Source organism: Desmodus rotundus, chromosome 10, assembly GCF_022682495.2.
Source record: "Desmodus rotundus isolate HL8 chromosome 10, HLdesRot8A.1, whole genome shotgun sequence".
In the NCBI taxonomy this organism is placed as follows: domain Eukaryota; kingdom Metazoa; phylum Chordata; class Mammalia; order Chiroptera; family Phyllostomidae; genus Desmodus; species Desmodus rotundus.
In genome coordinates this window covers 76,907,316-77,484,031 of record NC_071396.1, presented here as the reverse complement: position 1 = coordinate 77,484,031, position 576,716 = coordinate 76,907,316, and the positions used below count along the sequence as shown (strand labels likewise).

The following is a 576,716-nucleotide window of genomic DNA, read 5'->3' as shown; positions in this document are numbered from 1 at the left end:
CATCACACATACAATACACACAATATGCACATGCCCACACTTACACCTACATTTATCTCTATATGTAAAAACTAAGAGCTCATACTGGTTCTTCTAATTCCAATCCAACACTATAGGGTTTATTCTAGCTAGGGTTGTCAGATAAAATGTAGGGTGCCCAGTTCAATTTGAATTTCAGATAAAAAGAAACAAAAATTATTAGCATAAATACGTCCCAAATGGTAGCCTATATTTTTATTTGCTAAATCTGGCAATTCTAATTCTACCTTTTCCCACACGTGTGTCTGTTTTCTCTTTTCCCAGTAGCAAGATACCTGAATCCCATTATCCTCAGCAGATTCCTCAGTCTCCCAGTGTGTGGCCAATCTCTCAGCCCCAGGCAGCCGTGGATACAGGCCCTGATCCCTGTTTGGGATGCCTACATCATTCTGGCCTGCTAATGGCTTTTTGATGGTAAACAGGAGGGAAGGAAGAACGAAAACATTAGTAAATAACCCGAAATCTCAATGACTTACCACTACAAACATGTATTTCTTGCTCACAGCTCTTCTACAATGTATCCCAAGATAGAGGTAGCCATTGTCTGGGCTTCTTATGCAAGTGGGCAAAAGGGATAAGCCAACGTAAGCTGAATCTTAACAGCATGCTCAAAACTAGCCACAGTTCCTTTCTTCCTCTCTGCACTGGTCAGACCAAGCCCATAGCAAAGCCAAAGTCACAGCAGCAGGAAGGAGAGTACACTCTGCCCACTAGGAATATGGTCAAGTGGAGGATCATGAATAACTGAGAACAAGTTATACTATCCACCGTGAATAGAGATTAAATAAGAATATAACCAATATAACAACCATACATAAATGATAAAGCCATCAATGGGGAAAAACTCATATTGAATCAAAACACTAAACTCAACTTCATTCTATATCTAAGAGATAGATCTAAAATAAAATAATTCAGCATGGTTCAAAGGAGTAGAATAACTATTTGTATAAAGTAATATTTTATTATGTAATTTTTTCATTTATCAGATACAAATTTGACCCCCAAACCTTGTGCAGAATGCTATAGTAAAATACTCATGATGAGTATAGTTGACACTGCTGTATGGTATAATTGAAAGTTTCTAAGAGAGTAAGCCCTCAGAGTTCTTGTTACAAGAAAAAAAAATGTACATTTATATGAGATGACAGATGTTAACTAAACCTGTAGTAATCATTGTGCAATATATACATACGTCAAGTCATTATGTTGTACATCTTAAACTTATACAGTGTTATATACCAATTCTATCTCAATAAAACTGGAAAAAAGGACTCCCCAGTAAATTAAGCAATTACTTAATGTAAAGGTCAATAGGTCTTCTTCCCCAACAAACCAAGTTCCAAGCTTTAGAGCCCTCTTTTGAAAAAGCACAAACACACAGTTAGCAGCAATAGGAACTATAGGTGCAAAAGAAGGAGGAGAAGTCCCTGCTATATGGAGGTTGTGCATCTCCTTGTCAATGTTCACAAAACGGAAATTTACAGAAATTGGACCATATTACATCACAGAGGAAACCTTAATAAATTCCAGCTAGTTCAGACCACATTTACTGACCACAACAGAATAAAACCAGCTGTGAAGAGATTAATAGCATGGAAACAAACAACAAATGCAGTTTACCCATGAGGGATTAGACCATTCTAAATTGCACTGGTTACGGTAAAAAAAAAAAAAAAATCAAAACTGCAACTTCAGAGAATAACAATAATGGGAACATGACATATATACATGCTAGAGCTGGCATTTCTTATTAAAGGGAAAAAGACGTTGGAACAATTAGCTAGTGTTCGGGGAAGGGGGGGAAGTAAATTTGAATCCTTACTGCATAATTCCTTATGCCAGATGAATTCCAGATGGATTAAAAAGTAAAATATAAAAAGGGATTCCATACTTAGTAATAGATTTTGTTGTTGTTGTTGTTTAGAAGTAGCTGAGGCCTTTCTTACATTAGGCCAAAGGCAGAAACTGAAAACATAATATTGGTACATTAGACTCCATTAAAATTAAAGTTCTGAAGACAAAAAGATGGCTAAAAAAAAAGTTAAATTGTAAAGGAAATAGTGCTAAAATTTTAAAACAAAATGTTTGATAACCCTAATATGCTAAATTGACCATATGAATCTATATGAAAAATTGAACCTAAAGAGAAAAAATGCAAATTTCATGAACAAACACTAGAGAAATGAACAATTCAAATGGCCAGTAAGCATATAAAGAGGTGCTCAACCTTGCCAGTACTATGTGGGTGCGTGTACATGAGCATGGGAGACCAGGCACAGGAAATGTCTGAAAGGACAGACACCGACGTGTTAACAATAAATATCTCCACAGAGTGGGGTTTTTCCTCTCCCATGACTTGTTTTCTTTAATCAGCATATATTAATATTAATCTGATATTAATATTAATCTGAGGAGGGGCTGCCAGTGGGATGTGGGTTCACAGAGGGACCAGCCTTGTCCAGAAACAGGACACCAAAGAGTGAGGAGCACTAGACAAGTACCACCAACTCTCCTCCAAACAGGAAGGGGAGCAAGAGGAGAAGAGGGTACAAGTAGAGGTATCTGCAGGGTGAGGCTCCTGGGCTTGAGCAAGATGGAAAATGTTGAAGGCTGGGGGAGAGCGGGAACACGTAACTTCCAAGTCAGCAACGAGGGGACAAAACATGAGAAGCTCGTGGCTGCCCTTGAAAATCCATTGTTGTTTAGAAGTTAGGATTGCTGTTTCATATTTTCCAAATTATTATCAATCATCACATAGAACTGCAGATGAAGCTGAAGAACAAGGCCTATTTTTAAAGCAAAATGTGTCCAATGTAAGGGCTTTGGGTCTACTGTCTAATGCACTAGCATTGTCACATCTCCTCCCCTACACACAGTGCAAAGCCTGGAAGTCAAGGCTTTGCCATTCATAGAAGGCACCTGTCATAACCCTATTTTAAAAATACCCATGGGCCACCATCTATAGTGGGTGACAGTCTGCATTACCTCCTATCTCTCACTACAGTCCAGCACTTCCCTTTGCCCCATTCTAAGCACGGATACATAATTTTATAATTCCGTCTTTTTGAATGCACACTGCTATTTTTATTAATTTCATTTACTTATACACATTCCTGATCATCTGAATACTTATTTTCCTTTTAAAAATATAGTATCAAAATAAAGGCATGCTTGAGGTTGCGTCAGCGTTCAAGTTTCCTTGTTCTTCTGTTTTCCGGGTTTTCTTTTTTAAATGTTCTACTAAGAACAAGGGACAAGGGCCTGCCTCTAAGTGATTTAAGTGAGGCAAGGATGTTGAGCTTTGCTGTCACCATTGGCCTGCAGGTTCTGTCCTAGTGAACACAGCGAGGATGAGGACCACGGTTCCTTTTTTAGGACGGTTGCCCTTTTGTGCTGGGAGTGGCATGGCTTCAGGAAGGAGGCACTTCCTCTGTCATCCTTCCCCAAAGACACAGTGACCTGAGGGCTCTGGGCCCTGCACACTTCTGGGACCTGAAGGCTTTCACCTGCAGGCAGAGGGTAAGAAATACTCAGGTATTTCTTGAGAGCTACACAGCATTGCATGGTGCAGCGAACAGAAAGACAATCACGCCTCTTCTGATCAGTCTCCATCCCTTGCTGAAATTTACATTTCATTACAATAGCCCAGATCTGGAAACAGCTGAGTGGATAAAAAGTTGTGGTACATTTGCACGATGGAATACTATGTAGCCATGAAAAAGGAGTTCTTACCTTTTGTGACAGTATGGATGGACCTGGAGATTATTATGCTAAGTGAAATAAGCCAGTCAGAGCAAGACAAATACCATATGACCTCATTTATACATGGAATCTAATGAACAAAATAAACTGATGAACAAAATAGATACAGAGGCATGAATGAAAGACGGTGAAGGAATTAGCCAAAGAACATATATGTATATAAGCCATAGACATAGACAACAATATAGTGATGGCCAGTGGGAAGGTGGGGCAGGGGTTGGGTGGAGGAAGGCAAAGTGGAGGGAAACGGGGACATGGGGACATCTGTAATAATAGCAACAATAAAAATAAAGAAAGAAAAGACTCAAGGAGGGCCTGACCTGGAGAGGAGAGCTATTCCTACTTCTGATGGATCATACAACATCCATCCCTTCTTGAAGATCTGCAGTGTATGTTATTAAAATATCTAAATAGTCCTCCAGGAAAAAACCTCACTTCACTCTGCTTAATGCAGGATTTTCCATATGTATGTGAAAATAGAACCTTTTTTTCTCCCAAGTATCTTTTGGAAAGCACTCTGGTCTCCTATAAACCACATTTCTAGAATCTACATTTGGTAGGAGACCAAGCTTAATTGTGTAGTAATTCTTTCCTACATAGCAAAAGAGTAGAAGTAAAGATACAGGAGGAAAAGGCCGTCAGGAAGGTGTGCAAAAGAGTGTACCCCTCTCAATCAAACTTAGTAACAGGGATAAGATTGGTTCCAAGGCTGCTATGAATAAAGCACATAGTAACTTCCATTCAATGCACTTGCGATTTAGGTGACAAAGATATACGCCACTCACACTAAGAAATAGCTTGCTTGATCTTAACAAGAAAGACCTTCTGAAAGAAAAGAAATCTAAGGCACATGTGGGAGAGAGGAAGAGCAACAACATTTTAGGGAGAAGGAGTGGTGCCTGCAGCTTCTCTGATGCGGCCATAAGTAAGTGGTGCGTGGAGTGCAGAAAGGCTGTTTACCAACAAGAGCAAACAGGAGTGGGCTGCAGCTGGTGCCAAGGACCCCTGAGGAGGGCAATGACAATGGAGAGTGTTAAAGACCAGGATTAGTATTTTAAATCTGCTTCAGGAGCAACTAGGAGCCATATAGACTCCTAGTTAGTTCATTTGAGAATCTTCAGAAAGAAAGTAACATACAATGCTGTGCACAGGATATCTTGGAACAGAGGGTAGAAATCAGAAAGCCAGTCAAAAGGTTGCACTAGTCCTTATTAAGGAAGGCAGGGACCCCAACTTGGACTAAGACTCAGAGCTACAGAGGTAGAGACAGATCCGGGAAGTAACAAAGTCAGAAACTTTATGTTTTACTGGTAAAAACTGTTACAAGGGGCTAAGGAGGCAGGGGAGTTAAAAATAAATGAAGTTTATAAGCCCAGCGTGGGATCTGAACCTTCAGACCATCATCGGCCCCAGCTTGAATTCCTTGGCAATTCTTCATCTCCATTTTAGTGGTTCTGCTTCATCATACTCTGGGCAAGTCAGCTGGCTTCCACACTTCAGCACTTTCTGTGCCCATCAGCTCTGATGCCAGAAGCAAAGGCAGCTGGATGGGGGAAAGATAGCCAGAAATAATAGAAACCCAATGAACAAAGAAGGCTGGAAAGCATTCTTTAGTGCTAGAAAGAAAATAAAAATGAGACCTGAAGATGACCTTACAAAATCCAAACTACAGAGCAGCTGTGTCTCATGATCTTAGGCCCAGAATCCTCCAGGACGTCAGCACTGAGCTTAACACAGCCCTGTCTTTACCTCAAAGACTGAAAACCTCAGCTGTCATTTTAAATGATCCCGAAATACATCGATGTCCAAACAGATAATGTCTAAATCATCTTCTGCACATGCCCAAACAGCATCTTATTCCTTGTCAATGTGTCTTATCTCACAGGCACATTCTGATAGTGCCTAAACCCAATATAATTACAGGATCCAAGGAGCAGTAAGTCAAGTTCAGTCTCCTACCAAGGCTGATCTCAGATGGATGATGGAGAAGTACCTCCCCAGGTGCATGATCTGTGTACTAACGTATTATCATCATTTCCCTGAGGCTCTTTCATCTACCCCATATGGATGTTCATCCAGCCATCTTTCTAGTAACCCGAACTCAGCCGGCGGTCATGTTTGATGGCTCCCTCTTCTTCATTGAGGCTTCATTAGTCCCACCTGTCAGTGTTACTGACAACCGTTCTCTCCTTTTCATTTCACAAAGCACACCCCATCAGTTGAGGCCCTCTCATCTCCACCACGTTGTGTTGTTGCCACGACCCAAATGACTTTTATGATCTGCTTCGTGTCCCCCAAACCCACCATGTAGCCACAGTAACTTCCTAAAGCAGAGTTGAAGTCAAACAGGTCTCGCTCAGTCATAACTCCCTGAAGCCAAAATACCCACAGTCCGCTTTGCACAAGGTTATTTGCATGACATCACATGTTTCCATTTCAAGTACCATCTCTCTCTCTCAACCTATCATTGATTAGTGCCCCCCTTATTTAGTCTGACTATACTCTTCACCCGAAATATGCCTCCATAGTTTCTCACTTGCCTTGGTGGCATTACATACCATATAGCTTTTTCGAATATTTAAGAACTTACAGAGTAGAAAATTATGTTCACCAACATCAAATTCAAAGCCTTCCTCAAATGCCACATATGCTTCAGTGCCTTTATTACATTTCTTTTACCATGAATAATTTCTCTCTCTTTTGACCTCTCATGGAAGATCTCAAAGCAATCTGTATTGTATTAAAGTTCATTGCAGTCCTGTTTTAGCTCTGCTGTTTGAACAGAAGGCCCCTGAGGGCAAAAGCAGTGCCTCGCTCATCATCACACCCCTCACATCTCCGAGCACTGTGTCCTCCTCTATAAGTGTTTGCTGAGTGATTGGATAAATAAACAGTCTTAGTTAGAACTCACATCCCCTCAGCAAACTGGAAACAAATGGAGAATATGGAATATCAATGGGAGGCATTGCTCCAGCTGCTGCTACAACACTGTTAATTACACAATACTTTTATTGAGCAATTCAGTGGTAATTCTTACAGCTATTCCTCCTTAATAAGATCCATTGTGCACCATAAAATAGTAACTGGGACGCAGTTTGTATTCCACATACATCACATTTCTCTTTAGCAGGTTCTTCCACATCCATAACCTCATCATTATTACTATTACCCTCCGAAGACAGTTGACTTGCATTAATCAGGCCTGCTGCCATTCCCTTGCCAGATTTTCTGCAGTTTTATTGTGCTTTTGGACATTTTAATTAACTTGAAAATTTAATTTTAAAAATCTTACCTTATTAATGCTCTGCCCCCTTGGAAATCCCTTCTTCTTGTTTATTATCACTGACCATTTGAAGATGAGGTCATTAATGATTAAAACTCCAGAGAACTTCCACGCCATCTTGCCACAGACCCTATGCTATTTTTTAATGAGATGAGAATAATAATCCCGAAATGGAAGGTGGGAGAGTGGAGATTTCTATTGCTTTGGGATTTAAAAGACATAATTTCAATTATGCCATAACATTTACTCCTCAACTACCCGCTCTCTACCGAAGCTCTACGGTGTTGGTTAATTAATGCCTTATGCAGGGGTGAGTAATGTTACACCCACGTGACAAGCTGGAGTGAATCAGGCACTAGATTTGGTAACTCAAGAACAATGATACAGCTGGATACGTAGGACATATCTGATCACACTAGCTTCTTGATCTTTGATGTTCTCTCTGAGCCCTAGGAAATAGAGAGAGATAGTTATTGAACATGAGTTTTTCATTTTCTAAACAAAGAATGCCAATGTCTCACAGGCTAACTCCAAAAGGTTGTTGGCGGCTTCCTGGTCGCTGTCATGAGGATGTGAGGCTAAATCCGGATCTTCCACAAGGAGTGTCCTCATCAGTAAGAGCTGCCTGCCATTGGTGTGAAATGAGCGAGTCGCAAACAGACACATATCTGCCTTCCCCATTACAGACACTCAGTTACCCTTCTGGTACAATTCACAATCATGATCCACTTTTAATACCATAAAAAGAAGACTCTTGTATAATTCCATAGCATGTTGATATAGAAATTATATGACAGAAAGCTAGTATGAATTCAGTAACTACACAAGTCTTTATTTCATTGACATTACCTGCCTCCACATACATTTGGAACACATGGTCCAAGCCTGTGCAGGTGGTATTAGTTACTGAATTTACAGACAGCGCTTGGTGTGCACAGGATTTGTGCACTCTTTGCACTGACTCTGCACCAGCCCCACCTCCCTCCTCCTCATCTGGCCAGAGCTCAGATGCTCACAAAATGGCAACTCGTCATTTTAGTCATGTAATTCAAGAAATGAATAAGTCAAAACACATGGATGTTTAACTTCGAACATTTTCAAGAGGGGTTTATTTGGCTATGATTCTATTTAAATACCTGTGGTTTTATATAATAATAAAAAGATAGAAAACTACTTGATCCTGCGGCCTCCAGTCTGAGCGACATTAACCAACTACCTAAGGAATCTGTTGACTGTAAGGAACAGGCACCCAACAAAGCTAGTTTATTACAAGGATATTTTAAGGATGCAGACTAATGTGATGGGAGCCTTTTGCAAAGAGTTCAACCTACTTCAAGTCCCTCTTATGTCATTTACTAGCTGGTATTCTGAAGTAACTAACCCACCATTTCAGAGCCTCAGTTTCTTCACATTTCAAATGGAGATAAGGCTATCGAGAGTATTAAACGCATGCCAGGAGATTAGGCTAGTGCTTTGCACATACTAAGTGCTTGATAAAGACTAACTAGTAGTGGCAGCAACAATAAAAATAGACAAAGTGATGGACAGGATAGCTGGGCCCCAAGGAAACTATATGAACTGAAATTTCCAAGTCTCTCCCAACAAGGGCTACAGTTTCTTGTCCATCTACTCAGTTCTCTTTGTTGCAGACTGTCTTCTCGTTAGCCCCCTCATCTCTGCTCTTCTATAATGCTGCCTGAACATGGCTAAAAGGAAGCCTTACCACTAGAATTGAGGATTTGTGAGAACAAGCATTGTGGTTGATTTGCTCTCTATTGCCTCATACAATACCAGGCACATATTAGGCCTTCAATCAATCAATATTTGTGGGGTATGCAGGTTGTCATACACATCATGCACCACTCTGAACACAACTCTGCATAATCCTATTTGTACCAGTATCACGGCACCATCAGAATGAATAGGTCTCTGTTTCCCATGACATATTCCAGGGAAAAGAATGTGATTGGACTTACCATGGGCCAGGTGCCCACTGTAGTCACTGTGGCAGGGGCCAAGGAGACAAAGTCATCAATGGCTTCCCATTCTAAAATAAATTCTTTAAAAGGGAATGAAAATGAGCAGAGCATTATGAGTACCTTTTCTCACATAGTATAAAAGTTTTTTAAGTATATTTTATTGATTATGCTATTACAATTGTCCCATTTTTTCTCTCCTTTATTCCCCTCCATGTTGTACCCCTCCTCCCACTAGCATTAATCCCCTTTAATTCATGTTCATGGGTCATACATATAAGTTCTTTGGCTTCTCCATGTCCTATACCATTCTTAATTTCCCCCTATTTTGTACCTACCATTTATGCTTCTTATTCCCTACCCCTTTTCTCCCATTCTCCTCCCTCCCAGCTGACAACCCTCCATGTGATCTCCATATCTGTGATTCTGTTCCTGTTCTAGTTGCTTGTATATTTTGTTTTGTTTTTGTTTTTAGGTTCAGTTGTTGATAGTTGTGAGTTTGTTGTTATTTTACTGTTCATAGTTTTTGCTCTTTTTCTTAAATAAGTCCTTTTAACATCTCATATAATCAGGGCTTGGTGATGATGAACTCTTTTAACTTGACCTTATCTGGGAAGCACTTTTTCTGCCCTGCCATTCTAAATGAGAGCTTTGCTGGATGGAGTAATCTTGGATGTAAGTCCTTGCCTTTCATGACTTTGAATATTTATTTCCAGCCCCTTCTTGCCTGCAAGGTTTCTTTTGAGAAATCAGCTGATAGTCTTATGGGAACTCCTTTGTAGGTAACTCTTTCCTTTTGTCTTGCTACTTTTAAGATTCTCTCCTTCTCTTTAATCTTGGGTAATTTAATTATGATGTGCCTTGATGTGTTTCTTCTTGTATTCAACTTCTTTGAGACTCTCTGAGTGTCCTGGACTTGCATGTCTATTTCCTTTGCCAGATTGGGGAAGTTCTCCTTCATTATTTGTTCAAATAACTTTTCAATTTCTTGCTCTTCCTCTTCTCCTCCTGGCACCCCTATGATTCAGATGTTGGAATGTTTAAAGTTGTCTTGGAGGTTGCTAACACTCTCCTCATTTTTTTTGAATACTTGTTTTTTTCATTTTGTTCTGGTTCAATGGTTCTCCCTTCTGCTCCATACCGTTGACTTGAGTCCCGGTTTCCTTCCCTTTACTGTTGGTTCCCTGTATATTTTTCCTTATTTCACTTTGCATAGTCTTCACTTCTTCTTGTATTTTGTGACCCTAGTCAACCATTTCTGTGAGCATCCTGATTACCAGTGTTTTGAACTGTGCATCTGATAGGTTGGCTATCTCTTCATTGCTTAGCTCTATTTTTGGAGTTTTGGTCTGTTCTTTCATTTGGGCCATATTTCTTTTTCTGGAGAAACTACTATGTTGTAAGGCATGAAGCCTTTGGTATTCGCCAGGGCAGGGCAACCCACATTCACTGTATTGTGGTGCTATATGTGGGGAAGAAATCAGAGAGGGAACAGTGCTGCTTGCTGGCTCTCGTGACATTTTCAGTCACTTCCTGTGCTACCCACAAGAAAATTGGGCCCTTCTGGTGCTGACTCTGTGTGAGTGGGCTTCTGTACATTCTAGGACCCTGTGGGTCTCTCCCACAAACTCTCCTGTGAGGCTGGGAGTTTCTCCTGATGCCACAATCCCAACAGGTTTTTACAGCCAGATATTTTAGAGACTTTATTTTCCTGTGCTAGAACCCTGCATTGCATGGTCTGTCACGCTCCCCAGTTGTTCCTCCTGGTTTATCTGCATGCAAATGTGGGACCACCAGGTCCACCAGCCACCACCTTGATGCTCATCCTCTCCACCTAGCTGCCCATCTCTGCCCCTCCTACCAGTCTGAACAAATGTTTCTTCTTTAACTCCTTGGTTGTCGAACTTCCACAGTTCAACTTTCTGGCAGTTCTGGTTGTTTTTATTTTTAATTTTTTGTTGTCCTTCTTTTGGTTGTGTGAGTAGGCCAACTGTATCTACCTACACCTCCATCTTGGTTAGGAGTTCAGTATAAAAATTTAGAAGGGAGACAATTTAGGGCTGCAAAAGGAATTGAGCATATCTTCATGAACTAAGTGGTATTTCAAATTGGTTTTGAAGAATAGATAAAGATTTGTCAGGGGAATTTTTTTTATATTTGTAATGTTCATTAAATTTTGCTTAATATTTTACAGTGAGCAAAGTCAGTCTACCATTGCAACATCATTTTTGTTTAATATCTACTGTGTGTGAAGCTTCGTAGTAAACACTGTTAGATATGCAAAGACATATGTCTAGGTCCTGCCTTCAGGGTCTTCCAGTTGGTTGAGGAGATATGACAATGAACCCACGGGCTCTGTGAGTTAAAAAAGCAAAAGGAACCTTTTAGGCTAGAACAGATGTAGAGCTGTCTTCCTGGGGGAGGTGAGACTTATGCTAAGCACCGAGCTAACCATGAGGAGGCAGGGAGAATGAAGGAGGAGGCTGTGGCAGGTACTTACCATGGCTTACAGAACATCCAATCCCAACCCCCATGTCTTTCCATCTTTGTAATAGACTGAAAAAGCAACCTGCTCACTTCCCTAGCTTTCTTTGGAGCTCAGGGGGGTCCTATGACACAGAACTTCTGGTGAGTGAGACATAAGTGAAAGACAATGGGGTATTTTGGTCTATTAACAAAGACATATCCATCACTGGAGCCCTTCTTCCTGACTTGAACAAGGACGTGCTGCCTAAGACCTAGCAGAGAGAGTATTTGTGGGAGTGGGGTGAGCTCCCTGAAGCAGTCCCCAAAACAGACATTTAAGGAAACCCCTCTTTCTTTTGAAAATTTGTCAAAATTTTTCTCTTGTTCCTTTGTTATAGACTTGATGTTTGCCCCCTACCTCACCTCCACCACCTTGAAAAAAAGTCCATGTTAAATCCCACTACCACGGTGATGACATTTGGAGGAGGGGCCTTTGGGACATGACTGGGCCATGAGGGTGGAGCTCATGGATGAGATTATAAAAGAGACCCCGGAGAGCTCCCTCACCCCTTTGCCATGTGAAGACACAGCAAGAAGATGGGTTCTCACCAGATACCAAATCTGCTGTCACCTGGATCTTGGACATCCAGCCCCCAGAACTATAAGAAGTAAATTTCTGTTGTTTATAAAGCTACCCAATCCATGGTATTTTGTTACAGCAACCTGAACAGCCTAAGTCATTCTAAAAGTTTAATTGTTTTAATTCCAAATTTAGATCCAGGCTTTTCTCTGCTTTCCTAAGCAAATTAACACAATCCATCAATTGTCATTTGTTATTTCATTCATGATTTATTAGAAAAAGATGCAGTCTCCTCAAAGATTCCCCCTCACCAAATCAATATGCTTTTTCGTTACTAGACCTAGGCCTAATCGTTCAGGGATGAGCACTCTGCTCATGAATCATTACCTCCTTTCCTAAGTATGAAAGATTTTTAAGGAAGAAATGAAAGGGTAGAAATGCCTGTTAGCTTTGAGGAAAAAGAAAAGAATGGCCAAATCTGGCTCAAAATATGGAAATTTGGCCTTGGGATCAATATTCAGTAACTACTCATCACCTCAATACACTGACTTCATCTTTATCTCCAGACTCAAGGAACTGAGGAAAGTGAGCATTTTAACAGAAACTGGAAATGATCTCCCCAGTGAGCGGCACTAAGCTTTTCCAGGGTCCTGATAGTTTTCGTCTTCAAATGCTAAATGTGCAAGAGCTGGTATCATTTCATGAGATAGGAAAATAGAGGGACTTACCTAAAATAAATGAACTTCATTTGGAAATTTTCACAAAGACAAAGTCAAATCAGCAAATACTGTTGAGTACATCGTGAGGATTGGAACCTAGGGTCTAATGGTCCCCATAACCAAAAGCAGACAGGAAGAGAGAAGAAACAGACACCTGAATGTACACCCTTGCCCCAGACCTTCACAAGCAGCTTGATGCTGAGGCTGATGGCCAAAACCCACTTGGACCATAGTCGAAGGGTCTTGGGCTTGTTTCAGGCTGTGATCTGGTCATATTCATATGTGTATGCTGGTGGAACCTAAAAGATCTGGAGTCAGACAGCAGCTCTTCCATGTCCTGTGTGACCTTGAGTCACATTACTTAATCTCTGTGAGGTAATGGCACTTTCCCATCTGTAGTATGAAGTTGTTTGGATAAATTGCTATAATTGATTTAAATTGATTTTTGATTGATGTTTAGATGCTATAATGCATCTAAAGTAGTGTAGTGTGCGGCAGGTTATAAAAACTCAACAAATGTTATCTCATTATTTTGCTGGGGTTCTTGTGTTGCCACCAGTGGGGTCCAGAGTTATCTCTAATGGCCAGATGGTATGAGGTAGATATTGAATGAATGAATGAATGAATGAAGAAATAAACACTAGAATTGTCACAAGGCAGTACATAATTAACTATGGATTTAGTGAGTTTTAGTGAAAGAGTAAATCACTTTCAGCCCATCTCTCTTCAAAAAAAAAAAAAATGTGTTCACTTTCAAATCAGTCTCACATTTTTCTACTACACTTCTGAAACAAAATAATATTTAATGACCAAAATATTACAAACATTAATGTTTAACAAATAAATGGTTACTTAGAAGCGGGAAGCAGCACTTACTAAACCTGGGTGTAGGGAGGTATGTTTTTTTGTTTTTGGTTTTTTTGGGGGTTTTTTTGGGGGGAGAGGTCTGTTTAATATTTTAATATAACTTGTTGAGGGCTGAGAACTTAGCTTATAACATTCACCCAGTGAGTATAGCTCTTAAGGAGTAAATTAGAAGTTAGATACACAGCTTCTGAGGTACTATGTGTCCTTTCTAAATGTGTGTTGTGATTTACTTAAATAAAAGAGAAAGGTGAAGAGCTATAGAGTTCAGCAATTTCACAGCAGGTCAGAAGTAGGAGGAGCTATTGGAAAGAGACGCTATTTAGAACCATTTATTAAGGTCAGACAGAATAATTGACATCAGTATTCTATGGACAAGTGAAGGTCAAGTTGGTATAGACGATCAGACAGCTGACAAAAATGACCTGGGACAACCAGCAGACAAGAGAATGATACATATTTCAATCTTGGCCCATCAAAACAAAAATTACATTAGCAGGAAGGAATTCATTGTTCTTAAGTATTATTCTAAACATATCACCCATGAGTTTATGCAGATTAAATGTAGAAAATGGTATGGATGTGCCTTTATTTAAGCAAAAGTATCTTGCGGTTCAAGGGGGCACACTGTGGTTTTAGCCTGGCATCATTTCTTGGAACCTACATAGGCTTCTTCAGCTAATCACTATTGTCTCCCAAGTGAGGCCACAGTAGGAGTCAGCTTTCAGCTTCCGACTGGGATCAACTCGGAGCACATTTTCCCCTTGCCCACTCCACCATAGCCTTGGGCTTCATTTCTGCCAAGACCCATCTTCCAAGACCCAGGACAAAATGCATGACATGTTCAAGAAATGGCCAGCACCTCAGTGTGAGTAGAGTGTGGAACACCCAGGAAGACAGATGGGTGGTAAGGCTGGAAGGGAGAGTTGGTCCTGGTGGAATAAGTCCACAGATGGTAACCATGAACAAGATTCAGTCTTTGTAGTACTGGCTGATCTCTGTGCTAGATAACTGTTGATAGAATTAACTTTATGAATCTATTGTTTGCACATAAGACATTGTTTAAAAGGTTTTTTTAAGTTGCAGTATCTAATCTCAAAAATGGGAAAATATCATTTTACCTTTTATTATTAGATATTTTATAATAATAACTTCTGTATCTATCTATATGCTTGCCTCCTAAGAAATGCATGTTTTTATACACTATTTGCTCACATAATTAGTGCTTGATTTTATTGCCTCCTTGATTTTGAGAAGAAAATACCTTTTTCCATAGAACTCCACACTGCTGGTCCCTCACCCACACGGGCTCTCCTCTCGTCAGTGCAGCATCCTGACTACCCAGGTTCCCGAACCTCTAGAGCCTTTCACCACTGTGACCGCCACTGCCCAAGATATTTCAGACTTTCACAGGATTTGAGAGAGAGAATCTGACTGACTCAGCTGGAGTCAGGTGCCTACTCCATGACCAATCAGGTTGGGGAAGCCAGACCACCTGGCCTGTACATGGGCACAAGTCCCACTCTCCCAGCCAGGACTGATGGAAACTCATCCAGAACCAAGCACAGGCTAGCTGTGAACCTCCAGCAGGTCTACCACATGCCTCTTCTTCAAACATGAATGCTTCAACACGGCATTTACTTGTGAAGGCAGTTCTGTGGACACTAAAGAACTAATGAAGAAAAGGAAACACATTAATGCAATTTGATTGTACCCACATTGTCACTGATTTCAGTTTAATTCTGGATGGGTTGTTATTCTTTAGTTAACCAGAGAAAAGAGACATAAATTGTTGAGGATAAATGATAAGATGGACTATAATACAGATTACTGTCTGAGTAAAGTCTCTAGGCCTGAGTTAAAATAATGATATCTGGAAAAAAGAGTGTACTTGGAAAAGAAGTTCAGTTTCTCATATATCATCTAGATATTATGAAGGTTTCATACATCTTAAGATCTAGATGAGATGCCCTGAAATCCCATTTCTCACTTCTGGAAAGTCCTGTGCCTACCCCAGGATTTCTGCAGATTACTAGTTGCTTTTGTTCCAAGCCCCTACTTCCATTGGTTAGGTTAGTTTGTGGATCAACCTGCTACTTACATCTTCTACCCATACACTCCCCTTCACATGGCATCAGACTCAGGTATGGACTCAGCCCTTTTCTTTCCACCAAATCAAAAGCAACTTGTGCAAGGAAGAATAGACCATAGTAAGGATGTAGGGGGACAGAGAATGGTATCCCTTCACCAGGCCCCTCCTTATTTCTTCATGTAGTGGTAAGCTTGGCCACCACAAGCTCTTAAATTTTTTATCTTGTAACCAATGCTCTCAGAGAGACTTCCTGGACCTCTCTTAGCCCAAGGAAGAATTCCTTTTGGCCCAGTTTGGATCACATGTCTTTCCCTGGGCCAGTCAGTTGAGGCCAAGGGTGGTGGGCACATCTACTATTCCCACCTCCACCCCATACAGTCACTCTTAGTGTTTTGTGGTCCATACAACATTCATCATAAGCCGAACTCATTTTCTTTATTTATTATGTCTATTATCTGTCTTCCTGCCATGAGTACACCACTGCATCCCCAGTACCAAAACGATACTCTAATACATAAGAGTTTCTCAATAAACTCTTCTAAGTTAATGCATAATAAACCCAGTCAAAAATCAAGCCATATGCAAAATTCATTGGTCATTAAAAATCATGCTTTGGCCCTGGCTGGTGTGTCTAAGTGGATTGAGCACCAGCCTGCAAACCAAACAGTTGCTGGTTCAATTCCCAGTCAGGGCACGTGCCTGGGTTGTAGGCCAGGTCCCCAGTAGGGGCACATGAGAGGCAACCACACACTGAAGTGTCCCTCCCTTTGTTTCTCCCTCCCTTTCTATCAAAATAAATAAATAAAAGCTTTTAAAAAAAGAATGCACTCCTTTTAAAAAATCATGCTTTGGAAAAAATGACTACACTAAGTGAATAAAATAATGGATTTGTATAGCTGTATTTCCAGAATAATCCTAATGCATAAATAAGCATAGTTTTAAAATGCTATATGTCAAATGGAGGGGTGAAATTAGCAGGAACTCATCAGACTATAGAGCCTGCCCAGACACCCTTCTTCTATGCAAGGGAAATGAGGAGAACCAAAGGCAGAGGGGGTTGTGCCCCACTGACCACGTGGGTCCCTGGCAGGGTTGCAAGATAAAATATAGAATTGTCAGTTACATTTTATCATCAGATAAACAACAAATAATTTTTAATATAAGTATGTCTCATACTAAAATACTACTTGTTGTTTATCTGAAATTGTAAATGAACTGAGTGACCTGTATTTGTACTGGCTAAATCTGAGCACCCTAGTCCCTGGGGATCCCAGCTGCCCACTCAAGGGGACGCAGACACCCTGAACCAGTCATGTGGCATGGTGAGTGAGAGCAGGAGACAGGGCTTTTATGTCTCTTTAGCCTTCAGGGTGACACAGAAGGAACGTTTCAGGTGTTCCTGCATGCTCCCAGGAGAGGATGCAAACGGTGACCACCATCCTGGCCATGAGGAGCCAAAAGGTGACTCTGGCATAGAGGTTAGGAGAGGGAAGACCCGTGGCCAAGCTCAGAGGATCGGTATCATGGCAGAGCTGAGTTGCAGCTGAGTGAGCAGCAGGACCGCCTGACCCTGACTAAGCCACAAGGAGTACTGAGTCACGCCAGCTTGCACCTCATAGCTCACTCTAACTACAGCAACAAAAACAACAGTCTTTGAAGAGGTCACACGGGCTCCTGGGGAGAGCACAAAGGCCAGCACATGGATCCTCCCTACTCACTAGGAAGCCACCCGGGTAGGAAATTTAAAGTTCGATTTGCACATATCCCAAAACAGTGCTTGAAGCCAAGTTTTACCATCTTTCTGCCATGACTGAAAATGCAAACGTGAGAGAAAAAAAGAAAACCAATAAAGAAAATGAAGAACATCACCTTTTTATTTTCGTTCTGAGTATCTATACACACACATAGAGGACAGTAGAGAATTTGTCTTAGGAAGGAAACTGATCTTTTAAGATACCACTTTCTGGCTCTGGCCAGGTAGCTCAGTTGGTAAGAGCATCATCTTGATACACCAAAACTGCGGGTTCAATCCCCAGTCAGGGCACACAATGAACGCACAAATAAGTGGAACAACAAAATTGATGTTTCTCTCTCTCTCCCTCTCTCTCTTGTCAATAAATAAAAACATTCTTTTTTAAAGGATAATACTTTCTGGACCTTTCTTGGGATGTGAAAAGTGAGGTTCCCTGGACATGGTCTGAAAAGAGAGGATTAGGAGAAGAATTTGGCCCTGGCCAGGTGGCTCAATTCATTGGAGTGTCACCCCAGACAGCAAAATGTTGCGGATTCAATCCCGGGTCAAGGCACATACCTAGGTTGCAGATTCAGTCCCCAGTAAGGATGCATACGAGAGACAACCGATGGATGTTTCTCTCACTCTCTCCTTTCCTCTCCCCCTAAAAAATCAATGGACATATCTGGGTACGTATGGGAGACAACCAATGAATGTTTCTCTTTCACGTCGATGTTTCTCTCTCATATGTTTCTCTCTCTGTCTCTTTCTCTCTTTCTCTCTTGCTAAAATCAATAAAAATATCCTCAGGTGAGGATTTTAAAAAATTAGCAGGTTTTTTAATCATGCTATTTTTCCTCTCGAGAAGACCTGAAAGGTTACACAGTGCTACTTGTTCTCTGTACAGATTGCACACTTGAGCCTCAGAGAGGAAAGAGTGAGACCAGGATTACATAGTGTTAGTCCGGACTCTCCAGAGAAACAGAACCAATAGGAGGAGTTTACAGAGAGAAAGGGATTTATTTTAAGGAATTGGCTCATGTGACTATAGATGCTGGCAGGTCCAAAATCTGCAGGGTGGGCCAGCCAACTGCAGGCCCGGAGAAGAGACGATGCTGTAGCTCAAGCCAGGGGGCAGAATTCTTGCTGGCCAGAGAAGGCCAATCTCTTGTGCCATTCAAACCTTCATCTGATTGGATGAGACCCACCCACAGGATGGTAGGCGATCCCCTTTACTGAAAGTCCACTGACTTAAATGTTAATCTCATCAAAAAACCCAAACAAACAAATAAAATCCTTTTACAGAAACAGCCAAAATAAGGAAATAATGTTTGACCACATATCTGGGTGTTGTGGCCCAAACAAGGTGATACATAAAAGTAGCCATCACTCATGAGTTGTTAGAGGTAGAAGTGGAATGAAAACCCAAGCCTCCTGATTTCCAGAAACCTCGCTCCACTCCATCACGTGGCCCCAGTAAGGCTCATGCTTCTGAAGCAACTAAATTCTGGTGTCTGAAAGTTTTCAGTGGAAGAAGCTAGGGGTCGTGAAATGTTTCGCTTCCCAGATGTATTCATTTACATGCTGTAAGTGCTTTTCCCCAGCAGTGTGGCCACCTGGACACATTTTGAACCAAGAAAGGAACAAAACACAATTTAGAGAAAATAAATCTAAGGCCCCAACTCTATAAAGCCCCCCACAGAATCCCCACCCCCACAATAAAATAACATTAATAAACTATCTGCGCAGCTCTTCCATGCAAACTGTAGTGAGATACAAAACATTTAGAGGTGCGCGCGCCAAACGTAAGCTCCCCAGTTCCTCAGATGGCCGCTTCCCATCATCAGTCTGAATGTTGGATTGAATCCTCATTAGAGGAGGAGCACATTCAAGTTCACATTTTCCACTTCTCTTATAGTTCAATTTTAGCACTTTGAATTTTACTGCCTATGGTCTTTTTTCTTCATTAAAGGAAAGAGAGAGAATGTACGCTTAGAACACCTCATTGAAAAGGCTACACTATAGGAGACTTCCCACCCTTACCACTCTGATTTACTGGAAGAACGTTTTATTAGCTACAAAAGTAAAATTACAACTATTTAAGACTCCCGCTATACTTCCACAATAACATCATTGCCGTAGCAAACTACGGAGTTCAGTTTCGCGGTCACCTTTTTTCAGGATTTAGGCAGTTAAATCCATTTGAAAACCTGAAATGCATTGGGAAATATTTGGAGACAGCAGCTAATTAAAATCTAAGCAGCTATGAAAATTAACAAGGAATTGCACCCCGTCCAGCTCACGAACGTCATGACGCAAGCAGCAGTTGCCGAGATGGACAGACCAGGGGCTGCACGCTGAATTATAACGCTGCAGCCACACCATTGTAACAGCCAGAATAATGAGACCTTGGGGTTAAAACTTCAATCCGTCTCTCTTTGGGATGCTGATCTTAGTCAGGCAACATTTTAGTCAGCTCTGGCTGCCATAACAAAATGCCATGGAATGGGTAGCTCCAACAACAGAAATTTATTTTCTCACAATTCTGGAGGCTAAAAGTCTAAGATCAAAGTGCCAAAATGTTGGTTTCTGGTGAGGCCTCCTCTTCTGGCTTGCATTTGGCTGCTGATGTCTTCTCGTTGTGTCCTTACATGGCCTTTCCACTGTGGAGAGAGGGAGAGGGAGCTCTGGTATCTCTTCCCCTTGGTATAAGGACACCAGTCCTATCAGGTGAGGGCCCCACTCTTATGAGCTCATTGAACCTCTCTGGCCTCTTTAAAGGCTCTATCTCTAAATATAGTCACATTGGAGGGTTAGATCTTTAATATATAACTTTTTTGAGGACACAGTTAAGTCCATTACAGGCTTTGGGTAGTGAGCACACGATGTAATATACAGATAATATATTATAGAATTTGCTCTTGAAATTTATATAATCTTATTAACCAATGTCACCCCAATACATTTAATAAAATAAAACTAGAAGGCCACAACAGGCAATATTAACCTAACTAAAGTTCTTCTTTCTACTGTTTTAACTTTATACAGAGAGGTTTTTTCTTTTTCTTTTCCTCCCTCTTCTCCTTTTCCAGTTTCTCCTCCCCCTCCTTCTCTCCTCATTTCCTTCCCTGTTGCATACAGATTCTTTCCCATGCCACATAAGCCTCATGGCAAATTAGAAAATGTTTTTCTTCTGTTATTTTTTAAGGGATTGAATATTTGGGATCCCTTCTTCAATGCAAAGGGAATGGTTCACAATTAACTCAAAAGAACGCAAAACATATTTTTCTAAATAGGAATTCACATTTCTCTGGCAAGATCCAACTCAACATGGCAATAAAAACACAAGTGGAAACACATATCAGACCTGATTTCAGGGAAGTTACTTCTTAACATGTATTTCCCTTATGCAGATTCAACTAAACACACGTGGAGGTCAAGGACACAGATTCAGTGTGATCCCTAAACACAAGCCATTCAGTTCATCTGGTATTCAACCAAAGAAGTAGCAATGCGTTATGACCAGGAAGGAAGGTTTGGCCATGGGCAGATTTGTGGACAAGTAGCATAAGATATATTTGTTATATTTGATGGGCAACTTAAAAAGTTCTTTCCCTGCTTGGCCCCTGCCTCGCCCCCTCAGACCGTGTTCTGAACACTTTCCTTTTAGCCGTGGCATTCCTCTGTCTGATGGTTTCAAGAGTAGTAACTTCTGGCAAGGCCAACTTTTGACGCTATGTGATTTTTATGTAATGATCTATCTTCTAAACCAAATACATACTAAGCCTTCATTTGAAAATAGATCACGACAAGGTTAAGGAGGAAAGTTCAACTCACTGATCAGCCCCCAAAAGATGAAAAAAAGTCACCTAAGTGGAGGGAAGACGGGGAGGCATTCCAGGCAGCAGAAACAGTGTGAGCAAAGGCATGGAAAGGCAAGAATGGGGCCAGGATGTCCTGGGAAGGGCTTCTGGGAAGAAGGCACATAGAAATCACCTGGGGACTCATGCAAACGCAAACCAGCTGGGCGGCTCCTGAGATTCTGCGGGTCAAGGAGCTCTCAGGTGGCCCCAATGCTGCTGTCCTGGGAGCCTCACTTCAATGCCAAGGTGCTCAGAGGAGATGAGTAAAAAGGTGTTTGTTGATAGGTAGCAAGAAAAAAAGGCAGGGTCATTTGTTGAGGTCAGGTTAAATGGGGCCTTGAAAACCAGAACATGTTGTTGGACTTGTGGTAAGTTGTTACCCTTGAAATGATCAGACAGAGGAACACCACAGCTAACAGAAAAGTGTTAAGAACGTGGTCTGAGGGGGCAAGGCAGGGGCCAAGCAGGGAAAGAACATTTGTGGTTAATTAATAGAGAAGGCTGGAAGATTGTGAGACTCCAGGAGAAAAATGCCACTAAAGAGGGCGAAAATATGGAAAGTTAAGAGCAGTAAAGGCAGCCAACTTAATAAGGTTTCATAGTAACTATATGTTCAAGGACCCTAAAAATAGGTGGTAATTTGTTTCCTAGTAAATGTCCCTGAATAAACAATTCTAATAATCTCTCCAAAGTTTGAAAAAATCACATTTATATATTAGAAACATTGAATTGCTTTTCCAAAAAGCACTTCAAAAAACACTATAATGGGCAAATATTTATACACCAGTTGACTTAAAACCTGAAAATCTCTCCTTAGGCAAAAGACAACATTTACAAAATTAACCATAATGACACAGAAAATTCATACCAACCAGAGACTTTTTATCCTATATCCTATGCCAAGAACAACACAGATAGAAAGAAAAAGTACAAAACTGAACTCAGATTTCTGTCGTGATTTTGCTACCAATTGCTTGGCAGAACTGCCTTGTGAAAAGCTGATTGGTACTTCAAGGTGCATTGTTTGGGCCCAGCTCTAGATAAAGATAAACATTCAGGCTTCCAGGGACTGAAATCACAAGAGTGACTAGCAAAGTTCACAGGAAACGAAAGACCCTGGTGCCAATTAAAAACCATACATCCCATCACAGCAAGAAGGGAAGCTACTGAATAATTGAATAATCTCAAGCCATTCCAAAGGAGAATAAACAGATGATGGCCTGATCCCGTGGAGACTAGATGGAGCTCTGTGCATTAGAGTGCTCTATATTCTCTTCCTACTTTGATTAATTATCCAGCTGTGCAACTGTCATTATCAAGGATATCTCTGAATCATGTGGCTCCAACACTAACCAAATCTGGCTGTTCGTTTCATTTTTTTTTTCCACAGGAGTAAGAGCCTTGCTGTTTGGAAGAGAGTTACCTAGTCTGTCACTTGAAACAAGCAAATGCTCCATTCACCACAAACAATGGGTCAGTCTTTAGATTGTTTTGCTCGGCACTGTTGATAGGCTTATCAGAGGTACATTGGTAGATGAGAGGAATATGCCCTCCTATAAACTGGTCTTCCACTGGAAAAGGTTGGGAAGCACCAGGCTTGAGATGAGAATGAGTGTCATTTTCAAAATTTCATTTGCTTGCTTATTTGTTTATTTATTTGCACTAGAAAACTCCAGTGCCATCCCATCGTTCCTAAAGAGATTTGAGCCTGTGGTTTGGGTTCTGTATGGCATCTATCTAAAGACTATTTTAATTTGACCTGGCTGGGTGACTCAGTTGGTTGGGACATTGCCCTATATGCCAAAAGGTTGCGGGTTCAATTCCCTATCAGGGCCTGATCCCCCATGCAAGCGTGTATGGTGGTGGGGGGCCAATTGATCTCTCTCTCTCTCTCTCTCTCTCTCTCTCTCTCTCTCTCAAAACTAATGAAAATAACAAAAAAAGACTATCTAAATTTGCAAAGGATCCAGGGCTTAAGCCAAAGAACACCCTTGAAAATTGTTTAGAAGTCCTACCTTTTCAACCAATCATGGAAGGGGAGAAAGACATGGGGCATGAAAAGGAAAGGAGGCTCTTGAAATGATATTGTGTCAGTAACTGCCTATCCCACCCTTTCTTGGTCACCATGAGCAAGGTGACCATGCAGTCTTCAGTGAGACAAGACTTTCTGTGCTCAAGTCTACTCACCGATTAAATCTGAGTAGCAATGAACATATTCTCTACCTCCAGGGAAGCAGAGCAATAGTAAGGAAGAGACAGCATGTTCACCCCTTTACCCCCTGTTCCCTACATTTCCCAGCTCTCTTGCACTTAACCAAGACCATGTGTCTAGTTCTGGCCAATGAAAGGTGAGCAGAGTGACAGGAGTCACACCCAGACAAATGCAGCAAAACTGTTGTGCGACATTCTCTTTTCTCCCATTCATGTCCCATGGAAGCAAGGCTGCTTACCAGCGTGGCTTGTAAATATGAGTATCTCGGAAGCAAGAACTAAACCTTTGTTTGGTTGAGTCTTCCTTCTCATCTCCACCAGGGGAAATTTTATTCATCCTTCAAAGCTAATCTCAAATGCCACTTCTTCCATGGAACCTCTCCAGATATTCTTCCTATACTATTTAAATCTCTATTTGTTAATATCTGCTTCATTTTGCCTAGTATTACTGAAAGGAGAGCACAGCTCAGACTCTGTGGCCAAATGCACCAGGATTCAAATGTCGGCTGCAGCACACACAGCTGTTTAGCCTTAGACAAATTATGGAAGCCTCCTAAACTTCAATTTTCCCACCTGTGAAATGGGTTAATGAGGGGTGTGGTGAGATTTAAATGAGATGCAGGTAAAGAGCTCGGCACAGGGCCTGTTGTATAGTAAGACCTGCACAGACCATTCAGTTTATTATTTTTGAGAACTGGTCCTACAACCTTACAAGATTGTAAGAGCCTATCCATGGAGGTGATACACTCACCTACTTTCTGTCTTCTACAACATCTGGACCGGTCTCCCACATGACAGCTGTCCAGGAAGTGTTTGACGAATGAATGAACTTAAAAAGGACAAAATAAATCACTGAAATGATTTTTTAAAATAACATAAATTCTCTAAGAAGCATGAAAAGGAAGCAAAAATCAAGTTTTAAAAAGGCAATGGACAAGTTATAAATAAAGCAGGTTGATTTGGGAAATGCAGATGAGTGTTCTCTATGTTGATAGGCGACCAAGTTTTAGAGATGACCTTAGGTGCAGAACGCTGAGGTGAGCACACTCCATTCACAATGTTATCTTGATTCTTCCAGTTTTTATAGGGTTTATATGAAACATGTACATTTGAAATCTCTTTGAGGACATGTAAGATGTCAGACATAAGTGTGTTCCAAATTCTTCAGAAAAAATCACTACGTATGAACAAGATAGATATGATATTGCTGAGTAAAGTAAAAATAATAATAAAAACATAAAACAGTGGGCTTGGAGAATAAGCCAGGTATTTTTATGGTTAGAAATGTCTTTTTTTAAGTGTATAAATATGTTCCTCTTATCAGAACACAAAACAAAACAAAAAAAACAGTTTTCCGTTTTCCTGAAACTTCCCTCATAAACTGGGCCTCACAAAAGGTGGGTTTTGTTCCCCTGCATTTTTAAGCAATGGCGACATCATGTGGCCACTCTGGTAGCTAGCCAGCCTTCTCTCCCAATTATGCATTTCCCCAAGGGAGACTTCCAACTGAGTGCTTCCCTCCCTTCAGAATAAATTTATTAAAAAAAAAAAGTCAGCAAATCAGGTGTAGATTCAAAAGCTTAAAATAGGCACAATGAACTGTATCTCTACACAACCTTATAGAGAGGATCATCCCATCACTAAACTCTTAACCACACAGCCTGTTCACACTGACCTAGTCTCTCCAGCCAAATCAAATTTGTTTGACAAAACATCATCCTGGCTGGTATATCTCTCCACACCATGCCCCTCTCCTTTCTTGGAGAGTGAATAAAAACTTAATTCTCTGCACTTCCTTTTATTTGTGAACTCTTTCACAGCCAGGGTCACCGGCCACCCTCACACTTCGGTGTCCCATACGGGGACGTTCTGTACTCCTCCCTCTCCTCCAGCCCCCTGAGACTTGCGACTAGGGGAGCAGTGGGTGGAGGAAGCTCGACTCAGGGCAACCCCCCAACCCTGTCTCTGTGAGGTTCAGAGAGAGGATTCCAAACCTTCTCCGTCTCTCCAGGCTCTGTGGACAGCCTCCTGCTCCCCCATCATCACGGCCAGCGGTCTGGCTCTGATGTGCCTGGAGTTGTTTCCATTGCGCTTCCTCTCGCCCTCGTCGATGTGAAGAAACCTACCTGGCAGCTGTGGAATAAGCCCCTCATCAAAATGCATTTTGTCAATGCTGAGACAGAAGATTTTCTAGAAATTTCAGTCTGCCCCAGGGAGGAACTTGCAAAGATTTAAAATCAAGTTCAAACAGGAAACTCTCTGGGGTAACAGGTGTCCTGTCAGTGACACTGGACAAGCCAAGAATGATGTTCCCTGTGGGGACACTGGGCAATGGTGCTCTGGGTGCTACGGTCCCCACACTGGGACTTGTGAATTGACTCCAGCTCAGTGCACACTTCCGGTATAAGGAAATGTTTCCCTCTATATCAATTGGTAAATTATACCCTCTAAGCAATATTGAAACATTTATATTTTTCTCCCTACCTAATGCCACCAGAATTTCGCAACTCTTAATGAAGTCATGCCTGGACTCTGGATGTCACCAGAAAGCCTTAAGGAATTAAGATTGACTTTTGAAGCTAGTAAGAGCCCTTGGAGAAACGGCCTGGTACCTTGCTTAGACACGTGGTCCATGGCAGTCTTTCCAGGACATGTCTCCTCAGATATCTCAGATCCTTCATTCAACACAGCATCTAGGCTCTGGAAGATTCCCTCCACAAGCGGTCTCCAGCCACAGCTCTCACATTTTGGGCTGAAAAATCCTACCCTCTTTTCCTTAAGGACCCACACCCGGACCCACAGGCAGGGACAGCTCTACATCCCTAGCCCGCCTGAAGTAGTTACAGAAGAAGAGAGCTTCGTCCCTGCTCCCCAAAACCAGAACCGGGCCAGGTCATGAAGAAGAAATCCATTTTAAAACCTGAGGAGAGAATGAAATGACAAAGCCAGCCCCATTTGCTATTGTGGCACCATTTGCTGAGCAGGCCTGTGACCTTGTTAAACATGACTGCCATTTTACTCTTCTGAGCTTATGTCCCCAGGACTGGAAATCACTGGAAGCAAGAACAGAACTAACCACTCCCTACAGCCACAGGCAGAAGATGACATTGGGACGAACTGCAGCCTCCTGTTACAACGCCCCAGCAGCCCAGGGGCCACACAACAGCAACCCCCACCCTTTTTTAATCCAATTATAATCCAATAAAAGCTCAAAGTCCCCACTCCTCAATGCTGGTGTATCTCTCCACACCAAGCCCCTCTCCTTTCTTGGAGAGTGAATAAAAACTTTACTCTCTACAAAAATAAAAGTCATTCAAATGTTACTCAGGATGAACACATCCCATAAGCCACATTCAGTCATGATTACACATGATGTGCGTGTCGTCTTTTCCTATCGTCACATAAGCCTCCCAGACCAAGTTGAGACCCTTGGTTGGGCACTCATGTGACACCCTGTAATGTCTTTTGTAGAATTTATAACAAACATGTGTTTACTAATGTCAGACTCCTCCTCCACTAGGCTGGAATGAGGGTAGGCACAGAAGCTTTTTGCTCACTCTTGTTTCTGCGTCCTCTGCCTCTCACTAGTAGATGCTCGTCCATTCATTCGGCAGATATTTTCTGAGTGCCTACCACGAACCAGGCACTGTTGTAGGCACCGCAGATTTTGCAGTGAGCAAAACAAAGTCCTTTCTCTTGTGAACCTTACATTCCAGTTGGAGGAGTCAGGCAGCAAGCGAGATGGGAGCAAGTGCTATGGAGAATAGGAAGGACTGTGGGTGGAGGTGCTATGTTGTGTTGGGTGCTCAGGGCTCAGGAAAGGTCTGATATAATAAGGTGAGAGCTGATCGGAGACCTAAAGTGAGGGAGCCAATGTGGGCAGTAGGAGATCTCTGGAAACTTGAACCTGAACTTAGGAGGGAGGGAAGGAAGGGAAGAAGGAAGAACTTTTGTGCCACTGGACAAGGAATGAAAAGACCTGGGATTCTACCCTGACTTATAACTTGCTGTGCAAACACGGGCTTTTCTTCTGCTCTTAAAACCTCAGTGAAGAACTTAGATAATAGCTAAAGTCTCAGTCAATTTTAAGGCCCTCTGTCATGAAAAGTTAGAGATTGTAACCTTTAGTGACATCTCTTGTGTGTGGGCATGTGCACATGTGGGATTAATTTCCCAAAGCAATCCCAGGCGTTTGTGTTTCTTTCAAAAGCAATTACGTACACACACACACACACACACACAGTGTTTGCTCACTATTTAAAAGAAATCGATCTGGAGTCTATAGGTTTAAAGGTTGGTTGGTCTCACACTAAGATGTGCACTTCTACAGATCTGCCATTAAGTGACTAAACACGGTAATTGCTGAAGGATCAAGCACTACCTTTGGCCCTAAGAACCATTCAGGTGGAGTAAAGTGAGCTGTTAGCTTCAAGATATCAGCACCTATTAAGTACATGGCATTTTATGAAGAAATAAACTCCCAGTGTGGAAATTTCCTAGTTTGATGGTTTCAGCTCTGTTAATGCCTAGGGCTGTCTGGTAAGACAATGACGGATACATACAACACAATACCTATACACCATACTATAAATACAGTAACAGGGAAGGCATAAAAGCTGACTAAAGGGCTTCAGGCAGAAAGGGGCTCCTTGGTAATACGTTTCTCCAGTTTTCATCAGCATTCTCACATGTGGGCCAAGTACAAAAGACAGGGTGTACTCTGTGTTGGATGAGCATCAAGGGCTCATTCATCATCAAGGTCTTAGGAATCAGTAAACATCATCTGCCCAAAAATGTATTCTTCACTGGACCGTCATTTGGCCTTGAATGTCACCAGCAGAGATTCTCTTTGGGGGCTGTTATTACTTCTAGAAAATTCCTGTTAAAATGCAAGGATGTTCCCAGAGGGAGCTGCTACCCATTTTCCTCATGTCATAAATGCCTTAGGAAGAATTGGTGAGCTCAGGGAGAGACAGGAAGATGAAGCCTTGGACACAGGGCCTATGTGCGGAGTGAGGGGCAAGACGTGCCCCGATGCAGGAGGGGCAACAAAGTCATAAAAAGCGAGTGCCACGTGGTGCGTCTCTGCTATGGGCGCCAGGTCCTATAGCTGAACCTCTACTTCTCAGTCACGGTAGACTACACCGTCCACTTCTACAGGTGAGAAAGCTGAGGCTTGCCCGAAATCTTACCACTGGTTAAGGAGCTGGGGTTCCATGCCAAGTCTAAAGAATCCCCACTGTGCTGGGGCACCGGACACCTCAAAGAGGTGGGAATGGTAAAAAGGAAGAAGAGGGTAACAGGGATGACAAGGAAATAGAAAACTTGACCAATCTGCCGTTCTGTCTTGTATTAGGCCTGCTTTCTGCGCAGTGCCTGAGCAGTGAAGGATTATGGATACTCCAGGGTATAGGAAGCATACGTGTTAAACAGGATGACTTGACACAGAACATTCTGGAACAGTGCTGTCAAGGGTAGTGAACCCCTAAATAACAGACTGAACAGTATTTTGAATAAAGAGTAGGAATGAATGGCAACCTCATCACTCCAGGCTGTGAAGCCTTGGGCATAACACTTAACTTCTCAGAGCCTCCCCCTCCTTTTCTGCAAAATGGGAAGAATAGCTGCCCAGAGGAATTTATGTGCTGAAATTATAGCAAGCCAAGCTCTGTGTCCAACATACACCACTCATATCAATGCATGTGATCCCATCATTTTTTCCCTCAAAGAGGAACCAATAAACTAGGGAGAACGGAGTTCATTTTTCCAACCCCCCAAGCTGTACCTAATTCAGCTCCCAGATTCCACAAAGGCAGAAGATCTGCTGGTCATCTCATTCCCCAGAATCGTCACTCCATGGAGTGACACGTGTTCATACAAACCCCTGACCAGGCCCAGCTGACAGTGGAGCTCCTCCACATCTGTGGCATTTGTGTCGCCCTCAGAGAGAGCGCCCGAAGACATCCAGGCACCGTGAGGGGCAAGGTCCTTTTCAAGGTTATATGAGATTGAGGGACAGTGGAGGGTAGGAGGGTGAGAGTTGCAGAGCTGGGAATCTAAGAAGACAAATCATTTCTGATTGGTTACTGCCCAGAAGTGATAAGGCTGACCTTGTAATATGACACCTACAATGTGCCCACCACGATGAGGTCATAATTTCTCATATTCAAGGATCTTAACTTGGAGAAAAGAAACTGGCTACAAGTTAGCTCTGTTCCTGGCCTTTTTTCCCAACCTCCTCCCACTCCTTTTGGGTTCGTTTAGAGTATCTAGTATATAGTAGGCACACAATAAACATATAAACACACAATTACAAATAATTTAAATATTGGATGAATGGGTGGATGGATAGATGATGGATGGATGAATTGTAATCTACATAGCTACACTCCTACCAACTTTGAAACAGAATTTTTTTATTTGCGCTACATGCATTCACATTACTAACAAAGAGATTTTCTGCAGTGCTGTGCCTTTGCTTGCTAACATTTTGTTCACCAGTAGAGGGATATATCCCCACGCCCAAGATAGTTATTCTCAAACCCTAGTATCCTTCCGAGCCTCATAGCTCGACTGGATAACACAGCCATGTCAAAAGACAGCATCCCAAAGAGAAATAAGATCCACTAGTGTCCATACAGTATCCCTAAAATAAGAAAGCATTTATTTCTTTAAGTTAGAGATGAGTGCATGGGTATTGCTCTTTAAATTGTCCGTATGAGATTTATATACTTTTTTGTATGCCTATTTCCAAAAAATATTAATAAAACATCTTAAATGGAAGATAGGTAAGGAGAGGGTTAACAGCTGGCTCGGGCCTCCACAGAAAAGAATAAATCTTTCACCCGAGGCCTGAGGCCTGCACTGCGGTGGGCAGCTGTGCTGATGGCAGCAGCACAGTGTGGTGCCCAGACGAACAAGTAGACAATGAAAGAAAGAGATCCTGTGATCTTTACATCCTTGGATAGTCTTGAATTCTGCACAGCTGTTTCTGAACAAAGGGACGGTCTGGAACTGGAGTCTTCTCCCGCGGGATTGATCTTCATGTCCTTTATTACCTAAGAGTGGCGGGTCTTTGGCACCAATGATGAAAGTCAACTCACAGGCTGCGGTGGACAGAAAGGCTTTTTGTGATTTCCAAGTGTGTGAGGAAGCAGGCAGGGCAGGCGCCCTGGCACTCCCGCAACCCTACTCAGATCTCGGGGTGCTGAGCAGTACAGCTCCTCCCCACTGACCTTAGAAAGCCCAACAAGCCACTTCAAGGAGATTACCTCGTTTCTATTTTGCAGCTTTTTCTGGGCTTCTACGAGGTGGTTGTCTGGACATAACACATACCGGCAGTTCCTCTTAATAGAAAGCGAAATGAAACAGCCCGACAAAACCTCCACCCAAAGGAATTCACAGTAGCTGCTTTCAGAGGGCCCAGGGCTCCCTTCAGCTGAGTCCCTAGAAAGAACGCAGGAAGGGGTGGGGGGAGGACCAAGCACATGCAAATTCTCACCACAAAGAAACATTTCCCCTTTGGCATCTCTACCTGTGTATTTGTGAACTGCAATATTCCAAATGGAAAAAAGAAACATTTTTAAGTGAAAAGAGTATCATTTTAAAATAATTTTTAATTTTGAGGTGATTATTGATATTTTTGTGTATTTGAAATAAACCGAACACACAGTGCAGTGACCTCATGCAAGACACCTTATGGGTTGTCCCCACTCCACTCCAAAGCTGAGCCACTAGCATCCAGGTGCAAACACAAGGCCCATAGCCCTCCTCCTTGTTTTATCCAGCCGGGCACCTTGTTTCTACCCTGGGGCAGCACTGAGCTCTCAGCTTAACTGTTAAGGAGTACTTATATTTATACAGTCCTAAAATTCCATTCGGCCCTTTGAAGGCAACTGTGAGGCTGATGTGGCCCCCGGTGAAAATGAGTTTGACACCCCTGCACTAGCACATCCACACAAACTGTGAGGAAATTAAACTACCAACTAGTCTCTTTCTTTCTCCCTTGCCCTCCTCTTAATTTCATATGCCTGTATATTTCTGAATGTGTGTTTTCCTTTACTAGGGCTGCTGTAACAGAGTCCCATAAACTGGGTAGCTTTAAAAACAGAAATCGACTGCCTCACGTTTCTGGAGTCTAAAAGTCTAAAATCAAGCTGTGGGCGGCAAGGTTGGCTCCTTCTGACACTGGGAGGAAAGGATCTGTTCCAGGTCTCTGTCCTTGGCTTATAGATGGCTGTCTTCTTCCTGCGTTTCTTCAGTGTCTTCCCTCTGTGTATGTCTGTTTTTATGTCCAAACTTCCCCTTTTAAAAGGACACCAGTCATAATGAATTAAGGCCCAACCTAGTGACCTCATTTTAACTTCATAGCTTTGTAAAAACCCCCCTTTCAAAATAAGGTCATGTTCCCAGGTACTAGGGTTAAGCCTTTCATGTGAATGGTGGGCACAATTCAACCTATAACATAAGGCTTTGTCAAAATCTCTTTCCAAGTGGTGACTGGTACATTTAGGACAGAAGTGACTTCAAAGCTGGATGCTGTGGTAAATACAGAAGGGTCTGTGCTTAAAGCAGTCACATGGTCAGCTGATGTGCTGGTCAGAGCACCAAGGGAATGTGTGGAATTAGTGGAAACACCAAAAGAAATGGGAAGGCTCCTCCCCAAACAAGGTGAGCGATTGTTTTGTAGCCATTGTCAAGACACAGAGCTTGTGTGTGTGTTTGTGAGAAAACAAGTCCATTTCCTCACTGCATTTCCCTGAATAATGCTAGTTTTCTTCTTTTTCAATTGTCTCACAAAAGGACAAAAGCCTCTTTTTCAGGCCCTCTTTGCCAGAGCTAGCTTGACCCCACATAGCATGACTGAGTCTTATTTTAGGAGCCCCTATCCTCAGCACTAGAAATTACTGTAAGCACTCTGAAGGCCCAGAGGTCTGAGAACTTACAAAGCAGGACATGCCAGACCACAAGGCCCAGACCCAGCACCCAAAGGCAACATCGAAACAGGCTGCAGTTTGCCCAGGACCAACTGACACACCCTGCTCTACAGCCGCCCCTAGTACCCAACTACAACCCCCTTACCCTCTATAACTCAATAAAGGCTCAGAGCCCCAACCCCTCAGGTCTGGTACATTTCTGCGTGCCTAGAAGCCCCTTTCCTCTTTTGGAAAGTGATTAAAACTTTGCTCTCTGTATTTCCCTCTCATTGTGAATTTTTTCACAGCCCCTGTCACCAGCTACCCTAACTAATCTTGAAGTTTTATAGTTTTATATTTTTTATATTTATTCATAAATCACACCTAGTGATGCCTATGTTTAATGCATATCGTGATTATTTGGCAGGTCAAATGGCACGTTCTGTATTCTCGAGATGTCCGGGGATTAAGTGATTACGACCTCTCATCACATACTCATCAGGGAAGAGGGGATAGATATGGAGAGTTTGATCATTTTTGATCCTCTCTTGGCTTGTCCTCCCTTTTCTGCTCTCTTTTTATGTGGTGTAATAAGTGCTTGTCTAATAAATAACCATAGAGAAGCAAATGATATCACTCTACTGTGTTGAGCATTCAAATTAGGACCAGAGTTCAACAGCTCATGGAAAAAAAAAAACGCCCCTTCCCCCAGGGGAACTCCCACGCAGAGCAAGGGACCCACGTCCCCACCAGGAAGTTGCCTGCCCTAGAAACACCAAGATAACGCAGGTGATCTTGTCACCCTTTTTGAGAATTCTTCTCTGGCTTTTGATTCTTTGCCACCTAAGAAAAGCTAGAGTTCGTCTGAGAAAAGATAACTAAGGTGATTAAAACTGCAGGAGGAGGGGACATAAGGGGGTTAAATGGTAATGGAAAAAATACAATATTTTTTTTTAAAACTGAATTCTCTGTCATCTGAGAAGGAATGGAAGGAACTAGCCTATAGAAGACTAAGGAGGAGATTTTAAAGATGTGTCAGAGACGGAGATTGTTGATTAGTGCTAGCAGAAATTACCAATATAATGTCATTGTTACAAATGTGAGCTGTCTACTCAACCTGCTTTATAAGCAGTAAGCTTCCAGTTACTGACGTGAAGCGAAATTATACCCAAATGCAGTGGCATTCCTGAGCACGCGGGCTTTCGCAGTCTGAACCCTGGCTCACTTCTTTCTAACCACCAGATCTTAGATAAATTACCTTAACTCTCGGAGCCACGGTTCCTTCATGTGTAAAGTGACAGCCAGCAGCACGGCAGCATGTGGCAGATTCTCAATAAATACTGTACAATACACCCCCACATGTTCCATTATTCTCTCCATCCTTTCATTAGAGTCACAGGTACCAGAAATTCTAACTTCCGTTCCTCTCGTTCAATACTCTGAGAGAACCCAACATCTCAGTGTGGGTGTTTGGCTTTGTACTTAGGAACAAAGTCCACCCTAAAATTCCTGTAGGTGACTCAGTAATAAGCACAGGGCACAGGTTTACCACCACTTTTCTTTCCTTCCTACCTGAAGGGAACCAGGATTGAGCGCTAGTTACCACATAAAACATTCAACTCCATGTTGCTGGTAGTTTTAACTATGTTTAAATATTTCATAGAGAATGTTTTTATAAGCATTCTCTTGTCTCATTTTTTTAACAGAGAGTAGCCGGAATTAATGTGGCGAGGCGGGAATGAAATGCAGAACAAAATTAACACAAGGCAAGCTCTAGTGCTAGCTAACACAGTTGAACACGATTCAGTACTCGGTTTGTTTGCTTGTCCATGTATGTTAAATGTCCAAGAGCCTCAGAGATATCACTGACTGCATGTGTTTGAAGAGACAAGATAGAGAGACAGAGAGAGAGAGAGAGAGAGAGAGAAATATATATTCAACCTTCCTCCTGGGTAGATCAGATTGCGGCTCAAAAATATTTACTCCCTGACTTCCTCCTCCAAGGCAGGAATAGACCTCCCCACCTCTCCACTTGGGGGTGTCAGTCACATGACTCGCTTTATCTGACCAAATGTGGGCAGAGACAGTAGGGTACCCCTTCTGAGCCTGGCCTTAGAGGCAGCCCACGTTTCCGCGTGCTCCCTTGCCCCTCTGCCACTGCCCTGCAATGACATCCCTATCAGATTGCTGCTGCCCCTCTGCCTGGGCCTCGAATGAACACCCGTGAAGCAAACCTGGGCCCAAGCCACAGCCCAGTCAGTGCCTAACTGCAAGTAAAGCCACGTAACAGAGCACAGCACTGATCAACTAGTATGCACACACATGAGCAAAAACAGTTCTTTCTGCTTGAGCCAATCTCATATTCTTCTAATTATTATTTGTACCATCTGATACAGATTAAACTCCATAACAAAGTACAGAGTGTGTGGATATCACATCCCCTGAACAGTATATTATGTGCACATGCAACAGGAGTATGTGTTTCTAAATCTGTGTGTGTGTGTACCATCAACCCAACATAAATGAATCAGGAAGCTTCACAGAAGTAGATGACAAAGTTTTATTCAAGGGTCTTAAGCAAGCAAATTACAATTCAGGAAACACTACCAGGCAATACCCAGAGTGTTCCCAAAAAAATTGAGATATTTTATGGTAAAAAGTATGTTCTTGAAAAGAGTAAGTCTTGCATTCTTAACTTCTAGATTAGTTGGAAATGGTGGTCTTCCAGATGTCCACTGGTCAGGACACAAAAGCATTCTTTCCAGATATATATGTATATGTGTGTGTGTGTGTGTGTGTGTGTGTGTGTATATTTTTTAAGGATATGTGTGTGTATCTCCAGGCATTGAAACACGTGCACTGGGAAGTTCAAAAGTTCCCAGGCTAGCTAAAGTAAAATGAAATCTATTACTCACTTTCAGTCCATTCTGATTTAAGTAATATTGTTAGTTTGGCTATGGTGACTCCATTTTGTTTCTTCATTCTTTTCTCAATACAATTTGATCTATTTCTCCCCACAGCACTTCTGACATAAAATGTGTGGGTTTTCCACACCAAGCAGTTCTCCAGTTCTCTGTGGACACCAACTCAATTCTGACACTAACTTCCCAGAGTGAGCACAGACCCCCAGGTTGAGGGCAGATACCAATCACAGGAAGTGGCTCCCCAGGTTACCCACACTTCTGTCCAACTTGGCTGCATATGAAGGGTTCCCACAACCTGCTCCTCAGCTTTGATAATTTGCTGTAACGGCTCACAGAACTCAGGGAAACACTTATTATTACTGGTTTATTATGAAGGATATTATTAAAAATACAAATGAACAGCCAGATGAAGAGTTATGAAGGGCAAGGTCCTGGAGGGTCCTGAGTACAGAAATTGCTGTGAGTATGAAAGCCCAAGCCTGAGCATAATCCAAGGTAGCTGTTGAATCAGTCAATTACTAAAATTCTACTCTTTTCAGTGACCTTAAAGACCCTACTCACTGGATCACATATATTGATCTCAAAACATGGATTTTGCAGCTCACCTGCCCTGGGATCCACAGTTTTGGGAGGTTAAATCCCAGATCTGTCATCATAATTAATTAACGTGGATTGCCTGTCCACCTGGGGCTGGCCATAGAATTCAGAGGCTGAGTTTCGGGGATGACCTTGAGCAGTTGCTCCTCCCCTGGGCCTCGGGGCCTGGGGTCCACAGCGAGCAAATGCCCTCACTAGATAACGCCCTCACGCTGCCAGGCCTGTGGGGCGTTCTCACTCACTTGTGACTAAGAAGAGCAAAGTGCTGCTGACCTATTACTGCTGCTGGAGAATATGGGGGTGAGAGGCCCCCAGGAAACAGGTTGACTGCAAAATGCAGGGAATCCCACGTGGTAGAAAATGGGTTGGAAAGCAGAACCCACACCTGGGCAGGGCGGGGACCAACAGCGCTCTGGCACAGTGGAGATGTGGTCTTTACAGGTCAGGGCGCCTTCTCAGCTGAAAATGGGTGGCTTCAGATCCAGGGCAATGGAGCTGAAGTGAGGAGCGGTGTGATGTTTGGAGACAAAGTGAGACATTGAGAACAGAGTAACAAGAAAGGGATGGTGTCAAAATGTGTTATTTTGTGCCTACATTTGGCTTTTGCTATAATAGTGAGGAGTGTTGGAGTCGCTATGGCATGGAAAACACGCAAACAGCCCTCGCTAATATTTGACAGTACCATAGCCTGTACGTAGCTGTTGCAAAGAAAAGGGACACAAAGTAAAAACGTACCTCTCAGGCCTCAGTTCCCCAGCCACAAAATGTAACGACCTAATCTGAATATTACTGACGGACTGACCTGCCTGAAAAGGGAGAGAATGATACAATTGCAATGTACATATCTAGAAAAAGTTGTGATGTTAGCAAAATATATTTATTTTCTATTGCTGCATGACAAATTTAAAACAATGCCCATTTGTTAACTTGCAGTTCTGTGGGTCAGAAGTTCAGCAGATGTTCTAGGCTTAGGGTCTCCAGGCCTGAGTTGAAGTGCCATCCAGAATGAATCCTCGTCTGGAGGCTGAGGGGAAAATTATTTTCAAGCTCGTTCTTGGTGTTGGCGGAATTCTGTTCCCGTGGTTGAAAGACTGAGGTTCCCATTTCCTTGCTGGCTGACAGTGGGACATAACCCTCAGCTCCTAGTGACCTTCCACTTTTCTTGTCACGTGGCCACCTTCACCGTCAAGCCAATTATGACACATCAAGTCCTCTCGTGCTTTGAATCTCTGCCCTCTGGATCCAGATGGGAGAGGATCCTGTGACTAGGTCAGGTTCACTTGGATGATCTCCCTCTTCAGGTCGACTGGTCTGGAACCTTAATTACAACTTTTCATTGTGTAACCTTACACTCACAGGAGCTATACCTCTTCTTATTCACAAATTCCACTCTCACTCACGGGGAGGAGATGACACAAGGTCATTGGGATTGTCTTAGAATTCTGCCTCCCAAATAGACACTTCTGTTTCCCCCAAGATTCCAGAGTCTTCCATCTACCCTTAGCTTCCTAAATCCCTTGAGGCTATGGTTCTGTCCAGGGCTCCTCCTATCTAACTTGGTCCTTGTCCCATTGTAGTAAGCCTTCCCTAAGTTACCAATCAACTAACCTGGTACATAAACTAACTTTAGAGTGTTACTGGGTTCAGGAACCCACCCACCCCCACCGACCACCACATCTGGATTTTTAATAAGTGGTCTGAAACAAAGAAGTTGAAAGGATGATGGGCAGGAGAGAGGCTGGACCGCAAACTGTTTCTAAGATGTCTATTGGTGAAAATTTCAGAAGATAAAGTACTGGGTCTGAGAGGCTTTTGGCATCCCTCAATCACATACATAGCTTCCCTCCACTCCAGGTGAGGCTGCCCTGCCTATACCAGACTATCGGCAGGAAGGAATGTATACAAAGACTTGAGTTTCATTCACATCACCCACCACCTACCCAGCCTGGACAGTAGAGTGGGCAAAGGCCTCCTCTAGGCAATAGTGTCCTACTCTGCTTCAGATACTCACACTCACCAGAGCAAAGGATGTTCTGGCCACTTCTCAGACTTGCGGTTTGACTGCCCCAAAACTGGGACAGGTGATTAAATGTGCATGTTAACCTAAGGAATCTGTTTTGGGGATGGAAGCTTCAGCCAGCATTCCAGTCATCGAGCAGCCACGCCTCGCTCAATTCTTGCAGCAGGTTGGAGAGGGCAGTGGTTGGCACCCATACACACTCTGTCCGCAGGCCAGGCACATCTACTAGGTCCCTATGTAAGCCAACCCCCAAGTAAGTGATAGCTCAGTTTCCCAGTGCAAAGTTCCAAAAGCAAAGGTTTAAGCCAACTTAAATGTACAATTTTTTAATATACAAAATTCAGGGATATAGTTGTTATGGAATATGTGTATGTCTGATGTGTAATTTATAAATTTACATCTCACACAGATCGAACATCACAGTAAATAAAATATATTAATTTGGGGCGTGACTTGTTTCCACTCTCACATACTGTCTCAGCTCAGGCTGCAATAACAAATTAGCACAGACTGGGGGGCTTAAACAACGTTTATTTCTCACAGTTCTAGAGGCTGGGAAGTTCAAGATCAAAGTGCCAGCAGAGCAGGGAGCCCCCTTCCTTGTTTGCAGATGCCCATCTTCCTGCCGTGTCCCAACAGAGAGGGGAGCTGATGCACAGACCAGCTTTCTGGTGTCTCTTCTTAGAATGGCAATAGTCCCATCGTGACCGCTCTTCTTTGTGACCAGTAACTTCCCAAAGGCCCCGCCCCCTAACAACGTGACCAGAAACTTCCCAAAGGCCACGCCCCCTAACAACGTTGGACTTAGGGCTTCACCATATGAAGCTGTGGAGGACGTGAACATTCCATCTATAACACGTGCCACGAAGCATTTTATTAGGCTTTTCGCGTAGCTTCTATGTTGATATAATACATATCTTGAGAATACATCCTCTTCTGTCATCTAACCTGGTTGAATATTTTTCAATCCATGCTTCGTGCTGCCTCAGGAGATTTCCATTTAAGTCACAAGTACCCTTGGTGTTAAAGTAGACATAACATTTGAAATGACTTCTCATTGATACCGTAGGTGTACATTCGTGGTATCCATGACATAACCATTGCACGCATGGCCTCTAAAGCAGTTTGTTCTTTTTAAGGCTTCTTCCACATCACACAAGACTTGTAACTGTGAGGTGATTCATCCAGGTCTCTGCTCTAACACCACTCCTCAGTGAGACTCTTCTTAACCACCCTTTCGAAATAACACCCTCTGGCACCAGCTGTACCCATCACCTGCTTCATTTTTCTTCACAGAACCCATTTTCCAAGTTCGTGTGTTCCTCACAGGGCAGAAATCTTGCCTCTTTTATTACCATTTATCTCCACTTCTTAGAACAGCATCAGGTACATAGAGGGGCTGATACTTGCTTTTAAATAAAAGAATGTTTCCAGAGTGATCACTAAATTATGTAGAATTACATTAAATTATTTGATATATCAAATAATTTTATATAAACATTTCATATAAATATTATTCCTGTAGGTTTTATATTTTTTCATTTTCCATATGAAATTATATAAATAAATATGAATGTATACATTTTTATATGTAATTCCATTAAGTAAGTCTACAAGCACATAAAACTATCATCATTTAGGTCATTTTAGGCTAATACCTGTTCTCTCAATAACATTTGCATGGAAAAATAAAAATTTAAGCAGTCATTAAGAAAGCACCCTGTGAGTTGAGAGAAGAGGTAGGAGTCCAGTTTTGGAAAGGGGTGGTGCCTCTTCTGGAGGGGGGGGCCAGGCAGGCACAGGGAGGTCCCTTCCACACCATGGAGAGCCGGGTCCAAGTCGTCCCTTTCATCCCAGTGTTGTGCTATCTCCACTTCTATGACATTGTTTGTTTTCCTCTATCTCCGGTACCAGTTCTTCTACGATTCCTTTTTCCTTCTGTGCCCTAAGCACAAAAGCTTTCTGTTGGCCTCTGGTCAATCAGCCTTGTGCTGTTTTTAATTGATCGTGCATAGAGATTGCTCCCCGTTGGCAGGTCTTCCTAACCCCCTGACAGAAGTACATCCGCCTAAAGTCGGAGCCCCACTTGCAGGCATTTCCTGTCCTCTTGCCACCTGGAAATACATTCTCTGGCCTGTTTTCAGTATTCCTATCACTGACCCCATCCTAGTCCCTCCACTGGGTAATATTATTATATACATGCGTGGCTTTGCCCCACCGACTTGCAGGGGTTCAGATCCTTTGGTTAAGCAAATTCACCAGTGCACGGACATGATAAGAAGATGGGAGATCGAACACACCACAGAGAGAGTAACTGTCAGACAACAAATAGATCACATCTCGACAAGGAGGAATCCGAAAGAACTGGTGGGAAGGGACAGCTGCCCTCAGCACAGACCGCTGCCAAGCAGTAGAATCCCAGGCTTCTGAAAGTACCCACGTGGCCAGATATGTTAGTCCACGGACTCTCATGAAGAAACTGACTAGAATGTGTGAAGCACCACGAATTTGAACGTCGAGGTAGTTCACTGCTCCAACTGGTGCATATTCACAGGGCGGTGGGGAGATGGGAAGCAGCAGCCCTTCAGGGTACCAGCAAGAGAATAAACGGTCCTGGACTTTATGGAGGTCGAGGTAAGCAAGGAGCAAAGCGAGAATTAAGCAACACATACCCCCAAAAGCTATAGCCTCTAATTACCTACTTCCCCTCTGTTCTGCGGTTTGTCACAGACACTCCATAAAGTTAATCCAACTGACTCTTGCATATAGAATAAAAATTCTTCTCTGGACCTTCAAAAAAATCGCTGGAAAGTTAGTGGAAATAGATGTCACTCTCTCCTGCACACTGGAGGAAGACACATTTCCTGCCCATTGAAAAGAATCCAGCAGTGTGAGAGAGGGGCGGAGGGTCGACACAAACAGCCCCCCTCCTCCGAGGTTTTATTTTATTTCCTCATTTGTGACCGCATGAGAAAACACCCCGAAGCACCCTTTGTTTGGTTTCACTCTGCTCAGTTCCTGTCGCGTAATGAGAGAAGACAGCTGCGGTTTTCGGGACGAAAATATTCTTTGTCATTTTTTCTCCACCTCAAGTGTTTTTTATGATGAATTGCCTGTGCAATTTATGTGCAAGAATTTTTTTTCTTGAAAAAATTGATAAAATCTCCATTACCAGAATTCCATCACATCTTAAATAACACATATGTTTATTTGGAAACTAAAGCTAGTTTAATTAAAATATTGGCATTTTAGACATTTTTACAATTACACACAGATATTATTCCCATCATTTTCATGTTTATATTATTTTTTTCTTTTTGAAAGTACTTCTAAGGAAAAAGGTCTATTCACAAAATAATTTCCCATATTCAGGCATACTTAGGAATTGGTGATGAAAAAAGTATGACAGCTTATATGTGGAGTCACAGATATGTTTCAGGTAGTGATTTGCAGTCTCTTGACAACATAATTTATACAGAGTTGCTCATTTCCATGCATCCTGATTTATTTCATTAATAATTCTTACAGGCAGTCTATTCTATTATCGCAGAACTTATTTTAGGTCAGTAGGTTTTTCAATTGGCTTATGATCAATTCATGAAAATATTGGAAGCAATCAGATATGTAATAAATTGTTCCACAGAGTCAGATATAGCTACTATGTAACAGTATATTGAGATGATATTGGTTTTAATCAGCTACCCCCAAAATGGAAAATTTATACCATTCTCTATTTAATTTAGATTATAAAAATCACTAGGGAAATCAAGGAATCGGATAGCTGATAGGAAGTTCTTAATAGCAATTGCACTAAAATACATTTCGCTGCTTGAAATGTGTGAGCTTCAATTAATCATGGGCTCAAATAGTTTTTAAAAGTGTTTTATAATTCAAATATTACTATCTCAGTAAGACACTCCAGTGTGTTTATTAACCCATATCTCCTTGCATGCCCTCCTTGACCTTCAGTCACATGCTTGCAGCTCAGCAGTCTTCACGCAAGATGCCAAAACCACCGCTTCGTCTAATTGCATGATTTTCCGTTGCTCTACAGCACTTCTTCTGCAAGAAGCTTTAAAAATATATAATCCCTTGCCAGTTGAGTCTCCCTCTTGAATGACAATAGCCTATGCATTCATTATATCCTTGGTATTTTAGAGCCTTTTCTTTTAACCTTCTTTTAAAAAAAAAATTACCTTTCCAGTTTCTGGTCCTTTTCCATTTAATAAAATAAGACAATCTCATTATGAACTTCCTCAAGATAGATGAGAGTCTGTCTTCCAGAGAAGGGGATGCAAACACTCTCCCATGAGCTATTCCATCGACTCATCCCCCCATCCTCAGTATCCCTGTAACGGCCACTCTCGGAGGGCAGGTCACTACCTGTCTATTGTGGTCCCCCAGCACCTAGACTGTGCACCGTGCTTAGTAGGTGAGTGAATGCCACTTCCACCCCTCACCTGCCATTTTAGACCATTTTATCATGTTTATTTCTAGTAGAAAGGGAGAACAACTCTCCAGAGAGTCAGTAAATACAAAGCGGGAGGTGGAACGACCCATTTATTAGAACATCAGTCAAAACTGAAGAAGTTCCAAATTCCTCATCCTGACAGTCCAGGCTCTCTGCACCCTCACCGCCCACCACTTCCTGGCACACAGCGGCCTCTCCCATCTGACTTCAGTTTGGCTAATTACCCAATTCTAAAACACATCTGGCAGTTTTCCCACCCCCACCTCTTTGCTTATCCTGTTCTCTCAACTTGGAATGCCCTCTGCCAAAACTGCGCTTATCAAAACACCCATCCACCTTAGACACAGTGTGACACAATAGGAATAGCATGGACTTTGGTGACAGGTGAACCCCAGCAGAGCGACAACAGACAAATTACTTAAATTTTCAGAACAACTTGTTTCCTCAATAGTAAAATGGGGATAACCTGGACTGCACATTTCTACCACACCTGTACAGAAGGGAAGAACGAGAACCATTTGGTGAAGCATTAATGACCATTATATCAATACCTAATAACCCATAAACTCCTTGAGCGGGAAAGCATCTTGAATACCTGTTACTCTTGAGGGCTCCAGAGAGTGTTTCCTCCATTGTCGTCACAGATAAATGGGGAATGAAGGAAGGAAGGTAGGAAGGAAGGAATGAATGCAGAAGGGAAAGAGGCAGGGGCATCACTGAAAAATTCACAGAAGCATCTATGATTTGGGGGTCCCTAATTCTATGCCTGTAGGTGTGTAGGAGGCAGATTTTTCCTGTCGGGATCAGAGCTAAGCAGAGGGGCACTGTTCAGCTACATTTTTCATAAAGACGTGATATAGAGACTCAGAGTGAGGCGAAGGTTAACCCTGAAGGCAGCAGGGAAATGCTTCTGGGTCGGAAGCCAGAAAGTAAGACAGGGAAGTTTTGCTCTCCAGCTATGGAGGGAATTAACATTCCTAACCACCAGGGTCATTCATAGAAACAAATCAATTGATTTCTTACTAAGGGTATCTGAACTACAAAGGAAGACATTACCCTCTCAGGTACCCAAAACCTCTTCGCTCAACCAAGGACCACATGGCCTAAAACTCTCACATTAATTTTCATCTGCTAAACTTTGAGATAAGCACTGCCCTATCCTACCGTCCTTTTTCAACATGCAAAGATAAAGTATTGCATCTTTGACACTTTCATGAAGACGGGTAAGAAATATGACATCTGCACCAGAAGAATCCAAGAGTAGTAAGAGAACACGGGGGACGGGATTGAAATAGGAGAACACTGGAAGGTGGAGGAGCAGAAAAATCCCTCTCCATCCTCATCATTGCCTGGACTGCTGCCTCGAAGCCCATGACACCAACAACTTAATCTTCCCTAACTGCCCTGAGAAGTGTCTGGCCCCTCACATCCCTTCCACTTGGATGTGCCTTCCTGCCGCATCCTGTCCCATCTCCACATGGATCAGTCCTCTTCCCCCCAAGGCCCAGCTTACATGCCATCTTTTCAATGATGGTTATTCGGACATAATTTTTCTCTTTTGAAATATAATAGCCTTCCTGCCCTTTTTTTTTTATTGTTGTTCAAGTACAGTTGTCTCTATTTTTCCCCCACCACTAACCCCCAACCCAGCCATCCCCTCCCTCCTATCCCTTTGGCTTTGTCCATGTGTCCTTTATACATGTTTCTTGATGACCCTTTCCCCTTTTCCCCTGTTATCCCCTCCCCCCTTTCCTCTGCTTACTGTCAGTTTATTCTTTGTGAAACACAATAGCCTTTTATTTGCATCGTCGCAGTACCTGTCACTTTCTCTTTTGTACTATAGTAATGGGGTCTTTTCTCCCCTTCTGGACTGTAAGATCTTTTATACACTCATGAATACTCTGACCATGTCTATGCAGGGTTTCCACATAAAAATGTTAATTGCACTGATCAATGAACTAGTCACAGGGAGAGAAAGAGTGGAAAAGGAGAACCACCTACTTCACCGCCCTGATTAAGACTTACTAAGTATCTCAGACCTGTTTTTCAAAATTGATGCCTATCTAAGATCCCGTATAATTTTGCTGCACTCAGAGAATGGTCAAATTATTCATCTTTGATATTTTTTAAATGGTATTTTTAGAAATCATATAGTCCAGAGGTTTTTATAAAACTTAAAGTCATAGGACATTTATATATAAAAATTGAATTACACAAACTCGATCAAGAGACAAAGTTTTATATATAAACATATACACACATGGACTTCCAGTCAAGATGGCGGCATAGGTAAACACAGCTCACCTCCTCACACAGACACATCAAAATTACAACTAAAATATAGAACAACCAGCACACAGAACCATCAAAAATCAAGTTAATGGAAGTCTGACAACTATAGAATTAAAGAAACCACATCCATCTAGACTGGTAGGAGGGGCAAAGATGCAGAATGGGTCGGTCCCACACCCATGTGTGGTGAATAAAAATTTGGGAGGGATATCTTGGGAGTGAGGAATCCCAGCCCCACTCCAGGCCCTCCAGCTCAGGGTTCCAGTGCCAGGAAGATAAGTCCCCACAACTTCTGGTTGCAAAAGGCAGCAGGGATTGAGTCGGTGTAAGAAACTTCTGGAGCCCCAGACATTTCCTCTTAAAGAGCACACACACAGATTTCGCCTACTCAGACTCACTCCCTCTCAGCTCCAGCACCAGGGTAGCAGCTTGAAAAGCACCAGTGGTATTCAGCAAGAAACTGAAGTGTCTGGCATCAAGGCGAGCAGAGGACATTGTCCCTTTTCTATACCCTCCCCTCAGAGAGCCAGCAAGCTGGTGCCATATCTGAGACTCCATCAGCCTAGCTGACACTGTTTCACTCACCTTGGAGATCCTCAGAGACACTGTCCCACCCAACTTACAGGCCCACCCAAGCTGCTTTTCCAAATGAATGGCTGGTCTTGGCTCATGTTTTACAACTTCCTAAATCCTATCAAACAAGCAACAGCTGGCTTCAGTGATCCCTAGGCCTGGCACTAGCAGCAGCCAGCTTATATTCACTTGACTTCACCTGGGAATCTTCAAACCCAGCACAAGTAGCAACCATCTCAAACTGCTTTATAGCTCAGGAAGGATGGCCCCAGGCAGAACACAGGTGGGGGCTGACCTTGGCCTGCATCACCTGAGAAACCCCAGGGCCAGCACATCCATTGGATAGCTACAGACCACACTGGAGCACCACCACCTTGCCCCCACATACCTGATCCTTCACAGAGGGAGGAGGTTGGTAGTCAGTAGTCACAACCAGTCCTTGCAGCTGACTGGCCTAGGTAATTTCCTCCCATTGATCTGCCAATAGCAACCACGGATCAACTACAAGAGGAGTGTGTACTCAGCCCACATGAAGAGCTCACCTCCAGTACCCAGCTTGGGTGGTAGGGGAGGCTGTGCCCCTGGACCCTACAGGATACCTACTACCTTAAGCCCCACCACCAAGACAAGGAGTCAAAGCAGCTCTACCTAATACATAGAAATAAACACAGGAGGCTGCCAAAATGAGGAGACAAAGAAGCATGGCCCAAATGAAAGGACAGATCAAAACTTCAGCAAAAAAGCTAAAAGAAATGGAGATAAGCAATCTACCAGATGCAGAGTTCATAACACTATTTACAAGGATGCTCAAGGGACTTAGTGAGGATGTCAACAGCATAAAAAAGATCCAGTCAGAAACAAAGGATACACTAATTAAAATAAAAGACAATTTACAAGGAAACAACAGTAAAATGGATGAAGCCAAGAATCAAATCAATGATTTGGAATATAAGGAAGCAAAAAACAACCAATCAGAACAACAAGAAGAAAAAAGAATCCAAAAAATATAAGGATAGTATAAGCAGCCTCTGGGATGACTCCAACATTCACCTCATAGGGTGTGCCAGAAGGAGAAGAGATAGAACAAGAAATTGGAACTCTATCTGTAAAAATAGTGAAAGAAAGCTTCCCTAATTTGGTGAATGAAACAGATATCCAAGTCGAGGAAGCACAGACAGTGTCAAACAAGATGGATGCAAAGAGGCCCACTCTAAGACACATGATAATTAAAATGCCAAAGGTTAAAGTAAAAGAAAGAATCTTAAAAGTGGCAAGAGAAAAGACTGTTAGTTATCTGCAGGGGAGTTCCCATAAGACTGTCAGCTGATTCCTCAAAAGAAACTTTGCAGGCTAAAAGGGATTGGCTAGAAAAAATATTCAAAGTCATGAAAAGCAGAGACCTACAGCCAAGATTGCTCTACCCAGCAAAGATATCATTTAGAATTGAAGGGCAGATACAGAGCTTCCAGACAAGTAAAAGCTAAAGGAGTTCAATACCACCAAACCATTATTATATGAAATGTTAAATGGACTTAATAAGAAAAAGAAGATCAAAACAATGAATAATAAAATGGCAAATATACATATATATCAAAATTAAATCTAAAAAACAAACTGAGCAAACAAGAAGAACAGAAATGGAATCATGGATATGGAGAGCATTTTGATGGTTGCCAGATGGGAAAAGGGTGTGGGGGAATGGGTGAAGAGCTGAGGGATTAAGTACAAATAGGCAGTTACAGAATAGCCATGGGGAGGTAGGGTACAGTATAGAAAATGGAGTAGCCAAGGAACTTATATGCATGACCCATGGACATGAACGATGGTATGGGGATGGCCTGAGGGAGTGGGTGGTGCTGGATGGAGGGGGGGCAAAGGGGGAAAAATTGGGACAACTGTAATAGCATAATCAGTAAATATAATTTTAAAATATGTACAGCCCTGCCTGGTGTGGCTCACTGGATTGAGCACTGGCCTATGAACCAAAGGGTCACCAGTTTGATTCCCAGTCAAAGCACATGCCTGGGTTTCAGGCCAGGTCCCCAGTAGGGGGCATGTGAGAGGCAACCACACATTGATGTTTCTCTCCCTCTTTTTCTCCCTCCTTTCCATTCTCTCTAAAAATAAATAAAATCTTTAAAACAAATAAAGTTTTAAAAATAAAAAATAAAAATATATACATATAATACACAAACAAATAAATAGTAACATTGAAACCAACTTAAAGTCAATAATTAGTGTTAAGGGGATTTGAATTTACTTACTTAGTAAACACTTCTATAGTAATTAATGCATGTCAAGCATTGCTCTAAATGTATTAGAAATATTGAATTGTTTTTCTCACAACAATACAAAAGGTAATATTATTATCCCTATTGTACAGATGAGAAAACTGAGGCACAGAGAGTTTGTGTGACTCTCCCACAGGTCACATGACTAGCAAATTGTAGGATTAGAATTCAAATTCAGACAATCTGGCTCCAAAGTTTACACTCAAAACCAACACTAGTATTATTGTTACTGTTATCATTAGAAAAAAATTTTAAATGACATTGTGGTAAAAAACACGAGGGTAGAATGGTGAATTTTATGCTAACATCCTTCTTCCCTGTTTTCTGTGGATAATAAAAAACAGTTGAATTAAATATTTTTGACTCTAGATGACAACAGTTATATTCGATTACCTACTGTGATCCTCAATCATTCTTAATTGAAGTTTTATATGCAAAACGAACATAAAGGAATTAAGTTAAGAAATTATTTCTTACCACCCTTATAATTTAGAAGAAGCTTTACAAGTTTATACACACATTTCAAGAGTTAATTCCATTTGTAAAGTAACCCATGAAACCTTGTCAAGTTTCTCTGGAAATCAAGAGTTCCGTACAACACTCTGAAAACTGTGAGTGGTCGGTTCTGCAGACTCTACACAGCAGGCAGTCTCCACATTCTCATGGGAAGGTTCGCGCGCAACCTGGAGCGGAGGCCATGTCTTATTTGAACATTGGGTAGTGCCCAGCATCGTAGGAGTTCTCGGCATGTTTCTTGAATTTAGCAACTTGTTTTCTATATGTTCTTTCTACAGCTCTATAAAAATCCTGATTTAGCACTATTTAATGTCTGTTTGGAAAAGAATCCCCAAGAACAGGAAAGAAAGCAGAATCCAAAGCCAATGAAAACTTACAGCAAGGGATGCTTTGTGCCAAACACAAGGGATTCTCCTTCCCTGTGGGGTCCCAGGCAGCAAGCCCACCCAAGCTGACCACACTGTTGTGAGTTTCTCATTGCTGACCAGCAAAAGGAAGAGGGTCACACACCTCCCAAGAGGCAAATAAAAATGGACCCCAGAATTTCTCTAAGAGAAAGATAAAGACCGTATCTTACCAGCACCTACGGAAACTGCCTTGCAGGATTATCTCTTAGGTTCCATATTGGAGGTGCAGAGCAGGCAGAGAGGAGTGGGATGGGTATGTGCTTTAGCAGGGATAAAGTCACAAAAACAAAGACCACCTCACCACTGTGTGTGTGTGTGTGTGTGTGTGTGAGGGAGAGAGAGAGAGAGAGAACACAACCCACCTAGACGACAGATCTCTGGGTGCTGGGATGCCTACACTTCCACATCCAAAAATGTCCTGTCCTATTAGTTGGTGAGAACGGAGCTCTACAGTGAGAGACTCACAGGCACTTTAACACTGAAGCCACCCTCAACATTCATCCAATACCTCCTATTGTGCACATTTATGCCATGAAAAAATATCGTGACCTACCTCAAGTCAAAATTAGATTAGCAGCAGGACCAGGGCACATAGCTAGGACCATGTCCTAGATCCAAGCGCAGTCCCCTTTCTGGTGCCTTCACTTGTTTTGTTTAAAAGTAAATACCCTTGGCACAAGGAAGACCTTAACCCTTATCCATCATTTATGTGTAATATCTCCTTTTTTTTCTTTATTTTTATTATTGACGCTATTACAGTTGACCCCATTTCCTGCCTTTGCCCACTGCCACCCAGCCCCCGCTCTCCCTTCCCTCTGGCCATCACCACACTGTTGTCTGTGTCTGATTTATGCCTGTTTCTTCTTCAGCTAATCCCTTCACCTTCCTTCATCCAGTCCCCACCCACCCCGTGGACAGCTGTCAGTCGCTTCCCTGTATCCATGACTGTTTCTATTTTTTTGTCAGTTTATTTTGTTCACTAGATTCCTCATATAAGTGAGATCATATGGTGTTTGTCTTTCTCCGACTGGCTTATTTCACTTAGCGTAATAATCTCCAGGTCCATCCATGCTGTCGCAAAAAGTAAGTGTGGAGTATCTCTTAAGCCTTAGTCATTCCCCTACCTGCTTACAATTTCTGCCCCATCTGTGTACAATTTGTACTATTTGTTACCTATTAGTTTTCTCCAAATTCACGTTGAACCTTTTAATCTGCAGCACAGATTGCCAACTACCCCCTAGTTTCCATTCTGCCCTCGTCCTTAAGGCAACAGAGCGCAGGCACCACTGAGCCCTGGCTGGGAGCCCGGCACCGAGTCTCCTCACAGAAGGCTGCAGTGGCAGAAGGGTCCACTTCCACATATTTAATGGAGAGCCCTTGTGGTGAAGCCCCTCTTTTCCCTTCTGACAAACTAGAAATGGCAAGATCATGCAGCAGCTTTGATCTGCCAGAGAAGGGCAGTGCCACAGAGAACGACAAAGCACCCATGGAGAGAATCCAGGTCCCTAAACAGGGTTGTGGACCCTCGTTTCAGAGAGCTACATTGAAAATAAATAAATTTCTCTCCTATTTAAGATACTGTATTTGGGGGATATCTTTCTATGATATTGTGATTTATAATAAAAAAAAATGTACATTGGCCTTCAACCTGTTCCTAGCACAGAGCTCCTAAAACCCTTGGAATTCTCTGAATAAGGACAGCAATAAACCTGTTTGGTTATGTTAATGATGTTATTTTGCATAGCCCCTTGGTAACCTAAGGATAGGGGCTGGCTGCCATGAGAACCAACCACAGGGACCTCTAAAAGGGGGCTAGAGTTTTACCATGAATGGCCAATGATTTCATCAATCGAGCATCTAAAACCCAAAGGGTCAGCATTCAGTGAGCTTCCAGGTTGGAGAACTCGTGAGATGCCGGAGAGTGGAGCCCTGCAAAGGCGCAGATGATGCTCCCTGGCTCCCACATGCCTCACCTGGCTGTTCCCAAGTTGTATCTTTTATAATAAGCCAATAATCTAGTAATTAAATGTTTCCTGAGTTCTATGAGCTGCTCTCACAAATTAATCCAACCAGAGGAGAGAGTTGTGGGAACCTGCAATCTATAGTCAGTTGCTCTGAAGCACAGGTGGCAACAACCTGGACTTGCGTTGGCAGCTGAAGTGCGGGCAAGGGACAGTCTTGTAGGACTGAGCCCTTGACCTGGAAAATCTGATCCTGTCTCCAGATGGATAGTGTGAGAACTAACTTCGATGCTTGGTGGTGCTGAAAAACACACATTGGCCTCTACTACTGCAGCTTAGTAGTTACCCTAACTAAAAAAAATCCTGTGCAATAATATCCATTTAAAAAATCAGGATTTTATTTAATCTTTTCGGGAATACATTAAATTATTAACTGTTCAAATAGTGAGTACTTGTTCGAATATCGGCTAAAAAGCATTTCTGTACCTCACAAGCACAAACACCTAACACAAAGAAGACTGGTTATAGGGAAGCAAAAGCAAGTTTTGATATAAGTGGTGAGGGCATGTAGGCGTTGAGAGAAGGGAAATAAATATGAGAAAAATAAAGGCTGGGTGCACCAGAAGTAACCTTCCCCATCTTCATCGCCTGGCCTGGAGAGAGCCTGCATTCTGCCACACGGTCTAAGGAAGAGCAAAGGCTAAGGACCGCCAGGGCCACGCCAGCCTCAGCTCTGTCTCTTAGAAGGACCCCGGCATTGGCAGGGACACAGACCACCTCATCACCACTGCCTAACAACCGCCTGAGGGGGATAGGGCTTAACAGTGGTGGGCAGCGTTTTTGGAGGCAGTAGCTGTACAAGGGAGTCCAGTCAGCTCCGGCACTTCATCATGCCCTGATTCCCCTTCCCTGTGCAAGGCAAGGAAAAAGAGTCACAACATGCAAGGAGCCGAGTGAGAAGGGCAGTGCCATCTGTCTATGCCACCAAAGGCACCTCTTTTGCACGTTCTTTAGGTTTGGCTTTCCCCACTGGTCCTCCTCTCTAGGTGGCCTCTTTCCCACGGGGCAGGAGCATAGAACATACAGACTGGAAACATGTGCCAGAAACCCGCCTTCCCTTGACCTACAGTGCCCACGGCCAGCACACCACATGGCCTCTCCCCAAACTTCAGCGTGTCTCCCGAAACATAAAAATGTTGTTTCGCCTGCGGCCAACTTGGAAGCAGAAGAAAATGAATTTTTAAACTAATCTGTAGAAAATGATATTCATCATTTTAACTTCCCATCTGGAATTATTTTTTTAAAAAAAACATACAATGGCAGGTTTTGCCTTCATCTCTATCACTGCATTTGACCCCTGCACTGAGTCAGAACAGAACTGAGTCAAGCAATACCTTTGTTTTTTCCCTTAGAGATGTTTGTACAAGCCTTTCTTTACTCACCAAGGAGCCCTTCCTTGAAGCATCCTCCCAGTCACTGTCAGTACAGAGACCCTGGATTCCCCTCCTCAGGCCGCACTCACCCATCAGAGTAAACACATCAATGTGAAATTGGTAACTACTTTCATATGTATGGACAGGAAACTCATATTTTAGTGCCTGCGCTAAGCAGAGACTTGAAAACAAACTGTAGCTCTGCACCGAGTAGGGGGTTCAACCCAAGCAAGTTCATGCACGTTTCTGCACTTTGAATCTCATGCTCTGGAAAACAGAGATGGTGATGCCTTTCAGATAAGGTCGCTGTTGGCAAATTAAGTGGACTGACACATGTTAACCTGACCGACACAATGCCTGGCAGGCAATCCATGAAAGTGGGTTCTCTTTCTCCCACTTTCTTCTCTCCCCCTAAAAGAAGCTTATAAGTTACATTACTTAAATAGAACTAGCAGGACACAACTTTAAGTTTTCTTATACTTTTCTGTATTTTCCTAAAACTCCTCAGTGAACAATAATTAAGATCCTGAGAAAGAAAAAGTTATTCACCCAGATAGCAAAATGTAATCTCTGTGAAGAAACCTACTTTTCCCCACAGTCTAAATTCACGTGCTTTGTGGGGGTTTTTCTCCCAGAACCAAACATTAAGAAGTCACATAAGTTAGAGTACATGTTTTTCAATGGACAATAAAGATAAAGAGATTCTTCAGAACAATAATTAAAGCAAACTTTTTTTATCTTGTTAGAAAATAAACATAAACAACAGCTAAGCTGTGTGTGTTTGGTAGTTTTCCAGTACAGGATTCAATGGTGGTTTGGGGTGGAGAATGGAGCAAGTCATTTGAAAATTGTTACTATTCATCTTAAAGTGATCTTTTCACATTCTGGTATTTGTAAAATGCTAAAAGATTCAGAATTATTCTTTTGTGGAAGCCAATAACCTAAATACATATAAACTAACCTTCAGGCACGAGAAGCAGAATTTCAACACAGCCCCGCAACCAGAGAACAAAAGGTATCTGGCCTTTCCTGGCATCATTCCCTGTGGTTTTACTTCATTAAAATGAGCATGGGATGAATTTGGGTGGAGTTTGATCCCATTCAGCTGTCACCTACGGAAACTGTATGCATCTAGGTGCTATGTCACAAGTGCTGATTATAAACAGTCTACATCCTATGTCATCAGTATTGGTTACAAAATGTGGGAAGGTTCATTAGTATCTAATAAGAAATATTTTGTGTTTCCTTCACTAATGCCTCACTGTCTGAAGAAAACTACTTCTTAGGAAGCTTGGCTGGTGTTTGCTTCTACAGCAGGGTGAGCTACTACAGCCTAGTTCTTAATTGGCATGTACCCCAAAGCCTGGAGATTAATTCCAGGACACTCCAGCCCAGAACTTGGATGTTCAAAAACACTCACCTGGAGAAAGCTCCTTAAATGCAGTTGTCCCCTATCCAACCCCCAGAGATCTCGTACAGTAGGTTCCAAATACAGTTTAGGAATCCAAACGTTTAAAAGTGTCCCCAAGCAGGTGCCAGAAACTCATAGGCACACTCCACCTTCACTGAGAATGGGAGGCAAATTCTTCATTAGTAATCTTAGGGGGAAAAAAAACAAACCAAAGTTTACAGAATTCTTATTTGCTGGGGTAGGCGGAGTTGCTTTTTAAAACAGGAAAGAAGAGGTAAATATTTATGGAGAAGACATAGTATTTTAAATGTTTTATTCAGAAAATATTTATTCGGCACCAAGTAGGTACCTGATGGTGTGTTTGTGATAAGGGAAACTGGCCAAACACTTCACCTCCACCTCTCGCTGTCACCTTCAGGAGCCTCATTGCTTCGGAGAGTGATAGGAAAGGCCTCGGGAAGAAGGTATTGAATGAATTAGTATCCAGAAACCTCACGGAAGGCAACAAGGAGAAAAACAATGGTGATACAACTCTATTGGTCTTGTCAGAAGGAGACGGCTAAACTAAGTGCTGATGGAACAGCCCCACTCCCTTGGGGCCGATCGTCTTTTTCTTGCATAATGAGTGGAGCTGCCAGAGCCACCATGTTGAGTCCCAGGTTATCCGGCCAGAGCTGGCTTTGGAAGTCTTGTTAAGGTCCCGGTGGAGGGTAAAAAGATAGCATATTTAATCAAATAAAGGTGAGATAGCGGGCTTGAAATTTTGTTGAACATTCTTGCAATTTTAAGTTCAAGAAAAATCTGTTCTCCAAAGCTTTACACGTGTTACATTGCAGTCAGTTTGCTCTGGTGGTTAAAATAGAACTGAAGCCAAATAAACTTCTCATTAGCAAGTGACACGTCTCCCCTTGATCTACAAACATCAGCTCGCTTGATTTTCACGAGAGGAACCAGCGTGGTTGTCAGCAGGTGATAAAGGCCTGTAATAGCTTCACCTCCTCATAGTGCTAACATTTCACGCTCGAAACACTGGGAGATAAAACACAATTTCCACGGCATGTTTCTGGGTATTATCATAATTAACTGAAATAGCTTTCTCACAGATGTTATACTTTTTTGTTTTATATTTTGAGGTAGCCTTGTTATATTCCCATTCCATTCCTTTTAAGTATACTTGTAGGAAATTAAGATTTAAAAATGTACTAAAGTCAAGGGGCATTTACACCAGTAATGCAAGGATGGTTCAATACAGGAAATCAACTACTATAATGAACCATTTCAATAGAACAAAAGAGAAAAAAAATCAAACAATTGTATAATGAGTTCTGAAAAGGCATTTGATAACATTCAGCATGCATTATTGATGAAATGCTTAATAATCACAGACTAGAAGATCACTTCCTTAAAGTGATTTTAAACATATGCTGTGTGTTCAGAGCCACCCCTCCCTGAGCCCCATTCTTTAGAGTCCACTCCCCACCCTCCCACTGAGGAACCGCCCTCAAGGTACCCAGGACCACAGACATCCCTCCCCACATGTCCCCAAGCCCACATCTGGGACAGCAGTCTCTTCCCTAGGCGTGTCCTCCAGGGGGCAGAGCATACCTCACCACAGTGTACGAAACCCTGCCCCCCCCCCACCGATGATCAAAGAACAGCTGTTTGCAAGGGGGCACGGACCTTAGGAGTTTGGTGGCCTATCCGGACACAGGAGTTGAGAATGAGCCCTCTCCATTTGGGACAATAATAGCCAGTAAGTGGAAACAACCCAAATATCCACCAATTGATAAATGGGTAAATAAGTAGTGATACAACACAATGAAATATTATTTGGGAATTGAAAGATGATTTAATGATACACAATACCACACGGATGAACCCGCAGTGCATACTACATGAAACAAGCAAGTCGCAAGAGTACACGTATTGTATGATTCCATGTACATGAAATGTCCAGAATAGGCAAATCTATAGAGACGAAAAATAGATTTGGGGTTGCCAGGGGCTCAGGGAGGGGGGTTGTAGGATTGTACCTGAGCCAAACATGGCCAAAGAGGGCCACTCATTCATCATTCAGCAAATATTACTGCGGTCCTCGAGGAGCCAGGCAGTTTGAAGGACCAGGGAGGCAGCCGTGAGCAAGACAAAGGTTTCCTTTCCTTAAGAGCTTGGATCTCGATGATGATGGAAGCCCGTCTTTATAATACATGGCATGTTATGCACATAGTATTACGTGGATCGTTTCACGTCATCTCCCCCCACAACTTAATGGGTACTCTCATTAGAGGTGCTCTTATTATAGGTATTCCATGAGTACTCATTACGCCCACTTTACTGATGAAAACACTAAGACTCAAAGAGGTTACATAGTTAGCCCAAAGCCACAGAGCTGATAAACAGCATAGTCAGACTTCAGTCTGGACACTCTGTGCTGGCCTATTAGCAATCCAGAAAATGAATCAACAAAGTCAAGTAACCATTGCAATTAGTGATCAGCAGGTTTCTGTGAGACAGGTTGGGAGGGATGTTTAGACATCATTTAGATGATGTGATCAGTCTCTATAGGGAGGTGCCATTTAGGCTGAAACTTGAAGAAGGAGGAGCCACCGTGGGAGCAGGAAGAGAAGGCTGGGGTGCTTCATGTGCTGCAGGTTGTGAGGTGTGTGTACAGGGGGCGGTGGGAGAGCCAGGAGGTAGGGAGCAGAGCAAGCTGGGCCTGAAACACCCAGCTGGAAATACCCAGTGGAAATAAGTTTGGATTTCTTCCTAAATGCAGTGGGAAACCACTAGATGGTTTTAAGCAAGGTAGTATCCAGAGTGATAAGATCTGATATATAAAATTTCTCCAGCTGCTGAGCAGAGATTGATAAGATAGGAGTAAGAGTAGCAGCAGAGAAGCCTGTTGGAAGGATATTGCTGTGTTCCAGAGGAGAAATGCAGGGCACTTGGACCAGGTGGGAGCAGGGAAGAGGGAGAGTAGGGACCCATTCAAAATGTGCACTGGAAGGAGAGTCAGTGGTCCTTGAGAAGGGACTGGGCCTGGGAGGAAAGTAAAGGAAGGGTGATGATCTCTACGGCCCTGTCCTGGCGCTGCGCATCAGGCGGGGTGTCCCCATGCGTTGGCCATGTCTTTTGTTTTCTGGATTCTGCTGCTTTGACAGCTGGAGCCTCAGCTAACCCTGGAAGGACTGCCACTCCCAGAGTTAGCCAATTGCTAGGTAGTAAACAACTTATCCTCAGGAGTGCTTTTCAAATGCAAACCAACCGATCCAGAGCCCACATCCCCATCATCTCCTTCATCAGCTCTCCTACTTCAGGCCACCATCCACCCACCCCAATCACTCCAGGGTCAGGTACCAGACATTCAAGCTGCCTAATCCTAAACCTGCTCACCCTGCCTCACCTGCTCCGCTCTGTGGAAACCACAACAAAGGCTCCTGGCCACCGTTCCTCTCTCTCCCTGTGCCTCCTCACCAACCCTGGTGCTTCTCCGTGTGGCCCTCCAGCACACGGGGTGGCCTCTCCTCTTGGGAACTATGAGTAACACGCTCTCTCTTCAATCACAGTCATCTCTGACCTGTTGGCCAAACTATAGTCAAATTGTCTATTCATGCACTGTATCTTAAAACATCCACCCAGTCAGACTCTTACTTCATGGGAGGTAGAAAGGGGAGATTATGGGAGACACCTAGAGAGGAGTGGGGTGGCTGAGTGGCTTGATATCAAGTGGGCAAGTCTTCTGTGGCCCTGAAAGAACCACAAGAGTCTAGACAAGCAAGTCCCCTCTCAGCCCACAGCACTGCCATTTTCACTCTGTCCCATGGGCTGAGAAAGAGCTGGGCTCTCGCTCCACTGTCTCCACCATGCAAGGTGGGAGGTGGCCGTTGGGCTCCAGGCTAGGAATTACGTTCTCGTAGCCCTGTTCACTCCTCACAAGCTGCACTTGGACACCCAATGCTGGTGATATCACAGATATTATTTTAACAATAGTTTCCAAGATAATTAAGCCAGCAAACATCTCCGCCTGGGGAACTATAGGCAGGGGCTGTGAGAGGGTGGGACAAGGGTGACTGAGCATATCCACACTATTAAAAGAGGTGAGAATTAGCAGAGGCACTTAGAGGGATTTCCAAGAGCTGTTAAAGATGATCAAAGCCTTTTCTTCCTCAGTAAGACCTTAATTGTGCTGAGAGTTACCACTATTAAGCAGTGGGTAGCAAGTAAAATGCCCTGGCTCTTTGCGAAGTAAAGCAAGAAAATTGCGAAACTGGGTTTCAGCACGCAAGATTTTCAAACTGCTGCCAGCCAGAAAAGTTCCCAGAGTAGATTCCGCGCCAGTGTGAGTCCGCAGACAGACACGCTCCACCGCACCCACTCTGCACCCTTGAAGCTAAGATGGGAAAGGTCCGGGCGGTTATGGGAACGCCTGAGCCAAGGCCTTCAAAGGAAGGATGGGCGCCCAAGAGGTGACATGCCATGGCTGAGGTCACAAGCTGGGGGTGGCGAACACCGTACAGTGTCCTATTTCCAGGCTGGCGGGCATTTTTGAGTGGGGCGCTTTTGACATTAGAGCTCTTTCCTCTTCCCACCCCAGCACACGTGCTCCGGTTCCTAGGAGACTGCCTAGGCAGGTCCGGCTCCTGCTTGGCTTTCAGAATGTAAACAGGCAGCCCTCTCCCCACAAGACCAGGGAGATGGCTGACTCCTCTGCACGCCCACGCCTGCCCCAGCACTCCCAGCCGTCAGCGTGGCCGTCCTCCCCTCACTAGTCCCTGTGGTGCCCGACTGAGGCTGCTGACAGGGCGACTCTGATTTAGTTATGGCCAGTGCTCAGCCTCATGCCTGTATGTAGTTCCGAAGTGTGGGGCGAATGGATGGTGGGACAGAGGGAGGGAGGAGAGACGGAAAGAGGGAGAAGGGAAGGAGGAATAAAGGAAAGGGAGGGGAAGGGGAAGGAAGGAAGAAGTCCCCCTGGGAACACTGTCCCTGGCTTCCACCCTTTCCCTCTCATCTTTTCCAACCCAAGCTCACTGTCCTGTTCCCTCAAGTCTCACTCTCCGCTTTATAAGGTGTCATCCAAATTATCTGACAATCCAATTTTTCCTAATGAATTAGTGAGTTACAACGACAAATTTAATCCCTCAGCAAACCTTAAACAGAAAAAAATAGATACGCCTAACTCAAAAGATGCCTGTAGCAAAATCCTGTGGGAGAGATACCAGGAATGGCAGGCTTTGCAGCCCTCCAACGGGCCCGTGCCGCCAGAAGCAGAGGGAGTTGATCCAGGGGAAATCTTACGCAGAACCCAGAGTGGAAAGGTGTCTGATGCTTGTACGACCTAACGGGACTGAACCTCTCATCAGCGCTTCAGGTTGGGCTTTCTGTGGCATGTGTTAAAGAACAAAATTCAACTGAGTAAACTTTAAAAATCCATGGGCTTTATTCAACGACTCATGAATCAGGCAGCATCCACCCTAGCAGACAGAAAGGAGCTCCGAAGAGCTACACAAAGTGAAAGACTTTTGTAGGCAGAGGGGAGCAGAAAGAAGGAAATTGTCCTGGTTACTGCAAGGCCACGTTCCTTTAAGGGACAGCAGGGCTCCATCAGGCAAGTCACCTAACTAGTGCTGATGGGGCGATTCCTGATTGACTGGCTTAAGATTCCATTTCTGGGAGAGGCAAAACTGTGATTAAGTCTCAGTATGGTGATGTGAGGCTTAGCACAAGCAACTCCATTTGGGGCCCGTTGTCTTCTTTTTAGCACACAATACAAAATATTCGTCCCTCTCATGTAGTATCAGTGCAGCTGGAACATACGGGGGAAGCGCCGTCAGATTTGACTGTCCCCTCGACATTGACACATCACAAAACTTGCTTCTTGATCCCTAGATAATCTCTGGGTATATGTTTTCAAAGTCAAAAAAAAAGTTTTAAAATAATTTCTCACTAAAAAAAAAAATTATCATACTGTTTACGCCCCCTCTCCAAATTAAACACTTAATTTTTATTTTACATGTTTTTTTTTAACTGCATCTCTTAGGACATCAGAGTAATTCATTACTTAGTCTCCGAATGCACAGGTCTTCTCTGCTTAATTCTTGAGCTCTGTTCTATTAAGAAAGCAGCACAATAACCACAAAAGAACTGGAAAGTCGAACACACAATATTTGTTTTTGTTTCAAATCAACTTTGTTTATTTGCTTGAAAGGGAAAATGGAAACTCTTTGGAAACAGAGAACATGGAAAGTTTAGTTTCCCCATTTTGTTTTTTGTTTTTTTTTCCTAAATCTTTAAGCAGGGCCGTAGCCTTCCTTAGAGCGCACACAGAAAAACTGAACAATGACACCCTGGCCCTGACTACTGCTGAGGTAACTCCCCGCTCTGGCACTCTTCCTCCACAAGTGAGGGTCTCGGTCATCGCCACTTCCGCCGTTACTGTTGGAGACCAGAGCATGGGCAGATTCCAAATATGGGTGCTACCTCATGTATATGAAGCCACAACTTATGTTACTCCTGTAAGTCAAGGACCGTTCCCAAAGCATCCCCATGGTCCATCTTTCCTGAGGGGCAGAGGACGGTCAACACTTAGTGCAGGTCTGACCAAAGCTGGTTGGCACTGCCTGAGTGGGGACGGGTGAGGGCAAAGAGTCACCTGCCACGCTAGGACCACCCACAGACCTACCTGTCCCTCCACAGAGATTCGTGACTGCACCTCGGCATTGGGGTTTGTTGTACGCGCATCTATTCAAAAGCAAGAAAGTGTGGCAAGCAAGCATACTAAGAGATTAAAATGTGCCCTTTCTCACCCCTGATATACAGCACATTTCCACAGAGGGCAGCATGCGGGTTGTTTAGGAAATCTGGATATGGGAGTTGGCAGTGCCACGTCTGACTCCCAGCTCTTCCTCTTACTGGTTGTGTGATGTGGACAGTGTGCTTATCTTCCCAAGCGCCCGTGTCTCCACCTGATAAGTGAGCATACCTACCCTACTTAGCTTCACAGCATTGTTGAAAGGTTTTAATGGGAAAAGGGATGTAAAACACCTTCATGTAACCCTGGCCGGTGTGGCTCAGTTGGTTGAATGTTGTCCTGCAAAGTGAAAGGTCACCGGTTCAATTCCCAGTCAGGGCACATGCCTGGGTTGTGGGCCTGGACTGTGTGAGAGGCAATGAATTGATGTTCCTTTCACACATCAATGTTTTTCTCCTCCTCCCTCCCTTCCTCTATCTCTAAAAATGAATAAATAAAATACTTTTAAAAAACAAAAATCAAACACCTTCTCCTAGTAGTACCCCATACACGATCATCATCGCCACATGGCCACCCAGGGCTGGGTCCCTCTGAATGAGGTCCGGTTGCCGTCACGTGTCTTTGTCCCGCAGGAGTGCCTAGAGTAACGGCAAATGCAAGGCTCAGGAAGTCTGGCCTTATGGGAGGCGGGCAAGAAAAGCACAAAGCTCTTAAGGACTCTGTTTCCCATCATCTCACTTGGTGAGCTGTCTTGGGCATATAACACAACCTTTTAATCTCTTTGAAAACCGCTGGTAGGTCCAACAGAGAACCAAAGAGTATGCCCCAGAGTCTGGTCAAGGCTAATTTCAGCCTTGGAAACAGGGGCCAAAGGCACCAAATCCAACCTGCATACCCAAGTCCATCTTTACGTAGTAGCTTTCAACAACCTGCAGTTTGGAAGTGAGTTTCTGGGTCACTGCTTTGCATCCTCTTCTCTGGGTTGCACCTAAATAGTAAATCCCTCTGATGAGTTTTAAAGACTTCCAACAACCCTGTGGAAAAGCCCAGAATAGTGCAACTGGAGGAAACCTCAGAAATCAACTCCACTCTGCGAAGAATACCCTGCAGTGGCTTCCCACTGCCCTCAGGATGAGGTCTGATCGCATCGTGGGCAACCCTCCACCTGCCCTACAGTTTCTTCCACGTTCCAAAACCCAGTCTCAGCCTCTGTCGCTGCAGGGTCTTCACGAACACTGTTAGTCTGTCTGAAATGTTCTGCATCCCATCTTTTCCTGGTCAGATCCCCTCTGTCCTCCCGTCTGAACCTAAACAACTTTCCGCAATAAGCCTCCGCTGCCTCCTCAAAACCTGGTCCTATCTTCCCACAACACCGTATACTTCTCACCTCCTAAAATGCATCACCTTAAAATTATTCTTTTTAATATTACTCCTGCTATCCTATAAATCCAAAAGGACGTGAGCTATGTTTGATTTACCCTCATAGCCTCCCGATAGCCCAGCACAAATCGCGGCAGAAAGCAAACACGACAGGAACAGTTAGATTGAACCATCTTCTCTCCCTCCCTCGTGTTGCAGCAGAACCCAAGGGGGACCCCAAACCACCACGCCTCTTTGGTTGCTGCCAGGAATTTGTATCCAGCTCTCCCAACCACCAGCCCCAGGGTCCTCCCCATGCCCCCTCCCCTTTCTGACAGTTCTGAGCCCCCATTTGTCACAGTCTCTGCACTTAAACAAGATTGGTTCCAGACACGGGTCATGATTTAGCTTAGATTGTCTGACATCCACCTTCTCCATCCTGTGTGAGGATAAACTGGGGAGACTGTTATTTCTCAACTCCCGTGTGTCCCCCTCTTATTGGGACACACAGAGATGAGCACACTGTTAGCGCGTAGGAGCACACGCTGCCCCCACCGCTTTGCTCGGTGCCTTGGAAAAGGGAACGCCACATGGCGATATCCTTTCGGTGTAACTGTTGGAACAGCCTTCTTTCCCCAGTGAGGAAACATCCCGAATGAGTGTGAGGTTCCCTTCAGTGGTGCCGCTTTCAGTGAAGCTTGACTTTGTCATTTGCAGTTCGGGGTTCATTGGTCAGAAGTGTTTTCTAGGGATGCGCACAACGGAAACCGGGAGAGAGCTACTCGGAGCCGCCAGCTAGCCCAAAATTCAACCCACTGTATTAGCTGTGATGACGGTAGGCAGCTGCTTAAAAGACAGGAAAAACGAGAAAGCAAGAGAACACCAGCCTTGTACCAACTCACTTGCATGAAATTGTAACAAGCGCCCCAGTGCTGGGTTTAATATGATTGCAGCATCAATAATCTTTTCCAGATTACTGAAAACATCCTTAAAATCCTTTAGATAATGCAAGCATCTGAAAAGACTATTCAATAAACCTGTATGCCCCCACTTGAAGTTACAGTAGTGGAATTTTCTCATCGCTTTTAATTTTATTTGAAGTGGGGCAGTGGAACTCATCATTCTTGGGATAACTTTCACAATAATTTCTCAGCTGGACAGCTTCCTACCTGAATCCCGGAGAACACTGACATTCTTTTTAGGAGGCATTGGGTAATACAGGAATTCTCATCTCTACAGCCAAAGCCATCAAAAGTACATTAGGACTTTAAATGAGGAGGGGCATTATGAAGAGCTCCAGACTCCCACCCGTCCCTCTGGTGAATTACAGGACGTCATCTGTGCCAGTGACTCTGTCAGAAAGCAGCCACCGCAATAGCTGCCGTACAAATTACAGGCTTTGATCCCACCTCGCCCGTTTGAATGGAGAACTAGGTTTGCTCTTTATATTTTATATCTCCAAGTGTTTCAGAGTGAAGAGATGAGAAAGTGCACTGAATCCTTCGGTTCGCTTTTCATCCATCTCTAAATGGGATCTTAGGACTTTCTGTGCTTACCTCGCCTTTCATCCAGCCTGCAGAGCGACTCATCTGCAAGCACAAATTACCTCACTAAAGTATTCTTAGGAGAAATAATTAGCCACACGCCCCTCCTCCACACACTCTCCCTCATTCCTCAGGAGGCCCAGATGCCTGACATAAATCATTTAGTCCAGAGCCCTCGCACACACCTTTCCCATAGGATTCCATAATTGGCAAAGTAGTTGCCAACTGGGTTTAAAGTGATTTGAAATTGTTTTCCATCCAGTCTTGCTGATAGCAAAAGGTTTCCCCTTTACCTCAAGCATGAGTTACAGTAACATGATTGAATGTAACCAGTTATTCAGTTCCAGCTGTGATTCTGATACAGTATAGACAATATGAATTCCCCAGAGCCCAGTGAGGCCATCTCAATGGTTCGTTTAAATCCAATTCAATTAGACTCACTATGGTTCTTAGGCTTTCTTAGGTATGTTTGCAGCAGCCCTCAGGGTTGAATGTGAGACTGGTATTCATCTAGGACTTTTAAATTAGGTCTCAGGTGTCATCATTCTAAATGAATTATTACGGTGGTGTGTTCACACCACTGTAGTTGAAGTTGTGTTAGCATCTCCTCTCAACCATTTCAATCCACTGCGGAACGGGGCTTGTCATATAAGGTCTCTGCCAGAGAGCGATTTTTTTCCTTGAAACCTAGTTTTTAAAGTAATTGGTCTACCAAGTTAGCACTGTTACATGCATTTTTTGGTAGAGAAGGGGGAAGACCATCTTAATTTATTTTGACTTTTTAAAATATGTATGCTTGTTTTACTTTGTAAATAAGCACCTGAAAGAATACCTATGTTAATAATGAATTTTCTCACATTTAATAGTTTGAGTCTTGAAGGCATCCCTAAATGGGGGGTGAGGGGGGAAGAGTCAGGCTCAAAAGGAAAGTTAATATATTGGTAGGCTTTCTTTTTTCAAGACGTCATATTGTCTGCCTCTGTGATCTCTCCTTCTGGAGGCTGAACGAACATTTTCTTCTTTCTTTTAATTTCCCGGGCTTTATAGGAGCCCCAGTCATGACATCAGCGAGCATGTGGGAACCTCTGTCAGTGGGTAGCTGTTTCAGACATGTTAAAAATTACGTGCTCATTCCCCCACGCTCGAGTTGCCTAACACACTGCAGCTCCAAGCACAGTGACAGTGGCATTAACACCATAGTAGAGTGATCAGCCAGCCTAACAGAGGAGGCGCCCTCTGCATGTGTCATCAATGCAGATCACATGCTGGGGAGAGAATAAAATAATTACAGGACTCCTTTTCTTTATTCAGGCAATTCAGACACTGTGGCAGTGTTCCAAGTTCCCCAAAACCAAGGGGTGGCAGTAATCAGCCTCACTCTGGAAACGTATGCACGAGAGGGTTTAAAATAACAGCCATGAAATTCAGAACAAAGCGACAACAGGTGAGCAGATTAAATGGGGCCCTAATTGGGTGGTATATAAATCAGAACCACAAACTGTGGACATATTCAGGGGTTATTATTTGCTCCCTGTAAAAGAAAATCTGAATTGGCAAAGTGACAGGTATTTCTGTATGCTACCTCTCTGGTTATTCCTGTGACTTTTTTATGATGCATAAAAAGGAGGAGAACTTTTTGCAGCTGTGCATGATACCTTTGAGTGACATACACAAACTGGGAAGTTCAGCTCCTCTAACTACTCAAGACACCGGAACTGTGCAAAGACACTATAATGCTCTGTCCACGCACAATGCTAAGTTTATTTTTGCTGTAAAATCCTAAGTAAAACCATTACAGCCCTCATAGCTCACCTTTAAATACAAGGGGGCACGCAGAATAAACACTGGAATTAATTTATTAAAAATTGTGTATTTATTCTTAATGCTTAAATTTCAGTCACTCCATTTGATTCAATACACCTATCAAGACATTTTTCCCACTGCTCAAAACAGTTTTTGAACTCGTCAATTTTGATGCTTTTTAGTGTTTCTGCCCTTTTTGTTTCATGTCTTCCACATCAGCAAGATGTTTCCCTTTAAGGACTTTTTTCATCTGGGAAAACAAAACAAAACAAAAAGTCATTCAGGACCAGATCCAGTGAATAGGGAGGGTGCGGAGTGGAAAACGCCTCCCTTGCAGTTTTCGGTCAAAAACTGCTGACCACTCAGCACAGTGTGGGCAGGTGTGCTTGTAAGTCACCCATCGTGAAATGGGCAAAAGTTTTGTAAGAATATTCAAAAAAATTCACTGAAGCTGAACACAGCCTCTCACAACAGCGCCAGCTGGAACACTGATACGGATGGGTTCCTAGAACACCCACCTGGTGGGGAGCCTGTACTACAAGGGGCCCACCCTCCAGAAGATAATTCTGTTTTTGTTTGTTTGTTTGTTTTGTGTTATATGCACACTACAGCAAGTAATGAAGAAGTATTCTCCAATACCTTAAAGTGACTGAAGTGGTAGTGGAAAATGCTAACCGATTTCAGTGTTGAAAATTAGTTGATATTGATTTAAATGAATAGTCTGGCTACTTTTATTTCATAAACACCTTTTTAAAGAAGTCTTACCCATTAAGGTAAATATTTACCATGCCACGTGATTTAGATTTTAGGTTTCTCTGAAAGGATTTGGATAATTAATCAGACTAATCTTATCTCAGATTCTTTGCCCTTCCCATCCCCCCTCCCTGAAAAGCCCTTTCCCCAGATAGTTACATAGTTTCCTCATCAATAACATCAGAGCCCAGCTCAGATATCATCCTCAGAGACCCCTTCCCTGACCACCCTAGCCCTGCAGTACCCCCTCACTGTCACTCTAGCCCATTACCCGGATTCGTATTCTCTGCGGACTTACTACCTGAAACTTCCTGATTTATCTATTTGCTGATATGAGTATTGTCTGTTCCCCATTAGAATTTGGGCACAAAACATCTTTTTATTTCTTCATCTCTAATGCCTAGGTAGTACCGAGTACACAACAGTAAGTGAATGAATGAAGGGGGAAGAAATGATGCACTCACATGCACGCACACACACACAAGGTGATAAGAGTTACTCTGACACATACATTTGCCCATGCTTTCCTAAAGGGCAATACGTAACCACTCTTCGAAAGAAGAGTTGGAACTACCAACGGTCATCATGGAATGTGTAAACAAATGATGTAAAATAATATCTAGGATGGTCAAAGAACAGAAGCAAAGATGGACCACTGAGTGACACAGGGCATTAGATTCCTATGTTATTGCCTTGGTTTCCCCTGGCACTGGAATCTGGCTGGGTGTCCACCTGTAGCTCAAGCGAGCACCCAGTGGACACTGTGAGCACACAGAACTCAGTCCTGCCGGGGTTTCTAGTCCCAGCATTTTGGAAGACTAGATAACTCAGAAGAGAACCCTGGGAAGTACTGAATGAACTACAAAAGCATTTTTCTTTTTTCTTAAATTTTGGTAAAGTACACATAACATTACCATTGTTAAATGTACTACTGTTCAGTAGGACACTAAGAACATTCACCTTGTTATGCTACCGTCCTCACCACCCACCTCCAGAACTTTTATCACCTTCCAAAGCTGAAACTCCGTGAGCACCGAACTACTCTCCATTCTCCTCTGCCCCAGCCCCTGGGAGCTAGCATTCTCCTTTCTGCCTCTATGCATTCGACTACTCTATGTGCCTCATACAGATGGCAGTATACAGCATGTGTCTTTTTGTGACTGGCTTATTTCACTTCACGTAACATCTTCAAAGTTCATCCATGTTGTAGATGTGTCAGATTTCCTCTCTTTTTAAGTCTCAGTAAAATTCCATTGTATGTCCAGACTACATGTTGCCGGTCAAGTTACCTTGTGGACATGAGGGGTACCGACCTTTGGGCTATTGTAATGCCACTATGAACATGGGTACGCAAATACCTGTGGAAGTCCTTGCTTATAGTTCTCTTGAGTATACGCCTAGAAGTAGAATCATGTATTACTTGGAGTATATACTAATTCTGTTTTTAATTTTTTGAGGAATTGCCTTGCAGTTTTCCATGGCAGTGGCACCATTTTACATTCCCATCAACGGTGCACAAGGATTCCAATTTCTCTACAGCCTCATCAGCATTTGTCTGCTGCTGTTCTTTTCTTAATAATAGCCATCCCAACAGACGTGAGACGGCACCTTACTGTGGTTGGGATTTGCCTTCCCCGCTGATTAGTGATGTCGAACATCTTCTCATGTGCTTTCTGGCCACCTGCATATCTACTTTGAAGAATATTCAAGTCCTTTGTCTATTTTTAGTCAGGTTGTTTGTTTTCTTATGGTTGAATTATAGGAGTTCTTTATATATTTTATATAATGTATGTATACACATATATTTATAGTATCTATTTATATTTATAAATTATCAGGTATATGATTTGCAAGTATTTTTCCCATTCAATGGGTTGCCTTTTCACTCTGTCGATAGTGTCCTTTGGCGCACAGAAATTTTTAATTTTGGTGTAGTAAAAAGTATCTTTTTAAATGCACAGCCAGGCTGGTGAGATAAAAGGGGGAGTCCTTAAAGCCTTAACCAATGAGAAATCTCAGACTCAAAAAGGTAATCAAGTTCCGAGACCAGAGTGTTCTTGGGGGACATGTGCAGGCTCCTGGATGTTTAGATCCTGGGTCACAGTAGGTGCCAAAAGGAAACAAAACATGGGGTCAAACAAGGCAGAGGGCACATCCTAAAGTCGAGACTCCCAAAAAGTGATAACCTCAGAGAGTGTGTTTTTCAAAAAGGTTTCTGAGAGGTGGATGGTGGGAATACTTGCCTGTCTTAGCCTTATTTTTGCTTAAAGCATAAAAAAGAAGACTCTCCCCCAATAATTCCTGACAGAAGGCTGTTTTCATGCATGTTTGGAACTAGAATTCAGGCATGGGAGACCCAAAGAAAAACGCACGCTAAAAATTTATTAAAAAGTAGTCTTGGTCAAGGAATCCGCAAGTCCACTCTGGCAAAACACAGTTGTGCACCTCAGACAACAGAGCAAATTGCGGAGAACATGAGTTCCCAATCGCCGCACACGGGAGAAAACAGTCAGAGGCGGGAGTCCGCGGGAACAGGAGACGGCGGCTTCCGGAACAACAAGCCTGGGGGTGTTGGAACAGTAAGGTGGTAACTACAAAGCGAGTGGTCTTACGTGGTTAGAGGAGTGTTTCCGGTTTTCAAAACCACGGTAAGGATTAAGACATTATCAAAGATTGGCAATAGATTTGTAAAAATCTAAATAGTGCGTCTCAGTGCAAAATTGAAATTGAAAAACCCAGTAGATCGATAAACCTGCAGTTTAGAAGTACTGAAGAAAGACTAGCAACAGAGATAAATGACTGAAAACGCAGCACAGAGAAAAGCAACATAAGGAAACGTGGAGGAGGGATTACAGACAAAAGACAGAGAGGACAGAATGAGATCTGAAATAAATCCAATCAGAGATTCACAAGAAAAAGTTAGAGAAAATGAGTGAGAAGCAGGTGCCCAGAACTGGAAGATATCCACCTTCCTTCAGATTCATGAAGCCCAGTGATCTCAAGTGGGGTAAATAAAAATAATATGGACTGATCACATCATAGAGAGGGATGGCAGAAGCAAAACAAAGATCTTTAAAGGCAACTGGAGAGACCATCGGAACCACGGAGCAACCCTGCAGGTACTAAACAAACAAACAACTAAATGCAACCAGAGGGAAGCGATCGTTTCCCTACAGTTAAGTTCACGGCAAGAGACTCTGAAAGCCAGAAGATGGTCGAGTGTCTTCAACCAACTGACAGTAAATGCAGGAGTCCCCGTTATTCGTGATCTCACTTCCTGTGGTGTCAGATGCCCGTGGTCAACCATCGTCTGAAAATATTAAATGGAAAATTCCAGAAATAAACAATCCACAAGTTCTAAATGGCATGTCGCTCTTAGTAGCGTGATGAGGTCCTGCAAGGTCGAGCCCCATCAGGCGTGGACGTGACTTACCACTCGTGGTTCCACAACCCTGAGTGACTGAGTTGTCCTCTGTGTTATCAGGTCGACTGTCCCAGCACCACAGTGCTGGTGTTCAAGTCACCTTGTTTTCCTTAATAACGGTCCCAGAAACTCAGGAAGAGCGATGCTGGCAATCTGGATACACCAAAGAGAAGCCAGAAAGTGTCCTGCGAGTGGAAAGGTGAGAACAGTGCATTGAGATATTTGAAAAGGACGAGAGACCACATTCACACAGCTTTTATCACAGTACATTATACTTTTCCTATTTTACTGTTGTTGTTGTGGATCTCTACGGTACCTAATTTGTAAAGTAAAGTTCCCCACAGGTGTGTGTGTATGGGAAAAGACATGGCATACGCAGGGTACAGTACAGCCTGCAGTGGTTCCGGGCATCCACTGTGGGTTTGGGACATACGCTGCAGATAAGCGGGGACTACTACAATTCTCAATCCATAATTTTAGAGACTATCCAAAGTAAGGTCAAATAAATACATTTTCTTAGAGAGAATAAAACACCAAGGCATTTTCTACCAACTCTCCCAAAATGAAGCTCTCAAGCACATATTTTAGGAAGGACAAAAGTTACACCAAAGTAGCACCTGGGATGCAAAGGGCAAGAAGGAATGGCAAGGGGGGTCGTTAACTGCATGGAATAATAAAATGTGTAATTTGGGGGTTAGAAAACAACCAAGATGGAACCAAAACTACCAAACAATAGTGTGTCAGTCAGAAGCAGATAACCAGAGATAATCTTCCTCGGTTTGGAGTGTCTGACAAGACAGCAAAGGTAACAAATCCAGAATATGTTACATACCATGTAAAATTTCTAGGGTGAATATGAAGAGAATGTCAATAGTGCATAGAAGGTCCAAACCAGGAGAGGGGGAAAAATGGATGAGAATGGAAGAAACACAGCTAATCATAAGACAGACCTACAGGGGCAGAAAAATCCTCGGAATGAACAAAAGATTAACACACTAAGAATGGAAAGAGCAGAAAGAAACGTTGATTATGCTTTCAATATAGTGTCAAAAAATGTACCAACATAATATATAAACTATACTAGTAAATAAAGCCACATTTTATAAATCATAGCACCTACATGCACCTAATTAGACATACATTTTTAAATATTCTGATCAGAGATTTTAAAAATCATGCTAGAATTTTTAAAATAAAAACTCTATATACAAAAAGGCATATCATCTGCATAAATACAATGTGGAAATACAACAAAATAGATGCACAAATTGAAAAAAGCAAGACGAAGAATTGTACACATAATCCTTTGTTAAAAAATTGTGTGTGTGTATGACTAGACTCACATACAAACACACACTTCTCTATAAGATGCACAGAACAAAGCCTTGGCTACACGGAAGGCTCTTTATTACTTTATGCATCTTGCATAGTTGGAAATTGTTTCTACAATAAGCATGCATTCCTTTTATTATAAAACTGAAAGTACAGACACTACAAAAAAATCTAAAGGATTTGAGACACTATAAACAGATGTAAAACAAAAAGGAATAAGGTGAAGTTCATGGAAAAGAATTGAGTGTAAGATGGTATAGGGAGACCAGGAAAAAAAAAAGTGGGAAATTGGGAAACAGAAACACCAAAAGGTTATATAAAGTTGCTCCTGTTTAACGTCTGTGATTTTTTTTAAAGGCTCTTTTATTTACTGGTTGGTTTTGGGTTTTTTTGTTTTTTTAATGTCTGCTGGTATGTTGCCAGAACTCTAGATTTCTCTGCAGCTAATTAAGACCCTTGTCTGGGTTTGGACCCTGGAGATAAAGGTCAGAACTGCTGGTGGGGTCTCAATGGTTTTAATGGTTGTTCTTTGCACGCCCAAAAGCTTAACTCCTCAACTGCCAGGCTGAGAAATGGTATCGTCATTTCCCGTGACAAACGCACCCCTCCCCACCCCCACTCCATGTAAGTCTTTGCCCGTTTAACCCCTCATTAATTCATTGAACCCCTTGGACTGCATTTACACATCGGTTTCTTGCAGCTTTACTATTTCCCAGACATAGTGCTGCCTGGGAACATCATCATTTTGTCTCTCCTACGGCTGGTTAATGTGGGGACCCTGATTTTCCAAACTGCCACAGCTTTTTCAGGATTCAAAGCCCTGAGAGGAAGGTGTTAATCAGAGCAACACCTAAAACAATTGGACTCTAGGTACTGTCTCAAATCCTGAGGTAAAAGCAGCCTGGAAGTATTCAGTGGCTCCCAGACATCAAAAAAAGTTACAAAACTGAACAAGAAAATGGGCCGGAAAGGCCTAGGCAGGAAATGAGGTAATGAGTCACATAAATCCTAACATCTACCAAGGTGAGTGTTAAGAAAAGAAATGAGAAAAAAATAAAGGTGCCACTCTATCCTGCTTAATATGTAGCGGGACACAAAAGCATCTGCTAGCGCAGTTTTCAGGAGACTCGGTTATACGATTAGTTACCAAGTTCTCGAAAGAAAATAGGAAAGAATGGTATGGCTAATTAAAAGTTTGGCCTAAAAATATTATAGCCAAAGTCGTTTCATTCTTAGCTAATGGAAAATAATATGATCTCCTATGGAAGGCTTCCTCAAAGGCTGCTTAAAATCCACAATTCTCTTGATCTCAAAGCTACTTGGCCCTTTTGTTTCAATGCAGCAGCCCCAGCGTATCAGATGGTTTCTATTTGCTTTGAGTGACGGGCAGTATTCACTCCTCATTCACTCTGTGAGTCTTCATCTTTGTGAATGGCTTTACACAGGCAGAAAAGGCAGGTACCCAGTATTGTGATTGCAGGGGTTCCCCGAAACCTCCTAAGAACGTCTTCTGCATCCAGGTTCCAGCACACCTGACACACCATCCGTAAAGAGATACACAGCTTAACCAGAATGTGGAATTTAGAAATTTCCTTTCCTTCAGGTCTTTAAAATGCAGATAGTATAGGAGGAATAACATACAACTCACTACCATTACAGCTTGGATTAATCAGGGATGTTACTACCTGAGACCTGAGGTGAGACCCTTCAGCATCCTGGGAGGATTTCCTACAGAGGACATTTGTCATAGCACCTACCACACATGGACCACCTCCACATCTCCCTGCTTCCTCATCCCACTGCCCACCAAATCTGCCACCCCCAAGACTCCAGGAAATCTCAGAGATTGATCCCAGCAAAATCACTCTATAACTTCTATGCTTGCAGAATAGGATTCAAGGGTTTCTAATAACTGTCTGTATAGTTATGGGCTTCTTCAGTTACCCAAAGAAAGCTATCAACCCTGTAACAAATTAGTGTAACTTTAGCTGCTATTTTAAAAAAAAGTTACAGTGGCTCAAACACAACAGAAGTTGATTTGTCACTCACGTCAAGTCCAAAATGGGTGCTCCTGCTCGGCAGAGGGCTCTGCTCTAAGTGGTGGTTTGTGTACCTGAGTTTTTTCCCATCTTAAGGCTCTGCCATCTTCTTCCTATAGTTTCCAAGGTCACTGTGCCCTTAGGCATTCAGCTGACAGAGAGGAATGGTGGCTTATAGGTTCAAGGCCAGGCCTACAAGTTGCTTATAAAACCTACCTGAATCCCTTCCATGTAATTTGGGTTGGGGCCCATGAAGTTAAAAATTTCCCAGCTTAGATCTTTTCTTTCCTAAATAGCAGTGGCCTGAGACCTGAGCACCCGATGCACAGAGAACACTACAAGGGGCAGGAGGTCCAGGAAAGGCAGAGGAGGAGGGTAGAACCACTCCCACCCTCAGGATTCTGCCTGGGGTCGGCTTTTCATCAAGTCCAGTCAAGGGGTAGGGAACGGGTCCTCCTGTGCTTCTCCAAAGGAGTTTTTGCTCCTTGCTCATAAGATTTTAGATGATAGATAGATAGATAGATAGATAGATAGATAGATAGATAATAGATAGATATGCAATGTTATATATATTATATGTGCATTAGTTATATGTGTTTGTTAGCAAATCTATTGCATATGATTTACATTTTATACCCAGACAGTTTGATGTAGTAATAGTAATAATTTCTCTTTCATGAACTTGTTCGCTGCCTACAATATTGTAATTTATATGAAATATATAAATTTGGTCATTCAGAGGACCCAAATACATTTCTCAGATACATTTGGCCTTCATCCACAGTTCCTGGCTCACAGCTCCCACGCCCCTTGGGATTTCCTAAGTAATGAGAGAAGCAACGGTATCTCTGGTTATGTTCATGCTAACCACGTGGTTAGAGGATTGAAACTTTGTCTCACCTCCTGTTATTTAGAGAGGAGAGAGGGGCTTGAGGTTGAGTCAGTCCCCAGTGGCCAATGACTCAGTCAGTCATGCCTACATAATGAACCCTCCATGAAAAACCCCAAAGACAGCTCGGCGGCCCTTTTCGGAGAGCTTCCACGTTAGGGGACCATATCACCGTGTTGAGCCCCAAGTTCCATGAGGACAGAAGCTCCTTCCTTTGGGACCACACCCTATATACCTCTTCATTTGGGCTGCTGATTCATATCCTTTAATATTCTCTGTAATAAGTCAGTAATCTACTGAGCAAACCAATTTTCCTGAGGTCTGTGAGCCGTTCTAGCAAATAAATCAAACCCAAGGAGAGGGCTGTAGGAACCTCTGATTTCTAGCTAGTCGGTCTGAAGTACAGGTAACAACCTGTGCTTGCAATGGACACCCTGAGCTGGAGGGGGTCCTGAGGATGACCAGTTTGTAGCCGCTCGGTCAGAAGCACTGGTAACAACCTGTGCTTGCCACAGGTTTCTGAAGTGCAGGGCAGCCTTATGGGACTGAGTCCCTTACCTGGGGAATCCAGTTCTGTGCCCAGGTAGGTAGTGGCAGAATTGAGGTAAAGTTTTGGACACCCAGCTGGCACTCCATAATGGCTTGCTGGTCTGGGGAAGCCTCCACACACACGTTGGAACTGGGTCCAGGGACCCCCATCACTCTTCACTTTAGCAGGTGCCCTTATCCAAAGGGACAAACCCCATATATTCAAACTCACCACAGGAAATAATGTATCAGAGAGCATTTAGTAAATCATGAAGAGTCAATCCCATGGTTGTTAACATGACAATTCTACTTAGAATTTCTTGAGTAAGTAATTTTTTTAAAGTGCCACAGTTTGGCAACTACCCAAGTTATGTCCAAATTAACAGTGTACGTGTGCACACACTCAGTCCGTCGTTCAAACAATGGAAGTCAGGTTTCAAAAAGACTTTCAAGTCTGCTGAAGTGATTCTGTGCCTTTTTAAATTTTTTAATCATTTTTTAATCAATATTCGAATGCAGTTGTCTCCATTTTCCCACCACCACTTTCCCCCGCCCGACCAACCCCCACCTCCCACCCTCAGTCCTACCCCCCTTTGGCTTTGTCTGGGGGTCTTAAATGTGAGTCCAGAATACAATAATGTTTAAGCAGAACAGAAAAAATAACTACTGTGGCACTCACTGTAACTTGGGGATTTTTAAAAAGAAGAACAACAAAGGAACCATGAACAACTGAGCAAAAATTCTGCCTATGCTTCCCCAGTGGAAATTCTTAAATTCTCAAAAATATAAAAAGTAAATTATTTTGCCTCTGAAGCCCCTTTCCCAGACACAGAGAAAGAGAAAATGAACAGGGTCCAAAGTGTAGCACCTTCCTCACAAGACGTGGGGCCTCTGAAAGTTGACAGGACAGGCGTAGCCCTAAAGGAAAAGTGCCCGGCAGATGGCGCTCCTCTCCGCTCTCTGCGTCACCATGGTCCACCTACCCCACTGGTGGCAACTGGCCCCCGGTCCTCATGTGGTCGATACCTGCCCTCCACTTGTCATCATGGGGGCTGGGAAATAAGAGTAGGTGCTTTCAGAAAGCAGTCAGTCCAGATGTGTGTGTTACTAATTTTATAAGACAATAATATAATCTGAACCATTTAGGTCAAACTAAAGAACATTTCTTGGAAAATAAGAACAGCTGAAGGTAGATTTCTTAAAGATATATTACTTGGACATCTTAGCTTCTTTCAATACTCTTATTACAAATGCATTACTTCTATCACATAAACCTCCTTTCATATAGAACGGAACTTACACAACTTGCTTGTGTAAGGGAGAAAAAAATTCTTTCTTCTCTACACCTCTACGTTCATTGCCTAGGACTCTGCAGATTAGCCGGGCAAAAAACGGATTAACAAGAGAAAAAGAAGCAGAAGTTTATTAGCATGTGCACCTTGCCTACACACAGGAGTACGCAGAGCTGAGTGACTCGAAGAGGAGATCAGAACATGAAATTATATAGTATTTTAGCAAATAATAATAATTTTGTAGAGAAGTAACAAGACAAAGGAAAAAGATGTTGTGCTTCCAGAAGGGGCAGACTGTGGGAGGAAAATACATAGGAAAATTAATAGTAGATAAGGGCTAATTAGTAAAATTTGTTATGTAGATCTCTCTGGTGCTATCTCTGGGCTTATAAAGATTTAGAGTTGTGCCCTGGGTGGTGTGGCTCAGTGAATTGAGCACCAGCCTGCAAACCAAAGGGTCGAAGGTTCAATTCCCAGTCAACGCACATGCCTGGGTTGCAGGCCATGTCCCCAGTAGGGGACATGCGAGAGTCAACCACACATTGATATTTCTCTCTCTCTCTCTCTTCCTCCCTCCTTTCCCCTCTCTAAAAATAAATAAATAAAATCTTTTAAAAAACAATTTAGAGTTGTGTCCAGTGTTTAATTTTCATTTTTCCTGGTAGAGAGGGGAGGAGGGATAGCCTTACAAATTTATGTCCTGCTTTTAGGCAAATAGGGGGAGGGCAGAGAGCTTTTCTCATACCTGTTGCTTCTCAATGGCCTTCAGCTCAAAATAATCCTTATGGCAAAGTGGCCTATTTTGAGATAGCATGCTCTGCTATGCTTCATTCACTAGATATTATCACTAATGATGAAGTGACTGTTTTCCATTTTAAATTCTATATCCATTCAAAAATAAAATTGAAACTCCCAGTGTGCTGGTGGGTCTTAGCTAATACTTGTAGAATATCAGGTCAGCCTCATTGAACATCTCAGTGTTCTCAGACTATATACCATACGCGTATACCGCTTTTGAATTAAGAAAAACAATTTAGGTGTTTTGATATTTTTTTAGTAATAATGCCTTGCTTCACTTCCCATATTTAACCTTGATGTAAATATGGGCCTTAATAAGGTATTTGATAGATAAGAGTTTAATAAGACCTTTAGAATAAGTATAAGTGTTTTAAAGTTTTGATTTTATAAAATTCATAGTAGAAAAATTTTAAGAAACATTTTATAATGGCTAATTTAGCATAAAATTGATTCTCTTTCACTTTGTGAATTTGTATTTACTGCCCTCTAGTTTTCCAGGCTGCCAGAGAAGCGGCAGCCACAGGCACTGCTGTCCAGTAAACAGAAGTGCTGTGTCAGTCAGTTCCTGCACCGGTCGGGGAGTTCTCTGTGCTGTTGTGACAGTGTCTACCATCCGGTGTGTCCCAGTGGGCCAGCCACCATGGGAGACTAACGTCGTTATGTCCGTGTGCTCCCCATATTAGGTGGGTGAGCCTATGTTGCCCTTCAGCCCTGGGGTAGAGCAATTCAGACTTACACCCTATGGGTTGCAGAAGTCCAAAACCCACTTCAAGTGTTCAGTACAACATGCTCCCATGTCACCCAGAGATGCTTCTTAAATAGCTCAGTCGATGGTTTCACCCTAGGTCTTGCTTATGTCACCCTGGCCCTCTGTTAATGCTATTCTAGTGACAAAATTCTGCCTTCATTTAAAAAAACCAAAAAACTGCCTACATAGGACATTGGTATTAAGGTTGAGTGCTGAAGGAAGGGGTAGCTTTGCACTGTATCAAGCCTTGGGCATGCTTGTTTTCCTATGTTGTTGACCTCCCCCCCATGAAGCACTCTCCTCTCAGGGCACAGGACTACAAGCCACAGTGCCACCCACTGTTTCCTCTCCTCACCCTTTTCCTTCCTACTGTCATTGTTTGGTTCCTCCAGCTGGATTGGAAATCGACCACTCTCAATTTCTTCACTGTGGGGAGAAGTCCCCACTATGCCAAATTCAGATTCTGCCCTCCCTTTGCATATTAGACGCGTGGAGTTGCTCACAGAGGGGTTTTCACAAACATAAACTCCATCCTCCTCAAAACATCCTGTAGGATGATAAATAATCATTTTAAATGTAAATGGACTACATTCTCCAATCAGAAGACACAGAATGGCAGGATGGATAAAAATTTGTAGAGACCCTACTATATGCTACCTACAAGAGACTCCTTTCAGTGTTAAGGACACACGTAGGCTGAAAGTAAAGGGATGGAAACAGATATTCCATGCAAACAGAAACCAAGAGAGCAGGAGTACCTGTACTTCCATCACACAAAGTAGACTTTAAGTCAAAAACTGTAATAAGAGACCAAGAGGATCATTATGTAATGATAAAAGTCAATTCATCAAGAGAGAAATAACAATAGTAGATATTCATGAACCCAATAGTGGAGCATCTAAAGATATAAAGCAAATATTAACAGCTCTGAAGAAAGAAATCTAGATGGCATAATAGTAGGGAACCTCAATACCCCACTTTTGACAATGGATAGATCATTCAGAAAATCAATAGGGAAACACTGACCAGAACAACACTTTAGACTAAACAGTCCTAATCAAGAACATTCCATCCAACGGCAGCAGAGTCCATGTTCTTCTCAAGAGCACATGGAACATTCCTCAGCACAGATCACGTAGAGTTTCCTCAAAAAATTACAAATAGAACTTCAACGTGATTCAGCAATCTCTTTTCTGGAGATATACCCAAAGGAAATAAAATTACTATCTCAAACTGACATGTGTATTCCCCTGTTCATCGCAGCATGACTCACAGCACCAAAATATGGAAACGACCTAGTTAGTAACCTAACTGTCTGTCAGCAGGAATATATGATTGATACACACACACACTGCATATCTATCTATCTATATCTGTATCTATATTTCAGCCTTAAAAAAGAAGGAAATCTGGACACTTGCAACGATATGGACGAACCCGAAGGAAATTAATTATGCAAAGGGAAACAAGCCAGACATAAACAAATATCACAAGATCTCACGTACATGTGGAATACATTTTAAAAAGTCAAACACATAATAAGATGGCAGAATAGGTCACCAGAGGCTGAGGGGTGGGGGAGAGGGGACATGCTGACCAATGGGTATAAATTTTCGGTCGTACAATGAATGACTTCTGGAGACCTAACGTACAGCGTGGTGACTAGTGTCAATAACACCTTAGCGCACAATCGAAATTTGCTAAGAGGGTCGATCCCAAGCGTCCTCAGAACACACACACAAATGGTAACTATGAAAGGTGACGGTTAGGTTAATTAGTTTTACTGTGGTAATCATTTCACAATGTACACATATATCAAAACATTACACTGTATACCTTAAAGGTAAATAATTTTTGTCAAAAATAAATACATAAAAATAAAAGTTCTGTGGGCTATACATAGCAATATTTCTTCTTTATTGCATATAATTTTTGGAAGTTCTGAGATTTTTTCCCACCATGATTTTGGGGGAGTGGGCTGGGACACCCCTCCATCCTGATACATATAATTAAAAATCTGGATACTTCAATTTTCCCCTTTTTTTTTGGCTGCCAATGTGTGTAAACTTTCACAATTATTCTAAGAAACAAGAACTTCAGGTTCTTGTCTCTATGCAGATGGTGTCTACATCACGTTAAGTAAAGAAGTTGACTGAAACAATCTCATGTTGATCTTTGCTAAGTGAAAACAGACTCCATTTGCAATTTCTTTTGTTTTTTAAATTTTTTATTGATTAATTTTAGAGAGAGGAGGAAGGAGGAGAGAGAGAAAAAGAAACATCGATTTGTTGTCTCATTTATTTCTGCACTCATTGGTTGATTCTTATATGTGCTCTGACTGGGATCGAACCTGCAACCTTGGCGTATCAGGACAATGCTCCAACCAACTAAGCTACCTGGCCAGGGCCTCCATTTGAAATATCGTGTTTGATGTACTTTGTACACTGTAGGTACTCAGTAACACTGGTTAAATGAATAGTTGTAAAAAATATGCTGTTGGTAAATAAGTCCCAAAGTCTTGGCTACATTTTAGATGGGGAAGATAAAAATGATAGCTCAAGATTTGTCAAGAAGTATGTAGCCTGAGGGGCAAGGATGCTATTGTATTTAAATAGCTCCACTCCAATAATTAGTTGAGTAGAAGGAAATTGATTCTTCATATATTTTAATCTATGCAGTATGGACTCATATAAAGCTTAAACTGGTTTAAACATTGAGGTGATTTATGTAAAAGCCAGCAAGAATGACAGGAGGTATATTCAGGTGGGAAAGGTGTTGTCACCTGGAGATATAAATGGGTTTGTGATGTCTTTCTGGTGCTCTTAACTTTATTGCTCTGAACACAAACATTTATATGGGGAAGGAACATAAAAGTCTCTCTTTTTTTTTTTTTTTGAAGTGCCTTTCAAGCACGTTGCTTCCTTCATAGCGCCACATCCTGGAGCCGTGTGGTGGACCATCAGCTCATCTACCGCCATGTTTAGACAGACTCCTCTCTGCCACAGTCCAAACTCCCAGACTTTGCAGTGACTGAATCCACCAACTGAAAAAAATTAATTCGATCTATCTATTACATTAAATTTGCATCCATGAAATTTTTTCATCCTCACCTAAGGATATGTGTTTTAACAATTTTAGAAAGAGGTTGGGGGAGGGAAAGAGAAAGAGAAAGAGAGAGAGAGAGAGAGAAACATCAATTGGTTGCCTTCTGTATGCACCCTGACCAGGGATCGAACCTACAACCTAGGTATGTACCCTGACTGGGGATCGAATCCTCAATGTTTTGGTGAACAGGACAATGCTCCAACTAACTGAGCCACCCAACCAAGGCCTCACGCATGGAATTTTGAGTCTCTATACGGGATACTGCCTAACCCCAGGCCACATTTCTACTGTTGTATCCACCACGTGTATCATAACTATCTGTTGGTATGTCTCAGCTCTCTGAACACAAGACTGGGTCTTGTGACGTCATGCCTGACAAAAGGCTTTCAAAAGTGCTTATTACATGAGTGAACACCACAGCTGGATCATTTGCTCTTTGGGGCTCCTCTGAAATTTACAGTTATAATGTTGGCCTCCAGGGTCTCTGTCCTTTCTTGCATCCTCTGGTCCAGCTCCGGACTAGTAGCTGTGGTTTTCTGGAGCATGCGTTGCAGACGGGCACTGTGCTGCACGCCTTTCGGTGCATTCTCTCTCTCATTTGATTCCTAGCACGCCCCTGGAGAACCGATGCTATGATATCAACGACTTCATTCTAGAAAGAGATCCCTGAAGTTTAAAGAAATTCAGTAATGTGCCTGAGGTTACACAACTAGAGAGAGGCCCAGCTAAGAGTTAAGTATATGCATCAATTTTAGGCATTTTACTGTAATTCTGAACCAGAAAGGAGCCCAAGAAAAACCCAAGTGCCCATTATTAATGGGTGAAAACACCTTGTGTCTGAGGGCCTTCGGGCTGGTAAAAATTCAGAGAGTTCTCGGTATCTTCCATCTTTTGTCTCTCTAGATAGAGGCTCTGAGCTTGGGTTTCTAAGTGAGGGAATGAATGGGTGTTGGAGGACGAATGCTCCTGCCAGTAGGTAAGCCTCCCTGTAGTTGAGGGAGCTGAAACGGGTAATGCTTTCTCCTCCCTTTAAAATGCAAAGCCTCTGTGTAGCAATGGTCCTGCACTTCCTTCAGTTCTCTACCAGCAGCAAGTACAAAACTGGGATTCAATTATGGGAGTTCACCTTTACATAGCTCTAGGGGGAGAGAACGATATTAATTAAATTTAACCACTGTTGAATTCGTCAAACTCCTCCTATGCTTACCAAGGGCATCTCCATAAAGAGCATGCTGTCTCTGAGCAGCCAAGAGTCAGTATCTATTCGGACGTTTCGTGATCCAAAGGAGGCCAGAAGGCCCCCAGCCTTTCTCCCAAACTCCATTTAGCCTGCTCCATGAACAGAGCCTTGCACAACTGATCCTTCCCACAGCCCCTAGGCTGGACCAAGCCCCTTCCTCTAAACTCCCGAGGCATCCTTTGCAATGAAGTATACAGCATCATATGGCATTCATGAAAGAACAGCAGAAATGTGAGCTGAAGAAAGACCTTTCGATCCCTTCCAGCTGGATGCCAGAGCTCTGGCTGAAACAAGCTGCCTGGTGCATCTGTGAGAGTGGTCTCCTGGGGTAGGGGTGCGGGGAGTGTTCAAACAGAGGCAGGCGGCTGTTCATCCACGTCCTAGAGGGCATTTCTGCAATAGACAAAATGTTGGAAGAAGTGACCTCCGAAATGTGATTCTTCAGTTCTCTGAGTACCGTGCTAAGTCTCCGTGTGCCACGGACTCCCAACAGTCTAGGTATTCAGACAAAGGGGAAAGGATGGCTTTCCCTCTGGGTATTCGGAGGATGACTTGTAAATGCCCAAGCACCTCTGTCAGCTAAACCAGATCCTCAACCACGGTTATTCTTGGTAAGATGAATTATATTTCTTTGTTAAGTTGCTTATTTATAATCCAACCTTCCTTCAAAGAAACTCCGGGTGACTGTAATGCAAATCGGACAAAGAAAGAGTGTTAAAAATGCAGAGGCAGACCAACAAAACCTCCCCAATCCTGGAGCCTAGCCTCCGTGCCCACAGTGTTTATGTGGAGCAATAGTGACATCTAGCGGTATATTCAGTTACTCCTGGGTGAGGCTGGAAATTTGCTCCCAACCTAGAACTGATTTTATTTTTTATTTTTTATTTATTTATTTTTTTTGAGCAACTCAATTTAGGCTTGTTCTGAACTTCAGGAACGGTCTGAATCTTGTGACCTCAAGTGCACGAAAACTCTCCTCTCTGTGTCCCAGCTTGTAGCGTTATTTAATGTCTGCAGACAGGCTTTGCTCAAATGTACAAAAAAAGAGCTCTCTACTGCCTTGTCTATAAAATGGAGCAGGTAATAAACTACCTGCCAAACTGGAGCCAGCAATGAGTTGCCATGGGAAGCACAGTATGTGAGGACAGCCATAAACACACACACCGGAGGAAGAAAGGAGAGCGGGTATTTCATAAGTCAAACAGAAAACAAAGAAAGGAAAGCTGAAAGAATGAGGCCAGCTGTACTGGCAGAAAGCTGTACTGAGGGTACGGCTGTTGGCTTATTGGCTGTTACCTCCCTCGGACTTAGCACAGTGTCTGGCGTGTAGCAGGTGCTCAGGTATTTTTTCATTCTATAAATAAATGAATGAATGAACTGAGGATTTTTTTTTCTAGGCATTATACCCCGAAGGATCTGCCGGTTAAGGAGTAGGTAGGTTTGCTTCGCCCAGTTTTGATCTGGACAGCGCCTCTCCACGTTGCCTCTGCAGACCAGCAGGAAGGAGACTCAGACGATCTTACTGGTCTGAGAGAAAAACAGGCTAGAACCATAGCAGTGTTCTGGACTAAATCAACATCAGTGCCACTACCAGTGCAGTTAACACTGAAAATCTCAGTGTGCAGCTATCAAATGCGCTGAGCTGCGGCAGGGGCTTAGCGGCTGACCCACCAGCAAGCAGTGGCCCCAGGGAGAACAAACAGGAGCCTGTGCCAAGAGGCAGCCCCGAGTCACAGTTAAGACAGCTCTCCCTTCATCCCCTTGGGCTGTGACAGCCAGACTTGTAAAGGCCTTTTGTATGGTCTTGCTCAGTGGTTTTGCATAAGCTACAGTTTGAATTGCTTATCTCATTTTACGTAAAATATTCGCAACAAGAAATTTGTATTCTATATAAGTAATTCTTCAATAACATTTTAGGAACCACTTACGTAGAAAAATATCTTTATTATTTAGAAGCTTTTACTATAAACTATTGGTATAGTGCTAGCAAACAAAGCAGAATATTTAAAGATATGGTTCAAATGATCTTGTGCTACTCTCCTCTGGATCCACCTTTAGGGGGGAAAAGATTAAAACAGCCTCTAAACCATATCAAATGACAACATGGCATTTTGGCATAGCCTGTAATTTTGGCCTGTAAATGGCCAAAAATTATTATTTCTAATTCACATCACTATTATCATCCTGTAACCTTGCAAAAAAATATAATAAAATATGATATTCTTGGTAAAAGTAATTTTCTTTGAGATTCTAATTATGAGAAAAACACAGAGAACTCAGTCACTTTTTTCCTAAAACTGTAATTAGTACAAAAGAGTATAAAGCCTTATAACAACAATAACACATTTGTGTGAAGAAAATTCTTAGCCATTTCTGGGAAAATATCAATTCTTAAAAAGGCAAATGTATGTAAACTGTTAGTGTAATTATTATACTCTTCTCCCCATATGAAATATGATAATGTCAACATTACAACTTATAATAAATTAAAGAGTGTGCGTGTGAATTCATTTAACAATTTTACTCTGTTTTCTGTGCAGGCGGCTGCGGTCCATATTAAAATAAAGATCTGTGAGATTCGAGAGTTGCTGAAATGGATGATCAGGAGTACAATACCATCTTCTAGCCATGGGTGCTTCTGTCGGCCAAGTGTTGTGTAATACACAATCCCCACAACTTGTCAAGAGCAATTTCAGCATCCTAGAATGAATTCAGCCCTCAGTGCTCACAAGTAATTCCTCTCAAGGTCCACAACACCAAGTATCAGAGAAAAGAAAAAAGTACAATCTGAGACCGAAGAAAGAGACCTTCAGCAGCGATAGTTGTGGGTGCCGGCCATATCCTTATCTGGTTTAATTTATTCCGTTACATACCACATAAAAGGTGCTATATAGGAATAAAACTATGTTAAATTAAAATCAATTTTTAAAAATTTTTCTCTGAGTTTTGTTGATGTCTTCAAGACAACCTTTAAAATAATTAAATATGTTGATATCTTTTAATAACTAGATAGCATTCCTCAGCTAAAATGTCTTCAGTGGCTTCCCATCACCTGCCATATAGATTCTAACTGCCCTAAAGAGCACATAAGACCTCAGGGTTCCGACATCTGCCCCCTCCTGCCGTCCCTTCATAAGCCCTACCTAATGCACACCTCCCCCAGAGAACATTCAACATCCCACACAAGGACAAAACCAGATAAGGGACTCAATTGTCTACATGTCCCTGCATTCATTTGGCAAACATCTGTTTCACACTTTCTACATAGTTGGCTCTGAGGATAAAATGAGGGGCAAAACACTGTTTCTATCCAAAAACTCACCATCTGAAAGATTGCTATCAAATGTTGCAGTTACTTTTATCTCTCATGAAGGAAACAGAACACCCACCATCTGTTTAATCACCAAGAAGAAAGAAGCTGAGGCCTTAATTACAAAACAGAGCAAAACTGGTAGCCAAAGCCTCCAATTAGGGAAGCAGCCTCCAATTACCAATCACATCCAAAGATGGGCCACCTCAGACCAGTCACCGGAAAAGAGATAAGGAACAGGAGAGAGAACTGGCCTTGGAAGGGCAGAGTGGCACAGGAGGGAACATCACAAGATGTCGAGCAGATCTTTCCAGATCCCAGATTTCTGGTCATGCCAGAAGGAAGCAAGGCCCAGCACCCGACCATGAGGAGAAAGATGAGCAGGCCTAAGAGGCTATGCACAGGGTACACGGAGATGAAACCTGGGCACGCGGAAGGCTGAGGAGGAAAGCGGTTGATTTAAGCTCACTGAGAGATCATCCGGGTTATGGGGAAATTGTAGTGGAAGAAAGAGCAGCTCTTTGGAACCTGGAAGAGACAAGGATTTCTGCCCTTCCACAGAGCAGGCGTAAGAATTTACAGATCAAGAGAGGAACAAGAGTGAGTTGACCAGTTCCTCAGTGGATATAGGAAAGGGAAGACTGAATTATGAAAGATTTGGTACCCAGCTCTCACTGCTGACCAAGATTTCTCATCAGTGTAAGGAAAGAAGATAATGGAAAAGAGGTCTCCAGTGAATGGCATGTGCATCTCTCATCTTCTCAGAGCTACCATTTCTTGGGCCCTGATTAATCCTCGGGACCACCCATGCAGTCTTATGCTCTCCGTTCCCTAAATGAAGAGACCTGACACTCATTTAAATTAGCTTGCTCGACATCCACGTTACTGACTGTGTGTTAGAGCCACAGTTCCAAAACCAGTCCTTCCCATCACTGTACTGCACAATCTCCCTATCTGAGTCATTTAATTGGCCCCAAGTCTCGAGAACGGGGGCCCTATTGGACATCATTAGAATAAAGTCAAATGCAGTTACACTATTCTCCACGTAAGATATTGTGGAACACTGGTCACCTCAGAGCTCTCCAAGTTGACTTCACACCAGCTTAGCACTTAGGATTAAAATAACTAGCAGGTGCTAGAATCATAAAAAGTGATAACAAAAAAGTATCAATCCTGTCTGATCAAAAAACCCAACAATCATGTGAACTAGAGTGGTCATTGCTAAACAGAAACAATTTCTCCTAAATCCAAAATGCAAGATTAAAATACATGAACAAGAAAAAAAGCTATCTCATTTGCGAAGTCAGGTACACAAGATGGTTACGTGCGAAGGGAACTAATTTTTATCCTGTAACTATGAGGAGTCGGTGGTCACTGTAAGTCCTCGCCGCGCTACAGAGCGATTGTTTATGCGGCAGGCGGTTTCCACAGAGGCAGGGCCTGCGGAGGAAATGTGCGCACCTCCAGCAGAGGTGAAGGAGGGCGGGGGCCTGCCAACCGACACTCGGCGTGCTGAATAAAAATATTTACAGCACCACTTTATGAAATGATCCATTTTCAAGGCATCAACTGCTTTATGCAATATCCCACCGCACTAAAAAGGGTCCCTTCTGTGTCTACATATAGAGGAAGTTGAAATATGTTCTTATGAATATGGATATAATTGGAACAGCTAGTTGTAACTATTCCTAAAAATGTATTTTAGGGGGAATAGGATTAAAGATGCTGCAAATTAAAATTTTGGATGTGGCTCTTTCCTATTGTGAATAGGGCCTCTGTAAGCTTCTTCTTCTTTTTTTTTTTTTTTTTTTTTTACTTCTTTCATGCCATTAGTAAGCTGCGTGTGCTCTCCAACTTCAGAATAATGCTTTTGTTTTGTTGCGCAGTGATATAATGGAAAGAGCGTTGCTGAAAATTTGTCTCTATGGCACATCTAGAATACAAATATCCCAGTTATCATATAACTTGCATTTATTTAGAAAGATGAGACAAGGCTCTCTTTTTCTCCTCTTTATTCATTTAGTTCAATAAATGCTATATGAAAGGAGAAGGAATATAAATACTCCACTAGACCAAAATTTCTCAATCTCAGCACTACTGACATCTAAGCCAGACAATTCACTGTTGTGAGGGGCTGTCCTTTGCCTTGTAGGATATTTATTAGCATCCTTGCCTCCTCTCAGTAGATGCCAGCAATACTCATTCCCCCAAACGTGACAACCAAAAATGTCTCCAGACTTTGCCAAGTGTCCCCTGCAGGGCAAAGTCACCCCAGCTGACAATGATGTCCTAAACTATTCTTCGGGATGTATTCTCCAAGCCCAAAGGGCAGGCATAATGAAGCCCTGATTTTCCCAACAGGTGGTCCTTGTTACCAGAGGCCCTTGTGTTTCTGGATGAGCTCTCCTTATCTAAGCATTTCAAATGCTGCAAGTTGGAAGTTCAGCTGTGACAAGGCTGAGAATAATGACCAGGGCCAGGAGTATACGAAGAGAGTTCTCCTGTCTAGTGTTTCAGTACAATTTTATTTTTGTTTTTTTAATTAACCTCTGCTCCACTACCTAATAATGTTGCCAAGGAGACAACTACCAGCCAGTACGTAACGGGCTAGACCAAGATAACATGACCTTGGCTCCTTTTTGTTGTTCCTGGGCATGCACACAGTGGACCTTGCAGCCTCCTTAAATCAAGGCTGGCGGCATGATTATTGTATCCAAATGAGAGACTCACAGATCCTAACCTCCTTCTCTTACCTGGTTTAGAACCGAAGAGACGCATTTCATTTGCTTCACCAGATCAAATAAAGAGAAAGCCCGGCAATAGTGATAAACCCCAGAGATCAGCTAAATTATGTCCCAACTTGACATTTATATGAGCACACGCCTCTCAATCTCCGGTGTGATTAGATTAAGTGTATTTTAGCATGCACTTCATGCATGCGCATCCCTAAAGATTTGGGCATGGAGTAGATTGTGACTAATACCATTACTGCTCTTATTCAAATGTTTTGTATTGCCAATATGCTGCCTAAAACATTACTTAGGATGAGGACTGCATTTCAACAAAGGGAACACAAAGCCTCTTGCACATTAGAATCAAGGTTTTCACGCCCTAGCTTAGACCCTGAGCAAATATTTCTGCCTGTGGGACATGTGAGCATGATTTCCTATCTGGGCATCATCCCACATGGCATACTCCACCTCCAGAGACTCACATCATTTTGCTCAGAGATTTTGATTTACCTCATTAACTCCAGAAACCTCAGGAGGCACTGGGAGACAATGCATTGGAATGCAGGCTGACGGCAGGGAGCCTCCTGGGAGAGTGAAGGGGGGCATGGCCCTAGCCTGCTCCACATTAAATGTGTGTGTGTGTGTGTGTTTCATACAATTCAGAATTAAAGCTAAAACGCCAAGTCACCAACGACTAGCCAAAACTTACCTCTTTGTCCTGGTATGAGTTCAAATCCCATTGATAACATTCAAGAGATACTGTATTTGTCATGGAGCAATTTGCTCTTAAAGGGAGAATGAGCACTCACGAAAGATTTTAGATCAGATCTGATAGTTTAAGAAATGGGTATGAACTACACCTCTCAAAATGCACTCTCTATTGGCATGGAAAAGGAGAAAAATGTAACAGTCTTTTCATATAAATTATTTAAGTCTTCCAATCCAAAAGATATGTTCCAGTCTTGGTAAAAGAAATATACATACATGTATATGTGTGTGTGTGTACACACACACACACATATTCTAAGTAGCGGTTTAATGTTATGGATCTTAAAATTACTTTATCTGTAACTGGTCAAATAAAACTTAAGTTCTTTTTTAATTGTAGAAATTTATGCTTTTCCTCTTGCTTCTCTGGCTTCTCCTTCCCTCTGTATGTGTGATTTACTCTGTGGGTGTTATGACCGTTCATCGTCTCTCCAGCGCGCCTAGTGCAAAACTGCTGTCCTGCCGCCCTGCCAAACCCTACCTCAGAACCCGTGTCCCGCTTTTAGTGTCCAAAATAGCCACAAGTGTATAATAGGCACAAAATACAAACTACTTTGGAAAGAGAAGTCCCTTGTCATGGCCGAACTCCCAACATCTTATTACACAGAACTGTCAGGTGTGATGAAAACTCCATAATTCATTTTCTTTCTTTGCCTATATTTACCCTCACCTCAATCCACAGAGGATTCCAGACTACTTTAAAAAGTATATACATTACAAAAGAATAGAATAGGTGAGGGAATCAGGGCAAAGCTAAATGAGGACAGGAAGTTAGTGAAAGCCAGAGGTAAGATCAGAGGCTGATATGCGTAGCATGGGACCCGGTCTAGTTGGAAGAAGCCAGCCCACATCGTGACTTCAAGCTTCCTGATGACCATATCAATGACAGAAAGTCCAGCAATTGTTGAGATTGAAAGCAAACTGTGCAAGAGCAGCTCTGTTGGATTCAAGTCTTAAGCATAATCCTTCTGGGGATGCCTGCCAAGGAGACCACATCAAACTGGGATCTCAAAGGCACCTGGATTCATTTTGTTCCATCTTTTTTACCTTTATTAAAGCAATGCCTAAGCCCTCCAAGTACTACATGAATGGTTCTCGTTGTTAAAAACAGTGCTAGAAAAAATGTGAAGAGATTAAGAACAAAAAAGCTCAACTCATAGACACAGATAGAAGTATGGTGATTACAAGAGGGAAAGGGCGGGTAGGGAGAGGTAGAAGAGACCATGGGGGATAAACGGTGACTGAAAGAGACTTGACTTCCGGTGGTGAACACAATACAGTATACAGATGGTGTATCATAGAATTGTACACTTGAAACTTAAATAATTTCGTTAACCAATGTCACTCCAATAAAGTCATACAAAATCTTTTAAATAGTCACTAGGGAGGGAGGAACCTTGGAGACACCATCCAGTGACTCACAGCTCTGCAAAACACTGCTCCTGCTTACTCCTTGTTCTTACTGTTTCGTTGCATGCCTTCTCCCCTTTCTGCAGCCTGCTCCCTAGCTCTCCCACAAGATAGATGAAAACCTGACACCCTACACCTACAGACCCAATCTTGGAATGTTGTATATTTATAGAACCTCAGAGCACCACCCCAAAGCACATATTAGAGTAAAAATGCATTTTGCTCTAAAATATACCCTACTGGATTGGTTTTACTTATAACTTCCTATGATATATATTTCCTACCTAAAATAATTTGCCCTCAGTAAAACCTTTTTTTCTGGGGGAGGGAGGGGAGAGTATATCAAGGAAAAAAATCAGGCAGCAAAGAGTAATAATGAATATTACATGCTCTTGTAAAGAATGGCTTCAAAGGAGAAGAGGCTTGCCAGTGTTACTGAATAATGACTTTGAACACAGCATTAAAGTCGTAGCATGAAGGAAGGAAGATAAAATATTTAATGACATCTTAATATTCCCAGTTCTTGCAAAAAGCCAAGAACTGGTCACAGTTTATCAGTGGCTGTATATTTTAATATCATTAGACAACATTTTTTTTTTTTCCAATTAGAGTACTAGAGTTACCAAAATCACAGGGTGGCAGAAAAGAAGGGAAATAAAATAGCTATAAACTGCTTGGAAATCCTGTCTTTTCTAATTGACTATTAATATGAATGTGGAAACTGGGCTTGACAATCAACTGGCTCACTTGGTTAACAGCTTGGTCAGATCCTCAATAAGTATTGAGGACTTCTCCATTAAATAACCTTTGACTAACTATATTCTGAACAAGTCCCCTAAAGCCCCACTCACTTCCTGGGACACAAATGTGATCAGAAGTCATCTTGAGATCTAATATGTCATTGCCTCCCCATTTTCCAATCCTTCCTAGATGATTTACTTCAAGGAGAATTATTCATCTAGAACATTGCACCAGGCAAACTGGTGCTTAATGAGGTTGGGTGGAGGAGAAGATAAGGCAAGGAAATCTGTTCATCACAAAGAGATAAACAGCAGGAGTAAAAAACAAAGGTAGGGAAACAAAGCGGGCTGTGGAAGGGTCATTTATGGAGATATCAACTTGCCTGGATTCTCATTGCATTTGTCTTTCCTCCACTCCGCCCCTCCTTCCAACTAGCAATGTCCTCACCATTTTCCTGCCACAGAAATGTGAGAGAGAAAACAGAAACTACTCAAAGCCAATGTCTCTTCCTCCTGTTGTAAATGCCTGAGCAATAAAAAAAAAAAAATTAAGTATATAAGTTTGCTAGGGTTGCCATAACAAAGGACCACAGACTGGGTGGCTTAACAACAGAAATTTATTTTCTCACAGTTCTGGAGGCTTGAAATCCAAGTCCAAGGTGTCAGCAGAGTTGGTTCTCCTGAGGTCTCTCTCTTTGGTTTGTAGATGGCAATCTTCACATGGTCTTATCTCTCCGTGTCTGTGTCCTAATCTCCTTTTCTTATAAAGACGTAAAGACACAAGTCACATTGGATTAGGGCCCTCCCTAATCACCTCATTTTAACATAATTACTTCTTTAAAGGCCCTATTTCCAAATACAGTCACATTCTCATATGCTGAAGGTTAACATTTCAACAAGTGGATTTTGTGGAGATACTACTCAGCTCCTAACACAAATACATTTTTTGAAGTGGAGAGAGAGCTGTGTGAGTTCTCAGGGCAGAAAGATGATAAGACCTGGAAGGAGTAGCTCTGAGAAACCCCTAGGGAGGATAGACCTAAGCAAGCAGTTCCTTGGCCTCCTAGGGTTCCTCTGCTCTGTGCACTGCATTCAAGTAACAGACCAGGACACTGAGAGTCTCTGAAGTTGGAGGAACAGTCTGGTGAACACTTAACCAGATGGTCTTCTCTGATGCCCAGGCTTTAAGTTCCAAATCCCTGGCACAGTTCAGGGCTGGGAGCCTGCTGAGAGCCTTGGTGATAACTGATACTGAATTTCTAGACACCCTGTGGAATTGGGGCTCAGCAGCAGCTCTCCCTTCAAGGAAATGCAGAATGTCATATTCCTTGTTGTGTGTGAACTCAGTCCATACTTGCTGGAATTAGGTCAGGATATACATAATCTTTGGGAAACAATTAAACAAAACAGGAAAACAGGTCTATAACTATACAGTAAGCCAACAAAACTATCTAAAACAGCCAGCACAGAATCAGAGCAGAGCACAAACTAAGAAGTCTTGGGTTACAAACCAATATACTTGCACATCAGAGGCAAGTGTAAGCCAGGTCTGACCTATTCCAAATACACTGATTTTTCTTCCATGAATGAAAATAACAGTTAATGGGTACTGGGAACTAACACCTGTTCAGCCTTCCCACCCCATTCAATCCTGCCAATACCCACATTTGAATTTGAAATCCTTCCTGGAAATCTTATATATCCCGATATTTTTAGCATTATTTGTGATTTTACATATCTTTTGTTTATGCAATCCTACCTAAAAATGAGAAACTTCATGAGAACAAGATCTCTATTTTCTACTTCCTTTGGACAGCCTCACAAAACCTAGAGAAACATCACTCGGTTGATCACGGGCCACAGCCATAACTAAGAAGTCTTTCTTTTTCTCCCTCCATATTCATTTAAAGAACCCATGTGTTCGTTTGTACTCTTGAGATAGAACGGACAAACAAGATGAAATCTCCCTGTTTTTTCATTATCAGAGATTAAAGGTGTTTTTGGAAAATTTTTCTTGCAGGAAGCTAAATGCCAGAGAGACTACTGGCAGGAAAAAAGAAAAAAAGAAGTCTAGCATTAAGAAAGATATAAGAAACCGAGGAGAAGCAAATTTCAGAGAAAGAAACATGAGAACATGATGAATTGGATTTGGGATAACATGAACACTTGAAGTTCTAACCCCACTTACCCATCCCATTCAAATATAATCCTTTTCCAAGCATGGACTTCTAAACTAACTAAGAAATAAAAGAAAAGAGTAAAGCAAATAGGATATCAAAATGTCCCCTTTGTTTCAAATAAAGTTGGTATTATAGAACACAGTGCACGCTTGGTGCACACCTGTAGGTAAGTGGACTTTTTAAGATGGGGCCACTAAATTAGACCATCCCCCTCACCTTGGGAGGACTGGCTGCCCTTTGGCTCCTATTTTAGGTGCCTGGCCTTTGCCACTAAGCTTCCTACAGGTCAAGAACAATCCTCACCAATCAGGGAGGTTTCTCCTCTCCAAATTTGGAGAGAGAGTTGAGAAAGGCTAGAATTGTTATGCTAAGGAGTATGACTACCCATTGGAATTGAACATCAGAAATGAAGAATAAATATTCTCCTTCTAATGGGTGTGTTGAATGTAAGGTTCAATAAAAGATCTAAGCTGACCGCCCCACAGGCAGATTCAGAGAAAAAGATGGGGAATGTGCAGGAGAGAGAGAGGTCTGGACTGGGACATACAGCTAGACGTCATCAGTGTACAGTAGGAGCTGAAATCATGAGCAGAGATGAGATTCTTCAAAAAGAGGCTGTAGAGTGTGAAGAAAGAGGACTAGAAATAGAGCTCTTGGAAAGATGAGCATTTAAGGATAGGGCAAAGAGAAGCCAGAAAAGAAGTGAAGAAAGAAGAGTCCAAGAATGAGGTTGCAAAAGCCAAGAAAATGAGAGTTGGAAGAAGAGTGGACAATAACATTAAATGCTGCCAAGACATCGTGTAGTTGAGGACTGGAGATGGGGTTTGGCAATTAAGTAGCCTTTGGGGCACTCTGCCCTTCTGCAGAGCAGTTTCCAGGGGTTGGTGGTGAGAAGCCGTATTGTAGTGTATTAAGAACTGAATAGAAGTTGAGAAAGACCCTGTTCCCTGCCCTCAACAGAGAGCCCAGCAGCAGCTATCAACATTTAAACAGGCAATATCAAAAGTCACGGTCTTTATCTAGGATCCATGAATGTGTTCCCAAAAGATCCCCCGAAAGGTCATACGCCAAACTTGGTGTGCTCTGTGTGCTTGGCACGTTGTTCTAAGGAAAGATTTATAGCTTTCATAAAATCCAATTGTCCAGTATTAGGAGCCAAGAAAACAGATAACCGAATGGAGATGGGTCAGGATTCTAAGCCCTCATAACAGCAAGCATACAGTTAAAGTCAAAGGTCTTGGTGTCCAAGTGGGGTAGGAAAAGAACTAAACCAACAGGGCAATTCTTCTGTTCAACCAGTCGATATGTAGGAGTCACTTGAGTGATTAGTTGAGATCTTGGTAAAAAACAGGAGAAACATAAATGAGCATGAGCAAGCTAGACAGCCAGGACTGCCACCCACCAATTCAAGTGCTTCCCAAACACTTGATAAGTGCTGCCATATCCCAGGTGCACTGCTAGGAGCTGGAGACATATCCTAAGAGAATTTGTGTTTGGAAAGCAAGGGACTAAAACTGGAGATTTCATGGGTGAAAACAGTTCTTTCACTACCTCAAGTGAGGTTAGCTCAATTATTTCATTCATAACCACAACGTTTACATTTGGAGGGGGAAATGCAAGCAAGCAAGCAAACCATGCATGGTGAATTAACCCACCAACCTGCCAAGATCAATCTCCTATTCATTCATTTGAGTCACGCAGGAAAGAGGAAAGAATCAGGATGACAATTTTAAAAAAGGGAAAATTAAGATGTTAAAACTTTGCATTTCAACTTTGAGCTGACATTGTGGAGAGGCTCTTTCCAGCTGCTTTGTCTGGCCATGTCAAGAAGTGACCATGATTTATTGTGCCACCTCCATAATTTCAATGCTCTTGATCTCCCACCGGAAGCAGTGACAAGTAAGGTTAACTGCTGTGTAAAGAGACAGTATGAATAATGCTTCATGCACAGAGCTGGCAATGATCTGCAGCATGAGGTGGGGGCAGCAGGGATGTTAGCCATTGGTTAAATCCCCTCCAAACAGCAACCTCCCTAATGCCCTAACACTTTTTGGAACAATCTGTACTTGTGTGGAAAAACACCTGACTTTTGTTAGAAATTGTTTCCTTTCCTTGTCCCTCACAAATGTGCAAACAGCCAACTTTGCACACATTTGTATTTTGTATTGATGGTAACAGCTAAAACAAAGTGTCTATACACCATGCCAGCCTTGTCTTCCCCGCTTTATATTCGTTACTTCAGTTAATCCTTAGTTTGTCATAACGTTATCATCTCCATGTACAGATGAGAAGAATGAGGCCCAAAAGGTTAAAAAGCTCATCAAAGAGTAAGAAGCAAAGGCAGAATTTGAGCCCAAGTGTTCTAACTGCACAACCTACTACCCTGCTTCTCCATTAGCCCATTCTTATTGGTTTAATTCAATCACCTTCATCTAACTTGTATGTTCTCTTCAACCAGGATGTACCCATTGCTGAACAAGGACTATTGCTCTGCCACTGCTGAGTGAGGTAGGGTGTGCATCACCATAGAAAAAAAAAATTTTTTATCTTCCAAAGTCACAGCTTGTCTTCACAAACAGAGTCTAGATGGGAGGTTTCTGTAGCTGCCAGTGTTTCATTAATGCTAATCACTTTTTCATATGTTTACATCTCATTTCCCCCAAATAAAGGAAAAAGAGCAACAACATTAACTGAACACCTACTGCGTTCTAAACATTGTGTTGGGTGCATTAAGCCTCCCAATGGCCGCAAGAGGTAAGTAAACTATCCCCATTTTGTAAATTAAGAAATGGAGGCTCAAGAACATTAAGGACATTTCTCTAGGCCGAACTACATGAGTACAAGGTAGAAGTGGGATCAAAGTGTTTCGTGATCCCCCTTCACCAGGATTGGACCCCTCCTTTGTATGTCTAGTCACTTGGGCCTTCCGGTCCCTTATTCACACACATGAGGAGAAAGAGAAAGGCAGGAAGAGACTGAGGAGTGCAGTGAGAGCTGGCTTCAGAGCTCAGATATCCCCGAAACACCGGCAAAATGGCTTCTCTGCACCCAAGTCTCCTCAAGGCCTGTCTGAAGTATTGTCGAAGACTTTAGGTTGCAGCCGTCAGACAGCAACCTTGAGGCCGCTACACTCAGAAGTTTCCTCTCTGGCAAAGAGCCAAACTCCCTCTCTCTTCTGGCAAATGAACAGTACCTGTGTGAGGTCTTCTGCTCTCCGAAATGCCCGAGGACAAGGTCAAGGATGTGCTGCTATTGGGATCTCGTGCCCACAGCGACTCAGCTGGTGGAGACTGGGTTCCTGGAGGCGGTAGGAGGGGCCTAGCCCTCTCTCCTCGCAGGAATAATTATCTTCACCTTATCTTCTCAACTCTTTCCCTTCACTGAAGAGTTCTTGAAAGTCAGTTCAAATCTCACTGCAAACTCTTTTTTGCCCAGAGAGAGAGAGAAAGAGAAAGAAAACAAAAAAAACGCTGTTGTTTTTGTCTAATAGGAGTACTGTGCTGTGACTGGATTTGTAACAGCAGTGTGTCAAAATACCAAAAAAAGTGTGTCAAAAATAACATTAAAAAAAAAACTCAGGGGAGACATGTTATAGTCCTAAATGAGTATCTTTATCTCCCTGTGTTGAAATGTGTTTGTCTCCTCTCAAGGGTCTTCATAAACCTCGAAGAAATACTCATCACTTAATGAACACAATTGAAGGGCCAATCCAGTCTTTGATACTCCCATTGCTGCCAAAACGCCTCTCACTTGTATCTGTGAGTTCTGCTCTTCCAAGGTTTTCTCTTCAATCTCTTCTTCATTGGATGCCTGTTTTCCCAATGTCCTTAACCTCCAAAGTATATGCCTACTGCCATGAAGTTAATCAACTAAAAAGAATTCATTTCAATTTATTTTCTTTGTCATTATTGAGGAAAACATCACAAAGTGTTTCCCAACACTTTACAGATAACAGCCAAATGCATGGCAATCCCATGTTGCTGAGGTTTTGTATATTGAATTTAATGGGATTTTAAATAATATTCAAATGTATCTACAGGCAGGATGCTGGCCTCCCATGGTCTGGCTGAGAGAAGATAAAAACATTAAAATTTCCAAGGCTATTCAGAGAATGTGAAGTATCATAGTCTTTTGTACAACTTGAGCAGAAGATATTTACTTCCATTAAGACAGGGTGAAGGTTTGATCACAGGCCAGGAAGCCCCTTGAATTTTCTGCCCCCGCCACCTCAGTGGTCGTCCGCTGTTTGCTGACTGCTCCACCCCGACGCAGAGACAAACGCATATCAAATCAAAATCAAAATGATCCCATTTCCTGGGCAAAGTGATTAGAAAACAGGTGGATATTTATTTTGCAAGAACTATTTTGATACTAGGAGGGAAGGTGTCTCTTCTTAGTTCAAGAATAGTAAAGGATGACATAAACCCAGGACACCTGGTAGCCATTCTTGCTGTGATGTGGAGAAGGTCTTTCTAAGTATGACGTCAACAAAGGTAACCAAGGCCCAAGAAATGAAGAACACTCTCAGTAATAGTGTTTGTACCTTTGGATCCAGCTGGACCTAAAATCAGATCCACCCTCTTAGATTTCCAAGGTACACAAGCAAATACATTTCCATACACCATGAGTATCTTTATCTCCCTGTGTTGAAATGTGTTTGTCTCCTCTCAAGGGTCTTAATAAACCTCAAAGAAATACACATCACTTAATGTTTTGTGCTTGTGTTAGACTTGGCTTGTCTGCATTCCTGAATGAAATACTTGGTTCTTCTCTAGGTACCCAAAACAGTGTTTCATAAGCCAGAGGCATCATCATTCAATGTGGGTGGGTTGTGAACTTTTCCATTGCATAGCTGTGTGTTGAGAAGTGGGGTGCTTATACTCCACTGGTTTTCTCCCAGAAATGGACTAAGGTTGAATGTCTGCCCACCCCTTGCCTTTTCAGTGGTAACTTTCCACTGCAAAAGACCACTGATCACTCTCCCACCGCACTGTTTGCTAGATGCTCTGGTACATTTGTGGTGGGATTATAAACCAAAGCAATCTTTCTACTGGGCAATTTAGCAGAAGGGAGCAAGAGTCTTTGATATCCACACCATTGGTACTACTCAAAAAATACTAAGAAATCCACATGTGGATTAAAAGTGAAAACTCATATTGTCTCCATAAATGTTGAAAGGGGATTTTAAAATTTCACTATGTGCTTTTGATTTTTAAAATCTTAACAAAATAAGAAAAAATGGATACTTCCTCAGCATGATACAATATGCCTATCTAAACCCCCAAAGCCTCGTTCTACTTAGTGGGGGAAAACTATACATATTTTCAGTAAAATGAGAAACAAAACATAGATGTCCATTACACCAACTACTATTTAATGCTATTTTGGAATATATATATATGCATATCCAAAAATAGACAATATAACAAAACAAGAAAAAGAAATGTCATAAAAATGAGAAAAGAGGAAATAAAATTATTATTTTAAATGGTCTAATAGTTACTCAGGAAACACCAACACAATGAATTGCAAAACTATTGTTAAAACCAAGGACAAGTCATGGCATGACTCTCAACAACTTATTACATATATTTAATGCCCATCATATATCAATAGTTAGTGTACAACTACCAGTTTTATTTTTACATAGAAAAGACCTCACTTGCAATAGCAAAAAAAAAGTTTTAAAATATCTAGGAATAAATGTTGCAAAAAATGTGCAAAATCTACATAAAGTAAACTTTAAAATCCTATAGAAAAATAAGCAAATGGAAGGACAACCATTTTCCAAACATAGAAAATAAAGTTATAAAGCTGTCCTTTCTCCCCAAATTAATCAATGAACTTAAAACAATCCTAATACAAACACTTATAAAAGATTAAGGAAAAAAACATGCAAAACAATTCTAATATTACTCTGGAAAAAAATAAATGGATAAGAATCCCCCCCAAAAAACCAAAATCTGAAAAAGAGCAGCAAAAAAGGAGGACTAGTTATGCTAGGTACTGAAATATATTAAAAAGCTAGAATAACTTGTAGGTATAGTACAGTTCATGGAAAACCAGACAGATCAATAAAACCAAATAAAAAACTAAGCAATTGCCCCAGATATATAAGGGAATTTAATGTAGGATAAAGTTGGCATTTGAAATCAATGGGCAAAAGATAGCTCATACAACACACATCATTGGTTAGCGATCTGAAAAAAATTAAGTTGTATACCTTTCTCAAAATTTACACAAAAATAAATTCTGGATGAAGCAAAAGTTTGTTTAAAATATAAACTCATAAAAGTACCAAGGGAAAATACAATAATATATTTAAAATCTCCAAGTGGAGAATGGCTTTCTGTATATAACAAAACTCATACCATTGACATAAAAATAGGTAGATACAACCATGCATATAAAACATGAATGGCAACAACAAAAGAAAGCAAATAACATAAACAATTGAAAAGATGATCTGGAAGACATTCTTGCAAATAACGATCAAAATGCTAAAATTTTATCAATATAAAAATAATGCCTACAAATTAATATGGAAAAAATTAAGAACCACCCCCCTCAGAAAAACACCTCCCAAAAATACCCACTCCCCCAAAACGAAATAAGTCGCTACTGAAAAATGCAACCTCACTTAAAATAAAAGTTGGAATGATAATGAAATAACATTTTAAGCTCTTAAATCAGTAAAAATCAAAATATTTTGAAATATATGTAAATGGAAGAAATGAGAAAATAGATTCTCCTCTCTCATACTACTGGTAGAAATATAAATTGATATAACCTCCATGGAAATACATTTTGTAATGCCTATCAAAATGCTAGATGCTCATAACGTTTCACCCAGCAATTCCACTCCTAGTACCGCATGCCATGGGAAATAAGGTCTACACAGCAATAGTACAGCACTGTTCAGAGCAGGAAAAGGTTAGTATCTATGTAAGTGTTAACCAACAGCAGACATGCATTCAAATATTACACAGCTATTAAAAAGAATAATGCATTTCTTGCATGTGCTGACCTGAAATGATCTCCAGGATAGGTGTGCTCACAGTATAGAGGATTTCTCTGAAAGGAAAATTAAAAACTAGGGCTGGGAGACAGAAGAGGGAAGGAAATTCAATTTCACTGTACAACATTTAGTATCTTTTGAATTTGTGTATTATATATATTTGCATTACTTATTAAAAATAACTAAAATAATTCCAAATTATTAAACTATTTTTAAAGGATAAAATAGCACATTTATACTTTAATAACAAAACAATCTGAAATGCAGACCAAAGTACATGCACAAAGATACTCATCACAAGGGGTCCGTTTTGTTTTGTTTTGTTTTATCTTGATAAATAGGAAAAATGGCAACAACCTAAATAGCCAATGTTAAGGAAACGGTTAAGGAAATAATATTACATTTATAATGGAATAGTATGCAATCATTAAAAATAATGCTTATGAAGCACTTTTTAACAACATGAGGATGTGCTTAGATGATATGATTTAGAGAAAAAAGCAAGGCAGAGAATTTTTATATACTGTGATCTCAAGTAAAAACCATAGAAAACATGTTAAAATATTAGTAAGTATCTCTGAGCAATGGAATTATAGGAAATCTTTTCTCCTGTGCATGTTTTCATAGTTTCTAATTTTTCCAAAATGAGAGGGTATTTTTACTATAGTAATCAGAACAATGTTTACTAAAGACTGAAATCTGCATGTCCTTGTTCACAGTCTCTGGCCTCCCTGCATAGTAATGGCTGACTCAGAGAAACTTGCCCTCTGGGACTGACCTTGCACTCCGTGTAGTATTGTTTTCTGCTTTCTAGCTGGATCCTACCAGAAGAGATTTCATTTGAGGCCTGCCTTTTCATCATCATGCCCTGCGCATGAGGCTGGGAGTCCAGCAGCATAGCAGTTTGTGGGGTCAGTCTACTTGGATGCACATCACAATTCTATCACCTTCCACTTAACCTCTCTGTGCCTCTACTGGGATGCAAGAGATGCACCCAGTGATGTCGCCATGGGGATGAGGTGGGATAATTGATGTAGGGTGCATGGCTCACACACAGCACCTGGAACATGGCCAACCCTTACTAAGTATTAAATACTTGGCACAGAGAAACTTCATTTTTAATTCAAAACTGTGACTTTGGAACAGAAGATAAACTCTTTTGTTTCCCAAGAGTTTGAGGTTCTGTCACATGGCTTGAGGTTTTTTTCTCACCCTCTTCGAATTAATTCCACATTGATTCAGCTTCCTTTGAATGCCACACCAGCAGGCAGCCTGGGGGCAAAAGGGGCGTTACAAAGATTTTAGTGCTGATGCCTTAGGAGGGCTGTCAGTGCTCAGAAAAAGGAAATGAGCTGGGGAAGGGGAAGGTCAGAGGAAGGCCAAGGGCAACAGGCCTCCAGAAGATTTGTATACCTGTACCCCGTATACCCCTTAAAGGCCAGGGTCATGGTCAGAGTTCTTTATGCAGAGCAAGAATTTATTTCCTCATTGACCAGAAGGAGACTGATTTTATGACTACACTCAACAGCAACAAAAAATAAAAGTGAACTGAAATCTTGATTTATGAAGACTATTCTCCACTAAAAGGAACCAAGAGCTCTTTGAAGAAAAGTCTGGTTCCAGGACGGGGGTGGGGAAAGTAGAAGATGCTCCCGGAATATGTTGTCATGCCAGAGAGTAAGGAAGTGCTCTAAGAATGGTGACGACTTGTGACAGGAACACAGACGCAAACATGAAGGGGCTCCCACTGGACAAATCTGGGGCAATTTGAGCATCAAAATAAATAATGACAGAAATGAATGAAAAGCATTAAATAAACTTCCCAAACTACATGCTGATGGGAGGGAGGAAAGGAAAGAGGGAGGAGAGAAGAAAAGAAGGCTCTCATAGAACAAGGCCACCTAATAAATATAGAAGGAATGATGGAGTTAGAAAAGCATCAGCGATACTGAGAACAGGGGCATTAGCAAGCAGTGGGATGAAAACCCTGCACAGAACATTTCAGGAAGGACACCAGGCCATACTGGTGATGGCAGTGTGGAGGGGCAGCAGCCCATGTCCCTGCAGCTGCAAGCACAGCCCAGAGCTGAGGAGCCGCCAGCAATAGAAATAGGAGATCGGACAGTCACCAAAGGGAGCTGACTGTGCTGGAACCCACCTTGGATATGAGATGGTTTTGCTCAGTGGAAGATAATTCTGAAAAGAGAGGGTTAGTTTTTGGTACTTAGGACAACAGAACCTTCCTGTGCATTCATTATTTGTTCTTTTTAAATTGTAAAACATTTAAAAAATACATAACATAAAATTTACCAAGTTAACAATTTATAAGTGTGCAAATTAAGCAGCATCGAGCACACTCATATTGGGCAACTGTCACCACCACTCATCTCCAGAACATTTTTCATCTTCCAAAACTGAAACTCTTTACCCACTAAACGCTAACTCCCTATTCTGTTCCTCCTTCCCCCAGCCCCCCGCAACCACCCTCTTACTTCCTGTCTATGAATTTCTCTACTCTAGATGCTTCAGGTGAGTGCAATCATCCAGTATTTACCTTTTCTGTGACTGGCTTGTTTTCCTTAAAATGTTTCAATGTTCATCCATGTTGTAGCATGTATCAGAAGTTCACTTTTTAAAAATTCCTTTTTTTAAGTATATTTTATTGATTATGCTATCATAGTTGTCCCAATTTTTTCTTCCCTTCCCCCCCTGCACCCCATCCCACCAGCATTCCCCTCCTTCATTCCTGTCCACGGGGCATACATATAAGTTATTTGGTTTCTCCATTTCCTATACTTTCTTAACCTCCCCTTGTCTATTTTGTACCTACCATTTATGCTTCTTATTCCCTGTACCTTTTGCCCCCATTCTCCTCCCTCCCCGCTGATAACACTCCATGTGATCCCTATTTCTGTGATTTTGTTCCTGTTCTAGGTGTTTGCTTAAATTCTGTTTTTGCTTTTTAGGTTCAGCTGTTGATAGTTGTGAGTTTGTTGTCATTTTACTGTTCATAGTTTTGATCATCTTCTTTTTCTTAGATGGGTTCCTTTAACATTTCATATAATAAGGGCTTGGTGATGATGAACTCCTTGATCTTATCTAGGAAGTACTTGATCTGCCCTCCCATTCTAAATGATAGCTTTGCTGGATAGGAAGTCTTGGATATAGGTCCATGCCTTTCAGGACTTGGAATACTTCTTTCCAGGCCCTTCTTGCCTGCAAGATTTCTTTTGAGAAATCAGCTGATAGTCTTATGGGAACTCCTTTGTAGGTAACTGTGTCCTTTCCTCTTGCTGCTTGTAAGATTCTCTCCTTATCTTTAATCTTGGGTAATTTAATTATGGTGTGTCTTGTTATGTTCCTTTTTAGGTCCAATTTCATTGGGAGTCTCTGAGCTTCCTGAACTTCCTAGAAGTCTATTTCCTTTGCCAGATTGGGGAAGTTTTCCTTCATTATATTTCCAAACAAGTTTTCAGTTTCTTGCTCTTCTTCTTTTCCTTCTGGAACCCATTTGATTCAGATGTTGGAATGTTTAAAGTTGTCCTGGAGGTTCCTAAGCCTGTTCTCATTTTTTTGAACTCTTGTTTCTTCATTCTGTTCTGGTTGAATGTTTATTTCTTCCCTCTGGTCCAAATCATTGCTCTGAGTCCCAGTTTCCTTCCCTTCACTGTTGGTGCTCTGTACATTTTCCTTTATTTCACTTTGCATAGCCTTCATTTTTTCCTCTATTTTGTGACCATACTCAACTATTTCTGTGAGCATCCTGATTACAGTGCTTTGAACTCTGCATCTGATAGATTGCTATATCCTCGTTGCTTAGTTCTTTTTCTGGAGCTTTGATCTGTTCTTTCATTTGGGCCATATTTCTTTGTCTTGGTGCACCTATTACGTTGTAATGGGCGAAGCCTTAGGTATTCGCCAGGGAAGGGCAACCCATATCTATGTGTTGTGGTGCTGTATGTGGGGGAAGGAACAATGCTGTTTTCTCGTCTATCACCCCACTTTCAGTCATGTCCTGTGGTACCCTCAAACAAATTGGGCCCCTCTGGTGCTGATTCCTGGGTGGGTGGGCTTGTGTACATTCTAGGACCCTGTGGGTCTCTCCGACAAACTCTCCTGTGAAACTGGGAGTTTCTCCCACCACTGCAACTCCCACAGGTTTTTACTGCCAGAGGTTTTGAGGCTTTAGTTTCCCATGCTGGAACCCTGTGTTGCATCTCCACCTTTCCCACCAGTCTATGTGAATGTATCTTCTTTAACTTCTTGGTTGTCAGACTTCCACACAGTTCAATTTTCTGGAAGTTCTGGGGGGGTTTTTGTTTTTAAACTTGTTGTTGTCCTTCTTTTGGTTGTGCAAGGAAGCAAAGCATCCTTCTACCTATGCCTCCATATTGCCCAGAAGTCTAAAAATTCCTTTTTAAGTTTGAATAATATTCCATCATATGTATATCCAACATTTTATCCATTCATCTGTTGATGGATATTTTGGTTGTTCCCACCTTTTGACTATTTTGAGTAATACTTCAGTGAAAATGACTGTACAAATATCTGCTCAAAGTTCTGCTTTCAATTCATTTGGGCTTAAACTCAGATGTGAAATTTGCTGAATCATACAATAATTCTCTTTGTAATTTTTTGACAAACTACATTACCCTTTTCCATTATGTCTTCACCACCTTGCATTCCCACCATCATTGTACAAAGGCACCATTCTTCCACATCCTATCAACACTTGTAATTTTCTGTGTGTTGTGTGTGTTACAATAGCCATGTCAAAGGGTGTGAAGTGGTATCTCATGGTTTTGATTTGATTTTCTCCTGATGATTAGTGATGTTGGGTTCTTTTTCTTTTTTCCGTTTCTTAGATTTATTTATGTATTTTTAGAGAAAGGGAAAGGGATGGAGAAAGAAAAGGAGAGAAACATCAATTTGAGAGAGAAACATCAATCTGTTGCCTCTCGTGCACCCCCATCTGAGGACCTGACTCACAACTCAGGCATGTGCTGGGACCGGGAATCAAACCAGCGACCTTTCAGTTTGTAGGATGAGGCCCAATCCACAGAGCCACACCAGTAGGGGGCTGTTGGATTCCTTTTCATGTGCTTTCTGATTATTTATTTTTGGAGAGTATTCAAGTTCTTCGCCCATTTTTGAATAGGTTGTTTTCTTGTTATTGAGTTAAAGGAGTTTTTTATATATTCTCTATATTAACTTTGCTATCATCTATATGATTTGGAGTTATTTTCTCTCTGTAGATTGCCTTTTCACTCTGTTAATAGTGTCTTTGATGTACAAAAGCTTTTAATTTTGATATAATCCAATTTATCTTTTTTTTTTCTTTCAGTAGCCTGTGCTTTTCATGTCTTACCCACCCCATACACTCCTGGGTCACAATTCAGAGGTCGCTAAAGGGACACTTAGTTGTTAACATGCTTGCCCTGTCACTCACTACAGTCGGTGATATGGAACTCCTCAACACCCACAGCAATGGCGGTATCTCCCCGACAGGGAGGAAAAAGGGTGAAGGCTAACCTCACAAATTATCCATTTTAAAACACAAACTCACCTGGGAGAAGCAAGACTCAAATATTTTTTACCAGTGATTCACATCCTCATGAGGACCTGTCATCACCCAATAACTAGCTGATGAGCTCAGACAAGACTCAGCCCACACCAGGGACATCCACCCTTACCCTCCTCTGGCCTGTGCTAGGAAAGGGAAACACTGAATGCAGCCGGAGAGCCTGGTGACATAGAACCAAAAAAATATTTTGAACGTTGTTTCTTAGGCAGCATAAAATTCCATGACATGTTGATCAAAGATGAAAAGAAGCAAAGCAAAGCGATGACTTTGTCCTGAGGGGCTGGCAGATACCTGTGGGTACCACAATAACGTTAAGTGTCAGAAAAACTAAAGGCATATCTAACAGCAATATCTGCATATCAAAGGATAAGCCTTCAACTTCCCCAATCTAATGCACATTTTCTAGCACCTTCTCCCAATGCCCAACAATAAAAGGCAAAGCATCATGTCATATATTATTGATCTCATCTATAACACATATAATAATAAAGGCAAGTGCTTATATACACTTACTATGTGCTAGACACTGTTTTAGAGCACATATTAACATACTCAATATTCCCAACAATTCTATGAGGTAGGCACTTTTATTAACACCCCCATTTTATAGATGAGAAAACTAAGACCCATAGAAGTTTTAGTAACTCCTCCCAGGTCATAAGGCTCGGAGAACAGAGCTGGAATTTGAATGTAACTCTTCAGTCCCAAGACTGTGACCTTAACTATACAATCTGCTGTCTCTAGATGTACAATTACATATATACATATATATCTTCATCTATAACCACCCAAAAGACCCCTCTCTGAAGACAATTTCAGAAGATAAGAAAAGTAAGTAAATTCACAGGTCATGCGTCATTAACTGTGGCCTGGGCAATCCATGCCAAGCCTTAGAGATTTCCAAGCACAGACTCAAACAGTTTATGATGGAATATTTGATATCCCTTCCAAACTGACTGTTTATAGAAGTTCAAGGGATAAAGTTTCTATTGTAGAATTTCAGGCAGCCTCCAATAGGTAGGAAAATCTAAAGGAGGGGAAGGTGCCAGCCGAGGAAGATGTACTAGTATCCCAGATTGCTCGGGGCGAGCAGCTATCTTTGCTCTGAACGCATTGGGCTGGCCCCACCTGAGATCTCCCCACACCTGAAGCCCCTCTTCCAGTTATTTTACTGGGCTTTTTCTCAATTTTATATTTGCCGCTTTATGCCTCAATTTTCTTATCTGTAAAATGGGCTAATTAAAGTACCTACATCATAGGATCACTGTAAGACCTAAATAAGGTAACACATTTAAAATTCTTAGAATGGCTGGAATAGAATGTTTGGTGAAAGTTTGTTGTTATTGTCATTATTAGCCCTACCGAAGATCTCTCTTCTCCGTTGTTTTGCATTTGTGTGATGGTTCCCTTCCTGTGGACTGTTCTCCCCACCTCATGGCCCCACCGCAGATGACTGCAGTTACTGAATGCTGTGGATTGAATTGTGTTTCCCAAGAAGACATGTTGAAGTCCTAACTCTTAGAACTGTGAATATGGCCTTTTTGGAAAAAAGGGTCTGTGCCGATGTCATCAAGTTAAGATGAGGTCATACTGGATTACAGTGGACACGGACCCTAATCCAATATGACTGCTCTTTTTAAGAAGAGAACACACACACACACACACAGAGGGAGACATCACAATGGAGGCAGAGGTTGGAGTGATGTGCCTACAAGCAAAGGAATGCCAGCAACCACTAAAAGCTAGGAAAAAGCAAGGATACTCCCCTGGAGCCTTCAGAGGGAGTGAGTTCCTGTGAACATCCTGATTTCAGACTTCCAGCCTCCAGAACCATGAGAGAATAAATGTCTGTTGTTTCAAGTCACTCGGTTCGCTTTTTGCATTTACTCCATGGCTTCTTCTTCTCAAACCACCCGCAGAAAATAGTGTCTCTCATTCATGCCTTTGTGTATAAACTTGTCCTCAGCTTAGGGAACACGTGGGGGAAAGCTTAGCCACAGTGGTCTGTGTCAGAAACTGCCCTGTTCTCTAGGGTTGTTGGGATTTTTTAAAATTCATTGTCCATTAATTCTTTCCCTACCACTGAATATGAGCGTGCCACAAAATGATATGACACAGAACACTGAATTTCTTTTATTGAATTCTGTCAGTGTTAGGAAACGATCTGTTATCACTGGAATCAGAAACCAATCTTGTCCTGCCGGGTTATCGTGAATCCTCGTTTGGCTCCAGCCATTCATAATCTTGATGTCCTAATATTCTTTCAACTGAGAGATTGACAAAGAAACCACTCTCATTTCGCTGACTGATTATTCAATTCCATATTCCTAAATCTCATTTTTTCCAGCTTCTCTGAGTTAAACATTACATTTTATTTCAGCTAAATCACCGCTGTAATAAGCTGAATCCTATTCTGTTACAGGTTTTGATGACTTCTCCATCGATGGAACATAAAACAGTGTCTAGCATATATACATTTTTACAGTTTAATTCTGTGCTCCCAAAAGATAAATTGTGAACCAAATGGGGAAAGAGACATGAATAAGTAATACCAGCTGAACAGACTAAAATAAGTAGGAAAAGTTAAGCCCCTCTCAGTAAATGTCAAGTATGAAATTGTTTTATATAATTTTATTCATTGGACCTAACCTACTCCCACAAGATTTCATTTGATTTTCTGAGATTGATACTATTATGTTCTGCATTCCAAGTACGAGATCAAAACACTTCCAGTGCCAGACGACAGCTGCTTGCGCTGCAATGCAGAACTTGCTCTAACAATGGTGCATCCCCAGAACAGAGTGGGGTCAGTGGTCCAGCTAGACCCTGCCCAAACCTACTCACTGTGGACAGGTATGTGCACTCATCCCTGAGTGAGGACAGGGTTGAGTCTCCGTTACTATGGCTGATCAGAGCAAGAATGCTTAGTGCCAGAGCGGAGGGATCACTCCTAATTTGCAACAGCTTTTGCCCCAGCTGGGGTTGATTGGAGTGTGCACAGCAGCCAAGCTGACCACACATGTAGGCAGGTTGTTGCCTTTCCTGTTAGACACACAGCTAACAACATGTCCCGCCCTCCCTTGTGATGAAAGGCGGCCAGCTGACCGGGTGCAAGGATGCAGGAGAATGTCGATCCAAGTGGTATGTATACTCCACCTTCAGGACCGGGCTGCAGTGCTGCTGCAGTGCTTCCTGTTCTCTCTTAGTCTTTTTCTGCCAGACAAACTTAGGGGACTCAGGGGAAACCTTCCAGGCCCTGGGGCAGAAGCCAGCGAGCTTTTTCTGCAATGGGACAGAGAGTAAATATTAATTTTTTAGGCTTTGGGGAATATACAGTCTCGTGTGACTACTCAACTCTACCGTTGTAGCAGAAAAGCATTCGTCCACAATATGTAAATGAATGAATGGGCCTGTTTCAGTAAAACTTTGTTTACCAAAGCAGGTTGGATTTGGCCCACAGACCATAGTTTTCCAAACCCTGCCCCAGGGAGACCATAGGTGGAAGGGTTTGGGGTTCCTAAATAACTTGGTATCCTAGACCATCCCTTCCCATGAGTTGACCTCAAGAGCAGGGACATGAGTGATAGGTTGGCATGGGGTTTGGGTTATTATAGTCACTCAAGAATCCAGGTCAACAGAGGCATCACCCTAGCACACACTTTTACAATCATCCCTACTGTTGAAAGGGGGTGAGTCCTTGAAATTGTACCTTCTCAAAGCCTCCTCCAGGAAGAGGTATGTGTTATTTCCATCCGAATTTTATTGGCTAAGTCAAGGCATATGACTACATCTAACTTCAAAAGGAGAGCAAAAAAGAAGAAAAAATGGAAAGGTGATCCAACTCTATGCCCAACAGGAGAAGAGAATTTGATTATTTGTGAATAGCACTAATAATGCCACAGAATGTTGAACAAAGCTATCAGTCATTCACATCCTAGGTGGAGAAAAGTTTAATCACACTGCCGTCTTCCTAAAGCTGAAGACTGACCTGCCAAGGAGAGGTGAAAGGTGGTATTAGAACTCAGGAGTCTATGGGTACCACAAGTTTGGATTAGTTGACCGGGTCAGGGTTTTCAGAAAGCAGCATTATGGCACAAGGAAAATGGGAACTGGGGGGAGCTATGGATAAAGGAAGGGAAGAATAGGGACCTAGATTAGCATCCTAGATACAATCTTGCTTCCAACCCACCCTGTTCTCTTCCCTTACAGGAGTGACACAATTAAACTGGCTCACTTACAAATGATTCTCACTTAGGTTGAGACTGTTTTTTACCTACAAAAACAGATTCACATGGTCAAACCTAATACCTTATAGTTTAAATATCACTAACATTTACTTTAAAAATAGAGTAGCATAAAACAGTTACATTATGTTCATAAAATTGGAGGGTTCTATCCAAAAATGTGATCGGATAATAAAATATTCCCCAGGCAGTGCAACCAGATCTAGTCCCTGAACATACAAATAAAAGGAGCATGGCTGACTTTATTCTTGTCTGGACACTCTCTGTTAAAGTTGCAGTCGCCTCACCTCTAACCCTAAGGGAGAGAGGACTAGTACACACCGAGCTCCGACTATTTAAGGAGCTTACAGCCAAGGTCACAGTTGAGCTGAAGTGGGGAATTGAGTGTCTGGCAGGCACCCAAGCAGCCCCAAGGATCCTTTTGTCTAGAGGTATGGTGCCTGTGGCTAAGCAGAGGTAGAGAGATGTTGAAATGAACTTGGGTCAGCGCTGAACTCAGCCTGTGGGACCAGGTCTGGGTCTTGCACTGAGAAGCTGGGGACAGAAGTTGGAAGTGCTATTTTCTTGAGAGACTTTGTGAGATATAAGACTTAAGCCGTGAGTCTTCAAGGCCACTGGGTAGTGAGACTTGGGCAACAGCACCTGCAGTAGGGTATTGGTTTGCCAAACAGCAGACAGCAACAAGTAGAGAGCTGCGAGAAGACTGCTCATAAGCACAGGGGAGATAATCCCGCAGGAAGCTCACAAATAAGGGAAGAAGACGGAGGGAAAAGGGAGGCTGATGTCCTAGAGCTCTGCAGATGAGGAAACTGTCCATAGAATGTGGGCATTTCTTACAAAGTGTGATAATCAGGGTTTTCCAAAGAGACAGAACCAATAAGGTGTGTCTGGGTGTGTGCATGGGCACAGAGAGATTTACTGTAAGGAATTAGTTCATGCTATTATGGAGGCTGGCAAGTCCCAAGATCTTCAGAGTGAGCCGGCAAGCTCAAGACCCAGGCGGTCAGTGGGCAGGTCAGTCTGAAGGCTGGCAGGCTTGAGACCTGGGAAGAGCTAATGTTTCACTTCAGGTTCAAAAGCAGCAAATAAACAATATCCTAGTTTGAAGGCCATCAGGCAGAAAGAATTCTCTTTTACTCAGGAAAGTCAGCCTTTTTGTGGCATTCAGCCCCTCAACCGATTGGATGAGGCCCACCCACACTAGGGAAGGCAATCTGCTTTACTCAGTCTACTGATTTAAATGTTAACCTCATCCAGAAACATCTTCACAGACACACCCAGAAAAACATTTGACCAGATATCTTGGTACTCTGTAGCCCAAACAAATTAACTCATAAAATTAACCATCACACAAAGTAACTTAATTTACTTACATATGCTATTTTCCATGTCATGGAATCTTCCCAGCAACTTCTGAATTAGATAATACTGAAGCAAGTGAAGAGGTTAAGTAGACTGCCAGAGGTCACAGCTAGTGGAGGAGCCAAGATTTGACCCCATGACTACCTGCATTAGCTTTTTTAACAGGTTCCAGCACAAAGATTCCTTTTTAATAACAATAAGATGCCAAAACTTTATGTCTAGAGTCAATGTGTTGCCACCCTTCAAGGCCAGGCAGGTTCATGGTATTCACGCAGATGGAAAAATATTCACGGAGCCACTGGGACGTCTGACATGCCTTTGTTCACGGGTGGGTGAGCCACACACGCTGCAAGCTGCATGTCTATCCGCATGTCACATGTCATGGCCCTTGCTCCCCAGCGTGGCACCCATCATGGCACCTGTCCCCTTGTGTGTCTCTTATCATCATCGCCCCCAGCAGGGAGTCTCTACCTGTTTAAGTGCTAGAGGGGAACAAAGCCAGCAAGATGCCAGAACATTACATAACACAACATAATTCCGTGCATTCGAGCCCACTTCATGTTATGGGAACAGTTTATTGGACCCAGTCTCAAGGCTGTGAGAACACTGGTTATCAGGCCGCTCCAAGGCTATGGGAACACTGCTTCCCTTAGCTACCCAGACACCTGGGTGAGGAAGCCAGACTGCCTCCACTTACCCTACAGTCAAGAAGATACTGTTAAGAAAGGCTCTTTAAACAAGAGAACACTGAATGTGGTATGAGTTTTAGATGATTTTAAGAAATTATTATAAACATTTTCAGGAGTAAGAGGGCAAGGTTATGAAAAAATTAAAATCATAGATAGATCATTACAGGACAGATTTTTGTTTAAGTAAAGCTTTTTTCTCTTTTAAAGCTATGAGTTCTCCAGTCGGATCCCCAGTGTAGCATACCAGCTGGTGTTCATTCTGATTGATTGGCTTTTATGGCATACCCCTAACAAATATTTAATATAGGCCCTGCCTCTATGTATTCACTTTATTCTCACTACATGATGACAAAATGGCTGCAGAAGCCCCAGCCCTCACATTTTCTTAACTTTGTGACCAATAGGGAAGAAAGTCTTTTACTTCCTTGACTGTTTTCCCAAAGCCCTGGACCTTGCTCTCATTGGCCCTAACTAGTCACTTGCCTTTATCCGAACTGGTTGGCTATAGCTAGAAGGTTTAAACCTGGAGCTAAAAAATACGCCTATCTTATGCTATATTACATAGGTTAATATTGGGGAAGAGGCGTTTGCCTAAATAAATGTGGGGTGCTCTTAGGAAGGTAAAATAGATGAGGAATGGCCAAAAACCAACAGTTTTCCCTCCCACGTCCTTCCAAATAAGATTGACTCTGGGTATGCTAGTCTTGAGTTTTCTGGTGACAAGGAAAGTTAGCCCTTCAAGGGGTGTTTCCTAAGGATATGGAGTCCTATAAGAAGCTGGAGCACTATTAGATTCCACTACTCTCTTATTCTAGACAAGTTAATTTACTGTCTCTTTCAGTCCTAAGACATTCTTGTCTTCTCTCGTGTCAATCCCTCCACCCAAAATGCCCTCCCCCCACTGTCTTTCATTTTTTACGACTTCTGCTTACCACTGACGTCCAGCTCAGATGCTGCTTCCTTTACAAATGTTTCTCTGAGCACCCCCCACAGCCCCCCACCCCAATCCAGTCCAGTCCGCCCTCTTCTGAACTTCAACAGCGCCCCCTGCCTCTCTCGTGACACCTCTACTCTTCGCGCAAATTCAGGGGATGCAGAGCTAACTGCGTTGTCATTTTATTCTCCCTTCCAGACTGTAAACTCTCTGAGGAAGCCTGTTTTTATTCATCTTTACATGGCCCGGCACCAACTCCTTGTCAGCAATCAACATTTATTAAATTTCACTCAGCTCAGCAGCCAGGGATTTGTCAACTCCCACAATGATTTCAACCACCATCAGCACGAATCAATAGGTCCTATTTTTAAAATCTGGGTGGTGGATCCAAGAACATCATTTTAATAGTAATGATTAGTTTTACTAATTTCTAATGTATGACATAACACTTTTAAGCAAACAGGAAAATAGAGCCTGAGTTCTCATAAATTCTCCATCACCTACATATTGCTTTCATACGTGGCAGGCTGTTTAGACAGTAGAGGGCTCCAGCTAGACCATTAGCCCTGGCTCCAATTCTGCTCTGGATCCCTCCTAAGCTTTTAGAGCTCAGTCACTGTTACCTTAAGAAAGCACTAGTTGAAACTTGATGCCTATAATTCTTAATTACAATTGTATCGCCGGCTTTATGTGCATCTCTGCTCATTTAGACTCAATGCTGACTGACAAATTGTGCTCATCCGCCTCGTCGACAGTAATTTAGTCAGGCAACCTGCAGCTTGCAGCAGACTGACGAGCAGCTGTTTGATCTGTTCGAGGATGTATTGTTGTTTTCTTGGTGTAGGCGGCTTTGTGCTGCTGCTGAATAAATAGATGGTTTTGTCTCCTCCAGTGGCATTGTGGACACTCCGAATGGCTTCTCCTGTAACTCCAAATGCGCATTTCAAAAAACTCGACCACCCTCCATCCCAGACGTGGCATCACACAGCAGAGCAGGACAAAATGGCTCATCAGATGCAACTCAAAGTCAAACCTCTGCTTTTCAGGCCAGCCCAAGTCTAGGCGGATGCCCAAAAAGTGTCCGTCCTTACATCGCAAACCGAAACCGACTTAATGATTGCACGTGGTGACTTCTCTGTAAAGAATTTTACGCTAGCGAAGGCGCCTGTCAGTACTATTGCCCTACTCGTGACAATACTACAAGACACAGTGCAGCACAGAACTGGTTGGGAACAGCCCCTCTCCCTCCGCCACGCCCCTGGCCTTCAGTCTCTGAAGCAGGGCGAGTTTCCGAGGTAATTATCTGAAGCTCTTCCAGCTGTGAAGTGATCGCCCTCCCCCACGACTCATACTTGATTTTTTTCCAGTTCAGGTTTTTCACAGTCCCCGTGGCCTGAATGCAGAGTTATGGGAAAGTGTCCCGAAGGGATCAACAACTACTTTATGGAGATATCATTCACGTACGATTCAAGTCACCCATGTGAGGTGTACAATTGAATGGTTTCTAGCATATGACAGTATTAATTTTTTTAAGTTGTGTTGAAATATACATGATGTAAAATTTGCCATTTTAACCATTAAGTATACAATTCAGTGGCATTAATTACATTTTCAAAGTTATGCAACCGTCATCGCTATTTCCAAAACTTTGTCATCACCCTAACAGAAACTCTCACCATTAAGGAACACCCCATCCCCCCAGCCCCTCGTGACCTCTATTCTACTTCCTGTTTCTATGAATTTGCCTATTCTACGTACCTCGCATAAGTGGAATCATACAATGTTTGTCCTTGTGCCACTGGCTCATTTCACTTAACACAATGTTTTCAAGTTCACCCATGTCATAGCATGCATCAGAATTACTAAGGTTCAACAGAAATATTCAGCCTTAGAAGAGTATATGTATATATCACAGTTTATTTGTCCATTCATCTGTTGGTAGACATTTGAGTGGTTTCCACTTTTTGACTTTTGTGAATAATTCTGCAACGAATAAGAGTGTACAAGGATCTGTTCGAGTCCCTGCTTTTAATTCCTCCAGACATATACACCTAGAAATGAAATTGCTGGGTCATATGGTAATTCTACAGTTAGCTTTTTGGAGAACCGAACTGCCAAACTGTTTTCCCTAGTGTCTCTGCACCAGCTTTCATTTCGACAAGCAGTGCACTAGGGCTCCGATTTCTCCACATCCTCCCCGACACGTGTGTCCCATTTTTGTTTTCATAGCCACCCTAGTAAGTGTGCCCAACACCATTTCCATTCTTAGAGACTGGTAGTAATTTTTACAAGTGGTAGCAGAAAGGATGAAGGAGGTTGTCCAATGTGGGTTTGAAAATATACTAACATTTTTAAGGAACTTAATCTAGATCAGCTTTAATTACAGATGTTTTCTGGTGGTCTCCTTTTATGTCCTTCCTGTGACATTGAGGGAGGGCACTAGGGACCCTAAGGTCACCCAGATCTTCCCCACTTGCAAACATGTTGCTTGGTTCCTGTTACAGAACAGCACGAAGCAAACTGGTGAGTTAGTCACTCATGGGGAATAATAAAGTGCAGGAACGTGACGGTAATATATTCTGTGCCCTGCATGTAGGGAAGTCTCCAAACCTGAAGACAATATCAGGGGAAAAAACTTCAGCTTCTGAAACTGAAGCCAGTAAGAACCAAATACATGCACTTTCCGCAAACTCCCAACCTGCATAGCAACTCAATATCATAATCAATAAGGCCAATTCCCTCTTCCCTGAGAAAATAAAAGCAATTAATGTGGGCTTCTCAGGTCTGTCTTACCCATCAATATGTGTCTTTATCTTCACGCACTATCTCTGAATCGTTTCCTGTTGTCTCTTCTTCAAGACTTCCCCCTCACCACTGACTTCCACCCCCTATCAGTTTTGCTACGGTTTTTTCCCATGATGCCCCCATCAGCTTTGTTACCCTTTCTCTCCGTCTCATCTCTCTGAAGTCACAAACATATTCAAGTTCCCTTGCCTTGCTTTTCTCCCTCACCCTACCATCCCGTATCTTTACCACACAAGTCCTTGACCAAGTAGTTTAAATTCACCTTTTCCAATTGCTCATCCCATAGTGACCCCTTAAGCCCTTGCATTCCTCTGTTCCACTAGCCACCCCCTGACAAGGTGAACAGAAGCTCAGGGCTGAGTGACATCTGGGCACTGAGAAGGAAGGCCAGTGAAGCAGTAAATTCACGGGGGGCAGGCATGATGGCAATGATAGAGTTGGAGCCAAAGACGTAACAAAATGGAGAAAGATTTAGGTAGGAATATAGGAAACAGAACCTGAAGCCTCACTCATAATCAGGGGTGTCAAACTCATTTTCACCGGGGGCCACATCAGCCTCATGGTTGCCTTCAAAGGGCCGAATGTAATTGCAACTCCTTAATAGTTAAGGAGTAGTTACATTTATACAGTCCTGAAATTATTTCAGCCCTTTGAAGGCAACCATGAGGCTGATGTGGCCCCGGTGAAAATGAATGTGACACCCCTGTAATAGAGCTTGGCCCCTTTTGTGGGGCTCCTGTCATCTGCCCATAAGTAGAAAGGGGGCTAAGGGAACAGAGTTCACTGGAACACTGTAGCGAGGTCACTAATGACATCCTTCTATTCAAGTCATTTTCCAGTTGTCAGAGTTAGCAAAAAAAGATACACGATGCCCAGTAAAATTTAATTTCAGTTGAACAATTTTTATTCATTATTCTATTTCATTTGTAAGTAGTATGTCCAATGCAACATTTGGATGTCCTCAATATAGGTATGTTCCAAACATTGCATGGAAAACCAAATAAAATTTTTTTCATCATTTATCTGAAATTCAAATATAAACGAGCACCCTGTATTTTACTGGCAATCCTAGGAATATTCATCTCTATAGAGGACTTTAACCAATGTATTCCTGAATCTTCCTCCTCATTGAATTCCAGAACATTATTACCTCTCAGCTCCTGGTGATGGTCTCTCTTTTTCAACTTGACCCTTGAATTTAGACACTCCGCAGGGTTTGAGCCACAGGACAGTTCCTCCCTCACTCTGTCTCCCCGCAATTAGTCTACCCCTCCCCTGTTTCTTCCTCATACTGGATTTATGGCTGACAAGTGCCCAGTCTGTGTCTCCAGCCCTCATGCCTCAGAATTCTCTGAATTACTTTCAGCTTTCTTTAAACCGTTTCACTTAGAATTTCCACCCATCATCTAAAACTCCACACATGTAAAACTGAACTTGCCACCTATCCCCAAAACCTGTTACAGTTTCCTCAACCAAGTGCATGATGCCAACATCCTCCTGATTGTTTATTCAAAACCCATCGGACCTAAGTTTGATGCTTCCTATTTTGTTGCTTACATCCAATCACCAAATCCCTTCCACCTTCGAACATCTGTCATCTCTGTCACCAGAACCTCACCTTTTGTCATCTCTTTTGTGAACAATTGTAACCACACTCCCAGATGCCCATCCCTCATCTCTCCAGTTCTTTCTTGGAGCTATTGCCACACAGCATCCCGAAATACCTTCCAATAACATCATTCCCCTTCTCAAAGGGCTGCGTGGTTTCTACTAATGATAAAGTTTGTTTGAGCCTTACGCTCCTTTCTGAAGAAGCCTTCTCCAGTTTTCTGAGCCAAGGTGTAGGGGCGTTATGAGAGTCTGCCTTTGCTCAGTTACACTGCCAACATACATTTCTGTGTGTGCGTGTGTGTGTGTGTGTGAATTTCAGACAATTTGAAAATACAGAAGAGCACAAAAACAGAATTAAATCATATTTTTAAAAGAATGAACTTTCAACCCCTTAGCAATCTGTTGAAAGTTTCAATGATCTGACTCAAATAGTATCTACGGGTCCATCTGAAACTAAGCCTTGGGGCTTACCCATTATTTCTCAAATAATGATGTTTACTTCACACCCTTTCGCTCTCGTGTGCCCTTTTCCCACCCGAAATCCCCTTCTGCCCATTCCCCACCTACTCACCTTTCAAAAGCTACTCTTCTGTGAGGCCATCCCCAATTCCTCTCCCTTCCCCCAATAACAATTCATTTCTTTCTTCTAAATTCTCACATTTTCATCTTTACCCAGCAATTACTTGTTCATTTTTCCACTAATTTGCTGAACAAACATGAGCTGGTTGGGTCAGTTACTGTGACAGGCATGGGAGAGGCAAGATCTGGTAAAGACAGCAAGACAGATTAGCGGTGGAGGGGGTGGTGTGGGAGTCTGAACACCACCTGAACACTCGGGCTTATATGCGCCTCCCCATTTACTGACCACAAGGTGCCCCCCCCCGCAGGCTCCCATGGTAAGGGACCCCACCTGTGGCCTTCCCTGGCTGACAGGTGACACCACCCACTACCCATGGCCCATACGCCTCTGCTAATGACTGATTCTGGGCTAAAAAGCCCAACTGCCTTGCCTCAGTGGGACAACTTTTCAGTCAGGTGTAGGCCCCAGAAACTCTCTGCCAACCCTCCACCCTCAGCGGGCCAAGGCCAGATTTGACCTGACCACACTTCACTCAGCTTCTCCCATCTCATTCCTGCTTCCCTCACTCCCTTGGGTTTCCCTAAAGAGCACGCCCACCATAAACCAGGCACACCTGAGGCCTGGTTCGCAATTAGAACTTGGACAAAGGATGTGTTCTCTCAGGAACTCAGTCTCCTCCTCTCTGAAATGGGGATGCAGTTCTCTCCCAGGGCTGTGAGGGAGGACCCGTGGCAACAGTTAGTGGGCTGTCAGGGAATGAACAGGCACCCGTTAACTGTTGCTAGAATTGGAACCTTAGCCTTTAAAGAATGTAGTCCCCAGGGGTAGGCAGCACACAGTCACTTTGGGGAGGGTGAGGTGCTCAGCCTGGAAGGGTAGGGAGAGCTGCATAATGATTGAACGTCAGTCCCAGACGCCTCTGGGAGCTAACTTTAACAATTATTTCTCATTATTGCTCTGTGACCCCCAAGAAACTAGGACTGCTAGGCACCCCATGGTTGGTCAGTGAGCACTGAAGACCCCTGATGAGGAAACAACGCCTAGTTTCTACATGCATGATCATGCAAGAGGACAATGGATGGGTTCAGCCCGGCAAAATGGACGCAGGGCAAAGGAGACGGGGTGCAATTCTGGACATTGAGGATCCAGGGAGGGAGCCAGGACATGGGTCACCTAAGGCTGGAATACATTTTCCCATTGGCTCACGACATACCACCTATTCTCCAGCCCTACACAGGCAGTTGTGACTGTGGGCACACCCAGTCTTTGTCTACTTTGTATTTTGGTCCTCAAGCGCTAAGGATTCTGCTCACTTAGAATTACAAGTCCTGCCCAGAATGTTTCAGTTCTCAAGGAGATAAGAGATCTTACAGATGAACCAAGAACACTTCAAGCTCTCTCCTTCCTGTGACTTCCATCCCAAAGTATACAACACGACTCAAGAGACAGACTGCGGAAGTCGGGAAGTCAAACGTAAGCAGATGGGTTTCCAGTCCCGGCTATCTGAACACCGTGTCGTCTGTGTTACATAATTCCTACGGAAAACATGCTGCTTTAATCGTGCAGCACAGATCGTGACAGATTGCTCAGGGTTATTTTGACATCTTTTTTTTTTCTTTTTTTTTTTTTGGTGTTTTCTCTGCTCTGAGCTCAGGGAAACTAATTATGTCCAGGTGGGGTCCAGGTGCAAGTATGTGTGCTAAATCCAGAGGGCCTGCTTATATATAAAATGGTTTTGTTGGAGTGTTCTAGCTTTGAAAACTTGCTCTCTTGGCCCTTTTTAATAAGTGCTCATTTCTCTCTAAATATCCCCCCATCCCCATGCTGACTAATGACTAATCGAAGTTCTGCAGGGATGTAGTGGGCTCAGGGAAGAGTGAGAGCGTTCTCAGGCCCCACTGCGAAGGGTGGGCTGCCGCTCCTCATGGTCTCTCCGGAAACTACCTTCACCGCACCCGTGCTCCTTCCTTAAATTATCATTATCACATACAGTGTGGAGATGATTTAGCTTCACTTCAAATTTAGCATAAAAAAATTACACTTGCTAAGAAGATATATTTCCTATTATCAAAAGTAACTGGAGTTCTGAAGGCAGATGGATGGTTGCAACACGTTGTGAATGTGCTGATGTCTCTAAACTGTACACTTTAAAATGGTTAAAATGGTAAATTTGACGTTATGTATATTTTACCACAGTGAAAAAAAAGTACCTGTTTTTTGCTTTAACTTCAGGAGGTGGGGTCAGTCAAAATTGGAGTAATATGCCAGTATTATTTATAGAATCCTTCCATTCCATTGGTTGCTTCAGAGACGACCACCTTGCATGGGCATAGGATTGCTTTGTACATTGAAAGTATTTATATATCCCTTATCCTCTGTGTCTCTCTCTGTGCATGAGTCAAGTGGGTTTATTACCATATTGCAAATGAGGATTGCTGTAATTATCTTTGCTGGAAAGCAAAGTACTCCAAAAGCTAGTGTCTTAAGAAGAACACACACTTATTTGGCTCACTGATCTGCAGGTATGGGCAGTGGGGGCCAGGATGGCCATCTCTGCCCATGTAGCCTTAGTTGGGTTGGCTCATCCAGAGCTAGAGGATCCACTTCCAAGAACGGTTCTCTCATGTGGCTGGCACGTTGGTGCTGGTTGTAAGCTGGGAGCTCAGTAGGGCATGTCAGCAAAGTGTTCCCCTCCACATGGGCCTCTCCACAGGGCTGCTTGGGCTTCCTACAGCACGGTGGCTGAGCTTCAAAAGTAGGTGTTCCTGTTCCGAAAGATAGGAGGTGGAAGCTCCCAGTTACTTAAGGCTTGAGTCCAGAAACTGGCACATCATCACTTCAGCCATAGTCTGTTGATCAGAGGAATCACAGAGCCCACCAATATTCAAGGGGAGCAGACGTGGACCCGGCCTCTTAAGAGGAGAAACATCAACCAATCTGTGGCCATCTTTAATCTGCCATAGGAAGTCAGGGCTTACACTGTGTTGGCCTTGGTTACTGAGCTAAAAGTAAGATTTGACCCCTGGTTTTCTCCACAAAACTATTCTGGATTGGTGTGATGATTTTTTTTTTTGCCAAAATCAATCTAAGTCACTTGAAATTATTTCTGTCCTTTGAAGTCAGAGGATAATCATGCTTAAAACACTTTTCCTCCTTTAAGTTAGAGTACAGAAGTGAGATCTTAAGAGTAATTTTTTTTAACTACTAAATGCTTTGAAACAGATGTCTTCTGGGGCTGACTAAGATCTAGGTACAGTTGAACCTTGAACAACACAGGGGTCGGGGCACCCATCCCAAGTGCGGTTGACACTCCACATATAAGGTTGAAACCTTAGACTCTACAGTGGAGAAACAAAGGGCTGACTGAACACTGAGAATAACCCACATGTAAGTGGACCCATGCATTTCCAGTTCATGTTGCCCAAGGGTTAACTGCACAAACATGAAACCCTTAAGTTAGTTTCCGCCAATGATTTAAATACAACCTCCTATAATATTTATTATCACCAAAGTGCATATGAATGCAATATGATGTGTCTTGAGTTTAAGCAATTTTAATATCCAAAATGTCATGTTTACAAAATTTCCTTAAGTAGGAAGGCAATTCATTTTATGTTACCTGAAAATCTCAAGTATTAGAATGTTCTATTCCAATTAAGAATATTTCTCACAGTATGAAGCTCCCATTCTAGAGAGAAACCCTATAAGTGAAATAGCCATTCTGCTCTGAGCAATTTTACCTTGCAGCCAAATTTGCTGGAAAGAAATTATTGCGTCAAGTGGGAGATACTGACCTTTGAGTGCTTCACGTTGACAAATGAGGTTGTTAAGCCATGGAGAACTGGGAAAACATCCCTTACAATGGAGAGACCTGGCTGCCACCACCTAACCGAGTGACCAAACGCCACATCCACATCACCAGTGGTGGAACGGCCTGATGTTAAATGCCTCTCCGTGTGATAGAGTAGGAAGTATGCAGTACCATCTGTAAAATATTCTTGCCAAAAATGTTTAACTTGCCTCTAATAAGACTTAAGACCTCACTTTCAGTAATCCTTTCTCAGCTGGAGTTCCTCAACTGAACCACAGATCACAGAAAATCAGTTAAGTGATGATTTACCCAATTCTCCCAAAGAATGGAACACAACTAGTACCATTCTAGATGCACAAGATAAAAATTATATCCAATGGGTACCTTAGGACAATATAGCTCAATTTTCTCAGGATCCCCAGTTGTGAAAGATCAAGTTAAATTAGGAAATGATCAGATAAACCTAGAATGTAAGAGATTCTACAAAACAGCTCATCTGTCTCTTCAAAATAAAATGTCATGTAAAAAGGGGGTAATTGTTAGTTAGAGGAGACTAATAATTACTCTCACAAATAGCTGATTTTTGCCTGTTTCTGATCTTCATCGACAAGGATTCACACAGGATGTATTCTCTTTATAACCAGCTTGTTTTGTTCAACATAATGTCCAAGTTTCACCTAAGCTATTGCATGATTCAGTGTCTCTTTTTATTGTTGTGTAGTATTCCTTTATATAAATATGCCACAATTTATTCATCCATTTTATTATAGGTGGACATCTGGGATAGTTCCAGGTTGGAGAAATTATGAATAAAACTGCTATAAGCATTCTTCCACAGGTCTTTTAGTGGCATACAGAATTATTTCTCTTGAGTATATACTGAAGAATGGAATTGCTGGGTCATAGAGTCAGTATATGTTAAATTTATTAGATATTAGGAAACAATTTTCCTAAGTAGTTAAACCAATTTTTATTTCCAACCAAAATATCTAAGAGTTCCAATTGTTTCTCATCCTTATCCCCTCTGGGGGGTGGGGAGGAGGAGATATTGGCAGGGAACAGTCATGAGGAAACCCTCTAGGTGATGCAAATATTCTATTTATCAATTTAGTGAGTGGTTACTTAGGGGTGTACTTATATTTAAAAGTCAACGAAGTCTAAAACTGTTATAACAAATGACATCTATAGCTGTAAGGGAAATGCAAATCATAACCACAATGAGATACCTCCTCATACCTGTTAGAATGGCTATTATCAGCAAGACAAGAAACAACAAGTGTTAAAGAGGATGCAGAGAAAAAGGAACCCTCGCACTGCTGGGAGGTATTAAATCGGTACAGCTACTTTGGAAAACAGTGTAGAGGTCCCTGAAAAAATTAAGAATCCAGCTACCATATGACCAGGCTATTTCTCCTGAACATCTACCTGGAAATTTTGAAAACGTTTATTCATGAGGATATCTGTACCGCTGTGTTCATCACAGCATCATACACAGTAGCCAAAATGTGGAAACAATCTAAGAGTCCTTTGATGGATGAGTGGATAAAGAAGATGTGGCGCATACATACAATGGAGTACTACTCAGCCGTAAGAAAAGATGAAACCCTGCCATTTACAACGACATGCACGGATCTTGAGAATATCGTGCTAAGCGAAATAAGTCAGATGGAAAGGGACAAGAACCGTATGATTTCACTTATATGTGGGATATGAAACAAGAAGCAACAAATGAACAAACAAACAAAACTCATAAACACAGTACCACAAGGGTGGGTACCAGAAGGGAACGGGAGTAGGGGAGGATGAGGAGGGTACAGGGAGGAAAATACATGGCGACAGAGGGAGACTAGACTTTAAGTGGCGAGCGCACAATGCGATGTGCAGATGATTTATTAGAGAACTGTACACTTGAAACTTCTATAAGGTTATTAACCAATGTCACCCAATAAACTGATTAAAAATAAGGAATATAAATAAAAAAATTTAACTCGTCTACATTTAAAAATTCATCAAATATACATTTAAGATTTGTACAGTTTGAATGTAGGTTCTATCTCAATAAGAGAAGAGAGAGCAAGAGGCTAAAAAGACTTACCCAAATTTAAGGGTGAGTCTTGACTGGTTCCTGATTCAAAACAAAAACCAGTTATAAAAGATAGTTTGAAGTCAGTTGGCGAAGTTTTCATATGGACTGAATGTTAAATGCTACTAGGGAATGATCGTCGATGTTCTTAGGTGTGATGGTTGTGTTGTGACTATGTCAACGAATGCCCTCGTTCGAAATGCATGCTGGACTACAGGGCAGTGAAGTACAACGATGTCTGTAACTCACTTTCACATAGTTCAGCAAGAAGGTGTGGGTGTGAATGTATACACACAGAGATAGAACTAACTGTAAAACAAACGTGGAAAAATGTTAACCATTGTTGAATCTAGATAATGAATACAAAGGTGTGTCTCATTTTATTGTTTCAACTTTTCTGAATATTTAAAAATTTCTACAGTAAAAAATTTGCGAGGTGGGGGAAGTGACTGGCTTGAAATGACAAAATAACTAAGGAGAAGACCCTGGGAATAAACCTAAGGATCTTGACTCCTGATTCAGTGTCATCCTCTGAGCTGTTCCTTTCTGTGCTACAGTATGATTGTTAAATGTGCAAATGCTTTTTAAAATTAATTCCTTTCTGCAAAGTATCCCCAATAGTCTAACTAGTCAGCACGAAGACACCCCTAGGTTTCTTCATAAATAAATTGAACTTGTATTCTGCCTATAAAATTACACCTCCCTCTCTCTCCCCCTCCTATCCCCCCTTTCCTTCCCCCTCTACCCGCCCCTTCCCCCACCCCTTTGCTATCTTCTCTCAATCTCTCAAGTTACACAGGCACTTTTCAAAATCTCTCCACAACCACTTTTCCCATGTCCACATTCCCTTCTTCTAATGCAAAAGCTAAGTTGAAAGCTGAGTGGCCCTGGCCGCCCACCAGCCCCCAGGACCCTCCTCCCCAGCCCCAGGGCAGGAGGGAACTCAGTAAAAGCAGCGCTCCTGTTTGAGGCTCACTAGCCCAGCTGCAGTGCTCAGCAGAGCTTCTCAGGTGGCTGTGCCGCTTTGAAGGTTTACTTTCAATTAAAAAAGAGAAAGAAAGAAGCCAAATCAGCAGCTGTCAGGGATGGGATGCAGGAAAGATTTATTCAGGGTGGTCAAAGGGGAGCCTGGCCAGCAATAAAGGCCTGAAGGTAGACAGGAAGGAAATGCAAGCTGGAAAGAGGAATTTCTCCTGGCAAGGTCAGGCGGGCACCGAGCTAGTCCTTCTGGGCAGGGCTGCCTGGAATCCTATTGCTGGGCTTGGTCCCAAGGGGAAAGAGGTCCTATCTGCAGACACTTGGAGGGTGATGTAAAGGAGGGGGTGCTCCCCAAGGGGAGGAAACGGGTAGAGCCCTGAAAGCATAGCTTATTAATCAGACAAAACCAGGCCCACGGGATCAAATCATGACTAATTTTAAAATTGCTTCCTGATTCAAAAGCCGGTGTTGCTCACCTCAAAATGTGATGAGGGGTGAGGAGGCCAGGTCCCCTCGCAGTTCCGCAGGCTCAGAGCTCCCCTTGAAGTAGGCCTGTGTGCAGAGGCCGCACAGATGTGCAGAGAATAACAGCCAGGGTCTGGGGTTTTGTCACCTCTTATTTCCAGTCTGTTCTTCAGTGGCTTTAGACATTTGACATGCTACTGTGAAAACTAACGTGTGCTTTCCAGAATGAGCCAAGTGCCCCGTTAACCCTGATCAGTGTGCCCAAGTAGTTTCTGGAAGTAAACAGTTAAGCCACAGGCCTATGTTGGAAAACATTCTCCTCCTCTCTCTCCCCGTGTTTACATCCCATCTCCATCCCGCCCAGTCTCGGTGCAGTTGGAACACAGAACTAGAGTGGGTTCCGAGCTCTCTCCTCTCCTGCAGAGGTGGGGACTATCCAAATTACACCCGTTCCCTCTGTACCAGGGGTGACAAAGGTCACCACCGAAGCTGCTCGTTGCACTAGAGGATGTCGCCCTAATATCCCAGGCCTCATTAGCATGCGACTATTTTAAACACATGTATGGGTACATCAATAAACATACATGTATGTATACACATATATATCACAATTTCATCATAATAGAGAGTGTAGTAGAAGTAGGTTTACAGTTGTTTGCATGAAAAATAATACAGTAATTAATAAATAATAATATAAGAATGAACTCTGTTTTGAGGACTCAACTCTAAACCTACTTTTGCCCCAAGCTGTGTATACAGAGAAATTTAATATTTTTTCTATTTTTTAAGTTTTTTTTTATTGATTATGCTATTACAGTTGTCCCATTTTTTCTCCCATTTATCCCCCTCCACGCTGTACCCCCCTCCCTGTAACATTCCCCCCACCTTAGTTCATGTCCATGGGTCATACATATAAGTTCGTTGGCTTCTCCATTTCCCATACTGTTCTTAACCTCCCCCTGTCTATGTTATACCTACCAGTTATGCTTCTGATTCCCTGTACCTTTTCCCCCATTCTCCTCCCCCACCCCTCCCCACTGATAATCCTCCATGTGATCTCCATTTCTGTGATTCTGTTCCTGTTCTAGTTTGCTTAGTTTGTTTTTGTTTTTGTTTTTTAGGTTCAGTTGTTGATAGTTGTGAGTTTGTTATTATTTTACTATTCATAGTTTTGATCATCTTCTTTTTCTTAGATAAGTCCCTTTAACATTTTATACAATAAGGGTTTGGTGATGATGAACTCCTTTAACTTGCCCTTATCTGGGAAGCACTTTATCTGCCCTTCCATTCTAAATGAAAGCTTTGCTGGATAGAGTAATCTTGGAGGTAGGTCCTTGCCTTTCACGACTATGAATATTTCTTTCCAGCCCCTTCTTGCCTGCAAGGTTTCTTTTGAGAAATCAGCTGATAGTCTTATGGGAACTCCTTTGTAGGTAACTGTCTCCTTTTCTCTTGCTGCTTTTAACATTCTCTCTTTATCTTTAATCTTGGGTCATTTAATTATGATGTACCTTGGTGTGTGCTTCCTTGGGTCCAACTTCTTTGGGACTCTCTGAGCTTCCTGGACTTCCTAGAAGTCTATTTCCTTGGCCAGATTAGGGAAGTTCTCCTTCATTATTTTTTCAAATAAGTTTTCAATTTCTTGCTCTTACTCTTCTCCTTTTGGCACCCCTATGATTCAGATGTTGGAACATTTCAAGTTGTCTCAGAGGTTCCTAAGCCTCTCCTCACTTTTTTTTGAATTCTTGTTTCTTCATTCTCTTCTGGTTGAATGTTTGGGTTGCATGTTTATTTCTTCCTTCTGCTCCAAATCATTTGAAGGGTTTCCTTTCCTTTAGTGTTGGTTTCCTGTACATTTTCTTTTATTTCACTTTGCATAGCCTTCATTTTTTCCTCCATTTTGTGACCATACTCAACCATTTCTGTGAGTATCTTGATTACAGTGTTTTGAATTCTATTCTGCATCTGATAGGTTGGCTATCTCTTCATCGCTTTGTTCTATTTTTGGAGCTCTGATCTGTTGATCTGTTCTTTTTTTGGGCCATATTTTTTTTTTTTTGGTCTCAGAGCACCTGTTATGTTGTAAGGGTCAGCACATTAGGTATTCACCAAGGTGGGACAACCCACGTCTCTGTGTTGTGGCACTGTATACGGGGGAGGGGTCAGGAGGGAACAATGCCACTTACTCTGCTGTCCCCAGCTTTCAGTCACTTCCCGCGCTACCCACAAGCAAATCAGGCCCTTCTGGTGCTGATTCCCAGGTGGGTGGGTTTGTGTATGTTCTAGGACCCTATGGATCTTTCCAATGACCTCTCCTGTGAGGCTGGGAGTTTCTCCCAATACCACAAATCGCCACAGGTTTTTACCGTCAGAGCTTTTGAGGCTTTCTTTCCCCAAGTTGGAAACCTGGGTTGTGTGGTCAGTCTCGCTCCCCAGTTGTTCTTCCTGGTTTATGTGCACTCAAATGTGGGACCTCCTGGTCCTCCAGCCACTGCCTTGCCATGAGTATTCTCTGTCCTGGCTGCCTGTCTCCTCCCCTCCTACAGGCCTGGATGAATGTTTCTTCTTTAACTCCTTGGCTGTAGGACTTCTATACTGTTTGATTTTCTGGCAGTTCTGTTTATTTTTTGTTTTTAAATTATTTGTTGTCCTTCTTTTGGTTGTGAGAGAAGGTAAAGTGTACCTACCTACGCCTCCATCTTGGCCCAGATTAAATATCTTTTAACAAATAATATTGTGATAGATTAAGCCCACATTTGTCTGATTTCCCGACATTGGCCTTTTTGTACCTGCCCTGTCACTGACATTCCCAAAGAGATACCTTTGCCCAAGCCCACAGTCCAGTCTGTCAGCTACAGGCAACATGAGCCAGTTACCCTCTTTTCCACTTCTGGTTCACCTCTGTCCTTGTCACCGCACACAAAGCCACAGATGAGGAGGGCCCAGTGCTGCCCATGCCCATCAGGAAAATCCCATGGACTCCAGACGATGAGCTTTCTCAGGTGAGTCCTGAGTGACAGACTGGTAGTCAGAACAATGCTGGGCTCCTCGTCTGGGAACGATGTTTTTGGAGGGGTTGGGCATTAACTAGAACTGAGCTGCAATACCAATTTTACCCAGGTGGTGGTGCTTTCTTAAACAAAGGAAATACTAGAAGATTCTGTTTTTATAAAGATAATTTGAAGTTAGTAGGTCATGAGTTTACATCTGCCTTTGTTACAGTGTTGGCTACTTTGGGGTACAACTCTTACAATGAGAAATAGACAGCTATTTTGGGGATCACCGATAAATGTAAAGAGTAGGTGTAAGAATGGTTTAGAGAAGATGGGCATAGGTTTGTGTTTGTGTAACAAAAAAAGGAATTATTTTTTTAGTAAATTCTTGGGAAAGGAAATTTTTTATAAGCTTTGGGGGTTCTGAGATGCAATGCTTTTTAAATCAATAATGTGTTATCTTTTTGCAATGAAAAAATAAAGAAATGACTCTAATGAAATAGGCACAGAAAAAGTGTTATACTTTCCTTGTAGTCTTAAGGGATTTTAAGGGATTCCTGGAGGGTAGATTCCACATCTTGGAACATATGTGTCTATGTTTGTATGTGTCTGTGTCTGTGTGGCCATGGGGTAGTAAATGTGTGCAGGGTACGGACATGTGCGGGGCGGTGTGGGTGCAGAGGTGGGTATGTGTTTGTGGATGTGTGTAGTGGATTGTGGGAAGATGTGTGTGAAGAGGTGGGTGTGCATGTGTGCGTGTGTGTGTGAGGGGGAGTGAGCCTGTGTGCCCTTATGTGAGCACCTATACGTGGCTTTACCTTCTAGAAGGGGAAAAGAAGTCATTTTTTTATAGAATTAATGTAGCCTAAACCAATTTTATGAGTTTAATTCACTATAAAATATTGACAAGTGAGAAGGTTGTTATCAGATTTCTTTAAATGTTTACACAAAACTTTACTACCAATTTATTTATTCAATGGCTGCTCAAACAAATTAGATAAAAACTACGTGGAATCACTGCCATCTGGTGGAGAAAATAGAGACTGCTGTCCTAGACAGAAAAAAAGACACCCTAAGATTTGGGTTTCCTTGATGTGTATTTGTTTTGCATAGATTTGGTTTGATTGGTGGGGGGTGGGGGGGTTGTTGAGTACACTCACATTCACCTCCTTCTGACTCTCTAACTTCACGCGTAGGAGAAGTGAGCAGAGCTCTCCTAAGTGCGGAGAGGCGGTGTGGGATGGGGCTTAGGCATGTGGACTCTAGTTTTAGACTCCCTGAGTGCAAGGTCTAGCTTCATTTCCTGCTGAGTGTACCACATGGGGCAAATCATCTACTCTCTTATATTCTTCAGGTTCCTCGTGTATGAATAAGAATAACAACGGTATCTGTTTTACACAGGTGTTGTATGAATATTGTAAGTAATCCTATTGGGCATAGAGAAAGCCCCACACGTAAATTCCTACGTATCATTCTCCAGGCAAATCTTACTCAGCCTTCTCCATTAAAAGCCCTGTCTGTGCCAGTGTGGGAGGACAGCTACACAGCCCTGCCAGGGAAGGACCGCCATGGCTGGAGAGACACAGGGCCAGACAGGGTAGTTCTGCAGCAGTACAGCTGGAGGGACACTGCCCTCTCCCGCATCCCTACAGACATAACTATGAAAGAAACGATTCATTAAGTTATGTCACTTCACTGCAGCATGCATTTGGCCATGTGTCCCTGGTGATTCCAAGCCAGCTAACAGATAACTTTATACGGGCCAGGACTCTACCTAACATGGCCCCAGAACCCACTGCACGGTATGAACCCTGTTAGGGCTATTATCTTCAGTCAGCATGCCTTTCCCTCGGTCCAGAGAACAGTGTAGAGGAGGACGGCCCTCAGACGCCAGGCCCTCCTTTGCTTGGTTCTCAGGAATGTCCAGAGACTGAAGAGCACTGCGTAGACCATGGTGTCTAGCCCCATACCAGAGGAGCGGCAGCCCCTTGGGAGCTCTTCTTAGCTCAGTGATAATTAGGACCTTTAGCTCAGCCTCAGCCCCGTGCAGCCAGAGGAACAAAACCTCAAACAAGTATTGACCTCAGAACAGTTGGATTCCAGAAATGGGAGGCCAGAAAAGGAAGAACACCGAAACAGTTGCCTAACCACCACCTTGGCCATGATCCAAATGCCCTAGATTGGGACAATGGCACAGGAAGGGTGGCGAAATAATTTAAAAACCATTGGTCCTCTAGTTTCTAAGAAGGAACTGATAAGTGTATTTCTACGGAATGATAAAAACCAACTGAAACTTTAAGCAATCGTAAGCAGTTGGGAGGGTCTATGGGAGGAGCTAGGGTTTACAGAAGGATTACACACTCTACATATTTACAAGAACCCTACAGGAAGGACTCTGTGTTTGCAATAAAGCTCTAGTGTTCTGCCTCCTTTTCCCTTCCACAAATGCCCCTTCCTCTCGGTGCAGTGGCCAGAGTGTGCGTGCGGCTTGCCACGTCTGCAGGCACTGGATTGCAGCCCTTTCTTTTTCTCGAGTGGATCTTTTTTGGTGACAAAACACTTAATCAACACTATTTTTTAATCTACAGGAGAGAAGAAAAGCATATTTTTAACATTTTTATCTTGACTATTAGAGATTTTAGATAAGGGTGAAAAGCAGGAAAATATTCTATAGGTACCTAAATTCTTCTTAGAATTTCCATCTTTCCTTTTCCGTGGTCTACCTGTTCTTGCATGCTCTCTACTATACCCATTAGAACCCTTAGCATATTTATCTAAGTTGTTTCAAATTCCAGTTTCAATAATTCCAACATCTCTGCCATGGCTGGTTATGATGCTGGCTCTGTCTCTTCAAATTGTGTTTTGTTTGTTTTGCCTTTTGGTATGGCTTGTAATTTTTTCTCGATAGCCAGATATCAGGAATTGCTGTAAGTGAGCCAGTGAAGTGGTGGTGAGGTATGGGGGAGGGGTTGGGTGTTTCCCTTCCCCTGGTTAATCAAGATCTGATAAAAGCCCAGGTCCGGTTAACTAACGTATCCAGTATTTCCTGCAGGAACTTACTGCAGAGATACTTATTAATCAAACTGGCTGGTTCTATTCAAAGTCCTCTCTCCTCTCCTCTTATCCCATAGTAGAAGTTTAAGCACGCAAAGGAATCTCTACAGGCAAAGAGAAGAGCATCTTAAAAAAAGAGAGAGAGAGAGACTATTTAATATAAAGTGCACAATCAGTCTTAGGATGCAGCGCCTGAATTGAAGTGGAAACTTGAAGAGACTGAAAGAGGCAGTTGAGGGAACGTGCACGTGGCTAAGAACAGCTTGCTGTAACCTGCGGCGCCGTTGCTCTTCCAGCCCCACGTGGCAACTCTCCACTCGTGGGTGCATCGCTCCTACAATTTTTGTCATATGCTTTATAGTAACTCAAAATCAGTTATCTTTGCTGGGAAATCATTTTGTTCCTATAGAGTGGTAGCCTTGACCTTTTAAAAAGAGCCTGTCCTAATTCATGATAAGGCTTATATCTTTTGTCTCAGCTCCCACAAAAGAATGAATAATGTAAATATCTGCATCACTCTTGTACTCAACTTTCGGATGTTACGTTTAATACACAGGAGGGTAGGTGCTTGACATGTCAGTTAGCGATTGCTGAATAACGAAACACTCCCCAGGTGTAGTGTCTTATCATTGCGCAGGAGTCTCTGGGCCAGCTGAATGGTCCTGTGGTCTGGGCCACGCTAGGCTTCTCTCACCTGGCCTTTTTAGCCTGTGTTTGCCATGCATCTTCAACCAGCTGCTGAGTCAGCTGGAGGTTGGCCGCTCTAAGGTGGGCTCAGGTCCCAAGGCTTGATTCATCTCCATGTGGTCTCTCATCCTCCAGTACATTAGCATGACTGTGTTCACCTGGCAGCTAAGCAAGGTTCTCAGAGATGAAACAGATGTGCACAATCCTCCTGAGGCCTAGGCTTACGCTGATATGATGGTACCTTCACTGCCTATTGGTAGCAGTTTATTGGGCCAAGCAAGTCCCTCCTGATGAGAAGAATTATAAAGGAACATTGCAAAGGGTGAGGTAGACGACTGTGGCCCTTTAGCAGTCTCACGCAGCATATGCGGAAGACAATGAGATGTTCATGATGACCCCAATTTCTGAATACACCTTGAAGTAGACGTTTACTATCTCTACCCCCTTCTTCTGGTTACCATATCTTCTTTGATTTGAAGAAACTGTTCCTCTCCCTTCTGGTCACACAGTTTGAATGGGGCTGACCCTACCTCCCCACCAGACACTAGTTTGCAGTATATGTATCCAGTCTCCCCTGTAGGGATTGATCCTGGGATATCCGCAAGATACCCATTGGACACTCCATTTATCTTTTTTTATAACTTTTTTTCTCACTGTTATTAGGAGAAGCTTTTTCTTCTATCTGATCAAGAAGAACAAGAGCATTCATTGTGGAGAAACCACAATATAAAGTTGTCACAGAGTCTCTGGCTGTAGTCACCCTTGGAGTGCCTCCCACCGTAGTCTTTATGCACTTTGGGGAGGGGAACCAACCTGCTCACATTTGCCCGGGTGGTTCAAATTGTGATTCTGTCACTTGTAACCAAAGCATCCTAAACAAAAGACCCCAAAACATAAAATTTACTCACTTAAATAGATTTATAAACCACTTTTCTTTTCCATATAGAAGAGGGGTTGCAATTCATAGGCTGAATTGGCTGCCAGTTTAGATGCGAATGAAAGTGATGAAATAAAGCAGAGTGCCGCTGAGAAGGACTGGGGGCATCTCCCTCTCTACGAGAGGCAACCACTCCTCAGAGTCAGCAAATTACTTTCTCAAGGGAATGTGGTCCCATGGTTGCTTGGCCTTCCAGTTTCTCAAATAAGCCTGAAAAAAATGTCAATCTCATGTTAAATTCCACAATGTTTAACTAATAACAACAAAATCAACTCATAGACCAGATACATCCAGGAACACGAGCTCGGAATCTCTGCTTTGAGATTATAGTGAAACACCACCTATAGAGCCAACGACTGATGAGTTCCACACTTCCTTGGCCTTCCTCATTCCCCCCTCACTTCTGTCACCAACACAGAAATGCTCAACACTCCATAAGCATCGCAGTCCAATAAGAATAGAGGTCCAGAATGAGATTGCTGGGCTTAGCAGCCAAATTACCCAGCATACCAGCATAAGGGTACATGATTTGAATGTGTGCCTTAAGAAAATTACAAATTACAATGTTCTCGACCAGCAGGCTGCTTGTATACAGTTAAAACTGTGGATGTTGAGTCCCTAAAGACAAAGCTCTACTTTATTATGCTTAAATATAGGATAGGATTTGCCAATTACCTGTTGCCTGTTAGCTTCGAGCCTACCTTTTTATACACAATTCTAAGCTGGGGCTAGGAGCCATATATTTCCCAGACTCCTTTAACAACTGGCTTTCAATTAGGTTCCATTAATGGGAGGCACTGGCAAGAACTTGGAAGGCAGGAGGTCCTGAGAAGAAAACTCACTTAGTGCATCTAGTTTGCCTAGGCATCCTTCCAGCATCATTTCCTAGTAATGGTCCTGCCTTGCTGCCCCTAGCAGCCACCAGGCCCGCCCAGCCCCACCTCCCGTGGTAGTCTGAGCACCAGCTGGTCTCACCCCTTCCATTGTCCAAGCCCTACCTAGGGCATCACACGTCAATCAGAGCGCCAAGCATCAGTTCCCCAGGGACTGCTTCAAGATGCTAGATTCTCTTTTATTTTAGTCTATCTCTACAGATAGTAGTTGCTTTCTTATGTTACTAATGTCTGGGTTATGTCAACATCCACTTGTTGCTCGTTTAGCTTCCCAATATCCTGTTTTATCCCATTCCCAGTACTAAATACCTTCCATGTGAAATGATTAACATGCTTTCCTTGATTCAACCATGATTGATAATAATTATTAGAACAAAAAGTTTACTTCGTAGGCTAGAGTTATATTTTCTGAAATAATAACATGAAAAAAGTAGTTTCTTCAAATGCCAGGATCCTTGTTACAAGGAAGTATTGAACAGTTACCAAAAATCCACAAAAGGCACCCCTGAAAAATAGTTATGATTGTTCCGTCACTGATACCTAAAGCCCTCGGGACTCATAAAAGGCCGAATCTTAAAGAGTCTGTCATAATTGGTATTTATATGCCTAAATCTGCTTGAATTCTTCTTGAATCTATATCCGTACCTGCCAACTAAAGCCAACACTTCAGAACCAACATTCTAAGGAATTTCCTGCCAATTATGCCAGGGAGTTTGGTCTGGATTTTAAATGAGTTAATAGATAATTTAAAAATATTTATTGAGCCCTGGCTGGTGTGGATCAGTGGATTGAGTGCTGGCCTGTGAACCAAAAGGTCACTGGTTTGATTCCCAGTCAGCGCACATACCTGGGTTGTGGGCCAGGTTTCCCAGTGGGGGTGTGTGAGAAGCAACCGATTGATGTATCTCTCACACACGGGTATTTCTCTCCCTCTCTTTCTCCCTCTCTCCCCCTCTCTCTAAAAAGTAAATAAATAATATCTTTTTAAAAATACTTATTGAAAATTAAATATTATATAGTAAAGTATTTTAAATCAATTTAAATTTGAGTATTTTAAATTTAAAATTAAATGAATATTATAAACCAGCTGTACTTGGGGATGGGGATGGTAATTTCTTACACTAAAATAGCAGCCTTTGTTTTATGAAAGGATTCACCCAAAGATATCACGAAAAGTTTAGGTAGAGGTTTAGATATACAAACATATGTTCCTAAAATAGGAGATTACATTTTCTTTCCTCTAGAAACACCTATTCCAAACTGATAATTATGGTTGCTTTTTGGGCATAGAAATTTTTTATTATTGTCTTTTCTTTTTATGATATGTACATATTACCTTTGTTATAATGAAAACATTTTGAAGTTCTTCTAGTACAAATTTAAAATATTTGCATTTGAAAACTAGGATTTCCATTTCATTTTTAAGGAAAATGCCTTTTCAACAGCCATCTACTGAGTACCTATGGTGTGCCTAGCATTGCATTAAGAGAACCCCAAAGTCAAATTCCTATCTCAGGGAATCTCAATCATATTGGCGAGGTTCCTAGGCATCTTTGCAATAAGTAGCTAACACATGATAGATTCTTCATAAACATTCGTGTAATAACTACATGAATGTACCATCAAAGGTATTAATTTATTTGAACTCTCATTTCATAGAGGATTAGCCTTATTCTGTATATTTATTGTACATATATCATATTTCACTACTTCTAAGATACACGTCACTCACTTTTTAACTACTCTGAAGTCAGAATGGGACTTACTCTATTTTTTACACTATTATTTTAGAGATAATTTTCACATTTTCTCTTCTCCAGTGGTAAATAAAATAACAGTATGTTTTACATTGACGATATCTTAGATTGAGCAAAGTACAATATATATTATATTCTCTACATATTAGAAAATACATGTGAATATTTAGGCATGTTTCCCCAAGGTTTAACTATAAAAGGTTTTCCCAGGGCCACTCAATTAGATGAACATTCAAGTCTCCAAAGATTGTATGAAATTCATACCTACTCATTTATAAATGTTAAAACAGCTGACAAGTAACAACTTGGTAAAAAGTTGTGCGTTTATTTCTCAAATTTTTAAAATTACTATTGAGTTTTAAACATATATCTCCAATTTTGAATCTAATCAAGGAAGAATGTATTTAAAAATTATGTGTATTTCTAAGCACTCATGTACTTAGAAGATTTTCATATTTTAGTGTGTGAACTTAATCAAAGATTTAAAAGATCTGAGAAATATTTAAATGATTAAACTATATAAGAACTCTGCGAAGTTACAGAAACAATACTGATAAAACCTTCTAGGAGAGATGAAATGAGCTATAAAATCAAAATGAAATGACATGGCAAAGACAGACAAAGAATGCTGAAAAAAATTAATAATGACCAAAAGAACAAAGCATCACCAGAATAATTTTCTTCACCAGAATAAAATGGGACTCATCAGTAAGGCATAACTTTCCTTAGCTGCACAATAAATGAATCACTTCGAGTGCTGCAATGTAAGGCAGTAGGCAAATGAGATAAAGACAGCAAAGAAATATAGAAAGCTACTTTATTAATAATTGACTCCTACACGTTCTGTGAAGTTTATCCCAGATACATCAGGTTTAATCATATAGTTCTTTCCTCATCTCTTAGCCAAACTTTTTTCTTTCATATTTTCTCATGGGCAAGTTTTAGCTGATGTGGACGTTTGGAGAAGAGGACAGGAAAATAGGGAAAACCATCCTTTGAATCCGGTGACTGTTGCCCATCCCTCCCCCACTCACCCTACGACTGCCAGCTCTTCCAAGACAACTTCCCTGAGGACCTGTGAGAGCTGTAGTTGCCTGCTCTCTCCTCCACCATCCCACACTGCCTTCTTGTCTGGGATTAGGAATATTGAGTTTGGAAGTACACGTGCCCTTTGCTCCTTCATCTGGACCCTCACTCACTTCCTGCTCCTGCCACATCAACCCACAACTGGCCTGCCCACTGAGCACAACAGAGTAGCCCACCCAGGAAAGAGGGCAATACAGCTCCTTTTTCTATTGTATATTTTAGCAAATAGTTTTAAAACTTGACAAATTCTCATTACTATAAAATAAAAAGTGGAATTTACTGAACACTGTAACAAACACTGAACATAGAAAAAAACTCTTGACTTTTATCATCAATGTTACATCAAGATCTAAAAGATAAGACAGAGGTGATGACTAAGAAAAATGCAGTGTTTTTGTGGCTATGAGTTTACAAAAATATTATTATGAGTTTCTAATTACACTGTTATTACTGAATAATTTTCCCTTGACTTCCAGGTTCTGATTTTTTTCTAAATTTTCAAGTGTTATAATTATATGGACATTTTTGGTAGAGTGGAAAGGGCAAGATGAAACCCAGATAAAATTCATTTCAGTGAGATTAAGTCTAAAATGTACATAAGCAATAAAAATGTCTTTAACCACCAACTTACACCATACACAAAAATAAACTCAAGATGCATAAAAGACTTAAACATAAGTCACAACATTCCTAGAGGAAAACAGACAGGAAAATCTCAGATATTTCACACAGCAATATTTTCACCCATATGTCCCATAGAGCAAGGGACATAAAGGAGAGAATAAACAAATAGGACTTCATCAAAATAAAAAGCTTCTGCACAGTTGAAGAAAAGATTGGTAAAATGAAAATGAAACCAACTGTATAGGAAAACATATTTGCCAATGATACCTCAGACAAGGGTCTGATCTCCAAAATATATAAAGAACTCACACGATTCTACTCCAGGAAGACAAACAATCCAGTCAAAAAATGGGAGAAGGACCTGAACAGACACTTCCCCAAGGAAGACATACAGAGGGCCCAGAGACATATGAAAGGACGCTCAGCATCACTAGCCTTCAGAGACATGCAAATTAAAACCACAATGAGATACCACTTCACACCGGTCAGAACAGCCAACATAACCAAATCAACAAACAACAAGTGCTGGTGAGGTTGTGGAGAAAAGGGAACCCTCGTACATTGTTGGTGGGAATGTTGAGTGGTGCAACCTCTGTGGAAAACAGTATGGAATTTCCTCAAAAAAACAAAAAATGGAACTGTCTTTTGACCCAGCAATTCCACTGCTGGGATTATACCCTAAGAATCCTGAAACACCAATCCAAAAGAACCTATGCACCCCAATGTTCATAGCAGCACAATTTACAATAGCCAAGTGCTGGAAGCAACCTAAGTGCCCATCAGTAAATGAGTGGATCAAAAAACTGTAGTACATTTACACAATGGAATACTATGCAGCAGAGAGAAAGAAGGAGCTCCTCCCCTTCGCCATAGCATGGCTGGAACTGGAGAGCATTATGCTAAGTGAAATAAGCCAGGTAGTAAAAGACAAATACCATATGATCTCACCTATAAGTAGAACCTAATCAAGAAGACAAACCAGCAAGCACCAGAAATATTGAAGTTAAGAACAAACTGACAGTAACCAGAGGGAAGGGGGGAAGGGATAATGGAGGAAAGAAGGGAAAGGGTTGTCAAGGAATGTATAAAGGACCAATGGACAAAGCCAAAGGTGGGGAGGATTGAGGGAGGGAGGAGGGGGTTGGTGGGGAGGGGGAAAGTGGTGGTGGGAAAATGGAGACAACTGTATTCAAACATTAATTAAGAAAATTATTAAGAAGAAAAAAACAAAAAAAATAAAACTATCTTTAAGAGGACACTGTCTGATTGGGTGGTAGTATGGGTTGCTTTTTTATACAAAATATTTTCAAGAAAGCCTTCTGAAAACCCTTGTGACACAATGGATACAAAAAGGGATTGATGAAGGAATTACACCACTGAAGCCAAAATGTGATCTCATACACAATTGTTTCAGCTGCCCCAAACCTGTAAAACTGCTGACCTGACTCATAAATTGAATGAACAAATGTGAACACAGAATAAGGAGCCCAGCAAAGGATGAAAACACCTAAGAGAATGGCCAGTGATTTGGCTAATTTCCTGGCTCTGAGCAGTTCAAGATATTCTTTCTGGTGAAGAGTTAGGTTATCTGAGCAGGAGAGGGAATCCGTTTTGGAAGCACTTCTATCTCTCTTCTTCTGGGTTCTCATAGAAAATAAGAGACTGCTCTTTCTTTGTTGTCTCTTGGAATGAAGGGCTGCTGCTGCTTCCTTCGGTTCAGCAAGAGATGCCTTTGAAAACAGTCGACACTTGACCAAGCGTCCAGAGTTACCCAAGGAGGCAGAACCGAGTTCAGGAGGGCTTTGCCCCCTGTTGAGACCACTGCGCTTCCACAGACTCCAGTAAATATAGATGTTGAAATAAGCCATTAAGAAGACTGGGGCTAGGAATTCCAAGAATGATGTGATGGCAACGACATACCATTTTGAAAAAAATCCAGGACTACAATGTCTCTCTTTTGTCTTCCAAGAATCTGAAATTATAATTAGCGGCCCGTTCACTAAGAAGGCCAGCACCCAGACGGCCACCATCAGAGCCACGATCTTCCATATGCCAGTGTGTTGAACTCTGTAAGAGACCTAAGAGAGGCCAAATAAATCATTGTCAGTATTACCGAGCTATGTTGATTGCATAAAGCATACCTTAGGCCCTCAGGAGTTTCAGGGATGTGCAAGAGGGGAGGGCATTAACTGGACCTGGGAAACATGGTGTGGGCCAGGACAGAGGGTTCAATTTCAGTGGAGCCTGAACCGCGATGAAGACTTTCTTAGTGATTTTTAAAGAAGAAGGGTGTAACCCTCAAAGTTGAACCTCTTGACACCGCAGAACACGTCCGAATCTGAACTACTAAACAGCTGAAACTGGGTGCATCTTTTCATAGTGCTTCCCAACCTGCTGGCGGGGTCGTGACCAGTTGTTGTTGTTGTTGTTTGTTTGTGTTTGTTTTTGTTTTAAATGAAATAGGATTTTCCATGTCAAAATGCATCACACATTGTAAGGGTATGTATGGATGTATGTATGTATGTATTGTTTGATGAAACTTTTGCTTTGGGAATGTAGATATATGTATATATAGAGAAATGCACATACTGAATCACAGGATAAAATGCATTTCTCACTGTAGTCACAGTCAAAAAATTTGAAAGCAGCTGGCTTTCCTGATTCTAATAAGGGAAGAATCTACTGTGCAGTTCATGCTGATTCTTTAAGGTGGGATCAAAAAGACAAACAGCTGCACTGGCTGGTGTGGCTCAGTGGATGGAGCACCAGACTGCAAACCAAAGGATCATCAGTTCAATTCCCAGTCAGGGAATCCTGCCTGGGTTGCAGGCCAGGTCCCCTCTTGGAGCCTCTCGAGAGGCAACAACAGATTGATGTTTTTCTCCCTCCCTTCCCCTCTCTAAAATATTTTTTTAAAAAAACAGAGGGAAAGAGCCCTGGCTGGTGTGGCTCAGTGGATTGGGTGCGGGTGTGTGAACCAAAGGGTTGCCTGTTAGATTCCCAGTCAGGGCACATGACTGTGTTACAGGCCAGGTCCCCAGTAGGGGGCACATAAGAGGCACCTACACATTGATGTTTCTCTCCCTCTCTCCTTCCCTTCCCTTCCCATCTGTCTAAAAATAAAAGAATAAATAAAAAGAGAGAAAGAAAAACATCACTTCCAAGAAGATGACAAACTAAAAGGAAGTTGTTTACATTGGCTGTGGCGAGCTACTCCAGTGTTATTGAGCACTAGCAAATCATTTCTTTCTAGAAAGGTTTCCGCCTGACGAAAATGGTGCCAAAGCTATGGCTAATCACTTCAAGAGACATGGATGTGGGGAGAGCCACTGTCTTTTTTAAGGGTGAAGAATATTCTAGGTCCACTTATTCACAACAACAGGCTTCTTAGAGGAAAATGAGGTTCCCTGACTGAGGATTGCTCTGAGATCACAGGCTCCATGATCTTTGATAAACCCTGAAATTCTCAAGAATATCTTCTGTAAGAAATCGAAAGATACGCAAGACCAACCACTACCCAACCTAAGGGAGAAGGAACGAACCAAGAATTTTGTAAGGGGACCTGTTTTAGATTAGGAAGAGTTTTGTAGCGAAAATGTTCTGCACTTCTCTGATTTCCTCACTCGAAGGGAAAGAACTGAAAGTACGGCATGCCTCCCTTTTCACCAGCCTTCTTCTACTATTTTCTCCGTAAATTGTTATGTCTTGTTCTGCCATGTCCCCTCATTTTTATTTTACAAAAGGGTGCAACACTGCCGAGCACTGTCTTTTCTTGACGGATGGTGCATTCTGGAAAGGGCTCGATGATGGCTGGAAATAAGATAAAACTGGTTTTGTTTCTTTTTTAAACTGAATTATTTTTAAAAACTGCAGGGAAGTGTTTTTCGGTTGCTTTTCTTTTTTTTAACCAGACTACGGGTATGTCTGAGGCTGAGCAAAAATGCGCATGGTGCCGAAAACAAGCTCCCGTGTACACGACAGGCTTTTTTGCCGCCTGCTTCTCATGCCACTAATTAATACATCTCTTGCACTAAATCTAATGATTATGAAGATGGTAACAGTACCCAGGTGGTCATAAAACTGCATTTAGTTTTTTAATCGCTCCGTTCAGCCTTTGTAATAATATAATGCAGTATGGTGGAAAGTGATCCCCTTTCTCTTATGCATAAGGTCAAATGGGATAATGGACATCTAAGGGAATTGAGAAGACGATGCCAATCTCTTCGTCTCAGCAGAGTACTTTTGAGAGACAGCTCAAGCATTGCTTGAATCCAGGCTCAGGACGGTTGGAGTGGCCTCCCTGAAATCAGTCAGTGGCCCACCTGTCACTCAATACAGACTACGTCCATTACTCAGAATACTGCCTCTTACCCTGCAACAATACTTTCCATGTTCTTGATTTTACCATCGAGCATTTTTTTCATCTGCAGGTAAAGAAATACTCTCCTCTTACTGTCTCAATTCTGCATGCATTTTAATTTCCATTCCTTCCAGCTATACTGTCTTCATTCCCCCACCCACTGCTGCTTCAGCTCTGGGATCTGCCCCTCCAGAAAACTTGTCTGAGCCCTGCCATCATGCACTTGCCACCAGCGTGGAGCCTTCCTCCTTCAAATAACGGTCAGATTTCCATTTCCCAGGCTCAGCACACAGCCCTGCCTTACCATGCTGTCTCCTGTATTTTTGTCTACTGCAAGAGGCCAGCTTCCCCGTGACCACTTCCTACAAACTCCAGTTGGCTTTGAAGGATTCCTTCTAGTTTCACACAGCTGTGTTGTGTCTCAGCCCCATACCAGGATCCCCAGCCCAGGGTTCCAGTGCCAGTAAGAGAAGTCCCCATAACTTCTAACTGTGAAAACAGCGGGACTGTGACTGAGTAAGATAGCTGGTTACTGGAGCCCCAGGCGTTCCTCTTACAGGCCCATGTGGACACACTCAAGCTCACTCTCTCTGAGCTCCAGTACTGGGGCAGCAGCTGGAAAGTCATCTTGGACATATGGAAAGAAACTGAATTGTCTGGCATCAGGGTGGGGGCCAGGTAACAAAAGGATAATCAAGCTCCTTTAAGGTTTGTCAATAAAACAAAAAATTAGAGTTAAAAATTTTTTTGCTCATGGGTTGGGCTTTGTCCTGCAAACCAAAAGGTCACTGTTTGATTCCCAGTCAGGGCACACGCCTGGGTTGTGGGCCAGGTCCTGGATTGGGGGCGTGTGAGAGGCAACTAATCAATGTTTCTCTCCCTGTCTCTCTCCCTCCCTTCCCCTCTCTAAAAATAAGTAAATAAAATCTTTAAATAAATACATACATACATACATAAATTTAAAAAAAATTTTTTTTTGCTTGGAGACTCAAAATCAACAAGTACATACTCTTCTAAGGACAATAAATTAATGGCTTGACTTACAGCATTGGAGACTGACTGGTATCGATCGTAGCTGATGAGTACGATGTTGTACACAGAGGCTGTACACAAAAGATAGTCAACAATGAGCCAGAATGCACAGGTTCGATTTTCAAAGTTCCAATGGAACAGCTTCTGAGGGATGTACAAAGGAATAGAGATCACACCTGTACAGGGAAAGAACAGGGTAGAAAATAGCACATATTAATTAAAACAAAGAGGCATAGTACAGCACACATTGATGTATCTGAATTGACCAAAAATGGATTGATTGTAGTTTAGAAATTCATGGTATTTCATCAAAAAACCCAGGCTGATTTCCCACACTTTCTTTAAATACCATTTTTAGCCCTGGCTGCTGTGGCTCAGTGGACAGAGCACCGGCCTGTAAACCGGGTTGCAGGCCAGGTCTCCAGCAGGGGGTGCTCGAGAGGCAACCACACATAGATGTTTCTCTCCCTCTCTTTCTCCATCCCTTCCCCTCTCTAAAAATAAATAATATCCTTTAAAAAAATAAAATAAATACCACTTTTATAATAGTTATCATAAACCTCATACCTTCAATGGCTCCTTATTACTTTCCAAGTTAAGTTTAGGTCCCAACCTGTATTTTCAGCCACACACAGCATGAGTCATCTCTCTGTTCACAATGCAGCCCAAACAGGATGGGCCACTCATCCCTCAGACACCTCTCACATGTTCACATCTCGTTGCCGTTGCCAGCAGCATTCTTTCTTCCCAGAATGTCCTCCTCTCTTCTACTGAGAAGTCTATTTACTTCCTTCTTATTCATCACTCAGTTCAAGAAATTACTTTCTCCTTGTCATTTTTCTTGAAACTTCCTTGGCAGAAGTGACTTTTCTGTCACCTGCACTTTCCTAGCACTTTACTTATCCCTCCCTCCTTCATGTACAAAAATATTCTACTTTATATTGTCATCATTTTTTAACTTGTTTCTCCTGACATTTGGAACCATGTTGTAAGTCAATCTTTGTATTTTTCACAACTTAGAGAACTGACCAAAATGACTTAAATAAGTTAATGTTAACTAACATCCACTGTGCAGTTACCATATGCCAGGCACTGTGCTATGGGCATTACATATATCATCTCCTCTAACCTTCAAAGGAACTTTTGTGAGGTAGGGACATGCTAAGTTAACAAATAAAGAACCTAAAGCTCAAAAAAGGAGACATAATTAACCCCAGGTCTGCTTAGCTAGTAAGTGAAAGATGGATTCGAAACCAGGCAACATGACTTCAGAACCTCTGATTTAAGCGCGACCCTTCACTGAATGAGCAAATTAACTGTAAAAAATGACTAAACTAGGCTCCTTTTCCTGTAGCTTTGCAGGGGTTTTTTACCTGCATTGACACTTCAGACAGGTGGTACTACTCACTAAAAACATAACCTATTAGGTAGAAGCTCAGTTGAAATCCTATGTTGTTGAGTATCATCTCCCTGATTCCATGTTGCTCAGGCCTTTGTTGTCTCCATGGCCTTTAAGCTAATAGTTCCTGCTTTAATCATTGAAGGAATTCTGCTTAGGGCTTGAGTTTTTACTAAAATAGCTCCTCCCACTTTCCTTTCCCTTGACATAAAAGAAGCCTGAACTCTTTACTTTCTAAAGATGGATTTGAAGAACTACTAGGGCTCCCACCTTCTGAGTCAATAATCTTGTCCCTACTCCAAACTCTGATCATTGGTTTTGGTCTTTTAAAGCACTGGGCACACAGACTTTGGACCAGTAATGCCATAGGGGTATAATGGTGTGATTTCAGAGCCAGAGAAAGGAAATGCAGAACTTAGTATTCTGTACCTAGATTCACGTACAAATATGAGACACTAGACACCATAGAGTTGAAGAGTTGTGTGCTCAGGTCTTATATGTAGTTCATATTGCCTGCTTATTTGTTTCAATTATATTTTTTATGATAACTTAACTTTCTTATGATGCCTTCCATCTCAATGTGTGTGAATGTGTGCACTCACCTACGGTATAAAATAGGTCACCAGGTTCACCTGAGATAAATCAAAGTATCTTCAAAACAGAGACATCTATCATCTTTCAGCTCAGAGTTGTAGCTTCCAATTTCCGCAAATGAGTACTTTTCATACACACACTCACTGCCCCCACAGAGAGAGAAAGAAGAGTACAATTCCAGAAATCATTTGCATCACAGACACCCATTATCTTATTAATAGTTAAAGAAAGGGTGGGAGTTAAAGAATCTTTTTCACACTGGGATTTTCTTGAAAGAGGAAGAGTGTATGTGCAACCTCAGGAGCTGTTGGAAATACCAGCTTACACTAGCCTCTAGTTTATCCTTTTGGTTTTAATAACCCCCTGCTGTCGCCTGGTGTCCTTACGTAATGTTTGAGCACAAATGTCATGCTCAGCGCCTCGATCTTGTTGAATGGTAGAGCTATCTGTGGCCCACTCCAAAACAGTTTCAAAAACTGTGAATCGGAAATACTTCTATGATATATTGTGCCTACAACTTCCACGCTGCAATCATGCTTCTGGGTCAAATGGACTTGATAAGTAAAACTAAGAGGCACTTCCTTTAAAAGAACAATAAGCCTTTGGCATGACAAATTAAGGAAGTGGGGGGAGTGAAGAAAACAAACTATATTAAAAGATGGTGGTGTGAAAGTGATAGAGTAGGCAGTTAGGCACACACACAGCCACAGGCAGAGCAGGAATAATAGGCCAGGTGTGGAATGTCACCAGGGCAGAAGGTCCCAGGTGCCTAGCAACAGACAAAATTAGAGAAAACAGCTATTATATATAGGTTAGGGCCTTGCCCCAGGGTGACCTTTCATCCTCCAGCATGTAGTTTTGAACCCCTGACCTTTCACATTACTAGTCATGTGGTTTAGGCCTCCCTAAAGGAGGAACAAGGTGTGGCTGGAGAATAGCCTCATTGGCTCCCAAACAAGCCCTTGCATGACCAATCCCTTAAGCATTAAGACCTCAGGACAATGAGGCATCAAATAATCTTAGGAATAGAGCCTCAGGGCTATGACCACAGAGTCAGAGTTCTGGTCAAGCTAGAGAAAACATCTAGGTCTCAGTTATATTTCTGCTCCAGGCCCAGAAAAGCAGCAAACCAGTTGCAATGACTCATTAACCCTGCCCTGGTGCCGATCAATCAGTAAAGGCTGAGACTCTGAAAGGACACGCCTGGAAAGCTGATGAATATTCCTTTAAGACCCTCCCTTGAGGCCTCCCTGAAATCCCTGACAATAGAAAATAGATACAAACCTTAAGACAAAGGACCCAGTGCATGCTCTCTCTTCCTCCACTTCTTTCCTTAGGTGTGTATCTTTTGCTTTCTTTCTCCTAAGCAGCAAGGTTCCTCCTTTTGCTTCTGCAACTTATTTCCTGGGTCCACACAGCCCAGCTGGCTCACTTCTTCTGCCTCTGTGATTATCTTTCTAAAAGGCTAAATATACTTCTTCCACTAGAGTCCTTGACTCTGAATTCTCTCTTTGCTGAACTCAAGAACCAAGGTCTAACCAAGGAGGTGGGTGGGGGTGGGGAGGAAGGAGTTGAAGAAACAGGAGGAGGAGAGATGGAAGGAGAAGAAAAGAAGCCCTGTAAAACCCTAGATGACTTGCCCACCGCAGCTGTCCCCCGCCTCTCTGGTCTCACTTCTGCTAGTCCCTTCACCACCCTGCCCCCTCACTCTGGTCCAGCCCTTCTGTCCTCAAATACACCACACAGATGCTGCCTCAGACCCTTGCACTTCCCTGGGCATGAAATGCTCTTCCCCCAGAATGTATCTTCTGTTTGCTCAAATGAGTCTTGATCAGTAAACCCTACTCTGGAAATTTAACTAGCAACCTCCACCTCAAACACACTTGCTCTCTCATTCCTGCTATGTTTTCCTCAGTAGCAATGATAACCCTCTAAAATGCTATGTAATTTTCTTACTTATTTATATTGTTTATGGCTGTCTCCCCACCTTTGCCCACAGTAGAAACAGAAGCACCATAAGGGAATAAATTTTTGTCTGTCTTTTCATTGCTATATCTTCAGCACCTCAAAGAGTTCCTGGTTCACAATAAATGGGAAATAGATGAATAAATGAGGATAAGGAAGCCCAGTTTGCTTGAAAATTGCCACCAGTCCAGTCTGGTATCTCCCCTTCTTTCTGAAGCCTGCTAAGAAGCTACATCTCCCGTGAGAAAAATGACAGTCAAAAGGTGGTGGGAGCTAAAAGGCCCAGTGAATTCTCTGAGCCAACAGAAGACTGTGGATAACAGTGAGTGCCCACAGGGTGCTACAGACTGAATGTTCGTGTTGGCCCCAAATTCACTGATATGTTGAAGCCTCAGCCCCCAGGGTGGCTGTATCTGAGATGGGGCCTAGGCAGAAGTAATTAACGTTAAATGAGGTTGTAAGGGTGAAGCCCCAGCCCAACAGGATTAGTGTCCTAATAAGAAGAAACACAAGAGAACTTGCGTGCTCCCTCTCTCTCTCTCCTTGTGTACTCAGAGGAACTTTGTGATGATGCATCGAGAAGGCATCTACAAACCAGAATGAGTGCTCCGACCAGGAACTGAATCAGCTGGCACCGTGATCTGGGACTTCCCAGCCTCCAGAACCACGACCAAGTAAATCACTCTTGTATAAGCCAGAGTGTGGTATTCTGTTGCAGCAGCACGAGCTGACTAACTCAGGGGTTAGAGAAGAGAAGAATTATGACCTGAAGCATGAAGGTACTAAAGATAAACTTTGCCATCCCGAAAATGTGGCTCAGACGCTGTCGGCAGCAAACACCTTTCGCCCTTGAAGATCCTGTCTGGGTCACCTAGCACCTGGTCATGTAGGCCACACAGCTGTAGATGTAAAGAAGTTACCAATCGATGGAAGCATCAATCATGAAACACCAACTTTACAGATATTAACGTAGATGTAGATAGTATATTATTTCCTAGAATGGTGCACAGCTGAGATACATTTATATCGCTGTAGCTGCTACTGAAAGTTTTCCTCAACAAATCTTCGCTTTCTAACACTAAATTCAGCCTAGGAAGCTACTCAGGTGCCACAAATTTAGATTCTCTACAGGACACCAGTTCTGAAACAGGTGAGAGGAGAGCATCCGGCCAGAAAGCCTACAGTACTGAGCATGTGTAATGCTCTCATCCACCCTTCCATCACCACGGGGTTCTGGAGCTCTAGGTCTCACGGCCCCACATAGTAAGATTTGCTGGCTCACAGGCTCCGCTCTGACCCCCCCCACCACCACCACTACGAGGCTCCGAGCTGAAAGACACTCATCTCTGAGCATGGCGAAGGAGAAAGAACAGCGCTGACACAAAACCCAGTCTGGTTACCAAAGGCTCTCAGAGACTTTCCTAATTCTTGTGTCATGTGAATACAGGCATCCCTTGCTTAATGGCGCTTCGCAGACACCGCACGTTCATCAGCACGGAGGCAAAACCCTCCACCAGCAAAAAAAAAATTATGTCTCACTGAAGGCTCAGATAATGGTTAGCACTTTTTTAGCTAATTTTTTTAAGGGTTTATTTTATTCTCACTCGAGAGACAGGGAAACCGATAGAGGGGAGAGACATTGATGCAAGAGAGAAACACCCATCAGCCGCCTCCTGCACTCGCCCCAACCAGGGATTGAGCCCAAAACTCCGGCATGTGCCCTGAGTGGGAATCGAACCAGCAACCTCTCAGTTCGAGGATGATGCTCCAGCCAACAGAACCATGCAGGCCAGGGCGATAAAGTAATGTTTAATAAAGATATGTACATCATTTTTCAGACGTAATACTATTGCACAATTCATAGACTACCATATAGCAGAAACAAAACTTTCGTAGGCACCATTAAACCCAAAAGTTCGTGTGACTCGCCTTATCGCCAGATTCACTTTATTGTGGTGATCTGGAACTGAGCCTGCAATACTTCTGAGGTGTTATGTTAAATAAGTGGACCCCTGGAGGAAGCTGGCAGGGTCAGGGAATATGTGAAGGATGAGACCAGTAGATTAATAGAGAGTCTAATCTGTGTGGAACTGTTCTCATCAAGAGCAAAGCCATCTCTTTTCCCACCCACCTGCTGAGTAGACGGGAACCACCAGGCCTGGCGTATAACTGCATACGCAGCGACATTTCTCAATCAAAGACAAACCACATCTTTATGTTGCAGTGCTCAAGCCCGCAACGCTGACATTGCACCATACAGCGAGACCCTCCGTTGTTATCTGGAACCATCTTTGCAAGCAATGCAGCTTCAGACCTCAGGCTCTCTCAGTGAATATAGTTTTATCCCATTCCTCCCTACTACCAGGTACTCAGGACCTCACTCCTTTTGACTTAATCAAAATATATAACCAAGTTCAAGGGCTCAGTGACATCTGAAAGTTCTACAGTTCTAAGAAGATGAGAGGGCTGTGTATATTTATAGCAGAATATACTTTATGTATAAATAAATACACTTTTTACATAAATACACCAATTTGCACTTGTCTGTGAAAGCATGGAGAAGGAATGATAAAAAAGGATTTGCATCAAGTTCTTAACTGATTAGCTGGAGAGGCAGAATTGAGGACAGAAATGGTGAAATGATTGCTTTTTTTAATTCTTCTATATTGGCTAGCCACCTTTCTCTGTGATGCTGTAATTTTTATATCATGACTCCTAAATCAATCTCCCCAGCTAGAAATTTTTTCTGGTTTTATCCATGCAACACCACAAGCATAAGTTCCCCTCTCAAAACCGTTCCCCCTTTCTGTTAAGAGTTTTGTACTTCTCTTAGTCCCCAGAGCTCAATCTCTCGCTCATCTTCCTCTTCCTCCTGCCTAAGCCCACCCTTGCAGCTCGGCAGCCCAAACTTCTTTCCCACCCTCACCCAAGCTCAGAGCCTTACCTGCCCCATGACTTCTATCTAGATGGCTGCAGGGTCGTCTCTGAAACGAAGCTGCCCCCTGCTCCAGCTTCTCCCAACTATACTTCATCTCTTCTGGTGTCTCTAAGGCAAAGCTTCAATCCATCCAATCACTCACCCGTTTTAAAAGTTTTTGACCTCCACATTGCCTGCTGAATAAACTCCAGTCCCGAATCACACTAGTGTTCAAGGGCCTATATAGGTTCTGACCACCCCAACTTCATCCCCTTCGGCTCCCACACAGCCAGTGCACACCAGCCAGCCTGGAGCCCCCACTTAGGAAGATCAACACTGTGTTCCAGGCCATGAACTACGCTATGAGTTTTGTTTTATTTTAATATAAATGCAAGCATTTGTGTTGTTGTAGACAATGACACATTGTTATGCTAGAAGCACCTACAAAGCAATATCATCAGCTGACACTTCTGCACATTTACTTAGAAGCATTGTTAAAGATCAGTGATCATCAGGAAGTAAAAAACTGCAAAGTGCAATTTTCAAAGAAAGATTAATTTAATTACCATGATCCCTTATTATACTATATGATGTGCAAGGTAGTTTAGTGTGGGGGATAATTTGTAATATTCTATACCATATCATAAAATAATATTAGCCATACTATTTAACGGACCTGAATATCCCATTTCCTGATTGTGCTGGTTACCAGCATATACATTATTTCCTATTACTCCAAAACTATGATACTAAAGAAATTATGCTTACTTAAAGAGGAATACTTTTAAACCTAAACATACAAGGAAAATAGATTCAGAAACAAATAACTCTTAGATTAAACAATTTTTGAAGTATTCTGAGCTTATTTCTGCTCTACAACTTATTTTACTCTACAAAAAGAAAATAAACTATTTTCAAATGAACATTTCCCTACAAACCCGATTTTCATACATGTAATATTCTAAAGTGCCAGATAGCCACCCCTGAACTTTATCCTTAAACTCTGTGTCTTTAGTCATTCCCAATGTCATACAGTCCCTTGAAATAACAAGAGCTTATTTTAAGGTTTTAGAAATAAGTTATAAATGGAAAAGATTATCTTAAAAAAGACATGTAACTTACCAACAAAGAAGTCACAAATGGCCAAGTTAAGGAAAAAGTAATTACTTCGATGTCTAAGGTTTTTGTCCACCACAAAAGCTAAAATGACAATGGCATTTCCTAGCATTATAGCAAAAGCTAGTAAGCCCATTAAAAGTGCTAAAGCAACGCGAGAGCTGAGTGGTAAAGTACTGGGAACTGTGCTGTTCATAGCCAACATCACGTCAAATGACGAAGCTCCATACAGCAAGGCGATTCTGGCAAGTATGGGTCTAATTGTAAACTAATATACATAGTCTTCTGCTCATGATATGTTTTTCAAGATTTAAGTACTGATAGCGGTATTTCCTGATTCTTGAAAAGGAAACTTGTGGTAACAGTTTCCCTTTGACACTGAAATAAATTTACTTCCAAAACACAGTAACGTTTTTATCTTAAACATTTTAAGGTGGTTCATCCATCTCCCCTTAATGGCCAGTAATATATATTTAATACATTATATAGGTAAAAAATTGGGCTCAAATGAGATGCATGTTTAAAAATAATATAGATCCAATTAAATATTCTTTTCTGACCATGACGAAATTAACCATCCCATCTGACACAATTAAAAAACTGGACAACGTATATGAACGGATGGTTTTCAAGGCATTGCACATTAGCCAGTGTCCAGATGAGGGAAGGGAAGAAAATCCAGTGAGACCTGCAGTGGCCCCAGGCCCCTCCCTGTTTTGAGTTTCCAGCACACAGAGCTGGAGGGGGCGTCCAGGAGGGGCCCAGCAGGTTCCCTGAGGTGGGAGATGGGGCTGAGAGTCCGGGAACACTGGCCAGGACTCAGCACTGCAGCGGGAGGCTGAAAGTGGGTTTCCATCAGAGAGACAATTATACTTTCGTGGTAGAATTAGAGGGACAGTGGTAAGGGATGTAATATACACACAAATCTTCCTTCGCCATAATTTCCTTTTCCAATAGTAGATTCATAGACCCCAAAAACAGAGCTAGTATTAGGATTCCAAAGTCTAATATTGTTCTGAAACAGGGTAATATGTATATTAATTTAAACCTGAATGCAAAAGTGCCCAAGAGATGATGAAATTAATTATCTATTCCCTGTACCTGGCTGATTTGGGGCTGACTGTTAGAAATGTTTTTGCCTTGTTGAGGAGATAATCCCATTGAGTGGGACTAGACCGAACTAGAACCCTGGAATATCCCAGCTTGCTACCATCAATATAGACCAGCCCAGTGACCTACCCAGGAGAACCTACGTTAGGGAGAAAGGTTTGAATTTAAATGAATGATAAAGGGGACAAAGGTGAAATTATTGCTGAGGGGAGGGTAGCTAATAAATGGGTGTTACAAAGTGGAAAATCTAATATAATTTTGGTGCCTCACAAGCAGCATAGAGCAGAATATTATTCTCTCTTAGCTTTGACTCAGATGCCCATTGCGTGAAGCACTGTGGTCATCAAAAATTACCTCTTCCAAAAAGCCAAAAAGTAAGCAGGACAACAGCCAGCCCAATGAATGCACATACACTCCGAAGAGCGCCCTGCTCTCTCACAATGGGGGAACAGACAGAAGCTCTCACTATAACTCTACGGAACAGTACTAATGGGGCTATGTCTTTTGATTTCAGCTTCACAGGATAGAGCTATTTTGAACACCTGTGTGAGGAAGAAAACTATGGGAATATCTATCCAGTCGAATTCGAAGAACACTGATTAATAATCTAAACCAACAATGGCAGGCACCGGCAGGTGGGAGGTCAGGAGACATGAGTTGCAGCAATAAGGCCAACGGAGATTAACCCCTTATTAGAAATATAGTGTATACATATTTCCTCGCATTACATAGGTTGCCTTTTAACTCTGTTGATTGTGTTCTTTGGTGCAAAGTTCTTATTTTATTTTATAGTCAAATTTAACATACATTTACTTTCCTTGTCTATGCTTTTGCTTCGGTGTCATGTCCAGTAAGTCCTGTTAGTTTTTAAACATTCTTTTAACTAGAATCAGAAATCGATAAAAGAAAAAATCGAAAAGAAATATGGGGTTTAAAGAAAAAATTGCCCCAAAGAACCAATCAACATTGGTGCCTAACTTAACCACGCTATGGTCGTGTTTTTCTTGGCTCTTTATAGTCTTTCTGCTGTCTTCCCCACGATGGTTTGTACACGCAGACCCAGGGAAAAGTTCCGAGACTGGAAATCTACTCCGTACGCAGAAGGCAGGGGAAGGCCAAAGAGCGAGGCCCCATTCTGGCAAATAACAGCGGTTAGGAAGGGACGCTTACCTAGGAGGTGCATCTTGGGTGTCACCGAGGCAAAGTGGATATCCTCTGCGCCTCCGGGCAGGCGCTAAAGAATTACAGAGAACAGGCGGATGGATAGGAGCTTAACCCGCCCCAGAGAAGGGAAAATGTCTTACATGTCTACCCGGAGCAGGGCAATCCAATGGCCCACTCCAGGATCCAGCATGCTGAGAGGCATAGGGGCAAAGTTGGTTAGTCTGAGGGGTTACAGGAAGCAATTTCTGTGCTAGCCTGGACCTAGTTCACCGCTCTGGCAGCAGTGATATCATGGAACAGTCTTTCCCTCCAGAACAGTGCAATTAAACAGCTAGTTAAAACCTCTAGGCATCTTTCTTTGTTTTAGAGTTTACCTCCACCGCATTCTTCCTTTCGCTTTTAAAACTGGTTTCAAGGTGCGCCACAGTACTTGACAATACAGTGAGGGGGGAGAGGGGGTTGAAAGGAGAAGAGGCTCCTCTGGGACTTCTCTCCCCAGCCTCCCACGCATCCTGAGAATCACCCCTCTGCACAAGCCCACCTTCCCCCTTCCTGCATTCCACTGCAGCTTTCCTGACTGACTTTCCCATCTGGTCCAAAGAGCAGCTGCATTTACTTGGGATCATCCCATAATGCGTATTTGGTCACTGCCTCTTTCTTTTCAAGGAAGTCTCTATGGGTTCTTTCCACAGGGAATTCAATTTCTCTGACATTTTGGCTTCTCCTTTGTCCAACCTCATGTACCTGGGTCAGTCCGGAGCCTAGTATTCTATCCACGTAAATGAGGACACCGTGGAATGAGCGAGACGGCAGAGCCAACAGCAATGGAGGCACCAAGGGCATCTAAGTGGCAGTGAGATGGCTTCCCAATGAGGACACCAGGGATGACTGAAATGGCACCATCACCTACCAAACTTCCCAGCCCAGTATCTAAACTCCTCTCTTCCCTCAACCTGCTCTCATTCAATCACCAAGTTTTCTCTATCTTACCACCTACATACACCTTACACCCACCCACTTCCATCCATCCCCACATCGTAACTCAGTGCAGCCCGCCATTATCCCTCACTTGGCATTCCTTCTGGAATGTTTTAGCACTGTAAGGGAGGAGAAATAATTTGCCCTCTACCTTTGTGAATTCTTAGCTAAGACTCCTGGTAATTAAAAAAACAGATTAAGAAGCCCTGGTTGGTGTGGCTCGGCGGATTGAGTGCCGGCCTGCAAACCAAAGGGTCGGTGGTCCAATTCCCAGTCAGGTCCCTGGTAGGGGGTGCACAAGAGGCAACCACACATTGATGTTTCCTTCCCTCTCCTTCTCCCTCCCTCCCCCTCTAAAAATAAATAAATAAAATCTTTTAAAAAACCATTAACAAGAGAAAAACGGAAGTTTACTTACATGTATGCCTCATGTACATATGGGAGATACCCAAGAAAAATGAGTAAAGCCCCAAGCCACTACCTTAAATACTATCTTCAGCTAAAGACAAAAGAGAGGTGCTGGGGTGAGAGGGGGAGGAGAGACCATTTACAGCAAAGCAGAGGAGGAACTACTTGCTGAGCAAAGACTGCCTGGCCTTGCACCGGGTGAGGTTTGGTGTAATAATGGCTGTCTTCCTGCTATAAGTCCCCTTTCCAATGTAAATTTCCCTTAGAATGGAGATTTCCCTTTCTAAAGGGCAACTTCTACTCTGTTCTCGGAAATCCCTCTGTGTCTGGAGTTTCTTGATACAATCAGCTCAAAATAATCCTTATGCTGAGAGGCATATGTTATGGTGGCTTATTCAGCTACTCTTCAACACCAAGGTCTTACTGATTACAGACCAATCTGATTGCACTTCTTTTACAATGAGAAACATAGTAGCCATCCTCTATTGAGTTCCCGTTGTGTGTGAAGCTTTAGACTAGTGACACTTCACACATTCTCTCATTCAACCCTCCAAAAACCCAATGAGGATTATTAGCCCCATATTACAGGTGAGGAAAACAAGGCTCACAGAAGTCAAGTAACTGGTCCAAAATGACTTCCACGTCCAAGGCATGGAATCAAAACCGAAATCCAACTCTGACTTCCAAACCTACTTTTCCTTGATTACACATACTTGTGATTAATCTCTCATCTGTCAAGTGACAAAAAGAAAAAATACAGTTTGCTAATGTCCTTTATTCCAGAAAAAACGACCCTTGGGTTTGGAGAGTACAGTGCCTCACGAGCAGGGGAGCACTGTTGCCAAGGGATTTAGTGCAAGAGTGAGTTCAAAGAACGTTAGAAGAGGCCAGGTGGGAATGGGGCATGGTTGGCTAGCAGGTGGGGGGGATTCCATAGCTGGCTAGCAGGCCTTATTTTCTAGGGTAAGGTAAGCTAGCTAAAGCTGAGTTGGAGGACTGGGATTGGTATTCCTTGAAATTCCTTGACAGGTATTTCCCATTGAGTGTGGGATGACTTAGGTTTAGATTGGTGATATGGGCCAGACCACTGGGGCAGCCTCCTTTTGGGGATCCAAGTATAAAAATTAATTCCTCTAACATTATACAACTTTAAACCTGGGCTAAATGAGGTGTTGGGGGAACACATCTTCCCAAGGCTCAGAAACCAAAATCCTATGAACTAGCATTACGCTTTTTAATTCGTCTCTTTCTACCTGGTATCCACCAGGGGTTGGCCAACTATGGTTCACAGACCACAGTTTGGTCCCTGAGCTAAGAATGGGTTTTATACATTGTGATATTGTGATTCATAATTGGAAATATATATTTGGTCTTTGTCCCCATTTCTAGAGCAGAACCCCTAGAACCCTAGGAATGTCGGGTGCATCTTTTGTTATAATATTCGGTCTTTTGTCACTGGTTCCTGAAACAGCTCCATAGCCATAAAGGTAAAAGGGGTATCTTGTTATTCATAAGCCCCTTTCAACCTGAATTTAAGTTAATGCAGTGACTTTTGGAAATGCCCTAGAGACGGGGTAGTTGCCAGGGGAACCAAACACGTGATTATTAGATTGAAACTTTCAGTCCCACTCCACCTCAGGAGAGAGGGGAGGGTCTGGGGTTGACTCAGTCACCAGTGGCCAACCATTTAAACAATCATGCCTACGTACTGTAATAAAACTTCCATAAAACCCCAAAAGAATGGGGTGTGGAGAGTTTCCACGGTGGTGAACGCATCGAGATGCAGGGAGGGTGGCAAGCCCAGAGAAAGCATGGAAGCTCCATGGCCCTTCCCACATACCTTGCCCTACGCATCTCTTCCGTCAGGCTGTTTCCTTTTATAGTAAACCAGTGATCTAGAAAAATGTTTCCCTGAGTTCTTTGAGCCACTATAGCAAATCAATCACCTGGAGGAGGCAGTCCTGGGAACCTCCAGTCTAGAGCCAGTTGGTCTGAAGCACAGGTTGTAACCTGGACTTGCCATTGACGTCTGAAATGGGGGCAAGGGGCACACCTGTAGCACTGAGACCTCAGCCTGGGGGATCAAATGCTATCTCCAAGTAGATAGTGTTGGAACTGAATTGAATTGTAAGATACCAGGTTGGTTTCAAAAAAAATTACTTGATGTGTGGAAAGCCTACACATCTAGTGTTAGAATTGACATATTCTATGAGTAGAGTTTTTGAAAGCAGAGGAGATACACGGGAAAAGTGTTTTCCTTTATACTATTTACACAGTTGAAAAACTAAAAGAATATTTCATGATACATAAAAATGCATGAAATTCAAATTTCAGTATCAAGTTTTATTGGAACCCACCTATGCTATTGTAAGTGTACATGTTGTCTATGACTGCTTTCATCCAATAAATTGAGTGGCTGTGACAGAGATGGCTCACAAGTATAAAATATATATTATCTGGCTGTTTACAGAAAAGTCTGCCAACCCTCGCTCCATACTTCTTGACTAGAGTCAGCGTTCTCCACTGCATCTCCATAACTAAGCAGTCTCCATATCCACCCAAGGCATGCTTAGCTCTTCATAAGCTTTTCAAAGCTAAAAACAGAGAAACTAGACCACTTGCCCCAGCCTGCGAAGCTTGCAAAACACAGGCAATTCAAACCTGACACACTTGAGACCCACCTCCACGCTGCCAGGCTATGCCATCTCCCTAGAGCCTAACAACCTGGTAACCTCAATGTCACTTAAAATTCTAGGTCCCATTAAAATCCTCAGAAATGGCCTGTCTTCAATAAGAGGTAAGACAGTTCTCCTGTACAAGTGAAGAAAAGATAGTATCTATTCGATGGCTGCACCGAACGCTTCTCAGATGGAAGGCACCTCATTAACCCCATAATATCTCAGAGAGAGAGGATATTTCATTTTTACAAACTAGGAAACTAATGGCAAAAAAGATTAAGTTTCCTAGAAACTCACATATTAGTATCCAGTGGGGTGGTGATGGAGTGCTGAAATTCATCGACTAGGTGCTCAGATCTGCAAAATTCCAAGGTTATTCCTGTGTCTGAATCAAAATTGATCCTGATAAGAAACCTCCACATGTCCATTCCTGGAAGTGGGGGTGGCAGGAGGAAGGGATGTGTCATTACAAGATCATTCAGGCATTTCGGGTATAAAATGTAGTAACCGAAGGTGTTCGATTTCATTAGTCATCAGGGAAAAATATACCATGAAACCACAAAGGGATGGCACAATTAAAATGAGTCAGGTAATACCAAATGTGGACACGCAGCCACTAGAACTCTCATTCACTAGGTAGGAGTGTAAGTAGCTGTAACTAGTCTGGAAAACTGCTTAGCAGTATGACTGATGGGTACTAGAGCTCACAAGAAGTACCCGTTAAATCTTAAGGAATTTTGTGAGCCAGCTGATTTCACATTGGTAGCTTGAAATTGGACAGGAGTGTTTAGACCACAAGAACTGGCAAACGTTATGTATCAGTTAACACACACCCCAGAGCCAGTTGTTAAAAATTTATGAGCACAGCATTCGGCAGTACACACTGAAGCTCCACATACACGTATACTATGACTTAACAAATCCATTTCTAGGTCTGTACATGTTAGAGATGTGTGTATGTTGACCAAAAGCTACATCCAAGAAAATTCATAGCAGTACTAATTCTGATAGCCTCAAACTGGAAATCCAAATATCCATAATCAGAATTGATAAACTGTCATGTCCATTCAATGGAATACTCTTTGCAGTGAAAAGAAAGAATTGCTACATGCAACAAACCAAACGGAGCCCAGTGTTGGAACAAAACAAGCCCCAGCAAGGGTACCTACTGTGTATTTGAACTTACATAAAAGTCAAAACAGACCAAACTAATTCTGGTGTCAGCAACTGGGGAGAGAACAGCTAATTGACTGGATGAGGCGCAAGAAGGACTGACTATGGGTGCTGGGGCCGTGTTTTTGTTTTTTTCAAACTAGGCGCTGGTTATACAACTGTTTGTTTCATGAAAATTTATAATAAAAAGCTTGATTTAAAACATCTAAAAAAAATGAAGTTCAAATTAAATCTCACCCATATAAAAGTTAAGTGCAAATAGATAATGGATCTAAAATAAAAACTTAAAACTCTCAAACTTTAAAAAGAGTAACAGGTGAAAATCTTCATGACCTGGGATTAGGCAGAGTCCTTAGACATTACACTAAAAGCCCAATCTCTGAACTCCCCAAAAAGATAAATTACATCTCAACAAATTTAAATACTTTTACTGTGCAAAAACCAGTTAAGAGAATTTGAAAAGACAAGCTACAAACTGGGAGAAAATATATAAAAATCACAAACAGGCCAAAGAATTTGCACCCAGAATGCATTTCTTGTTTTTGATAAATATGCTGCAGTTATGTAAGATGTTATGATTAGGCAAAACTGAGTAACTTTTCTGTAACTTTTTGTGAGTCTAGAGTTAGTTAAAAACAAAAAATGTCACAAAAAATTGTTACTCTTACCTACCAGACTTCCTGTTTCCCCACATCTTTGATTAGTATTCTAAGTGTATTCTAACACAATGCTGATAAGAGTATAGCTAATAAATTGTTCTACAGAATAATTTGGCTAAAACAAGAAATTCCACTTCTAGGAATTTTTCCTAGAGATAATATATTAAAATCTGCATATAATTATTTTTCAGAGTTGTTTATAATAGTGAAAAATTAGAAAAAACATAAAAATTGGAGACCAGTAGCAATTAGTTAGTACATTATGATATACATAGAAGATAGAGTATGATGTAGCCATAAGAAATTAAGCCACAGAATAATATTTATTGACATGGGAAAATGTTAACAATATACTTCTATATGAAATATCAAGATACAAAACAGTATATACAGCTTTACTATTTTATGGAAAGAAAAATAGCATATGTACAAAATCAAGCACAGGAAAAATAGAAGGATGTGCATACCAAATGTTACTAATGGTTATCGCTAGATAGTGGAGTTAGAGGCAATTCTACAATTTTCCCAATAAACGTCACCTTCCCTACAAAACACCGTCTGCTTCATGCTATTCTTTCTCAGTTGTGATTAGTTTGATACAGTTCTCTTCAAGTAGGCTCTGTTTCATGATATATACCTCCAAATTATACTGCTATTCCCATTTAAAAAGTAGATACTACCTGCTCTTACATTCTGGTATATGGAGAGTATGTTTAACTAACACAATATACCATAAAATATGCCACCACACAGATTTACCGTATTTTGCCATGTATAACGTGCACCCATGTACACTGGGGATCCACATTTTTGGCCCAAAATCTCAGGAAAAAATCTTTCATTTTAATTTTTTAATTCAATTATTTATTTATATTTAGATAACTTGTTTTTTGTATTATAAAGGAATTTTAGCATTTATTGTTGAACATTTTATGGTACAAGAAGTTTTATGTAACAAATAATAACAAAACACAAGAACACATACAAGGTATTTCAGGTACTACCCATATATAATGCACATCCTTATTTTTCCCTTGAAACTTTAGGCAAAAAAGTAGACATTATACATGGCAAAATACAGTACTTGCCTATAGAAAATTATTTGGAGAATTTGAAAGTCCTCTCGAGATAAATTTTAAATAGAGAAAAAACGGTAACTATTATTAATGTCTATAAATGAGAGTGTGAAATAACTTGGGTTCCAGAATTAGAGACTTTTAGACTTGACCTATTAACTAACTAACTTTGGGCAAAGATTAGGCATAATTAGGTTTCTCAGTCAGGAGAAGATGGTTAATAATTTTATAGAAAGAAGCAAAAATAAAATTTGTTTTTAAATAAAGAAAAATGAGATCCCAGTTATTAAATATTTTCTATAAAGACTTAAATAAATATTAGATAAAAGAGCCAGAAAAAATGCAAATTTGGTGATGCAGAAAAATGAACTCATTTATGACTCTGCAGCACCAAATTCTTACTGTTTTATATCTTCTATCATAGGTTTGATATGCCAAAGTTGTGAAATCATTTTAATTAATGGTTTTTAAATTCAAGTATTTTAAGTTAATATAGGACGTAATTTTTCATGGAATCTGAGGTTAAGTGTCCTAAATACATCTTCTGATGATACTTCACAACTGGCAACAAAGAACACACAACAATTTAGATTTCTCAGGATCCATCTTAGTGTACAAGCATTTACGAAACTCTTATTAAAAATACTATGTAAGGGTGTTGAGTTTTTTTTAAGGTAAAACGTCAGAGAATAGAAACAAAACATGTGCCTGTGTCCACTTTTCTCTGATGCTGTCCAAGTCCAGCACCACTGCAAGCTGCCTCCTAATTTCTGCTCCCTGTCTTTGGAAGGGAATCCCAGGAATTTGTGACAGATTAACTTTCAACAACAGTGATCACACCTGAAAGGGAACAGGCAATGACTTGTTACACTGCAAAGGCGAATTCACCGTCTAGGTGCCTGGAGGCAAAGCACACAACTTGCCGATGTAAGAAGGGATGGGAAACCCTGGGGGGACAGTACAATTGGTAATAGTGGGGAAGAGGAATTTTGTGTGTTTTTCCAATCAAAGGTTTGTTCCTTCTCTGCACAAAGTCATGGAATCGAGAAAGACGGCTGGAATGCACATGGAAACGTGCATCCCATTTCCATCACCGCACAGCACAGCCTGGCCTGCACCAGTGCCGTTCCGCCGCCTCCATCCCATTTATGTCTCACTGACCACGGCACAGCTCTAGCACAGTTCTAATTCCTCAGTGAAGAGCACAGGAAAGGGACTTCCAGGCTGATAAAGGAAACCAGAATATTATACCAACACATTTCAGGGGAGGGAGGAGACTACTGACACTCCACATTTACTGCTTTACATTACAAGAGTTAAACAAAAAACTAGAGGCTAGAGAAACCACTTTTCAAAATTTCACAGTCACTGATCCACGACAGAAACTGAGGTATACCACTATGCTAGCAGACACGCTGGATGAATTATTTCAGCACACAGCTGCAGATGGATATGCCTGAAACTTCACTCAGTGCACTGCTCAATGATGGAACACTGTAACATGAAAGGTGACACACTTTTGAACTAAAATCACAAGAAGAAACTCTCCAAGATCAATCTTCAGTGAGCTCCTATTCCAATAAGCCATAAAGAGCAGTAAAAGGCCATATTCATTTAACAAAATGAGAACCCCGATGACAAGAAATCAGATATTTATACTCCTCCAGAGACATTTCTTCCCCACCTAACAAAGGCACTTGACACGTACTGAAACGGACAGTTAATTCTGGTACTGCCCTGGGCAACTGTTACCTTCCTAAAATTAGGTAAAGTGGTGATTAAGTTCAAATTAAGTCTTCTGAGTCAGCCTGAAACACACATGAATATATCACAAGTTCTCTATTTTTGGCAGATGATATAACCAAAGAAGAGAAGATAACGGTGGTGTCCATGATGAATTGGCTAACTTGAGCAGTCCAGGATCCCCTCTCTGCACAATACGTTATTTGATGAGTGTGGAATTTGTATATAATTATAGGCAAATTAACCTTTCATATACTTTCATATATTAGTGTTCACTCCTCTTCTTGTCCTTTCTTACTTTTTTGTTCTTTCCCAAAGCCTTAGATGATTCCTCCTGAAAAAAGATAAAAATCAGTGTAGTATCTCCCCATTTACATAAAGAGACTGGCTTAGGACCGGTAAGTCTAATCGTATAGAAGATGCACAATAGTGACAGTATAATTACTTCCACATGTATCATCCTTCTATTTTATACAACACTTTCATTTGCGGTCTATTTATATATTTATAAAACACTCAAGGATAATCAAGGAAAATACTCATTTATCTCATTTTTTACATCTACATAATTTTAATATTATTTATCTACTGTCCACTTTCTAAAGTAAAACATCAGGGTTTAAATACAATAGAAAGAAACACAGTTATAAAATACAAACTAAAAAGTACCCCTCAAGATATAAAAGGAAGAAGGCAGCTAAAGGTGTGCCAGGGAAAGAGGAGATGCTTTAAGAGTAACAGAAAATGTCAGAATTTTATAGCTATTTAAAGAATATCTATTTCATTGTAGTATTAGCTGTAATTTCTCTAGGCCTCAATTTTAGGGGATGGAAACTAACTGGTCTTTAAGATTCTTATGAAACTCTATGAATCTGTGATATTAAATTAAGGTCTGAGGAGATGAAGCCATCTCTCCAAGGTCACACAACTGGCCAATCACACGGTTTTGACTAAAACCTAAGTTTCTAGGTTCCTAGTCCAAAGGTTTTTCTAATGCATGACATAAATTCTGATTCATTCTTGATTTTTTCTTTTTTTAATTTCACAGACAGTGGTGAGAAACTCTCTGGGTGTAGTATCAGTAACTACTTACCGGTGGATTTATGTAGTTCCTCTCCACCAGTATGTTTCTGGCACAGTTGTTGATGTGTTTAAAGCGATCTGGTCCTAGCAGGATCCCTCCATACCAGCGCGAAACTACCACCAGGACATTCCTCACATTCAGAATCTGTTATTTTCAGAAGCATAATTAGATATACATATAGACATGAACAAACGTGAGTTTTAAAGGCAAATGAAGTAACTCTATAAAATCACACATAAAATTTTCTTGTGATCTTATGGGCAGAACCGCATGAGTGAGTGCAGTGAGACTACTAACACTTCAGGGGATAGAGTTATAAATAAGGGAATTTGGAAAACAAACACCATGCTCCAGTGTCCTCAAATTCCAAACTTTGGGGCAACAGGGCAGAGTGAAGGGGAGATCATGCAGGTAGGGTCCCAATCCTTGGTGACTTCAACCAGAAAAGCTGTTTCGGTAGCCTTTCACCCTAGGCCAAACACCACGAACCCTGCATCTAAACAAACCACTACAGAGAACTGGGGCTGCATGAGGAATCGCTGATGCCTACCAGTAAGGTCTTCCTCGGTTTGACATTTGTCAGATGCTGCCCTTAATGTGAAGCCCCCCGGTCTACAGGCCTGACCCACACACCGAGTTCCTATCAAGTTAGCAAACAAACCTCCATGTACAATAGCAGAAGAAACTGTAGCAACTACCTTAGAAAAAATAACAATCCATTCTTAAAATTAATGGACAATCAATGATCACCAGACAGATGAAGAAAATCCAGCAGCATGAAAGAGAAAGGACAAGATAAACAAACTAAAATGGACCAGAAAAAGTCTGAAAGAACACCTTAAAAAAAACCAAAACACTAATTAGTATAATCAGGAAATTGTAAGAGATATTGCATCCATAAACCACAATGGCCCACTAGGAAAAAGAAAAATAGAAGACACAAAAGAATTCTTGACAATTAAATACATGGTTGCTAAAAATTTTTTTAATTCAATAGAAATTTTAGGAGACAATCAAGAAAATGTCTCAGAACATAAGGCAATGAGATGGACAACTTAATTTTAAAAATAAAGGAACATTCTGGATCTATCCCGACGGTCTAATAGCCACTAACAAGAATTTCACAAAGACAGAATGGAGAAAATAAAGGGGAGGAAACTGTAAAAAATTAAAAATAGAAAAGGAGAAACTTTTCCAAAGCTGGACACAATCTTCTATAGTCTATCACTGAAAGAGCTTGAAAGCACATTTGCTTTTGCCCCATACCCAGTGGTTAAAATTTTCTGTCAGTGTTTAAAAACTAACTACTAATTAAACCAAATACATCCCATGTTATATAGTCTAACTGATTTTCTTATTCCCAACGGAGCTCCGTTTTGTCGGGAAGTGTTACGCTCGTAAGCAGGACTACCAGGGTCGCAGCCACACTCACCTCCATGAGGTGGAGGAGTCGCCCACCGGCCGCCGTTTCCCCATCGTCGGCGAAGTCCTGTAAGAAGGTCTGTTTATCCTCACAATATATTCTAGAAATACACATAATAGTGTTATACTTTGAAACCTCAAAACATGGTAATAAAAGTTACTCCTTAATACTAGTTGCAAACAATTTACTCCACAAATCAGCATTATCTGCTTTAAAAAAATCCTTCTTGAACTATATATTTACTACATATATTTTCACTGATAATGTACTATTCTAGGATGTTTCACTTTTTATATTTGGGAAAGCTAGGAATCAAGGATGTCGCCCTTAAACAAGAAATGGTGCAATTATGGGAAGGTGAGTTTACATATTTAACCTGAAGCTTTGAGGTTATAGAGAGAAGTCACTGAAAAACATTTGAGAGTAAATCATATAGAAGCATTATACACACAGGCAGTATGAAATGATAAAAAAGAAATAAGTGGCATTCTCCTGTCTTCAAAGACCCTAAGATCTAGTGAAAGATACAAAAAGTATATAAAGAAGATGGAGGTGATAAAACCAACAGAAGTTAATATTTTATACTTTCCTTACATCTTATACTAGCCATCAAGTATTTTTCTATCTTCCCCACTTTGAGTAAGAATTGTAAGACTTCTTTTTCTCTGTAATTTTCCCTGGTTAGTTATCAATAAAGGTAAGTCATGGTACTTCTACCCATTTAAATTATCTAGAAAGTTAGCACTTGGAATGATAACGTAGGGCTACACTGTGGTAAGATGAGCCTGCCAGGTGAATGCCGGTGTGGAAAGAACACAGTGCCAGCGAAGGTGTGCCGCACAGCAGACCCCGGGGGCCTCGCAGACAACGCCGTCTACCAGGACCAGGTGAATGCAGCACAGCTACCTTTACGGCTATGGCCGTGAACAGCCAGATACTCCCTTATCTACCCACCTAAGTCAGTTATAATACTGTTATTACAGGGATCATATTCATTCGTTCGTTCATTCATCTTCCTATCCACCAATCCGTCTTCATTCACTCACTCAATAAACATTTACCACCGCTTACTATGACCAGACTCTATTATCGTTTAAAGTTGACCTCGTCTGAAGAAAAATTAGTATTATTAAACATAATTTTATGTGGCAAATTTAAGGCAGAAAGAAGTCAGCGGCTGGTTTATATTAGGTTTGATATATATGAATATATATCTATACTATATAAATATATGTTTATATTAGGCTTTATATATAAATTACATACTTATATATACTTATATAATAATTTGTATTACTTATATTATATATTTATATATATGATTATAATTTAACACCATAATTTTATGGAACAAGTAAAGAAAATATGACTATACAAACCAGTACTGTTAGGTTTAACAAAAATGAAACACCGTAGACATTTTCACACATGCCAGAAAGAATAATGTGGCATCGACAGCTGTGTGTACCCGTAGCCTGAAGGGGGTCCCACAGCTGTAAAGCAGGAACACTGCCCCGAAGCCCGGAGTAACCTTTAAAGGACCCTAAGCATTCAAATTACAGGGTCTGGCAAAAGTAACACCTGCTTGAGTGTGATTGGTAGCGTAATAATATGGGTGTAATAATTTATAGTTTTAATTTGAACACTTCATCTAAAATGTCATATGGTGTGCTTGAGTATGATATGGTTAGGTTACAGAATTACATGCTTATGATTTTGTAATAAAGATTTTGCAATAAAAGAGGGGTGTTATTTGTACTGGACCCTATAGATACAGAACACAAAGTCCATGTACTAAATGAAGGTCATTTACTTTACTCCCAATGGGGTCTTTCACACCTGCACTTTGTGCCTTTTTAGGCATATCTGATACAATTCTGACAAGGCCATCTTTCACCCCAAGTGCCAACTACATAAGGCAGTGAGGTGGAGGGACTGCTACATGTAGTCATGCTGACATGTGTGAGCAGTGACAGGTGATCATCTATTAATATGCAAAAGGACAAAAATACAAGAACTTAAAGACCCAAAAATCTGGGGCTTCAAATAGAATATCCGGCACATTATTTAATTTTTTGATAATTTAAAATCAGTATTATGTACGGCAATTGCTGAAGGTGCAGACTCACAGCCATGTAGGAATAAAATAGAGATAAATGAAACTCAGATTATCAAATTCATTTCTACCACTTAACAACTACGTGATCTCGAGAGCGCAAACCTTTCTACAGTGGCAGAGTTGCTGAAATAATCAGCACTAACTTTTGTAAAGGGCCTGGCACAGGGCAGGCACTCAGTGAACACGTGGGACGAAGGAATGGCCACTGTTAACACAGCACGTTCTAATCACTGAGAGCGAGCACAATCTAATTCCTCATTTTTATACCGATGACCCAAAATCACGAGAAAACATCAAAATTCTGACCAGTGACACTATGGACCTATGTAATAGGTTTTTTTTTAAGTTGTAGCACTTAGTGAGATGTGACTTAGTAATACTAAAAACTCACCTATCCAAAATGATGCTTATTTTTTTGTTTTAGATAACTTAGATTTTAGAAATAATCTCAATCACATTTTAAATTTATACAAAATCCCTGTCTATATTCTGATTTATTTCAGTCCTAAACTATGTTCTTTTAAATCTATTAACTTGCATATCTAAAAATAGACCCTTTACCTCTTTACTAACAAATCAGCAAAAACTTGTATAAAACCTGAGCACTGGAAAGTAACAGGCATGTAGTAAAGCAGCACCCTTGATTCATTGCTAATGGAAGCATCAATTGGTTTAAAAGAAAAACTAGAAAAAATTTGGCAATATTTATCAGTTTCAGAAATGTTCATACTTTTTGATAATTTTACTTCTAGGAATCTACTCTTTCTTCGTCTATAATTATACTTCCATTTCAGTTCAAAAAAGAATCTGAAGCAACCAGAACCTATCCTGAGGAAATGATCTAAAAAATAAAAAATTAACAAAGATGTTCCCAGAACTATTCTTTATTACAGTGAAAAATATGAAAAACTAAAACCAAAAGGAAATGGTTAAATAAATTGTAGTTTAGAACCTCAAACAAATATTATACAACCATTAAAATAATGTTTACAAAGCAATTGTAACATCATGGAAAAATGCTTTTGCAAATTAAGAAAAAAATAGTATACTAGGGTAAAGCATTGAAAAGATAAACTTTGCATAGAAAAGACAGAAAATATATCAAAATATTATTGGTTACATTTAATGGTACAAAATGGCTGATTTTCCCTCTCACTTTTTTTCTTTTCTGCAGTTTCCAAATATTTTGTACATAATTACTTTTATAATGAAAAGAAAACATAATAGTTATTATTTTTAAAATCACACATCAGTTTCTCCCATCGTATATAAGGTGCACAGTCCTGCAACAGTGACGATCACTCACCGGTACGCATAGATGTTGTGGGTGGCACTAGCTATTTTCTTATTCTCATACAATTTGGCAAGAACCATTTTCACCTTAAAAACAGCAGTAAATAAATAAATGTATACTTTTTTCTTTTCTCTGCAAATAAATACCAGAAAAATATCTTAAAGCATGTTGATTTAAGTACTGTGTTATTTAAAGGTATTTAAATACACTTCTACACTCTGAGAAAACCATTTCCAGTTTTCTCTTCATTTCAGGGGCAGAAGCTGGTACAATTGATATAAAAATGACAAGTTCTGGATTCTGAATACCAACTATCAACAAATATTTTAGCACTAACCATGCCTAGAGTTCTTGGACATAAAATATTTTTCCCCATGTTGGGAATTTTAAATGTAAATATGAGAATTTCTAAAAATGAGCTCTGAAAAGTGACCCAACTTATGTATCCAGTATGATAGGTACACAGTAATAGTATGTTCCAAGTGTTACAGAACAAAAACTCTCTCTGGGAGTTATGCAAGGTTGACAGAGGAAGTAGCGTGAGCCCAATCTTGAAAGAGAAGTGCCAATTTTTCTGCATTGAAAGGGAAGGGGGGGGTGGGGCAGGAAGAAGCAATTCCATTCAGAGGAAAGAGCATATGCAGATGTACCAGATGTAGCATATAAAAATAATGTTTAGTTAAAGTGAAATTTCAGATAAATCACAAATAATTTTTCATTGTAAGTATTCGGAAATTCAATTTAACTAGGAATCCTGGATGTTATCTAGCAACACCAGCAAGGACATAAAAGAGAAAGGGTCAGGAAGTAACCATCAGGCCAGGAACATATCACAGAGGACTTTGTATACCAAGGTTAGATTTTTCCTTGTAGACAATGGGAACCTGTGAGGATTATGTGAGAGGGGATGGAAGACACATGGCCGATAGTGTAGAAAGGTAACTGGCAAGGAGTACGGAAGAAATACTGGAACCAGGGAAGACTGAGTTGGAGTCAGGGAGACCAACTTCAATCAGAAACTATGAAATTTTATGTTTATCATTTTTTAACCTTTCAGGTGCTCAGTATTCTAATCAACAAAATTGACACTGACCTCTAAGATTTATTTCAGCTCTTATGAATTATAATCCTGTAAATCTAAGTGACTGTAATAAAAAATAGAAAGAGGATCCAGGCTGAAGTATTTGGAACAGAATGTCTAAGAAGGACCCTAACAATAAGATTAGAGGCAAGGGCCAAGAGCAAGATAGCGTTCCTGAGAGAACAGCCCGGAAGTCTGTGATCTTGACCACAAGTCAATGAAGAAAGAACTGCCTCTTCCGGAGACTAAGAGGGAGGGTGAAAGGGCAGCCTGCCACAAAGCACTGTACCCCGCAGGTCAGGGCTTCGGAGGAACTTAGAGTGGCTGTAAGACCAAAGGGAAGAGACTAATCCCTAAAACATATCTAAGTTAGTGAGACTTGGTATTTTTGTTAATTTAATTTTATGGGTAGTATTGAAATTGTCCCTTATACCAACAAAGTTTAAACTAGACTAGATTACAGCAGCAAGGGAGAAGAAAATGACTGTTGAAAAGAGAGTAAGAAGGACAAGGACCTAAGAATACAGTTTTTAAATGAAAAGTCTCCCATTTGATACCCCCTGGTGGCAATCAAGTCACGTAGGATCAGGAAGGGGAAAGGAAAAGGAATTCCGGTGGGGAAGAATGGGCCCAGCCCGTCTGTCCACCATCCCCTTCACCAGGCAACCATGGAACATGCTTGGTTTTCTAGGACTCCCATATGACAGAACAAATATTTCAACAAACTATTAAACATAATAATTTTCTTGTTGGAAAATCTATTAGGAGGTTAAGCCCTAATCAGAGTTTAAATGCAATTTTAAAAGCAGTGACGGACAGAAAAACGAAACAAATCTACCATGAGTCACAGTAATTTGGGGGTAGCAAAATGAGCAAATAGTTTTTATCTTAAATCAAAATTACACTATTAGTAACAGTAAAAATATGGGTATTATTGCAAAAACCATTTACTTGGGTTACTTTGGTAAAACACCACCAAAGTGAGCTGGACACAGCAACTTTACCTGTTTGGGACAAACCACTGGAGCCAAATGTGCCTGGAAAGTGCTTCGCCGGTCTGTAATAGGAACGCCATGATCAATTGGAGGTAATTCTTCTGTTTCTGTAAATTTAAAGAGGTATATTACTTTTATTTTTAAAATTCATACATTCAAATACTAAAACAATTGGCAATGATATGTGTGGAGGGGGACATTTGGAAAAGAAATGTAAATTACATGGTAAATCGACCCAAATAGCAATTAATAGTTGCCTATTAAAATTGTTACAATTTTAAGTAAAAGGTTTCCAAATATATTGCACATGAATGTACTTGACTTATGATTTTCACCTGCCAAGGTCATCCAGTGAAAGTGGAGGGTTGGGACTCAAATCCAGGACTGTCGCAGTAGTATAGGTTGACATGACTAATTTTTAAGAGTATAAAGGGGTCTTGAGATGAAAAAGATTGACAGCTGCTAATATATTATAATTTCTTATCCATTCTATTGTTGATGGAACTCAGGGTTGGGAAACCTATGACTTTATTTTATATAACTACAATAAAATGCATTCTGCTAATAAAACTATTCCTACTTCATAGGATTCAATTAAATTCATCAATAATACACCAAATTGGTATTCCATAGGCTCATTTCCAGTTATTCTGCCCCTTCAACAAGTTTAAGAGCCACTAATTTACCTTCAACTCTGATGAGAAACTTACCAACCGTAATAGAGACTGGGGGAGGTAGAAGAGGGCAAAGGGGGATAAATAGTGATAGAAGGAGACCTGACTTGGGGAGGTGAACACACAATACAATGCACAGATGTATATTATAGAAATGTACTCCTGCAACCTATATAATTTTATTAACTAATGTCACCCCAATAAATTCAATTTTTTAAAAAAGGAGAAACTTACCAACCATCCTGGTTGCTGCACCTACATCATTTAGGATGAAAAGTTATTCAGGAAAAAGTAATTAAAATTTTTACCTATTTCTATTCACTGATCTGTTGAATCTTACCAATCCAACTTGCCTTACAATTGATGAAATACTCCAACTAACACATGTAAAAATATTTCTGGAGAGCCTTAACCAACTTGCCCAAAATCACTGCACTGGTTTGAGGCAGGACTAGCACAAAAAACCAGGTTTATGCAGAATGTTTTACCTGCCCCCTGATAGAGTCCTCTTCTTGAACAGATTGTGACTACTGTACTAGTACAGTACTAAGGTCAATCTAAAGTGGATGACACTTATATGACTGTGATCTTCACTCTTTAGTAGTGGCTCCTGTTTCCCAAAAGAAATCTTACGCCAAATCTACAAAGATACAAATGAATAAAATGGAAGCTACTTAGATTGAAGCAGGGGTAGGAGTCCTGGATCACCACTCTCTCGCCCCTCCTCTCCCCTTCCACTAGTCCTGAGACACCGTGCAAGAACCTTAAACCTTCACAGTACTGGTTAAAAGCTACAGTATAATGGCATAGGAAATTACCGTCAAAGAGAATGTGCCCTTTGGTCTATCATATTTTTGTAAGAGACTTGAGGAAACTGATGACAGCATTCAAAATTTTAAAATACTAAAATGGAACATTTTTTTGATATTAACATAGAGCTGATTTACCTAAGACGAATACCACTATATTATGAAATAAATTTGCTTAAGCAAAAACTAAAATCTTAAATTAAAGGCATTTTACTAGCCTTGTACTTTCAATTTTGATATTTATTTTGTTACTATAGACTAAAATTTGACTCTGAGAAATCAAGAGACAGCTGAGAACTTCAAAGCATAAATATATACTAAGATGTGAATTGAAAAGAGCTTTTCTTAGTTTCAATTTCTCCCATCACTAATTCAAGACTCTAGAAAGTAGCAAAAAAAACCTCCTAAAAATACAAATGAAATCTATTTTTTCCTCACCATTCTGACAGACCCAGCAAACACCAAAATGGCCAGCAGGGAAGAAAAAAAATAACTCAATTTTCTGCAAATGAATAACTATTTCCTAACATGGGAGTTCACTAAATTGCTAAACCATTCCAAAAACAATTCAAAATGCTACCATCCCACTTTCCTCAAAAGAAACTAGTTAGTAACATTATACCTGTTTGATTTGCACTATTATCAAAACCCAATGCTTTAACTGGTTGACATGCTGAAAGGATATTGTCTCCACATTCAACACCTTGCTCTTCAGTTTTCTTCTTTACATCTGGGCCTGTGTGGATATGAAACATTGTGAGTGATCTATAAAGGAAGTAAGAAATTATACTTAAAAATTGTTAATGTTGGTCTCTAAATATCGTTCTTCAAGAGAAGGAACCAGGGATTCTACAAATAGTGGTTGATTCCAGGTTGGAGCAAGGATAATACAAATTGATCCTGGAATATTTGGTGATTTCAGAGATTTTAAAAAATGTTCAAAAAAAGATGGAAGCTTATCAAAAGAACACAGAAGGCTACCTGCAGGAGCTCCTAAAGCCCACACCTGGGACAATTTGAGCAATAGTGATAGTATGAAATTTTAATCCAGGTAATAAATTGATACATGAGTTCATACTAATATAAATAAATGAATTAAATGAGAACTACTATTAGGCAAACACCTAAATATTGTAATAAATATTGTTGACCAGATACACTAATGGATGTTAAAATTAGTGAGCAAAAGTTTAAGATGGAATAGGATACTAGCATATCCTCAAAGTATCACTCCCAAGATACTTATGAACTATAAAGGGAAAGATAGTCATTTTTTTAGCTTTATAATAAATTTTTTAAATAAATTTTATTGATTAAGCTATTGCAGTTGTCTCATTTTTTTCTCCCCTTTATTCCCCTCTACCCTGTACCCCCTACCATTACTCCCCTACCCCTTAGTTCATGTCCATGGGTCATACATATTTTCTTTGGCTCCTCCATTTCCCATACTATTCTCAACCTCCCCGTGTTTATTTTGTACCTACCAATTATGCTTCTTATTCCCTGTACCTCCCCCCATTTTCCCCCTCCACCTGCCCACTGAAAACCCTCCATGTGATCTCTATTTCTATGAATCTATTCCTATTCTAGTTGTTTACTTAGTTTGTTTTTGTTTTTTTAGGTTCAGTTGTTGATGGTTGTGAGTTTGTTGTCATTTTACTGTTCATATTTTTGATCATCATCTTTGTCTTAGATAAGTCACTTTAACATTTCATATAATAAAGGCTCAGTGATGATGAACTCCTTTAACTTGATGTTATCTGGGAAGCACTTCATCTGCCCTTCCATGCTAAACGATAGCTTTGCTGGATAGAGTAATCTTGGATGTATGTTCTTGCCTTTCATGACTTTGAATACTTCTTTCCAGCCCCTTCTGGCCTGCAAGGTTTCTTTTGAGAAATCAGGTAACAGTCTTATGGGAACTCCTTTGTAGGTAACTGTCTCCTTTTCTCTTGCTGCTTTTAAGATTTTCTCCTTAATTTTAAGCTTCGGTAATTTAATTATGATGTGACTTGGTATGTGCTTCCTTGGGTCCAACTTCTTTGAGACTCTCTGAGCTTCCTGGACTTCCTGGAAGTGTATATTTCCCTTGCCAGATTAGGGAAGTTCTCCTTCATTATTTTTTCAGATAAGTTTTCAATTTCTTACCCTTGTTTTTCTCCTTCTGGCACCCCTATGATTTGGATATTGGCACATTTAAAATCGTCCCAGTGGTTCCTAAGCCTCTCCTCATTTTTCTGAATTCTTGTTTCTTCATTCTGTTCTGGTTGAATGTTTATTTCTTCCTTCTGCTCCGAACTGTTGATTTGAGTCCCAGTTTCCTTCCCTTCACTGTTGGTTCCCTGCACATTTTCCTTTATTTCACTTTTCACAGCCTTCACTTCTTCTTGTATTTTCTTCTTCTATCTCTTCATCGCTTAGTTGTATTTTTTCTGGAGCTTTGATCTGTTCTTTCCTTTGGGTCATATTTTTTTGTGAAAGATAGTAATTTTTAGATTTTATACATCAATTTGGCTAGGTCACAGTACTGAGGTATTTGATCAAGTACTGTTCTAGATGTTTTTGTAAAGGTATTTCTTAGATGAAATTCAAGTTCAAATCAGTTGACTTTGAGTAAAGCAGACTGCCCTCCGTAATGTGAATAAGCTTCATCCAGTTAAGGTCTCAATAGAAAAGGACTGACCTTCACAGAGGAAAAGGGAATCTTCAGACTTGAGCTGCAAACCAATTCTTACCAAGGTCTTCAGCCTGCCTTGCAGATTTTGAACTTGTCAGACCCCCCAATCTGTGAGCCAATTCCTTAAAATAAATCAATTCTCCCTCTTCCTTTTCTTTCTCTCTTTAAATACACACGCACACATATACAGCCTACTGGTTTGGTTTCTCTGGAAAACCTTGACTAATACATTGACTTTGCAGTGCTGACATCAGGCACATACAACCTTAATCAAGCGATCAAGGTGAGCATCACCAAAAATAAAGCATACTGATATCTTGAGCTCCTTGATATATACTGTGAGGAACACAGTATCATTTTTGTGGTATTCTTGCCAAAATGCTGAATCCTATCCATCATGAGAAAATAACAGACAAACCCAAATTGAAGACTATTCTACAAAATAGTGGATCATTCTGTTCAAAAGTGTCAAGTCATAAAAGGTCACAAAAGACAAAAAAAAGACTGATAAACTGTTTAAAGACTAGAAGAAAGAAGAAATAACAACTAAATGTGCCATAGAATCCTGGACATGATCCTACAAAAGTCAAAAGAATTTTAGTGTAAAAATTAGTGAAATTTGAATAAGATCTGTTGTTAATATTATAGTCCTGTTCTTGAAAATTATACTACAGTGATATAAGATGTTGTTCAGGGAAGTAGGGTGAGAGACATAAGCTCTTTTACTATTTCTGCAACTTTCCTTTAATTCTAAAATCAGTTCCAAATTTTTATAAATTATTAGTAGTTATATACAAAATTTAGTGTTTCTAAAGTAGAAAAACAATATGAAATAATAAACAAATTCCTACTGAAGATTAACATTATAACCAAAATAAATTACTTGTCAAGTTTGTACCCTAGGGAGGAAAATTCTCAGGAGATATCCTGATCACTAGCTTGTATTAGTTCTTCACAATTACTAATCCTCCCCTTTTAATATAAAGTCTACAAAACCAATTTTTGATAAAACGTTTCAAACAAAATTTCTATACACTATAAATTGTACAAAACAAATCAGTAACTCTAAAATTTGAAGAGACTAAAACTAAATTATGGATATAAGTAGGAAAGGGAAAATATTTTTGAGATCAGTAATTTTTTTTAATTTCCTAAGAGTTGAGTGATCCCAAACATTTTTAAGAGTCCTAAATTTCTACTGGTATACATTTCATTTTTGTGCCCCACACTCTAGAATGGTGGATCGGCAAAAATCAATTTTGTTTTGCGACTACTCTTCTCCTAGGTGCCCTGAAATGCCGTAGAATCACTGATGGATCACAAAAAGTTAAGAAAAATACTTCAAAAAACATTGTCACATGGACAAAATATCTTTATACCGTTTACTTTTTTAAATAGAAACAGTAAAAACATTTGCTCCTATACAAAAATAGTAAAATGCTCTGAAAAATTATGTATCAATTTTAAATGTATACTGATCTGGCTAAGGGAGTCCTAAATAACTCATTCTCTGAAATAACCTTCTAAAGCATTTGTAAACAAACAAATGGGTTTTTTTATCCCTATTTTTTCAAATTGAAAGCCATTCTATCAATGATAACAATGAAACTCTTTAGAAACAAAATTGCATTAAATAGTTACTTTCCTCTAAAAGGTCTTTGTGGTAAGTAAAACAAAGACTAGCAAATAGGAAACATTAGAAATTTCCATGTTGTCATACACTTGATGATTCAATAAAATAATAATCATAGAACAAAATATCAACTTTCAAATGTCCTGAAATTAGATGGTGGTGATGGTTGCACTACTTTGAAATATACTAAAAACCACTCAATTACACACTTCTATAGAGTGAGTAACTACAGCATGTGAATTACATCTCATTTAAAAAATCCATTTTCAAAGTCAATTTTTATATTCTCAATATCAGTCAGTATGTTTTTCAAAGTTCTTTTTCTAAAAACATTACACTCATTTGAAGCTAATGCCTATCATACACAGTCTAATAATTCATTAAGAATGTTACCTGGTACATGTTAGCTTAACAGTAGTCAAAGCAGAAATTTTTTGATCTGAGTTCTTTAATCATAAAACTCGATTTCTATAAGACTATAGCATTAAACCAAAAAAACCTTACAAAGAACCATGAGCACATGAGTAAGTGAACTTTCTAAAAAATTTACATTTGATCACATGTAAACCACAAAATAGAACACAAATTTTCATTAAAGATTTCAATTAGAATATCCATGTGAAAATGTAATCACTGTAAGTTAAAATGGCACTGATAATATTTTCAGTCCTACCTGGTTCTGTCATCTGAGATTTTTGTATCAGAACATCTCTTATTTTCTCCACCCACAGGTAAAGAATACTTTCACCAATATTCTGTCTAAACAAAATTCAGGGAAGAAAATGTTATTTTTAAAAATTTCCTCCTCAAATTCAAAAAAATACAGACATATTTAAAATCTAATAAATTATGTACATGTAGCCATGCCTTTTTAAAAAGAATTTATAAAAACATGAAATTTGCTAACATTTGAGGATGAGTGTTTAATACAGTTTTTATCAACATTAACAATTCTAACTGGCTGCAAAATAAACACTGATTACTTAAAATAAGCAGAAGTGTTACACCAAAGAGGAGAAAGAAAATTTATGAACTTGAACTGGATGAATTATGTAAGTATAAATATGATTTAGTTTCTCAGTGTTAATGTACAATCATTGCTTGCTTTCCTAAATTTTTGGACAATTCAAACCACTTATTTGGTACATTTATTATTTGGTGTGTTTATTGCAACAAAGAATTCAAAGCATTTGATGAACTCCCTCAGAGAGCTAATTTACAAACCAATCAATGGAACAACTTTATATTCATTTTTTGACAAAACATTACATTGCCCAAATTGATTCATTTCAGTTCCAAATAATGTCTGACTGCCTCAGATAATTGAATCCATCTCAAAGCATCACTGAGAAAAAGAATGTGCCATGGTTCATGTCCACGGAGTGATGTTAAATAATGCAACAGCAATGAAATAAGGGCCCGAGTGTCTACTCTTTAGGGAATGACACTAATTTTAAATAAATTGTAAAGAAATTACCACACCACTTCGTAACACCTTACCAACTTCCTCTAAAAACTTCACTTGAAATCATTATTTCTCTTTATAACCACTCATCAGCACCATCCAAAGGAAACTTTCAAAATACACATACAGAAGAAAATACTTTTCAAATCATTCAAATCCTCCCTATCTCACCCATAACTCCTTACCACTAAAACGATCCTGTGTTCTTTGGTAACTTGTCTTTTTAGAGGAAGCAAAAGTCAATTGGAAACGTTTTTAAAAACTTGAGAACATCGGCTGACTTTTTTGTTTTTTTTTAAACAATTCTCACTCCCATCCTCTCTTCTCAGTAAGACTTAGAGGGACAGAGACAGGGAAAGGTAAAATGAATTGGGTATGTACTAAGCCCAAAGTACATTGTATGTATCAACATATTTAACACTCATAATTGTCTAAAAAATAGGCATTATTTCCCCGTTGTACAAGTGAGAAAACAGTCCTACAGGGATCAGTTATCTTGGCTAAGACAGTCTTATAAGCACTAAGAAGCACATAGCTAGAACGTGAATGCAAACTTACTCCAAAGCCCAGGTTGCCCACTACTGTTAGCTCTCCCATCAGGCAGCAGTGCCTTTAGGGACGTAAGCCACCTGAACTGTGAGACTCATCTATGAAAGAGAAGTTTAGAGCATCTTTTCTTACTTTACAACAGTAGTTTGTTTTAAATGAACCCATCTTAATTCACTCAACAAATCTTTAAGGGCCTATACACTGAGCAGTACTATAAACTGAGCAGTAAAGGCAGCCCTAGGGGTACCCCAGTAAATGAGAAAACTGGGTCCCTTGTGTTTGTAATCATTATTCTTACAAATTTATGCTTTTGCATGTAATTCTCCAAGTCCTAATCTCATTCTACTGAATTCTTCACATCATTATCACTAGAAGTTGTAATACTAGTATCTAGTGTTTACTGAACACCTACTGTATAAAAGACAGGTAAACAATGCTTTGTTAATTCACTTAGTCCTTACGACCACCCACTGAGAGAGAAAATCATCCTTCTGTGAATATACATTCACATTCAGATTTGGGGGGGGAGGAAACACACCTTGGAAGAATTGTAACAAAGTTACAATTCGTTAAGTAATATTTCCAAACAATAAAGAAGTTAAACCTTAACTCGAAATCGCCCCTGGTCACGCACTCCCACAGAAGAACACACAACAGCGCTTCTGCCCAACAGCACTGGCCGAGGCTTCCTGCTTCCCTAGCACTTAACAAGACTTCCTAAAACAAAAACAAGAGCAAACTAGGCAAACAACTAGAACAGGAACAGAACCATAGAGATGGAGATCACATGGAGGGTTGTCAATAGGGGAGTGGGAGGGGGAGAGGGGGGGAAAGGTACAGAGAATAAGTAGCATAGATGATAGGTGGAAAATAGACAGGGGGAGGGTAAGAATAGTGTAGGAAATGTAGAAGCCAAAGAACTTATAAGTATGACCCATGGACATGAACTATGGGGGGGGATGAGGGAGGGGGTGGGCAGGATGGAGTGGAGTGGGGGGGGAAATGGGACAACTGTAATAGCATAATCAATAAATATATTAAAAAAAAAAGACTTCCTGACGCCCAGTGTAGGGAATTTGTAATGGGTGTGAAAGGTTGTCTGAAGAAAATGAAAATTATTCTTTCCCTTGGACCCCCAAATTCTACCAGGTATGGTGGTTTATTTTTGTATTTGTTGTTATTACTGCTGTATTTGTGTTTTCTCTTATGAGTAGTTTGTTCTTATCTTTTAACTATCCACTAGGATTTGGTTTTCAAACTTCTGCCATTGCTGTGATGAAACTTCCGGAGAATCAGAAACAAACTGAAACACACAAAAGCTGGGAGCCCTTCCTCCTGCACCACTCCTGCACCCCCCAACAGTTCCCGGGGCAGTCAGCTAAATCCCAGGCCCTCAGCGTGCAACATCTAAGAGCTACCCTTACAGGGTGAGACGTCAAGCTTTTATTTATATGAAGTTCAATTACAGTAAAGAAGCTAAATACAAAAAGCTCGAAACAAAAATTGTTTCAAATTGAGTAAAAGACCAAGCTGGATTAGAAACTGATATTTAGTTGAGATATTTTGTGAATAACTGTATTTAAATAACTACTATCCAATTCACAACGATTCACAAAGTAGAGTCACAATGATTAAAACAAAGTTATCTGTGACTCTATTTTTACATGTGGCTTTGATTTTTGTATCTTTAATTTTCCAGTGTTTTTACTTGTTGATATAAGGGTAAAAGCAATCACAAAAATGCACTAAGTGGTAGGGATCTGAGACCAATCACTTGATGTCTCTTGAGTTTCCATCATCTCATTTTTAAAATGACAAAATTAGATGAGACAACTCTTTTAATAGGAACACAATGAGAGCTGTTATTATATAGTGCTGAAGTACATTCCATGAATTATGTCATTTAATCCTCACATTATTCTATTACCTTCATTTTAAAGATGAGAAAGCAATCAAAGATGTCACACAATTTCAAAGACAAAAACTTCAACTTGACTGACTTCAGACAGGCAGCCCCTGACTCTAGGCCGTGATCTCCCCTTTCTTGGAACCTTTCTTTAGGCAAGTTGTTATATATTCTCTGCTCCTTTAGGGTACGTGCGTATCTTTTTAGAAGACTCCTGTCAGTTTTACAACCTAGGCATGTCTTTCTCAAGGACCGGGGAGCCATCTGGTCATTGATGAGATGTAATCATCAAGGAAGATGGAATCCCTACCTCCCAGTCTGTGAGAGGACAGGAGCCTAACTTCTGCTGAACAATTATTAGCACAAACAGATGGCCTAGTAACAGAAAAATTCCTTTGCCCACTCAGGAAATACAATGGGCTAGCCACATCTCACTGGCCAAGCTCCCCTCAGTACTCTCCCGTACTTTCCTACCAGCTTATCCCAGCCCTTAAAAATCTTTCTCCCTTTGGTTTCAAGAGGCTGAGTTCAGACTGTGTTTCTGGCTGCTCTCTCCTTCTCCCCTATTACGTCTTGAAGAGCCTTCTTTGCCTGTTTAACTTTGGTGTGATTTTGCTTTGACAAGCCTCACTTTGCAATTTTTAACTCTAAGACTCCATGATACATCAAAATGTGAAGAGCAGTGAAAATTTAAAGTAATCATTTTCTTGGATTTTAAATTAAATATTTTGAAATGTACCATCATAAATTCAAATACTACAAAAAATTCTAATCCCTTTCATTTTCTCTTGACACCAATTGTTCTAAGTATTTTGAAATGTTATGTACCTTTGGTTGTATTAAAATAATTATTTTCATATATGCAAAATATCCACATGCAAAGTATTTAAACAAAAATAAGATACGATAAGCAAATTAATCTATACTTAATCAATCACCAAAGCCTAGTTTATATTCTTAAGTATTTCTTTAACTGACCATTTTTCTCCATCAGCATTCTTGTTGCCTTAACAAAGGCCTCCATCACCTCCTGAGTTACTGACCGGTCCTCCTATGCTGTTCCTTCAAACTCTTCACAGCCCATCCTCCACACTGCAACACAAATCTGATTAAATCATTCCCCTGCCTAAAGCTCCCAGAGCCAACAAGATAAAGCCCAAACTCCTTATCCCAGCTTACGGGTTTTCTTCTTATACCTACCTCAGTTTACATACCTGGCATCTAAAACTACTTGCGGAACTCTGAAGATGCCGGGTTGCTTCCCATCTATGTGACTTTGCTCATGCATTTCCCATCTGTCAGAAAATCTTTCTCCCTTTAATTACCCGGCAAACACTATGCTCAATAGTCACCTTCGCAATGGAACCCACCTTTACAAATGCCCAGAGAATGTTAGTTACTAAATATTAGTTACTACTATTAGTTACTAAAACCTCTAAAAAATGCTATTACACTTGGTCCAAACTTCTCAGTAATTATGTCACAATACTGGTACACGTATTTCTTATTTTTTTAATTCCAAACACCTAACAGTGTCAACACATAGGAGATAATCAATAAATGTTTACAAAGAAACTAAGAAACTGCAAGTTTTGTGACTTCTTACCTCCCTACATAAGAACAAACTATAATTCATCTTCCTATCCAGGCAAAAATCAAATTTAGCAGTCAAAATGATGCTTAATTAGCATGAAAATCTAGATAATTACACTATTTAGAACATAATGAAAATATAAACATTAAAGAACTATATTCACACGTTTACCTTATATGTTTAATTTTCAAAGACCAATATTTTTCACTAGCTGCCCCCTGCTGGAATTTTATGGAGAAATACAATTCAAAGTTGTCACACAAAACTTAAAAACAGGATGCATATTTCTATGTAGACCACATGTGTGAAAATACTATCACTGGACTTTGGTTATTCAAGCACTTTTAGTAAAGAAGACAGTATGAACCATACTCTATCTCTAGAACAAACTACTTTGTAATTTCTGATGCTTCCTAATTTTTTTTTTAAGATTTTATTTATTTATTTTTAGAGGGAGGGGAAGGGAGGGAAAGAGGGAGAGAAACACCAGTGTGTGGTTGCCTCTTGCATGCCCCCTACTGGGGACCTGATTCACAACCCAGGCATGCGCCCTGACTGGGAATCAAACTGGCAACCCTTTGATTCACAGGCCAGCACTCAATCCACTGAGCTATTCCAGCCAGGACTAATGCTTCCTAATTCTTAAATAGCTCAACTTAACTAGATAGGGAGAACAGTAAGTTGTGTTGTAGGGGAGCATCTCTCTTAGCAAAGGAGGGACTTTTTGGATAGAGAAAAGAGAGAGTGCATGAGACTGTGCATAGGTAACAGAAAAATTTAACTGATGAGTATGACTAACATGACCGAAGCCAAGTGTGGGAAAGATTTTCAAGAAAGAGGAAGTGTTTAACCCCACCAATTTACAGAGGCCACATTAAGTACTAAAAAATGAAAAACAATTACAACATCACTGGTAAACAAATTTGCAATATAATTACCTTACTCTAACAGGGGAGAGAAAGTGGTAAATAATCATAAAGGATTACAGAAAGAAGTTTGTCAGGGACACCAAAGTTGGAGTGGTCAATAAGGTTAGAGACAGGCCTCAGGAAACATTTAATTGAGGAGATAAAAAATACATAAATGCTGAGGATAATGGAATCACTAAAAGGCAGCATCCCCTATTGGAATGTCCAATTCTTGGTTATTTCCAGAGCCCAGTGTAAACCTGGGAACTCAAGGAAGACCACACTTCCTCTAGGAAAAAACAAATAGTATCACATCATTTTTTAATCAAATATTTTGGGAGGAAAAGAAACGTGGTCTAGGTCCCAGGCACAGAAAAGGAGTACCAAATGGGGCAGCCACCTAGAACATAGATGCCAATCCTTACTGTAAGGGTCAGGCCAGACCCCCAACCTGCCAGACTGCTAACGACCCAGTCAGGCCAGTTTCCAACCCTCTGGACTGCCTATGACTCAGTTGTCCCTACTCGCTTGGTAGCCCGCGGCCTAAGCAAAGCTCTCGCCCGCTGCACACAACAGACACCTGGCGCCATCCAACATAGCCTGCGGCCAGACTGACCCACCGCTACCTGGGAACAGCAGGCCCTTTGCCTAACCCATTGTCCAGGCTCACATTCTGGAACCCTGAGGCACCCGCCTTGGAAAAACAAGAGACTAACCCCCGCCCCCCAAACCCCATGCTTTTTCTTGTAAAATCCCCACTCTTGCCTTCCCCCAGTGCTGAAGTTGACCCTGACCAGCCCACCTCTCGGTGCAGCATCAAATAAAGGCACTTGGATCAGATCACCCGGTTCCTCCCATCTCTATTTCTCACACAATCTAACACTTACCAACTCATGGATTACAATAAAACTGATACTCCAGAGCACTGTATCTTACTAACTTAATATATCTTATTAAAATTAGTCCAAAATCACTCCTATCTTCTCTGGACTACTACATCCACCTCCTAATTGATGTCCCACATCTATTATTGCTCTCTTCCAATAAATCTCCACACAGAAACAGAGGTGTTTTCAAAATGAAAATCTTTTCATGGCATCACACCACTTAAGACCCTTCTCTGCTTCCCTGGGTGTTAGGATACAGACAAAAATCTTTAACGTGGCCTACAGAACTCTGCATGACTTCCCTGCCTACCTCTCCAGGTCATTTCCCCACCTTGCTCCCTTCTCTCCCTTCCTCTCTCTTCCAACTTCATGCAACCACTACTTGCATTGAAATGCAAGTAGTGGTTGCCAGGTTCCTTAGCATAGAGCCTTTGCACATGGCGGGGGAGGGAGGGCTTTTCACTGGAGTTACCTTCACCTAAGTAACTCAGCTGTTAAGTCAAATTAGCTATCCCTAACCTCCTACAATAGGTCAGATCTTGTTTCAAATTTAGTACTACACATTAATATCCTCCTTCTACAGAACATATCACAGCTGCAGGTTTACGTTCATTTTTACGACATTATAAGTAACATCTCTCCTACCAGTAACTCTAAATACCATGAAAACAGGGAGCATTTCTGTCTTTGCTAACTACGTGTATCCAGAATCTACTACAGTGATTGCTATATACTATTTGTTGAATTAATGGAACAGTATAAAATGCAGTATATTTAATAGACTCCACACATTAAAAGCACATAGTATTTTAATAAATAATTATGCTTAAGATTCTAGTGTTACCAGTTTCATTCAACATAGCCTAAAATAGCAAATGTATATGTAAAATTATACAAGCAATCTTTCAAGGACTCTTCCAACTGCATCCTTTCTGTTAATGGAAAGACAGCTTTAAAAAACCTGGGGGAAAGGCCCCAACATATAACAGTTCCAACAAAAGCCTAAAACAGAATCACTAATAAAATTTTTTAATCACTTGTCACTTACATATATATCTCCTCAAGGCTATTAGACAAATCTGCACGTTCCTGCCCTTGAAGCCAAGGAGCACTAAAATTAAAAAGACAACAGAGAATATTATTCAAGGATTTGTTTATATCTCAAAGATAAATTATGGATTACATAACAAATTAGTTTTATGTTGCTTTTAAAAATTATCTATTTTTATTAAAATGTTATCTTACAAAATGTTATCTTAAATCAATACAGTTCAAAAATGCTTTCATTGACATTAACTCATTTAGTCCTCCCAAGAAACCATGATGAAGCCAGTATCAATACTAGCCAATTAAAATATGGTTAAAAAAACAGGGGTGAGTTCATAGGATGTCATAAAACTGCCCAAATTTACAGAAGTGGTAGAACAGATTCCAGAATCTAAATTTCCAGATTCACAGTTTTTGCCACACTATCAGCAATTCCCAATGTATTCTAACTGGCATCTCAAAAACAGCTCTGACAAATAAGGTGATTGCCACAGGACTGTAAAAAATTTAACTTTTTCTAAAAAGGGTATTTATGTTTACAAGCATTCTGTAATTACATCTATCATTTTTAATAAATAAAATTTTAAAATACAGTCCCGTTATTAACAGCAAACTTTATTGCTATGGTTTTAAAACACTCATGCTAAAATCAATCCCACTGAAAGGTAAAATTTGAGTAATTGAGATTCAGTGCAATTCTGTTAACGCAGGTTTATACATCTTAGTACAACGGGTCAAGCAGGCAATGTTAATCACAGGTTACTTGCAATTCAACAGGTCATGACTCATTAAGATTAAGCTTTGGCTGCTGAGATGATTCTCAACAACGATGGCAGGAAAGAGCACGAGAAGCACCATGGGAGGCAGGCAATCCTAGGCAGAGGCAGGCCCAAGAACTGTGGTAGGCCTGTGGCAGAACCAGGATGGGAGAACTCTACGGGCCACGGTTTCTAGATTACTGGTTTGTCTAAAGTTCCCTTCCTATCTCTATAGACAAATACTAAGTTTCACTGTTTTTATAGAATTAAATTTTTATTTAAATGCTCTATACTGAATCCAAAAGGTATTTTTAATTTCTATACATATTTTGACAGCAAAGGTTTTTATAAACACAATATACAATAAAAAGAAACAATCCTTGAGAAGTATAATTTTTATAAAAATATAAATGTAGAAAATAGAGCTTACTTCAGTTGATAAACAGGTGGAGCTGTACCTGGATATTCATTCGGTAGCATCACCTAGAAAATAAGGGTGAGGAAGACAAAGATGAAGGAAAAGGAAAACTGAAATAGGGTCATTATACCCTAACTCTAAATGAATGGAGTGGCATTATAATATGTTCCAGGAATTTTTCTGAAGAAATACTAAAAAAAAAATCCTATTAAATACTATTAAATACATTATCACCTAACACTTAGACAATGGTACAGCTTTCTTTTCAAAATAGTACTATATAAACAACAACTGACAAAAACTCAATTTAGCATCTCTTATGCTAAAAGTATAGGCAGTGATCAAAGAATGAGCATTAAAACAGAATGCATACTAATCTTTTCATTTACTTAATCCTAACCACAACTGATTCTCAATTAATAGAGAAATGAGCATCTACTCTATGAGCCATCTAAATTACTAACCTATTCTTCCTCCTAAATGTTAGCTGTCTTCCAGGTTTAGATCCTCTCCTATTAAATCGACAGGCTAATGAAAGGAACTGAAAGTCAACTCTGTAAATGGTATACTAAGAATACTTTAAGCCCTGGCTGGTGTGGCTCAGTGGATTGAGTGCTGGCCTGTAAACCAAAGGGTTGCTGGTTCGATTCCCAGTCAGGGCACAAGCTTGGGTTGCAGCCCTGGTCCCCAGTAGGGGCCTCCTGAGAGGCAACCACACATTGATGTTTCTCCCCTTTTCTTTCTCCTTCCCTTCTCCTCTCTCTAAAAATAAAAATCTAAAAAAAAAATACTTTAATTAAAATTAAGAGGAAAAATTGAGACTATCAATTAAAGCATGACTTGAGAATGACCTGAGATTTAACTATCCATGTGTTTAGATAATCAATAGCTAACAACAAAAAAGACAATTTAGAAAAGTCACACAACAGTCATTAGGGAAATACAGTAGCAGTCAATCATATAGCGTCAACGTTGTAACTGGTAAACGATGAAGGGGAAAAAAATACCTGCAAGCAAAGTGTCCACTTAGGGTTATCTATATCGTCGCTAATTCTAATACAAAATATTTTGGCGCAATCATCAATGACACACCATTCCTCGCCATATATAGCTGCCATTGCTTCAATTTCCTCATTCTGAAAGAAGTTGATAAGGAAGAAAAGTCAATAAGTGTACATATGCTAAAAACCTGAGTTTTCTTTATTCCTTTATAAAGCATTTGCCTTTACCATGACTCGTCTGGATGAAGGATCCCTGAATGAACACTATTAAACACTCTTAGCAGCGAGTCGCCCTGTTACAGTGGTTGCCAGACATTATTCGATGACTGGAACAAGCCTTGCTACTACACCCTGCGTTTCCGATCACTACCGAGGCAAAACATGTCTGTACGCCAATACTCTGGAACACGAGTCACACCTTCTCTGTTGAATCTTTTCAACAGGTAATACACACCCCCACTCTAGCCCTATATTCCTTCTGGGTATCTCCTTCGTTGTTTTGGATTTGAGCACGAGAATGGGTGGTTGGTTTAGGGTTTTTTTTTCGGGGGGGGGGGGTTGGTAATCAAAGACTTCATAAGGTATTGTTTTGGTTTGGGGTTAAAAAAGAAAACTGAACCTGAGGGTGAACTGGGAAGCAAAGCATGCATTCAACTTTCCAGTTTGTCCTCACAGCTCAGTAGGAAAAGCTTTAAGGACACCCACGAGAGCCACGCATAGAGGAAAAGCCAATACCAAGAGAAATTAGAGTCAGTAGACCCTCGGGTCTACTGGAGTTCCAGGACTTGTGTTATTATTGCGCATTAATGCAAAGGCAGAAATCGGGGTTCTCAAGTGGCTTGTCCAAGGTGCCCCGGCTGCGATGGGGTGGGGAGCAGAACCCGGGTTTGTGTCTCCAGCCCTGAGCTGCTAGGTTGCATGTTGATGGTTGACCATGACATCGTCTGGGCAGGCCTAGACTGCAGATGCAATGGAACGGAAGCGTGAGAGCACTCAGCCAAGAGTAAGAGCTGAGAAAATGGAACGTGGTGGAGCAAACTGCGCAGCTAGCAATGGAACCGCGGGCGGCCCCGAACACAGGGTACCCCCACCATGGAAGAAACCGCCCCGGATGGAGAGGTGAGACCGAGATGAGAGTGATGGTCCGTGCCCCTCCGGGACCTCACCTGCCTCTGGTCGCTCCCAGTGTCCACCTCAGCCATGTAGCCACAAGAGCCGCTGGCCACAGCCCGCTGCGGTCAGAAGTGCGGGGGCGGGGCGTTGCCGCAGAAAATCCGGAGCTGGCCAACCCGGAACTGCAACCCCAGCGCGTCACGCAGCCACATCTGCTTCCGGGTTGTGGGCCAAGTATTGAAAAAGATTCGGGGTGGTTGGGATTTCCAGTCCTGCTCTGTCCAAGCTCTAGTCTTCCCGCTGGCGGGGTCCCAGGGAAATCGTTCTTCCCGACGGGTGTCTAGAGACTTGGGCTCCTTCTGGAAACTCGCTGGATCTGGGGGCTTCTGCTCACCCCCTGCAGCCTCGGCACCATCGAACTCCCCATGAAATGTTGGGGAGTCGGGTTTATCGCCACGTCCCAGGAAGGGACTCGACCTCAGTCCACAGCACCAGACTCGTCTTTGAACTTAAAGGCAGAGATTTTAACATATGTTGTCTGATTTGAAAGAGGATGGGTTTGATTTACCAAAAGCAGGAGACAGCAGGAGAGGGCAGGCGGCACTTTTGAAAACGCGTCCAGGAAAACACAACTTTCATACAAGACACTAGTTATTTATATGAATCAACACAGGGATCATTGTTTCACTATCCAAAAAATACATACATACGCTGCTCCCAATAAATACATTGCAATACATTAGTTGTGAATTATATCAGGCACCTTATTGGAGACACCTTAAACCACTTAATCTCTTACTCAGTAGGCATTCCATCCCCTCTTGTCTTTCTTCACACACACAAACGAATCTCAAAACATTACATCTTTCACCTTTCCCGTATTCTTTAAGCATGGGTTTGTTTTCATTTTTTTTTTAAACTATTCTCTGAGTCAAGGGTGCACCTAAGTACCTGTGCAGAATTCTGCCTGCATTGCACTGAGGGAATCCGATATAAGTCTTGTGGGTTCATATAATTCATTCAACAGACATTTATTGGGCACTTATTGTGCTAAGCTTTGAAGATACAGGATCAGATGTCGTGCATTTCCTTTAAGGAGCCAGGATTTAGGGGAACAAAAGTAAATTAACATTGAAATGGACTAGAATTATGTCCAAGTATTGTGTTTTTAGCACACAGAAGGGTCATCCATCCAAATTGTATTGGGCTTCTTGTTCCAAAGAATGCTTGAGTTGAATTGTAGAAGAATAGATAGAGGTTAGCTATTTGAAGGAAAGGAGGGAAGTTGTTCCAGATGTAGAGAAAAATATTGGCCAAAAAATTGTGGCCCATTTAAGGAACTTTATGCAATTCATTGCCTCTGACATCACAGCTGTAAACTTCCTCTTGTCACATGGCATGACCCCTTTGTGATTGTCTCCATAAACACACACATGTGCATTCATTTTGGTTCTAAGAGAGGGCTTGGAGAGCCTTAGCCCTCTGTGATGTCAGTCACATCCCCTTCCTTCCCAGCCAAGCTTCCAACCATGGTATTTCTCCTCTAGGTAAGGAATTTGCCTGGAAGTGCTGGGGGATTTAGCTACTGTGCATCTGCAGGTTGCCTGAAAACTTTCTCAGTTATCATCCTACTACTACCTAGATGTCCATCAATTGTTAAACAGCTTTCTTTTCTTCCTTCACTCTGTCCTTGTCTGTCACTGATTTTTTATGTCTTATACCTTCTGTTGCACAACAGAGTGGTTTTCACACTTCAAAAAAGCCACAAACCCTTCTTCAATGAAAGCTTATGTAAAACAGATTAGGTTGCTCTGGATGAAATAATGGTGATGGGCGTGAAGTCCCAACCACTCAGCAATCCTCCCTCCCAATGGCCTCTCCAAGAGTTAAAACCCATTTTAGTATATAGTTGGGGGATAGGAGGAAGTGAAAGTGAAATTTTTGTGTAGGTTTTTAAAAATTACCTCGTTTTTCTTTAGCCTTCTAGTGAACTATGAAATGTGAAGGCTTTAGTTTTGTACAATAAATTTTTATTTGTATTGTATGCGTAACACTTCACTTATTGGCCCACTGTCCTGTCATCAAATACTTAGTCTAGAATACATGTTAAGGTAAATAAAACTGTAATGGGAAAAAAAAAATTTTTTTAAACCCAAATTTGAAAACTACCCCATTGAAATGTAACAGAAAACAATGCACAGCAAAACTTAACCTTCCAAACAAAGCACAGTATACCCAGTTTATCACACATAGTACCTCTTTTCTTACAAGTTCAACCAACTAAATTTGAAGATTTAATTGATTTTTATTAAGTGATTCATGAATTGAGCTGCATCCCATCTAACAACTAGAAGGGTACTCCAACCCACTGAACAAAATGGGAAGTTTTTATAGGTAGAAAGAGGGTGGGACTAAGAAGTTTAAAAAGTGGATTATTTCTGGCAGGGACAGTAGAGGGAGGCAAGGACATCTTATCTGGCAGGTTTTTTCCACTGGTGTTTTTTCAGGAAATTCCAGACCGATTGGTGATTGGTTTAAAATTCCACTTGTGGGAAAGGCTGAAACTGCAATTAGGTTAGTTATTAACTTTGTTTTGGTAGCATGGCTTAGCAAAAGTGACTCCATTATGGGCCTGTTAGTTAGTTTGTTTGTTTATTTTTTTTAAAGATTTCATTTACTTATTTTTAGACAGAGGGGAAAGGAGGGAGAAACAGAGGGAGAGAAACATCAATGTGTGGTTGCCTCTCAAACACACCCCACTACTGGGGACCTGGCCTGCAACCCAGGCATGTGCCCTGACTGAGAATCGAATGGGCAACCCTTTGGTTCACAGGCTGGCACTCAATCCATTGAGCCACACCAGCCAGGGCTGGGCCTATTTAGTTTTTTTAAGAGTAGCAACCAAATCTCTCTTTCCTTTTGCAGATTGCACCCATGATTTTTTATCAATTCCTATTTCTTTTAGCTAGAGGCTTTAAATCTTTTGAGCTCAGATTCTAAACAGAAATGACTCTGACAAAGGGAACTGAACAAAATCCTCCCTTTTTCTCTGAGTGCCTAAGCATATGGCCAATACAAAGAACCCTGATAAAGACCCAGAACTCAGAAGCACTAGAGCACTTTGAAAAGAGGAGAGAATTAGTTACTAAAGTAACAAGTGTAGCAGGCAATCTTCATTTTGCAGAATATATTGGAAGAAAGTAAGACTGTAGACAATTCAGTTGGGGAAAACCATACTTAAGTTGGAGCAGTTGCCTAAACAGAGCCTGAGAATGGTCTGCAAATAATAACATAGGCTTGGAAATATGAGGTGTCTCTAAGCCAGACTCTGCCGATTTCCACGTTCATTAACCCGGATAGCTCCTGGATGTCTCTCTCAAACTCACTATTTCAAAACTGAACTCATTATATTTCTCCCTAAACCTGTTTATCCTCCTGTCTTTCTCATTTCAGTATTTGACAACCCCTGCACTCCTGCGTTAATAATTGCCCAAGCTCGAAACCTGGAAGAAGCACTCCTCTTTTTTACTCCCTCCACATCCATATAGCCAGTTCTGACAATTCTGATTCCTCATGTCTATAAGAAACACCCAAACCTATGGAGAATTTTTATGAGTTTATTTGAGCCAAACTGACATTGCCAGGAACCAAAGTCTCAAATGCTTCAGAGAAGTCAGTTTTGCAGTTTCTTCTATACAGTTGGGATTATGGAAGGAACATTAGGAAGATTACATGAAGGTGAGAAAAAGCAAAATACAGGATAGTCAGTAAAATTATGTTCGCCCGTGGGGGTGGTTGTGTGCTCCCTTTGAGGGGACTGGAAAAGAGAATTATTTCTGGCACTTCAAAGGTATGTTAGCCTTGAGGCACAAGAGCAGTGGACAGGGCTTGCTTAAAAACCTTTTACCAAAAAAGTTATCAGCGTGGGCTGTGACGACCCATCATGACCTGCCCAGTTAGGAATTTATAATCAGACCACCGTGTGAAGTTACTTTCAATTAGATTCATTATAAAGCTCCTTATTTTCATCCACACTTAATATGCCTATATTCCTCATGTCTTCTGTCATAGACTTTCTGATTCCATTTGGGCCCTCTCAGGCTATCTTCCTGTTGGGGAGGGCAATTTTCCCTTCTACCCTTCTAGATTCTTCTGGCTGGTCTAATAATTAAATTGACAAGAGACAGATTAATAGGAGAAAGTCAAATTTAATTTCGTACAAATGGGAGCTCCATAAGAATACATGGCCCACAGGCAGTCAGGCAATTAGAAGCCATCCTGAGCTAAGGAGAAAGGGGTTGGGGCCTGGGACATCAAAGTGAAGGAACACAATTCACATAGAGATGGAAAATCAAATGTTCACCATGCCATGCAGAGACAATGGGACACAGAGAAGACTTTGATCTTGAAGCCCCGCCCATACCTAGCCAATATTCTTTGTAGATATATCTGGTGGTAGTGTTCTTCCAGGACCAGGCACAACTGCTTTATCTAAATTCTTTTAGGCAGTTAAGGGAGAGGTAAAAGCTTTTCCTGTAGTTTTGTTTCTTAAAAATAATCAGATTAAAATAATTCTTTTGTTAGAGACATCGTTTGAGGCGGCAAAATCTTGCTTCCTACATTCCTCACCTCTGCCAGAGTGATTACTCAAAGTGTGTGAGTCTGTGTCATTTCTTCCTCGAAATCCTTACTTGCTCCCCAATGCTTAAACATGGTAATACACTAGGGATGTTCCTGGCCACTTCTGTAGTTTCATCGCCCACTGTTTCAGCCAGACCAGCCTGATATATTTTACTAAAGCTTCTTTCACATGAAAGAATTCCATGGCTTTAGAGGGGGAAAAGTATGAGAACTACTATTAGGCCCTGCCTGGATAGCTCACTTGGTTAGAGCATCACCCCAGTACACCCAGTTTGTGGGTATGAGCTCCAGCCAGGGCATGAAGAAGAAGCAACCAATGAATGCATAAATAAGTGGAACGAATCTCTCTCTCTCATCAATAAGTAAAAATAAATAAATAAATGTTAAGAAAGAAAACTACTAATACACAACAGACACTGTGTAGGGAATTGAATTAAAATACAAAAAAAAGGCCAATGACTGGAGTGAAGGAAGAGAACAGATCTGTTCAATGACAGATGGATAGCTACATGGTATTAGAATGATAACTACAGAAGCCTTCTAGTAACCTGGAGGAGATGCATGTAGCCAGGCCCCTCAGAACTCTCTTATAAAAGAGAATTACAGTAACTGGCTACACCAGAATTTCTGTGTAGGATGGACTTTAGATGGTTGGAAGAAGGCTTTTAAAAGTTTTTGCTTAGGGTTAGGAAACATCAACTGTCCAAACCAAATAATTGTAGAGGAGAAGGGAGATTTCATTATATCACAAAGGGTCAAAGCCCCTTCCTGTTACTAAAAATGGATGCATGTGTATGTGTGGAAAGGTGATCCTTAAGGAGTTGTGCAAGCAGTGTGACAAGAGGGTGTGGGCAGCTGTGATGTTAGGGGAGAGGGGAATGAAGTATTTGAATGGGGCAAAAACCTCTCAAAGGTGTATACATCTGACTGCAACCAAGGTGGCTCTGCATTAGGGCTGAGGAAGTAAGCCTGTGAAGGGTTCTCCATAAACCTGCTTAGATGGCTTGAATAGGGCTCTTCCAAACACTCCTAGGACCCTGCTATTCAAAGTGGGGTCTGTGAGCCAACAGCATCATATTATCTGGGAGCCTGTTAGAAGTACAGAAACTTGGGCCCCACCCCAGACCTACTGAATCTGCATTTTAATAAGCTTCCTGGGCGATTTTATGTACACTACATTTTGAGAGTCTTGTAGGTGATTATGAGAAAGTACCCCTCAGATTTCAGAGAGCCGGGAGAGTAATTGGCCAAGGGCTCTAGTGACTCTGTTCTGAGATGTGTTATTCCATTTGCACTAAGGCTGTGCTTTCCCTCGGGCTGTGCTCTGCCAGGAGCTCTGCAGTTACCAGATGGCCATTCCTGAGAGCCAAGATAGGCCCCTGAGGGGGCACTTGGGCCCCAGGGCTCACAAAGGCCTTGCTGAACTTTCCTTAGAACTACACACAGTCTTTTTTCAGTCCTTTCTTCCTCTCTGCATGCATTCAGGGTCACAGCTTTCTGAGCCCCTTCGGACTCCTTTCCCATTTCTGTTGCAGGTATTTGCACCAATGAATTTCTTGTACATGTAACCTCAGTTTGGCATGCTTTGCAGGACGTGGACCAGCACAAGTCTACACTGTATGGGAATTCTGCCCGTACAGTGTAGACTTGTAGTAATGGTATCTGTTCCCGAAATATTTTTCTTAGGAGAATGCCCTTAAAATGCTGAAGAAACAAAACACAAACAAATCGTCCTAGCACACTGTTAATGATGAGTCTGTTCTCTGGGCTTATCTTATGCTCCCAGCTAAGGGAAGCTAATGAATGCTGAGGCTATAGGTTCTCTTTGTGCCATTTATTGTGATCTAGCCAATAGTTGGACCAATTATGGGCAAGAAAAGTGATAGAGGTACAAAGGAAGATTAAAATTCCGGATTTTAAACTCAGTTTTATGGAGAAGCTCTGTCAAAGTTCTAGTCCAGGAAACAGAGGCATGATTAACAAGCAACTGGGAAAGGGAGGAAATCCTTGAATATTATAATATCACCATAAATAACATGCAGCCTAAGAAGAATAGCTGGAAGTTGTATAAACGACAGTCAGAAAAAATGATGGTGCCAGGCATCACCTGGCGTCAGGACATTCGAAGGGAATGGAAGGGTGATGTCTAATGCATAACGCCAGAGCCCACCTACAGAGGAACTGTGCCGTAAGGACCCTGTGACAGCGCTGGTCCAGCCAGAACTAGGAACCCCCATCTGCTGACAAGGCGTGTGACCATGTCAGGGACCTCTGGGCCAGTGTTTGATTTCCTGGTAACAGTGTCCAAATGTGCATTCCACAGAAATGCATCCCTCAGAGTATGAAGTGGTCACGGGGAAAAGGTGATTACTCTAGTTTATCATCACTTAAACACACTTCATCTGATCATTTTATGTGAAAATTTTCAGAGCTCTTAATATTCTAATGTGCACTATAAATCTCCAAGAGAGGAGAATAGCATGCAGCTTTTCACAGAGTATCTGACCAAGGAGTTTTCCCCCTTTCCTCCTACTCCCTAAAATCTTGGAGCAGTAGAACTACTAGAACATTTTTTGATAAGCATTACTCCATTTAGTATCATTATACCTCATGTTCTCCTGATGGTAGCAGTTCAAGGTCACTATTATGTCTATTTTTGGTCTAATATTAAGAAGGACCAGGGTTCCCACTTGCCAAAAATATCAACTTTGATTTTTTATTTTCAAGAAGCCTCTTTTAACATACTTCTAGAAGGTATAGTTACCTGTTTTATCGTTAAAAACTTAGGAATGACTGAGCTCTAGCCAACAGAGAACAGGACTCTGGACGAGAATGGGGGAGGGATAAGCCTTCCTCGGCAATGCACACACTTACACTGTCTCAGAGCAAGCATCTTCCACACTCTACTTCCTTTCTCTTTACATGACACCTTGTATTTGATTTTCCTCTAAGAGCCTTTGATTAAAAAGAGATATTAGAATAGGATTAGCTACCCCTTATCCAAAAATCAGTGGTCAAAGTAGCTGATGTATGGGAAATCAAAAAAATGTTGGACAAATCATACAAGTGATTTGCTTTTTCTTCCAATGGGAATGTCCTCTTATCTTTAAATGGCTGTCTCCTTACCTTTCAGGTCTCAGCACAGTGACACCTCGTCATTAAAGGCTTCCCTGACCCTCCTGACTAAAGTAGTTCCCCCTCCCCCCCTTGCCAATACCCATTGATCAAAGACCACCAGGAATGTACTATAACCAACAACACTGGGCTTACTGATGCTTCCAGCCACAAATGAAACCGCACCCTTTGGTAACACATGGGGCATCTCTTTAAGAAAGTCTGATAAGGGTCTTTTTAAGGGCTTGTGCTTGTGTTCAGGGAAATAAGGTTTGCTCTGGATTGGGGGCTGTCAGAAAATGGGAGTAATTCCATGATTGGGCATCAGTGAATTTTCTCTGGGAGGCAAGGGGAGCAGAGCGGGGCTACGGCTGCCATCGGTAAGGCAGCAGCGTTCACTCACGTTAGCTAGGCGAGGGGGCTGTTTGGTCATCTGAGTGGTCTGCATAGTGTACTTGGTTTTGTCTGCGACGAGACATGATTACAGAGTAGTCTTTTTTCTTTTCCCATCGTGGTCATAGACTGACCCTATGTCATGTTGGTATGCCACGAAGTTATGCTGGACAGGAGAATTCCACACCCTGGCTGTGCGAGCCAGGCTAGCTCCCAGCAAACACAGCAAGTTGTTTTCTTTTCCACTTTCCTCCATTATCCTGATTAATTTTTATCACAATGTGAAACAGTATCCAACAATTATCTTACTTATGTAGGTTTCAGGTGTGTGTGACCTGTGCACACACACACACTTCCGTGAGGATGTGATATTTTCTCCTGTTCACCGCTGAGTCTCCAACATCAAAGCAGCCCCAGCACAAGGGAGATACTCAGTAGAAATTAGGTGAACGGATGCATCAATAAGATGCTTGGGGAAGGGCTCATGGGGAAATGGGGAGAGGTTTGTGAAGAGAAGTGAGGGAGCGCCTAAGCACAGGCCTCACCGTGCGGCCACTTCAGAGATCCCTGGGCTTGCCGCACCGTCCTGTGATAGGATGTCTGATCTGGGAGGCAAGGGAGCTGCTTCCCCTAGACCAAGGGCCTTCTGATTTCTAACTAAAGAGTCCTGTGAGACTCGAAAATGCTAAAATCTGATTTTCTCTGTTCAGATAGGTGCAGAAGATATTCTAGTCTTCACCAATTTGGATTGTTTTTACTTTCAGGAAATAGAACATGAAAAAACATGGTCTTTCAATCACCTTTGTACAATGGCCACCATAAATGTCTTCACAGAGCTTTTATTTTAATGTCTAGGCCTAAGATTCCCCTAAATATGAAAAAAAGTCAATGAATAGAGCTCTTTTCCTCTCATTATAATATGATGGTGTATTTGGAAATCTTTCTGAAACTTTGAAAGAAAGCATTCCAGGTAAATATGCTTTCGACTGAACTTAAAGACTATCGATGACCATTTTAACCACTATTCTTGAAATAGTCATTGAGCCATTCTCCCAAAGCTTGCAAAAATTTGTATCTCGGAGGTAATAATGATGATTTCTGTTTATATTTACTATTTGTGTGTTTTACTACAACTGTTTGCTTTTAATGCATTCTGATACTTTTCTTACAAAGCTACTAAAAAGTCACTAGTTTGGTTGAACCCAATAAATATTTATTAAATCCCTATTTTGTGTTATGTCAAGGCACTATGCAATTCATTTCAAAGAAGGCTAACAAGTATAAATAAAAGGCCATAACTGTGCCTTTTTCAATAAGACCTATTTTCAGTTGTGTAACACATTGAATTATCCTAACTAATTTGTGCTGAAGAGATTCAAAATGGTTAGCCTTACTTAGCCAAGTACTATCTAACATCACCTTGTGAGGCTGGCAAGGAATACATTTAAGCTGAAATATGTATATAGTTTCTTCATGTATTTTGGAAGAGCTCCAGAGCCAGGATACTTACACACAAATACTGACTACTGAGTGACTTAATAGCTCTGCGCCTCAGTTCCTTGTCTGCAAATGTGAATGATAATAATCCTATTATCTATTTTATAGAGGAGGAGAGAGAAGGGATTGGGAAGGTAAATGGATAGTCCAGAGAAACAATCAAGCTGGGGTTTTAGGCCAAGGAAAGAAGGAAAACATACAGGTAGTGGTAGAAGGCATTCCCACGCCCACCCGTAACAATCAGACACAATGCCCTACGCGCGCTGTCCGTCTGCAGTGCCTCTGGGAGCCACTGAGAGCCACTGAGAGCCATTGAGAGCGGTGACGTTCACGGCAGGTGGAACTGGAGCCCTGAATGACTGCTCAGGGCAGAACTTTCACCCTGACCACAGTGCACTACAGTGTGAAGCCACTGAGCCCTCTGTGTTGTGTTTTTCAGACGTCAGATGTGCTAGGGGGGTGGGGGCGGTGACTAACACTGAGGACTCCCTCATGGGCCTCTCCTCAGGTTGCTTCTCTCACCTGAGCTTCCGAGCACTTACTCTTTCTGTGAGTGTCTATAAGACATTTATAAGTGAATATTTTAGATGTCATATTGAATTCAATGTTTCACAGCCAAATTAAAAAATCTTCCCCAAATGATCTTGTTTTCATATATACTCTGCCTTTCCAACTTGTTTATTCCTTAAATTGGTCATTTCAGAATATTTAGTGAGATTTGATCTATGCCATAAACTAGGCATAGAAATAAAAATAAATAGGACATGGTTTCTGATTTCAAGAAGCCCATTGATTGGTAGAGGTAAACAAGTAAACAAATACAGTCACGCACCACTTAACAACAGGGATGAGAAATGCATTGTTAGGTGGTTTTGTCACTGTGCGGACACCATAGAGTTCGGAGATGGTACAGCCCTCTGCACACCCAGACTATGCAGTATACCTCCTGCCCTGAGGCTAAAAGTCTCTAGAGCACGTTTCCATACAAAATAACACAAGACTAAATCAAGCACAAGAGAAAACGCCATGATGAGATACAGGAGGCTGCTGCCGACATATCACAGCGTGCTGTTTTACAGCAAATTTTTTAAGTAGGAAGAGTACACTCTATTTATATAATAAAACATATAGTATAGTAAACACGTAAACCAGTAACATAGTGGGTATTATCAAGTAGTATGTCCTCCACATAATCGGACGTGCTGTACTTTCACACGACTGGTAGAGCAGGAGGGTCGTTGGCACCAGCGTCACCGCGAACCCGTGAGTAACGTCTGTACTATGGTGCTATGACGGCCACGATGTCACCAGGGGACAGGAGCTTCTCAGCTCCATTATGATCTTATGGGACCACCGTCATGTGTGATGTAGTCCGTTGTTCATCGTAACCTTGTTATTATGCATTGCATGAGTAGTTACTGAAAATGTGCTGTGTGCCAAAGTGCATGTCAGTTGCCTCCTGTCCTTTACACCTCGAAGTAAATGAGTCACAAGTGTCTTAAATTCTCCCTTGGTAACACCCACTTTCTCACAGTGTTTCGTTTCAATGATAACCAGTCTCCTTGCTGCCTCCATCCTTTCCTCCCTCTAGTTCTCACTTCCTCCCTTCCCTATTAGTGTACCTCTGTATGTTATTGTTAGACTAATCTTAAAGTGCTACTTTGTTCACAATAGTTTAGTTTTACTTTTCCTCCTGAATCCAGTCTCAATTCTGCTTGTCTTTCAGAGACCTTCAGTTCAGCTCCCCTAATGCACCTACTTAGTACTACCCTGCAGGGCTCTAGTGCTGCTTACCAAGCCCTGCCTACTGTTTCTTTGCCCTCCCTGCCATCCCCACTGCTCACCTCAGTTCAGCCCTCTCATCTCTCCCTTAGACTACAAGACTACTAGAACTTACTAGAACTTATGAGAACTACTACTTAGACTACTAGAACTTCTCAGCTGATTTTCCTGATTCCAGACACTTCTCTTTCACCCATCCTGCTTCCTGCCAACAGAACTGTCTCATTAAAGCATCATTTTGACATGTCAGTTCTCTGTTCAAAGGCCTTTTCACCCTCTGTATTTCCTATCTCAGTAAAGGCACCTCTGTATACCAATTGCCTGTACCAGAAACTTCGGTGCCTTCTTCACTCTTCCTGTCCCTCACCCCTCTCTTGCAATCAGTCCCCAGGCTTTTCTTATTAAAGATTTTATTTATTATTTATTTTTTAGAGAGAATGGGAGGGAGGGAGACAGAGAGAGAGAGAGAGAGAAACATTGATGAGTGAGAAATCTCAGTCAGTTGCCTCTCTCATGCCCCCAACCCTGGACCTGGCCTGCAACTCAGGCATGTGCTCTGACTGGTAATCAAAGTGGGGACCTTTCCCAGAATGATGCCCAACCCACTAAGCCACACCAGTCAGGGCCCCAAGTTCCTTCTGTTCTGTCACCTAAATGTTCCTTGAGTCAGTTTACTACTACATTTCTCTGTCTTCAAAGTTCTTGCCAAAGTTCAGGCCACTACTGTCTCCTGACTGGACGACCGAGACAGCCTTCTAATTGGGCTCTTGACTCTGGCATCACCATCTTTCCACCTGTTCTCTACCCAGCCACCAGACTTAAACTTTTCCTATGATAGAAACCCAGTATCATGACTCTCCTGTTTCAAACTCTGGGCTTTTAACTCCATGGCTTTGAAGATGAATCTCAAACTCTACGACACATTGGAAAGGACTCTTCATGATATGGCTCCTTTTTATCTGCAGTCTCCCCTCTTGATCCCAGCTCTCTCCAGCCACCTCTTCTGCAGCCTTACTGAACTGTTTACTTCCCACAAGGAGGCACGTGGTCACTCACCTGTACTCCTTCTCCCTTGTCACTCCCTCTGCTCGGAATGTCCTTTCCTCCTCACTCCCTCCTACTACACGTTGTTCAGGACGCAGCTTCCTTGATGGCAGTTACTCTGTCTTTCTTTACCCTTGCATTGCCAGCACTCGACACAGTGCCTCACATGCGGTGGGCTCTCTATTCAGAGAAGTTAGCATAAACCACTCATAGACAGACAGCTGATTCAGTGGAAGGGAGCTGGGATTCTATCCGGACTTCTGATTCTAAATTTTGTGTATACTCCTCTTCACCATACTGCTTCCTTGAATAAAAAATCTTAGAGGCTTCTGGTCAAGATGGTGATGTAGGCAGGCAGGGCTCACCTCTTTGCACAGCCACATCAAAATTACAATTAAAGTATAGAACAACCATCACTCAGGAACATCAAGTTGAATGGAAATTGAGTTGAATGGAAGTCTGACAACTATGGAATTGAAAAAAACCACATCCGTCCAGAATGGTAGAAGCAGTGCAGACATGGAATGGCTGGTCCCACACCCATGTGGATAAATACTTGGGAGGGATATCTCAGGAGCAGGGAGTCCCGGCCCCACACCAGATCCCCCACCCCAGGATCCCAGTGCCAGGAACATAAGTTCCCACAACTTCTGGCTACAAAAACCAGCCATGATTGAGTCAATGGAAAAAACTTATGAAGCCCCAAGCAGTTCCTCCTAAAGAACATACACATGGACTCACCTGTTCAGACTTGCTCCCTCTGAGCTCCAGCATTTGGGTGGCAGCTTGAAGGGCACCAGTGGTATACAAGGAGAAACTGAAGTTTCTGGCATCAGGGCAAGCAGAGACCATTGTCCCTTTGCTGAGCCCTGTCCCCACAGAGGCAGTAGGCTGGTGTCATATCTGAGACTCCATCAACCTAGCTAACACTGTGTGACCCACCTTGAAGATCCACAGAGACTCTCCCAGACCCAACTTATTAGCCCACCCAAGCTGCTTTTCCATAAGAATGGCTGGTCTTGGCTTCTAAAGCCTGTCAAGCAAGCAACAGCTGACTTCAGTGAGCCCTAGCAACAGCCAGATTAGTCACAGCTTGGCTTCACCTGGGAATCTACGAGACCAGCACAAGTAGGAGCCATCTCAGGTTGCTTTACACTCAGGTAAGGTGCTCCGGGCAAAATACAGGTGGGGGCTGATTTGGCCTGCACAACCTGGGATACCGCAGGGCCAAGACACCCAGTGGACAGCTACAGACCGTGTCAGAGTACCACGCCTGCACAGCTGATCCTACACAGAGGGCGGAGGTTGGTGGTAAGTGGTCACAGCCAATCCTTGTAGCTGACTAGCCTGGGTAAATCCCTCCCATTGACCTACCAACAGCAACCAAGACTCAACTACAAGAGGAGGGTGTACTCAGCCCATACAAAGGGCTCACCTCCAGTACCCAGCTTGGGTGACAGAAAAGGCTGTGCCTTTGGACCCTACAGGACACACCTACTACATTAGGTCGTGCTACCAAGACAAGGAGTCAAAGCAGCTCTATTTAATACACAGAAACAAACACAGGGAGGCTGCCAAAACAAGGAAACAAAAAACATGGCCCAAATGAAAGGATAGATTAAAGCCCCAGGAAAAGAACTAAATTAAATGGAGACAAGCAATCTATCAGATGCAGAGTGCAAAGCACTGTTTATAAGGATGCTCAAAGAACTTAATGAGGACCTCAGCAGGACAACTATAATAGCATAATCAATAAAATATAATTTTCAAAAATCTTAGACATAAAGTCCCAGTTATTCATTAATTCAACAAATATTTATTGGTTTCTGTGGAGGAAAGACCGTTCCATGTTGTGACCACTGTCTGCCCTACGAGCGAGTTCTGGGCCAGAGGGGGAGATTTCTTACCAAAAACAACTCTTAGAAACTGATGGATGTTCATTCTGACATAAATCAGCACCCCTCCCATGCCTCCAGCTATGTGCTGACTCCTGGAACAGCCTTGTCCTGACCTGTTCAAGGATGTAAAGTAATTTCAATTCCCGCTTGCATTCACGTACTAGTACCCGTGACTGCTTGCCCCGCCATTGTTATTCCATGTAATTCTCCGACACCTGTAAAGTTGCACAGAAGATATCCACTTTGGACTGTAGCCACCCAAGGTGCACTTCATATGTAAGTTTCCTTTACTAAACTCTGTTAATTGCCAGACTGGAGTGGCCTGATTCTTTATTCGGTCTTTTCCTGCCCCGGGTCCACGTGTACTAACAGTTACCTAAAAGGTGCCATGCACTGTTAGATAAAGGGAATAAACTGGTGAACAAGGCATTCCCTGCCTTCAATATACTAATCTATGGAAATAAAGAAGCATTGGTAACACAGTGTGGTAAATGTTAGCATAGCAGTAAGTAAAAGGTAAGCTGGAAAGTCTATAAGGGGGGCACATGACCCAGGCATGGAGGGTCAAGGATGGGCTTTGGAGAGAAATGATTTCTAATCTCAGACTGCATGAAGCATAAGCCTCAGCAGGATGGGGAAGCTGGGGAAGAAAGTTCAAGACACAAAAGAGCAATATAAACAAGGTCCTAACATAGCAGGGACTGCGTGCATACAGGGAACTGAGAGTTGGTTTTAACTGCTGAAGCGAGAACTACTGCAGTGGTAATGATGAGAGATGAGTCAGGACGTGGTGAGGCTTTATGATGCTAAGGAGTTTAGGCTACCTCCCAAAGCAATTAAAAGGCAGAGTAGAATTTTAAGCAAGAGAATTATTTGATCAGATTTAAAATTTGGAAACATCCTCTGACCACAGACTACAGATTAGGGTTGGGTATGGGAGGAGAGTAGCAGAATGGGCAGCATGGGAGAATGCAGAAAAAAAAAAACGAGTGTTTGCCACTGAGAAAGAATAAAAGGAGGGAAGCAGGCTGCAGGCAGGGGGAGGGTGGGAGTGGTGGACGGTGGAGAGATTGCCCTTTCGGTTGTATTGAATTTGATGTATTGGTGTGAGTCAGAGCTCAGTAGTGATGTTGGGACCCAAGTTACAGCTTTGTGAGACATGAGCATACAGAGGAGTAGTCAGCCGTGGGAGCACATGACCTTACCCAAAGAGGGTATGAGGGAGGGAGAGTTTAAGGCAGAACTTGCAGCATTGACGGGAAGGGCCAAGGACAAGGACTTCAGGGAATTAAGGGAAGAGACTGTTCCCAGGAGGGAAGGGGTCACTATGTTGAACACTGCCAAAAGGTCCAGTCCGTTTAGGACTTGTAAGGGTGCATTGGATTTTGCAGTCAGGACTTTTGTGTCTCAGCAGAACCAGTTTTAGTGGAACAGTGGGAGCAGAAGCCAGAGAAAGAGTACAGGAGAGAGAGGAGAGGTAATGGAGAGAGGCAATGTAGACCACTCTCTCAAGTAGTTTAATTCTGAAGGAGGAATGAGAGAAAGAGCACTGCTCTATGGCCGGAGGATTTTAAAAACATGGCAGAGATTAGAGAACACTTGTAGAGCAGGTCCAGTGAGAGCACTGGAAGACCTAGGAGGGAGAGTTGATGGAGCCAGATGAGGAGGGATCCTGAATATGGTTGGAGGCTCTGGCCCTAGATGGGTGGGGCACCTCTTCTATTTTAACAGAAAAGGAAAAGTAAGAAAGGGTATGGGTGCACGTGAACTTGTCAGTTTGGTGGTAAGAAATCTGCAGGCTTTTGTTTTTTGATAACGTAGGAGGTGAAGTCATCTGTGGGAGTGTGCAGGGGAGCTGGTGGGTAAGGGATTTGAAAGGAGTGAAGGAAGTGCTGTGAAGGTTGGGAAACCAAGCTCAGTCTTAGTCCCCTTTACCCCCACTCCATTCTTCTTTCTCTCTAGGCCATCTCCTGCAAGGCTCATGGCTTCGTGTCACCTCTACACTGATGATCACAGATTTATAGCTTGAGTCCCACCTGGCCTCTGAGCTCTCAGCCACCTACGTGTCACCTACACTTGAGTGTCTGAAAGGCTCCTTCAACTGCACACCCGTCCAGCTGCAGCTCAGAAGTGACAGGGCAGGATATGGGCAGTGCTGGGAATTCAGCCGGAGTTTAGCTGCATGCATTTGCAGTGTGGTCTGCTCTGTGCCAGCCCCTGTGCCAGCTTTCATGTTCGCGCCCCACCCCCACCGGTTGTTCCCATACATTTTCATCTGCCTGACATGTCATTTCTCCACGCATTTCCACACATTCGAATCCTATCCATCTTAATGCCTTAACTCTAAAAGCCATGTTTTCTGTAAAGCTGGAAAATGAAGCGAAACTTTCTTCTTTTTATTCTTTCTTCATCTGATCTTTTCTTATGGTTTTTATTATTTTCCATTTCTTAATATACCCGCAGATTTACAAGTTTCATATTGTCATATCCGCACTACTAGGTTGTTAAGTTCCTGAAGGAAAGACTGTTGTCAGTTTCATCCTTTGTCTCTCAGCCTAAAACAGTGCCTTGCACATGGTCATTGCCACTAACAAAATCACGTCATTTACTAAGTTAATATGTGTTTACCGACTAAAGGATAGATAGATGTATTGAGCAATGATGAATGTAAAATTCTCTGCTCTGGTAAGTCTTTACATATCATTATTCCAGCCTTCTTTCCATTGCTAATCCTATGCAATGCCACAGATATTTGTGGGTGATTCATAAATCTGTTTCTGGCCCTAAGCTCTTGCCCGAAGTATTATCCCCACATTTTCTTTTTCTTGCTTCATCTCTCAAATTTACTATGTTGAAGGTACTCACTTCCTATTTCCTGCTGTTTCCTATCTAAAGCTGAGGCTCGGTGTATACCCCACAGCTTCTGAATGTTTTCTCTATTCTAGCCCTCATTGATCTAGAATTCCCAAGTCCTTTAGAATTTACTTTTGTTATCACTTATTATGGCTAGCCTTTTTCATTGGTTTTCATTATATACTTTGCCTCTCAATTAGATTATAAACTTCATGGGGCCAACAATTTGCATATAAATATATCACTTTTTTTTTTTTTGCTGCACTGCCTCTCTTTCTCCAAGCTGTTTGCCTTTTCTTGTAGTTGGAAAAAATAACTACCACTAGAGGGCACTAGAGAGGTTCGATAATAGGATGAAAAAAAAGGCCATAGGTTTAGCAAAGTTGATATAATAGGAGTTACATAGAGTTCTTCAGTCTTTTTAGCGTCACAGAACAGCTGTGATTTGTTTACTTCTGGGTGCCACATTTGAAGAGAGAAAAGTGCGCACTGTGGATCAGAACGACGACCAGCTGGAGCATGAGGACAGGTTGGGGCATTAGGGAATGTAAGCTTAGAAAGCAAAAATCAAGGCAGCCCATGTGGGTTGTCTTTAACTTTTTAGAAGAATGGCCTGGGAAAGGGTAATCAAAGTTGTTCAGTTCAGCTTCACAGCGAGGACTTACAGGTGAGAGCTGTGTGGAGCCAGCCTTTGCCTCAGTATGAGGGAATTCTAACAGTAATGATGGTGGGGAGGGGGGAGAGTGGTTTGAGTTTGTAGGGGCAGAAAACCTTTCCTTTCTTTCCTTCTAGGTTCTTTGGCTGCTTTAAAAATTAAATTGACATAAGACAAGTTAACAAGGAAAAACGAATTTTGTACATACCAGAGCCGCATAAAAATACGGGGTAATGGAGGGTTATATACCATCCTGAGCTAAGGAAAAGGGGGTAGGGATCTGGGGCCTCAAAGGGGAGGAAGGTAATTCACAGGAAAATGAGAAAAGCAAATGTTTACAAATGGTAAACTCATGTCTGCCAGGCCATGCAGGTAAGTCTTTCTGATATAGAAAGTTCTCTCCAATAATGGCTTTCATCTCGGTAGAGGCCCTCTATCTAAATTCTTTTAGGCAGTGAAGTGGGAGGTAAAAAGCTCTTCCTGAGTCTGCTAGGCACTGATTGTCTTCAGCTCAAAGTAAGTTACATGCCCAAGAGGCACCATTCTGGGGTAGGGTATTGTGCACCCCCTACGCTGTGCTGTGAAGCAGCTATCTGCCAGTCTAGGGATTTCCCAGCTCTCAAAGGAAGCTCTCAAAAGGGGACTATGGGCCAGGCAGGCTTTCTGAGGCTTCCAAGAAGGGTAGTGTAATTGTCAGGCACACTGCTTGATCAGATAATTATGGATGGAAAAGCAGGATATATTCATGATGAAGAGAGCTAAGGGCTAAAGGTGGACCTGAAGATACTGTCCAAGTTATTCATGTTTTATGGGAAAAGCTATGAAAGAGAAGAGCTTGACTGAAAAGTGAAAAGGAGGCTGTAATGGGTATTTCTGTGATTGTAGCTGCCCATTATTCATTGCCCCCTTTTCTGGTAATATCACTGCTCCAGGATAGTGTGTGCGTGTGTGCGTGTGTGTGCGTGTGTGTGCGTGTGTGTGTGTGTAGGTGGAGAACTACCTCTCCCACGGAAGGTTGTCTTGTGGGATTATTAGTCAAGCTGCCCTGCCCTATAAGCCCAAGATTCACTTTTTTCTTTCTTTCTTTCCTTCTTCTTTTCTTCCTCTCTATTTCTTTCCCTCTCTTTCATTCTTTTCTTCCTTCCTTTCTCTTTCCCTCCCCCCTTTTCCTGAAGGAAGACAAAAATAGGAAAACAAAAATAATTGTAACTTATTCTTTCCCAGTGGTAGCACCCTGGAAAAAACTGTAGACTAGCTCCTCCTACTCAGATCCCTGGCAGTGCCCTCGTCCTGCCCTTGCCGGGTCAGATTTTCAGCTGCTTCTCTGACCCTGTGCATTGCATTTCTTGCTTTCTTAAGTCAGCGGGTGTCCGTCCGTGCTTGTGCCTTGCAACCAGGATACTAAAGACAGAGACCTTTCTAAATTTTTGTGGGGGTGACTCGAGACTCGAGAGTTGGAATATTTTAATTTAAGGTAATAGTTAATAAGCCTAGTAGGTAATGCAAGTGAAAAGCAATTTTTCAGGCACTGCAGGTATTGTCTACCCTGACTCCAGGAGACCACAGGCGATTAGACCTTTGTGCTCCACACTAAGCAATCAAGGCGGTATCTGAGCCGTTGTGTTCCAGGGAGAGATAGATGACCCCCTAGGGCACAGGTAACCACCCAGGGTGAGAATGCTGCAGTTTTCTTAAAATCTAATTTTCCCTGAATTCCAAACCCCTCACCACACTTTGTTCTCTGTTATAAAAAGGCTGGCTTCAAAGGAAATGTAGGATGGTCTGTTGGGTACAAATCCGCTGTCTTCTCAGATCGCTGGCCATCTGAATAAAGCGCCCATCAAGACTCAATCCCTGTCTCAGCTTATTGGGTCTGGTAGGTCACAGGTAGCACAATCTCCAGCTTTTCTGGTTTAATATTCTGGTGACTCTATTCTAGGGCAGATCTGGGGACTCTCTGGTCAGTCTGAGTATTGGGGAGGAGTCCCAATTGCTGCCTGAACTGGGGAGCCCAGGAGTGCGGATTTGGAGACTACCTAGCAGCTGTCAAGTGATTTCACTTGGGGGCTCTCCTCCTCCGACTCCCGGCACTTCCCGTCATTCTTCACATTTGATTGAATCATTGCACTTTCTGGTTCAGGTTACAATCTTGGGTCATGATTTAGATCATCAGTAATTTAAGGTACCATCTGGTTTACAGGGCTCTGTCTAGTAAAAAGACGTCTTCCGGTTTGATGAAGGTGCATTCTGGTTTAATTAAGGGGCCTCTGGTTTACAGAGCTTTGGCTCGTAGAATGGGGGAAAAGCCTCCATTCCAGGAAACTGCCCTTTGGGGTGAGTTTTAGCTAATTGGTCAACCTCTGCTTATAAACATATGAGTAAAAAGAAAATGGTTTTTATTTTAATACTTTTCAGCTTATGCACTGTACTGTATAATCTAGACTCAGGAGAGCGCTGGCCACTGAATGAGTCTTTAAATTACTGTATTATATTGTAACTAGAGTTGTTTTGTCAAAGATCAGGGAAGTGGGACAAAATGCCTTACCCAGAAACTTTCATGAGTTCACATAATCAGGATGCAGGATTAAAAGGAAATAGAATAACGGTCCAGAGGAAAAGGAATTTGCCTGTGAAAGACAGCAGAATCTTGGAGGAGAGGGGCCGGGAAGATCTGGATATTATGGCTGCCACAAGCATGGTCAGGGTTCCCACGGCCCCTCCAGCCCTCGGAGATCTTCCTCTTCACTTGGCTGAGGGAACTGGAAAAGTGAGCCTGAACTGGTCTCTCCATCTGGGACCCGTGAGGGAACCGAATTCAGTGGAGGAAAAACCCCTCCCAGGACAGTGCAATACCCTGTGTAAAATCTCCCAGTGGAAGTAGGGCCAGAGGGCCAGCCTGCTGGAGATTATGGGCACATGCTCCGTGTTCTACATCAGATCTGTTAAAGTAGAAAGACTCTGAAAGGACCAAAGTATATCTCTTTAGAATGGACGAAGGAGTGCACCCAAGCTTTTGAGTCCCTGGAGGTGCATCTGGCCTCTGCACCAGGGCTTGGGGCTAAAGTCCTTTCAGTTATACCTTCATGAAAGGCAGGGCGTTGCCCTAGGATTCCCACCCAAAAGCTTAGTGGCATTTTGTGGCCCATCACATACTTGTCAAGGAAACTAGATCACACTGTGGGGGGGGGGGGCAGCCTGCTTGAAAGCTGTAGCAGCCACCTGTGAGCTCTTACAGGAAGTTCAAAAGTTTTCTCTGAGATAGCCTATCACCATTTATGCACCCGAGCAAGTGTTGAGCCTGCTGGAGCAAAAGGGAAATATGTGGCTCACTGCCAGAAGAATGGGCAGGTGCCAAGCCATTCCTCTCAACAATCCCAACGTCTCCCTCAAAGCTGTAAGTTAAACCCTGCGTCTCTTCTCCCGGAGCCTGTCTCAGCTGTATTAGTACATGACTGTGCTGAGATAACTGATGAAGTTTATTCTAGCAGCATTATTTACAGGACCATCCTCTAGAAGAGGCAGACTGGACTCTCTATGCAGATTGAAGCAGTTACATGGACAAAGGAAACAGAAAGGCTCGGTATGCAGTTGTACCTCTTGAAGGAGTTGTGGAGGCCAAGACCTTGCCCTGGGAACCTCTGCTCAGAAAGCTAAACTGATTGCATTGACGAGGGCACTGGAATTGTCCCACGAAAAGAGAGTGAATGTGAATATCAACTCAAGGTAATCTTTCCTAATTTTGCATGCACATAGTTCCATCTGGAAGGAAAAAGAACTGTTAACCTCCAATAAAAAGGAGATTAAGCATGCAGCCCAAAATTTAAAACTATTGGAGGCTGTTCAGGTACCTTTACAGGTGGCAGTTATGCACTGCCCGGGGCATCAGAAGAAGGGCACTGGAGCAGCTAGAGGAAACAATCTGGCTGACTGAGCAGCAAAAGAGGCTGCTGATCAGGCAGATTAAAATGGAACGTTTATAATGCCTTTGGTACCTGTTCTAAACTTGTCACAATTTGACCCTGAATGAATATTTGACTGCAGACTTAGAAAAAGCTAAGGGTTGTGGGGTGTTGATGAAGAAGGTCCTGATAGTGGATGAAAAAAGAATAAGAAAAGAGTTATGCTGCTTCCTGAACATTTAGTAGAGCCAGTCATGAAGCATTTGCATGAGGCCACGCACTATGGGAGAGAGTCATTAACAACCTATGTCAAACCATGGCTCACAGGTCCTGGAATTTCTAAAGCCATATGAAAAAGTAATTGCTAGATGTGTTGTGTGCCAGCAGAACAATCCCAGGCCAGATCCCCATCAAAAGAAAGAAGGAAAACAATACCAAGGACAGTGCCCACTTGAGGACTGGCAAATAGACTTTACCAGATGCCAAGGGTCCAAGGGCGGACATATTTGCTAGTCTTTGTTGACACCTTGTCAGGATGGGTAGAAGCTTATCCTATTAGAATGGAGGAATCCTTGCAGTAGTGAAAGACTTACTGAAGGAAATAATTCCTCGCTTTGGCAACATCCAGAGCAATAATGGACCTGCTTTTGTTTCAGAAATTACACAGAAGGTTAGTAATTTTTTAGGAATCAAGTGGAGACTCCACACGGCATGGAGACCTCAGGCTTCTGGGAAGGTAGAGAAGATGAATCACTCCTTGAAGAAAAACATAGCCAAGCTGTGCCAAGAAACTCATGTCCACTGGGATCAAGCTTTGCCTATTGCCCTGTTCAGGATAAGGGGGGTTCCTTGAAGTGGGATTCAGTTGAGTCCTTATGAAATTGTGTACAGGTGACCATTTCAAGTTATGATTGGGGTGGGAGAGACGTATATGGATCAGGAAGTGAAGGTAAGAAAATGTACATTTAAATCAGACCTTAGCTGTAATTAACGACTGCCTGTATTAGAGACCTCTCCCCTACACGTTTGCTACATTCCTTTGAGCCTGCAGATAAGGTGCTACTCAAGACTTTCATGACAGCATCTCCAGAAAGCCAACTAGAAGAAAAGTGGACTGAACCTTGGGGTGTACTCCTCACCACCCCCGCCATGGTGAAGTTGGCAGGAGGAAGACCGTGGATCCACCACACCAGAGTAAAGAAAGCACCGGAGGAACAATGGACCACCGAACCTCAAGGAGACCTGAAAGTCATCTTTCTAAAACAATAACTTATATTATTTTCATTATTTTTTCTTTAACCCTATGTTATAGAAAACTTGTTCCTTTCAAATGAGATAAAAATATTTGGGTATATTCAGCAAAAATGTTCTAAACATCTCTGAATTTTGTCTCGTAGGAGGAACTTATGTTGAACAAACTTAAGACACACTACATGTCTTATAGGTGTTTGAATCCCCCTGGAGAGCCTTCGAAATTATACTTTGTTTAAGCATATCAATAAGGAAATCACCTACGCGGATATTTGTAACTGGGGACCTGTGGTAACTCTAAAGGACAGGAAAATGTTTCCCTTAAAAGTCACTAATGTAGCCCCAGCTGGAGAGAGTGTAACTTTTGTCAACTGTGCTAAAAACTGTTGTGTGCTTTATCATAGCTTGTTGTTGCATACAATGTGCCCCCTCATGTAGTTCTGCAATTATTATGTGTTCCTAAGCCCCTACCCTATGGCCTCATGCTAAGTTGCATGCTCAACAGCAAAATGAGTACTTCCATATGAAACTGATCTTATAGAAACAAGATAGTTTAAAACTACCAGTGGGGAATGATGGGGCACTCGAGAGTTGGAATATTTTAGTTTAAGGTAATAGTTAATAAGCCTAGTGGGCAATGCATGTGAAAAGCTATTGTTTCGGGAGCTGCAGGTATTGTCTACCCTGACTCCAGGAGACCATAGGCAATTAGACCTTTGTGCTCCACAAGAGACCCTAAGCAATCAAGGTGGTGTCCGAACCGTTGTGTTCCAGGGAGAGACAGATGACCCCCTGGGGCACAGGTAACCACCCAGGGCGAGAATGCTGCAGTCTTTTTTAAATCTAAATTTCCCTGAATTCCAAACCCCTCACCACACTTTGTTCTCTGTTATAAAAAGGCTGGCTTCAAAGGAAACATAGGATGGTCTGTTGGGTACAAATCCTCTGTCTTCTCAGATCGCTGGCCATCTGAATAAAGCGCCCATCAAGACTCAATCCCTGTCTCAGCTTATTGGGTCTGGTAGGTGACAGGCAGCACGAACGCTGGCTTTTCCGGTTTCGTATTTGTGGGGACCCACCAAAATCAGTCATTGGTGGGAGGCAGTTGCTTAGACACCCATGTTTCACACCTCCAGGAAAAGAGGGACTGGCACAGAATTAAGTCTAGATAAAAATAATTTAATACCTGAAATACACCAAGTCACTTACTTCAGTTATTAAACAAACTGAATGGCATGGTACAAATGACAAAAATAATTTATACAGCTCTTAAGAGAAAAAAGCCCCCATGACCTTAAAGCCTTGATATGGAATTAGTAATAACTGCAAAGTTATTATTAACTATATGTAGGTGTAGGGGATGGTTAATTTTCCCCAACTCAACAATTTATCTGGATTTGCCTGGTGACACCTGACCTACTTTTCAGCATTCCAGGCAGTAATTACCCAAAGCCCTCCCCAGAGTCTCAGTCCATAAAATCTTCCTTTTAATAAGATTTAACAAGCCTTTTGTGTGCTCCTGAAGCACTTCAAAGTCACACTGGCACCAGGGGAGTGTTTTTGAAACATGCAACGCACAAAGTGCATCCTGGGGTGTTGCAGGCTTAAGACAAAGCAACAGGGACACGACATCAGGCACTGTCATCCAGAGGGAATGTATTCTGCAGATAATACTGTGATATGGGGAGAAGAATAGTGGTAGAGAGCTGTGGGCTCCTAAGTGTCCTGAAACAAGCAAAGAAAGAGTCCTAGGTGGAGCCAGTCTGCACGGGGCAATGGGCAAGTCTGATGAAGTGCCCTGTGGTCTAAAGTTAATTAGACCACGTTTAATTTTTCTGGTGGGTTAGTCAGGTATGGGAATGGTAGGGCAAAGGGCTACTTATCCCCAAATCACTTTTCCATTCATCCACAGCTCCCATTTCCATTACTACATACCTGCGTCGTAGATAGGGATGACATAGTTACTTGAACATGCTCCATCTGCAGAGTTAACACATCTACTACTCATAAGCTCAGAGAAGACTGACACAATTGGGGACAATACAGTAATTGCTTTGTTGTTCTAGAACAGCATTGTCCAATATGGTAGCTGCTAACATGTGGCTTTTTAAATTAAAACTAATTAAAATTAAATAAAGTGAGAAATTCAAATCTTTAGTCACACTACCTAAATTTCAACAGCCCAGTAAGGTGCACAATAGGACAAGATAAAATTATAGAACGTTTTCATCATTGCAGAAAGTTTCATTGGACAGCATTGTTACAATATCTGTACTAGTTGTCAATAAAAATGCCAAAGTGATATATTTTCCTAAAGATTAAATATGTAAATACTAACGAGACTCCTATAAAAATTCAGTACATTTAGTTGTTAACCTAAAAACAGTGAAAGGCAGACAAGTGTTAATTTGAGATCAATAAGAATAGTTATTTGGGAATCATTATTTCAGGCAGAAGCCTAAATAATGTTCAGATTAGGAGACAAAGGCAAGGGGTGTTTATGAGAAAGGGAAGGGGAACAATTACGTCAGTAGAAGGAAGTCATTTCTATTGGTGCAGATAACATAACACAGTGATGTTATGTCTCAACAATGTTTTAAATTTCAGTCCAGTAGTCATAATATCTGCTTTCTCATTATGTTTGCAACAGTTCTTTGGGACAGAATGTTGCCCTATGCCCAGTGCAAATGTTATTTTGCCCTGTGTGTGTGTGTTTTAAAATTCGATAGATGATTGGATAAAAAAGATGTGGTGTTTTGCCCTGTTTTTAACCTCCCAAGGTTTGGGACGTAGGATGTGCAAGGCAGTTCCTCTGGCATGGCAGCTCTGGCTCCTTTTAAAGGGGCTCTGTTGTGTCATAGTGACCATATCAAGACTGAAATGTCTCTGATCGGTAATCATAATGATTACCTTCTATTACCTCCATCCTACTATTGGCTAGGATCTGTTTTCATTTAAAGAGTCAAGAGAGTCAAGTGAATTGAAAAATTAGAGTACTGAACTTAGCCAATGAAATCATCATAGTGCGAATGAAGGCTTTCGTGGAATCGTACGGAAAATTATTTCCATGGTTTTTTTTTTGGTTGTGAAGATAATTCAGTATCATTAGAAAATAAGCCTTGAGGTTTCTTCTTTGCGAGGCAAATGTGACTGCTTTAGTTACTACACATTTTTGCAGTTGGAATACTGTGCTCAGGTGCCTTTGTGTTAGTTAATAAAGGTGATGCTGGCCTGGGATACACAGGTGATGCTGGCCTGGGATACACAAGGACTGTGTGAGGACTCCAAAGACATTCTAAGAGCTCTGCCACACAACCTGCCACATGTAATGCAATGACTAACTGGCCTATATGTTCCCAATACGTTTCTAGATTTAAATTGATTATAAAACCACAGTTCCTTAAAAACGATATACCTATTTATTAACTTCTCATTATGAAAGAACATGTTCATTAAATACACTGAAAAATACAAGTTGAAAAACTGTTTATATGCTCAAATTTCCTTTCTCTTCTAGTTATGCCTATTTTTTAAATGTTGTTAATCATACTAGAGTTCAAACCTGCACAGCACAGACTGTGTTAACTCATTTAGCGAGCCCTCTTGTGCATTGAGACTGAAGAGGTGGTGGACTCTTCATAAAAGATTTGATGGGGGTGGGGTGGGAAGGAAGGGAAGAAAATTTTGTAAATACGTTGTCTCCTCGAGCATCCCTCGCTCCTATCTGCCTTAGACCAGGGAGAGCTCTGTGGAGCGTTAAGTCCATCCTTTGTTGTGTGAGAGAAAAAGGGCGTAGCTAATTTACACTGACAACTAAAGTCCCATGGGCAAAGTCGCAACCAAAGCAGAAAAGAAAACAAATCTGGGCAGCTGGGTGATGTATCTGTTTAATAACAAATTTCCAGAGCATTAACCCAGTATTTATATTTGCTTCGGTTTGGCGGGACTCCCTCCTCGTTCTCCGTGAAGGGTCAGTCGCTTCTTCCCAGTCCGAGTACCGTGGGAGGAGCGTGGAGGCTTTGCTCCGCCTCCCAGCCGTCCGCAAAGCCTGGAAACGGCTTAAGTGATCCAGTAGGGACTGGAGCGAGCGGACGGGGGAGGGGGGGGGGGCGGGGCCGCGGGAGCGCGCGCACACCGCGCGGCCTGCGAGCCGGTCACGTGCCTCACAAGCCCCGGTGCAAATTACACAGGCGCGGGCGCGCGTGCTCGTGGAGCTGGCTGCGGGGAGGGGCGGAGCCACCACCTCGCGGAACGATGTTCAGCTACCTCTCGCTCCGCCCGGTGCCTGGCGCTGGGATCCGGGAGCGAGAGTCTTCCCGGGGCCCCGAGTCCTCGGGAGTGCGAGCCAGTGACCTCTGCTTCTTCGACGTGGGGCGAGCAGACAGGAAGCCTGCGGTCGTGGCCCCCTTACCGGGAGCTCTGGTAGTCCGGGTGACAGCGTAGGTCAGTTTCCGAGGCCAGTTTCCAGGCGGGCGGGTTCCACCCTGCCTGGTGCTGGGGGGAGGTCTGTCTGCGCTTGGCAGGGGGAGCGTGCTGGTCTCCCGCGAGTCTCCGAGGATGGTCAGAGCGCTGGCGTAAAGATGTTGGCCACCAAGACAGGGTTCGGCAGCTGGCTGCTTCTGAGCTGCTAGGAAGTTAGTTGTTAAAAGTGGCAAGGTGTTGGCATTTGTGCACTTCCACTCGTGGTGCTATGACTTGGCGCTAGTGCCACACGCGTTCCCTACGAGGTCATCAGCTGCGTGCTTTTTCTGTAGTACTTTGATGTGTGCATCGTAACTTTTAGTGTCATATTAACGCGGGGAGGACTGATTCGCGGTGGAAGTCACGAGCCGTTCATGTGACCATTCTCACAGTGTACAGAGTGGTTAATTCGACAAGCATGAAAGACTCAAAGGGATTGAGAAACAATATGAAAGATTGCAGTCTCACAATAGGAAGGAGTCATTAACTTGGTGGCCCTATTGTTTGTCAGGGTTGTCCTGGTTTTAATGTTAGTTTTCAGTTGCCAACATTGTCTTGTTATGCAGACTGTATTGTGAAGTAGAATTGTTGGTATTTTGATACTAATTTAGCTTAAGGCGGATCGAATGTTGCAAATTTAGCTACTAGGCTTTTGTGGATAGTTAGTAATATAGTTAAATCAGCTTTAAAATCAGTGATGGGTTTTCTCTGAAAACTTATTAAGCCTTAGCACTGTATGATAGTTGATGCATTATGGATATACAGTTCGAATAGCCTAACCTGCTTCAGCCATCATTTGGAAAATACTTTGTTGATTTTTTTTTTTTTTTTTAGGGCGAGCAGTGTTTGCGTTCTAACCATGATACAGTAAATTTTTTCCTAGCCAGTGTGGTAGATTTATTTTCTGAATTACCCAGCTGAAAATTTAAAGATCTCTATATTAATTACAGAATAGTTATAGAATCCATGCTCTTTGCATCTACTACTTCTAAACTATGGACTGTATCTACAATTTACAGGGGAAATGGGAGAAAAGTGTTAGTAACATTCCTTTTTAAAAGGTAACTATTACTTTTGTCTTTTCTCCCAGGCAGAGCAACTCTGGCAGCATTGAGCAACTGATACTAAAATTAAGAGTTAACTGCTGCAAGTTGAGTAGATTTAACTGAAGCAGTTGTCCTATCTCACCCAGTATAGGGTTTTGCCAAAGTCTGTTTATCAGATGACACTTACTAAATGTCTCCTTGTTCATCAGCAGAAATTTGTGGTGGTGGCTAATCCTTTTCTGGAGGCAGCTCTCTTGCAGGTATTATTCCAGTAGTATTTACACCTGTAATTCAGATCAAGTAGATGTTACTTCTGTAAAAACATTGCTCCCTACTCTTCCCCCTAAAACAAAGGAAATGATAACTTGTTTAAAACCAACATTTAAGTAGAAGAATACAGTCAGTTTCTTTTGAGCGCTGACACGGTGCAGTGTCTATTAAATTAAATAATTTTTCCTTGTGTCTTTATTTGACTCAGGGATACAGCTATATCACATTTATAAATTGGAACTGCGTTGTGGCAATTTCTTGCTGCTTGACATTGATTAGAAGGTGAGGTTTGTACCTTATATGTATTCACTGAGAAAAGTGGTCAGTAGTAAGTAGAAATCAGGTTAACTAGTAACACATGGAGGAGAGAGACTAAAGTAGCAAGTGCATGTGAGAAATTTGAAGTGGTTGGGAACCTGGTCAGTTTTTTTCAGGCCAATGGTAATCAGAACTTTATTGATGACTAGTAAATTGTTTCCTGTTCTAGAAAGAGGTCAGGTGTTAGCAGAGTAGGCACCAACTTATATCATTTCACCAGAATTCATTAATGAGGTGTCAGAAAGATAGTTATGCATTCTGTATGGCATATGTTGATGGTCATAGTGCCATATAATCATAGGATGGTTTTGATTCCTAGAAATGTTGGATTTTTCCTTACTTTACCTGACCTCACCCACTAATAAAATGGGCAAATATAAGAAGTAGTTTTTAAATAAATTCAATAAAAAGAAATTTTAAAAAAGAAAGTTTTTAACAACAACAAAAACAAAAAGATAGAGTTTTAATGCTTTTAGTAAGAGGTTATAACAGGTCACTTACTGTTCTTGGATTCATCAACTGGCAAATAGGAAATTGCTATGTAGTGAAAGCAGTCCTTACCTGTACATTTTCCTATCATATGACAGTGGAAAGTAACCACATGGTTTTACTTTGTTGTTTAAAGTTTTCCTTTAAAGAGACACTTCTGGATATATGGTGTGTAACTGGTCAGTGTTATACATTAGTTTGGAAGACAGTTTTCAAATGAGAAATAAAAATGGGAAACATTTAAATACATATTGTCTAAATTTAACAAATTTATCATTAAAATGTAACATTTAACTTTCTTAGCATTTTTATTATCCAAAACTAGATTTATGTAATTTGTGGACTTTTCTGCCCTTTGCTTTTATGGATAACACCTGTTTTGAAACAGTAGTTGATAGCGTTCAGAATCATGTTGAAATTCAAATCAGGGGTGTGTCTAAGGGTTCATTCTTGGTGGTAGAAGCAGATAAAAATGTATAGCAATCTATGATTAAAGAGTTTCGTAAGGCAAAGCCATGAAGCTTCTTTAATTTTCATCAATTTTGACAAATATTAAAATTTTCAACTGAAAAAAGGTAAAAGATGAATGTCCAGCAAGTAGAATTGTTCTTTTCCTATATGTATGGCATCCAAGTCAGTGTGGTTACGAACTGAATATGAAAGAGAAGGTAAAGTAAAAATGTCAAATACAAAGTGAATAATAACTTGGTATAAACATTTTTACCTTGACTTCAGTGGTCTGTAAATTGTAGTATGAAATACACAATTCTAGCCCGTTGGAGATGATGCTCTTAATCTGGCACAAAGTCTCTGTATGGAAGCTAGAGTCAAAGTTGCACTGAATTAAAAATTAAATGATTTTTAATTTATTTTTTTTATTTTTAAAAGAAAGAATGAGTGTTTCCTAAAATAGACTTTATAATTTGCTGTTGTTTTCCTTAAATTGTCATGTTTTGGATATTTCATTTTAGTTAGTAAATAAAGCTTCTTAAAATGGGTTTAAGTGATAATTCAGAGCCAACTTCCTCAGTGCTCACACATGAACAAAAATTAGGATCAGTGGCATTTAATTTTAGAGGCTGATTTGAGTTTTATGAAATATATAGCATTAATAGTATTTCACCTCCTGATTAAAAGTTCTAGATTCTAATTGTGGTTTTACTGTCACACAACACTCAGCAAGTAAATTTACCTTTCTACTTTTCACTTTCTTTATTTCTAAAATCAGTGTTAAATATAAAGCTGCCTACTAATGTAGAATTTCTAAAACAAAATGCATTAAATTGTGTTATCACAAATGTCCTAGTTTTTTATGTATACACATATGTGATGTGTGACCCACACACCTGTTAGAGGACTTACTGTTTTTTAGGAACAGATATGATTGAGAACAAAGTTTATTTTTTTGCTGTTGCCATGATTTTACATAGTTACTGTAATTTTTAATATTTTCCTCATATTAACACAATATAATATCACAAAAACCCCACTGCAGTGAGCAGCTAGTTGCTGCTTTGGAATGCAGTGCTAACCAAGCACACTATAGATTTTTAAAACTTTTCAAGCTTAATTTATAAAATATATGTATTTGTCCTGGCTGGTGTGGCTCAATGGATTGAGTGCTGGCCTGTGAACCAAGGGGTCACCAGTTTGATTCCCAGTCAGGGCACATGCCTGGGTTGCTAGCCAGGTCCCTGGTGGGGGGCGCTTGAGAGGCAACCACACATTTATGTTTCTCTCCCTCTCTTTCTCCCTCCTTCCCCCTCTGTCTAAAAATAAATAAATCTTTAAAAAATATAAATATTTGTTTATAAATGCATTTAATTTTTCCCACGATTCAACTCCCAGTGTACAGTGTGCTTCAAGTCTTATTTCAATGTAATGCCAAGGGTAAAATCAGTATCTGAGAATTTAAAAAATAATCACAACATATAACAATTTTTTAATAATTAGGCTCCTTTTGGCTTTGTTAATAGTATAAAACTATTTGGTGATTTTAAGAGCCATATATCCAGTACTTCCTGACTTTTTTTTTCAAATTATATTTTATTGATTATGCTATTACAGTTGTCTTGATTTTCCCCCTTTGCTCCCCCACTCCCCCACCCAGCAGCCCCCACTTCCTCAGGCAATCCCCCCACCCTTGTTCATGCCCACAGGTCAAGCGTGTAAGTTCTTTGGCTACTCCCTTTCCTATACAGTACTTTACATCCCCATGGCTACCTATTTGTATTTTTTAATCCCCTCATCCCTCACCCATTCTCCCACAGTCCCCCTCCCATCTCTTTATGTTTAACTGTTGGCATTTTAATTGCTGTGTCTTGGGGTGGGCCTCTTTGCATCCATCTTGTTTGGGACTCTCTGTGCTTCCTGGACTTGCATGTCTATTTCCTTCAACAAATTAGGGAAATTTTCTTCCATTAATTTTTCAAATAGATTTCCAATTTCTTGCTCTTCGTCTTTTTCTAGCACCCCTATGAAACAAATGTTGGATTGCTTAAAGTTGTCCTACAAGCTGCTTACACTATCCTCATTTTGTTGGACTCTCTTTTTCTTCTTGTTCTGATTGGTTGTTTTTTGCTTCCTTATGTTCCAAATCATTTATTTGATTTTCAGCTTCATGCACTCTACTGATGTTTCCCTGTAAATTTTTAATTAGTGTATGCTTCATTTCTGACTGGATCTTTTTTGTGCTGTTGAGGTCCTCACCAAGTTCCTTGAGCATTTTATAAACAGTGTTTTGAACTCTGCATCTAATAGATTGCTTATCTCCATTTCATTCAGCTCTGTTTCTGGAGTTTTGATCTGTTCTTTCATTTAGGCCATGTTTCTTTGTCTCCTCATTTTGGCAGCCTCCCTGTGTTTGTTTCTATGTATTAGGCAGAGCTGCTTTGACTCTGTGCCTTGGTAGTATGGCCTAATATAGTAGGTGTGTTCTGTAGGGTCCAGTGACACTGCCTTCTCTGTCACCCAAGCTGGGTACTGGAGGTGTGCCCTTTGTGTGGTCTGAGTACACCCTCCTCTTGTAGTTGAGCCTTGGTTGCTGTTGGTAGGTCAATGAGAGGGATTTACCCAGGCCAGTCAGCAGCAAGGACTGGCTGTGACCACTTACCACCAACCTGCACCCTCCATGGAGGATCAGCTGTGTAGGGGCAGGGTGGTAGTGCTCTGATGTGGTCTGTAGCTGTCTATTAGGTATGCTGGCCCTGGAGTTTTCTGGGTGGTGCCACTAGTGCCCTTCAAGCTGCCACCCAGGCACTGGAGCCCAGAGGGAGTGAGTCTGATTAGGTGAGTCCGTGTGTAGGTTCTTTAGGAGGAACTGCTTGGGACTTTATCAGTTTCTCTCCCTGACTCAATCCCTGCTGGTTTTTGCAGCCAGGAATTGTGGGGACTTACCTTCCTGGCACTGGAATCCTGGGCTGGGGAGACTGGTGCGGGGCTGGGACTCCTCGCCCCTGAGATATCTCTCCTGAATTTTTATGTACTACATGTGGATGTGGGACCGGCCCTCTCCACATGGTGCCTCTCCTACCAGTCTGGATGGATGTGGTTTCTTTAATTCTGTAGTTGTCAGACTTCCATTCAACTCAATTTGTGTGTTATGAGCAATGGTGGTTCTATATTTTAGTTGTAATTTTGTTGTGGTTGTGCGAAGAGGTGAGCCATGTCTGCCTACACTGCCATCTGGACCGGTAGTCCTGACTTTTTTTTATTGTGGTAAAATACACATGACATCAAATTACCTTTTCAACCATTTTAAAATGTATTATTTAGTGGCATTAAGTACATTCACATTATTGTGCAACAATTACACTATCCACCTTTAGAACTCTTCATCATCCCAAACAGAAGCTCTGCCCCCATTCAACACCAACTCCACATTCCTTCCTCCTCCAGCTTTTTCTACTAACCGTCATCTTTCTATATATGAATTTTTCTACTCTAGATACCTCATATAAGTGGAATACTATGTCTGTCTGTTTGTTTATGGCTTATTTCATGTAGCAAAATATGTACAGGGTTCATCTATGTTGTAGTATATATCAGAATTTGAATAATATTCCATTGTATGTATATAACACATGTTGTTTTTCTACTCATGTGTCACTGGGCACGTAGGAACCTTCTGCCTCTGGCCTGTTGTGAACACGGGTGTGTGAATATCTGTTTGAGTCCCTGCTTTCAATTCTTTGGGTGTACAGCTAGGAGTGGAATTGTTGGTCATATTTTAATTCTGTGTTTAATTTTTGAGGAACTGCTATATTTTCCTGATGGTTTGAATTCTAGTTAGATGTGATATGTATTATTTAATAAAGTTAGCCTGAATTTCCTTGAATTCTAACTTTTCAAATACCTTTAAGAATTCAAAGGATACATTTAATATTTTGAATTTATGGTACTTGGGTGAAATAGCTCTGACTGTTTAATTTTATTGTTGATTTCTGTAGGGATTTCCTAATTTGATTCTACAGAAATTAAACTTGAATAGTAAAGTAGCAGTTCAATTTGTAAAATAATAGACCTCTGACCAAACTTAACAAGTTACGATTGCCCTTTAAACTGCAACTTTTGAGTCTCTGTCAAGATCTCAGAGTTGTTAGGACCACAGAATTTATCCACTGTATTGAATGAGGATTTAGTGGCATGGACTACCAAATATGGGTACTACTTTACCTTTATATATACGTAAAATCTTTATATTACATATTTTTTCATTACCATTTAGTCACCTAAAGCTCCCCTCCCCCCAGGAATCAAGTATGGGTATACTTTAATTAGGAAATCTGCAGTGTTTATAAGATAACAAAATATGAATTTGCTTTCCACACAACTTAAAATTAGAAATCTAGCTTCCTTAGTGGACCTTGGAGGAGAGGAAACATAAGGCAAAATGGTCTCTAGTCTCTCAGTTTTTGAAGCTCAAAATGTTTTCTGTTTAGTTATTTCCTTGGAAACATTCTCTTGGACATTAAAATCTTATTAATTAATCTGAAAACAGCTTGGAATTGCATGATCGTGAAAAGAGCAGTTGAAAAAAAGTACATAAAGTGATCATGAAAAATACTGCGTGTACTGATGGGGTTTGGCCCAGATCCGTTCTGATCAGCGGCATTAAGGGACTGTTGTCTTTTCCTTTTGGCTTAAACATCAGAGACAAAAGCACTTTTCTGAAACAGGCTCTCATGATGTTTAAGAATGTTTTTAAAAATCTGTTCAATGTGTACATTTGGATTATTTTGTATTTTTTTCTAAAGGTAACTTGTTTCGAGACATTAAATAGTTTATAAATCAGAGATACATCAAATTCAATACTAGTGAGAATGCTAGATACTCACAGAGTGTGTATTTATAAAATTTCTCCTTTTTTTGGTATTATTTCTTGTGGCATATAAAAAAACTTCATTAATTTTATTTTCACTCATGAGAAATGTGTTGGCTTTAGGCCTTCCTGTAGGGAATCTTGATGGCTTTGTCCTTGAAGAGCTATTGGGTTGGCCAAAAAGTCCATTTAGTTTTTTTCTGTAAAATAAGAAACATTTTTCATTTTCACCAATAAGTTGATTGATTTGGATATTTTGAGTATGTCGGCTTCTCCTGCTATTGGCTTCTAGTGGGTAGAGGCCAGGGGTGCTCCTAAACATCTTCCAGTGCATAAGACAGCCCACAGCAAGGAATTATTTGGCCAAAATGTCAGTAGTACGAAGAAACTTTGCAAACCATTTTGACGCATTCAGTAAGTCACAGCACCTTCTCCATACACTGCACACATCTTTTTTTGCATTTCAGTCATATTTTTACCTTTCTTGAAATAATGAAGCATAATATGTGGAAAATGTTGAGTATCTTCTTCCATCTTCAATATTAAAATGGCTGCACAAAAATTCACCAATTAGTAAGTTTTTTAAATGCATGCTGGTATGAAGGCTGGCACCACACAGCCTAACATAATTGTTTCGAATGAAGTTAAAGACAACTAAGCACTGCTAGAGCCATCTATGGAAAAAACTAAACAAACTTTTTAGCCAACCCAGTAAGTGCACATTCATTCATCCATTTGTGCATCTGTCCATTTAATTAATATTTGATTTCTTAGCGTGTTTTAAGCAGCTTACTAGGTACTAGGAATGTTGTGGGGAACATAATGGATAGGGAACCCATGTCAAACCCAGTCTGCAGTGTAGTGTAGGCAGAGCCAAAGAAATGGCCACGTGAATACCTACAGACGGACATGTGGCAAAAAATAGATGTGGTGGGGGCTTATTGAAGGGTGAGGGTGGTGGTAAAGATGGCAAATGAGGCCTTTGGAGAAATGTGGATAGTAATTTATCTGTACACTTACCTTCCTTACATCATAAGTTCTCTTAGTGGAAGGCCTGGTTTTATTTATTAATGTGCCATCAAAGTTTAGCACAATACCTGGAATATGGTAGGTTCTCAAGTGTTTATTGATTCACCTCCTGGCATGGTAGAGATAGGGAAGGTGATACAGCAGGTCCTTAAATAACATTTCATTATAACAATGAGATACCTTGTAACTTAACTCTTGTCTCTATCAATTATCCTATGGTGAAATTGGTTTTCTTTATATGTCATTTCATTTAAAGTTGCAGAACCTATCCATGACATTGACCCGGTGGTGATGTGGGTACCACAGCTTCTGGTGGCTGTCACACTGGAAACCTTCCCAGCTCCTGCTGGCTACCTAGATGCCCACGAAGGAATAAGGTTTTAGATACTAGTGTATATTCTGAGTGTTCAGGTCTGCAGAGACAGTAGAGGACCTTTAGTTATGGTACTTCTTGGATGAAGAAAGAAATTATGATGAATGTTTTTATGCCTTGGTTTGGAACATTTTCTTAGTAATTTATTTATAGCATAGCTAAAAGGAATGTAAGGATCATTTTATTCTACTGATATCATTTCGGGATGTTTACTTGGTTTTTAAATAACAGGTATTTTTGGAGTTGTGTTATTTTGATGGTGTTTGAGCCACTGGGAAATTAGTTTGCTATAAAAGTGTAGTTTTACTGTTGCTGCTTTGAAAAGATCATTGTTTATAGAACTAAGTTTGAAATGCATACATGATGTAATACACTTGTTTGTAAGGGGAGGTGGGGGAAAGTGTCAGTCCCCTCCCACCCCTGCCACTCCTTTCTGAAGTAATAGAAGTTGATGATGGGACAGACTTGACAATGCCTGTTTGCATTTTGGAATTTGTTTTCAAGGTACCACTTGTTTGAGTAAGTCCTAAGTTTTACAGTTGGAAAACCTTTAGAATTGCCTCAGTCTGCAGATGATTAACTTAGTTGGATAAGGTGTTAAATTGCTTTGAAAAGGAGAGAATATCCAAATTGCTTTAAGAGGATTTTGTAATCAAACAGGCATCTGTGTTAAAATGGATACATGTGGGATTTAGGCATAGAGCAACAGAAGTTTTATTTTTCTGTCTTGGTGTAATTTTTTTTTTTAAATTCTCACTCAAGGACATCTTTTTCATTGCTTTTTAGAGAGAGAGAGGAAGGGCCAGGGGGAGAGAGAGAGACAGACAGACACACATCAGTCAGTTGCCTCCAGTGGGTGACCTGACCAGGGTTCGTACCCACAACCTAGGTATGTGTCCTGGCCTTGTTCCCTTCTTAATTTTAAAATAAAAACAATCTTTATTTTATTTCTATTACTCAACCCCCCCCCCCCCCCCCGCAATCCTATCTTGTGGTAAGAGCCTCTCTCCTGTTAAGGTACCTAAGAATTTGTTTCTTTCCTTAGGATAATGGTAGTCATCTTGGGCTTTTCATCTACCTGCTTAAGTCTCCTCTAGGACCTTGTCTGATCCCTCCCTCATCTGTCCTTTTTCCTGTATTGCATGTGTTTACTCTCTTTTGGCTCTTGTTCCTTAGACTATGAACATGCCCAATTATCTAATTTCCAAAAGTGAACTCTCACCAGCTTTTCAGAACCAAGTTGCATTAAAGGAGTCTGGTGTACTCTCTCCCTGTTACCCACTTTCACTCCTCAATTTACCCCAATCTTTTCTGTCACTGTCATTTCCACTGAAAGAATTGTGGAGTATACATCAGTGGCTGTCTACTTGCCGTACCAATAGCCGTTTGCAGGTCATGCTTGTCCTTGCTCTTTCTTTGGTATTTCACAGCCATCTGGCCCCCTTCAACACTCCCCTCTCTCAGTTTCAGAGCTGCCACCCTCTTGTATCCCTGCTTTTACACTTAGTCCTTTCTGCCAGATCTTAAGCCACTGGCCTCGGTCCCCTTAAATGTTAATCTTCTCCCAGGGAGGGGGCTTGACTTCTACAGCCTGACTGACAGTTGATATGTTGAAAACTCTCACCTTTTGAGTTGTAGCCCAGGACAGCAATCTTCTGCTCCAGCTGGTACTAGCTCAGTGCGCACTGGACAACTCCCGGGGCGTTTGTTATCTAGCTAGAGAGAGAGTCCCGGTGTTTCCTATGCTGCCATCTTCCTAGAATTTTCCCTCAGTGCTCTGTAGTACGGAATTTAAAAAATATTGTCAAGTAGTTGCCTCCTCCCCTGCAACAAATGGAAAATCGTATGCATTTACATTTATATGAGCAGTTTATCAGAGTATCAGAGTATACTTTACTTTTCCTGCCCATGAAGGCACTGTGTGTGTTTAATTCTTTTTTTTTTTTTTTTTGCTAATCTGGTAGGCAAAACCCCATATTTTTGTTTGATTTATTTCTATTTATTTGAATATTAGTAAGAATGAATTAGTATTTCTTTTGGGAATTGCTATTCATAACATTTTGACATACATGCTGTATATTTCTGCGCAGTCCCTCAATATTTGTTTTGGAATTTATGAGAAAATATGAAAGAGAAAACACTCATTTATAATGGCCATGTGAAGGTCCTTATCAAAATTTATGTTTTCTATTCAGAATGTTTTTTGTGTGTGCGGGTTTTGAATGTGTTAATTTACATTTCAGTCCTTAATGTTTTTATTTGAATGGCCACATTTTTACTTTAGTAATTGTTGTAATAATAACTATTTATAAAATACCTGTATTTGACAGAATGCTTTTATAGACATAATTTTACGACAGCTCACGAAATTGGTTGTATTTTGCAGATGAGGAAACAGGCTTTGGACGATTAAGAAACTTGCCCCAATGTCTAGTGTACTTCTTCAATAATAATACAAAGGGCAAGCCGCCTGTCAGGGTCAAGTTCTGGTCCTGCAACTGATTTAATTAGTTGTTGTGTCTAGCTGCAAAATAAAGAGGATTCTTTCCCCTTTTTGTATTAGCAGGTAGTAGTTAAAAGCTAGTTATGTTCTTAGATAAAAGTAATTTTGTTATTTTGTGGGTTTTTTGGTGTAGAAATGAATACAGAAACTGAGCAACAGCTGCTCCATCATGCCAGAAATGGAAATGCTGAAGAAGTAAGACAGCTGTTAGAAACCATGAAAAAGAACGAAGTAATTGCTGATATTAATTGCAAAGGTAAGCTTTGATTGGATTTTTAAAATGATTTATTTATTTATTTTTAGAGGGGGGAAAAGGAGGGAGAGAGGGAGAGAAACATTGATGTGAGATAGAAAAACTGCCCCTACTGGGGACCTCTCGCACGCTCCCTGATTGTGGACCCAGCCTGCAACCTGGGTGTGTCCCCTGACTAGGAATCAAACTGGTGACTTTGCTTTGCGGAATGATGCCCAACCAACTGAGCCGCCCTGGTCAGGGCTGAATGAGTTTTTTCACTTTCTCTTTTACTACTTATGTACCCTCTCTTATGTACTTAACTCTATCATTTACTGAGCATTAATCTTTCTGATCTTGCTTGCAATAAATTTCCATCTCTGATCCTAGAAAGAACCCCTGTAAGAGTGTTAAAATGTCTCTCCTAGTTCTTTTAAGTCAGAGAAATTGAGATCCTTTCTTAAAATTGTTATGGATCATAAGCCTTATGAACTACAAGGGTGACTGGGAGCCCACAAGATGCATGCTATGACAGTTTGTTCTTCTTGAAGACATTGTAGTTGAACTTAGCAGGTTCAAGTGTTTTCTGTATGCTCAGGGAGTCATGTAAAGTACCTTGGAGATGGTGTCGGTCAGTATCCCTTCCCTCACTGAGACCAGTCCAGTAGAGTAATAGGTCGTTTGATGTCTACATGACACATATGTACCAGCATATGGAACTGTAGGGTGTCGTGGGACCTCATAGGAGAGGTATGTGACTGGAACTTGAGGGATTAGTTTTTTGAAGGAAGTGATTCGAAGGTGACATTTAAGGGGGGACCCATAAAACCCCGGAATTTATTTATAAAATATTGTGTATTTATTCTTACACGTTTAAACTTCAGTTACCTTCAAAGTCCTCTCCATTTGATGCAGTACACCTGTTGAGACATTTTTTCCCACTGCTCAAAAACAGTTTTTGAGCTCGTCAGTTTTGATGCCTTTTAGTACTTCTGCTGTTTTTTTTGTTTCACATCTTCCACATTGGCAAATCGTTTCCCTTTGAGGACTTTTTCATCTGGGGAGACAAAAAAAAAAGGTCGCTTGGGGAGATTGGGTGAACAGGCAGCATGGGGCATGGAGGTCATGCCGTTTTTAGTCAAAAACTGAACACTCACAGCACGGTGTGGGCAGGTGCGCTCATAAATCACCCATCGTGAAATGGGCAAACACATTGAAAGAGTCTTTCAAAAAAATTTCACTGAAGCTGAATGCAGCCTCTCACAACAATACCAGCTGGCACACTGATACAGATGGGTTCCTAGAACACTCACCTAGCAGTGGAAGCCTGTACTACAAGGGGCCCGCCCTCCAGAAGATGATTCCGGTTTTTTTTGTGGGGGGTGGCATCCCCCATCATATTAAGAATGGGTAGGGCTTAACCAGATGAAGATAAGAAGAGGGCTCAGCCTAGAAGAAACAGCATGTGTGAAGTGAGAGGCAGCCTAGATAGCAAGGGCCTATAGTCAGGAGGGGGTGAGGGGTAAGGCTAGGTAGGTAAGTAGCAGCCAAATTATAATGTGCCTTGTGTAGCAAGGTTGCACATATATTACACTCAGGTATGGCGAGAAATGGAATTTATTTTCTAAAATGGCTCTGCTATTTCAACAAGCACCTTCTCATTCTGGGAGTATGGAGGACTAAATATTAGTCTTTGTGAAGGCAAGGGGTATCTAGGAGAAAGGGAAGGGGAACAATTACATGAATCGAAGGAATTCCTTTCTATGGGTGTTAATAAGCTAAGGAAAGAATTTCTGTAGGGGTGTATAAGCTAATGTAGTGATGCTCATTTTAGAGAATAACTTAGTTTTCATTCCAATCATGACAAACAGTTGGAATACAGTGCTGCTTTAGGCCCAGCCCAAAGGTTATTTTGCTAAGTTTTAACATTCCAGAGGTTTGAGAGTAAGATGTGCTAGGAGTTCCTCTGGGATGGAACCTTCAACTCCATTTAAAAAGGACTCTGGGTATATTATTTTTTACATTTCCCCCTTTTGATTGAGATCTTTCCTGGAAAGTAATAACAAGAAAGCTACACTGAGGATTGGTTATTAAAAGCATCAGTGGTCCCTTGTCGCCAGGAAAGTTCTTTCTGGGTCTGTCATGTTTCACCCGGCAAGGAAAGTGGGTTTGTTTTTGAGCCTCAGGCCATGTTTGAGCAACAAGAACACCAAAACACAGTAAAGTTTTACTTTCATATTCCTTTAAGGGCAAACATCTTCTGTGGTCTCTTGGAGCTTCTCAAATGAAGTCTCCTAGGCCTTAGCAATTATCTTATAGCGCTGAGTGCCAATATCCTAGGGGTCTCTTTGTAACATTGAGCTATGAAAAACAAAGTTTTATAGTGGGAAAAATTCTTAAAATAACAAAGAAAATGTTGAGTCCTATTTGAAGAATAAATCAGAACCAGGAGGCAACACCAGAGGGCAGCCAGCTGGAGACACCAAAGAGCTGTGCGGTGTTAGTGGGCACTGTCTCTACACGTCCTGTTTGTGCCTGGATTTTATCTAGTTCTGTCTCTACTTCACCAGAGACGTTTTTCCCAAGTACAACAAGAGGTATTAACAACAGGGCAAACCCCACCTTGTTCAGCTAGGATATCGTCAGGAGCAATTCAGTTATCTGACACAACTTATGCAAGGGAATTTAAACATTTTTCCTGACTGGTTGTTGCTTTGGTGGTAGCTCCAGTGATTTCCCTTAAGGTATTTGATAAGTTTCTAATTATGTACTCATTCATTGCAACACCTGCCCAAGGAAAAAGCATTCTTCCAAATCCGGAACCTTTGCTGGGGTTGGCATCACCAGGCATTCGGTAACTGTGTGTATAGCCAGTTGCATGTTTTGACCTGTGAAATAGGTTTAAAGATGATGTCCAATGCTAAGTTCTCTTTCTGGACAGAAATCAAGGTGGAAAAGGAAACAATAATTATTACAGTGAGTTGATGGCCCTTCATATTATTTGTGAGATAGGAAGGAACTGAAGAAAGGAAAAAGGAAAAATGAAGGTGTAGATTATACAGTCCTGGCCACAGGCTGTCTGATGGGTTAGCTGGCCACAACAGACGCTGTCTGCTTCACTTGCTAGTCATTTTGTTTAATAAAACCCATTTATTTACCTTTAGAGAGAGGGGAGGGGACAGAGAAAGAGAGAGAGGGAAAGAAACATCGATGTGTGAGAGATGTCTTTCATGGACTGGCTTATTTCACTTAGCATAATATTCTCCAGTTCCAGCCATGCTGTCACAAAAGGTAGGAACTCCTTCTTTCTTTCTGCTGCATAGTATTCCATTGTCTAAATGTACCACAGTTTTTTGATCCACTCGTTTACTGATGGGCACTTAGGCTGTTTCCAGCACTTGGCTATTATAAATAGTGCTGCTATGAACATTGGGGTACATAGGTTCTTTTGAATTGGTGTTTCAGGATTCTTAGGGTATATTCCCAGCAGTAAAATCAGTGGGTCAAAAGGCAGTTCTATTTTTAGTTTTCTGAGGAAATTCCTTACTGTTTTCCACAGTGGCTGCACCCGTCTGCATTCCCACCAACAGTGCACTAGGGTTCCTGTTTCTCTGCATCCTTGCCAGCACTCGTTGTTTGTAGATTTACTAATGATGGCCATTCTGACAGGTGTGAGGTGGTACCTCATTGTGGTTTTAATTTGCATCTCTCTGATGGCTAGTGATGCTGAGCATCTTTTCACATGTCTCTGGGCCCTCTGTATGTCCTCCTCGGAGAAGTGTCTGTTCAAGTCCTTTTCCCATTTTTTAATTGGATTGTTTGTCTTCCTGGTGTGGAGTCATATTTTGGAGATCAAACTTGTCCAATGCATCATTGGCAAATATGATCTTCCATATGATCAGTTCCCTTTTCATTTTGATGATGGTTTCCTTAACCGTGCAGAAGCTTTTTAATTTGATGTAGTCTACTGTGTTTATTTATTCCTTTATTTCCTTTGCCCTAGAAGATATATTGGCAAAATCATTGCTACATGGGATATCTGAAATTTTACAGTCTATATTTTCCTTTAGGACTTTTATGATGTCACTACTTATGTTTAAGTGTTTTATCCATTTTAGGTTTGTTCTGGTATATGGTGTAAGTTGGTGGTCTACTTTTCTTTTTCTTTTCTTTTCTTTTTTCTTTTTTTGCATGTACCAGTCCAATTCTCCCAACACCATTTATTGAAGAGCCTATTTTTACTCCATTTTATGCTCTTGCCCCCTTTGTCAAATATAATTAACTGTAGAGATTTGCATTTATTTCTGGGCTCTCTATTCTGTTCCATTGATCTATGTGACTGTTCTTATACCAGTACCAGACTGTTTTGATTACAATGGCCTTGTAATATAGTTGGTATCAGGTATTGTGCTCCCTCCTACTTGGTTCTTCTTTCTCAAGTGCTGAGGCCATTTGGAGTCTTTTTTGGCTCCATATAAATTTTTGAAGTATTTTTTCTAGATGTGTGAAATATGCCATTTGTACTTTAATAGGAATTGCATTGAATCTATAGATTGCTTTGGGTAGTACAGACATTTTAATGAGGTTAATTCTTCCAATCCATGAACACGGTATATGCTTCCATTTATTGTGTCTTCCTTAATTTCTTTCTTCAGTGTTCTTTAGTTTTCTGCATACAGGTCTTGGTTAAATATATTCCTAGGTACTTAATTTTTTCTTGTTGCTATAGTAAATGGGATTTTATTCCTAGTTTCTCTTTCTGATATTTTACTGTTTGTGTACAAAAATGCCATCAATTTCTGAATATTGACTTTGTAATCTACTGTTTTGCCAAATTCAGTTATTATGTTGAGTTGGTTTTTGGTGGAGAGTATAGGGTTTTCTAGGTACACTATCATGTTGCCTGCAAATGATGACAGTTTTACTTCCTCCTTTCCAATTTGGATGCCTTTCATTTCTTCTTCTTGTCTGATTGCAGTGGTAAGAACTTCCAGTACTATGTACAATAGGAGTGATAAGAGGGGACAGCCTTGTCTTGTTCCTGATCTTAAGGGGAAAGCTTTTAGTTTTTGCCCATTGACTATATTCCTTGAGCATCCTTATAACCATTACTTTGAATTCTGTGTCTGATAAATTGCTTGCCTCAATTTCATTTAGCTCCTTTTCTGGGGATTCCCCCTTTCCTTTTCTTTGGGGGTTATTTCTTTGTCTCCCCAATTTAAGTGACTCTTTTTGTTTGTTTCTGCATCTCAGGTTGCTCTGTTTTTACTGCCTGTCTTCTTGGGGTGACCCTCTGTGGTAGGAGTTCTTTGGGACTCAGTGGTGCAGTCTTTTCGCTCTCCTGATCTGGATGCCCGTTATTCAGTTTACATGGGCTGTCTTATTGTACTTGGGCTTTGATTATTGATGGCTCATTCCTTGGTGGGTACTCCCCTCCAGCTGGCTGACTGGGAGTCACAACCCCCGCCATGTCTTGTATGCACCTGTTGTGAAATGTCTTCTGTAACTCCTTGGCTCATCTCTCTATATCAGCTAAGATTTGATTGATCAGGTTTTTTTGTTGGAAGATCAGCTGAGAATCCGAGGTGGGGCTAAGCAAGTGGACTCAGCTTCCACCTACTTGGCCACCATCTTCTTCTCTAAACAGAGCTCTTTAAAAACCAATTTTATTAATATCTCCTGGAGGTAAATATATATACATATATAGACAGAGGCAACCATAGAGACCTGATAATTTAGTTTAAAACATTTCAGCCATGAGGCAGGCACAATAAGGCAAAAATCCACTGATTTATAACAGTTGAAGTAATTTTTTTGTTCAGATGGGTAAGGCTTTTGCTAGTTTTAGAGAAGACTTTTAGATTCTGTCTCGTGCTGTTCCGTCACTCTGCTGCAAGTCTGCGTGTGAAGTTACCTGACTGTTACCGACAACGTTGTCCACTTGACTATTACTCATAACAGCGTAACTGAAGTTTCCCAGGGTTTTTGTATTCTATAGAGGGCATTGTTCTTTGTGAATGTTTCTAAACTTGGTATTTCTTATTCTTGAACAAAATTTGTTGGATATCCATGGTAAATAATAAAGAATAGAAAGAACATTTGTAGTATTTTACAAATAATTTAGGATTTTGGAAATTTTGATTTCTTTATCCGGAATCCCATTTGGAACTAGATGTGAGGAGACCAGTTCAAGCTGTTATAGTGAGTTAGCGGAGACCATTATGGGTTAGATGGGAGGAGAAATAATGGGAATGGTGAAAAGTAGAAAGCAGGCGAGAGTAATGCTTATTTATCACTTGAGAAACGAGGTGAACAGTGGGGCGATTTATTGTGAACACATGCGGGAAGGGACTAGGTAGACTTTGTGTGTGCATGTGCATATGTGAGGAGACAGTTGAGTTCAGCTTTGTAGTTTTTGAGCAGGAGGTATTTTTGTATCATCCCAATGCAGGTGTCTAGAAGAGAGTTGGAAATGCAAATATGAATTTTGAAGTCGACAGCATGTAAACAAGGTGACGGGAAACGGCCAGGAGACACTATTGGAGATACCGATAATAAAGGACTAACCAGAGAAAGTGGAGCTTCCAGAGAACCCTGGGAAGAAGTGCTGGGGCAGTGAGGGAAACCTCAGAGAATGCAGGGCTGTGGGAGCCAGAGAGGCTTGAGGCCATGTTATCCAATCCTGATCATTGTCGCAATACTGTGGCAGCTGCGAAGTACCCCCGGGATTTGGTGGCAGCATTTATTGATAACAATTGAGGACAGTTTTAATGATGTGGTGGGAGGTGAACCTAGTGTACAGTGGGTGGTGGGAGCTGATGCGAAGGAAGGAAGGTGGAAAGAGTAAGTGAATACTGGGAGTGAGCAGGGAGAGTGTGGAGGACAGTAGCTGGTAGATGGCACGGGGTCTGAGAGGGGTCTGTTGCTTTTGCTGGTTAGACCGGACAGAGTGTCTGCTTGCTCCTTTCTCTTTGCAATTGAAGGGAGAGAGGTTGAAAACAAAGGAGAAAAAGGAATGCCTGAGCAGCAGGAAAGAGGGGGATCCAGGATACCGGAAGAGCGATTAGTCTTAGACATCAGGAGGAAAGGATCGAAGAATGCCTGGAGATGGAGGTACAGTGGTCGATGTGGTGCCAGGAAGCCCAGGGAGTTCTATGAAAGCTGCTTCTCCTGGGAAGCTAAGAGATGAGGTCATCGTTGAGGGGAAAGTGTGTGGTAGGAGGCTTGAGAATAGTGAAGGATTGAACTATCTCTTGGGGAATGTAGGAGAGACACCCGAATAGGGCATTATAAAAAGAATTGCCAAGCACTGTGGAGGGTATGAGATCCTGAATTTATGGTGCCACAGATCTGCGGGATTCTGTTATTACTATTTTTTTAGTCACCGTTTAGCAACACACCCGTTTGGGTGTGGTTATAGACACATGGAGCTAGTATATTTATCAGACATTGGTTTTTCTGGGTTGCTGTGAGAAAGGCAGTGAAACAAGGATATTAAAGATACTAGTGAAGAAATGCTGATATGAGGGATCAAGAAATGCACGCTGGATTTATTGAAGGAAGTGACAATGTAGGTGTTTACGTTCACGAAAAGTAATTGAGAACTGAAGGGCTGATGAAGTTGAGGAACAAGTCTGGGAGTATACCCCTGTGACAAGCTGGAAAGTGGGACGTTTGGGGAAAAGTGGGCTTTCTGTGTTCATGAGTTCAGAGATGGTAATGATATCCAGGCCCTGGGACCAAGTACCCAACGCTGAGCAGAGGCAAACTTTGTGGGCAGTGAGGGAGGCTGAAAAATAGAGGCCAGGATACTGAACAGTGGTGGACACCCCTCGATGGCAGCTGGATATGTCAGGGGAGGTGGGGAGAAAGACTATGTTGCTCAGTGAGTTGGTGAGGGATAAACTGCTGGGAGGCTGCTAGGTGGCAGCAAAGAAGGCGTTTGGGGGTGCTGTAGCCCTGGCTTGTTGGCAGAAGTCATAGAGGAGTTGTAATGTGAGTGACATCACTGACCAAAGACAGCCTTGTGTTTTGATGGGGAGGTTCATGTGACTTCTGTTCAGTGGGGACCAGTGGGTGTGTTAACCAAGGGAGGCTCCACCCGAGGAGTAAAGGAGAATCATTGTCAGTACAAGCTAGGTGTCGGTTAAGAGCAGAAGGTAAAAGAAATGTTCTGTGAAATAGACTGAGACTCCAGGATTTATTTCTCTGGTTTCTCCAGAGGGCACATATTTAAGAGACAACAGATGTGGGAATTTGAGTAAATGGCAAACTATCACAGGGACAGTTGTTAGAGGCCTGTTCTGGGTACACTGAGGTTGGTGGCTGAGGTTGGCTCAAATCCAATAGCTGAGGCAGGCATTAAAGCTCCAACTCCTTCTGAGAAGTGCCCCCGGGACTTTGGTAGAACCTCCAGGGTGGTGGGCTTTGGAAATTGGATGGGCTGTATTCGCTCAAGCTTGATGTGGGATTCTGGTTAGCCCGTGGAGCATCCGAACTCTGAGCTATAGGGCACAACCCCCGCCATCCCCTTTCCCCATTCTTTTTTATTTTTTTCTAAATTGAATTAGTTTATTTCTTTCAGTTTTTGTTTTATACCTCTTCTCAGCTCTACTGCTAGGATCTCACGTTTCATTGCCTTTAACTTTGGTTCTTGTTATCTAGTCGGACTCCAGTAACCCAATATCCTCATTACCTGAGATTTTATCTGAAGTCAAGACTCCATGTTCAGTCACTGTTTACAAAGCTAACAGCTTTCCAAATGCTGCAGGAAAAATTCTTTATCAATTTAAGACTCCCATGTTACAGGTTTCCAAAGAGGGATTCTTTTCATGAAAATACTGTGCCAAGGACATCACATCTATTAGATGACAGCAAGGTGGTTAGACTCAGAACCTTAGAATCAGCAGCCACTTGCCATCATCTCGTTTGAAAGTAACCCTTCATGTCTTCTCTCGCCCTTTTAGGAATGAGGACATCGACTTAGGAAACTGGCAGCAGAACCTGGGCCTTGCAAGTGCTAATCCATGACACTCGTTACCTTTTTACCCTGCCATATGTCTCGTCTGCCACTCATCAGCAGTGCCGTGTAAAAGAGCCACTGGCCAGTGTACTGAAGTAGCCGTTACAGGGAAACTAATTTTATTGTAAAAGCACCTAAATTATATCTAAAAATACTTTGTTTTTGCACTTTTAGGGAGAAGTAAGTCTAATTTGGGCTGGGCACCTCTTCATCTGGCATGCTATTTTGGACACAGACAAGTGGTTCAGGACCTGTTAGAGGTATGTTTATAACTTTAATTTTTAAATAAATATAATATTGTTATGGAAATGATGAAAGTCTTAGGGAAGCCAACTGAGTCGTAATGCTTTTTCCAAAGCAGTGGCTCCTCACAAAAGACACTAATTGGTTTTCACTAAATATATGAGTTACATTAACCTGATTAATTAAAATTCCGTTTTTTAGTTGTTTGATTTGTACAGTATTGGCTTTTTTTCAAGTTTAAAAAATTGTTATTATTCTATTACAGTTGTCCCAATTTTTTCCCCCTTTGCCCTCCTCTGCGCAGCCCACCCCCTGCTCCCACAGCCAATCCCCACCCCGTGATTTCTACAGTATTGGCTTTTTAAAATCGCAAAAATGGACATAAGGATTATTGAAAATATTATGGATTTTCAGTTTTTGATCATAACAGTTACAAAAATAACCAAAGCACATCCTAAGTAATTAAAAAATAATTTCAGAGTTTCTTCATGAGTACCATATAATTTAAGACTTCATATTTCTCAATTCTTTGACTAACAATTTTTTACAGCTTGGTATTTCTGAAATTGGGTTGCATCTCCAAATTGATGTGTATATTTAAATGGTGTTACCTTTTTTTCCCCTCTGAAAACTTATTAAATTGGTGGCAAAAATAATGATATTTCATTCAGAAATGATTTGCCTTTTATAAAAATATGACTGTTTCTAAAGTTGAATGAAGGTATATAGATTTTTAAAGAAAAGCAGATTTTAATTTTTCTACTTATCAGATAGATTTTGACCTTTTGGGAAGTTTACTATTTACTTTTACTATGGAATACATTTATTTTTATTAGTGACAACCAATCAACATTAACAGTGACTTTAAATTTTGAAATATTTAATATATTTTTCAGAGATTATTTTCACATTTGTACATTTCTTAATATGTGAAGGATATTTAAAGTTCTCCTATTTCCCAGGCTGGTGCAGAAGTAAATGTATTAAACGACATGGGAGACACACCGCTTCATCGAGCAGCTTTTACAGGACGAAAGGTGAAAACATTCTGCATTCTCTCTTGAGTGTTTGCAAGTGAAATGTTGGCAGGGCCATCACAAATATTCTCTCTTTTATAACCACGTGAATTGTAACTGGGAAAAGGCACAAAAATGCATAAACCAGCACTTTGGGTCAAAAGGCCACAAGCTCTTAGCATTGTACAGTGAGGTCAAGGATGAAGGTCATGGAGACTGCCACTCAAGCATCCCTGCTAGGAGCTCATTCAGTCTCTGGTTGTGTACTACAGGGATGGGAAACTCCTAATTGTTCCTTTAAAAAGGTATACAGTTTCTCAGAGGAATAGTTTATATTGCATAGAACTCACCTGCTGTAAGCGTACAGTTCAGTGATTTTTAGTGCATTGACACATCTCTGCAACCATCACCACAGTCCAGTTTTAGAACATTTCCATCTCCCTCTAAAATTTCCTCATGGCTGTTTGCATTCATTCACTGCGTCTAGTCCAAGCTTCAGGCTACCACTGATGTGCTGTCTGTCTCTAGATATATGGTGGTTGTAGAAATTTCCTATAAACACGATCATGCAGACTTGTATCTGGCTTCTTTTTAGCATAATGTTGAAGTTCATGCATGCCGTGGCATGTATCAGTCATTAGTTTTTATGACTGAATAATACTTTGTTGTATGGATATACCACATTTTAAAAGTCTAGTCACTGTTTATTGGAAAGACTCTGCCCTTTGGATTGCCTCGGCACCTTTGTTGGAATGAGTTGACCGTAAATGTAAGGGTGCACTTTTGGACTTTTATTCTCTGTCTGCCTGTCCTTACACCACTACCACACCATCTTTGTTACAGTAGCTTTTTAATTAAGTTTTGATATTGAGTAGTATATGTTCTCCAACTTATACTATTACTTTTTAAAAATTATTTTGATCTTCTTTTGATCTCCTTTTAAAAAATTATTTTGGCTATTCCCAGTCAAAAGTTGGTATGTCCATATAAATTTTAGGATCATCTTGTCAATTTCTCTAAAGATACCTGTTAGAGTTTTGATAGAAATTGTGTTGTCTTGATTCTGTGTATCAGTTTGGGAAGAAATGCCATGTTAAAAATGTCGAGTCATCGAGTCCGTGAGCATGAAGTGCCTCTCCATTTGTTTAGATCGTCTTTAGCTTCTCTCAGCAGTGTTTTGAAGTTTTCAATGTACAGATCTTGTACTCCTGTTGTTAAGTCTTTTCCTGGGCTTTTTAGTCTTTTTTGATGCTGTTTTGAATGTAATTTTTCTCTTAATTTTCTATTTTGCTACTATATAGGAAGACAATTTTTAGTGTTGATCTTGTATTCTCTGTCCTTGCTGAACTGACTAGTTTTATCCTCTTTTAGTAGATCCCATAGCATTTTCTCTATACTTGATCACATTGTCTACAAATACAGACAAATGTGCTTCTTCCTTTCTAATCTGGATGCCTTCCCACTTCTTTATTGTACTAGCTAGATTCCATTACAGTGTTGAAATATTGAATAAATATGGTGAGAGCAGAAATCCTTGCCTTGGTTTTTGATCTTTGGGGAATAGCATCTAGTCTTTGACCAATAAACTTGATGTTAGTTGAAACTTTCTTTTAGATGTTCTTTATTAGGTTGAGGAAGTTTTCTTCTATTTCTACGTTGTTGAGAATTTTTGTCATGAATAGGTGTCAAATGTTTTTCCTCTGTCTTTTGAGATGATCATGTGATTTCTGTTCATTAGTCTGTTAATATGGTGTATTACATTAATTGATTGGGATGTTAAGCCAACCTTATATTCCTGTATAAATCCCGTTTGGTATTGGTTACTAATTCTTTTTATATGTTACTGGAATCTGTTTGTTAATATTGTTTTTTACATCTGTATTTGAGATATATTGCTGTATAATTTTCTTGAGATATGATTGTTTAGCTTCACAGAATGAGCTGGGAAATGTTCTTCCCTCTACTATTTTCTGAAATACGTCATGAAGGATTGGCATTATTTCTTTAAATATTTGGTGGTTACCAATAAAGTCACCTATGCTTGGAATTTCTGTGAAGTAAGATTTTTAAATTATTGAATCAATTTAATTATTTTATATAGCTCTGTTCAGATTTTCTATTTCTTTCTGAGTTTTGGTTACTTTGTCTTTACAAGTATTTTTCCATTTCACCTAAGTTGTCTTAATTTGTTGGCATCCAGTTAGTAATATTCTCCTCTAATTCTTTCCACATCTGTAGATTGGTAATATTTTATTTCTATTTTTGGTAATTTGGGTATTCTCTTTTTGCCTTGGTTAGTTTGGCTAAAAATTTATCAATTTTATTGATCTTTTCAAAGAACGAACATTTGGTTTCATTGGCATTCTGTACTGTTTTTGTTTATTGATTCGTGCTCTAATCATTATTTTTCTCTTATGCTTTCTTTTCATTTCCTATTCTTTTTGTTCATTAAAGACTTAGATTATTGATTTGAGGTTTTGTTCTTTTTCAGTAGACAGGTTTTTTTTAAAGCTATGATTTTCCCTTTTAGCTGCATGTAGGAAATTTGGATATATGTTTTTTGTTTTTATTCATTTTGAGATATTTTCTAACTATGTAGTATAGTATTTGATCTGTCTTGGATAATGTTTCTTATTAGGATGGGGCATTCTATAAGTGTTCATTAGGTTAAGTTAGTTGATAAGGCTGTTATCTTAACTGATTTTCAGTTTGGTTGTTTTATCAAGTAGAGAGAGTGTGGTATTGTGGGTATGTTGGGTTACCTGGTAACGTAAAGTTAAAGTTGCAGATGGAATTGAGGTTGGTGATCAGCTGACCTTAAGACAGGAAAATTAATCTGGATTATCTGGGTGAATCCATTGTAATCACAAAGGTCCTTAAAAGTATAAGAGGGAGGCAGAAGAAGTGTCAGATTTGAGAGGGAGATGTCCCTCTGAGTGTATGGTCAGAGAGATGCAGCATTTCTGGCTTAGAAAAGGGAGGAAGGGTACCGTGAGCCAAGGAATATGGGCAGCCTTTTGAAGCTGGAAAAAAAAGCAAGGAGATGAATTATCCTCTACACCTTCCAAGAGGAATGCAGCCCTGCTGACACTTTGATTCTAGCCCAGTGAGACCCATTTTAGACTTCTGAAATACAGATCTGTAATATAATAGATTTGTGATACTTTAAGCTGCCAAGTTTGTGCTAATTCATTACAGCAGCAATAGAAAACTAATACACTTTCATGGGAGCCTCATGCTATCAGACCTGTAGGCTTCCTTGTTTGTTTCCCACTGAATTTACAAATTTACTGACAATGCCTCTTGGCCTTTTGCTCCAAATCAAGTCAGTTCCCTCTGGCAGCAAAACTATGGTTTTCACTGACAATCCTGGCCTGGTCAAACTTATGTGGGGAGGGGTTGGAGGATGGGAATAGCCTGTGACTAGAAGGCTAAAATAAAGACTCCTGGCACTCTTACTTGAAGTTCTAGTTCCTGTTGAGTGTGCCTCTCCATTTATTTTTGTCTTTAGCGCATATCTAGCACCATGAAATGAGGTTTTGTCATTTTGTCCAGTTTTATAACTAATTTTTAGAATGACAGTTCTCAGATCTCTTCATACCACTATAGTGAAAAGTTCCTTCACCCCTTTTCTAAGAATTTTTTGATTATTTGAATGATTTGATAAATTAACTATGACATAGGGTATATACGGTCTGTCCAGAAAAAGTCCAGCCATTTGTTAACATATCGAGAATGGTTTGTGCCACATTGATGTAACCTGGCAGCCAAGGAGAGTGGTCTGGAATGCTCATGCATGAACAATGACGACTTCACTGTACTAGTCAGTGGGGGCAGTAGATGCCGTTGAGTGAGCATGTGCACAGTGTGGCTGTTGCATGCAAAACTACATAATGAGCAGAGCAACGGATCTGCATCAGATTTGTGTTAAGCTTGAACATTCCTCCACAGAAACTATTTGGATGACTCAGAAGGCCACAGCTATGGGCAACTGGTGATTGGCAGCTTCATCACAACAACATGCCTGCTCATGCATCATGTCTCATGAAGAGTATTTTGGCAAAACATCAAATCACCAAGTGACTCAGTCCTCCTACAGCCCAGATTTGGAACCTTGTGACTTCTGGCTTTTTGTAAAACTAAAATCACCTTTGAGAGGGAAGAGATTTCAGAATGTTGATGAGATTCAGGAAAATATGATGGGGCAGCTGATGGCGATTGGGAGAACTTTGTGAGGTCCTAAGGTGCCTACTTTGAAGGGGACTGAGGCGTCATTGTCCTATGTTTCTTGTATCTTCTTCAATCAACGTCTCTATTTTTCATATTACATGGCTGGATACTTTCTGGACAGGCCTTATATGTCTTAGGTATTCTGATTATTGACCATATTCCAACACGATCCCTAAAGGTTATTTTTATTTTTTTATTGTTTATTCTATTGCAGTATCCCAAGTTTTCCACCTTTGCCTTCCTCCATCCAGCACACCCCTGCTCCCACAGTCTGTCCCCACACTGTTGTCCATGTCCATGGGTCACTCATCCATGTTCACTGACTAATCCTCACCCCTTCTTTTCACTATTCCCCCTTCCCCTCTTTCCTCTGGCAGCTGTCAGTCTGTCCCCTGTTTCCATGTCTCTGGTTCTGTTTTGCTCATTTGTTTATTTTGTTCATTAGATTCCTCTTATAAGTGAGATCATATAGTGTTTATCTTTCAATGACTGCCTTACTTCACTTAACATAATAGTCTCCAGTTCCATCCATGCTATTACAAAGGATAGGAATTCCTCCTTCTTTCTTTCTGCTGTGTAGTATTCCACTGTGTAGATGAACCACAGTTTTTTAATCCATTCATCTACTGTTGGGTACTTGGACCATTTCCAACACTTGGCTATTGTGTATACCACTGCTATGAACATAGGGGTACACAAGGTCTTTTGAATTGGTGTTTTAGGATTTTTTAGGGTATAATCCCAGCAGAGAAATCACTGGGTCAAAAGGCAGTTTTATTTTTAATTTTTTGAGGAAACTCCGTATCGTTTTCCACTGTGGCTGCACCAGTCTGCATTCCCACCAACAGTGCACTAGGGTTCCTGTTTTTCCACATCCTTGCCAGGACTTGTTATTTGTTGATTTATTCGTGATAGCCGTTTTGGCAGGTGTGAAGTGATATTTCATTGTGGTTTTAATTTGAATCTCTAATGGCTAGTAACATGGAGCATTTTTTCATATGTCTGCGGGCCCTCTGTATGTCCTCCTTGGGGAAGTGTCTTTTCAGATGTTTTGCCCATTTTTAAGTTGGATTGTTTATCTTGCTGGTGTGGAATCATATGAGTTTTTTATATATTTTGGAGATAAAACCCTTGTCTGATGTATCACTGGCAAACATGTTCTTCCATATAGTCATTTCCCTTTTCATTTTGATGATGGTTTCTTTGCCTGTGCAAAAGCTTTTTAATTTGATGTGGTCCCATTTGTTTATTTTTTCTGTTGTTTCCCTTGCCCTAGGAGCTATTTTGGCAAAAATATTGCTATGTGGGATATCTGAAATTTTATTGATTATTTTTCCTCTAGGATTTTTATGGTATCACTACTTATGTTTAAGTCTTTAATCCATTTTGAGTTTATTCTGGTATATGGTGTAAGTTGGTGGTCTAGTTCCTTTCTTTCTTTCTTTCTTTCTTTCTTTTTTTTTTTTTTTTTTGCATGTACCAGTCCAGTTCTCCCAACACCATTTATTGAAGAGGCTATTTTTACTCCATTGTATTATGCTCATGTCCCCTTTGTCATATCTTAATTGACTGTAGAGACATGGATTTATTTCTGGCTCTCCATTCTGTTCCATTGATCTCTGTGTCTGTTCTTATACCAGTACCAGACTGTTTTGATTACAGTGGCCTTGTGATATAGTTTGATGTTAGGTATTGTGATCCCTCCTACTTTGTTCTTCTTTCTCATGATTGCTGTGGCTATTTGGAGTCTTTTTTGGCTCCATATAAATTTTTGAAGTATTTGTTCTAGATGTGTGAAATATGCCATTGGTACCTTAATAGGAATTGCATGAATCTATAGATTGTTTTGGGTAGTACGGACATTTTAATGATGTTACTTCTTCCAATCCCTGAACACAGTATATGCTTCCATTTGTTTGTGTTTTCCTTATGTTCTTTCTTCAGTGTTCTTTAGTTTTCTGAGAACAGTCTTTTACTCATTGGTTAAGTTTATTCCTAGGTACTTTATTTTTTTGTTGTTGTGGGATTTTTTTCTTAGTTTCCCTTTCTGATAGTTCATTATTGGTATACAAAAATGCCATCAATTTCTGAATATTGACTTTGTATCCTGCTACTTTGCTGAATTCACTTGCTAGGTGAGTAGTTTTTTGGTGGAACCTGTAGGGTTTTCTGTGTATACTATCATGTCATCTGCAAATCATGATAGTTTTACTTTCTCCTTTCCAATTTGGATGCCTTTCATTTCTTCTTGTCTGATCGCTGTGGCTAGGATCTCCACCATGTTGAATGAGAATGGTAAAAGCAGGGCCCTTGTCTTGTTCCTGATCTTAAGGGAAACGCTTTTAGTGTTTGCCCACTGAGTATGATGTGGGCAGTAGATTTTTTGTATACAGCCTTTATTATTTCGCGGTATGCTTCCTCTATTGCCACTTTGCTGAGTTTTATTTTTTATCATAAATGGGTGCTGGATATTTTTTTTGAGATTTTATTTATTTTTAGAGAGAGAGAGGGAGAAAGAGAGGGACAGAAACATCAATGTGTGGTTGCCTCTCACGCTCCCTCTACTGGTGACCTCGTCTGCAACCCAGGCATGTGCCCTGACTGGGAATCAAATCAGTGACCCTTTGGTTTGCAGGCTGGCATTCAATCCATTGAGCCACACCAGCCAGGGCTATCCTGCAGTATTTTTGTTGATTTTTTGTCTGGAAGATCTATTCATTGTTGACAGTGAGGTGTTAAAATCCCTTACATTGACTGTACTGTTGTGTATCTCTTAAAGTCCTTCAATATTTTCTTTAATATTTAGGTGTACCTATATTGGGTGCATATATGTTTTCAAAAGTTATATCCTCTAGTTGGACTACTGCCTTAGTATTATGTAGTGATCTTGTTTGTTTCTTGTTATGGCCTTTGTTTTGAAGTCTATTTTGTCTGATATAAGTATGGCTACAGCAGCTTTTGTTTCATGTCCCTTTGCATGGAATGTTTTTTTTCCATACCCTTATTTTTCACCTGTGTATATCTTTTGTTCTGATGTGGGTCTCTTGTAGACTGCATATGTGCGGGCCATGTTTTCTTTCTCTTTTTTTTAACTTTTTAAAAAATATTTTACTTATTTATTTTTACAGAGATGGGAAGGGAGGGAGAAAGAGGAGGAGGTGGGTCATGTTTTCTTACCCATTCAGCTACACTATGTCTTTTGATTTAATCCACTTACATTTGAAGTTATTATTGATAGGTACTTGTTCATTGCCATTTTTTCTCTTTGTGCCTGTGTTTCCCAGCTCCTCTCTCTGTTTCTTCTTCTTCTTCTTCTCCCCCTCCCCTCCTCCTCCTCCTAGCAGTCCCTTTAGCACCTCTTGCATTGCCGTCTTGGTGGAGATGTGCTGTTTTAGCCTTCTGTTGTCTGGGAAGCTCTTTAGTGTTTCTGTTAAGTAATCAGCTGATAGTCTTATCAGATCTTCCTTGTATGTTACTAGCTGTTTCTCCCTGGCTGCTTTTAAGATTCTCTCTTTGTCTTTAAATTTTGCCTTTTTGATTGTAATGTGTCTAGGAGTAGGTTCATCTCTTTGGGTTCATTTTCATTGGCAACCTCTGTGCTTGCTGAACTTGTATGACTTTTTCCCTCACTAGGTTAGGGAAATTTTCTGTCATTATTTTTTTAAACAGGTCTTATGTCCCTTGCTCCTTTCCTTCTGCTTCTGGAATCCCTATGATGGGAATGTTGTTATGTTTCACGTTGTCCCAAAGCTCCCTTAAACTATCCTCATTCTTTTTTAATCTTTTTTCATTTTATTTTTCTAACTGGGTGTTTTTTTCCTACCTTTTCTTTCAACTTGCTGATTTGGTCATCTGCTTCGTCTAGGCTGTTTTTAATTCCATCTAGTGTGTTCTTCACTTCAGATATTTCATTTTTCATTTCCAACTTGTTCTTATTCAAGGTTTCTATGTCCTTTGTTATGCCAGTGTAGGTTCCACTATGTTCCTTGTAGTTCTAAGTTCCTTGAGCATCCTTATAACCATTACTTTGAACTCCGTGTCTGATAAATTGCATGCCTTGATTTCGCTTAGTTCTTTTTCTGAAGATTCCTCCTTTTCTTTCATTTGAGGGTTGTGTCTTTGTTTCCCCCTTTTAGTTGTCTCTTTGTGTTTGTTTCTGTGTATTAGACTGAGCTGCTTTGACTCTGTCTTATGGAGTGGCCTTGTGAGTTAGGACACCTGTGGGACCCAGTGGTGCAGACTCCTGGACCTCCTGATCTAGATGCTCTAGGAATGACCTCTGAGTTGTGTGGACTCTCTTGTATTTGGGTCTTGATTATTATTGGCCCATTTGTTGCTGGGAACTCCCCTCTGTTTCACTGGCAAGAGGCTCAACCCTCACCACGTGTTGTACTCTGTCGTATAGGTGTCAGCAGAAGAAAGCAAAACAACACACAAAAACACCACCAAAACAAGCAACCGCCCTGGATTACCACATCAATATCAACCACAGAGAGCAAGCAGACAGAGCTTCCACTTGCAGTCATCTTAGAACCCCAATAAATAAAATCCGACTCTCAAGGCTTTACATTGGGCCCAGTGGTAATCTGGCTGTAGAACACAGTCCACAGCAACCCTCCACCCGCCTGCACCTGCATGTGCCCCTGAAGGTTATTTTATAATCCTATAATTGGACAATTTTTATATTTATCATGAGTTGAATAAATTTATTACATTTTATACTTTTCTTTATTCTAATGACTAGATTTAACTAATTTTTATATAAATTATCATCAATCAGTCCTTTAAATATGTGCTAAGCATGTATGAATTGGGACATTTTACATCATTCCAGTATATTTGTTAATATGTTGATACTTGTGAACCAGATATGAAGTCTTATTAATGCTGAGAATAAAGTACCTTTTACAATAAAACAGTAAAAGTAAAGGTAGTAGGTTAATTGCTATGTTGGATTTCTGTGGAGTTTCAAATAGTTTAATTGGCCGGACCATTAATTAAGTACTTGCTGTTTTCCCTTTATAGCTGCACTTCTCATTGTTTTCTGTGTACTTATATTCTTTGTCATCTCTTTCCTCGTGGCCCAAATCTACCCATTCTTGAAAATGCAGCTCAAATGCTGTCTGCATAAGTTCTTTCCTCACTTCCTGTGTCTGGAAGGAAGCTGTGCTTTTCTGGATTTCCCAGGTGCATTATTGTACTTTCATTCATCTTCTTTGTATTATAGTGATTGTTAGATACGTCTTAATTCTACTACTAGATTGCAATAGTCTTGCTTTCAAGGAATTAACAGCTTTCATTTGCTGTATCATCCACTAGTACCTCCAAGTCTTACTGCCCATCTTGTCATCACCTAGATCAAATCAGTTCATTTATCTCTGCTTGATTCTTTACACATTTGACCACTTCTACTATCTTCTTGAATTTTGAGCATGAGACTATACTAAGTTGGGCCTTAGTTTGATTTTTAACATTAGCATATATTGTGTTATCTCTTGTATTAGAATATAAAACTTAGCTGAAGCTAAATGGTTACATTACATAGGAAACATTAAAAATTTATGTGCTCAATATCCAAGCATGAATGAATTTTGCAAAAAGTTTCTAATTGTACTCATGAAAGGAATTAAATTCTTATTTTGATGTAATCTTTTACCATGAAGATAAATTATCTTATGATAATAAGATTCTGTGATTTAATAAATAGAATGATAAGTTGAACAGGGATTTGGTTTATTATAGAGCATTTTAAATTCTTGTCCTTCGGAATATATAAAATACAGCACCTAAAATTTTATGAGGGGCCACTAGGCTTTTCTTGGTGCATTAGCGACCCCTAGTGTTCCTTAATAAAAATTAATGTACCAGAATTTCAAGATGTATTTAGCAGTTGTTCCTTTATTTTTCAAATAAAGTAAGGAACAACTTTTATGCAGTTCGAATTCTGACATTTTTACACCTTTTATAATCAGTTTAAAATGGGGACACAATCAGTATGGTAAACAATTGGATTGTAATAGTGATCTTTGGTTTGACTTACTATTTTCTAACAGCTGAGAATACATTTAAAACAAGTGCTTCCTGTATCCTGTGGCTCAGGAGTTGTGTCTCTCTCACCTCACATATACAAGATACATATAATCCTAGGGTTCACATAAGCTTATCTATTTTGTTTCCTAGGATACCATTTTTCATGCTTATGTATTAAGTACCATGTGTCAGGCACTGTCCAAACAACTTGTCACATTTCATTTAATGGAAAATGACAATCCTGAAATATAGGTATAAAAAATAGTTCTTGTAGGTTGGGCTTTCCAGTATGCTAAGGTGGAGATCAGTGTGCAACAGGTGTGTCAGAGCGCTACAAGATCACACCTGGGAGATGGGGGAGGAAGCAGGAGTGGGCAGAGATTGTGGTCAAGCTGTGATGTGTTCTCAAGAAATGCCTCCAGGAGGAGCTTTGCAGAGGAGATGACCCTTTAAAGCTGGCCTGATTTGGGGTGAGAGGGCTTGACCACTGGGACGGTCTGTCAGTGGATACAGGCTGCCCATACAGGGTGACCTTACATGAAGCAGCCTTTCGTTATCAGCGGACATTATCTGAAGTGGCTGACAGCTAAAGGCTGCTTCCCAGGCTCTCCCAGCATTTGGGGTAGGAAGTCCTTGATTCCTTAAGGGGCACCTGCATGGTGCGTCACAGCTTTGGCTACAGACCACCACTTCTTCCATTCAGCTTGACTTCTTCATACATTTCTGGGGGCAGCTCCTTCGGGGGTCCAGCAGGCCTCTCCCCTGGGAGAAACTTAGCAGAGGAAGATTGGTGGGACAGACTGTAGCCCTTGTCCCCATAGTTGGTCTTGGGTGAGGGAGGTGATACCTGAATCATCTCTCTCCTCTACTATCCGTTCGAGATTCCTCCTATCCTTGGCTAGCACCTGTGGTCTGCGTGGCTTACCTGGTGGTGAGGCTCAGGCCCTCATCCCTGGAGGTCTGAGCCCTCGGTTACCTTGCCCTTCTTAGGCTGGGCTCGCTGCACTTGTTTGTATACTGTCAAAATAGGACAAGGGGATACCAAGAGACACCTAAGTGTTTCATCTGTATGCCAAACCTATTCTTCCATGTCCACATTGTGATTAGACCTACTTTCTTCTGATGTTCAAGTTCCGTTACTCTGCCAAGATGGCGACTTTTCTTGCCTGCTCGTTCTTTGACACATGAGCCCAGTGTTCAGGCAGCCTTTTTCATCTCCTGCCAAATGGATCGGAGTATTACCCCGAGCTGTGGAATAGGCGCCCCAGAACCTGAAGAGGCCAGCCAAGCATTGTGCCTCCCTCTGTTTTAGGAAGTGCACGGTGGGATAATTTGTTCTTTACCTTGGAGGCAGTGTCCTGGCATTACCTAGACTACAGAGTCCCTAAAAATGTGCTGACCTGGCGAAGCCCCTGAATTTTTCCTAATGTCTGTCTCCCACCCTCTGGACCATATGTGTCTTACTAAGGCTTTCAACATTCTAGCTCATTTGGTTCTATTAACGTGATGCCATTGATGGAGTAGACCAATGTGATGTTCTGCAGACCGTCCAAATGGCTCTGAGGCAAAACTGTGTGTTCTGTTGTTCATGTGAGTGCAAACTGTCACTGATCTTTTTGTCCTAATAGGGATAGAAAAGAAGTATGTCTTCCAGGTCGGTTACCGTGTACTGTGTATACCTAGGTGGTATTTTCCTGCTCTAGCAAAGACGCCATGTTTAGCAGAGTAGCTATAATTGGGGCTATTTGGTTGAGTTTGTGGAAATCTACGGTGATCCTCCACATTCCATGTGGTTTCTGCAGAGTCAGAACAGTAAATTAAATGGAAATATGACAAGGACTGCCACCCCTGCATTCTTAGGCTTTGAAGGGTGGCATTGTTTTCTGCCATTCCTCCCCATGGGGCATTTTGACTTATTTTGACAAAGGAGTTGGGAGAGCAGTTTTAGAGCCTTCTATTTGGCTCTAATATTATAGACCAAGCAAGCAACGTAAGAGTTGGCCAACAACTCAGTATGACTATCCCAATTACACGTTCGGGGGCTGGGGGGATGACCACTGAACGTGCCTGTGGACCCCGAGCATGCACCGTGAGCCAGACCTGGGCCAAGGCTTCCTTTATTATTTCTCCCCGCTGCATGTCCCCCTTTTAACAGAGGGGCTGGATAACACTTAGCGTCTCTTAGCATCAGTATCAACTCAGACCTTATACCTAACAATTGGTGAGATGTTTGGGTACCCCTCTTTCCCCAGCATAGGCTGCTTGAGTGAATGGTCACTGGTCCGTTTGGGAATGGTCTGGGACATTCATGACTGTGTACACTTGCTTTGCTGTTGCAGAATCTTTCCTTCCAGGTTCTGGCCTCTCCTTCAGTAAATACTTCTAAGTCCAAAGTTGACTCAGGTCCAGAACCTGGACATAATATCATGACTCGTATTGGGGTGACTTGTCTCCAGCTTCTGACCATTCATTGATTTCTTTTGATGGTACCAAATGAGTTGTACTTGGGTGGTTTCTAGCAGCATGGACGAAGCGATGGCCCCCATTGTGGATAGTAGAAAAAGGTTCTAAAAAGCAGGTGTGCTGGATTGGGTGTACAGACAGTATGTAAGGTCGCACCTGATGATTTTGTGCCACAGAGGGCCGAGGATACGCTGTTCACCGGAGCAGGAAGAAACAGCTGGTGAAAAAGGCACCAGCATCACCAAGGAACTTGTTAATGATTGTCCTCTGAGGTCTAGTGTTGCCAGTAGGAAAATGCCATTGCAGACCTACAGCTATGTGGGGGACATGTCCAAGGGCCCTGAAACGCTGATGGCTGGGAGTGGCACGTGAACGTTAGAAGCCAGGTAGATGCAATTACAGTAATGAGCAGCGAGCTCTGATCTGCACAGAGTTATGGTGATGGTTAGCAGAACACTGTGTTCCTAGGGGCAAATTACATGGGCAAATGATAGCCGATACTGCTTTCTTCATCTTTTTCTTTCCCCTTTTTATTAGATTGAGAAACTACTGCCTCATATAAGCGCTCCAACAACTTATTACATCGTCCTACAGCCAGTGGTGCTAGTTCTGTTTCTTCTTCATTTCCCACTCCCCTACTCATCCCCCTCCCTTTTTTCTTTTGGTATTTGGCTAATTTCTGTTGACCTAGTTCGGGTTCATTGCTGCTTTCCTCAGCAGTGCTCTGGTGTCTACTGATGAGACCAGTGAAGGCATTCTTTATCCCTGTTACTATGGTTTTTTTCTGGCATTCTCCTTTGACTCTTTCTTACCATCTCCACTTCTCTATCTCCTCATGTATGTGTCCACCTTTCCCACTATCCTTTTTACCATTAATCATAGCTATTTTAAAATCTCTGATTATTTCAGTATCTGGGTCATTTCTGCCTCATTCCGTGAATCAGTTTGTTGACAGTGGATTGTTTTTCCTGCTTTTTGTGTGTCTGGTAATCTTCTATGTTAAACATTGCAAGACCGTAGACACAGAGGTGTATAGTAGTGGGGCCTGCAAATGGACGCTCGTCTCGGTGTGGGAGGTTGGATCAATGTAGCCTGGAGTAGAGCTGAGCTTGGGTTTTGTGGTTGCTCTCCTACCGTCAGTGCAACACCAGCTTCAGATTCCTTCCTTCCAAACCCAGTACTGCTTCTGTGTGAGGTGCAGGGTGGTTTACTGGAGGGTTATTCTCGATGTTCCTCCTTCCCCCTCAGCTTGAGGCCTTTGTCATGTGCCTTGTGCCTCAGAGTTTCTCTCCATGCTTTTGCTTCCCCCCATTCATAATCTGATATTACTTGTTTTCAGTACTTGCTGTCTTGGGGTGGGACTAGAGGACAGAGGGAATTCTCTGTTGTCCTGGTCCATCCTTCACCTTAGACAGGCCTTGTGTCCCTGTATGAGGGACAGGGGCCCAGGGGTCCGTGAGATGGTTCTTGGTCGGTGATCTTCTGTTCTCATAGTAGCAGGAAACCTTGAGTGGTGTGGCCCCTGCTTGTTGCCGGTCCCTCTGCTTAGCTGCGAGAACCTTCACTATGCCCTGTGGATGACAGGGTTTGCTGCTCTCCCACAGCGGTGTCATCCCTAGGGCAGAAAGGCTCAAAGTCCATTCCAGTCCTCCAGGCCTGCGCCGCTGCTGCGGAGGGCTTTCTGTGGTCACCTGCGCTAACCCAGGTCATTGTGTTAGCTCCAGGCGGAGGTCCCTGGAGAAGAGCCTAGGAGTGATTTGGGCATCTATGGCTCTCAGAGGTTCTGTATTGTCATGCTAGCCAACTTCCAGGCTGTACAATTTGTTTACAATTTTATCTGCTTATGTGGTAAGCCCAGTGTTTTTTTTCTTTCAACGTTATTGAGATGTAGCTGATAAACAATGTTATATCAGTTTAAGGTGCAAGGCATAATGACTTGACTTATATATATTGTGAAATGATTAATACAATAATCCTTCATATGGATCCATCTCATATAGATACCAAGAAAAAGGAAAAAAAGGATTTTCTTTTAAAAAATATTTTCCTTTATCCTCACCTGCAGACATTCTTTCATTGCTTTTAGGGAGGGAAAAAGGAGAGGGGGAAACATTGGTGTCAGAGAGAAGCATTGATTGGCTGCCTCCTGTAAGCGCTGGACCGGGGAATCACATGCTGCCTGGACCAGGGGTCAAACACACGCCACCTAGGCACGTGCCCTGACCGGGAATCAAACCTGCAACCTTTTGGTTACGGATGATACTCCAACTAACTGAGTCACACCGCCAGGGCAAAAGGTTTTTCTTTTTGAGGAGAACTTTTAAGATTTACTCTTAGCAATTTTCAAATGTACCTTACAGCAGTGTTAATTATAGTCATCATGTTGCACATTACAGCCCTAGTACTTACTGATAACTGGAAGTGTGCACCTTTTGGCCAGCTTCATCTAATTCTCCCAGCCTCTGGGAGCCACAAATCTGGTCTCTCACTCTATGAGTTCGGGTTCTCTGGTTTTTTGTTTCTTTGTTTGTTTCAGATTCCACATACAAGTGAGATCATAGAGTATGTCTTCCCGTCTGGCTTATTTCACTTGGTATAATGCCCTCGAGGCCTATCCACATTGTTGCAAAAGGCAGGGTTTCCTTACAGTTGTTATGGCTGAGTAGCAGTCACGAGTGTGCGTGCGCATGCGTGTGTGCATGTCACATTCCCCTTGTCTGTTTGTCCATGGATGGACACTGAAGCTGTGCCCGTGCCTTGGCTGTTGGGAGTAATGCTGCAGCGGACATGGGCATGCGGAAAGCTTTTAGTGTTTCTGTTTCGGATATATAAATGGAATTGCTGGATCGCATAGTAGTTATGTTGTATTTTTTTAATTTTTGCGGAAATGCCATACTGTTTTGCACAGAGCCTATACCTGTTTACAGTCCCACCAACAGTGCACAAGGGTTCTCTTTTCTCCACATCCTCATCAGCGTTTATTATGTTTTCTTTGGTTTCTTGTTTCCTTTTTTTATTTTTTTGGTGATAGTCTAATAGGCCTGAGGTGATAGATACCTCACTGTGGTTTTGATTTGCATTTCCCTAATGATGAGTGATGTTGAACACCTTTTCATGCACCTGTTAGCCATTTGAATATCTTCTTTGGAAAAATGTCTGTTAGGTCCTTTGCCCGTTTTTAAAAATTGGACTTTTTGTTTTCTGCTGTTTAGTTGTACGAGTTTTTATTTATTTTGGATATTAACTCCTTGCCAGACACATGTTTTGCAGATATTTCCCCCTTCCTCTGGATTGCCTTTCATTCTCTTCATGGTGCCCTTTAATGTACAAAGTTTTTCATTTTGATGTGGTCCAGTTTATTCTTTTTTTTTTTTTTTTGCCTTTGCTTTTGGTATCCTAAGAAATCACTGCTAAATTTAATGTCATGAAGCTTTCTTCCTATGTTCTCTTGTAAGATTTTTATTGTTTTAGGTCTTACATTTAAGTCCCTTATCCGTTTTAGGGTTTTTCTTTTTTTATATGATATAAGGTATGGGTTTAGCTTAATTTTTTTTTCATTTGGATATCCAGTTTTCCTGGCAACGCCTGTTGAAAAGACTGTCCTTTCTTTTTTGAATGGTCTTGACAGCCTTGTCAAAAATCATTTGATCATTTATGTGAGCATTTGTTTCTGCCCTCTCTATTTTATTCCACTGGTCTGCATGTCTGTTTCGTGCCCTTATCACACTGTTTCCATTACTGTGGCTTTGAGGTAAACTTTGAATTCAGGAAGTTGAGATCTCCAGCTTTGTTCCTCTTTTTCAATACTGTTTTGGTTATTCCAGGTCCCTGGAGATTACATATGAATTTTAGGATGAGATTATCTACTTCTCGGGGGAAAAAGAAAGTCATTGGTATTTGGTAGGGATTGTTCACATCTTAATATTAAGTCTTCCCATCTGTGAACACCAGACATCTTCCCATTTACTTATGTCTTCATTGAATTTTTTTATGTGTTTGTAATTTTAGTGTACTCATCTTTTGCCTCCATGGTTACGTGTATTCCTAAGCATTTTATTCTTTTTGGTGCTTTCATAAATGGAGTTATTTTTCTTAATTTTCTTTTCTGATTAGTTCATCTTTATCTTAGCCCATTTTTAAATTGGGAAATTTGTCTTTTATTGTCGAGTTGTAAAAGTTTTTTTTATATATTCTGGATATACTTTTCTTAATCAGATACATGATTTGTAAGTATCTTCTATCATTCTGTGGGTTCTACTTTCTTTACTAATATGAACGCTTTACATAAAGTATGAAAACACTTCTCCCAGAGTGTTACCTTTAAAATGAAGGGAAATGCTAAGATATTTTATAAGAATATACTTTATTAAAATATTAGACTTCTTTACCATTTCTTTATTCATAAAATGTGGTGATACATTTTGTAGAATGATATCGAGCCACTAGAAGTCTGTGTATAGACCTCATATAACACCCTGGAAAACATGCTATATTACAGGAAGGAGTGTAGCATAGGCACCTATGTCATGTAAGTGAAACTGTTTAAAAACACATCGAACTCAAGCATAGGAAAAACGATTAAAAAAAATACACCAAAATGATTATAGTGATCATTTAATGACAAGAACATTGAGTATTTAGTTTTCTTCATTCTGTCTGTGTGTTTTAGATTATATTTAAACATTTTTACTACAGTTTTTAAAAAAAATACAGGAAATTTTATGACCCAGAGGAAAAGTGAAACTCATGGGAAAACATAAGGTGTAATGACATGTGACATCACTTCCTATGTGTCATTGCACCGTCATCCTAGAAGATGGAACAGCACTCTCTGTCATCCTGCCTCAGTGCAGGGCTAAAGAGCATGCGCTACCACCACCCTCCCAGGGTGTGGCTCCGCCCGGTGAAACTGAGTGCCAGGTCTCTGACAGTCTCCTGCAGATTGCCTGCATCCTGCTCCATTTCTGCTGTCTCGTAAGTTGCATGACGGCACTGGCCCAGTGATGCTGCTCTGCTGTACACTATTACCAATGTATTTTAGAAGGATAGTTAGCCACTTAGAGTAAATATCAGTTATGTCGCTTTTTCCCATCATTTAATATTGACTTCAGGAGATCATTTGCTTTATTGTAAACTACTGCTTAAATAGTAGTATATCCTATCAGTCTATAACACTTTAGAAAATAATGTTCTATTTTTTATAAACATCCAAATTAATTTTTAAAAATCTAGGTCTGTTGGGGAAATTATTTTTTTCAACAGGCTTTGGAACAGTAACATTAAATGAATGTACTATCTGCTGATTTAAATGCTATCTTTCTTAACATACATTAGTTTGATCACACGAATCAATTTGGTTATAAAAACAGATAATTTACTTAAAATCAATTATAGAATTTTGACATTGTCTTTCTTAATTGTGGATTGGCAATTGTTTAGGCAATCACCGGTTATTATTACAATTAGTTGAATTGTAACATTCAATTTATTGGAGTTACTTACTATTCACTTACTATAGACAAAACTGGTGTGTTATAAAAATTCCTACATCGTACTTTCACTAACTCAGTAGTGATGAGTAATTTGTAAAAGGGCTATAATACAAGAAAGGCTTGGTTTAATAATAGCTAAAAGTAATTTCTCTTTTTTAGGAGTTGGTAATGCTGCTTTTAGAGTATAATGCTGATCCTACTGTTGTCAATGGGAGTGGACAGAGAGCAAAAGAAGTCACTCATGACAAAGAAATTAGAAACATGCTGGAAGGTAAGTATTATGGATCTCAACAGAAACAGCATTTACTTTCATTACAGTCAAGGTTCAGAATATGAGTAGAAATGCTTCTAACCTGCCGAAACAGATGGCACCAAGCTTACGCTCTAAAGACAATGTAGTTTGGGAGTCATTGCTTAGCCACAGAGTTATCTATATGAAAGTTCCCTCAAAGCTTTCAGATTCTTAACTTGATACGACACGACATCGCGGCAAGTTTTAAAAACCTGTCTGTCAGATCTCCAACAGAATTAGAAGTAGAGGTTAGAGACATGGAGCACAGCCGACAGGCTGCAGAGTAATGGTGGCGGAGGAGCGCAGAAGCGCAGGACAGAGAAGCTGTGGAGAGGCACAGCTGTGTGGAGTCATTTAGTACTGGGGAAGGCAGCTGTGGCCCTTTCCGTTAGCCAGTTACTAGTAAATTCTCCATGGGTCAGCTTCATTGTTACGAATTTCAAAGATTAAATTGTACCTAAGACATGAGTCTGCAGTAACTAAGAGGAATTTCTCTGACAATTCGAGAGAAAATCTTTTGATGCTTGTATTGGGAAGCTTTTATGCATTAGGATTATCATCTGAATGGCCTGGGCTTTGCTGTAATTACTTTTTGATAGTATTTCTATGGTGGAGAAGAGGAGAGTTCTTAATTACTACTCTATGAATAGAGATACTGAATTAGAGTTGCAATTTCACACACGTCCTTTGTTTCTCTCCTTGGCAATCAGAGAAGGCCAAGAAAATATTGTATCTTTAAGGGCGTTGATTTCTTAGTTATTAGTATTTTTAGCTATGTAAAAACCAAGATCTTGCTTTTTATTACTTTCCGGTTGGCCTTGAGACCTAAAATCTCACTTGTTCTCTAGTTACAAAATGTCTGTTTGTCAGGCATCTTTAGGTCAATGTCTGAACATGCTCTTGTGTTTACCACGTCTCATTTTCAGTGGACAAACTGACACATAACAGCTTCTACGAGACTCTGTATTATGTGATTTTGGGGAGAGGAAACGTACTAGATGTGAACTCTGCCCTTTAATAAATTGTGATCTAGTTGGGAGGATGAGGTAATGCCTTTGATCCTGTTCTGTCCTTTAATTGTAACAAGCTGAGAACCCAGGACTGAGGTTCTGACAGACTGGAGTGTTAGTTTAGCCTGACAGGTTGACATTTAATGTGGCCAGTTGTGCAACGTGTTCTAAGACCTCCCCAAGGCTTAGTTGACTTAACGCGCACTTTGATTTATCAGCAAATGTGGTTCTAGTCTGGAAAATAGAAGTAGAACTTAATCCAGTGGTCCTGCTGATGAGATCACCTTAGCCAGATACAGTATCAGTTGTGGGTCGCGTGTTACATGGGTCAGACTGCGGGAGTACATCCACAGCCCACCCGGACTGTAGGTAGACCAGAAACCATCTCACAGAGCAGTGCACGTAGAGACAGGAAATACTCCACCCCAGGAAGACACTTCAGTAGACACAACACAGTCATACTCGAGGATCCGAAGAGCTGTTTGGAGGAGGCTAGTCTTCTTTGCGGCAGACCAGGGCCAGTGATGGGTCAGTTGCTGGACTGCCGGGCAGGTGGTCTTTGGGTCCAGTGCGCTGTAATAATGGCTTGCCTTCTCTTGAAAGACTTCTTGAATTTTCATGGTTGGAGGGGTGTGTTTCGCCATGCATAGTGTGCACCCATGTTCTTGGCCCCAGACTTCCAGGAAAAACAATCTTTTGTTTTAGTTTTTTAAATTCAATTTAAAAAGTTTAACAAAGCTGATTATCGTATTACAGGGTATAATTTTGCATACAGATATTGTCATTACTTTCTAGAGTTACACTTCTCTAGCGCATAAGCATAAACACAAGAACTAAAAACAGATAGCTATGGAATTAGTACTACCCATGTATAATGCGTATCCTTATTTTTCCCTCAAAAATTTGGGCAAAAAAGCGTGCAGTATACACAGCAGAACTGGTATTTGGGAGAGGGTAGATTACCACTTGGCAGATTACCACTAGAGAGGAATGCCTTCTTCCACATATAACATGCTTTTCTTTTGACTTTGAGAAATTTCCAACCTCTGGGAAATTCAAGAATACAGTGAACACCCATACATCCTTCACTCAGACTCACCAATTATTAACATTTTGCCACATCTGGCTTATCCTTTTATATATTATTTAATGTTGTTTATTTACTTTTAATTTCTTTTGCTGAAATGGGAGTCATTTACAGACATAGTGATACTCTAGTGATACTTTAGCCCTAAATGTGTCAGTACTTACCTCTTAAGAAAATGATGTTTTCTCCCATAATTACAATAATGATAAATTTCAGGGAATTTAACATTAGTATAATGCTATTATATAACATACAGTTTATATTCAGATTTTTCCAGTTGTCCAAATGGTGTCCTTTGCAGAGTTTTTTCCCCATCAATCCAGGATCCAGCCCAGAATCCCACATTGCATTTTAATTTTCACATCACTCTAGTCTCTTTTTATCTGGATTAATTCCTTAGACTTTGTCTTTTATGATCTTGACCTTTTTGAAAAAAGAAGGCAATTATAGAATTGTTTGTAGTTTGGGTTTATTCTTTTCATATAATTAAGTTCAGGATATGCATTTTTGGCAGGAATATTACATAGACGAGGTTGTGGCCTTTACGAGTGTATCACATAGGTGGTATGCGATGTCATTTCGTTCCATTACTGGTACCGTTAACTTTGATCCTTGGTGGTCCACTGGAAAGGTACCTTGCCCCTTCTGTAGTAAGTAAGCTGCAGGGAGAAAAATTGAGACCGTGTGCATATCCTGTGTACCAATAAATTTTTAATCACTGGTTTTAGCATTTATTGATAATTCTTGCCTGAGTCATTTATTGCAATAGAGGTAGCTCATGGTGATTTGCTCTTGTCAGTGAAGAACCTGCATTTCAAGTGTGCTGCCATCTAACCTGCCCTGCGTGTGTGTGTGTATGTGAGTCCCGTCAGGATGGAGTTAGACCATGACTTCCGTGACCCCTACTAACTCTGGATTCTAGTTGAAAAGAAAGATAAAAAGTTGATAGTTTACATTTAAAATTTATAGAGCAAATGATTTTTGGATGGAGTATTTGCTTTAAAAAACACTCAGGTATAATATGTGTAAGTAAAAGTGTACCCCTTCAGTGTACAAATCCCGGTTTTCACAAATGGAACACACCCGTGTAAACCGCACTCACATCGAGGGACAGCCCGGCACTCTGGAAGCCTCACCTCCCCTGAGGGGAATATTTGTTCTTTACTGGCTCAGTCAGCGGTCTCGCTGCAGTGTCCCGAATGCACCCAGGACAAGACATGCCGGGAACACAGGACAGAAACATATGCAGGGTTTTCAACTCCACGTCTCTATTTTTCTTCACTTACGAACTTAGACAATCTGGAAGGAAGCAGTAGGGTGCCTTTTACCTCCCTTCCCCTCCCTTACCTCTGAGCCAACATTTTAAATCACTATTTGATTTTTCAGTAAATATATATCGGCCAAATATGCATTGTGCCAGACACTGGACTACATGCCTCGAATCCACGGAAGAGTGAGAACAGTTACCTGACCTCAAGAGGGACTGAGGGGACAAGTGATGGTCAGGGAAATAAATACACACAGTGGTGAAGGCATGTACAGGGGGGATAGGCACATGACTGTTCTCAGAGAGCTCACAGGCCAGGAGCCATCGAACCAGTCAGAGGAAAGACTGAAGAGCTTGAATCCCAGCAAAAGAAGGTGTGCGGAGCCTGTGTAGACTCACCTGCCTTCCTCTGACATAGAGCGGGGGTGACCTGGCCGTGGAAATAAAAACATGAGAATAGAAGATGATGGTATGTAGTAACGTTAGCAATTTCTGAAGTCGAAGCTAAACTAGTTCCAGCTACTTCTGTACTCAGGAGATGCTGGCATCCATAGCATCTCGTGTAACAGTCAACACATAGCAGTTACTGACTCTTAACAAATACTCATTATTTCTCAGGGAGACCTGAGAAACCTTTTCTAGTTGCTCCTTTCAGCGTTTTCACAGGGCATTGTGCACATTTTATTTATTTGTAAAGACTTTGTTTATTTTTAGAGAGAGGGGAAGGGAGGGAGGGAAACATCAATGTGTGAGAGAAACATGCCTCTTGCATGCCCCCAGCCAGTGACCTGGCCCACAAACCAGGCATGTGCCCTGACCTGGAACGGAACCAGTTTGTGGGACAAAGCCCAAACCACCGAGCCACTGAGCAGGGAGACATTGTACACATTTTAAGTGGGATTACTAAGCCTTTCTATGAAGTTGTTTCTTTTCTGTAAGCCAAAGCAATTCAAATCTAGCAGAAGGGAGACCTTATTACATATTACAGTCTCTTAAATCAGATTGCCAATTGCTCTCATTCCATGCGAGAATGATTTGGGAAGCAGCATGGGTACTGACAAGAGTGTAGACTGTGGAACCAGCCTGCCCAAGTTCAAATACTAGCTCTTCTGCTTCTTGGCTATGTGACTTTGGTTAAGTTCCTTAACCTCTTGGTGCCTCAATAAGTGCTATAGTATTTGTTAAGAAAATAACTTTGTATTCTTATGTGGAAGGATAAATCTAAATGCATTTATGTAGTTTGTACATTTTCCTACTAGTGCTATTCTTATTGGGTTGGCTAAAAAGTTCATTTGGTTTTCATGTGTAAGATGACTCTAGTAGCATTTAGTTGTCTTTAACTTCATTTGAAGCAATTTTGTTCGATTGTATTGTGACAGCTATCATACCATTTTCAGTGTATTGTGCTTTATTATTTCAAAAAAGGTAAAAATGCAATTGAAATGCAAAAAAAAAAAAATTTGTGAGGGAGATAGCCAACATACTCAAAATATCCAAATCAATAAAGTTACTGGTGCAAATGAAGAATGTGTCTTTTATTTTATGGAAAAAACCATACGGACTCTTTTGCCAACCCAATACTTTTAACATTCTAAGGTTCTATAAAGTATGAACCTCTTTCCCCACTTATCTGTCTTTCCAAGGCAGATATGTAATAGTATTTCAGGAAAGAAAAATCATTCATAGTTAATTGTGGTAGGTATTGTAGTGAGTAATATAGTTAAAGACCTCTCAATTGAAAACAGATTCATTTGAACCTGAAAGAAGGTGAAATCTGAATTTGAAGTGGAAGTCAGTGAGAATAACAATAAAGTCTAACTGCATTTGAATTGCAACTCACAGTATCGTTACCTTTCTCTCCATGGTCACTTTGTTCTTTATACATCGTTGCAATGAATTCGCTAATAGCAGCCTGATTAGAAGTAGAGTAACAGATATATTTTTTTCCTTTTGCAGCCGTAGAAAGGACTCAACAAAGAAAACTTGAGGAATTACTTTTAGCAGCAGCAAGAGAAGGCAAAACAGCAGAACTCATAGCTCTGGTAAAAAAACAAAACAAAACAAAACAAAACACACAAAACATTATTGCTTTTCTTTACTCTTCAGGAAAATTTTTATTTAATGTTAACTTTGTAACTCAGTACAGTTGTGGGACCAACATACTCAAGATCTTAATAATAGGACAAAAGTCTTTAAATATCTAAAAACACTTAGCATGGTAATAGTTTACTCAGGCTACATTTTAAGTGTTGATGTTTTCCGCCGAAGTTCTGATGTGCATCTATACCCCCTACTGAAAACATGATGGAGTAAGAATCTGACTCTTCAAGGCAAGTACTTAATGTAAGGACAACTGAACAGTGAAGCCTAATGTATAGGACCCCATAAAGGCATAAGGTTTCGTACTTTGAATGTGCTATTTCTGAGGATATGCTCTACTTCTAGAAAGTAACACACAAAGAAGGGACACTATTTTGGAATGTTTATATCATATTAGAACAGACTGAAAGCTTTACCCATTTTCTTTCTTCTTAAGAGACCTACTTTCCAGTTTCCATTTCCCGCATAGTCTCAGTAAACGTGAAACTCTAAATTGGCTCCAAATTCAAGACTGAAGGATTGACATTTGCTTTAAAGTTATTTCAGCTCATTTGAAAGGCCTCTTTGGTTTCCAAACATAGGACCTAAAACATTTTTTAACTTTGTGAAATGGAGGCTATATAAAGAAGTAAGCTGAGAACAAAAAATTCAATTGAACTTCAACATTTACACATTTAACATTTATGGTTTTAACTCTTCTCAGTGACCCTCTGGTTGACTGACTCATAATTTTGCTGTCACCGTACAAATTGCAAGACTGGCAGAAACAAACAGTCTCAGTGGCATCTTAATGTGGGTGGGTTGGCACTGGTGTAGTGTATGGCGTCTATTGTCGGGGGAGTGTGGGACCTGAGGTTTCATGGCACCTTGGGGGCAAGCGTGGGGAATGACATGCATTGGCTGGTTTAGTGAGCAAGAAGCCGCTGACAGTCCCAGTGCCAAGGAGCCCACTCTGTGTCAGGCTCTGTGGTTTGGGGGGTTCACCTGAACGTTGTTGTACCTGCATGTGTTTTATGGATGAAAGGCTGTCTTTGATGTGTAATTCTGCATTGCATTTCTTTGTTAGCTCAACAGACCCAATCCTCCTGATGTTAACTGTTCAGATCAATTAGGAAATACACCCTTGCATTGTGCAGCCTACCGGGCTCATAAGCAGTGTGCCTTAAAGCTTCTGAAAAGTGGAGCAGACCCTAATCTGAAGAACAAAAATGGTAAGCATGTTGGTGAAAGCCATTGGTGGTCATTTTGAAGCTGCAAAAAGAAGTTACTGCCATATAAAATTTAGTGTTTTGTTTTAGTGTCTAGCCTTCGTCAAACTATATGGTTCTTACTTCATTTTGAAGTCAAGGCATTCACACAGAGGAAAAAAAATAGCCTTCCTAATTTACTTCCCAGTTGAGACTTAAATGTTTAATAATGCCCACCTCATAGGAAGCACTAATGAGGACTAAGATAGATTCCCCCTGTGAAGGGAAGGATACGTACAGCTGAGTCTCATCATTTGCACTGGTTACGTTCCATCTGAACACTGAATAAGTGAGTACCGAACCGTCGTGCCTAGGGTGGTACGGAGTTAGGTTCCTGCAAGCCCCTGGTCACAGTGTTTTTGTCTGCTGAGTAGTACATAACCTTGTTTTATGTGTGTTTCTGTTTAAAAACTCCTTATTTTATCCATGTTATTGATTCTCTACCACTGAGCTCACTGCCCGCAGCACTGTAGCGCATACTTGAACAGAGTTTATCTAGTACACACATGTTTTCCATAAGGTACGTCACAGCCTTCTTGTGTTTAGGAACACTGGGCAATACTTCAGTACCATGCTTGCCAGCTAGTTTCAACAGCCAGATCACCGGCAAAAAGCCATATGAAAGATGTGGCACTAGGTGGCCCCTGAAGAGCTCTCTTGTTTACAGTATGGGAACTGAAATAAGAAGACAGGGATCACCTTTTCTGCCTCAGCGGGGAGGGAACATGTGCATCAGAAGATTCAAATTTTTTACTACTATGGACATGCCTGTGAATGACTGAGAAATTGCCAGGAGTATTAATGTTGGGGTTACAAAAAATTTTAGCAATAGGTGTATTTGCAAGTGTGGAATCTACCAATAAAGAGTATCACCTGTACCTATGTGACAGTTCTCACGCATGAATTGGATTATCAGTAGAGAAGCTTCAAAGGGTGTCCCGGTATTCAAAGGGAGATCGCTCCATTAGGGCTCACACGCAGCGCCTGTTGGAATGCTGCCCTCTGCCTCGCGCCAGCCCGGGTTAGGACTTGTCAGGGGTACTGCAGGACCCTGTGCTCACCTCCATCATAGCCTAAATCTTACTCCACGGTAATTGTTGCCATAGGTAGCTGTCTCCCATTAGACTGGCCCCTTAAGGGCAGGGCTGGTATTTTACTGTTTGACCCAGCACCTAGAGAAAGACAGCACGTGATAACCTGCAATGTGCCACATGTTTGTTGAAGGCCTGGGTAATTAGAAACGGCTTTACAAGGAATAGGTATTTGCTATAGACCCTGAAGTCCTAGTAGGATTTTAAAAAATTCACCTCTAAATACTTCTGCTTGTATCTCTAACAGAAGCCCCCCACCCATTTTTTTCTTTTTTAATGTAAACAGTACCATAATTAGTAAGATTTTGATACGCTGAAATTTGGGAGAGGTTATTCAAGACAGAGGGAAGATTATGAGCAACGGCATGCAGGTGAAAAACGTAAGCCGGGTGTAGGTGACGTCCCTGTTTGGCACATGCAGATGTGTGAAGGGGAAGGGTAGTGTGGGTAATCCTGTAAATGCGGGCTAGGCTTGTACTGTGGGCAGCCTTGAAATGCCAGAGGGTTTACCCTTTAAGTTAAAGGCCAGGGGGACCCTGAAGAGAAACAGGTGAACAGTGGAGGGATGAGGTGCGTTAGAGAGATTAATACGGTTGCAGTCTCTAGGGTAGGTTGTGACGGGTCCAGGACTAGAGGGAGGGATCAGTAGATTCATTGCGGTGGTCTTAGATGAGAGGTAATTAGGACCTGAGCTTTACTGACATCAATGAGAGTGGAAGAGAAAGAAAGTTACAGAGTTGTCTGCTTCTCCTCTCTTCCTAGACTGGCCCTTATCCTCTGGACTGGTTCTGTCCAATAGGGTATAATTACAGACATGTAATAGGATCCGCATAGGTGATTTCAAATTTTCTAGTAGCCACGTTAACAAAGTAAAAAGAAATAGATTAAAGGAATTTTATCAATGTATTTTATTTAAACCAGTATATCTAAAATACCATGTCAACATGTAACCAATAAAAAAAGGTATTAATGATATTTTACATTTCTTTCTTGGTACCCTGTCTTTGAAATTGGTGTGTATTTTCTACTTAACAGTACATCTTGCTTTGGACAGGCCACATTCCAAGTACTGAACACCCCACTGTTTGAGGCTCTCTGGTTAGCCATACTGCCCCAACCCTGCATATACTCTTCTCTCTGCCACATATGCCTTTTCCCTGCTTGTCCATCTCACTTTGAATTAGCTCAAACTCTCTTCCCCAAAGAGGCTTTCCTTGTGTCTCTTAGACACAGGTTCTTACTGGAATAAAAGTTAGAAGAAAAATTGGGGGATGGAAAAGGGGAAGCACTAAGGAGACACAAGGGGAATACCAGTTCCATAGAAGCCAAAGGAGGAGATAAAATGCAGGGTAAAGGAGTAGAATGTTTTTGTGTGCAGCTTAGACCGAAGAAGATAAACACTGAGAAAAGGCCGTGGAATCCGGTGACCCTGGTCTTACCAGAAAGAGCAGTTTCCACAGAGTAGTTGAGCGAAAGCTAGGTTAGGCTTTAAGGATTGAGTAGGAAATGAAGAAACTGAGCAACACCACTTTCTTCTACTTTGCATATTTAGGAACAGAAGGAATGGCTTCTTGGCCAAGTGGAAGATTTTTTTTTTTATTTAAGAGGAAGATTTTTTTTTTTTTATTTAAGAGGAACTCAAGCATGTTTGAAGTTGAGGAGGGAGGACCAAGGCAATAGAAAAAGAGCTTGACCATTTAATTGTGACAGAAAATATAATTTTAAAAAAGGTAATGCTTTGACAATAGCAAAAAAAAATGTAGAAACATTTAATAAAAGATGCTTCATTTTTTTAAAAGATTTCATTTTTAGACAGAGGGCAAGGGAGAAAAAGAGGGACAGAAACATCAGGGTGTGGTTGCCTCTCAGGTGCCACCTACTGGGAACCTGGCCCACAACCCAGGCATGTGCAGAGATGCTTGCACCGAGCCACGCCAGGCAAGGCAAAGGTGCTTCATTTTTAATGGAGGCAATTATAAATGCAACTGAAGGACAAAAAAGAAAACCTGAAAAATGAAGAGACCTACCATGATGCTGGTGGGATAAAAACAGCTTTGAAAGTCTAATAGTTCTCCCCAAATTAATTTGGAAATTCAAGGAAATTCCAGCCAGAATCTTCAAAGGGTTTTCACAGAACTTGACATGCTGATTTTATGTTATGGAGAAGCCCAGGGCAGAGAATTTTAAAGGGAAAGAGAAGCAGTGGGGGCCTGCCCTGCTGGATAAAAAGACTAATTGTGAACCTATAGTAAGTAAAACATTCATTTATTCAACAAGTATTTTTTGAGTGCCTATGAACCAGAGGGGAAGTAGATCTAGAGCAGTGAGTACAAAAAAGCAAAACACAAGCAAGTCCCTGCTTTCATGGAGCTTATACCCTAATAGGAGAGGACCAGTCAAAAGCACATATTTAATATGTCAGATGTGCTATGTGCTATGAGGGGGAAAAGGGGCCAGGAAAGGGGATCGGGAGTGTGTTGGGTGTAGAGGGTTGCTACTTTGTAAAGGGCGACAGGAAAAGCTCTCTGTCAGGATGGTATTTAACACTTGGAGTGAGGGAGCATGCCTGCCCACATGTAGGGGACAAGCATGGTTCCAGGCAGGGGAGACCAGTGAGAGTGCATGGGTGTTGGAGAAGCAAGGAGGCCAGTACGTCTAGAGCAGAGTGAGAGAGAGCGGGGAGTGGTTGGAGAAGAGATGGGAGCTTGGATCATGAAAAGCATTGTGGGTTATTGTAAGGACTTTGGCCTTGACTCTGTGTGAGATGGGAAGATCTGGGGGGGTTACAACATAGCAGTGATATGACCTGCCTTATGTTATAAAAATGATCACTGTGGTGGTTGTGAGGAGAACAGATTCTTAGGAGGGTAAGGAGGAACAAGGGGTGGCTGCTAAGAGGCCATTGGAATAATCGGGGTGAGAGATGATACTGGTTCGAATCAGGATAGTGGCTCTAAACATAAAAAACTTGGCTTTGGTGCTCAAATGTACTTTCTGCTCTGTAGTTTACATTAGTAACTGAAGTTGAACATTCCTGTTAAAAAGTTCTTGATAAAAGTCAAGGTGGTACCTTCAGAAAAAGTGTATGTGTGTATATATTTTATTTTATTTTTTAAAAGATTTTATTTATTCATTTTTTAGAGAGAAGGAAAGGGAGGGAGAAAGAGAGAAGCATTGATGTGTGAGAGAAACATCGATTGGTTGCCTCTTGCATGCCCGCCACCTAGGCGTGTGTCCTTACCGGTGACCTTTTGGTTTGCAGGAGGATGCCCAACCTACTGAGCCACACCAGTCAGGGAAAAAAAAAAAGGGAAAAAATCTATTTTTTAAATCATAGGAGTGATAGCAGTATTATATAAACTTTTAAAAATAGAGGGAAAAACCACATTATTAAAATGCGACCTTTGTTACTTAGGCATATTGTATATTCTTCTAATATATTTTCATACCTATTTTGTTTTTTAAGTATATTTTTTGATTATGCTATTACAGTTGTCCCATTGTTTTCCTCCCCTTCATTCCCTTCCACCCTGCAACCCCCTCCCGCCAGCATTCTCCCCCGTCCTTAGTTCATGTCCATGGGTCGTGCATGTAAGTTCTTTGGCTTCTACATTTCCTATACTATTCTTACCCTCCCCCTGTCTATTTTGTACCTACCACTTATGCTTCTTATTCCCTGTACCTTTTCCCACTCTCTCCCCCTCTCCCTCCCTACTGATAACCCTCCACATGATCTCCATTTCTGTGATTCTGTTCTAGTTGTTTGCTTAGTTGTTATTGTTTTTTTTTTTTAGGTTCAGTAGTTGATAGTTATGAGTTTATTATCATTTTAATGTTTCTAGTTTTGATCATCTTCTTTTTCTTAGATAAGTCACTTTAACATTTCATATAATAAGGGCTTGGAGACGATGAAATTCTTTAACTTTACCTCTTCTGGGAAGCACTTTATCTACCCTTCTATTCTAAATGATAACTTTCCTGGATACAGTAATCTTGGATGTAGGTCTTTGCCTTTCATGACTTTGAATACTTCTTCCCAGCCCCTTCCGACCTGTAAGGTTTCTTTTGAGAAACCAGCTGATAGTCTATGGGAACTCCTTTGTAGGTAACTGTCTCCTTTTCTCTTGCTGCTTTTAAGATTTTCTCGCTATCTTTAATCTTGGGTAATGTAATTTTCATGTGCCTTGGTGTGTGATTCCTTGGGTCCAACTTCTTTGGGACTCTCTGAGCTTCCCGGAAGTCTATATCCTCTGCCAGATTCTCTTTCATTATGTTTTCAAATAAGTTTTCAATTTCTTGCTCTTCCTCTTCTCCTTCTGGCACCCCTATGATTCATAAAGTTGTCTCAGAGGTTCCTAAGCCTCTCCTCATTTTTTTTGAATTCTTGTTTCTTCCTTCTGTTCTGGTTGAATGTTTCTTCCTTCCTTCTGCTCCAAACCGCTGATTTGAGTACTGGTTTTCTTCCCTTCACTGTTGGTTCCCTGTATATTTTTCTTTATTTCACTTTGCAAAGCCTTCACTTTGTCCTCTATTTTGCAACAATACTCAACCATTTTGTGAGCATCGTGATTACCAGCACTTTGAACTGCGAATCTCATAGGTTGGCTCTCTCCTCATCACTTAGTTGTATTTTTGGAGCTTTGATCTGTTCTTTCATTTGGGCCATATTTCTTTGTCTCAGTGCACCAGTTTGGGTAATGTTTCTTCTTTAACTCCTTGGTTATTGGATTTCCATGCAGTTTGATTTTCTGGCACTTCTGGTAGTTTTTTGTTTTTAAATTTTTTGTTGTCCTTCTTTTGGTTGTATGAGGAGGCGAAGTGTATCTAACTTCACCTCCATCTTGGCTGGAAGTCTATTTTCATACCTATTTTAGAGCATTTTTAAATTGCAAAAGTATTGTTTACTTACAGTTGAAGTGAGAAAAATGAATGCACCAAAAAATTGTAATCACCTATGACCTAAACATACATAGATTCAGTTTTCAGTTGTTAGTTAATTTTGTAAAATCTAGTAGATTTTTTTTAAGATGGACTCTTTCCAGAGCATCTTTTATTAATTTCTCACTTCTTTTTTAAATCAAGGTATAATTGACATAACATTAAATTAGTTTCAGTTGTACAACCTAATGATTTGATATTTGTATGTACAGCGAAATGATCACCATGATAAGTCTAGTTAATCTGTCACCACTCATAGTTACATGTTTTTTCTTGTGATGAGAACTTTTAAGATTTACTATCATAGCAACTTTCATATACACAGTACCGTGTTAGTAACTTTAGTCACCATGCTGTACATTACCTCACCAGGGCTGATTGATTTTATAACTGGAAGATTGTTTTGACCCAGTTCACCCATTTTGTCTACCCCTCCCCGCTCCCTGCCTCTGGCAACCATCCATTTGTTCTTTGTTAGATTTTGTTTAAAAGTTTGAAATAATAGATACCAACTTTAGAAAGAGCATAAGCAAAAGAAAGGTCATATATTGTTAACATAAGACTACAGAGGTATCTCGTGGTATTCCAAGGCAGGAAATGCTGTTAGAAGGGATGGAATGAGGAACCAGGAAGCTGTTCAGAACCAAGGAGGTGCTGCTCACTGTGTGTGTAGCTTGCTCTCATTCTGACGTGGTCTGTCATTTTTTGGTCTTTGGACAGGTCAGCTGTGTGTGATTTTCAGTGTGCATGATGGGACACGGCTGTCCTGTAACTCCGTAGACCAGGATCTCCTCACCTGTGTTTTAAATTTCATTGGGAGAGAATCTGATGGTACCTGCTTGTGTCAGGTGTCTGCCTCCGGTGCAGTCAGGTGGGATGATGGGGTCAGGGCCCAACGGCACAGTCAGGGCTGCTTGGCTCTTTCCCTGGGGGTATGGACAGGTCAGTGCTCAGAGAATGCTGGAAGGGTGTGGGCTGGCGAACACCTTAGGAAGTATCTACACTCACTTTAGTTTATGGCTTATAAATAGAGTTGACATACTAAAATCCTGCTTTTTATCAAGCATTAACAGTTTTTCCATATGGTCCCTGATAACACAGTCTTTATGTCTCACCTTCTGGGTAGTAGTATTTCACACAGATATAATGTAATCTTTGCCCCAAAACTCTAGTGATAAGGATAACACTTATTTTTTTATTTTCCTATGACTAAATTTTCTTAGTCTTTTTTTTTAAAGACAAGGATGTTTTAAATTTTTAATCAAATTTGTTGATCTTCTTCTTTATTTCTTCTAACCCTTCTCCACCTAGGTGGAGGTTTGGTAAATATTTCTAGTTTATGTTTGATCAGATAGAAAAAACACAGGTAATGCCAGGCAATAAGGTGCAGAAAAAGAAAATGGGACCATGGGGCTAGAGAGCGATGGCTGGGGTTTCGGAAAGGGGGTTCGGGAGGGCCTCCGGGAAGTATCTGAGCAAAGAGCTGAATCGGGGAAGGGCGGGAGCCCAGTGGGCATCTGGCAGAAGAGCGTTGAAAGCAAAGAGTAAGCAAGTGTGAAAGCTCTGGGGTAGGACAGCACTTGACAGATGTGAAGAAGAAGAAAGCTGCTACAGTGGGGCAGGTGGGGGAGGGAGGTGACCTCAGAAAAGTGGCCAGAGGCCCAGCTCCGTGGCTGTGGTTGAGGGTTTGCAGCAGGAAAAGCCACGTGAGAGTGTGTGTGAGGACGTGGCACATTTGCTGATCACTTATCTTTATATTACCCTGTGTTGCACGATCTTTTCCTTTCTATTGTTTTGTTATGCCTTCCTCATACATTTGAAGAATTTAGTTTCTTTTTACGTTCTCTGTTCATTCATTGTCTCGTCTGTTTCTTCCTTTGCCAGTATTGCACTTTTATGATTATTTTTGTAACGTTTTAATATCAGATAAGGTTTCCCCTTGCCAATCTTCTTTGAGGATTTTCTTGGACATTTTTATCTGTTTATTCTTCCAGATGGCATTTAAAACAGTTTTCATGGGTTCTTAGTAAAAATGCTTTGGCATTTAATTAAAATTGTGTTCTATGTAAATTAATTTGGAGAGTGTTGACATTTTTACTCAGTCTTCCCACTAAGGGAGAATCTGTCATGCCGAATCTAGCTGTTGGATCACTCCTGTGTTTCACTGCATTTTATTGAGGTCGATAGGGGACAGAGTGCAGCTGTGAAATGACTGGCGTGGTGCCTGTCCAGGTAAGGAGGCTGTTTCATTCAGTTCACAGGCATTTTCTGGACTTCTCACTGTGTGCCGGGCGCTTTTGACATTGGATGCGGAAATGAGGGCTCTATACTGGGAATTCAGCTCATTGGCAGGAGTTCAGAATTTATTTTTGGTGTTAGGGCAGAATTCCATGAAAGAAATCACACTGTCCTCCCCTCTGCCTGAAGGAATAATTTCTCAAATGCCCTGTAGACAGAATGAAAATAACAACGTTGCCAGGCCTTTTTATAAGACATCTTCCTATGTGCTAGCACTTTCTCAGTTAACATTACAAAAAGTTTTTTCTCCACTAAAGAATATACGGTCAGCCCCAGTTTTCTCCATCAGCAGTTCTATAACTCTGCCTTTAAAATAAACCTCAAACTCATGAACTTCTCCCCCTTTTTACCACTGTCTGCATTTGACCACTGACTCTCTACTCCAGACCCCCAGTCCCCTGCACCTCGGCTCTTGCTGCTTTGGGACTGTTATCCTTGCTTTTCTCTTGCCTACATTTACAAGCCATTTTCCACATAGCAGCCACAGTGATAATTTAAAAAAAATTATTGTAGCAATTCCCAAAGCTTAAAAAATAGAATAGTATAATTAATTGATGTACACATCACCCTCTTTTAGGAATTATCAATAATGATTGGTATGTGTAGATAAAATATGCTATTTTGTCTATACATATTTTATATTTATAAAACATAAGGGCTCCTTTAAAAAAACATGACCACTTGATAATGGCACAACTCTATGAATATACTAAAAAGCATTTGAATTATATACTTTAAATGGGGGAATTGTGTGGTATGTGACTTCTATCTTGATAGAGATATTTAAAAACATAACTATAATAGCATTATCCTATTGGTAATATTATAATTTCTAAGCATCATCAAATAGTGAAAGTTCAAATTTCCCCAATTATCTTTACAAGTTTTTTCCTTTTAACACTTTGACGGGGTTTTAAACATGAGTCAGACCATGTCACTCTTCTACTTAAAACCCCAGTGGCTTTGCATGCCATCTAAAATAAAACTCAGACTCCTTATACTGGCTCACAAAGGTCTGACCTGCAAAGCCCTCATGATGTGGCTCTGTCTACCTCTCTGACTGTATCTCTTGACCATTAATTACCGGTAGTTCTGACCCCAGGGCCTTTGCATTAGCTGCTCCTTCTGCTGGAATGTCTTTCCCCTTTATTTTCACAAGGCTTGAATCTTCCTTCCAATTTAAACATCCCTTCCTCAGAGGCCTTCCCTGATTAGCTGTTCCCCCAAATCTTCAATCTAAACTGGTTTCCCAGTCGCTCTCTGTCTTATCATTCACTTAAAAAACATTGGCATAGCATAGTTTATTATCTGCTATGTATCCTTTCTATCAATTTATTGTCTTTTTTTCCCTTTTTCCATCCCCCCCATTTTTTTCTCTCGTGTTCACTGCTAAATACCCAGTACCTAAAATATTAATTGGTACATAATGGATTCTTATTCAGAAATATTTATACAAAAATTTTACCGAACACACACCAGGTGTTTGGTATTTATTCAAAGGTTTTGGTCCATTGAGGCCTGCGCAGGTCCCAGCCTGGCTGTGGTTTGGGATTGCTCTCTGCCTCATAAAGCAAAGGAGACAGTTGTCTGCTGGGGAGACAGAGTCGTCTTCTCCTCTGAAAAAGCCTCCTACATAGATGGCCTTGGCGTCTTCCAGGAATAGAAGGGCAGGGGCTGAGGCCTCATGAGTCTGGTCTTCAGTGGATGTAGAGAGGAAGGCCGTGGTTATAACCAGAAAGTCTGGGGTGTAGTTACCTCCAGAAAACGTCACTGTTAACCAAGCCTGGGCGTCATTGTAGTCAGAGGAGTGGGTTTCTTAATGATAAAATAATAATACAGGTTTTTAAAAAAGGTTATTTCTAGCCTATATCACCTTACTGCATGAAGCGTTTCAGTCTGATATACTACTTTGGAAGGGCTAGTTTTTGTTGTGAAGTTTTACGTGTAGCCTTTGCTTCTCTAGCAATTACAAGCTATCTCAGGTTAAAAGATGTTTTTTTTTTCAGTGGCATTCTTCATGTAGCGTCCTGCTCACTTAAGAACTCAGTAATTAACTTGGACAAACAAGTTCTGTTCTTTTTTGTTGTTGTTTGGCAAAACACAAGAGTGCTTGCATGTGTGAGGAAACCATAATCTCTTGCTGGTTTCATTCTCCTTTATCATGGTTTCCTTTGGTCCTCAGTTGCGTGTGGACCATCACACCCTTACTTTGTCAGTTGTCTCTGCTGCCTGTTCCCCTGTGAGGTAGCTTTACAGTGGCTACCGCAGTCTGAGTAATGGCCCCACCCAAATGTCATTAGTTAAGTAACTTGAGACCATGAGATAAATCGGAATTATCCAGGTGTGCCCAGTGTAGTCGCCTGGGTTCTCATAGGGAGGAGGGAGGAGGATCAGAATATCAAGAGAGAAAAACGCAAGGGTGGAGCCGAGGCTGCAGTGACGCACTTGGCAGAAGGAGGGACCACGAGTCATGGGGTGTGTGTAGGTGGCCTTTAGAAGCTGGGAAAGGCAAGGAAACGGATTCTCCCCTAGAGCCTCCGGAAGGCCTGCAGCCTTGCCAACACCTTGATTTCAGCTCAGTGAAGTAATTTTGGACTTCTGACCTCCTGAACTGTAAAAGGGTTAGTTGGTGCTGTTTCAAGCCTCTAAGATTGTGGTAATTTGTGTTAGCAGCCATAGGAGAACTACTACAGTGACTTACGGCAAGAGAGCTTGAGTGATCCCGGAACTTGTACAGAGTGTTCCGCGGTTAATCTGATTTGCAGGATTAATACTAGCTATGAAAAGGAGGCTATGAAGGATTGAGATGGCAGCTTCGGGTGGGTAATTTGGGGGAGAAGAGGAGGGTGGAGTCGAGGGAATAACAGAGGATATTGTTATGTGCTGCAGTGGCAGCATCAGTCCACAGTGCAGTTGAGCTCTTGACGGCCTGTTGCCTTTGTGTTGTGTGCAGAGCAGAAACCCCTTGACCTGGCCCAGGGTGCCGAAGTGAAGCACATTCTTGTCGGTAATAAGGTATGTAGTAATGGATTACATTTATACAATAATTTTTGGTAAAACTTTTTGAATTCCTACACTATACAGATGCATTTTTAATGAAAGGATGTTTTGCGATAGGTCCTCTACAAAGCGCTGAAGCGGTATGAAGGCCCTCTCTGGAAGGTAGGTTGGGACGCCTTTTTAACCATAAAGCTAGAGAGAAGAAGAATTCTCAGGTGTTCTGTTTTTGATACGTTTTTTACAATTAATTCGGAAGTACATGTGATTCAGTCATTCTTGGGTTTTTATCACACGGCCATTGTTGCACTGCTGGGCTTCAGCGGGCGTCCATTTGTAGCGGTCACTGTCCTGTGTGTTCACGGCCTAACACTTCTTAGGTGGGCAAGTTTGAATGGAACGGAGTGGGGGAAGATGGCAGTGTTCTTACTTAATCACAGAATTACAGTGTTGCTTTTCAGGACTTAGGAAGAACTTAATGTTTGAATTGTCACAGAGCACACATGCAGTCTTTCTGGGTCTAAAAATGTCTCTGCACCGTAGAGTTCAGTTTTTCTATAACTGTTAGAGCATGTACATTCTCCTGCACTTGCAAACACTCCCTCTGTATGTTTCAGTGCATGCATCCTTCGATTGCATAAGAAACATTTAGGATAATCTTTTTTTTTTTTAGAAGTTGAACAGGACTTAGAGGAAGTTGTCTTTGAAGCCCCCGATACATTTCTTGTAAATATCCCTGAACAGTATTGCCAGAGCATGAACTTGGGCCTTTCCTGTCACCCTGCAGCGGTGGCACGTTCGTTACGGCGCATGGGACCTAAGTTTGTGTTCGATCGTGTTCTAAGGTTCAGGAGTGCTATTTAGTTGGAAGGTCAGGACTTTCATAACTAACTTACTTTTTTTCAGTCGAGTACTCGAATCTAGATGTGTCAGCTTAGAAAATCTTTGCCATTTTCGCCTAGAGTTCAAGATTTTTTGGCTGGAGATTATTCTGGGTGGTGTTAGAACATGGAGTCCTTTCGTGGTACAGGAAACAGTAAGTGTTATGATTGATTTGCTTATTACATTTCAGCATGTCATTTTGAACGATTAAACGTTTTCACGTATCTCTTTTCCTCTCACCTTGATAATTTAATATTCATTTTGAAGGCCCGATGCAGTCCGTAAGATTTACCGCCAGGGGTGCAAACACCTAACTCAAGCAGTATGCACGGTAGGATGGCGCACGCATCTTTTGCTCAAACCGCGAAATCAATTCTGCAAGTGATTGCCCTGAACCATTTGTATAAAATGCCTTGTTAAATTTTCGGGGAGAAAGTACTTGAGAACAACTATTGGGGAGAATCTTCATTTTAAACCAAGTCAACTTTTGTGTACCCTCCCATATTGTGGGATGAGAGATGATTCAAAAACCTGTAAAAGAAATAGATGTGTTTCTACAGGGTGGGGCGAAAGTAGGTTTACAGTTGTTCATATGGAAAATAATATATTAATTACTAATAAAAGAATAATCTTTGATGTACTCACAGCTGTAAACCTACTTTTGCCCCACCCTGTGTTTGTGTAGTCATACATACATATGGGTGTACATGTGTGTATATATGTATTTGTATGTAGGTGAATCAGGCAATGGAAGATTTTTTGGTGTTAAAATTTAAAGCCTATATCAAAATCAGGATTCTTAGATTTTCTGTATTTACTTCTGGCTGTTTTTCTTTTACCAAGCCAGACACAAAGCAAGCTTTTCCTCTTTGGAGATTAGTCCAAGGTGGGAGCCTAGACAAAGCCTGTTTCCCCCGCCCGGTGTCGGGGTTGTCGGCGTGCCGCAGCGTCCAGCCACTCTTAGAGCTGAACCCGCCGTTTCCAGGGAAGACACTCTCCGTCCAGCGGTGTCCACAGCCTTAGTCGCCTTCTGCGGCAGGACAGCCCAGTGACACAAGCTGTCCCCTCAGTTTCCTCACACCCCTTCCTTCTCCCACATGGGACCGAGGCCAGGGAACCTCTTTCCAGTCTTACCCCTCCCATCGTTTTGTTTCTTCTTCTGATGCAGTCCTGGCCATTTTCTTCTGTTCCTGCCCGTGACTTCCTGCTCGCGATTGTTCCAGTCAACACTAGGGTTTTTCCTCAGTTGGGTTCTTTATCTTATTCTTGTCTCTCTTCAGCCAAAAACAAACAAGTTGCTTCCCCTGCTCTTTTAAAATTCCTCGGTCTTTAACTTTTCTGGAACTGATTAGCTTCTGCTGTGTTATGCTTCACCTTGTTTTATAACTTTTGTTTCTTATATAAATGTCTCCCTAAACCCTACATTTATGAGTATCAACCCATATCGATAGAAGCTAATGGGCATTCACTGAGTGACTGTTCACTTTCTGGTTTCTTTAGGTAGATGCTTAGGCCATTGATGTGATATCTTTTTTCTGATACAGGAGTTTACAACTCTTAAGTGTTCATTTGTTAAATAAAATGTAAAACACACATCACATAAAATTTACCATCTTGATTTTTAAATGTACGACTCAGTGGCATTAAGCACATTCAGACTGTTTTGTAGCCGTCGCCAGCATCCCTCTCCCGAAGTCTCCTCATCTTCCCGGGGAAAACTCAGTGCCCGTTCGACAGCAGCTCCCCTGCCCCCCAGAGCCTGTGGCCAGCCCCCTTTCTGTCTTGGTTTGACCATCCAGGTATCTCCTGTAAGTGAAATCACACGGCATTTGTTCTTCCGTGACTGCTTTGTTTCGTTAGCATAACGTCCTCAAGATTCATCCATGTTGTAGCCTGTGAAGGATTTCTCTTTCACTGCCGAACAACATGCCATCGTATGTGTCTACCACATTTTCTATATCCATTCATTCATTGGGACATTAGGATTGCTTCCAGCTGTTGGCTGCTGTGGACAACGCTGCGGTAAACATGGCTGTGCAAGTGTCTCTTCCTGAGGATCGTGCTTTCGGTTTTTCTGGGTACATACCTGGAAGTGGAATTTCTGGATTACATGGAAGTTCTGTTTAAGTTTTTTGAAGAACTCTCACACTGTTTTCCGTGGTGGCTGCACATTTTATGTCCCCATGAGCAGTGCACCGCAGCTCTAATCTCGGTCATTTAAAGCCGTACTCCCCCCTTTGTTGCTTTTTAGTTTCATCCTGCTAATTTTGGTAGGTTGTATTTTTATGATCATTCAGTTCAAAATATTTTCTAATTTCTGTTGTGATAACTTCTTTCAACCAATGAATATTTGGATGTGTGTTGTTTAATTTCCAAAAAATGAGTTTTCCTGATTATCTTGTTTTTGATTTACAGTTTAATTTCGCTTTGATCATTGAACATATCCTATACGATTTCTGTCTTGTCAGATGTATTGAGACCTGCTTGATGGCTCTACTTGTGGGCTGTCCTAGTAGTAAATGCACTTGAAAAGAACGTGTGTTGTGCTGTTGTTGATTGTAGTGCCCTATAAATACTTGCTTGTCGTGGTCCCCAGTGTTCAGATTTTCTACGACTGCTGAGTGAGGGGTGTTGAAATCTCTGACCGTGCTTGTGAAATCGTGTATTTCTTACTCTGTCATTGACCACATACTTCCATACCAGTGATTAACCCATTTATCGTTATGTGGGACTTCTCTTTGTGTCCTGTGATACAGTTTGTCTTGAGCTCTATTTTGCCTGACATTAATGTAACCACTCAGGCTTTGTTATGCCTGCTGTTGGCATAGTGTCACTTTTTCTACTTACGTCCTTTCAACCTGTCTAACACGTTTTATTTCGTCTTCCGTAAATAGTACATATTTGAGTCCTTAGTGTGCACTCTGACGATCTTTGCTTTTTAATTAGCTTTCATTTGAGAAAGTGTTCCATGTTCTTATTAATGTGTCAGGTGTTTTGGATTGTATCTTTAATACTATGAATGTTAAGTTCTGGAGGTTCTGGATTCTGTTGTTTTTCTCCGTTAAGTGTTAATATCCTTTGTTTTAGCAGGTCATTTTCTTGGCTGCGTTTGGATTGTAAACTGCTTCTTGGACAGCAGCTCTAGTCTGCATTCAGATAGGTTGTATTTAAATGACTGCTTTGATTTTTTTCTGTGCATCAGAGATGTGAATAGACGGAGTTTGGGGACCCCTCCTGTCTCTTTCCTTTGGGGATTCCCCTACTCTCTGTAGCATTTGTGGCTCCCCAGCTTTCCATTTTTAATTCCCCAAACATGAGAACTGCGGGTTTTCCCACATGTGTCGTGTCACCGTTTGGACTGTACTTAGTCCCAGGTCAAAAAACTTGGGGGTGGGAACTTATTTGTAAAGCTCCTTGTTTCCTTTCTTCCAAGAAAATGTGCCCTCTCCCCTTGCCCCTCCCATCAGCCTGTCAACTTTTGTTTACTCTCCAGTTCCTTCAAGTGGTTGCTATTTGATTGACGTCTAGGTCTTAATAGTTTTCCACAAAGGTGTGAGGGAGTCCTCTGGCAGGATCTTGAAGCAGAAGTCTGTCTTTCCCATTCCTAAATCCCCTCACTTTCCAGATTTATATTTTAAAAAGAAATAATTATTTCTTCTTTTCCTTTTTTCCCATCTTTATCAATCTTATCTACTCATTCTTTTACACTCAGTTAAAGAACTCCTTATTATAAGAAGTAATGAGCAGATGGTATTTTAAATGCTACTCTTTTGGGTATAATTAAATCATGTTAACAAATTTAAATTTGTATGTAAATAATTTAAGGTTCTATTTTATGTGCACGAGTGCAGTGGCCTTACTGACTCCTTTACATCCAAGGTGAAGTCCACCGATAGCTGCCTCTTCTTTATTAAATGCTTCGATGACACTCTTCACGGCTTCAAGGTTCCTAAGAATAGCCTTCAGCAGTCAAGAGAGGTAATTTTTATGGATTCATTTATCTTTCGTAAAACTTAGAGAACATTTAGAAACATAAAGAATATAAGTTGAATATTAACATCCCAAATCTTTTGATTGTACCTTTTTAATAGGGGTGATTACATGAAGCTATTTGAAATTTGGCTTATGAATTAGTTCTTTATCAACATGTACCTGCAAATATTTTCTGTTCCTATATATATATATATATATATATATTTTTTTTTTTGATTCTATTAATCAACCAGGGAATCTTACTGGTTTTGGAAAAAAGGCCTAACTAAATGATTACTTAGTTTGCCCCTAAATTGTAGCTGAGGAAACTGAGAACAATAAAATTGTTGTAATCTCCCAAGTTGTCCAAGTCACACAGCTTGTAAGTGACAGAACCTGGACTCCAGTCCAGCTGTTCTGATTTGTAACAGTGTAGACTCAGTCCTCTCTTTGATAAATTGAGCAATAGCAGCAGGAAGCAGGGAAATAAGGATTCACATGACAGAAATTCACAGTGCAGTTATTTAGTGGAGATCAAAGCAGTATTCATAGACCTCTCTCGTTTCTTCTAAATTATGTAAGGCGTTGAAGAATCTATCTTCCAGAGTGGCTAACCCTGGCCTTGCAAGAACCCCAAACAATTCAAATCATGACTGTCCCAACATTTCATAAAATGGTAAAGGATGACCCTGAGTAACTACTATAAGAAATGAGGAATAAGTAAGACAGGTGTTTTTAGGGCAAATAATTTTATTTTGAAGTCAATGATTTTTTTAAAAACATAGTAAAAGTTAAGTCATGAAAGCAGTTGTTGGCTCTCTTAAAATGATCTGAGTTTCCTGTGCTTATAATTTGATTGCATGTCAGTAAAGTTGTTTTTGGATACATTATTCTACAATAATTTATTCAACAATTATTATAACCTAGAATTTGACATGAAAAATTCTCCACCCACTAGTTTTTTTAAAAAATCAATTAATTATTTTAATCTTCACCCAAGGGCATGTTTATTGATTTTAGAGAGAGTGGAAGGGAGAGAGAGAGAAACATCAATGTGAGGGAGAAACACCAATTGGTTGCCTTCCATATGTGCCCTGACCGGGGATTGAACCCACAACCTAGGTTTGCGTCCTGACCAAGAATCGAATCCTCAGGCTTTTAGCATTTGGGACGATGTTCCAATCAACTGAGTGACCCAGCCAGGGCACCCCATTACTTAGTTTTTATAATGTGTTTGAGTATTAATATCAATGAATATATAAACTTATAAATGATACCTTTTTAAAGTACTGGGAAATTTTTTTTTAAATTTAGACATGTCATTGATAAGTGATGTGTATCATTATTTCATTTTTTTTTGACCATGGTATTTTTTTTTCTATGTAAACTTTGTGCTTTCTAGATCATTGTCATATTACCTCTTTTGAGTAAAAATGCATTTCACTTTAACTTAAATCTTCGGATATTTCAGGACTGGCTAGAAGCAATAGAAGAGCATTCTGCCTATAGCACTCACTACTGCTCCCAGGACCAGTTGACTGATGATGAAGAGGAAGATGGAGTTTCTGCTGTGGACTTGAAGGAATCCTTAGAGGTAAATAGGAAAACTTAATCTGACCTTTAGAGCTAACTCTGTCATTCAAGTTTTAGCATGAATTTTGAAATGTTTTTTAATGTGAGATTTTGAAATTGAGTTCTGACCATGGAAATAATATTGCTCATTGTCTGGTAATATTCTGTTATTATTTATAATGTCTGTTTAGTAATGCTATCAAATGTCTTTATGTGTTCTAAAGGTGTGGGCATGTGCCAATAGGTATCTTTTTTTGTTGAAATTTTTACCTCACTGTAATCAGATTGTTACTCTATTTGAAAACTGCTGCCAGTAGGGGGAGCATCTGTAACTTAACTTGCTGCCCTTTATGACTTCACCGCATATTTCAGAGGTTAAGTGACGCAACCATAGTGATACATTTCCTGGTCAATAGTTTTATTTAAAACCACTTGTAATCTGTAAACTTCATTGATTAGAGGTAAGGTAAAGCATCAGTCATGAATGGAGAGGCCCTCATCAGAGTGACTGAGTGATGTCACTGGAGTGACATCAGTGTCTAATCCATATAGAAATATCAGCAGATGTATTATAATTGAAGTGAAATAGGTATTTTTTCTTGGCATAAATATTTTGGCTGGACCATTTAAGTGGGAATTGGGTTGGAAGAATTAGAATTAAGAAAGGATGATGAGTTTCAATCCAAATACTTGTGGCAGAGCATGTGAATTTGCCTACTAAATATAATCTTTTCTTTTTTAATGAAATGAAATACTTGTAGGATTTGGGTGTTTTTAAATCAACAACTTTAATGAAATTGTTTGATAATACCTAAGGAGTTTTGTTAAGGGCCTACAAATTTGAGAAAGATTTTGAGTCTTTTGATCCCTAGTCTGAATTTATGATGGAACATTAAGGAATTTGAGCTCTTTCATGTTGCGTTGAAGGCATTCCCCAGAATTTATTGACAATGGCTTTAGAAGGACTACTTCTGTTTCAAAGCCTAGTGTGACAACCATAATTTTCAGATCAGTGAACTTGGCAAAATTACATCCACCAGAGCATCTGAATGACATTAAAACTGTTTGGGTAAATAAAGAAGGCTTAAATACCTGTGGCCAAAATCACGTTTAACAAGTAAAGGAACTTTGCTACATATTTTAACTTTTTGTCTGTATTGCCTCAGTGAAAAGACACCCTTCCCCAATCATCTGTCCTTAATATATGGCAAATGGTAAAACCTGTACTTACGAAGCATACCAGTATCTTTCCAGGATTATGGTAATTTTACGACCTTTTTTGTAGAAGCTACAGATAAAGCAGAAGTACACTAATTTTCATATCATTAAAAACTTTCTTGGAGTAATGTTTCTCTTCTAGAATAGTTTTCAAATACTCAAGTTCTCAGCCTCAACTCTACCTTTCATCTTACTCATTTTGAATATTGTGTTTCTGTGTTAACTTTTAAATCATGAAGAGTTTGCTTTCTAGACTTGACAGCACTTGGAGTCAATGAGAGCTTTAGCCTGCATTTTGGGTTTTGCAGGTTCTAGGCATGTCTCTGACCAACAGAATTTAAATGCTGATTCTGTGACTCTTGACTCTGTCTCAACCTCTGAAGGTTGGTCCAAAATAGGTAAATCTGCAATGAGCTTTAAAGTCCGTTGGACTGTAGCTTGTGGGAGACTGGCTCCAGGATACCCTTGATCTTCGGGTTCGTAAGTTGCAAGGAAATTCTGGGGCCAGTTTGTGAAACAGATCTTAATGTCGATGGGTTGTGTAAAGGAAGTTAGGAACTCTAGGACTGCAGTACTCTAAAAGCATCTGAGTCAACATTAACTAACCTCATCCTACTTGGACTAGTAAGTGGATCTATGAGAAATTAGGGGAGAAATGTGTTCACACTGAAAAACCTGACCGTGTTACACAGTGCTTCTGGTCTCAGTTTACTTCCACCCAAAATGAGGGCCTCCAGGAGCTGAAAACATTTTCTCTTGGCTGTCTGTCTGTCATTGCCTTGAGGTTAGGCCACCAGCAAGAGAAGAATAAGACAAGTCATAGAAATACTGGCCTCATAGCAACTTAAAAATATTTCAGAAATAACAATTGGAGGAGAAATTTAAACAAAAAATTGGTATAGAACTGTACAATAGCTACTAGACACGTGCGGCTGTTTATATTTAAATAAATTAGAATAAAATTAAAAATTCAGCTCCTCATTTTAACTAGCCACATTTAAGTGCTCAATAGTCACATGTGGCTGTCACCTTGGTCACTGCAGGTACAAAATGTTTCCACCGTCGTAGAAATTTCTGTTGAACACAACTGGGCTATGCTCTTAGATTTGGGGTGGTTCTAACAGAGTGGAGTTTTCTTTGTTGAAGATATATTCATTCTGAAGGATCTGGACTCCTTGCTGTAAGAATGAGCAGTGCTGCTAAATTTTAACCAAACGAGAAAATAATATCAAACTTTCCCGATTCAAGAAAAAGTGATTTATTAAAATGAATGTGCAGGAAGAAGGATATATATCAACACAGGGCCAATAAGTAAAGACTGGTATATCCATATAAGAATGAGGCAGATTTATATATAGTGATTTATTTAAGACTTACTGTTAAGTGAAAGGGGCGAGGTATGAAATGCTGTATCTACTGGGCTGTTACCCGGGTGAAGAAAAGTGCGGATGCACGCACAGATTTGTGTAGGCTTAGATCGGCCCTGGAAAGACGAGAACTTATTAGCAGTTTTTGCTTTGAAGCTGGAGAAGGGGGAAAACAGGACTCTAGGGCTGATAGATGTGTGAGGAAGAGTTGCCTTCTTTACATGGATATATTTTTTACTTTTGTAAATATCTATTCCGAAATAAAACATTAAGGAGATTACAGAGCGGGACCATAATAATCACCAGGAACCAAAAAGAATGAATGTGTTCTGGATTGACTTAGATTGAGGGAACATGCAGCCTGGGGTTATCTTTGAAGAGGATTTGGCTAGAGTTAGGAAGACTCAGAGATGAGTCTGGGGTACCAGTACTTGCATCAGTGGCAATTTCCTACAAAGAGCAAAGTTAGCGGGGTTCTACAATCTGTTTCCTTAAAAGTTTAATATATCGAGGTACAATTTTTATACAATCAACTAAATGTGATTTACGTCTTCAATATGTTGTGTTTTGACAAATGTATACACCCTGCGTAACAACCACCCCCGTCGAGACGTGGAACATTTTCATCACCTCACAGAGTTCCCTCGTGCCCTTTCCAGACGATGCCCTCCACCACCGAGGGGCTCTGTTGTTACAGGCAAAGGTGGCAATGCCTGTGTTCGACTTTCAAGTAAATGGAATCGTGCTATATGTGCTCTTCAGTGCCTGTCTTCTCTCACTCGCTGCGTATCAGCAGTTTGTTGCTTCCGATTGCTGAGTGGAAGGCAGTCTGCTTCTGTTCTTAATTTGCCACGTTGTCTGTTAATTTGGGTTGTCTGTAGCAAATAGCCTGGACTGAATGACCTCTCTCCTGCTTTGCCCATTCCTCCTTAGATGACCACCTCCTTGATACACGTTTTTAAGCTGTCCTGTAGGACATGGATCATGAAGTAGTTTAACATCAACTTAAATCAGACAAAACCAAAAGCTGACATGTGGGTGGGCAGAGGTAGGAGCAGGAGGCCTGGGTTGTGAGTGTGGCTCAGCTGCTCAGCTGGGGGCCTCAGGTCCGGGTCTGTGGGTATGATCCTGTTCTTGTGTTCTGTGCCCAGAAAACGTGGTTTCAAAACACTGCCACACTCTGGCTATTAGAACATTGCTCATAGTGGGATCCCATTTATGTAGAATAAATAAAAATTAAAGCTTAAAAAAAGTTCCTTATTCCCCATAAGGTTAATGGCATAGAAGTCCAAAATGAGACTCCGTGCTGGGCTCTGCAGAGAGCTCAGAAGCAGTGACCTTCAAAATAGACTTTTAGATTTTCACGATATAACCAATAGCTACAAGGAGATTTTAGCAAAATGGAATCTGTTATATTTTATTGTACCTCCTTCTGTTATTTTTAATACCAATTAAATGGTACCAGTTGTTTATAACAGAAGAAACTTTTGTACCCAACTAAAACAGCGTCTGGAAAATGAACTTCTCCAGCCGACCTATTGCGTACCTTTTAGAGCTAATAAATCATTAATCTAGGAAACTTTCTGTAGTAACTGTTGGATAGATAGTTAAGGGAAGGTGAACGTGATTCAAGTATTTGAGGGCGATGCTGTGGAGAGTGTATCTTCTCTTTAATGATAAACTCAGGAGCCATCGTGTTCATTAGAGATCTGCAGTCTGCAAATGGATCCAGTGCTCTCTTCTGCGTATCTAGCTCTCACCACAAAAAGGAACGCAGCAGTGTTGACTGGAGCGTGGGCAGCAGTATTAAATATGTATAGAGGGAAAATGACGGTGCTGTATTAATAAGTTATGAGTCTTACATTTGGTTGCAGTGCATGTTCTCAGTGCCCCCAGATGGACTTTTTTCCTGCCTTTAACCTGTATTCCCGCCGTGTCTGAAAAAATTACCCAGCACGCCATTTTACTTTCTAAGGGGTTTTAGATGGCATAGTGTAGGTATTCTCTCTCTCCACAAACCAAAAAAATTGTATTTTTATATTGTTAGAGCTTTCAAAACAGAGTAATGTAGACTTCAAGAGAACATTGCTTGTCACTAATGTGGTACCATGACTAGTTCTGCTGTGGCTAAGCTGAGCTTCAAAAGCACTAAAAGTTTTATGAAGAAGTGAAAAAGGAGCAAAGGGCGCTTACCTCAGGCACCTGGGCACATAGGTCTGATTGGGGGGACCAAAAATGTTTAGTGGTTGGCTCATAGAGAGTAGGAATACAAAGTGGGGAAGATTCACAAAGCTGAATACAGTATTCTACCTGCGAGAACGTGATGCTAATACTAGCAAGGTCAAGGTTCTCAGAATAAATACTTCTTACTGCCCTAACCAATCAACTTCACAATGACAATTTTCCTGCTTATTCCTCCACTCTTTAAAGGGAAACTTTAAATAAAGTTAACTCTTAAAGTTACATTGTTAATATAATAAATGGATTTATCTGATTTTTATTTTGGACTTCCAAGTATATACTAAGACAAGATACAGCCAACATCATGACACTGTTTGTTTTGCTTTTAGGGATCTAGAAATGGTGAAATTTCAAATTACAAAGAAGGATGCTTTCTGTAATCGACTTCACATTATTTTTATAAGCTTTTTCTTACTAAGAAAATGCCCTTATTTGCCTGATTACGTGGTGGCTGTATGCAGTTAGGTTGCTGAATAAAAATCAGTTTCTGATTTCTACATGTTACTAACATCTCTGTTTTTTAATAGTTTTTAAAATACATTAAGAGATTTATTTTATAATTTCTCAATGAATTTAATCAAGTCCATTAAAAGTGTTAATAAATCAGAGAACTCTAACTCCTCAGATATATATGGTGTATTGAGTTATGAGGAGTAATTAAGGCAGGTTATGGTGTCTATTCAACTGATGTTGAATGTATTTAGAATTTAGAAATACTTATTTTTATTAATTTGTATGTGATTAACTAAATGTTAATGGGCTGGCCAAAAAGTCCATTATGTTTTTTCCGACTATGGTTCTAGTAGCATTTAGTTGTCTTTAACCTCATTCAAAACAATTTTGTTAGATTGTATTGTGACAGTTGTCATATCAGCTTGCATTAAAAAAAAACATAATTGGTGAGTTTTTGTGCAGCCATTTTAATATTGAACATGGGAGAACATACACAACATTTCTGACATATGATGCTTTATTATTTCAAGAAAGATAAAAATGCAACTGAAACGCAAAAAATTTGTGTAGTGCATGGAGAAGGTACTATGACTGATTGATTGTGTCAAAAGTAGTTTGTGAAATTTTGTGCTGGAGATTTCTCACTGGACGATGCTCCACAGGTGGGGAGACCAGTTGAAGTTGACAACAATCAAATCAACACATTAATCGCTAACAATTAACATTATGTCATGCAGGAGATAGCCTATATACTCAAAATACCCGAACCAATAAAGTTATTGATGAAAATGTAAAATGTCATGTATTTTACGGACAAAATTAAATGGACTTTTTGGCCAACCCCAAATATACAGATTTTAAGGAAACTCTTTTACCATTTTCTCTGTTAGGAATATGTCTTAGTTATTACAATGTATCCACCTGTGAACTAAAGTTTTGATAGAAACATTAAAATGTCTGTAATGTACAAGTATTTCATTGGCTTGTTTTAACTTTGTCTTCTTTTTGTTTTCTTTTCCAGAAAGCACAAACATGCCAACAGAGACTAGATAGGGAAATTTCCAGCTTTCTCAAAATGATTAAGGAGTGTGACGTGGCTAAAGGTAAAAAAGCCAAGCACTACCCAAACCCCACGCCTGTTGTTATAGACATTGACTTCTGTAGTTCCGTTTAACTCTACATTTGAATTTAGCACTCCATCTGATAAAACTATTGTGAAATTTTAAAAGGGCTGTTTAAAAACTCTACTTATGGAGGGGGCTTGCTTTATAGATTAAAATGATTTTATTCTTTTAAGAACAAGAAAAACAAAGTCAAAGTTAACATTTTGGGGCTGTAAATTCATGTTGGTTGTGTAATAACAATTCTGCTTATAAATCTCAGAGCCTTGGAATTTGGAGTCAAACTGTCTTAGATTTGAACCTTTGCTCTGCCCCTTAGTGGCTGTTACTTTACACAGTTTAGCTTCAGAGCCTCAGTTTCCTCATCTATAAATGAGAGTTGGTTGTTTCCAGGCCTTGATTTTTTGTGAGTCTATGAATATATACATGAACTTGTCTAATAATTAATCTACTGTTCAACTTTTTATGTCTTTACTCTCCATTAGTTATGAAGTATTATGAGTTGACTCTAATTCAAAAATCAAAATACTATCCAATAAAAAATGCAGTACAAAAATTAAGTATTGAAAAAATTATTACTTTGTAAATTAAAAAGTTGTTTCTTAGACTATGATGTCTTTATAAATAACTACTAAAATATAATTGATTTAGTTGTCTGTGAGTCCTATTACTATCAATTTTATTTATTTTTTAAAAGAGATTTTTTTAAAGGATTTTATTTATTTATTTTTAGAGAGGGGAAGGGAGGGAGAGAGAAACATCATTGTGCGGTTGCCTCTTGAGCGCCCCCTACTGGGAACCTGATCTGCAATCCAGGCATGTGCTCTGACTGGGAAATCGAACCGGGGACCCTGTAGTTCGCAGGCCGGCACTCAATCCACTGAGCCACACTAGCAAGGGCTATTAACTATCAATTTTAATCATGAATTAGTTAATCAGTGAACTCCTAGGTTCAGTTTATCTGTGCCCAGAGAATGTGAAGAAATGTTAATATGAGAGTAACAGAGAATAGTCTGCATCTGTCCAGGTGTACAGCGGGCCTCCCTTCGCTTCAGTTTAACAGATGTTCATGTCAATAATGATAACTTTGGGAAGGACAGCAGCTGGGTCATTTTGATTATGAATTGTAGGCTGGAATATTGTGTTAGCACTGTTTATCTCCAGTGGGCTTTTTAAATAACAGCAGCTTTATTAGCTATAATTCCTATAGCCTAAAACTCACCTGTGTGAAGTGTACCATACAGTGGTTTTAGTACATACACAGAGTTATGCAACCAAGACCATCAATGAGCTTATAAAACATCATCTTTACCAAGAACCATCCAAGTAAGAAGTGCTATGACGACGTTTAAAAGATACAGAACCAGAGTGAGATGAATCATAACAATTTTCTTAACTTGCACCAAAGAAAAAAATTATAACTACAATCAAATTAAGTTTTTTTTAACCTGGAGTCAAATCTCCTGGTTCCGATGATCTGTGTGTCACGCCACTCATGATGATGGCCCGCATTACTTCTGCCCTTGGAGATATGTGTAACGTTTAGGGCCACGAAAGAGGTATTTGATCTTGGACAGTGCCATCTGCGAACTTGGAGATGTTTGACTGTCTGGCAACCCTGTTCCATATACCTACAATCAAACTCAGTTGATTTATATACCAGCAATTATAAACATGATTTTTTGGGGAAATTGGTGTAGATAAAGAAAGCTGTATCCTATATAAATAGTAAGTAAATGGGGTTAAGGGGATTTCATGAACGCATGTGGAGAGTTGAAGTAGCAGAGTTGCTCTGAATGCCAGGGGACTGTACAGAATAATCTCGCACCGTGTGTTTTATTAAAGGAAGCTGGTAGAGACTCGTCCTGCTCCAGACTGCCCACGTAGTTTGCCAATGTCGTCTCAAGATGAAACACTAAAATGTTTGTGGAATGAGTCCAGATCTTGTGGTTGAAAGCGTCTTACGTTTTAGTACAAAATTGTTTGAACTTTAAGACGCAGTTGCCTTCTTTCGTATTCAGACTTCGCCCATTGGAGTTCAGCTCTTATCATCTCCCATCCCGGTTACTGCGGCAGCCTGCCCTTTACTCTCGCTGCCTTTCATCCGTAAAGGGAATGGGATCAGAAGACTTTCAGGAACTCTTCCAACTCAGAATCTGTGAAATACTGCATTACTGCTTGCCAGGTTAATTTTAGAAAGGTGCTTTTTTGATCATGCATTTTCTGTTGAAAAAATCTTTTATGGGTTCTTGAAATGATAGAATAAAATGCAAACTCTTTATCCTGGCAATTAAGGACTTTTGTAGCCCAATCACCACCTGGTTTTTAAGCTTTATTTGTAATTATTCTCTTCCATGACTGTAATAAACAGTTTTGGCCAAATACCTCGTCCTCTACTGAAATACCACTCTCATGAGTGGCCCTTAAACCTGATTTCTCCCTGGACGAGTGCCAGGTTTACCTGTTGGCAACACATTGTTCAAGGTCCAAAGAATGCAGTGTTGAAATCTCTAGTATTCTATCTTTACCAAAAGCCTGGTTGCAAAATCAGTTAAAATCATCTAAACTACTAAAACTTGTGGAAGACTTCCTGAAGGCTAGGTAGTCAGTCTATTTTTCATTACAACCCTAAATTCACTGTTAGGTAGTCATCAGTTTGGACCATTATAAATAATGTCTTATTGTGCATTTAAATGTGATCACATCACTTCATTAGGGCTTTTGGACGTGGGGTTTGAGGTGAAAGCGTATTAACATTTTTGAGTCTATTACTATATATTGCATTTACTTTCCAGAAAAGATATTTTACTTCACATGCCGCCTGTAATGCATATACTTTATTGCATGCTACTAAATGTATATAAGTGAATCCCTGGTTAAAGAAATGAGAACTTTCAGTTATTTAAAAAAAAAAAAATCTGAAAGGAAAAGCACTTCAATCTACTGAAAACTCATAAAAATCCTAGGCTTCAAGTAAACACCCTTCTCACCACTTTCACTGTGGCCACCATCATCTCCCACATGGACTATTAAAACGACCTCCTAAACTGGCCCTCGGATTCTGCCCTCACTCCCTACACGTTCTCCCCAGGCAGCCTCCTGAAACGTCAGTGGGTAATGCCTTTGCTTAAAACATCCATTAGCTTACAGGTCGGCTCACTTAGAAGGAAAGACAGAGTCATTCTGATGACCCGCAGACCCTGCCAGTCCCTTTCCCGCAGTCAGGCCCTCATGTCCTAGTCTCCTCTGCTTGATCCTCCAGCCTCACTGGCCACCTACTTGTCTCTCAGAGGATCTGGGCAGACTCCCACCTCAGGCCTGAGCTGTGCTGATCCCTCAGGATGGAAGGCTTTTGTCTAGGGCACTCACTTACTTCCTTACTTCCCCAGGTCCTCCCTCAAACAGATCCCCCTGACCTCTCTTCCCGCCTGTTCTGTTTGCTCTTCCATGTCCACTTCCTGCCCTGCTTGCTGCCCTGGAGCCTTGGATCACTACAGACTTCCTTCCTGGGGTTTCCTTGCCCTCCGACTCCTGAGGGCATTCAGCAAATGGGAGTTCCTGTCGGGATTGTTGGTGGCGAGTGTGGGGGTGGACAGAGTAGTAGGTCAGGGGACCTCCCTGCTCCTTCCAGCCAGGCTGTGGTCTGACAGTGCTGCTGGGTTCCCCCGTCTGGCCCACGGCGCATTCTAATGATGCCAGCTCTCAGAGGCTTAGCCACACTGACCCCTTCATTTGCTCCTTTATGCAGGATGGTCCTGCATGCCAGTCTGTGAGTGCACATGCCATCGTCCCCTTTGTGCATAATCTCTCAAACATTTTTTTCAGGTCCCCTTGGAACTTGCCAGTTCCTCCCCACCAGCACCCTTACTGATACCTCGTTCTTTCTAAACTTTCAGCTCCCCTCAACACTTGTTATCCCCCTGCCTTGCTTGATTTTTCTCTTTGTCACTTATACGTGCAGTCGATTGTCTGTTGGGAGAGAAATTCCGTGAGGGCAGGAAAGTTTTGTTTTATTCACTGATTAACAGAGCTGGCACCTTAACAGTGCATGGCCCACATGGGCACTGAATATAATATATGTGTATTTGTATGCATATGTAAGTATAAATATATACATGCGTGTATGTTTGGAGTGAATGAAGTGAGTGACCTACTTATCTAGCTTACAAATGTATACCATTTCCCCTCAACTCCGGGATAAGTTAGTGCTACATTTGTTCTGTCGAGCTAGTAAGTACAAGGATGGAGAGAAACAGTAGGGAAGAAGCCACCAGCACTGCTGGAATGTTCTGCGCCCTTTACCACTGGGGTTCACAGTTAACGCCGTGGGTTTTATATCCTCCTCTTTTCCTCCGGGTTCAGTTTATTTTCTCACCGAGGAAAATCTTTGAGTAAGTCTTTGAGGCACTGTGAGAGGTAGAATCTCTGCCTTATCTAAATCTCTATCTCACTCTCACCAGGTTATAGTTACCATTACCATTTTGAAGATATGACTCCAGCTTCTGTGGCTCCTGATACTCTAGTAATGATTCTTTGGCAGACAGCCTTGTCTTTTTTTTTTTAATGTTCTCTTGCTTCAGAAATCTTCACTTTGTCTTTGGTGTTCTGCAGTTTTACTCTGTTCCTAGGTTTGACTTTTGTCGTTATGCATATATGCTGCTTGAGACTCTGTTTGTAATTTAAAGACTCAGTCCTTATCTCCATTAGTCTAGGAAAGCTCCTCCGCATTATCTGTCTCTTCAGACTTTGCTTCCTCATTCTGTCTACTCTCTTCTGCCAGAACTTCTCGGGGACACCTGCTGAATCTTGGTCTTTGACCTCCTACCTCTTAGTTTCTCATTTCTATTATTTTCTGTGTTAAATACTGAGTAATTTCTCCGATCTCTTTCTTAGTTTTAGTTTTTTTCCCTTCAATTGGGTCTACTTTTCTGTTTAATCCTTTGACTTTCTAATTTTTGTGGCTGTATTTTATAATTCTAGAAATTCTGGGTGGTAGTTTCTAAAGTTTTTGCTTTTCCTGTAGGGACATATTATTTTTTATATAATGTGTACTTCTAATTTTATCCAGAATTATTGAAACATAAACTTAAAGCCTTTTTAGGGGAATGTTTTTGTATGTCCCAAGTAGTTGTGAAGTAATTCTGTTGTTTTGTGTGCTAACTGTCCCTGGGGATGGATTGTTTTCCTGGCAGTGGATTATGTAACTTTTTACTGAGAGCTCATCTTCAGGGGGACTTGTTTTTTCTGCCTCCTGGATTATGGAAGTGCCCCTTCCCAGTAGTTTTGTGTCTGTTTCTGTTAGGGCTCTGCAGGTTTTCTGCTTCTGCGCTAATAGTTTTCAAATTTGATTCCACACTTAGGTGGGGCACAAGCTAGGAATTTCTGTTTCTTGTAATTCCCACCCCGAGCAATAGGCAGAAAGTGCCTTTTTCCACTGCTTCCCTGAGCCCAAGGCAGCTTTTCCATACCTGTGTACACCGGGGTCTGGCCCTGCCCGAGGCCTGGGTCCTGCGCTTTGTGAGAGCAGAGCCCTGCCTGTTCCGGGTCTGTGTTCCGGTGCCGTCCACCTCTGTCTCAGGCCTTCCCACCCAGGCTTCCCTGGCGTGTGCTTGTTTTATCAGACTTGCCTTTTTGTTTCTAGCACGTCTGGGGCTTTCTTCTTTCAAACGCTGCTGTACATTATTTTATTCAGCATCTTTATGGTCTGGGGTTGCAGGGATGATTCCCTATAAACTTAGTCTGCCACATACCACGCTGTCCCATTCTCCTTCTAAGACAAAACGTCAATAATTCGCAAATTGTCTCACATAGAATAGTAGCAAACACACATAGCCTTTTGCGCATTGTTCTGTGTACTTTATATATATTGACTCATTTATTCCTTCGAACTACACTATGGAGTGCATACAACTATTGTGTCCGTTTTATAGATAAGCTGGCCGAGGCATAGAGAGTTCGGTAAGTTGCCTAAGGTCACACAGCTAGTAAAGACTCAAGGGAGGGTTTGATTCCAGACAGCCTGGCTCTTAACCAATAAAGAGTCTAGAATAAATCAAGGATTCTATGTTTAACTTAAACATGTGGCCTAGGAACTAAAGAAGTTTACAGATTTATACCTAGGTCAGCAGTGAAAGGTAGACTTTTTTTGAGGAGGATCACGTTAGCTTGGCTGCTGTAGTTGAGGTGGTGTTCAAACCCTCAGTCTCCTCCTATTCAGAAGTTCAAAGATAGGGTGGGGTTGATGTAGAACAGAAGTTTCCAATTCAAAACAAAGAAATCCTCTCTTTTTCCTGTCAATGTTTTTTCTTCTCTTTTGTTTTCCTGATGTTCTTTATGGGGTTCATCTTGAAGAGTGCCGTGCTAATTCAGACAATTCCCAAAACCCAAACTTTGGAGTCACCTAAATTTTCTTTCTGCTGTACCTTTCAATCTCTGATGTAGCTCTCTACATTGTTCCCTTCTCTCTACCCCACTACTAGTCTGCTGAAACAGGCCACCACCATTTTTCCTGTGAGTTACAGCAGCAGCTTCTTGCCTGGCCACACAGCCTCCAGTTTTACGTTCCTCTCTTTCCCTCCATGGAATGTTCCAGGGTGGAGCTGGAAAGCTGTGGGTCAGTGGGGAAACTTCTGAAAATGAATAATTATTATTTCCAATATCCAGGGAGGATAAAACGTCTTGAACAAAGGTTTAGAGACAGTAAAATGTGAGAATATTTCTAGGAAAACAAGTATTTCCAGGAAAACAGCCTGGCTGATACTGATTGCATTTACGCAGGGCCTTACACGTTACGCTGAGTGTGGACTTTTTCTATATCAGAAGAACAGTGGAAGCCATCTGTATTAGAGCTTCGTTCGTTAACAAGACACAAGTATTTCCTTGTGTCTAAAAACTTACCCAAATAAAAATTGTATAGTGTATTATGAAAACAGCAGATTGTGAGCTTTTTATATGTCTCTAAAGATGAGCTTTTCACATGATCTTCTAGCATCTTTCCTGAGTTCAAAAATAATTTTAGTAGAAAAAGGAACATTTTCCTTAAAATTAAGTGTCCGATTTTTGTAGTAGGCCAAATACGGTAACACACTGGCCATTTTGCATTTGCTCATTACACTTTAGTCTCTAAATATTAATCAAGTAAAGCATACAGGCATCTGCAGTGATTCATTTGGTAACTTTTCTAGAAGCTTAGCAGTTTTATTTCCTTTTATGTAGCCACGTGCAAACATCGCTGTGTAAGAGGCACGCCAGTGCAGTCCGCCTCACCCCCGACGCCCTCTCCGCGAAGTCTGTCAGTTCCAACACCACGCCGCTGTGCCAGTTAGTGTTAATCCCAGAATCTTGTTTAAACACGTGATTCTCAGGGAAATAGGTAACTCTGGATTCTGTTTGGACAGAAGAATTTGATACTGTCTCAATAATGGATTCTTGTAAAAACATACCTTCATATGTATTTCTTGAAATGTCTTTTGAAAGCTTGCAGAATCACTTTTGTTTAAAAACTTCTATTTCTCAAAATTTATTTTGACATTTAATGTTTGTTACATGTTAACCAACATGTATCTAAACTATGAAATATCTAAAATATAGGCAGATTTGGAGATGATTAAGCATGTGATGATATTTAATAAAAAAAATAATACCCATGCTTCCAACTTCCTATCATTTGTACCATGAAAATGGAAAATTACTAGATTTCCCAGAACGTTTGTGGAAGGCAGAGGCTGTGCCTGTTTTTTCTTGTGCATCTCCTCTCAGTACTCAGTCCACAGCTCTGGGAGAGGCATCTGTTAAAGTACTATTTAAGTCATATGGCATCAAGCATATGGTATTCTCATTTGCTATTTAGCAACTAAGTACGGAAGAAATCTTCACATTTTGTATTAGATTCAAAATGAAAAATAAAGTATGTAAAGTCAAATTTATTATAGAATATAGTAGTTTTCAATTGGGTGCTATTACAAATAGCCAATACTAGGAAACTGTAATCTGTAAAATGAAAAATTGTTGGGAACCACCCTGCCTGATTTCAGAAGCTATAATCCTACATGGCTAATGCTGAGTAAAAAGACCTTGGAACCATAAGCCACTTAGGAGACAAAGCTTATCTTCCTGGCAGGGGCACTGCCTCTGCCCCCCTCTCACTTCACCCTGCTTGGCCCCAGGCGGATGACTGGTTAGCCAATGACGGGTAAGATTCCTCAAAGGAGGGATGACCTAAGACAGGCATGGTCATGAAGGGGGCCTCAGGGAAAGACTTTGGGGGGCTATGGAAAAAGGGGGTGATGCACCCTCACCCCTCGGCTTTGACATAGACTGAGTCCTCATTCTGTCTGCAAGGAGTCTCCTAATCTCTTGGCTGCCTTACTTCCCCTTCCTGACTTAAGCCTAAAACAATGCCTTAAACCTGAAACAATGCTGGAGGTGGGTGCGTCCCTGTGCTGGAAAGGGTGGGTTCCCTAGGGCAATCAGGCCTAAGAAAGGATGCATAAATTCCTATGAAACCTACTTTGCTAATACCCTCAATTTAAATGATAAGGGTCCAAGCATGAAGTGAGTTTGTTCCCCAAAGTTTCATGGCCCTTTAGCTATCTGACCATGACTCTAAATAAGTCCTCATAGTTCTTTGAATGTTACCTGTTGTTTGATCATTTCTTCCTGACAATGATTGATGAGCTTTATGTATACACCCTGCATTCCTCTGCAAATTAAACCCAATAAAAAGCCTGTCCAGGCAAGGGACTGGGCCAGTCCTCTCTTTCACTGAGAGAGTGGCTGTGTCGTCCCTTTTCCTCCACAGGATTTCTGTAGTCCGTGTGAATTTGTCTTGTCTCATCCATAACACCGCAGATACTGTGGGCTGGTGTCCGCATCAAAAAATATGATAAAATGTCATTTGGTCTTTATATCCAGATATGAAAGGTTTATGTCTTCATTCACTCTGACCTCTCCTTTTGTGGCCCACTTCAGCATTAGGAGTTTTGAGAACTAGTTTTTCCAAGAAAAGGACTTTCCTTTGCCAAAATAAGTTATATTTATATAGAAAATTTGGAAAATAAAAGGAATGCTATTCACAATTGTATCATCTGGAAAATATGGCCAAAAATGATATGTTGTTATTGTAGATTTTATTTACTCTATTTCTTTTTGAAAATTTTTGTTTCTTGATGAGACCCACTGTTTTATGGCCTAATTGGTTGCAGATTGCTGGCGTTTGGATCGACTTGATGACTTTCGTTTATTGACCTTGTTTACTGTGTTTTCAGAACAGTGTTTTAAGTAAGGCTATTTGAAATACAAAGGGTGTTACTGATTTAATTGCATTTCTCCTCTTAAGTTACGTTTTGATGAAAAGCTTTCTTAGCATTATGATTTTATGTGATGGAAAAAACACATTTAAAGGATCCTAATGTACAGTGAACACAAATTCCAAAACTGTTTTAACTAAGTACATTCCCCGTGCATTAATCTGGGCAGGATATGACATTTTACTTTTTTTTTTTTAGTGATGTGCTTGCATTTTGCAGCTTTATCTTGCCAACTTTTTTTCTTTCTTTAAATGGGTGAATGGATTAAGATTTTATTTAGGGCACCTGGGAAGAAAGTGCTATAGTCGCCTTTCTGTATCTTTGGAGGCCTGGTTCCAGGACCACCTTGGATACCAAAATCTGCAGAGGCTCAAGTCCCTTATATAAAATGGGGTAACATTTCATATAACATACACTCATCCTTCTGTTTAATCTTGAGATTACTTACATACCTACTACAATGTAAGTGCTGTGTAAACAGTTGTTATACTGTATTGTTTAGGGAATAATGAGAAAAAAAGTCTGTGTACATAGGCTTAACTATGAAGTACATGCCAGCAACAATGTAACATTTCTTTTCTGAATATTTTCTATCTGCAGTTGGTTGAATTCTCGGATGTGGAACCTGTGAATATGGAGGTCCAACTGTGTTACCATTTCTTTGTTCCCAACTTAATCATATACTAAATGACACTGAAACTCTACAGGGCCACATTTTTGAGAATGGAAAGGCCTATTTATGTCAAACATTTATCCAAATAAGAACAAGAAGTTGAATTAATGCCTCCTTCAGCTATGTTACCCATCATATCAATTACAGCATTATTTTTGTCTCTTTTTAGCAGTTTGCTTTTGAATAAAATTACTTATTTGGCATAGAATATCGTGAAAGGAAGTACTGATGTTTCACAGCTAGTGCTATCAGTCCTCCTTGTTAGCTGCTTCTCCTAAACGTTATATTACTGTTATTCTGTAAACTTGTTTTTAGTCTTGGCTTTTCTCCTTGTAGGGTACAGACCTTTCTAGGACAAGGCTTCATCCATTCTTTTTCTGTACCAGTGTGTGTGCTCTGCATACAGTAGGTGCTTATGATGCCCCAGGAACATACTGTGTGCTTTGTTTAAGGTGGCTGGAAAGAAACGTGAAGTTTGTAGCTATAAAAGTATGTTTGTGGTTGTAGTTTATTCTGATTACTTAAAATCCCACTCATTTATTATTTTTTTAAATTTCTAGACATGCTTCCATCATTTCTTCAGAAAGTTGAAGTTGTCTCTGAAGCTTCTAGAGAGACTTGCGTTGCTTTGAGCGATTGCCTTAATCTCTTCACTAAACAAGAAGGGGTAGGTAGTGCGGAATTGAATATTTTAACAATCGTTTGGTGTCACATACGATCATCCAATGACTTACTGCTTTCAAAACATCCAAAGGTAGGAGAAAATAGTAGTAACAAAGTAAATAAAAGCTTCATTCTTCACCAGAATATAGAACACATTTATTTATTTATTTGAATTTTTATAAAGTTTATTTGAGCCAAACTGATGACATCTGCCGAGGAACGAGATCTCAAATGCTCCCAGAACTTATTTGGTCTTTATTAAGCAGGATGCTTCTGAAATAACCATCAAATTCATTTATATAGCCATATTTAACAAGTATGTTTTAAAGTTGTACTTAGAGTGAAGTGTTTCAGTAAGAAGGTTATAAAAATATTCTAGAAACCAATGGTCTTTATATGAAAACTATATAATACTGTTATTTAGAATATAGAGTGCTGTTATACTTATGTGAACTAAACTCAGTGGGTTAGGTTTGTGTGTGTGTGTGTGTGTGTGTGTGCTCTTTTTTACCTCTCTCTCCCATGCAAAGATTTGCCATTTACTTTTCCAAATATGAGTAAGAGTGATATGCTTATTTGTTAGTAATTCTTTTCCTAAGGACTGCAAAGTTGTTAAGATGTGATTTGGTTGCCTGAACTAGATTTTTTCTTGTTGTATTTTTTCCCCCATTTTTATGATTTTAATGAAAGGCAAGTAGCAGTAGACTTTCTTTTCCATTTTGTTACTTTCTACATATATGTATAATCTTCAAGTTTTAGGTTGACATCAAATTTCTTATTCTCATTACAATTTATTTGTACTATTTGGATAGAGATTAGGTTTTGGTAAAACAGGATAGATGAACATGGTTATATTATGTTTCTCTTATATGTAAAGATCTAAAATTTTATCATGATTAGAATTCATGTAAAAGTTTTGTGAATTCATATAAAAGTTTTAAATGCTATGTTTGCGAGCCACAGATTCCACATATTTTATTTGGAGAATAAGAAAAATCTATGTAAATGATCAGAACTCACTTAAACATACAGAAAGTCAGTAGAATTCTCCTAGTTCAGGAAATAATTGTTTTAAAATTTTAAGTGGTTGATGCTTCTGATATTGGTCGAAGACACCCCTTCTCAGCATTTGTGTCGATGATTTGCGCATGTCATATTCTAGCTCTTATAGATGCGGAATGATTAGCCATCTGAATAATCGACGTACGATGACAGCGTTGTAGTGCACCCTCAGCGTGCACGGACCACGATGCCGCGGGCCTCAGGCGCTGGTTAGTGCGTTGTAAAGCCAAATTTCGTCCACATCCTGTACGTGGCACCTGATGGATGTATCGATAACTGTCTTTTTGTTTTCAAGATGTATAGTTTTAAGGTGAACACTGGATTAGAAATCATTTAACTTCTTGAGACGCCAGCCTATGCTGATTTTAAAACTAGTTGTTTTAAAAAGTAGCCTGGGTAATCACCTCTGTGTGAAAATCTAGATGTATAAGAGTATTAGCCTAAACTTTAGACTAATGAACCTCATTAGCCTTTTAAATTTGTCGTGAGGATTAAATTAGAGAATATAAGTAAAATGCTTAGCATAGTTCTCACACGCAGCCAGCCCCGAGTGGAAGTGAGCGGTTCTGTTGTAGGGGGCTCACCGACACTTGTGACCCCTCCTTCTGACGGTATCCTGGAGCTTGTGTGTCTATGACACTGGATATTTCTCGTTTGGGAGGAGGCGATGGGATCTAAAGAAAATCTGACTATTTATGAAGTAAATGTGCTGAGGGACTACTTCAAGCTCTTTGAACCTTGACGTCTGCATCCTTCAAGTGAGGGAGACCATACAGAAAGCCATGAAGAGTGCTGGCCCAAAAGTCTAACAGGCCTCTTTTACCTGCCACTCTCCCCTAACCAGTTGTGCGATCTTGGGCACCTTTCTGTGAATTGAAACTATACAGGTACCCAGAGTTGGTGTGGGGATCAAATGTATATAGATGAATAATACGTATATAGAGCATATTAGCATGTCGCGTGGCAAGCAGTAATCATTTTGTAAACGCCATTTATTGCTTCAAACTTTTAAAGTATCTCTAAGATTCCTTTTTTAGTAATTCTATGAAATACCAACTCCGTGAGACCCTCAGTGAAATTCATAGATTTTCTTCTGAGGAATATGAATATAGACAATGAGAAGGCCTTAAAAATATTTGAAAGATAAATGGCATCTTTAAAGTTACTCTTTCAAATGACTAAGAATTACAGCCAAGGAATTTAATAGCTTAATTGAGACCATAGTGGAATAATTATGTACTGTAGGAAATTTAATTTAAAAAAAGAGCAGTCAAAATGTTTAAACTCATGTAGACCTGGGTCTAGTTCTTGGTTCTGCCATTTAGTCTCTCTTCGCCTCAGTTTTCGAATACAGTTTCCTTTGTAAAGTGATGACCAGCCAGAAAGGAGTGCTTCGAAGAGTAAGCCAGAGCACAGGGGCAAAACCCCGAGTATAGCGCCTGGCATGGCTATAGCGGGGCCTAATAGATGTAAATGACTCCAATCCCCAGGGCAGCTGAACTGTTTTTATTCTAACCTTTTCTGGGTGACAGTTATTCTAAATGTTTCACATTTATTTCTTAAGCTAAATTTTTAAAACTCAGAAGTGCCTTGAGGGGATAATGTTTACAGGACTCGGTGTTTTTTGACTAAATGGTCCAGTCCTACTGATGCTTTTGAACTCTTTTGTTCCTTATGGGTTTTTTTTTTTTTTTGATATGCCATTTTTTTATTACTATTGAGTTCAAAATATCTCATAACTGCTACTGTGATTTCTTTTTACATGTTTGTTATTGAAGTGCATTTAACATATATTAGTTTCAGGCACAGGACATATTGATTCAGCATTTATATACCTTACGGTGTGACCATCACAATAAGTCCCCTGTCACCATACAAAATTAATTATGATATTACTGTTTTCTCTGTGGCTCCTTATGGGTTTTTAAAAAATTCTCTCTGATTTTTAGACTGACTGTGTGCCTCCCTGTAGCTGTGGAATACTGATCCCTTCTGATGTACTCTTTAAATCTTCTGTTTATTAAAATGAAAACCAGATAACCAAACTTGGAGAAATTATGTCCACAGTAAGATGATACGGCTCCGTGTGAGAAACTCCAGCGTTTACAGCAGGCACAGGCCTTAGTGCCTGGACCCGGGACTTTCTCTGGCACGTGGGTGTTCTTTGCTTATCTGGGAAAGCTCCGATATGACCAAGATACTTGAGGTGTCCATATGACCATATTTTACCTGTAAATAACACTATTTGTGTTTAAAAAAAAAGAACTGCAATAAAATAAGCTGTAAAGTTTGTGATAGATGTACTAAAGGGAAACTTACTAGATTTTTTTTAGGGTGATATACTTGGGAAACGATATAATAGAATGTAAATGCTGTGGTTTTTCCTAAAGCTTATATGAGAGTTCCATTCGAAAGGCTAGAAACTGGTTTCATGAATTACTTCTGTTTCTGTAGCTTTCCTCACCAGAAGGTGGGATCAGAATGGTTCAAAGGTCCCACAGAAGCCATCATTGGTGCCCTTCACGTTGTGTGAGTTATCTCCCCTTGCTATTAGTCAAACCTGCTTTTCCGAAGTAGGAACCTGCTTACTTAAAGTTAGTGTAAGCTCACTTACAAAATATTTATACTTCTGTGTTAAGTCTCCTAACTGCTAAAGAGCTGTAACCCAGACGTGTGATTAGAGTGCTAGCGATGCTAAGTTTGTGATGTAATTCAAAGATTCAGGCTCAAAACTGGAGCCAGCCACAAGGTACTGCTGCTCTGGACCAGATGCTGACATCTTCAGAGGGAAATCGCGTCCTCTTGTGGACTTGTAACTCCCTCACCTTGCGGGCCCTAATACTCATTGTGTTTCCTGTGCTGTTCAGAGGCCTTTAGTCATTTTGTGTCCCCAATCTCTTTTTCATTTCCTAATGTTGCTACCTTGCAGGCCTTCACCTCTCTCTCATGTTTGCAATTTCTTCATCCCCTTCTACTCTGAGCAGAATTCTTGGTTAAATATTAAGCAGTGATTGTACATGGCCTCACCCCTATTTGTATCTTTCTCTTTTTCTTTTATTGGAGGTATCTTTTTCTGCCATTCTGCTTCAGAATCAACGCCTCCCTTCTTCTAAATTTGTTACTTCCTTATAGCTTTTATTTCTCTATAACCCTGTCCAGTTCCATTTTTTGAAAATGTGATATTCTGTTTTTACTTCTTCATTCCTTAACCAGTCCACTGAAACCATTCTTGCCAATATTTCCTTACTGCGATTCAGAGGACACCCTTAAATGATCTTGCTTGTCTTTGGAAGGATCTGGCATTTGACCCCTGCTTGCTTGGTAGAATTCTTCTCTGTGATTTCTATGGTGCCTACCTGTTAGGACTTCTCTTTTGTTTATAGCAGCTCATCCTCAGTTTTCTTCTAAAGCATCATTTCTTCTTCCTGAGCCTTCAATGTTAGTATTCCCTAGGTTTCTGTAGGTGGCCTTCTCAGCATTCTTCCTTGGTGACCTCACCCACCAGAAATCCATGATGACTCCGATATCTCCACCTTAGATCTCTCCTGAGCAATGAACCAGCATGGCCAGTTGCCTTTTGAACATTTACATATGGTTACTCAAAGGTATTCCAAAACCAATGTACCTAAAATGAAAGAACTCAAGGAATTACCACCTGTTGGGAAACTCAAGTCAGAAACATGTGAGTGACCTTTTGGTTCATCCTTCTTTCTCATCCCCACCTTTAATCAAGCCCTGTCATTTTTACGTCCTGTGTCTCAGGAGTGCTCTCTCTCCCTTTATTCCCTTTCCCCCTCCCCACACACAATCTCCCCATTGTCACTGTGTTAGATGAAGCGCTCAGGGTGGCTCTGCTGGATGACCGCCACCATTTTCTAAGCCCAGGTTCCACCCTTCAGATTGGGTTAGATGTCCCTCGCGTTCCACGAGTTCTTGCTGTTGTGGCAGGATCGCGTTGTGTCATTATGTATTTGTCTATAGGCTCACCGAGCTGGAGCTCCTTGAGTGAGCAGCTAGTCTTAGCTATTTTTGTAGCGTGTGTCTAGCATAGTACTTGGCATGTAGTGGACAGTTAATAAATATCTGGCTGGTTGAATAATGAATGTACAAAGGAAAGAATAGAATGTTTTGAGTCAGCCCAGTCAACTCTGCTTTCTTGAGCTTGAACAAATTAATAGTTCAGGAATTCTATTTCCAAATCTGAAATTGTATTTCCAGAATACAAATGAGTTATGTGTAGTTCCTCAGCACAGTGCCTGGCACATTTTAGGTGCTCTGTAAATTACCTCCGGAAACCAATTAGCCTCTGTTATTCATTGTTTTGTTTTTGCTGCCTAGTACTACTTCAAAAACTGAACTCATTCTCTGATTTTCAAGGTCTAGGGAACTTCTATAGCAAGGGCTCCTTTTAGTGCCAAATAAGACTTTTTGAAATATGAATACTATTTAGTGTTAAAAAAGAAAAGAAAAGAAAAGAAAGCAAACTAGCTTTTTGAAGACACCGTGAAGCCTCACCTACACTAAATCCAAATTTTCTAAGTGCGGCATTGTATCTAGACCCTTCACATCTGGAGTGCAGTGACAGCCACTGTGGGAATGGTGAATCTACCTGAGGAGCTTGTCAAAGAAACATTTTGTTCAGTGTTATTCTGTTCCCTAGTTTGAAGACAGATTTATACACATCAGAAAGGTTTAAAACTACTGTTGGGGCAAAAAGTCCACCCCCAGCCTCATACTTAACCAAGACCTTAAGTAGCTTGAACATTCCACTTGAGTGTACCATTTATGGGGTGGAGTTGTCTGTCCTTTGGGCCTTTGTCTACACTTCAAGCCTGGCTGGAATCAGAAACCATGTATTTCCTATATGTAGCTTTCACATTAGGTAGGGTTAATACTGCTGCTTTTCCTCATTGTTCAAATGGTAGCCAGAAAATATATTTCTCAAAATGCGAAGATCACTCAGTCTTTGTTTTGAGACTGGAAACATTAACTCCGCAGTGTAAAACTATGTGTCAGTTATCTTCAAGGTGGAAGACACCAGAAGACACAGGATTTCTCTGCTTTTCCCCAGGAGCAGGCTGGCCATTTAAAAGTTGTCAGGGCCGCTGTCTCCAGCAGAGGGCTTGAACACACAGCCCACTCTAGGACCTCGCAGGAGCCTCCGCGGGATGCACACAGAGCAAGAGTAGCAGTTTCTTTACTTCCTTCCCCAAAATTCCCAGGGAGCAGTCCGCTAGCTTGCTCGTAGGGGCACAGTGCAGGCTCTCGCCGCCCCCTGGCAGGTCCCTTACCTGTACCTCCGGGAGACGCAGGGGGGCGGGGGCAGGGCCAGGGAGGAGGGACTGGAGGACGACAGCGGCAGCGCTGCCTCCTGCTGCAGGCCGTCCCTGCGCCGCCTGCTCGCCAGTCCCCAGCGAGCCCCGAGAGGGCGGGTCTGCGGCCCTGTGGCACAGCGCGGACCTCTGGCGCCCCGGGAGTCCAGGGCCCAGGGCAGGCGGGCTGCGCCTCTGCTCGACCTCGCTGGACTTGGGGCGGGCCACGCTGCACGAAGGTGACTTAGGGAGACCTTGCGGTGCCACCCTGGGTTGCACCTCCTGGCTCGGCTGGAAGGGAGGTGGAGGAACAGGCCGAGCGCATTTGTGCTGGAGCTGGCGGAGGAGTTCAGGGTGGAGCGCCAGCCGGGATCTCCAGATCCGGCCCAGGTGGGTGGGTGTGCGTGCCTCCGGGGGGCTTTGCTGGGGCCAGCCTGCCAACCACAGGGGACACTGGGGACCGGAGGGGGTAGGGCGGCCAGACGAGATCGAGGGATGTGAGTAGATCCAAGAACAGTTGCACTGTGTGTGCTCCGAGCGAAGTGCAGCCGCTGGTGTGTGGGGAGGGGTGCGGGAAGCTCGGAGACCCTGCCAAACACGGGGTCTCCTGCAGGCTCTACATTTGCGGTTCCCTCAGGAAGAGCCCCCGGGGGAAAAGCCTGTGGACCAACACATGTATTTTTTCAGTTTAGTGTTGATAGTAGGTCAAGTGGGGCTGGAGTGGGAGGAGTAAGGCAGTGAAAGACATTATTGTCCTAAATAACCTTCCAAGTTAGTGATTTTCTGCGTGCGTCTGCCCTGGCTGACATTGAGATGAACTTAGCGTTCACTGTATGGAAGGCACTGGAATTCCGAGAAAACGAAGGAGAACGCCTGAGCGTCGACGGAAAGGGCAGTTTTACTGCGGTTGGGGTGCGGGGAGGTGGCTCTCAACTTTGTTTGGATTAGGAATTTTTGATTACTCACAGGCATTCTTTGTAGCCTAAACCGGAGGAGAATCACGATCCCTAGCGTTTGGACCATGTGGCTAGTTGTTTTGTGTTTTCTGTTGTGCTGGTGTTTTTCTTGATTTGGAGAGAGGGCTGTGGGAGGGAAGGTGCCAGGGAAGAACTCAGAGCTGCTTTTCGGTTATTAAAGCTATTGAAAGTTTCTTAACTGAATTAGGTTCGAAGTCAGGATGAAAGCATTTCATTTTGAAGGCATAGCAGTGCTTAACAGGAATGTTTTTCAGAAGAGAAAAATGCTTGAAATGTCTGTTGGTGGAGTAATGTGTCGGCTAGAGTATGGGGATCTAAATGTAAATTTTCTTTTCGGTCTGAGGACATAGCAAAGTTAATCTCCGGTCCAAATGAGGTTTGATTTCAAGCCCGCAGCGGACGGCTTCGGCGAGTTAGTGCAGTTTTCACCGAGTAGGTGTTCGATGGGAGCCAGAAGACGAGAGGGCTGTTCTGGCCTTTGTCCCAGTGCTGCTTTTACTAGACTCTGGGACCTTAAAGGGATTTGTATCACTTTGAATATGGACTCTAGTATCCCCTGAGAAGCTCTTTAAAGGTTAATTTTAAGGAATTTTTATTGATGGAGAGAGTGACCCACATCATCTCTCCACCCTCAGTTGTGCACCTTGCAGAATTGGGGGGGGGGGAGGGAAGTAGAAAGCTTATTAGATTTTCCATATTAAAAGCAAGTGCATGTAGTAATATTCAGGGTAGTGTATAAACATAGTTCAAGGACATTTTAAATACTGTACACAAAGTAATTGATAACATGATTATGCCATGCTGTATTAAGCTCTATGTACAGTTTATGATATGTGCCATGTATAGTCTTTTAAAAAGCTTTTGTAAATTTATTAGTATTTCTGCCACTCAGATATAGGATTATAAGGAAACTTGGATTCCTTTAAAAATTAGAAATTTAGAATTTTTACCTGGTCTACACTATTCAACATATATCCCTAAATTTTTAGCTTGCTATCTATGTAATCCAGAAATATACTGCTACAAATTAATTTTTGAAGCAGTTAGGACATATGTTAAACATAAATGAACATTGTGTACAATGACGGTGGTTTTCATTTTGATAACTTCTGTGGGGTTTTGAAAAACAGTAACATAAGATTTTACTTAGTAGCATGAAGTGTGCGTGTGTCCATAAGGCTCACCGTGTTTGCCGTAACCCGGGATCCATCCCGCCAGGTTTTCACAGCTCACAGTGGGACCAGACCGCAGTCTGCGTGCGACTGTGCTCGCCGGGCTCCTATTCGAGAGTGCGGTGCCTGACTTTGACTCTGTCTGGTGAATTGTGAATGAGTCACAGGCGGATACAATTTTTCTCTCACTTTAACTTCAGAGTGTTAAGGATGTAAATTCTATACATGTTTATGTTGGTCTGCCATAGACTTGACATCTATTATTTTATGTAGTATTTTATATAGTATACTTTTTGTAATATTTGAGTATATTTTTTCCTTAATCCAGTGAGTATTCACATACTGTTTACCTTGTCAGATACTACTATTCCAGTCTGTCTCCGTAGAACTTGGAGTTTACTGCAGGAGCGAGCAGACCAAAAGGTTTCTCAGAGAAGGCACAACAGACCCGGGGGGAACAAAAGGATGACGTCTAGCGAATGGTTCATTAAGACTGGAACAGAGGGAGCAAAATATCAAGGCTAGATGAATAGAAGCAGGGTCTTCTTGAAAGACTTTGCAAAATAAGCCTAACGAGTTTGAATTTTAATTTGGACAGTTAGCAGCACTGAGAGATTTTAATCAGGGGAGAGATTTAATCATATTTTCTCCTTATGAGAAGGATTAGAGGTCAGGCCTGGAAAGCAGGGTGAGCAGGTACAGGAATTCAAGAGAGATATCATCAGAATCTGAACCAAGTTGGTGACTGGGAAGGAAAGGAAGATACGGAGAGGAGAAAGACTTAAAAAATAAATGACAGAAAAAAGAGCTGATAATAGATTGCACATGAGGAATGAGGGAGAAATAAGGGAGAGTCATTGATGACTCCCAGATTTAGGGCATAAGTCACTGGATAGAAGGTGACTGAAGTGGGTAATAAAGGGAGGAGGGGAAAATGAGTTCCCTCTGGACATGATGGCACCCAAGGAAGGTGGTCCTTACTTGTCTAATAAAATTTAAGCATCATTAGTGTTGGGAGTCATCTGAATAAACGTGGTGATGGAGGCCGAAGGAGTAAATGACACCACTATGAGAAGTGTAGCTTGAAAGAGTTTGAAATGAAAGTGTTGAATGCTGACATTAAAAGACGAGTGGAAGAAAGGGAGCCAGTGGAGAGCCCGGAGAAGCAGCAGCCAGAGAGGCAGGAGGAGTGCAGAAGAGGAGACACCAGGGGAGACGGTGGTCCAAGAAGTTGAGATAACAGCTGAAATGTGTTTATTAGATTTGGTGGCCGAGTGGTCCCTGCAGGGCCTGAGGGAAGTTTTAGCAGTGTGATGTAGGGAGAAGCCAGACTGCAGTAAGTAGGGAAGTAAATGGGAAGTGAGAAAGTAGAAATGATGAAGCTAGAATGATTCTGTTTCTGTAGGCAGTCATAATCTCCGAGTAATTACAGTTTCCTTCCTTTCTTTCAGTCCTTCTACCTCTTACTTATTTGTGTTGTTCTTAATGAAGGCAGGGCCACCAGACTGGGGCTTTTACAACAACTCCTACTGAAAGCTGAGGTGGGAATCCATGTTCATCCTTGACTTTCAAGAAAGGCATGCTGCTAACTTCTAGCAATTCACTGTTAAGAATGATAGTTAGTAAATACTATTTATCAGATAAAAAAGTTTTCTTTTGTTATATTATTGACATTTTTTTTATCATGAAAGGGGTATTGAATTTTATCAAATGTTCTTTCTGCTTTTATTAAGAGAGTCATAACTTTTTAAAAAATTAGGGTGGCAAATTACATGTTTAGATTCGTTCTCATGATAAGCCATCCTTACGTACCTGGGGTAAACCTAACTTGGTCATGATGACTTATCTGTAACATTCTCCTCGAGTTGGTTACTTTTGGATTTTAGCCTTTGTTCATAAATGAGATTGGCTTGAAAGGTTTTTTTGTTCTATCCTCTTCAGAACTTAGTATTAAGGTTACATTGGCCTCATAAAAGTCGTTTGGGAGTGTTCCCTTTCTTGCTCTTCTCCAGAAGAGCTTGTGTAAAATTGAAATGGTCTGTTCCTTGAAACTTCAGTAGAACTTTCTTATAAAACCATCTTTTTGTGAGATTTAAAAAAATTGCTAATTATATGTATTTAATAGTTATAGGACTATTTTAGTTTTCAATTTTTTGGTGTCAGCTTTGACAAGGTATATATTTCTAGAAACATTCTTTTTTTTTAGTTTTGAAGTTTATTGTAAAGATGTTCAGAGCATTTTTAGAAACTCTTTTTAACTTATGTTGGGTCTGCAATTATGTATTCCTTATCCTAACCTTTATCTATTTTTTCCTAACATTTATTTGGATGTTTCTGGGTAAATTTTTCTCTCTTAAAAATCAGCCTGATTAAGGCTTTGTTTGATTATTTTTTAAGAACTGTCTATATCTTTTTCTTTTAAATTCATTTTATTGTTATCTCTTATCACTTTTTTATGTTTTTCCCTAGGGTCTGTACATTTGTTATTTTTTGTCTCTTAAAACAGAATAGTTTGTTCAAAATTTGCTCTTTTCCAGGTGTCAAATTATATAAGTCTTAGTTCTAGTTTTCGTAATTTGGAGGGAAATCGTTGCTAGCTTTATGCATTACTTCATCTCACAGACTTTAATAATGTGCTTCCTGGACTTCATCTTTCCAGACGGAGGGCTGCTACCATATGCAGTATTAGAGTACCAATCTCGTGGTATTTAAAATAGCTGGAACTTTGGGAAGGTTTTGACTACTTATGTATTTCTTTCTCTTACCCAGCTCTTCCTTGTTTTCGTTGCTTGGCCTGTTTATCTCCTTTTTCCCACCTTGCTGGTCACATCCTTCTTTTTCCTTCACCCCTGACAGCTTCTTTTCTATGACCTGATACTTAGGTGGTAGCAGAAGGGTGATTATCATTCCCTTGCCTCCTTCCCCACTTTTTTCTTCTATCTCCCCAGTTTTCTGCTCCCCCCAAATACTTGGAGGATTCTTCCATTATCTGCTCATCCCATTCTGTCTTGTTCTTTCCTTCTCAGAACCTTGGCTCCAGCACCAAAGAGGAAAAGGTGCATAAGCTATACCTAGTTTTCTTCAGGTGCTCAAAGGTTCACCATTGCTTACCACAGGATCTTTGTTAATCCACTGGTGACAGAGGCAGGGAGACCATGGGGAACACTTAGGAAGAAGGCATAGGTGGCAGAACGCGAGCCTGCTATTATTTGGAGTCCTGAGCTGTGGGCTCCGGCATTAGTGACCTTTTCTTGCTAACTGACTCCGGCGACTCAGTCCCAGGCCTCACATTCCTCCTGTGTGACACAGTGTGATTAACATAACCCCCTTCTCTCTACCTCACGAGTTGCTGCAGGACTCAGATGAGGTAAGGACAAGCCTGCGGTTTATATAAGGTGGTTTCGTGTGCTTTCTTTTCAGGGAAGTATCTTGAAAGGATTTTGTGCTCAAGTCAGAGACAGAGAAGTGGAGTAGAAGGGGTTTGTGGCCCAGGGAGCTGGATCAAAGAAGCCCTGATGGGAAAGCAGTGGGTGGTGACAGGAGTGACAGGAATGACAGGAAGCCAGGGGTGCTGCTCAGTGGTTGAGAGGTTCAGGGAAGGTGTTGCTGGACGGAGCTCGCTCACAGCCTCCCGGGCTGGGGACCTACCTGGCCACGCTGTTACATCGGTGGCCAGATACTCGCCAGCAGTGACATCTGCTCCTTTACCTGTTATTTGCTACATTCGGGACACTGTCCCTTTTTGAGCTATCTTGAGAGAGCAGCCTTCACTTTTAATAATGTTTCCATGAGAGAGATTTTTTGTTGTTGTTCTGAATTCTGAACAACTGAATTAAAAATTAACCTTGTGGATTTATTCTCAGTAAAATTTCTTCCTTGTGATAGAAATGATTTAATTTTGAGTATTTTCTTTACTCTTTTATTTTACTTTGTGTTATGGATTAGTCATTTATAATCCCAAAATCATAGAACTAATCTTCGACTGTAGAGGACATAGTTTGGTCATTTTAATTTTTTTATTTGGGGACTTAGGTGGATGCTAGTACATAAGGCAGATAAAAGGAAAAGCCCCCCTGCCACCCAATCTAGGCCACCTTCATACAACCCAGTTTGGAATGTTTGACATGATCGATCTGTTAGAGGTGGGGAGAAGGGCCGGGATAGAGGGTCAGCTACTTCTTCAAGTTTGTGTTGCAAGGAGGGGGCTACATCTAGAGGTCAATCTAGCACCTGCCTTCCAGCTGAGTGCAGAATGGCCCCACTGTCCCACACCTGGCTTGGCTGGGAAAATGGATCCTTTCCAGAAGATAAAGCATCTAATCTCAAAGCTGATGTGGCCTATATAAGCTAATTTCTCAATTTGACCAAAGGATACAACAAACCTTATTAATTTATTTGTTTTTAATTTAGCTCCCATTTATTAAGCACCGACCATCTGCAGTTTACCTAAGCAGATGGCCAAGAATATTGGTGTCTTCACCTTTTGTGCAGAATACCTGTATTCCAGGTCCTCTGCAGGAAAGGCTGTCTGTTTTTGTGGAGCATTTTGCTTGGTAGAGGTCACATTTTTGGGTGATACAGAATTTATACATTTCTCTAGATCTTTTCATTTTAATACTAAACTTAAACTATCAGAATGCTACACCCTGGGCTATATGTTCTTGATTTTTCTGAAAAGTGGCTCTCAGTTGTAAATTTGAATTATACCCTCAATTTTTATTGCGGGGCATTAAAAAAGTTGGCTTTAATGACATCACTGATTATTTTGATATAAAATACTCTTATTCCCTTATATATTACTTTGAGGAATTAGAGCTAAGGGTAAAGAGGGAGTTTGTTTTCCCTGAAGAACTGATACATTTTTTTCCTTGTGGACAATTAAAAGGGCATAATTATATTTCTCATTCTGTTTGGGCCTTAAGAGAATTCAAAGCCAGATTTTGTGGCTCGTCCACAGTAGCTGTGTAGGTTCTATCACTTCCAGGTCCTACCCTAGTACCTTCCGATAGTGTTCTGTGTTTTCATAGCCGTTTTTCCAGTTAGAAGATCACTGGGTTACAGCATTCCCCTGTGAGTTATTAAATGTGGTTGTGCCCCGGAGTCCACTCGGGTATGACAATTCTGTGTGGGGAATTTTCTGCAAATAGTAAGTACTACGTAAAGGTTAGGAATAGGTACCTTATATTGTGGTTTTATTTTATGTCAAGAGTACATGCATTTTGATATTAATTGATGTTATAAGTAAATAATTTGAAGGACCCAAATTAAAATATGTGGCAAATGTTACAGTGGGAGCCTTTTTTTCATGTTAATGTCACATATTTTAGACCAGTATTTGGAGAAAAAAATTTATTTTTCTTTGTGGTAAATTGCACATAGCATAAAACTTACCACCCTAGTTTATACGTGCACAGTTCAGTGGCACCCGTCCATTCGCATTGCTGTGTAGCCGTCACCACCATCCAGCTCCAGAACGTTCTCCTCTTCCTGAACCAAGACTCTGCCCCCTAAACACCAGCCCCCAGTTCCCACCTCCCCTGGCCTCTGGCAACCACTGTTCTGTCTCTCCGAATTTCACTACGTTGGGAACCTCGTATAAGCATAATGCCTTCATGGTTCATCCATGTTGTAGAATGTGTCAGAATGTCTTTCCTTTTAAAGGCTGAGTAACATATTTCATTGTGTGTGTACACGGCATTTTGTGTATCCATCCATTCATCAATGGTGCGCGTGGGTTGATTTCACCTTTTGCTGTTGCGGCTAATGCCGCCATGAAGATGCAGAGCAGCTAATGCGCCATTGCCGCGCAGAGCAGTGATTTTCTGTTGTTTTTCCCACCCCTCACAAGTTGCTTGAAGTGCCAGGGGGGGGGGGGGGGGGGGGCACAGCTCCAGTACCCCTCAGCTCCTCCACTCCCCACAGTGGGCAGAACGCGCTGCACAAGGCAGGCATGGGTCTTGACGTTTCCACGGACTTAAGTCTTCATTTGACTCTGTGTATCTGTAATCTACTTTTATATTTACTGTCTTTCTGTACTTTAGATATCACATGTCGATTTACTGTAGTATTTTTTGAAAAATAATTGTGTAACAGAGTTAGCATAGGAAAATGGAGATATGTTTGAATTACCACAGATAAAAAATATGAGACAAGGAAATTAATATATTGAGACAAGTCAAACCTGTACATGGGAACTAATAAAGTAAAATATGTCACTCAAAACTGGAGAATGATTAACCTGAGCATTAAAATTGATAGGGAATTTAACATACTCTATAATGAAATTATTTGATACTTAGCCATATTTAAGAGTACTAAATTTCCATAAACAATGAAGTCAAAGGAAAATCTTAACAATATGATGGAAACTCGGGAAAAGTAGAAACAAAATTATAAAAGGAATATTAGAGCTCATCTAATCCTGTCTCCGACTTCCTGCCTCCTGGATGATCAAGTTATGCCCTGGGTAAACATATAGGCAATAGAAGCATGTAGGTTATGAGTTTGGAGCATGAGTCAGACGACTGGCTTTTGAGTGCTGGCTCTGTCACTAGTTATGTGATCCTAGGTAGGTCATGTCATCTGAATAAGCTTGAGTTTCCTCATCATTAATAATACTGCCTCACAGTGGGAGGATGATATGAGATAGTATTCCTAGCATCTATCATAACATCTGGCATATAGTAAACATTCCTAGGTATTAACTCCTGCTCTTCCTGCTACTGTTACTACTACTGTTATACATGAATTGTCTTGTAGGACCACCCATTCCACTGCAAGGAAAGCATCGATGCAAGAAAGTTAAACCTTAAATTAAAAGTGCCTCCCTTCCTTCCTTTGTCTTCCTTCCTTCCTTCCTTCCTCTTTCTTTCTCTCTTTCTTTTCCTTCCTTCCTTCTCTCCTTCCTTGCCTCTTTCCTTCCCTCCTTCCTTCCTTCCTTCCTACCTCCCTCCCTCCCTGCTCTATAGCATCCCCCAAAAGTATGTTTGCTCTCTGTGACAGTTCCTCAGCTATTTAGAGCAACCAGTAAATTCTTTCCCTTGGGCCAAACACCTCCAAGTTCCTTCAACTGTTACGAATATGTCAAGCTTTCCAAATTCTTCCTCTTCTCACTTTTCACAGATCCCTCTGGTTTTTTGTTAAAATTTGTCATTCAGAAATGAGTCTAGTGTTGTGCATGAAGTTCATGTTCAGAGCGTGACACTTCTCAGTTGGCTTTGCGTCCTGCTCAGGGAAAAGAGACTCAGTTGCTACAGTGACCTACAGAGCCCCATCAGGTGGGCTCTGCTACCCTACCTCTGGGACCCTCCATTGTTTCCTCTCACCTGCTGGCGGTGTTCTGAGGAGTGCGGCTTGTTCAACAGATGTGTAAGCCCGTTTCTGCCTTAGAACTGCTCCTGTTTCTGTGTGTGGAACACTTTTCCCAGATACTTGCCTGGCACTTTCCTCACTTCTGTCAGCATTTATTTTTATTTATTTATTTTTTAAATGTTTACTGATTTTAGAGAGAGAGGAAGGGGGAGAGGAAGAGAGAGAGAGAGAGAGAGAGAGAGAAACACCAGTGTGAGATAGAAACATTAATTGGTTGCCTCCCATATGTGCCCTGACTGGGGTTTGAACCTGCATCCTAGATATGTGCCCTGACTGGGAATAGAATCCCCAACATTTCCGTGTACAGGACGATGCTCCAGCCAACAGAGCCACACTGCCAGGGCATCTCTGTCAGCCTTTAATCCAATGGCACCTCCTCAGTGAGTCTTCTGGCCATCCTGTGTCCCAGATCTCCCTTTCCCATCTTTTTTTTTTAGGGGGTGGTCTTTCATGTTTTCCACCACCTAACACTTTACACTTCAAATATTTCACTCATTCACTTGTTTGGTTTCCCGCAGTGGACTGTAGGTTCTCTGAGGGCAGGGATGCTTTTCTGTTTTGTTCAGTGCTGACTCCCTGCAGCCCGGAATGCCCGGCCTGGTGTAGGTGGTTGAAAGTATTTGTTGTATGAAGGGCATGATGGAATGCGTGACTTCTCTCTGCTTAGAAGTTGCATCATACTGGGCTTGGAAAGGGTGCGTGGGCACTAAGTCACAGTCATTGGTTAATTTTTTTTTTCTTTTTAAAAAATCATAAAATAAATTTTAAGTGCCCCTGAAGGGGGAAAAATAAGAAGCCATGGTTACTGTTTTAGGATTGTGGGAATTTTCAAATTGCTTTGCCTGCTTAATCAGTATTTTAGGTATAATTTTATTTGTTCATAAGATTTATATTTTTAAAAAACAAATATAGGTTATAAAACAAAAATATTTGTTCTTCAAGTACATTTTAACAGAACTTTCTAAGTAATTGGCTTAAGGTAAACGATGTGTTCAACCCTTAGAATGGCCAGAGCCCCTGGCCGGGAGCTTGGCCTCTCACACACGCCACGCAAATTCATTTTCTGTGTGTGCCATGACTTGTGAAGCTTGGGAAGTACTGCATTAGGTTGTTTAAAATGCTTTTTTCAGATGAGTTCTAACCTACCGCGTTACGATTCCCACCTATTTTAGTCCTGCCCCACCCCCAGTTTGAGAACTGTGAAAACACTTGTCAAAATAGAATAAAACATCAGAATTCGTAAAAGCAAAGTTATTATCTTTCTAGGCTTAATGTTTAGCATATACAGAAAGATACTTCCAGGTACTGAGTTAAGGTGTTAGAAAAATGGATTTGGAATTAATGTACAGTTGTACAGTGGAATGGTTCTCAGCAGTAAAAAGGAAGGAAGTGCATGTACGATTATGTGCCGCAGAAGGATGTTTCCGACACTGACGGACCTCAGATACCATGGCGATCCCATAGATTGTAACGGAGCTGAAAGTTCCGCTGCCTAGCCGTGTTGTAGCCCTCCTGACTCTGTCATGACGTCCACGCAATGCTTTCCTCACATGTTTGGAGTGATGCTGGTGTCCACAGACTTACCGATCGGCCAGTCATACAAAAGAATAGCACCTGCAATACATACAGTACATAATACCTGAGAATTATCATTATTTAGAGTACACTCCTCCTACTTAACAAAAATTTGCTGTAAAATAGTGTGCCGTGCTGCACCTATGCCAGCGGCATCTCGTTTACTGCATCTCTTGGTTGCATCAGTTTCTCTTGTGTTTGATGTCTCATCTTGTTTTGTAATATGCTCTACAGGCTTGCAGCCCAGGAGCAGCAGGCTATACCACGTGGCCTAGGTGTGTCGTAGGCTACGCCGTCTAGGTCTGTGTAAGTCACTCTGACATGCACACAACTATGAAGTTGCCTAACATACATCACTCCCAGTGGATCTACCTGCATTGTTACGTGGCTCATGTCTGTGCTTGCAACAACATGACTGAATCCGAAAGACATTGTACTTTGAAAGGAACCAGACAAAACTGTACATCCTACATGATTCCATTGATTTGACCTTTGCAAACAGACGAACCTAATGCATGGTTACAGAATTCTGAGCAGTGGCTGCCCGGGGTCGGGAGAACTGGGAGAGGGACTGTAAGGGACACCGAATCTGGCGAAGAGGGCAATGGAAGTGTTCTGTATCTTCATAGTGATGCTAGTTACATGGTATATATGTATTTGTTAAAATTCATCGAACTGTGTGTCTCAAATAGATGTATTTTATTGTATATAAAAAACCTCAAAGTCTATTTAAAAAAACTAGAGTTGGTGGGGTGTTACTTCTGCTATGCGTATAACTTTTCCAGTTATTTTTATCCACAGAACCATCAACTACAGAGCCCTTGAATAACATCTGAAAATAAGGTTTGGTTAGATTATACTTAAAGTTCTCTGCCATTAAAAATTATTGTTTACCTCTTTTTTTTTGGCATATCACCAAAAAAGAAATTTAACTCCAGGACTCATAAACTATATAAATCCTTGGTGAGTGATTACATAAGAGTAAGCTATTTTTAGGTATAAGCTCTGCAGCCACGATGAGACAGGAGATGCTTAACGGAATCTCAGATTGGGGTCCGTACTGGATGGCTGAGAGAGCCCTGCATCCCGCAGTGTTTCAGAGCACCTGGCAAACATCCGTTCTGTTTGATGCCGTGCACGGTTTTGCAGATGTGCTGCCAAAAATTTTTAAAAATATTTTATTTATTTTTATCCACATTTTTTTATTTTTAGACAGAGGGAAAGAGAGGGAGAACAGGATGGAGAGAAACATCGATTGGCTGCCTGTTGTATGTGCTCTGACCGGGACCAATCCCTCAACCCAGGCATGCGCCCTGACTAGGAATCGAACCCGTGACCTTTCACTTTGTGGGAAGACACCCAGCCTACATCTGAGCCACACTGGTCAGGGCTGCTGCAAAAATTTGATGATGCAAACATCAACTCCTAAATAGACATATTTAAGATATTTTGCCAGTTTTAAAATTATGAGAGAGAGATGGAAGGTGTATGTAGGAGGACACAGAAAGCTGTTTTCTATGAGGGACAGAGAATATGTGAAAACCAGAACCCGGCAACCACTGGCAGGATTTTGGTGTCTTAGTTTATTCATAGTGACAAACATACAGATGCCATATGCATTACTGTTAATACCCTACCTTGTTTTCATTTGTGTCAGAGTATGTTCTTGTCATACATCTCCTTTGAAAACGTTTGCATAAGAAGTGTTTTGCCATTTTAACTCCCATTGTCAGTCCTTAGGCAGTCTTCTCACTATGCCTTTAGTATTGCTAAATACTGTCATTTTTAGAGCTTTATTGAAGTAGAATTGATGTACAATAAACTACACATACTTAAACTGCAATTTAGTGAGTTTTAATGCATGTTTACACTAGTGAGGCCAACACCGCAATCAAGATAAGGAATATTTCTGTTACTTCTGAAAGTTTTTTCAGGCCTTTGGGAATACCTTCCCCGTTTTCCCTACCCCTCTCCACAGGCAACTAATGATCAGGTTTCTATCACAAGAGACTGGTAAGCATTTTCTAGAATTTTACATAAGTGGAATCTCATAGTTGGTGGTTTTTCGCGGGAGTAGTAGAGGCTTGGCTTCTTTAACTCAACATAATCATTTTGGGATTCATCCATGTTGCCGCGTGTATCAGTAGCTCGTCTCTCTTTATTGCTGAGCAGCGTTCCATTTTCTGGCTGCACCACATCTATCTGTTTGCCTACGGATAGACATTTGGGTTGTTTCCAACTTTTGGCTGTTATCAGTAGAGCTACGCATATGTTGTATAAGACTTTGTGTGGACATAATGTTTCATTTATCTCAGGTAAATACCTAGAAGTAAGTAGAATGGCTGTGTTATATGGGAAGTGCCTATTTGTGGGGCTTTTGGGGGTTTGTTATTAACTTTTTAAAAATTGAGATAGAATTCCCATAACGTAACATTAACTTTTTTCAGTGTACAATCCAGTGGCATTTAGTAATTCACAGTGTTGCACAATCATCACCTCTGTCTACTTCCAAAACATTCACATCGTCCCCAAAGGGAGCCCATACCTACCGAGCAGACTCTCCATTCTCTCCTCTGCCCCCACCTCCTGAAAAGGACTAATCTGTTTGTCTCTGTGGATTTGCCTGTTCCGTATGTTTCATATACTTATGGTCACACAATGTGTAAGCTTTAGGTGTCTGGTTTCTTTTCACTTAGCGTCATGTTTTCAAGCTCAGCGAGCATCATAGCATGTGTCAGCCCTTCGTTCCTTTTTGTGGCGGAATACTGCTCCATTGTGTGGACAGAACACGTCCTGTCTAGTCATTTATGGATGTTTTTGAGTTGTTTCTGCCTTTTGGCTGTTGCGAGTTGTGCTGCTTTGAACATTTTTGTGCAAGTAATTGAACATGTTTCAGTTCTTTTGGGTATATACATGAGAGTGAATTTTCTAGCTAATACTAAAATTCTTTTCAACTTTTTGAAGAATCACCAAACTGTCTTCCTCAGTGTCTGCACCATTTTGCAGTCTCACCGTCAGAGCACAAGAGTTCCATTTTCTCCACATCTTCGCCAGCACTTTTTTTTTTTTTTGAGTTTTTTTATAGCTGTGCTGGTGGGTGCAAAGTAGTATATCATTGTCGTAATAACTTACAACTCCTCTAATGACTAAATAATTTTGAGCATCTTTTCATATACTTTTTGGCCATTTGTATATGTTTTGAGAAATGTTTGTTTAAGTCCTTTGCCCATTTTAAAAATTGGGTGGTTTGTCATTCTGTTGCTGAGTTACAGAAGTTCTTTGTTTAGTTTAGTTACAAGTCCTTTATTGGATGAATGGTTTGGGCATAGTTTCTCCCAGTCTTTTGCTTGCCTTTCACCTTGTTATCATTATCTCTTGAAAATCAAAAGTTTTGATTTTGTTAATGTTCTAGAGTCAACTTGAAGTTTTAAAGAAATCTTTGGTAGATCCACACTTATTGAAATTTTCTCCTGTGTATTCTTCTAGAAATGTTCTAATTTCAGCCTTATATTTGGGTCTATGATCCATTAAGAGTCAGGTTTTTTTTTTCTCTGTTTGTATGTTTCTGAGAGAAACTAAAGACCTAAATAAACAAAGATTAAAAAAAAATTATATCAAAGGACTCAATGTTGTTAAGATGTCAGGTTTCCCCAAATTGATCTATATAGTCAAAATAATCCCTAGCAAAATTCCAGCAAGGGTTTTTTTTTCTCCTGTAGAAATTGACTAGTTGATTCTAAAATTTACATAGAAATAAAAAAGACCTATAGTAGGCAAAACAATTCTTAAAGAGAAGAACAAAGTGATAGGACTTATACTACCTCATTTTAACACTTATTATAAAGCTCTAATAATTAAGAGTGTGTGGCATTAATGAAAGAATAGACACATGGAACAGTCAATGAGTCCAGAAATAACCCCCCCCACACACATATTTGGTATATTGATTCCTGATAAAGGTGCAAGGCAGTTCAGTGGCGGAAAATTACATTCTGCTTTGTGTTTGATGTTGACTTTTGTATATTGATCTTATGTCCAGCAACCTCACAAAAACTTCCTAATAAATCTAAATAATTCTAGATTCTTTTGCCATTTCTATTCAGACAGTGTTATCTTTTAAAAACAACATTTTTTTCTTTATTCTCAGTTCTTATATCTTTACTTTTCTTGAGTAAGCTTGTTACTAGGGCTTCATAAGATACAGTGTTGCGAAGAACTTGTGACAACATTCTTATTGCATTCCTTATTTTAAGAACAATGCTTTTAGCCTTGGCTGGGTTGCTTGCTTGTTTGGAACATTGTCCCTTACACCAAAAGGTTGTGGATTTGATCCCCAGTCAGGGCACATCCCTAGGTTACAGGTTCAGTCCCCTATGGGGGCGCATACGGAAGGCAACTGATGGATGTTTCTCCCTCCCTTCCTCTCTCTTCTTCTCCCTTTCCTGCTCCTTCCACCTCTCCCTCTCCTCGCTCTAAAATTAATAAACTTATCCACAGGTGAGGATTTAAAAAAGGAATGCTTTTAATGTTTTAGCATTAAGATGTTTGCTCTGAGTCTTTTTGGTAGACCTTTTTCAGGTGGTTTTATGTTAAAGGAGTTTATATATACACATACACACCCCCCACGTAACTGTAATTTTTTTTAAAACTTAGTTTATTAATTGGTTTACTTTTACCAGTGATTGTATATATTGTGACAATCTTATAATGTTTCTCCATTAATTAGAAATGCAGAAATCTGTTAATTATGTAGGATTGTGTCGATAAATTTTCGCCTCACATTCCTGGAATAAATACCCAGCGTAGTTGTGATGTGTTATCTTTTTTGCATAATTCTGTGTGCTAACATTTTGCTTATAATTTTTATCTAAATTGCTGATTAAGGTTGGCCTGTAATTTTCCTTTTTTTATTTTCCTAATCACATTTTGATATCAAATTTATCAGAATCTCTTCAGTTTTGGTCAAGCAACTACATTATTTTATTACATTTTATACATACATACACAGTTTTCCATAAAACATTTTAAGTTAGTTGCTACTGAGAATTTATTTTTGGGGGTACATTTTCTCCTTAGGGTATCATTTAAAAAAACATCACTCTTTTAGTTCATCACTCAAACATGGTTTAGCTGAGATGTATTCAAAGTATCTGTAATTTTATATGTGGTAAAAATATCCCACACTAAATTCTTTTTTCATGTCTTCAGCCGTTCATCTGTGTGTCTTCCAGCAATATTTTCTAACAAAGGAATTTAGCTTAGTTTCTCATCACACTATTTTCTAACTACTATTTCAGACATTTTTTGTAGTTTGAGAATAAGTATCTTTCTAAGTAATTTGTGGTTTTTGTCTTTCCTATTAAAAAAAAACCTTAAAGAAATTTCTAAACACTTTATGACAGTTAGTGAACAAATTTAAAGGTAAAGTCTGGACTGAATGCCATGTAACTAAAACTCACTAAAAAATATTTCAGAAGATTCCTGGGGTGTTCAACCTTTCGGGGTCTCTGGGCCACACTAGAAGTAGAAGAGTTGTTTTGGGCTACACATTAAATACATTGCGGCATATAATCACAAAAAAGTCTCATAATGTTTTAAGTAAATTTACAGTTTTGTGTTGGGCCACATTCATAGCATCCTGGGCCACGTGTGGCTGGCGGGCTGCAGGTTGGACACCCCTTTACCCTCTGGAGGCTTAGACTTTAAATGTTGAGCCAAATGTCATGGTTTCATATCTCATTAACTTATGTCTTAAGGCATAATAATAACACATAAATAACGGGTGACCAACATTTTATACATTTCATATGGTTTTCTGGAGACCCGGCTTTTTGACATCTGACTACACCTGATCTGTTTTTACCAGGGCAGCTAACAAAGAACTCATACTAGAGTCGAAGCCTTTGCCATTTTCTCTTTGTTCATGCTTCATTATTAGTATCCCCCAATCTGGAGCCCCTGTGGTCTTTATGTGGTCTTTATGATATTGGTGCATTCCGTGAGTTAACTAGAACTAGATGATACAGTCTGTACATCTTCGTCACCAAGCTGTCACTCTGCCGTGCCTGACGATGCCCCTAAAGCAGGTGCTTCCGTCAGTCTCTGAGTGGTAGTGGCCACTCTTGCCTGAAGTTACTGTGCATCCTGCACTTGACCATGCCACATGTGGGTCATGTGAGGGCACCATTGTCAGTCTGTATACACAATATTTTGTGTAATGTTTTTGAAAAAAATAAATATAAAAGACTCTCAGATCATAGGTACACTCCACTTTGAGAGTACAGCTGAAGGCAGTAGGGAACCATTGAAATGCTCTGACGAAGGAAATAATGCTGGGTTTGCATTTTCAATAGATGAGTTGGGTAGGGATGTGAAGTGTCCCTTTTTCCTACTAGATTATGATCTGTCCAATCTCTTATTCTACTTTGTATCTCTAGCACTTACTTGAAATAGTAGTAGGTATTCAGTAAATACTTTTAAGTACACTGAAATTCTTCTAAGTCAGTAATTTTTATCCAGGAACTGTATCGGAATCATCTGTGGTGGTTTGAAAAAAACAGTACATGTATCAGTGTTAGTATTAGCGTTGAACAAACAAAAAAAATCCCAAACCAAATAACGTTAGCTTAAATAAGTTAGAGATTTTTTCCCCACCTTAAAGAAGACAGGAGGTGGGCAGCCTGGATAGCAGTTTCAGGTGTTAGAGGCTGTTTCAAACATCAAATTCTAGTTTACAGGGAAGGAAGATGGGGCAAAAATAGGAGTGTGCCTTCCCCTTTAAGGAGATCTGATGAATTCCTCACAGTACTTCTATTCTTCTTGCGCAGAACTTAGTCATATGGCCACAGCTGCCAGAGAGACTGAGAAATAAATAGTCTTTTAGGAGGCCATGGTAGCTAGCTAACAAACTGGCATTCTTGCTAAGGAAAGCGAGAATAGGCAGTGTGAGAAATGAGCAATCTCTGTCACAACAACCGGGCCTAGTTCACTCCTAGAAGTCCTGCTTCAGTAGGTCTGCTCTAAAACTGGGCCTTCCAATTAAAAAAAAAGCACAGCCAGACAAACCCTATACCTGATCCAGATACATTCTTCCTGGTGGAGAACCTCGGCTGTAAGGCGGGTTTTGAACAGCACAGCTCCACTAATTCTTGGAATGAGAAACTGTCGGACTGGAGGGCATGAATTCAGCCACTTTCTAATCCACCTCATCTGCCATTCTCCAGTGATGTAACCCTTGATAGGGGCTCAAGGGGTGGTTTTCACAAGCACTTTCTGCAGTCCAGGTAACTCTCCCCTCAAAAAAAGTGAAACCCTCTGCTTCTAACATTCAGGATCGTGTATTTCCATCAACAGTGCTCCTGGGCCGTGAAGGTATTGACAGTTCCATGGGTTGAAAAGCTTGTGGGATTCAGAGTTAAAAGACCTTGGTTTTAGTTGTTCTTCTGCTAAACTTTGGCAAATAAAAATCTTTATGATACTAATTCAGTGTGTACAAATATAAATTCCTCATTGGGCTGTTAGGAGGAATCAGTGACCTAAAAGTATGTAAAAGTGACTTTTAAGCTATAAAATGCTACGTGTATACATTAATAGTAGTAGATACAGAAATAGCTCTGTGCACACAGACCCATTTTTACTACAAATATTTATGAACTTAAGTCCATTTTTTTGGTGCTAAATAAACTCTCATACTGAAGTTGAGAATAATGAGATTTTTAGAGACATTTTTACTCACGGTCCTTCATAAATTATTACTTTTCTTGGTAAACTTTGAAATACGTAATACTTAGAGCTTAACAAAAAGAGTTATTTTGCCTTGCTTCTGTGCCCCCTCTACCTCTCCTGTTACTCTGCACCTTCATATTTATTCCTTTGAAAAGATTAAGTCAGTGCTCACCTTGGAGCGTGTCCCAGGCACGTTCCTGGCAGTAGAGAGTACAGTCACAAATGAATATGCCGTGGAGAGTTAAGGAGGGGTGATGAGAAATCGACTTTTTAGAATTTTGAGAATCTTTATTAAATAGGGTAGTATAGAATTTTACCTTTTAAAAAAATACATTTTATTGATTATGCTATTACAGGTGTCCCAATTTTCTGTCTTTGCCTCCCTCTGCCCAGTACCCCCATTTCCTCCATCAATCCCCCTTTGGTTCGTGTCCATGGGTCATGCATATAAGTTCTTTGGTTTCTCCATTTCCTATACTGTTTTTGACATCCCCTGTCTATTTTGTACCTACCGATTTGTACTTCTTAATCCCTGCACCTTTTCCCCTCTTCTCCCCTTCCCCCTCCCAGTCATTCTTTTCCTGTCCTGCTTGTTTGGTTAGTTTGTTTTTTAGATTCATTTGTTGATAGTTGTGAATTTCTTGTCATTTTAATGTTCATTGTTTTGATCTTTTTCTTAGATAGTTCCCTTTAACATTTCATGTAATAAGGGCTTGGTGATGGTGAACTCCTTTTCTTTTACTTTGTCTGGGAAGCACTTTATCTGCCCTTCCATTCTGAGTGATAGCTTTGCCGGATAGAGTAATCTAGGTTGTTGGTCCTTGCGTTTCATCACTTTGAATACTTCTTGCCAGTCCCTTCTAACCTGCAAAGTTTCTTTTGAGGAATCAGCTGACAGTCTTATGGCAACTCCTTTGTAGGTAACTGTCTTCTTTTCTCTTGCTGCTTTTAAGATTCTTTCTTTATCTTTAACCTTTGGCATTTTCATTATGATGTGTCTTGGTGTGGTCCTCTTTGGGTCCAACTTGTTTGGGACTCCCTGTGCTTCTTGAACTTGTACATCTACTTCCTTGACCAAATTAGGAAAGTTTTATTTCATTATTTTTTCAAAAAAGTTTTCAATTTCTTGCTCTTCCTCTTCACCTTCTAGCACCCCTATTATTCAGATGTTGATACATTTGGAGATGTCCCAGAGGCTCCTTATTCTATCCTCATTTTTTTGAATTGTTTTCTTTTTCTGATTGAATGCCTTTTTACTTTCTTATGCTACAAATTGTTGATTTGATTCTTGGCTTCATTCCCTGCACTGCCTGGGAATGAAGATTTTTATGTTTCACTTAATGTAACCTTCATTTCTGCCTGGCTCTTTTTTATGCTGTTGCAGTACCCAGTGAGTTCTTTGAGCAGCCTGATAACCAAATGCTTTGAACTCTGTATCTGATAGGTTGTTTATCTGCATTTCATTTAGTTCTTTTTCTGGAGTTTTGCTCTGTTCTTTCATTTGGACCATATTCCTTTGTCTCTTCAATTTGGCAGCCTCCCTGTGTTTATTTCTGTGTATTAGGTAGAACTGCTTTGACTCCCTGTCTTAGTAGTGTGGCCTATGTAGAAAACTCACCTGTAAGTTGTATGGGGCAGAGCCTTAGGTAATTGCCAGGGTGGGGCAACGCATGTCACTGCTGTGTGGCTCTGTGTCGGGGAGCACTTGGAGGGAGGGACAGTGTTGCTGGCTGGCCTCTGGAGGTTTGCCCAGGAGGAAGCTGTTTCCCTACGCTTGGCCTGTTGCCAGTGACTTCACTTTCACCCCTTCTCCCCATATGCCACTGGTGCCCTTCCAGCTATTGCCCTGGTGCTGAATCCCACAGTGGGTGGGTCTGCATAAGTCCCAAGACCATTGCAGACCCTTTAAGAGGAGTCTTGTGAGAATCCTTCAGTTTCTTCCGCTGCCCCAATCCCCACTGGTTTTATCAGCTAGAAGTTATGGAGACTTACCTTTCTGGCACTGGAACCCTGGGCTGGGTGGTCTGGTCTGGGCTGGGATCCTTCACTCCTGAGGTGTCCCTCCTGATTTTTATCCATCATGCATGAATGTGGAATCACCTGTTCCACGTCTCTGCCACTCTGCCTCTCTGTGTGTCTCCACCCCTCATACCTGTCTGGATGAAATGTGACTTCTTTAAATCCTTGTTTGTCAGACTTCCATATAGTTCATATTTCTGACGAATCTGGGTGATATTTGTTTTGTAATCTAAATTGTAATCTAGTTGTAATCTAGTTGTAGTCTAATTTGTAATCTAGTTGTAATTTTTGCTGTAGTTGTGCAAGGAGGTGAAGCATGTTTACCTACGCCTCCATCTTGACAGGAAGTTCTAGAATTTTGCCATTTTGATGTAGCAAAAATTGATTTATTACATTACACCGGAAGTTGTTTGCAGTGTGTTTAATATATACCATTACATGGCAATTTAATATTCTGGTCTATAATTTACCTTTTGAAACTTTTAATACAATATACTATAATCTAGAATCTTATACATTGGAAACCGCACATTGAAGTGCATAGTACTTTTAGGAATATAATCCTGCAAATGCTCTTTCTGGAACGTAAAATGTAGATATTTACAGAAACTTAATTTATTGTAGATGCTCCTTATGTGAGAGTTCTAATCAGTGTCAAGTGATTCAACTTTGCAACTGAAAGAGAGAATTTTTATGAGATCTTGCTCTTACCAGTTATTTTAAACGGAAGAACCACCGAGCAAGGCAGCAGAACAAATGCATACTGAGCCTACTGTTGGTCACACACTGTGGAAGTGAATAGCGCTTTTGTTTCAAAAAACACATGTCTCTTTTCTGCTTTCTGAAAATGAAGTGTAAAATCTAAACTTATCTATTATATTGTTTTACCTAGTGCTACTTTCCAATTGAATTCATTTTTATTAGGTTATTTTTAAATCAGTCTGACAAAAATAAGCATCAAGTATGCTGTTTATACTGAATCTTCCAAGTATCATTATCACCTTCTTTTCTTGAAAAAAGATTTTATGTATTTATTTGTAGAGAGAAAGGAAGGGAAGGAGAAAGACAGGGAGAGAAACATAAGTGTGTGGTTCCCTCTCATAATCCAGGCATGTGCCCTGACTGGAATCAAACCAGTGACCCTTTGGTTTGCAGGCCTGTGCTCAATCCACTGAACCACACTAGCCAGGGCAATTATCACCTTCTTTTCAAGGCCCCCTTTGCTTACCAAGTATTTCTTAAGTACCTGCTTACTGAGCTCTGTCCTAGGTAGAAGAGTATCCAGTTATCCCCCAAATTCTTACTTGATCCGAATGAAGATAAACTTGGAAGTAATGAACAGATAACTAGCAGAATTGCGGTTTAACAAACTCCCTGGTGTCCTTTCCTTCGAGCACATCAGTAAACCAGCAGTCAGACAGAAGCCCTCCTCTGTCTGTCTGCAGGCAGAGGGGCTGAGGCAGAGAGGAACCAGCGGTGTTTCCCAGCGGGATTTCCTTTTCTCTCGGCTCCAGCCAGATTGCGGAAGTTGGTGGCGCCAGTAAGAAAGGGGCTTTTTTAATGGTGTCAGGAGCCAGTCACAATCAGCTAATGCTTGACTAGCAGCCCTGTTTTGGGCTGACCAGGTTAGTGTGAGTAAGATTTTGGACGGCCTTGGAGATGATCTCTTTTTTAATCTTGGCAAACTTTTTATGTTGTGTATAACATTAACAGACTGGAAGCTTCTTACTACATCACGTGCAGGGACATGGAGATTGATGACCTCTTTGTCTGTTTCCTGTTGTTCTCTGTATTTCTCAGAGGCACTGAGGCAAAAGGAACAATTAGAAGAAAACTTTATGTGTCTTCCCAGTATGCCAAGGTTGTGGGTTTGATCCCTGGTCAGGGCACGTGTAAGAATCATCAACCAATGAATGCCTCAATAAGTAGAACAACAAGTCAATGTTTCTGTCTCTTTCTCCCCCCTCTCTCTAACAATCAATAAATAATTGTGTTTTTTTTTTAAAGAAAAAAAGTTCACTACACAACCTGCCTATCTGAATCTGTGCCCATGCCCACTTCCTTTCCCTGCGACTAAGGATGCACTTTCTGTGCCCTCAGCAACGGCTGACAGTACACTTGGGATTGGATGGATCTCAGGAACGTCACTGCAGCAGTTCTCTCCCCTCTGTCCTACGTTACTGATTTCCTCCTCTCCATGGAATCCTTCCCATCAATGTGGAAGCATGGCTTGGTTATCTTCTATGATAAAGCCTCATTGGCTCCCATGTCCCCTTCCAGGAGTTGCCTCACTTTTCTCTTTTCCTTTTCAACAAAACTTTTTAAGAATGGGCAATATTTATCTGTTTCCTTTTCTTGTTTTCTTGACCCACTCCAGTCAGATCTTTGCCCTTAACATCTGCTCAACACTCTCCCGAAACTGCTATTGTCGAGGCCACCATTGACCTCCTCCTCACCAAGTCCAGGGTCTTTTCTTAGCTCTCGTATTGATTGACCTGTCGTTACTGTCTGACATGTCACCTTCTCCCCCTTGAGATTCCCTGAAATACTTCCTTTAGCCTTTCCAGATACCACACGTTCCTGTTTTTCCTTCCATCTCTCTGCCCTCTCTCTTTTTGTTTCTTTTGCTGGTTCTTTCTTATCTTCTGTCAGAAGGAAATCTCAGTCCTTGGATTGCTTCATATTTTTATCTCCCTTTCCCCTTAGTAATTCTGTCTAGTCTTATGGCTTAAAGCATAACCTATTTTCCAATGACTCCTAGTATTACATGTTCAGCCTGGACCTCTTCCCTGAACACTTGATACGCGACCTATTTGCCAACCTGACATCTGCACTTGGATGTCAGATAGCGTCTCACACTTAATTTATGAAACTGTGTTCGAGGTTGTCCCTGTTCTTCCTGCAGCCTTCACCCTGTTAGGTAATGAATGATGACTCCCACTTGAGTTGCTCAGGCCAAAACCCTGGAGTCATCCTTGATTCCTCTTCTCTCCAGCATTCCATAATTAATCTGTCAGCAAATCATTTAGGCCTGCCCTCAAAACACATCCAGAACCTGACTACTTCTCAACATCTCCTTTGGTATTACCTGTCTCTTATCTGGATTGTTGTCCTCTTAAGGGATTTTACTTTTTTTTTTTTTTTTTAAGTTTTTCTTTATTCTTAGAGAGGGGGAAGGGAAAGAGAAAAAGAGAGAGAAAAGTATCAATGTGAGAGAGAAACATCAATTGGTTGACTTAGAATGTGCCCCAACCAGGACCGAACCTGCAACCCGCATGTACCCTGACTGGGAGTCAAACCAGCAACCTTTTGGCTTTTGAGATGACGCTCCAACCAACTGAGCCATGCTGGTCAGGGCTTAAGGAATCTTACCTATTCTACTCCCCCTTAGGTTTCTTCAACATACCAGCCAAAGAGATCTATTAAAATGTAAATCCAGTACTATTACTCCTCAGTCAGAACCTCCAGCGGCCCCCCATCGCACTCAGAGTCGTCCTTACAGCAGTCTGCTAGCTCTGTGCAGTCCCCTCCCCACCCACAGCCTCCTGGCTCATCCTACCTCTCCGATTCTCCTGTCAGGAAAATGAATCTGTTGTGATTAGCGAGGCACATTTATGCTTAAATAAGTATCTCTTAGTGTAGGAAGGACTGAGGGGAAAAAAGCTTCAAGAACTTCAGGGGATTTCATTACATTAGAGAAGGCAGTGATGGGATGGCCCAGAAGGGCATTGGAGTTCATGAAAACCTAAAATTCAGTGTGTGCAAAGGTGCTTTGTAAATTTAGAAAACAAACCGAGTGTTTACAATATACTGTGCACATGCTTGATCTTGCCTCAGACGTGAGATCAAATTTTAAGTTTCCTGGACCCTGGAGGTGAGTGTGTGATTCCAGCCTGGCTGTGCGCGAGAGCTCTGTCCTCCTCCTCCACCAAAGCAATGCCACAGTCTTCTCTGAGCAGAAGACCCTCCCCCACTGTGTGTGACCAGAGCCGCTTTCCATCAGCTGTGCGCCAACAGCAGGGAGGCACCGAAAGCACCTGTCTTGAAAGAGCTGTACAGTCAGTATGTCGTTGGTCCTGTAACCACAGAAATAAGTGTCAGTGTAATTCCTTATCCGAAAGATAAAATTGGATGTTTTTAAATTCAAGATCTAGTATTTCAGTCTTCAGTTAACCCATTCTTTATCATTCTAGCCATATACCCAACAGCGGAGAAGAGATGAGTGAGGCTAATGCTGTTGAACTGACCAGGGTAGGGCCAATTGTTTGGTCCAATAATTGGGTAATTGGACACAGTGTCCTGTGAATCCTAGTCACTTACTCCCCAGTCAGTGGTGCGTTTGCTAGATTTAATTATTATCTCTGCCTAATTCAACCTCTGTGAGACAAGGTAAACAACAGGATACTTAACAGAATGAGAGAGTAGATGAAATGTGCATATGCCGGCCAGCACATGACTTTTTAGAAATCTGGATTCTTTTGTGGGCATCCGTTCACTGTTAGTGTGAAGAGCACTATGGAAATACTGGGAATTTCACCTGCCAAATGAAATGGAGTAACATGATAGTTTCCTGTTGAAGTGGTTTGAATAGATGACCAGAAAGGCTTGAATTTGCATTAGCCTTAAGGAGCTACAGATATATATGGATGTAAATACAGATGTAAATGGAGCAAAGTGTATGTTTACTATTAAGTGTGTGGTGTCAGTCCTTAAAATGTTCCTAATAAAACTTTGACACTTACGTTCACTTGGTTATGTGTTCACTTTTGTTGTGGGAAAGTCATAGGGCTGAAGGTGTAAATGTTATATGTGAATTTGAAAAATAAAATGCCAGCCATATTCTAGCAATGTCCTAATGCACATATGTTGGACTCCACTAATTTCGTAAAGGAAGGTCTTTCTCCCTTTTATAACTAGGGTAATTATTATAGTTGGAGAATTTAAAAGAGCATCATCGGTATGTGTATATTATTGGTACGTAACGTAAACCAGGCCCCGTGCCCCGAACTGTGAAGAGGTCCTGCATAGAAGGTCCTGTTTCCACTACAGCTCAGTTTCTGAGCTAGCAAATACAAATTGGGAAACAGTTCAAAAGCAAGATGAAAATTTTATCAACTTGCACTCTGTATTACCTTTATCAGGAGTTCCACACTAATTTTTAAATACAGGGTATCCTCTAGGTGTTTGTGAAATATCGAGATTGTAGAGGATTTAGATTTCATTGTTCCAGAGAACTTTCTGATTGACTAAAAGGAATGTTTTTAGGTGCTTCTCGAAAGCAGTAAAGAATTCTTTACTAGTGTAGTTCCTGTGATATATACACGTCCTCTCTCAGATACACGAGTGCACAGGAAGGGAGAAACTGCCCTTCTTGTGGGTAGTGTTAGAGTAAGGTATCTTCAGTGCAGAAGAGCCTGGTATGCTCGAAACGAATGTGAGCGCACTCACATCAACTGACAGTAAAAACAGGGGAAGAACTAGAACAGTGGTTGGAGCTGCTTCTCCCTACTCTGCTTCCCACTTCCTTCACTCCCCTGAAGAACAAGTGAGAACAGATGTCAAGGTGGCAGAGATGGTGATGCTTATTTTAGATGGGTAAAAGATACATTGGATTTTGAAAAATATTTTGTTGAGGGAATGTGATAATTTGGGGCCTCGATCATTTCTTTTGCCACTTTTCTGAAATCTGCTAGACTACTTTAGGTATTAAAACTTCTGTACTTGTTAAGTGGAAGGGATAATTCAGTTGGTGCTTATATCGAAAGGTACAATTTTAGCAGCACATTTGCACTTTGATATTTGAAAAGTGGAACAGGTAAAGCTAAAAGGTGGCCAAGGGTAGTTTTGATGCTTCCTACCATGGAGTTTTTGGAACCTGCAAATACAGCAGTGCTGATAGTACTTTTTCCTATTAAAGAAGTATCATTTTGGACATTGTGCTCAATTTTGTAGTTTGTTTATAGATATTTGAATTGTATACCCCATCAAATGGAGAAAGGATAGCTTTTTTTCTTTTAAGTTGACTGCAGCCATAGTAAAAGTATTTATGCTGTAGAGATAAAAATTAGATTATAGGAATATTTTCAAGTCTTTTGTAATTTCTTAAAAATTATAATTATGGAAGTATTCAATTTTCACGTTTTGCATCTCTTCTCTGCTCATTATCACTTATTGCTATTTTTTCTAATAATGTCATTGCTAAAATGATAAACACTAAGGTGCCTGAGAACTGGAACTATTCCCAAGATAATAAAGGTTTAATCTTATTTCTGTTACAAGCTTAGCATTTTAATAAAGCTGTATTTTGAGTTATTTCCAGGACTCTGGGAGTACTGCACCTAACGTGTGTCTCCCAGGAACTCAGGGCCACGAAGGGCTCTGGAGTGAGAACTAGAGGCTGTCCCTGCTGCCTCTGAGGTCCAAGGGAGGAGCCTGGGAGAGGGCACAGCGGGAAGTGAAAGGGTGAGACTCAGCGGAGAAGAGTGAGGAGTTCAGAGAACAGCCCTGAGAGGTCACCTCATTCAGTGCTCTTCAAACTGTTGGAATAGCCCCTGGCTTTGGGCCTTGAGGAAACCTTAGGGAGGTGGAGGTGGGGCTCTAGTGCTCCCCAGCCCAGTTCTGCTTTCTAAAATATCTGCTTTGTAGGTGGGGGTTAGTTTGAGGAATCGGTTCTGCTGCTAAAGTTAACAAAAAAAAGGAAGGCCACTGAGTTTAAGACCACCGATGAGATTATTTGATGATAGTGGAATCCTCTCATTTTATAGGTGAGAAAGCTAAGGATCTGGAGACTATGGAGGTTACACAGTGGGTAACAGTAAACCCCATCTTCATTCGCTCCTGTCTGAGGCGCTGGGTGGACTCTAGAAATTGACACGAATTGCCCTGGCTGGTGTGGCTCAGTGGATTGAGCACCAGCCTGTGAACCTAAGGGTCGCTGGTTTAATTCCCAGTCAGGGCACATGCCTGGGTTGCGGGACAGGTCCCTAGTTGGGAAGCACACAAGAGGCAACCACACATTGATGTTTCCATCTGTTTCTCCCTCCTTTCCCCTCTCTAAAAATAAATTAAATATTGGAAAAAAAAAGAAATTGACACAGATTGTGGAATAGTTGTGATTTCCAGAGTTCTGGCGCAGAAGTATGTACTGATAACACCGCGCCTGTCAAATTCAGTACCTGCTATCTTCTGTGAAGATTAGGTTAAAGTTTTAGAAGGTTCTAGATAGCTGGAAAGGCTCAGATGCTCTTAAATCAGATGGGAAGAGTCCCATCTTCTTGAAAACTTTATCTTCAAGGGATAGAAAATGAAAGCAGACTTTGCTTTTTTATAAGTTACTTTTTTTTTACTGTACTAAATTTGAGGTAAAATAGGGAATCAAAACCAGAATATGGAATTTTAAAATTAAAATTTTCATTACCGGGCAACTTATTTCCCTTCCTTTGACATGCCAACTATTTTGGAAGTAAACCTGGAGGACAGCATCTTAGGCTTTGAAGTGGTACACATTTTAATATTTGGAATGGTTTTAAGTCTGTATTTTGTTCACCAACTTGCTGATGGTTTTTCTTTTTTGTTTAAAAACTGGCTTCTTCATGATTAAGTCGGGAGAGGTACTCTCTTTTTTAAAAGTGTCAGGATTTCTGAATTGGCTAATTATACCAGGATCCTGATCGTTTGAACTGGGTTTGTTTGGTAGTTCTCAATCTATTTTCATTAGCGAGACCTGGTGTAAGAAAGGCCCCACGGGAAGAACAGAATTAGCTTAGTAATTTCGCTCATTCATCCATGTGTATATAACACGACTGTTTTTATTTCTGACGTTGCACTTGAACTGGATGAAAAGCAAGTAATTTTCACATTCTTCTCAGTAAGTCCATGTCTCCTTTCTGAAGTCTTTTTTGTACGTCTGTTTTCTTTCAGGTGAGGAACTTTAAATTGGAACAGGAGCAAGAAAAGACCAAAATTTTGTCAGAAGCGCTGGAGACTCTAGCCACTGAACATCATGAATTAGAGCAGTCTCTAGTGAAAGGCTCCCCGCCTCTCAGCATCCTTAGCGAGGAGGAGTTCTATGATGCGCTGTCAGGTAATTCTAGAATCCTGCCTTCTGCACTGGTGATTTCAAGTCCACCACCTCAATGTCGTCTCAGAGTGGGTGTCACCTTGAGTTTCCTGGCTTGAACAGATAGACCTGTACCACTGCAGCTCTCCGAACTACCTCTGTTTTATGTTGTGTTGTTAAGGAGGAGCCTGGAAGTTTAGAATGAAAGTCACCGCTGAGTCTGCCTCTGTTGACAGTGTATGCTGTGCGGGGGATGGGGTGCCATTAAAACTGCATGAATTTAGTATTTCTTATTCAGTGACCATTAAATACCTCCTAGTTCCAGGTACTACTGCTACATGTTGAAGGGTAGAAGGATGGACAATTTCTGTTCTCAAAGACTACTCTGTATCCTCAGAGTAAAAGACACAGAGAAGTAACAGTTGGTCACAGTCTAATATACTAAGTGCCAAAGTAGAGGTGCTGTGACGGTGCAGCTGGAGCAGGGGCGTGCTTAGCGTTGCCTCAGATACACATGCCCAGCACAGTGTAGCATATGGGAGTCCTGCCTCCGATGGTGGCCAGCTGTGTGGCCTTCAGCAAGTTCCCTGACCTCTCTGGTTCTCAGTTTACTTAAAATGGGGATAATTGCCAGGATTGATTGAGTTCATGTGTGTAAATAGTGTTTAGGACAGTGCCTGACATGGACTGGGACCTCAGAAGGTGGGCAATGTATGGAGAGTCAAGAGTGAAAGACAATACTGCTAAGTAGTTTTAACTTTTTAGGAATTTAAGTTTTTTGAGGTAGGTGTGGGGGGGGTGTGTGGAAGGAACGTGGAGGGTGGATTAGTCGGAAATCAATGAGATTGAGAACAACTAACTCCTTTATGTGAGGAAATTTAAGTGCTTATGTCCTGGATCAGCAATTTTCAACCGGTGTGCCACAAGAATTTTTAAAACATGCAGTACCTGAGTCACCGTCCTAGGGGAACATACACACACTTACTGGGTGTCACAGAAGCCGGCCATGGAGTCAGGAGACCTGAGTGGATAAGGAACTAAAAGGTCAAATTTATAATAGGAAATTGAAGGATGCACAGTGAGAGGTAATATTGAGTTGGCCAAAAAGTCGGTTTAGTTTTTTCCGTAAAGCAAAAGACACCTCTTTCATTTCACCAGTAACTTTATTGGTTGGATACTGAGTATGTCTACTATCTCCTGCGTCGTATAACATCGATTGTTAGCAATTAATGTCTCTATTTGATCACTATCAACCTCACCTGGTCTACCCGGCCATAGAGCATTGTCCAGTGAGAAATTTCCAGCACGAAACTTCCCAAACCACTTTTGACACATTTGGTCAGTCACAGGTCACAGCACCTTCTCCACACACCACACAAATCTTTTTTTTTGTATTTCAGTTGTGTTTTTACCTTTCTTGAAATAGTAAAGCAATGTATCAAAAACATTGCATATTTTTTCCATTTTCAATATTAAAATGGCTGCACAAAAATTCACCAATTTTTGTAAGTTTTTTTTAAATGCACATTGATATGACAGCTGTCGTAACACAATCTAACAGAATTGTTTTGAATGAACTTAAAGAAAACTAAGCTCTACTAGAGCCATCTTACAGAAAAAACCAAACGAACTGTTTGGCCAACCCAATGGAAATGAGAACTAAAGAAGATTAGGCTACGGAAGTTAAAGAAAATGATGTGATAATATAGGACAAGGAAAATGACGTTGATAGACTGATGGAAAAGAAATTCATTATATAACATAAACAGAGCAAATAACATCATTGTCAGAAGTGTGATCTAATCAAAGGACAGAAAAGTCATTGGAATAGCCAGGTTTTGAAGTAAAGATGGTAACTCTGGTGTTGTCAGTGAGATGGGGTGTTTGTGAAAAGAGTGGCTCATTCTGGGGTGAGAAAGTGAAGGTAGGTTTGAAAGCAGTGGAATGCGTGACAGAAATATGTACCGTGAGTGACATTTATTCACATATACCCCGTGCTGAGTCCAGTAGTGTCACCTCCTGTGTTCCTTCAGTTTGGGGCATCCAACAGGGAGGATACCTGGAGGGATCACAGGATTAACACAAGGAGGTCTGAGCATATAAAAACCCACTCTAGCTGCTCATCGTTTATGTCCTTTAGAAAAAAGAAAAAAATTAATATTCATTAAAAACACATTTGTTATAAAGAATTCAATATAAGAGTACCTATAGCACTCAGTGAAATTTTCCCTTCATCCCTTATTGTAATTATGCACTTGTCCTCAGAGGTTCTTAACAGAGGTCTGATGTACTCTCTTGCAGACCTTTTAAAAGTATTCACATGTGTATGTGCATGTGTTACATAGCGATTTAAAAAAGCACTGTGAATTGGATTCGCTGCATAATTGTTCTGGATCTGCTTTTCCATGTAACAACGTATCTCGGAAATCTTTCCCATCAATACCACAACTCTAGCCCATTCTTGTACAAAGTTGTGTAAAAGACCATGATATGATTTACCAGTTTTCTTTCTTTTTTTTAAATTATATTTTATTGATTATGCTATTACAGTTTTCCCAATTTTTCCCCTTTCAGCCCCCTTCTGCCCTGTACCCCCTAGCCCTCCAGCATCCCCCCACCCTTAGTTCATGTCCATGGGTTGTACATACAAGTTCTTTGAATTCTCTGTTTCAAATACTGTTTTTGACCTCTCCCCATCTGTTTTATGCCTACCAATTATGCTGCTTCTTCCCTGTACCTTTCTCCCCCATTCCTCCCCTACCCCTTGCCACTGAAAACCTTCATGTTATGTCCATTTCTCTTATTCTGTTCCTGTTCTAGCTGTTTGCTTAGTTTTTGTTTTCGTTGTTTTTCTTTTTCTTTTTTAGGTTCATTTGTTGATAGTTGTGAGTTTGTTGTCATTTTACTGTTCATAGTTTTTGATCTTCAATTTTTTAGATAAGTCCCTTTAACATTTCATATAATATGGGCTTGGTGATGATGAACTCCTTTAACTTTACTTTACGTGGGAAACACTTTATCTGCCCTTCCATTCTAAATGATAGTGTTGCTGGATAGAGCAATCTTGGATGTAGGTCCTTGCCTTTCATGACTTTGAATACTTCTTTCCAGCCTCTTCTTGCCTGCAAGGTTTCTTTTGAGAAATCAGCTGATAGCCTTATGGGAACTCCTTTGTAGGTAACTGTCTGCTTTCTTCTTGCTGCTTTTAAGATTCTCTCTTTGTCTTTAATATTGAGTAACTTGATGATGTGCCTTGGTGTGTTCCTCTTTGGGTCCAACTTCTTTGGGACTCTCTAGGCTTCCTGGACTTCCTGAAAGTCTACTTCCTTCACCAGATTGGGGAAGTTTTCCTTCATTATTTGTTCAGATAAGTTTTCAATTTCTTGCTCTTGTTCTGCTCTTTCTGGCACCCCTATAATTCAGATATTGTTTAAAGTTGTCTCAGAGGTTCCTAAGCTTCTCTTCAGTTTTTTGGATTCTTGTTCCTTCATTCTGTTCCGGTTGGATGTTTATTTTTTCCTTTTGTTCCAAATCATTGATTTGAGTCCTGGTTTCTTTCCTGTCACTGTTGGTTCCCTGAATATTTTGCTTCATTTCACCTTGGGTATCCTTCATTTGTTCTTTCATTTTGCGACCAGTCTCAATCAGTTCTGTGAGGATCTTGATTACCAATGTTTTGAATTCTCCATCACAATGAGGCTATATCCTCATTGCTTAGCTCTCTTTCTGGAGTTTTGCTCTGTTCTTTCATTTGGGACATATTTCTTTGTCTTGGCACACTGATCTGGTTGGTCTGGTTGACTGTTTCTTTAATTCCTTGGTTGTCGGAGTTCCATGCAGTTTGATTTTCTGGCACTTCTCTGATTTACCAGTTTTCTTAATCATTCTTTTCTTGATATACATTTGGCAACAACTGTCATCTTGCTGCTTCTTAGTCATATTGTAACACTCATCTCCACAACTGTCTCATTTGGAATGGGGAAATAAAAAGAACTGTACTCCCTAAGTCAGTATTGGCAGATAAATTGTATCTTCAGTGCCCATTCAGATTGGCTTACACTGCCTGCTACTTCCCCCGCCTCCCCTAGATTACTGTGTTGAGAAGGATCCTGAGGCACTGTCCACGTACCTAGGTTAATCAGCATATTCTGTTGTGACTGTAGGAAATGATGCAAAGGGACAGAGGCCATGCATTCACTCTTCCCTGCCTTAAATGACTCACCCGTGTTTTATTATATTTACCTAAACATAACAGCCTTTCTGTGGCCATTCCTACTGTTACTGAAAATCTTGGGAGTCATTTGGTACAATGTAGAACTGCATTAAAATGAAGAGCCTGGCCCTGACCCATGTGTCACAGTTGGTTGGGCATTAGCCTGCAAAGCGAAAAGTTGGTGGTTCAATTCCTGGTCGGGGCACAGGCCTGCGTTTCGGGCCTGGTCTCTGGTTGGGGCACATGGGCACATCAGTGTTTCTCTCCTCTCTTCTTCCCTCCCGTCCTTTCTCTCAAAAAATAAATGAATAAAATATTTTAAATGAAAAAAATTAAGAGCCCGATGCTGTGGGTTCAAGGCTTTCACTTGTTGAAGACCTAGCCACGCAGTTCACTGAGATCCTAAAAGCTGCCATTTGGGAATGACTTCTCACTACAGTCCCTACACACCTGCCTTCATTCCCGTTCCTCCTCCTTTTGTCACAAAAGAAGAAATGCACCCCCCTCATTAAAGCCGTTCCCTCCTCATCTGCTCAGGCACCCATCTCCCGGTGCCGACTCGAGATTTTTAGTTATTGTGTCTTCCTCCTACACTGTCAATGCCACATCATTTTTTTAGTCTTACTCATTTTTATTTATTGACTTGTAGGGGGGGGGGGACAACAGTTGTGTTGTTCTCCTCATTCGTGCGTTCATTGGTTGATTCTTACACGTGCCCCGACTGGGGGTTGGACACACAGCTCGGTGTATCAGGACGGCACCGTAAGCAACCGACCTAGCCGGCCAGGGCTGTACCACATCCTTTTAAACACTGACTTCAAGTTCCCGAGATAGTTTCCTACTGCTGCTATAACAAATTACTACTAGTGTTAGAGCCTAAAACAATGCAGACTTATTGTCTGACAGTCCCACAAGTCAGAAACCCGAAGTATAGGTGTTGGCAGGGCTGTGTTCCTTCTGGAGGACCCAGGGGAGGGTCTGTTTCCTTGCCCCCTCTAGCTTCTAGAGACCATCAGCCTTCCTCAGCTTGAGGCTCCATCCTCCATCTTCAACGGCAGCCGTGTGACATTTTTCCGATCTCTCTCTGACCCTGACATTCTTCCCTTCCTTTTATAAGGACACTAGGAATTACATGGGCCCACCTTCCATGTCAAGGTCCTTAACTCAGCCATATCTACAGATTCCTTCTACTGTGTAAGGTGGCATGTTCACAGGTTCCAGAAAGTAGAACATGGACATCTTTGGGGGGGGGGGGGGGGGGGGGCGGTGACTGTTTTCTGGCTACCAAAATTCCATAATTTATATATCTGACCTCCTCTTATGCACTTACCTATCAACTGGGTAAGAAAAAAATGAATTCTTGATCTTCCAGATCCTCTTGCTTCTAGGGTTTGCCCCATTTTGGTAAATGGCACCTCTTTCATCTCCCAAAGCCAGAAACCTGGGAGTTGTTTGTGACACTCCCATGCCAGAGCTGTGACACCAGACCCGAGGCCTGTCCTTTCTACCTTCAGATCATCCCTTGGGCCCATCTGTGGTCCGTCACTGCCGTGCAGTCGTTATCAGGGTAGGCGCTAGGGCTGGAAGGCTGTGGGTAAACTGTGGCTCCACCAGTGCTTGTCCCCTGCGGAAAGTTGTATCACTTTTCTGCGCCTCATTTCTTCATCTGCAGATAAGTCATGGGGTTATAGTGAGAAGTAAATTCGCAAATATTTGTACTGAAAACGGTGTCTGGAACACTAAGTTGACAAATGTCAGCTCTCGCCGTCATCACCTGCGCTGCACCCACTGTTGTCCACCCTCCTAACTCGCGGCCCTGCTCCCTGCCCTGCCTCCCAAAGTTCACTCTGTACGTGCTGTACCGTCCAAGTGACGGACAGTCACATCATCGCATTCCCCTGCCTAGAATTCTCCCGTGTCTTCTCATTGCCCCTAGAATGAAAATCAGATTCCTTTGCGGGCCTTCAAGGCTGTCGCACGCGCGCCTGTCCAGCCCAGTCTTGTCCTCTCCTTCCCTTCACTTCCTGAGCTCGTGCCGCACTGGCGTCCTCCGTTCCTCAGGTGCGGCCGTGATGGCGGGTGTTTGGACACGGTTCAGCGAGAATGAGAAAAGTAATCGTACCTGTATTTCATTTAAAGCTCATTTTTAATTGCCTAACCAGAATAATAGTTAAATCAAACCTATCTTACTATTTAAAAGATGTGAAAAAAAAAGATTTTTAGAGATACTTACTTAAAAATATCTGTAAATTACTTTCACTAAATGCCTAATCTTCTTTTTGAAAGTTGCTGGCAACTCGTGTTACTTCCTTTAAAATAAAAGGATAGTTTTATTTAAAGTCCTGTGACTTCCTTTTTGCCCTTACCACGTCCCTTTAAGTTTTTCAGATAGCCAGGGCCAGTGGAAATCTAACATCGCGGGTGAGGCGAACCGTGATGCAAGCACACAGTGGAGCGTAGTCTTTCCAACCCCATGGGATCTCTTGATTATTTAAAAATTATTACTTGAGTATGCTCAGTGACTAAAGTTTGCATAAAATTCCCTAAAGCAAACAGATTTCTCTCAATGTGCGGTGATTTCATTGTGTAAAAGGATTCGAAAGGAGGTAAATGGAGCAAACCCTCACGCTCTCTGTCCTCGTTTTTGTGTGTAAGGAGTGGTAAAGTGGGTATGCCGAGTGACGTTTCTGATGCTCCTGTCAGTGAACTCTCCCTGAGGAAAAGACCAAACAATCCACGCATATTGAAGCACGGAGATTTAGCGAGAAACTAACTAGTGCTGTGGAAAGATTCATTCTGCCCACAAATGACGTGTAGAAATGTGTAGAGGGAAACACTTCAGGGATGAAGAAAGAAGTTCCTTCCACATATTCCTACCATAGTTCTTCCCTGTCAGTTGCAGGTTTACAGTATGCTCCCCTCTTCTCCTGCCAGGGCTTTCAGGTGTCGCTCAGTTGTCTCCCGTCCTGGGTAGTCTCTCCCCCGCCCCACCGCCTCCAGCAGAATTAACCATTCATTCTCGTGTCTTCCCCCCACGTGCACCCCTTTCATAGCTCCTTCATTGGGTTGTGCTTGTCCCTTTTCAGATAGGGACCAGACCTGTTTACGTCCCTGAAGTCCTTAGCCTAGAATCACAGTTGCTCTGTCAATGTTTGTTACGTGGGCTGTTGAACACATGTCATTGATACTTGTGTCCTCCCTGAAAATACATCGGTACTTAATGAAGAGCGCATTAGAATCGGTGACATGTGCCGATTTCATACAGTCTGCCCATACCACTTGAGACACCAGGTGGGAGAGGAGGGTGGTGACAAGAGAGTGAGTAGGGATGAGAGCATTAAAAATAAAATTCGTTCTCAGGAGCGAACAATACAGCTGGAGCTGTGAGACCTGCGCACAGAGCGGGAAGTGAGGAAGTGGCTAATGGGGGAGATGAGGGTGTATGACTCGGTGAGTCTCCAGTAGCCCTCCGAGGCAGCAGTTTCCAACCCTCTTCCTCTCCTGGCACCGTAAACTAACTGCTAAAATACTGGAACACCCCAAAAACTCAACACACTTGACGTTCCTCTGACACAAAGTAGGTATAATTTTGATTCGTCCACGCTGGATGGCTGTTGTTGTGCTGGCTGTGGTCATTTTTTTATTTGATGATCTAGGGGAAAAGAAGTCGGTGCCCCTGACCAAAATAGTCAGGTGTTGCATGTTTTACAAACTCTTGCGGCATATTGCTTGAAAATCACTGTTCTAAGGAATTTATTTTTGAAACATTTATTACCAGTTAAATAACTTTATGGCTGTTATTCTTTAGTACTGGTCTGACATAATACATTCACAAAACATCTGCCTTTTCAATATTAAAACTTCAAAATGTGTTGTTTTTCCGTCCTTTTTTTTTTTTTTTTTTTTTTTTTAAGAATCATGCTGATCAGTTGGTCAAGGAGTCTTTATTGCCAGATTTTCCCCTTGACGCTATTGTGGTGAAAATGTGCATGAATAATGCATAGAACCCAATAGTGTAGATTGGTAAAACCAGTAGATTTATGCCATGAATTGAAGCTAGTTCCAGCATTTCTCAGCAGCTGCAAGAGTAGGTGCTTGTGTCTTTTCAAATCAAAACTTTCTAAATGGAAGGTGGTATTTTAACAGCTTTGGCTTTTTCTTGAGGAGAGTAACACAGGAACAGTTACGACCTATGTCAGATAAAGTTCAAACCCGTAAGTACATCTGTTAGTACTGGAGAACAGTAATAACGTCTGTGTTGACATTTTACCTATAGAAGGTACAGAGTTTGGCCACAGAGGCCAGTCAGGGCTGTTGGGAAGAACGGTGCATCTTGGCCACTTAATTGGACACTGTGCCCACTGTTCTTTACCTTCCCAAGCCCAGTGTTTTCACTCCTTCTACATTTTGTTTTTGAAATAGCTGTATATTTCTTACCTGGGTCTTTTCTTGTGTCTTTTCTATAGTGTGGACCTGCCCAGTGCTTGGCGGTTTCACTCACTTTTGTATTTCTAGCACTTAGTCCCCTCCTGCCGCCAGCGCCCCCTTTTAGCCTTGCTGCCTTGTTCTTGCCCCTTTTTCTTGTTACATAATTTTTTTCGTGTTTCTTCATTTCCCCAACAACACTGCACATCCCGTAAGGGCAGAGAGCTTGTTGTATTGACTTTTGTATTTTCTTTATTTCCCTGCGGAGAATGGTTGATGTGAAGTACAGCCAGTTAAGCCCTATAGAATATCACTGTTACTGAACACGTTCTGTATGTAGCACATGGCACAACATTTTGAAGAATGAGGCCCCATTTAGAACCTAAATGCAGACCTGGCACATAAGAATCTGCCTTTTTTTTTTTTTTTCCAAATCACAGGTGATTTCTGTGGACATTAAAGCTTGACCAACGTTGCCTTAAGTGACCTCATCTGTCCCATGCTTTTAAATGTTGTCTGAATTCTGATAAACCCGTAGTTTTGTGTCTCCAGCCCTGTCTTCTCCTGAATCTCAGACTCCTGTCTAACTGTCCCCTTGGCATATTCACTTAAATGTCTAATAAGATCTTCTAAATGTCTTAAACTGTGCGGAAGAGAACTCTTGATTTCTACTCACAGTCCTGCCTCTTCTGCTGTCTTCCATGTTGTCACAGATGGAAGAGCCATCTTTCCAGATGATTTGTCCAAAGCTGAGAACTTTTGAATTACCCATCACAGACTATTTATTTATTTATGTATTTATTTATTAGCCAGCAATTCTATTGGATCTTCATTCAGAATACAGAAGAATCGGACCCTTCCTATAATTCTCTTCCTGTCACTCAGACCCAAGCTCCCATCATCTCTCACCTGGATCATTACGGTAGCTTACTAACTGGCTTTCTAACCAGTAGGCAACATGTCTTTAAATCCTCATCCCAAGATATTTTTATTGATTTTCCTTTTTTTGCTTTTTAGAGGGAGAGAAAGGTAGAGAGAGAAACACTGATGTGAGAGGGAAGCATTGTTTGATTGCCTCCCATACACACCCTGACTGGGGATCAAACCCATAACCTTTTGGCGTATGGGACTATGCTCCATCCAACTGAGCCACCTGGCCAGGGCTATTTCCAGCAACATTTTAAACACAGCTTCCGGTGTGATCATTGTGAAATAGGAATCGGTTCCTATCAGTTCCCTGCACAGAACCCTTCAAAGGCTTTTCTTCTTGGCTGGAATAAAAGCCTGACGCCTAGATGATCTGGCCCTCTGTCACCTTTCTGAAATCTGCCTTGTCCTCACTCACTTTCTTCTGTCACTCTGACCTCAGTATTAGTTCTTGAACTTGCCAAGCACGTTCTCCCTGAGGCTTTTGCTTTTCATTGTTTCCTGTGCCTGGAACCCTCTTATCCCGCATATCCACAGTGCTCACCCTCTCATTTCCTTCATTTTTCTGCTCAGAGGGACATTCACTGTGCCACTTTCTATCCCTTTTTCTTGCCTTGAAAAAAATAGCACCTTTCCCATGATGTATTCATTTGTTTGTTGATCCGCCACAGCTAAAATGATGTAAGCTCCTGAGCGTGGGGAGGGATGTATCCCCGTCCTCCAGGTAGTGCTAGACCGAGAAAGGGGTGCTAAACAGATATTTGTGGGACACATTAATGAGTAAGTACTACCAACTGGTACAAAGAAAGTGTGACAGAAATTCAGAGGTGAGGCAGCTAACTGCTTTGGAAAGTTACAGGAAGGATTACCAAATAAATGAAGATGAGGCGTTTTTTGAAAAGTCTTCCCCGGTGGATAAGCTGGGGGGAGAATATTCTTTGTGGAAGACAGCGACACATACGGAGGTGGAGAAAAACAGTTTTCAAAAACATCACAGAATGTGCTGTGACTGGAGCAGGGGCGGGTGTTTGGATGCGGAGAGGTAGCGATGAGACGCAGCCACGAAGGTAGACAGGACCAGCCTGTAAGGAGTCTTGTTAGAGGATTCTGCTTACAAATCTGAGTTTTGGCAGATAGGTGGTAGGGAGACAACAGACAGAAATTTATAGAGTGATAAAGATTAGTATTTTACAATCCACTTTTTTAGTTATCATTGTGGAACTTTTATAATATGCTCTATTATCCTGAGAATTAAGAAATCAAAGAGAATAAGACATAAGACATGGTCCCTACTCAGGAGTTCCCATTATAGCAGAATATTAGTGTTTTAGGAGTAGAGATTGATTTGAGCTGCTAGTGTCCTAGATGAGAGATGGCAAGAGTTTGAATAAAAGCAATCGAAGTGACGGTGGGAAGTTTCAGTTCTTTCCCTTTGTATCTTCGGTGAACATGTATCCTTCTGAGTATTTCTCAAAGGTCAGAGGCTTCCTTGTGGAAGTCTGGTTGAAGGTTTGGACTTGTGTATGTGATTATTTGGTTCTTGTTGGCCTTGTCACTCGACCAGACAATAAACTCCATATGGAACTCTGCATCCCTAGCAACTAGCATAGATTCTGGCACATACTAGTTCAGATATTTGAGTGAGCGTATTTTTGACATACACTTTTAAAGCTAAATTGACTGAATCTGAGAGCTAGTTCATTATGGAGGATAATTATATCCGTAGGCTTCCCATCTGTTTATTGAAAATTCCCAAAGCATCTCAAACTCTATGTAGTGGGAACTTGTCATCCTGTTCAGTCCCCTTCTACGTCCTCTGTCCGGGATAATGGTACCATCGTCCACCCACTGTGAAAGCTACACACGTGGAAGTCACCTTTTATTCCCTTCCTTAACCCCCACCCCCGGTATCTGGGTATCTAGTCCCCCCTCCCCGCCCCATTTTCTTCCACCATTATTCACTGCCAGGGCTTTAATTCAGTTTGCCCCTCCTTCTGACCCTGCAGACCATGACAGGCCCTTTCCGAGAGGTCTTTCTGCTCCCAGTCTTTGTCCCTGCCAGCCCGTCTTCTATGTTGCACATTGCCAGGCATCGGAGGCTGAAAAATGGCCCCTAGATAATGTGTCCACCTTCTAATCCTGGGAACCTATTATTATTACTATTATTATTTTAAGATCTCTGCAGATGTCATTAAGGATTTTGAGATGAGGTCATCATGGATTGTGTGGGTGGGGCCTACATACCTCTCCAAGTATCCCTACAAGAGAAAGGTAGAGAGAGATTAGATGGACACCGTGTGAGGCTGGAGGCAGAGACTAGAGCGATGGGGCCATGAGCGCAGGAGTGCAGGCAGCCACCAGAGCTGGGTGAGGTATGGAACATGTCCCCAGAGCCCCCAGAAGGATGGTGGTCCTGCCAGCACATTGATTTGGGTCCAGTGAAACTGATTTTGGACTTCTGGCCTCGAGAATTATGAAAGATTGATTTTCTGTTGTTTTAAGCCACCAAGTTAGTGGTAATTGTTATAGAGGTCGTGGCACTGATGTATCAGAGTTATCTATAACATCCAAAACAGACTTCTTAGTCCCTGGATGTTTTCCCAACAGCCAGCTACTCCCCATTACTACAGGTTAAGCCCAGACTCTGTGATCTGACCCACTGTATTTTCTTAATTTATTTACATACATGGGGGGGGGGCCCGGAAAAAAACTGGAATTTATTTATAAAAAAATTGTATATTTATTCTTACATGTTTAAACTGCAGTCACCTTCGAAGTACTCTCTATTTGAAGCAATAATCTATTGAGATGTTTTTTCTACTGCTCAAACCAGTTTTTGAACTCCTTGATTTTAATGCCTTTTAGTGCTTCTGCCATTTTTTGTTTCATCTCTTCCACATCATCAAAACATTTCCCTTTGAGGACATCTTTCATGGGGGGAAGCAACAACCAAAAAAGTCATTCCGGGGAGATCAGGTGAATAGGGAGGGTGGGACACCAGGGGTCATGCCATTTTTGGTCAAAAACTGCTGGTGGTGTGGGCAGGGGCACTTGTAAATCCCCCATCATGAAATGGGCAAATGTGTGGAAAAAGTCTTCAAAAAAATTCACTGAAGCCAGATGCAGCCTCTCACAACAAGGCCAGCTGGAACACTGGTGCAGGTGGGTTCCTAGAACACTCACCTGGTGGGGAAAGCCTGTACTACAAGGGGCCCACCCTCCAGAAGATAATTCTGGTTTTGGGGGGGTCCTCCCTTGTACATGTGATTTTTATTTTTTATTTGTTTCAGGTGTACAGCATAGTGGTTAGACAGTTACATAATTTATGAAGCGATCCCCCTGATAATTCTAGTGCCCAGCTGGCACTGTACACAGTTATTACATATCATTGACTATATTTCATACACTGTACCTCACCTCCCATGACTGTTTTGTGACGTCTTACTCCCTTCACCTTTTTAACCTTTACCTTTTTAACCCATCTCCCTCACCCCTCTCCCCTCTGGCAATGATCAGTCTGTTTTCCATGTCTCTGAGTCTGTTTCTGTTTTGTTTTTTTATTTTGTTCTTTAGATCCCACATATCAGTGAAACATAGGGTATTTGTCTGACTGACTTCACTTACATAATACCCTCTAGGCCCACCCATGTTGTCACAAATGGTAAGACTTCACTCCTTTTGTATAGTTGAGTCGTAGTCCATTGTAAATACGTACCACATCGTCTTTAACAATTGTGATCTGACCCATTTTAAAGCTTTTTCTCTGGCAACCACGCCTTTCTCATCTGGCCACCCTTCTCTCTAGTGATGCCAGCTGTTCTGGGACAGATAACCTTGTTCTTTCAGGCCTTAGGCTGCTTACTCTCCCCCCTCACACTCTCAGTTCTTTTTTCCTGCCTTAAACTCTTTCATATTGATTGCTGTTCAGATGTCATCTTCCCTTGGAGTCTTATCCAAGGTCCACTAAGGGTGACTTCTCCCACTGTTCCCACAAACACTTAGTATAAACATGTGTTTACTTGGCTGTCTTGCTCTAGGTTGGGCTCTGAATCCTTGGAGGGCACTAGCCATTATCTCATTAATCTTTCCAAACTGTTTCAGCAACTACCCTTTACGTGGTATTTGGTAAATGTTACTTTATTAAATTGAATCACATGAAAATACTTTGTTTTGTAACCCTGGATTATTCTGTAACTGGTCTTTAGTTCTAGAATGTTTTTCTTTGTGGAGTGAATGCATAGGTGACCTTGAAAATAATTCTCAGGATATCAACAAGACAAATTAAAAAGCTCTGTGGATTGAGTAGTCAATAATAGTTACACATAAGTTTTCCAGTAGCCCACACGCTATGGTTTAACACATACTGTTTGAACTATAAGACGCACCAGACTATAAGACGTACCTGGGTTTTAGAGGAGGAAAATAGGAATAAACCCCCCTCCACTGCCGCCCCCAACCCCCAATGAGCCAGGTAAGCTTCATTCAGACTATAAGACACACCTCCATTCCCCCCCAAATTGGGAGGGGTGCGTCTTATAGTCCGAAAAATACGGTACTTCTTGGTCCTCGATTCCATGAGCATATTTTTCAAGTTGGGGAAAACAGTTGTAGATTTAGTTCCTGTGGGGAGGGGGAGACAGCCAATACTTTTAAGAAACTCTGTCACAAGCAACACTGTATCATTTGGCTGATTTTGACCTTGGACATCATTCAGAGAGGATATGTCTAGAATATCTCTGGCTCTTACTGCTTGCTGCCAAGATTCTGTTTCAAGTTTTTTTTCATTTCCTTAGTAGATTATCGTAGCAGTGTCTTGGCAGCCCCCTTTGGACTCATCCTGATTTTCAGTTTATAATGTATTTTAAATGTGGGAGGTTTTACTTATCTTCTTTGTGATCTTCATATTTACTATGTTGTTTTTTAGTTTACGCAATAGCACCTTAAAGCTAAATAAAAATTTAGCACTGATATTTTAAGCTTGGGTTACCTTGGGTTACTCTGGACATTTTTAGAACATGCCTAGTTTGAGAGAAACCGTAAACAGTGAAGGTATTAAGCTGCGTGTGTGTGCCTGATCATTTCCTGTTACCTTCAGTAATGGGGGGGGTATTTGGACACGATCCACAGTTCTTCCACATGTTGCTCCTTTGTACTATTTGTTCTCAAGCTAGTTTCCAAAGGTCATGTTCAAAAAAATGTTTATCAGAATACCTTATGGGAATTGTTGACATGTTTATATCATTAACTTCATGACCTCTTTCAGCCTTTTAATAGGAGGAAAAACTCAAAAAATAGGATAGAGGTAATGATTCTCTTAGCTCCAAAGTTTTTTAAAAAAACGCTTTATTAAGATGTAATTGGCATGCAGAAAGCTGTACATATGTAATGGATACAACTCGAGTTGAATTTTAGTCATGCTAACACCTCAGCCATTGGCTTTCATGCTCTTTGGCTGAGAGAGGGGACTGTGTTCGATCTGAAATATCTTCAAAATAAAGATCTGGGCAATTGGAGATTTGTGTCGTTAAGACAAACTTTTATTAATACTAGTGTTTTATTTTTTTTGTCTGTTACCATTTTTATCTTTTTAATTACCGTTTGCATTCTGTATCATTTTGTATGAGTTTCAGGTGTACAGCACAGTGGTTAGACAGTCACATACTTACTGAAGGGTTCCCCCCGCACCCTCCCCCCGATATTTCTAGCACCCACCTGGCACCACACACAGTCATCACAGTATTACTGACCGCATGCCCCGTGCTGTACTGTACATCCCCGTGACTATTTTGTAACCACCGATCTGTACTAATACTGTTTTAATTGAGAAAATAATCAGGCAAAGGTTCTGTCCACCTTACATGCTTGTCAGTAGTCTAGAGCATTTATCTTGTAAAATACAGTCAGTTTTTCAATGTCACTCTGACATTTTTTCTTAAAATATAGTTGTCAATTAAGCCGCCTGAACCCCTTCAGAACTAGATGGAAATAAACCCACAAAAAATATATACTGTTTTATTTCCAGTCATTACTCAGAGCTATACAAATTTTCCTAATTGCCCAGAAAAAAGTTGAATAAATAATGTAAAGCTATTTCATAAATCTCTTACCCTGTTTTTCAAAGGTGGGTGAAGTATTCTGAAAATTTTGAGTGACTTTACTTGCATAGAAGCATACATATTTGTGAGGGGAAAATGCAGTGGGCAGCAGAAGAAAAAAAATGAAAGGCTAATTTTGTCTGAAATCTAGCAGTGTGTACTGTTAGAATAAATTTATTTTAATAATAATGCATTTAATAATACATCTTCATAAAAATCAACCAATTTTGCTTCGATGTGGTTTTCCTTCATCATTGGCATTGAAATGAGAGACGACGGGAACAGAATACAGTCCATGCGTCCAGCACACTAGGTCTTTGGTTGTGTGCCAACCGGTGGTGGTTTGCTTGCTTGCTTGGGGTTTTGTTCTTGTTTTTACCATGCCGAAATAGACTGACTTACCGTGTTAGCCATTCTTAAGTGCACGGTTCAGTGGCAGTGAGCACAGTCACACTGTTGTGCAGCCACCACCGCCAGCATCCCTCTCCAGGACTCTTTCATCACCCAGACTGACACTTGGTCCCCATTGAACCGTTGCTCCCCTTCCTCCCCGTTTTTGTTTTTAAAGCAAGAGTGTGGTGGCCTTATCCTACAGTGCAGTGAGAGGGCAGTGTACCACCAAATAGGAGGCATTAACATACTCTTTCAGTAGTTCCTGCTTCCCACTAGGGCACTGATACACTGCGCAGTAGCACTGAGTGGTAGATAAACCCTGGCCTATTTGATACTTACATACGTGGGCAACATTGAAAACCTCGATGTTTTGGGATTGAATTATCACTTCAGAGGCACTGAGATCCACCACTGATTTATTAGCACAGAGAGATTTGAAAATTACTTCTTTGGGCAGGCTGTACCTTAATCAGTAGCCTCCACAGTAGCCGTGGCCTCTTTGTGTGACTAATTGGTGTGGCTAATGCCATGAAGGCATAGAATTTAAGAATGGCTTCCGAAGTATATTTGTATGCACATGCATATATATACATGTATGCATGTACATACACACTCACACACACATATACACATTAGACATCTCTGTTCACAGTACTAGAAATAACTGAGCTTTGGTCCTTAAGAAACCAGTGCGTCTTTGTCTCCCAGAGACTGTAAGTCACCGAATTGATCATGCTTTTTCCTTCTTTGTCTCTGAAGCTAAAGGATGCTCGGAGATAAGTTTGTGACTTAACCTCTAGCAAGTATACAGAACCTTGTGGCATTTTTAGGAAACCACCTCATTCTGAGACTCTTTCCGTGTTTTCTTTACACTGCCTGCCTTTGATGTTTGTTTATTGTGTATAGTCAGCTTCATGACTGACTGGTAGCTTCATTTCCATCCAGCTGCCCCAGCCACCACCCCTTTCTCCGGTCTTCCCCTCCCATGTGACTGAATGCCTTAACCCTCGCATGTTGGGTCCTGCTGTGCCCTTTGCTGGAACTGTTCCTCTGTTGCAACTCTCTTGCCCATTCCCACTCTTACTCCTGGTCAGTTTAGCTCAATCATCAGTCACAGTCCTTTCTGGACACCCTGTCCTTCACTCTGTGAAATTGGCTGATTCCACCCCCATGGCTCCTGCCCCTATTTAGGCTTCTGTTGTTGCACCGAGAAAAATTTACTGACCTCACACGTTTACAAAATTGTCTACCACAGCTAGACCATGGGCAGGAACCAGATGTTCCTATTCTTTGAATCCACCATGCCTTGTACATGGTGAAGGAGGAGAGGGTTTGTATCAAGCAGTGTCAGAGGTGGTAAATGAGTCATGATAAGACTTGGAAAATGAACATTGGACTTTGCAGTGTGGAGGTAATTGGTGACCTTTGTCAGAAACCTTTTGGGGGGTTGGGGGGAGGGGGTCGGCCTGACTGTATTAAAGAGAGGCAGAGGTTAGGAGCAAAGAGAAGGATTGGGGAAGGAAGAGAAGTGGAGGAATAGGGAGAAAGAAGAGTAGGAGAGAGAAGGACTAGGAAAGGGGACAGAGAGGCAGTCGGGTCCTGCCACCCCCAGGAGGAGGAGGACAGGGTCAGTACTGCCATCTGATGGTGTATCCCTGTGAGTTAGCACAGGGGCCCCATAATGCGGGTGACGGTAACAGGTCTTCGGTTTGTATTCACTGAGTTGACATCTCGTTTTGAGGAAAGCCGTCTTTGCTTCATAGAAGCTCATGCTGCCTTTCCTGTTGCTTGGTATGAACTGTATACTGCTTTTTGTTAGGAACTTTCTTTTTAAATGGATAAGTGGTCCCCGTCTTGTGATTTACATCTCTTAAATAGCACAGTATCCTATGCATTGTTATGTTTAATAAATGCCTTCAGTGCTTTTTGGTTTTCAAGATTTTGAAGATGTGGAGGAGGAAGAAATGTTTACCTACCCTTGTAGGTTCTAATAATTAATATGAGATAGATTAACCAACTTTATTTACATATGTATGAATGGGAACTTCACATGCATGAGTCAGAGACCTCACATACATGGGAGGTGCAGAGACAGAAAGGAGAAATGAGGTGTATATATATGTGGCACCCTGAGCCACGGAACGAGGTGAGGGACCTGGGGCTGCAGAGAGAGCAGGGTCAGAAGAGGAGCAGGTGCTCAGTAATTAGGTGTTTGCCCTACTCTCTAGGCAGACCGTAACACCTTATCTCTGGTAATTGCTCTTCCTATGGGCAAGGCCTCCAATTTAGCTTCTTCCAGGTACCTGCGGGAGGGACGGGCGTTTCTCCCGAGCACACAGGGCCTCCATTGACTTCTGCGGCTCAAAGTCATCCACGCACCACAGTAGCACATCCAAGGGAGGCCTGTTCTGAAGCCCTTCCTTCAGTGACATCTAAATTATAAAGTAACGGTGCAGCTTAAATAATACTGACCAATACAAACGAGATTATTTTGTTTGACTTTTTCAGTTCTTTCTTTTTTCATACGAAACACATTTGACAATGTCGAAGTGACAAAGCGCCCCACCATCCCAGACCCCTGTCATCCTCTTTATTCAGGTTTTGCTCCTGCGGCTCCCTCTGAACAACTCTTCCCCTTCCTCCTCCAGAGCACCCTTTTAACTTTTTAAAGATTTGTCCGTAGTTGAGCCTGTCCGGGGTAGCCTTTCCTGATGCCTGTTTGCCTACCCCAGAAAGTGCATTCATCCCCTTCACCTCGCTGGACTTTAGACTGACCCCTGTCACCTCACGCCTCTCGTTTGTACCATTATCGTTCTCCCTGACCAGACTGGTCCTTCTCTGAGGCAGAGTGAAATTATTATTTTGTCTATGTTTTAGAGTTGTAAAATAATATCCTGATATTTTTGTCTTAGCATTATACGCATTTTTTCTATTTTATTAAATAGTTTTATAAATGTGATTTTAAGAACTGCTTATTTCATCTAATGGGTGGACAGTCCCCTTGTTATTGGCCATACAGCTTGCCAAAATTGACAATGAAAAATACTTCTTTAAATTGATTATTAAAAGACCTATTTGTTATAGGGTTTATGGCAGAAGAAAGCTATATTTTAAATTCTTGTAGTGTTAAAGAAAATAAGAATAACTTTACCAGCATTGAAAGGCTTTCTGTAATTAACTTACATCATTCAGAGGTCCAGAGTTCAGAGGTCACGGAGTGTTGTCCAACCTGAAATTGTGCTTGTCCAGCAGTTGTTACTAATCGACCTCACATGATAAAAATAAAGTTCCATGACTTTGGTTGAATTGTACAATGCAGTGCAAGGGAAAGAGAAGTACTAAAAAATTTTATTTCCTGCACATTTTTGCTTTAAGATATGTTAAGCACATGATCGAAAATTTATTTAAGATACTTTGCTTGAATGTGTCTAGGAGTGCTTCTCCAGAGCCCATGATAGCTGAGTGTATAGTCATCTGATTCAGGGAAGTTAGATGTTACCTTGGATTTACATTTTAATAAAAACTTAGGGACCACTTAACGTTTCCTAGAGACGGAGTGACTGCTGCTTTGAGCTGAAATATTATAGAACATTAAACATGGAGTCAGAAAACCTGGGTTCACATCCTGTTCCACCCAACTCAAACCATAAGACTACTGGCATTCTTGTTAACCCCATCGGCCTGCCTCACGTCCACCAAAGCACCCTGGAGAAAGCTCAAAGGACGTGCAGAATGTCAACGTGCCTGCAAACTCCATTCCCAAACAGGCAGATGGCTCCCCTCTGAGCACAGCCAACTGGGAACACAGCATTTTTATCCTAGAAACGCCTGCCAGATCACGAGATCTTATACGGACACTTCTGGTTTTAGCTCTTGAGGATTTAAGTAAGATCATACCAGAAGAAGCACTTTTTAAAGTATTTTAAAATTACCTTTGCTTTTGTGTCTGTCGTGTCAGATGTCATTTATACTTCTCACAAGCACAGCTCTTCTAGCCTTTTCTGTATGATGAGTTGTAAAAATTGAACGCTTTTTTAAAAAGTTACGCCTAAGATGCTTTGCGAGAGAAGATAAAATAGAAATCTCGGGGCGGGGGAGCTACTGAATATGGTTTCTTAAAGAATTTGCTCTTTGGAAATCTCTTTTAACACACAAAATCTGTTTAATTATAAGCTGGTAGAAACCTGTATCTGTTTCATAAACCCACGTCAGCCTTATTGGGTGCAGGTTCTCTGCAACCCCGGAGGAAGTAGTTAACGGATTGTCTGAGGACAAAGTAGGCTGCTTAAGTTTCAAAGCCTGGCGCATGAAGGGAGATGCACATTGTTCCCGAAGCCAAGTTCAGGTCATTGACTACGAACCTGCTCTGTCACAGATTCCGAGTCCGAACGGTCCCTGAGTAGATTGGAAGCAGTGACGGCACACTCCTTTGAAGAGGAAGGGGAGCATTTGAGTAGAAAACACAGAATGTCCGAAGGAAAAGATTGCGGTGGGGGAGATGCTCTCTCCAATGGCATCAAAAAACACAGGTAGGAGAGCCACTGGCAATATTTTATTTTCAATCCTGTTTGAGCTCTTGAAAGTATGCCTTTTCGCTTCCCCCGCTCCTGTGTTGGATATTTATATTGCGATGTCACCTCAAAGAAACATTTACTTTAAGTACCTTGTTCATGTAAGAGAAGAACGTCATCTGTAATTGTAGGAACAATGCACAAAACTTGGGCTTAGCGACATGGTTTTAACGGGACATAAATCTTTCAGCCGGCAGTTCGGAAAGGCTGTTCAGAACTCCTCGCTGAAATTGGCGCTGGGTTCCTTTTTTCGTCATACATCTTTTATGACTTGGCCTCCCAGTGCTATTTTAGTTTCTCGTCATTCGATCTTCTTGTTGGTTTTATTAAGAATGGATGGTAATATTGCCTGCTTGTTGATTCAATTTAGTTACACTTTAACAAAGACTTTTATTAAGACCCAGGGTTTGTTGAACATGTCCATTTTATACCGTCTAATAGCATTAGTATCTTTGTATTCCCTTGATGATTTAGTCCTAGAGTTTGTCCCAAATGAACGAGACGTAACAGACGCTGGAGCTCTCCGGTTTCAGCACGAGTGAGCAGGCACGGGGCGTGTGTGCGCGCTGGCGTCCGTAGGGCAAGATACTCACCACATTGTCAGAAAGGATATATGCTGTTGTCTTTGTGAAAAGCACTTTTGGGGGTAAGAAGTTATTAACTGTCAATTTCTATAAGGTTTTTGTTCAATAATTGTAGATTGTGTAACTTTAACCTGTTTTCTGCACCATAATTCTGGCCACAGTTGGTTTCAATTATTCTACTGGAAACACACACACGCACACACACACATACACGTCACTTCTGATTTATGTGTATTTGCCCCTTGTTAACAAAATGTCTCACTTTGTACTTATTCTGACAAGATCAGGAAGTTTTAGGTAACAAACCAGATAAAATCAGAGTTTTGTTCAGTAAGAGGCTATCCTCTAAACGTGGTTACTGATGGCTGTCTTTTAATGGCATTTACTGTGGCACATTATGTGGCTAGCAACATGTCTTTCCTGATTTCCTCTGCAGCTACAGTCAGCTCCGTTGGGGGTCCAGGGCTAAGTTTTGAGAAGGTCTTGAAATACCTAATGGGAAACCTGGCAGGCCCATGTAAAGGCCTAAAGAGAAGAGAGCCTTTAACCATTGAACACATACATAGTGATGCACAGTACGAACATAGGGCAAAATTCGGGATGTTCAAAGCAGCGTACAAATGTCCCTGTAACTGTAACTACCAGAAAGAGAGCGGTGCGTAGATGCCGTCTTATCCTGTGGCTGGAGGGGTGATGCTCTGCTCTTCGGGGCCTGCTGGCCCTTCTGTACGTGGGCCGTAGTCCTAACAGTAGTTCCCCTGCATTTGACAAAAATTCATTGCACTGTATTCCCACATTCTGTGTTCATCAAATCCACATGGCGCAGATGGATTCAGATCATACAGAAAGATAAGACGAAATTGTTCAAACACTGAAATCAGAACAGGTCACTAAGAAAAACCACAGAGAAATACAACTAGATAGTGAACTAGCCAGAAAAATTAAACTGATAAACAGGATGCAGCTTAGTAAACCTGTAACTGTAATAAAACATTCTTTAGTTATTTAAAGGAATAGAGGTCATTTTAGGACATTATGAGCAAATGTGTGAAAAGCATAGCCACTTATTTTAAAAGTAGCAATTATAGAAGGTTTTTTTTTAAAGCCTGTCTTCTCTAACCAAATAAACAGCATATGCCACACATAATTTCAAAGTTTAATTTTAGAATAGGAAAATAGGGTCCTGGCTGGTGTGGCTCATGGATTGAGCACCTGCCTGCAAACTGAAAGGTCACCAGTTCGATTCCTGATCAGGGCACATCCCTGGGTTGAAGGCCAGGTCCCCAGTTGGGGGCGTGGGTATGAGAGGCAATCAATCGATGTTTCTCTTGCTCATCATGTTTCTCTCCCTCTCTTCTTCTCTCCCGTCTCTGAAAATGAACTCTTAAAAAAAGAAAGAATAGGAAAATAGATAGAGTATTCAGTGTTAATCAAATCCCTCTTGCCTGCTTCTCAAATTGCATTGTAAGTAATTTGTGATTATAATGAGCAATTATTAATAGTAAGAATGATTTGAATTAAAGTAATTTGGGGGCTATTTCAAAAAAGCCAATGTGTGCTGCTTTTGGGGCAGCAGCCTAAAGTAACCATGAAATTTATTTGAAGTTTTCTCTCATTATCTTCAAGTAATATGAAATTTGTATTTGACCTTGTCATATGTTTCTGGTTTTTTAATATTGAAAAATTGTAACTGAATAAAAATAAATAAAAAAGTAAATAAATAAATAAATAAATAAAAGTTACTGAGTGAGCAATAAAAAAAAAAGGACACAAGGACAAAATCAAGGGGGAGGGCAAAGGTGGGGGAGGGAGGTGGGACTGGCTGGGGTGGGGTGGAAGGATGGTGAGAAAATGCAGACAATTGTAACTGAATAAAAATAAATTTTTTTAAAAAAAGAAAAATAATTTATTTACCATTTACTTAACTTTCCCATAGAAACCTTACACTTCCTTCTCACCTCATATCATCACTTACCTCCAAGATACACACATTTAAATTTAGCGAGGGAGATGGGAAGAATATGGGTCGTAAAAGTTAAAAGAGAGAAATGCATATTTTAAAATGGTAAAGAGAAGACTTACAAATTACAGTTCACTTGGGAAGTGTGAAATCATGGCTTAACTGATGTGCTGATAAAATAGAACAAGGATTTTCAACCACTTCTGTTTTTTTTTTTAGCCAAGGAACCATTTGTGCAGCAAAAATTTAGTATGTTAACTATCAAAATCTCAGCTACCTTCAAAGATTGATGAGATTCCCATAGAGGGGGCTTCTCCACTCCCCTCTCCCAGCTCCTGCTTCAGTGGGAATCACCATATCCACTTCACGTCCTATCCAACAAAAACACTGGAGCCTTACTCTCTGTGGTGTGTAGCAGAGAAACAACAGGCTTGCCCCGAATAGAGCATAGTAAGCCATTGCAAACTGCGTTGCTACTTCTATTTGATGTGTGAGCATACACAGAGTGCCGAGGAGAGTGCCTGCCACACAGGAAGTGCTCGGTGTAAATGACCTGTTAATTCTGTTTATTCCCTTCCTTCTCCAAGAGAGTGATTTGCTTTGTCCTAAAGAACCTCTGCTCCCTGTTTTCCTTTTTCACCCAGTTATCATAGGGTGGCGGCATGGGGTGCAGCTTGAAAACCTCTGACCATGAGAAACATAAGCTATAAGGCATACTATGTTATATTAATTTAATATAAAATCACACTGCGCTAATCGAGTTTATTTCTATGGTGATAAAAGTATAGGTATTATGGATTTTTAATTCATCCCATGTGATAATTACCAACAAAATGATTCTTCTGATAACTAAGTAGGGTTAAGTCATCTCTCTTCAAACACTTTTTTTTTCAATCCTCACCTGAGGACATTTGTTTTAAGAGAGAGGGGAAGGGACAGAGAGAAGCATCAATTTGTTGCCTCCCATTTGTACCCATACTGGGGATTGTATGTGCCTGGGCTGGGGATCAAACCCTCATCCTAGCTATGCTCCTGCCGGGAAATCTAACCCGCAACCCTTCGGTTACTGGATGATGTTCCAGCCAAGTGAGCCACACTGGCCAGGGGCTTTTTTTTCTTTCTTAAATCCTCACCTGGGGGTATGTTCACTGATTCTAGAGAAAGAGGAAAGGGGTGGGCGGAGAGAGAGACAGACAGACAAACAAACATTAATTGGCTGCCTGCCACACACGCCCTGACCAGGGATCGAGCCCACAACCTAGTCAGGTATGAATCCTGACTGGGGATTGCACCTGCAACCCTTTGCTGTATGGGACAGTGCTCCAACCGCCTGAGCCACCCGGCCAGGGCGTAAGTCATCCCTTAAATAAGAGTTTGGAAAAATTAAAAAAAAAAAAAAAGAACAATCTAACAATAGCCAGAGGGGAGTGGAGAGGGGGCAGTGGGGAGAGGGGATTACAGGAACTACTATAAAGGACACACGGACAAAATCAAGGGGTAGGGTGGAGGCAGGGGAAGGATGGGGAGAAAATGCAGACAACTGTAATTGAATAACAATAAAATAAAATATCCAGGTTAAAAAAAAAAAAGAGTTTGGGCTCAATAAACTGTGAGTTCTCTTTTCAATCTAAAAATTCAGTGATTGCAAACTGAAATCTTGAAAAATGGTTTTTCTACCACACTGAAGTTTTAGGACACTTCTGCAGTATCTCTCAGTATTATTAAGCCTGGGGAAAGCATTTTGGTTTTTATTCACTTGGAATTACTGATATGCTGTGTGCTCTCCCAGCCAATGACCCTTCCTGCAGAGGTGTACGTGTCAGTGGGCTTTTGTTGGTTCTAGAGATCCATCACGAGAAAGAGTTAGGGTTTTGTTTAAGACCTGGAACCGAAAGTACTGCAGAGCTAGAAAATGTACAGAGTGAACGCTCCATTTCAATGGTACTTTTTTCCTCCCCAGAAAATACATGGAGTTGCTTTGCGGACAGTTAGCCTACAGCATGATGTGGTCAAGTTCATATTTACAGGTTCCCTTGTCACGTTGGCTGTGTGCCACAGGCTCAGTTCTCCACTCTTGGTCCTAATTTACTTATTCTGAGCTCTAGTCTAGCTTCTTAGCATTTGACACAAGTTGTTATTATTTGGTAAAGATCTTGATATTTGTATCATCATGTCATGAGACAGGGTGTAAAAGATACTAACAGAACAGGTTAGTCAGAATTTGAAAGTCAGATTCATGTTGTGATTCTATAAATGGTACTCAAATGTTATTCACTGTATTACTAGCACTAATAGAGTAAAGGAGAAAACCATATGATCATCCTAATAGATAAAGAAAAAACATTCAGTGAGACTAAAAAGTCATTTATGATTCATAAATATATTAGCAAGCCACAAATAGAAGAGAACCTCTTTAATGTGGTTAAAAGTTACCACAACAAATTACTTGATAATGAGATATTAAAAACAGTTCGCATACTATCAGGAGTGGACAGGGATTCTCGCTGTCATCTTTTCTACTCAGCATTATCTGGAGGCTGTAGCCAGAGACAACACACCCACAGAATTTAGAGATAAATAAAACTAGGTATTTACAGACAAATTATTAGCATTAGCAAGAAAGTTTGGCAGAGTTGATTTTATACAAAATCAGCTAATTACATTTCTGTGCACCATCAACAGACAGAAATACAGTTAAAATAGGCGGGATATTTAGAGTTATTAAAAAGTCACTTACCAAGGAATAGATCTTAGAAAAAAGTTATTATAATAAAACTTACAGAAAAACATAAAACTTACTGAGAAGGAAATTCTTTGTCATAAGATGTTTTTGTCAAATTGGTCTGTAGACTCAATGTAACTTAAATTAAAATCACAGCGTCCTTTTCTCTGGAAGTTGAAAAGTGGGTTCTGAAATACATATTTAAGCACAGAGGGCTTTGGAGAGCCCTCTCCAAAGAATGCTCATGAACCAGACTGGAGGAAGGAAAGAGGCTTTTTCCCTGCCAGTGTGTCATGGTTGAGTCCAAGTCTTCAGTGCGGAGAGTTGTCCTGGAGGCGGGTGGACGTGTGGAATGGAAGTGAGGGGTCTGCAGGCCCACACGGACGAGGAAGCCTGGGGTACGTAACAGAGCTAGCCCAACAGGTCAGTGAGGAAGAGAATGGGCTGGTAGGTAATTGGTTCTGGAATAGCCATTTAATATGGGGTAGGAAAAGGAAAGAGACCCCTACTTCATATACACAAATATAAATTCTAGAAGATCAAACACTTAAATGTGAAAGGAAAAAACAAACTTTTAGAAGAAAATATATCTTGGCAGTTTTGAAATATGGAAGGATTTCTTGCAACAGAAATATGACAGAGACTCCGTTGTTACCTGATGTTAATTAATGTACCAGATGAATTGACTTGAATAAAAGCCTTCTATTCTTTAGGAAATGGGGCTAAGAATCTCAGAGGTTTATTTTGCTGAAATGGTAGAATGATGGATTTGGACTCCAGACAGTTGCGTAGTTTACCCTTTATTTGTTCTGCACAACTGCTGTAGAATGGGATTACTAGGTAGCTGAATAACAGCTGTCTTCGGTGTGTGAGGAATTCATACAGGGAACATACTGACAAGTCCAAGTCAAACAAAGAGATGAAAAATACAAGCTAAGGCAACAGCTTTCTAAGATTATATTGAGAAAATGTTGTTAATGGTAAATAACAATTAATCATCCAAATCTCCATGCAGATGGGGACAGATTTTCTGGGTGCAGACGTAATTTAGTCAGGGCGTAGGGTTAGTAACAAGCCACGCCACCCAGAGGTCCTCTGGCGCCCTGGGCAGAAAAACACCCTTGTCTGTCGGGAAATATATGGGGTGAATTGTTATTGTCATGTGGGAACCAGGATCACTTAAGCAGGAGTCCAAATACATCTCTGATTTTCACAAGACCCAGGAGACATGGGAGAAAGCAAGAGCCCTGCCCAGGATTACACAGACAGATGGTCGGCATGTGGGCCATCCAGCGGAGGGAACAGCGGGTCCAAGGACATGGGGAGTCTGTGGTCTCACCCTACTCCCTGCCCTAGAGTATTATTTGCTCTGGAGAGTAGAGGGCTGTCTCTAAAACAATTATTACTAGAAGATCACACAGCTCTGTTGTGGGGCCAACTTCACTAATAGGCCGGACACAGTCTGTCTCAGGAGCCCGAGACAGAACAACGGTAGAGGTAGAGAAGCGGTGAGAAGCCCGAGAAGGAACAGTAGAGAAAGAAGGTGCTGGACCCTGGACAAGGGCAGTAGAGGTTGGGCGAGGGCGACGCTGACTCTGGAGTAGGCAGACTGAGGTGGCCCGGAAACTGTAGATGTCTATCGAGGGCAGCGGAGACTGGCACCTGGAGCAGATTGTCGAGCTGGGTGGCAGTAGCTATAGCTGAGGGGAAAATGCCAGCCGGCCGCTCTGATTGCACGAGACATCCATCTCTCCTACAAAAACACGTTTGGAGATATCTCGACCAATAAGAGGGAGCACCAACTTGGCAGGCGGGGTGCAGACGTCAGCAAAAAAGGGTTCAAAGAGTTCCAGATGAACTGACAAGCTGGTAGGCTGTGGGGTTACTTGGGGGTATGTTAGGAAGAAAAAAAAAAGGCAGTATGAGTCTAGGTTCATGATAATTAGTTCCACAAAACCAGGTTGACTTGCCAAGCTTATTGTCAAGAATTAAGAAAAACTGTTAGACACCTTTCCATAAAATTCGCCTCTTCCTGTCCTAGTTTAAAAAGCAGATAGAAGAGGAGCTGCTCTTTCCAAAGCAGGAGCTGAGGCTCAGAGGGCCCACAGGCCCCGCTCCTGACCCTGCCCTTGACCCCTAAGACACCTCTTTGGGCTTGGGGCTCTGGACAAAACACAAAATTACCCCAGTGCTAGCATTCTGTACAAATGATGGTGAGAGAGCACTTTCATCTGACTCTGAGGGCTCATTCTAATCTATTCGATCAGTGATTTTCGCGGGCGAGTGAGAGCAATTCTCTAGGGCATCAGAAATCTGTAAAGCTATACTTGAGAGAACAAAATAACAAATAGCTTATGTTGTTTGCCTAGAGAATGAAGAAAAATGAAGAATATATGTTTAGGCATATAATTCAGTTTTAAAAAGTATTATGGAAATTTTCAAGCACACAAATAGGAAGAATGAGCCCTTCGTACCCATCATTCATCTTCAGCATCACCATGCACCCAACTTTGTTTCATCTGCAGACTTTGTTCCTCTCCCGCTCCCCTATAAAGTTGTAATATGTCAAATCTAAGATACGTTGTTTCATCCGTAATTACTTCAGGATGTATCTGTAAACATTGGGACTCTTATTTTCTAAAACCACAGTATCATTATCACACCTGAAATACAGTGTCTTAATTGTCATCACATATTTAGTTAGTATTCAAATTCCTGATTGTCTCACAAATGTCACTTAGTAATTGGATCTAAAATGTCATTTAATAAACAAAATCTAGAGGGTCTACATACTGCATTTGGTTTATGTGTCTCTTAAATCTGCTTTAATTGCCAGATTTCCTCTCCTCTTCCCCATTTTGTTCTTGCATTTGTTTATGGAAGAAACTTGGTCATTTGTCCTGTAGAATGATTCAGTCTGGATGTTGCTTATTGAATTCCCATTGTATCATGTAATGTACTTTTTCACTCCTGAATTCCTGTAAACTGATGGCTCTGTGTGTGTGTACACACACATACACTCAACTAATGGTTTTGTTTGTGTGTGTGTATATATATATATACTTTTTTCCAACCAGATTTAGGTTTGAATTGCTTGGCACAAAATGCTGCCTAGGCATCCATACCATCCTGGTACGCCCATTGAAGGATGGTACCTGGTACGTCCTGGTATATCTGTTTTTTCTCCGTCTTGTAACGTGGAGGTGGACTCCTGGGCCCGGGCGCTGTCAGTCTGACACAGCCAAGGACAGAGCGGCCCAACAGCCTTGGACCTAGTGATTCCAGCAGCTGTTGTTGATCCATGTCTACGCCCTCAGTCTGCGGGGGCTGCCGGTCATGTTACAGACATTTCTGTCTTCCTTATACTTTCATTAGCTAGAATTCTTCGGGAAAGAAAACTTCCCATGACCTCTTTTCAGATTCTGTTTGTTTGCTACATCCTCCGAAGGCGGACGGGACACACGGAGTGGGCTGCTTATCTGTTGCAGTTAACTTTTCCCCATCTCCAGTCAGAGGGAGGTCCCGCCCTCTGCTGCATTCGGTGTTCTTTACATAGGGCCCCAGTTTTTTGTTGTTGGTATTTTTTTTAGGTATAATTTGCATACAGGAATCGAGTTATCTTTGACAGCTGCCTTCTCCTACAAAGAGATGTTTCAGCCTTACCTGTGTATTTCCTGCCCCAGCCAGAGAGTCAGCTTATTTCCCTAAAGAGCCGCATTTCATTTCAGTGGGAAATAATATTTAGCTGCAACAATCTGAGTCGTGAGAACGTGCAGTGCTGCCGGGCTGGCCAAGGTGTTCAGTTCTCATCGGAGACAGACGTGACTCCCTCCCCACCTTTTCTAAAGGAAAAATGCTTTCACGAGCTCGTGCCAATCTATTTTCAGTTTGTTTGGTTTATAGGGTTTCCCCCTTTGCTTTACATACACACACATTCACAAAAGTATACAAGTGGTGTTATTAACAATATGATTGTTGAAAAGAGTTTTAGATTTCTCTAGTTCCTTTTGTCCTTATATTCCGTCTGGGACACTCAGCCAGTGTTGTGTGCGAAGGGCATTTGCACTGGTTCCTCTCTGTGTGGTTAAACTGTTAACGTTACACACGGGTAGGTTCATCTGTTTCATTTGCATTCAAGTCTGAGGAATTGCCTCTTGACTTAATATTTTGTACTTATGTAAAATAACTACAAAAATGATTTCAAAGACAAAAGTACAAAACAAGGTCTGTGTTGAAAAATCTACTTTCCATTCTTTTTCTGTCAGCATTGTTTCTCTCCAACCCCTAAAGGTAAGCATTTTTATAATTTTTACAATAGTTTGTTTTTAATATAAGCAACACAGAAATATATTAATAGTCCCTTTTTTCTTATAAAAGGCACTGTATAACGTTGAGTTTTTTCACTTAATATATGCTAATTCTAATTCTTCTGGTCTCATGTTCTTTGATATTAGTCAATTTGGTTATTTTTCTGCAACCCTTAAAAAATGTGTGTGTGTTTAGTGTGGAGATGATTCTACACTTTTTAGTTGGTGGTAATTCAGAGGTGTAATAGGGTCTATTTTGCAAACTTTAACTGTCACTTTTTAAGCTAGCTGCTCTCCAGCCTTTCCCCAAATGGCAACCATCATTATTACATACAGTACTGTTTTTTTCACACAAATGATAGAAAATGCATTCATACACTTCTTAGCCTTGCTGATGGGAGAGACCTGGTTCTTCTTACTGACACATGTAAAGAATTACAGGGCAGCAAGTCTATTAGCGTGCATTTGGAGTGTATTAGTGATACGTTCTCCTGGAAGGGAATGGGCCTAGCTAGGGTAGGGGGGAAAGGCGTAGGTTCAGGGCAAAGTAAGGGCAGCTGAAGGCCAGGGTGGCAAGCCCCCGGGGTGACAGGCCCCCAGGGTGACAGGCCCCCAGGTGGCCTGAGGCGGGGTGGCCAGAGAGCCAAGAGAGCTGAGAGAGAGTCCTTTCTTCTGAGGGCTTATATAGTTGACGGGATGGGAGTAAAAATGTTACATGTTGATTGACGGGTAAATGTGGTGCCAGCTTTCCCAGGGGGGATGTGACTACCCAAACATAGGTGTGTGTGTGGGGGGGGGTCTGTGAGCCCGAATCCTTGCTCCAATTCCACTTGTTCATCTTGTAAAACAGACACATGACAGGAGGCAGTTAGTTAAAGTTGGGACAGTCACCCAAAGTTATTTATGGGCTTCTTTGGGCACTGTGGACCCTCTCCCACATTCCAGGTTCTGGGATGAAAGCACAGTTTCAAGGCTTTTCTTTCCCAGATAGTGGAAATGCTACATAGAATTTCAAGGACTTCCCTCCTCCCATGCTAACATAGTGTTTCTTGTGATGTTGGAACACCTGGCAATATTACCGGACCAGGCTCAGGACTGCTGAGTTAGTGGGTGAGACATGTCTCCCTCCTCCTCCCTGCCTTGGTTTGCTATTCATTCTGCCTAAGTGATAAAAGGCATTTCCTGGCAACCAGGATGCTAGATGCTGGCCAGTGACAGCAGCGCAGTCTCAGAGTTCCTCCTATGCTGTCTCCTGCTTCAGCCTTACTTTTAAAAATTATATGTATCTATATATAAGATTATGTATTTAACAAATATGCAGGGTGAGGCAAAAGTAGGTTTACCGTTGTGTGTATGGAAAATATACAATAATTAATAATAATCATAAACTCTGTTTTGCATACTTACGACTGTAAACCCCCTTTTTCTCACCCTGTATTTTAGCCCCTGTTATGCCAGATTCTATTCAAGGTGCTTCTGAACAAAGCCCCTATTGTTGTGGAGTGTCCACTTCTGAAAGGAGGGAGGCAGAGCATCTGTTTGTGCATTTCAGATCTACTTGTATTTTTCTGTGAATTGCTCATATACCATGCCCACTTTTCTGTGAGAATTTTGAACTCCCCAATTTTCAGGTGCCCTATAATGTCACTAGGGAAACCAGCTTTTCGTATGTGACATGGGTGGAAAATACTTTCTTCCAGGTTTGTCCAGAAAAAAGATAATTCTTAGAATTTCTAATTCTTACCACATAGTGAGAAATATAGTTACTAAAAAGGCTTTAATAAACAACACTATTAAACAGAAAACCTTGTTTCTGTTTCTTGATTTTTGCCACTTTGTATGTGCTCATTGAGAACAAGGTATAGTGTAGTCGTTACGGCTACCTGGGTTTGAATCCCATGTCTCCACTTTCCACACCTCAAGTTATAATTTCCTTGAAACGTAATTTCTTCATCTATAAAGTGGTTATAAAAAAGCCTTGTTGGCTTTTTATGATAATTAAGTGAGAAAATCTACACAAAGCACTCACAGTTATTTTAGCTAACTAAATGTTAGGTGCTGGTATAAGTAAAAAATTGATAAACCCTAAGCAAAAGTGGGCCAATGGGATTATTGTCTGTCCTTTCATGTATAAGAAAATGTCTTTGGATGGGTTCGAGAGGTTTATATTCTCCTCTGAAACTGAAGTTCGGGAAAGAGGTAGCTGAAGTGAAAGCGTTGATCTTGAATAACATTGTTTTTGTTTGGTAAGTGTGAAACTTAATGTCTTCTGCACTTGATTTTTATTACAGTTAGATTGAAACATGTTCTGGTTTTTTTTTTTTCTACTGAAAATACAAAGGTGTGGCTGGCCTACACAAAGCTGGTTGTAGACTTTCTTTGTCAGAAGTGTGTAAACAAGAGGTGACTAGAGGCTGGAAGCTCTGTTGTTCATTCCTTGGTCCCTAGAGAGCACTTTCCCCATACAGAGGTCTCATTACTTCTCCCTGGGATCCCTAGGCTTTTTGAATCTCTTAGGTAAATATCCAATTTCTATTTCAAGTTTGCTTTATATACACATATAACCCTCAGAATGTCAAAAGAAAAAAGTTCAATACCAAATAAAATGTATATTCCTGTTTGGCGTCTTGCTTTATTTGAAGAGGCCCCTCCCCCCTCCACACATATGAACACAAGGTTTTGAGTGCCTAGGAAATAGCTTTCATGTAACTTAGTCTTTTAATGGTCTGCCTTGTTCTGTTTACTCTGCCCACTTAATCATAATAATTCATAGACTGGGTGCCTTGACTGCTGATGGCATGGGATTTGTTCTTTACAAATGCATCCAAGTGTCTCTTTTCCATTGGAGCGGGATCCATCTAAATTTCGTTTAAAGGAGAAAAGTGTCTCAGGGGACACATAGTTCTTTAGTAATGTTTGCTTTGCTTGTTTGCTCAGGAGGAATTTAAAGCATCATATATAATACTAAGGATTTATAAGAGAAAAAATTAGGGAAGTGATTCTTTTAAAAACATAGAGGTCCTTTAAAGATTTGTTTGTCTTGTGCCTTGAGAATCTTCAGCAAAAATTTCCTTATTTTTAAATAACTCTTCAAAATACACATCACATAAAATGGGACAGACCCTGATCATGGGATGTGGAGCCAGCTGTTGAGTCAGGCTGATGCAGCGCCGTGCTGAGTCAGGGTTTGAGACCTATCAGCTCCCACTCTTCCTCGGTGGGTGTTCTCAGTTCCGGCGCGCTGTTAGCGTGGCAGTGACTCCCAAGAATTACATGTCCTGGTTTCCAGCCAGAAGCATTGTCACTGCTTCTGACACGTGTAGAAAACATAAGTGGCTCTAAGCAGGACTGCATACCATTACGCTGGGTGCCCAGACCTTGATCTGAGCAGATAATGTGATTTGTGGTAGAGCAGGGTGTGGCCGGCCTTTGGGCGAGGTTAAGAAATGGAGCACAGGGCCATACCGGTGGCTGAAGTACAATAGTGTGTTTTCTCCAATATTAACAGACACATTTGGAGCCGTTAACAGCCCTCAGCAAAACAGGTTTCTGTGGGTGAACTAAGTAGATAGTTTATAACATAGATTCTTCACAATATTATTCTCCTTTTGTACTATGGTGTTTTGAGATTTTTAATACCTTAAATATATTGTCAAGAATTCTAGTAGGTGAACGTGCACCCTGATCGTAAGATGACTGAGAACCATCAGCTTCGCGTGCTTTCTCTTCTGGGTTCGGTTGCAGCCCTGTGACTTAGTGTAGCCGCTACAAAGCTGGGTCAGCATATAGTCTATTCCTGCTTCAGCTGCTTCATCTCTAAAATGGACAATACCCACCAAAACACAGTCTAGTAGCAAGATGGCTGGACTCTAGGTCTTGTCTGGTTTCTAATCTTCCGACTATACTTGTCAACGTTCGATCCAGAGCCATTTCTAATTTGTGCATAGTGTAATGGCTACAAATTTCATTTGGACTGTAAATTGGTGTCGATAAAGTACTTTCACCAACTCCATAGCTTTTGGTTCTGAAAGCATCTGAGTTATAGGTATGGCAGATATTATTATATCCTGAATTTTACAGATGGAGAAACTGAAGTGCAGAAAGTTTGACTTCCCCAAGATCACTTAGCCAGTAAGTGACAGAACCTGCATTCAAACCAAGTTTTTTGACTCCAGAGCCTCTATTAAAAAAAATATATATATATCATCTTTATAGATGTTTAGAATAACAAAGATTGTGGAAAGAAGGGGAAGGGACTAGTCAAGGAACGTGTATGAATGACCATGGGTGGACATGGACAGCTGGGCGGAGGAGGGCAAAGGGGGGACATTGGGACAACTCACAGGACACAAATAAAATATTTAATAAAAAATAACAAAGACTTCCATACCTAGACAAAAGTTTTCTCATGCTGAAATTTGAGACAGTTTGTCACAGCCTTTAATTAATGCAGTCATTTATTTTATATGAAAATTTAGAGAATTAACATCATCGCCCCAAAGCATTTGTTAGGCACCCACCTGCCATTGGCTCAGTGCTGGCACAGTTACAAACCCACGTGGACACGGAACCTGTTCTCGGGGCCTTTATAGACTTTTACTTTTATTGACAGGAGCATACACAAGAATACATGAACACTTTGCAGGTTCTGCCAGTTTTAAACACGTCTGGGACTGAAAAAATGTTCAACTTAAATAATTCTAGAAATATGAATTTTCTCTTCCTATTCTCTCCATTATCCACCAACTTTCTACCAAAGCAGAATACTCCAATAGAAGCAGGAATAATTAAAGGTGTAAAGTTTTTGTGGAAATTGATTCTCCTCAGTAATTATGCATTCTCTTATTAGTGAAAACCAAGCTTTGTGGCTAGTTTCCTTCAGGATATGATTGATATAACCTATTTGATCAGAAAGAACAAGAATAATATCTCAGAAGACCAGGTACCCTGCTTGGATGTGATTGTGTTTTAGGGACACTCTATAATTGTTCTTAGCAGAAGAAACCTTTCTAAGAGGAAAGAGGGAGAATGCTATTCTTTGCAGTGCAGATATTTCACTGTGCTTAGCAGGCAATCAGAAAGGAAACAGAAGGGAAACTAACATATATGCAGATAACACCCCTGGAGGTATTATGTGTCATTGAGCAGGAAGGAAGCAGAAATTCAACTCTTCCTAGAAATCCTCTCTCTCTAATGGTAAGCTGTCAAAAACATCTCAGATCTTTTAAAAAGGAAGTGAAATCAGGCATTTTAACTGACTAAAGCAGATCACAAACAGTTAACATTCATTCTGAAAAAGTAGGTGTGGTTTAAAAGGAAATGAGTCTAAAAAGTGCAGAGCCACAGAAACAGAGTGAAAGAGGCAGAGTATTTGCAGGACACTGCTTTTATTCGGCGCATCACTGCTGCTATTTGTGCCTTCTTGTACTGTAAACTGTTTTGTGCATAGTTCCCAACTGTTCTTTCAGGGATCCGAGGTCCTTGTCCGTGGTGTTCCAGGAAACATGCACCTGCTGAACTCACTTTTGCTCCAGAGCTGCCACCAAGCCCTCACATCCCCTCTTGCCAACACCTTGCGCTGCCTACTACCAGATGACTGATTCAGCCAAGCACATCCAAGTTCCAAGATGGGACATTTCTTAGTACAGAGTCCAAAAAATCTCTATCATAGTCAGGAAAGTCTTCTTTCCTCTCCCGCTCCAACAAAATCACTAGCAATAAAACAGTCTCAGATCCCTTCTGGAATGTGGAGAGGTATTAGTGGAACATTTGAGCTCACCATCTCAATGCCTCTCTGCTCCTTAGCCATCCACACTGCAAGAGGCTTAGGTAAGCCTTCATGTGAGACAGGGAAGAAGACAGCCGGCTCTGATCTACGCCGCGTACACCATGCATTTTATCAGTGTTCTCTGTCATTCAGCCCTTACCATGATCTACTCTCCTCACTTCATTTCAATTACTTCACGTCTGTTCCAGCACCCATTTGCATGAAATGTTAGTATTTCTTCCAGAAAGAAGAGTAAGCGAAGAATACACACCTTGCCCCCAGGTTCAGGTCTGTCTGTGTCCTGCCTTTCTCCCAGCTGTGCTGAGCACCGTGAGGTAGGCCTGCAGTGAGGGGACCCGGCTGTCCAAAGGCTAGCTTCTCTACAGACCGGAGGATTGCTTCATGGAGTGCTCTCCTCAGTCCATTTTGGCTTGGAAACGCGACGGCTCTGTAGGCGCCCCGTTACTCTAGCAGTAGCCGTGAACTAGCAGGAGCAGCAGGTTAATGGATGATGGTACTGAAGGTGGACAGTGAATTACAAATTTTAGAAAGTCTGTATGAAGATGAATTTCAAATTTTGAATATATAATTTTAACTTACTAAAATCAAAACAAGTAAATCAAACAACCTCTTGTAAAACAAGTATGATCACCTGTGTAGAGCCAGATGTATTAAGTGGTAATTAGACTTTTTATAATTTCATTTTTTGAGATCAAAAATGAAAAATGATCTCAAATTATAAAAGCATAACAAAATCAAATAGTAATATGAAATAATTACATAAAATTATCACAGGAAGCTTCAAATAGGAAACCAGGTTATTGGATTTTTATACGATGGAGAGTAACTAAAAAAAGCATGTGACTACTCTTAGAGATCTTATCTTAGACTACCTGCCTCCAAGTCTCGAGACTCCTTGTAGTTGAAGACATCTAGGAGCAGATTAAATACTCAGCTGTCCAACCAACCCCATCGTCTTCATGTCTAACTCAACCTAAGTTACAGTGCTGGTTCATGCTAGGCTTCAGAATGGTATTCCAGGTAATGCAGCAAGAACTTGAGATTCCTAGATATGTCTGAATTCAAACTTGGAAGTTGGTAGAAGGTACATTACAATACCAGTCATGCAGGAAAAGAGTTGTGAGTGATATGGGTTCTTTTAAAGACCTGTCCAAGATTGCTTCCGTTGAAATGGGGAAAGATAGATTTTAGGACTTTAATTGCATAGGTATATTTAGTTATTTTAATTGTTGATGTTAATATATTAAACAAAATAACTTATATGCAGAGAGAACCAAGATGGCGGCGTAGGTAGACACACTGCGCCTCCTCGCACAACCAGAACTGACAGAAAACCGAACGGCAAGGGGGTCCGACACCAAGGAAATACAAAATAAACATTCATCCAGACTGGTAGGAGGGGCGGAGACGGGCACCGGGGTGGAGAGGACTCACGTGGCCGTGGCGGGACTGAGACTGGCGGAGTGTGGGACAAAAGGGGCAGGCAGTCCGAGCACTAGCAGACCCTGCAACCCTACATTTGCGCAGATAAACCGAGAGGGCCGGACTCAGAGTGGCAGAGAGCGGGGCAGGCAGAGCAGTGGGTAGCACCCCGTGACCCCACATTCGCGCACAGATAAACCGGGTGAACGGCGGGGAGCGAAGCAGACTGCGCAACCCAGGGCTCCAGCTCCGGGAAATAAAGCCTCAAACCTCTGATTGAAAGCGCCCCTGGGGGTTGGGGCGGCAGCAGGAGAGACTCCCAGCCTCACGGGAGAGGTCGTTGGAGAGACCCACAGGGGCCTGGAGTGTGCACAAGCCCACCCACTCGGGAATCAGCACCAGAGGGGCCCAGTTTGATTGTGGGTATTGGAGTGAAAGACTGAAATCCGGAGGAGAGTGAGGCGGGTGCCATTGCTCCCTCTCAGCCCCTCCCCCACATACAGCGTCACAGCAAAGCGACCAGCGTTACCCCGCCCCGGTGAACACCTAAGGCTCCGCCCCTTTAAGTAACAGAAGCACCAAGACAAAAAAAAAAAAAAGGCCCAAATGACAACACTTCAAAGCTCCAGAAAAAATACAACTAAGCGACGAAGAGACAGCCAACCTATCGGATGCACAGTTCAAAGCACTGGTTATCAAGATACTCACAGAATTGGTTGAATCTGTTCGAAAAGTAGATGAAAAAATAAAGCCTATGCTAAGAGAAACAAAGGAAAATGTACAGGGAACCAATAGTGATGCGAAGGAAACTGGGACTCATATCAATGGTGTGGACCAGAAGGAAGAAAGAAACATCCAACGAGAAAAGAATGAAGAAACAAGAACTCGGAAAAATGAGGAGAGGCTTAGGAACCTCCAGGACACCTTGAAACGTTCCAACATCCGAATTATAGGGGTGCCAGAAGGAGAAGAGGAAGAACAAAAAATTGAAAACTTATTTGAACAAATAATGAAGGAGAACTTCCCTAATATGGCAAAGGAAATAGACTTCTGGGAAGTCCAGGAAGCTCAGAGAGTCCCAAAGAAGCTGGACCCAAGGAGGAACACACCAAGGCACATCATAATTACATTACCCAAGATTAAACGCAAGGACCTACATCCAAGATTACTGTATCCAGCAAAGCTCTCATTTAGAATGGAAGGGAAGATAAAGTGCTTCTCAGATAAGGTCAAGTTAAAGAAGTTCATCATCACCAAGCCCTTATTATATGAAATGTTAAAGGGAGTTACCTAAGAAAAAGAAGATAAAAAATAGGAACAGTAAAAATGACAGCAAACTCACAGTTATTAACAACCACACCTAAAACAGAAACAAGAGCAAACTAGGCAAACAACTAGAACAGGAACAGAACCATAGAGATGGAGATCACATGGAGGGTTATCAGCAGGGGAGTGGGAGGGGGAGGGGGGGGGAAAGGTACAGAGAATAAGTAGCATAGATGATAGGTGGAAAATTGACAGGGGGAGGGTAAAAATAGTGTAGGAAATGTAGAAGCCAAAGAACTTATAAGTATGACCCATGGACATGAACTATAGGGGGGGAGTGTGGGAGGGAGGGGGGTGGGCAGGATGGAGTGGAGTGGGGGGGGAAATGGGACAACTGTAATAGCATAATCAATAAATATTAAAAAAAGACAAAAAAAATAATTTATATGCAAGATACCTTTGAAGATTGTAATGCTTCACGTGTATTACAACTACAATTTTAGTTAATATTACATGACTGAGGAAAAATAGTAATTTTAAGACTATGGACACAGATCTTACCAAGTTGCAGGACAAGCATTATTTTCCTCGGTTGCGGGAGAGCGTTGTTTTCATAACGCTAAAATCAGATTCAATCAACTGAGGCTGAAATTCTTTGAGTTTCATGGCCAAAGAAACTTGCTTTACTCCCAGATTTAAGTGTGAAGACAATATGAAAAATCTCAATAATTCCAAATAGCTCTAAACTCATTTAGCTAATGAAGTGCCAGGTTTTTCAAGTGTTAAAGCAGAATCCAGAAATGAAACAATATTTCTGAATCAGAGGTATGTCAACGGTGAACGCTTTTGACTAGTTTGTTGGTCCAGTCTCCTGTGATCCTTAAAATCAATCATAGTAGTAGCGAAATTCAGTCAATATTTGTTCAATGAATGTTTGGGTGTTTTGTTTTTGTTTTTTTTATTGCCTTGTTGCAAAGTTCCCTAAAGACACACTCAGAGAAGGGGAGAGCCCTTTTGCTGACCGTCTGTGCCAGTGGTTCTGTAAAGTGGAGTCTGCAGCCCCTTGGCGTTGGTTGGGGATCCCCAGGACCTTTTCAGGGGGAACCACAAGGTTAAAACAATTTTCACATGTTACTAAGACATTTGTCTTTTTCATCAGCATTCACTGGTAAGTGTACAGTGGAGTTTTCTGGAGACTGCATGATATGTGAGAATGCAGATTCCGTGCAGAAGCAGTTAAGAGAAGCCGGCTATCTTCTGTAATCCAGACATTAAAAAGATTGCAAAAATGTAACATAATGCCACCCTTCCTAAGTTATTTTTGTTTTGGAAAATAGTTATTTTTTCATAAAAATGGTATTTGTTAACATTAGTTTTACTGTTTTTTAATTAATAAGTAAAAAATTTTTCATTTTTTTTCTAATACAATACATAGTGATCGATATAACAATATTGTATTTCTAATACAGTAAATAGTGATAGTAAAATTTTCTTTTACTGTACAACTCTTCGAAGTCCTAAAGAGTTTTTTTAAAGAGTTAAATTGATCTTAACATCAGTCCTGGCTGGTGTGGGTCAGTGGATTGAGTGCCGGCCTTCGGACTAAAGGGTCACTGGTTCGATTCCCAGTCAGGGCACATGCCTGGGTTGCAGGCCAGTTCCCCAGTAGGGGGCGCTCGAGAGGCAACAACATATTGATGTTTCTCTCCCTCTCTTCCTCCCTTCCTCTCTCTCTAAAATTAAATAACTAAAATCTTTTAAAAATTAAAAAAAATTGATCTTAACATTAACAAGTTTGAGAAATGCTGATCTCTGCTGACAATTGATATGTTTTTTCTTTATTAAAGTAAAATTTATATACAATGAAATTCATAGATCTTAAATGTACAAATTGATAAGTTTTGACAAATGCATATACTCATGTAACTACCACCCCAATTAAGATGTAGAACCTTTCCATTGCTCCAGAAAGTTCCCTGTAACGCTGTTCCAGTCAACCCCCACCCTCTGGAGAAAGCCACTGTTCTGGCTGCTGTCGCCGTAGATTGGTGATGTCTGTTCTTGAACTGCACTGTAGATGGAATCATACAGTGTGCGCTCTTTTTGAGTGTGGCTTGAATCACTCAACATAACATTTTTGAGATTCATTCTTATGGTGTATATCAGCATTCAATGCATTATGATTGTCGAGTAGTGTGCCATTGTGTGAATATGCCAGAGTTTCTCTGTAACCCTGTTCATGGACATTTGGATTGATTCCAGTCTTTTTACTGACATGTTTTTGTTCTCTTCATCATGCAGGAGTAGAATTTGGGGGTCCTAGAGAGCTTTATAAGATGTTACTATACTGTTTTCTAAAGTCATTGTACCATTTCTCAGCAATATGTGAGAATTTCAGTTACTCCATATCCTAACTAACATTTAGTGTTTCATGGGTATTACATGGTATCTCATTGTGGTTTTAAAAATGATTTTAAGCACTTGCTCAAGTGTTCACTAGCCACTGTTGTATCTTTCTTCATGAAGCGTCTGAGAGTTTTGCACACTTTCAATTGGGTTGTATGTATTGTTGACTAGTAGGCATTCTTTGTGTATTCTGGATATAGTCTTTTATCAAATATGTATATCATGTATATTTTTTCTTAGTTTGGGTCTTGTTTTTCCATTTCCTTAATAATGAACAGATGTCTTAAATATCTTCTTTGAACAGAAGTTTTTAATTTTGGTGAAGTGCACTTTATAATTTTTCTCATTTATGTTAGGGTGTTTTTGTGTTTTGAGAAATCTTTGCCTACCCCCAAGTTTTTAACCTTTCTCTTTCTCTACTATCACTGATGATGTGTTAACTTCATCAGGATCTTTTGATGACAGTGACCTGATATTTTAATTTCTCAAAGCAAGAAAATAGCCTTTTTTGGTTGCTGCTATGAACAAATTATTTTACATTATAAATGCATTGTGGCATCCCATTTACTCAGCCTAATTCCTAATTAATAGAAAACCAACTGGCATAGTTTATCTCAGCAACATTACGCAGTACCTGCTGCATTCCGACTGCAGCTTCAGTAGAGCTTAGAATCTGTTGGTGTACAAATACCAGCGCATCTGCAACAGCAGCCCTCTGTGTTCTTAAGAAGCAAGAGGAAGGGGAATAGGGGCGTTGCATTCCTCTTGGTTCTTTGTCCTTACTGGGGAAGAAAGGATAGAGAGGAGTGGTAGATTCCCAAAACGGAACTTGATGCTTTTCACATGACTTTAAAAATATGTTTACCCATCAGTGGTGAGATTACTAGGCTTCTCTGCACATCACTTCCTTTTCAGCCTTTTTTAAAGAGTAGACTTACAAACTCTATTCTTGATGAACTATGTAAATAAATATGGTTTCAAGTAAGATTATACATAATTTGTGAGAATGAAAATAAGACTTCCTATTACTACAACGATTCTTTTAATTTTGTAAATATAATTTTATAGTTATTTCTAGTGGATTCCTAACCTGGAAGACTAGTTCATTTTGGGTGTTTAATTAACATCAATAGTGCAATCAAAATTAAAGATGATGAGACTCAAATATGTTCATTAAGATTATATTTAAACTGGGGCTTTTGGAAGGAAAGATTGGTGGAGAGGGGAAGAGGGATTCTTTCCAACAGCTGAGAAGAGAGGTGATAAGTATTTCATTACTGCAAATAAACATATACACATCAGTACAAAACATAGTGTAAATATGCATGTACACTGTAAAACTTTGATATTATAGTTACAGATGTATTGAAGTCTGCCTCCCTATGAAATTATTTTTTAGATTTTTAGTTCATTTTTAAAAATCTTGAATCAGAGGTCAAAATTAGGTTGTTTTTTAATTTTTCAAGTATGCAAATAATATCTTAGTACTTAAAATTATGATTTCTTCAGAATATTTAATAATATGAACAAATGTTTAATTGTAAAGTGCAAGTGTGTGTTAAAGAATTTGGTTTTGAAAATATTCTCTTTCCAAGAAGTGACTTACAGAAAATTTGATTCTTTGGGTTCTTCATATCACAATTGCTTATCCATACCTCCCATTCTTTTCACTCTTTTTCTTCCTTTGGCTTATTCTAACTTAAAGAGAAGTGAGGTGAAACCTCGTACTTTAAAACATTGAGCACGTGCTATACGCAAACTACTGCACAGTGTGGGGGATGCGGAGGAGAAGAGACACGACCCCTAACCTCGGGATTACAGCCCGGTGAGCAGCGGTTGTGTGCCGAAATGACAGAGGGGATAAAGACTGGGACAACAAAAGTTACCGGCCCACAGCAGTGTTTTAAATTGGAACACTGGAGTTGCTTTAAATCCCACTGCAGACAGACGGCATCTTTGAGTTTGGGATTGTTCTTCCAGTGGGTGCCTGAAGGGGGAGCCATTCAGAATGTATTTGCTGAAAGGAAGTACCCTCAATCAGTTTAAATACTATTTAATAATGTCAGTGGAATGTTTAAAGCACAATAAAATTAAATTGGGGTTTACTACTATTCTCTGTCATCATTTCAATTAAGTGAAAAATGTTATTTGGACAGAATTGTTCTAGCTCTTTCACCCAGGTCATATGACATTAAAACAAAGAATAATAAGAACTATTAAATCACAAGAAAGAAAGGGACTTTACCAAGTTGGAGCCGCTACTAAATTGCCTCATTGCGTCTTAACCACAATCTGTTTGAAGGATTCTTGTTGAAGATTCCCTGGTCTCCTAACCAGAGAGGTTCTGGGGCCAGGGTCTCAAGTTGGAAAAATAACCTCAGGCTTTGCTGTTACGGGATCTCAAGTAAGACCACTGGCTTACTGCTCATCAGCCTGTGGGAAGCCTTTCCAGGTGAAGCAGCACAAGTGTCAAAACACTTTATTGTCTGCCTTTCTCTAGGGTAAGAGAAGTAATTCTTAACCTATTTCTCTGCAGACCTTTATGTAGGTATGAGTATTCTTCAGTAAATGGCTGTTTTCCTGGATCTTCTTTTGAAGCTATAATTAGTATGGTACGGTAATTATTCCTGTAGAAAGTAGTACTATTTTTAAATCTTTAAAAACTCAAAAATGGGATGGTCTTTCCTAAAACAATGACTAACAGCATCAGCGTCCACTTTATGTTGAGAGTTTCTACCTGTCAGGCACTGAGCTAAATGTTCTTGTATCTGACAAAGTCTTACATACTATGGGATTGGCCAAAAATTTTGTTTGGTTTTTTCATACGATGGCTGTATTAGAGCTTAGTTGTCTTTAAATTCATTTGAAACAATTTTGTTAGATTGTATGGTGACAGCTGTCATATCAGCGTGCATTTAAAAAAAACTTATCAAAGTTGGTGAATTTTTGTGTAGCCGTTTTAATATTGAAGATAGAAGAAAATAAGCAACATTTGTGGCACATTATGCTTCATTATTTCAAGAAAGGTAAAAACATAACCGAAATGCTAAAAAGGATTTGTGCAGTGCATGGAGAAGGTGCTGTGACCGATCGACCACTTTTGCGAAGTTTCAAGCTGCAGATTTCTCGCTGGACGGCGCTCCTCGTTCAGACAGACCATTTGAAGTTGATAGCGATCAAATCTAGACGTTAATTGAGAACAATCAACATTTTACTATGTGGGATATAGCCGACATTCTCAAAATGTCCAAATCAATTAAGTTATTGGTGAAAATGAAAAATGTATCTTTTATTTTATGGAAAAGCTAAATGAATTTTTTGGCCAACCCCATACAAATGTCTATTTTTATATTTTACCAGGTAGCATACACATATAAGAGTATGTATGTGTTACTGAAACAAAATTTTCATTTATAAGACCTACCCTTGCTAGATGTACTTTATTTCACTTTTTAAAACACTGGTTATATGAACCATTAAATTGAGTTTACAGACCACCGAAGAACAGGACCCAAAGTTTTAAAAACACTACTCTATACGCGTTGTCTCACTGGGACCTCACCTTGACCGTGTGAGACAGTATTGTCATTCTCTAAGTGGGACACTGAGGCTCGGAAGCTCACAAAACGTGGCGCTCTGAAACCCAGAAGCTCTGGGTCTGGATGAAAGAATCCCGGTCCACCACTCATTCAATTTGTGACCACAGACTAGTTATTTAATGAGTGCTTAATTACAGGATTATTTTGAGAATTAAATGAAGTGCTGCATTTTAAATGATAAACACAGGTTCTAAAGTGAAGTAAACACTAAATAGTAGCTATTAGCATTCACACAGTTCATGTTGGTAAAACACATTTAAAGTTAGTTCAGTGATAGTGTTGATGTCAAGCATTTGTGAAAAATGTTGCTTTTAAAATAACTGAACTTTTCCTGTCCTTCCTGAAGCATACAGATTAATGATCAAGGGTCTTTTTAAAGGAGGTGGAAGCTGGAATGAAGCTAAATGAAAATGGACTATTAGGATTCCTGGAAGCGTGGGAAAGAGAAATGTTGGAGGGAGAGTTCTTCTCTCTGTCTTGTAAGAGGGAACTGGGCGGGTGACCTCACAGGCCCCATTGTGAAAGGCATAGAGGTGAGAGGGCATGGGGATCTCACACTGCGGTCACATGCAGTCCCCAGTGCACAAGCAGGGACAAACGTCTGTGAGTGTTCTAGCTATTTTCAAGGAGAGATAGGGCCTTGAGATATACGTATGTATTTGATCACTTAAAGAATTAGATTGGAACCTAAATAAAAGATTGATAAAAGATTAACATCTGTTATATACAACAAATTCTTACAAATTGACCAAAAGTTATCTAGTGGTTATAAATGATATAAATAGACAATGTACAGATGTGTAAGCCCAAATGGTCATTAAACATATGAAAAGGTATTCTAACTCACTGGTCAAGGAAAAACAAAATAGCAATGCAGTATCACCTTCTAGTAGTTACACTGGCAAAACATGAGTAAGAGTACCCATTGACACCAGTTGCTGCTGGTGGGGATGTGGCAAAAAGTACTGTCATCAATTATTGGTGAAATGTGAAGTTGTTAGAACCTATTCAGAAAGCAATCTGGCAACATCGATGGATATGCGAAGTATAGATACTTTTTGACCCAGCAATCTTATCCCTGGTACTTTATTCCATAAAAATGAAAGCATCAGATTTAAATAGGAATATAATGTATTAACATGTTTTGCTCAATTGGTTTGGCGAAAGAATGAATACAGTCAGTTCCTTTCATGGATAATGGCAAAATGTATTTTGATATGTAGCATTCTTGTCACGGAATATTATTCATTCAGTTAAGAGAATCAGTTTACCATTTGACTTGAAGAACTTTCAAGCAGTTTTGAAAGGGAAAGAAGCAAACCCCATTAAGAAGTGTGTATGAGGGGGGACCCAAAAATGGAATTATCTTCCAGAGGGCAGGCCCCTTGTAGTACAGGCCTCCCCTGCTAGGTGAGTGTTCTGGGAACCCGTCTGTATCAGGGTACCAGCTGGTGGTGTTGTGAGAGGCTGCGTTCAGCTTCAGTGAAGTTTTTTTTGAAGACTCTCTCAGTGCATTAGCCCATTTCATGTTGGGTGACTTACGAACACCTGCTCTCACTGCGCTGAACGTTGGCCAGTTATTGACCAAAAAACGACATGACTTCTGTGCCCCCCCCATTTACCAGATCTCACCTCAAGTCACCTTTTTTTGTTTCACCTGATGAAAAAGTCCTCAAAGTGAAACATTTTGCCGATGTGGAAGAAGTGAAACAAAAAAATGGCAAAAACACTAAAAGTCATCAAAATGGATGAGTTCAAAAACTGTATTGAGCAGTAGAAAAAATGTCTTGGCAGGTGTATTGCATCAAATGGAGAGTGCTTTGAAGGTGACTGAAGTTTAAACATGTAAGGATAAATACATGATTTTTAATAAATAAATGCTGGTTTTTCTTGGGTCCCCCCTTCATAGGTGAATTGTTTTACTTGTTGTATAATTAATGTATTATTTTGTAATTTGAAAAACGAATCCCATCTTTTCCTTTCTCATTTAATTGTTTGGTTCCATATGGTAGATGCTTGAGATTACTTTTGTTGTTGTATTTGTCCTCCTTTTGATATAAAGCTTGCATTTCTAAAAATTTAAGAATGAGAGATTATAAAACTTTGTGACAATAAGAGATTTACCTTTTATTTCTGGAGTGACTGTTAATAGAATGGCAAAGTGTTTTGTCCATAGAGAAAATGGACAAAATGCTGAAAGGTAACTGTTCTTTAAAGTTCCACATACAGATTTTGCTTATACTCTGTATTGTCTTCCCAGGTACATAGATTTGGTTTGGCAGATGATACTACAGACTGAATCGGAAGACCAATGGTAGACTTGAGAAAAGTTACCTGCAGTGTAGGTGGTGAATAAAATATTGATCTTATACAAAGAGCTCTTACAAATTGGAAAGCAAAGCCAATGGGCAGATGGTATATTACAATGACTATGAATGTTTTTATCTTAATAGTTTGTACTTTATAAAAATAACAAGGGGGTTTAAAAATTCTTTAAAACTGATGTACAGGTAGGAAACCTAGACCTCATTTCTGAGAAACTATGGCTGTCCCAGGTATTCCTTTTCTTAGTACATATCGAGCTGCCAAATACGGTGGTTGTACGGCTGCGTAGCTGACCCTCGCGGTCTGCCCGGGTTGTGCAGATAGGCTGTGCCAGGAGCGCGGCCTGCAGCCCCGGTTCCTGCCCCACGGTTCTTTGATATCCTCTGTGAGAAAGACCCCCGACCCAAGTATGACGGTGTTGCAGTAGAGTAAATACATGCCTGTACATACACAAGACCCAGAAGAGTCCCTGTGGCCTCATGAAAATGAAGAAGCAAACCTGAAAAGCATGAAACATCTGGTAACTAATTCCAGCTGGAGGTTAGTTTTTCCTGTCTTGGTTGGATAACCTTTTCCAACTCTCTTCAAAGCGTCTCATCAGCAAGCAGTGTCCTGTGTTTGTCCTACTAATGCTCAGGCAGGGGCGGGAAGGCGGCCGTGGGGTCCAGCAGCAGATTGAGGGGATCCGCACAGCTCACGGGAATTTGACCGGCTCTGTCAAGGTCAGCCTCGCCTGTGGTTTCTGCCATCCAAAAACATCTCGAAGAGGTGGGCAGTAGTGGTGTCCTGAACTTGCACAACTTTGCTCAGTTAGGGGGATTCTGGCATGGCGTTTCTTCAGCACACCTCGTAAGTTGATGTGGTTCAGTTTGGGGACTGTCTGCAGCACTGCAGGGCGGGGAGTGAAGGTGGGGCAGCGCGGAGCCTTCCTCCCCGAGAGGAAGGGACGGCGACGGGGCTTTCCGTTAGAAAACCAGTTATTGTGCTGTTGTGTGCATGGTCATAGTGTCGTCTGCGCGGTTGAAAATAGAACCAGGACACGTCACTCTCAGTCCCTGGTACAGGGTGTTTTTTTCTCTGTGTGGGGAAGAAAAGGAAGCATAGAATTGAGGATAATGACTCTCAGATAAACTCCAAGGGAAGGGAATAACTTGTCTTTAGTTTCAGCCTTGGAATGTCCGATTGCCGCTCCCCCCTGTTCTTATTTCTGCTGGGCATGACACGTCCCTCAGCCCGGCTCCGTGGGGGTTTTCTTCCTCCTGCTGAGAGTAGAGCTGTACAGGATAGAAACACATGCTTTTCAGTATACGTAATTTCTAAATGTTTTAATCTGCTTCCTAATTTTTTTTTAAATGTATTCCCTTTGCCTTTTTAAGATAATACTGCAGAGGATTTAGCGTTTGCCCGATGATTACATTATGGACTGTTTTGTCTATGACTTTATTGTGGCGGGGTACTTTTTTAGATTCTTATTTTTTTAATTTTATTTTCAATGACAGTTTACACCCAATATCATGTCAGGTTCAGGTGGACAGCACAGTGGTTAAACAATCATATCCTTTACAAAGTGACCCCTCCAGTCTTCCCAGCACCCTCCTGGCACTGTCCATGGTTATTGCAGTATTATGGGCTACCTTCCCTGTGCTGTACTTCACATTCCCATGACCATTTCGTACCTAACCAGTTAGTACTTCTTAATTTCTTCACCTTCCTCACCCAGTCCCATCCCCCTGTCCTCTGGCAACTGTCAGTCTGTTCTCTGTGTCTGTGAGTCGGTTTCAGTTTTGTTTGTTCATTTATTTTGTTTTCTAGATTCCATCCACATACAGGTGAAATCATATGCTATTTTTCTTTCTCTAACTTACTTCCCTTAGCAAACACCCTCTAGATCCATCCATGCTGTTGCAAATGGTAAGATTTCATTCTCTTAGAGCTGAGCAATACTCCGTTGTAGATACGTACCATAACCTCCTTATCCACTCACCCATTGGTGGGCACTTGGGCTGCTTCCGTATCTTGGCTGTTGAAAGTAGCACTGCAGTGAACGTAGAAGGGTATATGTTCTTGCTAATTAATATTTTGGGTTTTTCTTAATATACCCAGAAGTGGAATTGCTGGGTCACAAGGCAATTCCATTTTTAACTTCTTTTGCGGTAACCCCATGCTGCTTTCCACAGTGGCTGCACGGGTCTGCACTGCTACCAGTAGTGTGCGAGGGTCCCCTTTCTCCACATCCTCTCCAGGACTCGTTGTTTGTGGATTTATTGGTGATGGCCATTCTGACAGGTGTGAAGTAATGTCTCATTGTGGTTTTAATTTGCATTTCTCGAATCCTTACTGACTTCAGACTCCTATATTTCAGCAACTTTTTCCTCTTCCCCCACAATCTTAGAGCAGTTCTATTCTTTTGTTTTCAGACCTGCTAACAGAAATCTAATATCTGATACTAGTCACCAGCCACCGGTGGTTTTTGAGCACTTGAACTATGGTTAGTGTGACTGAGAAACTGAATATTAGTCTTAATTTTAACTAATATAAGTTTAAATTATAAAAATGAACTGGTATAAGAGAGTTTTTCATTAAACATACACAACCAATTCACTTTGACTCTTGAAAATGTAGCTAAATTTAGATATGTTCCAAGTGTAGAACACACACTTGGCTTTGAAGACAGTATAGGAAAGTATCTCAGTACTTTTATACTGACTACATGGTGATGTGCTAATATTTTGGATATATTGGATTAAACAAAGTATATTATTAAAATTTACCTTATTTCTTTTCACTTTTTTTTTTAATGCAGCTACTAAATAATTTAAGATTATCTATGAAGCTCTCATTGTATTTCTATGGCAGGTTTCTCACCTTTGGCGCTACTGACTTCGGGGGCTGGGTCATTCTTTGTTGTGGGGGACTGTCTGTTCCCTGTAGGATGTTCAGCAAGACCCCAGCCCTCACTGATCTAGACCAACGTCTCACCCAGTGCGGGATGCCTTTCTGGGTCGTGACTAAAAGGAATCCTCCAGCCTCTGTTTGAAACCCTTCCTTAATAAGAATTTCTTGTCTCCCATTTTTGGAATTAGTTATGGGACAGATCTTTATGTAAATTGTCCTGTAACTTCCACCAGTGGTCCTAGTCTTAATCTCTTGAGTAGCACAGAATAAAGCAAAATCTTTATGAAAGAATTGTGTGTGCTTAACGGCACAATCCTTTCATAAGAATTCCAAAGTTCATTCAACGAAGACTTAAACCCCTCCTGTGTGGTAGGCATTGTTCTAGGCAACAGGGAGACAGTAGCAGATGAGACATGAGCCCTCGGGGCTTGCGTACTGTTGTGGGGGCATCCTCAGCAGATACTCAAGAGTCCCTCTCGCGTGCCCCGTGGTAATCGGTGCTGTGCAGAAGGAGGAGGCAGGCAAAGACACACAGTGAATACTGCTGGTGCTTGGTGGTGGTGGTGGCGGTGATAGGGGGCAGTTATGGGGATGCTGTTACTCCAACACCCCTGGCTCCATCCTCTACCACCCCAAGACCTCTCTCATGCCCGCTGTTCCCCAGACCTTTCGTTTCTTTCGTTTCTTCCCGACTACACATTTCCTTCAGCCGTTGCTTGAGCTATTTCCAGACACCGTTGCCTAGCCTCCAGTAAGCCCCCCTGAGTGGAGGCATTAAGGTTCCTTTTTAAAGTGGCATGTGGGTCTGCATCCTGTCTCTGCTCTGACCACTGCAGGGTTGCCCTCGGGAGTGTGCTGGCTGCTGTCCGTTTGGCAGTCTGAGACTGCACCTGCCTTCTTGGCAGCCTCGTCGTGCTATTGACTTAGATTGCGGTCAGCAACCCTGAGGTCATTCACTGTGCCACGACTTCTGCATTGTGTACTTGTCCCCTCTGCTGGCATTTCTCTGGCTGCTTCTGATCAGTTCATTGCACACAAGGAGGGTTTGAGTTTGGCTCTGCGTGTCCTGCACAAGGGAACAGCGTGGGCTGTGGGATGGCCCTTCACCGTTCACAGTCCCTTACACTTCTGCTTTCTGGTTGTGTGCTAAAATGTATAATTAGGTTGCATATACTCTGGCCTCCTTGCAAACTTCACGTTTTCATAAAACACGAAGAGTTAGGGGCATAAAAATGAGTATAGGGTATTCTTGGCTGGCAATTCTGTGATGATTTCTAAATTAAGAATAAGAATAAAGTTTGGATGTCTCTTCTGCTTTCTCGCTTTCGTAATATTACTTGCTTTTTTTGACCTTCAGCTGTTCTTGCCTTTAATTAGAAGAATAACATACATTTAATGTATGCATTTGTTGGGGGGGATTACAGCTCCTCATTTAATCTTCGCAAATCTTCTTCGAGCTCACAACTTCCCAGGTATATGTTATATTTGTGACTGACTTTTATAGACAGGAGATGAAGAGCTCAGTTTATATGCAGCTCCAAAACTGCATTACGCATGCAAATGGGAGATAATGGCAGGGATTCCATCCCTGGGTGCCATTGTTCATGTCATAGAGACTGATAGTCCTGGATTGGGGAAAATGTGATTTAAATACCATCTGTGGCCACTTATCCAGCAGATTGCTGAGATGACAAATCTGCCAAATGAGCAGTGTGTGTTCCTAAAAAAGAAAAAGCAATCAGAATTTACTGCAGAGGATTTTAAAATATTATTTATTTAAAACCTTAAAACTTTATTAACTTCTATAACTCGAATTCATCAATTTAATTTATAGAAGTTCTTTAGAAGGGATTTTTGTCTAATATTTCCTATAACAGTTATGTGGGTGTATGTCAAATGACAGCTGGAACCAGCCTCCCTGCCGTAACCTAAGGTACAGTCGGGAATGCATCACTTCAACGGAGTTTTCGGAAGCTGCCCCGGTACCTCTCATGGCTCCCCGTGGATGTGCTGCCCTTGTGGTCTGTGGAAGGTGGTTGGCTTCCTGCTGGTCATACCGGGCCTCCGGGTGCCTGAGCCCAGAGGTGCTGCTCATTGAAGCCATAGGCCCTCTGCCTCTGACAGCCACCATCCTCTGTCTGCCTCCAAACTCCTGCAAAGGCTTTGAATATGCTCCTTCTGTCGAGGTTAATTTGTAAAGGGGCTTTCAACTGTTTATAGAGTTGCTAAATTTTGTTCAATGTCAGTCTTTTGGAAAGTCCTAATGTGGTATGTGATGCAGGACCTAAATTTTATTTTGACTTTTATAGTTTACTTGCATTTTCTTGTTTAATTTCTTAAAAATAGTAAAGTAGGCTCCGTGGTGGCATTTTTTTTTTACTTAATAAAACAATTTATTAAGTATGAGAATATGGTAGGTGTGTGTTGAACCAGACAACAGGGTCAGATGTGCCAGCACAGGAAAGGACCGCATCCCTCTGAGGTGGTCCAAGCAGCTGGACACCAGCTGGGCAGACCTGGGAGAGTTGAGGTCAGAGCATCACTAAACACGCGGGGCCAAGTGACCCGCTGTGAAAGTTCTCAGGGGTCACAGTAGCAGTGAACAGGCGTACAGCCCCAGACTGACCTGTCTGACCCCATCTGTGACGCACATTTGTAAGGTACGTGCGTGCACGCCTGTGGCTTTCGTATTGATGACAGTTCCTTTTTCTTCCCAATGTCAATAGCATTAAACTAAACCTTTATTTTTCTTTTCTTCTCTCTCTCTTTTTTTAGAACAAGCTTGCCCTCCCCCATGTTTTCCAGAAATGACTTCAGTATCTGGAGCATCCTCAGAAAATGTATTGGAATGGTAAATTAACTATCAATTTTATATATAACATTAAGCAGATATGTGTTTCACTGTATATCCTCTGGAAGAGAATCTTAATGTTGGCATAAAAATGATGCACAGCAATGTTTATGGGAACTTTTGAGAATGGGAAATTGAGAAGAGTCTTTGTTAGGTTTTCCTGCCAGAATGTGAACCACTCTTTATGCCATTTAGTGTGACTTTAATCGGACTTCTCGTTGTAAGATAACAGGAAAAGAAAACGATCACACTTGTAGTTCCCCATCCAATTACCCAGGAATTCACTCAGAGAGAATGGACTCCCCACCGTGTAGAATATACTTCCACTTAGATTTCTGTGCACAGAGCAAGTTTTTGCTCTTTGAATCTGTAATGTGGTATATTACCCAATAGGTCCCTGGAACACATTTCTGCTTAGTGAGCTGTGCAGGTGGAGCTGATGGGGGGGGGGCAGGGCAGCAGATGGCTAGATCCACTATTATGTAAATCCCTGGGTTCCCTTTGAAATAGCAGTCCGCTTTCAGTCAGTCAGGCTAGAATTCTGAGTCAAGTTCTCGTAATTCTCCTATCCTGACCCTTGACCAACCAGAATGATGGAAATTTAAACACAGGCGCCCTGAGCTGTTAAAGAATCTGCCTACCTGCACGTTAGCTTTGAAATTCCCAGTTTAGTGTGCAACCCGGGACACTCTAAGACCTTTCCCGCACTGAGAAGTGCGACCACTCCGAACAGTCTCATTTTGACACTAGAAATCCATCCAACCGGTGATGTGCCCACTCTGGCATCTTTCTAATGCCCCTGTTCTCCGCGTGGGGTAATGTCACCTGAGACTTCCGAAATGCAATTTCCAAGGAGTCAATCCCAGGAACATTCATTTTGAACAAGTATTTTTCGATCCTACTGTGTGGAGAGTAATTCACCTAAACCCTGTAGCTGGGTGATACGGCCCCTTGTGTCTGTGAGCCCGAGTGAGCTGCCACACCTCCTAGAGGGGCGTGTCCTCCTGTGTGTAAGGAGGAGACTGATCTGTACCTTATAGGTCTATTGAGAGATTGATAAAACAATTTACGTAAAATGTCTAGGATAGCACTGGTTTAAGGGAATGCTCAGTATTATTATCAATAGTCAGTCACACCTGAGAATGAGAAGACCTTGGGGCCAATCCCGTTTCACTGTATAAAGATTCATCATGACAAACCAAATGTGCGTGCTCTTAAATGAGATGGTAAGTATATATTGTGGTCTCTTTGGAACTGAAATTTTCAGGACAAAAATTAACATCTTTTTATATTCTTGAGTCAGTATTTTCAAAACCTTAGTCAACATTCGCTATTGTGATCCAGGATCCAAATACATATGTGCACTTAAATTAAAACCAGTTACACAAAGGAATACTTATTATTATAACAAGTGGTATTTTCTATTGTATTAAATTAACGGTGACTCCAGTTCATTAAATTGGTTTTGTAACCTGCTAAGGGACGAAACCCAGTTACCGTAGACTTGGTACCACATCTGTCAAAGGTTACTTGGTCCGTCGAGTTTGTGTGAAAACCTCAGGTGTGGTGTGGTCTTGTTGGCCATTGTGGGAAGCACTTGCGTGAGTCCGTCTCCTCCCATCTCTCATTTCACCGAGTGTCCGGTTTAATGGGGGCGTCGTGAGTTTGTTCAGACAAGTAACCACCATGTAAGTGGAGACGACCGTTCTTTTAATGGTCGGGAAATTGTTATGTTGGTTTGTTCCTGCTGCTATACTTTGAAAAGTACTCTTTTTCTAGAAAAATGGTGTTACTTTTATTTTTAGGTGCAGGTCTATTTGTGTAAATAAATGTTCATGCTGAATCATAAAATAAAGCTAGTGAGAGCGAAGCTGTTTGGGTTGAAAGGGTACCACAGACTATTTTGAAACCTATCTGTAGAACTGACCTCACAGAGAAAGAGCTACAGGAGAAACTATATTTTTGGAGAGTATTCTCTGCTGAGGTTTCATAAGAGACTAATGTTCTAGAGGAATAGTTATTCACATGGATTGAAAGGAGGTTACCTATCTTCCGGGAGGATTGTTCTTTGGACACACTGTCACAGGATCCCTTCTCATAGGCTGCAGAAGCACTCGGGTGTAAGTGCTGGCAACTGAAAATGAATTCAAATTAGAGTAAACTTTTAAAAGTAATGTTTAATCTTGACTTTTCTAGTATCTGCCTCCTTCCATTCCCCCAAAAGAAAATAGGTCAAACTTAGAAAATAATAGTACTCATAGTTTTTTTTAACATATTTTATTGATTATGCTATTACAGTTATCCCAATTTTTCCCCCTCTGCTCCCTCCGCCTGGTACCCCCATTTCCTCCAGCAGTCCCCCCCTTATTTCATGTCCATGGGTCATGCATATTAAGTTCTTTGGCTTTTCCATTTCTTATACTATACTTTATATCCCCTGTCTATTTTGTACCTACCGATTTGTATTTATTAATCCCTGTACCTTTCCCCCCTCCTCCTGCTTCCCCCTCCCAGCTGATAATCCTCTAAATGATCTCCATACCTATGGTTCTGTACCTGTTCTGCTTGTTTACTTAGTTTGTTTTTTAGATTCAGTTGTTGGTAATTGTGCATTTGTTGCCATTTTAATGTTCACAGTTTTGATCTTTTTTCTTACATAGTTCCCTTTAATATTTCACATAATAATGGCTTGGTGATGATGAACTCCTTTAGTTTTAGTTCGTCTGGGAAGCACTTTATATGCCTTTCCATTCTAAACAATAACTTTGCTGGATAGAGTGATTTAGGTTGTAGGTCCTTGTTTTCATCACTTTGAGTACTTCTTGCCAGTCTCAGCTAGCCTGCGAAGTTTCTTTTGAGAAATCAGCTTATAGTCTTATGGGAACTCCTTTGTAGGTAACTCTGCTTTTCTCTCGCTGCTTTTAAGATTCTCTCTTTATTAAGCATTTTCATTATGATGTGTCTTGGCGTGGTCCTCTTTAGGTCCAACTTGTTTGGGACTCTCTGTGCTTTCTGGACTTGTATGTCTATTTACTTCACCAAATTAGGGAAGTTTTCTTTCATTATTGTTTCAAATAAGTTTTCAATTTCTTGCTCTTCCTCTTCTCCTTCTGGCACCCCTATGATTCGGGTGTTGAGATGTTTGGAGATGTCCCGCAGGCTCCTTAGTCTATCCTCATTTTTTTGAATTATTTTTTCTTCTTGTTTTTCTGCTTGAGTGCTTTCATCATTTCTTTCTTAGGCTACAAATTGTTGATTTGATTCTTGGCTTCATTCCCTGCACTGCTAGTTTTTTCTATAGACTTTCCTTCATTTCACTTAATGTAACCTTCATTTCTGCCTGGCTCTTTTTTATGCTGTTGCAGTACCCAGTGGGTTCCTGGAGCATCCTGATAACCAGTGTTTTGAACTCTGCATCTGATAGCCTGCTTATCTCCATTTCATTTAGTTCTTTTTCTGGAGTTTTGCTCTGTTCTTTCATTTGAACCATATTTCTTTGTCTCTTCAGTCTGGCAGCCTCTCTGTGTTTATTTCTGTGTATTAGGTAGAGCTCCTTTGACGCCCTGACTCAGTAGTGTGGCCTGTTATAGAAAAGGCCCCTGTAAACTATGTGGGGTGGAGGCTTAAGCAGTTGCCAGGGCGGGACAGCTCGTGTAGGGGAGGGCTTAAAGAGGGGACAGTGCTGCTGCCTGACCTCTGGAGATTGCCAGAGAGGAAGCTGCCTTCCCAGCATCTGCCCCCTTGCTAGTCACTTCACTTTCTCCCCTTCTCCCCATATGCCACTGGTGCCTTTCCAGGTGTTGCCCCGGTCCTGAATCCCAGCGGGGGTGTATCTGAGTGAGTTCGAAGTCCATTGTGGACCCTTTAAGAGAAGTCTCTTGAGAATCCTTCAGTGTCTTCCACTGCCCCAACCCCCACTGGTTTTTGCAGCTAGAAGTTATGGGGATTTATCTTCCTGGCACTGGACCCTGGGCTGGGTGGTCGGGTCTGGGGCTAGGATCCTTCACTCCCAAGGTATCCCTCCTAATTTTTATCTACCACATGTGAATGTGGGACTGCTTATTCCACCACCCCTTCTTCCTGTCTGGATAGATGTGGCTTCTTGAAATCCTTGGTTTACTGGACTTCCATACAGCTCGATTTTCTGATGAATCTGGGTGAAATCTGTTCTGTAATCTAGTTGTAATTTTGGCTGTAGATGTGTGTGGAGGTGAAGCCAGTACTCATAGTTTTAATTGCCCTTAAATTCGAACTCAGGGCACTTTGAAAAATCCCTCACTGCCCTTCCTATCAGAGTCGACAGTGCAAACACTCCACGTCAGGTACTTGCTGTGTGGGTGAATCTTAGTTATAAGAGTGCGGCACACCTTTCAGCTAGCTCTTTCTCTAGCTTCAGACTCCTGGTGTCTTAATTTCATAATAAGTCTTCAACCTAGTTGGAGCCACTGGATATTGACTCATAGCTCTTCATGATACCTCTGTTGATGGGAGGAGCATGTCCAGTCAGAGTGGACAGGGAGCAATCTTGCAGGTAGAAAACTCACAATTCTATATTGAACTGGAATCCAGTCCCACCTTTTTTAAACTTAGTGCTTCTCCTTTATGATGACATAGTTTGATGATATAGTATCATTATTCAAAGTACATGGCTTTTAAGAACACATGATAGGTGCTTATCTTGCCAGGTATGTTTTAGGTGTAATTTTGTATCTTTTTAAAAGATTTTATTTATTTTAGACAGAGGGGAAGGGAGGGAGAGAGAGAGAGAGAAACATCAATGTGTGGTGCCTCTAGTGTGCCCCCTACTGGGGACCTGGCAGGCAACCCAGGCATGTGCCCTAACTGGGAATTGAACTGGTGACCCTTTGGTTTGCAGGCCAGTACTCAATCCACTGAGCCACACCAGCCAGGGCTAATTTTGCCTTAATCAGAGCATTTTCTCCAGGCATGTGTCATCTGGGCCCTCAGCAGCACCTTCCCAGTCAGGCTCACCTGGCCCCCCCTCCTCCACTTCCATATACATGCACTTTGCTTTGCTTTTTTCTAAGAAGACAATAAGAGAGTTAGATTTCCAAAACTAAGGACACCCAGCCTTTTTTCTCCCAGTCTGTTTAGGGCAGGATTATGTTACCAAATCTTGGATTATGTTACATGAAATGAATGCCTTACATAACTGGAATTCAATCCTAATCTGTCTCTGATTGAAGCTTTTACTAAACAGATTCCCAGCTCAGAATTAATAGTGATACTGGTTAGTAGTTCAAAACCTTTCTTTCTTATTTCCTTACTCTTTTTTCTTGATGAACTCTAATCTCATAATCCCACTGTCCTATGTTTCCCCTGTTTTCTTCCTACTCATCTCTCTCCTCTGTTTAGGATTTCTTAGCAAGATTCACCCAGGGGTTAGGCCATTTTAGAAATGAGGACGAGCACCAGGGTGAGACAAGAGAGGCACCTAGGTGCAAAGTTGGAGAAGGCAATTGTACCCTGGGCCGCGCAACTGCAGGCCTGTGCTTGCTAAGTAGCTTAGAATCACAGAATGTAGTGCTGAGTCCTTTTGACGTTAAATGAGATTAACGTCAAAATGGTACCACTCTTTTAAAGATTTCCAGTGGAATCAAATACCAAAGAAGTTTGAATACAAGTGCAAACCGTTCTTTAAGAGTTGAAAAGTTTAAGTTTCATTTGCTCCTTTAGCAGATATGTCCACTCTGTGTTGGCCATAGAATATTATCCTAACTTACCATATTTTGCCATGTATAATGTACACATTTTTGCCCAAATTTTTGAGGGAAAAATAAGGATGCGCATTATACATGGCTAGTACTAATTCTGTATCTATGTGAATGGTTTTAATTCTTTTAATTATGCATATGGGTTATAAGTATAACTAGAAAGCAATAATGATATCCATATGCAAAGTAATACTCTGGAATATGATAATCAGTTTTGTTTCTAAATAAAAATAATTGAATTAAAAAATTAAAATGAAAGATTTTTTTTATTGAAAGTTTGGGCTGAAAACATGGGTGTGCGCATGGCAAAATACGGGAACTTTTGTCTTTGAAGGCCTTACTGATTACCCTATTATACTTTCCTATCACAAACGTACATATAAAACTTAAAATTTTAAAATTTATATCCTGTGAGCACAAGACTTTAGTAGTTAAAGTTCCTTTGCATCAGGTTATTCTTATAAACATTAGTATATGAGTGATCAAAGTAACAAACATCACAAAATTTATGAAAATGTCCACATAAAGGTAAAATGGCCCTGACTGGTATGCATCCGTTAGTTGGAGCATCATGCAGTACAACAAAAGGTTGCAGGTTCGATTCCAAGTCAGGGCACATGCCTAGGTTGCAGGTTTGATCCCCAGTGGGGAGCAGGGTGCATTCAGGAGGCAACCAATAGATGTGTCTCATGTGGACATTCCCTGCCCTGCCTCCCTCTCCCCCTCCCCCCACCCTTCCTTTTTCTTTAAAAGTAATAAAAAAAGAGTCCTCAGGTGATAACTTAAAAAAATGGATTTTTTTTCCTATGGGTTTAGATGTTTGAGAATGAATGTCGCCTATTGATAAAAAGAGACAGGATTTTCAGTAACCATTATGTTCTTACTTGATAGATTGAGGGATTTAAAAAGCTCGCTCATATTAATAGACAGATGGGAGTAGGAGTTCTGTGTTTTTATCTAGAAATATTCAGTTCTTTGACTCTTTTCCAACTACATGCCCCAAATCAGATAATACATTGTCAAAGATAGTTTTTTTTTTAATGATCCAAAGCTGACAATTTAACCAGGACTCCCTTAGTGTTATTGAAAACAAAAATTTGGAAAACCCTTCCCTGATCCTCGGCTGTACCCAGAGTTCCTTCCCCACTCAAATCCCATCTGCCGGGAAACGCCTGCAGCCCCGTGTCTAGGGAGTGTGCGGAAGAAGCTTTAGCAGGACTCCCACCTCCATTCATTCACCATTTCCTCTCACTCAGACGTGCCTTGCAGTGCTGACATGGGCTGACAAAACTGAACTATGAGGCTGCAGAACACCCTTGCCAATATAATACTTTTCATGAAATGCTTTTATTTTAGCAGGGGCTTTAAAATTTTTCCCTCAAAATTTCAGATTTAGCTCCTTCACTTGGTGCAGAATCTCTGCCACATGACCGCAGGGCCAGACCTCACCCGGACGTAACCCAGGTCAGCTGTCAGGACTGCGATGGTATTTCCAGATTCAGATAAGCGCCTTGTATCCCTGTGACCACTGCCTGATTCTTGACTTCTAAATGTAAGGTAGTAAAGATCTAGATAATTTGGGAGCTTTGTCAATTTTGCTGCATTATGTACTGACTTGAGAGACAGTGGACAGCAGAAGCAAAACGTGGTTAAACGAAATGTAGTATCTCCGCTACCTCACTCTGCTGTGATCTGAGTGCCGCCACGTGGGAGAGATGGCTGGGAGACCCTATTTTTAAAGTCAGATCTTTGCCCTCCCTGGGCCAGAGAGAGCCACGGAGCCCCACACCAGCACTGTATTTCTTTCTTTCTTTCCAAGAAGATTTTTATTTATTTACTTTTAGAGAGAGGGTAAGGGAAGGAGAAAGAGAGGGAGAGAAACACTAATGTGAGGTTGCACCCCCACTGGGGACCTGGCCCACAACCCAGACATGTGCCCTGACAGGGAATCGAACTGGCAACCCTTTGTTTCGCAGGCCTGCACTCAATCCACTGAGCTACACCAGCCAGGGCTCTGGTACTGTATTTCTAAACCTCCCTTTATTTGGTGCCCTGAAGAATTTTAGACTTCAGGGCAGGAATACTGTACTATGATTCAGAATGGGGCAAGGCATTTTTTTTTAAGTGGTAGATGGGCGTTTGTAAAAAGTGGGGAAGAGGCGCACCGTGACACTTCCAGCACAGGCGCAGTCTCGGGCTTGTCAGCTTCCAGGAGAGGGTGTTGCAGAGCAGCAGTTGGGACCCCTCTCTCTGCCTGCTGACACCCTCTAGGCAACATTCCAGAGGCAAAGGTTTGGTGATAAAGGAAAAGCGGCTTTATTCAAAGGCTTCACAATTTTGGAATAACAGCTTGCCACATGCATTCGTCACTTCAGCCTATCAATTAAGGCTAGACTCTTTAATACCTGAGTTCTCCTGTCATTCCCCGTTAGTTTTTAATTATCTTATTTCTATAGGGTTAGTTGACAAACTAAAACAACGTAAGATACAAAAGCTACACGATTTTGGCAGAATGGCAGGCTTCTGCCCAGAGCCCCTCCCCTCTAGAATACGCAAAGAGGAATAATCCTGCCACCCTCTGCTAGGCCAGCCCATCCTAGGCTGTGCCCAGAGTTCCTTCCCATCCAAAATACCATCTGTTGGAAAATGCAGGCTGCTAGCTGCAGCAGGGTCATCCTTGAGGCATCCTTGAGGAAAAGAGCCCTAGGCCCAGTGCTTCTTCCATTTCAAGTCTTTCCAGGGCTCTGGAGGCATTCAGCTTCTCAGCCAATCCTGTCCTAGGCTGTTTACCATTGCCTTGGGCAAACTCCTCCTACAGCCCCTCTCTACTTCTCCCCAGAGATGCGATCTGATCTTTCTGTATTGAAGGCAGTATGGAGGATAAGCATCTGGAGGTCTGTTCCTTGCAGCATCTCTGCTCAGGAATCTACCGGACAGTCTTTGTGTGCTTGGAGTAAGTACAGAGAGGACTGCGATCCAGCAAGCTTCCGGCCAGTGCTACGGTGTTGTCCTTCCACATTGCCAGCTGGCCGATGGCAGGCTTGGGTTAAATGCCTCCAGCTAGAGGGCTGGCTCTGCCTTCCAGTGCCTGAAAATACTCAGCTACTAGACAGGAAGAATGAAAGGAATACCTTTTTGTTTACCTTCTTCCTCATCCTTTTCTTTTTCTTTTCTTCCCTGTTTTTGTCACTGCACCAAGGTGTCCATAGTGTGGTTCATTTCACACACAAACACACACCCCTTTCCTGCTCCATAGTTCCTTCATTTCTGGGTCTGTATCTTCCCCTCGTACCCCTGGCCTGTTCCTCGGGGCTAGTCTAGTGTGGTGCGACCAGCAGCAGAAGGCGCGAGGGCCTCTTCAGACTGCTTTTGCAGGGTGTCCCAGGAGGGCTGTCTTGTGATGTCTGAGTGTGACTGCTTTGGACAGATCAGTGGTATTCAGATGGCAGGAACCTCTTATGCCAGGATGAACTAGTCGATGGTAGACATCTTATGAAAAGGGAGTAGACTGAGTAGCACAAGGTAGGAAAGAGATCTTTGACCTTCTGTGGTCCATAAAAGTAAGAAGGCCGACTTCACATCCTCGTGAGCTGTGGCACATAGCGGAGTGGTGGAGAAAGGATTCCTTGCCAACTTCGTCCTCCGGAAGACACATTCAAGGAACGGGACCAGCACTCAGCCATCAGTGAAGGGCCTAGAAGCCTGCTTAGCGCTTAGGTCACGCACCTCAGTGAGGACACTGCCTGCAGCAGACAGACGTAACCTAAGACCTAAGCTGAGTTTCTGTCTATAACCCAGATCTTAAATATGTACACATCTGGGCATTACAATGCTAGACTTCATATACATAAAATATTTTCCATTTCTGTTGAGATCTAACTTGGCCTTGCTTTTGAATTGCTTATATAGTGCTCCAGTGATGAAGCAGCCTTCTCTTTCTCTCTCCTTTTTTTTTTTGTCTTCTCAGTTTATCAGCTGATGAGCAGTCACAATTAAGAATTTCCTCAGTTTCATCATTGGTTGCTGTTAATTTGCATGGATAAATTTAAACTTGCTTTTAGCTGGGTCACAAGGTAGAATTGCCTGGCATCAATATTTAATCTTCCAGCTGCCTGAATCTCTCAGAGATAAAAAGTATTCTAGCTAATGTTTCTTCCTGAAACTTGACCTTCATAGTGCGCATTGTTGCATTTCCTATTGATACACAATACTAATTAGTTGTATACAACATCTAGCAAATGCAGTGCCAAAGTGCATTGTATAGGAAGTAAAAAAAAAAAAAAAGTATCCATGAATTTCCAAGAGGGAACCAAATATAGTTGATGTCATGGAATTTTTCACTATATATCCAGGGAACTGTAGATTTCTTAAAATAATTGTAAGATTATTTGAAAACAATTACAGACTAGTAGAATAAATAGGATTGCCAGTCCATTGCTATTTTTTACAACAGCACGTTACATTGTTCTCTGAGGTCGAAGTGGTTTTTCGGGCAATCTGGATTTACATGAGCATGTTCTCTCAAGTCTATTTCTTTCCCTCCCACTCCTTTATTTTTCCCAGGTGCGTACCCTTACTTTTCCCTGAAGGCTTACATTCTGAGTTACCAAAAGAACTAGGAAAGTGTTTAAATTATTCTAGATTTCAAAATTGGATTTAAAAAGCCCTTTAGAATTTTTGGAGCTTTCCAAACGATTAAAAACTAATCTACCCATTGAAGAGATGGTCAGAATGTGTCCTTCCTGTCTCGGTCTCTAGAGTTTATGCCACACTCTTCATTGCTTTGCTGACTCATGTGACATCTAGCCAGGTGGCTAGTAGACACTTCCCTGTCCCATTCTGCTAATGTCATATATTTTCCCGGCAAAATGCACGTGAAGAAGTAGCAACATGCCCAGAGGTGCTTTAGAGTTGGAAGATTAAGTCCCTACCTAGGCCAGGATTCCTGTCCAATCCTCCGTAATTAGGGAAGGGACAAAATGCCACATCCTCCCCAACATATTTCTCATTCCCCCAGTGAGCATTTTATGGTCCTTGTAATATTTTTTAGGAAAAAAAAAATCCAGAATCAAGTTTGTAGGTAAAATTCTTCATTTCTTTAAGAATAAATCCTTTCAATTTCTTTAAAACAGTCTCACCCTGTTACCGTGCCCAACAAAGTGAAATGCCGAACACGAGAAGAGGGCTGAGCCAGAGCAGCAGAGTTTGTGTCTCACAGGGATAGGCTCTTGTCACCCCTGCTGTGGTCCTCCAGCCCTCCAGCCCGCAGTGAGAACTCACCAGCAGGAACTGCAGCGACCCCTCCTGGCTGGGGCTGCAGGAGGAGCGGATGTCCTTCCCATCACTCCCTTACCCTTAAAGTCGGAACTCGAAGGCTGGACTGCTTGCTCCAAGTAGTTTCTTTAGATCCCAGCTGCTCAGGTGGCCTGGCGAAGTACCCCAGCCTTTGGAGCTGCTGCGCCTCTGTTTTGGAGAACTCGGCACTCTTCCTGTCTTGTTAATAATGAGGAGGACAGCTAACTTTTATCGCTCACTTAACATATGCCTGGCACTATTCTAGACGTTTTCATATAAATTAATCTAATACTTACAAGCCCTGTGAAGGCACGAATGAAACCCCCATTTGGGGGAAGGTGAGGGACTTATGCGAGACCACACAAGCAGTCGGGGTGAGGGGCCTTTGACTTCAGAGCCCATTCCTTTCGCTTTCTAAAAACTGGAACACTCCGTAAGACATTAAGCTGGCTCCCTTACCTGTTTTTTAGTGTACAGCTCAGTGGCATCGAATACATTAACACTGTTGTGCTGCCACCACCCTCCTCCCCCCACAGAAGTCTTCTCATCTCGCCGAACTGAGAGCCTGTACCGTTACCTACTAACTCCCATTACCCACCCCGGCTACCCCCACTCCGCTTTCTGTTCACAACTTGCTCTTTTAACCCAAATGCTTGCTGTCCTTGGAACTTAGGACTGGGCCAGCCTGAGCGTATTTTGCTGATCCACTTTTTCTGTCATGCCACTTACACTTCGCTTTTCTCTTGTATGTTTTATGATGAGCAGAATGGAAATGTGTGTTGTTATCCCATTTCTGTGGTGCAGGGTCAGCTTTCCTGCCCTTTCCTTTTACTAGGCTGAAAGTATGAGGTTTTGAAATAATATCTTTTGTTTTACCCCTGATTGGAAGATGAATAAATGTTCGCTCTGGGAAATTTGGAAAATACAGAAAAGCATGAAGAAGGCAGGGAAGATTATCTGTACTGCAACTGCTAGACACAGCAACTTCTTGGTACTATGAACCCCTGATATTTGTTTTTATGTCTATGAATAATACCTTTTCACATTTCACTGTGTGAACTATTGTGAATCGTTAAATAAGAGGGTTTTGCCTTCGAGGAGCTTGCATTCCAGGAAGGACGTAGGGAAGCGCAGTGCATTGCGATAAATGCTTGAGTAGGAATGAACTCCGTGGGCATTGGGAATGCATAGGGGCATGTGGGGCAGGGGGGCACTTGCCATGTGCTCCTCTCTCCCTGGGTGATGAGGGTGCAGGCAGATAAGGCAGGGGTTCTCTCCCTCCCTTCAGGATCTGTGTTACTGTGCAGCTGGCAAGGTAAGCTGGTCAAGACACAACAGCAGGTAGCGTCATCATCTATTGCATGGTCAAATGTGAAGTTGCGAGGTGCAGACTTTGGTGCTCCTGGAGCCGGAGGAGGCAAGATATCGGAGGAACTATGCTGCAGTGAACATGGGAGTACTGATAGTTCTTTGAGATGATGGTTGCATCCCCTTTGGATATATACCCAAAAGTGGGATTGCTGGATCATATGGTGCTTTTATTTTTAATTTTTTGAGGAACCTCCAAATTGTCCTCCATAGTGGCTATATCAGTTTACATTCCCACCAGTAGCGCACAAGGGTTCCCTTTCCTCCCCCTTCCTGCCAGCATTTATCTCTTGTATTTTTGGTAATAGACATCCTAACAAGTGTGAGGTGCTATCTCACTGTGGTTTGCATTTCCCTGATAATTGTGATGTTGAGCAGCTTTTTACGTACCTCTGTATGTCTTTGGAAAATTGTCTATTCAGTTCCTCTGCTAATTTTTTCATTGGGTTATTTTGTTTTTCTGCCCTTGAGTTGTGTGAGTTCTTTATATTTTTTTAATATTAATCCTTCATCAGATATATAATTTACAAATTTCCTGTCTGATGTAGTCCCACTAGTTTATTTTTTATTTTGTTGCCTTCATTTTTGGTTTGAAGTCCAAAACATTATCAGCAAGACCAATGTGTTTTCTTCTTGGAGTTTTATAGTTTCAGTTATTATGTTAAAGTCTTTAAATCCATTTTGAGTTGATTCTTGTGTATGGTGTAAAATCAGGGTACAGTTTCATTGTTCTGCATGTGTCTGTCCAGTTTTTTCAATACCATTTATTAAAGAGACTCTTCTTTCCCCATTGTATGTTCTTGGCTTCTTGGCCAAAACAAATTGATCATATATCCATGGATTTATTTCTTTGCTCTCTATTCTATCCCACTCATCTGTGTATCTGTTTTTATGCCAATATCATACTGTTTTGATTACTGTTGCTTTGTAATATAGTTTGAAATTAGGAAATGTGAAAACCTTCAGCTTTGTTCTTTCTCTTCAGTTGCTTTGGCTATTTGAGATCTTTTGTGGTTCCATATGAAATTTGAGTGTTGTTTTTTCCCTTTCTGTGAAAAATTAAACGTTAGGTAGGGGTTGCATTGTATCTGTAAATCACTTTGCATGGTGTGGACACTCGAACAATATTAATTTTTCCAATCCGTGAGCACAGACTGTCTTTCCACATATTTCCACAAACATATTTGTGTTTTCTGCAATTTCTTTTATTAATGTCTTACAGTTTTCAGTGCTTCGATCTTTCACCTCCTTGGGTATATTTATTCGTGAGTATTTTATTTTTGATGCTATTGTCATTTGGATTATTTTCTTTATTTCACTTTTGGTAGTTTGTTATCCATGTGTAGAAATGCAGCAGATCTTTGCATATTGATTTTTGTACCTTGCAACTTTACTGAATTTCTTTATTCTAAGTTTTTTTGATGGATTCTTTAGAGGTCTCTCTATATAATGTCATGTCATCTGCAAACAGTGACAGTTTTATTTTTTCCCTTCCAGTTTGGATATCTTCGATTTCTTTGCATACCTAATCATTCCGACCAGCGCGTTAATACTGTGCTAAGAGTGGTGGGAGTGGACAGCTTCGTCTTGTTTCCGATCTCAGAGGCAGAACTTTCAGCTTTGCATCACTGAGTAGGGTGCTAGCTGTGGGATTGTCATATATGGCTTTTATTATGTTGAGGTGCATTCCCTCTATACCTGATTTTTTTTAAGTTTTTATTATGAGAATACGTTGAATTTTGTCAGATGCTTTTTTTGTGTCTGCTTAAGTATTCATACTATTTAATTCTGCATTTTGTTGATGTGGCACGTCACACTGACCGCTTTGCAGGTGTCAAACCGTCCTTGCATCCCTGCCATAAACCTCACATGATCAAGACGCGTGAGATCCCTAGAGTGTACGGTTGAACTCAGTTTGCTAACATTTGGTGGAGGGTTTTTGCTTGTGTATGGATCAGGGGTCTTTGGGGTTTTTTTGCGTTGCACCTTTATAGCCCATTTCCTAATTCTGACCTGAAGCCGTCTTGTTAACAGTCATCCTCTCATGTTCACCACTAGGTCGTGAGCCCCTTGGGTAATCTCTGTGTCTCCTTCAAGGCCTAGAACAGTATGTTCCACACTGATAGGTGTGGAGCCGCTCTGGAAAGATTTGTAAAATTTCGTGTCTATTAAATTTGACGAGTTGCTATTTGCCATTTACCTTCTTTTCGTGGAGTATGTTATGTAAAAATAGCAGTAGTTAAATTTGCTGTGTATATAGGACATAAGTATTTTCTTTTTGTCAAATAGGAGCTCTCCAAGATTACGATGCCCGTCATATTTAATGAGCCTTTGAGCTTCCTACAGCGACTCACTGAATACATGGAGCACACATACCTCATCCACAAGGCCAGTTCACTTTCTGACCCTGTGGAAAGGATGCAGGTATGTGTAAGGCAAGCGCCGGAAAAGGTTTACGTCTTAGAGACTCCTCTACCACTCCCGCCCTCCTAGCCCCCCACCCCAAACACACTGACACGGAATTGGAGTTCAGCCCAATATATGAGGTTGGGGAACGTTGTTAAAACATAGTTGGCACGTTCGGAGCGTCCTCTGCGTTCCTGCCGTCACTGTCTCCTGGTCAGAGTTCCACTGTGGTGGAAGGACGGAGAGAACTGCAGGCGAAGCGGGGGCTCTGTAGCCAAACCTGGGTGTTGGTAAGCTATTTCCGAGTCTTCATTTTCAGAAAGTAGCATTGTGTTGCAAAAAAATCCACCCTTTCTCCTTTCAGGCTCCCTCAGTGTTTCCAAGAAGGAATGATCGCACACACATGCACACACGAGTATGTACACGTGTGCTTATGTGCATATAAACATGCACACACTGCTGTAGGTTAAAACGAAAGGCAACACGGAGTCGCTTTTTAATGTTCTTTTGAATAGAAGACGTTCATGTGATGTGTAGGGTGGACTGGACACAGGAGAGGACAGTAGGCACGTCGCTCTGCTTCATACAAAGCCAGAGCATTCTGAATGGAATTTCTCTGTTCTTTCGTTTAATATAAATCAGCTTTTTCCAACTTCATCTGGCATGACACCAATTTGTTTACTTTTGTCTTTTCTCTCCTATTCCAAAAGTATTGTACTGTTTAGAAATTTTGAAGGAATAAAAGTAGTTTGGGGTTTGAGAGTTCTTTAAACATCCTTGAGGGAATCTGTAGCACCTTTAGGGTGTTCCGAAAGCGCAGTTGGAAGTGACCCTCCAGGGAGGAGCTCTGAGTAAGCTCCGTCCCGCACATCCACATCGCTAGAGCCATATACAAGTTCAGAGTAATTAAACTCCTCAAAATAATTTTAGAAAGTACTCTTACGAGGAATGTCAGTTCCTGAAAGGAGGCGAGCAAGCGAGGCGGTTCCTCACTTCTCCTCCTGCTCCACCCCACAGTGTGTGGCTGCATTCGCCGTATCTGCGGTAGCTTCTCAGTGGGAACGCACCGGAAAGCCTTTCAACCCGCTTCTGGGCGAGACGTACGAGCTGGTTCGGTAAGATCTTTCACTCTGCTGCAGATGAGTGGTTGAGTTTGTATGCTTTACATACCTTTTAAAATGAAAGAGAGAAATACATATTTTGAGCATCACCAACAACAATTTTGTGTGACTGGAGCAAGTTAACAATTTTAATGTTTGTTTCTACAATACTTATTATTTCAGAGATGATGTAAAAAATATTAAAGTAATTGTAAATGTACCATTATAAAAAGTAATTGTGAAAATATCATTATTCCTGATCATGTAGGACTTTCGTCCTGTTCTTATGTATATCATAAGCCATGATTTTTTAATAATCATATAAAATATATTAGTATAAACTTACTCTTTCGGCTTAAAGGCAATGAGTGCATCCGCATCTGTAGTTCCGTCTGCCAGCTGTAGCCTGCTTCTCATTTACACACAATTAGGGAATTCATGTGGCTGTCATTTTTCTGAATTGTCCACTTCTTTGCGCAATTTTGACCTATGTATCCCCTGGATATTTGAAAGTGGGCACACTAGATTCCTCTTTCTTAATAAAAATGGAATGATGTTTTAAATTTACGTGGCTGACATTATCACTTTATGCAACCCACCCAAATTCACGTGAGTGTTCTTTATTTTAATGTTTAAATAGTTAGAATTATAATACCATTGGATTCAGTAGGTTGGGTTGCATTTGTACAGTTTCTAATACATTAATTTGTTCTTTAATCAAGATAACAAAGGCTTGTTTACTTTGTCAAACCTGTTTAATACTTTTTAACTGAAATAACAATAAGGTGCACGTTCCATGGCAAGAACTAGTTACAGTGTTGTTTTTTGGTTTTGTTTTTAAATGTTTAGCGAAGACCTTGGTTTCAGACTCATCTCGGAGCAGGTCAGCCATCACCCCCCCATTAGTGCATTCCATGCCGAAGGGTTAAACAGCGATTTCATCTTTCATGGGTCCATCTATCCCAAACTGAAGTTCTGGGGGAAGAGTGTAGAAGCGGAACCCAGAGGAACCATCACCTTGGAGCTGCTTGAGTAAGTTGGAATTGAACCTTTGTACACACACGTACACGTACGGAAATGCATTTGCACCCAGAGCCGATCCTGTTCAAAAGCTGGAGATAAAGAAACAGCTCCTAGGAAGCATCGGTTATCTACCTGCCTATAAAAGAACTTGGGGAACATGGTGATAGCCGTTGTTAATCCCTCTGAGTATGTTTTAGGGTTAACCTGGTGTTTGCCTGTGGTGTCTGTATCTCTTTCAAGATGGGTGGAGTCGATCACCTCACGGCAGCTCTGATGAAACAAGCTTTCTGTGCATCGATGGCAACAACGTTTTGTGTAACCGTCTTTAAAAAGGAATTCACTCTGTGAATTATTGAAATAACAATTGTGTGGCATGTCTTAGACATTAGGTAAATTGGAAGTTCTCTTCTTTCCAAGAGAAAAAAAAGATTAGTTTTAAATTTCAAAGGTAGTTTCAGTTCTCGTTAAGCTACACTAAGCCCACTTTAGCCCGTCGTTCCTACTGGTTACCAAAGACCTGGGCAGAAGACGTAAAGCAGCCATCTGCAGACTCTGACAGGTAAATGATAGCAGGTCCACTGGGGAGAGAACTAAAAACCCAAGGCCAGTATGGCAGTGAGTGTCTTGGTTTTATCCCCACCCCACATCTCCTGGCTTGGAGTCAGAGGGGCCCAAATCCCACAGGTGGGCGGTGGGGGCAGACAGAAAAAGTTCCAGGAAAAACCCTCTCTTTCTGGTTAGGAGGCCTAGAAAGGTCTTTGTAGAATGTAGAGAATGGGGGAAATCCTTCTTCTTCTTCTGCCCCTGCCTTGCCCCAAAGCAAACTCCAGGGCCCACAGGTGTGTTCCCACAGGGGCAGCAGCAGCAGCCCACACACGAGGGCCTGACCCTCAGGAAAGTCTTTCTCTTGGCGAGAAGAACTGGATAAAGGGACTCTGTGGGTCAGGGAGTGTTAGGAAAATCCCTGTTCTTTTTTTCCTCTCTTTTTTTCCCTCACCTCTTTGCCCCAGAGGAAGACCCAGTTGTGGAAAGTTCAAGACAGCACAGAGGGGCTCAAACCCCCTTTTGTAGCCGGAGGCCAGGGGCCCGACCCTCCAGTATCCGAGAGTGTGGGGAAAGTCACAGAGAGTAGCGAGCTCAAGAAAGGGATCCCACGAAGCTGTGTTGCAATTCGTAAGATCGTCCTTATGCTCACGCATTGAAACGATCTGAAGTGGGACACCACGGGCCTTGAGATCTGAGCTGCCGTGTGGACCAATGTCCGGATCCCCAAGTAACCGTTGAGGGGTGGATCTGAATAGCACTAAAAAGGCTTTGAAACCTAAACTGACCCTAGAATCAGAGGCCACGGAAAATGGGTCAGGACTTACGGTCCGAAACTATAGCAATTGCCTACTGAAACACAACTCAATATTCTCCAGGAGATTTTAAGAGGACCCAGAGTATTGCAGTAGTCACATGTTCAGAGTACTATCCAACATTACTCGTCATGCAAGGAAACCAAAAATGTCAACAGCTCACAGTGGAAGAACAATAGACTCTAACCCCACAGTACTCAGACACTGAAATTTGTATCGAAGACTTGAAAGCAGCTACCATAACTATGTTTCAAGACATAAAAGACGAAGACTCTTTAAATGAATAGGAGAGTCTAGCGAAGAAATGGAAGTATTTCTGGGAATTTTAGTATTGAAAAGTGGAGGGACAAATGCAGTGCCTAGGATGGGCACGATAGCAGAATCTGAGTAACGGAGAGACGTGCTGTGTCTCAGCATACTGGCCGGCCTCAGTTACAGAGCTAAGGTGTCAGTCCTCCCATAATTGGCTTATAAGCAGCTTTACTAACGCAATCCAAATGAAAGTCCTGGGATGGTTTTTTATAGATATGGAGATGTTGATTTTAAAATTTACACGGAAAGGCAAATGAAATAGAAGTTAAAACAATTTTAAAAAGAACATAACTGACAGACTCCTACTTCCCAATTTTAAGACTTCACTTAAAGCTGTTGTAATAAAGACAGGGTGACGTTGCCAAAATGGATAGACACGTATATCCATGGAACGGTGAAGAGTCTGGAAATTAGCCCACAGAAATACGGCCGGTTGGTTTGTGACAAAGGCACAAAAGCAGTTCAGCGAAGGATGGTCCTTTCCATAAATGGGGTGGGCACAGTTGGACAGCCATATGTTGAAAAATGAACCTCAACTCACATCTCATACCTTCTATAAAAAGCAACTCAAAATAGAGTATAGGTCGAAATAAAATGTACAACTGTAAAGCTTTTGGGAGAAAACATAGAAGAAGATCTTTATGACATTAGATTTGGCAAATATGTCTTACAGATACGATACCAAAGCACAATCCAGAAAAGACAGAATTGGTAAATTAGATTTTATCAGAATGAAAAACTTGCTCTGTGAGAGACACTGTTCAGAGAACGAAGAGACAAACTGCAGATGGGCAAAAATTATTTGCATATCATTTATCTAACAAAAGACTTTTAAACAGAACAAAGAACTCTCAAAACTCAACGAGAAGAAAAGAAACAACAGAATAAAAACTTGTGAGAAAAGATGTGAGCAGATAGTTCACCAGAAAAGTTGCATAGATGACAGATAAGCATATGAAAGAATACTCAACAGCATTAATCGTTAGAGAAATACAAGAACTCACAAGGAGATACACTTAATAGAACGGCTAAAATCAAAGCAATTTTTTAAAACTGACAATATAAAATGTTGGCAAGGATACAGAGCAACTAGAAAGTCCATACAGTGTTGGTGGGATACAAAATGATTGCGCCACTGGGGAGAACAGTTCTTACAAAGTCGTCCACCGCATGGCTCACCAGTTCCACTCATAGATGTTTATTCTAGAGATATGAAAACTTATGTTCTCACAAAAACCTGTACACAGATGTTTATATTAGTATTACTTATAGTCACCCAAACTGAAAGCAACCCACATGCCCTTCGATGAGTGAATGGTTAAGCTATACAGTGGAATACTGCTCAGAAATAAGAAAGATGAAATTACTGATACATAGTGTTTAAAATGCATCATACAAATTGAAATAGGCAATCTCAGAAGGTTACCGTGTCATCCTACGTCCATGACGTCCCGGACATGTGTGAAATCGGAGCTTATTCACATGCACGAGTTTTTCCCTTTGATGAGCCGGAATGAGCTTTCTTTGGAAAGTGCTAAATCATAGGCTTTTTCATTTTTATTTCCTACCTCTAATTTTATTTTTTAAATATGTTTTCACCTAACTGTTGAATGCCTTAGATGATCGTAAACGTAGTTCATTTGGAGTTTGGTGAAAGTGTAGAGTTTTTTCCTTAAGCTTTTGCACCCTTTTAAGAAGCAATAAAAGTAGTAAAATGGTACCTGTTTTACTGAGAGTTAACACCAGTAGATCTGAGTTATCACTAGTACTCTGATTTGTTATCCTCAGTTAGTGGCATTTGAGTCAAATCGCTCTTGTCAGAACAAAACAACACTTCTTGCTCATTTCTGTGGGTATTGGTTTTATTTTTGTTCTGTAGACACAATGAAGCATACACATGGACCAACCCTACGTGCTGTGTACATAACATCATTGTGGGCAAACTCTGGATTGAGCAGTACGGCAATGTGGAAATCACAAACCACAAGTAAGACACTTCCGGGCAGTTATCTGTCCCTTTGATTGTCATCATCCGGCATCAGTGGGCTTCATTTTTTAAAAAAAAAGCTCTAGGTAAACTCAGAACAGGCCATATAACTATTAAATGAATAGAAGCCCATTCATTTAATGAACAGAGTTCACTAAAGTTTCTGATTGGGGAAGACGAGGTGAACTCTGAGCTTCCCCAACCTCTGTGAATCTTAATTCCCACCTCAGCTCATTTTGCCGATATTGTTTAGTTTGTGTTATTCACAGAGCAGGAGTGGGGCTGGAGGAACATAAAAGTTAAAAACAGTTGGGTTCAAACCTACTTTGTGACCTCAGGCAAGTGTCTTGGTCAGCCTGGGCTGCAATAACAGAACACTACAGATTGGATTCAATGGCGGGAATTGATCTCTCTTGGTCATGGAGGCTGGGAAATCCTAGGTCAGTGGGCCAGCAGATTTGACGTCTCATGAAGCCCTCTTCCTGATTTGCAGATGGCTGCCTTCTTTGTATCCTCACAGGGCAGAGGGGGGGAGATCGTCTTCTGTGTCTCTTCTTTCAAGGGCACTGATCTTATTCCTAAGGGCTCCACCGCATGACCTAATAACCCCCAGACGCCATCACATTAGGGGTTAGGGCTTCAACATATGCATGTGGGGGGACACAGATAGGCGTTCCATAGCAACGAGTCACTTATTCTTTACGAACTTTGCTTTCCTTTTTTATTGTGGGCCCAGTAGCAAAATGCTGCTAGAAAGGTTATCATAATCATTATTCTCTACTGCTGCTTCCATGGTGGATGGTAATCTGAGCTTCCTGTCTCCTTCTTAGGACTGGGGACAAATGTGTGTTGAATTTCAAGCCATGTGGCCTTTTTGGTAAGGAATTACACAAAGTTGAAGGCTACATTCAAGATAAAAGGTAAAGTGTTTATTGTAACTGTTGACTAGTATAGATCAACATTTATTTATTTATTTATAAATAAAATGTCAGCATTAAAATCTGCTATAATCTAGGAAACAAGCATTTCAATAAGTTGAAAAATCTTCTACAAGGAAATATCTGTTTCTCTAAAGAATCTGATTCATAAGCCTCTTTGTAATAATATTTAATTACAGCAAAGTGCCGGTTTAATTGTTGGCTAAACATCAGTTTCTCTTGACAGCAAAAAGAAGCTCTGTGCCCTCTACGGGAAGTGGACAGAGTGTTTATATAGTGTTGACCCCGCCGCTTTTGATGCTTTCAAAAAAAATGATAAGAAAACTCCTGAGGAGAAGAAGAACAGCAAACAGGTGAACGTCCCGTCGGGTGGCCTCAAAGGAGCCTCTGGGCTCCTAACCCTGTGCTGATCCCTTCGGAGGTGGCCCGTTACTGGGTCAAAACTTGACCTCTTTCTTTCTTCTTGCTAATTCTTCTCCATGATTTTTTTTATTGAGGTATAATTGGCATACATCTTTAAGTCTTTTTACTGAACAGTTAATCTGCCGTAGCAGCGGATTTCCGACAGTCTTCCAGAGATGGGTGCCCCACTTCTGTGACTGCGCAGGCGCTGCCGGGGCTTTGATTGCATTCACACCGCCTTGGGAAGTTGGAGTCTGTCTCAGGGAGACATTTTCTTCTTTTTCTTTCTGTTTATGGATGTTAGAAGCTGAGATCCATTGAGTATTTAAAAATATTAAAAATCATCTCCTACATTTCCATGCTAATTAGCATTTTGGTTGCCCTCTCTCTCATCTCTAAATCACTGAAGTTAAAACATTGAGGGCGTCACCCCAGGACGGCTGTCCTTCTGCTACTAAACGTTCTGGTAGGACAGGTAATTGTCCGAATTTCCCACCTGTGAGGCCCGCAGCTTCCTGTCTCGGGCCTAAAGAGGCTCTGAGGTCAGGCAGACCCTGCCCTTTCCCCCCAGGCGAGAGAGCTGAGAGCCGCAGCGAGGCTGCGCCTGTTGGGACGGGAAATGTTTTGAGGACTGAGCACTTTCAGGGGCCGGTGCCCTGGGTCAGAGCACCAGCTCTGGGTTGGAGTCCTGTCTCCACCCTTATGAGCATTATCTCCCCTCTGCCCCAGTGCCTTCGTTTGTAAAATGGGAACAATAATAGGACCTACTTGGCAAATGAGTTGATAAATGTAGAGGGCTCTGAACAGTATCTGGTTAGTAAAGATGACTGAAGTCCTTTCTGCTCAAAGCATGTCTGTGGGCTGGCAACCTGAGCCTCATCCGAGAGCCCACAGACTCCCAGGCTCACCGCGGACCTCCCAAAGCACAGTCCCCGGGGCTCTGCTGGCAATTCTGCATGTGAAGGTTTAAGAAACCCTAATATTCCTCAAAAACAGAAGGTGTATTTATGAGCAACTTCCTTTGTAAATCGAGTTAACCATGGTCCTGAGGTGACGGGAGTTTTATTAAATGACCAGAGCATGCGGCTTTCCTGTTGCTTTGACCTTTTTCTTGCCCCGCCACCCCCACCCTGCTGTCACCTCTCTGTGCACAGTGCCGCCTTCCGCCTCGCCCCATGTCCCCCTCCTGCTTTCCTTCCTGGGAGGCACACTGACACTTCCTGCAGATGTTAGAACCGGTGGCGCTGGAGAAGAACATGTTCCAGGGGCCCGGGAGTCCTGACACAAACTCCCTGGCAGCAGCCCCAGCCACCAAATACACCCTCACGAACCCACGTGCTGTCCACCCTCCCTCTGTAGAGGTGGAGTGGGTGCAGCAAGGACATTGGTGAAATAACACAAAATTCCCCCCACGCCCCCTAAACCCCTGGTCTGACTTTGTGGAAGGGTGGCCTTACCCCCCTGGAGAGAAAAATTATTCTCGCACGCCCGAAAAATTATTCTTGTCTCTCCGTCCTGGGTGCGTCTCGCTACCCTAGATTTCTGATGTTCCGGGCATAGGCGAGTGCGGGGGAAGTTTGTCAGATGCCGTGGGAGGTCGTTAGCATCAATGTTGTCACCTCCTTGCTGCTGTTTTCAACTGTATATTCACTGGATGTTCTAGATTTGGCAACTGTGTGACATCGGGAGTATTAACCTTCCAATGGCTTGAATTCTCTATAAAGTCTTACAAAACTGTGGTGATAATATATCCTCCTAGGTTTATTATGTAAAGACTAAATATAGAGAGAGCTCCTAATGTAGCTCTGGCCTCTGGAGCGGGGGCGGTAGCCAAAAACAATGTTGGCTTCCTTTTTAGCCTAACATATTTTTAAATTCTTTTTTTTTTATCAGATGCTTTCAGTATCCCTCCTAGTTTTGTGTAATTGATCATTTTGTTAACTGCCCCAAGAATTTAACTTTTTCTTGAATTCTCACAATGTTTCAGTAGATACTCAAATGAGTTATTCTGTCTTTTAAAAATGCTTTAAAAACATTAAAACACCAGTAAAAAGTGATGATGACAATGCCCGGAATGCAGATACCACTAAATGTTACGGCACGTGAAGCTCTTGAGACTCATGACACTTGTCATTCCGGCTCCACGGACCCCATGCCGTGTCCCAGGGCGAGTGTCCCAGGGTGGGGGGCGAGGGTGAGGAAGTCCCCACGCTGCCGCCCCAGGCAGTTCACGTTCCGGTGCTGTGCAGTAAAGGAAAGGTGATCTTCCAATGTGAAGTATATTCTTTTTAAAACATTTTAATTTTGTTCCTCTGTTGGTCCTTCCAGGTGAGCACGTCTGAGGAGTCGGATGAAATGCCGATGCCAGATTCCGAAAGCGTGTTTGTCATCCCCGGAAGTGTGCTCCTGTGGCGGATAGCCCCGCGGCCTCCCAACTCTGCGCAGGTGAGGCCAGGCTTCCGAACACGTCTCGCCCTTGTGTTCACCTCTGATGGTGCTCTTTCCCTGTGGGTGCAGGGCCAGTGCTGGCGGGATGTAGAAGAGGTCAGGGGGTCATTGAAATGCCCCCAGCTGTCCCTCTGCCCACTCCTGGGTGCAGTTTCCCGTCTCACCCTGAGACCCAGTGCATTTGTGCTGTTCATCCCTTCTGGTGCCTGGCCGGGGAGACGTGCGGGGATGGGACTTCTGGGGGCTTATTTAGCGGTCACTTAGAAGAATACTGGCTCCCATTAAATGCAAGATGATGCAACCTCTTCGGTGTAAGCCTCCCAGATACAGCAAGTAATGATTTTAATGAAAGAAATAGTATGTTGATTTTGCTTATAGTCCAACCTAAAGTTGACAGCGATATGGGATATTCATTCCGTGAGGCCTGCTTCAAGATTTCTTTGAGACCAATACCCATAGGTGGTGCATAGGTGGTGAAAACATTTAGATACAAGGTCTGTAAAGGGCAGAGGATTATTGCCATAGAAGGAAGGGTTCATTGTCGGATCAAACCTATTCTACCTTCTGGGTTTCTGTTTTGCATTACGCCTTGGTATATGTTCATTTGAACATTTCGCCTCCTTTTCAGATGTACAATTTCACTAGCTTTGCAATGGTTTTGAATGAGATAGACAAGGAAATGGAGAGCACGATTCCGAAGACGGACTGCAGGTTGCGGCCTGACATCCGAGCCATGGAAAATGGAGAAATTGGTAACTAGCATCTGACGGTGCTACTGGTGAAGGGTCATTTGTGGGGAGGGGGGGGGCGGGGGGGAGATGGTTTGTTTTATTCCTGGTGCTTGGTAGCGTCATTGCAGTACAAGCATTGTAGTCTCTCCTAGAATTGTTTTGGTTTTTGTCGTTGTTATGAGAAAGGCCGAGTGGCGGCTGCAGGAATTAGCTGCCTGGCACTGTTAGCCTCTCCAGTTTGCTCCCGCGTGCAGCTGGAGATCCCATGGCTGCCCCCAGCCACAGCCCTTGGAATCACGCTGCCTTAGAAATTTTTCATTACAATTTGATATAAATTGGTAACTTGTTTTAAATTTGGAAATTTGAGATAGGCTCTCGTAGCTCCTATTCATTATTTCAGTGATCCTCCCTGATACTTCAATCTATAGTGTATCTAACCAGAGGTATATATTTTGTGTCTTTTATTTCTTTTTTTAATTACAGTTGACATCCAACATTGTTAGTTTCAGGTGTACGGCACAGTGATTAGACGTTTATGTAACTTGCAAAGTGATCCCCCAATAAGCCTAGTACCCCCCGACACCACACACAGTTATTACAGCATTACTGACTCTGTTCCCTGTGCTGTACTTTACGTTCCGTGACTGCTCTGTAACCACCAATCTGTGCTGCTCCATCCCTCCCCTTTCCTACCCATCTCCTAACCCCCTCCGGCATCCGAGGCGCTCTCTGAATTTTCAGTGAGACAGTGCAATGGTATTTTGGAAAATTGTATGAATTTCTTGTGAAGAGAATCTGAAGCTCTGTGAGGTCTCAGTAAGAATTTAGAAAAATTCATATTTATTCAGTTTCTCTGCCCTGTTTTTCATTGAAATATTTTAATGACATCATTTTTGGCCTTAAGAATGAGCAGGTTCTTGTTGGGAAGTGCAGGTGTTATGAAGGCCACAGGCTGTAGAAAATGACAGCTGGGTCTTGAACACCAGCTCTGCCTCCTACTAACTGGTGTGTATGAAAATTCCAACTTGGTGTTTGACTGCGGTGTTTGCCTTCTTATACCAGGGATGTCATGCTGGCCCATTTGGGTGGCACTTCTCCGCAAAGTTATGCTTAGTGCTGTGCCTGCATTCTCTTCTTGTACAATAACTGTAACTGTTTGCCATTGATGTTCTTATTTCAGACCAAGCTAGTGAAGAAAAAAAACGACTTGAGGAAAAACAAAGAGCAGCTCGCAAAAACAGGTCCAAGTCAGAGGAGGACTGGAAGACGAGGTGCGTGGTTTTTCAGACCCGGCAGCTGAGCCCTCGGGCGGGTGCTGCCGTGTGGGGCGGGCAGGGTTGTCAGATCAGTCAGCGAACTGCGAGCAAGGCCTCGCATGAGCCCTGCTGTGTGGCTCCTGGGCCTGAGGGAAGAGTTCTTTCCGCTGAGTATTTGGGCTGAGAGAGTTGCATGTGTGACAAAGAAAAGGGAGTATTTGGAAATTAAGGTTAAAATATTCCCACACAATTATCACAGCTTAAATGCCAACTAAGAAAAAACAATCTTAATTCCTTATCCAGCAAAGCCCTGTCCGTTCCATATGTCAGAGGAGAAGTAAAATCCAGAACTACAGGTTCTGGCGTGAATGTAGGTTCAGAGCCATTTGTTTGTATGTATGTGAGTAAATTACAAGGCTGTCTGCTTGTGTATATATCATGTATCAAGGATATTTAGACAATGTCTTTACTCTTCTGAATGCAAGGGATTTCACATGTAATGGAAATAAGATTTGTATAAAGGAACATTCTGGACTGCATTGAGAAATAGAAAGTGAACAATAAAATTCCTGAGTTTTGAAAGTTTTTTTTTTAAGACTTAGTGGCCACTGTGAGTAATAGAATCTCCTATAAATAATAGACGAAAATTTTCTTCTACATTAATATCACATAACAGAAACCATTGTCCCATAATTTACTTGATTTATCCTCACTCGAGGACATGCTTATTGATTTAGAGAGAAGGGAAGAGAAGGAGAGAGAGGAGGGGAGAGAAACATCTATGTGAGAAACATTGATCAGTTGCCTCTTGCATGCGCCCTGACCGGACCAAACCCACAACCCGAGCATGTGCCCTGCCTGGGAATCGAACCCATGACCTTTTGGTTTATAGGACAACACTCCCACCAACCGAGCCACACCAGCCAGGGCCTGTAGTTCACATTGTAACTTGATGTTCCACTATGGTGTTTCGGAGCCAATGGGAACATAATGTGCATTTCAGTAGATGCTATTTGGTAGTCTTTTTGTATCTTAAAGAAAGGTAGTTATTAGAATGAAAAATGACCTTAGATACCATACAGTCCAGTGGCTGTTGGACTTTGTTGTTTATACCCACATCTTGTTTTACCAATGAATTTGGAGCCTTACACGTGTTTTTCACAGCTGTGTCAGCAGCAGTTCCTACCTGAATATACACATCTTTAAAATGATTCTACTAACCCTTTGTTAAAAGAACATGTGTTGAGCACTGTCCATATGCGGTAAGAAGATTGCACGTTCACGGACTTGCTCTCCTCATGTTTAAATAGCTTGGTTCAGTTTGAGTTGGGGGGGGGGGTTGCTTTTGTAAAGCAACATTTTCTTCGGGGTAAGGCTAAGTAGCCTCACAGAAGTCAAACTCAGAAGTGTATTATAAGCTGTCCCAGGTTCTTCCACACTAAAAGCTGACTTTCCTGCTAATATTTGTTTCACTCCCTTGAAGAGAGTTCAGGCTGCAGGGTTTTCAGGGTATAAACTGTGATCCCTGTTTATGAAAACGGCTGCCTGTGACCCTGACCGGTTTTCCTGGAGGAGTCCACGGACTTTAATATTTTGCATGGGGAGGCCGGGGGAACTGGTGAGAGACAGACACAGGATTTGAAGAGGAGAGGCAGGTGAAGAAGCAAAAAAAAATTGGTGACATTATCTCCCCCAGAATGCGCATTGCACAGAATTAATATTTTATAGAATGTTATTTTGCTGATAGAGACCCATGGACTCTGTCGACTCAAAAATATTAAATAAAAGGTAGCAGAGTAATTTCTACGCTCTTCTTTTTCCCTATTACCCATGCTTTTCTAAAATGTTTGACTTTAGAAAGAGAAATTGCCTGCACTTTTTTGTACATGGAGGGCGTGTGATGATAGTAGCAGAGGTTTCCAGACATGAACAGTCCAAAGTAGGAGAACCAGAAGTTGAAAGAAACCCTAACCCTCTGCCTCAGACCATCAACTCCAGGGTACTCACCTCTGGTGCGGTGTTCAAACTCTGCCCGAGAACAAGTGAGCCCCGAAGGGAGGCTTGCAGACGCGGTCCGTAGAGAACTGTGTTCACATGTGAACAAGAAAACACCCTTCGCTGATAAATCTACAATCTGTGAACTGTCTCACTGCGACTTTTTCTCCTCTCTGTTCTGTATGAAGTCCTGTGGCTCAGGGCCTCAAGCTTGGTTAAATTATAAAATTACTTTTGGTCACCCTGATTTTGATTGGTCGGCTTTGCTGAAGTGCTTGCCTTTGCTGAGTCCGATGACAAAGTGCTGTTTCTACTGCTGAGATTTGTGAGACCCAGGAGAGTATGTAACCCCCTACTTCATATTGGACACAAAGTCTGTGGCTTTGACCAGATAATGGTTCCTTAATATATTTCTAGTTTGGTTACCAACATCTGAATAATATACAGCTTGATCATCTATACATTTTATAACTTAGGGACAAGTCCCAAAAGCTAAATAATTTATGTAATAATATTTCTGAAAATTTGGTCTAATGGCATTTACTCTGTGATACTTCAAGGATTAGCCTCGCCTGAAGCATTTTTTTCTCCCAGGGTTTTAAAAGCTTCTGTAGTGATATGAATAACACCTGAGACTTACCAAACGAATCTAACCTCTCTCTTAATTGTAAATATTTTTAGAAGCAATTTATTTGGAAAGAATGGCAAAGAAATTTAAGACTGTTTCCATAAATGCTACTCCGAAAACGAAACCATAGTTAGAAAGTGTTGCACAAATTTAATTGTGAACCTTTTGGGCAAGTAGGTTTGCATTTTCGTTACCTCAGAAAGCTGGGACTCTGGGAGGTGGGTCACATGCTCTTTAAAGGGCAAGACGATGATTAATGCAGCTCCTTCTAGAATTAAATGAGACAGGAAGTTAAAAGCGAGGCTATAACATAAGACTCCATATTGGCGTGGAAAAAATTGAGACCCAGAAAATTTGGACTAGATTCATTTCAGCGCATTATCAGTTATTAGCTTGGACAAGTTATTTAACCTAACATTCAGCTGTTTTGTAAAACAGAGCTTTAAGGGTTTGGGGGCATTTACTCTGAACTGGGCACCTTACACATTACTGTTGTAATGTGGTGTAAAAGTTAATTTTATCCCGATTCCTTATTTCTAACTGCCTTTAAAAGGATGACTTGTAGTGGAAGGAGTGGGACTAGAGGACAGACAGTTAGACAAACATACTGGTTCTCACAGCCCTACTGGACAGAAGATCCTAATGCTGTTAAGCAGCATTTCTGAATGTCATGGAAACCTGTAAGCCTTTTGCATGGTATCTTCACACGTTTTGGAACATTATTCCACCTGCGTGCTCTCCAGAGGGAAAACTGTAACTTCACACTCTTTGGAAATCCCGAACTCACAGACTGAATTGCTGCAGCAGGGAAGTACTGCAAGCCAGCAAAGCTGCAGGTATCCCGTGGTTTCGGTTCTCCTGTCAATGTCAGTCTTGTCTTTTCTCTTTGAACAGGTGGTTCCATCAAGGTCCCAACCCCTACAACGGAGCACAGGACTGGCTTTACTCGGGCAGTTACTGGGACAGAAACTACTTGAATTTGCCTGACATTTATTAAAATGCAGACAAGTCAGGGTGTTTGGCTAATCTACAAATAAGTCGTAAACCTATGTTTTTAATTTTTTTCCCTTTGGTTTCTACTCATCTTTAAAAACAGAAAAAAAGACCTGCTCATAACTTGCATTTCACCCAACAAAAGTAGGGCAGAAGGTGATATTGTTGGTGAAAGTCTTACAGAAAATGGGTAATTTTGCTATCCAAACATACTTATTTGGAATACTATTTTATATAGAGGTATAATAGGACTGCTGGAGAATGTGCTTTTTTATGGTTGCTGTTGCCATAATTACTGAAGGTTTATACCTAAATGTAACTTTAGCTTTATGAAATTATACAGTAATCCCAGATCAAGTTATTTTGAATATTTTATGCTGTCATGCTTGAATGTTTTAGATGTAACTTTGAAATGTTCAGAGTTCTCCTGTACAAAGTTCATGTGCTCGAAAGCAGAGGTTACGTCATTTTGTAAAGACTAATTAATAAGATGGCTTTTTTTCTAACCCTTTCAATTTGCCCCAGTCCCGCCTCCAAACGGAAAAAATGCCTGAATAGTCAGAATACGTGTTCCTGATTTGAAAATTATAAAGAATTAAACTGAAAAAGTATTTCACTTTCTTATTTTAGTGCTCTGAATTTGCTTTTATAATTCTGTAATCCATCACTAGAATTAAGAGGTGTTTAATTGTTCATGTTCAAATTGAAACTATGTATAAAATCTACCAATACACAAAAATCCCCTAGAAATAGATTCTAATCACCAGTATCATTACATAATGACAAACCTTTTTAAATGCTTCACCTCCCGGTGGCCAGTGCCACCAGAGAAATTAAGTTGCACTCATGTATTATAACTATCAAACCGTGTAACAGGCGGTCTTGGGCCTTTCGAGTCGGCAAGGCCCCTGTGTACTTAAACTGTGTATGGAGACCTACTGTACAGTAGCTTTGCCCCTTTAATTGGGGTACATTATTAATCTTACGTATTTATCCACCCAACCCTAGACAGATACTGCTCCAAGGGGCCTTAGGGAGCTGCCAGTAAATTATTTTCATTGCTGTCCTGAAGTTAACAAGTGTTATAATGAAATAATCTGATGCTAAATAAAGGCTTTAGAATGTTAAAAGTGTGATTTCTTCTAAACTTTCAAATGTACTAATGTTGCCACTTCATACCATCCGAAGTTATCAATAATGTCCTCACAAAGAAGTGAGGGGCTGCAGTCCCCAGGGCCAGAATCGGCCGGCGGGCAGCTGGCGCTTAGTAAGCATTCCTGGGAAAACACAGTTATTGTAGTGAGGCGCTACTCTTCACATGGTGGGAATGCCTGGCTAGAAAAGCTAGAGAGAGAATTTTGTTGTTTTAAACAATGTGTACACGAGTTGGAAAATACTATGATGTCACAAGTCTGAAAAAATTTAAGGGTTTTTGTGTCCAGTTGTTTGTATACCTCCTAAATTACAACATAAGAATACAGGGTTCTTTGCATGCAGTTTATTGATCCATTATGCTTGGTGGCAGACTCGATCTTAAAAGTTGACTCAGACAGCCTCATTTTCAGCATCTGTTAGAAATAATGTAAGTGGTGAATTATTTAATCATGAAACTCTGCATGTGAAATGAGCAGAAGATCAGAAATGCTAGGTATACTATACCCGCCTGCTCTGTTACTCTTACCCTAATCAGTTACCTGTGCATTTGCACGAAAATATCCTAGCAGTCATGCTGAAAACAGCCATTTTGACAATTCCACTAAAAGGCTAAAAACGGGATAAGAAATAGCCTTAACATGTTTTGATAACTGAGAGCTGGCACTTTAAATAGAACAACTACTTAACCCGTCTGTGATGAAATCTGGCTCTTGTCCATCAGAGGTTCAGCTTGAAATTCCGATTGTTTTAAGTGACTGAACTCACTGGTGTGTAGTAACACACCTGTATTATATACAATACCTGTATGATACACTCTGAACTTGTCTCCCTGCTTCTAATGACCTCCTGATTTGTAACCCTTTTCCACGTAGCAGCCAGCAGGATCTAGCATTCTTCCTGTTATTCAATCCAAATCTCCCGCTTCCTCTTATCTACCCTCCCCTCCATCTCATCTTGTCCTGCTTGCTGTCTCCAAGTCTGTCTGCGGGCTCTTTGCAAGGCCGGCCCGCACGTTCTCAGGAACCAGTTTCTCTCTGAGCCTACTAAAGGACGGCCTGTATCTGTACCTTGATTTTTTTATAAGACTTGACACATTGTGATTTACTTTTTGGTCCTCTTCCTCCACTAAGGCGTAGGCTCCATGGTTTGCTCACTTTACATGTGGGGAGGAGGGGCTAGCACTGGCATTAAGTACTGGTTGAAAAATTTTAAAATGACAGTGAAAACTCTCTTATCTACACTTTGATTGCACTTTGTCTCTTTAGCTCTTTAATGTGTTTCCAGCCTGTCCATTCTACTGTAAATATTCACTCTTAAGAGGGAACGAACTCTTGCTACACTGACTGGATATTCCACACACAATCTCTTATCTCGTACCCTGCTCTCCAGGTGTTCCCAGCTCTGTGGCTCGTCTCTGCCCCTCCCACCCCTTAAACATGCCACACTGTAAATTCCCATATAACCCCTTAAACATGCCAGATTGTAAATCCCCATATAAGAGTGTCCCTTAAAAAAAAAAAAATCCATCCCCTTTTAGTGTCTTCCATGGGGGCTACACACAGAAGCAAGGATTCAAAGGTGGCTGGGTTGCCGGGTCCTTGTGTCAGGCACCGAGTCCGTGGTGTGAGTGGTTACGGTGTGGTCACGTGTGTGCACGTTAGAAACTGGCGGGAAGGGAGCTGGAGACAGTCTCCCGAGATCAGACTGTGCTCTAACTCACTGCATGTCTCAGGGCAGTTCAGCTTCTAAAAAATCTCAGTCTCCAGGTCAACAAATCAAACTACTGAAAACGTAAGTGTTGAGGCCCACATACGGTAGGAAAATTTACCTGCCAGTTTTAAGTTTCTGCTCTGCGAACACTGGCAGAAGTCACGGTTATTTCTCCAGCAATACCGTAACTTCCAAAGGGAGTACGTTTGTCACCAGATCCTGAACCTTTTTTGGCTACATCTTCTACTGGGAAAGCAACAGAGAAAAAAACTGGGCTTTGTGGCCTGGGGCCATCTTGTCCACTGGTGGGCGGACTGACATTCTGGGGGGTTGGGAGGTGTTTCTGGAATTTCTGATCTGCAGGAACAGCAATGGGCACTTGGACCGCAGCGTATCTCTTCAAGGTGTCTGACTGGGAAACAACCGCGTGTCCAGGAAGAGGTTTCCAGTCCTGTGCTTCCTGAACATTTGAGCCTACTAAAATAAAAGGTGGGGCACTGGTCTTCTTGCTGTCGTCCATCATCACATACGCTGGAGAAGTGACTTTCGGTGAGTTCTGTAGATCCTTAGGATTAGATAAATAGAGGGTTGCCTGGGGGAAAGGCCCAGGTGCAGGTGGCGGTAATGGGCGACTCTGTTGATTCATATCAGTTAGACAGTAAAGGGTCCACATGTTAGAATATGGTGGTGGTTGTCCTGCTTCGCTTGTTGCTATTGCTATAAAAAAAAAATTTGCAGGCGTTAAAGGTTTGGTCTCTGTATCAGGCGCTATGCACAGAAATATCTTTGTAATGTTTTTACATATAAACAAAGAGCTGTAGTAATATGTGCCATAAAGCATGCTATAGAGAGGGCTAAATGAATTGTTTGGTAGTACGAGGGGACTCTCCACAGCTGGAAAACGAGGACAGTGCCGTGACAGTGCGTGGCAGGGACACGGATTGTGGCTGAAGACGCACGTGCGTCCCAAGTTGCTGTTTCCAGGTACTTGCCCTGTGTGTGAAGCCACTGAGAAAGGTCTATGCCGCATGTGCGAGCGATTTTCGTCTTCGCCAGAAAGGTCTGCACTAGGCGTCATCTTTTGATCCCATAGTCAAATATCTTTGGCTCTTCACAGGCACTGTTACCTCCCATTGGTTTGTTACCACCCAATCCAGGACTCAGAACCCCGGAGCAGCACCCCTTACAAGCAAGGCTTGAAATCCCACGTCCTAGGGGGCAGTAAAAGTCCGGGTGGTCCCCTAGAGTTCTTTAAGAAAAGAGAGGTCTAGGCATGCCATGCATCTCCTTCCACCATGGACTCTCTACTGTCAAGGCTGGTTTGCCTAAAGGAGACAGGACTGCCCTGGAGCACTGAGTCCTAGCCGATGGGGTCAAGGGGGCAGGGGGAAGGCTCCTGACGGAAGAGCTGCCCTGTGCCTGGGTGTGCGGGGGGTTCACCTGCGAACACTGGGCCGGCCGGCCCTGGGGCAGCCGCTCCTCCCCAGGAAAGAAAATACCACCAATATGCACATGATTAAGCTGGCGTGTTGTCAATAGCTTCAGATACTTTTGATATTTCTCGAAGCTAATTTAAAAATATGCATAAGCCAAGCCCTTCAGTGTTTTTGTTCAATAACCTCTCAGTGCTTACACGAGAAACAGTTAAGCAGCTGAGAAAGTAACTGGCTAGGGAAGCGCTGCTACAGCCACAAGATGCCAGTCCCACACGCGCCACCCCAGCACCGGCCTCTGCCTTCTCAGCTGTGCAGGGTCCCTGTCACACTGCCAGACAGAGCTTCGTCTCTAGGAACACCTGCTTTGCAAACATTTATCATTCTGGCTCTGGTAAGAGTCAAAATTGAGAGATTCTGCAAGAGGAATGGGAGAGGCTGGCTCATGCGTGTCCCATCTACCCCTAAAGGGAGAAGGGCCCCTGCACTTGTCTGGGGGGCAGGAGCGGGGCAGGCCAAGCGCCATCGTTAGAGAGGGAGGTCAGATCAGGCCTGTGTCCCAGGAAAGCGGTGGCGGCAGCTCACAGCAGTCAGGAACGCAGCCCAACGTGGGCGCTTGTGAGGAGGCCCTTCGTTTTCACCGAGCCCATGTCGCTCAAGTGCCTGCCTGACCTCCTGCTGCCGCCACCGCCACCGCCCTGCTCCCCTGCGGCACAGCGCCTCAGCCTGACCTGTCCTCTCCAGCTGGCCCTGAAGCTACTCCCTCCGCTGCGGGACACTCCCAGGCAAGAAGTCGGTGCTTGATCCAGCTCCCCCAACCTGGTTGCAGAGCTCTCCTGACTCAGGGCGAAAGCAGGTCAAACACACCACCATTTCTTTCACTTTTTAAATGCCACGGCCTAGGTAAATGCATTGCTGTAGTTTGATTTTACATCCACAAGTGAGACATCTCTAATTAACACCTCCTAGATTACCGTTTTGCAATAGGAGTATTCAGATCACATGACTGTATTTGTACCTGACAACAGGCTCTGGCGTTTTTCACTACGTAATACGTTCAGAAGAAAACCATTAAAGTGCTAGATGCCAGATGACCAACCTTGGAGGCCAGAATTTGATGTCGCTTTAAAATCACTCATAAGAGTAAAATCTCAAATACAACAAAGCCTTTAAATAGGTCTGGTATTTTAAAAACTATTAAAAATAAAGACTTTGACCAATCTGCGGGGAGCCTATCTAGATGGTTACCTAAAACACAGATGTTACCTGAAATGTAATTCTTAATGGTATAAGTATCTAATTTCCTTACCTGGTTCCATCAAACCTTGTTCAGGTGCTGCTCCCCACTCTGGTTCGGTTTCTGGCTCAGTAAGCCCTTCTGGCACGGGCTGGGGGGGGCCACTAGATGATCTTACAGATGCACCTGAGTGCACAGCTTGCACAGCTTCCCCAGAGACCTCAGCTTTGGTCTCCGTCTCCTGGGGGTCGGGGCTGTCCGCCTGCCCAGGGACTAGCGCAATGATCTCCACTTCAAGGCGCAGAGATTTCTCAGAGCCTACCGCTTTGGTAGAGCCCTCTACATCCAGGGATTGCGCAAGCAGACCTTTCAAAGAGGTTTCAGAGATCAGAACGGTTGCTTCTGCCTCCATATGTACTGAGGAATATTTTTCATCCTCCAACTGTGCAAATTTTGCAGAACCTACAGATTTTTCAGACATGCCTGAGGCTGTCTTGCTTACAAGTGTGGGGCTACCTGAGGGTGACAGCTCAGTGTCTCTAAGACTAGCAGCACGATCAGGGAAAACTACTTGTTCTGGTGGTGGCTGCACATAAGCAACTCCTTCAATCACAGGCTCATCTTTATAGATGGATGATATGTGAACGGTTGATGTAACCCCAGCACCAGCCTGCAAAGGGGCCTTAGGGGCTGGATCACAAGCAGGAGGTTCTTGTTCATCCTGCAAGGGGAGTGAGGAAGCCGTTGATGGTTCAGCCTTACTGTCTTTAGGTTTAGAACCCAAATCTACATGGTCAGGGGAGTGGCTCACCACCTGCACTGGCACCCCCTCTCCAGAACACACAACAGAAGCAGCCACCACGTTATCTTCAGCAGCCTCTGAACTCAGCACCTCGTTGGCAAAAACGGGCATACTTGTTGCCACGTCCACCATTAAAACGTCAGACTGATCAGAATGAATAGATGAAACTTTACCTAACATCTGAGCAGCAAACTGAGCTGGGTCGGCTGGGACATAGGCATACTCTGGTGAGACAGCTGCTGGGCATGGTGATGAGGGTGGGGTAGGAATCTCAGGGGTGGATGACTTGGAAGGACCACGAACGGCTTTAGTTGTCTCCTCAGGATCAGCATAAACTGATGGGAACTGCGTGGTTTTGTTGCTAAAGAGTGATCCAGTTACACTGTCCTCCTCTGTGTTCGTAGACTTTTCCATCCGTGTAGGTTCTTGGGAAACTATAGAGGGTCCTCTTGATTCTTTTGCGCATTCTGGTTTCTTCTCTTGTGACGTTCCTTCAGACCACTTCTCGACTGAAACAACAGCCAGATGATTAATAGACATAGGTTCCCCAAATAAAGAATTTTAAAGAAAGCAGCAATAGGTTAAACATTCAAATGTCAATACTGTATACACAAGTACAAAAACGTTTTGCTTTATCTTCAACGTCTACAACTTAATGTGGGTAATGAAACTTTCTCATTCTTTCCACTTAAAAGACGCCTCCCTCAGTTCATCTCCTTAAAAATAAGTGTCTCTGAGTAGCACAGGGACAAAACGAATCAGATACCACTTTCAGCTGGCCAACATCCAAGGAAAGACCCTAACTCTGCCTAGAAATAAGGAAGCTGAAAATGTCCACGGAAAAAGCTGCTGATCCAAACTTCCACACACAACCATTGAAAGGGGGAAGACTTAAATCTGGCCAATAAATCCTCACCTAGTATCAGAAATGAGACAAACACTGTCATATTATTAATAAAGGCATTCCTCCATTTAAGGAAACTGGTTGGTGTATAAAGTTTAACGTAATGAATTGGAAGACTAGGACTACAGGATATTTTCATATCACGAATCATATATTCCAACGTAAGGATGGTAGCACCTGCTGGTGAGGTGGGATAATGCAGCCCAAGTCCTGCTGACCCAGACAGAAAGCAGAAATGAGATTTGTGCATCGGTGTGTGTGGACTTAGTGAATGCTCAGGCATAAGGAACATTCCATGAAGGTCAAGACTGCTGCTGATAGAAACCCCTGGAGCTGGAAAACTAAAATCGTTTTCTGCTCGTCGCCCACAACTCGTCCTTTTCATATCTGCGTACTTCACTGAGGATTTTCTCCTGGGAAAGCATTTCCCTAATATTAAAATGAAATCTGCAGGAAAAGTAGAATTTGCTTCACAAGAAAGTCTTTGCTTCAAGGCAGAACTTTGGAGACATTCTCACAGGCTCAGCTGCTTCCCGGAACAGTGTGTTACAGTGTCTCCTTCTGCTGTAGCTGCTGATTCCTTGTAAACTCAAGTCAGGTGTCTTAACTCTGGACATGGACACCACACCAAGTGCTCATGGACAGAAAAAGAAAAGCTACACCTCCTCTTACCTGCCCCCTGCTTTGAAAAGGAACCTCATTTCCCTAACCGTTCATCTAATAATGGTCCTAATAAAGATCTCTGGTCATTCAGAGGAGGAAAAGAACAACTCTGGCTGGGTGAATAAAGGAAATTTTATTTAAGTCAGTGTGGTCTTACACTTGATATATATAGAAAGCTGCAGAAATATGGTAACGAGGTGAAGCCAGATAAATCTCACAATAACTTTTCTTGAGGCCGACAGAGACTCACAAAGCAATCACTTGATAAAGAGCAACCAGCCCCTCCATTAGGTAGTACCTAGGAATAAGCAGCCCGAGGGGAAGTGGGGAAATGAAGGCAGGGCCCTCGCCAGTACAATCTAACAAAGAACTCAATACGGGAGTCTAGAAGCAAAAGGAAGACTTGTCTCACCAATTGACTCCGCAGTCCTGAGCTCTGTTTCATAAGATGGCCAGGTGTTCGGAGCATCACAATCAAAAACAGCAGACAAAGGGGAGTCCTTGAGACTGTGCTGAGAAGGGGGGGCTTCTGTAACAATCTCACTAAGACTGCCTGGTGTTCTGAACATCACAGGTGGGAATTGCACAGGAGAAAAAGGGGGGCCTATGCTGGGAAAGGGGGTGTCTGTAACAATTCCACTAAGACAAAAAGCCTTTACTAACTGAGAAAGCAAGTCTTTGTAGCTGTACATTGTGCCCAAGATTTAGAAGGGGAAGAAGGAGGGGAACTTCCTCCTTCTAGGCTGATTAAGGTCTCTAACCCCTGAATCCCAATAGTCTGCATACTTAGATTAGCTAAGTACCCACTTGTAGCCTCAGCTCAAACTTACTAATAAACTTATTAACCACTTTATTTCCTCTGTACGTGGGGCATTTAGACTAGCCGTGCCTGCTTGCAGCTGTGTGCTCGTGTGTTTCATCAATAAACTTGCTATCTCATTCCTACTATGCACGCTGTCTCGTTTGAGTTTGTCTCTTGTGAGGGACACAAGAACCGAGGTGGGGGCAGAGGCCTCCTGACTCGGGTGTCTCTCCCACCCCGAGAACACCTCCAAGAAGGGCCACAAGACTTGTCTGTGGCAGGGCCTGGAAAGGAGGGGCCACCTCCACCTGGGCTGTCAAGTCTGAAGAGCCTGGGGCTCCACCCGGGGAGAGTGCAACTCACAACACTTCCACAGGCCTCACGTGAGAAACAGGGATCTACACCAATGCCACACAGAGGTCTCCCACCTCGGGGGCGGAGGCAGAAACACTTGCTCAAGGCAGATACGAGGCAGTTTCACTGCCGGAGGACGACCAGCAGGAACACTGAGAAAGGCCCAGGTGCACGGGTGTACAGTGCCAGCCTGGACCAGAGAACCCCGTCCCCTGACTACAGCCCAGCACCGAGTAACAAACCACGCTGCCGCTGGGTGAGGAATAAGAGTATGGGGAGAGCCCTCTGTGGTGCAGGTTGGCAGGGAAAGCAGAGGGTGAAGCCCAGACCCAGAGAAGCTCCCTGGCACCCAGCCCAGACCCCAGCCCAGGGTAACAGCAGCCCACTCCTTAAGGAGTGCGAGGCCTGCAGTACCAGGAGGGTAATGATCACCACCGCAAACCCAAGCCCAACTTCTGACTAGACCGCCCTCCTCACCCCAACACCAATTCGGGGCCTCCCTCTGTGCCTCCGGTTTCCCGGGTCTTCAACTCCCCAATGATTGACTTACCACGAGTCTTCCAGGGCGCAGCCAGTCTAGGGACTGGATTACTGCAGTTCCAACACTGCCTGCAGGGGACCTCCCTGATACACCCACCACTTACAGGATTCGGTTTCAGCGACTCTGGAAAGGCCTACTTGCCCTTTTAAACGTGTCTACCTCGCAGGGGTATGGCAGCCGTAATTACATCTAGGAGGTCAATCCCCAGCTGCTGCTTTGGCCTCTCTAAGTCCCCTATTGACAGTCCTTCTGGAAAGGTAAAGCACTGTGTAATTATCAATCATTAACGACTCTTTGGGGAATCTATGATTCCGCTCCCTTCCCTGCGATGTCCTCACAGTGAAAGGAGTGTGAGAAGCCCTGGGTATCAGGCCCAGCTGTGTGGCCCGGGCCTGGTCAGCAGCCTGAGCTTCCGCCTCTTCATCTGTAATGTGGGGATTATAATCCTGACCTCACTGAGTTTTTGTGGAGATTAAGTGGAACCATTCATCTCAAAGTATTTTACAAACTGTAAGTCAGATAAATGGAGAAACAGTGACTCAATCTAGATAAAAAGTACAAAGTTTTGAAATGGGATATCAAATTAAAAATTATAAACCTCGTCTCTTTAATTCAGCTTTGATGAAAGTTAAATTGGCTATTTCCTAAACTGGGTGATAAAATGCAGGGTGTATTTTCTCATTTATAATATATATGTGTGTATACATATATAATATATACACACATATATACACATGTCATATATTACTTTGAATATACCATATTTTTGGACTATAAGACGCACCTAGGTTTTAGAGGAAAATAGGAAAAAAAATTGAAGCAAAAAATGTAGTAAAATATTTAATAACATCCTTTAAAGCAGAAATCCTTTCCTGCTTTGCCATCTTTCCACAATTATGGTAGATTCAGCAGGAGACTACAGTATGCTATCGTATCTTCTACAACAAAATACGGTAATGACAGATCAGCACTGTGTCCTTCATAGTTGCAGGGAGATCTGCTGTGACACTGTTATGGGGGGATCTACGCTGGAGGGCCACAGGTTGTGCAACACTCTTGTATGGGGACAGCAGTTTTGCACAATGTGTGTGGCTCTGCAGCTGTTGCCAAATTACAGCTCCCATCATCCCAACCTGCCCAAGCATGATGGGAGTTGTAGTTCTGCAACAGCTGCAGGGCCACATTGACAGGTGGCCCTGCAGTCGAATTTGCCTATGTTAATGTTAATGAGGGGACACACCAGTCATGTGATGGAGGCACGATGGGCGCCGCAGGCTTTCTTCTCCTACTGTGCCTGCACCGCCCATACCCTCCTCCCTAGCACTATAGTATGCCACAGCAGGGACTCTGCTCCTGCCTCCCTTGCTTCACACTGCCAGGACACTCCCTCCTCCTCCCAGCCCAGGGCACACAGCATCGCCCCACTCCTGCCCCCACCGGCGTCCTGCAGTGGCGACCCTGCTCCTGCCTCCTGTGACCCTGCTCCACTGCCACCACCCCCTGCCCCAGCCAGGTAAGCTACATTCTTATTTGGACTATAAGATGCACCCCCATTTTCCTCCCAGATTTGGGGGGGTGCATCTTATAGTCTGAAAAATATGGTATATATTTCATAATTCTAAAAAATTAAGTTGAGATCAGATGCCTTATTACGCCTTAAGTCTTAACAGTGTTTCTGAAAATGCAAAGCACTATATTAACTATGGCTTTGTTTAGAATGCATGAGAGAATGTTAGCAAATACATGAATACTAGTTACCACATATATATAACTTAAATTGATACGGAGTTCCTATCACTATCTGTTTGTTAAGAAAGGTAAAGAATTTTTCTCTAATCGTTTAAGATAGCAATTCCAAAGATTGCTGGCTTGTTACCTGAAGATTATGTTTGTGCAGAAAACTCTATTTATTAAAATTCATCATCTAGGTTTGCTACAGGTTGATCTTCCTCATCAGCCTTATGAAGATTAACCCAACATGACTTCAATGATCTGGTTCCTACACAACAACAAAAACCTGCACAGGCACTCAGAATTACGAATGTAACTACAGGCACTGCTCCCTGTGAAAAGCATACGCATTCCTTTTAGGTGTAATGCAGTGACTGGTCACAAGCCACTGCAGAACCCTGATATTGACAGGCCACGGAACCAATAACAGAAGTTCAAGCACGTGGTATTTGTTGGAGTGGGCAGAGCTCTCGTGATGACTTGGGGTGCTGGAGCATGTACATGTCAGGGGAAAATAAGGATAAAGGCATATTCTGGGACTAAGGAAATCTGGGAAGTGTCAAAGACAAGAGAGTAAGAAGCAGGACATATGAGGAGGTAGGAGAGGAGACAGGAGATAAAGACGGGAGGTGAGAATTTAGAATATGAAGTCTGTCTAAAAAAAGTCCAGCCATTGTTAATATAACGAGAACAGTTTGTGCAACATCGATGTAACCTGGCAGCCAATGAGAGAGGACTGGAATGTACATGTGTGAACAATGACGACTTCACAGTACTAGTCTGTGGGGGTGGTAGGCACAACTGAGTGAGCATGTGTACTGTGTGGCCATCACATTCAAAATGACTGAGTGAGTAGAGCAATGAATCTGCATCAAATTTTCCCTTAAGCTTGAATATCCTCCAAGGAAACTATTCAGATGATTTAGAAGGCCACAGCTATGGGTAACTGGTGATTGGAAGCTTCCTCACGACAGTGCACCCGCTCATGCATATCTCATGCAGAGTTTTTTGGAGAAACATCAAATCACCCAAGTGACTCAGCCCCCCTATAGCCCAGATTTGGCTCCCTGTGACTTCTGGCTTTTCTCCAAAACTAAAATCACCCTTGAAAGGGAAGAGATTTCAGACCATCAAAGAGATTCAGGAAAATACGATGGGGCAGCTGATGGCTATTGGGAGAACTGTGTGAGGTCCCAAGGTGCCTACTTAGAAGGGGACTGAGGCATCACTGTCCAATGTACAATGTTTCTCCTATCTTGTATCTTCAATAAATGTCTCTATTTTTCATAGTACATGGCTGGATACCTTCTGCAGAGACTTCGTATGTTTAGTATGTATAATTTTTAAGAGCTTAAAACAAGAGGATTCCAACTATTGTGTTAAATTAACTGAAATGAGGCATACCAGAGAATATATAAAGTAGGCACTCCATTTATTTCCTCCTTCCTGTCTTCTCTTCCTTCCCCAAACATTAGCTTCTATTATTTGACAGACACTAAGGAACCAGAGATGAAGACAACCTCCTAAAGAGTACAGTCTCATTAAGCACAGAGGCACATAAACAGATGGTTAAATGACTGTGATGGGTGCAGTGATGGAATATGAAAGGGGTACAATGGCTTTTATGTATTTTTGTTTGAAAATGAGAAGAGGTAGGTGTGACAGGGGCCCCACACAATTGCCCTATCCAAGATGCCAAAGAGTCCCCTGTGGAAAAATCCAGGTCTAAACCAGTCCTATGCATTCTAATTTCACTTATCAGAAATTTTATCTCACTCCCCTGTGCAATGGAACAGAAGTGAAAATCTGTTAGACTTCTGGGGTTTTCCTTTCTTAATAAAGGGAGCAAGTGTCACCTGGTGCTGCCACTTTCTCCTTTATGACTTAAACGTGGACATAATGCCTGGAGTAGTGGTATTAGGGGACAAGCAAAATATGCTAAGAATGATAGAGCAGAGAGCCCACATAATTGATGCTTTATTAAAATATTGGTGGTAGAATGATCACACCTAGATGTCTTGGTTTTTTGTTGTCACTGTTAATTGGTTTTTCTGTTACTTGCAGCTGAATGCTTTCCTAACTGACATGCAGCATAACTTATAGGTAGTAAAGAAACATGAAGGGGGAATTATGGTATATCCTGCTTCTTCGATACCGTGTCTGTTTTTATTTGACTAATTTTGTAATACTCATTTTCTCATTAGGTATTTGTTGAATTCATTATCTTAAGACTTAGGACAACTGGATAATACAGCAGTACTTCTTTTTAAATTTACTGTCCATAAACACCTGGGCTATGTCCCATACCCTCTCCTCTTTTGTATAAAGCTAGTTATGAAGAAGATGATTTTTTAATTCTTACCCAAGGATATGTTTTCACTGATATTAGACAAAAAGGAAAGGTGGGGGAGAGAAAGAGAGAGAGAGAAACATCAACTGGTTGCCTCCTGTACGTGCCCCAACCAAGGATCAAACCCGCAACCTAGGTATGTTCTCTGATGGAGAACTGAACCCACAACATTTTGGTGTATGGGATGATGCTCCAACCAACTGGGCCACCCAGCCAGGGCCGTAATTCTTTTGAATTTCCATCACAGTCATGTCATCTGTGAAAAAGTAGTTTTACTTCTTCCCTTCCAATGTATATACCTTTTCTTTCACTTTTTCACCCTTTTGTGTCTGTTTGCCTTACTGCACTGACTAGGACCTACAGTCCAAAGCTGAACAGAAATGGTGATATTAGACATTTTGTCCTGCTTTCAATCTCAAGGGGAAAGTACATTAGCTGTAAGTTTTTCATGTGTGCACATCAGATTTAGGAAGCTCCCTTTTATTCCTTGTTTGCTTATGAACTTCTTAAAAAGTATTTCTTGTAAAGCAGATCTGATGGCATTTGATTCTCTCAGCTTCTGTTTGCTTAAGAATGTCTTTATTTTGCTTTCATTTTTTAAAGAATACATTCACTGGGTATATATTCATCACAGGAGAGCAGTTTTTTGCTTTCAGTACTTTAGAGATGCCATTCTATTGTCTTTTGGCTTCTATGGTTTCTGTTAAGAAATCGGCCCTGGCTGGTGTGGCTCAGTGGATTGAGCACCAGCCTGCAAACCAAAGGGTTGCCAGTTCGATTCCCAGTCAGAGCACATGCCTGGGTTGTAGGCCAGGTCCCCACTAGGGGGCGCTCGAGAGGCAACCACACATTGATGTTTCTCTCCCTCTCTTTCTCCTTCCCTTCCCCTCTCTCTAAAAACAAATAAATAAAATAAAATAAATCAATCTTCCTCAGGTCTATGACAATATGAGATGAGAGAGATGATGGCAAAGGAAGAATAAATTCAGATGATAGTAAGCGTTGCACGCCCTGGTCTTGTAAAGGGATCAAAATTTACATACTATGACTCAGACATGTCAGAAAGCTTTACTCAGTCTTCTCTAGCTGATCTCAACTTGGATTAACAAGCTCATCTCCCAATGGCAAAACCCATCTTAAAAACATGGGTCTCTTCTAGTTTAAAAAGTCTGTTCTGGTCAACTGTTTAGTCTCTTGTGGTAGTGCTATCTTATAAAGGTTCCCCCAGCTCTGAGGAGGGAATCTGGATGGTGGATTGGGCTCCGGCTCTCAGTTCCCTCTGGCAGAGGCACAACTCACATTGTCAGGGCTCTGGGTATGGATCTCTGACTTGGCTGTATTTACTACTCAAGTTTTTCTCCTTTGCAGAACGGGTGGTCTGTTTGCTTATTTTACTCTAGGACTGGAAGTTCTCCTTAATTTGGTCCTCCTTAATATCCGAAGCCAACTCTTACTTTATTCCCAGCGTGGATGGACACTACGTGCTATAGCCCTCTCTTCAAGTGTAGTAGGTCAAGTAACTTCACTTTCTCCCATCCTGGTTCCTTGCTGGTCAGCACTTTGGGACAATCCCAGAGAATCAGGACTCACTAAAAGCCACACACAGGCCATAGGAAACCAGAAATACCATTTCAGTCCTACTAAGAAAGACTGTATTATTTCCAATCCATTGCATCAAATGTAATTAATTTATTCAACAAATATTTACTGAATATCTGATCACAACAGTTATAGTGTAGATGCTGAATATAGTATATGTCCCATAGCATGGCCATGCTAACCACACAGCTTCTCTGACACACAGGCATTGTTGTAGACAGCACCCAGGAAAGAACAGGCCTGCTGCTTAGGGTTTATGAAATTTGATGAGAGACTCTACCTACCTCCCTGTGCCCAGTTTCAGTTTCAGCTAGCACTTTTCATGCACTGCCCACACCCCAGTACCGCAATCCCACTGCCAAGAAGGACCTTCCATTTCCTTTCCTTTGCAGCGGGAAATGACCCTATCTCCCTTCCCCCCTCCTCAATGGCTTATATAAAATAAAAACTTGGTTCCACTAGCTTTAAAGGTTCCTGCAAAACTCCGAAGTTTTAGCTTCCTTGGGAAACTATGAACTTGGGAAACTCACTACCGAGTAATGACTTTCTTCCTCTGGGCTATATTTGCCATCCCCCTAAAGCAAATGAATGTTTCAATGGATAGAGATCAACAGAATAAACATAGATTATCTGAAAGCAATACACACTATTTGATATTTTTCAAAAGTATCCTTAGAACACTGAAGAATTGGATTTTTGTAAAGAATAAGAGCTATCCAAGTTTCTGGGTAGCAGAGCAAGTGAAAACGTGTAAGGCACGAGATGTTCTTCCTTTGTGTACTAACTCTTGTCTCAGTGTTCCTGACCTCATCCCCAGCTTTCCTGGTTGCCTTATCTGCTTTCCACCCAGAAAGCCCCTCTTCTTTCTCTCTCTCTTTTTTAATCCTCACCCACGGACATGCTTTATGAATGAGAGAGAGAGAGAGAGAGAAACATCAATGTGAGAGAAACATCCATCAGTTGCCTCTCGTATGTGCCCCGACCGGAGATCAACCCGCAACCCTGACTGGGAATCTATGTGCCCTGACTGGGAATCGGAACCGCAGCCTTTTGGTGCATAGATGATGCCCCAACTAGCTGCGCCTCCTGGCCAGGGCCACCCCCTCCTCTCTTAATCCTAAATCCATGTTTCTGTCCTTTGTCTGACCCCAGTTCTTGACTGTGCCATTACCCAATGATTTACCTGCCTTTAGTATGGACTATTCTGGTTAATCTTACCAGAAAGGAACAGCATGAAGGACCTAAGCCCTCGTCCCAACAACATTACCAGATAATCATTCAAACCTTTTTCAAACTTAATGGCACTCCTACCTTGGTAATGAAATGACCTTGCATAGGCAAATGCAAGACTTCAAGAAATAAAAGGGTCTTTTTGGCACAGTGCCCATCCCTGTTTAAGAAATCAGTACAGTCTCACCTGAAGGGAACGCCCTGGTAAGTACAGAGTAGTACCACAGTGTCTCAAAAGTTAGCACTGTTAGCCCCCAAACAGATATACTCCTTGTCTGTTTAAAAAGCATGACAAACTAAAAACGTATAAAAATAGACTTTGGCATGAGAAACTAAAAACATTATTATGAATCTTTAATATCAATAAACTCAAGACAATATTGGACGATACGCATAACTCCATGGTGCTGCAAAGGAATCAAGACCGGGCTCAGTGACCGGCAGCGGTCCATGACTGTTCTACGGCTCCAGGAATGTCCAGGATCAGTTTGAATAGGTACCAGGGTTGCTCGGGGGTTCGGGTGGGCTAGGCGCTCTTGATTCTTCAAAAGAGGTGGTTATTTCCTGTGTTGGAAGCCAAGGAGGGCTGACTCTGGAAACTGGGCTCAGGTAGGCCCAGCAGAATGGAGGGGGATGGTGGGGGTGAGATCTCACTTGCCGCTCTGGAGGAGAAACCACTGTCCTCCTCCCTGGGTGGCGACAAGGTAAGAACTAGCCCCATCTGGGCTTCAGGTTCTGAGGTAAGGAGGTGGTGGGAGGAGGAAGTGAAATAGGGGGAGATGGTGTGGGGAAAGGAAGCTGGGATTCCTCTCCCTTCACTCTTTCAGTTCAAGAATGTAAGGTTTTCCCAGAGGGATCCTAGAGTGTTACTCTATTGTAGAAAGAGCATGAGCCATGCTACTAGGTAGATCTAAGTTCAGATTCTCTCTCTACCAATTAATACTGAGACGCTTACAACTTATTTAATCACTCCCAGGCATCCAAGTGCTCTTGAGTAAAATTGCAATCATGTCACCCACCTTATGAACTTAAGTGGCAAAATTATTTTAAGTGCCTAGGATAAAACAAGTACTCAATAAATTCCATTTCCTCCTCCTTTCCTTTCGTAGATCATATATTAAGTAGGGGAACTTCACATATTGCCTGATTTATAAAATCCCCTCAATTAATGATTCATTTTTTTGGAAACCCTCCTGAGAAGACTGAGCAATGGCAGAGCTTCCAATGGTTCATATGGTAGTGAGATCTCTTTCACCAAATTGCAGGAAAAAAGGAGGAGGATCCAAGAAAGTGTTTCACAGCAGGAGCTGCTTTGCAAATGGGCATGTGCGGGCGAAGTGCCACAACACAGGCTTGGACAGAGTCACAGGCCATCGTAAAGACCCTAGGCTCTGGAAACTAGGGGGAAGATGAAAGCCAACAGAGCAGCGAGGAGACTTTGCTCCAATGTCTGTTCCTTCTCCTCCTCCCTCCTCTGTCACCTGACTCTCTGTAAAATTTTGAAGGCAATGGAAAGATGGATAAACACTATTGGCCCTAGGGTAAGGCCACCCCCCAAATGGGGCTCCTTCTATGAAAAATCCCAGGATGAGGAGTTTAAATAAAACAAATGATATGTACTTATCTCCATGCTTTCCATGCATATGGGCAGCTTGACAATAGTCATGCTACCAGGCAGTGAGCCAAGCAGCTTGGGAATAACTTTGGATACATGTCTTTCATGCTCCCATCTGCTCTCTGGGAGATGAGCGGGGATTGATGCACGAGGGATGGTAGTTAGCTCTTGCTCACATCACCAAGTCCCCATACCTGGTCTTGTCTTTAGGCTGATCTAGCCTCATTCATGCTGGAGAGACTGAAAGACCAAGAAAAAGATCCCTTGACTTAGTGCTCAAAGAATGGTTAACCTCCCCATACTGCAAGTCATTGAAAGCCTGGGAGAGCCTCGACCCTTGGGACCAGCAGAACATGTAGGGTATTCTAAGTGCCACCACCCATATTCAAAACTGGGATCCACATAAGGGAAGTTCTATTAAGATGCTGCCTGGCGTTTATACCTAGCATTTGTAGAGAACTGAACCAGCATGCACCAAATTTACGCAGAGCTCCCACAGGACCAGCACTTGGAAAATTAAACCAGTCAGAAGGTAGGAGGATGCCCCTCAGGAGGAAATGCCCATACCATGTGGGAACCTGATGGCACCTATGTATCCCCAGAGTGATGCTTTCCTGGACACTGGTGGTGTCTCTGTGACAGGACCTGAGTTCATGGACGCTGGCTGGCCATTTGAGATGACAATGAAAGGCAAACAGACAAATGAGCCTGACTGATTTTAGATGGGAATGCTAAACTCTATATTTTCTGGTCATACCTCCATGTTACCTTCCCATCTCCCTGGAAAACTAGAACACGCAATATTCATTTCTACTCTGCTGCCTAGAGAGAAAGTTGTTTCTACAGCCATACCGTGAGCTTCCTTCTGGGCTTATCTGCACACTACGTCAATTTCCTCGATCTCTGTAGTTACTGGAGGAGAAAAGCAGCAGACCCTCCTAGCCCTCACCTCCGCCGAGAGCAGGGCTGCTCCCTTAGTTCAGTATGTTCATTCTGAACCCGAGACTCAAAGACGTTAACCTAGCTGAACCAAAATCCACATTGATGTAGTCTACTAAGTTGAATGGCAGGTGAATTCTTCAGTAAACAAATTAGCCTCAAAGGCTAGCATTTGCTGCCCTGACTGGTGTGGCTCAATGGGCTGGACACCATCCTGCAAGCCAAAACATCACCAGTTCGATTTCAGGTCAGGGCATATGCCTGGGTTGCAGGCCAGGTTCCTGGTTAGGAAGGTTAGGAGCGTGCAAGAGGTGACTGATCAATGTTTCTCTCTCACATCAATGTCCCTCTCCCCTTTTTCCTTTCCCCTCTCTCTAAAAAGTAAATAAATAAATAAAAATTATTTTAAAGCTACCACTTTGCTTCCCCCATAAAGATTCACTGACTTTATCATCATTCTCAAGCATAATAAGCAGGTGCACTCCCATAGCTCTCAAACACAGTTCCTGGTATAAAGGGTGCAAGTACAAAAGCAATTAAGAGGCTTGGTGGAGAGGGGGGAGGGAGGTGGGTTCAGCTGGGGTGGGGTGGAGGGATGGGGAGAAAAGGCATACAACTGTAATTGAATAACAATTTAAAAAAAAAAAAAAAAAAGAGGCTTGACTTCCTGGGAAATCAGGCATGAGGACCGGGATAGGGTCAATGTTCCAGCACTTGTCTGGATACGCTGCTGGTGGTTAGCAAATCCCAGACCTGTGAACACCATCGGGGCCCTTCAAAATGCTGGCTCTTGTTGTTCTCAATCTCGTTTTCTGTTCTGGATGTCTCTTGCACTGCAGGTCCAAACTATCATGATTTTTACATTTTTCCTAGGTCTCATTCCTGATTTCTCCCTCTCTTGTCTGAAACACACTGCTCCTACCTTTGCTTTCTGTGATCACTCCAAAATGTTGGTCAGCCAATGTAGCAAGAAATATTTAGTTTATTTCCCACTGTAACCATGAGTCTCCATTTTGTCCACAAAATTCTACTAAAAGCTTTTATTTTTAGTCATTCTTTTAGACATGTGTGCCTGTCTTTAGGACTTGACCAATACATGTTCTTTTGCTTATAGTGACCTTCCCAAATTTTCATCATGTAAACGTGGCCTTTCTCATTTCTACCCCTCTGACTTGTTCATTGCTCCTCTGTCCATTCGGTTTCATGTTCACATAAGATGGACATTTACATATATACACATAAAATACCTTTTTTCAAAGCAGATATACAGCCTTATGCCACAGAGGCTGGAGGAGGCCACTTTCTATGAAAACTCTCCATCACACAGAGGGACACACAGAACAGATGGCCAGTGACAACTGATTGATTTCCTGTCTTCCAACCTGGACTGCAGTTAAACCAGCATGGTCGGGAGGAGTGCTTATTCAACTCGCCTAAGTAATTATTTCATTTTAATTGAGCCTTTATTACTACAAAATTCAATTCTCTTCAAGTGCATGTACTTCCCAAAAGACAGGCCACCATACTGGAAAAATTACACTGTTTTAAGTCTCCTTGTACCAAATGGTTTGCAAAAAGATGTTTCCTATTTTTGCCTTTTTAAGATTTAGAATCTCCAATGTCAGTCCCAATTTTTTAAAAAATCTGATTCAATAATAAAAAATAAAGCTCCCATTTGATCATTTAAACATACACAGTACGATTATTTAAACAAAATACAGTGGGCACTTTTCTTAGGTTTAAGTATGCGCTACCACCGACGCAATAACTTACAGCGAGTGTTATCAAACCAGCACCACTTGCGGTACTTACCTCTAACCTGATGAAATTGTTTAACCAGATCTTTTATATCCAGAGAAGCATTCCCTGAAGGGATAAATACAGGAAATCAGATACAAAACTTTCCCAACTTAAAATGCTTTTTCACAGCATCAACTATATAATCCAAAGCAATTACAAACCTTCTCTAAACACAATAAGTTCTTTAAAGTAAACTGCTGCAAACTGGGTGATGTTCGGCGGATTGGTTTTGAGAACGGCTCTGCTGACTCCCTCAAGCAGAGTCTTGAGGCCATAAGGTACGACCAGTCTGGGCTTTGAAGAAAACATTTTGGCAGGATGTCTATAATCTCAACTGTAATGAAGAAAAAGCAAAGTCTTATAAATAGTGTATTAGTTTTTCTTAAAACATTTCTTATGAGTTAACTATAGCTTCAAAGAACAAATCTGTCTCCTATTAAAATCATTAGCTTTAGTTCTGTCAGTATTTTTTCTAGCAAAATGGGCTGATTCTTGATGGTAGGTTTTTTTAAAATATCACGTTACCAACAGCTCTCAGTGCGCAGGTGAGCAGTCTAGTACTGTTTAGAGAAGCCCTGCCAGGAACCCCCAAAATATTAAAAACAAAGAAGCAACCAAACGAAACCTGTTTCTGTAAAATTCAGTAAATATTTTGTGCAAGAAAATTTCAAGAAAAATATATCAAGCTCATTTATCTGTGTCCAAACAACATACTTCCAAACCACATGGGCTCTGGCTTTTCTGTGCATGAAATAGAGTTACAAAGTAGGGTTTCTACAAGAAAATGTCTCCCCTCCCACTATTTTTCTAAATACATCCCTGGACACATTGACCATATTTAAGAGTACATTTTTAAGCTTTAAGTTCTTTAAAACAACCAGAATAGGTGTACATTACACATAGTATTACACCACTCACCACCATGTACATCTCTCTATCCTCCCTTAAACTTTGCCCTAGTTTTCTTCTCTCCCCCCCTCCCCCGACTTCCTGGATTTGAAGTGGTAGCAAGGGTATCGCATGGTCTAACCTGTAGTTCTCAGAGTTCCAGAGGCTGCCACTCTGAAACCGTGCGTCCCTGTACATTGCGTGCGTGTGTACATTGTTCCCTTCCAAAACACGATTTAAGAAGGTTTACAAATACACATAAACAACAAAATTAAAAAGAAATCAGTCCAGATAAAGAAAAACGTTATTGAAGGAAAAACAAGATGAAGCCACAGGTAAGGTTAGTATTCCCATACAAGCCACGTAGCTCAGGGAGTCAAGTCAGTCCCTGAGCCACCAAGCAGCCATCACAAAACAGACAACAGTTAAGTGATTCAGGTTTCCTGAGATTAAAAAAAAAAAAAAAATCAGTTGCTTAGGAGATTCAGAGTTATTCTGGACACTAAGGCCCAGGAGAAATTTCTCCCATGGGTCCTCAGACAGAGGAGAGCGACGTGTGATACCATCAACCACATTCTCAACAGCAGCCCTACAGTAAATAGAGTAATGAGTTCCATGGGGTTAAGTGGCAGTTTAGGTACAGCAATTATACAGGGGCCAATCTCTACCAAAAAGCAACTAAGGTATCATAGCATTTGGAAAGCACATTTATTTTGTGTGTTTTTTTTAAAATAAAAAAAAATGCTTCATCTTCCCTAAGGTCAGGAAAAATAAGTAAATCTGGAGTGGCTAGAACAAACTCTTTGAGAATATAATTAAATGCATTGACTACCTAAATGAAAATTTACTATCAGAATATTGTCCAACAGGAGCTTTCCTGAATTAAACCACCTTTAAAAACTAGTAGGGCAGCTTTGGCAGGCACAATACTAAAATGTTAAGGGACCCAGGCAGTAATTGTATGTATGACACATACATACATATGCGTGTGTGTAATTCTTTTTTTTAAAGGACACCCTCTGTACCCCAGTGTGAGCAGATAGGCTGTTTTTAAAGTGGCTTACCAGTAGCCATGATGAACCCTTTCTGCAGGCATTTGGCAGTTGCGGCTACCAACTGTTGGGCAATCGGCTGTGCAGTGATCCTAACATTTCTCAAGCCAGGTAGCATGCAGCGCCCTCACCCCACTCCTTGTCAATGTGCGGGGCCATTCAGTGCCCCAGGACCAGGAACAAGCATTTTACATTGCAATCCCAGACAAGGACTTGTCCACAAGTTGAGAAATACTGTGACACCAAGCGTAACTGTATGGATGGGTGAAGTCACCACTACAGCATCGAAGGTGGTTTAACGTGATAGCTTAATAATTCCCCTTAACGTCTCCTTTAAAGCATATTTGTCAAAACCTAACAAATGGCACAAACTCCAGCCCCCACCCCACCCCCGCGCCAAACTGTTAACTTTCCTTTCCCCATTACTCCAGGGGTAACGCTTGCGCTAGGAAAAGTGCCTTTGGCTGGGATGCCAGAGCAGGGATTCGGAGCCACAGAGAACAAAACCAGCACACACCACTCACTCCCTAAAGACCTGCTCCGGGGCCTGTGGGCCCCGCTGGGTCTGGGCTCGTTTTGCCCTTTAGTTTGGCGGAGGAGGCAGTGAGATGTGGGAGAGAGGGTATGCTGAATTGTCAACCAGCTCAGGAGAGGCAGGGGGCGGATATGCCCGCCCCACCCCTCGGGCCACTCCTCTCCTCCGGTGGCCCTCCGCCTTCCCCGACACTTGAAGAATCCACCGTTCACCAAGACAACTCGAGGTCCTAACTGCCGCCTAACTGCCTCGGGGCACAGGGAGACTCGCCCCACCTTCTCCTTTTCGGCTGAGTTCTAATGGGCTTCCTCCTTGCCTCCTTGCAGGCGGCTCCTGGAGGAGTCAGCCCCCCCCAGCGGCCTTTTATACCCCTGGGGGACGTCAGTGTGTGCGTCACAAAGCCCCGCCCCTGAGCAGCAGCTAAGGCTAAGGGGCTAAGGGCAGCCTGAAAGAAGGTGTGGCCCCGGTGGCCTCAGCCAATGGGAAGCCGGAAAGGGACAAAGGCCGGAATTCTGCGGGCCAGGAAGGTAAGCTTCCAAGTTTTCGAACTGGCAGGAGTCCAGGATTAGATCAAGGCGACAGTCTCTCCGCTTTCAGTCACTCAACCTAAAATAAGTGCTGGTTTGTTTAAAAAAAAAAAAGAGAGAGAGAAATACATTTATGGCAGCCTTAGCTCTCCGCTACCTCCTCTCTTCTTCACACTACCCCTCCCCCCATAATGTTATTCTGTACTTTTGGAAGAACAATTTCTGACACGATGTACACAAGAAACACTAGTGTAAAACGAATAATTTTACTTAACACAGCAGTTTCCCTCTTGAGAAACCAGCCTGTTTCAAGTAATTAATCCTGAATTTCTTAATCCTGAAGGCATTAACCCTGAAGCTTCCTGTTTCTCTGTAACTTGGATTCTTGCAGTAGCTCAACGATAATCTATCCTCCCAAAACCATACGTTCACCACGCAACAGGCTACAAGTCAAGTACTGTGCCCTGTCAGGTCAGTTTTACCAAACTGAAGGAACGGGGGCTCGTTTAAAATACCCACTCTCTGCTCTTTCACCCTTTCAGGCTCTCATACTTGTACCAGGCATCAAATAACACCATAATCATCATAATAATCACATTTAAATGTTTAAAAGGTAACAAGAACCACTAGAAATCAAACATTAAATATCATCGGGGCATATGTTTGACAAAGAGGAAAAAAAAACCCCAAACTTTCAATTCAGGAAAAATTAAGGCCTCCAGCGTACTTTGCAGTAGAGGCAACGTTGAAGCCCCAAGTCTTCATCTGTGCTACACACTGCATTTTCTGGAGATATTAACTCACCCATTTAATAATTATTACCAAGTGCCCATTGTTTGGCAGCCAAGCTCCCTCCTGTCATGAAGATTACATTTTTAAAGTAAAGGGAAAATGCTCTTTTAGATTTTGTTGTGGTGATAGGTTTGAAGATGGTACTTTAAAAAAATTTTTTTGGTCCTTCACCACTGTCCCCAACGCTTTGGTGGTGTAAGTAAAAATGAAATGAATGAGGCTGCCATGATTTCTGATGGTTTGGTTTATGGCTAACTATCAAAGGTGTAAATGAGCTACTAAAACCCCCAGGTGCAAACAGTAGAGATTCCATTTATGGTGTATTTTGGAATTAGAGACATTTATGCTTGTGTAGCTTAACTTGGTGGGTCATTTTGACACCTACTAGTTGTTAGGTGCTATACAGAATACCTGTAACTCAGAAGGCGAGCCTTTACTCTTTCCCCATTTAAAGTTGGTTTCGTCCAAGTTCCTCTGAAATTCAAATTATTACAGTGAAAACATTTAACCAAAACTTTTCAAACCACTATATGCTGCTTTGATTTCTAGAATTCCCAAGGATTTCATGTGGTTTCACAACCTTCTTGTCCTTGTGTCCCTCTGCCTTTCAGTCACTAGCGATCTAACCAAAATGTGGATATATGACGCCAGTTCCCACTGCTCCCTACCCCACCCCCAATCCTTCCTCTATAGAAGGCTAAGGTTTTTGTTGTGACTTCCAGTACTAACTCCCTTACCATTTGCTTCCCTCTAGAGATTGGTCCTGAACACACACACGTTGTCATCTCTATGCCTTTGTTCACCAGGTCCAAAGCCAGAGACATCTCTTCTTCTCCTTTGAAACTCAGCTCAGGAATCTCCTACTTTAGAAATCCAGTGGGTTAGAAGCATTTTCTCAGTGGCCCCATGATATACATTGTCTCTAAGCATAACCTGGCTCCATGACTCAGTTTGTTTTACTCTTCTCTCAGATTTACTAAATATTTACCAAAAGATGATAATATAGGGCAATTTTCTCTTCTCTAATTTAGACCACCTGCATGAAAATCACCCTAGGAGCTTGTTAAAAACGCCCTCGTAAGCCCTACCCAGAATCTACCGGATCAGAATCTCAGCAAGGACCACTCTGTAGAACTAGAATTTGAGAACCACTGGCCTGTGGGAGGAGAAAATGTAACCCAGAGCTCACCTGGGCTACAAGGGTGTCGCTTCTATTTCATACCCCAGTCCATGTGGAGCTGGGGCTCAGGCCCCTTGCTAGTTTCTATAAGGAGGCCAATTTTACACTGTGCACTGGGTAATTAATTGTTGCACTTTGCTCTTTTATGGACCAACTTTCCATTCTCTTGCTCCCTTTATCCTTTTCTCTCTCTCTTCTTCCTATCTTCCAATTCTCCTCTCTGCTATTATCTTCTTGGGATAACCTGAGCTCAGTGACACTTTTTCCTACAAAATAGAACACCAACAGGATCCCCCCCACCAAAAAAACCCCCACCAAACAGTACACACCACAACTATGTGAATGTGTATCTCCATAGCTATGGAGTCGTGTCTGAGTACTTGTCACCACAATCTGCTTAAGGAAGCGATCAGCCATGAAAGCTTACACAGCAAAGGGATAAACACACCTGTTTGTGTATGTGTGTGTATTAAAAATAAGGTATGCACTGTCCTTTCATTTTAGTCGGCAGAAATAAAGAAGTGCAAATTCTGTAAGTAATTGGCCTATACAATATGCAATAAATATTCTAATTTTCTGTGACATCTGAAAGTAGTAATTCTTTACTCAAATACTTATCTGTGCCAAAATAAAAAAGGTACCTAACCCAATAAAAGGAAAAATCTTACACATATTAACCACAAAGGTGCGTATCATTAGACCATGCCTCCAAGTGTGTCAGATTACAAATGTGTCCAGAGTACATAAAATATACATTACAAATTTCTCTCATTATAGGCACAATCTATTACAAAAATATATTTGACACTTATAAATTAGAAGATCCATTTGAGAGTCTCCAACATAGGAAAGGGGAAGGAGTGATGCCAACATTAAAAAAGCACACAGCAATGCAAACAGTCCCGCTTATACGGTTACTTTCTTCATCTGCAAGGGGTGAAGAGCAATGTACACCGAACGTGGTTTGCAGGCAGATCATGGTAGTTCACAGTGCGGGCACGTCATGGCATGCAGGCCAGGTAACTTTGGGAATCACTCGACTTAAAACAGGTGCTCAGTAATCTAATGGCACAGTGGACCGGCACTGTGGCTTTGTAGGAGTCTTCAGAACCACCACCTACGCCCTCTTCACACTCTACCACCGTGTGAGGACGGAAAACCCCAGGGGCTACCGTGCACCAACCTAGGAGACACAGTTTGTAAGCAGGCCTGTTCTTTCACTACTAAAGAGAAACCTCCTGGATGGCATTGTAAAGTCTCTATTCTGTTACGTGAACTCAACACAAACTTATTTGAAATACTGAAATCTCTCTAGAGAAATAAGCATTTTTAAAAGCAGTTAATGCAGGAACAGGTTTATAAAAAACTATGAGGTGCAGGTGTTTAAGTCATGTTTTTCTAATAGTTCAAACAACATTTAAACTGAAAATTCAAGTGGGAACTCTGAAGCAAGAAATTCATGACTCAGAAATGCTGCACAATCCTGAGAAGTTTGCCTCATATCCTATAGCCAAGAAAACAACAAAATGCCAAATGCATATTTTAATGATTCATAATGCTCTTCCCTTCAGATAAAACGAGGCATCCAATATTTTTAGACACTAATTTTTCTCTTCAGAAAGCATCTACTTGGCTTCTCAGTCTCCTCACTCTCTGAATGCAGGGTGGCAACCCTTTCTCTCTGGCTAATACATAATATCCATGCAGGATTCACACCAGAGAGTGAATAAACACTTTGGAAGTGAGGAAATGAAGACAGTTTAGCCGAAGTCAGTGAAGAATAATCATTTCATTCAAAGAAATTATTAGCCCCTCAAAACCAGATGAGTAGATTAACCCTGACAACATTCTAAGCTGCTCCAGCCATGTTTTATTTTTAAAGGTACTAAAGTATTAACATTGCCTAAGACCATGCTTCAGCTAAAAGGCTATCTAAATGACACCCCAAGATGATACACTTCAGCTCAATATAAACTTTTTTAAAATATGACCTTAAACTTGAGCCAAGTTAGTCACACAATTACAGTAGAAACTCCTACGTGACTGAGGTATTTTGATTCTTTAACACCACAGGTGTGCAGTACTAGACGGACAAAGATGCAAATTAAATGACAATTAAAATTAGCAACAGAGGATAAAAATAACTTCGAGCCCCTTTTACAATATCAAGTGACCTGAGCTAAGGGAAAAAATATGAAATCCTGGCAAAAGATAGCCCAGCAGATTCTTCACCAGCAACTATTTGAGGCCAACCCCCCCCCCAAAAAAAACCAACCTTATGTTCATTCCAGAATAACCTTTTCAAGTAATACGTTCAAAGATTTCCAAAAGTTGGTAATTGCACAATTTATCACAAAGAGAGGAAAACTCCTAAAATGTAGGCATTTATTTACCTAGTTATAGACTGGGCTTTCTAATAAATTAGCAAAAATGGTTAAACCTTTGGTTATAAAACTATCCTCCATGTGCTTCTACTTGGTTGACTTTCAAGGGGAAAAAAAATCACCACTTTAAAACATTTTGTAGACAATTTGGAGATAAATATTTTGAAGACACAACTTCACTGTAGAGCAATTTTTTTAATAAGGAAAACATGAATTCTGGGTTATTAACATATATTTTTACACTAAAAGAATACTCGCTTCCTGGCCCGGAGGCCTGCGTTCTACTCGCCACCCCACCCACGGGATGAGTCAGCCGGCCGCTGGTGCCCGTGATTCACGGTCTGGACGGCGGGGATAGAAACATCTGTGCCACGCTATTCACAGGAGTACTTTCACGGCGAAGTAAAACACCGGAAAGCACTTTTATTTTGCTCAAAACACAATATAAATGCTATATCATGATACTGGTAATAATTTTACAGGTACCTCTTAGTGTTCCCCAGTCAGATGTGTGCTTAAAGTAGTCGTTCCTACAAGATCATAGGTTGAATATTTAGCTGGATTTTTATTTTAAAAATAATAAATCACAAAACTAAAATGTTTAAACAAGGTCACTTAACCCTCTCCCCAGGTTGTTACTCATAATTACTATTATCATCGTTATTGTTACTTTTTAGCTAGATCTTTACTATGTCAGCCTAACGGGGAAAATGTGTCCCTGGCACAGGTGGTTTTCCAAAGAAAAGCCGGTCTCCACGTGAGCTGTGTCCTCTGCTTGTATGGTAAAGTGCGGAACCCAGGAGGGAAGAGGCAGGGCGGGAACTCCGGGTCTGTCACTGAGGAACCAGCTCCCTCAGGGAGGCCAGAGCAGCGTGGATGCGGACATGCAATCTGTTTTCAAAGTCGTAGCCGGAGAACTCCTCCTGCAAGAGCAAAGGAAGATACATACGGACTCGCTAAGCGGGGCTTTCTGAAACGTGGCACTTTAAACCACACTAAGTTTCGTACTTCCCAAAGGAGATCCCTCACACTCCAAAGGCTTTACAGCTACTTGATTTTTTTCTTATTTCCCAAATGTTGATCTGTGTGTTCATTTTTAAAATGCCAACTGAATGTCATTAACGCTGTCTTTGTAAAATTTTCCTCATGTGACTCCTGACACAGTAGTCTTTGTTTGTGCTCAGTGTCAGTTGCTGTTAGAAATTCTTAATTCAAGAATGTAGCTATGAAATAGCAAAAGTTATTTCCCCAATTAGAAGAGTGTTTATAAAGCAGAACGAGCAATTCCACAGGAGTGTCCTAGGGTATTTGTAATTTCACTTAAAACTCAAGTGTTTCCTGATTCAATTATTATCACTTTTCCTTTTCAGAAATATCAAGCGGAACAATCATTTCACAAAATTTCTTGAATTCAGACTCAAGTGCATGCTGCAGAGTTAGGCCCACTAGGGGGAGGGAGATTCAGTGTTTTTACCTTTGCTTGAAGAAGTAGAGTTCTGCCTCTTGCTGTAGTCTATGAATGTAAAAAAAAATATATCACTTACTACCTATATTTATAGAAACTCAAGCAGAAAGTGTTACAATAGGATATGTTAACTAAAACAGTTCCTAGTAGCCACAGAGGTGAGTCAACCACTCATTAAAGTAAGACTCCATTTTTCTTTAATACAGTAAGTTTACATAAAGGAATGACTTGATAATAGGTTTTCAGAATCTTCACTATAATTCTATAAATGATAACAACTTATAAGAGTTATAATAGTTTAAGATATTACTAAATGACCTAAAATTGGTGATAATTAAAAGGCTTATTTGAGGTTGGTAAGTTACATCTCCTTATATACTTAGGGGCTACATATTTAAGGGTTATGCTACAGTCATTTCTATTGATTTAACTTAACTTTTAGGAAGTCCATGTATTTGAAAACTGAGTTTAATTTACTCAAAATTAGAATTTACAAAGCCAATATTATGTAATTGAGCTTCCAAAAGAAGGTACCGAGCAAATCCAGAGCTATTGAAATCCTGTTTTTCCTAAAACCTGCCCCATTATATATACAGCTTTATTGTAATTATCAACTTAAAGCTATAAGACATTCTAAAATCTTTTAAGTAATCATCTACATCATCCTCATTTATTCTCACTACTGTCTTTACTAAACTGGCAAGCTGGGGGTTTCTTATCCTGTTTTACAGACCGGGAAGAAGGCGTGTGGCTCAGTCACCACGCCACACACTGTAGTCAGCGGCTGAGCTGGGATCACAACTGAGCTCTGTGCTCTTGGGAATAAACCACAACACATCGTACCACTCCATTCTAAAAATGGCAGCGATTTTCCCTCAAACAAATTTTTGTCCAAAAGTCTAGTTCCAGAGAAGAAATTATCTCCGAAACAGATAAAATTAGTAGCTTCTTGGACTTATCCTATGTGAAATAAAAATAAAAAATTCAACACTGTTTAATCAATTTATTTTAAAAGAAGGCTGTTTTGTGACTGCTCACTAGCACATTTTTGGTGACGAACTTTATTTAAGAAAATATATAATATCTTACCTCTGGTTTGTCTAATAGAAGACAGCCAAGTTCATAGCAAGCATATGGCTGAACATATAAATTATTCTGACGACACAACTCATCTTTAACAGCTCGCTGAAAGAACTGGAAGTGAGACAAATGTCATTGGAATTAACTGATTTCCCTAATTAGGCTCATCACATGTTCAGGACACAAGAAGGGGGACTCGTCTAATTTCTGTATTCTGTATCAGATTCCCTCCTCATCCTGCACCTTTAGTCCTTCCCCTCCATCCTCACCCATGCTTGAGAAGTGCTTTGCAAGCTCGTCTGGTGAGCTTTCTCGGGACAATGTTACCCACCAGCCAGCCCCATTCGCACGCTGATTTTTACAGTCGGCACACTAGCTTCTACTGGTTTTACTGCTGAGGATGTCTCTGTCTGTCTCTAGGTCAGAACATCTGACTTTAATATTTAAAATAGGAAGTACACAAGCTAAAACCATCTCTTTAAAAAAATTGTTTAAAAAATTTATTTATTTTTAGAGAGAGAGAGAGGGAAGGGGGGGAGAGAGGGAGAGAGAGGGGGAGGGAGGGAGAGAGAGAGAGAGAGGGAAACATCAGTTTGTTGTTCCACTTATTGATGCACTCATTGGTTGATTCTTGTATGTGCCCTGACCAGGGATCGAACCTGCAACCTTGGTGTATTGGGACGATGCTCTAACCAACTGAGTACCCAGCCAGGGCCCAAGAACCATCTAGTGACATGTGTCTTGACTATATCTAGCTGATATTTAAGCATATGATCAAATATGAGCTATTTAGAGCTATGTAATAACTATTACACCCCACACTGAAATATTAATTTAAAATTGTAATACAAGTACATCAACACTCCAGGATTTAAAAGCCAAAGACTCTTATTACTGTCCATGAACTCTCAAAGAGTATTCAACATAACACTGGGATATACTTTAAAAAACCAGCTTCACAACCACACACACACACACACACACACACACAAATCCTCAGAGAAGTCCCTCCAACCCTATTTGAAAATAACGAATGGCTCTTTTTCATATAATATGCACCCAGCATACCCTAACCCAGCACCCTTCGGTCACGCATCAGCAGTCTGCAGTTCCAGAGACAGGAGAAGGGAACACACACCGACACACACGGTGAACACGCCGCTGTATTTATCTAAGGGTGAGACTTCACTCTGCTCATCCAAAACTGTGTTCGCGCTGCCGCCGCCTCCAGCGACACTGTCGTCTTTGCTAAAAAGCTGGTACCAAAGAAATGGAGGCGGTATGCAAAGAGGTGCCGTAGGAACCCGAAGCTCCACTGAAAACCAGTATTAACCGTCACCAACTTCTAACATAAAGTTGGTAGAGCTCACAGTGCTGTGGGGGCTCTGGCTTTGCCCAGTGTGCCCTCGTTTCTCTTACTCGCAAGCACGCCTGCAGGTCCTCACAGTTCACTTTTCTTAGCCACGACCACGTCACCAGTTTACCTGCACAGCATCTTCCGAGTTTCCCAGACACTTGTGTATGGCACCAAGAAGCAAATACTTTAGTCCAACGACAGATGAATCATCCACTTCGTGGCAAGCTTAAAGAGAAGTGAAAAGAGCAGGAAGGAAATGTGTTCACTTAATGCCTTAAATACCATCAAGAGTTAAGTGTATTTCATTGTTCACACGAACTCAGTTCAAAATTTTGGCCCCTGAAAATCAAAAGGTTCCCCTTCCTCAACCATTAGTGAATATCCTTAGTCAAAGAAAGGCAAAGGTACTCCTTCAGAGGGCCAAGAAGACTCAAAATTGCATCCCATGGTTACTACGTGAAAGGAGACAATCTGGGAAGACTTCCTACCATACAGTTCCAACCACGACACTCTGGAAGAGGCAAAACTGGGGGGGCAGGGAAAAGATCCTGGTCGCCAGAGGCTGGGAGGGCGAGCGGGCGGGCGGGATGAACCGGTGGCACCCAGGGGAGTTTTGGAGCAGTGAGACCATTCTGTGTGATGCTATGTGTACAAGCAATACATGTCCTTACACACGTGTCACACCCCACAGAATGCACAACACAAAGAGTGAAGCCAAGGAAACACTATGAAGTTTGGGTGACAAGAAGGAGTATTGGCTTCTCAGGTGTAACTCTGGTGGGGTGGTTACTGATGGTTGGGGGGCAGTGGGTGCGGGGGAGGAGAGGGGAACTCATGTGGGTATCTGCTCAATTTTTCTGTGAACCTAAAGCTTCCCTAAAAAATAAAGTCTATTGACATATTTCTCAACTGCATCATGTTAACTTCATAAACCACACAACGGGCCCTTTACATGTCTGTATGGGCGCTGCCGTAGTCTCTGAGCAGGGGTCGGACTGGATCCTCCACTACAAGAAGCTTGCCGTCTGCTGTGGAGGGTGCGAGCACCCGCGGAGGATAACAGGGAAGTTTCCCGAGGAAATGAAGAAAGTACAAATTGAAAACATAGTGGAGAAAAGGAGGAAAGGAAGTAGTGGTATTTCTACAAACCAGTAAGTATACTGAGGCTTAGTAATATTTTACAAATACATACATACACATGCATACACACATGGTTGTATGTGTATATGTGTGTGTGCACATACACATACACACTATTGACTGCAAGGCACTGGAAGAGTTGGGTAGAGTAGCAGGAAGTGAATGTGAAGAACAGAACCTGAACCTATAAAAGTAGGAGTTGCCTCGGAAGGCTAGGCTGGGAATACCTCCATGTAAACAGTACTCAAGTGATCTTAAGGCAGTGGTATTAAGTAAAGTGGAATGCAATTCATGCACTCATTCATTCAGTATTTACTGAGCAGCAACCATGTGCTAGGAAGTTCTAGGTGCTTGAAATACAGCAGTAGCAAAATGGAAAAAATGCCTGCCCTTAAGAAACTAACCTTTTGTGGAGAAGTGTTTAACCTGATGTTAGAGAAAGAAGTATTAGTGCTAGGCTGAAAAATAAAGGCAGGAAGAGAGATGAGGGTGTGCACTCGAGTCAGAAAAGGTACAGTTTGAGCCTCCCTGAAAAGGTAACATCTGAGCCAAGACCCGCAGGCAATGAGTGGAGGGGCCATGTGGATGTTTGAAAGAGCGTTTGCAGGCAGGAAGAAGAGACGGTGCAGAAGCCCTTGGCCAGCACGTGCCCGGTGGTTCAAGAACAGTAGGAGGGAGTATGGCTGGAGCCTGGTGAGCAAGGAGGAAGAGCAGCAAGGGCAATGGAATCGAAGGCGGTGCGCGTGTGCAGACTGCAGGGCACTGCAGACCCCTAAATGAACTTGGGCTCTCACCCGTGGGTCTAAAACTGAGAAATGATGTGGTGTGATTTAGATTAACAGAATCACTCCAAATGCTAAGAATACACAGACACATCTTTAAAATGGAAGAATGCAGTGGAATGGGAGGGTTGGGGGGGGGAAGGGCTAGAAATGGACCCACAAGGAAAGCATGTAAGACTCCAGCTAGCTCTGCCTCTGAAGGGGGTTACAGACGGGGACTCTGAAGAGATGACTGCACCGAGTGGGCCGGATGAAAGGAGCTTCATACATGCATATGATCACCAGTCAGCACTGCCAGCTGTTTTCTGACACGTCGTAACCTTTCTCTACTAAGATCTCCCCTGCACTCTGTACGGAGGAGCCCGTTTTGGATCCTTACTGCGTAACACTGGGGAATGGTGCGATCTAATTAATAGATCTTAAAAGTGGGCAAACTTTTAACAAAGATATTACAGCATTATCTCATTTTTACTCTCTCCCCGCGACTACATCTTTGTTATTTATTGGATATCCAGAACGGGGTTCACAGAATATTTACTCACATTTAGAGACAACCGTCCTTGTGCCTGTCAATTACTGCCTGTTTATACTGGCAGTTTGATTATTGAATACAATACATGACCCTGCTCTAATTTCACACTCTTTCCTGTTCCTTTGAGTTCGATCAGTAGATATCAGACTCGCATCAAGAACTAGGACGGGTTTAAAGTTACGCATATCTTTTAAAACGGACACAGCAGAACTTGTGCACCCACGAAAATTTCGTTTCCTTTCAAAGGGTGCCCTCGGGAGGGTTACAAGCCTACTCTCATTTCGGGGTCTCCGTGAACAACTTCTTTTGGAGTTGCTGTATTTCGGTCTCCGGAACATCAACAATGAAGAAAGAAAGTTTTGAGCTGTGAGGGTGGCACCTGCAGGGAAGGCTGAAGATAAAGTTTGCCATCCGACGGATACTGCTGGATTTGCTCAAAAATCAGCGTGAATGTAGAGAAAGCTGACACGTTTCCTACAGTGACTAACAACTATGTATTTTTGAGTAAGTCCAAAATATTAACAATAAATCTCTTTTGGAAAAAGGCAGTATATATGTGAGTAAGAACACACTTCCACAGACAATTACTTCCTGTGAAACCGTCGTTTGCGATGCAAGGGTCTGTGTTTTAGTCTCGTCTTGTAATCATGCTCCTGGCGGCATGATGTACCTGCATGCTCCTGGGGGGCGGGGCTGCGTGTGGGAAGCTTGAGGCTCTGCCACTCCCTGCGCTGTCCTCAGACCAGCCGCATCGACACTCAGACCTACGGGAGTTGGCCAGTCACTAGCTGCTCTGACCTTCGGGTCGCTTAGGATAAAATGGGTGGGCCATAGTGTCTGTCTGTCCCACCGCCCTGCGTTGCAGTGTGGAGCAAACTACGTAACTTCCCAGGCTGGTAATATCATTCAAATGCCTGCATCGAACCTTTAGGAGAAATGTCACAGTATTTCTTTGATAACCAGTAATGCATTAGTTTATGTAAAGGTTTAATTTCCTCTGTGAACTTTTCCTGCAACCATAATAAAAATGACTTTATGGAGGTTATACTGCCATAATCTATGGATTTATGCTTTTTAATCTATACATCAAAAGTGTAGGCTTCCAATTTCACCCTTAGGTTATTTACTCAAGAGAAATGAGCATGTGATGTCCAAACAAAAAGCTAGTAATGTCTGTAGCAGTAAAAGCCAGACACAAACCAGGGGTCCATGAGGAGAATCAGTAAAGGAACTGTGGTGTAAGCAGAGCCATCCAATGGAGTAGCACTCAGCCAGTGACAGGTACCAACTACTGACACAGGCTACACCGTGGATCAAGCTCACAGGGTATAATGAACAAAGCCAAGCACTAAAACATATACACTGTCTGGTCCCACTTATATGAAGTTCAAGGACGGGCAAAAGTAACCTGTGGAGAGAACTCAGAGCAGCGCTGGCCTGGGGGCAGGACTGGCTGGGAGGGGCCACAGAGGAGGTCCCGGGGTGGTGGCAAGGTTCTCTATCTCGACTGTGCTGGCGGACGCTGCTGCGTATGTTTGTCAAAACTCACTGAACCCTACACTGAACACCTGTGCAATTTAATGAATGAGAATCAAACCGGTAAGAAACAAAGGGCCTTCGCTGAGAAAAACATGTTTCCAGCAACCCCCGTGGCTGCAGGATGAACACAATCAGTGTGCGTCAACCCGCATGGCCGACACAACAAGCATGTCTGACCGCTCCTGAGTCACCTAAGGGCTGAGTTCTCTTAACCACTGCGCCATGGAGCCCAGAATGACAGACGTGTACTCTGAATCAGAGAGTGTTGATGACACACTGAAGAAACAGGCCAATGTGTATGGTTTTGTGTCGTTTTCCTTACCTTGGCTCATCCTCTGCAGGCTGGGGAAGGAGCAGTTGGGGAGGGCCTTCCACAGATACAGCACTTCGATGCAGGCCAGCACGCAGAGCGCCCGGGTGGGCGTTTGCTTCCGGAACCTCTCTGCCTGCAAGAGGTAGCGTGATTAGGATACTCAAAAAAAAAAAAAAAAAAAGTTTGAATGGGGAGTATGCTTTGGGGACATTTAACAGTACACAGTTCATAATTGACAAGAACAAGCCTCTGCCACACAGCGAAAAATGAAACATTTTCTATAAAAAACTTTTGCTTTCTAAATTTTAATATATTGGTACATATGCCTTTCACTCATTATTCAACTCAATCTATGATCACGTTTCAGGGTTTATTCTGAAAACTCTGGGATGAAACTCGATTCATTTCAGGTTAAATCAAAGGCACTTATAAAAGCTGGGTGAACATAACTCTGGGTTTATAAGGAGGATGGAAAACTAGGTGACTTTTAGTTACGGTTTTTCCGAATTTTCAATCTTCTCCCAAGGTGCAGCTCTCTCAGCGGCATTCCACATTTCAATCTTGTTTACACTCAAACTAAGGCACTAACTGCTCATTCAATAAAAACCTACAAAGTTAAAACCGTGGAACATTTAGGATATGACAAGTTGTCATGTAACCCACAGTAATTCAGCTAAATTTCATTCTTAAAAGTGTGGGATAACCTAGGGACATTGTCCTTACAGTCCCGGGACTTTCTGCGGGTAAACTTGATGCAAACTGTTTTTTTAATTAGCTCAAAATGAGGTGCGCTCATTACATCGAGAAGCAAAGGTCTGGACAGGGTCAGCCGCTTTCTGTTCTCCTGAAACTGCCTCACCCTTTACACAGGCGCTTTCCCTCCTCAGACGCACTCCTGAGCTCTCCAGGTCTGTAATCCCTCTACTCACTCAAAAAAGCGACCGTTTTAATCATCTGCAGCAAAACAAGCACTTTCCGCTCAGAGCAGAAGCACGACCAAAGGGGTGAATTCTCTCCACAGGGGGGACTGCAGTTTGTGTGGCAAGCTGCCAACTTTAAATAGGATTTCCTAAAACCTGTCTAAGGTAGCGCTGGTTACAATGCCCGTTATAAACAATGCCCCACATCAGCAGGCCCCAGCGTACCTTTTTCACTGAGAACTGTTCGATCTGATTGTTCTTCCTTTTGAAGAGTTTCTGAACTTCTTTAAAGACAATCTGTGCCCCATCCACATCACCGGTGGCTCCCTGACAGACTGGAAGAAACCAAGATTATATTTCTTACGTGTTGGGAGGAAAACGCCATGAAGGGGTTACCTAGGTTGGTGATACTTGGAAATGTTACCAATGAACAAAACGGGAGCATCCTGCCGTTCATCCTTCCACTGATTTAACAACTGTTTCCAGGTGCTAGGTGCCCAGGGCTTCGGCGGAAATGGGGAAAGGCCATGGTCCTAGTCTTTTTGCTGGGGAGATAGCCTTGTATACAACAAAATCACAGTGTGCAGTTCAGGGGCAGCTCACCACCTCAGGAAGTAGACTAAAAAAGTAAACTAGGAAAAAGCAAGGAGAGGCCAAGAGGATCTTGAAAGCTTCGTGGGAGAAGAACATCCCTGCACCTGGAAGAAAGTGAAAACCCTACACGTGTTCACTGGCACAGACCACCTGCGAGCCACCAGCAAGAACCACACGTGCTTGCACCCCGAAGAAACGTACATTCAGCTCCAGAGGTAAGATGTACAATCAGCTCCAGAGGTAAGATGTACACACAGTCTGACCACTACCGTGTACAAAGTGGTAAGGGTCTTCAGAGAACCAAGGTGCTTTCGGGAAAGCTCAAAAAGAGGAGGGATCGTTTCTCTTTGGCATGATCAGGGAAGCTCTGAGGACCTAGTCGTCAAGCTGAGCCTTAGAGATGGTAAGATTTTGAAAGTCTGAGCCCACCATCCTCAACCCACCCCAAGCCCCAGGCAAAGCCTTAAAAATGAGTAAAATTCTGAGACATGTTACAACACAGATGAACTCCTCTGACAACATGCTAAGTGAAATAAGCCCAGACACGAAACACAAATTCTGTAATTCCACTTACATGGGGTACACAGAAACAGTCAAATTCACAGAGACAGAAAGTAGAGGGTGGTTGCCAGGGGCTGGAGAGAGGGGATAATGGAGAGTTACATTTAATGGGCACAGCTCCAGTTTGGGATGATAACAAAGTTCTGGAGGTACACAGGGGTGATGGTCGCATTAAAAAACTATGGGTGTACTTAAGGCCACTGAACTGTACACTAAAACGGTAAAAAAGGTTAAAACAGATTTTATGTTCACATCTATTTTACCACACACACAGAAATCAGCACAAGGGCTGAAGCCCGTGGCGGCGGCAGTGTTTTGGGTCCCAGGATGCCCACCCTCTCTAGCTCCGCCTGTCAACATGTGCCTGTCCTTCACAGCCAGCTTGAATGGCGGCTCCTGCAAGGTACCTTCTCTGACTGACCACTTGACTGCAATCCTCCCCTCCCTGCACTCTCTGTGGTGGAGCTATTCACACAACTGCCATCGCCAGCATGAAGTCCTCCTGCAGAGGCGGAGACCAGAGCCCTCCACGCTTCATCATCTCCCACAGCCGGCACAACCCTGGGACTTTGTCTTTGGAGATAAATGCTCCTCCTTACATTTATTTTTTCCACCACGTACATTTACTTTTTCATGTTCTGTGCACAACTAGATTAAAAACTTAGCTGCCCACAATTGGCTGCGTGACTCAGTTACACCTTGATAACCTCTGGGTTGTACAGGCCTCGCTCGTTTGGCTCATCTGCTCCTCAACGTGTTGGGCCCACCGATGCCGCTCAATAAATAGCTGCTACTTTCATCTGAGATGCCTGAGAATTCTATAAAGCAACCCTTAAGTATGAGACACAGTATACTAACCAGCACATGGAAAATAATCCCATTCAAACACAAGCTACAGAGCTGTATAAAAATGCACGCCCTGCTGGGATGGCGGCAGGGGATGTGGGCACAAGGGGGTTCACCCCGATTGCTAACGGACTGCAGCTTTAGGGTATCAGTACATACCTACTGACCACTGCCCATGCTACCCTATTTTAAATGACCAGTTAAGGGGATGGAATGAAAGATGTTCCATTAAACCCAAATATTCAAAGAAATAGAGAGATGTTTAAAATAATGTTTGGGCCAGTCCTGAATTTTAAGTAAAATAATCACTTATATGGCTGTAAACAGAGAATTCGTCATCAGAGGCAGAAAACGGACAACCCCCACGTGGATTTCTTTAATTCCCACCTCTACAATTCTGTAACATCACAATGGCGCTCAGGCACCTCCGGGTGCAGACAACCCTTTTGTCCACCAGGTGGCAGCACATCTTTAATTATCTCATACAATGGCAAAAAGCCAAGATCCTCACATCCATATCAGAAATTACAGATGTTTCTGCTGTAAAGATGTGCAGTGCTGAAATATCTTGTGTTCTGTGAAATCACACAGTAAATACAACAGGATGTACAGGTAAACAAGATGGGAGCAGACTACTCAAAAATCCATGCGACTTAGTAACCAAGGCTCTAATAACCTTATTAGCAAAGATATAAACAATTGAAAAGACATGTTAAAAAATAAATTTTAGAAAATAAAGCAGAGGGATATGTTGAGGCTGCTTAGGGGAAAATGCTCCACAAGGGGGAAAACCTTGCGATCAGCATTTCCGAGACAGAGCACGTGAGCAAACCAGCCCAGAGGCGGACAGAGGGGAAGGGGCAGAGTGAGCGCCGCTGAGACGGTCAGTGCACGCTGCTCTGTGCTGCTGTTCACCGGGCGGCAGGCGACATTCACGCGCAGGGGTGAACACAGCTTCTGCCCCTTCCTGCCGTTACTGCCCCGTCTGCCGACGCGTGTGAGCTCACAACACCGTGATCTACTCACCCGCGGTTAAGTAGGCATAATAGCACTGGGACCACCTGGACTCGTTTTTGAGCCTCTCGAAGGAATCAAACGCATCCTTGAAATTCAGCTCTATCATGCTGCACCAGCCTAGGAGAGAAACACAGTCAGTGCACAGCCTCCGAGGACTGCAGCGAGCTGCACACCCCCGACCCTGCCAGCGTTCCCTGTGAGTGCTGGGCCCCACTACCCCAGAACTTTTTAAAAATTATTTTTCCTGTTAAATATTCTTAATGTGCCATTTTAAGACAAGGCATTTCTGACTTCACAACTAATTATGCAGTTCAAAAGAAAGTGATGTAAAGATTTCTATAAAAAACACTCCAATTTGTCGCCTACAGTGGCGAGAGTAACCCAGGCACAGCAGGCCTTGCCCAAGGGCAGGCCGGGGCACAGGAAAAGCAGTGCCATTAGCTTATACGGAGTGTGACCACCTCAAAAAGCCTTACAGCACTCACGTGCTCATGCCTGATTCCTCGTAATTCGCAAACCACTGTGAGCAGAGCAGAGCAAGCAGTCTGCAAGGTGGTAGTGGGGCTGAGAAAAGATTCGTCTTTTCCAGATCTAACCACCACTAGATGGCATCCTGGTAGGAAGGGCAGCAGGGAACATGCAAGGAATTTTGTCCCCATTGTCGTAACAGGACTCCCGTCCACCGAGCCCCTTTGTGAGGCTGAGCCCCGTGCCAGGCACTGACACAATCCCTCTGATCCCACGACAGCCTTGCAGGGCGGCTGACGCTGTGCTCACTTCACCAAGAGGAAAACCTAAGGCGTGGTGGTCCTTGCTCAAGGCCACACAGCCACCACGAGGGAAGACGTGAGGATCGGACGCCAACCCTCTTTCTTTCCCGCCCATGTTATTGGCCTCCATGCAAAGAAAATTCTGGTATCAGGTACATCAGGAAGTAGTTGTGTCACCTGGGACCTGCCATGTGTACCATTGGGAAGCGGCGGCCCAAAGTTCAGTGTCAGATTCTAAGGGACAGGATATGAAGTTGACTTATTTTAGAGTAAAAAGTGGGGCTGACTATTTTCATCCTGTAAGGGACATCAGCGTAAGATTTGTGTTAAATGCAAACTAGAGGCGAAAGGTAGTACTGAACCCGAATAAGAAGCCTGAGTTCTGATTTTGCTACTTTTCTCCAGAGCTAAGCTTCCGAAGTTGGGTTCAATATTTCTAGGCTCCTTCAGTTCTGCCACAGACCTTCAAATGGTGCATGAAAAAGGCCCCCAGTCAGGTCTTATAATTCAAGTTCTTTGAAACACACTCCGGTCTATGTAATGGCTCCCAGCAGAGATCACACTGCATAAATATACATTTTGTACTGGATTAGACCTCCCTTTCCTCCCTAAACACACAAGGCATTTAAAATATGGTATCACTTACTGGGCAACCTCCAATTTTTTAGTTTGTACTTTTCTCCAAAAAGATTCAGGAAGACAATCATGTCTCCAAAGAAAAAGGGGCAGGTATCCTGGGGCCCCGCCCTGACAGGTGACGGCTGCCTCCCCGGCGCTCTCCGTTTCTCCTTCCATCTCTCTGCAGATGGCTTTCGGAACCCCATTTTCCTCTGTAACTCCCGTCACTACCTCCTCTTTTCTTCATTCCTTTCCTATGAGATCCAGCATGTGACCTTCTAGTAATGGGCTGAAATTCTAAAACGTATGAATCCCTTATTAAAAACTTAAAAGTTGTATTTATGCTTCTCAGCAACTGTTACATAAAAGGATTATGGAATTGCTAATGTAACAGAAGAATTTCAGTTCTGTCAACAAAGTAATCATTTCAACAACTTTGGGTTAGGAGGAGGAAGTATTAATAGCCCCAAATAAATAGCCCCAAGTCTGTTTATCAATTCATCTCTGGGGGTGGGGGAGAAGCCAAAGGAAGAGGCTAACATGTGGAGGGCCTTCTGTGTGCCAGGCACCCTGCCTGATACTCATCTGTGTTATTTAATCTAAACCTCAGCTGCTAGCAGGGGAGGCACCTGAACTCCAACGACAGCCCCCAGGGGGCACTAAACTCAGCTGAGGCCCCTGGGCTAGTGGGTGGAGAGCTGGGACTGGAGTCTACCCTCCAAACTCTCTCTTACGCAGCATTTTTCTTCTCAAGTAAACATTAGCGGGACAGAGGAGAAAAGAGTTTTGAATTCGAATGTGCAGCAAATAAGGTATTTACAAATGGTTTTTAGTCAATTAATTTAATTGAATAACACTGATGTCATCTATTATCCTAAGTTAAAAATACTGTAAAGAATGAATCATAAATAATGAGATCACTGAGATAAACATCATTACTTGTACTATGATAACAAAGTCCTATTGTTACAGGAAGGCAGCAAGCATTTTATAAAGATACAATCTGAACAGCATCGACGATGGAAAAGGGCACAAGAATGCAGGGACACGCGCGTCACGAGAAGCTGGACAGACCGTCCATACTGACCGATTTCATACAGACAGACATGTTGGATTTCTCTCTGGTCTACTGCAAGTTCCAGAGCAGTGTGGAAGGAAGTCAAGGCACTGTTGATTTGACACTGAGGAAAAAATGAAAATAAAGTTACTGGCTAACCTCTGTCATTAACATTGTAATTTCATGATTCAAAGCATCCCTTTCCTTAACAGTCATTTAAAGCCGACTGAGCAGTATAGGAGACAGTGACTCAGACTCCTGGGAAAACACTGGTGTGCACCCCCACAGTCGTGCGCCCCCACAGTCGTGCGCCCCCACAGTCGTGGGCACAGAATCCCTTTGAGTGGTCGGGAGACCTGCAGCCCTCCCTGCAGACTTGTGCAACAGAGGCTGCTGTCTCGCAGTGTTGGCTAACCCAGCTCCTTGTGACCAGACAGCCACAGGGACGGCATTTCCTCTCCCCAAGTGTGCCCACCGGGACCGGGAGGACCCCGGTCAGCGCTGAGTGACTGCGCGAGGCCACGCCCTCCGTGCGCCTTCGGCACCCTCTCCACCACACAACTGATACTGTAGCGCGACTCTACACCAGAACGCTCTTCTCAGATGGCTGCTGGCTCTCACATCTCTTTTCCCAACACTTAAAACATCCTCTGAGGGTCCAGCTTACACTTCCGACTTCTGCATTTATCTACCACTGTCTAGTACCCGACAGACTCTCCGACGTCTGTTCTACTTATTCCTGATTAAATACGCGGTGTTTCTTTCCACTAAAGTTCGCTTTCAACATCTGCCAACCTGATGCCACAAGCACCTGGTCAGAGCACCCATAAAACATCACTGGGATAAAAAGGGTTACGTCAAGCCCTGAACACGGCAATGACAGCTGTTAAGTGCCATGCATCAATAATAAATATAAATCCCAAGGCTGAGACCTGACACAGCCTACTCCCCATGACACGTGCCCGGGAGAGCATTCCCTTCTTGCTCTGCTGGAGCCCTCGCCACCTGCCCCCCCTGCCCTGCCCCGCACACATCCTTCTCTCCGTGCCGCCCTCTGCTGCTCTTCCCCACTCCCAAAATTTCCAAAGCCCCACTGTCCCCGTCTCCCCCCAGGCAGGGGCATGTAGGGTCTTGGAAGCGGGGCTGCCAGCTTCCCTTGGAACCAGCCCCTACCACACTTCTCATCTTCTTTAGTGACGCACGGTCACTGTGGGAAGCCTCCTGGACACAATGCACCTCGGGGGTGAGTCAGCCAGCAGAGCTGCAGGACAGTCTGTGACTCAGGAACACTGTAAGCCAAATGACTCATTCACCAAGGCCACGGCTGGCGCAGTAACTGTTCGAGCTCCACAGGAACACCTTTCTCTCTGGTCAGAAGACCGGACCATGGCGTTTGATCCTTCTTACCATCTGCGAATGCCAACAGGAAATATATGCCACCGTGTCACTAATTCCTGTTCCCAAGCAGCTTGACGTCCAGTGAAGAGGAACTCCCAGGAACGCACGAGGCCCACAACTCTAAAGCCAGACATGCACGCTGATTGTAAGCACAAGGCCAAAGTACCAGGGGGGTGAAAGATCAATCTTTTAGGAGAAGCATGTGTGTAGAGAGGGGGACCTGGACAGCCATTACAACCACCTCTAACTTTCCCTTTTGTGGAGGAACAGTTCTTTTCCTGCCTCGCACAGAGTCAATTTAGTGTAGTTACCCAGAAACCACAGTGTTAGCGACTGTCCATTTCATGCACATCCCCAGTTCGCTAATTAATGACATTCAACTGTCACAGGATATTTCTGATGGGCCACCACTGGCAAGCTGTCCACAGCTGGGGTTGAATGCATGACTGTAAAATGACACCATGCCCTTCAGAAGACAAGTAACTACTCAGGCGAACATTTATTTACTGTGCAACTGCTATGTACCTGGGATGGTACTAGGCTCTGGAGATGCAAAGAAAGACTAGTCAAAACAAAGTTTTGAAAGCAAGTTAAGTAAAAAGAAACAAAGTAGTATTTGTATCAATATCCCTTCTCTTAATTCTTTCAAAAATTCCCTGAGATAAACATGTATTAGTCCCATTTTCAGATGAAGAAACTTTAGTTCAAAAGGTTAAGTAGCTTGGTCAAGGTCAACAAGCTAGCAATTGACTAGTATTCAAACTCTTCTCCAATTTCCTCCACAGTGTGCTTTTTTTCAGGGAGAGTGTATGCAGGTGTGATTAAGGATCTTGGGATGGGGGAGTATCCGGGATTACTCAGGTGGGCCTTGAATTCAACCACAGGTGTCCCTATGAAAGAGAGGCGGTGATGTGACTGCAGAGGCACAGACTGGAGTGACGTGGCAGCCACGTCAGCCAGGTGGGAATGGAGGCAGCCACCAGTGGTTTTATGGGGCAGGACACAGATTCTCCCGAGAGCCTCCAGAAGGAGTACTGCCGGGAAAATGTCCTTGATCCCAGGGAACTGGTTTTGGACTTCTGGCCTCCAGAACGACAAGAAAATAAAGTCCTATTGTTTTAAGCCACCAAATTTGTGGTAATTTGTTACACAGCCTTAGAAAACTACTATTGCGTATTTCTTTAAAACTTAAGGAGAAATTATTGTGCTTTTTCTGTTTTAATCACTCTAGTAGAAATAGAACGTACTCAGACAATTTTCGGATCTTAATGACATTATTCCCAGAACAAGCATGACTCCAAAATTAATTCTAGCTCCGTTCTGATCACTCACTGAGGAATCACAATGAACAGTTATTAAAACGGTGGAAACGTTTCCCCTTCTTTTTCACCAAAATAATTTAAAATAAAAATGATCTGTGGGAGTTTTTAATAAAATATCCATGACACAGCAGGGAAAGGAGAATTATCCTCAATTTGATACTCGTTCCCCAGTTCAATTTTTTAAAGAAATATGCCTACCCTGGCCCGCAGACAACATAGAAAACGGACTGGTATGGAGAAGCCACGGAGTCAAGCATCGGGCAGTGAGGACCTTACAACACACACTTCTGTCGCGTGCATTACACATCGACACGACACGGGCACAAAAACTACCTCACGCTTCAGTTTCCTCATTGGTAAAATGAGAAAAAAAGTTGGCTCATTTTATCTGCTTCCAGAGGAAACCATAAAGAACAAAAGCACAAGTCCTTGCCAAATTCAACGGGGCATATTTACTGCCAAGTTAAAATCAGCGTCAATGACAGCTGCTGCATTGCTGCGACAGAGATGCAGCCCATTTTTCGTCATCCAGGACTTCCGTCTTGATAGGTAGGTGTGCTCTCAGGCAGGTTATAACACTTGCGGTGACTGTACAGGGATGTGCTTCTCCGGTTTACTTTCTCAGTGGACGTCGCTGGTGTGTAGGAAAACTTTGGATTTTTGCTAATTGATTTTGCATATGTCATATTATTATACTCTCATGAATTCTCATAACTGATTATTTTTCTTGGGTTTTCCAGGGAGTATTAAATCATTTGTAAATAACGGCAGCTATTTTACATTTCCAGGAATAATTTACAACCGACTTCACTAATTGGCTAGGACCACCGGTTAAAACACTGAGTATGAGCAAGTACAGCATGCATCCTCGCTTCATCCGCCTTCAATGAGGCGGATAAAGTTGCACCATTTAGTTTGTTACACATTTTTAGTAGATGCCGTTTTTCCCAAATAGATCTCCTTTCTATTTATAATCAGCTACTAGTTTGTTTAGTGTTTCCAAGTACATTCTATTCGACGCCGCTTGGACGTCCACTGACAGGCGTGTATGTTCTATTCATTGCTTCCTTAACACAGGGAACGCCAGAAAAGTGTTTCCTGAGGCCGAACTAGTCTTGCTTTTGTGGAACTAGTGCCACCAGGTCATAATATGGCCTTCAAAATACACTGGATTTAATTTGCTAACATCTATTTATAATTCTGTACTCAGAATGAAGTTGACCTGTACTTTTCCCTTCAGTGCCCACCTCTGTGAGTATGGGATCAGGTAACGTCAGAATTTGCTGACTTGGAGAAAATATTTCCAGTATTTTCTATGCTCTAGAACAGTGTAAACAACTAGTTCGCCATAAAGCCATACCACCTTTCAATGGAATGATTCATTAAAAATGTTTAAATTACAATATTTTTTCTTTTAACGAGCACATAGTGTAACAAAGAACATTACATTTTAGTCAACAGTACCAGATTTCAGTGCCAGACTTCATAACCAACACAATTGTGAACTTTCAGGAATTATTTGTTTATAGCCTCAGAGGATGTTGACTGGAATTGGGGCAGATAAGCAGGAAGCAGCAAGAGAGACCGACAAAAGCCTGGAGGAAAAGGAGGAGCACGAGATCCCTGCAGCTAAGGAGAGAAGAGAAAATGAGCAACATGGAGCAGAAATCCACACTGGAGCAAATCAGTCTCCTTAGAACAGTCGGTGAGGATTCTGTATTTACAGAGGGAATGTTGAGCAAATGCAAAAAGAATCTAAGAAGAGGTCTCTGAAGTTTCTAGTTAATAAAATTCCATACATAAGAAAGAGACTGCCCAATGTGAGTAACAGGAAACGTGAAAGAGACTTCGCAAATAGGCAAAAGATGATGGTGACCGTGAACCCTATCTCAGGATATGCGGCCGGGGATCTCAGCAAGCCCCTGCGAACTGGATCACAATGAACCCCTGCTGACTACGTGCGCAAACTGCAGATTAGCAAGTTCAACACAGATTCTGTGTGATGGGACGTTTCATGAGTCTCCACTTGTCCTTCCATGGTCTGCACAAATTTCTGACGTGAGAATCCCCCGGAGCCCGTTGCAAATGACTAGAAGATACCGATCTTCAACTGGTGATCACAGTCAATACTCCACTCCAGCAAAAGGTACACAGTGGTTCTTTCTGGAATGCAAGACTTCTATCTGCCCTTTGATGTACTTGGTAATTTACCGTGTTCCCAAATGAATACGCATTATTCAGACGTAACAAGGTCGTTGAAAATATATGTTCTGATGACAAAGCCTCTAAAGAATGCTGCCTTAGCAAGCCCATTCCGGGCTCATCATTGGCATCATGAAACGTAACGTGTGGTGCTCTTACCGCATGGCAGGTAAGACGACAGAAAGCTTGGTGGCTCCATCGGACAACTGTGTGCTTTGCTGAGGGCCATACAGCTGTCAGAGGTGGAGGTGCTGAAACTGAATCTGCTCCCACTCCATGGCCAGCACTCCTCACCTCCCAGCACCACTGCCTCTTCACCCACCCCACCAGCCAGCCTCCCTCGCTCGGGCCCCGCCTCCCCAGTCGGCCCCACCCATGATGAGCGCCCATTCATTGGCACTTTCCATGTACTGCCTTGTCATGCATGCATCACACTGCTCTCTTCGTAATTCAATTTTAAATTTCTTTTGGAGCAGGGCCTTTTTCTATGTCTCTCGGCACCCCCCAGAAGGTCTTTTATATCACAGGCAACAACTCTGATTATATACAAATAGTGGAATACAGTAATTATGTTTTCAGCACCTCCATATGAATGGACAGTAATCCCCCTGGAAAGTGACTTATGTAACCAAAAGCGCCACTAGTGGTAGAGGAGCTAAATAATGCACCAGCTATAAGAGTTTCTTGGTCTCTCAAGAGTTATGCACATTATTTTGACAAAATTTGTGATGCAAAGTGCTTCCTACTGGGTTTATAACACAGATCCGACTCTGTCTAAATGAGAAAAGCCCTGACCAAGCACCACGTGCTCAGCGCTTTATCACATCCACGTGACATCACTTAAGGCTGGCGTGGACCTCACTGCCCTATTTTTTCACAGACAAGACACAGGCTCAGAAAGTTCAGCCAGCCAGTGTGTGGAAAAGCCCATTTTGGGGTGAGCTCACGCTTTTTCAGTTACACCATGCTACCTTTAAAAATTACAGAAAATAAATTTATATGAAAACAGTACTAAATTTAAAATAAATGTGTTAATGTAAATGACGCTGTCAAACACTGCAGAAGATAATGCAAAGAATTAACTCATAAAAATGAAGACCACAGAAATATGGAATCCACTAATGTACAGCAGTCACACTACTCAAAAGAAGACAGCAATTCAAGACAAACAGAAAACCCCAGAAAAGGGGGTGGAGAAGACCTAATATGCACAGAGGCTTGTGTGAGACAAACAAACAGAAGCCATAATCAGAAACGCGACTTTGAAAAGTTCCCCAGAATTGAATGGCATTCTCTACAAAGGCTGTCAAATTGGCCAACCTGCTTCGCGGGTTCCTTTCAAAGAGGAATTAAAGACAAGCTGTAAAAAGCAGAAATAATCCCAGGTAGTTCGTTTTGAAGATTAAAAAAAAAACATAAAAATGTTATAAGCTTTGTTGAGATACATTCCACATACAGGCACATCTCGGAGATGCAGGTTTAGCTCCAGACCACGGACACAAAGTGAGTATCGCAATGAAGAATGAGAAGTGAGAAATAGGAAATTTTGGGTTCTCCGATGAATGTAAGTTCTATTTACGCTACACTGTAGTCTAAGTGTGCACTAGCATTTTGTCTAAAACAAACAAACAATGTACACACCTTAATTAAGAGTACCTTAGGGCTAAAAAATGCTAACCGTCATCTGAGATGTTATATAATAGCACCGAAGATCACTGACCCCCAGATCAACATAACAAATGCGATAATGAAAAGTCGGAACGATTGCCAGGATTACCAAACTGTGACACGGAGACATGACTGTGCGGATGCTCTTGGAAAAATGGCGCTGAGAGACTTGCTAGCCCCAGGGTTGCCTCAGACCTTCGATTTGTATAAAACACACTGTCTGCAAAGCACAATAAAGCGAAGGGCAGTAAAACAACGTATGCCTGTATCAGACACTGAAGTAGCTTTTAGTATATTCACAGAGCCACACACTTTCCAAGCTGGAAGAAATCTTAAAACTTATGGAGTCTATTGTTTCTCAAAGAGTGTTACAGTGAACCCTCTAACTTTAGAGGATGCTGCATGAAAAGAATTTTCCTGGTCAAATAAATTGGATAAACACGGCATGTGTACCTGCATGCTCTATCTTTGCAACTTTATGTTGCAAAATAAAGTCTCTGGGAAGCCCCAGAACATTCCAATTGACCTGACATGGAACCTCTTCTCACGGACATGTACAAACTAGTAATCAAAGCAGGGCTCCACGGCAGATGCCTCAGAAACCCCATCTATTCCAACCCCCTAATTTTCCAGGTAAATAATGGAGCGCCATGGCAGGCTGACTGGCTTGACGGGGGTCTCACAGCTCTTCCAAACTGTCGGACGTGTGGGCAACCATTTGGAAGCAGTGTTTTTACCATCTATGGCAGGGCTGAAGCCAGAGCTCCAGCCTCCGAGTCCGTGTTCTCTCTATAATGCTACACACCCAATGCTGCAAGCCAAGCTCTGAAGCAAAATGCCAACAAATTCCGAGGGCTCACAAGAAAGCACAGAGGAATGAGAACTACTACATTAAATATAGACTTAATTAAGACGGCAGTGTGCCCAAACACTATGAGTCCAAAGTCATAAAAACAGAAAAGTTCAATACGATACTATGACAAAATATAATAAAATTTCATAGAAGAGTTCTGGACAAGGGGTAGGTCAAAGTGAGAAACGCTATTTCCTAAGCTTGGCTCTGCATGCCCCAAGGGGAGCCCACTGCACACTTATGAGTGTGAGAAGAGTGAGGGACACAGAAGAATCAGAACCCATGTTTAAAACAGGAGAAAAAACGAGTAAAAATACTGTGATCATCTTTTCAATCAGGTAACAAGGAAAAATCTGTCCAACCCAGGTAAGCAGGAAGGGAAAGAAACAAGGACAATAAGCACAACCCTGAAGACTAAACGAAAACAGTGCACCCGCATCCTGTACCCAATTAACCATGAGCAAGAAACTCCTCCGTGAGAAAGGTGATTTGCAGTGAGAAACAGGATCAAATGCTCTGTTGCTTCCTGGGTCAGCCCTCTGCCGCCTGCCTCTCTCCACAAAACGCTCCATCTCCACTGAGGTCAGCTCTCTCATGTCTGGCCTTGCCTTGGACCCGGTGGGCTTTCTTCAGGTCACCCTCCATGCTGTCACCTCTACAGCAAACTCCTACTGACTCTTCAAGAGAAGCCTGCACACCCTACCTCTGGGCGTCTTTCCCAGCTGTGAGGGTTGTGCCATGGGCGAGTCGTACCATGTCTCATCCTCCAAGAGGCCTGTTTTAGTTCTCAAAACCAGGCCGGGCCTGCATCCACTCACCTGCTTTCCGGTCCTGATCTCCTGCCACGCACCGCAGCCCTGACAGCAGCCATGGCAGTACCGTCACCATTACCACCAACAGCCGGCACAAAGGCCTCCCAAATTTCCACCTCACCAAATCAATCCTCACAGCAAATTGTGCCTTGGGTACCACTAAGGTTCCCATTCACTGAGGAGGGAAGGAAGGTTTAAAGAAATCAAGGGCATCGTCAAAAGTCACTTGGCCAAAGTAAGGAGCCAGCACTCAGCTCAGGAAGGTGGCCTCTAGCGTCAAGCCCATGGGCACACATAGGTTACCACCAGGCAGAGGACAAGGGCCACACACAGACTCAGACACGGGACCAGAAAGAGCGACCTTGGCACACAATGTGCCAAGTGACGAAAATGAGATTAATGACAACAAAAGACACACGGCAATAAACATTTAATAACACTGAACCTTAGGCTCAAAGCAGGGCCCCCCAAAACACGCCACTTTGGCATATTGATTATTTTGAATTAAAGTTACTTGAAAAACAGCTGGTGCAGGAAGGAGACCCTGACCTCTTCTCTGGCCCCCCTGAAAGAAGAAAGGAAGCCTCCATGTGAAAGATACTCTCTCTGTACCGGGATGTAGAGGCACAAACTCATCGCCAGAGACAGGGGATTCAGGACTGAGAGGGCTGTGTAAACAGACCCTGCCCAGTTTCTTAACTACTCAGTCCCCTAGCCTGAGATTCTTTGTCTTGTGAGTTCTTCACAAATGTACTGATTCTCTGTCTAAAAGGATAAACAGCCTGCCTGGCCGTTTCTTTAGGTCGATATTTATGGACCCTCCATACATCTGAAAGCAGTAACATATATATTACACACATAATAGATGTGACACATGTAACCGATCAGCAGTTACAACTAAGTACATATGAGAGTGGAACTGCTGGGCCACGTGGCATATCTAGGTTCAAGGGTCTGAGGAGCGGCCACGCTGCTTTGCAAAGTGGCTGCACTGCTTTACATTCACCCCAGCAACGAGAGAGGAGTCCAGTTCTCCACATGCACGTCTACCCTTGTTACTAGCTTTTTAAAATTGTGTTTTCTTTTACTGATTCTAGAGAGGGGAAGGGAGGGAGAAAAAGAAGGACAGAAACATCAATGCAACAGAGAAACACCAATCAGTTGCCTCCTGCATGCACTCTGACCAGGGACTGAACCCGCAACCCAGGCCTGTGCCCTGACCGGCAATTGAACCTGTGACCTTTCGGTTTGCAGGACAACGCCTAACCAACTGACCCACAATGGCCAGGCTTGTCTGTCTTTTTTATAATAGCTAGCCTGGTGAAGGTGAAATAGCATCTTGCTTGGTCTTGCTTTGCATTTCTTCATGACTTCCGGTGTTGAGCATATTTTCATGTGCTTATTGGTCATTTGCATATCTTCTTTGAAGAAATGTCTCTTCATATCCTTCGTCTATTCTCTTAATTGGGTTATTTGTCTTTTAATGATGGAGTTGTTAGAGTTCTTTTCATATTCTGGATATAAGTCCCTTATCGGATCTACAACTTGCAAATATTTTCTCCCATTCTGCATGCTGTCTTTTCAGTTTCTTGACAGTACTCACTGCAACACAAAGGTTTTTCATTTTCATGTATTGTAGTTCCGTTTACTCTGTTGTTGTGCTCACGATGTGTCTAACCCAAGAGTTCTTCAGTTTTAGCTCTTGTACTTAGGTCTATGACCCACTTTGCATTAATTCTTGTGGATGGTATGAGGTAGTGGGTCCAACGTCACTCTTTTCATGGGATACTTGCTTGTCCCAGCACCATCTGTGGGAAAGACTACTCTTTGCCCATTGCATCTGTTACTCAGTTAAGTCATATTGCCATCTTAACAACACTCAGTCTTCTGATACACGAACATGAGATGTCTTATCAGTAACACTTAAAGAACTATCTTTAAGCTGTTTTAATTTTCATCATTATGAAAATAAAAACAAGTACAAGAATGACACAGCAGAAAACTGCTGCTGACTCCACGCACAAAATCGTGGAGGATCGTACTCTGGACCACTGTTTCTTGCGTGTAACCTCTCCTCGTTCGGCAAGGGCTACAGAGCTCTTTCTAACTCTTCGATCTTACTAATGACTCCACTGAAGCTAGAACCCAAGCAAATAGCTCGAGGGAAACTAGGCCAAGACATGTATTGCAGTACTTGCTATCACAGTGAAACAGTGCAAAGTACTGTGGAAAAAGCAACAGTCCCCTCTCCCAACGACAATCTCCCAGCGGGGCGATACCAAATTATTAACACAGTGGAAACCTAGGTAGTCCTCATACCAGTTATTTATCAAAACTGTGTCAGAACAGGTAACCATCAGATTTGTTAAAAAACTGAATAAAGTCTCACGTGTGTACTGAAGATCACAAAATAATATAAAGTAAAACCCAATTATCACTGGCTTATTTTTATAAACTTGCTTGATGTCTTAAAAAAAACTATTACATATGTGTTTTAAAATGAGAGGCCTTCCTTGTCACCTGCAGGACACAGAAGGACACGTGACAACCACTTACTTACATGGGATTCAGCATTAGCGCTGCTGAGTAGCAGAATCGGTTTAGCAAACCGCTATCAAGGACACCTAACAATAGAGTATGCATTTAATCCTGCCCTCAGGCCTGGGGCTAACACAGGTGTGGGAAAGCTCAGCCTCTCAGGTGCGTTTAGTGAGCTCAGGGGCAGGCATCAATATTATCCGACTTGCTTTTCAACCCAACAGCCTGTAAAGGTAGAGTTTAAGTCTAGCAATAGTAAAAGTATTTAACTTATTAGCAATTTTACTGTCATCTCATTTCAGTGAACAGAGTCATTAAACCACACGATATGAATTTATTTACCTGGAAAGTACAGAGAGAAATAGCGTCCATCTCTCCTCCACCAGAATAAATCAATCTCTTATCTTGTATAGTTCAAAGAATAAACGGCAACCTGAGTTTTTGGTGCCTGAAGTAATAAAGAGAGCCGCATAGGATGCAGGGAGGGAAGACTACAATTAACAGAAGAACTTTGGGGAGTTATTTCTCTTCCTGCACTGCCTTTTCCCTGATCCTATAAATAACAACATTACATCACACTGGCCAGGCGTGCCGTTCTAACACAAGAGGCAGGCTTGCTTGTCCACAGACGCAAAGAAACGCTGCTACCCAACAGCTCTGATGACAGTCAGATGCCCCAGAGTCAGGGAGCACAGGCCCGGCCCTGCCCCGGGTCTGGCGCTTCTGCCCTGGCCCCAGGCTCCACGGCTCCCAGGACCTTCTGTCTCTTCTCGCTACCTGACAGATTAATCAGCAGAGGGATCAACCTCCACTTTTCTGTTCCTGCCACAATCGTGTGAGCTCACGGGCTGAAAAGCAGCACAGACCTCCCACTTATTCTGGGGAGCACCCATGAAAAATGCAATTTTATTGTTAAGAAAGTCTGAAGAGAAAGCACTACAGCCAGTTTTTAAAAGACACCTCAGACAAGGGAAGATGCTAGCAGTAAAGGCGGAAAAGAGTTCCAGAGACAGGACAACAGGCGCCGGGGCAGAGTGTGAACACCCTTCCCACGGAACTTCATTGGTACAGAAAATAGGGCAAAAACCCCCTACCCCCGGGAAGGAAATGGGACCTAAATAAGGTGAAGTCAGCTGTCAAAGCGGTCCCTGCTGACACTGCTCAGGAAGGAGGGAAACCACAGCCTATCTCACACCTCTGTCGGCAGGAAGGGGCTGGGGTGCAACGCAGGAGAGCAGGCTGCTTCTCAGCAAGGACAAGGCAGGCAGCTTCAACAAGGCACAGATCATGTGCTAAGAGGACACACACACACACATACACACACACAAGGTAGAGTTCATTATCACCTCTCGAGAGGCCCTCCTTGTCACCTCGAGGCCTTGGGCAAAGGTCCACTCTGTCCTCGGGAAGTGGTCCTGCAGTCGCTGCAGTTCTCTTAGGCAGCGACGGGCAAGTGCCTGCCAGGCTGAGCCCGCGGATCAGGGCTCAGGTGTCCTCAGCCCCAGCGTGGAGCACGGACTTCCTTTACATCCAACTGCTTTTCGCCTCATTTAAATGCATTTAATTAATTTCTTTAGACTCACACTTCTTTAGCCAGCACACCAGGATTTAAGTATCTGATTCTGTGCCCCCTTAGGGGGCCATCCTCTTATTCTCGTTGTCAAGACACTTTTGTACCATCCTCAGAACAGGCTTTAGGAGAAGGTGTAGGTGCCACACAAGGAGGGCAGACGGTCCTTGATGACCAACCTCCTTTCTTAACAAAGAAATGATGTCACTCACATTGATCAACGGATTTCCTGCCACTAGACACATCTAGTCATTCAACAGACACTGAGGGCCAGTCTTGTGCTAGACCCAGAATTCTGCTCCCAAAAACCAAGCCCAAGGTTTAAAATGACAGCATGCAGGATATTCAGAAAGTATGGGTCCAAGCTCAGAAGACAGTTTCAAAATAAGAGTTCTGAGTTCCAGCCCAGATGGAGGCTTAGGGAGAAACACTTAGTTTCCTCACACAACCAAAAGGAGGATAAGAACCAAGGATAAGCTATCATTTAGAGTGGAAGGGCATCACTTCTCAGCCTTTTGGCTAAGATCAAGTGTAGCAGAATGGAAGGGCAGATAAAGTGTTTCCCACATAAGGTCAAGTTAAAGGAGTTCATCATCACCAAGCCCTTATTATATGAAATATTAAAGGGACTTATCTAAGAAAAAGAAGATCAAAACTATGAACAGTAAAATGACAATAAACTCGCAATTATTAACAACTGAACCTAAAAAAACAAAACAAAAAATAAGCAAAGAACTAGAACAGAAACAGATTCACTGAAATAGAGATCACACAGAGGGTTATCAGTGGGAGGGAAATGGGGAGAATTGGGGGAAAAGGTGCAGGGAATAAGAAGCATAAATGGTAGGCACAAAATAGACAGAGGGAGGTTAAGAATAGCATAGGAAATGGAGAAGCCAAAGAACTTATATGTGTGACCCATGGACATGAACTAAGGGGTGGGAATGCAGGAGGGTGGGGGTGTGCAGGGCGGAGTGGGATAAAGGGGAGAAAATAATTGGGACAACTGTAAAAGCATAATCAATAAAATATACAAAAAAAGAGTCCTCAGAATGCTTACTTAATAATTTCATTAGAATATACTTATTGAATTTCATTCATGCAAATATTTGAGCATTTATGATAGAGACAGATGAATAGACTAATGTTAAAAATTAGTTTTATTACTAAATAGCTACACTACATAAACTGCATAAAATTATGTATGCATATAAAACCAAACACATTTCTGTATATTACATACTAAGTAGATTGTTAAAACTGAAGGAGACAAAAGAGGTGAAAATCTGTACTGTTTAGAGAAAAATAAAAATAGTTTATTAAAATATAGATTTGTTCCTAATACTTTTAAAACAATCAAGAAAAAAAATCAAGAAAACACACAAGAAAAACTTGTATATTAATGGAATTCTCACTACCATAGGCTTACCTGAATGAAAATAAATAAAAAATACAAAAATTCAAAACTATCAATTCACATTTTAAAACTGATATTACTATATAAGCCACGATTAACTTCCTAATAGCTGTTTCACTCTGGAAATTTAGGGGAAAGTAAATACAATATATTAACTGTAGAGTACCTTAGCCCCTACAGCTGCATGCACACCCAGCTTTTCTAATCACAGACAGGCCTACCTTTGCCGAAAGCTCTCACACCAAAACAAGTCATTTCTCCCGAGAAGAGAAAGAGAGAAAAAATTCACTAACCCTACTTCCCAGGCGTAGCAGTAAGAAGAACCACCACCACCAGTGAGACAGCATTTACCGCAGGCTAAGTGCCGTATGAGCCAACGTGTTCCCACAGCAGTACGACAGTCACAGGGGGAAGTCAGCACAGACAGGAGGGCCAGTAAGACGGGCGGCGAGGACAGCACAGGAGGACGGAGAGGACTGCAGGTGGAGCATGTAGATGCCCAGTGGAGAGAAGCAAAGGCAGAAACGAAAGAGTTCTTTCTGCAGCCTGGCTGACACGTGTGTGCTGCCGCAGTCCCAAAGAGCAGAGGTTCTCGCCATCCTGAGGTGCAAAGGGACCCCAAAGGCGTTGGACTGCACTGCTATGTCAAGTTGGGCCACAACAACAGAAAACAATGAAGCCACCACAGTAAGGACGATGGGCGTGGCAGGACGGGGGGACACATGAAATGCCATCTTCCCACACGAACTACCAATTGCCCCAAAGAATGTAAAAAGTTGTTCGTGATGTCAGAAGAGAGAGGACACATAATTTGAAAATAACAAGTACAGGAAAATGTAAACTAACCGGCACACGTTGAGCGTGCCACCCTGGGTGACAGCCAGCTTACACAAAAGCAGCTGTTCAAATAATTCTGCAGATTCTCAGTCCCTGAAGAAACTAGACAGTCAGTGTCACATGACGCACCTGCCTAAATTCAAGCCCTCAGACCATGTTCTGTGTTTGTGGATAAAAAGATCTCCAGGGGCCCCATCTCTTAACCTAAACGCTCACTGAGAAGATAAAGATTCTTTGCAAGCAAATTCAACAACTGAGCTGTGTGTGTTTTCATAAACTGAGTTGGGACCTCACAGGCCTTACAAAGCCCTTGACGAGAGCCATAGCACAGCCTTTTGGGGCCAAGGTCCTCGTCAGCAATGAGGACGTCACCATCTGACAGCTTCCTACGGGGTTACCTAAAAACGTTAACAAAATGCTGGTGTCTGGGCACCTGGTGGGTAGCATCAGTGAGATTTCAGGCTAGCCCTAAGATCCTTCCATCCTCCGGGCCTTGGGGAAGGGCCAGACAGAAACTGTCCTCCCTTTTCACTTAATCCTCAGGCTACAGCTTACTAAACAAGCAGTAATAGATCTTTTAGTCTTTTTTTTTTTTTTTTTAAACCAAATATCAGCTGGGTAAGCAAGCAGCTCACAGTGAAAAGGTTCTAACACTCAGATCACAGTAACTTCCCCTAAAAGAGCCTGAATGCCTGGGGAGAGCTATACTGTTGACTGTGTACCTCCCCAACCGCATTTATAACAACATTACCCGGCACTGTGGCTTCCTCATTGCTAGACCCCTCCTGACAACAAAGGAGGACCACTCGCTTTCAGCGAGCGCTCAGTCCCTAACAGGAATCAATGGTGGCACAAATTAAAACTGTGCCAAATTAGGTTTGGGGGAGAAAAGTTCATTTAGTTCAGCTAAACGTTAAGCATTTTTTAAAATAAAAAAATTAACCAAAATGGCAAGCATAACAAAATATAAACCCTGACTTTTACATTTCTATGCACCAGCTTCAAACCCCAGTTCGGAGCATTCATCAATCCGCGGCACAAAGGAAGTCCTACTAAAGGCCCGAGGGAACGGTGCCCCTGTTGCATTGCGCATGGCTGTGAACTCAAGGCTCTCACCCAGGTCAGCGTCTCCCGGAACGCTGAACTGAGCGTCGTGTTTGGAGTGATTCAAAATTTATAATGCTTACTCCTCAAGAAATTTACATCTGGGAAAGCACTTACCCTGTGCCCAACTTGCATTTCAGAAATGATCACTGAAGTGAGATGGCTGAGTCAGTTTAAAATTTCCTTTTACACTGCTATTTCCATCTGCACAAACCCAAGGGAGTAGAGAAGCTTTAACAGCCTGAACATCCTTTCCTACTACATGTAAGACCTTAACCTCGACCTTGAAAGAAAAGAATCCTAACATACAAACTGGGCTGCTGAAAAGATTGACCAAAACTATGTGTTAAGGTAGTGTAACTGCACAGAAATTTCTTTTCTTTAATATGGCCTTTCTCCTTCCTTTCCTTTTGATTCAAATTGGCCTCATCCAGCCCTCTGACTCACCTGCCTCCTTCTTCCCCTGCACGTCCACTCCCTGAAGCATGAAGCCCTCAGGACAACGAGGTTCTGATCAGCATCAAATATTTTTTTTTTCAATTTTATTTTTATTGATTTATTTGGGTGATATTGGTTAGTAAAATTACATAGGTTTCAAGTGTACAATTCAATAATACATCATCTGTATATTGTATCCTGTTCACCACCCCAAGTCAAGACTCCTTCCATCATCCTTTATTGTCCCTTTACCCTCCTCCCCCTCCCCCTCCCCTCAATTCCCTCTGGTAATCACGGTGCTCTTATCTATCTATGAGGGTCTTTTTTTTTTTTAGCTTAATCCCTTTTTCACCCAGCCCCCCAACCCCCTCCCCTCTGACAGCTGTCAGGCTGCTCTCTTTGTCTATGAGTCTGTTTCTATTTTGCTCAGCATCAAATAATCTTAGGAAAAAGCCATGAGTCTGTTGACCACGAAACCAGACATAATATTTAGGCCTCAGTTGTGCTTCAGCTCTAGGCTGAAAACTGGGGAAACCAGATGAAGTGACCTCATGGCTGACGTAAGGACCAGATGCACTGATCACCCGCCCCTACCCTAGCACCAATCAATCAGTAGAGACCACGACCCTGACCAGGACCCTAACTCCCTTAGTCGCCATGATGAATAACTTTTCCAAGCCCTGACCAGGTAGCGCAGTGGGGCTTGGTGTCCCACTACACCAAGGTTGCGGGTCCAATCCTCAGTCAGGGCACATATAAGAAACAACCAATGAATGCATAACTAAAGTGGAACAACAAATTGATGTTTGTCTGTCTCTCTTTCTCTCTCTCTCTCTCTCCCCCTCTCTTACTCTCTGTTTCTAAAATCAATAAATAAAATTAAAAAAATAAATTTTCCCCTATGTAACCCATTCCCTGGAAGCCATTGGAGGCCAGGTCTTTGAGTATTAGCTCACCTGTGACTGCAGGCATGGACTACTTCCTAAAAATTAACTCTTACTTTCTTTGTGGCAAGCTCCTGTTCTTATCTATTGGGCTGATGCACCCAAGGAAATGGGCCTCTTTAGTCTGGCAACAAGAGCAAGTGAAAAAAAAGGGGAGCAATATAACTGAAGGCTCACGAGCCTAAATGCAAAGAAAACCAGTTTCCAGATAACAAGAAGAAAAATAACTTGGACATGGGTTTAAATAATTCACATCCTGGTGAGCTTTCTATGCTGTGTTTCAATGATAAATTTTTAGTCTAATCCCTAAAATACAACTCCCATATATGCAAGTGAGGAGTCCTCAGATTTAAGGAGGTAATTCATGAAGGAAAAAAATTATTGGGGAAATAATATACACTCTTTTGCCCACAGACACACACAACAGTGAACAGAATATCCCTGAGCTCACGAAAGCATTCCTGCGCGAAAACCCTCAGAAGCACTCCCGGAGCCTGCTGGGGGCCGACTTCTGCAGAGTGCCTGGTTACCTGGAAGCCAGAGCCGTGCCAACCTCGCCGATTCAGTACAAGTGCTGGTGAGAATATGGGTGCTTCACCGAGCACACAGCCACCTTCTTTCATATGTATGATTTATTGCTCACGAACACTTTCATTTTTGTTCAAATCCTCATGTCCTCAAGCAAGCAGACAAAAAAGGGGGTGCAAAGGAGAAGGAGAGCAAGCTGCCCCACACAAGGTCAGGACATGTTCTGCTTCTGGAATTAGCCCGGCCTCACTTGCTGGGCGAGCTTGGGAAGTCGCATGGAGCCCTCTGGGATTGCCTTTCTCCTTGTCTATGAAATGTTCACCACAATGTCCTATCTACGCCACATGGCTGTTGTGAGGAGTAAACGGGGCGGCACGTGTGACAGTCCGGGCACAGACACTGGCCAGAGGAAGCACACACAAAATAAAGGCCACGGCAACCGCAGAGCTGAGGCTGCCCTTGACATTTAAGGTGATAACTTGTGTATACATCAACCGTTAGCCAAAAGGAAAATTTAGAAGATTATTAGTAACTCCAAAAGACAAAAACATTGTATTTTGTGTTCTTCCACTCAGAGACCTACTAACGCTCCCCCGCCTTCAGCGTAGAGTACGCCAATCTCGTCTCATTACCGACAGGTAATCTCACCCCTGCATCGCCCACATCTCCTGACGGGAAGACAACTGACTAACGTCCTAGGTTCCTGGGAGTCTTTCGCAGCAACGACGCAATGGAAGGCACAAGAACAAACTGTTCCTCGACCCTCGGGCTCACTGTGATACTAGTTCCCAAGTGAGAATTATCGTGTGATCAACAGAGGCTTTATTTTTTAAAAAAACAGGGAAGGCACAGTACCTCTAATCGTTGTATGCGTCCCTTGAAAAACATAAAGAGGGAAGAATTTGGATAAGCAGCTTCTTTTTTGAGAAGAATTTCCTTCGCTTCATCCAGGCCTGCTTTGTTATCACTGCCATCCAAGGCAAAAAACGGGCGGACTACAGTGTGATACCAGAGCAGAGCTAATCTAAAGGAAGAGGGAGAGAAACGTTGAAGAAAAGACTTTCCTTATAGTGCTTCTACTTTTAAAAAATCAGTATGTGTTCATCCAATGCACACTCCTTCCAAAAGCTTACTATGCAGTCTCTGAAGAAAAATCAGGGTGTCACTTCCCAGTGTAATTTTATCAGTATTTGGAGAACTGCAACTTTAGCACAACATATAATTCAGCACACTCCCTCCCATCAGGTGAGAAGGAAATAAGATGACAGAAGCATTTAGCTCTTCTGAGGCTTCCAGATGAATCTCTACACGTTACTCATCGATGCACAAATTAGAAACAGCACCTGGTCACCATAAATTTACTGCCCCTTCTCAGGAAAGCATTCCCTTGTACAAAAGAAAAATGTGGTTTTCTCCAGTGTCCACAGAAGTTAGGATTTACGTTTTAGAATCTGAATTTAAATACAGGAACCACAGGCAAAACGATACTTAATCGGGTTAAAATAAATGAGAGGACCAGAAAAAATGCCCTTTCTCTGGCCTTTTGGGATGCTCAATTTAAAAAACAAGTAAATTACTTAAATTCCATCACTTCAAATTCATCCCTTTCAAGAAAAATGCCACCTTAAACTAATTAAACAAGATAGATTCATTGGAATCTTCTTTAATGAACAAATATATTTAATCAACGCAATAAATATTTTTATGCAAATGTGTTTCTAGCATATTCATACATTTGGTTCTCTTTTGTAGATCAGGCTAACTTACATTATTAATTCAACTCATTCCTTTCTCAGAAAATAACATTAAGATAGAAACAGACAAATCATTACCAGTTACAAATCCATTAAGTCAAATTAATAAAGGACCACTGTTTGTGAGTCTGACGAGGCACAAATATTATTGAAATGAAAAATTAATGATCTCTTTAATAGCTACCACTGATTAAGAAGAGTTAACATCCAAATTCCTCAATACTGACATGAGTGGAAACAGCTCACTAGGGTTCTCTGTGATATCAACATTTTTTAGAAAAAAATTTGACAAGTATAATGTCAAAGTACATATAATATCTGGTAAAATTATTCAAATTGTAAGTGGTAGATACTTACCAAATTGGAAAAAATCACATTTTAACTGATGGAGTAATGGGTGGCCCCTTGCTCTGGACAGTACACTCCCATGTTTAAATAGTTGTCATGTAAGCTTAAACTATGACCCAATTTTGTGAAACAGCACAAAATATCCAAAGGCACATAATAACAGGCCAATGGACCACCCAGAGTCACCGAGGAAAATTATCCAATATGAGGACATAAGAATAAAAAAATCTCAGAATCACAACAAAGTCTTATCAGATTTGTATCCTTTAAAGTCCAAAAGGCAGAAGAATTGTGAGTCTCAGTGACTGCGGTCAAGGTCACAAAAGTCACTCACAAAATCATTTAAGGTTGAAAAATAGGACCGTTCTACCTGTTCAAATACAGGACTCATGTATGGTACTTAAAGAGAGCAGTGCCCTGTTCTCTGAAGACAGCTCTGATAAACTCCACCAGAAACACGGTCCTTGGCCTCGCATTGAAAGACGTTAAGCATGGCATCATGTCAACCAACCAAGCATTTTACCTGAAGTTTCCTTTAAAGGTTTTGATTGCTGTTCACTTACTTTCAACACTATATTATCTACCAAAGCATTGCAATATAGCTACTCACGTAGCTAAAGGGGCCTTCATGTCCTTACTTTCGCTCGCATACATCAGTGAAGAAAGGCCCTGTAGGCGGTCTCCAGGAAAACCCAGCAGGTTGATGATTTTGAGCAGGTTTGGGGGAACCATGGATATGCAGAGGTGAAAAAGGCCATATCCAAAGCTAACAGCACCTTTCAGTCTGTTTAGAGACTCCTCGGACACCCCTTCAGTCACAATATGATTATCATTTGCAGCATCAGAGGTCAAGGGCTCTTCAGTAAGCTTCTTCTGATACAGTTCCTGGAGGGCATTGATGTCCAGATAGCATTTGTTGTAAATCTTCCAAGCTTTCCTAAGGATCCACCCACCTTTTATATAAGCTACAAAGAGAAGGGGAGAAAAGCGTGAAAAAATAGGCATTCAAAATAATTTACCTATGTTTATAAAGGATACTGAAGGACAGCCTGAAACTTGAGCAAAGTCGTAAAACAACAAAAAATTATCATCTATCATTGCACCTTGCTTTCTTCATAGGACTTAAATTCTTTATCTGTTGTCTGTTTCCCTGTACTACACTGGATGAGCCCCTTGGCAAGAACCGAGTATTTTTTTGTCCACTGTTGCACCAAGCCCCTCCCACATGAGCTGGGGCATAGCACACAGTGCATAGGGAAAGAAAGCATGAGTGAATGACTGTGAGCAAGCAAGCATCACTTGAATCTGACTTCTTCCTGCAGCCTGTGAAACACAAACTTCTCCCACATCTCCGAATTACCAAGGCACATTCCTGATAAGCTTCTTTTTTTAATTCTTACATTTGTCTAACCTGTGTTTCATTCCTCCTCAAGAGCAAGTTGTAAGTCTAGTTCATTGCTAAATTTATACCCAACCACCAAGGATGGAGACATGCCAAAAAAATAAAACAAGCAACAGAAAGGATTACTATTTACTAGGTAAACAAATGGCCAGTTTATTAACAAAAATGTCATTAGTGTTAAATGCAGAAATGCAAAGAATCCCCAGCTCATCCCTATCTACTGCCAGTGAGTGGCTTACCCACACCTCAGGATAACTTTATCTGGTCTGTGGCAATGGAGCTCACCCCCTGCCTCAGCCTAGAGGGGCCCAGTGAAGAAGGCTGGCAAAGAGGCTACTTCCCACCAGGGGGTGAAAATCTGTCCTTTTTAAAGTTGCTTCCATTAGGGCAACTTTTCTTTACAAAGTCCTCTTGAGAATGTGTCACAAAGGCGACTTCAGGGCTAAGACCTGGGCTTCCCCTCACCCCACGCCCCAAGGGCCCCTCTCAGACAAGCCCTCAGGTCCTGCCTCAACCTCTCCTCCTTGCACATTTCCCCTTCTGGTGAGGAACTGAAGAGGGAGTCGATTTATTTGTGCTTATCTGAGTGTGTCGTCAACACATTTTCTAAGCAAAAGGTCTTCCATAGGGAACTTTCTATGAAATACCTCTCTCAACTGCAGAAGGGCGCTCATCCACTTGGCACTGTTGCCAATCTGGCCCCAACACTGTGATCCCCATGAATAAACAGAAGACACCATGAGCTATCCTAGCCTTCCAGACCCTTTAGAACAGCAGGAAAAGAAAGTTTTTTAAAAGAGTTATTTGTACATAAAATCTGACTATAAAGGTCCAATCCCTGAATTGAAAGCGACCTAAGAACCTGTGATATGTGCGGAAGAGTTAATTCAGCAGGCTTGCTGCCGTCCTGTGAAAGGCCTGCTTGCATTGTTGGCCCTTGGCTGCTACCCAGGAACTTGGGCTTGGGAGGGTCCCCCCCTGTTCCAGAACTGGTAGGAGCGGCTCACTGTGCCTACGCTGTTTACACTTGGCGCTGCTCTATGTTGAACACCTGCCTTCCTCCTGGGAGTACGGGATTGGGCATGTGCAAGCCAGGGAGTGCCTACATGGCAGCAACCCGCAAAAGCGCGGGGCCCCGAGTCTCTGATGGGCTTCCCCAGTTGGTGGCATTTCACCCGTGCCTTCGCACACGTTGCCTTGGGAATTGAGCACAGCCTGCCCAGCTCTGCCGGACAGTCTTTCCTGGCCTTCACCCCACTCACCTTTTTCTCTGCTGGCTTTGCTTTGTAACCTGTGCCGTAATAAAGCCATGGGCATGATTACAGGCTGAGTCCTCCAAGCAAATCATTGAACCTGGAAGTCTTGAGGGACCCCAATCCATGGAATCAAGCTGTTATGTTACCTAAATGTGCCAATTTTTTGACAAATGATGGCCGTATCTCCTATTGCACCACAATTCAAAACCACCCCACAAATTGTAGATAATTAATGTCCTGTAGCCTAAGGCCCCTGAACAGAACGCTGTACGGCAGGAGGAACAAGCACACAAATTAGTCTATCAAGGCTTTTTGTTTAAAAAGGAAACTATGTTTATAACTTTATAATTATAAAGGTAATACATGTTCGAAACAATTTATTTTCATTCAGTTCCATTTAACAAAAATATCTGCACACGTCGGGGAGCTTTACCTGCAGAGCCCCCAATCTGCTTCGGATGAAAATAAGTCTACCAACACATGATCTGCTTGGGGAGGAAAGGTGGCTGATCTCTCAGAGGAGAAGGGCCAGGAACCTGTTCCTCAATGGGCTTTTATTGGGTTTAATTTGCATAGGAATACAGGGCATATACACACACCCCTACTCCCCCCCCCCCCACACACACACAGAGCTCATCAGTCATTGTCAGGCAGAAATGATCAAACAATAGATAACATTCAAAGAACTCAGGGCTTATTCTGACTCAGGGTCAGATAGTTAAAGAGCCATAAAACTTTGGGGAACAAACTCATTTCATGCATGGACCCCTTATCATTTAAATTGAGGGTATTAGCAAAGCAGGTTTCATAGGATTTTATGTAGTCTTTCTTAGGCCTGATCACCCCAGGGAACCCACCCTTTCCAGCACAGGGCCACACCCACCTCTGGCATTGTTTCAGGCTTAAATCAGGGAGGGGAAGTAAGGCAGACAAGAGATTAGGAGACTTCTTATAGACAGAATGAGGTCTCAGGCTATGTCAAAGCGAGGGGCGAGGGTCCATCACCCCCTTTTTCTATAGCCCCCCAAGTCCTTCCCTGAGGGCCTCTTCATGACCACGCCTGTCTTAGGTCGCTCTCCCTTGAGGAATCTTACGCGTCACTGGAAAACCGGTCATGCACTGGGAGCCAAGCAGGGTGAAGTAAAGGGGGCACAGGTGGCGCCCCTGCCAGGGAGATAAGCTTTGTCTCCTTAGTGGCTTATGCTCCCAAGGCCCTTTACTCAGCCTTAGCCATGGGGGAGTTATAGCTTCTGAAACCAGGCAGGGCAGGTCCCAACATGCACAAGTATTACATTTTAGGCATCAAATAAGAAACAAGACGTGGACCCTGCTTTCCAGGGGCTCAGTGACCTTTCTCCTCCTAAACAGAAGCACCATGGGAAATGTTGGAAAACACCCTGGAGGTTCTTTGTATGCTAACAATGTGCCCACAGTCATGAGAGATGACTCACTTATGACCCAAAAGGCCAAGGCTGAACAGAAAAATAGAAAAAGAAAGCGCAAACTAAGAGATATGTTCTTGAGAACACAAAAGCAATTGAGGCCTAACTGCAGAGAAATAAACACTGGCTACTGATACATAATTAAAGAAAAAGAAAACTTGCAAAACCTTACAAATATTCATCAGCTATTGTTCTTGGCCACTGGAGGAACACAAAAAAACTGTAAGACATAAATAATCTCAGCCTTCCAAATGCCCACAATAAAATTTAAAAATAAAACAAATGAAAAAAGAAACTTGGTGACTTAAGGCTATATACGAGGTTGGGCAAAAGTAGGTTTATAGTAATACAGGAATAGACTATTTCACATACAAGTATAGACTACTTTTGCCCACCCCTGTACGTCTATCTTCACTTATGCACCATCGGGTCATACATAGTAAAGGAAAACAAATAATGTCGAGATTCTGGGTGAATTGGTGTTTAAAATTTTTTTGTCATGAGATTGTTTTCTATGTAATAAATACATACATACATCAAAGTGCAAAGTAAGTATTGCAGGATTTCAGTAGAAAACTTTATTCTCTCCTACCCCCATGCCTAACTGGAAATTTAGAGGGGAAAAATTAACTCCTTTTTATCCTGTATTTTGCAGGCTACCGGAGGGAGTGGAGCATCCACTCAGGGAAAGGCAGCACTGTGGGAGCGAGGAACAGGAGTGTGCATAGGAAGGCACCGAGGGACAAGTAAAACAGGGGGTGCTGGGACGAAAGAGCACAGGGTGATGTGCTCAGATTACGGGGCACCTGATGCCCAGCCAGCAGCACAGGAGAAGTCGGGAATCTCTAAGATCTAGGGTTGAAAGAACACTAGTGGGTGGCTCAAATAACCAAACTAAGGTGATGAGAAAATGGTGAGAACACTAGCAATTCAGGTATGAAAAAGAAACCCGTGCTCAGACGCTGATTCTGTCATCATTAACGAGCTGTGTAAATTGTTCAACCTCGACCAAAGGATTCAGCCTCAACTGCCTCACCTGTAAAATAAGAAAAACAATCTCATCTGGGAAAAATTTGTTGAGCACATATTATGCCAAGAAGGTGAGTCATAGAGCCTATCCTAAAGTCTGAAAGGAAACAGAAGAAAATAAAACAAGGGGGCAAGTGCCATAAAATAGGTCTTAAAAATAACTTTTTATTATACAAGTTATGTATGTTCACTGGGAAATAAAAAGAAGCCCTTGGATAATAAATTTTAAAGATACAAATAGTATGGGAAAATGAATTGAGATAGAGCAAGTGATTATAAAGAAGGTCAAATAGGGTAAAGGACAAGAACTCTTTTAAAAGTACGAAGCATTCACACAAATCCACACAGACGCACATCTACCGGGAACTCAGGTGAGCGTGTGCGCCCCCGCTCACTTCTCGCACCTACAACAAACACATCCAAGCAGGAGTTTCCCCGCCCAAGAAAACTATCCACCAAAAATGGTTTCTAAGAAACAGACCCCAAAAAGAAGTAAATAAATGTTTTACAGTTTAATAACCCAATGTGTTTCTGGCAAGTAAATCCCAGTTTGGGTTATATTTGTTTGTTCGAAACAAACACTGAGCTATTCATAAAGCAAATGATCACTACGTACATTTATTATTCATGTCCGTCAGAATCTCATTTCATAATTAATATTACATTCAACAAATCATATGGCTTCAGGAAGAACCAAGAGCATTGTTAAAAATCTATGATAAACAAGATTAAATAATTGATTAACATCAACCTATTAGGAAAATGAGTAAAAGCCATTCCACAAGGTAATTTGTGAAAGAAATATAGTTTATAGATAAAATGTAAAAATAGTGTTTCACTGATAACCAAAAAATAAAGAAAGAACTCCTGAATGTCCAAGAGGAATTGTTTCAATAAATTGTAGACTGTTCATGATAGACTAATATGCTATTATTTAGAATTACATTTTGAATCTAAGTTACAGGGAGAGTATGTAAAATATAATCTTAGAGGAAAAAGTAGGATACAAAACACTACAGATTCAATTTTGGAAAAGAAATATACAGAAATATAAAATAGATTATTAGCAATAAAGAGTAATTTTCCCCAAATGGTGAGATTAGCAATGACTTGCTTTCTTTCTTACTTTTCATTCTCCACAACAACGTTTAGTATTTTATAATCAGAATAATTAAAAAACATACTAGTAACTGGTGATTCTAAATTTCATGAGGGCAGGGCCCATGGCCTGTGTTTGCTCAGGTAACACAGTGCCTAGAACACCGTATGTGCCCATAGTTACCTGTCGGATGCACCACTAATGAACAAATGAAAGACAGATATACTCACTTTTAAACTTTCACATACTTTCAGACTTACAGAAGAGTAGCAAGATTAATACAATGAATTCCCAGATACCCTTTACCCTCATTCCTCAAACATTTTACATTTGATTTACCCTTCTCTCAACAGATACATTTTTTCCCCAAGATTTTATTTATTTATTTTGAGAGAGAGGGGAAGAGAGGGAGAAAGAGGGAGAGAGAGAGAAGCATTGATGTGTGAGAGATACATTAATTGGTTGCCGCTTACATGCCACGAAGTGGGGACCTGGCCTGCAACCCAGGCATGTGCCCTGACTGGGAATCAAACTGGCGACCTTTCGGTTTGCAGGTGGGCACTCAATCCTCTGAGCCACACCAGCCAGAGCTCAACAGATACTTTCTTAATGGTTAAAATTAGCTCCTTAAAAATGTCTTTGAGTATTGAGAAGAAGTAGTACCAGATCACAGGAAACACCGAAGCACCTGTCTTTGACCCCTGAGAGGGTCAGGTAGTTCCACTGCTTTTACATACACATCGGCAAGGAGCTCCAAATGGGGATTTTACAGAAAATTGAGGAACTATGGGCCCTCAACCATATAACTTAGTCAGGCATTGGGAGAATCCCAAGATGATGATTAAAGAGAAAAAATAATTGACCCTAGCTGGTATGGCTCAGTGGATTGAGCACCGGCCTGCAAACCAAAGGGTCGCCAGTTTGATTCCCAGTCAGGCAGGGCACATGTCTGGGTTGCAGGCCAGGTCCCCAGTAGGGGGCATGTGAGAGGCAACCACATATTGATGTTTCTCTCCCTCTCTTTCTCCCTGCCTTCCTCTCTGTCTAAAAATAAACAAAATCTTTTTTAAAAACTTAAAAAAAAAAAAAAAAAGGAAACCAACCAAAAGGCCAAACTACAATCATAAAACATATTTAAAGAGAAGGATAAATTCTAGTAAGTCTATCCTCGAGTATGGGATAGAGAGGACAGAACTGAAGAGATGAAGAGAAAACTAGTTTCTGACAGTCTACAAAGAAAAATATGTATTATAACTTAGCAGCAATATAAACTTCTTCTTTTAAGGTTTGTAAGAAAATGCTTTTCTGATTATAAATTTTAATTGATTTTCTTTTTAATTTTCTTATTTCCCCAAGTAATTCTGATGTGCCAGAGGCCAATTTCTGCTGTCAGTATCTGAGAGACACATCACCACACAAGCAGAAGAAGTAGCGTCAGTGTTGGGCCCAGCCGTACAGCAAGCTATTAGAAAACTCGATTTGAGTCTATACCACTCAAGATATTAAAGCTACAAAATTGGAGAAAACAGTTCTCTTGAACTCATTAAGGAATTAGTTTATAGCCCTTTCTAAAGGTTAAAATGTAGGTCATTCAAGTCTATGAGAAAATCTTTAGTATGTGCTCAGGCCTTCAATAACAATTTCTTGAAAAACTTAAATTTAAACCAGTCATATTTCACTGCAAAGGTTATTATCACAACTTGATTCCCACCAAGAAAATATCTGTGTGTCTGTCTGTCTGTCTGTGGCACAAGTAATCTCTCTAAGTAGGACAAACTTCTTGAGACAAGAGGAGGAACAAAGACTGTGGTTTTAAAAGTAATCTGTAAACAGACCTTAAGCAACAGTGGTTTCAATTTCCCAGGTAATAAATCAGTATCAGGCCCCAAAGAGGTACCACACACGGTCAAAGTCTAAAATACGAGGTGTTCTAAAAAAACAGAAGTATTACCAGTTGTATACACTGAACAGTGAAAGCCACTAAAAATAATGCTTCAGGATACCTGACAATTCTTGTTTCACAAACGAGAGCACAGCCAGGTAAACTTGACAGTCAGCTATGATTATCTGCCTCTGAAGCCGATCGACCATAGAGGGGGTGGATTTTCGGACATCAACCTGTTTGGTGGGAAGAAAGTACACACTGATAAATTACACACAAGAACACTCCTTCTAAACAACGATAATTTATTGTGCAAAATAATTTCACTAAAACATAGCAGTTACTAAAAGCCAAGACCAAATTTATACTATGAGCCTGGTAGTTCTATACTGCCATTAGGTCTAGCCTAACTTTGTCACCGATACAGTGCTGAAGATCAGAATTCAAAGACAAATACTCTAAATGATAGAAACTGAGCGCATGGGAGACAGGAAAGCCAACACAGAACTTTAAGGTTTTACCTTTTCAAAAACAATGGAAGTTCTTACTTATCCAAAATAAAAATCACTAAAGGTACAAAAACATTCCCCAAAGTAGGTAACCTGAAAAGCCACTTGGTTACCATGTCCGTCCAGGCAGGACTGATACTAGGGGTCATTTCTTAGGCGCACCCAACTGAGATGTGAGTCAGAAACCGCTTACATTTTGTTAAGGAGACAATGCCCTGGAATTAAAAATAAGCTTTGACTGAATCACAAATTGAACCTGAAATTTAAATCATACTTTAAGGTGACTATCTCTATAAGATAATAGCTGATCCTTTGTTAAAGGTCATTTAACTATACTAGGAAATTTGTGCTCAGGACTTCAAATAATAATTTCAGGCCTTCAAAAACAAATAAAATAAGTAAAAAGTAAAACAAAAAACCTTACTTTTTATAAGATACTGGTCTTTATTGTAAAGAATGTTTCTAAGTGAAGAAAAAACACCCTAGAATCCTATATTCCCAGTACAAAGTAAACTTGAACAAAGTAAGTGAAATAGCTTTCACAATGACACAAGAAGTGACAGGATTTTTGCCAATCTGACCACAGCATACACAGTACACGTGACAGAAGGGTCAGTTCCCTTTTTTCTGGATTGGCATAATCCACCACGGTCGCAGTTGCTCCTGGTCCAGTCCCAGCACTCACTACTTTGCTTAGGCAAAAGTCACTCTACTGGTTCTTCTGTTTTTTTGCTTTTAATAACATCTACTCTACAGTGCTGTTGGGAGGGCTGATGAGGTGCTGTAGGTGCAAATGCTTTTTCAATTGCAAGGATCTATTACAAATGTGAAGTACTAACATATGTGTTAGGCATGATACTAGATACTGAAAATGGACATGTAAATAAGCTTACAGCCTAGTGAGGGAACGCTGCCCTTTTTACTATGTAATGTAGTAAGAGCTCTGAAGGACAGAGTACAAGGAACTATGGGAACGTGAGGACGACACATCCAATGGGGCTCGGGGGCGCAGGCGAGAGTTCTGGGAGAAAATGACATCCAAGAAGAAGAGTGAGTCCAAACCAGGTCAAGAGGGAGGAGAGTGTTCTAGGCAGAGGAAAAGTGACACCAAGTCAGCCACATTAAGGAGCCTGGACTTTGCTGTCATGGCAATGATGAGGGACAGGAATACTGTAAAGGAAGCCAGCGACATATTATTTGCATTTTAGCAACTGTATTATGGAGACTGAATTAGAGAACAGTAAGCGTTAAAGCAGAAAGTCAGTGACAGTTGTCTTAGGCGAGTAGGTAGTGGCTGACCTTGGGAAGTGGCCAGAAGATGGTGAGAAGTAGGTGAATTTAGAAGGCATTTAAGAAAGAGAATCAACAGGACTTGGTCGTTGGTTAGAGGTAGAGTTTGGAGAGAGAGGAATCAAAGAGCATAAGGGGACAATAAGGAGACAATACTCTTGGCCCATCAGTGGCTTCCTCATGGTGGACACCACAGGCAAGAGCATAGATGAAGCAGACTGGACTAACATGAAGATTTTTTTTTTAAAACAGGTATTGACTGATTTTAAAGAGAGAGGAAGAGGAGAGAAGGAGGGAGGCAGAGAGGGGGGAGAGAGAGAGAGGGAGAGGGAGAGAAACATCGATGCAAGAGAGAAATATGAATCGGCTGCCTCCCATACACACCCCAAAACCACAAGCTAGGTATGTGCCCTGACCAGGAATCAAACCCATGACCTTTTGGTGTACAGGAGGATGCTCCAACCAACTGAACAGCACCAGCCAGGGCAGATGGGTGGTTTTTGATAACTGTAACCTACAGACTGGTTCGTCAGCTAAATGTGTGACATATGTGAGAACCCTGGGCACTCCAGAAATATCTGGTGTAGGTGGATGCCTTGCCAAAGCTCAGGACTTCTGCACAGGAAGGGGAAAGGTGAATCAGAAAAAAGTGGATTATGATGTTATTGAGACTCCATTCATAACCAAAGGCTGATAAGGCCTAGAGAAAAGTAAGTAAACACCCGAATTCCCGACTTATGCCAAAATGCAATGTATATGAGTTACATATGCGAAAGCCTCATTACAAAAGCCTCTGCCACATGGCCCATGATGGGAGAAGACAATCTGCAGATACCAAAGGAAGGTGCACTGAACGGCTCCAATGAATGAAGGGGGCTTCTCTTCTTTCAAGAAACACATTTTCCACGCCCAAACGCCCTAAGAAGCATTTAGTGCTTTCAGTCACTTTCTAAATACCAAGACCAACCAAATGAGCAATGTCCTAAGTGGGTGGCACACAGTTCGTAACCTAGAGACATAGTACTTACATTCTTCTTAATTTTATTCTTGATTGTTTCGATGACTCCAGCCTCCTCACTTTCACACAGCTTTTCTGTAGTTTTTAAGTCATCGCACGCCAACTGCATTTTTTCTTCCTCAAATGTCATCATGGCGTTCTTCCAAGAAACAAAAAATGAGAGAAGAATGAATGAATCTAAGTGCGTAAACACTTATGCCAATTTATTTCAACAAAACTCCAAACTATAAAAAAGAACATTTAAATTATATTTGTTGCGAGTGAAAGCATTAGAATGTTTCATCATACCCTATTCATTAAAAAAAAAAACTATAATCTCAGTATGAAATAAGAATATATCTCTATTATATCATGAAAAAATACATGGCAATAAAAGCACTTGCACTTACTGTTCCACAATTTTTTTTTTTGCTAGTTATAAACACAGTAACAAAAATCCTATATAGTTTCTGACTGGTCCACTTAATTTAGTTTTCGTAAGAGTCTCATTGAAAAGTACCTTCTACCCACACACAGATCACTGACTCCTTCAAGTACGGCACAAAAACACTACTGAAACATCAGCTAGAGGGCATCCTTTGAAAATCAGGGACAGCAATTCCAGTGGGCACACTCATACTGTCCACAGTGACAATTCCACTGACAGCTTGTTTCTAAGCACCTGATCCTGGTAGACTTGTTCAGGCCACATTAGACTTGACAGGGACAATCCCTTCTCTGCTGAAAACCTGCTATTTTCACCTGAGGTTTCTGAGGTGAATGAGATACAGGGGCAGAGCCAGGACACCAGGTCCTTGGAAGGACCTAGTGACATAACTGTATGTAGTGCTCCACTCCCTATCACACGCAGCCAGGTCCACCTTGGCATTCTAGGCCTCCTCAGTATGACTAACCTACTTTCCAACACTAGCTAAACCGGACCACGGCCGCCCTTGCCCAAGTCTCCCACCACACTCTTCTTCCCAACCAAATCTCTACACAGCTACAGCCTCCGCCCGGCCCACCTCCTCCGCCCGGCCCACCTCTTCCACCCTGCCCACCTCTTCCACCTTGCCCACCTCCTCCACCTGCCCACCTCCTTCACCCTGCCGAAGTTTTGGCTGTGTCTCCATCAGGTTAGAATCTTCAACCCACCCAGTACCATTTCCTTAAGGTAGAGAACTCTGTTTACTTGCAAAAGGTAGACTTTAAAAATTTTGTTATGTTACCTGGCAATAACAGAAAATAAATAAACAGCTTGAATGAAAATCCATGTCACCAGAAGTTGGCCTGGTGACTGTAGCTGGACACTGCCTGGCTGCACACAACACACCCAGTTGCTGACGTCTCTCTAAGTCGGAATCTAAATGCTTCTCCTGTTTCAAGACTACTGGTCTCTCCTCATGGCGTGTGTGTGTGTGTGTGTGTGTGTGCGCGCGCTGCTATAGTTTTTTTAAAAAATGTATGTTTGAAAGTAGTTTCGGTGATGTTTCTGAAAACTGAAGGCATCCAATTGTAAACATTGTCAGCTTACTGTATAACCTAACTGCAGCCTATTCTGTCAATTCCTAAATATTAAGTTACATTTGAAAATGCAGTAATAACTGACAAACTTTATCTATGCTAATTTAACGTGTCTTCCGGCACACCCGCATTTACTCAATAATTTTAGAGCAAACCTTTATGATTCAAAGTCTGAATTATTATTAACTCTAATGCAATTCTAATTTTTAGAAGGATCTTTCAATTTCATTTTTATTTAAAATAGATTTTGGTTGGGAAAAATAGAATACAAGGTCTAAGCATTTTCTTTTTAAAACTGGAAAAGAAGAAAATATAGATGTTGGTTAACAGGCAAAAACTTTACTCCTGTTTTAAACTCTAAAAGGTCTTTCACAACAGTCTCTGTATACGGCTGGTAGCCCCCTAAAAACACGCATCGTACATTCACTTCCTTCACGCCAGCACCTCTCCCCAAATCAACTCACCAAAAAACTGACAAAGCTGGCTCCAAAACTCATCAGTGGGCTATGATGTCTGTTGAAGAAACAAAATAAAATTATTTTTATTGTAAATTTTTATTTTAAACACATTTGATATCTAGAGATCATGGTATTTTCCCAGTAACTGTAGAGAAGTTAAGTTCTTCAAGCAGATCAAATTACCCTAAGAAAAAGTTAAAGAGGCAAGGAGGTTTGTCGGTCTGTCTGCCTCTGCTTCTGCACAGCCAGGCAAACAATAAAGTCAAATTATAACAGAGGCTGCCTCAGGAAACCAATGCAACATCTGCAAATACATGGCCAAATAAAGATGATTAATATTCACTTTAAAAATGCAAAACATATTCAAAACTTGACACGCATAAAATATCACTTTTAGAGTGGATCAAAGGTTTTTTACCACTTGTCCAGCCCATGCAAATTCACTTACCCACAGAACTCAATGAATGCCTCCCTGGGCCCATCAGTCCCTCACTGCAATACGCGGTCACTGCCCAATTTCATGTGTACCCAAAATACAAAGCCAGATCAGACTATTACCAATTCAGCTAAAAGAATATAAAACTTCTGCTTCAAATTCACAACCCAATTTCTATAAATTGCACTAAAAGGGAAAGCAAGTTTTAACTGTCTTCTTAAAGGAAAATAATTTTACTGGTTTTTTATTATGTAAATTACATATGGTCATTATATATTTTTTTAAAAGGCAGGAATGCTGTATTTTGCCAACTCCCTATTGGAAATTTGGTTTGTGTCTAAAGTGAGTTCATGTTGGGAGTGGTGGGGAGGAGCGTGGGAGATGGGAGGGAGAACATGTACATTTACATGTGTATATGTGTATGTACGTACACACACATATACTCTGTGCTCAAATGAGTATCTGCACATTTATCTTTGCAAGCAAGGGCAAGTACACTCTTGGGCAAATTGCTAGAGGTAGCACTGCCGGGTCAAATGCACGTCCATTTTCCTCTTGGAGTGTGGTGCACGGTGCATGGGCGAGGGGAGGAGGGGTAGAGGGATCAGGAGCTCAAGTTATTTGGAATGGTAACCTTCTGCTACATTTTTTCCCATCTACGTGGTGCCTACCCACATTCTACAGTGAGCAGTAGCCTGTTTACCCCCACTTGGTAGGATATTTAAAGCTGCAAGGGAAAAATTAGGAAGGTCAACTTACTTGTGCAGAGTCTCCATGAGTAGTACTCGCAGCCACACGACCCCCACTCCAACAGCACACGGGACACCACACAGGACGTCCCGATCAACCCCACACCCCAGACCAGCGCAGCTGTCAGCCTCCCCATTCCACAGCACCGCACAGACACACCAGTCAGGGTCCCAGCCGCTCTCTTACAACTGGGCCTGCACACCAGTGTCCCCTCCGGAATGCTATTTTCTGCCTCCTCCCTCATCGGCATGCCGTACACATAGCAGGCATTCAACACATGGGTCAGTGAAGGGGTGAATGGCACAGACTGACTTTCAGGAAAAGACACACCTCCATCAAGTGCTGATTAGTATGGCTTTCCCCGTCTCGCCCCTTTCCTTGCTCACACGTTAACATTTTGCCATTTAGGAAATGAAAGCAGCTTAAACTGCAGCCTCGTGTTGCTACATGAGCTTCTTGTTCTTGACTAAAATTAGGAGTCTGAGAGCCGTGGCTATTAATTATTCATGGTGTCCTAGCCTAGCCCTTAGTACTTTGCATAGCATGCCATCTTTTTAATTTTTATATTTCCCAATGCTCTTTTTTTTTTATTTTTCAATTACACTTTAGATTCAATACTACCCTGTATTAGTTTCAGATGTTCAGCACAGTGGTTAGACAATCATGTACTTTACAGAGTGGTCCCCCAATATTTTGAGTACCCACCTGGCCCCATACATAGTCATTACAATAATATTGACTATATGCCCTAATATCCCTGTGACTACTTTGTAACTACCAATTTGTACTTCTTAACCCCTTCACCTTTTTCACGCTGCCCCCCACATAGCATCTTAAGTGTTAAACCAGCCGAATGGAAACATTGTTTTCCTCCTCAAAGCACCTGGGCTCCTGAGACACTCAGTAATGAAATGATCGATCAGCCGGGGTCTTCTCACATGCTGCACTACCTGGTGTTCTAGGAGCTTTCTCTAACAAGACTCCCGTGTTTCACTTACTCGGTTTTTTAAGACACACACACTGCCAAGTGATCTTATGTTTACCTTATCTTAATCAGTTCTGGCCCACACTTTTTTTTTCTACAGAAAACTTACTCATTTAAGATTTGGAAATGTTCCCAAATCGTACAGGGTCATGACTCAGAACCGATGCTCAGGGGTAAAACGGAAGAGGCTCCTACTCACTTCAGTACACTCTTATTAGGAACCAACAAACAATGACCCAAACAGGAGGAGAGGGAGGGCATCGCGGCAAGGTTGAGTACAAAGGTAAACTTAGAGCCAAAATACAAACTTTTCTAGATTCCAGATGATATACAAAAGAGGAAGTAGGGGCGAGTGAAATAGCCATCAGCGAAAACCTCACTCATTTAAAAGGAGGGAAGATACAAATATATATACATATTTCTTGATATTGAAAAATACAATGGTAGGATAACCCACAGCTGCTTTAAATGGATACCTACAAGGTGAGGGATGAAACAGGAGAAAAGCAACAAGAAACAAAGCTCCTTTATATATATTTTGTTTTGTAGGTATGACTTTGGAACTGTGTAAATGTTGTACATGTGAATAATACCAAATTAAATTTTAATAAAGCAATGCCTAAAAATAGAAAGTAAAATGAGTTAAATGCATCTAATTGCAAATCCACTTGGTAAAAAAACTAACACACAGAGAATGGTATCCCCCAAGACACTTTTGAAACACGGTAATCCGACAGCACATGCCTATTACGGAATACTCCTAAAAAACAGACCCCGAAAGATAGCAAATATTTTTAAAATTTGTTCTTGGTAATCATACTCTTACCAGACGACTTGGACTGCTATTCTGTAAGGCTGCTGGGTTTGTCATTTGTGATAAAGCAATGTGTAGGTATATCGGTGTTTGCTGAGGCCCAGGATTTTGTGTGCAGGAAAAAGTATGAGTTGATTAAGTATCTTATAATCCAGAACACGCACTGGAAAACCGACGCAAACTCATTGTATTTTTCATTTAAAAAAATACGTACTTTCTGGCTCTGCCTACTAAAGAAGCCTAGAAACAACGGCCGCCCCGCGGCTCTGCGCTTGCCCAGCAGCCTCTCTGAATATAGTAAGTAAAGGAGACCATTGCTGATTCCAGGCCGGGGCAAGAGATATCTGGGAGGAGCCTAGACTATCTTGTTAGAGCAGAAAGGAAGGACGTTTAAAAAACATTAAATTGGTCTTGAAGAGGTTCCCACTTGAAGAGGTAGCTAAACATGGAACAATTTTATCATCAATGAGGGTAAATATAGTAATGAACTGAAATATCAAATAAGTTTAAACCATACGCTCACAGTAATTTTAATTAAAAAAAAAATCTCACTACCTATAGAGAATCCTAGAGAACCAACTCATTATTTTGAAAACTGATTTAAAAATTAAAGAATAAGCATTTACCCTGCCTTTTCCCTATGAATTCGGAGTAACCAATTATTGGGCAAGGGGATTCTCTTTACAAAAATATCCTGGGATAATAAATGAAAAGCAAATGATAGAATCAGACTATCTCATTTTGCACCTTCCAATGAATTAATCAAGTAAGCAAAGATCACAACATATTAACCACCACCATGCTGATATGATCAGCAAAATCCAAGCTGTGGGAAGTTTTACAGGAAAAAGATACTAGTTCCTTCACCAACAATAACAAAGTGTATGGGGGAAAAAGACACTAAAATAATTTCTAAAATAAAACAGCAGACATAAAAACACATAAGACACGTAAAACAAAAACATATACACACATATACATAAACACATACATATACACATTAACAATAATTAGAAAATAAAACTTAAAAATCATGCACAATAGCACCAAATTATTAATTATCTAAAGATAACTCTAACAAAGAAGTACAATATTGCTATACTGAAAACTCAAAACATCAGTAAGAAAAAAGAAAGACCTAAATCAGGGTTTGCCAACAGTGGCATTCTTAGAATTCGGGGCCACGTAACGTTTTGCTGTGAGGGCTGCCTCCTGCATTGTGGAGCAGCACCCCTGTCTTCTGCCTGCAAGGTGACAGTAGCAGGCAGACCCCCACCCGGAAAAGATGTGACAACCAAAATGTCTCCAGACATTGTCAAACGTCCTCCAGGGGCAAAATCTACCCTGACTGTGAACCACTCACCTAAATAATAGGCAATTCTTAAGGATCAGAAGGCTCCACGTTGCTAACATGTTAATTCTCTCAAACTACAGTTTCAATGCAATCAATCCCAAGTAAAATCCGTGTGTGTGTGTGTGGATTCGAAAATTTACAGGAAAATCAAGATACTTCAAATGGTCAAATCAAATTTGAAGAACAACAACAAAGCTGAAGGCCTACATTACCTGATATCAAAACTTAATTAAAATTAAGAATTTTCATTCACTCATAAGATATTGAAAAAAGCGTATCACAGACTGGGGGAAGATATTTGCAATAAACACCAACAAAGTGCTGATCTTCGGAACGCTCATATGTACAGAACTCCAGTGACTCAGTTAAAAAAAAATGACTGATGACCCAGTTAAAAAAAAAAAAAAGGCAAAAGTCTTGAATAGGCACGTCTCAAAGAGGATACCTGAAAGTCAATAACCATAACGGAAAGTGTTGAAAAGCATTCATTTTCAGGGATACACACATTAAAACCAAGGTGAGATACCTCTCTAACCTCACCAGATCGGCCATACCACCTACCTCCAAGGACTGACGATACCAAGTGTTAGTGAGGATGCGGAGCAACTGGAGCTCTCCTCCGCTGCCTGGTGGCATCTAGTCAGGCCAACCACGCCTACTCTATGACCCAGGAACCTCATTCCCGGGTACGTACCACAACAGAAGTGAACTACTCTGTCCCCAAACGGCATGCACGGCATGTTAACAGCAGTTTTATTCACAGTAGCCTCAAACTGGTAACAATTCGAATGTCTATCAACAATAAAATGGATCAAATAACTGTAGCATATCCATTTAATGGAATAGGTCACAGCTATGAAAAAGAACCAACTACTGCTAAATGAAAAATACGAATTAATCTCATGGACTTAATGTTGAGTCAGAGAAGCCAGACACAAAAGAGTACCTAGTGAATTATCCCATTTATTTGAAGCTTAAAACCACAATTTTTATGACAAAGGTCAGAACAGTGCTGCCTTTGGGGAAATATCAACTGAGAGAAAGCCCAAGGGAAGATCCTGGAAATATCCTATAACTTTATCTCAATGTAAGTAGTTACACGGTGACGTTTACACTATTATATACTCTTTACTGCATGTGTTTTTCCTTATGAAGAGAAATCTAAAGAGAAAAAAAGAAATCAAATACATGATTGTTGGTGGTTATTTGTATTAGAGGATTACTATTAATTTTTTAATGTATAATGGATGAAAGTATATACAGATAAAATAACATGCTAACTGGGATTTGTTTAAAAAAATCATCTGAGGTGCCTGGCAGGGTGGTTCAGCTGGGTGGCACTTAATCCATACGCCAGAAGGTTGTGGGTTCGACTCCCAGTTGGGGCACATAACTTGGTTATGCGTCTGAGCCCCCGACAGAGCACGTACAAGAGGCAATTGACTGTTGTTTCTCTCTCTCTCTCTCTCTCTCCCCCCCTCCCTCCCTCCCCACCCCCTTGAAATCAATAAACATATCCTCAGGTAAGGATTAAGAATATAAAAATGTAATTTGAAGCAAGAGAATTAAAAGTGAGCAGAAATATAGATAAAACAAGTTGAGCATGCAAACTGGACAATTACCGAAGCTGGCTATTTGCAAAATGGGAGTTGATTAAGCTATTTTATGCACTTTGGAAGATGTAGGCTCTTTTCCAAAATGAAACGTTAAAGAAAACGTAAATAAGCTTCCCAAAAGACGTCTTTTGGAATCCTTTGATGAGAAGGCTCCTAATGGTCACTGCTGGTAATTTTCTTCCTTGAATAGGAACCATCAGTAACAAAATGGCTCTAATTTTTCTCTGTGTGATGAGGTTCCCAAAGGTAGAAAAGCTGTTGAGAAAACAAAGCAGCAAGTGATTTTCTATTTCTAAATTTGATATTGCCATGGAAATTTTACAAACTAAGTTTCCCAGGAAATATTATTAAAAATTGGGCTGATGAAGATGCTGTTCCCTGAAATACAGTGGCAGGGAATGTACACATTTGATCCTAAAGGAATATTTTTCCAGTAAATCATTACTACAAGACAGCTCCTGACTGAAAATGCTTCTTGAAATGTCATTTTACTCCCCATAATGGCAAATGGCGAGAATTTTTTCAGCCTTTCTTTCATTTTTCTAAAAATAATCTATATTTATATCATGCCAAGTTCTTAGAAGAATTCTCCAAAGTGACTTTTCTCCCCTTCAGATGTGTGGGCAGACTGTAGTCTGTGCAATACCAAGATTTGAAATCCAGGACCACCTGACCCTAATCAGCCCCAATCTCAGTCCCCCTCCTTCTGCAGCCCTGAGATCCCAGACCTGAAGGCTGAAGAAACAACTGCGCAAATTCCACACCCCCAACACTGCTCTTAAGGAGGCCATGCCTTTCCGCTTCCGCGACCTGTGCTGTTTTAAAAATCACAGGCCCAAAGGACTACGGGAGTCAACTTCATTTGATCGATCGCCAATCAAGGCGTTAATGAAGGCTTCTCTACATGCCTCTCACCTTGCCTTTGGAAGCAGGACTTTGCTAACACAACAGGTGCTACCCTCTGCTCTGTCCAGCATCCCAAAAAGGGGGCTTTAAGGGGATAACACTGGCTCAGTATTTCATTATCTTTCCGAAAGTAAACAATGCCATCCAAAGGGAAAAAAGGCAAGTACATGAAGCCACTCACTGCGCCATTATCCAGAATGGGGACAACTGAGCTTTAAAAAACTGTCGACCGGGAGCAAATGCTGCTTCATGGTATTGGATTCGGCAATGGTTTCTTTGCTATGACACCAAAAGCACAGGTAACCAAAGCAAAAATAGATAAATTTGACATCAAAATAAAAAAGTTTCGCCCGTCAAAGGACACGATCAACAGTGAAAAGGCATTCTATAAGGCAAGATGTTTGCAAATCATACATCTGATATGGGCTTGATATCCAGACTACATAAAGGACCACAACTCAACAAGAAAAAAAGGAACAACTCAATTGGAAAGTAGACAAAGGACATGAATAGACATTTTTCCAAAGGGATATACAAATGGCCAATAAGCCCATGAAAAGAGGTTCAATATCCCTAATCATTAGGGAAATGCAAATCAAAACCTCACACCCAGTAGGATGGCTACTACCAAAATAAAAGAAAATAACGAGTGTTGGCAAGGATGCGGAGAACAGGGAACCCTTGCACACTATTGGTAGAAATGTAAAATTGTGCAACAACTATGAAAACAGTATCCTGCTTCCTCAAAAATCAGAATTGTAGTTGTCCCTTGGTTTCCACAGGGAACTGGTTCCAGAACCCCTCAAAAGTACCAACATCCAAGGATGCTCAAGTCCCTTACATAAAACGGCATAGCGTTTGCACATAACCTACACACATTCTTTCCTATATTTTAAATAATCTCTAGATTACTTATAATAGGTAATACAATGTAAGTGCTGTGCAAATACTTGTTGTACTGAACACAGAGAATAACAACAAGAAAAAAGTCAGATATATGTCAAAGACAGATGCAACCATCATAGACCAAACTACCTAGTACACACATTAGCAACAAAACTTTTCCCCCGAGTGTGGTCTGTCTGCAGTGGCTGAATCCACGGGTACGGGATGCATGGATATGGAGGACTGACTGTACCATACGCCCTTGCGATCTCACTTACGGGCGCACACCAGAAGAACTGAAATCAGGAGCTCCCCGGGTGTTTGCACATTCATATTCTAGTGGCATTATTCAGGCTAACCAGAAGGTGGAAAGAACCCAAGTGTCTGTAGATGGATGAATGGATGGATAAACTGTGGCATATACATACAATGGAATATTATTCAGCCATTAAAAGGAAACTCTGACATATGCTGCAACATGGGTGAACTTAGAGGACGTTTCGCTAAGTGAAATAAGCCAGTCACAAAAAGAAAAGTGTTATATGAGTCCACTTATCTGATACAGCAAGAGTAGTAAAATTTAGAGAGGCAGGAAGTAGAATGGTGGCTGCCAAGGGCTGGGCGGGGGGAAGGGAATGAGGAGTTACTGTTTAATGGGTATAGAGTTTCCGTTTTGCAAGATGTCTCGAGTTCTGAGACTGCCTACACAACATTTTGAATGTACTTAACGCTACTGAACTGTATTCTTAAAAATGGTTAATTAATGGTAAACTCTAAAATTTAAACTTATATGTTTTGAAAACAGAAAAAAGTCTACAATAGAATAAATGCTTCATAAACTCATTGGATGGAACATTATGACCTAGAAGAATGCCTGACCAAATTTAATGTAAAAGCAGCAATTCTGTGTACATTATGTTCTGATACATATGAATAAAAAACAAATGAATGTGTTGTGAGAAGCAGTAACATTAAAGGTGAGTCTTCTCAGCGATGAATGTGTGTATGTGGGGAGATAAACAGTCACAACTAAACAGCACCAATCATCTCTGTCTCAATGTCACCAGAGACATTCTCCCTACATTTAGACACCTAATTTTAAAGAAAAAAACGCATCACTTAAATCAATTTACTTCTTCTAAATACTCCCTGTGGTTTCATTGTTGCTTTGATACAGTTTCTCCACAGAATGTATCATCCAGGCAACTGAACAGAATAATGGAGCAATTCAATAGCAAAACAGCCAAAGCTGGCTACGTGGGAGTAAGTGATTCTCTTTGTGACAAGCTGAGGCCTGGCTGTGCCCAGCTGGGGCCCAGGGCACTGGCAACACAAGGCTAGTAAAGAAACTGCCCAACCGAAGTAAAGACACTTCTGTGAGGTTACCGCTCCAAAAGCCTTTGTGTTTCACAAACAAACGCAAATGATTTGGGAATCACTTTTTATATTATCTGTATAAGTAGCATAAACAAGATTTTAAATGCGATCCTTTCAAATAAAAAAAAAGAAAGGCGGCGAGTTGGACATCAAATAGAACCAAACTTTGTCGTGCTATTTGAACTAATTATCTTAAAATTTTTTCATTTTTAGTAGTGCAATCTTCCTTTTACCTAACTGATCCCCTCCACCCTAAGGAAAAAAAAAAAAAGCTTTGTAACAAGGAGTTGAAGAAAAGCCAAGCTAAAAGCGAAAATATGCCAAAGTCAGTGTGAAATAGATAAAGCCTTGAAACACTTACATTTTACAGTACACGAGCCCCTGCAATGTGGTCTTCCCTCAACTTGGACTTGTGGTTCCTGGGAGACTGGCTCAATTTTTACTGCCCTCTATTTCAAGTTCTCTAACTTTCAGTACACTGTGTTACCCGTCAAGAGAGGGGATTAATTTGAGTCTTCTGCAATAAACCGTGTTTCCCAAATATGGTGAACTTATTTTTAACGCCACTCAGCAACGGGAAGCTGCGATGGTGAGCTGCCTGGAGGCCTCCATCCTGATTTGAAGATGGTCAGCGGTAACAACGGAAAGAACGCCTGGCCTGCCAGTGCCAAAGAGCACAAAAGTTCTTCCCACTCACCAACCAGAAAGACTGAAAGGCTTCTCTCTAGCCAAACTGTGAACGTAACGAAGACTGTGGATGTTCACAGCACTTTGGTTTTGCAGCATTTGTTCAACAAACATTTTTTATTTTTACTTTTTTTAACCCTCATCCAAGGATGTATTTTTATCAATTTGAGAGAGAGAGGAAGAAAGAGAAACATCGATGTGAGAGTAACACCGATCAGTTGCCCCCCATAAGCACCCCAACAGGGGTTCAAACCCGCAACCTAGGTAGGTGCCCTGACCAGGAGTCGAAACCGCCACCTTTTGGTGCACAGGACAATACCCCAACCAACTGAGCCACCAGCCACGGGTCGTTCAACAAACATTTTTTCAAAGAGAGCATCTGCCGTGTACGGAAAAGGAAGTTCCCTCCACAGGGCTGAAGGAAAAACTCTGGGGCACAGGTCTGGGAGGAAAGGAGCCCTATCTACCTCAGGTGGTGGCTGAAGAAAATAAAATGTGGAACAGGTTCATTTCAAAGGGTTTTTCTTCACAAGATTTGTAATACTTACTAAGAATATTTTTCAAAAGGAAAAATCTAGTTATTCTGAAAGCATCTTAGCAAAGTACTATAAATACTTCCTTTATGTATCACTTATAGAATCCCCAGAGATCTCACATGTAATTGGAGAGCACTGGTAGAACATTCCCTTTTGAAGCTTGTTACAAATCAGATTGTAATATAAAATTCATCATCTCTGGTCTTTCTACGAAGTTAAGTCACTTCCACAGGAATCCCACTGGATGTATCCCATTCACTAGGCGCCGCCCTCACCACAGGCTGGGCCCACTCACCTCACTGCTCCACGTCTTCTAGTTCTCCACGATAAATTTCCAATTTTGAAGTAGCTCCCACAGGGCACGGCCGACTCTGATCCTGCTCAGTGAAGGTTTAGTGTGTCGACCCCCTCCGAGCCAAACTATGAGGACAGTGCTTAAGAAATCAGGCCCAAGAAAAGCAATACAATTCGCCAGCATGTCAAAGAATCATGTATGGTTTTGCAGGTTGTCCCTTGCCTCCAACAACAAAGTTTTCTAAGAGACAACTACAAATTTTAATTTTTTAAAAAAAGACCAGGATATTTAATTTTAAAGTCACACACAAGTCATAACCAGATAACGTTCTGCAGTCTAAAAGAAAGTACAAGAGCCCTGGCCAGCTGGCTCAGTTGCTGGGAGCGTCAGCCCGCACACCAAACCGCTGCGGGTTCCCTCCCCAGTCGGAGCACAAGCCTGGGCTGCAGGTTCGGCCCCCAACTGGGGTGCATCCAGGAGGCAACCAATCGATGTTTCTCTCTCTCCCTCTCCCCTTCTTCCTATCTAAAATCAATTTTAAAAAGTCCTCCATACCCTCGGGTGAGGATTTAAAAAAATAATAAAGTAAATGAAAAGGGACTCTTTAATACATGGGGCTCTGGGAAAAATTCTAACAGTTTTGTTTCAGTCACCCATTCAAAATACATTCACTGAACATGAAGTACACAGCAGGTGCTGCACTGCGCACAGGAGATGCAAAGATGAACGCGAACACGTGCTCCTCATGGAGCCTGCACCGCCGGCGCAGCTGCTGGAGAGAAACATTCCAACGGTAACTCGTGGTGACGGGAAGTGGGTAGATAGGTGGTTGTTAATTTCACTCACAAAGTCATCCCCTAACATCATATTTTATGAAGTCTGAAAAAGACTACTTGCCAACTTTGATTTTCTCTTCTCTAGTTTTTGGAGAATATATTAATAATCTTCCAATCACTCTCTATCACATCTCTGTATTTAAATTTCTGCAGAGCCCTTACTACTACTTAGTATTTATCTCATTGTTTTTCAGAATAAACAGGAGCTGCCTGAGAGTGGGAGCCCATCTCTGCCACGTGCCGCTGTCCTGACCACAGAGGACACAGCCCGGCACATAACAGGCCGCCGACGCATATCTATTTAACAAACCAGCCACCTCCTACAAAATCTACACATCATGATATTTTATCTGATGGACTTCCTCCACAGATCCAAAAAAAAACCAGGTAGAAAATCATCAGCAATCTGAGCCCATAAAAACTGCTTACACACACACACACACACACACACACACACACACACACACAGAGTGCTTGTTTCCTTTATCAGAAGACAGCAGTGGGGAACTTCACAGAAAGACTCCTACCCTTACTTTTCAGACCCAGGTCAAAGCATGGTTCTTGGGGAACGTTTTAGCTACAGCACAGCATGTCTCTAAAAACGCGGAGCAGCACAGAAACTTAGTTTATGACCGTTTGGAATTGATCCAGTCTTCTGCTCTGTGTTTACATGTGCCCACCCTTAGCAGATTTGGGAGTCCTCAGCATACCACCAGTGGGCCACAGAGGCACCCCACTTCGGGTCAGGGGCACAGCCCACCGGGAGGGAAGCCAGTCCCCGGCAGCGGCAGCTCCCGTGTGTGCAGCAATGTTTGCACTCCCAGCCACTGGAGTGTCTTATCATTTACTTCAACTGCTTGTGATGTGGCCTTGCGTCTTATCAGAAAACGACCTTGTAATTGACCATCTGGAGCCAAGAAGCCACGAAAGACTGACTCTCCCTGGAAGCAGTGAAGCTATCTGCCAGCTCCAAGCAGCACATGGGAGGACTTCTGGGAGCAGACTGAGAATCTGGGTTTCCTCCCCACACAGGGACCTCGATGCAGGAGCCTCGATGGGGGTCTGTCTCTTCCTACAACTTGAGGTTCCAGTTATCTACAGGAGATAATTAATTAGCCACTCTGTGTAGCACTCTGAAAGAAACTACTAGGTCCTTGACCCTTACTTCCGAAGGACAATTGTTCTGAACGATGCATTTCTAGGGTGCGCACACATTAAGAATGCATCCCCTGTACATGGTAGCATACCCCCTCCCCAAAAGCCCCCGAGGTGATAAAAACACAGACAGGTTCTCCAACTGCATGGCAAACACAGACTTCCCACTGTTTAGGCTTATCTCTGCCATCCTGCAAAGAAAAGACTCGCAGATTCAGGGTTATGCCTTAGAGGCTGGGATGGAGGGAGACTTGGAGAACAACTACAAATGAGAAATGGTGAACAGGAGAGAGGACACAGAGGGCTTGGCTGGGAAGCTGGCAGCCCAGGAGGGCTGGGTGCTACGCCTTACAGTGGTCCAAATGGTGGCCAGGCACCCAGCCAGCCAGGCCTGGAAGGACGATGTAAAAGTGTATTGGAAATGCAAAGCAGGTGTCCCCAGAACATAGGAGAAATTCCCCACAGCCCATGGTGGGGGAAAAGGGGAGTAGATGACAAAAGCATTAAGATACCTTTCATAACAATGGCAAGTTGACAGCCCTGTCCTTCCTGAAGGGAAGTGGACCCCTGCCCAGGGCCAAAGGAGTACTGGACTCAGAGCGTACAGTGGCTGGTGACATATCCAGGGAACGTGAATGCCCTCCCTGGATGTCCCTGCATCATAGGGAACTCTTGCCCTGACTAAAGATGGCAGCCAAAAGAAGGTTAAAAGATATGTGGAGGGGTGGGGGTAAGTAGCACATTGTAGGAGGGGCCGGAGACGAGGTCACATACGAAGTTCCAAGCAGAACATTTAAAATGAGGGCCGGAAGATAGAGAAGCAGCCATGAGGGCTGAAGGGAGACTCGGCCTTGAGGTCTGAAAGCGAAAGCAGGATGCAGCTATGCAGTCTGTAGTGAAACGGACTGCCACGAGGGCTGGTGTGTAAGGCAGAAGCCATGCGGCCTGGGGTAGTGAGGATAGCATCCATGCGGGCAGAAGAAAGGGTGTAAGGAGAGAGCCGATGGAGCTGGGCAGGAACCTGCCGAACCAAGCACGGATTTGTGGGAGATGCTTTGGAACTGAACTGTGACCAGGAATGTAGACTTCTGCTTCTCTGAAGGACGTGCAGAGAAGCCACTCTCTGGACCCCACCACGATCCAGTGAAACACGGGACATGCTTTCCTGGACTACTACATGGAGGCTGGGGACGATGCACCCCAGATCCTGAAGGAGAGAGCTGCTGCAAGAGGATGGCAATTCTGAAACCCACGAGTGTGCCTCCCAGAGGGGATGGAGAACTGTTTGCACAGCCAGCCTAAGAACAGATAAGGATATGGGGAACTTCTGGGCAAGCTTTTGGCTTACAGCCTGGTGGGGAGCAAGGGAAGTGCTGGGTCTCACGGAGAACAGGGCTCTGAGCAGGGGTGCTCTCACCCCCTCCCCCCGAGGTCGGAATCCTGTGAATAAAAACCTGTTTCCTTCAACACTAATTGCTGGGTCATGTATTAAGGTGACACGTGGATGGGCCCTGCTTTGCTCAGTTACAAAAAGACTGAGCGAAATGAAAGCCAGGAGAAACTTTGCCATCAAGTCCCACCCTTTAATTTCCAAATGATTTCAGTTATGTGGGAGGAAAGGGGCCACAAGCAAAACCTGACAAGCTAGGGGAGGCCTGTGTGGCAGCCATACAGACTCAGAGACCTAAAGTAACCACATAGGATGGTCTGAAATTAAAACTCTCTAACTAAATGCAGTTAGTTCATGGCAGGCAGTTACGTCGTAGGCTGACAGTTTTCCTTGTCAAAGGTCAGTCTTTACTTTAACTGGGGCTGTCTGTGTCTTTTTGCATCTACGATAACATATCTTTGGAAGGTCAAATTTCCTTTTTCCAGCCACTCAAAGCACAGGCACTGCATGGGGCGGTGGGGGCAGGACCAGGAAATCCCTTCATTATCATCATGTTAAGTGACTGCTAACTATTCGGTACCCACCTGTGTAAAAGTGTCTTTCATTTTACTTTTTATCCAATCCCAGAGGTTCTCCTCCACCCTTTGCTTTCTCCCACCTCCCTAATCTCTCACCAATGGGCTTCATGGAACCCCCTGACGCCTCCTCTTTCGACTGTAATGTACAATATAAATAAGATGCCCACTGCCATTCTCCGGAGCGTTTTCTCAACTCCTTGGCATTGTGTTTCCCAGCAACTGCCATCAGCTTGACTCAAACAGACTCATAACGATTCTTCCAGGTTTGGACGATTCTTACATTCACATTCATAACTAACTTGTCTAATTAACATGACAGCCTGTTCAGTAAGTTGGTATTTAGGAAATAAAAAATCTTTACATAAAAATTCATTTTGTCTTGAGACAAAAACGAGAACAAGAAGTGCTTCCATTGTATTTCCTTTTCCATTACCACTTCACCCTGTAAAATTTCCAGAATAAGAGGAAAACAACAAGGAGGGATTACTGTGCTCTCTTGCCTTTGGCTTCAGCACACGGGTTCCGGCCTGTATCACTGACCTCCCACCTCTTTTCCTCACTGGCTCTGCTCCTGCTCCAGGCCTCAGGCCAGAAGGTGCTGGTTCCACACCGCCCGCCCTGGCCCCTTAGGGCAGGCTGGAGGCGTCTTCTGGGCTTGCACTGCTCCTCAGCCTTTGCCCTCGAGAGCACTACTCATACACTAGCCCCGCTTTCCCATCAGAATGGTGCGTGGCACACTGAATGCCCTCAGTGAGCACTTGCTGAATGAAAGAGTGAATGAGTGTCTGACAAAGGAGCAAAAGAATCATTAACAGAAGGCAGAGACAGTGACATCGGTATGTTAAGTTATTAAATGTGGTATGTGATGGGTGAAATTATATCTGTTCAAGTTGTAAAGCTGTTTTACCAAGTAAAGAAATCATTAAATATTGCCTAGCATATAGAAGATAAAATATAAACATTTATTTACTGAAGTTAAGAAATGATGACTTGGTCTAAATACAGAAAAAAATCATTTCCATGCCTAAGCTACTTCTGAATACAGAATTAATACTCACATTGGAACAGGGTAGGTCAGACAGAGGTCCCCTGAGAACGGGAACCGCACACACCACCCCAAATCCTGCAAAAAGGCGGGGGGTTGAAGGGAGAGGAGGGGTGCAGAAGGAACAGAAGGCAGAGTTTGAGGCACACTGTGTAACGATGGCAGATGAACAGCCCTTGCTTTCCTGAAGAGAGGAGCTGGGAAGAAGGCTGTTGCCCTGAGCGAACAGGTGTGGGCAGTTACTCGAACATAGCGGGTTGGGGGTAGGGAGCGGGAAGTTCATACAGCACCTGTGTGAGCTGCGAGGGCTGGATGCCCCACCCAGGATGGACAGGTGCATGTACACCTGTGCATGGCTGGGAAACTCTTGTCCTTACTAAAAATGGCAGCTGGAAGAGGGTCAAAGAAACTGGGGAGCTGACAAAAATGGCAGATACTAACACCATAGGAAAAGCCAGGTGTTTGGTCACGCAGGTATTTCTGAGCCAAGCATTTAAATTTCGGCGTGCTGAGAAACAAGAGGTCGGTCTGTAGGTCCGTTGGAAACACCCTCAGGCCCCTCCTGCACAGAAGACAGCAGTAGAGCTTGTGGTGCTGCGGGGGACCTGCCCAGCCAAGTGCACAGACACACTGGTGAACTGATGCCTGGAGAAAGGGCAGCTCCAGAGGAGAGAAACTGATGCTGCGAGGACTCGGGCAGATGCACAGAGACTCATGAGAGATGCTTGGAGTTGGACTGTGACCGGGAAGGCTGAGCTGCAGACAGACTGCCGTGTCTCTGAGGGACGGTACTTTTTTTTGAGTAGCATATTCCGAAACTGGTCTGCTCAACAAAGGAGACAAGAGTTACTTGTTTTTGGATGTTTTAAAGGGAGTGGGACTTAATGGCAGAAAGGGTCGCTTGCCTCACATTTTTCTCTCTCTCTCTTGCTCTCTCCCTTGGTACACAGAAGCAACTCTCTTGCTTCGGAGCTTGGTGCAAGCTCTCTGAGCTTTTGGCATTTGGACGTTCTGGGCCCACCTGCTCCCTGCATGGACGGAGCGCTTGTGGGACCAGGAGGAGCTTAGACCCTGCATGGATGGAACACCACTCCTGGAGACACGGTCCCACGCTAGAACGTGTGCTTCCCAGGGCTCCAGCATCCGGGACCCCATGACCCGGTGCAGCATGGCACACGGTTCCAGGACTGCGACGTGGAGACTGAGAGCAGTGCACCCAGATCCCGAAAGAGAGAGCTGCGGCAGGACGGCGACTCTGAAACCCACGAGTCCACATTCCAGAGGATGGAGATCTGTTTGCATAACCGACTTAAGGACAGATAAGGGAACGGGGGACTTCTTGGCATGATTTTACCTTGTAGCCTTTTGGGGAGCAAAGGAAGTGCTGGGTCTCATGGGAGAGAAGGGCTCTCAGCAGGAGTGCTCTCAGCCCTCCCCCGCCAAGGTCAGACCCCTGTAAATAAAATCCTGTTTCCTCCCACACTCATCACTGGCTCATGTGGACTCCAGGTGCCAAACGGCCGAAATCCAGTGTGTGTGGTCACAGCACAGTCTCTAGAGCACTGGAAATGCTTTAAATGACTTCCAGCTTTACTATTAGGTCTTCTTAAGACATAATTCAAGTTTATTTCTTGAATCGTTCACCTGCAGGACTCTGGAAAATATTTATGATGACATTTTAAAGGCAACTTCTTAAACTAGCACTTCTTTATAACATAATTCTAAAATTGTCTCGAGTTGGCACACATGTCTTAAGAATTACATAACCATGTATTGATATGTACAGCTTATTTTAAAATTTTAACAATCTAACCTTAAATAATTACATGCGATTTTCACAAAGAACATATTCTGCAACAGAAAGTAACAAAGCTGTTTTTTCGCCCATACACTTATAGTCAACCTCAGTCTCAAAAGAACTCCCTGCATTTGAAAAGCTCACCTAAACACAAACTCAAAACAGCAATAATTGATACTTCCAGTATAAGTGGTATCTTAAAAGATAAATGCTGTTATGATTTTTTTAATAAACAGAATTGTAATGTAATATATATAAGCAGTATATACTCAAATAAAGTGATACTAAAACTAACTGCTATTCCAGAAGAATAAAAAAAAGTTACCTCTTTAAACTGTACATTTAATTCAAACGTTTATCAAATCATTTTCTTTTAAATAACACAAACCAGAGTGACAAAGGCCTGTACCTTCCCACGTTGAAGCTGTGTGCCGCCTCACGTAAGTGAGGGGCAGCAAGTAGAAACACTTCATTTATTTAAGAAGTCAAAATTTAACAAAACCAATTCCCTCTCACCAGCCCTTAACAGCTTATACAACTATCAATGTTTCATGTTAGTTGATCAAGTATTTTGCAATTGCAAAACTTTATGACATATCTTGAAAAGGACATGCACTATTTGTTTCCCAAATTCACCGGTTTATTAGTCTCATGCAAATTATTAAGATACAACATTACAGTTTTTATTTCTATACTAGTAGAGTCATTATCAGACCATGAAAATCATACATATAAATAAGAGATAAAATCTATCTACAAAAAGATGTGTTTGATAACAAAATGAAATTTTCTTCTGCCAGATGAAAGATGCTAGGATGATATTTTGGAAAGCTACACTACAGATAAAAATAAACAGGTATCAAATAAGCATGGCTAAATGAGTAAGACAATGCTCTCCTTTCGTGGACCTTCATTCTCTTTCTCTACTGGTCCTGTCCCCAGTGTAAGCCTGTTATGTTTTATCATCATCTGTTATGATTCCAAATATGACCACTAGGAGATATTTCCTGCTTCAACAGTTCTATGAAGTACCAAGTAAAGCTACAAGTCAGTCAGGGTCTGTTTGGCTGGTTTTCCTGTTGTTGTCAGACGTGTCCTCTCTGTAACACTTTGCCCATGTGCATTCAAACACACAACATAATATTTCCAGTGACTGATGGGAATAAAAACTGGTGCAAACCTTTTGGAAAGTTCTGTATCGATTTTTAAATCTATCTATTGAGAGACTTAAAAATATTTCTAAGAATCAACCCTAAGAAAAATGAAATGCAGAGAAATATTTCTGCACAAATACATAGTACCAAGAAATAAGAATAATGCCTTGGCTGGTGTGGCTCAGTGGATTGAGCACCAGACTGCGAAGCAAAGGGTCGCTGGTTCAATTCCCAGTCAGGGCACATGCCTGGGTTGTGGGCTAGGTCCCCAGTAGAGGGCATGCAAGAGGCAACCACACACTGATGTTTCCTCTCTCTTTCTCCCTCCCTTCCCCTCTCTCTAAAAATAAATAACATCTTTAAAGAAATTAAAAAACAAGTAAAAATACTAACACATTAGATAATAGACTGCTAGACAAATTATGATATATTCACCTACCAAAATATTATTTTACCTCCAAAATATGTAATAACTGAGGAAATGTTTACTACAGTGTGTTTGCAGAAGGATAGAAAATAACCCTAAAAAGCTCTAGAAAATAGCCCTAAAAATCTCAACTTGATCACAGACTGGCCGTGTGACCATGAGCAGGATGTACAAACTCGGCCTGTGTTTTCTCATTTGAAAGTTTAATGCAAGGATACCACCTTCTCTGAATGTAGTAAGTAAATGAAAAAAGTATCTAAAATACCTAGTTTGAACCTCAGTATATAATACCCATGCGATAAACCGGCTACTGTCATGGTATGGGAAGGAAAACACGCAGTCTGACAAACTACGGGAAACCTCCAGACTTCCAGGCAAGACGGCACAGTAGAAGGGCACGGTACCCCCTCCTCCCACGACCGCATCAAAATTACCACTAAATGGTGGAACCCCCATCAATGAGAACCATCTGAAGACTAGGTAAGCCGAAGTCCTGGAACTAGGACTAAGGACATAAAGAACAAGCCAGATCAAGACTGGTAAGAGGGGCAGGGACACAGTGTGGTGATTAAGAATCCGGAGCGTTATTTTGGCTGTGGAGGTCCTCCCTGAGGAGCAGGGGGTCCCGGTCCCAAGGGTCCAGTGCCAGGAAGAGGAGTCCCCATAATACCTGGCTGTGAACACCAGCAGGGATTGAGAGTCCAAGTAAGACGGAGGGCTTCTGGAGTCCTAAGTGTTCCTCATGAGGGACTTGTGAGGTGTTCCACATACAGACTCACTGGCTCACAAAGTCACTAACTCTGGGCTCCAGCAAAAGGACAGCAGTTCAAAGACAGAGACATTCAGGGAGAGAAGGAATTGACTAGGTTCAGGGCAAGGGCTGGAGGAGTTGAGGTTGGGCCAGCTCTCTCCAGAGATGAGAGTGCGAGCAGGTGCCACTGTCCCTTTGTTAAGCCCTCCTCCTACCTAGCTGGCAGACACAGGCAGACACCACATGTGTGCTCTCCATTAATCCAGACGAAACCATCTGCCCTGCCTTGGTGATTCCCTGAGGCCCCATCCCTCCCAATTTGTGCTCCTGCGGGTTTTCCACAGGAGAAGCCTGCCTCAGCTCGCCCTGACTTCCCTAAAATCTCTCAAAGGTCCCACAAACCCCAAACAAGCAACAGCTGGCCTCAGTGTGCCCTGGACCTCATACTAAGAGGCACCAACCCCAGCACAAGTGGTGACCAGTCTCAATTTGCATTGTGTAACTCCCGCCAGTCGCCCCAAGCCTGGCATAAACTGTGGTCAGTGTTACCTTGGAACATAACTTCACCTAAGTAGCTACAAGCCTAACACAGGAGGCAGCTGGCCTCAGCTCACATCGTAGTGCCCACCAAAAAGTTCCAAGCCTGGAGCTAGTGACAGGGGGCCTCGGTTTGCAGCATAGCCTCTCCAAAGTGCCTCCATGCTTGGCACAAGCGGCAACCAACCACAGATCACTTTGTAGCTCCCACAAGGAGGCTCCAAATCAGACAGAAATGCCAGCTGCAGCAGAGCCCCTCCCAAGAGGTTCCAGAATCAATACACCTGCTGACCAGCTTCAGACCACACCAGAGCACCACCCTACCAGACCTGGCTGGCATCAGAGCCCTGCTAAAGCAACTCTGGCTGTGTGATGTCAGTCCCTGAACAACAGCTTGACTGCTGTAGTCACTGCCGGCCCTCACAGCCAGTCAGTCTGAGGGTCAGTCCTACACACTGATGTGCCAACAGCAATCAAAGCGTGGCTGAAATAGGAGGGCACACACAAGCCACACAAGGGACACCTCTGGAGCACCTGGCTCAGGTGACCAGGGAGACTGCACCACTGCACCTCACGGGACACCGACTACATAAGGCCACTCTGCAAGGCTGGGAAATGGAGCAGCTCCACCTGATACACAGAAACAAACACAGGGTGTCAGTCAAAATGAAGAGACAAAGAAACATGTCCAAATTACAGAACAGAACAAAACTCCAGAAAAAGAACTCAAACAACCTACCACATACAGAGTTCAAAACACCGGTTATAAGGATAACAAACTTTGCTTAATGAATGTAGGGGAAGAATAGATAAACTCAGTGAGAACTTACACAGAGATAGGAACCATAAATAAGAACCAGTCAGAAATGAAGAACACAGTATTTGAAATGAAGAATACACTAAAAGGAACCAAAAGCACATTAAATGAAGCAGAGGCTCAAACCAACAATTTGGAAGACAGGGTAGCAGAAAACATCCAATTAGAACAGGAAAAAAAAACAATAAAAAAAATGAAGACAGCTTAAGGCACCTCTGGAACCAGATCTGCAACATAGGAAACCAGAGGGAAAAGAGAAAGAGTAAGGAACTGAAAACCTATTTGAAGAAATAATGCCAGAAAACTTTCTCAACCTGACAAAGGAAATAAACATACAAGTCCAGGAAGCACAGAGAGACCTAAGCAAGATGAACCCAAAGAGGCCCACACCAAGTCACATAATAAGTAAAATGCCAGAGGTTAAAGACAAAGAATCTTAAAATAGTGAGAGAAAAGCAGTTAACCTACGGTGGAGTTCCCATGAGACTGTCAGCTGATTTCTAAACAGCAACTTTGCAGACCAAGAGGGACCCGCACAAAATACTCAATGGTAACAAACCCAGGCCTGCAGCTGACGTCATTCTGCCCAGCAAGGCCGTCCTTCAGGATCAAAGTAAAGATCAGCTTCCCAGACAAGAAAAAGCTAAAGGAGTTCATCGCCACCAAACCAGTATTACAAGAAATGTTAAAAAGGGACTTCTTTAAGAAGAAAAAACTTAAAAAATATGAAGAAAATACAGAAAAGAAAAAAATTCTCACTGACAAAAGCAAACAGTAAAAAGCAGTGGATCAACCAACTATATACAGCGAGTACAAAGGCTAAAATAAAAAACAAAAATAGACCTTTGTCATTACAACAATTGATACACACACAAAGTAAAAAGTAAGACAGACACATCCATGTGAAGAGGTGGAGTGAAAATTGTTGCAATTTTAGAATGTGTTTAAACTTAAGGGACTACGAATTTACAATAGACTACTATAAACACAGCTCAGTATATATGAAGCACACTGTAACCATAAACCAAAAACCTACAAGACATATACAAGGAATAAGGAGAAACAACATATCCAAACACAACACTATAGAAAGCCATCAACATACAAAACAGTGCCCTGGCTGGTGTGGCTCAGTGGATTGAGCACAGGCCTGTGAACCAAAGGGTTGCTGGGTGGATTCCCAGTCTAGGGCACTTGCCTGGGCACTTGCCTGGGTTGCAGGCCAGGTCCCCAGCGAGGGGCACATGAGAGGCAACCACACATAGATGTTTCTCTCCCTCCCTTCCCCCTCCCTCTCTAAAAATAAATAATTAAATCTTTAAAATAAGAAAAACATACAAGACAGCAAGAGCATAAAAAAGGAACAGGAAAAAAAGAATGAAAGAAAAAAGGAAAAAAAAACTACAAAAACAATAAGAACAAAATGGCAATAACTACACACCTGTCAATAATTACTTTAAATGTAAATGGACTAAATGCTCTTATCAAAAGGCACAGGTTGCTGGTTGCTGAATGTATAAAAAAACAAGACCCATGCATATGCTGCCTACAAAAGACCAACTTTTGCATGCATATGGAAACAAAAAAGAAAAACTGGGGTAGCAATACTTATATCAGAAAAAAACAGACTTTAAAAAAAGGCTATAACAAGAGACAAAGAATGACATTACATAATGATAAAGGGGTCAATCCCACAATAGGATATGACCCCTGTAAACATTTACACACCCAATGTAGGTGCACCTAAACATGTAAAGCGAGTATCAACAGACATAAAGGGGGTAATACAGTCACAGTATGCAATTGTAACACCCCACTGATATCACTGAATAAATCATCCAGACAAACATTCAACAGGGAAACAAGGGACTTAATGACACATTAGATCAGACAGACTTAACTGACAGCCTTAGGACATTTCACCCAAAAGCAGCAGAATTTACATTCTTTTCAAATGCTCACGGAACATTTTTCAGGATAGACCACATGTTAGACCAAAAAACACGTCTCAAAAGATTTAAGAAAACTGAAGTCTTCACAAGCATCTTCTCCAATCACCATGGTTTGAAATTAGAAATCAATTACAAGAAGAAAACTAAAAACATAGAAATGTGTGGTGGCCAAATAACATGTTATAAAACAATAAATGGGTTAACAACGAGATCAAGAAAAACATCAAAAGATACCTTGAAACAAATGATAATAGAAACACAATGACCCAAAAATGTATGGGACACAGACAAAGCAGTTCTAAGAGGGGAAATTTGTAGCAATGCAGGCCTATGTCAAGAAATAATTAAATCTCAAACACTCTAACCTTACATCTAAAGGAACTGGATAAAGAACAAACAAAGCCCAAGGTGTTGAGAAGAAAGACCATAATAAGGATAAGAGTGGGAAAAATAGTCTAAAAAAACAATATAACAGGTCAATAAGCCAAGATCTGGTTCTTTGAAAAAATAAATTGATAAGCCTGTAACGAGACTAATCAAGAAAAAGAGGAGGCCTAAATAAATCAAATGAGAAATGAAAGAGGAGAAGTGACAACTGACACCACAGAACTACAAAGGATTGTAAGAAAATACCATGAACAACTGTATGCCAACACATTGGACAATCTGGAAGAAACAGATAAACTCCTAGACACATACAATCTTTTAAGACTGAATCAAGAAAAAACAGAAAATCTGAACACACCAATAACTACTAATGAAATCAACTTAGTAATCTAAAAACTCCCAAAAAAACAAATATTGTAGACTGGATGGGTTCCCAGGTGAATTTCACCAAACATTTAAAGATTTTATCTATCTATCTATCTATCTATCTATCAATCATCTATCTTAGAGAGGGGGGAAGGCAGGGATAAAGACAGGGGGAGAAACACTGATGTGAGAGGGAAATGATCACTTGCCTCTCGAATGTGCCCCAGCTGGGGGCCAGGTCTGCAGCCCAGGCATGTGCCCTGACCGGGAATTGACACCATTTGCTTTGCGGGGGAAATGCCCATCCAGGCCACACAGGACAGGGCAATTTTACCAAACATTTAAAGAAGAATTAACACCCTTCCTCCTCAAACTATTCCAAAAAATTCAAGAGGAGAGAAGACTCCCAAGCTCATTTTATGAGGCCAGCATTACCCTGATTCCAAATCCAGGGAAAGACATTACAAAAAAAGAAAATTACAGGCCAACATCCTGATGAACATAGACACAAAAATCCTCAACAAAATATTAGCAAACTAAATTTAGTAATGCCTTAAAAAGATAATTCACCATGACCAAATGGGTTTTATTCCTGGGATGCAAATTTCAGTATCTGCAAATCAATTAACATAACAGACCACATAAACAAAATGAAAGACAAAAATCATATGATCATATCAATAAATGCAGAAAAGGATATGACAAAATCCAACATCCATATTCATGACAAAAACTCTCAGTAATGTGGGCATAGAGGGAACTGAACATAATTAAGTCCATATGAGACAAACCCACATACAACAACATATTCAATGATGAAAAGCTGAAAGCTTTGTCTTTAAAATCAGGGACAAAAGAAGGATGTTCACTTTCACCACTTTTTTTAAATATAAAATTAAAAGTCCCAGCCACAGCAATCAGACAAGAAATAAAAGGCATCCAAATTAAAAGGGAGAAGTAAAATTGTCATTATTTGCAGATGACATGGTAACTATCAGAAAGAGAAATTAAGAAAACAACCCCATTTAAAGTTGCATAAAAAAAAAATACCTAGGAATAAATTTAACCAAGCATGTAAAATCCTCTTCTCAGAAAACTGTAAGATACTGAGAAGATACAAATAAGTGGAAGCACATACTTTGGTCATGGGTAGGAACAATTAACATCTTTAAAATGTCCATCCTACTCAAAGCAATCTACTATAAAATTATGTGATAGGGATTCAATGCTATTCCGATCAAACTTGAATGGCATTCTTCACAAAACTAAAAAAAATAATTCTAAAATTTCCTATAGCAAAAGCAATCTTGATAAAGAACAAGGCTGGAGGTATCATGACACATGGTATCAAACTACACTACAAAACTACAGCAATCAAAACAACACGGTACTGGCATAAAAACAGACACATAGATTAAATGAAAGGAATAAAGAATCCAGAAATAAACCCATGCCTATATGGTCAATTAATATATGAGAAAGGAGGCAAGAAAATGCAATGAGGTAAAGACAGTCTCTTCAATAAATGGCATTGGGAAAACTGGACAGATACATGCAAAAGAAGGAAACTGAACCACTTTCTCATACCATATACAAAAATAAACTCAAATAGATTAGACTTAAATGTAAGCCCTGACACCATAAAACTCCGAGAAGAAAACATAGGCAGTAAATTATCCGGCATCACTCCCAGCAGTATCTCTGTCAGATGTGTCTCCTCAGGGCGAAGGGAAACGAAAGGAAAAACACACAAATGGGACTACATCACACTAAAGAGCCTTTTGCTCAGGAAGGAAATCATCAACAAAATGAAAAGACAACACACTAATGGGAGAAGATATTAAAAAATGATGCATCCAATAAGGGGTTAATATCCAAAACAGATAAGGAACTCATACAACTTAACACCAAAAGAACAAACCATCTGATTAAAAATGGGCAGAGGACCTAAACAGACATTTCTCCAAAGAGGACATACAGATGGCCATGACATCTGAAAAGATTCTCTCCATTACCAATCATAGGGAAATGCAAATCAAAACCATAATGAGATGCCACCTCACACCTGTCAGAATGGCTACCATCAATCAATAAATAATAAGTGCTGGTAAAAATGCAGGGAAAAAGGGAACCCTCGAGGACCGTTGGTGGTAACGCACATTGGTGCAGCCACTGTGGAAAGCAGTACGAACATTCCTCAAAAAATTAAAAATGGAACTACAATAATACCCAGTCATTCTACTTCTGGGTATTTATCAGAAGAAATTCAAAACACTCATTCAAAAAATATATGCACCACTATGCTCACTGCAGCATTATTAACAATAGCCAAGATAGGGAAGCAACCTAAGTGCCCTGTGACATAGGAACGGATAAAGGAGATGTGGCACCTATATCAACGGGCTATTGGCCATGAAAAGAATGAAATTACTGCTTCTGCAACCACACAGATGGACCTAGAGGGTGTTATGCTATGCGAAATATGTCAGACAGAGAAACAAATACCGTATGATTTCACTTATATGTGTAATCTAAAAAATAAAATAAACAAACAAACAAACGCACAGATACAGAGGACATTTTGGTAGGCACCAGATGGAAGGGGTTCGGTGGTGGATGGAGAAGATGGAGGGATTAAGTAGCACAAACTCCCAGGTATAAAAACTGACACAGGGATGTAAAGTACAGCATGGGGAATATAGTCAATAATACTGTGCCGTGATGTATGGGGTCAGATTTATTGGGGTGATCACTTCACAGGGTACATAAATGTCTAATCACTACATCGTATACCTGAAACAAACACAACATTTTATGTCAATTGTAATTAAAAGATAAAAGTAAATAAATAAAATTTTAAGAAATCCACCGAAGGAAAAATCCTAAAATGTTATCTATGAGTAATGGGAGTAAAAAGTGATTTTTCTCTTTTCTGTTTTCTTTCCCAAATTACCAATAATTAAGCATGAGTTCTTCGCAATCTGAAAAGTTTTTAATTGAGTCATCATAAGGCGTAATTTTAAGATGTGCACATAAAAATAATTTTAAATACCAATATTTAATTAATATTCATCCACTTACTTATTCAAAATATCACAAATATCTTTCGAGACCTATGTGCCAAGCACCGTCCTAGGCCCTGAAATAAGACCCTTAGCATGAAATTAATGTTCTGGATTCGAAGGACTGACGATGACCAAATACATATTTATCACCCGATCATCGATTCTTTAACTGATGACCCTATAAGCACTTTTAAAATGGTGCTCTGGGCATTTATTAGCCTTGCAGAAAACAAAACATCATAAAAAATACTTTAAGTTATAAATTTTTTTTTGAAGTCGCAAGAACACAGTGTGCTCGAGCAGAGCTTCTCACCCCTTCCTGTGCGTCCAAACCCCTCCTTGCTAAAATGCAGGTCTCATTCGGGTGGTCCAGGGTAAGGTCTGAGACTCTACATTCTAACTAGCCTGTTGATGCCACCAATGCTGCTGGGCCCCACATGTCAGTATTTTTGTTTCAAAAAAGTGGTCAGTTAATAAAGCTGGCAGACAGAGTTTTGCAAACTAAAATACTCTATAATGTAATATAAACCTCTTGGAAATAAAAGCAAAGACATTTCTATTTTCCTACCTGAAATGAAGAATTCTTGTGTTTATTAACGCCTACCTTGTTGAATCAAATTTAAGATCCCATTCCCAAAAGTGGGTCTCAGTCTTTTTGTGATCACTAGCACCTCATCCTCTCATGGGCCTTTGGGGGCTGAGGGGCCTGTCTTTTCCTTATTCTTCCCACTTCCTTTTACCCTTTACACCAGCCTGCACTTGGGCCTCACCTCTCAGGACCGGCCTCCCCAGACTCCAGTCCACACCAAACAGCCACAGCAACAGTGTTTGCTGGGGACACATTTCGGTGTGCCGTCTGTCCTTGACCAGTTGCCTCCTTCCATTATACATCAGAACAAACTACTGTCACTGGGGGACATTTAATTTCCCCCAACAATCCGGCCCTCACAAGCTTTGCTTCTCCTTTCTTCTTCCAAGTAGGCTGGTTACTACAGCTCCACCAATCTGCAAGCTCTGACCCACCCCACACTGAGCGCTTCCTCTCAAGCCTTTGCACGGTGTCCCCTCTCCTTTTCACACCCCGATTGAAACCCTGAAATAAAAATCTGACTTGTCCCACGTGTCTCTCTGTGACATGTACCCATGGTTCTGTCTACAAAAGAACCCAGAATTCCTGGGTTTACAGCATTGCTCCAGCAAAACTGGGTGACACACACACACACACACACACTTCTGCCCACATCCATTACTGAGTAGAAGTTTCAGTCCCATTGATGAAAAATCCAGTAGCTAGTGGCAGACTTTCGGCGAGAATTTTTTTTTAATTGTTTTATTGATGTTCAAGTACAGTTGTCTTCACGTGCCCACCCCCCCTCGCCACAGCCATCTCCACCTCCCTTCCCTGATTCCACTCCGCCTTGGTTTTGTCTATGAGTCCTTTATAGTTGTTCCTGAAAACCCCTCCCCTCTTTTCCCGCATTATCACCTCCCACTTCCCCTCTGAATACTGTCAGATTGGCGAGAATTTAAACATGCCATCCTGACTTGTGAGATGCTAAATGTTAGAGGTAATGGTAGCAATGTGCCTAGTAGGAGTTCCTTCAAACACTTCGCAGATGCGAAAACGCTTCTTTGACCCTGAGCCTGCTGTGATCCCCTTCATGCCCACACCTCAGACTTTCTCCCCCCAGGGAACTGCATCTGTCCACAGGCCCTTGCTCAGGGACTTCTATGGGACTAAGAGTTACCACACAGCACCAGAATTCGCTAAGCTCTGAGCATGAGACATGAAAACGCTGAGTATGGGACAGTGTGAAAAGCTCGTGTTTGTGGCTTTGTGTTTAGCAGCCATGGTCCCAAGTGGCAGACCAGGAGGTGTCCTGGCCACATCTAGAGTGCCTGGACTCCCACCCAGCACCTGACCCCAGAGTCTCCAGCCCAGTACATGTGCTCAGAAGGCTTCAGTTTTTCTGAAGCTGCACCCTCATTTGTCAGGGTGCTAAGTGCTCTAACAAATTGTTTCTCTAAACATTTAGGTCTAAGGCACAGCTGGCAAGCACAAGGCCCATGGGCCGAATCTGGCCCTCCACCTTGTTTTATCCGGCCCGGCACCTTGTTTCTACCCAGGAGCAGCACCGAGCTCCTTAAGGAGTAGTTACGTTTATACAGTCCTAAAATTACATTTGGCCCTTTGAAGGCAACAGCGAGGATGATGTGGCCCCCGGTGAAAATGAGTTTGACGCCCCTGGTCTACGGTGAGGACAAAGGGATAGGAAAAAAGAGGGATCACACCAAGTAGCTTCTGATTTCACTCTTTTTTTTGACATACACCGTTTCCATTTAATTTTCAAGCTATCTCTACAAATCATATTTTCTACTACTTATAGTTTGCTTCATAAATGTGTATGTTCCATACTGGCATATGGAAGGTATATTATGTAACCCCAGCTAGACTCTAAATTTCTTGAGGGCAGAGACCATGCCTTATTTCCTCCATGTAATCTCATTCATTCTGTCACTGGCATGCGCTACTCTGCAAACACTGCACACAGGAATTTTTATGGGAGGCATGGAACCAGCTCTCCAACTGCTTAAGAAGCTCCCACATACCTCAATACACGTTCAATCCATGACTGGCTAACTGGAGAATCCCTGAGACCCTAGCTGTCATTAAGCCCACCAGTCATTTACACTGTACCATTATACAGAGTGTCCTTCTTCCACTTTAATTAGTCATTCCACACATTAAAATTAAATTTCTATTACATAGGACAGAGGAGAAATCCGTTAGCTCCTGTAAAGCTCTGGAAGGGAGATTTGCCAATATACGCTAACACTGATCCTTCGACCAAACGGTTCCAAATCTAGACGTATGCCCTGATGATGTTTTGCACATGTGTGTCAGACCCATGCAAAGATGTTCGCTAAAGCACTGTTGGGGACCCTAAGAAAAGGAATTTTCCTAACTAAGCAGTTATTGGTAGAATAATGAATATGTACATCACCTATGTATACAATGAAACACTATGCTGATTACATCTGATTTACATACATCAAACGGGTAGACCCCCAAAATTAAAAAAACTGGGTGAAAAGATACAAACTACACAGGATACTCAAGATGTACAAACCTCTAAGTCGTTTATGGAGAGGAATGTGAATAAAGGTGTAAACGTGGATGGAAAAGACACACCAACTGGGGAACAGCAGCTGCCTCTGAGGCGGGAACGAGAGGGAAACTGCAATCTCACTGAGATACAAAGTGGGGCTTCACTGTACCTGCAGTGTCTCGCCTGCGTCTGCAGTGCACCTGCAGTGTCTCCTCTGTGTCTGCAGAGCACCTGCAGTGTCTCGCCTGTGTCTGCAGAGCACCTGCAGTGTCTCGCCTGTGTCTGCAGAGCACCTGCAGTGTCTCGCCTGTGTCTGCAGTGCACCTGCAGTGTCTCCTCTGTATCTGCAGCGCACCTGCAGTGTCTCCTCTGTGTCTGCAGCGCACCTGCAGTGTCTCCTCTGTGTCTGCAGTGAACCTGCAGTGTCTCCTCTGTGTCTGCAGCGCACCTTCAGTGTCTCGCCTGTGTCTGCAGCGCACCTGCAGTGTCTCGCCTGTGTCTGCAGAGCACCTGCAGTGTCTCGCCTGTGTCTGCAGCGCACCTGCAGTGTCTCCTCTGTGTCTGCAGCGCACCTGCAGTGTCTCCTCTGTGTCTGCAGAGCACCTGCAGTGTCTCCTCTGTGTCTGCAGCGCACCTGCAGTGTCTCCTCTGTGTCTGCAGAGCACCTGCAGTGTCTCCTCTGTGTCTGCAGCGCACCTGCAGTGTCTCCTCTGTGTCTGCAGTGCACCTGCAGTGTCTCCTCTGTGTCTGCAGCGCACCTGCAGTGTCTCCTCTGTGTCTGCAGCGTACCTGCAGTGTCCCCTCTGTGTCTGCAGAGCACCTGCAGTGTCTCCTCTGTATCTGCAGCGCACCTGCAGTGTCTCGCCTGTGTCTGCAGCGCACCTGCAGTGTCTCGCCTGTGTCTGCAGTGCACCTGCAGTGTCTCGCCTGTGTCTGCAGTGCACCTGCAGTGTCTCCTCTGTGTCTGCAGAGCACCTGCAGTGTCTCCTCTGTGTCTGCAGAGCACCTGCAGTGTCTCCTCTGTGTCTGCAGAGCACCTGCAGTGTCTCCTCTGTGTCTGCAGCGCACCTGCAGTGTCTCCTCTGTGTCTGCAGCGTACCTGCAGTGTCCCCTCTGTGTCTGCAGAGCACCTGCAGTGTCTCCTCTGTATCTGCAGAGCACCTGCAGTGTCTCGCCTGTGTCTGCAGAGCACCTGCAGTGTCTCGCCTGTGTCTGCAGTGCACCTGCAGTGTCTCGCCTGTGTCTGCAGTGCACCTGCAGTGTCTCCTCTGTGTCTGCAGAGCACCTGCAGTGTCTCCTCTGTGTCTGCAGAGCACCTGCAGTGTCTCCTCTGTGTCTGCAGAGCACCTGCAGTGTCTCCTCTGTGTCTGCAGCGCACCTGCAGTGTCTCCTCTGTGTCTGCAGCGCACCTGCAGTGTCTCCTCTGTGTCTGCAGCGCACCTGCAGTGTCTCCTCTGTGTCTGCAGCGCACCTGCAGTGTCTCCTCTGTGTCTGCAGCGCACCTGCAGTGTCTCCTCTGTGTCTGCAGCGCACCTGCAGTGTCTCCTCTGTGTCTGCAGCGCACCTGCAGTGTCTCGCCTGTGTCTGCAGAGCACCTGCAGTGTCTCCTCTGTATCTGCAGCGCACCTGCAGTGTCTCGCCTGTGTCTGCAGAGCACCTGCAGTGTCTCGCCTGTGTCTGCAGTGCACCTGCAGTGTCTCGCCTGTGTCTGCAGTGCACCTGCAGTGTCTCCTCTGTGTCTGCAGAGCACCTGCAGTGTCTCCTCTGTGTCTGCAGCGCACCTGCAGTGTCTCCTCTGTGTCTGCAGCGCACCTGCAGTGTCTCCTCTGTGTCTGCAGCGCACCTGCAGTGTCTCCTCTGTGTCTGCAGCGCACCTGCAGTGTCTCCTCTGTGTCTGCAGCGCACCTGCAGTGTCTCGCCTGTGTCTGCAGAGCACCTGCAGTGTCTCCTCTGTATCTGCAGCGCACCTGCAGTGTCTCGCCTGTGTCTGCAGAGCACCTGCAGTGTCTCGCCTGTGTCTGCAGTGCACCTGCAGTGTCTCGCCTGTGTCTGCAGTGCACCTGCAGTGTCTCCTCTGTGTCTGCAGAGCACCTGCAGTGTCTCCTCTGTGTCTGCAGAGCACCTGCAGTGTCTCCTCTGTGTCTGCAGAGCACCTGCAGTGTCTCCTCTGTGTCTGCAGCGCACCTGCAGTGTCTCCTCTGTGTCTGCAGCGCACCTGCAGTGTCTCCTCTGTGTCTGCAGCGCACCTGCAGTGTCTCCTCTGTGTCTGCAGCGCACCTGCAGTGTCTCCTCTGTGTCTGCAGCGCACCTGCAGTGTCTCCTCTGTGTCTGCAGAGCACCTGCAGTGTCTCGCCTGTGTCTGCAGCGCACCTGCAGTGTCTCCTCTGTGTCTGCAGCGCACCTGCAGTGTCTCCTCTGTGTCTGCAGAGCACCTGCAGTGTCTCCTCTGTGTCTGCAGCGCACCTGCAGTGTCTCCTCTGTGTCTGCAGAGCACCTGCAGTGTCTCCTCTGTGTCTGCAGCGCACCTGCAGTGTCTCCTCTGTGTCTGCAGTGCACCTGCAGTGTCTCCTCTGTGTCTGCAGCGCACCTGCAGTGTCTCCTCTGTGTCTGCAGCGTACCTGCAGTGTCCCCTCTGTGTCTGCAGAGCACCTGCAGTGTCTCCTCTGTATCTGCAGCGCACCTGCAGTGTCTCGCCTGTGTCTGCAGAGCACCTGCAGTGTCTCGCCTGTGTCTGCAGTGCACCTGCAGTGTCTCGCCTGTGTCTGCAGTGCACCTGCAGTGTCTCCTCTGTGTCTGCAGAGCACCTGCAGTGTCTCCTCTGTGTCTGCAGAGCACCTGCAGTGTCTCCTCTGTGTCTGCAGAGCACCTGCAGTGTCTCCTCTGTGTCTGCAGCGCACCTGCAGTGTCTCCTCTGTGTCTGCAGCGTACCTGCAGTGTCCCCTCTGTGTCTGCAGAGCACCTGCAGTGTCTCCTCTGTATCTGCAGCGCACCTGCAGTGTCTCGCCTGTGTCTGCAGAGCACCTGCAGTGTCTCGCCTGTGTCTGCAGTGCACCTGCAGTGTCTCGCCTGTGTCTGCAGTGCACCTGCAGTGTCTCCTCTGTGTCTGCAGAGCACCTGCAGTGTCTCCTCTGTGTCTGCAGAGCACCTGCAGTGTCTCCTCTGTGTCTGCAGAGCACCTGCAGTGTCTCCTCTGTGTCTGCAGCGCACCTGCAGTGTCTCCTCTGTGTCTGCAGCGCACCTGCAGTGTCTCCTCTGTGTCTGCAGCGCACCTGCAGTGTCTCCTCTGTGTCTGCAGCGCACCTGCAGTGTCTCCTCTGTGTCTGCAGCGCACCTGCAGTGTCTCGCCTGTGTCTGCAGTGCACCTGCAGTGTCTCCTCTGTGTCTGCAGAGCACCTGCAGTGTCTCCTCTGTGTCTGCAGAGCACCTGCAGTGTCTCCTCTGTGTCTGCAGAGCACCTGCAGTGTCTCCTCTGTGTCTGCAGCGCACCTGCAGTGTCTCCTCTGTGTCTGCAGCGTACCTGCAGTGTCCCCTCTGTGTCTGCAGAGCACCTGCAGTGTCTCCTCTGTATCTGCAGCGCACCTGCAGTGTCTCGCCTGTGTCTGCAGAGCACCTGCAGTGTCTCGCCTGTGTCTGCAGTGCACCTGCAGTGTCTCGCCTGTGTCTGCAGTGCACCTGCAGTGTCTCCTCTGTGTCTGCAGAGCACCTGCAGTGTCTCCTCTGTGTCTGCAGAGCACCTGCAGTGTCTCCTCTGTGTCTGCAGAGCACCTGCAGTGTCTCCTCTGTGTCTGCAGCGCACCTGCAGTGTCTCCTCTGTGTCTGCAGCGCACCTGCAGTGTCTCCTCTGTGTCTGCAGCGCACCTGCAGTGTCTCCTCTGTGTCTGCAGTGCACCTGCAGTGTCTCCTCTGTGTCTGCAGCGCACCTGCAGTGTCTCCTCTGTGTCTGCAGCGTACCTGCAGTGTCCCCTCTGTGTCTGCAGAGCACCTGCAGTGTCTCCTCTGTATCTGCAGCGCACCTGCAGTGTCTCGCCTGTGTCTGCAGAGCACCTGCAGTGTCTCGCCTGTGTCTGCAGTGCACCTGCAGTGTCTCGCCTGTGTCTGCAGTGCACCTGCAGTGTCTCCTCTGTGTCTGCATAGCACCTGCAGTGTCTCCTCTGTGTCTGCAGAGCACCTGCAGTGTCTCCTCTGTGTCTGCAGAGCACCTGCAGTGTCTACTCTGTGTCTGCAGCGCACCTGCAGTGTCTCCTCTGTGTCTGCAGCGCACCTGCAGTGTCTCCTCTGTGTCTGCAGCGTACCTGCAGTGTCCCCTCTGTGTCTGCAGAGCACCTGCAGTGTCTCCTCTGTATCTGCAGCGCACCTGCAGTGTCTCGCCTGTGTCTGCAGAGCACCTGCAGTGTCTCGCCTGTGTCTGCAGTGCACCTGCAGTGTCTCGCCTGTGTCTGCAGTGCACCTGCAGTGTCTCCTCTGTGTCTGCAGAGCACCTGCAGTGTCTCCTCTGTGTCTGCAGAGCACCTGCAGTGTCTCCTCTGTGTCTGCAGAGCACCTGCAGTGTCTCCTCTGTGTCTGCAGCGCACCTGCAGTGTCTCCTCTGTGTCTGCAGCGCACCTGCAGTGTCTCCTCTGTGTCTGCAGCGCACCTGCAGTGTCTCCTCTGTGTCTGCAGCGCACCTGCAGTGTCTCCTCTGTGTCTGCAGCGCACCTGCAGTGTCTCGCCTGTGTCTGCAGAGCACCTGCAGTGTCTCCTCTGTGTCTGCAGCGCACCTGCAGTGTCTCCTCTGTGTCTGCAGAGCACCTGCAGTGTCTCCTCTGTGTCTGCAGCGCACCTGCAGTGTCTCGCCTGTGTCTGCAGTGCACCTGCAGTGTCTCCTCTGTGTCTGCAGCGCACCTGCAGTGTCTCGCCTGTATCTGCAGAGCACCTGCAGTGTCTCCTCTGTGTCTGCAGCGCACCTGCAGTGTCTTCTTTAAAAAATCAGAAATACAGCAAATGTTAACATGTTTTAATTCTGAGCATGAAGTACACCTGAATTTTATAATATACCATACTTTTTTGTGTGTTCAAAGTATTTACTTCAAAAAAGTGATATCATGCTCCCATTAATATTGTTTTTAATATAGTTTATCGATTATGTTATTGCAGTTGCCCCATTTTTTTCTCCCCTTTATTCCCCTCCACCCTATACCTCTCCTCCCACCCACATTCCTCCACCTTAGTTCGTGTCTATAAGTTCTGTGGCTCCTCCATTTCCCACACTATTCTTAACCTCCCCCTGTCTATTCTGTACCTACCATTTATGCTGCTTATTCCCTTAACTTTTCCCCTGTTCTCCCACTCCCCACTGATAACTCTCCATGTGATCTCTATTTCTGTGACTCTGTTCCTGTTCTAGTCGTCTGTTTAGTTCATTTTTGCTTTTGTTATTTTAGGTTCAGTTGTTGATAGTTATGAGTTTGTTGCCATTTTACTGTTTGTATTTTTGATCTTCTTCTTTTTCTTAGATAAGTCCCCTTAACATTTCATATAATAAGGGTTTGGTGATGATGAACTCCTTTAACTTGACCTTATCTGGGAAGCACTTTATCTGCCCTTCCATTCTAAATGATAGCGTTGCTGGATAGAGTAATCTTGGATGTTGGTCCTTGCCTTCCATGACTTCAAATACTTCTTTCCAGCCCCTTCTTGCCTGTAAGGTTTCTTTTGAGAAATCAACTGATAGTGTTATGGGATTACTTAACACATTTTTAAAAATTAAAAAATGGGCAAAGGAGTTGAACTGACATTTCTCCAAAGATGTACAAGTGACCAACAAGCACATGAAAAGATGCTCAACACCACTGATCATTAGGGAAATACAAATCACAGCTACAATGCAATGTCCACCTCACATCCTTTTCCTGGTTATTACAAAAAAAAAAAAGAGGAGAGAGAAAAAGAACAGGTGTTGGTGAGATGTGGAAAACTGGGAACCTTGTGCACTGTTGGGGGAATATAAAATGGTGCAACCACAACGGAAAACATTATGGAGATTCCTCAAAAAAAAAACTATAAATAAAATTATCATATGATCCAGCAAGTCTACTTCTGGGTATATACACAAAAACAAATTGGTTTGTACACCCATATTCTAGCAGCACTATTCAAAATAGCCAAAAGGCAGAAGCAACCCAAACGCCCATCAACAGGTAAGTGCTACGTGAAATGAGCCAGCACAGAAGGACAAGTACTGTGTGACTCCACTGACAGGAGGTGCCTCGCAGAGTCTAATTCGGGGAGACAGGGAGTGGAATGATGGCTGCCAAGCCGGGGTGGGGTGGGGAGGGAGCATGGGGCGTTAGTGTTGAGTAGGTACAAAGCTTCATTTTGGAAGATGAAGTAAGTTCTGGAGATGGAGGCGGGGGCAGTTGCACAACAATGTAATTGCACTTACTGTCACCAAACTGTACACTTAAAATGTTAAAGTGGTAAATAATCATACAATTAAAAATAATTTTAAAACATTAAAAACTTACTGTCAGTTATAAATATATCAAGAAATGAGAAAAGTAAACTAATACTTATTTAGTAGGCTATAATTGAAAACATCAGAAACATTAACATTAAAGTGCTTTCCTTCTTTGTAAAAAACGTACCAAGAATATTGGGACAGTGCTTGCCAAATACAGAGTGAGCATCTTTGCTATGGCTTGGTCACTTGTCATACTTCCTAGGAAATTTGGGTCAGCTTCCAACATTTTAGCCTCTGTGCTTTCACTGTTGTGAAATATCTCAACAGTTTCTTCCATGTGAAGTTTTTTTGCCAGCATCACTAACTCTAGGACATATTCATCTTTTTGAACAAATACGGCTCCACAATGTAGCGATGTGGGTTGCCCCATCCTGGAGAATATCTAAGGCTCTGCCCCTTACAATGTAACAGGTACACCAAGACAAAGAAATATGGCCCAAATGAAAGATCAAAAGCCCAGAAAAACAACTAAGTGAAGAGGAGATAGGCAATCTATGAGATGCAGAGTTCAAAACACTGGCAATCAGGATGCTCACAGAAATGATTCAGTATGGACACAAAATAGAGGAAGAAATGAAGGCTATGAAAAGTTCAATAAAGAAAAATATACAGAGAACCAGAAGTGAAGGGAATGAAAATGGTACTCGAATCAATGATTTGAACCAGAAGGAAAAAATAAACAGTCAGCCGGAACAGAATGAAGAAACAAGAATTAAAAAATGAGGAGAGGCTTAGGAACCTCTGGGACAACTTTAAACATTCCAACATCTGAATCATATGGGTGCCAGAAGGAGAAGAGGAAGATCAAGAAATTGAAAACTTATTTGAAAAAATAATGAAGGAAAACTTACCCAATCTGGTGAAGGAAATAGTCATGCAAGCACATGAAGCTCAGAGAGTCCTAAAGAAATTGGATCCAAGAAGTAATACACCAAGACACATCATAATTAAACTAGCTGAGATTAAAGAGAAGGAGAGAATCTTAAAAGCAGCAAGAAAAAAGGAGACAGTTACCTACAAAGGAGTTCCCGTAAGACTACCAGCTGATTTTCTAAAGAAACCTTACAGGCAAGAAGGGGCTGGAAAGTATTTGAAGTCACGAAAGGCAAGGACCAACATCCAAGATTACTCTATCCAGCAAAGCTATCATTTAGAAAGGAAGGGCAGATAAAGTGCTTGCCAGATAAGGTCAAGTTAAAGGAGTTCATCATCACCAAGCCCTTATTATATGAAATGTTAAGGGGACTTATCTAAGAAAAAGAAGATCAAAACTATGAACAGTAAAATGAAAACAAACTCACAACTGTCAATGACTGAACCTAAAAAACAGAAACAAACTAAGCAAACAACTAGAACAGGAACAGAATCACAGAAATGGAGATAATATGGAGGGTTATCAGTGGGGGTGAGGAGAAAGGGGGAAAAGGAATAAGCAGCATAAATGGTAGGTACAAAATAGACAGGGGGAGGTGAAGAACAGTATAAGAAATGGAAAAGCCAAAGAACTTATATGTATGACCCATGGACATGAACTAAGGCTGGCAGGGAGGAATGCTGGAGGAAGTAGGGGTGCAGTGTGGAGGGGGTAAAGGAGAGAAAAAAAATGGGACAACTGTAATAGCATAATCAATAAAATGTACTTAAAAAAAAGAAATATGGAAAGAAAACCAAAAGCGTTATACATTTAATGCTATTTTACTTTTCCATTTTTGTACAGACTATGTATGAAAAGAGAAGCTACAAGCCTACCCTACAGCATGAATTTAATTGGCTTTGTACAGCCCCAGCCTAGAAGAAACGCAATGAAATTATTTTAAAATATAAGAAAAAATAATAGATATAGCAGCATATAGGTCAAGGGTCAGACCAAGCAGGGCCACGTCACACCACAAAGATCCTGTCAGAGAGTCTGGTCCTAATCCTGAGGGGGGGGAGGGGCTGTCTTAGTTTCCTGTGGCTGCTGTAACATATTACCTCAAACTTGGTGGCTTTAAACAATAGAAACTTATTCCCCCTCCCCCCCTTCTGGAGGCCAGGGAGTGAACGCAGTCTCACGGCGCTGAAATCAAGGTGTGGGCAGGGCCATGCCCCCTGCTCCCTCCGGAGGCTCTAAGGGGGTCTACTGCCTGACCACTCCAGCTTTGGGTGGCTGCCATCACTCCAGTCTTCAAGGCCAATTTCCCAAATCTCGTTCTCTGCTCCATTTTCACACTGACCTTGTCCTCTGTGGGTGTAAAATCTCCCTCTGACTGCCTCTTATAAAGATACGTGTGATTGCATCTATCTGATCTGGTTGGAATGGATATCCACCCAATAATCTTTACCTCAATCACATTTGCAAGCACCTCCCCCACCCCTTTTTTTTTTGGCCACATAAGGTAACACCCAGAGGTCCCAGTGAGCTGTGGGTATCTTTGCAAGAGCATTTTTCTACCACAGAGGCCATGAGGGACTTTTCAGCAGTGAGGCTATATAATTAGACGCACATGTTGGTGGGGGTAGAGGAGGGCAGCGGATACTAAGGAGGCAGCTGGGCCACTGCAACTGTCCAAGTGTGAGGTGGCTTAGACTAGGTGGTGGTGGTGAAGAGAAGTGAACGGAGATACATACTTAGGAGGTAAAACTGGCAGGAACATAAGGTAACGGTGACTTCCGGAGTGTATACCTTGTTTCAAGTGGTGCCACCCACTGAGCTTGGGAGCATTGAAAGACCATCTGTGCTGGAGAGGATTAGGCTAAACAAGCTACGTGGGATCAAATAGTGAAACAATAGTGTACTTTTGGAGGAAGCAGAGGAAATAGTATACACTCTAGGGCTGGGGCCAGATACTCCACTCATAACCTTTCTTAAATTGAGTTCAGTAAACCTTTTTTTCACACGCAAAGTGATATCCTCAGGGCTGTCAGGAAAATGGGGATTAAGGAGTGAGCATTCAGAGGAAGTGCTGAAGTCCCACTTGGTTACCACTCCGTTATCCTCTGCTTGTGCAGCAACCCAAGCAAAGGCCAAGACTGTTGTGTAAGTACAAGATTGTAACACTTCTAACTTTATTCCAATTCCTCTCCAGCTTTGCTAATTCACACTCATTTATTGCTAAAGTCTGATGCTCATTTAAAGCTACTGATATATTCTAAAAATATACGCTAAATAAAGTCATTTTTAACAGTTTTTCTAATTCTGTCATTAATGTGTATCAAATGTCTCCCCAAGTCATCAGCATTAGTTCCTTTTGTAGCTTAAGTCATACAAATACATAATCAACTCTATCATCTCCATTGAATGCCAGTAGCAGATGGAGGCAGCATTGATAAGCAACTTACAAAGAGCTCACCCAAACCACATTTTATCATACTACCTAAAAAGCTTTTTAACTACCTAAAAAGCTTTTTCCAACCAGTCCTTCAACAAGGGTTATTTTGAAAGGAACTAAGTGAATCAACATGTTTGCATTATTTCCTAAACAAGTTATAATAGGGTTCCTTTATTATGTGTGGCAATAACCCACAAATTGCATGAATACTTTGGAGGATTAAACACACTCAGCTGTTTATACAAGCAATTCAAACACTAATTTATTTTAGAAGATCATTTAGCAATTTTAAGATTTCTGTTAGTTACAAGGCATTTCAAAATGAAACTAGACTTGTTCTCCACAGCAAAACTTTACTGAACTAGTTCTTAGTAAACAACTCTGAACTTTGTACAGAAGCCTGTCTCTCTTACCAAAGCATCTGCATTTTCCTTAGTTGTTAGTAGAGCACAGGTCGAGAAAATTTCATTTGTGTTCACTTCATTATTCATGAGCTTCCTTCACTACAAATTTAGACTTGAAACAGAATGAGCTGAGGTTTTTACTTTGAGATGAAACTCAACATCCTCCCAGCAAGAGAAAAGCTCACAATTTCAAGGAAACCTCAACTACTTATAAGTAGTTTCTCTTATAAGCCAAGCCGAGATCTGAGATGCCACAGAAAACACCCAAACCGTTTTCTCAGTGCTTGTCATTTTTGCATTAGCAATTTCTGCAGAACAAAACTCTCTGAGAATCCCACCACAGCGGGTCCAGACACTGTGTACACCACTTTAGACAGCCATTTTAACCTACCTCTCCCCTGGCCCTTCCCCGCCTCTTCTCCGTGCTCTTTCGAGAGGCATAATTTCTAGCTCGAATTGTTATTTTGGTAATTCAAAGTAATGAATGACTCATCATCAATGCAGAAACAAACAAAAACCATTCCGATCCACGTGCTTGATGGCTGAAACAAACAGCATCCCAGGTATGAACAAGACTCTAAGCAATTAAAGCAACGCAAGCCTCGCTATAGCGTGGAGAAAAATGAGGAGCCCCATCACTCCGGGGACCGCAGGACAAAGGCAGCCCCGTTCTCGCCATGGGTGGTCGGGGGCCACAAATCCGACAGGTCTGCAGCTGATGAGTTCCATGTGCTGCTTTCAGACCTGAATAAAGAGGGTGGGCATGTTGTACAGGACACAAAGGTATCTCGCTGTCTAGCTCCAGAGATCAGTTGACAACACAGAACTTGAGATTTTGCAATTCGCTGTTCAAAACGTAGGGGAAGCACTTGCAGCCTTGACAGTGACTCATTACACTGGGAACAATCCTGAGGAAGCCACACGGCACGGATTTTAGTTTCATCCAAGTGCTTCTCCAACCTGACTCTCCATCACTTAGCAAAGTCAATGGGTACAAAATGTCATTTTCCCTCATTTTCTCTCCTGTTAAAATAGCACCAAAAATTTCACTTGTGACAGAGATAAAAATATTTCAAAATCTGTTAATCTGGTGATGGTACTTAATGGATGTAGAATTTACACGAAGTAAAACCCGAAGGAGAGCTGCTGCAGAGATGAGGCAAGAAAGTGCCATCCCGAAGCAAAAGGACCTACCAAGACGGCAGGAAGGCCAGAGTGGGAAGAGCAGCACACAACGCTCCTTAGCCACAAAACTCAAGAGTCCATCACACTCAGACTCACGCCTTCCTAGGAAAGCCCCACCCGGTGGGAAGTTAGGGTGGCATGACCAAGCATGTAAGAATGGGGGGGCTTAACATGTATCATGGGATACACTGGTGTCATGGTTGGGGGTGGGCCCAGAGAAAGCTCTGCAGATCCGTGCATGGGGGCGCCCTATCGGAGACTGAGAGTGCGTGTGTTTGTGATATTTCCACCTAGCTGCTTCTACGTACCACAGAACAGAAAATCATCACGAAGCATTCTGACCTGTTTTCTCCCATTTTAAAAGAATCACTTTTGTGGTCCCCTTGACTAAGTAACTTTGGGGCAACTGTGTCCTTATTCCTGAGGATTTCGCTCCTTCTGTGTGTGTGAGTGACCTACTTGACCGAAAACCTTGCCCACTTCTTGGGAAGGACGTTGGCTGGTTTATACCCTGAGGGTCAAAGTTAGAAAATCCTGGGTGGTGACAGGGAAGGGAGACCATGCTTCTGAAATAAAGGCACCTGCGGGCGGAAAGACACAGGGCCCACAAGCTAGCTCCCCGCTGAGAATGAAGAAGGGAAGGGCCCCCTCGCTCCCCATCCACATGAGGAGGGACGGAACCCCCGCTGACGGCCATTCCTGGAGCTGTTTGGGCCCTAGATGCCATGGGTGTGACCTAGAAAAGCTGGGGTTCAGGAGCAGTAACAGGGGGGCCTAACACTGGAGGAATCCTACCCCGGGTGGTCACAGATGTAACGGAGGTGCCGTCTTCTTCCACCTGGCTCCTGCAGCAGCGGCAGCGGCTGCGCCAGCCTGGCCAGCCTCTCCCCTTCCTGTCAGCAGAAAGCCCCCTCGCTCCCTGGATTTCAGACGCAGACACCAAACCGATCTTGAGCCTCATGCCCTGTCCCTTGTCCTCTCGATGGAGCTGTTCTTGAAATCCATGGGGCTGTTTGGGGGTGACACCACGACGGTAGTGGACGGGCCGGCAACACAGTACGTCCTGCAATGTGCTAGACAGTCCCATGTATTGTCCTGTGTCCTGCAAGACTTTTGAACACCTGGGAATTCACAGGGATGAAAACCTGCTTGCCGTTCTGTAGTTCTAAAACCAGCTCCCCCGACACAGCGGCACAAAGTCATTCTGGCTCTGCTGACACAGACCCTTCATCAGGGCTTGCTCACGATTTTAGGAAATCACGTCACCGACAGCAACGCTGCCTGTGGCATGTGAGCTGCCAGCACACCGCAGCTACCCAGCCTGCACTCCCGGCCGTCACGTGCCAGTTTCACAGGGGTGTGGAAAGCTCCTCTACATATGTGTAAAGATCCATGAAATACTGGATACCAATGATCTTCATTAATAAACACTTCATTTTTGCCATCCAGTAATAAAAATCTGTAGTATAATGAAATGTAAACATCACAAAAATTACATAAAGAAATTACTTTGGGTTTGATTGTTGTTTTTTTACTTTATTCTGATACAGTCCTCAAGGGTCACGCCCCGCCCGTGTCCACCCGACATCCCCTATAACCTTTTCTGTTTCTCCAGTTTATCCTCCAATCTTAGACGGCCACTAAAGACTGTGGTGTGCAGAGGACCTGGGTTTGGAGAGGCTCAAGGATGCGAGGTCTGTGTTCTGAGACACTCTGTCAGCACACATCCCACGGCTAATGCAGGGATGAAGCATTCTGACACCGCCCTGACACGGGCGGCCTGGCTCGTTGCAAAAATGTCATGCTTTCTCATTATCTCCAGCTCACCAGTCAGCGCTCTGCCTTGGCATTACCCCTACTTCAATAAAGGGATAGCCCTGCTTTCCCTGAACATACACAGAGAAGTCTGGCCAGTTGCTTTATTTTCAAAAGCACCTGCTCTCTTTCTCTCTTATGGAATGGCTTCTGACCTTCTCTTATATCCAAACTTATTCACTGAACACAGGTACAAGCATCTACCTACTTCATTTCTGATGAAGCTGTGCTGAGCATTTACACTTGACGTGTGTTTTTATCACGAAATTTTACCTCTTTATAGTACTGTTTCAGCATTCTATTGCTGTTTGAGCATTGTATGTATGGGCAGGTCGTTCCATCTATCAATTTCATTTTAGGATCATAAAAGGAAATTACAAAATATTTGTTAAAGAAACAGGGCATTAGACCTGGGAGTCAGGAGCCACTGCTCAGGGAAGCTTCCCCTCCCAGCCACCAAGATCTGCGGGAGACCAGCTCTTCCTGAAATTCTGGGCAGGCATTTTGGGGTCAGGGAGCTAGGTTTCTACCTTCTCACGCTGGAGAATCAAATAGTAGTGGATCATGTCACACCACCACCACCCAGGGGCAGCCCAGAGTCATGTGCTCAGTGGCAGCTCTGCTCCTCATTGCCCACACTAAGCACGGGCCTGGATGGTCCACAGGGAAGATGCTGATGGGCCAGTCGGGAGACGTGTTACCAGTTTATGACACCAGAGTGCTAATCCAGGGGGCGCTCTGGAGGTACCTACACTGGGTCAAGAGAAATGACCACTACTCGGTATGGGGAGGGGTGAGGAACAAAGGCTGCCCTCAGGCTGCACTTGCTGTCCGGCAAATACAGAGGCCCAGGTATGCTGCCTGTAAAACCTCCTGGGCCCCACATAACTGCAGGAACCTCAGGAAGGCTAGAACACCTGACGAGGAAGTCCACCCGTCTCTGCCATCTCAGCCCCCTCGTTCAGACAGGCAGCCGTGTGAACCGCACCCACGCCCACCAGGGCTGCATAAAGGGGCAGAAGGGTGCTGCAGGCGCACGGAGGAGTCACACTACCTTTTCAGGCAATCTGAGCTGCACCCTGAATGACGGGCCAGAACTAGTTAAATGATGCAAAATACTGCAGCACAGCTGAGGGAGAGGGACAAGGAAGAGACAGAAGGGAGGCAGACAAGCGGAGAGGCCAGATCACAGGACATCCGATGACAGGTCAGGACCTCGGACCTTACCCTGTCCAAGACTAGGAGCCACCAAGGGCCTAAAGCCTGGGCTGACACATTCCTGAGGAAGAGGGTAGCATCTGGGTGTAGGAATATGGTCTGCATATTGCTGGGGGAACTCACCCCAAAATGGCCTAGCAGCATACAGGTAAACTTCTCTTACCATCAGAGTCACAGAAGAGAGGTAGTATAGTGGGTAGACAGACTGTGGGGCCGGCCAGCCTGGATTCAAACCCAGTCTCCCCACTCACCGTGAACCCTGGCCATGTCATTCAATGTCACCGCGCTTCCCTCTGTGGAGCGCTGGTGGGTAGCCTGGCACAGAGTAAGCACCATTGTGTGTTTATTGTGATGTGTATTAGGAGGAAAAAGTCACCTAAACCAGTGATTTCACAGATAGTACAAGCTTTGGACAAGACTAAGGGTTAAAGTGACATTTTTTTGAAGTAGATTTTTGAACATTAAGTAAGCAATATCTCCTTGAAGGACCTGCTTCTCACCTTTGTGTCCCACAGCTGGCAGACACTCCCTAGGGGCTTCCTCCGTAATAATGGACTGTTAGTAACGGACTGCTTTCCTGTAAGACAGGAGTAACCACCTGTTGTAGCTATACTTCTTGCGCTCTGACATTCTTGAGCAAGAAGACGGAGATGGGGAAAGCAGCCCTCGCTGGGGAAAGGGCTGAGATCACAGACCACCAACCATCTTACACGTGAAGGAAAGCCGCTCTCTCTCCATCTTCACACTGAAGGCCAGCAAGTCGTGACTTTCTCCTTTTTACAAAGCAAATTTATGAAGGGTTTTACATAAAACCATGCTTTTGCAGCTGTGTGGGGTAAGGAGTATTAACTAGACTTACGAGGGTTTCACAATATGACCAATACTGACTCATTTATGTTGTGCGCCTGACACCTGCTCAGAACTCAGAATGAACTGCCCCCCCGCCCTTACAAAAGGGCTTGGAGTGGTGGCTAGATGGATCCCAGGTTACCCCACAATGGCCTTATTTGATCCCCAGTTGGACCTATGCTGGTTGAACAACACACTATGAATTTAGGAAGCAGAGTAAGAGATGGAAGAGAGGAGTTCCTCCCCAGCCAACCCCAACCCCTTTGGAGGGGGAGAGCTGGCACCAGGCCAAGTTTTGAAATAACAGAGAAATTCGTTTTTGCAACACATCCATCTACTTTCCATCCTGCTTGTATACTCTCCCTCCTGCTGGAGCCCTTCTCTTTACCAGACCCCTCAGAGTCCCACTGCTGTTGCCATGAGAGGAAGACGACCCCAGCAAAGGAGGCTGGGTGTGAAAAATGGTGCTTCAGGACCTAAAACAGCCTGGGCAGGAGGTCTAGACCCCTGGAATACGATGTGTTTGGGGATCTACAAGTGGCTTTGTGTAACTAGGACAGAAAGTGCTCCATGCTTCAGTATTACTTCTTCCCCCCCTTCTTCCTTACCCTCATCAAAATACCATTTCCCTCAGTACAGCTCCACTCAGCCAGAGCAGGAGCAGGAGGGAACCTCACCCAGCTACTTGCTGATGCAGCACACGTGGCTCAGAGCGCTCGGATCCTTTTAAGGGTTCCCGTTTTTAGCTTTGTGTGTTTCTACATACACAACTTCCCCCTCACTACAGGTATTCACTTTTTTCTGATACTTTCCTATCCATACTCTCCCACTATTCTATGGCAGCTGCATTTTTAAAAGAATCCCAATTAAGCCAAATGAATCATTCATGAATATTTAATTGAGACCTTTTCAGACAGTGCAATAGTTGGAAAAAAAATAACAAAACATGAACCCTTTTCCAAACACACTACTGAGTTGAAAAGAGAATGGAAAAAGCAACAAATGAGTTCCATCTCCCCTGCCAGTTCCCTTACACCATTCCTGCTTTTCATAGCTTCTCCTTTTCTTGCATTTCTGCACCTATGGGCTCTCCATAGACTCTGGCAGCGAGAGTAGCCAAATCATGGAGAAATCATGGGCGGCCTGCAAGCTTTTCCTGTCCTCCAAAGTATGTAACACAGTTTTGGAAGAGGTTCAGATGCCTACTGGCCCAGATCTCTCACACATGCCTTTTGAGTTTTTCTAGGGAGAACTACTATCTGAAGCAGGAGTCCACAAACTTTTTCAGAGTGAAATATTTTAGGCTTTGCAACTCATATGGTCTCTGTCATAGCTATTCATTCATCTCTGCTGTTGTACTGCACAGGCAGCCACAGAAAATACAGAAGCAAACGAGTGTGGCTGCATGAGGGTATTACAGGAACTACTATAAAGGACACATGGACAAAACCAAGGGGGAGGGTGGAGAGGGGGGAGGGAGGTGGGTTCACCTGGGGTGGGGTAGAGGGATGGGGAGAAAAGGCATACAACTGTAATTGCACAACAATAAAAAAAAAAATATATATATATATATAAGTATAAAAAAAATAAATTCTATAAAAATACCTTTAACAAATAAATGAAAAAATGTAATTACAAAAAAAAAAAAAACAAAAAACGTTATTTACAAAACGGCAGGCTGGATTTGGCCAATGGGTCATAGTTTGCAATCCTGGGATATTCAGCCATCTCTACGTAAGTCTGGCCCCATAATCAACACGCTCACGGATAAACACACATACCACACATACCATGATGGTATGGCCATCAACTGCGCTCAACAATTTAGGGTCCATATATTCATTTTAAATATACACATATTACTTACAATGAATTTTTCTTGTTTTCAAGACATTCTTGCCATTTTTATAATTTAAAATAAAATGGAAGAGAAAAACATCACAACTCATAATACCAACTACTTACTGATTCTGTATCATATTCATGCAATTTCTCCTTGATGAACATATAACCACTACATGCTTCTTGTTTTAGCTGACAATGACAAAATATGACTTTATTAATACTATCTCCAGGCAGAAACTGGTAACGTTGGCAGGGGTAAGAACGATAGATGTTTTAAGGCTTGCAAGAACACCAGGGGTTAAAGCAGGAGATGGAGAAGGTGGCCTCCAGGGGCGGAGGGAGCCGAAACGTCAAGCCTGTGGAAATAGGAACTACGCAGATCATTTTGGCCAGAAGCTCCAATGTCCCACCTTCCTCCTAGCTCAGTATGCATCACTTCTACTGCTAGCCCTCTGACTGTAAAACAAATATTTCAAACCAAAAATGAGAAAAAGAGGGTCATATTAGGACCCTGAGGCCCCAAGGAGCCCATAGTTAACTATGGATGTGAGGGCCACACTGTGAGGGACAATGGTCATCATAAACAGTGATTCACCAAACACCTAGCAGCGCAGTAACGCTGAAAGGCAGCACTGACTCACAGGGCCAAGCACTGGATCTGGGAACCTACGTGGAGAATGAGCCAGCACACATGACAGCCTGCCAGACCGATCAGCTTTGCAATTCTCATCCCTCTTCTCCAGATTCCATGCCCCATCTCCACGGGGGTTCTTCACTGCTTACTCTCCTAGGCTTCATTTCCACCGTACCACCTCTCATGTTTCCCCCCTTCTTCTCTTCCCCATCTCGCCAAACTCCTAATTAAACTCACTTCTACCCCACTACGTGCTCAGCTGGGCTACAAGCTGCTTCTCTCCACTGCAACAGGCCATGGATATGTCTCCCAGTGTTCCACCCCGCAACACCTAAAAACTGAGCGCTGTTTGTGCACGTAACCACAGCCTACCCTATCCTGGGCCGGCGCACCTGAAGGTCTGGATGTGCGTGCGAGTGAGTGAGTGTGTGTGCAAGAAGGGGGAGAGGGGGAGCACTGCTGGATTAGAACACTAAGCTCGAAGACCAAGACCCCGAATTTGGATCCAGGTGGTCGGTATCATGCACTTGTACAGATATGTCCTTAGGCCCAAAATAGAGAGGCCCCAAAGCAGCACCAGTCTGTCCCAGCCTCTGGGAACACACCCCCAAGTGCATGACGGTGGTTAGCGTCAACGACCTGTCGCATTATTACTGGGCTGGCCAAAAAGTTCCTTTGGTTTTTCCCATAAGATGGCTCTAGTAGCACGGAGCTGTCTTTAACTTCTTTCGAAACAATCTTGTTAGACTGTATGATGACAGTTGTCGTTATCAGTGTGCATTTAAACAAAACTTCTCATGAATGACCTATGGACACGGACAATGGTGTGAGGACTAACTGTGGGAGTTGGGGAGGGGGTGCTGAGCACAGGAGGGCAAAGGGGGAAAACTGGGACAACTGTAATAGAATAAACAAGAACAAAAAATTTTTGTAAGTAAAAAAATACAAAAAAAAATTGGTGAATTTTTTGTGTAGCCATTTTAATACTGAAGATGGAAGAATATATGCAAAATTGTTGGCATATTATGCTGTATTATTTCAAGAAAGGTAAAAACGCAACTGAAAGGCAAAAAATGATTTGTTCAGTGTATGGAGAAGGTGCTGTGACTGATCAAACATGTCAACGTGGTTTGCGGAGTTTCGTGCGGAGATGTCTCACTGGACAATGCTCCGAGGTTGGGCAGACCACTTGAAGTTGAGAGCGATCAAACTGGGTCAATAATTGAGAATAATCAACATTACACCACACGGGAGATAGCCGACATACTCGAAATATTCAAATCAATCAAGTTATTGGTAACAGTGAAAAATGTGTATTTTATTTTACAGAGAAAAACCATACGGACTTTTTGGCCAACCCAATACTGTAGTTACAATGAAAGTGGCAACTATGTTTTGAATTCCCAACTATGGCATGATTTATGTCTCAAAAGAAAGTCTCCATTAGGAAATTATATTTCTAATTCCTATATGTATGATGCCTCAATTATATAATCTAGACTTTCCACTATTCAGAATGGCCTTCGTGATAATCTGCTTCTACGAAATAACCACTTCCCATTAGGTAGCTGTTGATGAAACTTTTATCATCCTAGTAATGTGGCATGAGAAAATGAACTTCTTCCTCTAATAAAAAAGTTATTGCTACTCTAGATACAAAATGTTTCCGTTGTTAAATTTAAACAATAAGATCCTGAAAGGTTTACTTATATGGGAAGGGTGGCTGTCTGTGACAAAACAATCCTAAGAAAGGAAATAACCAGTTGCTCTCTCTTCTGTAAACGGAGCTAGAGGTGTTCCTCAAACACTTCTGATGCAGTACCTTTGAGTTTTGCAGCAGGCCATTCAACTTTGGAACAGGAAAAGAAGTTTCTAATGTATAACAGGATATAAACCTTTCCAATGCAATATGTGAGGCTACCTTTAAATATAAGAGCAACCTTCTTACTGGATGTTTTATCTCTTATTCAAACTGTATTATTAAGAAAGTATAATAATTATAGGGAAGGCATCAAGTCGAATACAAAAGCTGGCTAGTGTTTACTGAGTTCTTCCATTCTGACAGCTACCATGAATTATTCCTTTTCATTCTAACAACCACACTACCATGGGTGCTACTCCCATCCCACAAGCAAGGAAGCAAATTGAGAAACCGGAGTCAGTCCCTACAAGAGCAGCAAAACTGGGATTGCAAGACTAACTATGGGAAAGCCAACAAGATATTGTTACCATCGTCCACCCCTTAAAAAGTTTAAGTTGCTGGAAAACAAGGTCACAGGGAAAATTACAAAATCTAATCAATTTAGGGAGGCAGGAGGAACGGTGTAATGAGAAGGGCCCTTGATTTAGAACCACAGTGCTGTGTCCTAGTCCAGGCTAAATATGGAGACTCGAGTCCCTTGTTATAAAATTCTCATGATAAAATACTCCTCACTAGAGTTGTCACTAGAATACCCAGAATATAAGGAAATGTGCCTAGCACCGCGCTTGGCAGAGAACAGACACCACAATATTGTTTCCTTCTTTATCTTTAGTTTTCATTTCAAAATATAAGCAGCCCAGTACAGCATAGGGAACACATTCAGTAATTCTGGATTAACTGTGAATGGTGTCAGATGGGTACTAGACTTATCACGATCACTTGTAAGGTACATAATTGTCTGATTCCCTAGGATGGACACCTAATATATTATGTCAACTGTATTTGAAAAATAAAATACAAGCAGACAGCTCCTATCTCTAAAATGTAAATCCTCCTTGGACACCTTCCCCCTCCTTCACCCACAGAGAAACACCTTTCAAGGTGCATCTCTCTGCTGTTGCTGCAATAAAGAGTTTTCCTATAACCACAATCTGCCCTCTAGTACCACTGTGAAAATTGTCTAGGTAAAACATAACTGCAGAGCAGTGTTTATTTCATGCTTTCAGTATACAGGAACCAGGAAGCAGTAATTAAGTACTATACTGAAGCAGTTTAGAAAAAATAACCGTTAAAAATGAGTGACAGAACATTCCAAAGCAAGCACTATGGAGACATGCAAACACCGTATCTTGATCGGCAACCAAAGAGAGTAAACTTGACTCTAAGACTCTCTCCAGCCCTCGCTCATACAACACAAACTGGTGGTCTAGCACGGTATATGAAACAGTCATATGTTCTTTTTTTATGTCGTATATATTCTCAGAAGACTAAAAAACTGACCAAGAGAGACTGAGGGAAACCTTAAATCTTTTAAATCTATTCTCCATGAACAGCCTAGATAAATCTCTGGCTTGAAATCAGACTACTATGTTTTAAAAATAACATGTTCTGGGGAAAGCTGGTAAGTTCTCATTTTCAGGTTAAAACCTCATTTAAAAGTAAAATGTCTTTAGTGAAAAGTTCACGGTTGTGCAGCTTTGCCACTACGACTGTGGAAGCTCCAGCCGGCAGAAACCACCCTTCTACCAGGTCTGAAAACTGCAGGCGTCTGTAGCTCGAGCTCTCCCTCCTCTCGTTCCTTGCAGACTGGCTCTCAATGACAGCTGCACATCCTTCCTCTCATTCCCACCAAACCACCGGGTCCAGAAAAGTGTAAAAGCTCATGACCCTTAAACATTTACAGGGAAGCAGCGAATCAACACCCCAGAGACTTGCCAACATTCAAAGGGCAAATCACAAACTTGCTTCCTCAACCTGAAGGCAGATGCTTCTCGTCCCCAATTAAAGTGAAGGCTCCTCCCACACTCCCGAGAAAGCTACCGGGTTTCAGTTCTTTCCTTCATTTTTTAAAAGACAAATAAAAATGAACTCAACACATGTGTTCTTCCTTCCACTCTTACACACATTTAAAAATCCCTCATTTTTTCTTCCTCTAAGTTAGAGAAATCCATAACAAATATGCTCGCTTGAAAGGCATTAGGAACTCATCTGAAGGCTGAAGTACAGAAGATAGGCGGAGAGAGGTGAGCCAGCAGAGTTCGTTTGAGGTTTTCAATTCCTGCTTGGCCAGGCAATCGTGCATATGTTTGCAAACAGTGAAAGCGTTTGGAATGCACAAGGATGCGAAGTGACGCGAGGCACGAGAAACAAGCATCCTGTGCAGCTGCTGCGCTCCGCGCCACAAAGGCTGTTCGGGCGGCACGCGAGCCCGAGGCACAACACTCCAAGTCCAAGGCTCTCAGCCGCCTCCAATCGCATCCGGCCGCAGGTGCCAACACCATTGGGCTCCGGCGGCGGGAGGGCAACCTGCGACCGAGCAGCGGCTAAACAGTGGACGCCCCTCTCGGAGGGGCGAGACCGGAGATAAAGTGAGGGGAGACCGCCGGAGCGCGGGGAGGACGCGCGGCGGGTCCCGGGGACAGAAAGGACGACGGAGTGGGAGTAAAAAGGGGCGATGTGGCAAAGGCGCAGAAGCCAGCTGCGGCTCGAACCGAGGGAGACGACCAGGGGACCGGGGCCAGGGATTAGCGACCAACGGGAGGGGAAGGGCCTGCCGCAGAGGGAGCTCGTAAGACCAGCCCGAGGGGCGCGTGGCCTGGGTAGGGGAGCAGACGCGTCGGTCACCTGTATTGTTTGAAAAGCTGGTCCGACTCCCTAAAGCCGTTGTTCAGCAGCATGTTGATGCCGGCCAAGGCCAGCTCCGCGTCCTGCAGGGGCGCCGCGGCCGCCGCGGCCGAGTCTCCGTCGTCCCGCCGCCGCGGCCGCCGCTGCTCGGAGCCGGCCATGGGCGCGCGAGGCTCTGCGCAGGGCCGAGGCGAAGTCGGGCGGCTGCTGCGGGCCCGCGCGCGCCCGGAGCCCGGCAGGCTCAACCTGTCGGGAGCTCGGCGGAGCCGGGCGGCCGGGGCGGGGCGCGGGGCGGCGGGGAGGGCGGAGCCGCGTCCCGCCGCCGCAGGGGATTACTCAGCAGCCGCCCGCCCGCGCCTCCCGCCTGCGGCGAGGCGCCCTGCTCGCGCGGGCACCGCGGCCGGATCCGTTTCCGGGTGCCTCTAACCCCGCGGAGCCGGCCCGAGCGGCCGCCGCCCCCGCTTCCTGCAGCCCCCGCGCGCCGGCCTGCCTACGCGCGCCGCGCCCCTCGCCAGCCCTCCGGCCCCGCGCGCCCGGACGCCCACGAGCCCCCGGGGGCGGCCCTGGGCCGCCTCCTCCGGAAGGGCCGACCCCGGGGTCTCGGGGAAGCCAGGGAGGACGAGCGCGTTGGTTAGGGGAGCGGGGAGCTCCGACCGAGAAGTCGCAGCGAGAGCGCGCGGCTGGAGACAGGCGGGCAGCAGCTGGCAGCAGCGCTCCGGCCCCGAGCACCTGCAGCCCAGGCAGCCAGAGCCCGAGACCCCCTTCTGCATCCCGGTCCAGTGGCCGCCCGCCGGCCTGTGGCAGCCAGTCCCCGCGCAGGTGGGCGGCGGGGGCGGGGACGTCCCCACACACCTGCGGGACCGCTGCGGGAGCCCAGGGCTCAGGTACTAGTGCGGAGAACTCCTGCATCCCGGCACCCACCGCCCCGGCCCGACACTAACATCCGTGTGATGGAGCAAGAGGGCTCAGTGGTGGCCCAAATGGCATATGCCTAAATTTTTAGCAGTTGTAAGATAAGCTGTTCAAGGGCGTGCTCCTAGTACCTGACAATTATACTGTCCTACTAGTGAAACAAATACGTGTAAAGCTGTGGTTTTCATAGGATCAAATGTCAGAGATGACTGAATTTCGTCATTGCCTGTTTGTTCCGATGGTGGGCTGGTGATGTCTTCTGGGTGGGTAACATCATGGAGACAAGCAATTAATAAATAGTTATGTTTCTCCCTAAGTTTGCTTTTCTTCCCTTTTCTAAGCAATATCGCTAACATGTTATTACAATCAAGATGATGGTCTTAATGTCAAATTAAACCACCTTTCTTAAATCATTGTAGTTCTTAGAGTGGAATTGATTTCAACTTGGAAAAAAAAATTGCTCCACTAGAGCAATTTACCACTGAAATTGTGTTTAAAAATTAAAGCTTGCCCCGGCCAGTGTGGCTCAGGGGTTTGGAGCATTGTCCAGTAAAGGGAAAGAATGCGCGTTAGATTCCTGGTCAGGGCAGCTGCCTGGTTGCAGGTTCTGTTCCCAGTGGCACATTGGAGGCAACCAACCAGTGTTTCTCTTTCACGTGATGTTTCTCTCCTCTCTGTCCTCCCTTGCCCTCTCTCTCTAAAATCAATACACATGTCCTTGGGTGAGGTTAAAAAATTAAATCAATATTCAGGTTTCAGGATAACCCAAGAATTTTAAATACCATATTCAGCTTTATAATGAGATCAGTGTAATAAATTACCACAGAAAATTACAAATTAATTTTATCATATAAGTTGCTATTATGTATTTTGTGATTTGTGCCATCTCTTCCTCAAATATCCAAACCCAACATTCATAGATACAAATTTAAGAGTAATGGGGATACAAAGCCGTGCTCATCCGTGCGTACGCCTGGAGTCCCATAGTAGAACACCAAAAGAAGCAAGAAAATGGATGGTTCTCACTCCTGGGGCACACCACTTTGTAATGCCAGAATCATCGCATTCATGCCATCTGAGAAGGACTTGACGAGTTGACCAATTTTTTTTTTTTAGCCAAGCACTCCTGAAGTTAAAATAATGTTGGTCCCAAAGAGCATCAGGGCCACAGACCTGCATGGCATTCGGAGGCCGTAATTCTTGTCGTCAGGACAGTGAGCATGAGGTGAGTGGCATTTCCCAATGTTCACTGTGCCAACTGATGTTGAGTGTTACAGGTTCCACTGAGACAGCACTGAATGCCAGGTCCCAAGGGGCAGAGGTGCCCGTGTGTTCCGTAATAAATTTAGGTATGTGTACGTTTTCATGGGCAGGGCCCTCTAATGCAGGTACTGTACTGGCCGTGTGGCTCACAGGGGGACCCTGGCCACACATCGCCGTTGGTAACGGGAGCAGACCACATGCCCAGTGCTTACAAGCAGCCTGAGCTTGGATCTGTGGAATCATTCACCCCCAAATCACTGAAGCAATCTAGTCAACAGGGGAGGGAAACCAACAGAGCAGTACCAAACTTCGCAGATAAGCCTGTACCTCCAACTAGAGAAGGTGGACAAGCATAGTTCCCTCTGTTCCTATTACTAAAAAGAGGGAGGAAAAAAGTCAGGAAATTGATGGTACCGTGGGCACTGTTCCTGTTGCGCCTGGGGCCCTGCGGCTACCAATGGCAGGAGGAGTGAGCAAAATCCAAACAATCTTTGTGGGGCTGGTTCTGTCCCAGGAACATAGTACAGTTGGTTATGGTTACACAGACTTACTGAAATCTAACTGGAATGATTGGGGCAAGGTCCAGTGCCATTGCCCAGCACATTTATGGGTGGGGGTGGGGAGCGGTGATGGGGATAAAGTGTAATTCTGCCCCGTACTGTACAGCAGATAGGTGCCGAATTGGACTTAACCAGATACCACAACAATTACATTAGGAACAGTATCATGGACAGTGTCAAATATTTGCTCTGTGATAAGGGATACAAACAGGCCTGAAAATGGGCCTCACAATCCTGAAGAGAGACAACACATGAACCAGTAATTATACTCGTGACAGCTGTATTTGGCACTGACATTTGCCCAAGGTTCACCTAGCAGGTGGGGAATTACGGCTGATTGCGTTTTCCTCGCTGGATGATGATGGCAGATAATGATGGATTTTGAAGAGAACATGGTGTATATTACCTACGAAAGGAAGGGAAATCTAATTGTTAACACATTAGGGCACCATATACTCGACATTGTGAGATTCTCAGCACCCTTTTACAGAACTACTACAATCTTCAGTGCGCTTGGCTTCAGTCTACTAGTTACAAGTGTTGCCTTTGGAAGGAAAGAGGAGAAAGGGGAGAGAAGGGGGGAAGGGTGAGGAAAAAAGGAAGCCCTCATGTGAAGGAAAGAACCTGTTTTCTTTCTACATACATCTTGCGGGTATTGTCAGTGTTTTGTGGTTTTTCATGAGATTTCATTATGAAAACAAAACTCCCAAGTAAATCATCAGTGAGAAGATTTAGATATGTGTATGACTCTTTACACAGTAGTTTTTTTAAGTTAAAATGTCTTGGGTGCAAGTAACAGAAAAATCTGACCCCAGTGGTCTCAGAATCGCAACATTTTTGATTCATGAAGGGGGTTTCCCAAAACGAGGCTGTACCAGGGCTGCGATTGTGACTAGGAACTAGTTTCTCTACCTCTCCACCTCAGCTCTGCCATTTCGGTGCTTGGTGTCTCTATTCTCAGGTGGGCCCTTCCCCTCCGGTCCCACAACGCACGGAAGCTCCCAGGGCTACCTGCTGGCCACTTTATAACCAGCTGGAAGGCATTGCTTCTCCACGCTTAACCAAAATCCCCTTGTTGAATCTCATTGGCTTTGATTGACCTGATGGAGGCCAGGTGCTCATTTTTGAACCAGTCAATGTGGTTAGGAGGGGGGCTCGTTATGACGGATTAAGGCAGGGTGTCCAACCCACAACTGGCAGGCCACATGGGCTATAAATGTGGGCCAACACAAAACTGTAAATTTACTTAAAACCTTTTTTTAGTTATCATCAGTTTTTGTTAGTGTTTGTGTATTTAATGTGTGGCCTAAGACAACTCTTCTTCCGGTGTGGCCCAGAGACACCAAAAGGTTGGACACCCCTCATTAAGGCAAGCAGAGCCTGCTCCAGGATCTGGGAGGTGGGGTCAATTTCATGCAAACTCCATGGCTGGGAAATTCTAGGAAAAGAGAGGTGAGGGATGGATGTCAGACAGCTAGCATCCTTCACTCTTGTCTTCCTAAACATATTTTTAGTTTTTGGAATTACAATTTCAATGCAGTTAGAGAATATGTTACCTGAAGAAAATCTGGTTTGGTGTGGTTAGATTATATTAATTTTTTTAGTAATGCTAATAACCATGACTTAATGTATTGTTTTGTAAGTCTGCACTATCAGTTGAAATAAATATAGGTTCCCAGAATGTCTGAAAATCTGAAAAGGAGGAGAGCAGGGAAATTAATGTCACTACATTTTTATGTTACACAAGCTATGCTATCGACTCAGCCCTTTTACCCCGCTGAAGGTGAGGGAAGATTTAGTTAACTGCTTTTAATAGCAGGCAAATCAGGTCAAAGGTTGTTATGTAAAACCGTGTGGCTGGTTCCTTCCTGTTCTGCTCACAGGCGGTTCTCCAGCTGGCCTCTGCAGTGGGGAGCACGTGGGGGACCCCCATGATTTCACCTGGCTGTTTCTTCAGCAGAACGGATGGCTCCGACAGGAACCTCACACTGCGCTGGCAGTGACCACGGATGGGGAATCACACCCGTTGGATTGGATGCCTCCACATCTGCCTTTCCCCCAAACCAAGTACCCAGAGGGATTAAGCAGGAGTTTAGGTCATTGCTCTGCTGCCGTCTAGATTCAGGGGCAAGACTGGGGAAGTCGTGATGGCCCTCCTCTGGTTATCTTCCTCCCACTGGGCAGCTCCAGCAGTGAAACCTCCTGCCCAGTCCTTGACTAGGATGTGTCATCCTGTGGGATACCAGTCCTCTCCTGGTCTTCACAGGGCTGCGCGCTCTCTCTCTCTCTCACTCTCTTCTCTCCCCTCCCATTCCTTTAGCCTTTCTTCCTGCATCCCTTCCCTTTAACCTGGCGTCTTGCTTCTCACTGATACCTGCTGTCCCCCAGATCGACCACCCCGTCTCCTTCTTACAGAAATAATCCAGTCTCCCTTTCCCTCGATCTCATGAATGTGCACATTTTGCAGCCTCCAGTGAATGCCCATGACTCTTCTGTCCACTGTCTGTTGTTCTGCAGAGGGAGAGGCTGTCTCCGGTGTCAAGGTCTGCTGAGTCCCTGGGGAGGAGAACAGAGCTCCAGTCCTGTGGATTAGGGGTGGGGAGAGGTGTCAAAGGTACGGAAAGTTCCATCCAGCGCCCCGGTGGCTTTTCTCCTGGCATATCTAAAACCAAATATATCTTGGAATATAATTAATTCCCATCTTGAATCTCCATTTTTACTAATATCTAAAGAAGAAAATTATTTTCCTTCTCCTTATGTAACTTTACTGTATTTCTTATTAACAACCCTGGTCTTATTATGCTAAGAGAGTGGTCCCCAACTTTTTGGCACCAGGGACTGGTTTTGTGGAAGACAATTTTTCCACAGACCCGGGGTGGGGGGAAATGGTTTCAGGATAATTCAAGTGCATTACATTCAAGCTCACCTCCTGCTGTGTGGCCCGGTTCCTAACAAGCCCGGACTAGTACTGGTCCCCAGCCTGGAAGTCTGGGGACCCCTGTGCTAAGATACCGTTAATCCTTTCCAACATCAACAAACAACAAATGGCACAGCCCAGTTCTTCTCTTTACACTAGGCCCTCCCCCAACTGCAGGAAGAGGGAAGACTCTTCCAGTCCATCCAGCCACCTTTGGGAATCTACTGTGGGTGGACGTGGCAGCAGGCTTGGCATTGGCTGCTTAGAGTGAATTTGTTTCCAAATCTTAAAGTGTAATCAGATTCCTTAGGACTGTCGAGAGCGGCGATTTTCAACCTTTTTCATCTCAAGGCACACAAAAACTAAATACTAAAATTCTGCGGCACACCAAAAAATATATTTTTTGCCACCCTGACAAAAAAAGAAAAGGTATAATTTTGATTCATTCACACCGCATGGCTATTGTTGTGTTGACTGCTGTCATGTATTTATTTGACAGTCTAAGGAAAACATAGTCAGTGCCCCTGACTGAATAGTTAGGTATTGCGTGTTTTAAAAATTCCCATGGCACACCTGTTGAAAATTGCTGATCTAGAGCATGCAGTGGGTGCTCAACACCTGTTTGTCAGTTGGACGGTAAGTGGGATACCAAGGGGGTGAGGTGGAAGTGTAGGGAGAGGGAGATCGGGCCAGAAGTCTAAATCAGAGATTATGCTTCTGGTCCTGCTATGCACTCACTTTGTGACCTGGCGTAATTCTCTTTAACCTCTTTCAGCCTCAGTTTCCCTGTTTATAATATGAAGATAATCACTACCTTCAAGGCAATTATATAAAATAATGGGCATGTGGAGGTGCTCCATAAGCTGCATGAGCAAAATGTTATCTGAATTTATACAATTAGTTTTCTAATATTAATAAAGCCAGCGGATCCTTCTGTTCATATACTTACTTGTCAACAGTAAGATCTTAAAATATCCAGCTACAAGGAAACCTGTGCATCTTATGGATCTCAAGGAAACCTGAAACAACCAGATGCATCTTATGGAGATGATTAATTTAAACCATTTCTAATACAAACTATACATATTTGCTATTATTACTTCAGCCTAAGGAAGAAGTAAAGATTTTCTTCAGAATGTATAGGAAAATAGAAAGTAAAAATATCTAAGTTTGAGATTTCATCATTTGGAAATTGTTTCTGCTTTAATAATCCATTAGTATGTTTTTGACATTCTGAAGGGTTGGACAAGGAATTCAATAACATTTGGTATGAAGATTTTAAAAATGTATCTTCTATGTCCTGTGTGTATAACATGTTTTGCAGTCACCTCTTGTTTTTGCAAGCTCTTATCTTTTCAAGGAGAAATGTATTACTAATATAAAATAATGCCTTATTCAAAAATCACTTGTGTTTTGCTCTGGGTTTAAGTTAGCAATCCACAAGTTCTAACCCAGAACGCAGCACCACTGAATTCCCCACAATAACTTAAGGAAGTAGTTGAAGAAAAGTGTTCTCTCAATGCAGGTAGCCCACACAGGTATCACCTGTGCAGATGCAGGGACATCCTGGAGCTGAGCGTCCTGATACTCCGGTTTTTCACAGGGTGCTCGCTGGGGGTTCCCGCGGTGTCAGGATGGGGATAAGTGCTGGAGATCTTCAGACAGACGTTACCAGCCCCCTCATTGCTCCGGAGGAGACGTGCAGTCAGAACCATGTTCGTAGTACAATATGGTACATACTAAGGCCATCTGACCTTGGTTCAAAGTTTTTCAGAATCCATGTAATTCTTGGATTTACTCCTTAAATTATGACAACAAATACATACCTTATGAACTGATATTCACTGACTTTCTATTAATTTGTTGATTCTTTACACCTTCAGAGTTAGTATACAGCCACGCCAGAACACCTGTCTCACCCATTTATAGTCAGTCCTTGGTTTCTTGAGCCCCCACATAATATTAACCAGATTCAGCTCCCCCATTAGTCATTGAAGGCAGCTAATCACTATTTTCATCACTTCCCTGTTTATCCTCAAAAGAGGATCCATTGTAACTGAATATTTTAAAAATAATATGAATAAAAATTTGAAGACAATTCCAGAAGAGGAATTTAAATGATGAAAAAAAATCTTAAAAAAAACGCATTTGTAGTCTTCCAAGGTACGTAAAGGAGAAAATATCCACTAAGTGAATGATTTTGTATATTTTAAGAAATTCTACAATATTAAGCCATCTTGCTTCACTAATGAGGGTACACACACGCACACATACACTAAAACCTCATCTTGAAAATGTTCTAAAATTAAATGTATGGTGATGGTTGCATAACTAAATATACCAAAAACCATTGGCTTATATATTTTCAGCAGTGACTTTTCAGTATGTAAATCATGCTTCAATAAAGCTATTAATTTACAGTAAGAGGAATAATTTTAAACCACAGGACACAGATCAGTGGAAGAAGGGAGTTCATGGCTTGATTTTTTTGATTTCATATACCCAAGGCAGGAAGAAAAATAGTTTATTATGAAAAAATAATCTCATCTTGAAGAGTGTCCGTAAGTCAGGAATGCCTGGTACAGAGTTAAGACTTTGTACAGGTTGTTCCATTTAATCCTCAAAGTAACCCCCTTGGGGTGGGCTTTATCCCAAGTTTACAGGTGTGAAAATAAATACAGAGGTTGGACAAGATCCCCAAGGCCATGCAGCCAGTAAGGGTTAAAGTGAGGTTTAAACCGAGGTCTCACTGGCCACCGTGAGTAAATACTGGTTGTTAAAATAAACCCTAGTACCTCCTGGAGGCCTGACTGAGGGACCACACACACACACACACACACGTTTCATGTGATCGTCATCATCTCTTCCTGAAAAGTGCTTCACATTGAGAAGGTCCTTTAAAGGCAGGAAATATACGATGTCCTGTACGATCTGACTCAGTAAAACACGGGTGGAGCCCAAGCATCTGCATTTTACCCCAGGGGAGTCTAATTAAAGTCAGCAAACCGCAGGCAGCCTGGGAGAAGGAGTTGTCTCCTGGAAAGCAGGGTGGCTACTGCCCATCTCTGGGTACCTCGATGGCTGCGTTTTCACCCTCAGTGTCGTATATGTTTCAGAAATATCGCCTGAATTAAACGAGTGAAATCACAATGTAATGTATGATATTGATGGCTTATCATTTTTACATCCTTGGATATGAACATCTGTGTTGTTAAACTGGAGATAAAAGTGTATATTTGGACCTTTAACACAAAAGCTCTTCATGTAGTAGCTTCAGAAATTGGATGCGCTCCATTGGCTGATGATTTCTGCATCCGGCGTTGAAAGAAACGCTGTACAGAGAGAGGGTAGCCGTCAGCAGAAGACAGGCCTCATTAAGGAGGGAAGAGGATGTGGACACTAAGGAGTCACTTAAATCCTAACTCTTGACATTTATTTTTAAATGTGGTGGTAAAAGAAGATTTAGAACATTCAGCTGTGTCGTGGCTAAAAATACACATCTCTTCACTTCTCCTCACCCTTTCCACCCCACCATTTCCTCTGAGACAGAAGCAGTGAAAACAAGGGGACACTGTGAGGCGATTAAGGGAAAATGAGAATGGAGTTCGTGTCCACAGATAGGACTGGATCTCCAGATCCCACAGGACTAGCGTCTGCAGCACCTAAACCAGGCCAAAGAACAACAGCTTCCTGGGCTCGGGAGCAATCTCCTTTTTTCCTTTCATAAAAGAAACAACCTCTAGTGGCTGAGCCCCTCACCTCTGCCCACAAGCAATGCTACTGTTTGGGCCCCCCTATCTCACGGTACTTGGCTGGGAAACAAAAATGGTCTTGTGTAGCCCTGACCCGTGTGGCTCGGTGGGTTGGGTGTTGTCCTACAAAGTGAAAGGTCGCAGGTTTGATTCCCGGTCAGGGCACATGCCTGCGTTGTGGCCCGGTCCCTCGTGGGTGGTGTGAGAGGCAGGTGATCCAAGTTTCTCTCCCTCTCTCCTTCTCTTCCCCTCTCTCTAAAAATAAATAAATAAAATCTTTAAATTAAAAAAAGGCTTTGTGTAAATAATAAGGGCTTTTGTTCCTCTAGACTTAAGATAGCAATTCTGTTGTTTGCTTTTGTTCCATTAAGTAATTCAAGCAAACTTTGAAGTTCTGTGCTGGCAAAGAGCTCTTTCCCATACAGTGTCATAACAAATAGTCAGTGGCTCACTCAGGAATGGCACATCCATGAACTTCAGGTCATCTCAGATTGTTAAGAGGGCTTCATTACCGGATATAGCAGAAGGACTATTTTACCTATAATAAGGGCCAGTTCAGTTCAACAACATCTTCCTTAAGGATGCACTGTGTGCCAGCCACTAACCAGCAGCTGCTGTGGAAGACAAAGTTCAAGATACAGCCCCTGAATCCGAGAATCTTCTAGTCCACTGGGTGAGACAGACACACCAACAGATAATCTAATATGTTGTAAAATGGCCATAAGATAGAGGTGTATGCTGTGGCGGGGGGGGGCGGGGGGAGCACAGAGGGTTCCCTGAGGGTTCCTGGAAGGCTTCCTATGAGGGATTTGAGAATTGAGCTGAGTCTGGAAGAAAGAGGGGTTGGTGGGGGGAAGTATCCCAGGAGAGTATCCCCGGCATGAGCCATTAACAACTTGGACATATGTAACAGCAGAAACCATCAAGCGGTGCAGTTGTTCCCGAGGGCAGAGAATGAGGCAGGAAGTGGCGAGGGATGAGGCTGTGGGGGGTCGGGGGGAGTCAGGGCTCCAGGATTTTCCACGCCTTGCTAAGGAGTGGACGAGCAGCGAGGAGCCAGTAAGGAATTTTCATGGGAATGATATGGTCAGATTTGTGGTAGGTGGACGGCTCACGTGATTTAATATAAGGGATTAATTTAATGTGAAGAAGACTAGAGACTCATGAGAGGCAATTGCAGAAAATTAGAGCATTGTTACTCTAACACGTGAAACTGTCATTCTCTTTCTGTTGCAAGTGACCAAACCCCACTCAACTGGGCTTAAACGGAAAAGGTGCAGCCGGAGGGTGGGCCCAGGTATCCACCTGCGGGCTTGGCTGCATGTGTTCACTAAGGGACACCAGGACTCTGCTTCTTTTACAGGCTAGCCTTTTTCTCTGCTGCAGGGGGAGAGCAGGTAACGGAACAGTTCATTCCGCAGGACTGTCCTGTACATTGCTACAATCTAGCATTCTTGCCTCCCCATGCCAAAAGCCTCTCCCAAGCTTTGTAACAACACAGAAATCTTCATATGTTAAAAAAAAACCAAACAAACAGAAAAAAGTCCTGAAAATGATTCTATCCCCCATCCTGAACTATCACTCTAGAGTATGAGCAATTCAAGGTTCTTTGCCAGATTTGAATTTTCATTACCACCAGCCATTGTGACTCTAAGTGGCTTCTGGTCAATTCAGACTCTATTGACTTTCTGAGCTAGTAACCCACATTAGAGAGCTTCCCGAATTATAGTCTCTAAATCTAGATCCCACTCTCCACTTTTAGTTTTCTGTGAGCATTGGTCTCCGTGCTCGCCCATTCCCTAGGGAAAGGAGATCTTCTCTCTCCAGCTTCTATATACCCATTGTCAAGGACAAATCTGCTTGATGCCAGTTGAGTCACAAGGCGATGCCCAAAACAGTCACTGGAGGATAGACTACTCTGATTGGCCAGCCTCAGTCATATAGGGAGGCAGTGGGGAGGGTGAGCACCCTGGCCAACAGCCCCACCAGCCCCACACAGAATGGGGAGAAGTTGTTTCCAAAGAGAGGAATGTAGGCAAACAACTTAATGTCTACCTCAGAGGGCTAATAAGCAACAGAGAAAATATAATCACTGTATACCTCACCCTCCAGCTTTCCATCCTGCAGAAATGAAAAGTTAAAAATTTTCAAAACCTCTCACCTCTTCCAAAAATGTTGTTGGATTTGGAAAATGGTCTGTTTGAGTGGAACCCAAGAGTAGACTAAGCACAACTTTATTAAATGTTTCTTTAGGACAATGATGGTGCAGCTGACTTGAAAGTCCCTAGGGTATGTTGTTGATGCTGGGAGCAGAGCTATGAAGAGCTGAGAAACTCTAAGGAAACTGTGGTGGAGCAGGCGCTGAGGAAAAAGGTAGGAAAAATCAAAGGAGAGTCAGGGGCCAGGACCATTGGCCTGATGGAAGAGGGTCAGTAAAGCAAGGACAGAAGAGAGCTGGGGGAGGAGAGGAGAGGGATGGGGGACAGAGAGAGAAGATAGACAGGGAATGATGGTGAAACTCCACAATGCACAGATTAGAAGAGTTGGTTTATCTCAGGAAAGCCAAGAGTCTGCATATCTAGAACCAAGAAAGGGGTTAAATAAGTGATAGCTGGTGATATTTCTCAATGTCCGTGACCAAGGGAACAGATCCAGTGGCCTGCGGTCAGCAGTTTCTACCTGAACTCCAGCCAGGTGGACCTGGGGCCCAGGCAGGCAAGAGCTCTTCTCCTCCAGAGATGTGGTGTCCAGTAGAAACACACATAAAAGTAGACTAGAGAGGACCTGCCAAAAGGATGATATCACCAGTTGAGGCTGGTGGTAGGACTTCTTAGCCCGAAGGCAATGGACACCAAGAGTCATCCAGAAGACACTGAGCCTGGTTTCACGGGTTAAACTTCCGTCAGTATAACTGAGTGGAGGCAAGGCCACTGGGCAGAGGTTTTTCCTCCAAATTCTCTCATTTTTTGGAAGAGTTCTAGAGTTGCAGAATCCCAAAATTGGATGCAGTACAGAGGTCATTGCATAACAAACCTCAGTTCTTGATTCAACTCCGGATAGTTCTGTTGACCTTGACCAAGTTGCTTCACCTCTTCCAGCTTCAGTTTCATCATCAATAAACACAAATAATGATAAAATTCCTATTTACTTCATAGGATTGCTATGGTAACCAGGCGAGAGGAGCAGCTACATAGTTTGTGGGGTCCCTGAAAAATGAAAACGTGGGGCTCCTGTTTAAAAAGTATTAAGGAGCCCAAGATGGCAACAGCAGAGCCTTAAAGCAGGTGCTCGATGCTCCTGAGAGCAGAGCCCTATGTAACTGCACAGGTCTGCTGCCGTGGCGCCAGCCCAGCCAGGTGAGATGATGAATATCGAAGTGTGTGAGCAATCTGCAGAGAGTTCCACAAACTCTTTGGCATTCTTCTTGGCTCTCCAGCATTGTGTTAGTTTGCTCGGGCTGCCACAAAAAAGGACACAGCCTGGGGAACTTACACAACAGAAAGTTATTGTCTGTCGGCAGGGTTGTTTCCTTCTGAGGGCTGTGAGGGGAGGGTCTGTTCCAGGCCCCGCTCCTTGGTGCGTCTTCTCCTCACGTCTCTTCACATTGTCTTCCCTCAGTGCATAGCTCTCTGCCCCAAATTTCCCTTCTTATAAAGACATCAGTGATACTGTATTAGCGCCCACCCTAATGACCTCATTTCAGCTTGATTAGAGACCCTATCTCCAGGTAAGCTCACATTTTGAGGTTTTGGGGGCTTAGGACTTCAACATATGAATTTAGGAGAGTGGGGGATACAGGTCAGACCATAACAAGCGTCAAGTCCCTTCTGCTATTTTGGAGGCACGTCCAGTGGTGTGTGGTCTCAGGGGGAGGCGGGGATGGTTGGCTGAGTGAGAGGGAGGGCTCTGCCACCATGCAGGGGTGTGTGAGCCAGTGTTTCTGCTGCCCCGAGATACAGCCTCATTGCTTGTTCTCTAAGACCTGTTCTTTGGTCTGGGAAAGCTCTGAAATGTATGGGCAACACATTAACCCTCACTCTTCCCTCTGGGACAGAGCCTTCCACCTGAAACTTTTCCTCAGGTTCTGCTTTCTATTTGTTTTGATCCCCAAAGGCAGGAGCCTTGGAAGAAGCCTTCTGCTTAGAACCCAAGAAGGGAAAGGAGGAAACCATTTCATCACTCCTGTAAGTCACCGCTCAACTTCCCTGAGGCTCAAAGACATACAATGGCAGGCAACCAGGAGTTAGAACAAAGAGATTGGGTATGTTATGAAAACACCAATTACATCAAAGCTACTCAGAGAAGTGAGGCAATCATCCAAGATGACTCAGGACATCAGCTGGAAAACAAAAGGGCTTTCACCTGAGCCAGCCATGTTGTCGGTGGCTGTGTAAATGGAGGCCAGGGCTGCAAGTGTGCATTTAAGGGGCGGGGCATCTTCTCCCAGGATTATATGTTCCTGAGTAGCAGTATGGAAATAACGTCTAACACCCACCATACAGTAGTTTAGCACTTCAGTGCTCCTGAGAGCTTCCCTCCGTTTGGGACGAGACACTCACAGTCCCCATTGCAGTACTACACCCGAGGGAAAGTGGGAAGTGCAACTTCGGTGCAGCATTTTTCCAGTGCACAAACGAAGATATAATATATCTATAAATGGTTGTGGCTCTTTTTTAAAAAGAATGTGAGTTTCAAGTAGGTCTTTTAAAAATAATAATAGGTCGAGTTGGAGCCCACCAAGGACAAATATAAGGGGAATTCCAACAGGAAAAGGAGTTGAGTTGTAATCTACTGGCTTGGTGACTTTGGGCAAACGACCAGATCACTCTCTAAACCTCAGTTTCCTCCTCTATAAATTGGGGATATAACAACCTCTCTCTACGCTGTTATCAGGATTAAGGGAGCTAGTGTGTGGGAGAAGCCTAGCCCATAATTAGTACTCTATTCATGCTAGTGATTATTATGGCCATTACTGAATTCTAGAAATGATTACTTCTCAACACAGAGGTGTGATATATGTAAGAATTGCTTCTGGGAACACTGGGGAAGTGGGCAAACACATTATTCTATTTCTCTCTGTTCCCCATGTCTCTGAAGGAGAACACAAGTTTTAATGCCCTAGACTAGCTCAAGAGAATTCCTCCTGAAACCAGTTTCTTAATGCGAGGACATCCACATATGCCCTGAAGACAAACTCCAGCAGTGGAGAGTTGGACCCTAGGCTTCCTTCAGTAAGGTAGGTCTCAAAGTTTTGAAAACATAGGAACCACCTGGTCTATGTATGCGGGTTTCTGGGCCTCATCTTCAAAAGTTCTGATTCTGTAGGTCTGAGGTTTTGGACCTGGGAATTCCCATTTTTCACACATACGCACGCACACATGCATAATAATTCTGAGGCAAAAGTTATCTGGTCCCTGTTTCCAGAGTTATTGTCTGGAGGTCTCAGGCACTCTTCCAGCCCTGTGGAGAGTACATGCAGACAGCCTGAGCTCCTGGAAACCACTTCCAGGTCCCTCCCTTGGACTGCGGGCATTTTAAATTGGCCTGGGCTGCCCATACTGGCTTCATTTTAAGGTTAGTGCCGGTCAACAGCTTAAGTTTACAGGGTACCACGTAGTGGGGTTACAAGAAGGCAGTGCCTCCCAAACTTGGCTGCATATTAGCAACGTCCAGGAAACTGGCCCCCCCGTGCCCAAATCCAATTAGAAAATGGGCAAAAGACAGACATTTCACTAAAGAGGATAGACAGATGGCAAATACACTCATGAAAATATATTCAATATCACTAGCCTTAAAGGAAATGAAAATTAAACCACAATGAGATACCACTATACAACCATTGGAATGGCTAAAAGAAAACAGTGATAGTACCAAATGCTGGCAAGAATGTAGCAAAGCTGGATCTGATCTCTCATACATTACTGGGGGGGAATGTAAAATGGGACAGTTACTCTAGAAGACAGTTCAGCAATTTCTTAAAAAATGAAACATATACTTAACATATGACCTTGCAGTGTTCCTGGCATTTAACCCAAGGAAGTGAAAAACTCACGTTCACACAAAAACCTTTATATAGATGTTCATGGCAGCTTTGTTTGCAAGAGCCTCGACTGTAAACACCCCAAATGTCCTCCAACAGGTATTCACTTAAACAAGCTGCCAGGGAACACCACTGAACAACAGGAAGGAGGGAACTATCGATCCACACAACAACTTGAACAGTTTCCAAGAACGTTATGCTGAGTGAGAAAGTCAATCTCAAAAGGTTACATACTGAATAGTCCCTTTAATATAACATTCTTGAAAAGACAAAATTACAGAGATGGAGACGGATTAGTGTTTGTCGGAATGCTGGGGAGGAGGAGGGTGGCTGACATGATGAAGGAGTACAAGGATGATCTGTACGAGGGTGGAATCGTTCATCGTTCTGAGTCTTTGTTGCAGTAGTAGTTCTACACGCGTAATGAAAGGACACAGAATTATGCACACGCAATGTCAGTCTCCTGGTTTTGATACAGTAACTATAGTTAAGTAAGATGTAACCAGTAGAGAAAACTTTGTGTTCTCCAATGCATCTATAATTATTTTAAAAAAAGAAAAAAATCCTGACCCCAGGCTGCTCCTTAGATGAACAAAATCAAACCAGGGGAAAAAGAGGTCAGTCCAGGCTTCAGCACATTGCAAAGCTCCCGGGTGATGACTAAGTGCAGCCAAGGTTGAGGTCTACAGTTATGAGGCATTTCATAGCTTCTGCTGCCACTGTGTTTTCACCTGAACATCATACGTGGTAGAAACACTTACCCAATGTACAGTAGGGCCATGAGTGCCAACATTGGGTGCATTGTAATGAGGCCTTTAAAACAATCATTGATTTTAGAGCAATGGGGTGGGGGAGGCAGATTTGCTGTTCCACTTATTCATGCATTCATTGCTTGATTCTTGTATGTGCCATGACTGGGGATTGAACCCACAACCTTGGTGTATCAGGATGACGCTCTAGCCAACTGAGCTACCCAACATAATGAAGCTTTTTTTTAAAAAACCTTGAAACTGGGCTGACCAATGATATTTCCTGAGGCATGTGAGTACTGTTAAGTCAGTGTGTGGGGACAAGCCCAGCAATGTGGATGGAGTGCAGGTGGGGACGCACAATGTCAAACTAGGCTAAGGAAAACCCCAGGCTTCTTTTTATTTATTTATTTACTTATAAAATTATTTTATTGTTGTTCAATTACAGTTGTCTGCATTTTTCCCCCACGACTCCCCCCCACCCCAGCCTAACCCATCTCCCTCCCTTGCTTCCCTTCTCCCCCTTGGTTTTGTCCCTGTGTCCTTTATAGTAGTCCCTTCCCCCATCTCCTCCAGGTTTCATCTTCATTTGTTTCTGCAGATTCCTGGACAAATGCAAAATGCTCTCCTGGGGTTTTGAAGTTCATAACAAAAATTCCTAAGTGTTTGCAGACCACCTGCAGGTCGCACTGACGGGCTGGTTTCCTCCGGCGACTACTCTCGGTTTCATCTCCATGACTGTAAACGAACGAAGGCCATTGCACAAACCGAGGTGACGGCTCTCGAGGAAGACATATGTATTTAGTTTTCCTTTTGTATCTTCAGCTAAAATATCTAGGACCGGTCAGGAAAATACTAAAACACCTTTTCCCAGGGCCGTTTCCCTGTTTTTCACCTGCATTTACTTCCTGCTATTTTATTGCCATAGCTTCACACTGTTTGAGAGCTTCATGTTCCTGGTAGTTTTAACTGGTTTCCAAAATGAATTTCTCTCACTGCATCACAGATGTGAAAGCTTTGTTTATTGTAACAGTTCATTCAAGATTAATATGGTGCCTGTTTAATCGTTGCTGATGCCATATGAACTACCAAAACCTCTAATGTCAAACTGGGTCCTTTCTCATTATATTTCCTGAGATAATTACGCTGGTGCATATTTTTAAAATGGACATTTGGTTTAGAAGAGGGCATGCCTTTAAGTAATTACCCAAAGTGGTATTGCTAAGTGTGACATTACTTAAATATTTATGACAAGTGAACTTTGATTTGCCATTTCACTCAAAGGCAGTGGAAGGCAAGAGGCCAAACCTCACAGCTGGAGGGTTACCGTTTGCTTTTTATATGAGCTTGGACCAAAATTTGCTGTGACTTTTGGGTTATTTTCATATATTCTCAACCACGCGAAAGTACAATCACTGTGAGTGGGGGTCTACTAAAGTATTTGATGTCGGAAAGGGGCCTCATACTTTATAACAGAGTCATATCCAATGCCATGGGCATTTACTGATAGATCTGCTACACCTCTAATATGCGTAGACATCATAGGGTTGTAGATATTTTCTGCTGACCTGACAACCAGAGAAATGCTGGTATTGTGTGAGCAGGGACTTTTAAGAATGGCACCGACAAAGTCTCATCTTGTGAAATTCATTCTGGAAACATTTCTTTCAATTATACCTCTTATCCATTTCAGATTGAAAAGGCCTTTTATCAATTTGCAGCAGTATTTTTAACATCAAAGATGAATTTAGCCAGTGCAATGAGATACATGATAAAAAACGTAAAATGATATGACAGTTTGATTCTTCTTATCATTCATGCTGTCTCGTTAAGCCACTTATCATAAAAGAAACTTGGCCTTTCTGAGGAGAGAGACAGGAGAGTTCTTAAGACACCTGGCCTTTCTGAGCTGGTGGCAGGATGCAGCCACAGAGGGGATTAGGTATTCAGGAGAGACAAGAAAGGAACTGGAAAATAATTCAGACTTCTGCCACTGTGGTAGCAAAACTCTTCTTTCTCTTGCCCAGTTTTGCTCAGAACCTGTACACATAATTGTGGGTCACCTATACATGTAAATAGGACTCAAAGACTGGTGCAGCTTGGGCAGTCTTTTCTGCACTGCATCCCCCAGAGCACAGCCTTTCCGCCTGAAGCGGTTGGCTGCGGCTCCTGCTCTGCGTGTGGCACGTCGGTCTGGACTGCCTGCCAATTATTCAATAGTTATGCTGAGGGAGAAGCAGGACATGCTTGTTAAACAGGTTGCTGCACTCCAAGCATAGAAATGTCTAATACACATAATTGCTACTAATTCGGAAACATAGAAAAGCTGCTACAATTAGAGAGCAAAGGAGTAAGGCCTTTGTTGTTTCTGGAGAGAACCAAAATTACATCCAGTATATCTCTGCCACCTAGTATACACACACACACATCTTTCAGTTTATTGCAATGCATCATTATGTCCTTATTTTGTGGTCTACCCTCTCCCCATGGGCTTCATGGGGTCAGAGACCCCATGTCTGTTTTGTTTACCATTGACACACCAGGACGATGGAACTCAGTAACTGTTTGTTTAATGAATGGTGACCATGGCATTTCATCTGTAGGGAAAAACTTACACATACATCTTCCCCAATTCATTGAGACCTCATTCAACCAAGTTAACCAAACACTTGACGTAACATCTAGGTAGTTCATGTTGAATCACTGGGCCAGACATGGGGGAAATGATATAATGGCCTCAGAATGTTTTATGTAAGATGTGACGGCCATGAAGACTTGATTATAAGTCATAGACAAGGAGGCACCTTAGCCGATCATCTTTTCCATTTCTTTGTCTTTTGAAAGGTCTACATGTGTCTCATTCTCTATAGACATATTCTGCATCCAAATGATAAAGACTTTTTGGAAATAAGATTTCATTTCCTCCTATAATTTATTCTAATGCTTAACAGCATAAAAGATGACTACCACACTGTTCACACATAACAGATGTTAAATAAATATTATTGTTGTTTTTGTGAATTGAACTCAGCAGTAAAAATGAAAATTGCAGCTACTAAATATTTGGTGTGAGTTATAGCAGCTCTCCTTAAACTCTGTTTTTAGTTCAGTTGGGTCTGCGAGAGCTAAATTGCTTTCCTTCTGGTATCCAATTTACATGCAGAGGCGAGCATTTTGAGAGCCATTTTGATTTCACCCTGCTCAGCGTTTCCAGGTAGATGGCTCCCGGAATAAGTCAGATTCTGAGTCACTGGCTGAGTCATTCCCTCAGGACCCTGTGCAGGGCAGGCCTTGCACAGTTGTTCCCAGGTTTTCCTCAGTGCATTGGAAAGAAATACATGCTCTTGCCCTACGCAGTGTGCGTCACAGATGGCACCTCTTAAATAAAGCTTATTGGACAATCACGTTTTTACAGCTCTTAATTGTTAGACCTATATAAGTACGAAGCCTGAAGTGTTATTGTGACACACACATTAAGTACTTCCTATGAGCCAGGGGCTAGCACTACAGCTATTATTATGATTGAAGCACTTGATCACTACCTGGCTTTCCCCCAGCAAGGAAGGAGCTGTTGCCTCCTCTGCAAAGAATTATGTATGAGAAGTCATCTTGGCAGGGTCCAGAGCTAAAGGTGAGGAGCATTATTTGTGGACAAGTTTGGCCTTAAACATTTTTTAAAAGCTTGACTGTGGTACAATTGACATATAACATACTGGACATATAAAAATGTACTACTTGATAAAGTTTCACATGTGCATAAACCAGTGAAAATACCACCACAGATTAGGATAGTGAACATATCCATAATCCCAAAAGGTTTCCTCCTGTCCCGTTGTCATTCCTGTCCCCCATCCCTCCATGCCCCAACCCATTCCCAGGCCACCCAGGGATTTTTTTTTTTGTCATTATAGTTTACACTTTCTAGAATTTCATGTAAATGGAATCTTATAGTATGTTCTCTTTGCCTGGCTTCTTTCACTGAGCGCACTCAAGTTGAGATTCACCCAAGTTGGACATATACTAATAGTTCGTTCCTTCTTCTTGCTGAGTAGTATCCCATTAGTGAATATAGGACACTTAATCCATTCATCTGTGGATGAAAATGAGTTCTTTCTAGTTTTTCTTTTACACATAAAGCTGCTATGGTGAGCTTTCATGTGTGTGTCTTTGCATGTGCGTGTATTTCCTTCCCATGGTGGAACACCTAGAGGCAGGACAGCAGGACCAAACTGACAGGGGCGTGGCTAGCTTTTAAAGACATGTCTGCGTCACTTTTCATTCCCAACAGCAGCGTGAGAGCTCCCGTCCTTCACATCCTCACCTGCATGTGGCATGGTCGCCTCATCGTGGTTTTTATTTGTATTTCCCTAGTGGGCAGTGATGTTGAGCATCTTTTAATGTACTTATTTGTTACTATCAATAATATAATAATATAACTGATGTCTATATTCTTTGGTGAGGGGTCTGTTTAAATCTTTTGCCCAAGTTTCCATTGGGTTTGTTTTCTTATAATACAGTTTTGAAAGTTCTTTACACATTCTGGATACAATTCCTTCATTAGATATATGATTTAAATATATATTTTTCCTAGTATGTGGCCTGTCTGTTCATCCTGTGTGAAACCAGAAGTTTTTAATTTTGTTGAAGTCCAGCTTAACAATTTATTCTTTGAGCATTATACTTCTGATGTTATATCTGTGAAATCTTTGTCTAACTAAAGGTCAAAAGGGTTTTTTTTCTTGTATTTCCTTATAAAAGTTGTACGGTTTTAGGTTATATATTTTGGTCTACGGCCCATTTGGAGTTAACTTTTAGACATAGTACAAGATATGAATGCAGCCCATTTTATTTTGCATGTGAATATCCGATTGTTTGGGCATGGCTGTTCAAAGAGACTATTTTGTCTTCACTGCATTGCTCTTGTGCCTTTGTCAAAAATACATGGAGGTTTATTTCTGGACTCTCTATTTTGTCCATTGCTCCATTTGTCTATCTTCATGCCAATACTTCCTATCTTGATTATTAGAGCTTTCAGACACATATTGGAATCAGGTAGTGTCAGTCCTCCAACGTTGCTCTTTTTTTTTACAGTTGTTTAGACAATTCTAAGTGTCTTGCTTTTGAGAATCAGCTTGTCAATTTCTACAAAAACACAGCCTTGATCGGCAATGACCTGCATCTACAGACCAAGTTGCAGAGAATGAGTATATTACTAATTGTGATTCTTCTGACACATGTGTGTACCATCTCTTCATTTATTTGGGTCTTATATGATCCCTGTTGACAATGTTTTGTAGTTGTCAGTGTACAAGACTTTCACAGACTGTGTCAGATTTATCTCTAAGCACTTCATGTATTTGAGGCTGTTGGAATGGTATGTTTTAAAAATTTAATTTACAATTGCTCATTGCTAGCACATTGAAATACTGTTGATTTTTGCATATGTATCCTGTATCCCATAACATTGCCAAACTCATTGATTAGTTCTAGTTATTTTTTGTAGATACCATCGCGTTGACTACATAAACAATCAGTGTCTGTGAAGAAACAGAAACCTTGATGAGCAATATTGGTCTGTCTCCTTGCCATTTCTTTGTTAGGTCCTGGTATCCGGGCAGTGCTCACCTCATCAACACTTTCCATTATCTTCCCACTACACTGCTTCCAACAAGAACGCTTCTGTCACCCTTGTCTTTGTTCCACTGTCTGTGTTTTTCCATCTGGTTGCTCTTAAGATTTTTCTCTTTATTATTATCTAATCATACTGTGCCTCGACATTGCCTTGTTTATGTTTACTGCATTTGGAGTTCTCTGCGTTGTTTGGATTTGTGGGTTTAAAGTTTTTACCAAATTTGAAAACTTTTCTTCCATTATTTCTTCATATATTTTTTCTATACTCATCTTTATTTATCTTTAATCTTTCTTGTAGGGACTCCAATTACACATGTATTAGCCCAGCTGACATTGTCCCAGAGCTCACCAATGCTCCGTTCATTTTATTTTACTTTTTAAAAATTGTATTGATTGACTAGAAAAAGTGGAATGAAGAGAAAGACAGTGAGGGGGGGAGGGGAGGGAGAGGGGGAGAGAGAGAGAGAGAGAGAAGCATCCATTTGTTGTTCCATTCGCCCATGCATTCACTGCTTGCTTTCTATAAGCGTCCTGACTGGGGATTTAACCTGCAACCTTGGCTCATTGGGACAACGCCCCAACCAACTGAACTACCCAGCCAGGGCCATGCTCTGTTCATTTATTTAAAAAATCTCCTTTCTTTCTGTGTCTCATGTTCGATAGCTTCTATGCTGATGCCTTCAATCTTTTCATGTACAATATCTAATCTACCATTAATACCACTCAGTGTACTCTACACCTCACACATTGTAGTTTTCAACTCTAGAAGACTGATTTGAATCTTTTTTAATCTTCCACACATCTAATTTTTTTAACATATAGAATACAGTTGTAACTATTTTAATGTCCTCACCTGGTAATTCTAACATGCCAGTTTTGAACCAGTTTCAATGAACTAATTTTTCTTGTCATGAGTCCCATTTTTCTGCTTCATTGCATGCCTGGCAATTCTTTATTGGATTCCAAACATCATGAATTTTATCTTGTTGGGTGCTGGATACCTCATATCCCTTTTACTATTATTGAGCTTTGTTCCGGAATGCAGAGAAGTTTCTTGAAACAAATGATCCTTCCAGGTCTTGCTTTTAAGATTGGTTAGGTGGGTCTGGAGCAGTGTTCAGTCTGAGGTTACTGAATATTCCTCACTACTCAGCCAGCTTCTCGTACTCTGCCTGTTGCCTGAGAATCACAAGATTTTCTGGCTGCTGGGAACAGGGGCTATTCCTGGACCAGTCTGAGCACCGGGCACTGTTACTACTCATCCTTTTGAGTACTCTTCCCTTGGCCTCTGCTAGAGGCCTCGCAGGCCTGTGGTGATCAGTACTCAGCTAAATTCTTGAGGAGGATCCTCTTCAGATCATTGGATTTTGTCTGCCTGGGTTTCCTTCCCCTCACTGTGCATTATTCACAAGACGTGAAAACAACCTAAGTGTCCTGTGACAAATGACTGATGAAGAACACATGGTACATAAGTACAATGGAATACTACTCAGCCATATAAAGGTGAAATATTACCATTTTCATTTAGTAGGCTAAATGAAAGCATAAAGAACAAAGAAAAAGCCGAACTCAGTGTGTGCTTATATGTGTAGCAATTCATACATGCCTATAACGATCTCGTTGCAACAAACAGGCACAAGTTAGCTGGGGCTTCTCCTCTTCTCAGATCTAGTTTAGCTGGTTCTAAACAGAACACTTGAGAAATTTGCTTTGGGTAATGCTTTATGTTTTATTTACCTTAATATTTATCATTATATTCTTATTTACTTTGCAATGTTTTATTTTAAACATTTTAGACTATTTTTACTAAATTTCCACCATCAGTCTGAAACTCAGTACATGCTCTACAAATATATGACATCTGTCCAGAAGGTATCCGGACATGTACTATGAAAAATAGAGCCATTTACAGAAGAAGATACAAGATACAGGGAACACTGTACATAGGACAATGACGCCTCAGTCCCCTTCAAAGTAGGCACCTTGGGACCTCACACAGTTTTCCCAATCACCATCAACTGCCCTGTCCTATTTTCCTGAATCTCATTGGTTGTCTGAAATCTCTTCCCTTTCAAAGGTGATTTTAGTTTTGGGAAAAGCCAGAAGTCGCAGGGTGCCAAATCTGGGTTGTAGGGGGTCTGAGTCACCTGGGTGATTTGATGTTTCATCCAAAAACGCAGCACAAGACGTGATGTATGAGTGGGCATGTTGCCATGATGAAGCTGCCAATCACCAGTTGCCCGGTGGCCTTCTGTATCATCGGAATAGTTTCCAGGGAGGGATGTTCAAGCTTAACGCAAAATGTGATGCAGATTCTTTGCTCTACTCGCTCAGTCATTTTGACTGTGACAGCCACACAGTACACACGCTCACTCAGTGCCATCTACCACCCCCACTGACTAGTACAGTGAAGTCGTCATTGTTCACACACGTGCATTCCAGTCCACTCTCCTTGGCTGCCAGATTACATCAATGTCATGCAAAGAGTTCTCATTATATTAACAATGGCTGGACTTGTTTCAGACAGACCTTGTATAAATTAAGAGAAATTGCCCATGGCTAACTTTATCTCCAGGAGATTTTTGCCTATATCTGATGAGTCACTTGAACAGTATTAATTTTCAAGTAGTAATTCATTTGCACATAGCCAAATATTTAAGTATGTTCTCTCCCTAAAGATCAAGATCAAGAGTAGACAAAAGGGTTATATACATGAATTATATTCAACCATCCACTTTGTATACTCAAAGACTAAGTCTTCGTGGGTAAAGGGGATAAATAACTTGAATAGTCATCTAAAGAAATTTGGTGAAAATTCCACTGATATTTGTACTGTTTTAGAAAATGACACAAAAAATCAAGTATTCACTACAGGGCAGAGGAGGGAAGCCGGAAGTAGTCAGTGATTGGTAGAGTTTGTCTTTGGCACCCTCCTCCTCATCTCTCCCTCCCTCCATGCTCAGGGCTGCTGTCTACACACAGAAAATTAGGGGGCACCTGTGGTGTGACTGCCGGTGAAAGGAGGGTGCGTAACTCTGTACCTCACCCATTAGTGACTGATGCTCAACATGCCTGTTTATTGGATCTCTACTACTATGTAGGTACTAAGAATTCAAGTAATAAGAACATGGATAGCTAACACCTGGTACATGGTAGGTACCAGTCTGGGCACTTTATATAAGTTAACCCTTTTAATCATTGCCACACTTGTGAGGTGGGAGGAGAAAACTGAAGCACATTTAACTACCGATGGGTGGGATTTGGATTTTCACCCAAGCAGGCTGGGTGCAGAGCCCCACCTCAACTAGGCTGTACTGCCTTTCAACCCGAAAGGGAAATAATCCACCACTTCCGCCCTTGCGGTGCTCTAGTGCAGTCAGAGAAACAGGTACCGGCGTCCGCTCAGTTGTTCCCTCCTTCACTCAATGTCTATTAAGCACCTGCTCTACATTGAGAACTTCGTGTCTTGGAGCTTGGCACACTTACTGTCCCTATGGAAGGTGAGGTGCATACTCTATTAAAGAATGTGGCATGTGCGAGATGCAGACATTATGGAGCATGACGGGGGCCCCAACTGGAAGCAATTAACATAGTCATAGAGAGAGAGCTTACTGATGGTGATATTTGAGCTTCATTTCCAAGGATAGATTTCACATCCCGTGTTTAAAATACAGCTCTTGGGAGACTTACTACTTTTAATTTGGATCAATCATTTTACAACTGTTTGGATTAGTGCTTCTTTCCTGACGAGCAGCGGGTGAAGAAAGCGGGTATGCGACAGGTGAGGCAGGGAAACTATTGGCGTTGGCGGCTGGCACCGGGAGAGGGGCCCACTGGATGGAGGAGGGGCAGAAACTTCTGGAAGACTCCTCTTGCTTCTCAACTTCCCGTTTCTACGTCCTTCTCTAGCATGTCCTGCAGGGGCCCCCTGCTCTGAGAATGGATGGAGTTCCAGAACGACTACATTCCTTGCTCTTGTTCTTGGTCAAATTCTCAGATCCTGATAGAGAAACCCACTCTTTTGCATCAGTACGTTTGTTTAAAAGTAATTTTAATACTGTGTCCTGGGGATATAGTCATCCCTTTGAAACCAGAGATATTTTCCCCTAGTTCTGACTGTAAAATGGCAGACGTTACTAAAACAAAACAAAACAAAACAAAAAAACCCAGTCGTATGTAACTCCGAGCTGTCTGCAGGTTGGGAACTTAGGCTGCCAGGAAAATTCTTCCCTCCTGATGCAGGGGACACGACCTGGGGTGTCGTCTGTCTGCATAATGCATGTGGTCTCTCTCCTCGGAGAGAGGGCGGGGAGGCGGGTTTTCTCTCTTATACAAAGAGGCCGTGTGGATTGTGATATGGAGCTGCTATTCTTTATATTCTAGGGATACAAACAGACCTTTATAGCATATCAGTGTTTGATATAAATATAGGTACTTACTAACTATAAGGAAGTAAAGCGTATTAATAACTATTACAATAAATAACATCCTTATCAATCAGAGTGAGAGAATGAAGATGGGCAGAGTGCAATTTTAGGAGATGTAGGCAGAAAAGCACTTTCTGAGAAGGGACTTTTAAGCAGAGCCCTTTGTGATGTAAGAGAGCAAAGCCATTGCAAAGATGGCAGGGGAGAGGGGGAGTCAGGCCTGGCTGGAGGGGAGCCAGGCTTGGTGTGGGCCCGTCGCTGCACAGACTCTGGGGAGGGTATTAGCATAAGGCACACTGTGTGTAGCTTTGCCTGAACAGAGAAACCGTCTTCTCTAGGAGATTTACCATCTCGGCTCTTGTCACGATCTCCTCTGCTACTTCTCTGCCATCAGCAGGCAGACGTCCCGGCACGGAGACACTGAGACACTGAGAACTGGTGCTGGGACACAGAAGGGCTGGACTCGGGCAAAGAGGAGAGGTTGGAGTGGGACCTGACCTCGCTCAAGGTTGCCACAGTATGGGTCCTGGGAGGGTTCCAAACACAGTGCAGAGAGATGGAAAAGCAGCAAAGACGAGCTTCACATATTTCAAAATTGCATTCCAGGTTCTGGAGCACAGCCTCCGTCCCCTTCCCTCCCTCCTCCCCACGTTCACTTCTCCTTCCCATCTTTCCCAAAGGAATGCACAGTGATGTAAACCCTACCCCTGCTTTGTCGCACTCTCTCAGCACTGGTGTCCTCAGTGACTCCAAGCAGAGCGTTTTAATCCTCAGTTTTCCCCTGCTTCTGGACTTGCTCTTGAACCCGCTGCCAGCTTTAGTCCTTGATGTACCAGAAGCTGACAGTGAGGCATGGAAGCTAGCTGCTTATCGTCCCCTGCCTGGTGACTGAGGATGGTGACTGTGGGTGGGGGTGCAGAGATAGGGTATTTATATGCTTGCTTACTTACCCTCTAATTCCATGCAGACCTAAAGTCTTCTTTGAACAGCCAATTGCTTTTAGGGCCCATACTTCCCAAAGGTGCAATGTGTGAGCCATGGCGGGAGTGTTGGGTTGCTGCAGTGATCAGCTTTGATCAGAGTCAGGGTTCCCCTGCAGCAGCTTTTCCCATCCCCAGTGCTGAGCAGCTGCAGACAGCTGCCCACCCATCACCCGCAGGGACTCAACTGCAGAAGTCCTGCGTCACAGAAGCATTAGAGTGGAGCCCCGAGAGCTATTTATAGAAGCCTTTCTCCTACAGCAGATACATGGACACAAGAGAATTTCTGAGCCAGAACCAGGTTCCCTGTCACTTATGGCTTCCAATAGCCCTTTGTTATTAATCCTGCTGAAGCATATGACCTGCACCCTTCAGACTGCAGCAGGGCTCACTTATGCAGTGAGAGGCTCTTGCATGATCTCCACCACTGGATCTGCCACAATCTCTGGAAACCCACGCTACCTTGTAAATTACTGTACAATTCCCTCATAGCGGTTGGAATACCCTTACAGATACAGTAACACGTTCTTGAGGATTTGAACAGGAGGAAGGTAAATAACTGAACAGTGTGTATTGTGTAGACATACACATAGTGGAGTCTGCAAAGCTCTCTGTACAAAATGTTTTTGATAATAGTTCTAATATAGATGACATTATAGGTGACATTCTTTCCTGAACGGTATCAGTTTAATAAGTGTAGTAATATTGTACTAATACTAGTTAGTATTAGCACTACTTACAAAGGTAGTAATAATACTACAGGTAATAATAATACAGGTAATATTATTTCATTAACAGTACCAATTTCATCATTAGGCAATATAGACTAGTATATTTTCAAAAGATCTTAGCTCATTAAAATAGCTGAGCTCCATTTCATTTTAATAATGTTTCTTTAAGACATTGAATTCCTTCCAAATAGCACAAATCATGGTGACAACATTTTGAAATAATCAAATATGTAATTTTAAATGATCACATAATTCTTAAATTACCAGAAGTCACAAGCATGTTAGTTAGTCATTTGAGAAAGGTCCAGGTTTTTACGACTCACAGATTTGCCTAGAACCCTGGAGTTTCAGAAATCGGAGCTGCCCCTGAACTGATTGCAGAAGCACAGAAGTCTAGGTGCAGGGGTGCGGTGGGGCGGGGAATAGGAGAACTACAAAGGTCAGTAGGAACTGTGTCCATTACCTTACTCCGAGTGCCTGATTAAACAACTCCTGAGACAGAGACTTGGCTATAGGTAATTATTATCCTGGGAAGCAGGAGTTAGGGAGAGACTGGGAAGCAATATATATGCAAATAATTCAGGGGAAAGAGTGTTTTTGTTATCCGTTGTAGTTTGTGGTTAATTGTAAGTTAACACAAATATAGTGGCTGAACACAACAAACGACGCACAGCGTGGCTCTATTATCTTACAGCTCTGTGGAGCAGAAGTCCAAATCGGGTCTCACTGGGCTGGAACCACGGCCTCCAAAAGGCTGTGTTCCCCTCTGTAGGCTCTCGGGGACGATGCTTGTCTCTCTACTTCTGTTTCTAGAGGCTGCCTGCATTCTTAGGCCCGTGGCCCTTTCCTCCATCTTCAAAGCTGGCAATGCCACACCTCTCTGACCCTCTTTCTGTCCTCACAGTGCTTCCTGACCACAGCTGGGAAGAATTCTCTGCCTTTGAAACCCAGAATGATTAGATTGGGTCCACCTGGGTCATCTTGGCTATTCTCCCCAGCTCAAGGGCTTTCGATGACTCCCACTGGCAAACTCCCTTTTGCCAGGAAAGATAACATGCACAGGTTCTGGGATTAGGATGGGGCATCTTCAGGGGCCATTATTCTGTCTACAGGAGGGGGCAACAGACAATAGGCAGAGGTGGGGAGGTGCTCTTCCTCTGGTATGCGGAGGAGCACACAGACCGCCTCCACTGCCCACCTGAAGTAAAGAGGCTGCAGAATTGATCTACCAGCTCCCGTGCCCATTGGTTGAGGGTTTCTCCTGGAGATGTCTCACCTGGACCTTCAGGCTGTACCTGTATGTGGCAAGTGGGCTCCGGAGGGTTGGGACACAGAGCACACGGGACCCTGTCAGCACAAAGTGAGAAGAGCTTGAGAGGAAGGGTCTCCCATGCCTACGCTGAAAACTGAGTTAGCCAAGCAGATGCAAAACGGGCAGCAGGTAGCTGCTCCATCCATGGAATGATGGACCTGGTGACCTGAGAATCACTTAGGCCTGGAACTTGAATACTGGAGCTCAGACCAAGCTCCACCATTCGCTGGGAAGCCTCCCCAAGGGTTCAACCTTTCCTAAACCTTCATTTTTCCATCTGTTAGAGGAACCCAGGGTGTTCAGGTGGCGTATGGGAGCTCACTGATTGTGAGAGAGTATCCATGACCCCAGTCTCAGGGATGAATCAAGATTGGCCTAAATCAGTTGTGGTCAATTTATTCCCCTCGGTGAGCAACTGGACAAAAGCAGACACTAGATCCAATGAGATCCGAGAAGCAGTCTGCTTCCTAGTGAGAAGAAAGCCTCTTGCCTTTCTCCCCATTTTTTGTGCCTCAGACAACAGGAGTGAGCCATCTGGAGATGCCTTTCGGAGATGAAAAAAACAGCAAGCATGATGGTACAAGTCCGACTGAGCAAAAGCTCTGAAGGCCCGAGGCCTTGATGTCGTCGTGAAGCAGCCGAGCTGAACTTCCGCGGAAGAAAGATGAACCTCTCCTTCTTTTAATGCTATGGCTAGTCTAGTTTGCTGCTGCTGCAGCCGAACAGGCTCTTCGCTGACTTAGGCAGTCCAGAAGCGACGTTTAGCACGAGGCCGGAAGGCTCACCCGTGAGCAGAGCCAGGGCAAAGCGCTCAGGAAGAAGCGGGTTGTGTGAGGAGAAAGGAGGTCTGGCGGCTGGAGGGTGGGCTGGGCGAGGGCAGAGGGGCCTGAGGAATCCTAGGAAAAAGGGAAACTACACAATGTCTCCACGCAGGGGACTCACGTGTGGTCACAGGGGACTGTGAACCCCATGTTCTTGAATGTAGAAATGGAAAACTTTAAGACCTAATAGTTGGATAGGGCTATTAAAAAAGAGTTATTAAAGAGTATGCTGAAGCCAGACACTGCAGGCCTGTAATAAGCAGTTGTTAGCAAAGCAGCCTGGGACGCGAGGAGATGCTGACCTGGTTGTCTGGAGGGGACAAGCTCTCAGCACCAAACCTTTTGCAGCTAGTTGTTCAGAAGCGAGGTGAGCGGTATTTACAGGTCACCGGACTTGGAGATCCTTAGAATACAAATCCTAACTCCTGCTGGGTGAAGGCCCCATTGTGTCAGATTGACTTGTTTTGTATTTGGGACTGTGAAAACGTCCTGGCTAGTTTGATAAAAGCCATTCTAGAGACATCAGGGCTCTAAAAGTGTGATGCCATCTCTTAGAATGAAACCATCAGTCCTAAAGCAGCATATTAATTGAAAGTAGAACATGACACTCAGCCCACTGCTTAGAATTCCTCAGGGTCTTGAGTTCTTTTTATTTATTTTTCCCTAAGAAAATATTGGGTTGGCCAAAAAGTCCATTTAGTTAATTTCTGTGAAATAAAAGACACATTTTTTATTTTCACCAATAACTTTACTGACTTGGATATTTTGAGTATGTTGGCTGTCTCCTGCTATTGGCTTATAGTGGGTGGAGGCCAGGGGTGCTGCCGAACATCTTCCAGCGCATCAGACGGCCCCACAGCAAAGAATTATTTGGCCAAAATGTCAATAGTGCCAAGAAACTTCTCAAACCACTTCGACACATTCAATCAGTCACAGCACCTTCTCCATACACTGCACACATCTTTTTTGTTTGCATTTCAGTTGCATTTTTACCTTTCTTGAAAGAATAAAGCATGATATATCAAAAAAAGTTGCATAATTTCTTCCATCTTCAATATTAAAATGGCTACACAAAAATTCAGCAATTTTGATAAGTTTTTAAAAAATGCACTCTGATATGACAGCTGTCACAATACAAGCTAACAAAACTGTCTGAAATGATGTTGAAGACAACTAAACTCTATTAGAGCCATTGCATGGAAAAAACTAAAAGAAATTTATGGCCAATTCAACATCAAGCCTTTGGCTTTTGCCTTTCAGGCCTGATTGAAATAAACGATTCTCAATACATTCATTGTAAAAAAAAATGCCTCTAAATTTGTTTCTTAATAAAGAATTTTCTTGACTGGGATGATCTATTGATGTGTTAAAAAAGAATATATATGTATATATATCTCATCTTGGCTGCAATGTGGTGATTTACAAGGGAGTCCGAGCTGACGCAGGGAGCGCGGTCGGGAGCTCAGAGCAAAGACTGACAGCCTGATATGGATGGGGGTCCGGGGAAGGCAGTGAAGTCACGAACATGGGGACAGGTCTGAGATGCATGTAGGAGGCAGATCTGAAAGGACAGGCTGGAGGAACCAAAGATGATGCATCGGGTTTTGGCCTAAGCAACAAGCTAGACAGTGATGCAATTTTCTGAAATTGAAATTGAGGAGATGAAGAGCTTTGCATGAATAAATGGTTTAGACCTGGGCACCTTCGATCCAAGCAGAACTACCAAGTAGACAGTTGGATGTACTTAAGTCTGGGTTGCAGCACAGAAGAAAGCGTGTGCGCTGTGGAGGGAGCGGAAGTGGGGCACTCTAATATTGATAGAAGTTTGACGCCAGGAAGAATAATGCCAACCAAGTTTTCTGGCCTGCTATATTCTATCCTCTTCTGGAAGCCCTGCAAATGTCATTAGGCCATATATAGACTAGTATATTTTCAAAAGATCTTGACACAAAATTTCATTTAGATGCACCCTGTTGTAGAAACCCGTCACTCTATAATTCTCAAAAGATACCCTGTCAGTTATGTAAGTTCAAATAATGGAACCTCCTGCCGACAGTGACAACCAGGTGTGAACCCTGGACAATAGCCAAGCCCTATTAACTCTGTGACTCAGATGGTTAAAAGCGGGCTCTGTCTGGGTGACTAAGGCTCCTTTGAAAAGCAAGCCTTTGAAGGAAGATGTGGGGTTGGGGGGCGTGACAGGGCTTGGGTCGCAGACCACTGCAACGTGGTGTTTTTCTATTCATGTGCAGAAGTCACTTCAAGCCAGAGAGGATGAGTGGGATCAGGGCTGTGTGGAAGGGCTGAGCTCACTTGTGTGTTAGCTGCTCTTTGTGGTGTTGGGGTGAGAATGCCTCCAAGGAAACGCGCAATGTTTTGTGTGCCAGCCCAGAACAGGGTGAGTAAGGTTGTTTCGGAGAGGAATTACTATTTTCAGCTGAAGTCTTTGGCTTAATTATCTGTTATAAGTATGCTAATTTGGCTAGCTGTCTCTAAGTGGACAACTTTACCCCTAATTTAAAAGCTTCTGCCTATGGTGGAAGAATACTTTCTGGAGGAAGTAAGAACGCCCACCCACCAGAGGGGAAGTGTGACTTTGTTTTAATTTGTTATTCACAAGCTTTTCTAACCCCCTGTTCACCATGCAAATCAAGGCTGTCCAGAGGTGGCTGGCAGGTAAGCAGACAAGCAAAGAAAGGTGAGGTACAAAAGGTCACCACGGTGAAAAGCCCTGGGTGCTAGCAAAGGACAAGACTGAGAAAACAAGAACCTAGCCCCCTGGGGCTTCTTCCCATAGTATAGTGCTGGGCAGGAGGTTCGGAACCTCCCCTGACCTTTCCTCCCCTGACGTGATGCTAGTCACACAGGTTAGACCCCCTTTGAGGGGGAACTACGGAGGGGGCCAGCAGGAGAACAGCCCTTCAGTATTAAGCCCCAGTCCAAGGAGGTTCTGACCTGCATCAAATACATCTAGACCTCAGTTGTGTTTCAGCTCCAGGCCCAGAAAGGCAGCCAAACCAGACAAGCGATGCCACCAGGCCCAGCTGCAATGACCCATGACCCCTCACCCTGGTACCTACCAATCAGTGGAGACCACGACCCTAAAAAGCCCACCTAGAAAGCTAGTAAATATTCTATTGAAATCCTCCCCTGGGACCTCCCCTAAAATCTCCACCCTTAAAAGCCCTTAGGACCAAGGACCCACAGCTCGGCCTTTCCCCTCTTCTCCCCGCAAGGCACGTTACCTTTATCTGCATCTCTCCTAAGCTCCAAGGGTCCTTCTTTGCCTCTGTAACTTGTTTCCTGAACCCAATTCTTCTACCACATATTACTTCTACTTCTGTGACTTTCTAAACAAAATTTCTCTTATAGTTTCAGTCTGGGCCCTGAATTGTTTCCAAGCCAGAACTCAAGTTCCAAGGCTGCTGAACCGAGGTCCGGTCTGACTCTACCAGTCCAACCCCTGGTGCCGGTCTCACCGCAGCCCACACAGGTGTCCTGACACACCTTCCCATCACCCCAGTGCCATCAAAACTGAGTGGGAAATGACGGCCATCTGGGTGTGGAGAGGATTGGTGGATTAGGCTGGCAGTCCTTCTTCATACCCTAGGAATATACTCTCAAGGCCTTCATTTGTCTTTGAGCACACAAATACTAATGATAAGATGTGATGTTTCCCTCTTGAGGTTCAGCGTTCTTAACTCAGGTTAGTGCAGGAGTGACCCTGGATGCGTGTACTAAAATGTAGGTCTTATATATACATGTAGGGTGAGACCAGCAGATTGAGAGACAATTGCCATTGAAAAGACAGCTTGTTATACTCACTGATGGTGGTGGGGGGCGGTGGTAAATAGGGAAGCATCAGATTTGGTCAGAGGTCAGAGGGAGGAAATAGGGGCAAGAGCCTTTCACTGTGGTTTCTGCAAAAGGAATGGGTGAGGCAGGGTAACCAGAGTTAAGGTTGGCTAGTTTAAATCATTTCAGCGGACACTGGGGGGTGCTGTCCCTAGCTGTCTGGTACCTGGGCCCAAGGTGATTAAGACAGAAGGATATCAGCCCTGAGTGTGAGAGCCACAGAGGATATGGTGGGGGTGTGGGCTCTGGATTGGTTAGTCAGCATATAAAACGTACATGCTCACAAGTGAGTCTTTCACTGCCTCAAGCAATTAACCCTGGGTGGGGCTACCCCTCCAGGATTAAGCCCCTCCTCGCCCATGTCAAAGCATCAGAAACACAAGGTTAATACAATATGTCATAGTTCTGTGAGGACTGGACATATTGCCTTGGGGCTTACTCTCGAGTCTCAGTTTACTTTGCTAAGTGAAGTAATAGTACCTTGTACTCAAGGTAATTGTTGAGATTAAGTGAGATTATGGATGAGAGGTTGGCACGGTGTGTGGCACCTACCAGGTGCTCCACTGATGCAGATCCTGGCCTGTGGGGTCCATGTGTTGTGGCTGCGAATTCACACGGACAAATTCACACGGACTACAGAAGTCCTGTGGAGAAAAAGGGACGGTATGGCCACTCTTTAAGTGAGAGAGAGGGCCCTGACCCCTGCCTGGACGGGCTTTTATTGCTTTTCTGGGTACATTACATCAAGGATGGTCCTAATTTACCATGCACAGATTCACTGCTTTTACAGATAACAAAGGAAAGAATGTTGCTAATTACTTCAAAAAGAAGGATGTTGCAGATCAAGGGGAAAAGTGGTTGAACTGGTTACACTCCATACTTGGGAGGTTTAGCACAGACTTTAGGAAGCTAAAGATACACAGTAAACATTTGCTGCCTCAGTCCAGGGTGAGGGAGTTTTGGCAAAAGCAAGTCTAAAAGAAGCCTAGGTACAATGCAGGCCTGATTCCCCACAGGAAAACCTATCCGTGATCGTGGGTCCTGTGTGCCGACCTCACTCCCCGTCGGTTTTCCGAAATCAGGGGCTGGGCTCCATTCGCCATGCCACGTGGAACGGTTCCCTGTACTCAATGAATGATACACACGTTTATTCAGCGGTGGCCAGGTTGAGTTCTGACTACAGAAATTGGCACTGCTCTGGTTACAGAGTTAGAGGGTTGTTCCACAGCACTGAACGAGGCAGGACAGCTGGGCTGCTTCAGCACCATTCTCCTGCTTGGAAAGGAGTCCCCATCTGTGTCCAGAGGTTTCTTTTTTTTCTTTTTGATTATCTTAAATACCTGAAAAGGTGCTTTGCACATAGGCGATGGTGTCAGTTTTATGAATCCATAATTGAACTGAATCCCTTCCCCTTGGGGAAATTTTGGACCTGAGAGAGTAAGTGGTTTCCTTAACTTTCACCAACTGGATGAGTAGCCAAGCCTTTTCTGAAAGTCTTCCATTGATTGATT

The 576,716-nt window shown here is 42.0% G+C and overlaps 5 protein-coding genes and 1 non-coding gene across 19 annotated transcripts; 1 reads left to right on the top strand and 5 right to left on the bottom strand.

Moving 5' to 3' along the window:
- Positions 1-131,829: 131,829 nt before the first annotated feature.
- Positions 131,830-160,974, bottom strand: HRH4 (histamine receptor H4). Of its 3 annotated transcripts, none has more exons than XM_071219528.1 (4): positions 149,731-149,960; positions 141,746-141,909; positions 138,262-138,419; positions 131,830-132,191 (listed from the first exon to the last, which is right to left on the bottom strand). In XM_071219528.1, exons 1-4 carry the CDS (start codon positions 149,927-149,929, stop codon positions 132,182-132,184), a joined length of 531 nt encoding a protein of 176 aa, XP_071075629.1. In that variant the 5' UTR covers positions 149,930-149,960; the 3' UTR covers positions 131,830-132,181. The 3 variants fall into 3 exon arrangements, with proteins under 3 accessions (XP_071075629.1, XP_045043833.2, XP_024436258.2); XM_045187898.3 differs by lacking the exons at positions 131,830-132,191; positions 149,731-149,960 and adding exons at positions 156,360-156,492; positions 160,959-160,974 and having other exon boundaries at positions 134,889-138,419; XM_024580490.4 differs by lacking the exon at positions 131,830-132,191 and having other exon boundaries at positions 134,889-138,419.
- Positions 158,211-186,298, bottom strand: IMPACT (impact RWD domain protein). Of its 2 annotated transcripts, XM_071219529.1 has the most exons (13): positions 186,202-186,298; positions 185,042-185,170; positions 184,047-184,099; positions 182,860-182,922; positions 175,176-175,261; positions 170,815-170,928; positions 169,618-169,638; positions 168,719-168,816; positions 166,646-166,719; positions 163,230-163,320; positions 162,459-162,491; positions 161,807-161,941; positions 158,211-161,047 (listed from the first exon to the last, which is right to left on the bottom strand). In XM_071219529.1, the coding sequence occupies exons 1-13, from the start codon at positions 186,235-186,237 to the stop codon at positions 160,979-160,981; spliced, it is 1,002 nt and encodes a 333-aa protein (XP_071075630.1). In that variant the 5' UTR covers positions 186,238-186,298; the 3' UTR covers positions 158,211-160,978. The 2 variants fall into 2 exon arrangements, with proteins under 2 accessions (XP_071075630.1, XP_024436260.1); XM_024580492.3 differs by lacking the exon at positions 162,459-162,491.
- Positions 186,299-213,411: 27,113 nt separating this feature from the next.
- Positions 213,412-414,635, top strand: OSBPL1A (oxysterol binding protein like 1A). 7 transcript variants are annotated; one of them, XM_045188012.3, is made up of 29 exons: positions 213,412-213,618; positions 223,268-223,370; positions 225,118-225,240; positions 234,413-234,498; positions 235,444-235,518; positions 253,872-253,983; positions 259,325-259,410; positions 260,535-260,679; positions 271,996-272,057; positions 272,160-272,204; positions 273,002-273,075; positions 273,189-273,252; positions 276,801-276,899; positions 278,365-278,487; positions 284,766-284,847; positions 295,407-295,513; positions 330,643-330,805; positions 351,210-351,363; positions 383,455-383,530; positions 398,218-398,352; positions 399,352-399,449; positions 400,284-400,466; positions 404,007-404,114; positions 404,945-405,034; positions 405,279-405,405; positions 407,783-407,899; positions 408,531-408,654; positions 409,814-409,904; positions 413,407-414,635. In XM_045188012.3, exons 3-29 carry the CDS (start codon positions 225,120-225,122, stop codon positions 413,507-413,509), a joined length of 2,850 nt encoding a protein of 949 aa, XP_045043947.1. In that variant the 5' UTR covers positions 213,412-213,618; positions 223,268-223,370; positions 225,118-225,119; the 3' UTR covers positions 413,510-414,635. The 7 variants fall into 7 exon arrangements, with proteins under 7 accessions (XP_045043947.1, XP_024435909.1, XP_053768181.1 ...); XM_024580141.3 differs by lacking the exon at positions 223,268-223,370; XM_053912206.2 differs by lacking the exons at positions 213,412-213,618; positions 223,268-223,370; positions 225,118-225,240; ... (11 more) ...; positions 284,766-284,847; positions 295,407-295,513 and adding an exon at positions 301,909-302,122.
- Positions 408,807-408,935, bottom strand: LOC112323038 (small nucleolar RNA SNORA44). The gene has a single exon (XR_002976686.2). It is a non-coding gene; the product is annotated as a small nucleolar RNA SNORA44 (small nucleolar RNA).
- Positions 414,636-415,000: 365 nt separating the features above from the next.
- On the bottom strand, positions 415,001-437,150 carry CABYR (calcium binding tyrosine phosphorylation regulated). 5 transcript variants are annotated; one of them, XM_053912207.1, is made up of 6 exons: positions 435,401-435,668; positions 434,532-434,704; positions 434,383-434,436; positions 419,113-420,351; positions 416,489-417,087; positions 415,001-415,073 (listed from the first exon to the last, which is right to left on the bottom strand). In XM_053912207.1, the coding sequence occupies exons 2-5, from the start codon at positions 434,677-434,679 to the stop codon at positions 416,498-416,500; spliced, it is 2,031 nt and encodes a 676-aa protein (XP_053768182.1). In that variant the 5' UTR covers positions 434,680-434,704; positions 435,401-435,668; the 3' UTR covers positions 415,001-415,073; positions 416,489-416,497. The 5 variants fall into 5 exon arrangements, with proteins under 5 accessions (XP_053768182.1, XP_045043953.2, XP_045043952.2 ...); XM_045188018.2 differs by lacking the exons at positions 415,001-415,073; positions 435,401-435,668 and adding an exon at positions 437,121-437,150 and having other exon boundaries at positions 415,460-417,087; XM_045188017.2 differs by lacking the exon at positions 415,001-415,073 and having other exon boundaries at positions 415,460-417,087.
- A 3,964-nt stretch (positions 437,151-441,114) lies between these two features.
- Positions 441,115-541,541, bottom strand: TTC39C (tetratricopeptide repeat domain 39C). The gene is made up of 14 exons (XM_024580140.3): positions 541,256-541,541; positions 488,947-488,995; positions 486,990-487,118; positions 484,284-484,398; positions 476,663-477,017; positions 474,806-474,974; positions 456,350-456,443; positions 453,884-453,991; positions 451,082-451,191; positions 449,946-450,069; positions 445,758-445,855; positions 444,283-444,387; positions 443,203-443,241; positions 441,115-442,651 (listed from the first exon to the last, which is right to left on the bottom strand). The coding sequence occupies exons 1-14, from the start codon at positions 541,414-541,416 to the stop codon at positions 442,562-442,564; spliced, it is 1,746 nt and encodes a 581-aa protein (XP_024435908.2). The 5' UTR covers positions 541,417-541,541; the 3' UTR covers positions 441,115-442,561.
- Between the last annotated feature and the right edge of the window lie 35,175 nt (positions 541,542-576,716).

Coding starts and splice junctions, on each gene's coding strand:
- HRH4 (XM_024580490.4), bottom strand. CDS start 149,929: ATGTTGGCTATGAACAGCACAGTTCCCAGTACTTTACCACTCAGCTCT. Junction 141,910..149,730: donor CATTTGTGACTTCTTTGTTG/GTAAGTTACATG, acceptor TTCCCTGTACAG/GTGTGATCTCTATTCCTTTG. Junction 138,420..141,745: donor ACCAGTCAGTCTCCAATGCT/GTAAGTCAAGCC, acceptor GGCCTCTCTTAG/GTCTCTTACAGAGTTCAACA.
- IMPACT (XM_071219529.1), bottom strand. CDS start 186,237: ATGGCTGAGGTGGACACTGGGAGCGACCAGAGGCAG. Junction 166,720..168,718: donor CAGTGGTTTGTCCCAAACAG/GTAAAGTTGCTG, acceptor GCTGTTTTTAAG/GTGAAAATGGTTCTTGCCAA. Junction 162,492..163,229: donor GACTCCTCCACCTCATGGAG/GTGAGTGTGGCT, acceptor TTTCTAAGGTAG/TTGCTACAGTTTCTTCTGCT.
- OSBPL1A (XM_024580141.3), top strand. CDS start 225,120: ATGAATACAGAAACTGAGCAACAGCTGCTCCATCATGCCAGAAATGGA. Junction 284,848..295,406: donor GGAGTGTGACGTGGCTAAAG/GTAAAAAAGCCA, acceptor TTAAATTTCTAG/ACATGCTTCCATCATTTCTT. Junction 400,467..404,006: donor ATCACCTTGGAGCTGCTTGA/GTAAGTTGGAAT, acceptor TTTGTTCTGTAG/ACACAATGAAGCATACACAT.
- CABYR (XM_045188018.2), bottom strand. CDS start 434,679: ATGTTTTCTTCAAAGCCCAGACTGGTCGTACCTTATGGCCTCAAGACT. Junction 434,437..434,531: donor ACTTATTGTGTTTAGAGAAG/GTTTGTAATTGC, acceptor TTATCCCTTCAG/GGAATGCTTCTCTGGATATA. Junction 417,088..419,112: donor ACAAGGTTTGATGGAACCAG/GTAAGGAAATTA, acceptor TTTTTTTTATAG/CAATAGCAACAAGCGAAGCA.
- TTC39C (XM_024580140.3), bottom strand. CDS start 541,416: ATGGCCGGCTCCGAGCAGCGGCGGCCGCGGCGGCGGGACGACGGAGAC. Junction 444,388..445,757: donor ACTCGGAAGATGCTGTGCAG/GTAAACTGGTGA, acceptor TCTCACTTCCAG/TTCTTTCAGCGAGCTGTTAA. Junction 442,652..443,202: donor CTCTACTTCTTCAAGCAAAG/GTAAAAACACTG, acceptor TTGCTCTTGCAG/GAGGAGTTCTCCGGCTACGA.